The sequence below is a fragment of the Cervus elaphus genome, chromosome 14, assembly GCF_910594005.1.
Source record: "Cervus elaphus chromosome 14, mCerEla1.1, whole genome shotgun sequence".
In the NCBI taxonomy this organism is placed as follows: domain Eukaryota; kingdom Metazoa; phylum Chordata; class Mammalia; order Artiodactyla; family Cervidae; genus Cervus; species Cervus elaphus.
In genome coordinates this window covers 51,543,891-52,111,040 of record NC_057828.1, presented here as the reverse complement: position 1 = coordinate 52,111,040, position 567,150 = coordinate 51,543,891, and the positions used below count along the sequence as shown (strand labels likewise).

At 54.8% G+C, this 567,150-nt stretch overlaps 4 protein-coding genes, 2 long non-coding RNA genes and 2 pseudogenes across 11 annotated transcripts; 4 read left to right on the top strand and 4 right to left on the bottom strand.

Moving 5' to 3' along the window:
* Window positions 1-19,383: 19,383 nt before the first annotated feature.
* Window positions 19,384-21,690, top strand: LOC122708105 (annotated as a pseudogene). Its single transcript, XR_006345004.1, has one exon. The product of XR_006345004.1 is annotated as an isocitrate dehydrogenase [NADP] cytoplasmic-like (transcript).
* A 26,654-nt stretch (window positions 21,691-48,344) lies between these two features.
* Window positions 48,345-80,383, top strand: LOC122708152. 2 transcript variants are annotated; one of them, XR_006345020.1, is made up of 3 exons: window positions 48,345-48,498; window positions 64,563-64,772; window positions 78,510-80,383. It is a non-coding gene; the product is annotated as an uncharacterized LOC122708152 (long non-coding RNA). The 2 variants fall into 2 exon arrangements; XR_006345019.1 differs by having other exon boundaries at window positions 74,400-80,383.
* A 78,344-nt stretch (window positions 80,384-158,727) lies between these two features.
* Window positions 158,728-160,792, bottom strand: LOC122707743 (annotated as a pseudogene).
* Window positions 160,793-172,915: 12,123 nt separating this feature from the next.
* On the top strand, window positions 172,916-174,323 carry ACTRT2 (actin related protein T2). Its single transcript, XM_043923887.1, has one exon. It carries the CDS (start codon window positions 173,103-173,105, stop codon window positions 174,234-174,236), a length of 1,134 nt encoding a protein of 377 aa, XP_043779822.1. The 5' UTR covers window positions 172,916-173,102; the 3' UTR covers window positions 174,237-174,323.
* A 36,099-nt stretch (window positions 174,324-210,422) lies between these two features.
* LOC122707436 lies at window positions 210,423-218,914 on the bottom strand. Its single transcript, XM_043922906.1, has 6 exons — window positions 218,847-218,914; window positions 218,638-218,756; window positions 218,130-218,205; window positions 215,594-215,769; window positions 215,108-215,510; window positions 210,423-214,983 (listed from the first exon to the last, which is right to left on the bottom strand). The coding sequence occupies exons 1-6, from the start codon at window positions 218,912-218,914 to the stop codon at window positions 214,557-214,559; spliced, it is 1,269 nt and encodes a 422-aa protein (XP_043778841.1). The 3' UTR covers window positions 210,423-214,556.
* On the bottom strand, window positions 210,423-220,557 carry LOC122707435 (translation initiation factor IF-2-like). Its single transcript, XM_043922905.1, has 3 exons — window positions 220,509-220,557; window positions 219,713-220,387; window positions 210,423-219,533 (listed from the first exon to the last, which is right to left on the bottom strand). Exons 1-3 carry the CDS (start codon window positions 220,555-220,557, stop codon window positions 219,163-219,165), a joined length of 1,095 nt encoding a protein of 364 aa, XP_043778840.1. The 3' UTR covers window positions 210,423-219,162.
* PRDM16 (PR/SET domain 16) lies at window positions 220,386-559,991 on the top strand. 4 transcript variants are annotated; one of them, XM_043923447.1, is made up of 17 exons: window positions 220,386-220,748; window positions 324,884-325,218; window positions 380,866-380,916; window positions 503,331-503,465; window positions 515,212-515,314; window positions 521,922-522,135; window positions 523,955-524,102; window positions 524,560-524,713; window positions 528,502-529,915; window positions 533,189-533,273; window positions 535,879-536,048; window positions 536,756-536,833; window positions 542,632-542,801; window positions 544,753-544,927; window positions 552,489-552,722; window positions 553,878-554,052; window positions 555,213-559,991. In XM_043923447.1, the coding sequence occupies exons 1-17, from the start codon at window positions 220,712-220,714 to the stop codon at window positions 555,345-555,347; spliced, it is 3,813 nt and encodes a 1,270-aa protein (XP_043779382.1). In that variant the 5' UTR covers window positions 220,386-220,711; the 3' UTR covers window positions 555,348-559,991. The 4 variants fall into 4 exon arrangements, with proteins under 4 accessions (XP_043779382.1, XP_043779381.1, XP_043779384.1 ...); XM_043923446.1 differs by having other exon boundaries at window positions 533,186-533,273; XM_043923449.1 differs by lacking the exon at window positions 553,878-554,052 and having other exon boundaries at window positions 533,186-533,273.
* Window positions 481,862-486,763, bottom strand: LOC122707684. The gene is made up of 3 exons (XR_006344884.1): window positions 486,272-486,763; window positions 484,308-484,568; window positions 481,862-482,330 (listed from the first exon to the last, which is right to left on the bottom strand). It is a non-coding gene; the product is annotated as an uncharacterized LOC122707684 (long non-coding RNA).
* Window positions 559,992-567,150: the final 7,159 nt, after the last annotated feature.

Below are 567,150 nucleotides of genomic sequence, written 5' to 3'. Positions count from 1 at the left end.
CCAACTTTTTCACTCTCCTCTTTCACTTTCATCAAGAGGCTCTTTAGTTCTTCTTCACTTTCTGCCATAAGGGTGGTAAAATAAGTAGGAAAAGTAGGAGGGGAACACAGCCCACATAACTGGGGTGCATAGGGACCGCACTGTCTCAGGGGTCGAGGGGGTGCTGGCTTCCAGCAGCAGGTGGGTGGCCTTTTCTATCTCCTGGGTGCACCCCTCCCTGTCCTCACCTATGGGGAGCCCGGCTCCCTGAGCCAAAGCTGCTGCCTCATGCCCAATAACAAGCCTGGATTTGAGAGTGTGTCCCTGCCTCCGCAAACCCTGTCACACTGGGATTAGTGAGGATTTTGAGGAAAGGTTCTTTGAGCCCTAGTTTCCCCGGACATCTACATTGCCTGGGGTCCGTCACATGGTCGGCTGCAGTTTAGGCGGTGTAGACTGGGCTTGGGGATGTCCCTCTCTCAGGTCAGCTGGGGAGCCCTTGATCTCATCCTTGAAGAGCTGCTGGGGTACCTGGGGTTGAGGACGCATGTCTGAGGTGAGGGTGAGGTGGTGGAGGCCTGACGGGCCAGGCCCCAGCTGGGCAGAGGGTGGTCTGAGCTTTGGGGTGGTGGAGGTGGGGTCCCCAGCTGGAGCCCCACTAAGGTGAGTACACTGCCCGCAAGAAAGTCTGTCTGCTGGTGACCCTCACCCTGCCTCCTGGGCCACATGTGGTGTGTGTGGGGTCTGGACTGGGGACTCTCCCTCCCCTCTTTGCCCTGGGAGTCTCAGCTGCACGCCTGACCTCTGCCGGGAGTGGCCGGTGTACTTCCACCTTGGGGAAGCCAGACTCCTGACTGTGCTGTGTGTGCAGGCTAGACGGGAGGGGCCAGGTCCCAGGCCTCCAGATGAGTCGGGGCTGCGGGTCAACCTCAGGGTCCCCAAGAAGGGCACACTACTCTCCCACCTCTTGTTGCCTCTGGGAGCACCCGTGTTCACTCTGGCTGGGCAGGAAGAGGCACAAAGGATGCCCTTGGGATGGTCCCCATGTCTCCAGGTGGATAAAGGAACATTGAGACTTGCTGGCTCTGGAGGAAAGGGTGTGAGTGCAGAGGGGCAGGGGAGAAGGGGAAAGGGAGGGGAGGAGGAAGGAAGGGGAGGGGAGGAGAGGGGAGGGGAGGAGAGGGGAGGGGAAGGGTGGGGGGAAGGGAGCAGAGGAGGAGTCTATAGGTCTGAGGGTCCCTCAGCCTCGCCGCCCCCCTCGTCTGCTGCTCAGCAGCATGTGCCGAGCCTCCCATGAGCTGGACACGAGACCGGAAGTCCTTCCTCCAGTCTTGCCACGTTTGCCCGGCTGTCCCAGGCCTGAAGGAAAAGCCGTGCCTGCTCTGTCCACCCTTCTCTGGAACCCCCGAAGGACCCCAGGGGCATTTCGCCTTGGTGTCTGGGAGAAGGGGCTCAGGTGGCCCAAAGTGCTAGGACAGTGGCTGTGGGGACCCTGTAAGGGACATGCCTGCAGGGCAGTGAGGACTCTGAGGCCCTGGGGGCGGGGACGGTCACTCGAGGTCACCCATAGGGCCATCGGGGCCTGAGCCCGGACCCCGCTTCTCCCCTCTCAGAGGAGGGTAGTGAGCACTTCTGTGCTGTTCTTGGGTCTCTCTATCACCACTCAGGCCCACTCAGGTCCCCGGGGGGCAGTAGAGGCCCCCGGGCGGGGGGTCCCTGGGTGGGGGTCTGGGGTCCCTGGACGGGGGTCTGGGTGGGGTCCCCTCCAGGACTGGCACCGTCACCGGGGCTCCTTTAACTAGCTGCACGTGTGCGCCCGGCTGGCTTCCTGCGCATTATGTCCGCGCCCAGAGCACGGATACTTTCTGGCGACGAAGAACTTGGCCCCTTTCCCCATGTGCCTGCCATGGGGGTCCCCACCCGGCAGCGAGCGTCTTGGCATATGAGTTTGCCAAATGCAGCTGGGGAAGCGCAGGGGGTGGCCCCTGGGCTGGGTGCACCCAAATTTGGGTGCAAATGCCCTGGTGGGGATGGTGGTATGGATGGAGAGGTGCCTGGTGGAGGGGCCATTAACTACCAGGTAACAGATTTGATTAATTTTGTGCCTGGAGGGTTTTTTTTTTTTTCTTTTCCCAAAGAATCAGAGAAAACAAAATATTTTTCTAATTAAATAAATCTACGGTGCACGCTAATGGAGGCCGTCTGTGGGTTTGTGACAGGGCGGGGGAGACGTGGAATAATGATTTTATTTTTTCATTAAATAGAATTATAGGCAGTTACTCAAAGCAACGCTGAGCCTAATTGAAAGAAACCCATTTCTTCTTAATTTACTTTCACGGTTTTGGATGATAAAAGAGTGTGTTCGTTGGAAAATTAAATAAAAAACACACCACGAGGAAAGGGGTCTGTTTAGGTGCATTATTAGGTCCTCCCAGCTTTGCGTAACGGTCAGCAGGCCCAGGTGAGAGGCAGGGGTGCTCAGGCTGTGGGGTTCTGCCCGAGGGTCTCAGGGTTGGAGGAAGCTTGACGGCATCGAGACCCCAATACCACCAGGCTCTGTGGAGCCCCAGCTCCCCTCCCTGGGAGCCTGGCACATGCTGTCCTGCAAACACAGACTGTCTGCTGTTCGTCCCAGGTGGCCCCTCCCCTCTGACTTCCCTGGGGTCTGGACCTCCCTCCCAGACCTACTCTGCCCATCAGAACCCTCGAGAAGTGGACTGGCCTGGAAGCATGAGGCCACTCATTGGTCTTGCTCTGGGTATGGGCACACCTTGGTCACCATCATATCTGCCCCATCTTCTTGAAGGCCTCCCGCCTTCAGGGTCTGTGCTGATCAGGTGCCTCGACCATCTCCTCGCTCACTCATCAATGCTCCACCTCCTCCAGGAAACACCCTCTGACCAGCCCCTCCACACGGCTCATCCTGCTGTGCCCACCTCTGGGTGCACCCCTCCCCCATCCCTGCCATGGGCATTGAAAGAAGATGCAGTAAGCTCCTACTGTGTGCAGGGGAGCCCTTTGGGGTCTGGGGTGGGGGTTGCTGCTTAGCCTGCCTCGGTGGCCGAGGGCACGCGCCGGTGCGGGGCTTCCAAACTTCCTGGGATGCGAGGAGCACCCAGTGTTCTCCCTGTCCATGAGGCGGCCACGACTCCGAAGAGCAGACAAGCATTTGCGATGCAGTGGGAGTGACTCCGGCGCTAGATTTTAAATTGTATTTATTTTGGTTAGCTTAGATTGAAATCGCCGAGGTGGCTGGTGGCTACCATATCGCGCAGTAGTCCTCCTGCGTTAGATACAATCTTCTGACACGTGGTGGCGGTCCCTGGTCTCTGTGACACACAACCCCCGCCCCCCCATGCTCAGTTTTGGGGGCAAACAGCATTTCCTGGGTGAGAGGTATATACAGTCAGACAAGCGTGAGGATATTTATTTTTAATTGAATTGTATTTTCGAAAACATAATGCGAAGTTCAGAATATACAACACTCTCCAGTGAGGAGCAAGGACCCCCGCCCCCTACCCTGCCCCATCTGCTCTTCTGCGTCTCTCTTAATCCCTCGGGTCACAGCCACCGGGTGTGGTGCTGGGAAGGGCCGGCACTTCCCGGATCCCCACTGCTTAGTGGCCAGAGACATCACAGTGAAAATTAACAGCCCTCGAGGGACTCTCCTAGGTCAGGGTCGAGAAGGGCTCTAGCCTCCTTTGAAATCAGGGCTGCTCCTGGATGCTACAGACAGATGGATGGTGCCACCGCCCAAGGGCCTCATTGGGGTTTCTCTGGGCATTTCTGTTTGTGAGCCCCTGTTCTGTTTGTGAGCCCCTGAGCTGCCGGGACAGAGACTTGACCAGGGCTGACCCAAGGTCAAGGGCCCTGGGGAGGGAGGAGCTGCTGCCGCAGGCCCTGGGCACCTGCCTCCCACTCCCTCCCACCCCCCGCCTCAGCCCTGAGCTCCTCCCGCCCCATCCTGCCTCCCTCCGCCCTTGAAGCGGGTCCTGGGGCTGGGAGCAGGCCTGGCCCCCTGCAGGAGGGCCTGTCCATGCTGTTGTGGCCACGTGGTCACCTCTAGGGGAGGTCACCCTCTGGGGCCACTTGGCTGGGAGGCTCTGTTTCCACTCACGGCTTCTGCTACTTTTTACACTAACTGCTTCCCAGGCTGGACCCAGTGGCCATGGATAATGGTTCCCGTCTGTCTTCAAGCTTCCAGGCTGCTTTCCCTGCAGGCCCTCCCTCTCTAGCACCGGACCCCCAGAGCCCCTTAACCATGCTGCTTCTGTCCCCTGGAGGCGGCTGGGGAAGGCAGCCTGGGGTCCTCACAGTAGCCACTTGCTGTCACGGGACCCAGGCTGGGCCTGCCTGAGTCAGGGGCCCCCCTGAGTTCTCCCCAATCCCCTGGCAGGAGGCGGACAGTTCACAGAAGCTCTTTATGCAGGGCTCCCGGAGCCACCACAGAATTGTTAGGCATCTGCTACGTCCGGCTCTGTGCTGGTCCCCGAACCCGGGGGGTGGCTGCATGACCATGGCCGGGAGCTGAGCAGCTGAGTCTGTGTTGTCACTTCCTTTCTAAGGGGACCATGGAGGGTCTCCAGGCCACCCCACCCTCAGTTCTGTTTCCCACAAGAAGTTCTGACGAATGGCCAAGTTTCTCCTTACACACCCGCTGTGATCACATCCTGACTCAGGCCCAGTGGGTGGAATGGTTGTGGCTCTGTCCCAGCTCAGCAGAGAGGCACGTGGGGACCTATTAGTGATGCCTGCCATGGGCATGGGCTAGAGAGGGAACCCCAGCAGAGCCCCAGGAATTTCTCCCAGCTCTTGGCCTTCACTGCCTTTGAGCTGCTGACCTTGGATGCTGCTGGGATGCCCATTCTGTGGCTGGGTCACCAGGTCCTTTCATCACAGCAGCATCTTCCCCAAAGTGTTCATTGATTTCACTGACCCCGCAACACGTATCCATGGGCACCTTGTGCAGAATGTAGCTGTGTGTGCTGGGGTGTTGTGGGGGGTGGGCAGGGAGACAAGAGGGGGACATCAGCTTTGCTGGTCGGCTAGCAAGTGGGAGAGGTCCCTCTACCTGAGCTGAAGTGTGAGCTATGGCCTGGCTTTGAAGCCATACTTGGGGGCTCTGTACCCTACTTCCTCTGCCCAGAGGTGCTAGGGAGGTAGGGGCCATGATGGTCAGTGCCCTCCCCTTTCTGGAGCCTTCTGCCAATAGCCCTAGAGCCTGCCCCCTCCTGCTGGACCCAGGCTTCTGAGGGGTGAGACGTGGGCCTCTTGCCATCACAGCCATAATGGGGGTGAGGAGGGCCGAGGGGACCAGACAGCAAACCAAGGACTGCTTGCTCCCCATGGGCTCCCCGCAGAATGAGCGGGGAGGAAGGCTTTAGAGGCCTTGGTGCCCCAGTCTCGTCGGCACACCCTCCTCGTGGCCTCAGAGTCCTGGGGTGAGGCTGACCCCACAGGAGCACAGTGTGGGGGCTCATGGGGCCTCACGGGGGTGTGACGGATTGGGCGGCCATCCTGCTGGGCTGTGATGAACGTCCCTCTCTGTCGCAGGCTCACTTTGGACTCTAATACTCCTCGAAGGTGAAGGCCCATTTTTCCCCTGTAATCACAGCATTAAACTTTAATGTCCAGTATTAATAAAACATACTCTCCCTAATAGAGCCAGCGGGTGTGACAATGGTCCCTGAGTGACCATCTCTAACGCTCTCCTGGTGGCCGGGGGCTGGGGGGCAGCACTGGGGGAGAGCTTGACGCCCCCCCAGTCACTGCACCAGGTCTCCTGGACAAGCATGGGGTGGGGGGCAGGGTTCTCCGAGTGATTGTGTAGGGGGCTGTGGCCTCCGGGGGTCATGCGTAGGACTGTGTGCAGCTGGCAAGAGCATTCTCACCATTTGGGATGTTTTGTTTCTCCACCTCGGACTTTGTTTTGTGTATTTCATGTTATTTTTAAGATGTCATCATGCCTCACACGCACCCTTTCAGAGCACACAGTTGGATACACCTCCTGCTGATGGGTATTTATGGCCCCCAAATCCACCCCGTGGGCACCGGCAGAACTGTGAAAATAGTGAGTCACAGGTCACGTGTCCCTGGCTGAGCTTCAGCTCTCACTGGACAAGGGTCCTTCCTGCGGGTTGATTATCTGGTGCTGTTCTCCACCTTTCTGTGCTTTCCTTTGGTGATTTTGCTGTTTAAGGACTTCCCAGGTGGTGCAGTGGTAAGGAATTTGCCTGCTGATGCAGGAGATGCAAGAGATATGGGTTTAATCCCTGGGCAGGAAAGATCTCCTGGAGGAGGAAATGGCAACCTACTCCAGTATTCTTGCCTGGAGAATCCCGTGGACAGAGGAACCTGAAGGGCTACAGTCCATGGGGTCGCAAAGAGCCGGACACGACTGAGCACGCAAGCATGCTGTTTAAAGTGGCCCCACCTGGTGCTGGGGCGCTGTGCGGCCTGTGTGGGGCCTCGTGCGGGCTGACTGTGTACAGACACAAGAGGGACACTGATCTAGCTGTGACTTGTGTGCCCGCCAGGCAGTGACAGAACCCAGTACCCCGTGGGTAACGCTATAACCACCTTCGATGGGCAGGTCCAGTCCCTCCTAGAGATCTGGGCCTGGGCGAATGGGGATTCAGGCCTCTCCTCCACCTCCTGTGGAGCCAGGAGGGGTCAGCGCCCCTATTCAGCCTGTCCTGGCCAGAGGGCGCGAGGAAGGAGGCAGGACCCTTGAGTCTGCAGGCTGACTGTGGGCTGACGGGTTGAGTATTGCTGCCCTCAATGCCCCCAGGCTGCGAGGTTTAAGGTGTTTATGGAGGCAGAGGCAGCCAGGAAGCAGGGGACAAAGAGGCTTTGGCAGGAGTAGCGGCCAAAGGACAGGAAACGCTTTTGGAAAATCTGGACGTGGCTCTCGGTTCCCTGGAGGAAGGGCAGCGGGGAGGAGAACGGGGGCTTTGTGTGTGTGGCCCCCTCCCGGAGCCGCGCCCTGGCAGCATGTGGCTTCCCGCCTGCATTCCACCACCTGGAGCCTTCCAGAAGCTCGGCCTCCTGGCTGGAGCCGGGCTGTGTGGTTGGGGCATGAGACCCTGGGGACACCAGAGGCTCCAATTCCAAGATTGTGGATTTGGAGACTGGGTTTCAAGGCTGTGCCCTGGGGCTGGCGGGTGGGGAAGGGCGGGGGACGGGGCTGGAGTTGGGCTGTGGTGGGGCTGGTGGGCCAGAGGGGTCCAGCACCTAGGGGGCCATTTGGAATCAAGGCAAAGCTCCAAGGACCTGTGAGGTCATGCATAAAAATCAAAGTTAAGGGGATCTCACTGAGCACGACGTTGGCCCCCAGTCCCTTAAATCTCACCATAGGATGTGAAACATCAAGTGGGTGGTCATTTTGGACAATTTTCAAACCAGAGTGGCCCCACACCTGGCCGGGTTGCCCCTCCCAGACCGGGTCCCCAGTTCTGGCACCCTGGGCCCCGAATGTCAAAACCACACAGTCCTGTAAAACCTGTTCTCGCCCTCTGCCACACCGTCAGTCCCCCACCCCCGAGCACTGCCAGCCTGTCCCTTTCTTTCTTGGCCTTGGACCCAGCTTCCTGCAGGATGCTCCTTGGGCCACGGGTGGTCCCCAGCCACCTCTAGGGGTCTTCAGGTTGCGTGATGGTTTCAGATGAAAAAGTGAAGAAGCAGAAAGGTTCCTATACATTCACAAATGTGAAGTTTAAGATTAATTATGATTTCCGCAGAAATCCCATTATGCAAATCATAATCATTTTCTTTTGAAGGCTGCACGGGTGCGCGGGGCCGCAGTGTCCCCAGATGTGTCTCCCTCCCCGCAGGGCATTATCTGTTATGGAACTTTGTCAACTACGACCGGGAGCCCTTGAAGCTTTGGCCTCTTTTTCCAAAAAGCTCAGGGACCTCTGGGCAAATACAATTGTGTGTCTATTTTTTTTTTTCTTTCATCAGAACAACTGCAAAATGCTTTTCAGGTTTAAGTGAAAGAATTGTGTTGCCAAAGGCTAAGAAGAGATGAAAATGCCACTGAAAACTGCACAGAATAAGCAGGCTGACCCATTGCAAAGAAGGTCTTAGATGGAACCACAAAGCTGACATAAACTCTGGCCCTGCTGCCTCCCGGGCACACGGGGGTTGTGCTCGGGGGTCTTTGAGGCTGCTGTGGGGTAGGGGGCAGCTGGTGCCTGGCCCAGGTGATTGGGAGTGCCTCTAACCCTTTGTTCTGGTGTCCCTGGGAGCTCCTCTGGCAGGAGGGACACGTCACCTCACTATCAGTATTTGTGAATGCTGCTGGGGGGCCTGCCAGAGTCGTGTGCCCCATACAGAGGCAGTGGCCACGGTGATTTCAGCTCAGAGGACCGAGCGGATGACCATCCCCTTCTGCTCATACTGCAGAGCTGAAGTCATGTCCAAAAGGGCTGAGTGCAGTCCCTGTGGCCACGAGTGGTTCTCTCTTCCACATGCTGTCCAGAGGCCAGGGAACGTGGCCCCCAGTTCCTCGACTCAGGCCAGTGCCATGCTGCTCTGTGAAGTGACTCCATCATGCAGATGAATCTGAATCCCATGATCCCTGCGTGTGCATGGGGAATACACAGAGAACCTCGCTGGCATCGCTGTTGCACCTTCCTTCCCAAGGCAACTTCCGCCGTGACCTGCCAAGGCACACACTGGTTTTGCCTCCTTCTGAACTTAATGTGGGCAAGGTAACACTCATGGTCTCTCTTGTGTCCAGTTTCTTCCACTCGACATTAATCCATGCACGCGGGGCTAGAGTTGCCATGGTCTCTGTCCTCCTCCTACTGCCGGTGGACACTTCGACCGTGCCTACCTTGGGCTACTGCTGGTTGTGCGGCTTTGAACACTGTGTATGTGTTGGTTGGTGGACGTGTCCATGGAGCACCCCCACGGAGTAGAATACCTGGATCACAGTGTACATGTCGGGTCAGCTTCAGTAAATATTGTGTCTCAGTTTTCCAAGGTTGCACCGATTTCCAGGGGCTCCACGGCCTCAGAACACTGGTGTCACCAGTCTAGAATTTTAGCCATTTTGGTAGGCATGTAGGGGTGTCCCATGGTGTTTTTAATTTGCATTTCCCTGATGTGTAATGGCATTTCAGGGTGTTTTTTTCTTTTCAATGGCTTCTAGGATAAATTTTTGTGAAATGCCTGTTCAAATCTTTTACCCATTTTTTGATAATTGGATGTCTTTTCTTTCTTACTGATTTGCAGAAGGTCAGTATTTGTTCTGGATAATATGAGTTCTGAATATATGCTTATTCTGTGGTTTGCCTTCTTACTTTCCTGCCTTATGGTCTGTGTTTATGTGTTCTCTGAGAGAAATCTTTGCCTACCCCAAAGCCATGTGAATTTTCTCCCAAGCTGTCTTCTGGGAATTTGTTGTTTAATCTTTCATACATAGAATTCACATTGTCCCATGAACTGGTATGTAAGAGTGGTGTGAGGTAGGGATCCAGACTAATTGTCTTTGTATGTTGCTACCCAGGAGACTCAGCTCTTTTTCTTGAAAAGCTGCCCTCCCCCATCTGCAGTGCAGTGTCACTTTTATCCTAGGCCAGGTGACCAGCTCTGTCTCCTGGGTTTATGTGTTCATCTTTGTACCAACACCACAATTCCTTATTGCAGCATCATGATAAATCTTGACTTTGGGTACTGCAGGCCTCTACATCGTTCTCCTGTAAGATTTTCTTGCTATTCCTGATCTTTCATTTCCATATCCACTTTAAAACTGGCTTGTCACCTTCCACCAATAATAACTTGTTGAAATTTCAAAATTAATATTGAATTCATGTGTTAATTTGGAGATAATTGACATCTTTACAATACTGCATCTTGACACAAAACCCAAATCCTACATTTATTTAGGTTCACCTTTATCTTTTAAGAATTTTTTTCTTCTAGTTTTACTGAGATATAATTGACATAGAGGAAAACAATAGAATGGGAAAGACTAGAGATCTTTTCAAGAAAATTAGAGATACCAAGGGAACATTTCATGCAAAGATGGGCACAATAAAGGTCAAAAATGGTATGGACCTAATAGAAGCAGAAGATATTAAGAAGAGGTGGCAAGAATACACAGAACTATACAAAGAAGATCTTCATGACTCAGATAACCACGATGGTGTTATCACTCACCTAGAGCCAGACATCCTGGAATGTGAAGTCAAGTGGGCCTTAGGAAGCATCATCACTACGAACAAAGCTAGTGGAGGTGATGGGATTTCAGCTGAGCTATTTCAAATCCTAGATGATGCTGTTAAAGTGCTACACTCAATATACCAGCAAATTTGGAAAGCTCAGCAGTGGCCACAGGACTGGAAAAGGTCAATTTTCATTCCAATCCCAAAGAAAGGCAATGCCAAAGAACGTTAAAACTATGGCACCATTGCACTCATCTCACACGCTAGCAAAGTAATGCTCAAAATTCTCCAAGCCAGGCTTCAACAGTATGTGAACTGTGAATTTCCAGATGTTCAAGCTGGATTTAGAAAAGGCAGAGGAACCAGAGATCAAATTGCCAACATCTGTTGAATCATTGAAAAAGCAAGAGAGTTCCAGAAAAACGTCTACTTCTGCTTTATTGACTATACCAAAGCCTTTGACTGTGTGGATCACAACAAACTGGAAAATTCTTCAAGAGACAGGAATATCAGACTACCTTACCTGCATCCTGAGAAATCTGTATGCAGATCAGGAAGCAAGAGTTAGAACTGGACGTGGAACAGCTGACTGGTTCCAAATCGGGAGAGGAGTATGTCAAGGCTATATATTGTCACCCTGCTTATTTAACTTATATGCAGAGTACATCATGTGAAATGTTGGGTTGGATGAATCACAAGCTGGAATCAATATTGCTGGGAGAAATATCAATAACCTCAGATATGCAGATGACATCATCCTTATGGCAGCAAGTGAAGAAGAACTAAAGAGCCTTTTGATGAAAGTGAAAGAGGAGAGTGAAAAAACTGACTTAAAGCTCAACATTCAGAAAACTAAGATCATGGCATCTGGTCCCATCACTTCATGGCAAATAGATGGGGAAACAATGGAAACAGTGAGAAACTTCATTCTCTTGGGCCCCCAAATCACTGTGGATGGTGACTGCAACCATGAAATTAAAAGACACTTCCTCCTTGGAAGGAAAGCTATGACAAACCTAGACAGCATATTAAAAATCAGAGACATTACTTGCCAACAGAGGTCTGTCTAGTCAAGGCTATGATTTTTCCAGTAGTCATGTATGGATGTGAGAGTTGGACTCTAAAGAAAGCTGTGTGCTGAAGAATTGATGCTTTTAAACTGTGGTGTTGGAGAAGATTTTCTTGAGAGTCCCTTGGACTGCAAGGAGATCAAATCAGTCAATCCCAAAGGAAATCAGTCCTGAATATTCACTGGAAGGACTGATGCTGAAGCAGAAACTCCAATATTTTGGCCACCTGATGGGAAGAAGTGATCATTGGAAAAGACCCTGATGCTGGGAAAGATTGAAGGCAGGAGGAGAAGGGGACGACAGAGGATGAGATGGTTGGATGGGATCACTGACTGGATGGACATGAGTTTAAGCAAGCTCTGGGAGTTGGTGATGGACAGGGAAGCCTGGTGTGCTGCAGTCCATGGGGTTGCAAAGAGTTGGACACGACTGGCGACTGGACTAACTGAACTGACATACAGCACTGTATAAATTTAAGATGTACAGCATGATGATGATATAATTTATAGACATCATGAAGTGATAATCACAATTAGTGAATACCCGTAAATATATATGGCAACCCACTCCAGTACTCTTGCCTGGAAAATCCCATGGACAGAGGAGCCTGGTGGGCTGCAGTCTATGGGGTCGCTAGGAGTTGAACACGACTGAACGACTTCACTTTCGCTTTTCACTTTCATGCATTGGAGAAGGAAATGGCAACCCACTCCAGTGTTCTTGCCTGGAGAATCCCAGGGAGCCTGGTGGGCTGCCATCTATGGGGTCACACAGAGTCGGACACGACTGAAGTGACTTAGCAGCAGCAGCAGCGGCAGCAGCATCATCTCATATAGATACAAAATTAAAGAAATAGAAAAAATATTTACTCTCAACAACTTTCATAGATATATATAGCCACATTAATATCATATTATAGTACATATTTAGTACTTATCATTGTATTTATCTAATAAATAAGATAAATTTGTGCCTTTCATCCAATTCCTCCTCTCTCCACCACAAACGTGATCTCTTTTTCTGAGTTTGTTTGTTTTCAAAATATAATTTACTTACAACTCTAAGTTAGTTCCTATTATACAACTTAGTATTCAATATTTCTATACTCAATATTTCTATATTTCAAAATGATAATAGATATGTCTAGTTATGATCTGTGACCATATAAAGATATTACATAGTTAATTGACTATATTCCTCATACTTAACACTTCATACCTGAGATTCATTTATTTTATAGCTGAAAGTTTGTAAATTTCAATCTCTCTCACCTATTTCTCTCCTCTCCCTACACCACCCCATCTGGCAACCACCTGTTAGTTTTCTATATCTATGAGTGTGTTTCTCTTTAGTTATGCTTGTTCATTTTTGTTTTTCAGATTCCACATATAAGTGAAATCATACACTATTTGTCCTTCTTCATTTGACTTATTTCACTTATCATAATACCCTCTAGGTCCATCTATATTCTGCCAAATGGCATAATTTCATTTTTTTTAATGACTGAGTAAGAGTCCATTGTATATATGTACCACATCTTCTCTATCCATTCCTCTATTGATGGACACCTAGGTTGATTCCATATCTTAGCTATTGTAAACAGTGCTGCTATAAACACCGGGGTGCATGTATCTTTTCTATTTAGTGTTTTTGTTTTCTTCAGACAAATACCCAGGAATGGAATTGCTGGATCATATGGTAGTTCTACATGATTGAATGGCATCATTGACTCAATGGACATGAGTTTGAGCAAACTCCAGGAGATAGTGAAGAACAAGGAAGCCTGGTATGCTGCATCCATGGGATCAGAAAGAGTCAGACATGACTGGGCAATTGAACAGCAATGGCAGTTCTATTTTTAATTTATTGAGGAATCTCCATTCTGTTTTCCACAGTGGCTGAACCCATTTAGATTTTTACCTACAGAGCAGGAGGGTTCCCTTTTCTCCACATTCATCATTGCCTTTTTAAAGCAATGTTTTGTAGTTTTCTGTGAGATATGTTGCACATGTAAGATAAGTACTTGACTTTTGGGTGTTCTAGTTTCAATAAACAATTATTTATTGCTCCTGTAAGCCCTGGCCTGTACATGGGAACCCCCACCCTGTCCACTCCCTAACTATCATATGTTCCCAGGCCAGTCTTCTTTTCAAGCTCTTTCAAGCCATTTTCTGACCAGCCTGGGATCTAACCCTGCACTTCTCAGAAAGCCTCATTAATATGAGTAATTAACCTCCTCATATTAAAACTTAGTATTGAGGGCTTCCCTTTTAGCTCAGTCAGTAAAGAATCTGACTGCAATACAGAAGACCCAGGTTCAATTCCTGGGTTGAGAAGATCCCCTGGAGAAGGAAATGGCAACCCACTCCAGTATTCTTGCCTGGAGAATCCCATGAACAGAAGAGCCTGGCAGGCTACAGTCCATGGGGGTTGCAAAAACTTAGTATTAAAGAAGCTTAAAGCTCAATAGTAAAAAAAAAAAAAAAAAAAAAAAAAAAATCATGGCATATGGTCCTATCACATCATGGCAAATAGATGGGGAGAAAGTGGAATCAGTGATAGATTTTCTCTTCTTGGGCTCTAAAATCAGTGCAGATGGTGACTACAGTCATGAAATTAGAAGACACTTGCTTTTTGGAAGGAAAGCTATGACAAACCTAATGAAAAGTGAAAGTGAAATTTGCTCAGTCGTGTCCAGCTCTTTGTGATCCCATGGACTATACAGTCCATGGAATTCTCCAGGCCAGAATATTGGAGTGGGTAGCTGTTCCCTTCTCCAGGGGGTCTTCCCCACTCAGAAAGTGTATTAAAAAGCAAAGACATCCTTTTGCCCTCAAAGGTATGTATAGTCAAAGCTATGGTCTTTCCAGTAGTCATGTATGGATATGAGAGTAGGACCATAAGGAAGGCAGAGTGCCCAAGAATTGATGCTTTCAAACTATGGTGCTGGAGAAGACTCTTGAGAGTGCCTTGGACAGCAAGGAGATCAAACCAGTTAGTCCTAAAGGAAATCAACTCTGAATACTCACTGGAAAGAGTGACACTGAAGTTGAAGCTCCAATACTTTGGCCACCTGATATGAAGAGCTGACTCATTGGAAAAGACCCTGATGCTGGGAAAGATTGAAGGCAAAAGGAGAAGAGGGCAACAGAGGATGAGATGGTTGGGTGGCATCACTGATTCAATGGACATGAACTTTGGAAGACTCTAGGAGATAGTGAGGGATGGGGCGCCTGATGTGCTTCAGTCCATGGGGTCACAAAGAGTCAGGCATAACTTAGCGACTGAACAACAACAACAATAACAACAAACCTTCTCATATTCTTTAGGGATGTGTGTGTGTGATCAGCAGTATCTATATCCTGGACCAAATTTTACATGGGGTTCAGGTGGTCCATCTTGTTTATTCACTAGCTTATAGAAGATTTTATTTTTATATATTGACCTTGGACCCAGTGACCACAATGAATTTACTTAATTATGGCTTATCTGTGGATTCTTTAAGATTGCTTGCATATAAAATCACATTGTCTGCAAATAATAAATGTTTTACTTCTTCCCTTCCAACCAGATGCCTTTAATTTCTTTTTCTTGATGTATTGCATTGGCTGAGATCGGCAGTATAGCCTTAATAGAAGAAGAAGGAACAGACATTCTTGTTTCATTTCTAATAGCAGGGAAAGAAACCTTTGCTGCAAAGTGTAAAACATGTTCTAGTCTTTTTGCAGATGCTCTTTATCAGGTTAAAGCAGTTCCCTTTTGATGTTTTATGAGAGTTATTCTTATTGTGAACATTTCCCAGCATTCTAGTTATCTTTAATTGACTTCTAGCCTAATTCCACTGTGATCGGTGATGAATATCTGTGTCATTGTTGAGGTCCCTTAATGGACCGGAACCTGGTGGTACGGAGTCGACGATAAGAAAGTGAAAGAGAGAAAGAGGCTGATATCCCTTGGTTTACGAAGAGGACCAATAAAGTCCTTGACACAGGACTTGCATTGCTCATGAAGGCACCAGGTGCCCTCTTGAGGGGGTCTTAGAAGCCCGGGCAGAAAAGTGAGCACGACGGGTCTCCACGCTCCAGAGAGTCAGCCAGAAAAAGAGAGAGAGAGAGAGAGAAAGAGAGAGAGAGAGAGACATAAAAGACCCGGGGACCTAAGCTCTGATGAAGCAAAGGTGCTTTAATGATTTTCCTATGAGTATATATAGGCTGTGGTACAAGAAACTTCTTTCGGGAATGATAGAGATCAGAAAACCAAACGTACAGCAACCATTACCAAGGGAACAAGGGGTAATGTTAGTCACAAGGTCAGGACACAATCCATATCTCAAGAAAGGGGAACGAGACTAAGCAGTTTTGTCCTAAAGAGAATGTTTACTAAAGGAGACCCAAGCCTGCCTCACACAATGACCTCAGTCCCTGGGAGCAGCGTACTGTTCCGCTTGAAGAGGGACAAAGGACTCATGAGAGACAGCACGTAGGAATCCTCCCGTCAAACATTCCCTGACATATCTGTATATTTTGGAAGCCTTACCTGATTCCCCCTCATCCTGGCCCTGCCCTTGAAGTTTGTGAGGTCTGTGTTCTGCCACAGGAGATGATAAATTTTGATTAGTATTTCCTATGTACTTAGATAGACTGTGTATCCTGCAGTTTGTGGGTAAAATGTTGTATATTTGTAATTGGGTGTCATCTAAATTCACATTTCAAACTGTCTATATTTTTACTGAACATCTGCTTTTTCTATCAATTATAGGTTTAGGCAGATGAACAATTTCCCATTACAGTGATAATTTTGCCAATTTTTCCTTTTACGTCTCTCACTTGTTTCCTTATACATTTTGAAATTAGTTGTATTATTGGTGTCACATATATTTAAAATGACTGTGCTTCCCCGAGGGAGTGATTATCTTTGCCTTCATTGTTTGTCCCCCTTTATCTCTTGTCCAGCTTCTGTCCTTGATGTCTGCTTTATCTGGTATTTGTGCACTAAAAGCACCAGCTTTCTTTGGGCTATTTTTATAGGGCACAGATTTTTTACATCCTTTTCATTCTGAGTTTTTGCATCTTTATAATCAAAGTATATCACAAGCAGTATACAGTTGGTTGTTTTTTTACATACAGTTTGACAATCTTTATCTTTTTAAAAAACATGTATTTTCATTTATTTATTTATTTTACTGCAAAGCATCTTAGTTGCAGCACACAGAATCTTCAGTCTTCCTTGTGGTATGTGGGATCTCTAGTTTTGGCACACAAACTCTTATTTTGTGGCATGTGGGATCTAGTTCCCTGACCAGGGATTGTAGTCCCCTACATTGTAAGGCAAAGTCTTAAACATTGGACCATGAGGGAAGTCCCATAATCTTCATATTTTAATTGGAACATTTAGTACTTTTATGTATAATATAATCAATGATATTTTGGGGGTTTAAAGTTACCATCTGACTATCAGATTTTCTCTTGGGAATATATGTTTTTTGACCCCCTTCCCCTTGTTTCAGTTCAGTTGCTCAGTTGTGTCCAACTCTTTGTGACCCCATGGACTGTAGCACGCCAGGCCTCCCTGTCCGTCACCAACTCCTGGAGCTTGCTCAAACCAATGTCCATCGAGTTGGTGATGCTATCCAACCATCTTATCCTCTGTTGTCCCCTTCTTCTGCCTTCAATCTTTCCCAGCATCAAGGTCTTTTCCAATGAGTCAGTCCCTTTGTTTACTGTAATTTTATTCCTTTCTCTCTCTGCTGACTTTTTTCTTGTTGTTTAATCGTTAAGTAATGTATGACTCTTTTGAGACCCCAATGACTGTAGCCTGCTCCTCTGTCCATGGGATTCCCAGGCAATACTGGAATGGGTTGCCATTTCCTCCTCCAGGGGATCTTCCCAGACCAGGAATCGAACCCAAGTCTCCTGCATCCCCTTCATTACAGGCAGATTATTTGCCACTGAACCACCTGAGAAGCCCCTGTTTACTTGTTAGACATCATCTATTTTATTCTTCTTTTAGTCGTTACCCTAGAGATGGAAACATGCATGCTTCATCTATTAGCTCTACTGTAACTGAGTACCATGTAGGTACCTTTAACTCTTCTGACCCTTTCTTGCATCTTGTGTTATTGCTGTGATATATGTTAATTCTACATATATTTAAAACCCTGTGAGTATCATTATTGTTTTATATAGAAAAAACTCATTTGTAGTTATTCACTTAGTTATCCTTTCTGTGCATGTAATTGTCTCATGAATTCATTTCTCCAGGTTGGGATAATTTTCCTTTTGTCTGAGAACTTTTTAATATTTATGTGCATGCGTGTGTGTTGTTGCCATGTCAGTTTTTTCAGTTTGTGTCTGCAAAATTTTTTTTGGCCTTCCTTAAAAAAACAACTTTATTGAGCTTTATTTACATACCACTAAATTTGTGTTTTAAATACACAAGTCACTGAATTTTAGTATATTTGCAGAGTTGTACAACCATCACCACAAGCTAATATTAGAACATTTTCATCACCTTTGACAGAAACCTCCTGCCTGTTTAAAATCACTCCTCTAGTATTTCCCCAGTGATCTAGTGGCTAAGACTCCAAGCTCCCAATGCAGGGGGCCCAGATTTGATCCCTGGTTGGGGGCACTACATCCCATATGCTGCAACTAAAATATACTGCATGCCACAACTAAGACATGGCACAGTGAAAGAAAAAGAGAGAGAGAGAGAATGAAATATAAAAAACAAACAAACAAAAAACCTAACTTGTCTTAAAAAAACCTAACTTGTCTTTAAAAAACAAGTGAAGTCACTCTTAGTTGCCTCTTTCAGCTCTCGGCAGCCACTAATCTACACTGTATCTCTAAATATTTGATTTTTTGGGACATTTTGTGTAAATGGAGTCACACAATATGTACCCTTTTGTGTCAGGCTTCTCTTAATGAGCATAATGTTTTTAAGGTTCATCCATGTTGTAGTGTGAATTAGTACTTTTTATGGCTTAATATACCCATCGTAATGATAGACCACACTTTGTTTACCATTCGATAGTCAATGGACATTTGAATTGCCTTTTTTTTTAGGGATTTTGTGTATAAAGCAGCTGGAATGCTTGTGTACAGGTTTTGTGCAGATGTATGTTTTCATTTCTCTCGGGCATACAACTAGGAGTGGAGCTGCTGGGTTAGTCTGTGTTTAAATTTTTTAAGGAATTGTTGGCCTTTAATTTCAAAGTTATTTTCTCTTACATCACAATTCTAAGTTGGTAGTTATTTTATCTTAGCACTTCATAACTATTACAGTGTCTTCTGTCATTTCTGTTAAAAAGTCTGCTGTCAGTCCTATGAAGGCATTTTTTCCCAGTTCTAGAATTTCTATATATGATTGTTCATGGATTCCAAATTTATGGTGGAATTTTTCTATTTTCTTAAATATATATTTGGTAAGCCTTTTCTGATAACTCCAGTATCTGGATCACCTACGGGTCTGTTTCTATTGCCTGTTTTTATTTTTCCTCTCTTGGTTATGCCCAGGATATCAGTTTCCTGGGGCTGTTGCAATGAATTGCTACAAATCAGTGGGGGAAGTGCCCCAAACCAGTAGCATCTTACTCTTTCACAGTCCTGGGGGCCCAAGATTCACAATCAAAGAGGAGGCCGGGCGGCATTCCCTCCAGGGGCTTGAGTGGAGGTTTTGTTTCTCGCCCCTTGAGGCTTCTGATGGCTGCTTCCCTCCAGTCTCTGCTTCCATGGCCACATGGCACACACATTTTCCTCTTGTGTGTCTGGAATATATGTACTCCAGGGTCTAAAGCTATGTTGGGAGGAGAATTGGCCACCTGTAAGTTATAGTGGAATGGAAAATGTATGATACAGATATACATGCTTAGTTGCTTCAGTCATGTCCGACTCTTTGCGACCCCATGAACTGCAGCCCACCAGGCTCCTCTGTCCATGGGATTCTCCAGGCAAGAATACTGGAGTGGGTTTCCATGCCTTTCTCCAGAGGATCTTCCTGACCCAGGGATCAAACCCGTGTCTCCTGCATTTTAGGCAGATTTTTTTTACCAACTCAGCCATCAAAATGTATGATACTATATAATAAAGACTATAAAACTAAAATTATTTTAATCCTGAGCAGGCACCAGTTATTTCTTTATAAAACTGAACTGTGGCTGGCTGGCCAGATTCTGGGTTTCTGCCGAGGCCCCCTGAGAAGCCGGAACAGTTGGGCTCCAGCCGGGATTGCCAAAGTGGACACTGAGTGACTGTGTGCTCCCGGGTCATCGCCAACGTACCTTCCCTGCAGGAGATAAGCGGAGTCTGCAAGATTGAGAGGAGTTGGGGGTGATTAGAAATTGTTAAGAGGTTTATTGAAGTCAAAATGTCTCAAAAAATCCAAGGCGGGTCTGTGGTAGAGATGCAAGGAGATGAAATGACACGAATCATTTGGGAGTTGATTAAAGAGAAACTCATTTTTCCCTACGTGGAACTGGACCTGCACAGCTACGATTTAGGCATAGAGAACCGCGATGCCACCAATGACCAGGTCACCAAGGACGCTGCAGAAGCTATAAAGAAGTACAACGTTGGTGTCAAGTGTGCTACCATCACCACCGATGAGAAGAGAGTGGAGGAGTTCAAGTTGAAACAAATGTGGAAATCTCCAAATGGTACCATCCGAAATATCCTGGGTGGCACTGTCTTCAGGGAAGCTATCATCTGCAAAAATATACCCCAGCTTGTGAGCGGATGGGTAAAACCCATCATCATAGGTCGTCATGCTTATGGGGATCAATATAGAGCAACCGATTTTGTTGTGCCGGGGCCCGGAAAAGTAGAGATATCCTACACACCAAGCGATGGATCCCCAAAACGGTATACCTAGTACATAACTTCACAGAGAGCGGTGGTGTTGCCATGGGGATGTATAATCAAGATAAATCAATCGAAGATTTTGCACACAGTTCTTTCCAGATGGCTTTGTCTAAGAATTGGCCTTTGTACCTGAGCACCAAAAACACTATTCTGAAGAAATACGATGGACGTTTTAAAGACATCTTTCAGGAGATATATGATAAGCAGTACAGATCTCAGTTTGAAGCTCAGAATATCTGGTATGAGCACAGGCTCATTGATGACATGGTGGCCCAAGCTATGAAATCGGAGGGGGGCTTCATTTGGGCCTGTAAGAACTATGATGGGGACGTGCAGTCGGACTCCGTGGCCCAAGGTTACGGCTCTCTCGGCATGATGACCAGTGTGCTGGTTTGTCCAGATGGCAAGACAGTAGAAGCAGAGGCTGCCCACGGGACCGTAACCCGTCACTACCGAATGTACCAGAAAGGACAGGAGACATCCACCAATCCCATTGCTTCCATTTTTGCCTGGACCAGAGGCTTAGCCCACAGAGCTAAGCTTGATAACAATAAAGAGCTTGGCTTTTTTGCAAAGGCTTTGGAAGAAGTCTGTATTGAGACCATTGAGGCTGACTTCATGACCAAGGACTTAGCTGCATGTATTAAAGGTTTACCCAACGTGCAACGTTCTGACTACTTGAATACATTTGAGTTCATGGATAAACTTGGAGAGAACCTGAAGTTAAAACTAGCCCAGGCCAAACTTTAAGGTCATTTCTTGTCTTTGGAGGATTTTTTTTTTTCTGGTGACTAGGGTCTACTGGTTTACATTTTTCTCTGTAACACTCAAGGGTAAAGGCAAAATCAATTTTGTAATTTGTTTAGAAGCCAGAGTTTATCTTTTCTATAAGTTTACAGCCTTTTTCTTATCCATACAGTTATGCCACCTTTGTGAACGTGGCCGGGGACTTTTTTTTAAATTTTGTTTTCTACTAATAGCCTAGGAATTATTTTTAATGTCCACTTGTACTCACTGTCACTTTTTCTCATGTGCTGAGATCAATGACCAAAATGAACAGTGCTCAAAAGGATAAACTATAGCCATGGTATTATTCCCTGAAATTGTATAAAGTAGAGATTCATTTCCTTTCTCACTTTCCATGGCCTGGGGCCCTGGGTCATTCTAATGTAACAGATATCTCATTATTTGCAGTAGAAGTTGTATGTTAGACTTGCACATGATTTGAAATGAAGAGCATGGCCGTAACTAAAACATGTTGAAGACTCATCTTTGTAAAGAGCTCTAGTTGAATCTTTTAAAAATACTAAATATTTTTGAGCTCCCTGGAGAATCCAGAAGAAATACTACCTGGGGGGGGTTTGTCCTCGGTGTTTGTCTCCTCCTGGCCTTGTGTGGCCTAAGTATTATGTGACCTTGAACAGCATGTTTCATCCAAGTGCAATAATACAAGCTGCACCTTTTTTTGGGGACCTCTGCTGGCCTCTTTTATTTCCTTATGTAAATGTGATTTTTCAGAAGTTGATTGTAAACACTATTCTAGTCCTGTTCTTCATCTAAACTATCGATTTTAATTAAAATTTAGTGTTAATGAAAAAAAAAAAAAAACTGAACTGTGTTGCATGTGATTCAACTACCAAAGGTAGGCCTTTTCCCTTTTCTTTAATTGAGAAATTAGTTGATAGGAAATATGGATCATATTTTAGAAGGACATCTCAACTCTGCAATGGATTGTGGAGAACTGTGTTGAAGAGGGAATGGGAATTCTTTGGCCTTGACTTCTCTGTCCATTTTACCTGCTCTTTCTAATATCACATCCAACATGGTAAGATACACAATATTGTGCTCTTAGCAGAGGTTCCAGATTCTGGCTGCCTCTCTCCGAGTCATTCCCACCCCCACCTCCAACTCCATAACTCACCTGTACCTTGGTTTCCTCAACTCGAAACTGGGGGAATGCTAACAAACCTGCTGACAGGCTTGTTGTAGGGATTAAATGTGGGCAGAGCATTAGAAGAACAGGCTCTCGACATAGGATAAATGCTCAGCAAAAGATATCAAATCATTTCTGCATAATTCTAGGTCTTCCTTTTATATGAATATCCAAAATCTTCCTTCAGATCAGTTCAGTTCAGTTGCTCAGTCGTGTCCAGCTCTTTGCAACCCCATGGACTGTAGCACGCCAGGCTTCCCTGTCCATCACCAACTCCCAGAACTTACTCTAACTCATGTCCATTGAGTTGGTGAAGCCATCTGTAGGGGAAAAGGCAGTGGCAAACCACTTCAGTATTCTTGCCTTGAGAACCCCATGAACAGTATGAAAAGGAAAACATCTTCCTTCAGAACTGCCAAACCCATCTACCATTCTTGGGGACCTATAGTGAAAACAAACTTCTAATTTAATGGAAAGAAAGGGTTAGAAAAGACGAAAAGCATGCAAGCACCTGCCTGCTGCCTCCAGCCCAGGTTGGTATCTCAGGAAGACACCCGCTGCTCCCCTGACCCACCTGGCTGCAATCCAGGCCACCAGGCCTTCCTGGGTCTCCCCCTCCACTGCTAATAGCTTCACCCCTCCCTCATCGGTCTATCTTAGTGGTGGTTTCGACCACATGATATCTTTACGGTGTAGACAGGGACTTTATCAGGGTCCATCAGGAATCTGTGTTGTGGAGCACAGAGTTGAAACAAGAGTCCAGAGCGTCCCGGGTCAGGGGCTTGGTTCTCAGTTCACTTGAGCAAACTTCTTTCTTTTCCACCTGAACAGGGCATGCCCAGATCCTCCAACATGATGCTCACCTCAGAGATGCTCAGGACTGGGGTGAGGCCAGGAGGCATCCAGGCTCTCATCTCAGGGATGGTGGGGGTAATCACTGGAAATGTGAAGTTTAAGTCTGTGTATCACCCAGGATCACTGGGCTATTGGAGGCTTTAAAAGTAAGCTGCAAATTCCCCTGACAACATAGCCTGGGTTTGTTTCTTCCTCATGTCACAGTCCCATGAGATCAGAGAGGGTCTCCTTGGTAGGAGTCCCAGGTGGTCTCAGGGACCCAGGCTGCTTCCTTCTGCAGCACATCTTGTAGGCCCTTGCTTCTGCCCTATGTATCAGGGTAGGGACCAGAGGAGTCAGGGCTCTGCCGGCTGCCCGCCCTTCCTGCACCTCCTCCCGCCCCTGCCCTCATCTGGATTGGTATTGGCTGGACCCTGTCACATGACCAGCCTGGGCTGGGCTCAGTGATGACCAGTAGTTCCTGCCACTGTTTGCTTTGTGTGTGTGTGTGTGTTTTTAACCAGAAAGTTCTGCTCTGCCACCTATGGTGACACAAGCTTGCGGCTCAAGGAGAGGAGAGGGCATGTTTCCAGATTCCCAAAGAAGGAGGAGAAAGATCAACACCAGCAAGAAATGGACTGGGCTTCCCTGGGGGTTCAGTGGTTAAGAATCTGCCTGCCAATGCAGGGGACATGGGTTTGAGCCCTGGTCTGGGAAGATTCCACATGCTATGGAGCAACAAAGCTCTTGCTCTAGAGGCCATGCCCAGCAACAAGAGAAGCCACCACTATAAGAAGCCTGCACACTCCAGCTAGGGAGAGCCCCTGCTCGCTGCAACTGGAGAAAGCCCCCACAGCAGCAAAGACCCAGTGCAGCCATAAAAAAAGACACTTACTGAAAAAAAAAAAAGAAATGGGCTGAACTGTGTCCCTCCCCCCCCCGCCCCCCCCCACCAGATTCTTATGTTGAAGCCCTGAACCCTCAATATCTCAGGTATGTGTTAGTTGCTCAGTTGTGTCCGACTCTTTGTGACCCTATCGACTATAGTCCACCAGGCTCCTCTGTCCGTGAAATTCTCCAGGCAAGGAAACTGGAGTGAGTTGCCATTTCCTTCTCCAGTGGATCTTTCTGACCCAGGGGTTGAAACCAGGTCTCCTGCATTGAGGCGGATGCTTTATCATCTGAGTTACTAGGAAAGCCCATAAGGTTAACTAACTGGAGTAGGTAGCCTTTCCCTTCCCCAAGGAATCTTCCCAACCGAGGGATTGAACCCAGGGATCCCACATTGCAGGTGGACTCTTTACCAGCTGAGCCACAAGGGAAGCAGTGTCTCAGGATGTGACCATATTTGGAGCTTGGGTTTTTACAGGGTGATTAAGTTAAATGAGGTCATTAGGGTGAACCCTGATCTAACGCGACTGGTGTCCTAGTGGGATGAAGAGGTCAGGACACAAACCCACATGAAGGGACGACCATATGAGGACACAGGGAGAAGACAGCCGTCTACACATCAGGGAGAGAGGACTCAGGAGAAACCAACGTGCTGACACATTGATATTGGACTCGGAATTAATAAGAGAATGAATTTCTGTTGTTTAAGCCACCTTATTTGTTGTACTTTTCTTTCTTTTTTTTTTTTTTTTGTTGTACTTTTCTTATGGAAACCTGAGCAGACAAGTACACACTGTTGATGCTGACATCAGCTACAACAATTGTGAAATGTACATCCTGTTCATGTCTGCTGAAAAAAGCTTGCCATTGTTCATCAGGAAAGATATTTTTAAAAAAGAACCATGAGCCTACCACTGTGATGCCTCCATGGCACCATCTCCTGGAGAGAATGCTCTTAGCCATGCAAAAATGGGTGCTCTCCAGATCTGGTTCCTCTGACCTTGTGACTGGTTGTTATTCTTAAGAACAGGAAGCAGGTACTCACGGGCATCTTCATGCTGACCAGGGGAAGAATCATCACCCAGACTTTGCTGTTATGCCTCGGCTCTCCTGGCCATGCAGTGTCCTGAGCTGAGCCTGACCCAGCCCCGGCATCCAGCCAGCCCAGCACCTGGCTTGGCTCTGTCTCAGTGCTTAGGATGGGGCCTGTTCTGAGTCAGGTCCCTATGATATTTGCTCCCTGAATGAAAGAGCCACAGTGTTCCAGACCCCAAGCTTATCTAATTCCACCCCAATCCTGTTTGTTTGTTCAGTTGCCCAGTCATGTCTGACTTTTTGTGACCCCATGGACTGCAGCATGCCAGAATTCTGTCCTTCGTGATCTCCTGCAATTTACTCAAACTCATGTCCAACGAGTCAGTGATGTCATCCAACCATCTCATCTTCTGTCGCCCCCTTCTCCTGCCCTCAATCTTTCCCAGCATCAGGGTCTTTTCCAGTGAGTTGGCTCTTCCCATTAGGTGGCCAAAGAATTGGAGCTTCAGCTTCAGCATCAGTCCTTCCAACGAATATTCAAGGCTTGATTTCCTTTAGGATTGACTGATTTGGTCTCCTTGCTGTCCAAGGGAATCTCAAGAGTCTTCTTGGGCACCACAGTTCAAAAGCATCAATTCTTCGGCTCTCAGCTTTCTCTATGGTCCAACTCTCATATCCATACATGGCTACTGGAAAAACCATAGTTTTGACTGTGCAGACTTTTGTCGGCAAAGTGATATCTCTACTTTTTAATACACTGTCCAGGTTTGTTATAACTTTATTCCAAAGAGCAAGTGTCCTTTAATTTCATGGCTGTAGTCACTGTCAATAGTGATTTTGGAGCCCAAGAAGATAAAATCAGTCATTGTTTCCACTTTTCCTGCATCTATTTGCCATGAAGCGACGGGACTGGATGCCATGATCTTAATTTTTTGAAAGTTAAGTTTTAAGTCAGCTTTTTCACTCTCTTCTTTCACCCTCATCAAGAGGCTCCTTAGATCTTCTTTGTTTTCTGTCCTTAGTGTGGTATCATCTGCATATCTGAATGATCCCATTATCTAGCCATGAAGCAGACTGGCTGAGACCAGCAGAATATCTGCCCATGGAGACAAGTGTTTGGGGCAGAGGCTTGGGGCAAACTCGACAGGAGGGGCTGACCCTCCATAGGATACAGGCATGGCCTCCCTGGAGCCTGGTTCCTACTCTGCTGCCCCCACCCCAGCTGCAGAGAATCCAGTTTTTTCTCTTGCACCCAGTAGTCCTTTGAGAATTGAAGAAACCAGCATGTGCCCCACTGAGGGTGACCAGAACTGTCCCAATTTTAAAACAGAAAGTCCTGCCTGCTGGAGACCCCTCAGTCCTGGATGAATTGGGTTGCTGCTTCTCCCGAGTCAGCTTCTCTGGTTCGTTGCCACACAGACTGTGGTCTGGGCCCCTGCCCCTCCTGTCCTCTTGTCTCTGGACGTGTTCTGGAGCCTAGAACTGCCCCAGGTGCTGGAGGGAAAGAGCCCTTGCCCGCCTGACTGCTTCCCATCCTTTGGGTCCATCTTGATGTCAGAAATCATTCTGACATCCATCTCCTCAGAATGGATTTTTGCCCCCTGAAGACACTATCCTGTTATTCTCTCACCAAACCCTGCCCCCTTTCCTCTTGGACTCACCACAACACATGCAAAATACACCTGTTCTCACTGTTCCCTTGGCTTCAGTCCTGTTCCATGACTGTGGGCATCACGGGTCTGTTTTTTCATCCTTGTCACCAGCAGGAAGCATGGGGCTGGTGCTCTGAGGCATCTGGCCAGTCCTTGAGGGGTGAAGGCATGAGCCCTGATCCACCTTGGGCAACCCTGAGCAAGGCGTGGCTTCTCAAAACAACCCCCCTGCCCCAATCAAGCTGTAGTCATTCCCATCTCCCCAGAAACATCTCTCCATCCTTTGCAGACAATCCTCCCTCACCCTCCACCTTAGGCCACCCTGGGTCTGATTCCTATCACTATAGATTCATTTTGATTCTTCTAGAGTTTTACATATGCTTGTGTGCTAAGTTGCTTCAGTCATGTCCAACTCTCTGTGACACTATGGGCCATAGCCCATCAGTCTTCTCTGTCCATGGGATTCGCCAGGCAAGAATACTAGAGTGGGTTGCCAATTCCTTCTCCAGGGGACCTTTCCAACCCAGGTTTGGAACCTGTGTCTCTTACATCTCCTCCCCTGGCAGGCAAGTTCTTTACCACCACTGTCACCTGGGAAGCCCTAAGTGGAGAATAATTTTGCATGTTTTTTAGTCTGACTTCCTTCTCTCAGTGTAGTTATTTTGTGGTTCATGTATGTTGCTATGTGTGTAGTTCATCACCCTTTCCACTGCTGAGTGGTGGTCATATGTGTCCATACATAGTTCCACCAGATCCATGTATCCCCCCAATGTATCCATTGTATGTGTCCACCATACACTCATTAACCATATAGAGATACACTGTGTTAACTGTGGGGGCTTCCGAGGTAGCACTGAACCTGCTAGTGGTAAATAATCTGCTTACCAATGCAGGAGACATAAGGGACATGGGTCCCATCCCCTTGTTGGGAAGATCCCCTAGAGGAGGGCACAGAACTTGCTCCAGTATTCTTGCCTGGAGAATCCCATGGACAGAGGGCCTGGCAGGGTGCAGTCTTCGGGATCACAGAGTAGGACATGACTGAAGCAACTTAGCACACACCCACATGTTCACTGTAAGTATCCATTGTACATATCTATCCACTGTGTCTGTTTAGTCATTTCAGTCATGTCTGACTCTTTGTGACCCCATGGACTATAGCCTGCCAGGCCCCTCTGTCCATGGGATTCTCCAGGCAAGAATACTGGAGTGGGTTGCCATGCCCTTCTCCAATGGATCTGCCTCACCCAGGGATCAAACCTGTATCTCCTGTGTCTCCTGCATTGCAGGCAGATTCTTTACTGCTGAACCACCTGAGAAGTCCTTCTATTATATGTAGATACATTGTATTCATTTTATGTAACCATCCATCCTATTGTATATACCCATTGTCTGTATCAATGTATTGTTTGCATTGTATGATATCTATTGTACAGCCCACTCATTGCATCTATTGCATGCATCTACCATATATTCAAGGCTTCCCTCGTAGCTCAGTCGGTAAAGAATCTGCCTGTGATGCAGGAGACCGGGGTTTGATCCCTGGGTTGGGACGATCCCCTGGAGAAGGAAATGGCAACCCACTCCAGTATTCTTGCCTGGAGAATCCCATGGCAGAGGAGTCTGGCAGGCTACAGTCCATGAGGTTTCAAGAGTTGGACACGACTTAGCGACTGAATCCCTCACCATATACTCATATACTAATGTTCACTGCATGTATCCATTATATGGATGGAACTCAGACTGTCTCGGAGAAGGCAATGGCATCCCACTCCAGTACTCTTGCCTGGAAAATCCCATGGACGGAGGAGCCTGGTAGGCTGCAGTCCATGGGGTTGCTAAGAGTTGGACATGAATGAGTGACTTCACTTTCACTTTTCACTTTCATGCATTGGAGAAGGATATGGCAACCCATTCCAGTGGTCTTGCCTGGAGAATCCCAGGGACAGGGGAGCCTGGTGGGCTGCTGTCTATGGGGTTGCACAGAGTCAGACACGACTGAAGTGACTTAGCAGCAGCAGCAGCAGCAGGCTGTCTATCATTCCCTTGTTGATGGACTTCTGGGTTATTTCCACTGTGGGGTTACTATGCCTACAGTTAGCTTGAATGTTCACTTACATGTCTCTGGGAAGACACATGTTTTCATTTCTTGGGTAAATACCTGGGCATGGAAATAGGTGGATCCTATGGTGCAAAGAAATAGAGGAAAACAATAGAATGGGAAAGCCTAGAGTTCTCGTCAAGAAAATTAGAGATACCAAGGGAACATTTCATGCAAAGATGGGCACAATAAAGGACAAAAATGGTATGGACCTAATAGAAGCAGAAGATATTAAGAAGAGGTAGCAAGAATACACAGAGGAACTATACAAAGAAGATTGTCATGACCCAGATAACCACGATGGTGTGATCACTCACCTAGAGCCAGACATCCTGGAATGTGAAATCAAGTGGGCCTTAGGAAGCATCACTACGAACAAAGTTAGTAGAATAGATGGAATTCCAGTTGAGCTATTTCAAATCCTTAAAGATGATGTTGTGAAAGTGCTGCACTCAATATGCCAGCAAATTTGCACAACCCAACAGTGGCCACAGGACTGGAAAAGGTCAGTTTTCATTCCAATCCCAAAGAAAGGCAATGCCAAACAATGTTCACACTATTGTACAATTACACACATCTCACACGCTAGCAAAGCAAATGCTCAAAATTCTCTAAGCTGGGCTTCAACAGTACGTGAACCGTGAAGTTCCAGATGTTCAAGCTGGATTTAGAAAAGGCAGTAAAACCAGAAATCAAATTGCCAACATCCATTGGATCATTGAAAAAGCAAAAGTGTTCCAGAAAAACATCTACTTCTGCTTTATTGACTATACCAAAACCTTTGACTGTGTGGATCACAACAAACTGTGGCAAATTCTTCAAGTGATGGGAATACCAGACCACCTTACCTGCCTCCTGAGAAACCTGTATGCAGGTCAAGAAATCACAGTTAGTACCAGACATCAAACAGCTGACTGGTTCCAAATCGGGAAAGGAGTATGTAAAGGCTGTATATTGTCACCTTGCTTATTTAACTTATATGCAGACTACATCATGAAAAATGCCGGGCTGTATAAAGCACAAGCTAGAATCAAGATTTCTGGGAGAAATATCAATAACCTCAGATATGCAGATGACACCACCCTTATGGCAGAAAGCGAAGAAGAACTAAAGAGCCTCTTGATGAAAGTGAAAGAGGGGAGTGAAAAAGTTGGTTTAAAACTCAACATTCAGAAAACTAAGATCATGGCATCCGGCCCCATCAGTTCATGGCAAATAGATGGAGAAACAATGGAAACAGTGACAGACTTTATTTTCTTGGGCTGCAAAATCACTGCAGTTGGTGACTGCAGCCGTGAAATTAAAAGATGCTTCCTCCTTGGAAGAAAAGCTATGACCAACTGAGACAGCATATTAAAAAGCAGAGACATTACTTTGCCAACAAAAGTCTGTCTAGTCAAAACTATGGTTTTTCCAATAGTCATGTACGGATGTGAGAGTTGGACTATAAAGAAAAGTGAGTGCCAAAGAATTGATGCTTGTGAATTGTGGGTGTTGGAGAAGACTCTTGAGAGTCCCTTGGACAGCAGGGAGATCAAACCAGTCAATCCTAAAGGAAATCAGTCCTGAATATTCATTGGAAAGACTGATGCTGGAGCTGAAACTCCAATACTTTGGCCACCTGATACAAAGAACTGAATCATTGAAAAAGACCCTGATGCTGGGAAAGATTGAAGGCGGGAGGAGAAGGGGACAACAGAGGATGAGATGGTTGGATGGGATCACCGACTTTATGGAGATGAGCTTGAGTAAGTTCTTGGAGTTGGTGATGGACAGGGAAGCCTGGCGTGCTGCAGTCCACGGAGTTGCAAAGAGTCGGACACGACTGAGCGACTGAACTGATGGTGCTTCCCTGCTGGCTCGGATGGTAAAGAATCTGCCTGCAATACAAGAGACCCGGAATCAATCCCTGGGTTGGGAAGATCCCCTGTAGAAGGCAATGGCAACCCACTGCAGTATGCTTGCCTGGAGAATCCCACTGATGGAGGAGCCTGGCAGGTTATAGTCCATGGGGTCACAGAGAGTCAGACATGACTGAGTGACCACCCTTTCAGTTTCATGGAAATTTAGGCTTAACTTGAAAGGAAATGGTCAGATTGTTCCAGAGTGGCTGCACCACATCAGCTGAGCTCCAGTTGCTCTACATCCTTGTCAGCACTTCGCATGCTCAGTCTCTTCGATTTTAGCTGCTCTGACATTTTATTTTATTTTTATGATCATTATTTTTCTCTTCTGCTTTTGAGCAGGATCTGAGTCTTCCTGTCTATCCTTCTCTTTGGTCTCCTCGTGGAGGTGACATCAGCTCAGTGCTGGGGCTGGGATGCTAAGACACAGCTCAAGGAGGGGTCTGGTCCTCCTGTTGGGGGCTCACCCCTACTGGGAGCTGAGACTTGCTTTCAGGAGATGACTCCTGGGATCCCTGGTCTGTACTATTTCCTGCCTGGAGGAGGCAGGTAAGGAGCTGAGCCTAAAGGCCACAAAAGGCTCCAATAGAGAATGGGAGGAGGGGAATGACTTTGGTAGGGGGCCAGATGTGTCCTGCTTAGGTCCAGGGCAAGGCAGTGCCATGTTGGACATTCTCTGAGCCAGTCCTCACCTTTCCTGCACTGGGAGGTAGAGCTGCAGGGACAGGTGAGAGAGCCAGGCTTGGAGCAGATTCCTGCATTAGTCCTCGGACTTCTGTGAAGGGGCAGCTGTGGGAAGGGGAATAGAAATGCATGAGGAGGAGCCAGCTCTTCAGGTTTGGGTACGGGACCTAATGCAGTGGCATGGCGGGTGCTGGAGACAGAGTGAGGCCAGGCAGCGAGTCCCTTGGGGCTCACCTGGGTGGCAGTCTCATTTGGCCCAGGAAGCTGGGGCTTTGAGGAACTGGCTCAGAGTAGCCTGTGATTTGGGTCACTGCATCCTGTCCTGAAGGACAGAGGTGCACAGAGCCTTCCAGGGGAGCATGTTGTGTGTGGGGGGTCCCACCTAGAAGCATCTTGGTTGGGATTTTCCTGTCAGGAGATGCTTCCTGCTCCATGGACTATTCTAGAAAAGCTGTGGCTGCTGGCCAGCGTGTGTGTGGAGGTGGGTGAGAGATACATACACCTCTCGCTTTATGACCAAGCTAGAAGCCGGCCACAAATCAAGGTCAAAGACAGCAGACCCTCACTCATGACCCTGCAACATGGCAGGCAGAAGCTTGGGCCCCTGCTTGGAGCTCTGGTGCCTATGGCTTAGCTGGGGCCCCAGCTGGTCTGTAACAAGGGGAGGCCTGTCTCTCCTGCCTGCCCCCTCCCCACCTGGTCCCCAGCAGCGTGGCCCATTTCATCATTTCTCTTTCCTAGACTCCGGGTTTGGGGACTTGCCTTCATTAAGTAATGATTATTTCAGTTTCCCTTTAAAAAAATTAATCAGAGACATCCAAGCTGCCAGTGGAGGTCTGATCGGCTGTGATAACCAGTGTGCCCACACGGCGGTGATGGGATTCCAGCCCTGAGCATGGAAACTTGACATTCTTGACAGCCTGGAAATGTAGGATTTCCGTTTGGCTTGTGGTAACACTGAGGCAGCCCCAGAGACCCTGTCTCTCCTGCTTGGCAGCAGCAGTATCCCTGCCACCAGGGGCTGGCTGGGGTGAGCAGCTTCAGCAGGGGGCATCCTGTCCTGGTGGGCTGCCCTGCTCCCCCTTTCCCTCTCTGCCCTTTCAGGAAGCTTCCAGAACCCCCCTCGACTCTGGCCCATGGGCCAGGGGCCGCGGAGCCTGGGCCCCCGGCCAGCCTTCTCGGCTCCCCATCTGCCCACGGAACTCACCGTTTCTGTGCTATCGTGCCCTCTATCGCCTTTGTGCAAAACGTAATCCACAAAATGCTTTCGTGGTAACCTTATCCGTCGCAGCCGGCGATAGCATCTCGCGGCCCCGTGACAGGCAGGAACTCGCAAGCATGGAGTTAATAATGCAGACTTTCAGAAAAGGAGGCTGGCAGAGGGGGCCGCGGCCGGGAATAAAAGAGGCCGGTGTGGCCGTAATTGGGACCATGTGAACTTCCTCGGAGGAGGATTAGGGGGAAGAGACAGGCCTTGCCCGCGAAGATTAGTTTCAATTAGATGGGCTGGAGGCGAAAGGCCGGGCTCGGTGGAAGATTAAAACAAGAAGGGGAAAGTTTCCGTGGCGGTGGCTCCGGGCCTGCAGCGCCCGGCGAGATCTGCTAATTGAAGGCAAAGCGTGCACGGCGTTCTTTCGGAAGAACTCGCGTTAATTGATTCGATGCCGGCTCTGCTGCGAGGCCTTTCCCTCGCTTGCCCCACCCCCACGCCCTTTCCAGATATTCATTTGTGCTGGAAACCACTTGGGGTGGGGTGGGCTGCGGTGCCCAGCTGGCTGGGGGTAGCAAGGGGCAGTGGTCCCCAGGCTGCCCTTGCTGGACACTGGTCCTGTCACTGGGGCTTCATCCTTGGTAGCAGTGTTGATGCCACTACAGGGTCTGGAGGGCATGGAGGCCATCTTCCTTCCTTCCTGCTTTCTTTCCTTCCAGGACTGGCAGAGGTGTGGGGGGACCTGGTCCTAGCCGGTGGGTTGCAGTCCTGCCCTCTGCCCTAGTCCCTGGAGAGGCTCTGTGCTCTGCGGTGGACCCTCCGCAGGGTGTCCTGAGGCTGGTGCTGTGTTCTGGCCTGGGAGCTGGAGGCAGGTGCCAGGTGTGGCTGGGGTGTTTGCTTGCACGTCGGGGGCAAACCCAGCTGCTTCCTGGAACTTCCTGGGGCTGCTCCCCTCCAGGCCTTCAAGCACGTAGTGTGCGCGTGTGTTTTATAAATCCTTCCCATTGTAATGACAGCTAAATTATGGAAAATGCATTTTCACAGCTGGTGAGAAAAGCCATTAGCATTAATCAAGGACCAACCTCGTTGGGGATTCTCGGAGTGAGTTTGTTGGTGAAGTTATGGACGTGCTCAACAGTCATTAATGGGATTCGTTCGAAATGGGGGCTGATCATTCATCTTTACACAGGGCTTGGGGAGACTCCTTGCTTGGAGCTGGGGGCTGGGCTCACCGTGGGGTACCTTTGAGGTCGTGCGTCCTCCACCTTTTCCTGGGTGGGGAGGCCTCTGGTTCTGGGGACCCACTCACAGCTGAGAGTCACCTTTGTCTCAGGAGCCAGGGGATGCGGTCCTGGTGACGTCTGTGGCCTCTGGTCCCCTAGCAGGGGACAGGCATCAGTGGAGGTCCTCAAGGTCCTGGTTTCAGCTAGATCCACTCACTGGATGTGTAGCTGGAGCCTCGGGGTCCTCTAAGCACAGGGTGCTTGCCAGTCCTTCAGATCCTCTGGGTCCCTGCAGCCTCTGACCTCAGTCCCCCTGGAGAACCCGTCATCCAGGGCACAGTAGGTGCTCAGAGGTGCCGGGGAGTGAATTGTGAATAGTCAAGCTATTGGTAAGTTCTAGATTTTGAACAGTGGCTCCATGAAGGCCCTGTGCTGGGGTAATTTAAAAAAATTTTGATTTTGGAATACTTTTAGATAAAAATTATTTTATTATAAAAATTTATAAAATAATTTTATTTTAGAGCAGAAAATTTACTAAGAATCTGGAGTTCCTGTGCAGCCTTCTTTCTGGGATATTTTCCAACCCCTCGTCCCTCCAGTGTAATTGCCAGAGGAACACCGGATGAGCTGAGGCTGATGGGCCATCTCCAGGACACTGACTGCTCCTCTCGCAGACCCATCCCCACCCTGCCACCCTGTTAACGTCACCATGAGCACATGTCAGGGGATAACCCTGGCAAGACTTGGCAAGGGACCCCAGGCTCTACCCCAAGTCACCTGTTACTGTCCCACTTTGTGCCAGGACAGACCCCCGTCCAGGCACTGGTCAGTGTATTGACTCCTAGTCTCATTAAGCCTGTGACAGCCCTGGGTCTTCTCTTGTTTCCTACGACTTTGTCAATCTTGAGGAAGATTGGTTGGCTGGGTGTCTGGAGGGTGTCCCCATTTTGGGTTTATCTGATGTTTTTCTCAAGGTTAGATGGGGGCTGTGGGTTTTGGGAAGAACATCCCTGAGGTGTGGTGCCCCCGTCACGTTGTGGGGGCCCCTGGGGTCACATGACATCACAGGGGATGTTGGCTTGGATTTTCTGGTTAATTAAGGCAGTGTCTGCCAGGTGTCAACTCTGTAAGGTTAGTATTGGGAGGGGCAGAGACTAAACGCTATCTCCTGTGGGGCGTGTCCACAAGAGGTATTTCTTAGCCAGAACCATTTGTCCATTCCCTTTATCTTTCTCTCCTTTTTCCCTTCCTCCCTCCTCTTTCTTCCTTTTTTCTTGCTTCTGTTGAGGCAGTCTGAGAACAGATGGGAAACGAATTTCCAGACATAGAGCACTTCAGAAGGGAGTGAGTTTATTAAGAACAAAGAGCAGAGATAATGTGGGCACTGCGAGCACAGCAGGCCTGGCAGACCAGGAGGAGTCGATAATTTTCATGGATTAATAGCCAATTTTTGTAGCCTCAAGACAAAGAAAATTCCTGCTGGGAGGGTGGCGTTAGGTGATCAGTTAGGGGGCTATGTGGTGACTATCAGGGTGGGCATCTTTGCCTTTTTGTGGTCAGGAAGCCTGCAGGTGATCATCAGGGGATTTTGGCAGCAGTTACAACGGGGCTCAGTCAGCCCCGGAGGTGACCTTGGTTCTGGGCTCCGCCTCTGTGGCCTTGGTGCGAGTCCTCACACCTGTGGCCTTGTGGTAGGACTCAACACCTTCCCTCCTTCCTTCCTCTCTTTTTCTTTCTTTCTTTCCTTTAATCATTTGTATCAGTGTGAACTCATAGACATCTATTTTATACTTTCAGTTACAATCCAATATTGTGGTATTTGTTTTGTGGCTCAAGTTTTCCATCTTTGGCTGTTGGAAGCTCATTCAGTTGACCCTAGTCTCTCTGACCTGCCCCATACTTGTGTTTTTCGAGCACTTTCTTATCCTCTGCACTGTGAAGTGCTCCAAGCACATCCACTTCTCTGAGGACTTCTGGTTCCTTTATTGGAGAAAGAATTAAAAACCAAGATTTGGGTGCTGTGGTGCTTGTAGCTGCTTGTGTCACTGCTGTGCCTGTCAGCAAACAGAACTAGGTAAGCTATGAATGTGTACCCACTGTGTATACACGCACATGTACTAACCTATGTACACACACGTGTACTAAGCCTTGTATGCACATGCATGTGTATACATATAACATGTGCTGTGTGCTCAGTCACTCAAATGTGTCTGACTCTTTGCAACCCCATGGACTATAGAGTCCATGGAATTCTCCAGGCCAGAATACTGGAGTGGGTAGCCTTTCCCTTTTCCAGGGGATTTACCCAACCCAGGGATCAAACTCAGGTCTCCCGCATTGCAGGCGGATTCTTTAACAGCTGAGTCACCATGGGAGCCCATATGCATGTATACTAGCCCTCATATACATACATGTGTGTACTAACTCATGAATATACATGCGCCTATAGCTGTTAGGGTGGTTTTTAAAGAGCTGTGGAGAGACCTAGACTTGCTCTGAGAGAGTTGGGGGCAGATAGTCTGGTGTAATATATGCTGAGGGTCAGGGAGTCAGTGGTGACTCTGCAGGTGGGGATTCAAGCTGACCTTTGAGGGACAGGGTGGGGGAAGAAGTGAGTGTGATGCAGGTTTTGAGGGACAGAGAGGGCCAGGACTACGAAGACCTTCCAGGGGTCAATGAGTGGACCTCTTTAGTCCCATGAATTAGGGAAGGGTTGGGTCTGAGTGGCCTCCACCTCTGTGGGCCTCTGGCCATTTAAGAGCAGCTCAGCCTCTGTCCTCTGCCCAGTAAGGACAGCAGTGGTGTCCAGGCTCCAACCCTGCTCTGGGTGCTGGTTTCCATGGGAGGGGTGGCACCCTGAATTCTTGGGTCTGGCGAGCACTGGGGACCCCTGGGGCTCAAGACAAGCCTGGATAGAGGGCTGGGGGCTGGTAGACAGTGTCCTGAGTCGGGGCCTTGCCTGGGGTCCTGGCTTGGCCACCTGCCCCTGGTTGGCCTTGGATAAACAGTCAGATGTCTTCTCGCCTCCGTCTCCTCATGGGCAGATGGCATGATGGGAGGGGGTGGGCAGGGCAGGGCATGGGGTGAAGTGTAACCATTGGGCACACAGTTGGTGTCACTGTAACCAGCTCTGCTCTGGGCATGGTGGTGTTTCCTGGCTCTGGCTGACTGCGAAGGGAGGAGAGGGTCTGCACCATGCCCAGGACCCCCGCATGGCTGATTCCTGCTCTCCATGCCGTTCTGTCCCAGGAGGGGTACAGGAGGTGTTTGGCCACACAGCTGGGGATGCGGGCATCACAGCCATAGCATCCTTTCCAGAGGCCACCCCTCCCAGCACTGTGGGATCTGGAGGGCATGTGGCTGGGTCTACAAGCCGTCTACAGGCATTGTGGCTTCAGGAACAACCAGGACCGTGTCTCCCTTGGGGGCACCACTTCCCTTCCAGGTGGGGAGGCTGGGAGGCTCAGGAGAAGGAGACAGTTTGTCCATTGGTGGCTATGAGCTGTCTGGAGGCCCCGGGTATGGGCTCGAGTCTCTGGGACCACGATGTGATCCTGTGAGAGAGCTGGGCCCTTCAGGGGACACCTTCCCCTTTTCCCTAACTGAAGACGGGTTTCCTGGTTCAGCTTCTTGCTCAATCATCTTCCATTAACAGCAAAACCCATCACGTGGGGCTTCTCTCCTGTGTGTGGGACGGGGCCAAGTCCTCACCACTGAGTTCTCACTGCCCCCCGGCACCAGGAATCAAGCTCCTGCCTCCCTTTCTCATGTTCCACACCCATCCCTGTCCCATCCAGCACTAGGGCAGTGTTCCTGTCTTGGAAGATGCTTCCCACCCCCAGGAGAGTTGGGAATGGTCTGAGGGGGGAGCGGCAGAGGCCCAGGAGCCCCGAGGAGGACCCCTTCCTCTGGGCAGGTGGAGTTGATGAGGTGCAGGGGAGTGGGGAGGCCCCAGGGGTGACAGACCCTGGTCCTGGGAGAGGTGACCCTGGAAGGAATGCGGGGGTACTGGGGTCTGCCTTGAGGTCCAGACATCTTGGCTTTTAGTGACATTGCCCTTTCCTCTAAGGGTCCAGGCCCAGGCAGCCCCTTTCCTGGTGGAGGCTGGTGCTCGCTCAGGGACTCCAGCTCCCGAGGCCTCCTTTGGGCCAAAGACACCCTGCTCCTTCTGAGGGTCAGCAGAAAAACACCCTGGACTCCCTAGGAGCTGGTGGAAGGAGCCCGGGGCACAGACCAGTCTCCCTGCTTTGGGGGAGGAGGGTCTTGGTGGTCCTGCCTGTTGGGGCCACCTGGAACCGTCAGCATAGCCCCTGCATGCCGACCCTCTTCTTTTGAAGGCCAGCATGGCAGGGCTGGCCCTCTGATCACCCAGACGCCATTCACTAACCCCCTTCCAGTCCCCTGACCCCCCACCAAAGGACCATCTCATTGGAGCTGGCTCTGTGGAGGGAGAATGACCCCACACAAAACCCACCCATAAAGCACCTCCCTGAACGCCCATCGGGGGAGCCCGGAAGTCCAAAAGCCCTCTGCCCATCACTCCCCAAATGGAACTGGGAGGCCAACCGTATCTGTGTGCAGAGTCAGAGGACGTGGGCGGGCCCAGCCTGTGGGACAGGTGTTTTCTGGGGCAACGATCTTCCTCGGTCATCTACTCTCCATAAACCTGGGCATCTGCCCCGAGAGGCTGGTGCTGGCCAGCCGTGAGGGCATTGATTCCGTTACCAGGCAAGACTGAGATACGTGTTGCCGCCCCCTGGGATGATTTTCACTCCAGTTGGTGCCGCAATTCACACCCAGGATGTCTGGGTGCTGGGCTGGTCCTCACCCACCTCCAGATCCTGGATGCCCAGCGGACCCTGAGCGTGTGGGCGGTGGCCCCTCGGCTGGGTGCACAGGCCGGGGGCAGATTTCATTTGTTAAATTTGGTGTAAACTTACAGGCACAATTGAGGAGGGATTTTAAAGGTTCTTGTTCATTTGGGGCTGAAACAACAGTGTGTCAAGCTTTGAGCTGCTTGAAATTCTTCAAAGTAAACACAGTAATGATCAATTTATTAGTGATCGCCAGCAATAAATACCTGATTACCCCATCTGGAGCGCCGGCTCTGGGCCCTGTGGGTGTGGGCTGATTGCCGGGTAAGGGGTGATGGCCTTGTGGCCCCATCTCCCTAGGCCGCTCCCTCCTGGGCTGAGTGCCTCAGTCTTAGGGTAAGCTGACAGAACTGGGGTCTCCACCAGGGACCCACAAAAAAACAAACAAACAAACAAACTCCCCAGTGAGAAGAAGTCTGAGGGAGGCAGTTGGGGAGGTTTAAGAAGGAGATTCTCATCAGGCTGGGACCCTTGAGGGTGGGGTCAACTTGTATTGCTGGAGCCAGCAACCTGGGCCCCTCTAAAGCCTCCTTCTGTGGGTGGGTATGGGGGTGAATGCTTGTGGAGGTTCGCACGCAGGGACCAGCAGGCAGGCTTTCCAGCTAAGATGGGTCACATGATAGCCCCTCAGAAGGAAGAGCTGGGGGCTTCAGTCCCTGAAGCATCAGGGGCCTGCAGGTCTTTTATGGGGTCTTGGCTGTGACTGCAGACCCAGCTTGGGGTCTCTGCTTACCTTCCCCACACTGTGGCCCCCAGCTCCCCGAAGTTTTGACGAAGTCTGTGACTTGTGCAGAGGACTGTTCAGGTCAGGTCCAGCAGGAGGGAGAGAGGAGAGCAGGCCAGGGGTCACCAGCTCTGCCTCCCGGCAGTGAGGGACAGCTCAGATGCCCTGCGGGGGGCGACTCGGGGACCTGCCCCAGGGTGGCTCTGACCCCATCCCATCCTGTGACCTGAGAATCAAACCTGGAAGCCAGTCAAGTGCTGGTGCACCCGAACCAGAGGTGCCCACTGGCTGACCACTCACGGCGAGTCTGTGCTTGGAAAGGGGGGCTGCCCTGGGAAACAGGGAGGATGGGGGTCTTCCCTGGGGATCCCCCTTCTCTGGCCAGGCCACCCCAGATGCAATCCCTTATCCATTCCGGTGCCCAAGCCCCCATCCCACTGGGGGCCTTTCCTGAGCTTCCTCCCGAAGCAGGCTTTTAGTCACAGGGTGGGGGGCAGCTCTGGGGGTGGGGCTGCTGACTCCAGCGTTTCCCTGAATTGAGATGGACTAGTTTCCCCAGGAAGAGAAATGGATATCAACAAACTTCCATCCTGAAGATCAAACGCTTCCTCCCGCCCACCCGCCCCAAGGATCTCTCACAGCCTCCCCATTGCCCCTGGCCCCAGCCCTGCATGTGGGTGCTCAGGGTAAGGAGGGCGGGGTGTGGAGGGGTGGGAGCCGGGCTGGCTGGACGGGCGAGGGGCTGTCCATGGCCCCTGTGCCCTTGACCCAAGGCCATGTCCATCAGGGCCTCTGAAACCCTGCCCCAGGAAAGGCCTGACCAGGTAGGGCAGGAATCAGTGTTCCCATCCTCGGAGCCGGGTGGCCTGTGGGGTTTGGTGACAGCACCTCCCGCAGCGTGGCATCCGAGGATCCTGGGTGGCTCAGCACCACACGCGGTTCCAAAGCCAGTGACCAGGATTTCTTGCTTAAAGTCTGCTCCAGGGATGTGCCCCCCTGCCCCTGGTCCTGCCCCTCCTCCTGCCTTAGGGATCAGAGCATTTAGCATCTCCCATCACGGCTGTTTAGAAACCCACTGAGTGCAATGTGGGGGGTTCCTCCACACCCCCAATCTGTTAGCCTCTACTGACCAGGTGCAGAGTGCTCAGGTTGTGCCCCTCCTACAGAAGGCTCAGGGCCTCGCTGGCACAAGCTAGGCGGGGGTGCGGGTGGGGCTCTTGCCCACAGGAAGGCTCCCAGGGGCAATGGCCGAGGTGCTGGGCCCCAGGGCAGCCCAGATCCAGATGAAGGGCTCCTTGGTCTCCCCGCTGCCCTGCACCCCCAGCCATTCTTCTCCTGGGCTGTGTCCAGCTTGGCAAAGCCAGACCCCACCCTCTGCAAATGGGGCTCTGGCGACAGGTGGGAGCTGCCAGACCCCTTCGGGTCTTGGGTTTTGAGTAGGATGAAGCGGTGCCCTTGTAATCAGGGTGGGTGATGACAGCTGTGAGGGCCCTGGACAGGCCAAGGTGAGGAAGGGGCAAGTGGGCGCTGACTGAGGATGTGGGAAGAGGCAGACACGGCCCCAGGAGGAGGCCTCCAATGGGGGCTTGAGAATCTCTCGTGAAACAGAGGTGACTGCTCCAGGACCGCATGGGCACTAGAGCCAGGCTGGCTTCAACCCAGGTGTGCCCCCCTCGATGGAGCAAGGGGAGTGGCAGCATGGCTGCAATTTAGGGATGAGAGATGGCAGGGACGTGGCGGGAAGAGAGATGGAGCTAGACAGAGGTAGAGACAGAAATAGAGAAACAGAGAGAGGCAGAGGACAGGGCAGGATGCTGCCAAAATGGTGGTCCTGAGACCCTCACTTAGGGTCAGTGCCGCCCCCACCCCCCCGGGCCCCAACCCTCCTCAGCACTCCCAGCCCTTCTTGGTCTGGACTGGGGCTCTGGACAGGCTTCCCTAGAGAGATGGCAGAAAGCCAGATGCCCCGGGATCTAATGTGCGGGGAGGGGGGCCTGGGCGGTGAGGTTGGAGGGGTGTCCAGGGCCTCAGCCTGTCCCTCCCACTCTGGCCTGAGTTTGGCTGGCTCTCTGGCCCTGGTTCTGTTGCAGTGGCTGGAGTAGTGACTGCTGTGATGGTGACCTTGGCCAGGCCTCCCTAGAGTGCGGCTCCACTGTGAGCCGGGGTGAGGGACCGGTTCCAGAACTTCACATCCACCCCCGTTCACCCCCAGCTGTGTCTCACTGCTGAGGAAGCCCAGGGTCTGAGAGAGGGGTGACCTCCGGGGAGCCCAGACCCGGGTGGTCAGCTGGGCCAAGCATGCAGGACCCTGCCCAGCCCATGGTGACGTGCTAGATGGTACCCTGTTCCTACTCCATAGCCTGGTGCCCTGACAACAAGGCGGCGTCATTTACTCAATGGACGTGACTTAGAGCAAACTCCAGGAGAGGGTGAAGGACAGGGAAGCCTGGTGTGCTGCGGTCCAGGGGTTTGCAGAGAGTCAGACATGACTGAGCAACTGAACAACAACTCAGCTGTCACCTCCACCCTACGAGGATCAGAGAGATATGGATGTGCTTGGGGGCCCAGCTGCACATGGAGGGATGGGACCCTGCTGAGTGGGCATCTCCACGGGGGGCTCGTGCACCCACAGCCCCTCGGTCCAAGGCCACTGCCTGCCCGCAGGTTGATGGATTAGCCTGGCTGCCTGGCCCGGCTGGGCGCCCTCGCCCCTTCCTAGCTGGGAAGAGACGGCAGGCTCTGTTTATTTAGACTTTTCCTGAAGCTGACAGCTTGAATCAGCCTAATTTACCTGAAGTATACCAACCGTCCTTGTATTTATTTTACGACATTTCACCGGCGTAACTCAACCCCCGCCCTCCGCTGTCTTGTGACCTGGCCCAGGATGCATCTGTCTCCCATCCCCGCCGCCCGCCTCATGCTTCAAGGACACGGAAAGGCTTCCAGGGGAGAGCTGGGGGGCAGGCTTATGGTGGGGGGTAGCCCCGACAACAGCGCAGGAGGTGCCATGCGCCTCTGGATTTGGGGTGAAACCAGGTCTCCAGTGCCCTGTGAGCGGGGGAGGCGATGTTGCCCCTGGAGGGGGGTCCCAGAGAGTGGCTCAGCATGGCTCCCTGATCCTCTCATCATTTGCTGAGCTTCCCTCATGCTCAGGACTCGGGGCTGAGCACTCCATTGCGCCAGCTGATGACCCATTTTGCAGGAAGTAGAGTCCCTCACCCAGGGTCAGGCATGGCCGGCCTCAGAGCTGAGTGCCAGCCCGGGCCAGGGTGGCACTTGGACAGCTTGGATGGCTCGCAGGGTTGTGCTGCCTAGGTTCAGGGCACCAGCCAACGGGCAGACTGGACAATCTCCCCTAAGGATGGGGCGGGGCTGCTGGGGGCACTTACATGGGAGGAGGCACCACCCAGCTGGAGAAGGCTGTGCCTTGGACCTGGGAGTGCCAACTCAGGAATCAGCTCTGGGAGCAGGGAGGCAGTGCCCGGAGATGCTGGTCACCCTGAACCTCTGTAGAGGAGGTGCAGGATGCTCTGCACACTCCCCTCCCCCAGGGCAGCGGTCACCCACCTCAGCCCAGCCGGCCCGGGACCAGCTCATTAGAGGGGCCTTGGAAGGCTGGACGGACGTGGGGACATGTGTTCATGGCCTGATTCCACAGATGCTTCTGAGAACAGTTCTGGGCTGGTCCCAGCAATGGGACACAACCGCTGATCAGAAGGCCCTCGCCTCACGCTCACCCTATGCAGGGGGCTGCCAGGACCGGGCAAACCACAAATGGACACACACTTTGCAGAGGAGAGTTGATAGAAACAAAATAGGGAAACACTAGGGCCCAGGTCAGCGGGGTGATCCCTGAGTCATGAGGAAGGGCTTCCTAGAGGAAAAGGTATCTGTGTTGAGGCCAGGACGCAGAGGGTGAGCCTCCACTGGAAGGTCTGGGCAGGAGTCTTGGGTGGGGGGAGAAGCTGGTGCAAAGGCCCTGGGGTTGGCCTGATCCTGGTGTTGGAGGAACAAGGTCTTCTTCCCCTAAAGTGTTAAACACAAACCCCAGAGCTGCCTGCTTCCCAGGAGCGGTGGTCCTGATGGGAAGGGGGGTTGCTTTGTTCATGGGGACCCCGTGGCCTTTGGCTCAGAGCCATGACCTGGGAGAGGCTGCCCCGCCTAACCCCCACTTCCCGCTGTGAACACCCCGAAGAGCTCTGGAGGCCGTGCTCACAAGTGTGATGGACTAGGGCCTGCGACCCTGGGGAGCTGGGGGTGGGGGCTACTGTGGGGAAGGGGGCAGTGGCTCTCGAATCACAAGGCCTAGGATTCTGCTAGACCTGCCTTTTACTCTGAGGGCCGTGGACCGAGCCGCTCCCCTGCAATGGGGCAGAGGTCAGCGGCGGTGGGAGGGCCCAGGCCCTGGGTGGACGCACCCGGCCGGTGTGCGTGCGGCCCTCTATGAGCGCGCTCCCCCCGGGGAGGGGCCACGGCTGTACCGGGCCATACATCTCTGTCAAGATCTCTATGAATAAATTAACCTTTTTAAAGATTAGTGCACTCTAATACCTCAGGGTTTTTTAAACAGAACAAATGCTAAAAATATTTTGACAGAGCTTGCCGAGTTTGCACTCGGCTCATCAGCAGAGCTGGAACCACATCCCCCGACCCCAGAGAGAGGTGTTGCCCAGCGGAGTTGGTGGGGGGAGCAGATGATGGCCACCCCAGGGGTCTGTCATACGTTCTTTGTGTGGAGAGAGACAGGGTCAGGGGGCTGGCATCAGTGCCACTGGCCTCACGGTCCTGGCTGGCTGAGCCTGCTTTTGTGGGCCAGGAGGAGGTGGGCTTTAGAGCCTGTGGCTGGGGTGGGAGTGTCCCACCTGCAGGGGCGGAGGGAGGGAGGGAGGTGGTCCCAGGCTGGCCTCAGCATGTGTGGAGACCTGGAGCTGAGAAACAGACTCAGGGGAGCGTGGGAGTGCGGGGCGAGGTCTGGGCCGTGGGTGTCCGTGAGTGCAATGGGTTAGGGTCTCTGAGCTGGGCACCTGCATGCAGGTGGAGGAGGCTGACTCTCAGCCTCACCCAGAGAAGCTACCCGAGGCTGTGGAGGAAGGGTGACCAGGCAGAGCTAAGAGAAAGCAATGCAAGAGTAGTCGCCTGGGTGGTCCAGGTGAGGCTGAGGCCTGAGCTGGGGGCAGAGCCCCCAGAGGGGAAGGGAGGAGTCAGGAGGACCCCAGACCCCAAGTTTTCTCTGGGCTCCCAGGACATATTGCTTTTCTTCTGTTGGTCCTCAGCGCCCAGAACCAGACTGGCCCTAGTAGATGCTTGGTACCCCATACTGGGGTAGGCTGGATCCCTATGGCCCCTTGAGCTGTAGTCCTCGCTCTGGCCCCAAACCCACCCACTGTGGGTCCGAAGGGCCCAGCGATGCAGAGCTAAGTCTTTGCTCTGACGGGTGCAGGGAGGAGGCCGCTTGCCCGGCAGGGGCAGGAACCTCTCCCTCATCAGCAGGTCTGTGGGAGGCGGACCTTCTTCAGCTGAGCTGGCGCTCTGAGGGGCTCAGTCTGGTCAGAGGGTCCTGGGGTCCTCTCTTCGCTGCTGGGAATGATGTCCAAGGACTGGGCCTTGCAGGGCAAGGAGGGCTCTGTCCTCACACCTGCCCCCTGTGGAGAGCTGGCTTCTGCCCTCAGGAGTGGGATGACCCATGGTGAGCGGGGGTGGGGACTAACAGCCTCTTCTCGGTCTGTGTGAAGCCCTTTGGGTCAGCCTTCATGGCTCTCTGCCTGTGTTTCAGTCTGACTTGGCCCTATCTTGGCCTGGCATTGTCATGACCCCTTTGTAAAAAAAGTGAGGTTCTGGGCCTCAAATGTCAGGAGGTAGCCCGGCCTGGCCTGGGATCCTTCCTGCCCCCTACCCCACCAGCTGCCTCTGGCCCTGGCCCTCCCTGGGTTTTTGGGTCTCCTGGATGCGGACTGTCCTCCCACTTCTTTCTTCACCCCTTGGTACCCAGCCAGCTCTTCTGCCTTCATTTAAATGCCTCTTCCTCCAGGAAGCCTTCCCTGATCCCCTGAGGCTGAGTTAGTTCTGCTGTATCTTGAAGACTTCCCAGGCCTTCCTCTCTTAGAAGATGCCCTTTCTGGACATGCTTTTCTGGAGGGAAGCCTTGGGCCTGGTCACTGCCCAGGTCCCCTCTGTGAGGCAGGCAGGGCAGGAGTGCTGGCCTAGCCTAGGGTCAGGGGGAGTCCTGTCACAGGAACCATCTGGCAACAAGGACTGGGCAGCCAGGCAGAGGTGAAGCAATGGCAATCTTCCTCCAGGGGGTCCTACCTGGGGAGGGGCAGGTACATGGGAAGTAAGGTCTACCTTGTGTGAGCCCCCTGACCTACTGCTCACCTCTGGTTCAGGGACCCGGGTCCAGCCTGCCCTGGCTTCCCTCGGGGAGGGATCTCTGGGCAGCCAGGGCTGTGAGCCGCTGCGTCCCAGCTTGTGAACGGGAGAGCATCCCTCCTGGGCAGCACCGTCACACTCCTGACCTCCGCTGGGCAGGGCAGGTCTTGGTGGGGCGGAGGGCTCAGCCTTCCTTTTGGAGGGATGGGTCAAGGTCCAGTCTGACTGTCCCTGTGTTTGCTTTGGGGAGGAGTCCTGGGTTTTTCCATGGCCCCTGGGCATCTGGTCCAAGGCATTGCCCAGTCCCTACCTCCAGGTGCTGAAATGCCACCTTAGCTTGAACTTAATTTTGCCCTGAGGATCCCCTGGGCACCACCCTAGGGAGGTTTTCTGGCCCGAAATGTATGGTGCCCCGGAATTCCCTGGTGGTCAAGGGGTAAGAATCCACCTGCTAACACAAGGTACAAGCGTTCATTTCCTGGTCCAGGAAGATCCCACTTCCCGGTCCGAAAGATGCCCACTCAGTTGACTCGGGGCAACTGAGCCTGTGAGCCACAACTGCTGCAGCCTGTGCTCTAGAGCCCGTGTTCCACAACAAGAGAAGTCACTGTGATGAGAAGTCCTCGCAGTGCAACTAGAGAGTAGCCCCCACTCTCCACAACTAGAGAAAGCCCGAGTGTAGCAACTTAGCCTCAGCACGGCCAAAAAAAAAATTGGTACAGCCTTAAAAAAAGAACATGGCACCCCAAATTGCTAAGTTATTTACTAGGTGATGTGATGATAGGGAACACGGCTTCCAGCTTGCTCCAAGGACCTCCACAGCCCTCATGCCTGGGCCTAACCTGTCCAGCAATACCTATCCCTGCCATCTGTCTGTCTGCTGGTCCTTCTCTCTGGAGTTGGGTTGGGTTTCCTGCTTTTCTGAAGGTGCCCCGGGCCAAGCTCAGTTCCTTCCCCAGGATGACTGTCCCTGAAGGTGAAGGTCTGCCTGTTTTTCCAATTCCACCACCTCCAGGAAGCCCCCTGGAAAGCCCGAGACTGGACTCTCCTCTTTGAGTCCCTGTACCAGCTGAGGGGGCTGCTGAGTTTTCTCCTGTGTGAGGGTGACCCCTCCATGCCCCTGTTTGGCTGCCCAGCCTCTGCCCAAGCCTGGGACAGAGCAAGGACTTGGATGCAATGATTGGGGGATGATGGGGATGCAAGTCGGTGATGATATACAGGTCAGCCATCAACACCCATGCCCCCAACACTGCCCTGGCATTCACGCTGCGTGCAGAGCTGGGTCTGCAAGCCAGGTGCTGGGCTGTGCTCTGCGAGGACCCTCAGGTCCCTTGGCTTCCCTGTTCTGCATGGGGATGACAGTCAGTCTGTGCTGGGGTGGTGCAAGTCTTAGCAAAGCACGTAAGGGTCAGTGTGAAGCCTTCATTTATGACAAAAGCCAACATAATTTCATTCTGAATATTTTATTTTGAAAGTCATACCACATACTTTCATATAGAAAATGACCAGGCCCTCCTGATGGGCCTTCGGTGCCAGGGACTAGGGGTAGGGGGTAGGTGGTGACGATGGTGGGGCTGGCAGGAGGAACAGATGAAGAAAGCACAGACCTCACCCCTGAGTGGCTCAGAGCAGGAGGGAGCAGCCAGGGTTGGGGAGTTAAGCCAAAGAGGCTGCTTGGAGGAGGCAGCATCTGGGCTCAGAGCAGCCTCCAGATTTACTCCTATGGCCTCTGTTTCAGTCTCTTTCCATCAGGATGATTAAGCCCCCGGATGCAGAGGGAGAACCCCTTTGCTACCCTCCTGGGTGGAGTTCAGAGATGCAGATGAGGGCAGGGTGGGGGAGGGAGGTGGACATGGGACACTCTGTTGAGGAGGTGACCCAGGCATCAGTGTTTCCAGGACAGAGGGACCCCAGGGCCGGTTGAGTGAGGGAAGTGCATGCTGGAGAGGGGCTGGTCAGAGATTCTCGAGTCCATAGATTTCTGCTCCTATGACATGGTTCCAGTGCTGCCAGCTGGTCTCAGAGTGACCACTGAACTCAAGCCTCCTGCCAGTAAAAGTCCTGAAGACTCGACATTAGTGAGAAGTGGGCGCTGGGATCTCAGAGACCCCTGGGGGAACAGGGAGGAAAGTGTCTTCTCCTGGGGAATCCCTGGGGACTTTCCATTATTTGAATTTGTGGGACAACTAGGAAGGAGTGGTCCTGGGGGATCTGGTGGGGTGGACATCCAGCTGGATCTGGTCAGGCGGCCCTGGTTGGGCCCACCTGGGGTCCATCCCTGCCTGGAGGCAGGACCAAACTTTCCTGACCCACTGGCTGTGCCTGTGGTCTCTTGGCCTCTGTGGGCGACTGGGTTCTGGGGTGGGACCCCTGCAAAGGAAGAGCCTGATGGATCCTGCAGGGTGGGGATCACAGGAGTCCTGCTCGCAGCCCAGTCACCCAGCCCCACCCGGGACCGACAGGACACATGAAGCTCTCACAAAAGGTGATTCAACGAGCTTTGGACCAAATCCTGAAATTTGCTTCCCAGGACCTCTATTTATAGAACCTCCTTCTCCTTACTGGGGTTGGTCAGTCATCCACACCCTTTCAGGAGTTTATAACTCTTTTATTAAATTTAGAGCTGGCCATGGTTTTAATTCAGAGTGAAAACTCTGAACCATGGGGGAGACTCGGAACTGGTTTCAGGGTGACTGCCAGCAAGCGTGTTTCCAGTGGTTACCCTGGAAACGGTCCTGGTGGGTCTGGGAGCCCTGACCTCAGACTTTCCGGAACCCTCTCGCAAAGCTGCTTGGGCAGCTTCCTGACTCCCGGCACGTCTGTCCCTTGGGTAGCCAGTGGGTTTACAAGCTTGAGTCCAGTAGCTCTTGGGGAAGCAGCAGCTCTGGGCTCTGTTAGCTTTGTCTTTGCATATGGGGGAGCTGCCTAAGGCTGGCTTCCGAGTTCTTGGTGCTGTGGCCAGGAAGGTGAATGGAGGCCTGGAGGGTGAGTGGGGCCCGTGGCCTGCTAGGGATGGGGCAACTGGTGGACTCCAGACTGCCTTGCCCTGCATCATGTTCTCTGAGTGTCTGTTGTTCTAAGTCAATCTCTTTGGAGCAACGTTGTGGTGGGGGCCGAGCCCTGGGTGTCCTAGGCGCTAGGAAGGGGAGGAATCAGCCTGGGGCTGCGTTATTCCCTCCCAGCTTCCCTTCCCTTCCCAGACTTTCAAATGATTACTGAACACTGCGTTGGTCCCTGTACCACCCATGTCCAAGCTCCCCTGGGAGAATGGCTTTCCAGCCTCTTGTCGAGCTGCGGTGGCTGGGGGCTGGTTGGTGGGCAGCAGGAGGTGGTCAGAGGCCGGTCAGACAGCCACTGGCCAGTGCTGCTGGGAGTTGGTCCCAGAGCTCTGACCCCAGGAACCTGTGGAGGCTGCAGGACCTCACGGCAGGAAGGAACGTCGAGGGACCCGCTCCTGGCCAGTAGGTGGTGTTCCCGGACTGCTTTCCCGGCCTCCGCTCTGCCTGCAGCCGGCCGCCCATACCTCGGGCAAGCTGGGCACATCTGGAAATGTTTGGTTTGATAGAGTGTCGCTTTACATTGCAGAAATGAGCGTAAGCGGTTTCTTGACCCACCAAGTGAGAAATGTGATCTGGGTTTTACTGCCGACCCTTTAAATAAAAAACAGATCGCTTATTAAACCATTATCTATTGGGGATGAGGAGGGGCCCTTGTGGACCGAGCTTGGTGAGGATGGAAATGGATGAGGCAGGCGGGTGGGGCACAGGTCACCCAGGTCACTCCCAGGGGACAAAGGGAGGCTGGCACTTACTCCCTGCCCTGCCTGCCCCTTTGCCAGCTGCTAGAGGAGCTGGCCAGTGTCAGCGCCGATCACAGGACCCTGAATGGGGGCAGGAGAGACTGACTTGGCCTGCATGGCTGATGCTGAGGCCAGGGGTCCCCACAGCCCATACAGAGGGCTTGAGCCTGGCTGTGCCTGAGGGCAGCCTCACCCACTGCTGAAGTGCTGTGGACGCAGGCACTTCTGCTCCTATGGGGTCTCTGTGACCTTGGCCTTGAGCGCTTTGCTCTTGGGGAGCCGTAGTGTCTGGGCTCTGGGCATGGTGCACGGGTGGCCAGGGTCCCAGCCCTTCTGCACTGCAGGCATCTTTATAGAGGGGGATCTGCCTTCTCCCCCATCTTGTGCCAGCGGTCCCGGCTTGCCCGGGAACAGCCCAAGTGTGGTGGATAATGGCTCTCACTTCTATAGGGAGTTTCCTGTTTGAACTCTTTTTTCCCCTTGGACTGGGTGTGCTCTGATATCACCTCCTCTCTTTGTCCTGCAGTATTTTCAGCAAATGAACCCCAATCCTGGCACCAGGGAAGGTCCTTAGTCAACTGACCAGAGGCCACTCAAGGTCACCTGAATGCTGTCCCCGGGACACATGGTGTGTGAGCTGGTCCTCCACACGCCCTGGTCCTCCTCACCCCGTGGCTCCAGGGTTTCCTAAGCTGGAATCAGAGGCAGCATGGAGAAAACAGTCAGGCTGGCTCAGCCAGGGAGGGTCGGGGTGACACAGAGGGTGGCCTTGGGACCTCCAGGAGGACCAAGGCAGACTGGACAGGAGGAGGTGGGGCCCAGGGAGACTGGTGGAACATGGAGGTGTGATGACAGGGTTGACAAGATGAAGGTGAGGGAAGAGTCACAGGAAAGGATGGAGCTTCAGTGGCTGGACACCGCCCTGGGGTCTGCTCTGTTGTAGTTCCCAGGGGGTCTGGCACTCCTGGGCCTGGGCACAGGTTCTGTGCTGGGGAGGCAGGAGGACTCAGGAAGATGCCCTGGTGCTGCGAGCTGCCTGGGTGGGAAGGACTCGCTGAGGGGGACCTCTGGGTGGGCGGCAGGGTACAGGCACACCCCTGTGCGTGCGGACTGTCATTACTGGGGTTGTTGCTATTATTCTGCAAACCTCTGTGGGTGCAGAGGCCTGAGCTTGGGACATCTCAGAGACCCAGGAGGGACCCCACAGTTTAACCTGGTGATTCTTTCTGACAGCAAGGCCTGAGGAGGTTGGCCCTCGGTACTGGCGTTGGTGGTCCAGGTGGGGCCAGGTCTCAGGGCTCAGCAAGGGGGGAGGGCAGGAAGGGCGTGGGCTGAGAGGTGCTGAGGGACCCTGCAGTGGGAGAGGCATCCACTGGCCTCTGAGGGATTTATCAAGTTCTGAACTCGGGCGCTGCCGATGTGGCTGTGATGCTCATAAAGCCTGCCTTTCAGTTCAAGGCAGCGGTGGGGGGAGGTACTAGCCCCGGCTGTGTTAGGAGGAGAGGGAGGTCTCAGAGGGTCAGTGACTGGCCCAGGGTCACACAGCCAGCGAGTGACAACCTAAAATGTGGAGGCACAGGGCAGGGGCAGTGCAGGGTCTCAGGGGCACTGAGTCTCACCCCAAACAGGCCTTGCTACTGGGGCTGCAGAGGCAGGAGGGTGAAGTGGCTTCTGCAGCTGTGGTGGCCACAGGTCACTCCTGCTGCCCTCCGGCCATGGGGGCACTTGGTTCCGCGGTGCCCACCTCGGCTGGCTGCACCTTCCTTGCCACGGCCTGCTGCCCGCAGTGGATTGGCTGGCGTAGATTTATCTCTGCTGTCACAGCCAATAGAAATACGGCGCTGCCCGAGTGGCCGTGTTGTTACAGCGACAGCTGTGATTGGTCGCCCGCGTGATGAATGGTCAATGCCGCACATAGCCGGGCGCTGGGCCTTCCCCACGGCGGACCTCAGGGGCCTCTCTTGACCTTGAGTGGGGTCTCCAGCGGCAGCAGGGTGGTGGGTGGTGGGTGCTAGGTCTCCCAGCACTGGTGAGGACTGTGACTTGGTGGCCTGCGGAGCACCTAGGCCTGGGGTGGCGAGAACGGGGTCTCCAGGTGACAGCCTGGATGTAGGGCTACAACTGACTCATAGAGATGGGGGTCCCAGCTCAGGGGGACCGAGGTCTGGGTTTGTGCTAAGATGGGAAGCTCCCCAGCTCTGCCTCTGTGTGGAACGCAGGATTGTCAGAATGGATGGCTCTGGGCCCCTGGGTGCACACAGACCCCAGTGGCGCCCTGTGGGGCTGCTCTGTTTTGCTCTGTGGAGAAGAGCCCTCCTACAGAACCGGCTGCTGTGGGCTCGAGGCTGGGGAATGCCGGGTGCCCACTGGGATGTGCTGTGTTCACAGGTTGGCCAGGTCTGCAGCAGGGGCAGAGAAGTCGTGTGTGGCCCTGGATGCCTCTCTGCGCCCTCTGCGCCCCTGCTGGACAGGACAGCCAGCCAGCTGTGTCCTTTCCGAGGATGCTCCCGCACGCCCATGGGGCAGGTGGGGAAACGGGGCGCAGAGAAAAGCTGGTGCGGCCTGCTCAGAACAAGCCCTCCCTCGAGGCCCTGGAGAGCTGCTGCAGAGTGAGGGCTGGGAGTCAGCACCTTGGCGTCTGAGCCCAGGCCGGAGGTGGGGGCCTGCTAGGTGAGCCCTAGGGCTGGTCCTAGATTCCAGCCAGATGGGCAGTGTGGGGGCGGCCAGAGGATGTGGAGAGACCAGTGTCCACAGGCAATGCGGTACCTGGTGCCTACCCAGGTAGAGCTCCCCCACCCCCATGCTTCCCAGGGGAGGTGGAGAGCCCCTCCCGTGGGCTGAGGTCCAGGGAGATGGGCACAGAGGACAGTTGTGCTCCGAGGTGACCTTGGGCAGAAAGGTGGTATGCCAGGTAGTCAGCACAGCCTGAGGGTTGGGGGCTTCTCAGTGGAGTTGCTGCCTTTCAGGGTGTGGGTGTGAATAGGGGGCCAGGGGAGCTGTGAACCAGGCAAGGAAGGGTATCCTTGGAGGAGGGAACGACCTTGGTAAAGGTGCAGGGCTGGGAGAGGCCTCACACACCACCGTGACCCCTGACGCAGGCAGGGGGTGGCCAGCAGATCTGTGAGCTGAGGGGGTAGGGCAAGGCTCTTGGGGGTCTGAAGGCCGCCCCTTGGCCTAGTGGTCACACTGGACTGATTTTTCAGCTGCTTTGCCCTAACTCTCCTTTGCCTCATGTGACATGACCGTGGGGGCCCACTTAGGGCGGGGACTGGATAAGTTTCTTCACGAGGGAATCCCAGGGACACAGTAGGTGCCAAATAAGTGTTGGATGCACAGATGGAATGGGAAGAGGCAGCTGTCCCATGGCCACGTGACCTCTCCACCCTAGGCAGGCTCCTGGATGGAGCTGGTCCCAGACTTTGGTTCAGCAGGTGTACACACTGATGCACACATACGTGTGCACACGCGTGGCAGGTACGGGAGATCCTGCCCATGCAGCCTCGCATGCCCCCCTCCCCACTGGCATCTCCCTCTCACAGACCCACCCCGCACTCAGCCTGTCCTGGCTCGGCCACCTGTGGGGTTAGGTGCTGAGCACAGTCAGGATGTGTGTTGTTGTTTAGTCGCTCAAGCATATCTGACTCTTTGGGATCCCATGAACTGCAGCACGCCAGGCTTCCCTGTCCTTCACTATCTCCCAGAGTTTGCTCAAACTCATGTCTGTTGAGTCAGTGATGCCATCCACCATCTCATCCTCTGTCACTGTCTTCTCCTCCCGCCCTCAATCTTTCCCAGTATCAGGGTTTTTTCCCAGTGAGTCTGCTCTTTGATCGCATCAGGTGGCCAAAGTATGGAGCTTCAGCTTCAGCATCAGTCCTTCCAATGAATATTCAGGGTTGATTTCCTTTAGGATTGACTGGTTTGATCTTCTTGGTGTCCAAGGCACTCTCAAGAGTTAGGGAGCGTGTGTGCTAAGTCGCTTCAGTTGTGTCTGACTATTTGCAACCCCACAGACTGCAGCCCTCCAGGTTTCTCCGACCATGGGATTCTCCAGGCAAGAGCACTGGAAGGGAGTCAAGATAGATTATTCTAATTAGAACGTGTCTGTTTGGAGAGAAATTGTATCCAGAGGGCTCCCGGGGCAATTGTGGAGAGGTTCCACTCCTCAATGATGGAAAACAGGAGACCAAGGGGTTTTAGTTGAGGGAAACCTGTTGGGAGTGGGTCAGTGGAAGAGTGTGGGGGAACTCTGTGGCAGCTTGTTCAATGTTTGCATCTGGGAGGGAGGGCGGGCATCATGGGTCAGTGGGTGGGGGGCATGGGCCTGGTGGAGGGTCTCAGTCCAGGCAGGGACACCCACCCTCTGGGAGCCTCCCCTCCTCAGGGGATGGGGAATCAGCAGCAGCTGAGATCAGAGAGGCCCTGGGGAGCTCTCTCTGCCCAGCAGGGTGTCTCCTGCCCCACCTCCCCCAAATATGGTCCCAGACAACCCTGGCCAGTCCTCCTGCCTAGGGCCCTAGCAGGCAGAGCCCGGTGGGGAGATCCCGGGCACCAGGCAGGGCAGAGATGGAGGACCTGCTGGCCATTCCTGGGAAGGCTCCTGGAGATGTGATGATTCTGGGACCGCCAGCAGGGAGCTCCACCCCGACACGGGCCTGCCTGCTTCCCCCAGGGAATTCTGTGATGAAATTGCATTGCTGCAGCCTCTTCAGGGCCAGAGTTACCAAGACTCTGGGGAGTGTGTCCCCACTCCTTCCTGCGGCCGGGCTGGGTACCCAGGGCAGCACGCAGGCCGTGCTCCGGGACCACCGCCCCGCACCTCTCGGCCTGCCCACGACGGTGAGCCTCAGCAGGGGCCCTGACCCGGCTGTCTGCCTGGGCTGGGTCCATACAGCTGCCCAACAAGTATGTGCTGGATGAGAGCCCTGGAAGGGCCCGGGGGTCTTCATCCCTTGTTTGTGAAATGCTGCTCCCAGACCGGGGGTTGGGGGTGGGGTGGGGCGGATTCTGCCAAGACAGGACGCCGACATGTCAGTGCCGTGAGCTCAGAGGGCACCTGACCTTTGGCTTCCACCCTCCCGTGTTACTGAGGGGCCCCGAGGGACGTGGGGGGCTGCGTGGGGCCCACTGACCCTACCTCGTCTCACACAGCACAGCTGCCTCAGGGGCCCAGGGCCCCATGGGGTCTGCTCCAAAGCACATCCTGCCCTCCCCGCTCAGCAGCCCTGGATTTCATGACCCCCAGGTCCTCCCAGCTCCGGAAAACATCCGACATGAAGCCCCTCCCTGCAGTGAGAGCCAGTCAGGCCTCTGCTTCCTTCGTCTGTTTCCACACTTCACAGCTGCATGGGCAGGAGTGGGAGTCAGATGGACAAGGTCTGGGGAGAGACTCCAGGCAGGGCCATCCAGCCTGACCATCTCCTGGCCAGGCCAGATTGCAGCTCAGCTGGCAGGGCATTGCTGGGTGAAGACCTCCAGGGGCACAGGGTCATTGCCCCAAGGCCCAGAGCCCGTCTGGTCCCACCCCGTATTGCTGTGGACACAATACCCTCTCGACAGGGAGCGTGACCATGTGGGAGATGGGAGGTAGTTGTCTTCCTTGAGGCCTCTCTCTGACCACGTGTCCATTTGAGCCGGTCTGAGGGGGCTCTTGGTTGGTCACCGGGGTGGCAGAGCCTGTTGCCCTCAAGGAAGGGGGACACTTCGGGTCAGGCAGTCCACCCGTCGGCCATGGGTACCTCGATTTTCTGTCCCTGCCCCTTTAACGGCCTCCTCGGGCTGGGGCTATGAGCCCCTCCCGGCCGCTGCCCGAGCGGCTGAGCTTGGGAAAATCTATTACGGCCGAGTCATTAATCTGGGGCTGCCGCCGCGGGCGCTTTCGGGCCTCTATTTAATGGGTTGCTTCCTGAGCTCCGGAGCCGTGCTGCTCGCCTCTCTTGATCAGCTTTGTTTAATTATCAAAATATTTGATGCAGAAAATTGACATTAGTTTTGAAGGTTCTGCCCTCCTCCCCCCACCCAGCTCCCGGCGACACCGAGTGCCTCGCCTGAAATAGCATGGGCCGCCCAGCCTGTGCTCGGCCAGGCGGACGCGGAGCTGCCGCAGAGCCAATGTGGGTATGAGGCTGGGCGTGGGGCTGGGCACTGGGGTACACTCGGCCATGCCCCACTCCCATCCCCGTGTTTCTCCAGTGTCCCGGGGCGATGGGTGTGTGTGTGTCCCACAGTCAAGGGCAGAGATGGGGAGCCCTGGATCTGGGAACTCCTGTCCCTTCCTGCACACCCCTGAGCTGCAGGTCTGCCCAGGGCCACCCTGACTGTGAGCAGCCCAGGGCCCCGCGTTCTCGACAGATGGCAGCACTGGGTGATGACCACTGTGTCCTGCCGTCTGGGTTGTTGTCAGCACATTGGCAGAGCCCCGTGGGGCCCAGTCGGGCAGGGGCCAGCCTCCCACCCCTCCCGAGAGCAGAGTCCCTCCTTAAGGGATGAGGTACAGGAAGGTCCTCTCAGCCAGCAGCCTGGGGATGAACCCATGAATACCGGCTCACGCGCCCTTGGGGCCGCTGTTTCTACCTTCGCTTCTGCCTGCAGCACCCAGAGTCTAAAGGCCTCAGCCCGGAGCGGCCACACTGTCCTCTTGGCACATGTTTCATTTACACTCCAGCCCATGTGTGCAGTTCCGTGCCCTCTGTGTGCCCACGCACGTGTGCCCCACATGTGTGCCTGTGTGAGTCTTGTATGTGCTCATGTGTTTTCTCCTTGTGTGTGTGATCACATGTGCGTGTGTGCACATATGTGTCTGTACCTGCCCGGTGCGTGCCTGTGTGTCCCAGGTACGTGCACGTACGTGTGCCCACATGTGCTCATCACAGGCTAACCCGGGGCAATTAGTGCCAGCCTCAAGGAAGCCTACCCCTTAATTTCTCACTGGCCCCACCCCTACTGCCTGATTCCTGGCTTGGGATCCATCCCTCTGTGTGAGAGTCCTTGCTTCCATAGGTCATCAGCCACCAGATTTGGCTTCCTGCTCCAGTGGTCACTTGGTGCTGGGGGCAGTGGGCCCCACGCGGGCTTTGAACGGGGGCTGGGGTATGAACATGCCTAGGGAGGAGTATTGGCCCAGCTTCACCAACAGCTGCATCAGCAGACTCAAAACTCATTTATTTATTTGCTCTTGGTTCCTCAGTCTTGGCTGCACAGGCCGGCATTTGTCCTTAGATACGGCTGGTTTTCAGATGTCAGATAATTTCCCAAACAGAAAGTAGTTTCAAGGTTGAGAAGGTACCATTATGGGAAACAAGTGGCAGTCAAGCTCAGACGGTGGGTTTCACTTGCAATAAATGTCCCCCAGCAAGGCTTGGGACCAGGGGCCGGAGCACTTAGGGAGGGGGTGCAGTTATGGCTCACGTCCACATTCAGGGAAAGGGTGACAAGGGATAAGCATGGTCGTGTGGACAGCAGTCTGGCTCCAGAACAAGGCCGGGTGCTGGGAAGTGCAGGATGGCTGTGGCACCTGGTGTAGCCCCTCCAGCTAAAGCCCCATCACGTCTCTCTTTGCACCACTGTGGCTGATTGAACATGAGTCCTTGCAGAACTTGGGAACAATGCTGCCCTATTCTGTCCCTGTCTTGATGCCCACTTTCTGGGTCTCCCAGGGGAATCCTGGCCTGCCTTCACCACTGCCACATGGATCCCTGCCACCCATCATATCTGCCTGGCCACTTCCACACCAGGGGTCCCAAGAGGGTATTTAGCATGGGGAGCTTTGTTTTCTGGGGAATGGGGTTCTGGGCTCTGGGAACAGGAGCAAGGAATGCCTCCTCTTCTGTACTGGGTGGATGCTTTTCCATCAAAATATTTCCAAGAATTTTTGCTGACTTCTGTGTGATAGGATGGGGCTTCCCAAGTGGCACTAGTGGTAAAGAACTCACCTGCCAATGCAGGAAATGCAAGAGACACGGGTTTGATCTCTGGGTCAGGAAGATCCCCTGGAGAAGAGCTTGGCAACCACGCCAGTATTCTTGTCTGGAGAATCCCATGGACACAGGAGCCTGGCGGGCTACAGTCCATGGGGTTGTATGGACTGGGACAGGACTGGAGCAACATAGCACACATTCCCATGAGACAGGGTGGGGGTTTAGGGGAACCCTGAAGTCTGTGGGAACTCACAGGGTAGGAACAGGGCTGATAAGGGTGTGTAGGGAAGCCTGGAGCAGTGTCCTGAAAACCTGGCTAGTTTCCCGGATTGTTGGAACCAAGTACCACAGACTAGGGGGCTTGAAATAAAAGCAGCTGATATTCTCACAGCCTGGGAGTCAAGGGTCTGAAATGAGGGAGTGGGCAGGGCTGGATGCTCTCCAGAGGCTCTAGTGGGATCAGGGTTCTTCCTGCCTCTTTCAGCTCCTGGGGTTCCAGGTGTTCCTGGCTTGTGGCTGCCTCCCACCAGCCCCTGTCCCCACCGTCCCATGGCCATCTTCTTCCTGCCTGTCTCCTCTTCTCATAAGGACACCAGCCGTTGGAATATACGTTGTTGTTCAGTTGCTAAGTCGTGTTTGACTCTGAAACCCCATGGACTGCAGCACTCCAGGCTTCCCTGTCCTTCACTATCTTTGGGAGTTTGCTCAAATTTATGTCCATCGAGTCAGCAATGCATCCGACAATCTCATCCTGTCATCCGCTTCTCCTCCTGCATTCAATCTTTCCCAGCATCAGGGTCTTTTCCAATGAGTTGATGCTTCATATCAGGTGGTGGAAGTATTGGAGCTTCAACTTCAGCATCAGTCCTTCCAATGAATATTTAGGGTTGATTTCCTTTAGGATGGACTGGTTTGAAGTCCTTGCAGTCCAAAGGACTCTCAAGAGTCTTCTCCAACACTACAGTTCGAAAACATCATCCTAAATGCAGGATAATTTCATCTTAAAATCCTTAACTAAGTTCACCGGTAGACCTGATTCCCAAATAAGGCCGCATTTTGGGGCTTGGGGTGGGTAGACGTGGATTGGGAGGGACAGTGTTCGACTAACCACACGTGAGAAGCAGTTTCCTGTTTTTATCGAGAACCTTGGCGGGGCAGGGCCATCTGTGTGGTGACCGACTTGGAGTAATGGCTCTTCCCTCAGAGAAGTGCCCAGCTGGGCACCAGCACTTCCCGCGAAATGGTCAGGGCCCAGGGGGACTCTCCCAGGGCTGGGCCGTGTGGGGCTGCCCTGGCCGGGAGGGCCTTGTTCGCCTGGTTGCCTGGAGTAGGGAGGCTGCAGGCAGGGGCTCTGCTGTGTTCACTGGGGCATCTATTATTGATACATGTGAACACATAGAGACCACTCTTAAATCTTTGTTGAACTGGGCAGGGGGCGGGGGTGTGAATGAACAAACGAATAAATAACCATGGTAACGACCTGCCACCCCCACTCCTGGCTCCCTGGTCTTTGATCTCATTATTCTGGACCGTGCTTGGGGGAGGAGGGCAGGTGAGACATGCAGGGAGACATTGCATTTTCTCTGTGAAGGCGTGAAGGCAGTGGCTTGCTGAGTGGGGGTGGGGAGGCTGCCCTCCTCCACGCCCAGCGCAATTCCCTGAGTCCCTCTGTTGAGTGGTGGCTGGGGGCTGCTGCCCTGGGCTGGGGTGAGGGGGTCTTCAGATGGCGGCAGTGGGATATTGGGAGGCTGTGCTTGTCTGTCCCTTAAAGGGACAGCCTCTGTGGCCGCCTGGGGTTGGTGGGTGGGTCCCACTGCCCCGGCCTCCTGGATACTCGGGGGTTAAGCGTCCTCACACATCAGCACTGGCGCCCAGGGCCATTGTTTTCATTTATATTTGTTTGTGGTCAGAAGTCGTCACAGACCGTGGCTTCGAGACCTTGACTTTCCCTGACACACAATTATTGCCGCCCCAGGGACCCAATTTCTGTGCGGCCGCCCGCTGATCCGGCCAAACACGGGTCTCAGCCATCCTGCTGCCCCTTGGCTGGCTTCTTCCCATCGTCCCACCCTCGACTGAGGACCTTGCCATCCCTGGGCCCAGGGCCTGCCCATAGCCCAGCGCCTCCACCCCAGATCTCCCCCTAAGATCCATCCTTGGAGGTCCTGTGTATCTAGTATGGCCGGACCCTCAGCGCCAGGCAGATCGATTGGCCCCACAGAACCTGAGCTAAACCAGATGCCTCTCTCCCAGCACCTCTGCTGCCATCCAGAAGCGACTTTCCTGGTTAATATTACACTGGGGTGGGGTCTCCTCATGAGGGCTGAGGATGGGGAGAAGGGGGAGGGGAGAAGGGACACCTGGTCACCCACTGGCCTGCACTCCCACACGGGTCCAGATCTGTGCCTGGTGCCCACTGGGACAGCACGCTTTGGGGGCAGTGGCCCCCCCTCACTGCTAGTTCCCCAGTGCGAGCTTGGGGGTGCAGGGCCAGAGAGGTCAGGGCTGCCCTGGACTCACCCCTGTGGTCCTGACCTCAGCCCCTGGGTGCCCCCAGGCCTGGACTCTGAGCCCAGGTCGGCCCCTGCCCCCTGAGGGCTGCAGAAAGCCACTGAGCATACCACCTCCCCCCTCCCTCCCCCCAACATTTGAAGCCCAGGCCAGCCCTGTGCTGGGGGCAGGTGGAAACCTCTGACGTCCGATTCTCTTTGAGGAGTGGCTGCTGGGGAGGGAGGGCTCCCCTCACTTCCATCCCCACCTGCATGATGTTCTGACAGGTCCAGTGAAAAGTCCCGAAGTCCCTCCAGCAACGGGACTCGGGGTGAGAGGTGCCCTAATTATTCCCCTGGCCCACGGGGGAGACTCCCTGTCCCACCCCATTTTCACTGTGGGATTCCAGGGAGAGGGGCTCCCCATGGCCGCTGCCCAGGGGTCAAAGGTGACCTGGTAGGGGCAGGCTGTGGCCCTTCTCCAGGGAGCCCAGGCTCCAAGTGTTCCCCACTCTGGATGCTCCTCCTCCTCTGTGCCCCCAAATGCCTTCTCACCTGAGGTCATGACCCCTGCTGGTGACCTTGGGGTGGACCCTGAGCCTTCACTCCTGCCCCTATTCCTGTGAGCCCCCCAGCCCCCATACCCCAAGGGGAAATTATCCCTGCCACAAATGCCCCTCCAGACCTTCCTAAACTCTTGGTGGCCCCCACCATCCTGGAGCCCAGCATAGAGGTCCCTGCCCCCACCCCTCCCCCTGGCATCACCCTGCTGCTGAGTCCTGACGTCCCCTCTGCTGCTTGCTCACTGTCCAGGTGTCACTTCCCCAGACACTGCCACCCTCCCCTGTGGAACACCCTCCAACCCCGACCTTGGGCAAACCACTCAGCTGGCCACCAAAATGGGCAGGGCCTCTGCCTCAGCTGGGCTCCTGGAAACTCTGTGCTGGGCGGGGGGAGCCCAGCCCCTGTGAGCCTCATCCCCACCATGTCTCAGGGGCCTTACGGCCCACCTGGCGATGGCTCTGCATCCCCATGGCTCGGTGTCCCCACGGCTCTCCCTGGGACAGTCCTGCCCTCCTGGCACCACTGGGTCCAACCAGCATATACCTCCAGTTCAGACACCATCCTAGAGCCTCCAGCATCCGACCCGACTCTGCCCATGTCGCCCCAAGAGCGGGATTGGTCCACGCACTCTAGTCTTCACCTCTTGTCACTCTCCCGCTTACACATGCCTCAGCACACCCACATCGAGGGCCCCTGTGTGCGTGGGGCTGCACCGGGTGGGGACACTGTGTGCCCCATGTCTGGGTCCGCCCCCGCCCCTACTGAGGGGCATGTGGTGTGTGAAGGAGGCCCCGGGGCCCAGTAGAGGGGCCCCCGCAGGCCCCAGAAATGAGGGGCATCTAGGTGGACCTGGTAGGAGGGGCAGCCCTTTGCCAGCAGCAATGGGAGGACAGGGGTCCTGAGGGGGGGACAGCAGGCAGCCAGCCAGGAGCCAGGATGAGGGAGGGCAGTCTGGCCAGTGGCAGGGTGGACTGTGTCCTCCAGGTAGCTTCTCGGTGGAGCATGTGCACCGCACAGGGCTCTGAAGACAGGTGAGAGAGTTGAGTGGGGGCAGCCAGTGCCCCCTGGGAAGGCAGCAGGAACAAGGCTCTGGGACTCTTGGAGGAAGGACGCCTGTGCTGTTTCTGTACCTGGTGTTCACCCACAGGACTCACTCCTGGCCTCATCTGTGTGCGTCAGCCGCCTGTGCTGTGTAATAGAGCACCAGGCACCAAGCGGCCAGAAAAAACACACATCTAGCACCTTGGTTTCCAAAGGTCAGGAGTCCAGTTTGGACTGCTGGGTCCTCTGCTCAGGGTAGCTCCAGGTGTCTGCCAGGCTGTGCTCTCATCCGTGGGGTCAATGGAGCAGGAGCTGCTTTCTGCTCATTCCAGGTGCTGACGGCATTCACTTCCCTGTGGTCGTAGGACAGGTCCCTGTCTTCCTGCTGGTTGGACACCAGGGGCCACTCCTGGCTCCTAGAGGCCACCCACAGCCCCGGTGCATGGGTCTCTCCTGGCAGCTCACGTCTCCAAGGCTGGCAGGTCAAGGTCACTCCCGGCGACTGGGATGAATCTTTCTTGCCTACATCACCTGATCAAGGGACTGGCTCCGGCACCTTTGCTGTATTCTATTGAAAGGGTTACTTACTCAGTCATGTCTGACTCTCTGTGACCCCATGGATTATAGCCCACCAGGCTCCTGTCCATGGAATTCTCCAGGAAAGAATACTGGAGTCGGTAACAATTACCTGTTCCAGGGGATCTTCCTGACGCAGGGATTGAGCTCATGTCTCCTGCATCTCCTGCATTGCAGGCAGATTCTTTATTATCTGAGCTACCAGAGAAGCCCTATATTCTATTGGCCAGGAGCAAGTCACAAGTTCTGCTTTTCCTCAAGAGGAGGGTGTGACTCAGGGTGGGTCTGGCACCCCCAGCAGCACCCCCAGATGCCAGACTTGGGGAAGAGCCACCACTACTGGGCTCCAGGGAGCTTGACCAGAGGGCCCAGGGTGAAGGTGGGGCTGGACACAGAGGTGATGGGGGTGGAGATGGGAGGGTAGCCCCCAGGCTCCTGCATCTCCGCCTAGCAGACACCACCTCCTCTGAGGGCAGGGGAAAGGTGTCATCTGTGTCCCCAACACCCAGGGCCATAGCAGGATGTCATCAATGCAGACGGTTTTTCTCGGTGGGATGGCCATGGGTTCTGTGGTATAGTCTGCAGGGCAGTGTGCCAGGGACCCTGCATGCAGGGCAAGGTCTCCCTCCACTGGGAGGTAGCCAGAGCTTCGTCAGAGTGACCAGAACCTTCCCTCGGTCCCCGTACTTTGAGGCAGGATGGGAGGTGGTCTGGGGGCCTGGCTGCACCCTAAGTCAGGTGCGGGGCTTCCTGCTTGGCCATCTCAGCTTTGTGCACTCTCCAGTCCCCCAGCCCTTTCTCGGGGCTCCAGCAGGTGCAGGCAGAGGGTAGTTTCCTATCAAGGGTCAGGCCATGTTGGGGATCTTGGGGACTGTGAGTTCAGGGTCTTGAGGGCTCCTCGGGGGAAAGAGGTCTTTTCAGGCAGCTTTATGGGCCTTCAGAGTCTCCCCAGGGGCTGCCTGCAGTGCAGAAGACCTGGTTTCAATCCCTGGGTTGAGTAGATTGCCTGGAGAAGGAATTGGCAACCCACTCCACTATTCTTGCCTGGAGAATCCCGTGAACAGAGGAGCCTGGTGGGCTACAGTCCATGGGGTCGCAAAGAGGTGGACACGACTGAACGACTAACAGTTGGAAGGGGGCTGCATGCGGAGGTGGAGTGGGGACACTCCTTTAGGGGTCCCCAAATCAGGCACAATAGGGGGCTACTTACTGTCCCCTCTCTGGGCCCTGAGGACAGTTCGGGGGCAATGCTGGCAAGGTGTGGACGGTGCTGGCCGCAGCCCCGACGTTGGGTCCAGCAGGTTGCTGATGCTCAGGTGAGGCTGTTGAGGCTCAGGTGGGCCACTGACCCTGGATGCTCAGGGCCACACCTATGGGTGGGCCTTGATGCTGAGCACTAGCGAGGCTCTCCGTGTGGACGGGGGAGGCACAAGTCTGGGCCCTGGGTACCCCACATGAAGAAGCAGGGGGCTAAGAACTGGGGAAGGGACCCAGAAGGGGTGGCCAGGCCAAGCAGAGGCCTGAAGTCGTCAGCCCCAGGGGCCAAACTGTGGGTAGTCGTGGCCTGTGTCAGAGGCTACCATGGGTCTGCCAGGGGAGACGGAGAAACAGGAGGGATTGGGGGGTGGGGCCCCCACTGACCCTGTCAGAACAGTTCTGGGCTGAGTGGTTCTGAAGGCTCAGTTGGGGGTTGAAAGTGGTGGAGGGCAGGGCTGGGGGTTGTGTGCCCCCGGCGTGAGGAGTCTTGCTGTAAGGGGTGTGGATTTTCTTGTTGTTGTCTCTTGATAGTGACGCTGATGATCCAGGAGGGACAGTCCTGTGTGGGGGCCCCCTGCCACCAGCAACCTCAACCAGGGGCCCAACCAAGACTCTCAGGAGCTGGGTTCCCAAGGCCCAGGAACACCACGTGCACTCCTCCTGGGAGGAGGGGGCTCCTTTTAACAAGACCTCAAAGCATCCAAGGGGAGTGGGAGAGGGGTGTCCAGACCCTGAGCCACCCCCACCAGATGGTCCGGCAGCAGCCCCCATGGGCTGTGCTGTCCACAGGGACATGGGGTCTCGGTGGGGGTAGCTCCCCAGAGGGTCTGCAGGGACTCCTGTCTCATCCTGGAGCCTTCACCAGCCAGACAGGCCCTGGCATTTCCCCACCGGCCCAGCTCAGAGCCCTTTTCGATTTCTATTTACGGTTTTATGGCAGGACAGCCAGGGGCATTGTGGGCAGTGGGGCATCCCTGTTATGATGCTAGACAATGCATATTCCATGAGCATGTCAGTGTGAGGCTGGTGGGTGTGAAATGAGCCTTTTGGGGGTCCCAGGCTGCCCATGATCCATCATTGTCTAGCTTGGCCAGGAGCCTCGGTGGCTATTGCTCCTGGGTTTCAGACACACCCCAGGAGGCACACCTGGCCCCAGAGGAGAGAGGATTGGCCTCCTCTGGGTAGCTTCTGGGATAAGCCTTGGTCCTGGAAGCTAACCCAGGTCATCTCTTGACCCAGCCCTCCCGGCTGTGTGACCCACAGCTGCTCAACCTCTGAGCACCAATGGCCCTTAGCAGCACCTGCCTCAGAGGCGAGGCCACATCCAGCCTTAGTCCAGCCCTAATACGAGGAGGGGGAGAATAAATGGTGCTTTTTCACTGATTGTGGAACCCCTCATGTTCCTAGGAACACAGTTTGGGAAGCACAGTCCACACATGTGATTCCCTGCAAAGTGGAGAGGAGCTGGCCTCCCTGAAGGGCAGGCTGTCGGGACAGACGGCCATCAGCGTCAGCAGGCAAGGCTGGTGCTTTGACACCTGAAGGTTTTCCTGCAGAGCACACCAGAGCTGCCCCTTCCTGCAGTTGGAGACACACTGGGAGCCTCTTCTGTCTCAGGTGGGTCCCCAGAAGGGGCGCAGTGGGACAGTGGGCAGCGGGTGCCCCAGGTGAGGGCTGGTCTGTGGGAGGGTCAGTGCTGTTCCTACAACTGGGGCCCCCTGTGAGCCTCAGTCTTGTCATGAACGGTGGCTCAGGACCCGGACGGGTCCTCAGTCAGACACAGTGAGTCCAGGTGGGCCTGACACCATCGAGGAGCATCTGCTCTTCCGCTGGTCCTGGCACAAGGCCCTCCATGTCTGCCTGTGTCCATCTGCTCCAGCTGGGGCACCCAGGACTGCCCATGGGTACCCTAAGCTCCACTGAGGCGAGACCACCCATCCTTGACATTTCCCTTCCCACTTAACAAGTGCTGCTCTGTCTCTGGGGGTCCTGGGGTGAACAGCCCACTGTCAATCTGCCATGCGGCACTGGCAGAATGTCTCCCATGTGACTGGCACCTTCCAAGAAGCATGATGTGGAGTTAATGCACTAGGTCTTGGCCAGACCAGTGCTGGGGCTTAGGGTGGCCTTGGGCAGGGATGGGCGAGGATGAGGCCTGTGTCCCCAGCAGCCCCTAGTCCAGCAATGGCCAGGGGGCTCGGGGCTCTTCTCTGCACACCCCTAACTCTTTCCTCCATCACTGGCCGTGTTTATGGGGTGAGCTCAAAGAGGAGACTGAATGAGAAAATCTGGGGTCCCTGGGATGCAATGAGGTCTTTTGTTTTCTTTTTTAGGCTGAAAAGTCCTAGACTTTGGGGTCCATGAGGGCGCCAGGTCACCTGGTTCTTTCTGTCCTCAGAGGAGGCTCCATGGAGGGGGCATGGCTTGGAGGCAGGGTGTCTGGGTGCTCTCGGGCCTTGCGGTGTCAATGGCAACCCAGCCACCGTGACGCCCGTCAGGCGCCTGTCCACCAGGGCTGGGCTGCTGTTGAGGACAAGCAGGTTCTTCTGCAGAACCAGGGTCCATGTCCTCCCCAGCCCCTGCCAGGGGAGCCAGATCCAGCGAAATAAAACACAGGATGTCCAGGTACACCTGGGATTCAGGTAAACGTGGGCAATTTGGGGGATGCCCCCAGGGCCACATGAGACCTACTTGTACCAAAAAGCAAGGTCTTGTTCACCTGAAGTTCACGTGTGCTGTTGTCTTGCATTTTATCTGATGCTCTAGTTGGGAAGTTGCTCTCTGGCCACTGTGATCCCGGTCCAGCCTGTGGCGTCCATGCAGGGCCCCTTGGGGGAGGGCCTGGGCCAGCGTGAGGGATCCTTCCTTGACAGCCGCGTGACCGGGGTCCCCGAGGAGGCCCTGTGCCCTCCCCTGAGGGGTCCCTGGGAGGACCTGCGTGTTCCTCCTGCTCAGGGGCTGGCAGTACAGGGGGCCTTCTGGGTGGGCCCAGGTGAGGGAGCCCCATGGCTGGAGGGCTGTCTGAAGTGCCTACAGAGCTAGAGGTGGGGTGGGCTGCACCTTCTCAGAGGGCTCAGACTTGCTAACGGCTCCTGACCCCACTCAGGCCCTGCCTACAGCCTCCTGCAAGTGACTGGGGTCCTACAGGCCTGGGACTTCACTGGCAGGGGGCTCATCCCATTCCATAGCTTGGAACCAGAGCAGGGGGGCCTGGGCTGGGCCATGTGGGGACCACCATGCCATCAGGGTCTGGTTGGTGTGTGCCGGCCCATTTAGGGGACCCGTGGCCTGGCCTGGGCCCTGCTCCCTGGGCCACTGGCTGTCCGGCTGAGAGGCCAAGTGTGGGCAGGGTAGGGGGCAGCCCACCCACCAGCCGGCCTGGTGAGGCCTCCGTACAGGCGCCACGAAAACGCCTTGGCTGCTGCCGCGGGGACGAGAGCAGAGCTGGGTTCTTGGAGCCCTTGCCGTTGATCCGTGGAGGCCGGGACGTCTCTGGGAGAGAAATGTGGAAGCAATTACTCTGAGAGCCGTCGTTTGGGTAATTCCCAAAGAGACACCAGGGCCGGTCCTTTCGAAGCCTGGTGCACGGCACCCTAATGAAGCAATTAAGGCAAGGATCCTCTGACTTTGATCTCGATGGGGTAATTTTTACAAAAACATCACGGAGTGATAGATACCCATAACTCAGGGTCCTTAATTGTACTTAATTTGTTTGGAATACGAATGTGCATTTAATTAAACCCCAGCTCGGCCCGCATGCTTCAAGCAGGGCTGTCAAGGAAAATTAAGACCCAGTTTGCTTTCAAAGTTACTGGTTTTTATCAGGCAAGGACAGCGGTCTTCGAATAGAAGGTTAGAGATAATTAGGCCGAGAGCTACAGCCCAGGAAAGTGGAGAGAAGGCACCACTGCCATGGGGGTGGGGAGGCTGGGGAGACCCTGGCCGGGCGGGCGGGCAACCCCTGCCCTCTGCAGGCCCAGAGCTTGGGGAGTCGGGTCTCCGCTGGAGGTGGGGCTGTGTTCACAGCCAGGATCTGCTCGAGGCGAGGCCTGCAGGGTGCCCCTCACGTGCCAGCCCTGGAGCGTGGCTTTGGAAGGGCTTGGCACGACCCAGTCGCCCCTGAGATCAGGTAAGGAGGCTGAGACTCAGTGAGAGCCCGGTGTCTCCTACGGCCACACAGCCCTTCTGGCATGGGATGGGGGTGTTGGCTCCCCCTCCCCATCAGGCATCTCTCCTTCCTGCTGTCCAGAGTGTCCGTCCCTGGGGTGTCATCTTGCCTGGCTTGTGTGTGTGGCCCCATCATCAGGGACTCTCCGGGGAAAGTCTTGAGGGGATTCTGAGCTCAGGAGACTTCCCCCACTGAACTTCAGCACCTCTCCCTAGGCCTGGGTGCAGATGAGAGAGGAGGGAGCCAGCACCTGGCCCATACCCGTCACACACCAGGCCTCCCGGACACATGGAGGTTTGCACTGAGACCTACAGGGAGATGTCTCTGCTCCATTCACACCCCCACGCCTGCTGTCTGGGGAGCAGCCTGGTGGACCTGGGTGGGCAGCCAGGTCTATGTGGGGCTGGGGAAGAGGACAGAGGGAGCAGGACCTCTTCTCTCCTTTCTGAGAGCGGCGGCATGCAGACCCGCAGCCACCCACCCACACATGCACATGTACATACCTGACAGAGTACTTGTGAGATGCATGTACACAGATGGGCACGGACATGACAACTGCACAGAACCGCCCCCAGCTGCCCCACTGTCCAGGCGTCTCATGAGGACAAGGTACAGAGACGGTCAAGGACCTTAGAAGGGTCCCCACCCTCTCACGTCCTATAAGACCCTCTGGAGAGTGAATCCATGTGCTGGGGTCAGGGGGGTGGCAGCTCTGAGTGGCTGGCTGTGGCCTGGACTCCCTCTGAATTTCCCACCCTCAGCATGAGGACCCCCAGGCCTCTAGTTCCCAGGGTCCTAGTGGTCTGCAGCCCAGAAGGGGCTTCTGGTGGTGCCGGGGCAGCTCTGGCCCCCGGCCTGTCCCGGGCATCCATGGAGCTGGGGGGCAGTTTCTGCCCTGGGAGCCCCACTGGGTCCCCACTCCTAGCACCAGCACTATGTCCCCAACTGGTACCGCCTGGTCACGTCCTGGTCAGCACAGAGACCACCCTCTCTGGACACCCCCATTCCCTTGTTCTCCAGGTGCAGTGAGTCTCGGCTCAGTGATAACCCCATGAAGAACTACCATCCTGTTCAGCCAGGGTCTGGTCAGAAGCACAGACCAGAGGTGCTGGAGAGGCCCCGGGAGGTCACGGCGTGACCCAGGAGCAGGATCTGCAGGGAGACAGGAGCGAATCATTGGGACCCAGGAGCTGGGAGAGGGGCCCAGGGTTGGGAGACGTCTCTGAGCAGGGAATCTGCCTGGTGCCTGCTGGTGGCCCTGCTGCCAGATGAAGGTGGTGGCTGGAATCAGCCTCCGCCAACAGGACCAGGGGCCACTGCTTTGGACAAAAGTAACAGAAGAGGCATAGAAGCATCCCCTCTGCCAACACCTGCTTCCCCACCTCCATCCAGGTTCCTGATTGGCAGAGCCTCGCAGGAAGCCAGTGGCCAGGGAGATGTGCCTGGGGTGGGGGTCCTCAACCATAGTTTAGCCTGTGGAAGGGTGGGCTGGGAGTCTGGAGACGACAGCCCAGACGGCCAGCACCATCCCCCCTTTAGCTACTCCCCTTGTACACAAGCCTCATACACGTTTGTATGTCGAACCCTTGTCTGACCATGGCAGCTGAGTGATTCTGTCTTATTGTTGTATAGTTGCTAAATCATGTCTGACTCTTTGTGACCCTATGGACAGTAGCCCACCAGGCTCCTCTGTCCATGGGATTCTCCAGGCAAGAATACTGGAGTGGGTTGCCAATTCCTCCTCCAGGGGATCGTCCCAACCCAGGGATTGAACTTGCATTTCTTATGTCTCCTGCACTGGCAGGTGGATCCTTTACCATTGAGCCACCTGGGAAGCCATAAGATGCAATTATCTGTCAGAAAAACAATTACCTGTCACCCTTTCTCCTTAAAGAGAGACAAACCCTGCATCTTGACATCCACTTCCTGGCGACATTGGTGGTGTTCGTGTCTGGTGAAGCAGTTTCTCTTGTAGTTCATTTGTGAGATTGTGTTCTGTATGTTTTTGCATAAATATTTGTATGTCACTGTTTAGGAGTCACAGAATAGATTATCAAGTTAACCACTGCTGACTGTATGCTGATCAGATAATGACAGGAAAGGAAGAAGGAGGGAGAAAGGAATCAGTGCACGCATGCATACACGCATAGGCCTGTATGAGAAAGCACAAGGACGTGATGGGGCTGCAGCCTCGGATTCCACACCCTGTCCCAAAACACAGCCCATTGTCACCAGTCATTCTCTCTGCTTTGCTCACCAGCAAAGGACTTGTTAGGACTTGAATGTTTATTTTGGGAGTGGGACCCAATTCAGCCCATAACAATGACCCTCCTGGACACTATGGCCACTCTGTGAGAGACCTGAGCTAGCCCCGGGGTGGCCAGGGAGAGAGGCCCCCCACCTCTCCCTGCCACTGAGAGTCTGCCTGGACCCTGAGAGCCTGTTCCTTGTGAATGCTCTTTGGTATACCCGATGAGGTGAACATCTTCACACCTGTTTGCTCCAGAAGGGCCACCCCATAGCCTCCCTTCAGGCTCCACATCACCAGCTTCCTCTTTCTGAGCCTCGGGTCACATTGGGCAACCACGGGTGTCTCTGTGGAATCACTGTCCATCCCACCTCCGGCACCTCTGTTTTGACATTGCATCTCATTATTGGAGCAGCACATGAAAAATCAGCTTTCAAACAATTTCGGAGAGTTTGTAGCAAAGACTTCCTCTTCTTTGGGTGTTTAAGTCAGGAGTCAGGATGAGACCCAGCTCAGCTGTGGCCTAGACAGGAGAGGGGGGATGCAGCTATATCTTGGGGAGACCAGGAGCCCCTCACCAAGTGTCTGCTTGGATGAGGTTGTGCCAGGGTCTCCCCACGATGGAGCTGAGTTTCTCTGACAGAGAGTGGGGGGTGGGTAGGGCTTGGTTCTCTTTCCAAGACACGGAGCCTGAGGCCTTCATCTCTGTCCATGTCTATCCAAAGAGCCTGGCTCCACTTCCTGGGCGCACATCCTTTCTAAGGGATTCTAGGGTCTTCTCAGAAGAGGCGCAGCAGACCCACAAGTCCATTGCACTGTGTCTTTGGTCTGTACATCAATCCGTGTTATTTGCTGAGGGCATCACCCCTGGGGTTAAAAGAAATGAGATGATTTTAGGACCGGCCGTAACTGGAGCTCCTCACCAGCCTCAAGAGTCCCCCAGGGAGTGGACGTCTGCCCCGTTCACTCTCTGCAGTGACCACTCCTGCCATTACATTCAAGTGTGACTTCACCTTGTCCCCAAGGCCTGGACTTCAGAAAGAACCTAGGTGACAGCTTCATTGACAGCTTCATTCAGTGTGTGGGCCCATTTTCCTTGGTACGGAGACGTGGTCAAGCTGTCCTGGGCCCTTAACATGGGCCATTGGGATCCTTGGGTCACTCCCGGCAGTGTGTCTGATCAGGAACACTGGAACCGCCCTGTGTACCTAAGAGGGGGGAGAGGGGTGATGTGGGGACTGTCCTCAGCACAGGCCCATCCTGGGGCCCAGGTGGCTTTGGGTGCAGAGCTGAGAGGCTGGGGGTCTGCTGCTCAGGTCCTAGCAGAGCTGGCCCCCCCCCCCACCCCGACAGGGAGCTCACACTGCCTTGCCCCACCCCCATTCCCCGCTCTTGCTCTGGGCTTTGTGGGGCTGGGAGTCACATGACAGGTGGTGGGTCCTGGGCCAGTTTCCCTGATTCAGACCACAGCCCTGGTCTCCTGTGCCCAGCATATCATGTCTTCCCTGTCTCCTCTGTTCATTATCTAGGTGAAGCTTGCATGAGGCACACGTGCCCTGACCCCAGACCAAGGGCAGGACACCCCACATCCACCTCCCTGAAGGGCCCCCTCGGCCCTGACATCCACCTGCGTGCTTGGCCCTGATTCACACTCGAGGCCCCATGGGATACTTGCCCATCACGTCTGCGGGTTGACCTTACCCTGTTCGCACAGCGTTCTCTGGTTCGTTTCTCTCTTCTTGTTGATTCTTGGGCTCTTTGTAGAGGGATGACTCTGTGAGATCCAGGGTCCTGTCTGCATCCTCAGGACCTGCCTCGGAGCCTGGGGCCTGGTAGGTGCCCTGGGGCATGTTTGTTGAATGAATGAATGAGGGAGTGCAGATTCACCAACACGGTAGGTCCAAGGGAACCATGGCCTCGCCCTCCCTGACTCCTGCCCTACAGCTGCTCCAGGGGCAGGCGGGGGCAGACTTGGATTCCCAGGTGTGTTGACCTTATCAGCCCATTAATAATGGGAGTGAAGATTTGGAGAAACCAACCCCCACAAACAGGTGTGAACCTCATCTCTCATGTGACCCCTGCATTTGAGCCCTGCACTGCCCCAAATGGCTGTGATCACTTGGCCTCACTGACTCCCTGAAAGTCCCCGAGCCCAATTTCCAGGGTGTCAGAAAGAGGAGATCAGTTAAATTTTGAGCACACATCCTGGACACATTCATTTCTGCTTACTCAAGAATGAGGAGGTTCATTTTGTGGCACAAACCTGGTTGGTGGTCTTCTCTTTCCAGAAGGTAGGCTTTAGGCCGGTGAGAGACCCCTCAGTGGTCTCCATCTCTGGGACCCAACTGGGATACAGCATCTCCGAGCAGCTGGCTGGGGACATAGAGATGCTGGCTCAGTCTCCCCAGTCCAGTCTGTTTCCAAGCCACTTGCCCTGATCGATCCTTGAGCCCCAGAAGGGGGATCTCAGGCAGGGCTCCATCTGCAGGACTCCCAGGGTTCTTTGCATTTCATTCATTCATTCATCCAGTCATCAGCTCAGGGAGCAGCCTGGGTGCCTGACCTTCTGCCCGTCTTCCCCTCTGATGGCTGCTGGTGTGGCGCCTCCACACAGAGGCCCAGAGGGTCTCGGCAGGGTCAGTCCTCTGATGATTCAGCTGTTACCCTAGGTGGGGCGGGCTGGACCCAAGTGGAAGAATCCAGGCTGACCTAACAGTCCACAGTGACCAGGAAACAGGGCAGCCTCGCCCACGGGCCGGCAGTGTCCACCTGAAAAAAAAAAGCCAGCACAAGCCAGGCCTGCAGTGCTTGATATTGGCCCTGGCTGCTGAGCACCAGCAAGTCCCACAATGGTGGGCGGGTGAGGGCCATCAGGGCTGGTGAGCACCCACCGTGGGCAATACCCTTCAGCCCCTGCAGGCTGCTGTCCTCTCCACTGTCTGACTCGGCCCGCAAGGCTGACCTGAAGGGACCTGTCTCTGCGGTGCTGCCTCTGGTTTCCTGGGGATTTTGGCTGATGAGGTCAGAGGGCAGGAGAGAGACCCATTTCCTCCTGGGGTGGAGGGTAACACCACTCCTGATGTGTTCCTTGTCCCTTTCCCTGCGGCTGGGCCCTCAGCGCTGCCGCGCCCCGTGGAAGGTCTGTACAACCTCCCCCGCCTCCTGTGGGGCCCCGGCTGTCTCTTTCCTGCCAGGACTCTGACTCCTCCAGGTGGGTTTGGAGATGGCGCCCTGGCCATGGCCGACCCTCCAAGACTGGAGGGGCCCTCACAGGTGAGGCAGGGAGGAGGCTGCCCAGGGGTCACGCCAGGTGCTCAGCTGGGCGGTGCACCCACTGGAGCTGGCCCCCCTCTCTGGGGTGAATCCATGTGTGCATGGAGCTCCAGTCTCGGGGCACCAACAGGGAAGGGGTTGAGGGAGGCCACGTGGGAGCTCCCATCTTCGCAAAGGGGCTCTCTGGGGTACAGCCTCTGGCATCGTAATCCGGGATTTTCCTAGCGTGTCGTCTTTAATAGATGTTATTACAGTCTGGAGTCTGATATGCTGGTAATTATTTTCCCGGGCTTCATCCTGAGCCCTTGTCACACAGTCAGGGGTCCGATGTGTGAGTCTTAAAACAATGATTATTACTGCGTGCCGTTCAACCCCTACGATCCCGACTCCTGTGCGGAGTCCTGGTCCAGGGAGGGTGGGGCGACCCGGGAGCTTCAGTGTCTCCTCCGACCCCTGGTGCCTCCCATCTAGCTCTGAGGTATGGCCAGGAAGGACTTGGGGTCAGGCCTTGGCTGAGCACTGCAGACTGGATCCAGACTGCCTGTGATGGAGCTGAGTCTGGCCAGGCCCCAGGGCCTGCATGCCAGCGTGCCTCAGGCCACTGGGCAGCAGAAGGATCTGGAGCACCGTGTCCCTCCTGGCTCCATTGGGGCCCCATGTGTCACCTTAGCTGAGAGGGTCTCCTAACCGAGCCTGTAGACTGGGGACATGCAGATGCCCACCTCCAAGCCTAGATGCATGTTACCAGGTAAGAGAGGCAACAGGTTGCTTGACTCCAGCCCTGAGACCCTCTGGAAAAGCCTGTCTACGGCACAGTAAAGAGATCAGGGGTCCCCCAGGGGTGGGTGGGGAGGAATGAACAGGCAGAGAGCAGAGGACTGGGGAGCAGTGAAAGCTCTCTCTGTGACACCATAATGGTGGGCACAGGTCTTCATACATTTGTCCAAATCCACAGAATGTACCACACGCAGAGTGAACCCCCACGTGTAGACTATGGACTCCGGGCAGCTGTGCATGTGGGGGGAGCTGTGCATGTGGTGGGGGACTGTGTGTGTTGTGGGGGTTGTGCATATGGTAGGGGGCTGTGTGGTGGGGCGCTGTGCATGTGGTGGGAGGCTGTGTGTGTTGTGGGGGCTGTGCATGCAGTAGGGGGCTACATGGGAAATCTCTGTACCTCCCCCTCAATTTTGCTGTGAACCTAAAACTGCTCTTAAAAAAGTTTATTTTAAAAGAGACAACCTTGTTGGGGATCAGTGAGGCCTGAACTCTCTGTCTCAGCGAGTTTTCGGAGCGGTAGCCGTGTGGCCTGCGTGGCTCCGGTCTCGGGACAGAGGAGACGTCGCTGGGGAGAGGCTGCCCTGTGCCCCCTCCGGGCCCCTCCCCTGCTCTTGGGGCTGGGGCTGCGGGAGGGAGTCCCCGGGGGCAGCGGTGCAGGCGGCTCTCCAAGTCCAGAGTCGGAGTGGAATCTTTGTTAGCGGCGGGGCATACATCTTTTAAATTATAAATCGATAAATAGTTAATTCAATAATAGAATGCTCTTGAATATTTCATGCAGCCCACGCACCGCAGCGCTCGCTCTGCCTGGATGTTGATGGAGCAGTGGAGAAGAATTGGAGGTGAACCTCCCCCAAACTCCTATTAACGCAGTCGCAGACTCAGCAGGAGTCAGCGAGGGTCCCCTCCACTCACCTGGGGCTGTGCTGGTGCTTGTGTAATGCCCAGGGGGTGACCCTGGGGAGGCTGGGTTTCATCGCTATATATAAAACACCACTGCTCAGAGGAGGAATGAAGTTCAAAGAAAAGGAGGTGTAGTGGGTGTTTGTATCTCCCCATATTTATAGGTTGAGACACCAAGCCCTGGTGCCTCAGGATGTGGTTGTATCTGGGTCTTTGAAGAGACGGTGGTGGTGCCCGATTCTATGTGATCCCATGGACTGTAGCCCGCCAGTCACTCTGTCCGTGGGATTTCTTAGGCAAGAATATTGGTGGGTTACTGTTTCCTTTTCCACTTTAAAGAGATAATTAAGATAAAATAATTAAGGGTGGGTCTTAATTTAATAGGACCTGACCACCGGCCCCAGAGGCACTCCCAGGGGAGCTGGGTTGAAAGGGTATTCAGTAGGTGCCAATCACGCCCCAGTGCATTTTCTCCTGATGGGACTCCGGACCAGGCGGGACTCCGGTGGCCAAGACTCAGGTGTGGCAGTGGGGGTGGTCCCAGGGCAGCATCTACACGGCATTCAATCTGAGCTCACGCATTGCATAGGGGCCTGCAGGGGAGCTGCGGGTGAGGGTCTTCTCTGAGGATCTGAGCCTCCAGAGCCCACAAAGCCGCTCCCACTAAACCACCCTGATTTTCGCTTGGCCTGTGGCCAGTGGGGACCTGAGTCTGGTGGGAGACATGGCATCACCCTGGGTGAGGTTCTCATCCTTCTCTGGGCAGACAAGCCTGGGCCCCATGGGTGACCGAGTGTGGGGTTACATCCACTTCTCAGAAGAACAAACACCGTCCGGGAAATGGGGAGCTTGAGCCTTTGACCCACAGCAGTTATTCCGTGCCCCTGTGGCCAGTGACCTCCTCAAGGACCTGTTGTGTCCCCAAGGAGGGCGGCAGCCCCTCCCAGCTGCGGTGGCCTGGGAGCAGACCCATGTGCGGTGCAGCCCGTCTGCTGTCATCCCCAAGGCGGCCCTGCCTCCGTGGCCTGTTAGCTCCGCTGACAGAGCTGTAACAGTGACAGTAGATTAATATCTCTTTAATCAGCCAAAATGAACATGGCACGCTGGTGACAGTCCAATTTTCTGCTAACAGATTGTAGCCCATCTAAACCCAGCGCTCAGCTGATTTTTATTTCTGCCGGAGATAAGTCAGTGCGGGAGGACCAGCCAGCGCCATCCCAGCTGCCGCCTCGCTGATCAATAAATCTCGCCACTGCGACGTTTCTCACCCACCTGTCAGGCGCCCGCAGCCTGGGGGACAGAATGCGGAGCGGTGGCATTTAGAGGCTGTGGCGGAGCTGGGAGGCATGCCTTCAAGCTGGGTCCACGTGTCTCTTCCCTCGCTGGGAGACGCTGCTGAACGTCCTGGAGGTCATGGGAGAGCGAGGGCAGGAGCTATCAGAGTGCAGGCCCACGGGTGCACACATGTGGGGTCCCAACTTGGCCTCGGCTTCGTATAACTCTCTGGCTGCCCCTCCCCAGCCATGGGAAGTCGCTTCTCTTTTCATCTTCTCTGGGGGCTTGCAGAGAGTAACTCTCGTCCCACTGCTCCGCTAGAGGTGTCCAGTGGTGTGGGAGGGTGTGCTAGGCTGAGGCCAGGGGCCCTGGAGCCTCCTGTCTGGTGATGAGCCATCAGGGGCTTCAGGGTAGCTCCTCCCAGGGGATATTTTTCATTCCGAGGATAGAGGTCTTCCCTAAGTGTGACCGTGTCACTGGCAGGGCCCTTTATACCCACTGGCTGTTCTTTAAAGAGTACACGCAGCCTGCTGGCAGCCCTTCCTCGGAGGACCCATCTCGGAGGCTGCACTCCTGCCCACTTTGCCTTGAGACCAAGCCCCAGACAGTCTGTGGGTTGTGAATTTCATTCCAGCAGCCAGGACCCCATGCTTTGACCATCCCCATGTCCATGTCTTAATGACACGCTTACTCTGCAGCTCCAAATGTGGGAAGGGAGGGGATCTCCTGGAGGCCAGATCCAGGCCTGAGTCATGAAGAGCCCTTGTAGGGCCCTGGCACCACTTGGGGCCCAGTGAACTTCCCTCTCGGATCCTTGCCATTACCATAAAATCTTTATCTTAAAAAAAAAAAAAATTGAGCATGAGAAGCAATAATTAGATGTCAGGCTTGTAGTGTTTCCCCGTGAGCTGAAGCAGGGAGACAGCACCTGCAGGCGGCTGCAAATGGGAGGCGGGACACACCTCCGTCGGGTCCCGGCTCCATCTTCATCCTCCATCCTCCATCCTCTGAGCAGCGCTGGTCCTGCCTGCTGCCCGCACTGGCACCTCTGCTCGCCTTGCAGCTTTGTCCCATTCCTCCAGGGACCTCTGCTGACCTGGTTGACTGGCAAAGGGGAGATGGAGTGCTGGCAGGGGCTGCTTGCCTCCTGGGATGCCATTCCCGGGTGGTTTCATTCACTCAATCAGCAAACATTCCCTGAGTCCTCCTGGCCTTGATGTCTTCAACCAGCTCACTGTCCAGGATGTGTTCATGGCACAGATAAAGTGACCTCCCAGGCTCTGTCCTGTGCAGGGCTGCACCATTAGGGTAGGGAAGGCCATCACGGTTTCTTCCCCTGTCTGGGCAGACATCACTAATCGAACGTGGCACTACTTTTCCTTGTGGAGCAATGCTGCTCCCTGCCCTTGGGTGAATCCTTTTCCAGGTGGATGTGGTTGGATCTTACTAGAGAACCTGGCCTGTGCTGTGTCCTTTCCACCTAGCTGGGCCCCCTTCCTTTGCAAGCCCAGAGCTTCAGGGCCCGGCTCTGTGCTCTGTGCCCAGAAGGCTGTGGGTCCACCTGGCAGGCACATTGCTCAGTCAAACCCGAACATCAGGGGGCACTTGCACTGTGCCTGTGGCGTCTACTTGCTGGGTTATGGCAGTGCCTGCACCTAGTAGACCTCACCATGGCCCTCCCACTGCCCCTCCAGGCCGTTAACTCTCACCCCAGATGGGTTATAGGCCTTGCTGGAGTCACTCAGCTTGTATCTGTGACCATGAGCCATGCTCTGTTTTGAGGACATGCCTACCTTTGAAGAGCTGAAGGTGGGGGACAAGTGACCCCATGATAGCCTCTCTGGCCACTTCCTCCTCTGAGATCTGGAGAGAGGAGAGCGCCCCTGATCACACCTTCATGGCCACCATGGGAACAGAATTGGCTTTGCCCATGGGGCCAGTCTGATGGCAGCCAGGCCCCATCAGGGGGCTCCCAGGATGGAAGAACTTGGCCAGGGCCTGCTGGGGTGGGTCAAGCGACAGGAAGAGGGGAAGGCCCCCAGCCTCTGGCACTCTGGCTCCAGAGCCAGCTCTTGGGGATATCTCTGTGACCTGGCCCCCAGTCTCTCAGGACCACTGCCCACCTGGGAAAGGCAAAGGCCCTCAGGGGCTCCGACTGGGGGCTGCAGTGTCCTGGCAGGGGCCAGACTTGGTGGGGTTTAATACGGGCTGCATAGGACCTGGCTGCTTCTGACCTGGAGGGCAAGGGTGAAGAGAGGTGCCTGAGCAAGAAGAAGAGGGGTCTGGACAACCATGAGAGGAGTGGGGGCCTGGGGGTGGGGCAAGCCCAGCCAGGGGAAGCTGACAGCCCGTGTGTTTCCCCTATGTGTTCCTCTGACATCACCTCCATGGGCGCTTACTGGATGGAACCTTCTGGAAGTCAGAGGATGCAGGTGACATGGCTGCTGTCCATACCAGGGCATGGAGCAAGGAGGCAGAGCACAGGCCCGAAGGGCAGACGGGCAGAGGTGCCCACGCTGTCTGCTTCCTCTGATGGCCGGTGGGCACCCCACATGGTTCTAGGCCTTTCTGCCTGTGCTGGGAGTACCACGTTCCACCTGCCCCCAGCAGTGTCTCCCCAGGAAGCCTGACCAGCCCCAGCCCTGCCTTGCCTTTGCTGCCCCCTCTGCTGCCCGAGGAGCTTTCTCTGAGGGCATCTTGCTGTCTGCTCCAGGACACCTGGGCCATCTGCCTCCTTGGCCAGCATTGCTGTCACGCTACACGCATCCACTGGGCTCTGCTGGGAAGCTTCCTGAGCCGATTGATTCCAGCATCAAAGGCCCCTTCCCCGGGGGCCAGTGGCTCTGGAGGCCCCAAGAGCAGCTGGACAGTGAGGATCCTGCCTGAAGATTTATTCTGAAAACAAGGTGACGAGTCCAGTGGAGAGCCTGGGCTGTCAGCCGTGATTCCCGACAAGGCTGGGACCCTGCCTGCAGCTGTGCTGACAGCTGGCTTGGCTTGCAAGAGCCTCCGGAGATCCCTAGAGGGAGGCAGAAACTACTTCTCCAGAAAATCTCCCAAGAAGGACGGAGACACAGGCCCAGACACTCATCCCCACGAGGGAGGACCCTGTGGCCTGCTCCTTCCCCTGGTATGTGGGTGGGTGTGGGTATGGGCAGCCCATCCTGAGGCCAGACAAGTCCTCACAGGGCTGGGCAGTGCTGCTTGCTGCTGGGGGCCCTGGGTGCTTTCTAGCTCAGCCCTTACACGGGAAGTCCTTTTTAGGAGACCCCAGGCTGGGCAAGGCCGGGGAACAGCCTGGACCAGGTGGGACCCAGGCGGCCAAATGACATAAACTTGTCCCACTTCTCTGTCCCCAGATACCTGCCTCAAAACCTGGGTGGGAAGTCAGCCCCTTCCCTGTGCATCTCACTGGGTCTGTTCTAGTGTCTTCCCCAAGGCACTTAGAGAGTGGATGGTATGGGGTGAGAGGGACAAGGTCCCCATGTACACACATGCACACGGACACAGAATGTGCACATACATGCGCACACATGCAGAAAGTATACACACTCAGATGTGCGTGCATACACACTTGTGCATGGACATACGTGAACACTGACACTACATGCATACACCCACATGTACACATATGTGTAGATGAGTGTGCACACTCACATGCACACACAAATGTGTACATAATCACACACACACACACGCTCACACTTGAACATATACTCAAAGGTGTACACACATGCATAGACACTCTTAGAGGGCTTACCCAGGACACAGGGCCTGGGGCCTCTCTGGCCCTCACAGGCCCAGGGGTAGGGGGCACGCCTGGTGAGCCAACCTTGATGTGTTCACCGGTGTGAGAGGCTGCACTCTGCCTTTGCATGTGAGAACCACAGCCCTACTCTGGGTGTGCACACATGGCCCCATCTGTGATACTTAAGCATCTGATCTGAACATATGCTCAGGCCCCGGGGTGTGGGGCTGAGGCCATGGCTACCTGGACTAGTGGGCAGCCAGCCAGGGTTCTCTGGGCCCAGCCACCATGAAGACGGGCAGCATCTCCCAGCCTCCAGCCCTGGTCTGGGGCCTCGTTCCCCAGGCGGGTCCTGACCCGGGGCCGCCTGCGTCTCCTGGCCCCATCGTGGCTGACAGGGCTCTCTGGGCCGAGCCACTGTGGAGATAGGCAGCATCTCCCAGCCCCTGGGCCTGGTTGGGCCTCTTTCCCCAGGTGGGTCCTGACCCGGGGCCGCCTGCGTCTCCCTGGCCCCATCGCGGCGACAGGCTGGCATTTCCCGTCCTGTTTGCTCTTTCTCCTCCCTGTCGTGTCGACAAGCACAATCATGTTCCCTGACAGACGGAAATATCAGCCCTCGAGCATGGGGACAAAGCAGGCTTTAAAGTTTAACGAGAGGCGTTAATGGAAATAAAATGTAAAAGTCTCCTTCAAATGTGGGGTTTCTGTTTTATCAGAGAAAAAGTGCCCTAAATAATACATAAACTATGTGTGTTTTAGTTCTTTTACATGCGTGAATATTTAAAACATGCAAAAATGTAGAAGACGCATTTGCCAGGAACAAAAGGAAACACTTATTTAAGCCCCAAAATGAATAAATAAAAGAAGGTGTGGAGCAGGAGATGGTGAAACAGAGGAGATGTGTATTGACCCGGCAGTTTGGGGTGAGGGCTGCATGTGGTTGGGTCTGCAGGCTGGCTTCTGGGGGAGTAGGGCCCGGTCTGGGTGGCGGCCCCTGGGGTGGGTCCCTGGGGTCAGGCTGTGAGCACCAGCAGCTGCGGGTCCCTGGGGTCTGTCCCTGCATTTGCACCAACCATGGGTCCCCCTGGGTCAGGCCCTCAGCCCCACCAACTGAGGGTCTCTGGGTTTAGGCCCTGCACCCCACCAGATGAAATGCTTGGCTGCAGCACCTGCTCCCCAAAGCCCAGGGATTCCTCCTCCTGTGTTTTGGCTTGCAGAAAACACAAACACACTCCCCTCCTGCCTCTTTCTGCCCTGTCATTCCTGTTCCGTGAACACCTGGGTACGCATGTTGACTTAGTACCACTGTGCTCCTTGAGCACCAGGTCACATGTGTGTCCCAGGACGGCCGGACGGCAGAGCACCACGGCTGGAGCTAAAAACAACAGAAGCTTGTTCTTTCCTGATCCAGAAGTGTGGAATCCCGACTTCAAGGTGTCTGAAGGGCTAACTCACTGTGAAGGCGCCAGGTGAGGAGGCATCCTTCCTGCCTCATCCAGCGTCTGGGGGCTCCAGTGTCCCCTAGTTTGTGGCCGAGGATCCTTCCTGCCTCATCCAGCTTCTGGGGGCTCCAGCGTCCCCTGGCTCGTGGCCGCATCACCTCAGCCTCTACGTCCACTGTTATGTGGCCTCTTTTCCCTGTGACTGCCTCCTTTTCCAGCAAGGACTCCTGTCATATCAGAGCAGGGCCTGCCCCATGCCCTCTTGTTGACCTGGTTACATCTGCAAAGACCCCATCTCCTATAAGATTCCGTCCACAGGTACTGGGGTTGGGACATCACCATGTCATTACTGGGGACACAGTTCAACCCCCAGCACCAGTGCCCTGTGAGCCCTTCCAGAGCACTTATGAGCAGGAGCCTGAGGCTGAGGGGATAAAGTGACGTGCTCAAAGTCCCTCTGCCCGAGGGTGGGTTGTGGGGTCAGACGGATGAGGTCTCTGTGGGAGTCCTGCTGGGGATCCCAGGCTCCAGCTCCCAGCCTCATGCCAGCTGCAGGGTCTCTCCAATCAATGCGTATTTTCTGTCACATTGACACCTGGAATCCTGCATCTCAGAAGTGGGGGGAAGAGTTGTGAGGTCGTGGGGGATTGGGGCAGTCAGCTTTCACAACCTCGCTCTGCCTCTGCCCCCAGCTTGCTCCTGACAGCTTGCGCTGTCCAGGAGCTGCTGTAGGTCTGGCTCAGGGCTGTCCTGCCCCCAGCCTTGGCACAGATGTTTCAGCAGACGACACAGATAAGACCACCTTCACCTTGACGCTCTGGTCTTTCAGACTCCAGACGGCAGGCAGGGGGAGTGGAGGAGGGAAGACCTAGCTGGTTTTGTCCTTTGTCCCTGTTGGGTGACCTGGGAAGCATGGTGGTTTCTGACCCACCTTTTCTCATCTGAAAAAGGGTGTCAAGCTGGACCCTGCCCCCTGCCTGCCTCCAGTGGTCAGTCCCTGGTTAAAAGGGAACTGAGTGGATGGACAGACCCACTTTCTGAGATTAATGTGGGCTCTATCAGTTTTCCTGTGGAACTTTCTAGGAAACAGCTGTGCTTCCAGGCTCGGTCTGGCCCTTGTGCTGCTGCTAATGACCCGGCCACTGGATAAATGTTCTCCATTGGATGCTGGCATCTCGGCCATCTGGCTCCCGGGGCACCTGCGGGAGATGGACCCCTATGGATCCCGTCTCGCATGAGCAGGGGACAAGATAGAGAGCGGGTTGGGTGCTTGACTAGCATGGCCCTCCCTCTGTCCAGATCCTGTCTGGGGTCCCCGGGGGCTGTTTACCTGCACAGCCTCTCTGCCCGGTTACCCACAGCCCTGGGCTCCCAGTGCTGCTTTTAATATTTCCTCTGCTCCCCACGTAGAGGTTTCACGGTGTGATTGCTCAATTATTCATTGCCGTAGCCCCACCGGGTTGGAGAGGCGGCAGAAAGGTTCCATGTCTGGAGAACGCTTTCTGATGTCCGCGCATTAATTTTTAAACCCACTCACGTCGGTGACCAGCCTGAGCTGTGCACCTTTAGGGCCAATGGAAAAGTTGGGGATGGAAGGGCCTGTGTGTGCTCGAGTCTGTGGTTGAGGACGGCCCAGGGGTGTCCTCCGTCAGAGTGGAATTCCAGGTCCTGGGGGTGGGGAGGGAGAAGGACCTGGAAGCAAATTGGTCAGAGTGGGAACTTTCAACAGGCCTTTAGCCAAGGCAGGCATGTTGTCTCCGATTGTCACATGTACTCCTGTTTTCCCCGAGTCAGGAGAGAGGGCAAAGTGTACGAAGCTGCCCTGTTACAAGTGGGAAAGCTGAGCCATGTCCAAATGGGGTTCCCCCCAACCCTGAGTGGCTGTTTTAGGATGTCACTGGGGGTACCAGGTCCGTTCCGTCCCCAGGCAGGACCCAGATAGCAAGCAGGCATGGAGGCTCCTGGGCCGGTGGCCACAGGGGCCCAGACTGTTCTCATTACGGCCAGGGAGAACCTGGTGAAATTATAACACTAACAACATCATTTATTTCAGCGACATGGGGCAAAACGACTTTACAATGGTGTTTTACGTGCTACATGTGCACCATAAATATTTCCATAAAAACATGCATAAAAATATAAAAGTGGGCCCCAAATATCAGAAGTCGGGAGGTAGGAAACCCACAGCAAAGCCCACGTGATGGCCGGCTCGCCAAGCAGCTGCGGTGGGGTCTACCCTGCGGGTGGGGCAGTGAGCGTCACCCCTGCCCCCTCGCAGAGTGGGGCTGGCTCAGAACCCTGCCTACTGGCCTTGGCTTTGCTGAGGGGCTGTGTTGGGGAGGTGGTGCCCCCTCTACTCCTCAGGGTCTGGGGACAGCCCTCCCAGCCCCCCAGCTCCTGGTCCTGCTGGGCCTCTGCTCACAGGTGTCCTCCTCAGCACCCCTGATCTCATGCACTCCTTTAGTCCAGAATTCCCAGTCAAGCCCACTATCAGGGGGGGCCGTTGTAGCTGACTCGGGGGTTCCCCTGAGCATCCCCATTGGCCTCCTTTGTGACTGTTCTCTAACTTGGGGCCCCTGGTTGGCCCCCAGGGGCTGCCCCATGTTTGGTCCCTGCTGCCCTCCCTCCTCTCTGCCTGGTGGGTACGCTCCTGTCTTCGGCAGAAGGACATTCCCTGCAGGTTTCTGGAAGCCATGCTTGGACTGTGGACAAGTTAGATGCCTATTTGGAGTGAGGTGGGGAGGCTGACGGAAGGAGGGGAGTCGAGACGCACCCCTGCCCCTCCGCACCAACCACCACCCGTCCCTGGGCCCCAACTCTGGGCTTGGAGAGCTGAGGACGAATTTTGTGCTAGAGCCTGAGGTGGGAGCAGGGAAGCCTGATGTCCTGGGTGCCTGGGGATCCCCAGGGGACGGTAGGGCAGGGCTGTCCACATGCACCCCTCCGGGTGATGTGATGTCACCAAGCTCTCAGGAATGAACAGACTCAAACCCATCTAGAAACAGGACAGAATAAAGAACAGACACTGGGGTACCCTCATGGTCCCCATCTTGGCGTGTTGACCAGGAACCTCTCAGCTGAGGGGTAAGGATCCCCCCGGTTTGGGGGTGTGCTGCCCACACTGGATCTTGTGCTGATTCTCCTGCTTCATGAAGGGCTGAGCTGAGCTGAGTATGGCTGCGGAAATGCTGAAGCAAAGCCAGTTCTGCATGAGGCTCCCCCCAACTCTGTCCCCAGACCCCAGGTCCAGGAAGGGTGGGAGCGGTGGTTGCCCAGCAGGAGCCCAGAAAGCCCTGGCACTCGGAGCCCCCTGGTGGTAAGTGTCTGTCACTGCAGATGTGGCGCTCCTGGGCAGGACCCCCAGGGGCCCAGTTCCATGCCCACAGGTGTCTCTGGGGTCTGCCCTCCCTGGGGTCATAGGAGCTGAGGGTGAGGCCCACACAGGGCTCCAGGCAGGGTGGTCAGATTTAGCAAATATAAATCCAGGACACCCAGTTAAATCTGAGACTGGCTCAATGAGTAACACTTTACTCTGTGTATTCCACAGACTATAAGGGCATAGCATGAAGTTAGCTTATGCTATAGAGCTTCATGGCATGAAGCTCTGCCAATCTGAAATTCAGAAATAACCGGGCCTCCTAGGTGTTATCTGGCAATCCTAGCAGTGAGTGTTCCTGGAAAGAACAGAAGAAAGGACTTGGGACGAGCCGTGGAGAATCCTAACAGCTGAGGGCTGATGTGTCCATGAAGGCCAGGTGGGGGGTGACGAAAGCCCCTGCCCCGAGGCACAGAAGGGCCCAGCTGGGGTCCAAGATCAGTGCATCTGCCCCCCAAGGCAGTCATTTCTCTCACAGTTTTCTTGAGTGCTAGTTGACAGGTTGCATAGCCCAGAAGTTTAAAGTCTGATTCCACAGACAACTTCAGAACACGTTCATCACCCCAGACCTCCATTCCCTTCAGTCTCAGCCCCAACCACTACCTGCCTGCCAGCCCCTGGAAACCACAAATCTGCTCCTTGTTCCCATGGATTTGTCCGTCCTGGACATAGCCTGGAGTATCATCTCTTTCCTGGCCCCGGGCACCTCCTACTCGGCTGGCCTTGGTCATGGGGAAGCCAGGACTCTGGGCCAGTGGCGCCCACCGCCCACCGCCCACAAGCTGCCCTGTGCCCCAGGTGTGTACAGGTGTGCCCAGCTATACACAAGTGCACACAGGTACACACAGTTGTGCCCAGGTATGCACAGGTGCCGTGGGGCTGCGGGGCTGCCCAGGAGAATGTGAATCAATTCCCAGCTGAGTTTGTCTCCTGCTGGGCTGAGGGGCTGCAGGTGGGGTTGGTGCTGGTCTCCTGGGGACTGGACCACCTCTGGGCAACATAAAAGGCCCCCTGAGTGGGGGACACCCAAATCACTAAGACTATGAGAGGGTCAGCCCCCCTCAGGGTGGGAGATCTATGGAAGGAGATAGAAGGATCCTGGGTGCCCTGTCTCCCCTACCTTGCCTAGCTTAGCCCCCCAGGAGCCCCTGTAGAGACTTCACGAGCTGCAGTTGTCCAGGTTTGATTCCCAGGGTCTGAGATCAGCCAATGGCTGACAGAGGCTCTGGACCAAAGCCCTGGGCCTGACGGCCATCCTGCCCCGATCCTCTGGAGGGGAGCTCCTCCAGTGCGGGGAGCATCAGAGTCTTCATCCCCACATGGGGTGACACAGCGTGGAACCCATGGCATGGGGACAACAGAGCAGACGTGACATTACTGGCTTTGTCCTCCCTGCCCCAAGCCCCCAGGAACTGGCCTTGGAGGAGGTGTGGGTTGTGACTCAAGATGGTCCTCAGGGACAGACCATCTGCACTTGGTGACTCAGGTGTCCCCCGAGGTCAGCATCAACTCGAAGATGGCCCCCCTTCCCATCCTCTCTCTGCTGAGGGCTCAGTGATTAGATGGGGTGGTAGAGACCCCAGGAGGGTCTCACCATGAAGGTCTCACCCTGGGACTGAGGAAGGTCCCTGAGAGGACACCTGGGGAGGCCGAGGGGCCAGCTTCCCCCACCCTGCTCCCCAGTCCTGGTCCCTCACTCCAAGGAGGCTCATGTGGGCCTAACTGCAAGGTCCCCTCTCCCTTGGAGCCCCGCTCCCCACCACAACCAGAAGGAAACATGTTCCTGGTCAGTCCCTCACTGGTTGACCACAGAGAGACATTATGTTCCAGGACCTCCTGCTGCAGCTGAGCCCCAACTGGGCTGGCAGGAGAATGACGGCCAGGGATGTCCCAACCTCACCCTGGGAGCCGGCCGAGGGGCCAAGGGGCTGAGGGGCCCAGGTGTTGAGACTGGAGTTAAAGACAAGATGCCTTCCTGGTAGAAAGACACCCTCCCAGGAGTCAGGTCCCTGCGTGGCTGGAGGACCATGGAATCTGCCCGATGCCATGCAGAGCCACCACGCTGGGCGGGCCAGGTGGCACCAGGGAGTGGGTGGCATCAAACCTGTCCTGTCCTGAGATGGGCGGTGGGTGACGTGAGAAGGGGCACAGGGCCTGCTGAGCCTGCCTCTTCACACTGGGCTTCTGCTTCCCCTGGGCTTCGGGGAGGGCCGGGTGCGTCGGCTCTCTGGCTGCACTCCTGCCTTGGGCTCCTGAGGAGGGGTCTGTCCTGTTCCTAAGCCTGGTGCTCGGCTGGCCCCGAGGACAGGCAGCCCCCCACCCTCGGGCCCCCGCCCCCCCAAGGCCCTCACCCGCAAGGCCTGCCCTCCTCCTGGGCCTCAGCTTCCTCATCTGCCAACCAGGTGGCCACTGCCCCCATCCGTGCAGCTGAGGGGACTTTTGCCTTGTGGGGGCAGCTCAGTGTGTTCCCAGCCCTCCTGTCTAGCCAAGAGTATGCTGTCAGGGTAAGGAAATGTTTACATTTACACTGTCAATGTTTCATTTATTTGTTTTGCCATTTATAGAAATATTCAGTGTGTTTCTTTGCTTGGGACAGGTTAATGGCTAACAATGGGAATTTGGGGTTATATTGAGGTGGTAGAAGTTCACATGGAACCAGATCTCACAAGCGTAACATTTATTTCAGGGTGTGTGTGAGGAGCTGCCTTTTGTCCCCTCTGGGTGCAGCTGGCTTCGTGGAGCCCACGTCTCGGCGCCATCCCAAGTACACGGAGAGGAATCTTGGGGAATTCTTGGGCTGCAGGATTCCCAGGCTGACAGCTAACTCAGCCGGGACTGAGCGGCTTCTCCTGGAGCAGGGGGTGCCCTCTGGTGCGGCTGCGAGACTGAGGGCAAGATGCCTCTGGAAGCCCCTCCCTTGGGTGCTGGTTGGCGGGACTTCTTGATCCACCTGGGAGCCTGCCACTCTGCCTACTCAGGGGCCTGCTTCTGGGCTCTTGGGGTTTCGGAGAGGAGAGAGGCTCTTCTGAGAGTTTCAGTGGCTACCTCACTCCAGCCTTCCTGGTATCAGGGGAGCCCTTTCCCAGGATGGAACAGAGTTGGGCCGAAAGTCTAGTCCTTAGACAGTGGGCAGCGCCTGTGTTTCTTGAGTATTTTCTCTCCTGGGAAGCGTTGGGTACTGGGAAGACCCAGAGGGATGGGATGGGGAGGGAGGTGGGAGGGGGGATCGGGATGGGGAACACATGTAAATCCATGGCTGATTCATGTCAATGTATGGCAAAAATCACTACAATATTGTAAAGTAATTAGCCTCCAACTAATAAAAATAAATGAAAAAAGAAAAAGAGTATTTTCTCTCCTGGGAAGAAGGAGCAGAAGGGACTACTGGATTCCAGGCTCCAGGTGGCCTTGGAGCAGCCCCTTCCTCACGAATGCAGTGGGACGCCCTAGGAGTGGACGTGAGGCTGGAGACTGGGGCTCCTGCCCAGTCTATCGGCCACCCTGCAGGTGGGACTCCCTGCCCTCCCTTCTTGGGGAAACATCACGGTCATCTCTGTGTTGTGTGATCTTAGCCTCTAAGATGGACAGTCTGTGTCAGAATGTGAAATTCACAAGGTGAAATCTCATTAACTGCTTTCAAATGAAGGGTAGAAAGTGCCCTCATGATCCCACCTGATTCAGGCGGGCCCTGGTCTGAAGGAGGATCTGGACTCAGGATTCAAGCTCACCTCCGAAGAGCAGAACATGTTCACATTTTCAGCGGCTCCAGGATGTCTTCGAGCTGTCCTGTCTCTTCACGCAAGACTGGGGACCCAGGAGCACGAACATGTGTGATGATACTGTGATCTCTGCCCCCTTGAAGGAGAGGAAAAAAACAGTCTGTTTTTTTGTGCCAAACCACGACTCACGTGTATGTGTCTGTCATCCGCTACGTAATTTATAAAAATGACACCCCCAAGAGGACTCCATACTTCGTCCTGGGCCATGGGACACCCAGCTCCACTAGCCTTCTCGGTCTGGAGCCGGATGGCGCAATGCCCTCTGCGCACCCGGTGTTGGTGTCAGGAGCGATTCTCCACGCCGCGTAAAACATCTTAGGGCCGTTACGTTTCCCGGATTGTTTTACAGCAAAAGTCGGTGTCAATGTTATGCTTTGAAACATTTAAGAAACAACAGTTTACGGTCTCAGATCTTCACGGTTTGGAAGACCAAACACTCCGCTCGCCTTGACCAAATTGATGTTTGAAATTCAGGAGAAAACCCATCATGTTACAACAGGAGAGAATGTCCGTGAAGAGAGAGCCCAAATCACTCCAGGATGTTTCAGGTTTCACGTCTCCCGCTCTCGACGGAAACCCGTTCGTGTTCTCAGGCGTGGAGTCAAAATACACAGAAAGGGGATATTTTTAGACAAGCACATTTGGAATCAGATCGCCTGCTGCAGCATTCATGGAGGCCTTGCGGTGAGGGGGTTGGGGGGATGCAGTCGTGCCTCTTGGGGTCCTCTGTCGTGAGCTTGGGTGCCTCTCGGGACTGGAGAAGGAGCGTGGCTGGACAGGCCCCATCCCTCGATGACACAGGGGCCTCTCTGGCTGTAGGACAACTTCTATGTGGTTTGTGTCCAAAGCACAGTCCACGCTGGGAGCCCCTTCTGGTCTATCCTTGTCCCTGGAGTGTGCAGGGCCTGGGGAGCATGTGCACAAGTGTTCCTGCAGTCCGGGAGTGCACATGGGTGCCTGCAGTCTTGGGTGTGCACACGGGTGCCTGCAGTCTTGGGTGTGCACACGGGTGCCTTCAGTCCAGGCGTACACATGGGTGCCTGCAGTCTGGGAGCGCACACGGGTGCCTGCAGTCTTGGGTGTGCACACGGGTGCCTTCAGTCCAGGTGTACACATGGGTGCCTGCAGTCTTGGGTGTGCACACGGGGGCCTGCAGTATTAGGTGTGCACACATGTGCCTGTAGTCTTGGGTGTGCACACGGGTGCCTGCAGTCTTGGGTGTGCACACGGGGGCCTGCAGTCTTGGGTGTGCACATGGGTGCCTGCAGTCTAGGGTGTGCACACATGTGCCTGCAGTCTTGGGTGTGCATGTGTGTGCCTGCAGTCTAGGGTGTGCACATGGGTGCCTGCAGCCCGGGAGTGCACATGGGTACCTGCAGTCTTGGGTGTGCACACGTGTGCTGGTAGTCTTAGGTGTGCACATGGGTGCCTGCACTCTTGAGTGTGCACATGGGTGCACCAGTTCATGATGGTCTCCCCAGTCCGGGCCTGGTGGCTTGCTCGGCCTGGAGGAGGTGGGGACCCAGCTGGACATTTGTGCTGATGTGCCAGCTTTGCTGAGCTGCAGGTAAGACAGACCATGTTTTCAATCATAATAGGAGCAAACACAGCATGAAAATCATGGAGAGAGAATAAAGATGGAGCCCCAAGCTGTCTTCACGGAACCACTGCTGTTTTAATTGCTGCTGCAGTAATTCATTTGAGCCTCGTTGCAAAGATTGGAGGCTGAGACTGTGGCACTTCTGGCCAGTTTAGGCGATCTCTATGGCTTCTGGGGGTCAGGGTCTGGCAGCCTCCACCCTTCCTTGCTCCTCCCATCACTGCTGGCCACCATGTCTGGCATGCTGGGGAGAATTCTGGCAAACCATGTCGCTGTGGGCTGGATGGCTGCTCAGAGCAGGCATCTGCTGCCCGAATGGACATTCCCAGACTTTTGACACCCCGACTTTCCTCCTCCCCAGGACTCCTGCTCTGAGTCCACAGCCAACGTCTGTTTTCCCAACTCAGGAAAAGCCCAGAACATCCTTGAGAATCCTGAGACCCACATGCCTGACCACAGAGCTGGTGGCTCAGGGGTGACTCAGCTGGCCAGTGACAGACCGGGTGTCTGTGATGGGCAGCCTGCCCCATGTGGTGGCCACTGGCCAATGGGGTTAGGGCCCCTGTGTGTAGTCCAGGGGTGAGCCTTTGTCCCCAAAGCCAAGCAGTGGGTTGGCCACAGGAAGAACCCAAGCTTTGTGCTGGATATGGGGTTGGGGGGACACATCTGGTGACCGCTGAAGAGAAGGCTCTATTGCCTGGAGAGGGGCGGGGAGGTGGCCCAGAAGGAGAACTACCAGTTAAATCTCAATTTAAGGAAATGACAGATGACTTTTTAGTCTAAGTCCGTGTATCAGTGCGTGCATGTTGTCACAACAAATACCAGAGTTGGGTGCCTTAGACAGCAGAAGTCCAGGATTGGGGTAGGCAGGGCTGGCTGCTCCTGAAGCCTCTTTCACCAGTGTGTGGATGCCTTCTTCTCTCTGTGTCCCCCAGTGGTTGTCCCTCTGTGTGTGCGTCTGTGTCCTGATCTCCTTTCTTCCTGACATCCAATCAGTCAGATTGGATCAGGGCCCATGCTAAGGACCTCACTTTAATTTGATTACCTCTATAAAGATCCAAACTCCAAACACCATCGCACTTTGGGCTCCTAATATTTTAAGGGGACACAATTCAACCCCTGACCATGTGTCTGGTGCAATATTTGGAGCATACTTAGGCCAAAAGATATTCGTTGCTTATTTAAAACACTGCTGTATTTCAAAGGAGCCCCTTTATCTGGGAGGAGCTATGGCTGGAAAAGGAGAGAGGTGGGTTCTGGAGGCCTGTTCTTGACACCCCCAACACACACAAATATACATACACACATACAAATACACCTAAACACACACAAACATGAACACATACACACAAACACATATATACATACACACATACACATGCGCACACATACAGGAACATGAGTGGGACTCAGTCCACTTGCATGCAGAGGGATTAGAGGGTCTCAAGGGTGCTAACATGTGGCTCTGAGGCCCTCAGGAGATGTGACCATGCAGGTCCAATGACCTAGGGATGATTGACACAGGATGCGAGGGCCAGGATAGCCTCTGGTTACAGTTTAGGAAAATGAGGGGCATCCAGGCCTCCAGTCCACAAGGCAGAGGCACCAGGGGTCATGGTGGACTGTGGTCTCTGGATGGTCTTCAGTCAGTCAGTTTCATCACTCAGTCATGTCCAACTCTTTTCAACCCCATGGACTGCAGCACACCAGGCCTCCTTGTCCGTCACCAACTGCCAGAGTCTACCCAAACCCATGTCCATTGAGTCGGTGATGCCATCCAATCATCTCATCCTCTGTTGCCCCCTTCTCCTCCTGCCCTCAATCTTTCCCAGCATCAGGGTCTTTTCCAATGAGTCAGTTCTTCACATCAAGTGGCCAAAGTATTGGAGCTTCAGCTTCAGCATCAGTCCTTCCAATGAATATTCAGGACTGATTTCCTTTAGGATCAACTGGTTTGATCTCGTTGCAGTTTAAGGGACTCTCAAGAGTCTTCTCCAATACCACAATTCACAAGCATCAATTCTTTGGCACTTAGCCTTCTCTATGGTCCAACTCTCATATCCATACCTGACTACTGGAAAAACCATAGCTCTGACTAGATGGACCTTTGTCGACAAAGTATGTCTCTGCTTTTTAATATGCTGTCTCAGTTGGTCATAGCTTTTCTTCCAAGGAGCAAGTCTTAATTTCATGGCTGCAGTCACAATCTGCAGTGATTTTGCAGCCCAAGAAAAGGAAGTCTGTCACTGTTTCCATTGTTTCCCCATCTATTTGCCATGAAGTGATGGGACTGGATGACATGATCTTTGTTTTTTGAATGTTGAGTTTTAAGCTAGTTTTTTCACTCTCCTTTCACCCTCATCAAGAGGCTCTTTAGTTCCTCTTTCCTTTCTGCCATAAGGATGGTGTCATCCTCATATCTGAAGTTATTGATATTTTTCCCTGCAATCTTGAATCCAGCTTGTGCTTCATCCAGCCCAACATTTAGCATGATGTACTCTGCATATAAGTTAAATAAGCAGGGTGACAACATACACCCTTGATGTATTCCTTTCTCAATTTGGAACCAGTCCATTGTTCCATGTCTGGTTCTAACTGTTGCTTCTTGACCTGCATACAGATTTCTCAGGAGGCGGGTAAGGTGGTCTGGTATTCCCATCTCTTTAAGAATTTCTCTCTTAAAGGGAAGGTCTTCAGGGAACCCCAATCTGGCCTTGATGGAGGGGCAGTTAAATGGCTAGAACTCTAGTGTGGGACTGCAGGTGGGTGGGGGCAGGGTGGTTGGGAGCAGCTCAATGACGGTGGGTCAGGGTCCCGACAACCACGTGGTAAGTGACCGCAAGTGCGGTGGATCCTGGGGCTATCAGCTGCCTGCTCCCTGGCCCAGCAGGCTGGGAGTGTCAACGCCAGAACGGTTTTTAGCTGAAAATTCTCCGATTTATTAACTTTGCTCCAGAAGCCAGTGCGTCTGTTATTTATGCTCCTTTGATCTAGAAAGCTGTTTGTTTACATTTTATTGCATTATAAATCCCGGGTAAGCAGGCGGGATATTTTTATGACGTTCACTGAGGACTCTCCTGTGAGCGCGTCCAGGATGGGAGTCTTGATGGCTCTGCTGCTGGGGTCTTCCCTCCTGGAGTCTAGGGTCTGTGATCATCTGGACACATGCGGCCCGCAGATGTGTCTCTGCAGAACATCTGGGCTGGGGCGGAGGCTGCAGGCTTAGGAGAGTGTGGTGGGACCACAGTGCACAGGAGCCCTGCAGTCACGGGCAGCCCGTGCTGGCCTGGCGGGAGCACCAGTCACCTGGAGGGTGGCTCCTGTATGGCCAGGTGGGTCCGTGTGGCCATCCAGCCTCTGGCCCAGGGTGAGGCTGTTCTTGCTGCAGTGCGGGTGTGGAACAGGGAGGTTGGTCTTTCGGCTCCAGCTCAGGGGGTCCATCCCCTGAAGCAGAGACAAGCAGTAGAGCAGCCTGGGAAGCCGGTCCAGTGCCCATGGGGCAGGAGACCACCGCACTTGTCCTCTTAGGGGACACTGATCACGTGCCTGCTCCAGTCCCCGGCCTGTGCTGGGGCTGCAAGCGCAGGGCTTTCTGCAGTTTGTGGACCAGTGTGGGGGGCATGGAGCCGCCTGGGGATGCTGATGCTGGTTTGGGGCCAGAGCAGACTCTGCAGAGGGGGCAGGGGGCCAGACTCGGAAGAGCGAGGGGCCTTCAGTCAGGCAGTGCCCAGGCGTGCGGGATGTGGAGGGCTTGGAAGTTTCCCTGGGAGTCTTGGATCCCTGTGGGGGACGGTAAGAGAGGCAGGCGGGTCCCTCCTGCCCTTTTCTTTCTTTTTTTTTAAGGGCTCAGTTTCCTTTCTTCTGGGAAGTTCATAATTGAGGAGCTGAGGCTGTGGCAGGGGTGGTGAGTCCGCGGTGGGTCCTTGGCGCCCCCAGCACCTGCAGTTTCTTACGGGAAGGAGGCTTTGTTGCCAGATTGCACATCCTGCGAGAACAGGGACTCTGTCTTGTCCAGTCCCTGGTACCTCACAGCCACACACACCTGCTTATGGGGACACAGTTACTCAACAGTAAATAGGTGTTGAATAAATGAATGTGTGGAAAGAAGACACACTGGTGGGTTAACCCTTCAGGGCAGGGGACATACCCTTTCTGAGCCGGGTGGGTAACACAAGTGTGTAAGGTGTCTCAGCCCAGGCAGAAGGAGCCCATGGGGATTACTGCAGCAAGCAGTGCCTGCAGACTAAAGGCATTCAAATCCTGATTTTGCAAAACTGCCAACCAAGTGAGACGAATTGCTGGGGCTTGCCACGTCAGTGACCTCTGCCTCCTCCTGAGGCCACAGTGACTCTGTGGTCTAAACACCCAGTCTTCTTGTCGGCAGGGTCAGTAGTCCTGGTCTCCGGGTCCCAAGCTTTGCCTCGGGAAAAGACCTCTGCTCACCACCCCCCACCCCAGTTCTGAGTGGATGATGCTCCAAGGCAGGGATGTTTGCTCTCTAAAGGTGGGGAGCCTTCCCCTTTGGGCTCTGGGACCCCCAGTCCCTGGCAGAGCCCTCTCCTGCGGACCTTGGTCTGGAGCCCACTGGGAAAGTGATGGACATGAGGCAGGGAAAGTTTGAGGCCACATAGAGCGAAGCAGACACAGCAGCCTCCACCAGCCTGATTCCTTGTGGGGCTGCGGGGGTGGGGTGGGGTGTGAGGGGTTGCGGTCTGTTCTCCCCTTGACCTCCTGGAGCGAGGCTAAACCACAGTGTGTCCCAGAAGCACGCTCTCTTCAACTTTTATGCTGGAAGATTTTCAGGTAGAAGAGGCAGTCAAATCCAATCCGGTTGGTAATGAAAAAAAATGACAGCGCGGGCGACACGTGTGTGTCTGTGATCCCGGCCGGAGCCGTGTACACACTCATTACACGCGAGCCGGAGGCGGGCCCCGGGCTCCAACGTGTCATCGGCTTTCAGGAAACTGGAACCTCAGAGTAAGTATCAGATGAGCTGCTAATGTTGGAAAAAAAGCGGAAAGCATGCGCAGGGTCTCTGTTTTACGGCCGCTCTTGAAGTTAGAATCTGCGATTGTAACCCAACCCGCCTCATCAGAAGTGTTTCCAGAACTGTCGGGGTGATTGAAAGTCCAGACAAATTTGGCTGTTGGGGCTGCAGCGGGTCCTTCACTGGCCCTCAAGGAGGAGTGGTCGAGCCGTCCGGCGGGGCTGTGCGGTTATGTGTCACCCCCACCGGCCCGCAGCAGCTGAGTCCCCTGCCCACTGTGGTCCTCAGGACCAGGCCCCACACAGAGGCTCCCTCCCTGCAGCTTTGGTGCAAAAGCCTGCTGACACCCTGGGTGGGCCCGGCTCTGTCACCGGGACCTTTAGAAGCAGAGCTTGGCCTGGGTCTGCTCCTTCTGTGGAGGCTCTTGGTGGGGGGCAGGGCCTTCGACGTGCTGGGGGACTCCTCGGTGTCTGCTATGGGCTGAATTGTACCCCAATTTGCACCTTGAAGTTTGAGGTACCTCAGAATGTGTCCTTATTTGGAAATGGGTCTTTGCCGATGAGCAAATGAAATGAGGTCTGAGGGGGGCCCTAACCCAGTAGGGCTCGTAAAAGAAGAAATGTGATGCACACACAGATGCACACACGGAGATGCCACGTGAAGATGATGCAGAGCTGGGTGATGTGTCCACAAGCCAAGAAGCCTCCAGGATCAAAAGCACACCTCCAGAATCCAAGGGAGGAGAAGGGGTCTTGGGATACCTCTGGACAAGGAGAGAGATATCCCTGCTGCCTGAGCCTGGCTGGGTGCCGGGGGCGGGTAACGCAGCCCTGGGACACACTGCACATGGCGGGCCGGTGCTCAGCGCAGCCATCCATCCTCAGAGTGGCTGCACGAGGTCCGAAGAGCCTGCTCCGGCCCAGTGGGCATGCAGGGTAGAACTTGGACCCCTTCTCTGGGGAGCTGGGAGCACTCAGCTTGAGGGGGAGGGGTCTCTGCTTGGTTTGATGCCTTCCCTGACTGTGTGACTCATGGCCCTGCCCTGGTCTACCAGCGGCCACTGACTCCACCCAAGGTCAGACTGCAGCCTCCAGTCATGTGGTCAACAGCTAAATGCCACCCTACCCCTTGCCCCATGATTGCCACCTTTGTAGAGTGAGAACTGCTTTGAGAAGGTGGGTGGGGGGGGTGCACATCATGGCCTCAGACCTGTTGCCAACTGCTTTGCCACCTGATGCCCCAGAGCCCAAGGTGGGTTGGGCAGGGGGCCTGGGAGCCTGACTGTGCTGTTGGTTCCTGGTTTCTTAGCTCTGCTTCTGGTTGGATTCAGCCAATGGGGGTCTTCCAAGGGTCTTCCAAGTCACTGCGGGTCTTCCAAGGGCGTGGCGTCCCTTCCCCATGCCCACCCTCTTGCCAGGCCCAGTAACGGCCACCTGCCTGTCCCCTGCAGGGGCCCCACTGCTAAGAGCCCTGGGTGTACAAGCGCTGCCCCCTGCTGACCCAGCCCTGCCTGTGTCTTGTGTGTGACCCCTTGGTTAGCCTTCGTTGACTGACCCTGCAGAGAGAGCTACCAGCATCCTGTGAGGCCCCCGACCCACGTGGAGAGCAACTTCCCCCCGCCCTTCCCCCCGTCTCTCCACCCCCTGAGCTGCAGACCCTGGTGGGTTGTTACATGATCATGTGATCTCACCTTTCTCATCCAGGCTTTGTTCACAGACCCAGACGTGTTTGTGGGATTGGGGGTGACATCATGACACCCTACCATGGGGACGTCACCCCAAGTCTTCTTCCCCAAACTAGTGGGCAGGACATGAACACAGGGCCAAGGAGATGTACTGGGTGAATCAGGAGAATCAAGCTAAACTGAGACAGTACTTTCTTGGCTTTTCTGTCTGTGGAGGATTTGGGGGAACATGTGACAAGACCACATGGGGCTGGCCCATCCCTCCACTCCTGACCTGGGAGTGCAGGGCACCCTGGGAGCCAGAACCTCGAACTCAGCCCTGACCCTCCTCCACCAGGCCACCTTGCACCCTGGGTCAGGGCGGCCCCCATCTTGGAGGGGTCACCTAAGCCCCCCAGCCTGAGCAGGCAGGACAAATGGCAGAGGGAGGCAGGAGCTGATGTGCCTGGGACTCTCTCAAAGTCCTGAAAGCCTGAAGTTACGGGGGAGACTCGTGTAGATGGCGCCAAGAGGGTCAAGCCCATGGCTGTGTGGGGGCACCGCTCCTGGCCAGGGGTAGATTTCACCACCAAGGGGTCGAGGGAACAAAGACATCTATCGCCTAGAGCCGGTAGTGCTTCAGAACCACTCTATGGTCTGGGACTACCCTGGGCTCTAGACATCCCTGGGGTGTTGGCAAGGGGGGAGCCGTAAACTAAATCACCTTACCCCTGAAATGACCAGATCCTTCCAGAATCGAAATCAAGTTAGTGTTGAAAGACAGATTCACTGTTTTGTTCATTGGTGTTTCCTTGCCTGATTTTTGTGTCCAGTGATCCATGCACCCCTCTGATGGCGGCGGCGGGGGCCACAGCCATAGTCTCAGGGTAGGAGCAAAACCACGGCTGCACTGACCCGGGCGGAAGATTAAGTGGTGGGGAGCGTGTCTGGGAAGGGACAGAGCCCCCTCCCCTTTCCGGTCCCTCGCTTCGTGCTGGCATCTCCCACTCACTTGAATTCATTACCTAGGAAATGTGCCAAGCAGGGGTGGGGGGTGGAAAGCTGCCCCAGTCACACGTTTTTGCAATTAGCCATTCTCCGTACACCTGGGCCAGGGCTTCCAGAGAGGCAGAGAGGCCAGGAGAGGTTGGGGGTCCTGTGGGGGGACCACGCACCTCTAGGAAGGCGGTGTGAGCAGGAGAGGGAAAACCATTTTGGAACAATGGGCCAAAGGTGAGTACACATGTATATGCCCACAGCTTCCATCCTCAGCCTCTGTCCCCAGCCTCCATAACCAGCCTCCGTCCCACAGCCCCTGTTCCCCAGCCTCCATCCTCCAGCCTCTGATCCCAGCCTCTGTTCCCCAGTTTCTGCTCCCCAGCCTCCATCCCCCAGCCTCTGTTCCCCAGACTCTGTCCCTCAGCCTCTGTTCCCCAGCCTCCATCCCCCAGTCGCTGGGGCTAACTCCCAGTCGGGCAGGTCCACAGGGCTGGCTTCTGCGTGAATTGGACCTTTATAAGAGAAGCAGCGCTCACTGGGGAGATTCATGGGCCGGCGCCCTTGGACTCTGGGTTATGAATGGGGGTCTCAGCGACTTCCTTCTCATTTAATTTATCATTCGTGCCGTCTTTCAACACCAGGCCCAGGCGAGCAGTACTGGAATGTGGCCTGCACAGAATTGCTCCTGCAGCACGGCCTCCTTCCAGGGAGGGGCACAGCGTGGGCCCCTTGAGCCCATAGGGCGGGGCAGAGCTTGGCTCAGGGATGATGTGGCCCCAGGAAGCAGGCCATCTGCTGACCCCATGTCCTCGCTCTGCCCACGGTCCCTCGGATCCTCAGCTCTCAGAGCAGAGACCCACAGGACCCAGCCTCCGGGGTGACATCAGTGTCCTCCTGGTTCGTGTTGGGTCACAGGATTGGCGTCTCCAGGACTTGGCTCGTGACCCCTGGGTCTGAGTGTTTCTCTTGTGTTTGGTTTAAGAGAGTTGGAATTCCCGCGGTCAGGAGATGTGGATGCAGAAGAAAGAGCCTGCTGGGCTGGATGGCCACATTTGGCTGGAGGGGGGAGGTAGGACCTTGGCCTCTGGGGGAGACGCCTGAGCAGAGACCCTCTGAGGGGCCTCACGGATCCAGGCGGTGCTGGCTTGCCCGCTGATTTCAGTGGACATTAGTGCTTTGTTGAGGGTGAGAAGGAACACCAATCCTCTTTATTTTTTAAAAAAGATTTTTTGGCTGTACCACACAATGTGCGGGATCTTAGTTCCCCTTCAGGGATTGAACTGTGCCTCCTGCAGTGAAAGCACAGAGTCCTAACCATTAGACCACCTGAAAATGTCCTCAATCCTCTGTATTTTCATTTTACCGTTTCTGCCCCCTTTCCTGACTCTTCAGTTAGCACTTTTGGGGACACCACTCACACACATGCAGGCACTTGCATGCAGGCAAGGCATGCACCTGGGTACACACACACGTGTGTGCACACTCACACACACATACACACACACCCTTCAGCAGGGAGCCTGGCCATGTAGAGAAGCCCTTTGCTCAGGAAGGTGAGAAGTGGATGCCGGCCCCAGGACTGGGAGAGCTGGAAACACTGGAGCCAGTGGTCAGGTCTCCCAGGGCGCCAGGAGGGGCCTTGTGAACATCAGACTCAAAGGCTCAGCTCGGAGCCCACACTCCACCCCTGAAGCCTGGCCTCACTTTTCACCTGCCTGAAGTCAGCTCCAACAGCATGGGGTTCTGATGTGGCTCCTCTTGGCTCGGCCCCCTTCCCACGACCTCCAGACCCCCTGCAGGGGCTCCAACAGCATGGGGTTCCGATGTGGTTCCTCTCATCTTGGTCCCCTTCTCACGACGCTCAGGCCCTGCTGCATGTGCGGCCATGCAGCCGTTTCCCTGGAGACCCCAGGGGGAGGGTTTTGCAAAAGGAAGGACACGTTGCAGAAATGTTGGCTGTGTCCACTCTGCAAGGTTGGTGGGTGACAAGTCTTCCTGTGTGTTCCCACTTGTCCTCAGCCACCCAAAGATGTGCAGAGGGGCATACAGCAGGGCCAAGCCATCCATCCTACTGTGGGCATGAGCTGGGGGCTTCCAGAAATGGACAAGAAGAGGGGCTGGCTGGCTGGCCCCAGTGTCCTGGGAGGAGCTTCTTCTGGAATTCACAACAGAGCCAAAACTGACTGACTCAGTGACAGACAGAGGCCCTTGTTCTTGCAAGGGGAGGTGGGATGGTGAGGCTGCAGAGGAGGGAAAAGAGGGTGGGGGTAGAAAATACAGGACTGAAATCTGAAATCCAGTTTGTCCCTTCTCAGCTCAGAGGAAGGTGGGCCTGGGAGATGCAGGTGTCTTGCCTTGCACCTCAGCTGTGTTCCCGGGAATCTGGCCTTCAGGTGCTGTTTGGATGGTCTGTCCAGCTCTCCCTATGGCCTGGCCGGGATTCGCACATTGGACTTTGCTTCAAGGGGGTCTGTTGACAGCAGCAATTCCACATAGTGCGGCTGGAAATCTGTTGGAAAATTCCAGCATCTCTGCGTTTCTGAGGACACGACTCCAGCGGGGTGGGAACAGCTCTAGGGACACAGAGAGACATGACCAAGAAGGTCATACCAGGGGGGACCTCAGATGGCCCTTCAGGAGCATGGCCCTGTGGTTCCCCACTTTCTTCTTTCTTCAGTTGGCTTTCTGAATTATACATGGAAATATTTTGTCAAAATGATACACTTACGTAGTATAAGGCTAGTAGGGAGAGTGGATGACCCCGTGCTTCTCATCAACCCTCTGATTCCTGCTGCCCCAAAACAGCCATTTCAGCTCCCTCAGAGTTTTATTTGCATTTATCTTTATGTTTCAAAATGGCGTGTTTATACCTTGTTTCACTTAACTAGCCCTTTCAATCTTGTGCTTTCAGAGGATGACAGTTTAACCCTCTTCACACACAGCTGTCAGCTTAGTCCCCCCCACAATTTTTTATTACATCAGTTTTCAGGGCTTACTTTCTTAAGAATGTGTGGACAATATTCTCAGCCAAGCCATGGAAAGAATGATGATTTCATTTCCTTTCTTAAGCAAAGTTTAAATTTGCCTGTATTAGCAATTGCCTTGTATTTTCATTTGCATATATCTCTATGCAGCTGTCGCTAATCATGTATCTGTAAGATTTCTCTAAAAGTGGCCATGTATATCCTCTTTCTGTGAGTTTCACTCATTTATTTTTCTTAGAGTTGACCCCTTGGATCCCTCCTTCATTTCTCTTCTTGCTGTTTTAGTTGCTCTTTAGTTACTATTTTACTTGGGACAGATCTGGGAAAAGAAAAGAGGCGCTATCAACAACTTTGCTCACCTCATCTCGAGGCCACCAGAGCAGTGGTTGTCTTGGTACTTGCTTTCACTGTCACCCTGGGAATTTCTCTGCTTCTCTCTGGTTTTGAATTCCCTATTTTTTGGATCCCTTTGAATCTGTTTTTTGGTTTATGCCCTTGATTTACTGGAGTACATCCTCAAGTAATTTTCTGAGAAAAGGTTCCTGGGATGTAAGTTTTTGAAGTCTTTTAATCTTTGACACTGTTTCTATTCTTACAACGCTCTTGATATTATGTTTGCCTGGATCCTGGATTCTAGACTGGAAATTACTTCCCTTGAAAGTGTTGCTCCATTGTCTGATGCCATGTTATTCCTGATAATTTGTTCACAATCTGCTCCCCACCCCCACCCTCGAAGCTTCCAAGTGCGTCTTTCCCCAATATTACAATTCATGATGGATGGTATTCTTTGGCAGGTAAATTCTTCCTCTTGAGTCTAGTGGTTGGACTTCTGAATCAAGCTTCTGATTTTTAATCCCATCTTCCTTTCAGAGAAGGAGGAGGGCTGGCTCCTGGTTGGATTCCAGCTCTGCCATGAACTTAGTGGAATATCCTTTGTCAGATCACTTAAACTCTTGGTGCCTCAACTTCCTCACCTGTAAAATGGACTTGGTCGACAGGGCTTCCCTCAAGAGCTCTTGGGGGTTAAGTGGAGCTGATCTGTGATGATGATTTCAAAGAGGTCTCCTCCAAAGCGGACCTTCAGAAGCTGTTAGATTTTAAGACAACCCCAACGGAGGAGAGCTCTGGGCTTGAGGGGGTTTGGGCAGGGAGACCTCACTCTCATGTGCTAGTCTGTTACTGCTGGTAGTGGGGTCCCCCAGGACACCAGCCTTCCCAGGAATGCTGCCTGGCCGTGGGCCCCTGATCCTCACTCCACGGTGTGCTCTATCTCGGCTCCCTGGGTGGGGCCATGTGCCCACACGTCTCAGGGGCTTCATTCTGTTTTGGGGCTTTCCAGTGACTTTGGGCAAGTACCTCCCTGCTGGCCTCAGTATCCCCATTCAGAATCAGAATGGTCTCTCGTGCTGACCCCTGAGGGCCCCCTCACCTCTGCCCTCTGGATCAGGTGCTGCTCCGGGCGCCATGTTCACAGCCAACGGTCCCTCCAAACCCAGCCACCCCTCGTGCGGCCCTTCCACTCACGAGGGCACATTCCTTCGTTATAAATGTCCAGCCCCATGCTAACCACAAAGTCACATTGGAGACAAAACTCATCCATTTCTGCTCGTGCCGCCGCCACCGGTCGCCAAGCCACCCTGGACGCGGGGCTGTGGCTCTCCCGTTGCAGTTGTCCAAGGCCCTCTCAGCCTTGGCGGGGCGCCAGTCTTGAAAGTTCCTGATTTATTGTTTTGAAATGACCCACAGATGTGGCTGCGTCTGCTGGCTGTTGCCAATTAAAGTGCTGGCGGGCACTGGCCCTCCTCGCCCGGCCCAGGCTTCCTTCTAGGGGCTCGGGGCTGGGTCAGCCGTGAGCGCTGGGTTGGACCTGCATGGGCTCCTGGGGTCCCTGAGCCATGAGGGCAATGGGTGGGACCTTTGGGCTATAGCGGGACACAAGGATGGCATGGCTTGTGGTCTACAGTTTGGATGCAGCCGCTGGTGCACCCTGTCACTCTGGATGCCCACTCTCACAGGCCCTTAGGACACCACCATGGGCACCATGACTCCCGTGTAGGGGCACGATTTCAACCCCAGAAAGAAGTGTGCTTGATGGTGAGAGACAGAGACACGGGGAGCACAACACCTGCACGTACGTGCACTGCGCGTACACGTGGCCACACGCACACGTAGCACATGTACACATGGCCACACGTACATGTAGTTGCATGTACACATGGCTGCACTTCGCTCCTGTGACATCACTGGCCTTTCTCTGCCTTGGCAAGGGCCACACGTTTTGACTCTCCCAGCCACACCCTTCGATGCAGACTTTCTACCTGATGCTGGGCTGAGACCACTGTTAGAGACCCACTTCAGACCTTCCCTCACCATCTGATGTTCATGCAACTTTCCTTTAAAAGTGAAAGTGACCCATTCAATACATACATGCTTGTTATTAACCCGCCTATGACATTTCCATATAAGTCCTCCCATCAGGAAACCCGTTGTGGTCCTGGCCTGTGTCCCCTTTGTTTGACCCTTGGCACCATCTGGAGAGACCTTGGGCCGAGGTGGAGTTGACTGGAGTAATTTGACCTGAACTGTGGGGTTGTCCACTCCCACCTGGATGCCCCTTGGCCCTGGGGGAGCCCTGCGGGCTGGGGGCTTTCACAGGTGAGATCAGCATCAAGCACAGCCCTCAGCGTTCAGACTGGGAAGATGGAACCTGGCTGATTGAAAAGTTCTCTTCAGTGTCTCCCTAAAAAGGCTGTGTGTGAGTGTGTCCAAGTGTGAATGTGCATGTGTGTGCTAGAGTGTCAGTATTGTTGGTGTGTTTCAGCGTCAACGTGTGCATGTGTGAGCATGGGTGTGCCTGTCAGTGTGCTAATGTGCATGTGTGAGCATGTGTGTCAGGATTGCTGGGGTGTGTGTGGTCACTGTATTAATGTGCATGTGTGAGCGTGTGTGTATCAGTATTGTTGAGGTGTGTGTGTCAGCATCAATGTGTACATGTGTGAGCACCTGTGTAATATATGTGAATATGTGTGTGTGTGTGAGCAGGTGTGTGTGTGTCAGTGTGTGGGTGGCACTTGGCTTTCTTGAGGGACCCCTCTTGGTACAGACTGGACTGGGGGGCATCCCTGAGTGCTCTTTGCCAGGACAGAGGATGGAGTTTATTTTAGAGGCAATCTGGGGTTAAAGTGTCTATCCAGATGTCTGACATCTGATAACCTGCCTTGGCTGAAATCTTAATAACCACATAAAAGACATTTTTCTCTTAAGATTTAGCAAGTATTTTGTTATGAAAATGATCATGTGCATTTCTATAAATGTGCACAGGGTTTGGCCTGGATGGCCAGCTGTGAGCCTGGAGATTCTGGGAGCCTATGGTCAGGTCAGGCCTGGGGAGTGAGGGGTCCCATGAAGGGCTGCTGCCCTGGAGCTCCAAGCCCCTGATGGGCATTGGGGTTGAAATGCTCAGTTCGCTCGAGGGAAGCCATCCAGCCCTCTTGAACATGCTGTCCCCTCAGCAAAACACAGGCGGCTGCCTTCTGCAGGGTGGGGGAGCCTCAGGCGTGCCTCCCTCCAGATGCAAAGCTGCGTTCAGGGGCCGGCCAGTGCGATTTCACCCTCTGTCTGCTGCAGAATGCCTGCTGCTACCACCACACCCACCCCATGTCCAGGTGGAAATGTGTGCCGTACCCACCTGGCTGGACCCCTGGGAGCCCAGACCCCAGAACGCTATGGCAGCACCTGCAGATTTCACACTGTCTTTAACCCTTGGTCCCCTTCCCACCTGGCTCTGGTTGGAGCATCCCTCATGGTGCAGGCAGTCATCCCAGGTGGGTCATCACTGGAGGACCAGAAGCAGGTGGAGGCCTCAAGGCCCAGGGGAGGATCGCATGGGGCTGGCGTGTGGGAACCTGTGTCTCGTGGAAAGAACAGTGTTGGGAACCTGGGAGGGTGGTAACCTGGAGGCAGGACCCCAGTGCTGCCCCTGGTCACTCCTGCAGCAGGGCCAGCCCTGCAGACCTGCTTGAACCTTTCCTGAGGCATCCCGTCAGTGACCACAGAGCAGCCCACCTCTCTGTGTGGTTAGATACTTTAAAATTTCATTAAGACTTTGTCTACATGTACAAGCAAAAAAGCGCCAAACAACCAAAATGAAATCAAATTAGGGTGCCTGTGCTGTGATCTAAGACTTATTTCTTCTGCATGGTGAGGAAGAAATTCACAGGCCCTGGGAACTTTGGCCTCAGACCCTCAGTCCCCACGGGCTCCCTCACCCTTGGGGGTCAAAGCGGGTGACTCACCATTAGGACAGGGACTGTTCTGCTGCCCGTTCTTGTGTCATTGCCCAGGCCCAGAACCAGCCGTGGGCAAGGAGGGAGCCCAGGGCCCGGCCACCCGGCCGCCCGGCCACCCTGCCCGGCTTTAATCACCATGGGTCACTGCTCATGGGGCTTGAATAACATGGGAGGTGGAGGTGTGGGGCGGCCGCAGCTTCTGTTTCTGATGGAGCCCTGGGCACCACGATTTAATGGATTAGTTAAAATGATGTGAAAAAATGGATCTCTGATTTATGACCTGCAATTTTTTGCTGACTGTGGCGTGTTTTTCCAAGTCCTGCATTTTACAGTCTTGGGCACATAAGGCCTTTGTTGTTTCCCTGATTCTGCCCTCAGGGCTCATCCCGGGACCCTTTGCCCAAGGCCTCTCCAGACCTTTAAAACAGGAAGTTTAATTTTATAGAATTAAAAAAGAGAAAACGGTACTTAATTATCTGGCTGTGAAACAGCACTGCCCTTTCTTAATTTTAGTAGCTAATAAAAGGCCATTCCTGGAGTTAACTACTTCTGGTCCAAACGCCCTACAATCCCGGCTATTTGGATAGAATATTTTATGAACTGTTATATATTACACTACGGTTTTTAAGCTCTGCTATGACATATTTCTCTCAAGATTTATTAGGAATTTTTATTTAAAACAATATATTAAATAGGGGAGAAAAAGTAATCTTAGGTAAAATTCAAATATTAGCAAAACATAACATGGCCCAAAACCTCTTTTATTTGAAGTTGTCCTCCTCCTCCCTCCCCTGCCCGCCCCACTGCTGCTATAAAAACGGTTTGAGAAAAAACGACCATCAGCTGCATCATTAATTCAACATGGCTTCCAACCTGACTCCAATCTGGGACCAATTTCAAGGCCAGTTGCCACTTAAGTAACTCTATGGAAACAGAAAAATGAACCGAGCCCGCCAAGACCCCCAGTGCCTTCCTGGTTTCCACCAGACTCTGAGGACGTCCACACAGGCCTCTGCTCTGCAATCCCTGAGGTCCCTCAAGGTCCCCCACCCAGAGGCTGACCCCTGGGCCAGCTCCTCAGAGGCGAGGAACTTGGGGACCACCTGGCCCGTGTGTCCTCAGCCGCAAGCCCTCAGGGAGTCTTCCGTGGTGTTTGGGGATCAGTCTTCCCTTCCCTGAGTGAGTATTCCTCATCCACAGAGGCCTTGGAGACCAAGCTTGGTGACATTCAGCCTTGGCGGTGGGCAGGAGGACTGTGCAGAGCCATGGCCCCAGGGCAGGGGGCTGAGACCCCTTGGGGAGGGAGCCCCCAGAGTCCCATCGGACTGCAACAACTCAGCACAAAGTCAAAGGCAGCTCGTAAGGTGGGGACAGTGGAACACCAGCTGTGGCCCTTCTGGGCACAGGTCTCAGCCTGCAGGTCTCAGCCCTGTGCCGGCCGGGTGCCTTCGGGAGGGGACCACGTGGAGGCTTAGAGCAGAGCCTGGGATGTGGAGGCTCAGCCCAGAGTCGACAGCCCTCGGGTGGCCAAGCAGCTTCGCACACACCTGGGGGCGCTGGAGTGGGTGGGACACTCCCAGCCCCGACCTGTGCCTTCTCTTCTCCCAGCAGCTGTCCACTATCCACCAGCCTAGTGCTCGGGGTTGAGGGCCGGCCAGGGAATGGGGCTGGATGAGCCCCCTTCCCCGTGGTCTGGATAAGAAGACTGATATTTAGAGCTTGTGGTTAAATGTGATGAAAACAAACAGGGTGGGGGGCAGGCCCGCAGGGGTGTCTGCATGGGGGCCCTTGACCAGAGGTCTGGGGTGGCTTGGATGAGGTGACATTTCTGCTGAGACCCAAGGGGTCAGCCCAGACAAGAGGTGTCCTGGCCATAGGAAGACCTGAGGGTGGAAGAGCCCAGGAGGCAGGTGTCTGCTGGGGACAGGGGGACAGTGCTTGGTGAGGATGGGGGGTGGGGGAACTGGGTTTGGACCTTTCTTTGGGATCATGGGCCCAGCTCTTCTCCCGGGGCTGTGGGATGACCTTCAGGGCAGGTGTCCCAGGTAACACCTCCTCCTAGCTGGGCCCTTTCCGGGAAGGCAGCCTTGTTTGCAGACAGGCCTCCCTGGGGAGCACCTGTCGCTCTCCACGGTCACTGGGTGATGGGGGAGGCATGGGCCACTGCCCCACCCGCCTGAGCGCCGGCAATTAAAAGGCTATCATCCTTGTCAATTACAGCCATAGCTGCTTCCGAGGAGGCCTCCTCCCCAGCTGAGTGCCTACCAGTTAGCCGTGTGTGGTTAGCTAATTTGCAGGCATTTGGGAGTTTGAGTAAATAATCTTCTGAGCCTTGTGGGGCCCCTTGAATCTGTCTGCGAGTTTTATTGGGCTCTCACGGGGCCTGTTCAGGGTTAGCAGGGTGCTGCATGATTAATCAACACCATCGAGGCCATCTTTGTACATCGGGGGGTTACCACTGGGTTGGAGGTGGTCCCAGCTGCCGGGCTGGGCTAACGTCACAGGGGCTGGTGCTGGTAAGCACAGTGGTGGGCCTCATGTGCTGTCCATGCAGGGCCAGCTTCTGACCCTAGTCATCACTTGGCCTGGCTGGCCAGGAGTGTCAGGAGCCCTGAGCGAGGAGGGATGGCCCAGTTCCATGTTCCTGCCAGGCACACTCAACTAGCGACCCCACTGCCTATGAGCCCGGCAGCCCCTCCTGACCTGGGCCCACTCTAGGTGCCGTCCCACTCTAGGAAGGAGTCTAGGTGGTTCTCAGAGCGCTGTTCCCAGGTTCTGGGTGCAGGCAGGGAGTCTGGGCACACGCTGTGGGGGGGGGCTTGGCTGGCACCCAAGAGGAGATGGCTCTTGTCCTGGGGTAAGCATGTGTGTGTGCTCTGTCACTTCAGTTGTGTCCGACTCTTTGTGACCACATGGACTGCAGCCTACCAGGCGCCTCTGTCCCTGGGATTCTCCAGGCAAAAATACTGGAGGGGGTTGCCATGTCCACCTCCAGGGAATCTTTCTGACCCAGGGATTGAACCGGCGTATAGCTCCTGCATCTCCTACATTCCAGGAGGATTCTTTACTGCTGAGCCACTGGGGAAGTCCAAGGTGAACATGGTTCCCCCCAAATTCATGTCCACCCAGAATCTTAGAATGTGACCTTGTTTAATTTGAAAGCTGGGGCTCTGCAGATATTATTTGGGATGAGGTCATGTTGGACTGCAGGACCCTGATCCTGTGAGATCAGGATCATGTGAGAGGCCATGTGGTCAGGAGGGAGGTCTGAGTGATGCGGCCACAAGCCAAGGAGTGCCTAAGCTTGCCAGCGGCCACCTGAGGCTGGGAGAGACAAGGAGGGAGGGGCCCTTCCTGAGAGCCTCTGGAGGGAACACAGCCCTGCCCACACCTCAACTATGGGGTGCCTGGCTCTCAGATGGGGAGAGAATCCATTTCTGCTATTTACTGTCACTAGGTTTACAGCACTTTGTCATCGCAGCTCCAAGAAACAGTTACAGCCCCAAACAGACTCTTTGGGTAGCTCCCCTTCCTAGCTCTCACGTTCTGGAGATTTCTGAAACCTGCCCGGTCGTGCGTCTGTTTCGCTGCAAAAGAGGAGCAATAGTTTCCACCTTGGGCAGAACCTGTGTCCCGGGTCTTCTGGGCTGGACTTGGCAGCAGGGAAGGGCGTGTGAGCTTGTCCCCAGGGAAGAAGCAGATCTTGTAGGGAGAGAGAGAGGAAAGAACAGGATCCCAGACCTTGGGGGGCACCTGCAGGGAGGGGAGAGCGGTGGGGAGGAGATGGCCACTGAGCGGCAAAGGATAAGTCCGGGCTCTCTGGGCCCCTGGCTTCTGGCTGGGCCCACCACACCCAGCCTGGGAGAGGTTTCCCTGGCAGCCAGCACAGGGCAGGTCCTGTGGGACCAACCTGAGAGGGTCTCCTGCCCAGAGGGCCTGCGTTCCCATGCCCTCCCAAGTTCCCCGGGCACACACGTCCCCGAGGCTGAGGGATTTCCCCCACCTCTTGGTAAGTTCTCTGAGTAGTCTGGGGCAGTGATTGAGGTTGGTTTTGATTTCACTCAAACGAGTCCCGTCTTCACTCTGCGCTAAGTGGAGCCCCCGAGGATCTATTTCGGGTAACCTCCGAGCCGAAGCATACTTGTGGGATGAGACAAGCCTGCTGGGTGTGCATCCGATGTTATCCTCAAAGGCCAACTCAGAATGGAAACAGGATCCGGGACCCTGGGCAGGGTGGACGGAAGAGGCAGGTTTCCAAGCCAGACGAGGCCCCTAGTGAGCAGCAGGAGGATGAAGTCTAGTGACGGCGGGGGTGAAATTCCTGCATGTGGAGAGGTGGAGGTCCAGGGTCCAGGAGAGTCATGCAGGATTAGACTCACCCAGAAAATCACTGCAGCTGTGCAGGCAGCCTGCTCGACTGGTCCTTGCCCGCCTCTCAACACTGCCGGCTGCCTGCCTCCACTGAGGTCAAGCCTGTGTGGGTGTGAGGGCAGGTGTCGGGGGTAGGAGCTGGCCTTCTAGTACATACATGGGGGCTTGGAAATTCAGGGAGCTGGCATCCCAGTGGGGGCTGCTCACAGCCCTGAACTGCAGACACCAACCAGGAGGGAGAGCTTCTGCCTCCTGCCTCCCCAATCCTCCCACCCCCATCCCCTTTCCCCTCACCACCCCCAGCTTCCAGGACCCACTCACACCACCCTACCCCATCCCCTGAGAGCCCTCACCCCACTCCAAACACCTCACCCCTTTGACCCCACCCCCAACACCCACTCAGCAACAAGAAAGTGCTCCCTGCTTGAAAGTGGCCAAAGTAGCTGAGAAGCGGGGGGGACCTGCCACCGAGATGGCAGCCATGTCAACCCCATATGGAGATCATTATGGCCCTGGGGAAGCTTGTCTGGGGCCTCAGTGTCCAAGGTGATAGCCTGTGCTGCCAGGGTGTGGGGGATGGTGAGGGGGGAGGGACAGAGTAGGGGAGGGGCTGCTGCAGGAGAAGGAGCCCCATCAAAAGCTGGGCAGAGACCCCAGCTCACAGGGTTTCCATCTGAGCTCCTAGACTGCAAGGCCAGGTCCATGAAGTTGGGGTGAAGTGAACAGGAAGAAAAGAGAGGGATTCAAAGGTGAGGATATGTGGAGGTGGGGGGTGGCCCTAACCAAGGGAAGTAGTGGGGAGGGCGGAGGGCATATGTGGCAGTTCTGCATCTCTCGGCCACTCTTCCTCCAGATTCTCCTTCCTTGGCGCAGGCCTCTTCCTGCTCTGTGCTTCTCTGCCTCCCTGGACCACCCATCTCCTCTCTACCACCTATGTCTGTGTCTCTGCCTGCTCCTCTCTCTCTCCCTCTGGCTCTCTCCACCAGCCCTTACCTCTCTCTTTCCTCTCAGCCACAGAGGTTCAGAGGTTTGGTTGATGGTGTCTGAGCCGGGTGACGAGGACCATGAGCAGGTGGCCTTGGTCAGTCAGCGATGCCGTGGCTGTGGCAGACCAGGGCGGGCAGAGCATGAGCTGCTGAGGGGCAGACATGAGGGATTCTTGTGTTTACCATTTCTTACCAGGGTATCCTTACACCCAGACTCACAGGTGAGTACCGCTTGGCTCTAGTTCTCTGGCCACTCTGGCCCTTCTTGATGGTGCTCACTGTGCCTGGACCTATCTATGGGGGGATCTGGCTCCACCATCCAGTCTCCCTTCTGGCCTCAGTCAATGCCTCAGGCCTCAAAGCTTTGTGTGTGTGCTTCAGAAAACGAAGTGTGGACCAGAGGAGGGCTTTTGTGCATAGTGATGGCAAATAGACAATTGAGATAAACCTTCCTACTGAAGACAGACAAAACTGGTTTGAATCAGTCTGCTTCTTGGAAGAAAAGCTACGACAAACCTAGACAGTGTATTATAAAGCAGAGATATTACTTTGCCAACAAAAGTCCATGTAGTCAAAGCTATGGTTTTTTCAGTAGTCATGTGTGGATGTGAAAGTTGGGCCATAAAGTAGGCTGAGTGCCAAAAAATTGATGCTTTTGAACTGTGGTGTTGGGGAAGACTCTTGAAAGTCCCTTGGACAGCAAGAAGATCAAATCAATCAATCCTAAAGGAAATCAAACCTGAATATTCATTGGAAGGACTGATGCTGAAGCTCCAATACTTCAGCCACCTGATGCAAAGAGCCAACACATCAGAAAAGACCCGGATGTTGGGAAATATTGAAGGCAGGAGGAGAAGGGGACGACAGAGGACGAGACTGTTGGATGGCATCACCAACTCTATAGACATGAGCTTGAGGAAACTCTGGGAGATTATAAAGGACAGGGAAGCCTGATGTGCTGCAGTCCATGGGGTCACAGAGTCTGACATGACTGAGTGACTGAGCAACATCAGCAGAGTCTGGAAAGAAGTGGAGAGTTAGAACATAATGTAGGAGATAGTCAAGGGGAGGTTAGCATTGGGTGGTGCCTCTCCCCTTGGGGCATCTCCCTGGGAGGCTGAAAGTCTATACATTGTCTTGTTACCCAAAATTGGATTAAGGTGGTCCTGGGTTATGATGCCTTCTTCTGCTTGTCAGAAACAAACACACACCCTCTCTCAAGGATGATAACATAATTCTAAGCCTCAGATCATTTTTAGTTATATTAAATATATGTGATATTTGGCACTCAACAAAAAAAATAACAGAGGGGATGAGACAGTGTAAATGAACACAGTTTTTTATTAGAGATAAAAGAAATGAGATAAAATAAAATGGGAATCTCTAAAAGAGATAAAATAAATGAGAATTTTACCAGTAAAGTAAAAGCTATATAAAAGAACCAAATGGAAAATCAAGAACCTAAAAAATATAATAATGAAGATTAAGTCAATGGGTGTGTTGAAAAAAAAATTAGACACAGATGGAGAGAAAATTAAAGAATGGGAAGATTGATAGGAGAAAAATGGTCTGCAGGAGGAAGAAAGCTCAGGAAAACATAGATAAGAATTTAAGATCAATAGGGAACAAGGTGAACAATTCTACAGACTTCTAATTGGATCCATGAGGAAAGAGAACAGAGAGAAGCAATATTTGCCTAGATAATAGATGAAAATTTCCTAAAATTGATGAAACGGTGTAACCACAGATTCATGAGGTCCCACAAGTCCCAAACAGTTCTAGGAAAGTTGAGGTTACAATTGTGAGGAGGGCTATGAAAAGATGGTGGAGGAGTTATCATGGTGAGGAATTTTCTCTCATCACCTTCACAGGGATGATGTTGCCTCTCTCTTTCTGTCCCTCTCTGTTTTCCACATTTCTGTCTTTCCTGGGCCATCATAGTAAACTACTGAAAACGAAAGAACAAGAGAAATCTTAAAAACCAGGAAATAAGGCCCATTATTTCCCAAAGAGCCACAACTAGACCTAAAGCTAGTCAACAGACACAAGTCAGAAAACAGTGAAATAAAATCTTAGCACTTTAAAACAATACATTTATCTATCTAGAATTAAACATGCAGCAATACTATATTTCAACAAAGAAAGCAAATAGACATTTCTAGACAAACAAAATTTGAAAACTTGTCACCTGCAGATGCTCACTGAAGAAAAGAGTGAAAGGTCCAAAAAGAGCACTGCCAACTGTAAACATATGGTTTCACTTATATGAATTCTGGCTGTATGAATGAAAATTAACAATGGGGTTTTACATATGTATATGATTAAAGTACATCATATAAGGACATGTAAATTTGGGAGAATAAAATGGAATTAAGCTATTCTAATGTCTTTGCATTGTCCTAGGAGAGGGTAAAAGTAACAAGTAATATTACCCTTTGACCTTGACTTCAAGGATAGATGCTGTAATCTCTAGAGTAACTGCTAAATGAATAGAAACATATATAAAAATAATGAGATAATGAGGGATGAGATCATTTTAAAAGCTGAGAAATTGAGAAAGAAGAGGAAAAGGAGCATAGATTATTCAGGTCACCAAGAAAATAAATGGAAAGATATATTTAATGCCAAATGGATCTTCAGTTTCATTAAATGCAAATATATTAGATGCTCTAATTAAAAGACAAAAATTGTCATGCTCAATAAAAATAAAATCCAGACATGTTTCATTTGTAAAAATACACACAAACAAAATCCAAGTATAAATTATTTTTAAAAACTACAATCTGAGTATAAAGATACAAGCAAGTTGATATAAAAAGTTAAAAAAAGATGTGCCAGAAAGGACTTACATTAGAAAACTGCAGCAGCTGTGCTGAGGCCAGATAAAGTAGACTTTAAGGCATAGAGCGTTACGAGACAGAAAGATGGACATTTTATTTTAATAAAGTGTTCAATTCACTGTGAAGATGTATGGATCCTAAATGCATAACTACCTAATAACATAGCCATTTAATAAAACAAAAATTGGTGGAGTTAAAAGGAGAAATGGACAAATCCAGAGTGGATCCAGACATAAACCTCTCAGTAACTAATTGAACAAGTAGACAAAATATCATGAAGGATATAGGAGATTTAAACAAAATGATCAGCAGCTTAACTTGATGGACACGGATACGCCATGCACTTCCAAATGCTGATAGACATATATGCTCAGTAACTCAGTCAAGTCCGACTTTTTGCAACCCCATGGTCTGTATCCCACCAGGCTCCTCTGTCTGTGGAATTTTCCAGTCAAGAATACTTGAGTGGGTTGCCACTTTCTACTCCAGGGGATCTTCTCAACCCAGGGATTGAACCCACATCTCCTGCATCACAGGCAGATTCTTTACCATTGCACTACCCGGGAAACACAAACACACACACACATTACACACACATATGTATAATATATAACTATGTGTAATATATATATTATATACATGGAACATTTAAAAATTAAGTTTGTGCAGGGCCATAAGTCAAATTTAAAAACATTTCAGAGGATCTAAACCATGTGGAATTAAACTAGAAATAAAAAACAGATAACAATAATAAAATCCTTGCAATTTTGGGAATTAAGAAAGGTATTTAAAAATAACATATAAGTTAAAGAAAACCATTCTGGAAACAAAAATATTTTAACTTTGTTGAAAACAAAAAAAACATTACAACATAATGTGTGGCATGAAGCTAAAGTATTATTTGAAGGTAAATTTCTATCATTAAGTGTATTTAAAAAGAAAAGAGGAAAAGTGGAAATCAATTATATAAACAGTTACCTGAAGAAATAATTTAAAAAACTCCAAAGAAAGTAAAGAGCAGAAAATGATAGAAGATATTGATGAAATAGAAAATGAAGGTAAGAATATGAAGCCCAAAACCGATTGTTTGCAAAACTAATAAAATCAATAAACCTAAGAGAAAGAGAGAGGGCTTCCCTGGTGGCTCAGCGATAAAGAATCTGTCTGCAATGCAGGAGCCTCAGGAGACACAGGTTCGATCCCTGGGTCAGGAAGATCCCCTGGAGAAGGGAATAGCAACCCACTCCAGTATTCTTGCCTGGAGAATTCCATGGACAGAGGAGCCTGGCAGGCAAAGTCTGTGGGTTGCAAAGAGTTGGACATGACTGAAGCAACTTAGCGCAAGAGAAAGAGGGAGAGACAGTGAAAATAAAAAAGTGCAAACAGCCAGTGCTAGGAAGGAATAGGGAATAAATTACTATGGATTCAGAAAGTATTTTTAAGAGATTTTATACTAATCAATTAGAATATGTGAATGGAATAAAGTTCTCAAAAAATAAAGTTAAAATCATCACAAGAAGAAACTGAAAATTTAAGCAATCGTATAACTGTTAAAGAAATTGTCTTTGGAATTAAAATCCTTCTCAAAAGGAAAATCTTAGGTATAGATTAATTTCCTTGCTTAATTCTATCAACAATTAAAAAATTGTGCCAATTTTACACAAACTCCCTCAAAGAATTAAAAAAGGTTACTCCTTGAACTTGGTTTACAAACCTAGCATGATCTTTATAGCAAAAAGGGACAAAAACATCATAGGAAATGTCACACAGAGCAATTGCTTGCCACTTCTGAACTTGGATTCAAAGATGCTATACTAACCTTAATCAGCTCAAAATAATTTGTATATAAAGATAATGTAACTTGATGAATTAGATCTTTTTCTAGGAATGAAAAATGGGGTTAAAATTAATCAATGTAATTAAGTACACAAATGGAATAGAGTGAAAATCATATGTTGATCTCAGTAGATTCAATGAATGCATATGAGAAAATTCAATATCCATTCAGGAGTTAAAAAAATTGGCAAACTAGAAATTGAAGGCCATTTTCTTAACCTGATAAAGTAAATATACAAAACTTACAGCAATTATCACACATGAAGGTGAATTGTTAAAAGCTCTCCAGGACTGGGAACAAGACAAGAATGCCTGATACTACAAGTTCTGTGAACTCCTAGACTAGTGACTCTAGCTAGTGCAATAATGCAAGAAAAAATAATTGTTATAACTACTAGAAAAGATACACTGTTGTCATAATTTACAGGTGATGTGATTATGTAAATAAAAAATTCAAGAGTCTGTAGATTCACTATGAATATTAATAAGTAAATTTAGCTAATATATATTATCTACCACGAGAAAGTAGAAAGTTTTTGATGTTACCATTTGTAATAGTGTCAAAAATATCAAATGCTGAGTGATGAATCTAGGTAGAAGGTATACCAACTTTTTTACAGGAAACTATAAGCCTTCATAAAAATTAAGGAAAGCATGAACTAATTAAGGGATCCACCGTACAGACTGTTCTACAGATTCAACGCAACCATGATAAAAATCCCATCCATTCTCTGTGGAAACTTATAGCCTAAGTTCTGGCCCCAACAGATAAAGAAGTCTTATGGAGCTGCAGTAATCAAGCAGTGTGGTATTATTGCAAGGATGGATAAGTAGATAAAAGTCAGAGTAGAGACACAGAGTTACCCATATATGGACACCATGCGTATATGACATATGGCACAGTCCTAGGACCCTAGGCCCTGCTCCGTCAGCACTGCCTTGGGGAGGGCATAGCCTACATTCCTAAGATCACATTAAATGGGCAGCAGAGTAGGAGACAGGACTGGAAACATCACTGCTTTCTCATGATGACCCCTGGGTCACCTTGTGGGCTAGGACCCAGTGGAGGGAGGCTCTCCTTCCCCTAGAATTTCCACAAGCAGCAGCATCTTCATCCCGCAGTAGGGGGGTCTGCCACATTAGAAGTAGGAGGTACGTGACTATTGTCTGTGGGAAGCATTGCAATAACCAGGAATGTCTCCAACAACAAGAATGTGAGTGGCACCCCCGGCATTGTGCACTAGCTGGAGAGGTGAGGGAACAGTCCACCTCTCCTTCCAGGGAGCATGGGACATCCACATGGGCCTCCACATGGCCTCCTGGGCCTCTCTGCTCTATCCCAGACGTTACTGTCACCATCTCAGTCCAGTGTGGTCATTGTGGGAATCGTGGGGTGGAAAAGGATGCTGGTCCTCGGACTGAAGTGGTTGAGAGGCAGGCAGCAGTGGTCCGAGCGTCCTGAGAGGCCAGCTCATCATGACAGGATCCCGGCAACAGCAGGAAGGGCTGCATATTTGCCTCAAAGGGAGAGATGAACATTGTACCTAGGCGTTTTCATTCTTCCAGATTTTGCCCTGTTATAATTGTTAGATATCATTGAACCAAAATGTATTTAGTTAACCAAAGTATTCAGTTAAAAGCATCAAGGGGTGTGATTAAAATTTAAAACTACAGCCATTAAGGAAGGGATCATGCCTTTGTTGACCAAGTCTTAGGGGAGTTGGTGTGATTCTCCCAGGCCAGCGCAGGCAGCTAAATCTCACAGAGCACGTTCCCCCAGCCTCACCCAGGGATTGTCTTTGGCTGGTCATCTGTGAGTAGAGATGGCCCCTAAGCATCACCCCACAGGAGTCTCCCTGAGCTAGGGGAGCTTGCAGAGGGAGGCAAAGCAGGCCACCTCACCCCCAGGCCTTGGATGGAGCCTGGCCTGCCCTCCCTTGGGGTGCCCAGAAGTGGGAGGGAGGAACATCTGCCTCTTGGAATTTTTGCAGGTGATGAGGCTGGCTGGCTACTGAGCCTTGGATAGTACAGCCAGATAAGCATTGCCTCCCTGTCCTTCTCACTGGCTGCCCTACCCTGCCCACTGGGTGCCTGGCTGGTCCAAGAGGACAAATGATCAAGGGTGCACACAGCAGGAGCCCTCGAAAAGACCCTCAGCATGTGGGCCAAGCAGAGCTGCCTCCCAGGCTGTCCTTTCTTCTGGGGCCTCTCCTCTGTGGTAGGTGCTTGTGCTTGAGGCTGTCTGTGGGGTCTCCAGGTCAGAGCAGAGCCTGGGAACATAGGGACATCAGCCTCCTTATCCTCAGCTCTTTGTGACAGAGTCAGAGGAGGGGGACAGCAGGATGGGCAAGGATGCCCTGGGGGGCTGGGGCACCGGGGTCACTGGCCACCTGTCTCCTGGGCTCCGGGATCACCCACCTGCAAGCCCTCCTTGGGGCACACTTGAGGGTATAAATGAGGTTCCCAGAGAAACCTGACCTCTCCTAACCCATTTCCAAACACAAGCCCCATTTTACATCAAAGAGTGTGAAACAGGCCTCCTCAGAGCACACCTGACGCCTGCCACAGGAGAGTTTCTGAAGGGTGCTGGCTTCTGGTATGGGCCCTGGGTGTTCGGTGAACGTCTTCCTTTTGGGTCCCTGTTTCTTGGCAAGTTCCCTCCTCCAGGGTTGGGGCACCAGTGCCCTCCTCTGCTGGGCATTTCTCTAAGAATCTCAAATTGCTGTTGAGGAGTCTGAACTGAGGAGGCCAGGCTTGCAGCCTTGGTGTGTGTGTCTGTGTTCATGACCTCCAAGTGCGTGGTCAACCTCCAAGTTGACCTCTTGAAACACAAGGCATCAGCCCAGCAACTGCAAGACACTAGAGTGACCAGCAAACCAGTTGCCAAACTCTGGCTCTGCTCAGCGTCTCACCAACGTCCCAACTTGTCTTCCGTTGGCTCACACGACCTGACAGACCTGTGGGGGCTTTGGGCTCTGGAGATCTGGCTGGGTTAAAATCCTCTGAGTCCCTCCAACTCTGGAAGGACAGAGCCCACATGTTCAGCAAGCTCCTGTGTAAGGGGCTGAACTGTGTCTCCTGGAGTTTATATGTTGGAGTCCTAAATCCCAGGACCTCTGAATGTTTGGAGATGGGGTCTTTAAGGATGTGATTAAGTCTTCTCTGGTGGCTCAGACAGTACAGAATCTGCCTGAAATGCAGGAGACCCAGGTTCGATCCCTGGGTTGGGAGGATCCTCTGGAGAAGAAAATGGAAACCCACCCCAGTATTCTTACCTGGAGAATTCCATGGACAGAGGAGCCTGGCAGACTATAGTCCATGGGATTGCATAGAGTTGGACACAGCTACACTTTCACCTTCAAGGTAAAATGAAGTCCTATGGGCGGGTCCTAATTCAAGCACCAGTGTCCTTATGAGAAGAGGAGATCAGGACACACACATGCACAGAGGGACGACCCTTTGAGGACACGAGGAGAAGATGGCCATCTACAGGCTGGGGAGAGAAGCCTGGAGAGGCTCACCCTGACCTCAGATTCTAGCCTCCCGCGCTGGGAGAGGACTCATGTCCTGTTGAAGTCCGTGGTCCGTGGTGATTTGTTGCAGCAGCCAAACAGTGGGCCTGGGCTAGACCAACGGAAGGCATCCTGAGGCTGGGGCATCTCCCTGCCCACTGCTCCTGCCCAGCTGCTGGGAGGACATGGGGAGAAAGGGGGTAACAATGCCGTGTGGATGGGAGAACAGACATCTGGGTGTCACTCTTGCCAAACAAATATTTGCTCAGTGCTTTCTAGAGGTGAGCGGTGTGGATACGGCCCTGGGCGGGTAGAGCCCACAGGCTATTAATGGAATGAATAGTCACTTAGAGAAGCTAACAGGAACATCTGTGACAGTTTGGCTTGTTGCTTGGCAAATGCTCACCCCTCCTCTTCAGGGTGGGTGGGGTGGCCCCTTCGTGAACTTTGGGCCAGTCCTTGTGGCTTCTTTGGATATGGCGGTGTGATCCTAGCAGAGGCCTCCCACCCATGGGCTGGGCACACACCCTGATGAGAGCAGGCCTGGGGCTTTCATGTCCTGCTGCCCAGAGACCAGAATGCACACAGCACGGCCCCCTGGCCATAGCCCTGAGCAGAACTGCCCAGCCGGGCCCTGCATGGCTTAGCTGGGCCATACCAACCAGCTGGCTGTGGGTGTGAGGACAGGTGCCTGTGCTTTGGGGAGCTATGTTACATGGTGTGACTGTGGTCCTTGCTGACCGAACACCATATGTACATGATTTTTAGTTTGGTCAAGAAAGGGACAACTTGGGAGGGAATCTGTCCGTGGTCTGTTAAATCCTGAGAGTCATTTACGGAATGAGCACATACATATTCACGAAACTGTAGAATATTACATTAAAAGGGAAGTGTTCTTGCTTGGCTGGGTATTAACAAGTGACAGTTGATAGACCTAATCTGGCCTGTTATCTGATCCGGAGTGGACCCTAATCCAAGAATGATTTTTACATTTTTAAAAGGCTGAAAAGAATGAAGAATAAAATTTCACGCATATGAAGTTTATGTGAAATTCAAGCTCATGTCCATAAAGTTTTATTGGAACACGGCCACGCCCATGTGTCACATGTTCCCCATGGCTGCCTTCACGGTGCAGCAGCAGAGTCCAGTTCTTCTGGCCCACCAAGCCTGAACTGTCACTTTCTGGCTCTTTATGGGAAAATCGTCTGACCCCGTATGAGAGGAAATCTTAGGGCAAGGACCAGAAAGTGTCACCTTACCTAGTGGGGAGCACAGCTGCATTGTGATCCCGGAGCAAAGTGGAAACAGGCTTTGGGGCTTTCACAAACGTGCTCAGGCAGCCAGTGCCCAAGCCTGCTATGAGCCGCGCCCCGTGAGAGCATGCCTGTGCCAGCCCCAGGAGGTAGAGTGGAAGCTTGATGCCGTGTGCTCATTTCTTTTGCCTTAATGTGAGGGTTCAAACCTTCTTGCTTACCTGCTGTGTTCCCTGCTTTCCACGGTCTCCATCATCTACTACTCCCTGAACACCCTCCATGTGCAATGGTCTATGCCAAACCTGACCATTTACTTATCCATCCACCCATCCATCTATCCATCCATCCAACCAGCCATCCACCTACTCACCCACTCATCATCCACCCATCATCCATCTACTCATCCAGACACTAAGCATCCATTCACCTAACTTATCCATCTATCTGTTCATTCATCCACCCACTCATCCATCCATCATTCTTTCACACCTTCATTCAATGACTGTTTCTCAAGTGACCATTTATGAAGTACCATGTTGGCTTAGGGATTTGATGATGAACAAGCAAATAAGCAAAGATGGGCACAATAAAGGACAGAAATAGGATGGAACTAACAGAAGCAGACAATATTAAGAAGAGGTGGCAAGAATACACAGAAGAACTACAAAAAACAGTCTTCATGACCAAGATAGCCACAATGGTATGATTGCTCACCTAGAGCCAGACATCCTGGAATGCAAACTCAAGTGGGCCTTAGGAAGCATCACTACGAACAAAGCTAGTGGACGTGATGGAATTCCAGTTAAGCTATTTCAAATCCTTAAAGATGATGCTGTTAAAGTGCTTCACTCAATATGCCAGTAAATTTGGATAACTCAGCAGTGGCCACAGGACTGGAAAAGGTCAATTTTCATTCTAATCCCAAAGAAAGGAAATGCCAAAGAATGTTCAAACTACTGCACAATTGCACTCATCTCACATGCTAGCAAAGTAATGCTCAAAATTCTCCAAGTGAGGCTTCAACAGTTAATGAACCAAGAACTTCCATATGTTCAAGATGGATTTAGAAAAGGTAGAGGAATCAGAGATCAAATTGCCAACATCCGTTGGATCATTGAAAAAGCAAGAGAGTTCCAGAAAAACATCTACTTCTGCCTTACTGACTATGCCAAAGCCTTTGGCTGTGTGGATCACAACAAACTGGAAAATTCTCAGTAAGATGGGAATACCAGACCACCTGACCTGCCCCCTGAGAAATCTGTATGCAGGTCAAGAATCAACAGTTACAGCTGGACTGTTAGAGTGGAACAACAGACTGGTTCCAAATTGGGAAAGGAGTACATCAAGGCTGTATATTGTCACCCTGTTTATTTAACTTATATGCAGAGTGCATCATGCAAATTGCTGGGCTGGATGAAACACAGGCTGGAATCAAGGTTGCTGGGAGAAATATCAATAATCTCAGATATGCTGATGATACCACCGTTATGGCAGAAAGCCAATAGGTACTGAAGAGCCTCTTGATGAAAGTGAAAGAGGAGAGTGAAAAAGCTGGCTTAAAATTCAACATTCAAAAAACAAAGATCATGGCATCCAGTCCCATCACTTCATGGCAAATAGATGGGGAAACAATGGAAACAGTGACAGACTTTATTTTCTTAGGCTGCAAAATCACTGCAGGTGGTGACTGCAGCCATGAAATTAAAAGACGCTTGCTCCTTGGAAGAAAAGCTTTGACCATCCTAGATAGCATATTAGAAAGCAGAGACATTACTTTGCTGACAAAGGTCCTTCTAATCAAATTTATGGTTTTTCCAGTAGTCATGTATAGATGTGAGAGTTGGACCATAAAGAAAATTGAGCACCAAAGAATGGATGCTTCTGAACTGTGGTATTGGAGAACACTCTTGAAAGTCCCTTGGACTGCAAGGAGATCCAACCAGTCAATTCTAAAGGATCTCAGTCCTGAATATTCATTGGAAGGCCTGATGCTGAAGCTGAAGCTCCAATACTTTGGCCACCTGATGCAAGGAGCCAACTCATTAGAAAAGACTCTGGGAAGATTGAAGGCAGAAGGGGATGACAGAGGATGAGATGGCTGGATGGCATCACTGCCTCGATGGACATGAGTTTGAGCAAGCTCTGGGAGTTGGTGATGGACAGGGAAGCCTGGCATGCTGCAGTCCATGGGATTGCAAAGTGTTGGATGCATCTGAGCAACTGAACTGACTGACTAAAGCAAATAAGCAAGTAGTCTGCCTTCATGGAGTTCAAGACTTAAAGGAATAGAAATAACCTAATCTATCATTACCAATTATGATGTGAGAACTAGAGCATGTGTTTCTGGGGAATGCAGTGGGAGGAGGACTTTCTGAGGCGGGGGCATGGTGTCCAGACATGCAGTTGAGGAGCACAAGGACACTTGAAGGATGAGATGTCTGAGGTTGGACTAAGCTGCCCCTGCTGGTTTGGGGAGGGTCAAAGCAAGTGAGGGGCCTTGGCAGGGACCTGAAGCACGGACAAGTCACCCAGTGCCTGTGCTCAGAACCCCCACTGTGGGACAGAACCGTGCTTCTGGGAAGTGGAGGCTGGAGAGGGTCAGTCTCCAGGGAAACTTGATTGCACACTGTAATGGATTGAACAGTGTTCCCCAGATTCACGTCTGCCAGCACCTGTGAGGACTTCCCCAGTGGCACGGTGGTAAAGAATCACTGGTAAGGAAGATCCCCTGGAGGAGGAAATGGCAACCCACTCTCGTATCCTGGCCTGGAGAATCCCATGGACAGAAGAGCCTGGTGGGCCGTAGTCCACGGGGTTGCATGGAGCTAGACATGACTGAGCACGAGCACAAGCATCTTTGAAGGGCCTTATTTGAAAGTCAGGTCTTTGCAGGTGTGACCAAGTTCAGAGGAGGGCATTAGGGCGGCCCTGAGCCAGTGACTCTGTCATTTATATGAAGAGGGATGTTTGGACCCTCAAAGGAGACACACTCGGTGGATGCTGTGTGGGGATGGAGTGGTCTTTCCCAAAGGCTTTGGAGGGAGCACAGCCCCACTGATGCCTCAATTCAGACTTCTGGCCCCAGAACTGTGACAGAATAAATGTTTAGTTTGTAGGAATTTGTCTTGGCAGCCGTAAGACATGAATGCGCCCCTCCCCCTTCCAAGACCAGCCTATTTACAGTCTTACCTTCCAATTTTCTAGGAAAATCTGCCCGTTGTGGCCAGGGAACCACCTTCCCCCACCTTGTTCCCCATCTTGAACCTGCCCCTCACCTCACGGTCCAGGCTGGACCTTACTGGCTTGTGTGGTTGGACAAGGAGTCTCCCTGGACAGAGACCCTCACCCACATGGGAGCTGAGACTTGGGTAGAATCCAGTTCCCACTCAAGGAGAAATGATTTATAAGACATTTGGAGGCCAAAGAGGTCACCTGGAAAGCAGGTGTGAGATCAAGTAATTTATCAGAAAATTTTAAGTGGCCGCCCGTAATGGTTAGGATGCCCATGGTCTTTCCTGGCCTGGGAACCTCCTGGCCTGACCCCACCCTGCTGCTACCTGGTCCCGGTTTGGCCAAGGGCTGAGCAGATGGGCAGTCAGCAGTCTGGTCATCATCACAGAACTGTTTGTTCCTCTGCCTCTGAGAAGGGGACCCCAAGCAGACACCTGACGTCCTGGGCTGGTGTCTTGCTTGTGGTCCCGCCTTTTAGGGCCCAGCATACTGTGGGCTCCTCATGGTGACAGAGGGAGAAGAAATAGGATTATGGATGGAGCAGGTCCCCTGGTCGTGGGTGGTCAGGGAAGCCTGGAGTTCAAGAGAGTCGTGGCTACATCTCTGTGGGTCACTGCTGGGCCGTCCTTGGCTGGGTCCTTGGACAGTGAATACCCAGGTGGAGCCAACCCCTCCCTCCAGACACATGGCCACTTGCTGAGCAACCAACTGTGAGCTGACCCAGGCCAAAGGGCACTGGGCCTTGGGGTCCCACTGCATGGAGTGACTGTCTTGAGGTTCAGGAGACAGTGCCAGGTTGTGTGTGGGGGTTCCTCCTCTTGCTAGTCCCTTCATGGACTGAGCTCAGGCCACATCTGCCTTCAGTAAAAGTTAGTGTAGCTTGAAGCCTCTGGAGGGGCCAGGCCACTTTCAGATTTAGGAATAAAGTTCAGATAAGTGTGGGGGTGTTCAACCCAGGCTGCCACAATGGGGCTGCACCCTTGGAACCTGGGAGGTTCCCTAACAACAGGGGGTGACCCAGGTGGACGGGAGCATCTGTGCAGCCTGAGGTGGGCACCGCCCAGTTTCGGATACCCTGAAGGGGTCTGGCCGGATCCTGTGGTGCCTAGCCGCCTGTGAGTTTGCCCTGCTACTGTTTGGAGGGCGGTGTGCTCGACCTCAGGGCAGAAATAATTTAATACATCATCCACGTCACACTCAATATTCTGCAGTGGACGCTGATTTGGGAACCACTTCCCCAGATCCTTGTATGCCAGGCGAAAGTTTCAATTTGGAAAAGAGGATTTTTTTTTTTTTCTTTGCATGAGTCATTTTCTCAGAGCGTGGAGAGATGGCCCGCCAGCTCTTATCTTTGAACTCCATGTACTTAACGCTTATTAAAATCAATACCGTCCATTAGCCGGCCACGTTTCCATTTTTAATCATCTATTGATATACGGCCTGTGCTTTTATAGGACTAAACAAATTTCCGCTCCCTGTGCCCCCTTGCAGCCCGGGGGCAGGCGGGTGCGCGCGGCCACGGGACGTAAATGTTTATTTACTGCCTGCTTCCTGATTGAGAACATGCCTGGTCCACGGGCCTCAGATGGCTTTTACACGGGAGACTGAAGGCCACTTCCTGTTTTCCAGACACAGCACACCGTTTTTAAGGAGCGTAATGAATGCGAGGTATTGTGACGCCATCACCGGCCGTGCCCAGCCCGAACGGGAGGCGGTGCAGGAGCGGCAGGGTTTATTATTTATTTATCCCTCTGTTCCTTGCTGGGGGGCAGGGGGCACTGGTCACAGCTGGGCGGGGTCCCCGCTCTCTCTGGCTGCTAAAGATTTCTATCCCAGGGCCTTTACTCTGGGGCAGGCAGGGAGGACTGGGTGACCTCAGAGAGGGTGTCCGTACATGGGAATCCTTTCAAAACAAGGGGCCGAATGGTTACTGTCTCCATCTGGCTTGTCCCCATGCTTTGGAGGCCCAGAGGCATCAGGGACCCGGGAGATGGTCCCCTGCCCTCCTCTCTGCTCACCTGTCTGTGTAACAGCAGCCTTGGCCCTACCTCCGGCCCCACCTCTGAGTTCTTCAGAGCCGTCCATCCACCAGCATCTTTAGAACCAGCACAACACTAGGTGCAGGGGAGTCAGAGCCAATGAACGCTGCTCCAGCCTCTGGCCTCTGGAGGTGGGTGAGGCTCACGGAATTCAGAGAACAGGCCCCGCATTTGGTGGCTGTGCAGGACCTCTGGCCATGTGGAGAGGTCTCTGGGCACCCGAAGGTCGCGTCATCTGGGTGTGGGTGGCCGATCTGACTGCTGTCAGTTGCCCGAGGGGACTCTGGTCCTGGAACCAGAGGGACAAGGGGCCCCTGCCCACCTGTGCCCCATTCACCCAGCTCCTCCCAGCAGTCATCCAGCTTGTCCGGAAACTTCTTGTCAGGAATTAGCCTCGGCTGTAAGAGGACTTGCCTCTAGCCGCCCCCCAGAGAGGCGACCATCCCCACTTGTACACAGTGGCTTAATCTGGTCGGTGTCCACATGGCCAAGCTCAGAGCAGAGGGCTTCAGGAGACCTGCTGAAGGGGGGCATGTGTATCAGAAGTGGGGGCTCGGTCTCTGGAACGAACGCCTCCTTCAGCCGCCGCTGTGCCATCACCTGTCCCGGCCCCCGCAGGGCTGAGCTGTGGGTCCTGCTGGCTGGCCATGTCCTGGTGCCCAAGGCTGGCTGTCAGGGCCTGGCTGCCATCCCCTCACTCGAGTCACGAAGCTGGAGGCACCCACAGGCCTCAGTCACCCAATGACTTCAGCTGTGTCTTAAGGCCCCCCCTGGGAATTGTGGGGCTCCAAGACCTCCTGGGGTGGGGCACAGGATGGACAAACTGTTACTAGTCAGCTTCATTTCTGCCCTAATTTTGTTTTTACATGACTTGGTGGTTTGTGGGCAAACAGAATCCTGCTGCTGAAATAAGTTGAAAGTCAGTTGTCCACATAGCTGGCTTATCCTTGCCCCTGGGGGAACTGAGGCCAGAGCCAGGCCTGGGCTCATCTGGGGTCACATGGTTAAGGGAACAGATCCTGACTTCCATCTGAGGTCTGCCCTGAGTCTCACCCCCCTCACACACCGGGGGCTCAGGGAGGGCGGGGTCCAGGTACAAGGACCCTCTCCTGGCACACAGGGTGGGCAGACAGATCTGCGGGCGCACAGCCGGCCACCCAGCGCCCGGCAGCAGGCCCGCGAGCCCGGCTGTGGGTTGGCGGAGCATCTGTGATCGGGGGCTTCATAAAACGCCTTCTAATGAAAGTAACACACAGCGGAGGGAGGGCCAGTCTTCACGCGGGCGCGTCGCGGAGAAATGTGCTTGTTAAAATGTGTAATGAGAGACATAACAAATCCCCAATATTGGGCAAAGCTGTCGTTAACTCCCTTAATGATAGCGGTCTTTTCTCTGGTGTGCCGCGCGGTCTTTATAAACCCATTTGGCGTGGTGGGAGGGGCAGAGGTGTAGGGGGCAGGGGGTCTGCAAAGGGCCTTTCTCGGAGGCTGAGACCCTCGAGCTGGTGGCTTTGTCTGAACAGCGGACGCTGAGAGCCAGAGCTGCAGCCGCGATGCTGCCGTCTGCCTGCGGCTGGTTGGGGCTAGAGTTTTTGTCACTTGCCGTAGAGCGTCCTAACTGCCCCTCTTGAGTCTCAGTCTCTCAGGGAAAGACTCTTTCCTCTGGCCTTCCCGGGGAGAGACGGCAGCAGTGGGCAGTCCAGCTGGGCCCCAAGCCTCCCTGGGCATGAAACCTGTGGCCTGTTGGCCTTGACCTCTCTAAGGCCAGGAGTCCCACAAGCTCCCCCACAAAAGCAGCCCCCACAGTCTCTGCATCTCTGAGATGTCCCCAAGCCCTGGTGGGTCAAAGTTTTGAGTGACTGTCAGGAGGGTGGTCCCTGGCCTCCTTGGAAGCTAGCCTGGCCCCTAGCTTAGGGCTGAATCCTGGTCACGCCCCCACCCCGGCTGTGTGACCTTGGTGCCCCCCGCCTCCCTTGCGGGCTCTGTGTTCTGTCTCCAGGGCCTGCCTGACTATGAAGGTTCCCAGATGGTGCTCAATGTCCAGTGTCCCCCTGGGGCCCGGGACCAGGCTCATGGTGGAGTGGTGACACAGGGCAAGCCTCACCCCTGAGCCCACCAGACCACACCCCAATCTCAAGGAGCCCTGGGCCTCCCATCCTTCTCCCCCCACAACAGTGCTGACCCAGTTTCTCACCAAAACATGTGTGTGCTTATGTGAGGCCATGCCCCGTGTGCACGCACACAGGGTTGCACACACGGACACGTGGACAGGCAGGCACATGGGCACACGTCCTATCTGAGGCCATGTCCCTCCCCACACACACGTCCACCTGCCTCTGAATCCGTGCCCTCCACCACCCAGTGCTCCTGGTCTCCAGTGGCTCTGGGGTTTGAGAGGAGGGGGCTGAGGGCTGGGAGGTGGGAGGGTCCTGGGATAGCCTGGACCACGAGCATCCATCACTCCCACCACACAGAAGTGATTGGATTTGACCTTGGAGGACAGTGGCCACCTGCTGTGAGCCTGGGGAGGTGCTGCCTCTGGCTGCCCCCATCTTCTTCACTGGGGTGTATGTTGGGGTGCCTGGTCCCCTGAGCTGCCCAGTGCTGAGGCCCGGGGAGCCAGCCGAGAAGCGTATGCTCCCCAGGTCCTGGGGGGTGTGCTTCTTCTCAGCCCTCAGATGCCTTGTTCCCATGGGGCCCCCAAAGACTCAGTGCAATGCTCATGGGTGACCCGACTGGTGGGAGGTCTCTCCTGGGGCTGGGACCTCTGGCTGTGCTGTCAGGGGTGCCTGCCTGGCTGGGTGGGGTTGGAGTCCCGGGCTCCTGGGTCTCCCACCCCCACTGGGTTCAGCAGATGCTCTGCTGCATGTGCTCCACAGACGACCAGGAATATGGACTGTTCCTCCTGGGCAACCAGAAGGCCCTGTGCCAAAGAGCCAGGGCAGAGTCTCCCATGGGCTCAGGGACCCCCAAGGATGAGGATCCCTACCCCACCAGAGGCTGAGGCTGAGTTGGCGGAAGAGGGAACAGGGGCAGCCCCTGGGGCTCAGCTGACTGGCCTCTCCGCCCAGGCAGCGCAACATGGGCCGGCAGGACCCAGGTGTGGAGACTTTAACAGTCTGTGACCCGCCGTCCACTCTTGGCTGGGTGTTAATGGCCAAATGTTTTGCAAGTAAATTACCAGAAAGAATTATTCCTAAGAGGCAGAGGTCTGTGTGTGTGTGGGGGGGGGGGGGTGGGGTGGGGTGGGGGGTTGTGTGAAAGAACCAGACAGATGGCTGGTGTCTATCCCCACCCACCATCCCTCTCGGCAGACGGCCCGAGAGCCCAGGCAGGCCTACTTCCCCCTGATGGACCCCATCCCCAGGAGCTGCTCCCTCTGAAGAGAGTCTGGAATGAGGGCAGCATGGCCCAAAGTTCTCCCAAGTCCTCCCTAGAGGGTGCTGGGCAGAACAGACATTCTCTACCCCTCTCATGCCCTCCACCCCTGCTTCCTGCAAGATGATCCGGGCACAGCCAGAGGGTAGGGCTCTGGACTGCCCGTCTTGACCCCGCCTGCACTCTGACTGCACCTTAGGCCTTGCATGAAGGAGCTTGTCTGTGCCCACCCCCCTGATGGGCAGGGGCTGCCTGCAGTCCACACATGGCCTGAGAGCCTCCAGAAAGCCTGTGGACACTGTCTGGAGGGGCTGGGTCTCCCAGGACCCCCAGCTGCCCTGTCCTGGACGTGGTCTGTGAACTTTGTCCCTGGCTAAAGTGGAGGTTGTATGGCCCTGGGCTCTCAGTAGTGGTGGCCCCAGTGCTCACCTGGCTGGGTGCCCCATGTGGAGGTTCCTGGCCATCCCAGGGCCTGATGCAGACTCTGCACAAAGAGCATGTGATGACTGAGTTCTGGGCACTCTGACCCTGGAGTTGGCTGGTGTGTTGGTCACACGAACGTCCCCCCAGTGCCATCCAGAGGATGGGAACCGGCCCTGGGTCGGGCTGTGGCTGTGGCAGGGAAGTCCCTCCACTCCAGACCCCGCTGCTGGGACAGTGCAGTCACCAGTGATTGAATTTCCTGCCCCAGCTCAGCAGTGACCTCTGACTCCACAGCACGCTCTCTGCTCCTGGGAGCTGGAGGCCTGGTGACAAGGCCGGACTTGGGGAGGATGGGACGTGGGGGCACAGAGGGAGCACTGTCTAGGCTCTGTGGACTTGGCTTCCCGGGGCCTGGGACCCTTGGGCTCTCAGCAGCTCTGAGCCTCCCTGAGCCGTGTTGTGCCTGTCTGTGAAATGGGAGCTCTCTATGGGCTTTGTGAACAGTCAATGAATCTGATGAGTGCACCTCGCCAGGTGTTATACGAGGTCAAGTGTGACCAGAGCCCCGGGGTGGATCCCCAAAGGGCTGCTCCCAAAGGCCAGGTTGTGGAGCCCTCCTTGGGGGGCCAGGGCCCTCCTGGGGAGACTCAAGCCCCCCCAGAGCCTGGACCAGAGTCATTGACACTGCACTTTGGGGAGGCGGTGCTGTGGCCTGTGGGGCACCTGGGGCTCACCGGGTAATGCCTGGCCCCCATGGTTGGGGACACAGTCTTGTCTGCCCAGGAGAGAGCCCTGGGACCCTGCGGGAGAAGGTACAGGACACATGGACCCCTGAGAGCCCGAGGCTGCTCCACGCAGGCTTTCCCCGGACCCTGTGCCCTCCGCGAAGGGCTCACTGCGTCTTTAAGACGCTAATGGGCCCTTTTAAAAAAAAATGACAGTTTGCTTGCACACTAACAGGTTCTCGTCTGACATCAGCAGGGAATCAAAGATATTTTATTATTTGGAAACTCCATATAGGGAAGGCAGCCTTGAAAGTCTGTCATTGCTCCAAAACCCACACCTCCCCTGGGAGTTAATTATTTTCTTAAAATGCAACTTGTACTGTTAGTTTAAAACATTCCAACTGTGTTCACACTCTTTAAATCTTCAGTAAACCTTAGAGTTTAAATCACTTGCAGATAAGAGTAATTCTATTAGGGAGAGAGGGGACGGACGCTCAGAGGAGGTGAAAGTAAATGGAATAGAAAGGCCATTGACTGTGGGAGCCACGGGCACCTCTGCCCTCACCCCCCAGGTCTCGGCTGCCCAGTGCCCTGGCCAGCACTGCCCACCCTGCTTCTTAGAGGGTGGACGCGGGCCCTTGGGCTGGGCCAAGGTCAGCTTCCTGATGGCTGAGGCAGGGCCACTTTTGGGGTGACCAGGGTGCTTGCCTGGGTGGAGAAGGGCCTCTGGGTCCCTGGGCTGCAGGGCTCCCAGGGCCCGTGCGGGGGCAGACGCCAGGGGTGGGCAGATTGGGGGGGTCTGCTCTGGTTCCCCGTCCTCACTCACCAACATCCTCTGGCCAGAGGAAGTCCTGGGGCCAAGGGGGACTGTTTGGATATCCCTGGGGGTTGCTTTTCTCAGACAGACGACAACAAACCCACAAGCCGGCCTCCCGGGCACAGCGTGATGGGCTAGCTTCTCTCTGGCAGCCTCTGGATTTCTGAGGCCTTCAGGGACCCTGGGCTCTCCCTGCCACTTTGTCCTCCTAAGCCAGAGCCCGTGTCCCACTTGGGGACTGCCCCTTGCCCCGCGCTGCCCACCAGCCAGGAGCACACTGCACGGCTGGCTGGTGGCTCACTGCCTGGCCTAAGCTGCTAACCCTTCCCGCCATCCTTCCCTCTGCGCCAGCCTCCCCTCCTCGAACCACTTGCGTCTGGGGCTTCCTCTTCTCCCCAGCCCTATCTGTCCCTGTCCCAGCACTGGCCATACTAGACTATTACTGCAAGGCCCCTGGTTACCTCCCTACTGGACTGAGGCCACACCTGCAGGCAGGGCAGAGCCAGGTTGTCCTTGGGTCCCCAGACCCTGAGCTGGGCCAGGAGCCCATCCGGGAGTTGGAGGGGACCGTGGGCTGAGGCTTGAGGACAGGTCTCCTCCACATGCACTCAAGTCTGCCTGTGCTGGGCCAGCAGGTCCACATCCACCCCAGGGGTGTCTGCAGCTGTCTGTCAGAGCCCTGTGTCTCCCTCAACAGAGCCTCCCAGGTGGGGTCCAGACACCCCCACCTACCTCCTTGGAGTCACTGGGCAGCAGTGGGGAGGGTGCGGTCCAGGGCAGCTATGCTGGGCTCCTGGGCAGGGGGCTGGTCAGGGTCCTCCTGGCTCCCTGGTCCCTGCACTGCAGATCCCTACTGAACTTCCTGCCTGGGGAAGAGCAGAGGGAGGCGGAACCTACCCTGAGATGCCCCTGCCCACATCCTCATGGGTTGAGGGGGGCGTCCTTCCACCTCGCCTCTCCCCTCACCCCCCTTTTGCTCTCCAGTATTAATGAGGACGAGGAAGAGAAGGCAGGGCAGCCTAGGACTGGATGCTGAGTAACAGGCTCTGAGAGGCGAGAGGGCTGGGCGCTTATGGAACTGGTGCCCCCCACCCCACCCATTGCACACCTGGGCCAGCTGACTGCGGGGAGGACAGCTAGGAGCTGGGGGCAGGGCCAGGGGGACTCAGGGTATGTACATCATGAGTGTGAAGTGTCTGAGTGTGTGTGTGCTTTCACGTGTGTGGAGCTCAGGTGCCTGCCGGTGCCTGTGCCTGGTCCCACCTGGGGGGCTGAGGGGATGGGAGATGGGGCCGTGCCCAGAAAGTGAGGGGTAGCTTTGCTCACTCCCACTGCTCCCCAGTTCTCTGGGGGTCCAGGGTCTGGCTGTCCGGCCCTTCTCACTCCCGACACCACACATCATGCCTAGAAGCCTGGCTTCCCAGACGCCTTGGCTCCTTGGCTGCCCTGCCCTGCCCTGCCCTGCCCTGCCCTGCCCAAGGCTGCCCCGTGCTTGGCTTGCTAATGCTTCACACTCCATTTCCAGCAGATTTGCAGCTGCTTTGGGGCAGGGGTGTGTCAGTGCCCGGCTGTGTGGGGCCCTCTCTCTCGGACACTCACGCGTGTCCACTGCCCTCTGGCTGGGGGGACACTTCTGTGACCCCTCCCCCTCCTGGCATGACCAACTGGACCTCCCTCAGCAGAGGGCTGGTCAGCACGGCAGGCTGTTCCATGGGTGGATGCCATGCTCCGGACACATGGCTATGAAAACTGGCTGTGCGGCAGGGCTGGCCATCAGCAGACAGCAGAGACATCCATCCCCTGGGCTCACCCCACTGGACTTTGAGGCCAGGCTCACACTGGGCTGTGGTGGACACCTCTCGCCTCCTTCCCGGGGATGTCCTCTGTCTCAGGGAGGTGCCTCGGGGCCTGCCGGGCAGGCAAGCCGCATTATCTCCATGTCCACTTTCTGTGTCCTTGGACCACCTGGCCTCAGACCCGGGGGCTGGGCCGAACTTGTGCTGAACCTAGGGTGCAGGATCCAAGTTCTGAGATCCCCCAAGGCTCGATGGAAGGGGAGCAGGTAGGGGTTGGAGACAGCACTCCCTACGCCGTCTGGGCGTTGGGAACTTCCTCTGGGCGCCCCCTGGCAGGAGGCAGCTCCGAGGGGTGGAACTCTGTCTCGGCCCCGTGAGTCCTTCCAGGGTGGACCTGGCTGTTTGGCCAGCCCCGTGCAGCCCTCGAACATCGACTCCAGAGGCACCCTTGGTCTGGTCTCACTCTTACCAAATAGCATTTTGATGAGTTAAGTGTGAGAGAATTAAAAACAACCCGATTAAATTTCCTTTATAAATACACATGGGTCTGGAAATCAAGGGGAAAAGCAGCTTTGGGCTAATAAAATGCTGTGTGCGTTTTCCCCACAAGTGTTAGGGCAACACGGCTGACAAGCCCTCAGAGTCCAGCCCCCCAGGTCCAGAGTCTCTCAAGGAGAGCCCTAAGCCCACTCCCTGGCCTGGGAGGGAGGCCGCACTGACTCTGGGGCTGGGGGAGGGGATGGCTTCCCTTCTCCTACCCTCCGACCCCCGTGACACCTGAGGGTGCTGCATTCCACCTGACCGTCTCATCCAAGACCAGTGGCCATGGCCATGGGCACGCAGGAGAGTGAACCAAGGCAGGGAGACTGACGTGCCAGGGGGCCTCCTGGCCTGCGGGAGAGAGCCGGGGAGGGCTGCTGGGCACACGGCATGGGGGTGGGGTCCAGGGCAGTGGAACATTTGAGGTCATTGGAAAGGCAAACAGAGTCATTAACAGCTCCAAAAATAACCCAGCAAGAGAGAGGTCCCCGAGGGCTCCTCCAAGCAGTGGAGTTTGGATGGAGGGGGGGCACCTGTATTGGAGTGCAGTGGGCAGGGCCCAGAGCTGGCCTTGGGGGCTGGCCAGGCCCCCAAGAGTCTCCCTCAGCAGGCCTAGGTGCCATCTGTGAAATGGGTCCACGTGAGAGCTGGTGGAGGCTGAGCTCATTCATTCGCTCATTCACCCCAATTTTAAAGAACTTGGGGCAATGCCAGCATGTAGGGCTGTGTACTGTCCCACGTCAGGTACTGTCCTGTGTCTTTTCAAAACAGCTCTGGGGGGGCTTTATTGGAGTATAGCTGACAGGCAGGAAGCCGCCCTGTTTAAGGCGTGCGACTGTAGCTTCTGACATAGGTGTATGCCTGAGAAGCCATCACCATAATCAAGACTGAATGTCCACATCACCCCACAGTCCCCCTGGGCCCCACTGTCACTTCCCCTCCTTACCAGCCCCCAGTTCGGGAAAGCACTGACCTGCATCCTCTCTCTACAGCTTAGTTCATGTCTCCTAGAGTTCTGTCCAAATGTAATCACTCAGGATGGACTTCTCCTTGACTCACAGGAATTCCTTTGAGATTCACCCTGTTCTCATGTCCACCTCTTCTTCATATCTTCTGTGGTCAACAGTTCCTTCCCTTAAATGTTTCTGGTGGCTCGAGTTGGCCAGGGTTAAATTCGTTCAGCTTTTGTTTGTCTGAAAAAGTCTTTATTTCACTTCTGCATTGAAAAGCTATTTCCACCAGGTGTGGAATTCTGAGCTCAGGAGGTTTTCTCCTTCTAGGACTCTCTCCACTGTCTTCTCACTAGCATTGTTTCTGACAGGTACTCTGCCATCCTCCTTCTTTTCCTGTTTCTGTGTTTGTTGTTAATGTTGTTCAGTTGCTAAGTCGTTCGTGTCCGACTCTTTGTAACCCCACGGACTGCAGCACACCAGGCTCTGCTGTCCTCCACTATCTCCTGGAGTTTGCTCAAATGCATGTCCATTGAGTCAGTGATGCCATCCAACCATCTCATCCTCTGTTGCCCTCTTCTCCTCCTGCTCTCTGTCTTTCTCAGCATTGGGGTCTTTTCCAATGAGTCAGTTCTTTGCATCAGGTGGCCAAAGTATTGGAGCTTCAGCGTCAGCATCAGTCCTTCCAATGAATATTTAGGGTTGATTTACTTTAGGATTGTCTAAGTGTCTTTTCCAAATGTCTCTTTGTTTGCTGCTTCTGAAAGGTTCCCATGTCCCTGGTTTGAGCCACTTGATTATGAACAGATTCTCTTTCTATATGTTAAATGGTTGAATCTTACCACCACCCTTTCAAATGAAAAGTAAGTAGATAATCAGAGGTGATGGGCATCTCGGTTCCTGTTCCAGGCGGGCAGGTGAAACAGATACAGCCTGGGCCATGTCCAGCTGTTTCCAGCACCTGAACTCCTGCTGGTGCCAGGCCTGGCCTGTGTGTTTGGATCCAGCGGAGTCACCCCACTCTGGGGCAGCAAGGCCCCTGGACTAGGGTTCCTGTGGCTGTGGCTGCAGGTGAGGAGGCCTACTGGGGTCCTCTGCCATCTCTGTGGCAAATTCTGGGCAGACACTTTTTAATTTTTAGGATGAGGTTTTATTCACTCTCGAGTCCTTTTCTCTCTGCTGTTTGCTCAGGCCGAGCTGGGCAGGAGCCACTGTGAAGGCTACATTTGGAAAATCAGAGTGAGCCTGGTGTCTAGCACCAGCCACGTGGCCACTGAAGACTCCCTTCCTCTGTTCCTTCCTGGTCTCCTTTGGGCCAACGGACTGGAGAGACGAGGGCAGAGTGTCTGGGTCCTGTCCCTGTAGGACACCGTAGGGCTCATGCAGGTGGACGGCAGCAAGCAGACCAGAGAGAGAGGCTGAGTCTGGATGCTACAAGGATGCAGGTGACGTCACCAATTCCCTCACCAGGGGCTGTGGAAGGTCAGCCCTTTCTGGGGAACACATGGAGTCCTGGCCCTGAGGGGTGGTCAAGGGGAGCCAGGAGAAGACTCCCTGCAGAAAGGGGCAGTGAGGCCAGGCAGGCCCACAATACTGGTGTTTCTACACACACTGTCTGAAGCGGTGGGAGCAAGCAAGTGGGGGCCCAGGGATGAGATGTTCTAAGCCCCACAGAGGGGCTTCCCAGATGACACTAGTGGTAAAGAACCTGCCTGCCGTGCAGGAGATGTAAGGGAGGCGGGTTTGATCCCTGGGTCGGGAAGATCCCCTGGAGGAGGGTATGGCAACCCACTCCAGTGTTCTTGCCTGGAGAATCCCATGGACAGAGTAGCTTGCCAGGCTACTGTCCATAGCGTCACAAAGAGTTGGACATGACTGAAGCGACTGAGCATGCACGCACAGTGGGCAGCCCCCAGGCCCGTCCTGCCATTTATCGCTGAAGCATCGCCCACCTTGGCCAGCCAGCTTGAGGCCCTGGAGAGCCCGCCCCCTCCAGCTTCCACTGGCAGCCTCTGTGTGAGCTGAGCGCTGAGAGCCTTTTTTTGGGCTGGACTGACTTGGTTTTCCCCTCCCAGCTGGGTCTGTTCCAGGGACAGCGAGTATATGAGGCTGCAAGAGAAGAGGCATCTTTGTTTCGTTAATTTTGCCCGTTGGAAAACTCCGGTATTAATATTTATGAGAAATGACCTAATATCCACACCGCCTGCTGTGTGTTTGCTTAACATATTTAACGTGATTTGGGGGCTATGTTGACTTTTTAACTGCCTCGGTAAGGGCGGCCTGACCCGTCTCCCCCCACCACGGAGGGAAGGTGATGGAGACTCCACAGCCTCCGAAGTTCACCTTTCAGCGGCTTTGGAAAGGCATCCTGGGGACCCCACTTCCCTGGCCCTCGGGAGGGGGCCTGTTGGGACGGCCGGCGCCAGGTGGGCGTCCGGTGGGCTCCCCAGACGTGTGCCCTCCCAGCCCGAACCCAGCACACATGGGGCAGAGAGAAGGTGGATTTCTTCAGGAAAAGAAGGAAAAACATTGAACAGGGTCTGAAAATAGCTCCTTGGTTAGTTATAAGACAGCAATTTAAATAAGTGCTTCCACCCCGTTTCTCTTAAACATAAAGATAATTGTCTTTGCCCTGAAGTAGATGCCAGTTTTATCTTAAATTGATTTTTTTTCTCTAATATCCTCTGTGCATTGCATTAGCTAATACGGTGCTGCAGGCCAGCCCTGTAGGAGTGGTGGGGACCACATGCCCAGCCTAGGCCTTTAGACCTGAAACCAGGGAGGGTGTGTCTGGGGGAAATCTGCTTGGCTGGAGTCCCAGGTCTGCTGCTGAAAGCTGTGTGGCTTTGAACAGGTTGCTTCACCTCTCTGAGCCCCAGGTTCCCCTGGCACAAGTGAGAACAGGAACGATTTCTGGCCTCAGGTGTTGTCCTGAGGGTTTGAAACCGCACCTGGTGTGGGCTCAGCCCTTCTACCAGGTGGGTAGACCCGCTTCTGGGCTGGTGTGGGGACTTGGGCCCAGTGTCCAGTGGTGTTGCTCAAAAAAAAAAACACCCCAAAACGTGCTCACAGAGGCCTGTGATGGGCCGTCTAACACACCCCACACCCGCTGGGGAGCCCAGAAGATGCATCGAAGCAGAGGCTGACTGCTGGGCTCTGCCAGCTAGTTGCCCTGGAGCCCCTGAGGTGGATGGAGGGGGAGCTCTGGGCAGAGAGGGACCCTCACCAGGCACAGGCTTTGACTTCCAGGGTCTGGCCCCAGAACTTTGGAGACTATAGAGGACATGCTTGCCAGGTGCCATTTGTGAGCTCCAGACATGTGGGGGGTCTCTGCCATGAGAGATTGTGGGGCACCCCTGCTGGGAGACCCACGTCCTGAGCACCTGCCTGATGGAAAGTATCAGAGGACCTCCCAGGTAACCCCTCCCATGTCACCAGGTGCTCTTTCCCTGGGCACAAGCCTCACCCTCTGAGAGGCAGGGATGATGCTGGAAGTGGGGGAGGGGAGGGTGTCCCATGCAGCCTCTCTGCTGGGGGTCTGCAGCCAAGGTGGGATCTCCCCGTGATTGCAGAAACCCAGCAGGGTCGGGGCTCCGTGTTCTGCCCCAGGAGGTGGGGGCAGGACGCCTGGCCAGTCTCTTCCTGGGTCCTGGTGTGGAGCTGAGCTCTCCTGCTGCTCCCACACCACCCTTTGGGACAGGCGGTAGCTCGGTTTTACAGCCTCAGCGCCAATGCATCAAGGAGTGACTCTGATGGAGCCCACAAGACCCACCCCCCACCCAGCCTCACAAATGCACCTGCTCACTCTGTGGCCTCAGACAGAAAGTAGACAGGACATCTGCCTCCCTTTCCAGCGTGTGGGTGAGGCTGCCTGGATTCTGTCCTCCTCCTGACCCTGCTGTCCCAGCCACGGCTGCCCTAATTCCCCATTGACCTTCCTCAGCTACCCTGCTGTCCTGTGTGGAGAAGCAGCAACTGCAGCCCACCCAGAAGCCAGGCTAGGAGGCAGGGCCGACCCTGGCAAGGATGTGCCTGGGTGCCAACCCTGGTGTGCTGGTCTGAAACGTGACCCCTCCATGCTCGTCTGCAGAGCTCTGCCCCATAGGGTGAAGATGCAGCTCCTGGACCAGTCGCTGCTGAGAGACATAGCCAGCTGCCCGCCGGGCCTGCTCAAGGCTGCTGGGAGAGGACCCCAGCACGCGTGATCAATCAGTCCCAACGATTCCCGACACGCTTCTCGAGTTACACACCACACGGGTGATGTCATAGCAGCCGCCAGCCGAGGCAGCGGAGAAAGAGGCCCCTCTGTTTCAAACCCAAGCACAAGGACAGGCCAGCTTCTTGATGTCTCAGAATTCCTCCCCCTCAGCCTTGGGAATGAGAAGGCTCTTGCTGGAATCATCGTCTATGTCAGATCATGAAAATGATGTGTGCTTGCTGTAGAGGATGTGGGAAGTCTAGAAAAGCAAGAAGATACAGAAAATAATAAGAATTCCACTCCATTATACTGACTCCTAGTATCTTCCATCACATAGCTCTACTTACCTAGCTACTCGTCATTCATCCATGGACCCATCCATCCATCATCCATCTATCCATCCATCATTCATCCATCCATCCATATATCCACCCATGCACCCATCCATCCATCCACCCACCCATCAATGATCCATCCATCAATCCATCCATCAACCCACCCATCCATCCATCCATCATCGATCTATCCATCAATCCATCCATCCATCTGTCCATCCATCCACACATCCATCCATCTATGGCATATACATACACACATAGATTCATTACATCCATCATCCATCTATGCATAATCCTTTCTTCCATCCATCCATCCACTATCCATACACATATATGATGATTCATCCATCTATCCATCCATTCATACATCCTTTCTTCCACTTATCCATCGATCTATCCATCTATCTTTTCAAACACCCTTTCTTTTTGACTGAACACCTCAGTCAAAACACATCCCCAGATGTGTTTCCTAGATTTGGTATTTAACCAGGAAAAAAGCTTATCATAAGTATAATGTGCCGGTCATGGCGGGGGAGTGGGGACGCTGTGGCATCTTCAGTTTTGTATGCTTAAGTGTGTGTATGTGTGTGTGTATGTGGGTGTGTGTTAAAGCATGTGAGTGAGAATGTTGGAGTGAATGTGAATGTGTGTGAGTATGCTTGTGTGTCTCCAGGAGAGAGAGGGATGTGTTGTGCCAGGCTGGCGTGAACTCTGCTCAGGCCTTCCATGAGAACTCTGGGTCCCACCATCTGCCCAGATGTCCATCTGCCCAGCCCCATGGAAGCTGCCTGCTTTCTGCTCCAGTGGGCGCATCAGCATCAAGATGGATGACAAGGCTACGCTTGTCACAGAGCCCACTCTGCCACACATGGTCCACGTTAGCTGACCCCCTTGTGTCCATGAAGCACCTGGCCCGGGTGGTCAGTCGCGCCCCTCCCCCGCCAGCCCACCTCCACTTCTAATTGGGCCACAAAGCTGTTTAATGGTGTCTGCGCGGCTGCAGGGCTGCTGGGGCAGACAATGCGCTATTCATGTCCAAACAGAACATGAGCGATCGGGCTAATATCTTTAAGCTGAGAAGCGAGGCTTAATTGGAACAGATGCTGCAAATTCCAGTGCAAAAGGCCAACTCCTCTGTGATCGAAACCAGGTATGTGCCAGGGGTTCATTTTAATAGTGGCTTTTATTTTTTTTTATTGGCATATACAAAACTCGCTAATACCCTACACAGAGACAGTAACACCTCTTGGCAAATCTTGGCGAGACACCCACCACCCGGCCACTGTGTTCCGGTGGACGCCGCTCTCGCCTCTCCCCTGGATTGAAGCTTCAGGCCTCCCAGAGCACCTGCCCAGCCCTGCTTTGAGGCTTCAGGTCCCACAGATGTGGTTGGTTAGGCTGCCTCCTCATCCAGACACCCGTCGTGTTCCTGCCAATGCACTGCTGCTCCTGCCTTTCCTCTTCTGAGAGTGCTTCCACTTTTCATATCTTAAAGTGAGTCTTCCAGTCCAGAAGAAAGCTCCTAAGCCAGAGCTGATGGTGCTAACACACAGCTTTCAGTCCGTTGCTGAGCTGAACTGGCTTCGTTTGTCATGCCTTCTGCTTTTTCAGAGAAACATGCCAGGCCCATGGCTCCCAGGTTCTTTTGGGACCCAGAAAGAGCCTGTCTCCTGCTTGTCCTAAGGCCCCCGCCTGCCTGCCCCATCCTGCCAGGGTGGATGTCAGAAGACTGCTAAGAGGGAGCCTCAGATAGGGACCCAGAAGCCACCCAAAGGGTGCGCATTCAAAGCACTCCTGGTCTGGTGGTCCAGGTCTGGAAACTGCCTCAGGGTCCTTACAGCGTTGTTTCCATCATAAAAGCTAAAACAAGTAGGCTTTCTGGCTGGTAAGGACTTCCATTTGCCAGCACTCCTGAGAGCCTGAGGGAGCAGTGGGTAGGATTTATCTGAACAAATGTCTCAGGAGGAAAACTTGGCTTCAAGTAGAACCCAACTCTTCCATTCATCCCTCTATTCCCCCACCCATCCACCCATCCATTATCCATCCATCTACCCACTCATCCATCCACCCACCATGGTGGTCATCCATCCACCCATCCTTCCATCCACCATCCATGAATCCATCCACATATCTATCCATTCAGTTAGTACTTAGTCAGCTCCTACTAAGCATTCAACTGGTGCATGGCCTCCCTCCCTCTTGGATTGGTGCACATGAAGTGGCTAGGTGGCCTGTGCCCATGGCTGGTGGCCCAGAGGATGCCAGAAGGACCAGGAAGTCAGTGTATCCACTTTTCATGGGCACAGAGGAGAGATGAAGAAGGGGTCCTCTGTCTGGGGCCGGGGGCCGGCACCTGGAGGCCTTTCCTGCAGGAAAGGATCTCCAGGTCCAAACAAAATCCCCCAAGAAATCCCTTCTCAGGCTCAGGGCTCTGGAAAACCTCCAGATAATTAGTGGGCAGAGGGGAGGGGGGCTTAACACCCGGGGAAGTGAGAGTCAGGGGCCATTAACCAGGGGCGGGCCAGCCTTCCTGTCCTGCCCTCTGAGGGCCCCAGGCCAGGGAAATGCAGGTCAAGCAAGGTGGCGGCCCTCCTGTGACTCTGGCCCAAGGTCCCTGCCGTGGAAACCAGGGCCCAGTGTTCCGAGAGCTGCAGGGTCCTGCTGCCAGACCCTCCTGTGTTCGGGTAGCAGAGGATGTGCCCAGACTTACAGTGGGGATGGTCAGCTTCACCTAGGCTCACAAAAAGGATGGTCAGTGTCACCACAACCGAGGCCCAGGTGGCCCTACTCTCGAACTGGCTGAGAGCTGGCCCCATGGTCTGTCACCCCTCTAGTGGTCGCAGAGCCTTTCTGGGCAGCGGGCATCCTGCCTGCCTTGCTGCAGGTGTCCTCTCGTTGGGTGCAGTGAGGGGGGCCAGGGAAGTCACTGCGGGCAGGGAGCTGGTGACCTGGGGAACTGGGGTCAGAACTCAGGCCTGTTCTCCTGGGGACCAGAGATGCCCCTTTAGGAAGCTGCCCCACAACACACATCCCCTGGGGGTGATGAGCAAACCATGTCCCAGAGACCAGCTGGGGCTGTAGCCCCAGGTGTGAAGTGTTAAGGGGACTGGAGGACCGGTCTGCCAGGGAGAGGTGCACCTCCAAGGGTGGATGATGGGCAAGGAGGGCTCCCCCAGGAGAAGGGCGTGGAGATGCTCTCTGAGGCACCTTTGTTTCTATGTCTGTGGCTTCTTCAAGGACTTTTCAGAAGCATGGAATCTTTCCAGAAAAAAGCATGGAGGATAGCATGCCAGACCCACCCACACTCACACTGTCTCCACCTTTTTCACATTGGTCACAAGGACGACCCTCGATCCCATTCTGAGTCCACTGGGATCTCTCAGTGTGACTTTGACCTTCCCCAGGTCTGGTTTGCATCCTCCTGTTGGGGTCACATGCTCAGTTCTGCTTCATGTGTTGCTTGAAGGGCATGTGCTAGTGTTGGCTTCCCCAGCCATGCTGCTGTATGACGTTACAAGTCAGTGGATATGAACGCCCCAACCCCTGTGCTCACCCCATCTCCTGGGAATGGCATCCAGGATCCTCCCCAGGTTCTGCTGTTGTGAATGATGCTAAGATGGACTTTCTTGCAAAGATTCCTTAACACATTCACATGAACTTTTTAAGAGTGAGGTTACTGGGCAGGTGTATCTTCACCAATGAAACTTGCCAAGTCTCTTGGAGGTGTTGTGCCAAGATGGGTGACTCCAGCTGTGGGTGGTGTACCTGAGGTCCCCAGCACTGGTGTCAGTGGCTGGGTTTGGGCGGCCTGTCACTCCTGTTTTGAGGAGCATCTCCCTCAGGGCTCATGATGTTGAGGGTCTCTGTCTGGAGCTCAGGCACTCATGTTACTGCCTCTATAAGAGCCCCTGGTGGCCTTTACCCAATTTTCTATTGGAATGTTTTGTCTTTTTGCTTTCTTTTGTGTTTTTTAAATGAAAGTTTTATTAAAAGACGACATACATGCAGAAAAATGCAGAAGTTGTCACTGTGCAACTGGGTGAATTTTCACAAAATGGGCACACCCATGTATTCAAAGCTCAGATCGAGAAACAGAATATTCTGGCCTGTCACCTTGGGTCTTTCTCATCATGACCCTGCCTTTGGCGCCAAAGCTGGTTACTATCCAAATGTGACACCATGGATTTGCTCTGCATTTCTGAACTTCAGGCAGGAGGAATTATGTGGTATAATAACGTGGGTGAGGCTCTGGTTTCCTGTAGGGAGTAATTGCTGGTGGGTTCTTGTCCCCCTGAAGCATCCTCTTGTTTAAATGAAAGGTTTATCCATCCATTCTAATACTGAGTTGTCTCCAGTGTTATGGTATTTTGATGAAGGGTCTTATCCACAAATCTGTGATTGCCTGTGATATTCCTGTCAGGCATGAACATGGGGCGGGCACCCTGGGCCACATGTGTCCTGGTTCTGTAGGTTCTTTTCAGGCATCTCTGCAAGGCTTTGGCCTGACGTGGGCCCTTCTGGCTGTGTGGGAGGGTTCCTATTGCTTCTTGTTCTTGCAAACACTTGCCTTGTCAGTCTTTCCAAGTGAGCCAAGCCAGAATAGCTCATGGTGGTCTAAACTTGCGTTTTCCTGAAGGCTGAGACAGCTGGGATTGTTTCATGCTTCTCAGGCATTTGCTGCCTCACCTTCACGGGAGCCTCACTCACACGTGGCCATGTTCCTGTAAAGTTTTCCACGGATCCCTCCTGCCTTGTGCATGTTCCCTGTGACTCCAGGAGCCATCCTTTGGTCAGTGATGCTGATGTAAAGGTCGTGGTCCATGCCCTTGCTTCTCTCACTCTCGTGATCATCTTCTATAATGGATGGAATCCCTTCACAACATATAGTTGAGCTTATTCATCTTCTCCTTCTGGTTAGTACTCTGGGTGCCCTGTTCAACATCTTGGCCTGAGGAGGTCATGAACATAGTCCATGAGAACACTAGAATCTTTATTGTTTCCCCTTTTCCAGTTAGAGCTGCCCTCCACCTAGAATATATATTTTTTGTGTTGTACAAGGTAAGGGCCAAGTTTCATGTTTTTGCTGTATGCCTATCCAGTTGATCCAGCACAATGATTGAAAATACCATCCTCTTCCTCCTTTTCTACCCCACCATCTTTGTCAGAGACAAGTGTCTGTATAAGCATGGACCTGTTCCTGAACTCTGTTCTGCTCCATGAGTCTGTGAGAATGAGGGTGAAACCAGCATGGAGTTGGTCAGTTGTAAAGAGAGATGGGCAGTGTATCAGTCTCCTATGCTGTATAACAAATAACACACCCTTAGTGGCTGAGAACATCACCCAATATCTCAGAGTTCCTGTGGGTCAGGAATTTGGGTACAGCCCAGTTGTTCTCTGCTTAAGGTTGCACAAGGCTGTGGTCCAGGTGTCAGCTAGATTGGGTTCCTTTCTGAAGTTCTCGATCCTCTTTGGAGTTCCTGGCTCTTGGCAGAAATCAGTTCCCTGTGGCCACAGAACTCAGGTCTTTGTTTTCTTGCTGGCTATCTGATAGGGTCTGGTCTCAGCTCCCAGTCCTCACTAGGTGGCCTCCTCATCCTTAAAACCAGCAATGAAGACCATCCCTCAAGTCTAACTGCTCCCATGCTGCAAATCTCTTCCCCCTAAACTGCCCAGCTCCCTTCAAGGACTCATGTGAGTAGGTGAGGCATGGAGGAAATCCCCCCTCTACTGATTCAGCACCTTAATCACACTGGCAATTAAGTTCCTATTCTTCCCATGTGGGTTGTGTGTGTCGAGGTGGGTGACATGTTCCCCACTGTTCTACACACATCTGGGTAGAGGAACACACATCACTGACATAGCTTGGGCTTTAAGATGGTATAAAGAGTAGATGGAAATTCATTTGCTCTCGCAGCAATAGAATTGGTGGTTGTGAGCTAAGCCAATGACTGTCCAACCTCCCTTGCAGCTAGTTGTAGCCATGACAACTTGACCCACTGGAGTGGAAGTGAATAGGTGACTTCAGAATTGTGCACTTCAGGATGTTCTGATCTTTCTTGTGCCCTCTGTCTTACACAGACATGGGTGTGCAGTCTTGAATCTTCCTGGATCAGGGAGCTATGGGTCATACCTTAGAGGTGGGGAGGACAAATTAGAAGGAGCCCGGGTTCTCAGACAACTTCCTAAAGGAAACTGCCCTGCCAGTCATGGATGGCCTCTCTCCACCCCTGGGAGAATTAAACCTTATGTGTTTAAACTACTGTGTTTGACTTTTTTGTCAAACAGTTTACTAAGCCTAATTCATACTCACAGTGACTGATGTGAGTTAAACTTTCTAATATTAAACCAAGGAGGGCATGGCAACCCCCTCCAGTATTCTTGCCTGGAGAATCCCATGGACAGAGGAGCCTGGCGGGCTACAGTTATGGGGTTGCCTAGTGTAGGACACAACTGAACATCTAAGCATGGCACACAGCAATGTTAAACCATTTGCATTGCTCTGATAAATCCAGTTAGGTGATGACATTTTTTCCCCATTTGTTTATTTCACGTTATTGGACTTAATTTTTGGCTGTTTTATTTATGAATTTTTTTGAAAAATCTCTGTTCATAAGTGAATTTAGCCTATATTTTTCTTGCATTGTGTTTTTTAAAAGATTGTTTTTAGATAAGGACCATTTTTTAAAGTCTTTTTTGAATTTGTTACAATATTGCTTCTGTTTTATGTTTTGGGGGGTTTTTGGCCACAAGACATACAGGATCTTTTTTTCCCAACCAGGGACTGAACCCATAACCCCTGCATTGGTAGATGAAGTCTTAACCACAGGATTATCAGAGAATTCCCTTGTATTGCTCTTTTTTGATTTTTATTATCAAAGTGATTTTAGCTTCATTAATGACTTGGGAGGGGCATTTCTTTGTTAATAATTTTTTAAATTGTTTAGAATTTGAACTTTATAATTACTGAGTATTTTGGGGACTACCCTCTAACAATGCTGTGATTCCAATGGTGTGTTGCGTGGGTATATTTTGTATTATCTTTAATGGTAAAGGATTTCTGCTGATGTTTGTATTTCTTTTTTAGTAAGTTTAAAAAAGGAAAACTAAATTCTAGGGAATTCTTCGGCCATCCAGTGGTTAGGACCCCGTGCTTCCTCTGCAGGGGGCATGAGTTTGATCCCTGGCCTTGGAAATAAGATCCTGCATGCTGCATATTTTTTTTTCCTGTGTGGCCAAAATAAAACACACACACACACATACACACAACAAAAAACAAACATAAATTCTAGACCTCTTTTGGATTTCACCAGCATTCCCACTGAGGTGATTTTTCTGTCCCAGGATCCAATCCACTGTGTTTGGTTGGCATGCCTTCTTGGTCTCCTCTACTTTATGACACCCTTGTCTTTCCTTGTCATTCATGGACTGCAACAATTTTGAAGAGTACCAGTTAGGTATTTTGAAGAATGTCTACAAACTTGGGTTTGTTTTATTTTCTCATGATTTTTCATTTGTAATTAATAAATGTTTGAGGGGAAATACTTTGAGGCTATACAAATATCCTGTTTGTCCTTAAACTTTTACACACTAATATTAGCTTTTATTGGTGGATCCTGCTTACAGCAATTATTACTGTTGTTTCCTAATGGTGATTTTTAAATTTTCACCAGTTTATTTTAAACTTGTTAATTACAATGTTTCTATAAGTAAAAGTTGCTATACTTCCACTTTCATTTATCTATTTAATCATATGTTTATGAACTCATGGATATATTCCCCTCTGGGTTTTAATCTAATACTATGATTATTTATTAGAGATTCCTAGGTGGCACAGTGGTAAAGAATCTGCCTGTCAATGCAGGAGATACAAGAGACACAGGTTCAATCTCTAGGTTAGGAAGATCCCCTGGAGAAGAAAATGGCAACCCACTCCAGTATTCTTGCCTGGAAAACCCCATAGACAGAGAAGCCTGGAAGGCTACAGTCCATGGGGTCGCAAAGAATCAGATATGGTTAAGAGACTATGCATACATTTATTATATTACTCGAATTGTTTCAGTTTTGGCCATTGAAAGCTCTTTTGATAGGTTCCCATGTCCTTTAGACATATACCTCCTCCCCATTTTTTCTTTTTTTTCTTTAAGACTTTTGATTATGCTGGTTCCTTTGCATTTGCATATGAATTTTAGGATAAGATTGTCAATTACTGCTTCAAAAAAAGCCAACTGGGAACTTGATAGAGATTTCATTGACTCTCTGGACCAATTAGGGGAATATTGTCATTTTCACAATATTAAGTCTTCTGATCCCTGAACATGAATGCCTTACCATTATTTAGTTCTTTAATTTCCTTCAGCAGTGTTTTAGAATTTTCAGTGTACAAGTCACGAATATCTTTTGTTAAAATTTGTTCCTAAGGATTTCATTCTTTTTGAAGCTATTATAACTGAAATAGTTTCCTTAATTTCATTTTCAGAGAGTTCACTGCTAGTGTATAGAAATATAATTGCTTTTTGTATATTGATCTTGTGTCCTGCAACCAGCTGAACTTGTTTATTAGTTCTAATAGATTGCTTACTCCTTAGGATTTTCTATACACAGGACTATGTCATCTGTGAGTAAATATAGTTTTGCTTCCTCTCCAAAGTGAATGCCTTTTATTTCTTTTTCTTGCCTAATTACCCTGGCAATTATCCCTAGTACAATGTTGAATAGAAGTGATGAGAGCTGCCATCCTTGTTTATTTCTGATGTTAAGGAAAGATTTTTGGTGTTTTAGCATTAAGTATGATATTAGCTGTTGACTTTTCATAGATGTTCTTTTTCAGATTGAGGAAGTCTCCTTATATCCCTAGTTTGTTGAGTGTTTTTGCCTTGAAATGGTATTAAATATTGTCAAGTGATTTTTCTGTATTTATTAAGATGACCATGTTGTTTTTGTTCTTTATTCTATTAATTTGATGTATTAGGTTGATTTTCATAGGTCAGACTAGCCTTATTTTCTTGGCATAGATTCTTATTTGTCATAGTAAATTTTTTACATGTCATTGGATTCAAATTGCTTGTTTTGTTGGATGGTTTTAGTATTAATATTCATAAAGAATTCTAGTCTTTTCCCCTAGTTTCTAGTCTAGTTTTCTTTTCTTAGGATGTCTTTGTCTGGCTTTAATATAAGGACATTATTTTCTTCATAGAAAGAAAATATTCCCCCTTTTATTTTTGTAACAGTTTATACAGATTTATCTTAAATATTTGAAGAAACTTGATAGCCAGGAGAGCTCATGGGTGTAGTAGCTCCATGGGCTGACAGGCTCAAGACCCAGGAAGACCTACAGGAAAAGACTGACATCCCTTTCTGAAGGTGGTCAGGTTAAAGGTATTCCCTCTTACTCATAGGAGGGTCAGACTTTTTGTTCTATTCAGGCCTTCAGCTGATTGGATGAGACCCACCTACTTTAGGGAGGGCAGCCTGCTTCACTGAGTTCACTGATTCAGATGCGAACCTCTCCAGAAACATCCTCACAGACACACTCAGAATCATGTTTCACCAAATCTCTGGGCCCCCTATGGCCCATCAAGTCGACATGCAGAATTAACCATCACACCTTCCTCCTCTCTGCATTGTTTGGTTTGCACCTCTTTTTCCAGTGTATTAAGTTGGAAGTTTGGCTTAGTGACTTGAGAACTTTCTTCTTTTTCAATATTGGTGTTTTAGACTCTATTTGCTGTTTTGGATGCATCCTATAAGATTTTGGTATGTTGTTTTCATTTTTATTCTTCTCAAAGTAATTTCTAATTTCCTTTCTGACTTCTTCATTGATCCATCAGTTATTTATAAGTGTGTTGTTTTATTTATTTCCATGTATTTGTGAGTTCCCCAATTTTTCTTCTTTTATTGAGTTGTACTATCGTTCCACTGTGATCTGAGAACATAATTTGTATGATTTCAGTCCTTTTAAAATTACTGAGACTTGTGTTATAACCTATTATGTTCTCTCAACATATATTGTGGTGCTGGAGAAGACTCTTGAGAGTCCCCTGGACTGCAAGGAGATCCAACTGGTCAACCCTAAAGGAAATTGACACAGTGAATATTCATAGAAGGACTAATGCTGTAGCTGAAGCTCCAATACTTTGGCCACCTGATGCAAAGAGCTGACTCACTGGAAAAGACTCTGATTCTAGGAAAGATTGAGGGCAGGAGGAGAAGCGGGTGACAGAGGATGAGATGAGTGGATGGCTTCACCGACTCAATGGCCTTGAGTTTGAGCAAACTCTAGGAGACAGTGAAGGACAGGGAAGCCTGGTGTGCTGAAATCCATGAGGTCATAAAGGGTCAGACATGACTTAGCAACTGAACAACAACAAATGTTCTCTCCTGGAGAATGTTTTATGTGTACCTAGCAGAAAGTGTTTTCTGTGTTGCTGGGTGGAGTGTTCTGCAGATGGCTGTTAGGTGCAGATGTCTTAGCATGCTTTTGAAGTCTTCCATTTCCTTAGTGATCTCCTTCCCAAGTCTGCTGCTGCTGCTGCTGCTAAGTCACGTCAGTCATGTCCGACTCTGTGCGACCCCGTAGATGGCAGCCCACCAGGCTCCCGTCCCTGGGATTCTCCAGGCAAGAACACTGGAGTGGGTGGCCATTTCCTTCTCCAGTGCATGAAAGTGAAGAGTGAAACTGAAGTCGCTCAGTTGTGTCCGACTCTTTGCAACCCCATGGACTATAGTATCAGGCTCCTCCGTCCATGGGATTTCCCAGGCAAGAGTACTGGAGTGGGGTGCCATTGCCTTCTCTGCCTTCCCAAGTCTATTCCTTATCAAAAATTGGGGTATTGAAATCTCCAACTATTATTGTGATTGTCCATGTCTTTCTTCAGTTTTATCAGTTTTTGCTTCATGTATTTCAGGGCTCTGGTTTTAGACACATATGTGTTTATAGTTACTATCTTCCTGATGGATTCTTTTTATCATTAAGAAAATGTCCTTTGTTTATCATACCATTTTTGTCTTACATTTTGTCTCATCTGATATGAATACAGCCACTCTATCTTTTTTGATTTCTGTTTGCATAGCGTATTTCCCCCATTTCTTTACTTTCAAACTGTTCACTTATTTGAATCTAAAGTGTGTCTTTTGTACACAGTGTATAGTTAGATTATGATTTTTAGAAATATATTCTGCCAATCTCTGCCTTTTGATAGGGGGAGTTATTCCATTTACATTAAGTGTAGTTCAAATAATATACAATTTACTGTGATTTTACTGCTTGTTTTCAATATGTCTTATGTCATTTTTGTGGGCTTCTCTGGTGGCTCAAACAGTAAAGAATCCACCTGCAATACAAGAGACCTGAGTTCAGTCCCTAGGTGGGGAAGATCCCCTGGAGAAAGGAATGGCTACCCACTCCAGTATTCTTGCCTGGAGAATTCTATGGACAGAAGAACCTGGTGGGTACAGTCAATGAGGTTGCAAAGAGTCAGACACGACTGAGTGACTAACACTTCATATCACTTTTGTTCCTGTGTTCCTCCGTCACCACTTTTTTTGGTGTAAAATAGATATTTTCTGGTTTGTCTATTTAATTCTATTGTTGCTTCCTTTGCTGTATTTTCTCTGAGGATTACAATTAACATCTTTAAGATGATTACAAGCCAGTTAGAATTGATATCAACTGAATTTCTTTAGTATGTACAAATTCTGCTTTTCTATATAGCTCTCTCTATTCACTCCCCCATTTGGTGCCATATTGTTGTTAAATTTACATCTTTATACATTTTAAGCCCATCAGCACAGTTTTATAAGTATTGCTGTGTACAGTTGTCTTCCAAATCAAATAGAATAAGAAAATAGTTACAAACAAAAAATACACATATGCCGTCTTTTATATTTACCTTTGTCGTTTTCTTTATAGTTTCTTTGTGTGGATTCAACTTATAGTGTCCTTTCATTTCAACTTGAAGAATTTCCTTTAGTGTTTCTTGCAGGGCAGTTCTGCTAGTGATAAATTGTTTTACTCTAACTTACTCATTTTTGAAGGATACCTTTTCTGCGTATAGATTCTTGGATGATAGCGTATAGATTCTTGGATGATAGCATGTTTTTTTCAGAGTTTTGAATATGTGATCCCACTGAGTTCTGACGTAAAAGTTCTCATAGATTGTTAGCTCTTCTTTGCTGCTTTAACATTGCTTCTCTCTCTGTCTTTTGGCAGTTTGACTGTGATGTGTCTTGGGGAGGAACTCTTGGGGTTTATTGTACTTGGAATTCATTGAATCACTTTGATGTATAGATTAATGTTTTTTATTCCATTTGGGAAATTTTGGCCATTATTTCTTCAAATGTCTTCCCTTTTCTCCTTCTAATTCCAGGTCTTCCGTTGTATGTATGCTGCTGTATTTCATGGTATTTCACAGTTCTCTGAGACTCCATTCATTCTTTTTTTTTTTTTTAAGTATTTTATTATTTATGTATTTTGCTGCTTTGTGTCTTACTTGGCAGTTGGTGCGATCTTTAGCTGTGCCTATGAACTCTTAGTTGTGGCATATGGGATCTAGTTTCCTGCCTAGGGATTAAGCCTGGGCCCCTGCATTGGCAGCTTGGAGTCTTAGCTACTGGATCACCAAGGAAGTCTCTCTATTCATTCTTTTCTATTCATTTTCCTTTCTGTTCTTCAGAATGGATTATCTCAATATACCTAACTTGAAGTTCACTGATTCTCTCTTCTGGCAGCTAACCTCTGCTTTTGAGCATGTCTAGAGATTGTTTTCATTTCAGTCATTATAATTTCAACCTCAGAATTTCTATTTGATTATTTTTTTATAATTTCTATGTCTATTGGTATTCTTTACATGGTGAAATGTCATTCTCACGCTTCCTTTTATTTCTCTAGACATGATTCCCTTTAGTTCTTTGAACATATTTATAGTAGCTGATTTAAATCTTTGTCTAGTAAGTCCAATGCATGGGCTTTGTCAGGGGAAGTTTCTACTATTTTTTCTTTTTCTATTATGGGCCACACTGCTGTTTCTGTACATGTCTCATAACTTTTTGTTGAAAAATGAGCATTTTACATAATATAACAGCTCTGAAAATCAGACACCCATTGCCTTCATGTTTTTGCTGTCACTATTGTTTGTTTACTTAGAGACTTTCCTGAACGAATTCTATGAAGTCTGTGCTCTTTGTCACATGTGGTTACTGAAGTCTCTACTCGGTTTGCTTAGTGGTCATTTAATATTTGGACAGAGATTTCCTTCATTACCTTTAATCAATAAGTCCTTGAGACTTTGCTGAGGGAACTTCAGTGCTCTATCAGGCAGGTAACAACCCTGCCTCAGTCTTCAATTCCTCCGTGTATTTCAAGGTCAGCTGGAGGTGAGAGGTTAGGGCCTTCTCAGATTTTTCCTGGGCATCTGCATAGCCCTACATATGCTCATGGTTTTCTAGATTAGCAGGAATGTGCTGGAAGCCCTCCTCCAGTACCCACTGGGTTGCTGTTTTTCATAGCTATTGTGAGGGATATGCTGTTGCTTTTCAGACCACCACACTGTCAGGAGTGGGGAGTAGGGTAGGGCAAGTTAACATGCCACAAAGCTTTCTGTTCTTGAGATTCAAGTATTTTATTGAACTAATTCTCTTCAAATTGTTGGAGGCCTAAGATGAATTTCTAGAGTCCTAAAAAAGTTTTTTTTTTTTTTTTTGATAATTTTTAAAAGTGTTCTTGCTTTTAGGGAGGAGCAGAGTTTTGGAGGTCCCTACTCCACTATTCTGGAAATGCCTCTCTTCAGAGTTTAAAATTTTCCATCTCAGTCAAGGTAAAGACTGATAAGCTCCCTTGTAATATTTGTGTGCTGCCAAGTAGATTTTGTTAATATCTGTTCCTTTTATTGAGTTGTATGGGGACCATAGCTTTATGCAGAAGTCTCAGTCCAAACAATTGCCCCTTTGGTGCCTATGGGTTTCATTCCCTGTCCTGGGAGCCCATTTCAAGCCCCTTATATCACAACCAGCATCTGGGAACCAGCCCCCAGGCAGCCACAGTGTTAGCTTACCTCACCTACTATTTTGGGTCATGTTATTCATTTTTGTGCCCCTGAAAATTTCCATTACTCTTTTGCAACCTCAGTTCTCCTTTTGAAAGATGTATATCATATTTGCCTGGCATTTCTAAGCTATTTTTAAAAAAAAATAAGAATGTTCTCAGGTTATCTTGATTGGCATATTCCTGGAAAAAAGAAGCACTCTATTTCAAAACTCACATAAACATACACATATAGCCACCAAAATGCAACAGGTACAGGAAGGAAACATTAAACCATGACAAAGACAATGTGAATGTCTTGCAGGCAGATGAGTCTGACCTGAGTCCAGGGGTCTTCACTACCATCCAGTCCACCCGTGGTCCTCACTGGAGGTATTCGACATGATGGGAGGGAAGAGTTTAGTTAGGCTGCTGCTGACAGCCAGGACTGACGGAGCCGTGTCATCCCTGAGCCTCTGCCCATCCATAAAGGGATCTAATTTTCCTGAAGCAGCAGCCTGGAGCTTCAGGGACTATTGTCAGAACCTCAGGAGGCCCACCACCTTCATCGGCATTCGGAAACAGTGGGAGATTCATAGACCAATGTTCATTAGGAGACTACAGCAGGTACCAGGAGATGTTAGAAGAGACTGTAACAGACTGAATGTTCATGTCCTCCCACAAATCCATATGTTGGGACCCTAAATCCTAATGTGATGGCATTAGGAATGAGGTCTTTGGGAGTTGATTAGTTCATGAAGGTGGAGCCCTCACGGATGGAATCAGTGCCCTTATAAAAGGGACCCCCAAGGAGCTCCCTCACCTTTCCACCACACATGAAGACACAGGAGAAGATGGGATCAATGAACCCGGAATTGAGCCTCCACCAGATGTTGAATCTGCCAGCACTTTGATCTTGGACTTCCAGCCTCCAGACTCTGAGAAATAAATGTCTACTCTTTATAAGCCCCTCAGCCTGTGACGTTCTGCCAAGTGGTCAGTTCTGACCAAGGCACAGGGGATTTCCCCTGGAGAGGCCAGGATGAAGTTGGTATCCCTGGAAGCTGATCTATTTGTATAAGGGAACTTTATAAACTGGGAATAAGGGTAATTGCTGGATTACCAAGGACTCTCCTTTGGTGCAAAGAATGCATCTATCTTACAGGTTTCAAAATCCAGCAGGGAGACATGTTTAGAGCAAGGCCAGAGCAGGTGGCAAAATTGTTCAGAGGGTATATGTCTTCTTAGGAAAAATGTTTGGAGCTATCCCACTCATCAGGATGTAAGTACCACATTTCTCTCAACCCCATATATCCAGATGTGTATTTGAATATATATATCCACACAACTCCAGTTTTCTCTTTTCCCCCTGCTTTCCAACCATTTACTATTGTTGTAAGCTCTCAATTTAGAAATCCACAGAGGGCTGGGATCAGGTTCCATGCATCAAGGTAACTGGGGTCCTGTTTTTAGAGAAACTGGTGAGTGGATGGAGTCTGAGGTTGTTGTTGCTTTTGTCAGTCACTCAGTTAAGTCCATGAAATTAAAAGACGCTTACTCCTTGGAAGGAAAGTTATGACCAACCTAGATAGCATATTAAAAAGCAGAGACGTTACTTTGCCAACAAAGCTCCATCTAGTCAAGGCTATGGTTTTTCCAGTGGTCATGTATGGATGTGAGAGTTGGACTGTGAAGAAAGCTGAGCACTGAAAAATTGATGCTTTTGAACTATGGTGTTGGAGAAGATTCTTGAGAGTCCCTTGGACTGCAAGGAGATCCAATCAGTCCATCCTAAAGGAGATCAGTCCTGGGTGTTCATTGGAAGGACTGATGCTGAAGCTGAAACTCCAATACTTAGGCCACCTCATGCGAAGAGTTGACTCATTGGAAAAGACCCTGATGCTGGGAGGGATTGGGGGCAGGAGGAGAAGGGGACGACAGAGGATGAAATGGCTGGATGGCATCACCAACTCAATGGGCATGAGTTTGAGTAAACTCCGGGAGTTTGTGATGGACAGGGAGGCCTGGCGTGCTGCGATTCACGGGGTCGCAAAAAGTTGGACACAACTGAGCGACTGAACTGAACTGAAGTTAAGTCCAACTCTTTGTAACCCCATGGACTGCAGCATGCCAGTCTCCCTGTCTTTTTTCTGCCTCCTGGAGTTTTCTCAAACTCATGCCCATTGAGCTGATGGTGCCATCCAACCATCTCATTGGGAGGTAGAGCCAAATTTCCTCCTTATCGCTGTGTTATCAGTGACCACTGTGCCCAGAGCACTGATCAAGAGCAGGTGCTTTACCAAGTGCTTTACAGGCACCATGTTGGCCTCCTGGGGTTTCCATTATCCTCCATACTTTGTAAAGAGTGAGAGTTAAAGAAGGATGGGGGCAAGCTGCTTGTGGCCCCAGGGCTACAAAATTGCAGACCTGGGATGTGAACCCAGGGTTTACTCACTCTGGAGAGCATAGTGGTATCATCATGGTTTTTCCTGACCATTTCCTGAAATTCTAGTTGCCCATGCTCACATGTCTTCCTTGAGTCTGCTTCCCAAGATGCGGGGTGTGGCTGTGTGCATCAGGGATGTTCTTACCAGAAAAAGCCTGCAAGGGAGAAGTAGAAGCAGAGAAGGAGGGAGATGGTCCCTTGTGGCCCCAGCAGTCTCTGGAACGTAAGAGGATGGGCTTTAGCTTATACATAAAGTGTGCGGTAGAGGCCATGGTCTGTCCTTTTATACCCCTACATTCATTTTTTCAGGATCCTGCGCTGGGGGCTACATGCCTTCCAGGACCTGAACGCAGTTCTCTGGAGAAGGAGGTGACACAAACCATCGGCACCCAACACTCAGGTAGCGAGGAGATTGCGCCATCAATCCAGGATCTGAATGGGGTCCCAGTAGCATCTACTACATTCCACCCGTTCCGGCTCAGAGTCACCCGTTTCTCAATTCAAACCCAGCCATCCATCCATAGGTTCTCCATGAGCCTGCTCTTCATTCCTGGGAAAATTTATAAGAAGAGGGTTAGTGTGATGAACTGTAGCCCCACAGCTACAGTGAACCTCACAATGCAACTGACTCATCATTTCCTTATTCTGTATGTCCTCCCCATGAACTCGTGCTCCTTCTGGTCTAGCTGACTTAACTAGTGAGAGGATCCACTAGATGTCATGGTTGCTATTTCTTTTAAGACCATAATTAGTGTACTTGTCCATTTACAGTTAACAGCATATTAAAAAGCAGAAACATCACTTTGCAGACAAAGGTCCATATAGTTAAAGCTGTGGTTTTTTCCCAGAAGTCATGTACAGATGGGAGAGTTGGGCCATAAAGAAGAAGGCTGAGTGCCAAAGCATTGGTGTTTTCAAACTGTGGTGCTGGAGAAGACTCTTGAGAGTCCCTTGGACTGCAAGGAGATCAAGCTGGTCAATCCTAATGGAAATCAACTGTGAATATTCATTGGAAGGACTAATGCTGAAGCTGAAGCTCCAATACTTTGGCCACCTGATTCAAAGAGCCAGCTCACTGGAAAAGACCCTGATGTGGGGAAATATTGAAGGCAAAAGGAGATGGCAGTGGCAGAGGATGAGATGGTTAGATAGCGTCACTGACTCAATGGACGTGAATTTGAGCAAACTCTGGGAGACAGTGAAGGGCAGGGGAGCTGAGGTGCCCAGGAGATCCCGCATGCAGGAAAAGCAAACTCACACCTAGAACACACAACAATCCATCAAGATGAGTCCCTGGACTTTCCAGCAGGGAAATGGTTTCATGGAACCAACTGGCCACTGAGCGGCTGGTTGCCACCTTTGGGGGATGTTGTGATGTCATGACAGATTTTTTTGATGTGATAGATTTTTTGATGTGGACCATTTTCAAAGTCTTTATTCAATACTTTACAACATTGTTTCTGTTTGATGTTTTGGTTTTTCAGTCTGGAGGCATGTGGGATCTTAGCTCCCCAACCAGGGATTGAACTTGAATCCCCTCCATTGGAAGGCAAAGTCTTGACCACTGGATCACCAAGAAGTCCCACTGCATCAAGAATTTGATTATAAGGAGCAGATGACACCCCTGTGCAAAGATATGTGCGCAAGAACGTCCACTGCAGCACCATCTCCACGGGAAGTTATCTGCTCCTAGGAGCCCAAGCTAATGAGCAAAATTAATTCAGAAAACCTCACCTCTACTGGGCTCCTGGGAGGCAAGAGTGAATCAGGCTAGCGATCTTGTGGGGTCCTGCCGCTTGGCTCCCTTGTAACTCACCCTGACTCTCCAGTGGGGAGAGAACCCCGGCAAGCCCACAAACCCTGCCCCCTGTCTACAGTGTGGGGTACAAGCCAGGGTGCTGGGGCCACTTGACAAAGCTATAGGCCAGTGGCTGTTACAGATGGGGCCCCCGGGCCTCTCTGGGTGGGTTATGGCTTTCCTTGGATCTCCCTCCTTCAGAAGCCCAGGCCACCCGGCCACGTTCTGTGAAGAGGACCCTCCCTGACTGTGGGTGCACAGAGTGGGGGCTGAAGGCTAGGGGACCTGAGCCTGGGGCTCCTGGCTGCTCCAGCTCAGTCTAGCCCTGACCCAAAGTCTTGACTGCCCATCCCCGCCCCTCATCCACTGGCATTAGATGTGGGCCTTCCTCTGACTTGAATCCACCAGATTAGGGCTGATGGGGAAACGCCCTGAATTCGAGAGCCAGTGTCTATGGTGAGCAGAGAACTGGGAGGCCCAAGTCCTTCCTGCCCCAGGCCTCTGCCAACCCTGCCCCTTGTGCTGCTCCTTGCCATGCAGGAACATTCTGCAGCTGGGTGCCCATGGTGCCCTCTGCCTAGCCTTTGGGGTCTCAGCTCAGTGGGGACATCCTCGACCACCTGTCCCTCGGCCCAGTTACCCGGCTCTGACACCATCCGGACAAGTATGTGTTACCTCGCCCCTGCCCACCCCACCACCCACCGAGTGTCCCGAGCAAACTGAGTCAGGCACTCGGTACGTGCCCTAGTGGGGTGTGAGGCCAAGGTGGGGACCCCGGGCTCATCCACACTAAACCTTTGAAACAGCATCCTCAAAGATTTGGCCCCTGAAGGACACAGGAAGGAGCAGCGCAGACCACCGCTCTCCCCCCAGCATGGCAGACTCTGTCCCAGGTTCCTGGCACCCGCCAGGCTCCCATGGCTCTCCATCTGGCTGTTTCAGGCTAAGAGAGCTGCTGCTGATAACTTGGGAACGTGCTGATAAGGGCCGAGCGTGGGTAACGCTTACCTCCCGGCTCTTGTGAGAACCGCGGGTACACTGGGGCTGTGTCAAGTGTCTGCCGCGGGGTTTCCAGGGGTCCCTCTCCTGGGAGTCTGGGCAGACAGGCGGGGTGTGGGGGATGGGCAGTTTCCATTTTTAGGATGAATTCCCTTCTGGAAAGCTGCAGGCACGTCTTTGGCACGGATGCCCAGCCGGGCTCGCTGAGGCTCACGTTCCCCCTTCGCCTGCCTCCTGAGGCTGGGATGGGGAGGGAGCTTGCACCCAGAGCAGCTCCACGTTTGGGGCTCCTTTGAGGAAAACACCAGCCAGACCAGCCGTGAACATGCCCATCCCAGGGAGCTTCGGACCCTGAACCGATGCCTGTGAGCTGGGCACAGGCAGGTGGGGCAGCCAGGTTTGCAGACACAAATTCAAGATGCCCAGTTAAATTTGAACTTCAGATAAACCCAGAGAAAATGCCTTGTGAGGGCAGGTCCTACATATGTGGCAACCCACCTCTGACAATAGGCTATGGTCAGAAACCCGCACACGGACACACCCCTGATTCACCAGCTATGTTGGGCAGTGCCTGGCGGGCTGCTCAGGAGTGGTCCTGGCAGGTGGGGTCCCAGACAGCACTGTCTACAGACCTCCGTGCCCTAGTGGGCAGGCCCGCACAGTCACGGCCAGCCTGGCAGCCACCAGCTGCACGTGGCTACTGCCCAATGGCCTGGGGCCCTGAGAGTGTGGGTGGACATGGTCACAGGAGGCTGTGGCCCCCCTGCTGGACAGTGTGGTGGAGGGGGGAACCAGGAGGCCCCTTTGAGTCTCTGGGAGTTTGAAGGAAATTCTCTGCAAACTGGAGCAATGAGGCACCCCAACCATGAGGAGCCCAAGGAGGGCAAGTGTGGGGAGCAGCGTGAGCCAAGGGAGAGGTCGGGGAGGGAAGGCAGGGTCGGCTGGCCTCTGGACACAGTCTGGACACAGTCTGGGTGGGGATTTATTCAGACTGAAGGACTGAAGCGGTGACGACACCAGCTGACCCTTCCCCGTCTCGGGCAGTGGGTCTGGCCAGGTGCTTGCTGTGTCCACCAGCCCGGCTGTGTTTCCTGAGCAGTAAGGGCGGTTATCAGCCCTGAGGGAGGTGGGCAGACAAAGCACCAGAGAAGGGGGCTCGGGCCTGCAGTTTTCTCTGTGTTGGGTTAGGAAACCCCAGTTAGTTCGAGCCCCACCCCACCTACTCACCACCAAGACCTCAGACCCGTGACCCTGGCTCTGCCCAGAGAGGCTGCTCCTGAGCACCCTGCAGGATCTCCCTTTTTTTTTTTTTTTTTTGAGCATTTCTTTGAATTTTATTGAAAATTGACATGGACATTAGAAAGATATTAAGCTAAACGGTGCTGGTTTGGGGTTGTTTCTCCTGGCGAAAGAAAGCCTCAGAGGAGCAACGACTGGTCATATTTCTGAGCAAAAAGAACAAAGGAGAAGAAAGGAAGAATGAACACAGATTCTGGAAAACATGCAAATAGGGTGTCTCAGGAGACACGGGACAGTAGAATGGCAATGGTCATAGGGTTATATGGGGATGGGCACACTCAAATGGTATTTCAATGCAAGTTAAATCAATGGATTCAAGACAGATTTATCAACATCAAAGCTCTCCCTCCAGGTCCCACACTGAGCAGAAACCTCTCTCAAAACCCCAAACGGCCTTGGAAGACTGAATGGAGTAATTTTGCTCTCACTAAGCTTAAACTCCCCCATCTCTCCTTTCCTTTCTCCACCTGAATGTTAGTAGATCCACTCACCCTGCTTGCTGAGGGGGTCTGCAGAAGGTCTGTGAATGCTGAAGAAGATATGAATGTTGCTTGACTTTCTCATCCATACTCAGAAATGTTTAATAGTGGCTGTAGACAATTGACCCACTGAACCAGAGAACTGGAGTTTAAAAAGAAAAACAGAAAACTCAGATGAAAAACTTGCAAACAGTACTTTCACACCCACAGCTGAGCTCTCCTGCGGCAGTCACTTACACTTGGGTGAGTCATCCTGCAGTTGTCTCTCTCAGGTTACATTGAGTCCATTCTCCAGCTCAGATGGATCTTTTCCTGCCTTGTTAGATTAGGACAAGACACTTTCATTTAAAATACCATGTAAGTTTGGAGAGAGCTTCTTGCCTGGACACTTGAAGACTTGTTAAGAGAGTGTGTGTGTGTGTGTGTGTGCATGCACTCGAACACACGCGCACAATTTGGAGGGAGAGCGTATTGGTTGGTTTCTGGTTTGAGACAATATGGAACCCTAACTCTTCTATAATGGTAGTCTTTTCATTTAGACTTAGTGCAGCTGCTGAAGACAAGATTAAAAAAAGTTTTTCTTCTCTTTGTCTCTTTTCAGTCTGTGAGCCTCCAGCCTGGGAGCCCTGAAACTGGAGCAGCTCGGCAGCCGTCTTCCTCTGTTTCAAAGTGTTCACTTCGTCATCCAGGGATTTCTTCTTATTCTCTAGCTTCTTCCCATCCTGGTGTAGTTTCTTCAGATGGTCAAACTTGTCATGCAGCTCTTTCTCTGCCTCTTGAAGTTCAGCTTTTTTTTTTTCCAGCTTTTTTCTCTTTGACTCTCTGGACGAAAATCTGTCTCATCTCCTCTTCTTTTTTTTGGAGCTCCTCTACGAACTTGTTCCTTTTGACCTCATACGTCTCCTGTAAACTGAATGGTTTTCTGTCAGGGTCGGTGTCCTTGAAGCCCATCTCCTCCAGCTTACAGCGGTGGTACCGCTCATAGTGCAGGCCGTGGGTCTGCTCTCGGAGATCCTCCATGTTGACTCAGATCAGCATCTCCCGCAGCTTCACAAAGTCACAGTGGGCTTCATTTTCAGCTTGCGCCCCAGGGATACTGCCACATTTTCATCATCTTGTTACCTATCTTCAGTTCTTTTGTGCTGCCCATGACAGCAAACGGCAGGTGGGCATTTATGGTTCTATTGATCTCTGCTGCTAACTTGTCATCTGTAGGGAATTGGTAGATCTGGACTCTGTTGCTGACAAGCTCGCTGGTGATTTTGATTTTGAACTTGGTTAGCTCACTCTTAGAAATGGCATCTGATTTGACGATGATGGAGCTGATGTTCATCTTCCTGTCCAGGTTCTTCATAGTCACTAGGCCCAGAGACGTCAAGGAATGACCCATGTGGGTGATGAGGTACAAGCAGGCGAGGATGCGAGAGTCATGGTAGGTGTGGAGTACCCTGCATCTCTTCAGCTCCTACTACAGGTAGGCCTCAAACTGGGCATCGATGAATTCCACCATGGACTTGTAGCTGTCCTCCTTGTTGATCTGGTCCCCAAAGCCCACCATGTTAACAACTGTCAGCTTTAGCCGCATGTTGCTCTCTTGAAGGTCAGAGGTATCGGACCGGAGCTGGATTCCCGGCTGTGTGTGGGTGGCTGGCTCCCCCTCGACCTTGGTGTTGAACAGGGTGTCCATGAGGGTGGACTTGCCCAAACCTGTCTCTCCAATGCACAGGATGTTGAAGCAGAAGCCCTGGCTGACTGACTTATTCACCAGCTGATTGGGCAAGCTGTCAAACCCCACATGTCCAGCCAGGGGGACCGTTCAGCAACCTCTACCCACCTGGCGAGCTATATCGGTCACTGCCATCGCTCCTGCATCCACCAGGGCTGCCATGGGTGCTGCCGCAATGAGAGCTAGAACACAGGAAACAGCCAAGGTCTCCCTCTTGATGGGCCCACAATGTTTATTTCTACAGAAATGTTGTCTGAGCCCCTGGCAGTCTAGGTCTGTGTGGCTTGTTGCCTAGAGTCTGACGCTGCTGGGGGACTGTGAGATGTGACGTGGGACTGAGATGGGTTGGGGGGACCACCCCCCTCTCCTGAGAATGCCTCCAAGATGCTCCAGGGCCTCTGCCACCCAAGCCAGAGATGAATTCTGACAAGAGAAGTTGCCTTTTGGGTACCTTTTAAGAGAAGGTCCCATAGATTCTCGTAAAAAGAAAAAGAAAAGTAAGTCAGGACTGGGGAAATGGGTCATTTTAGAAAGGCAAGCTGGTGGGTGTTTCGTCCCCATGACATTCTGAGGCTGTGGGAAAGCTGCTGAGAAGTGTGTCCATTGGCTCCATGTGCCCGCGGCCACCTCCAGACAGCTCCTGGAAAGACTGCAGCTCACATAGGGGATGCTTTCTGTCACCAGTCACGACACCTGTGTGTGTGTGTGCTCAGTCAGGTTCGATTCCGTGCAACCCATTGGACTGTAGCCTGCCAGGTTCCTCTGTCCACAGGATTTCCCAGGCAAGAATACTGGAGTGGCTTGCCATTTCCTCCTCCAGGGGATCTTCCTGACCCAGGTATCGAACCAGCATATCTTGCATCTCCTGCATTGGCACCTGTGTTTACGTAATGCCAACAGATGGAGGCATGTTGTAACTACACAACTGCTACACAACTCAGACCTCTGACGTTATCCTGTGAATCTTCCCCCGATATTGTAACAAAACACCAAAACGTGGGGGCAGGGGCTTAAAACAACAGAAATATGCTCTCGCACAGTCTGAGGCTGGAATTCTGAATCCAGCTGTGGTCAGGGCTGGGTACTTCTGGGGGCTCTGAGGGACCACCTGCCTGAGGCCTCTCCTAGCATCTGGTGGGGCCACAGTCCTCAGCTTGTAGACATGTCACCCCGTATCGATCATCACACGTCTCTCCCTGTGTGTCTCTGGTTTTCCTTCTTCCGAGGACATCAGTCATTGGAATTCTCATCCATTCTAACCCAACACGATCTGATTGCATCTGCGGAGAGCCTATTTCCAAACACTGTCATATTCTGAGGTTCTGGGTGGCCTTGAATCTGGGGCCAACACTGACACAACACACTGGTTTGCACATCCTTCAGAACTGAGCCTGGATTCTCTGGCCAGTCTCAGCCACCTATCCAGTCTCTTGGGACCATCTCCTGGTGGCCCTGGCTGTCTTCCTGATGTGTAGATAAGGCCGGACGGGGGTGAGGCGGGGTGGGGGCTCCCTCCTCAGATGGGCCTGGGCCTCCTACCATGACAGGGACCACGCCATGGAGCCCCAGAAGATTCGCAGGGGTGGCGTGGGGGACCACGTCTGCATCAAGATGCTTCCATCTAGAAACCTGAGCTGTGGGGAGGGACGAGCATCGTCAGAGACGGGGCTTGTGAAGAAGCAACCTCATCGTGGACAAAAATCCTTTCACCTGGAGTCGAAACTCCAGGAGAGGATAAATCGTGTTCCCCCCTTGTCTGGCTTCAGCACCGATGCCACTTATAGTATGAAAAATGCTGCTGAGCGGGCTGGAAGCAGCACATGGTAAAAAGGTTAGTCCCGAACTTTGGGCTCCAGCCTGTCACCCTGCCCCCACCCGGAACACAAAGCCTTTTCTTTCTCCAGCTGGAAATGCGCACGGCCCATGAATGCAAAGAGCTCTTTCAACATTAGATTTTAAATTATTTGAATTAAATCTGGGATCCTTCCGGGCCCTGTGCGCTCCGGGTTATTTATCACTGGCTAAATGCAGAGGTCTGCCGGGCCTCTCCAGGGACGGCCCTCACTTAGACGCTGCCTCTGAAATGTTATAAACTATTTAAAACCGAAAGCTTGGCTGTGTCCGGCTGCGGGGGGCGCGGGGGGGGGGGGGGGGGCGCGCACAGAGCCTGCTCTTCCGAGCTCTTCGGGAAAACGAGCGACTCACCACTCTGCACACTTGTTCATTTGCTCCGCTTTTCCTCTGGGTAATCACTTTAATACACTTGAAAATAAACCTTGTCCCCACTGAGTCAGGGTGCTTTTTTTCCCCCTATTTAGCAAACATTGATTTTTTTTTCCTCCCCCCGGTGTCCTGCCTGCATGAAGCTAACAAGCCTCCTTTGTTCCCGCGCCCCGGCCCCGCCCCCGCCCCCGCCCCCGCCACCCCCACCGCCCCAGATCTCTCTATCGGCGGTTCCAGCAGGGCACCGGCAGGGGGCGAGAGACCCGCCTTGTCTGAGGGCCACGTGGGTGAGGGGGTGCCAGGCAGCTCAGAGACTCCAGGGTCAGGAGGCAGGGGGTGGGGTGGGGTGTGGAGGGAAAGATGTCACCCTAGGTTCCCCGGGATGTCCTAGATCAGGAAGGAGCATTCTGAAGCAATAAGAAGCGGCCGTGTTAGTGTTTTACATAAGCTACGCTGCCAGGGAGGGGTCCAGAAGAGGCTGTGCCCAACCAGGGTGCTCCTGCTGGTTGACCTGTGTCCCCCGCTCTCCCAAAACAGCCATGCACTGCTTTCCATTAAACGCCATTAGTGCCCTGAGTGGCCAGCAGAAGGCAGCATCTCTGCTGAGCTGAGTGGGTCTGCACTGCCAGCCGGTGACCGTCCCTCCAGTCCTGGTGCTCCGGTCAGTGCCCAGGAGGGCAGCCTCCAAGATGGCCCTCAATGACCCCTTCTCCAGGCACTCCTCCTTGCTCTGCCCTGGGCTGGCTCACTCTGACCAACAGGAACAGCAGGGGTCGTGATGAGACATCACCCCAAGATCAGCTTAAAGAGGATGATTCCGTCCTGGGTGCCCACCCCCAGCTGCTTCACTAAGAGAAGCCCGCTGCTGTGTCATGAGGCTTCTTGGGAGGGGGCGCAGGTGGTGGTCTGAGGCCCGCTGACGATTACATGGTGAACGGGAAGCTGAGCCCTTCTCAACCTCCCAGCCACCCTTCAGATGTGACCACAACCTGGCCGGCAGCCGAATGGCCACATGATGAGGGCCCACGGTGTGGCTCTGGGTGAGCCACGCCCAGATTCCAGCCCCTGGGGCTGTAAGGCAAGACGTGTCTGTTGTGAAAGGCCTTCGGGTGTGGCCCTTTGTCCCTGCAGCTCGAGGAGACTCCATGGCAGGTGCTGCTGATCTAACCATGCCCCTGCCTCTGGTTTTCCACATGGCAGCTTTACAGCACCTTGACAGGAGAGGAGAGACCCTTTAGGACTCGCTCCATCATCCTTCAAACATGGTGCCTCAGAACTTGTACTTTTCTTCTAGGTTGTTCATTTTATTGACATAGAGTTGCTATGTCAATAGAGTTGCTAGTAGTAGTAGTAGTAGTTTCTTATGATCCTTTGTATTTCTGTGGTGTCAGTTGTAACTTTTTTTTTCATTTCTAATTTTATTGGTTTGAGTCTTTTCCTAAATGCCCATCAAGAGCTGAATGAATGGTTAAAGAAGATGTGGTAAATACACAATGGAATATTACTCAGCCATTGAAAAGAATGAAATAATATGATTTGCAGCAACATGGAAGGACCTAGAGATTGTCACACTAAGTGAAGTCAGTCAGTCAGAGAAAGACAAATACCATATGGCATCCCTTATATGTGGAATCTAAAAAGATGATATGAATGAACTTATTTACAAAACAGAAACAGACTCACAGACACAGAAAACAAACTTATGGTTACCATTTGGGATAGGTGGGGGGATAAACTGGGTGTTTGGGATTAGCATATACACACTGCTATATATAAAATAGATAATCAACAAAGACCTGCTTTAGAGCACGGAGAACCCTACTCAATATTCTGTAATAACCTATAATGGAAAAGAATGTATGTATATGTGTAATCGAATCACTTTGCTGTTCTCCTGAAACTACCACAACATTGCAAATCAACTCTATTCCAATATAAAATAGAAACTAAATCTAAAAAATGGAGCTTCCGACCCTGACAGCTTCCCCCCACATTGTAAACATGTGCAGTCTTCCCTGTGTGGTTCCAAGGTAGCGTCCAATCCTCCACCACACCACGGGGATGGAGAGGGGTGTGTGGGAAACGACCGAGGCTTCATTTGTGATAGTTTTTTTAAAATCTGAAAAACATCAATAACTGAAAAATTCTTAAATAGGAAAGCCTCGTTAGAGATGGTTTGGAGGAATTCGGTCAGTTGGATGACAGGTCACTGAGAAGCACTGAGAAGGTCAAGGTCATGCTCATCAGGCTTGGGGACAAGGGCACAACACTCCCTGGGGGAGGGCAGAACAGTGTGTGTGGCTGCATGTGTTTTGCAGAAAAAGCCTATTTCTGGGTGTTTCCAGATGCACTTGTGCCTGGAGAACATCTGGAAGATTCGGACCCAGCAGTGACTGTAGCCACATTTGGAGAAGCACCTGGATTGGCAGGGGTGGGTCTTTCCACGTGGCTCAGCAATAAAGAATCCTCCTGCCAGTGCAGGAGACTCAGGAGATGTGGGTTAGATCCCTGGGTGGGGAAGGAAATGGCAACCCACTCCAGTATATTTCCACTCCAGGAAATCCCATGGACAGAAGAGTCTGGTAGGTGACAGTCCATGGGGTTGCAAAGATTTGGCTATGACTGAGCACACACATCATCGCATCACATCTGGGGGGGATGTGAGGAGGGGTCTTCCTCTATCACTCTACAGTGTCCGTTGCCTCAGTGCTTCCATCAGTGGCCTGTTACCTTTGGAGCAAAGCCAAAAGAATGAAAGCAAAAGGAACAGAACACACGACGAGGCCATCACTCTCCTACCCCAGCCAATGGAGCCTCTTGGGCTTGCCAAGCTGTGACCAGTGGCTGGTTCCAGGGCTGTCTCTGGTCTGCCCACCTCTGCTGCTTCTAATGGTTGCAGGGCCATGGCCCCCTCCATGCGTATGCATCATCTGGAAGGGGACATGTTGGGGCCCTGAGGTTTCCAAGTCCAGGAGGAGAGGGGACAGCTCTGCCCGAAAGCCTGTCTGTGGTTCCTCTGGAGGTGGGTGAGGCTCCTGGCTGCCCCAGCCCCCTCCACTGCTGTCCTCCCCTCTGGCTGCCTCCTCCTGCCCCTTCCCCTCTCCCCTCTGGCCTCCCGGGGAGATACTCCTGTGTCTCAGCACATCCAGGCTCTCTCTCACCCTCCTCTGTCCAGGATGGAGGCAACTCCCAGCCGCCCTGTAGTGAGGTGAACCTGCCAGCAGGCTGTGAGGTCTGAGTCACTGATGGCTTAGGCCCCAGCAACCTTGCCTGCAGGGCAACACTCCTGCTCCCTTCTGTGGCGGGATGGACAGGACAGCCCCTACTATTGGCTGAATGTGTTCCCCCAGTTCCTATGTGGAAGCTCTGACTTCTAGTGCAATGGTATTTGGAGGCGGAGCCTTTGGGAGGCAATTAGGGTGAGGTAAGGTCAAGAGGGTGGGGACCCAGAATGGATTAGCACCCGTAGAAGAACAGGAAGAGAACCCAGAGTCAGCTTTCTTGGCCCCATGGAGACACAGCAGGAGCCCGGGAAGCTGGACCCAACTGGATCTTGGACGTCCAACCTCCAGGCTGTGAGGAGTAGGTGTTTACTGTGGGAGCTGTCCAGCTGTAAGTCATGGCGGCCAAGGTGTGAGGGCAGAACCGTCCCCGACCGCCCCCCCACCCCCCGCCCAGGTGGCAGTGCTGGGTCTCTGGACCACCCTGGTCTATGCCGGGAAGGCCAGCAAACCCGTGTCCACACTCCTGAGATGTGGGCTTGGGCCACTCAGCGTTTCAGATGGCCAACATGCAACTGACACCCCCGTCAGGAAAGGTTGCCTTCCAGATCTGCTGAGATCCGTGGGTTCTTGAGGAGCCTGGATCTGCTGCAGGGTGGGGGGGCCTGTCCTACTGGATCCAGAATCTGAGTCCGCAAAACCTCAGTCTTGGAGTTCCAGCCACACCTGTCCCAGGTGAGGGTCCACCTCTCTGTGTCTCCTGCAAGGTGGGAACTGGTCCCCTCCTGCTGTCCACAGAGGTACATGTGCTCTGAGGCTGCGATCGGTTTCAGAGCATCAGCAGTCTAGACACTTATAAGGCTCAATGGGCCAGCTGGTCACAGCGTGACCACAGGTTCACGGCCCGCTAGCCACAGGTCTCTGCCATGCTCAGGAGTAAATGTGGAGATAATGCAACCAGGTAGTAAACTCTTCATCTAACACTCCCACCATGAAGAGGCCAGTTGTTTGGAAGGACATGATCAGGGACCTGTCACGGCAGCAAATAGGAGGTGACAATGGGGTCGAGTAGGGAGAATATTAGAAAGGGGAGAGGGAGAAGTGCAGACACATCAGGAGCCAGGGCTGGAGTGCAGGGGTGGGGGATGAGGGTGCAGGAGGCCAGCAGCCAGAGCAGTTCTCCCCTGCCACCTCCTGCACCTGCAACTGGAGGTGGCTGAAGTTCCAGGCTCTTGCCTGTCTTCCAGGTGGGAACCCCAGACTGCCTGGCCCCCTGGAGCCCCCAGAGGAATGCTGGTGGTGCTGGGCTAGAAGCACCAGCAGGAGACTGTGGTTACATAGGGCACCTCTGCGGGGGATCTGACCAGGCTGACCTCCACTGAAGAGTCTGGAGGCCGGTTCTGATCCTCAAAGAGCCTGCTGCTGGCTCTGCCCAGGGTTGGGGGGGCTCTGGTGACCCCACCTAGAAGGGGAGGGGAGCTGCCCCAGGTGAAGTCTGAGGTCCCTCCACATTCTCCCATCATCACTGCCAACCTCCACCCAGATGAGTGATGAACGAGGAAAGCCCTTGCCCTTGGGGCTGTGGACACACCCACAGGGTCCCATTATGACTGATGAGTCATCAGTCTCAGATATTCTCCCATAGCCCTGGGGCACTTGGCCCCTGAGCCAACAGCACCCCCAGTTCAACGCATGACCAAGAGCCCCTGAAATGCAGGAGAAACACACCACCCAAGAGCCCTTCATGGGCTCCGGATGTGGGGGCTCTGCTTGGCCCCTCCCCAGGGCTCTGATGGAAGCTGCTGGGTTGGCCTGAGCAGTTGTGGCTAGGAAAAGTGAGGCAGGCAGTGTGGGAGGGACGGAAGCCTACGGGTCCCAGCGGGGAAGCACGGACCCCACAGAGGCAGCTCTGTGAGAACTCCAGCACACCGGTGGGATGCGGAGGATACGGACCACACAGGACAGTCAGACAAGGCATCACCTGGGAAAACGGGCATTCGGACATAGATACAGCTTGTCCTCCTTGGATTTTGAAATTGAAAAATCCCAAGGAGCATTCCAAGATGTGAGCAAAGTGGGGTCACTTGTACTTAATATTTGCTTTGCAATACTTTTCTTGTGTTTCCCAAATTTTTTGTGCATCCATCCACCCACCCACCTATCCATCATCTACCTAACCATCCATCCCACTTCAAGATTTAAAGATTTAAGTGTTCAGGACCATAGTTCCGTAAAAGTGAAGGGCAAAAAGCAGAAAGAGTTAGTCAGTCAGTCGTGTCCGACTCTTAGCAACCCCATGGACTGTAGCCTACCAGGCTTCTCCGTCCATGGGATTTCCCAGGCAAGAACATTGGAGTGAGTGGGTTGCCATTTCCTTCTCCAAGGGATCTTCCTGACCCAGGGACAAAAAGCAGTGGCGGGGGTAATTGGTGGCCTGGCCTCAGACTTCCTCTCCCCTAAACAGATCTGCCTCACTTGACCACTTAGTGGGGTCTCCACTAAGCCATGCTGAGCCGTGGACAGCCCCACCAAGGGCTGCTTTACTAAGGTCCTCAGAGCATATCAGCTCAGTGCCAGTTCCTTCTTACTGTTCCACCAATACTGGCTTTCATTAGTGTCATATGACTGACATCCAGTCCAGGTTAATGAGCCAGCCTCATGGGAGTCTGAGAGAGGAGTGATCTAGGGTGTTGTTCCTCTCCCAGCTGTCTTGAAGAGAACAACAGAGCAGACAGGGCTCCCAGGTGCCATGATGAAGCTCAAAGATCACCAAGAAAGGAGGTGGACAGCATGACTGGATGCACAGCTCAACTACTAAGCAAGGGAAGGTGGGTGGAAGGGCAGGAGGGAGGGGGGATGGAAGATAATTAAGCAGGAGACTGGGTGGATGAATGGATGGAGTTCGTGAATGAGTGGGTGGATGGGTGAAAGGGTTGGTGGGTAGATGGATGGTGGATGGGGTAAGTGAACGGATAGATGGATGGAAGAGTGGATGGTGAATTGGATGAATGGGTGGGTGGATGGATGGGTGAGTGGGTAGATGGATGGATAAATGGATGAATGGGTAGGTGGGTGGGTGAATGGATGGATGGGTGGGTGGGTGGATAGATGGATGGATGGTGGATGGAAAAATGGATGGGTGGATAGGTGATACAAGTTCCCATCTAAGAGATTCAAAGGGACTAGTCTCCCAGGAAGAGTGCCCGGGTCTCTGGGCTCGTCTGAGAATGCCTGGGACAGAGTGGTGGAAGAGAAGTCATCCTTGGGCAGGGGGCTAGATTCCCACCAGCTCCCTCCAACACATCCGCCATTCTCTTTCTCGCATAAGCAGTGCCTGTCTTGCCATCTACAGAGTCCTCCTGTTCCTTTAGGCTGGCAGCTGACCCTGGTCCAGACCTTCAGCAAGCAGGGTCTGGCCACCAGATGTCAGCCAGCTCTAATGAGCTCAGTCTGCTGGTCACTAATTGGCTAAGGCTCTAGGCACTGGTGGCAGAGGAATGAGGGATGACAGGACAGACAGGGGCCCGGGCCCAGGGCTCAGCTGGCCTAGGCTCAGTAGCCAGGGCAGTGAGCAGCAGGGTGCCAGCAGATCCAGGGTTAGCTATTCCCAAGGTCTAATGCCTGGCAACTGCCCAAGGCTGCCCAGTTGCTGTCCAACTCCCATCAAGGGCATGTGCCATGTGGGGGCTGGGGGGCTGCTGTTGGGTGTGACTACTGGGGCAGAAACCAGAGCAAGCTTTCCTTCACAGGGCAGAAGCGTGCCCTTCAGAGTCACCATGGTGTAAGCCTTGCCCCACGAAGGAGATGGCGTCATGGACAGTTCTCCCGCAAACTCAGTCAAGCGATTTACGATGCATGACTGGCACGGGTTGGTGACAGGGCGGCCCTGGACAGAGGCTTCTGACTGGAGCTGGAAGAGGGGAACCATCTAGGATTAATAGCAAACACAACCCCACAGTGACTGCTCAGAACATTGCAGCCACTGAAGGGGCTGAGATAGCTGCAGCCATTCATGAGGACATGTGCACCGAGATACCCATGGCCCCTCCCTGGTGTCCAGACCAGGTGGCTGGAGGGATGAGCGGCAGACAGGGAGGAGGAAGGAGGGCTGGATGGAGGCTTCTGGGCACCTGAGCAGCATGAGTTGGAACTTCCGCCCAGAGGGGAGCTTGAACCCAGCAGAGCATCACATAGCTCATAAACCCACCGGTTTCTCAGTGACCACGTGGTGTCACCCCCCAGAGATTAGCCTACTTCTTGGCAGTGGGGTCTTCCTGCCTCTCTCCAGGTGATGGACAATCTGTTAGCAGGTCAGACACTTTCAACAGTGGAGACAGAAGCCTTCCCAGAGCCTGGGACTGCTGAAACAGCACACCCAGGAGTGCGACAGGGGAGCTGAGTTCCTGCTGTGGTCTTCTCAGCCACATGCACAGACTGGAGTACTGCAGGGGTCCACTCTGCAAGGCATGTGGCCCCCAGTGGTCATGGCCATTGTGGGTGGTCGGGAGTGAGAGGGTCTCAGACCCAGGGTGGAGGGCTGCCTGACTCTCAGGCTCAGCGGGGGGAGTGAAAACATATAGGAAGCGGGGTCCTGGATCTCCTTAGACAGCTTCGCTTGGAGACACAGCCTTGATGGCCGACCCAGCCTTCACAGCTCTCTCCTTGAGGGTCTGAGCTTGTCCGGGATGGGCAGGGGTGATGGAGGAATGGAGCACTGCCCACTATAGGTCTGGCGCTGGTGGGAGGGCCTGGACCTGCCAGACAGGCCATCGTGCACACTGGGCCTTTGGAGATGGTGGAGGCAGTGCATCTTTGGGGATGGTGGGGCGCTGGCCTGGGCATCACTATGCATCATGCTGTGTCATGTGACCTCAGACCACCACCACCCAGCTGGTCAGTCCAAGCTCTCGTGAGCATTTGTCCTCCCCGGCTCTGTTCCCCTACAAATGCCCACATCCCAGCCAGCCCTGGGCCCCCAGGACACAGCTCAGCCTTGGCATTTGACCTCTGCACCCATTATGCGTATATCGCCACCCATGTGGGCCGCTTTTAGGGCCAATATCTAGAAACCTTGAGGTCACACTCCTGATTCAACATGGAGTGTTTGGCAACAATGGGAAAGTTCTAGCAAAGCCTGAGAACCCAAGTGCACAGGGCTTTGTGACGCAAGCAGGCTGGAATCCCCAAGACACTGCATTCTCTGACCATTCCCAGCCCAGCAGCCTCCAGGCACACAGGCTGCCTCAGCATCACAGCCTGCATCTTTGAGGTCCCCACACTTCTGGGCTGTGTGGCTGAGGGTGGAGCATCACCCACCATCAACCCTGTGTGCATGTGATTCCGTCCTCAGGGGAGAATCTCAGTGACACTAAGTCTCTATTGATCCCTTCCAGGCTCAGCACTGGGGCGCCCACAAAGCTGGTCTATACAGCACATCTACAACACACACCCACACTGTGCATCAACACTACATGACTAGCACCTATTCCCTTTTTGCTGGTGGCGGGGTAGGGGGGCTTCCCTTAAGGCTCAGCTGGTAAAGAATCCACCTGCAATGCAGAGGACCTGGGTTCGATCCCTGAGTTGGGAAGATTCCCTGGAGAAGGGAAAGGCTACCCACTCCTATATTCCGGCCTGGAGAATTCCACGGACTGTATAGTCCATGGGGTCACGAAGAGTTGGACACGTCTGAACGACTTTCACTTTCACTTCACCTAAGGGTCAGCGGGACACACAGAGAGGGCCACCCATGGAGGTGTGGGTCTGGAAGGGTGGTGGTCCCCTGGGAGAGCATTCTGGAAGGGAAAGGAGCTTGCTGGGGGGAGGGGGGCAATGATTGTGGAAGTGACAGAATGTCAAGTCAGCATCCTGTTCACCAAGACTGGCTCCACCCTCATCAAGAAAAAAGTCAACCCTGGGTCCCAGGTCTGTGCTCCCTTCCAGATTGTTCTTCCAGCTGGAACCAGCCCAGGGTTTGAGTGTGGGGCTATGGGAGCAGGTGGTCCCCATCCAGCCCCTCGTGGGCTTGGCTAAACCTGCAGCCTTGCCAGCCTCGGTGACCTGGTCACTTCTGACCATGCTTCAGTGGGCTTGGCCAACTGTGTCACAGACTAGAAACAGAGATGTCCCAGGCTTTGATCAGTGCTGCCCCACCATGAAACCTCAGACATCTGTCTTCACAGGTCATTGGGTTCCCGACATCTCGACCACTGGATTCGTGACAGTGCTTCTGGGGCTGCAGAGGACAAGGAGGGGCCCTGACATCAAACCAGAGCAGGGACACATGTGCCTGGAGAGAGAGCTATTAGGCCCAGAGGCCTCTTCTTAGCAGCTACCCTGTGAGACAGGGTCAGGGCTCATGGGGCAAAGAAAAGAGAAATCTCCAAGAGCTTCCTGGAAGAGTCTGAATTCCAAAAGCACATTCTGAGTGCCTGCGGTATTGGGGCCTTGGGCATTGCCCCTCCCACCTGGACCTGTGCCAGGTGCTTGGTCATCCCCTTTAGCAAAGAGAAGTGTGTTTGTCACCCTCCAGACAGCAGCTCCCTCCAGACAAAGGGCCAGAGACTCCAGATTTATGGGCTGGCCCTGGCTGGGCTGCTCCACTGGCTCTAAGGCCAGCGGGTCCCAGACCCACAGGAACAGCTGGCCTTCCTGTCTGGAGTCTCACCAGTTGGGGCAGGTGTGTGCAGAGACTCTGGGCCCCCACCCCCGAAGGCCCTCTGATGTTGGCCAAGGACAATCGTTGCCTTGGCTGGATTGTTACATATGGGTCGTCATCCCTGAAAAGGCCTCAGCAGCCAGGCTTCCTGAGAGAAGAGCAGCTCTGCCAGGTGGGGATGGAGAGTTCTTGGGGACCGGCCGTCTGCTAGCTCTGCCTGGGAGACACCCCAAGACCGTGGAATCCTGCGCCTCGAAACTTCCAGAGGAGCCTCTTATGTCACAAAGTGGCCTGAGGGGCTTCCAGCTTATTTGGGGGGAGCACAGATGAGGATGCTGCAGGCATGTTTGACCCGCATGTATTAGACTGCCCAGCGGTGATTTTCGACAATGGGTCCGGGCTTTGCAAGGCAGGACTGTCTGGAGAGATTGGCCCCCGCCATGTTGTCAGCTCCGTCGTGGGGCACCCCAAGTTCAAGACGCCTTTGACAGGGGCCAACCAGAAGAAGTACTTTGTGGGGGAAGAGGCCCTGCACAGGCATGAGGTCCTTCACCTGCACTACCCCATTGAGCGTGGCCTGATCACAGGCTGGGACGACATGGAGAAGCTCTGGAAGCACCTGTTCGAGTGGGAGCTGGGAGTCAAGGCCAATGACCGGCCGGTGCTCATGACAGAGCCCTCCCTGAACCCCAGGGAAACCCGGGAGAAGATGGCCGAGGTGATGTTCGAGAGCTTCGATGTGCCCGCCTTCTACCTGTCAGACCAGGCCGTGCTGGCCCTCTATGCCTCGGCCTGCGTCACGGGCCTGGTGGTGGACAGTGGGGACGGGGTCACCTGCACTGTCCCCATCTTTGAGGGCTACTCCCTGCCCCACGCTGTCACCAAGCTCTATGTGGCGGGGAAGGACATCACAGAGCACCTCACCCGGCTCCTGCTGGCCAGCGGGAGGACCTTCCCGTGTGTGCTGGACAAAGCCCTGGTGGACGACATCAAGGAGAAGCTGTGTTATGTGGCCCTGGAGCCCGAGAAAGAGTTGTGCCGAAGGCCAGAGGAGGTCCTCCGCGAGTACAAGCTGCCCGACGGCAACATCGTTCCCATCGGGGACCAACTGTACCAGGCGCCCGAGGCCCTGTTCTCGCCTGAGCAGCTGGGCATCCAGAACCCGGGCCTGTCCAAGATGGTCTCCTGCAGCATCACTAAATGTGACGCTGACATCCAGAAGACCCTCTACGGGGAGATTGTGCTGTCCGGCGGCACCACACTCTTCCAGGGGCTGGACGACCGGCTTCTGAGGGAGCTGGAGCAGATGGCCTCCAAGGGGACCCCCATCAAGATCACGGCACCACCCGACCGCTGGTTCTCCACATGGATCGGTGCCTCCATTGTCACCTCCCTGAGCAGCTTCAAGCAGATGTGGGTTACCTCTGCGGACTTCAAGGAGTTTGGGACATCCGTGGTTCAGAGAAGATGCTTCTGAGGGGCCCCAAGTCCAGGGCAGTCTATAGATGGGATGTGTGTTCACCGTGTGGCATCCTCGGGATGTTCAATAAAAGACAAGACGGTGCAGTGTTTGGGCATGTCAGGCTCGGTTCATTCTTGGGGCACCAGAAAAAATCTCTTTTCATTGGTTCCATCCCCTGGCCCCCTTTCTCCCAAGAAAGCCCTGGGTTATGAGTTGAGTGTCCTTATGTAGAGTTTGTGCCCAAAGCAAGGGCCCAGGGCTCCTGCCCAGAACCTGGAACTTGCATTTTAAACATGTGTCTTAGGTCTGTCGGGGCTGGGAGTGGAAACAAGCAGGAATGCTGTGCTGTTCTGAGGTCACAAAATCTTCCTTTGAGATAGCACCACAGGGTTTACACTCTGCCTAAACCTGGGGTGGGCAGCTGAGTGAGGTGGAAACCCTTGCCTGGGTGGAGGGATTCAGGAAGGAGCAGAAATTGCCATCGGTTTTCGGCTTTGTGAGGGTCCTCCTCCCAGTGGCAGTTTAAGAATCACCGGTTGATTATTGTGATGTTTCTGTTTGTTTTTACTTTCAAAGATGTTTATAGCATTGTTTGGTGGTAAATACCAGAGACAGAGTTAATGGCCATCAATAAAATCTCATTTGAACAAATTATGCATAAAAGGAGTTTTTTCCACATTGATGGTGTGGAACTCTCTCAAAATATAATTGGGAGAGAAGTAGAAAATAATAGAGATATCTTTATAAAATGAATTCCCCTTTTTGGATAAAGAAAGCCATAACACTTTAGCATGTGTACCTGAGCAGGTTAGTATGTACAGGCATAAGTGAATATGTGTGTTATGGGGTTATAAGCACATGAAGAAAAGAATGAAGGGCAGATACCATGTGCTGGTGGGGGAAGGAAGGATTGAGAGGTAGTAGAGGGAGAGGGGAAATCTTTCCTTTAGGAAATTTTACTAAAGAAATTCTGCTTGAATGAAATAAACCCATTTATCTAAATTGTGTGTGTTTGTATGTTTAATGTTTGCCTGGTATATCTTTTCCCATCCGTTTACTTGCAAATTACCTAGGTCATATTTGAAATATGCATACAGTGTATCAAAAGATAGCACATAGTTGGATCGTGTCTGACTCTTTGTAACCACATAGACTTTAGCCCACCAGGCTCCTCTGTCCATGGAATTCTCCAGGCAAGAATACTGGAGTGGGTAGCCATTCCCTTCTTCAGGAGATCTTTCCGACCCAGGGATAGAACCCACGTCTCCCACATTGCAGGCAGATTATCGTCTGAGTCATCAGGGAATCCCACTTTTAAAAATCCACCAATATCTGTTTTTTTAAAAAAAATAATAATTGATATATGTAGATATTATATGCAGATGGTTTACATTTAAGGTCCATCTTAAGTCTGCTGTTTCATCGTTTTGTTTCCTCTTTATTTTTTTCTTACCTTTGAAACCATGTCCCGTAGGGTTAAAAGAAACATGACTGGCAGAAATTCTCGAGCTTGTCTTAGAGCTTGTTAAAAACCCCTCTACTTGCAGCCTACCTTCACTTAATTATTCTATTGCAAATTGCATACCCTCCAAACTTCAGGTAGCCCAAACTATAAGATATTTGCCCTAGTTGTTTGCCAGGAGTTTTGAGTCAGCTGTGTCTAATTCAAGGTTGAGCCAGCTAAGACTTGTTGGGACCACTGACCCTAAAACTAGGCCTGAGTCGGTGTCCTACAAAGGAATTTTTGACATCAGAGGACCAACACCTCCCCCTCATATCTTGCTAAGCACTGATATTTTTGAATATGCATCCCATGAGGAAGCAGGCAACTCAGATACACCTGCACAGAGCTCTGGTTACAACTTTTCCAGGCACCTTTCCTCACACTTAAGACCACCCCACTTCTTGATCCCACAAATATCTCAAGACCCTGGCCTTTGTGTGGGGGAGGAATCTGAGACTGGTTCTCCCATCTCCTCACTTGGCTGCCTTGTGAATAAACCCTTTCTTGGTTGCAAAGTTCGGCATCTCTGCATTTGACTTGCTGTGAATTGGGCAAATGATCCTGCTTCAGTAACCCCTTCTTGCAAGTTACTTGAATGTTTTGGGGGGATTCCATCTTGATTTATTCCATATTTATTTATGGCTTTGTATTGATTTCTTGGTGGTTGCTCTGAGTAAACACCACCACCCCCTGGTATTACATTTTACCTCTAGGAGTAAAGTGTATTTAGGTCTCCTTACCCACCCAACTTTTAAATAGAATTGTTTTTTCTTTAACCAGCAAATGATTCCAGAAACTCAAGAGAATAGTCTAATATGATTACTGCTATTTTTACCCAATCCCACATTCTTTTGCCCTTTCTGGAGTTCCAAGCCATTCTTAGTAGGAACTTCCCTTAGCAGTTCTTTTAGGGTAGGTTTGCTAGCAACAGATTCTCTTAGTTTGCCAACATTTGAGAGTGTCTTTACTTCCCCATCACCCCTAAGGGATATTTTCGCTGGGTATAGAATTCACAGTTAGCCATTTTCTTTCAGCACTTGAAAAATATGGTGCTGATTCATTCTCCATCACCTCTGTGGGTTTCAGATCAGAAATCTTATTATTTGATTGGTGTTTCCCTTCAGGTAATGCATCATTTTTTCTTTGGCTGCTTTCAAGAGTTTTTTCATTATCTTTAGTTTTCAGGAGTTTAGTTGTGGTGTGTTTTGGCCTGGATTTCTTGGATTTATCCTGTTGTTGTTGTTGTTCAGCCATTAAATCCTATCTGACTCTTTGTGAGCCCATGGACTACAGCATGCCAGTCTTCCCTGTCCTTCACCATCTCCTGGAGTTTGCTCAAACTCATGTCCATTGAGTCGGTGATGCTATCTAATTATCTCATCTTCTGTCACCCCCGTCTCCTCTTGCCCTCAATCTTTCCCAGCATCAGGGTCTTTTCCAATAAGCCAGCTCTTTCAATCAGGTGGCCAAAGTATTGGAACTTTAGCATCAGTCCTTCCAATAAATATTCAGGGTTGATTTCCTTTAGGATTGACTGATTTGATCTCCTTGTTGTCCAAGGGACTCTCAAGAGTCTTCTCCAGCACCACAGTTTGAAAACATTGATTCTTCAGTGCTCAGCCTTCTTTATGGATTTATCATTTTGGGGATTTATCCATTTTCTTGAACCTGCAGCCATGTCTTTTGTCAAACTTGGGAAAGTTTGTGCTATTATTTCTTCTAATATTTTTGTAGTTCAATCTAATTTCTCTCCTTCTGGGTCTCAATTTTTTTTTCCTGTCCTTAGGCCCCTTCCTTCATCATTTTCAAGTTTACATTCTGTGTTTTCAGATTGAATAAATTCTCTTCACCCATCCTGAAAGTTTCTGATTCTATCCTCTGCTATCACACTATTTTTGAGCCTTTCCAACACATTTTTTATTTGAGTTGTGTTTTACAGTTTGATAATTTCCACTTGGTTCTCATCTTATAACTTCTAATTCTTTACTGAGAGTTTCCAATTTTGTATTTGTCTCAAGGGAATTCGTCATTGACTGCTGAAATGTTTTTATGATGGAGGCTTTAAAACCTTTACCAAGATAACTCCAACATCTGGTCCATTTCCATCTGCTCCGACAATCACATCTGCTGATTGTCTTTTCTCATTCATGGTATGATTTTCCTGGTTCTTAGTATGATGAGTGATTTTCTGTTTTACCCTGAACATTTTGATGAGCCTCTGGATCCTATTTAATCTTTTTGTAGCATGCAATCACTCCTGTGGAGGTGAGGTGTGAGGGCTGGGTGGGTAGGTGGGACCCATGGATATCTCCCCATCAATATGGTCACTACTCATACACCCTTCTTGTAGACAGGTGGGGTGGAGGTTCAGCTTCCCTCTCGGCCCCAGTAACCCTTCCTGGAGAAAGTGGGCTCTGACTAACACCTCCTCACTGCTCCTGAGTGGGAGGGGGGTAAATGCTCAGCTCTCTGCAGAGCCACCTTGATGCCAGTGGAGGGGGAGGCAGAGTGTCAACTAGCCCTCTCCTGCCAACTTTCATCTTGTTCACACTGAGTGGGGTAGAGAGTCAGACCTCTGCAGGGCCCCACAGATATGGAGGTGGGGTAATGAAGCAGTGCTGACAAAACCCTGCTTACACACCTCCTCCAGTCTCATTGCTGCTGGGTGAGGCTAGGGTTCAATTCATGATGGCAATTGTCATGATGACGATGGCGATGTTGCTGCTGCTGGTGATGATTGTGATGGTGATGACGATGGTGGTACTGATGATGGGGGTGATGGTGCTGCTGCTGATGGTGATGATGACGGTGATAGTGATAAAGCTGAAACTCCAATACTTTGGCCACCTGGGGTGAAGAGCCGACTCATTGAAAAAGACCCTGATGCTGGGAAAGATTGAGAGCAGGAGGAGAAGGGGATAATAGAGGATGAGATGATTAGATAGCGTCACCAACTCAATGGACATGAATCTGAGCAAACTGGGAGACAGTGGAGGGCAGAGGAACCTGGTGCTCTGCAGTCCATGGGGTCACAAAGATTTGGACACCACTTAGCAACTGAAAAATAACAACAGTGGAGATGATGATAGTGATGAAGGTGATGATGATGTTGATGATGATGATGATGGTGATGATGGTGGATATAATGGTGATGACTGTAGATTTCTGACCTCTAGGTCATCTTCAGCACTAAGTTTAATGTGCTGTTTGGGGGTGTGGACAGGGAAAGTAACTCAAGATCCTGACAGAGTTTATATCAGAAGCTTTGAAACTGATCTGGCTTCTAATTCTGGCTTCCCTAAGCAGAGTGGGAGGTCCAGGGAAATGTCCAATAGGCTAGGCTGCTGCTAATGAGGGAAGAGAATAGAGCTTGGCCCCTGCTTTGTCTACACGAAAGACCAAGGTTTGGGAATGAGGTAGGCTTAGTCCTGGAGGAGGAGGAGGAGCCCTTTGGCTTTGGGCTCCTCAGACCTTGCCTGCCAGGAGGCCAAAGAACGAATCTGAGCCAGTTTCCCATTTCTGAGATATGGGCTCCCACTCCCCACATCTTGCAGAGGCCTCTCCTGATTGCTTCTTATCCCCTTGGTCCTGGGCAAGATCTTTCTGTGAAGCAACATTTAGATGCAAGATGAGATGAAATACTGCAGGCAGGCAGGGAAAACAAAGAGAGCCAGAACATGACCCTGGCTCTGAGTAGACCAACCCACCGGTATCCCCAGTGGGGACCAGATGCTGTCAATTTCTCCATCACCTTGCCAAAGGCATCTCTCCTGGCCCTGTGAGAGGTGATCACTCATGCCTCAGAGGCCAGTGATATGACTTTGGAGTCCAAGCCCCTCTGTGTCCTGAGGATGGACAATGCTCAGGGCCACCCCATCCTCTATGGTGGTCCCTACCATGATGCTCAATCTGCCACCCCCAAAGCTCAGCTCCCACTCTGGACTGCAGCCTTGGTTTCTGCAGGGAGCTTGGGAATGGGTTCCGTGAAAGATCCCACCAGTGACTGTGGGATACCCACAAACCACATGACGTGGCGGGAACCAGACAGGAGCAATGCTTCCTGTCAGATAACCCCCATCGGCCACCCCACAGCATGCCCACCTCCTGAGACATTATGGAGGAGATCTGAAGGCATCTCTGTCATCAGGGTTCCTGTGGCCCCAGACTCTGATTAAGAGTCAGGAATCCAGAGAGAATGGGGCCATTGTGAAGCAGGTGTTTGGGGGAACCTGGTGCATTAGGGCCCTTCACCCCTTGGCCAAACCCCAGGCCTCATTGTGGATGGTGTGGAGGCCGTGATGGCCACTGTGCGTGTCCACCAGGACCACAGCCTGTCCCTCCACGTGATGTGAGCCAGAGGTTGAGACATCCCTGGTACCTGGGTCCTGCCGGAGCAGGGACGCCCTCTGCAGGCTAGACTGAGGATGAACTTGGGCAAGACACTAAGTAGACGGTGTCAGCCCCCAGAAGGGACTCAGGATGATGTGTGTGACTATGTCCTTCCCAGGGGCCACCCCACCTGGAACATAGGACCCCGAATTCACAGCCAGTCCCAACGGAGGGACCACGTGCAGCCAAGATGTCTGCAGGACCTGCCAAGGAGCTGGACCGGGTGTGCAGATGTGCCCAAACTGCCCAGCGCTGCCCTGGCTGTCCTACTCTGTGGGGGCTCTCTGCTCAGGTGTGGTCCACCCCTCAGGTGGGGGGTCACCCTTGAGGAGCTAAGTGCAGCCCTGCACCCTGACAGCACTTCTCCCAGGCAGGGCTGGTCACCAGCAGGCCCCCAAACTCACTCGTTCATCCCACAGACCCTCCAAGTTCCAGGTGGGCTCCATGTGCCTGGGGTCCTGCAGGAAATGGCCACACTTCTTTATCCCCCAGCAGTAGGATATCCCCCAGCAGACGTGGCTATTGAAGAGGAGATGGGGCCTTGGGCAGAGGTGTGAATTCAGATTGAACCCCAGACTCCGCGGTGCGCTATGGACACCTCAGGGTACGGTTGACAGGGCCGGGGAAGGGCAAGGGGCATTGCACATATGGCAGCCAGCGGGCTCTGCATACAGACCCCCACCCTGATGTGGGTGCGGGTCCAGAGCTGTGAGCAGTGGTGTCCACTGTGTGCAGTGCCCGCCCCCTGCATGGACTAGGTGCGTCCAGCTCTTGAGCACTTCAGACCGGCATGGGACCCTCTCCCCAGGGCCTTCGGGCAGAGGGGGCTGCCTGGGAGGGGTGCTAGTCCTGGAGGAGGCAAGCAGACAGGAACAGGCTGAGCCTCCACAGGGTCATTCCAGCACAGAGATGGATCCTGAGGCCCCACGGCCAACAGCTGAGTCGGGGGCCTTGGGGGCACCTTCAAGCCCTGTGTCCATCCTGCAACCCCTATGCTCCCCCTGCCCCTGCTCTTCCCCAGTGTGTGTGTTGAGGGGAGGTTCTCTGGCCCCAGGACAGCAGATCCCAAGCTCCCTGCCAGCACAAGTAACTTGTAAATAGGTGAGGTACAACTGTGGACAGTTAGAATATCATAAGCCAGGATCCTCCGCCAGGGTGACCTCATCCTGACACCACCCTCCACGCTGTTCTGACCCCCTCTGGAGACCCAGGAGTGGCTCCCTTCTCTGTAGGGAGTCCAGCCACTCCGGGAACACCCGGCCCTGGGGTAGAGGAGGCTGATGGCCTAGACTCTCAAAAGGGATGTGCTGGACTCTCAGGCCACCAGGTTACCTGGTGTCCTAGGTTGTGGGCACATGTGGTAGTACTTGGGTGGTGGCAGCCTGGACCATGCAGCCCCAGTACCCAAGCCTACAGGGATAGAGGTGGGGGGTTCAGCAAGGGACGAGAAGGGAGTGGACATGGGGCTGTAGGGGCCAAATGGGCTGCACAAAGTCTGGTGCTTCCAGGAGATGCCATCAGTGCTGAGATCCTGGGAAGGAGAGGCCAGGGTCCAGACAGGAGCGTCTCGCTGGGGCCTGGATCTGGCCTCAGTTTCCTCCCTTGAGGGCCAGGTGCCAGCACAGAGAGACTGTATTCTGAGGAGTGTGTCTGCTGCCAGCCACCATCTCATCCAGGGCACGGGCCAGAGAAGGTGCCTGTCCCTGGGTGAGGAGGTGTGTTTGAAGTTGCAAAGAGAGGGAGGGGCACAATGCCCAGGGTTTGGTGGGGGGCAGCAGGGACAGAGAGTCAGGCTCCCCTGCTCCCTACCTCCTGCCCGCCTGACCTGAAGCAGGATATGGGGAGTCAGGGCCAGGACAGCCTGCACGGGGCTCAGTCCTGCTCTTTCCATGGCTCCTGGAATGTTCATCTAAGCGGGAATGACAAGCTCTCGGTTGGTCTGGTTGGAATTCAGTGGTGCTGAGCTGACTGGTGGGCCCCCAGGTGGGGTACCCCTGTCCCCACCAGGTCCTGGAGGAAGGGTGGTTCTAGTCACCGGGGAGCTGGCGGAGGGGCAGGGGCTCTGCAGCAGGGACCTGGCTCCCTAGAAGATGGTGGGGCTTGGTCCCCTGGGACCTGGGGAGGTGTCAGCTCTCGTCCCAAGAGGTGACCTCCAAAAGTGGCTCCCGGATTCCTGGGTCACTAGCCTGCTCTCAGGCCGGGGGTCAGAGTTGGCTCCAGCCTCATAGTTCCGCTAAAAATGAAAACCCCTGTGCCCCCACACCCAAGGGCACCCTGGAACCTCCCACCGAGCCCTCCCACAAGCCCCAGGAAGCACTGTCACCCACCGAGCTATGAGGTAGCACTGTCAGCACAGGCCAGTCCCCCTCCCCCTCCTCGGCCCTCAGCCCAGGCCTAGGCTCTTGTCTTTCTGGGGATGCCCAGAACCAGCTCCATCATCCCACTTTCCTGTGCGTGCCAATCTGCATGTCTGGGGCTCCGTCCCCCAGTGACAATGCCCCACACTGGGAACAATGCTCTTATTGTCACGGCCGGCCCTGGCTCGGAGCTCAGAAACGTTAGACGCCACGTCCCTGGTTATCACGCTCACAGGGAACAGGGCTGGGTTCCAGCTCGCACAAAGACATAATAATTTTCTCCCATTATTCAAATCTCCTGTTTCCCTTGCCCCACCTTTGGCGCGGCAGCCGAGGGGAGAGGGCGGCTGGCCGGTGAGGGCCCAGGACCCTGGGATGCCTTTGCACGTGGGCAGCTGGGCCATGTCGAGGTCCCACGAAGGCTGCAGCTGGGTCGCTGCTCACGAGGGGCCTGGCTGGAGACTAGGACACCGGGCAGAACACAGAGCATTTCCAGGATCAGCTCCCTCCCCACAATTGTCTCTTGACCAGAGGCCCGCCGTGCTGGCAGGGCCAAGGATGACGCGGGACAGAGATGCAGTCAGTGGGTGGAGGCAACCCCGCCACCCGCTGCCACCCGTGCCGGCCAACTCTGCTCAGAGGTGACTGTTCCTGGCCCCCGGAGCTGGGGGCTCTGTCCACTGCTGCCAGCCTGTCTACAGGGTAGGGGGCTGCCACGGGAGACCCCACCCCACGCCTGGCATGAAGGGAACATTGGAGGCTGGTCCGCCCACCGCGGCCCCCGTTTGGGCCTCGCTGACAGGCGTCAGTGAGAGTAAGCGGATACCTCCCAGTTATGCAACCCGGGGTCGGCGAGGATGGGCCACTCGGGCAGCCAAAACAAGCACCGTCCGGGCTCCAGAGTGTGAAATTGTTGGGCCCTATTTAAGGGAGTCGGGGAGGCGGGCTGGGGGCTGGACACGGATCACAGCCTCCCTGTGACAGGCCTGTGCTGTGGGGTCTGGCCGAGGCCAGCCTGGCCCCAGGGCCACCCCAACACCCTGGGGGGGATGGGGGTGGGGCTTCCAGAGTCTTCTCCCCTCCCCCTGCTGAACCGGGACATTTCACCCACAAACGCTGCGTGTGTGTTGGGGGGGTCGGATGGAGAGGTTTCTGCCTCCCTTTCTCTGTGCCCTAGGGACGCTTTGTGTCCAGTCTATTCATTTAACACTTGCTCGTCCAGCAGCAGCTCTGTGCTGGGCCAGGTGGGCCCTAGAAGTTCCAACAGGAGCCAGGGCAGCCCTGACCTCAGGGTCACAGCCTGGTTGTCGCCGGAAATCCACAGCAGAGGGTCTGAGTCACCTGTGACTCGAGGGACCCCACCCTCCCTGAGGTGACTGAAGACTGGTAAAGGCCTGGAGCAGGGAGGATGCCCCCCAAATGGGCCACTAAGTGGGGGGGAATGCCCAGACACTGGGGGGAGCAGCCCAGGTCCTGGTCCTGCCAGGCAGGAGGGGCAGACAAGAGGAAGCACCCTTGTCCTGGGCCCTTAGTGTAGAGGGAGCTCTGGCCTTCCGGCCAATGTGTTTCCAAGCCTGGGATGGGCAGTAGGAACTGCAGGACCGGGTGAAGTATTGCCTGAGCCTGGGGATGAAGGGGTGGCTCCCTGCAGGGTCAGCAGGAAGAGGGGGAATGCGGGGGAACACGGGGCTCCTTGGGTGCCGCCAGCCCCCTGGCCCCCACTCCAGGCTGGAGTCTTGCCAGCAGGCTAAGGTGGTCCTGGCCACAAGCGCAGCCCCTGCCCTCCACCCACGCGGGAGGTTGGCTGGGCCAGGAAGCAGGGCTTTATGAAGACAGATGAGGGAGGAAGGAGACACTCCATCCCGCCAGAGAGGGCATTCCTTTTATCTCACAGGGGCTTGGAGAATGCTCCACATAAAACTCATCCACAGGAGCATCAATCAGAAAGTGGAAGGAAGACTCTATAAAGACCTGAAAATATTGGCTGCGGCCTGTGCCTGTGGGCGGTAAGGCGCTTAACCAGAAAAACCTGTGAGTCCCTGAGAGGTTTGTTCCTAAGGCCCCAGGGAAGCTGGAAACGGCATGCCCTTGACCCACGCCTAAGTTGCTCTAGGTCTGTGGGGATCGGGTGAGCTGCAGAGACTTTGGCCAACATGGCTCCTGCCCCGCATTACTCCCGCCTCATGTCACTCCCCACCTGATGACCAAAGCTCAGTGGGGAGTCCTGGGGGGTAGCAGCAACTCCCGATCAGAGCCCCTGTCCTGGCGGGAACCCTGATATCTCAGCTCCAAGTAGGCCCAAGGCTAATATGTCCCCACAAAATCTCCTCAGCCTCCGTGCTCAGAGCCAAGTGCAGCCCCCCTCAGAGTGAGGGCAAGGGAGTCAAGCAACATCTGTCCTCTTTTAGCAGAAAGAGGGGCGCCCAGAATCCAGGACCCTCCCAGACCAGCAGCTGTTTGCAGGGAGCAGGAACGTACCCACACTCCCCAGCCATGCACCCAAGCCAGCCCTGCAGCCAGAGATGAGCCTCCTGGGCTGGGAGCTATGGGCGGGTGGGCAGAGGTGACCATGGATCTGGGGAAGCCCTGGGAAAGACTGGGAGGAGGGCAGTCCTCTTTGGATTCAGGCACATCCCTTGATAGAGAACCCTGGCCCTGGGTCCAGCCACCATCATAGAGCGGCCATCCCAGGCTCTCGGTCCAGGGCCTGGCCCACTCTCCCCATGTTACTCTGGTCAGCAGCTTGGGCATCCCTGGTGATACAGCAATGCTGCCAGGTTCTGTGCACCACTTTTGAATTCTCCTGGGGGGGGGCTTGTGGGCCTGGAGCAGGGGGATGTATTAATACCTCCCCAGGGCAATTTCCTGGTCACTCTTTGCTTTTCCTTCCCAGCTATTCAGACAGACATTGGTGTGTGTCATGGAGGCTACAGGGTTGGGAGTAGGGTGAGTGCCACTGGAAACCAAAGGTTCTCACCATTGCTAGAAGGACACACCAGTGATACATTTACCTGTATCTCTGCCTCTATGGGCTGGTCTCATGGCTCCAGGTTCAGTGCCCAGGGTTCAAGCTTCCCAAGGCTTGAGCCCTTCCTCTCATCATTCCAGGGAGGTTGTTTTGGGGAGGGAGCTGGGGAAGAGGGCGTCAGGTTCTCCAGGGAGGAGGGACAAGCACCCCCATCCTCTCCCTGCTGGGACCACCCTCCTGAGGAGCCTGGAAAGCTCTTCCTGACCCTGCAGCCATAGGGCCCCAGGCCAGGTGGCCAGGCCTCCAGAGCTGGTCAGCATGCTTGTCAACTGCTGCCTTTGTTTTCTTGGGAAGCTCGGTGCTGACTGTGGAGCTCAGAGCACATTTTCTGCTTCCCACGTGTTGGCACGTCAGCAAGGAACTTGTGACCCTTTGACTAGGCCACGGTGCCCAGACACTGGGTCCCACATGGGTCCGGATGTGCTGGGATGGTGTTTTGTAATAAAAGCAACATCTCAGTCAGTGGACTCTGAGTGAAACCCACTGCCCTGCGGACTGTGGTGGGCCTCGCCTGATCAGTTGAAGGCCTGGCTAGACCCGAGGCTGACTTCCCCCAGTAGGAAGAAGTTCTGCCTGCAGATGGCCTTTGGGCTTGAGCTGTCCAGTTCCCTGGTCTCCTTCTCGACACACACCCTAACACACACCCTAACACACACACAGACACACCACCCTAACACACACATACCCTAACACACACACACCCCCTAAAATACACCCTAACACACACAAAGACACACATACCCTAACACACACACCCTAACACACACACATACACACACATACACACACCCTAAAATACACCCTAACACACACAAAGACACACATACCCTAACACACACACCCTAACACACACACATTCACACACATACACACACCCTAAAATACACCCTAACACACACAAAGACACACATACCCTAACACACACACATACCCTAACATACACCCTAACACACACATAGACACACCACCCTAAAACACACATACCCTAACACACACACACACAAACACACCCTAAAATATACCTTAACACACACAAAGACACACATAGACACACCCTAACACACACAAAGACACACATACCCTAACACTCACACATACCCTAAAACACACACACACACACACACCCTAACATACACCCTAACACACACACAAACACACACACCCTGACATACACAGACACCCTAACACACAGACACATACACCCTAACACACACACATACCTTAAGACAAACAGACACCCTAACACACCCACACAGACACACACCCTAACACACCCTAACATACACCTTAACACACCCAAAGACACACATACCCTAACATACACACACCCAAACACACATACACATCCTAACACACAACCCCTAACATACACACACCCCCTAGTGCGCATGCACCCTAACGCACACACACCCTAACACACACAAAGACACATACACCCTAACACACACACACTGTAACATATACCCTAATACACACAAAGACACATATACCCTAACACACACATACCTGAACACACACACCCTAACACACACACACACACACACACACACACACACACTATTACTTCTGTTTCTTTGGAGGACCTGACTAACACGGGTTGCGATGGAAAACATTTATGACTGTAGTGCAACTTGCTTTCTGCTCAAAACGCCCCTACTGGCAAGTGTGTCCCACCAGCAGGGATGCCAGGGATGACCCCAGGAGAGCCCTGGGCCTGAGCTGGGCAGGGCCAGTATCCAGGCTCTGCTGCACCCAGGCTTGGAGGTCAGAGTGTGTGCTCAGCAGTTGGGGTCCCTCTTCTGATCGCCAGCTCCCCGCTCACTGCTTGCTGCCAACCTGCTTTACTTGGCACTTTGGCTGCATCTTAGCTGTGGGCATTGTGGACACGTGGCCTGTGTGCCTCCATGGACCAGGCTCCTCCTATTTGTGCTCAGACCCCTGAGTCTCCAGAGGCGCCTGTGTCTGAGGGCGAAACATGCAGGAAATGATGTCCGGTCACTGAGGAGTCCAGGGAGGGGCTGGACCTCAGCCATCAGGCGCCTCCCAGCCCTCTACGCCCCAAGCTCCCGTTAACAGGGACACAAACCTCACAGCAAGTGATCCAGTCCCTTTGGCGGGATATAGGAAACCAACTCGCTTTTCTGAATGCAGGTGGGTAAGAGGCAGGTGTCAAGGTTTCAGAACACAGAACAAACATAATTTCTGCAACAAAACCACATCAAAGCCCAGGTTTTGGGGAAATCACTGCACTGTTCTTGAGAGTGACCCACGAACGTGCCTTGCCGTGGGCCTGGAGAGCATGAGCCGAGTGACTTTTGGCTGGTGGGTCTGCAGTGACTCAGCTGCTGGGCTGTGACTCTGGCCCCGACACTCGTGAGGACCCAGTGGCCCCTGACCCTGAGACCTGGTCCTCTCACCTGTCACCTCCTGGATCTCGGGGGTTCTCCTGACATGTATGGGTGTGTTTCAGGCTGAGGGGGGGATACACATGCAGATTCACATTTACACACATGCACACATATGAGAGATATACATGTGCACAAGTGTGCGAGGCATACAACCCACATGTACACATGTGTGCACACACATACACATGTGCACACACATGTAGCTGCAAACATACAGAGACACATGCACACAGGTGCACATACACCAAGTGAGCCCCCATAACAACAATTAGCTCCATGTCCTAGTTGCCAGGACTCCCCCCAGGCCCTGAGAGGGTCATTCCTTGCTGTGCAGATAAAGTGCCTTAGACTTGCAGGCTTGATGCATGTGACCAGCCAGTGACAGTGAGAACACAGACTCCTTGGCCTGAACCACCCTGAAGAGGCAGGGTTTCCCAGACAAGCCCAGAGCAGGGTGGGAGCTGTGGCCCCCGCTGCGTTCGGGCAGCACATGGCATCACCAAGCATGTGCAGGAGGTCCCCCTCCCATCTGAACTGGAGCACACTGTGGGAGTCTGGGGGGCCAGCAGGTCAGGGATGCCCAGGGTGGCAGGACACCTAGCCTGGATACCCACAGAGGAATGGCGGGAACTAGTACGCAGATCCTACCACATGTTCCCACCCGGCTTCTGCCCCATGTCTGGTGGCCCTGGGAGGGGCAGTCATGGGGGGTGTGCTGACTTGGGTCGGGGCGGGAGATAGTTGCCAGGGAGCCCCGGGTGCTTGCTCTGCAGACCTGCTTTGAGGGTGGAGGGACTGAGGGGCAGGGGGCAGAACGTGGGGTGGGGGCTTCTCTGGTGGGGAGCTCAGACTCATGGCTCACAAAGCAGCCCCAGCGGTCAAGCCGGAAAGAAGCGTGTCAGGAATGGTAAGCATGTCCCTGCTTTGTGCTTGAATCTGGTTTCCAGGAGAGCTACGTAGAGTAGGAGGTCTCTTCTCATGATGGGTGTTGGGGGGTGCACCTGAGGGTGAAAGTTGCTCCTGGCCCCCTGAGGTGCTGCTTTAGCTTCTGGCCCAAGGACCTTAAGCAGAGGGTCCCAGTCCGTCTCCCCAAGTCCCTCCCACAGAGCATCTTCTCCTGTAGGGCTTGCTCACGGCAATTAGCTGGGGGCCAAGGCATGTGTGAACAGGGGCTCCTGACACGGAGACCAGAGCCATGAGGGTGCTGTTGGGCTGGACCTCACATCTCACTGCTCCAACCAGCCTTCCAGAAGCCACATATGAAGACAGAAGAGAAACCCCCGCTCAGCTCTGTGTGATGATGACTCTGTGATCTACTGTGTCCTACTGTCCCATGGGCCCTCTCCTCCTCACCCCATCCAGTTGGCCCCCTCCCCACCGGAAGCGTGTGTTCAGGTAGAGTCTGAAATGACTCCAGAATTTCTGCTGGGGTTTACATGAGACCAAAATCACTGTTTCTGCAAGGATCACACAACTGCTTTTATTCTAAATGCTTCTCTCTGTCCTGGGTGTCAGGAAACCTCCAGTTCTTAAAGCTTTGGCTGGAGGACAGAGGCTATTTCATGGGACAAAGCCAAGGGGACAGATGCAGCCTGGTCCATTTCCAGTGTTCACCAACACTGTTCATCTGGTGCCCAGATGAGGGTCTTCACCTCTGGAGCAACCCCTGCCTGGAGTGCTGGGGTGGGGGGAGCTGATGTGTCTCTGGAGGGGTCATAGGAGGGTCATGGAAAGGTGATGGGATTCTCTACCTGCCGATGAGCTGTGAGAGTGAGATGTCTCCCAATAAGAGACATATTTGAGGGCCAAAATGTGCTTTGGGAGTTTCAGAGATGCCTGGAGGGGAAACACAGGGAGAGATGGGAGTCACCCATTGGTATCCCGGGGGCAGTACTGCTGAAAGTCGGTGGGGGGGGGGGGACAGTGCTGGCTGTAGGGTGGGGGGTCTGCCATGCTCTGTCACAGATACCTTGGACTTGGGGCAGCCTGGTTGGGCACCTGCAGCCAGGGAGGTGATGTTTAGGCTCTTGCGGGGACCTGACCCCTGCTTGGGATGCCTGAGGCTGTGGGAGAAGGCACAGCCCCCAGCAGCCTTGGGTCTCAGCAAGACCACATCCAAAGGCCTCTTCCTGGGGTGGGAGGACGGGTGGAATGGGAACCCAAGCCCACATCAGAGCAGGGAGGCACCCCCCCACACACCCAGGACTCCCTCCTTGACCGTACTTTTCTGGGCCTTGGCCGTGGCCTGCTGAGCCCAGGTTTAGTAGCATCTCCTCACTCTGGATGCTTAACCAAGCTCCCCTTGGAAGCTCCCACCCACCGCCTTGTCCATCCGCCCATAGCCTCCAGACCCTGCTGCCCCTGCTGTGCTGTGCCAGCCCTGCACTGGAGCCTTGCCCATGGTGCAGGACGGCATAGAAACCTTGTCCTGCTGACAGGTATCAGGCGCAATTTCTCTGTGACACCCCCAGACCCCAGACTTGGTGTAAGCATCTCAGCAGAGGAGCCGGGCCTCTTGGGGTCTCCTGGCTCCCTCTGAAGGACCAGAATCCAGTGTGTGGCAGGGCTTCTCATAGTCTCTACCCCCTAAAGCACCATCTCTGGGGACCAGCCCTCATTCGGCCCCTCGTCATTCTGTTTGCAGCTCACATGAAGCTGCCCCACAAGGCGGTGACAGCGGAGCTGAGCCCAGAGCAAAAAGCAGGAGGAAACAAGTGAAGGTGGTGGGAAGAGCACGTGCAAAGGGCCTGAGGCACAGGGAACCGCCCTGAGTCTCACTTGGTTCCCCTTCTTACTGCACAGCCTGCCCAGCATCTAAGCCTTGGTGCCCCTCCTTGGTCTGTAAGTCAGTGACTCCAGCCTTCCTGTGTCCTCCCATGGCCCTGCCCCCTGAGATCCTGGGGTCTCTTCATTGTGCCTGTTGACCCTACTTTCCTTACCTGCCCGGGTGAATGAGAGCAGCTAAGAATCAGGTGTGGGGTTGGCCAGCAGTCTCGTGTCCAGTGCTAACTGGATCTGAGACCTCAGGCAGGTCATCTGGTTGCTCTGTGACTCTGCCTCCCCATCTATGAAGGCATAGAAAACTCTAGAAATTGTGGGAACCTGCTGAGAGACAGACTGAGGGCTGGTGAGGATGAACACAGAAGCCCATGTCACTGCCAGTCACACTGAGGTTCTAGGGTCCTTTTGCACCTGTCAGAACTGCCCCAGTGAGGGCCAGTTTGAGCCCCAGTTACCAGGGCTCAGGGGTGGGGGGGCGTCTCATGATCCAAGCCCCCTGTCCCTACCCCTTCTCCCATGTTCAGAGTCTGGACAGGTCAGGAGCCAGGGCCTGAGCTCTGTCCACCAGAGGAGTCAGGGCTGAAGCCGGGGATGTGGACGGGGAGGGGCCCAAGGGAAACCTGGCACCTGCTGAGACACACGGTGACAGACTGGTCCCTTTGGCACCTCACCTACTGCTAAAACCCCTGAACCCAGAGGAGGCATCCCCAGCCCTGGGGAAGGGGTGGGGCCTCTTTCCAGGGCTTTGTGCTGCACACGGTGTGTGCACGTGTGTATGTGCTATGTGTTTAATTTACTCTTGCCCTGTTGGTTTCACATGGTTTCACATACTTTTCAATCACTGGCATATTTTAAAAGATCTATCCGCCTGGCAGCACCAACCCCCAGACTTCTGTCTCTGGTAGTTCAGTGGTTTTCCTCTCTGCTCCCCACAGAGGGTACCCATGTCCCCCTGAGACAGGCACCCCCAGTGCCCTCTCTGGAACTGGGAACAGGTCTCTGGAGCGGATGACAGACGACAGAGCAGTTTCACCAAGCTCTGCCCGATTCTGCTCTGGACATGTCCACTTACAGGACAGGGGTCCCTGTCCCCACACTCTCTTCCTGCTGGGTATTATTTGACATTCAAATTTCTGCATTCAATTCTACATTTGACATTCAAATGTCTGGGAGGTGGAAAACCTTTTTTTAAAGTTTGCATCTGTATGATTACTATTGAGTCTGAAAAATCTCCATGCAAGTGTTGGCCACTAAAGTTTCCCCCATGTGGATTTTCAGTCCTTTACAGTCTGAATTAATCACTCAGTCATTTTAGCTATAGCTTCTCATGCCACGAACTTTCCCCACCATATTCTTCACTAGACCAGATAGCTTTATCTATTTTGCCAAAGAATTAATGCTTTCGAATTGCGGTGCTAGAGAAGATTCTTGAGTCCTGGAGAGCAAGGAGATCAAATCAGTCGACCTAAAGGAAATTAACTCTGAATATTCTTTGGAAGGACTGTTGCTGAAGCTGAAATTCCAGTACTTTGGGTACTGATGTGAAGAACCAACTCATTGGAAATGACTCTGATTCTGGGAAAGACTGAGGGGAAAAGGAGAAAGGGCAACAGAGGATGAGATGGTTAGACAGCATCACCGAATCAATGGACATGAATTTGAGCAAACTCCAGGAGATAGTGAAGGACAGGGAAGCTTGGCAAGCTGCAGTTCATGGGGTTGCAAAGAGTCAGACACAACTGAGTGACTGAACAACAACAAATTTTTATTTTATATCTGTTTAAATCTCCAATTACAATGGAGCAAGATCCCTTAATTTCCAGCTACAAGGAAAGAATTTCCAGCTACAAGGTCTAATGTAAGAATTTATTACTGCCCCCCAGATGGCAAAGATATCACCCCCACATTTCCTTCCAGTAATAAAACTGATATCATTTTATCATTCACAACCAGGCCTTGATCCAACAAAAGAGCATATGTGCACGATTTCCCCCCCTCCCTTCCACAGAGGGAGTCTGTTTTCCAAATGCATGCAGGCCACTGTCTGTCCCTTCTCCAGAAATGAGACCCATGGCCACCTACAGCTCTTTCTGAGCTCTGTTCTCCATGCCACACTCACACCATGATCTCTTTCACTGGCTTTATTCCTGTAGTTTTGCAGTGGTCTAGTTTAGTGGGCTTTCCAGGGGGTGCTAGTGGTAAAGAATCCACCTGCCAATGCAGGCTAGATGTAAGAGACTTGGGTTCAATCTCTGGGTCAGGAAGATCCCCTGGAGGAGTGCATGGCCACCCACTCCAGTATTCTTGCCTGGGGAATCCCGTGGACAAAGAAGTCTTACGGGTTACAGTCTGTGGAGTCGCAAAGAGTTGGACACGACTGAAGTGACTTAGCACACACAGTGTTTAGTAGCCTTGCTCTTCTTTACAAAAATGTCTTAACTGTTTTTAGCCATATCCCTATTGGCATAAATTAATGAGATCCTCCGAACATACTGATGAGATTTTGATTGGAATTGAATCGACTCTAAAGACAAAACAAAGAACTGCTGTCCCTACAATGTTGAGTTGTCCCTTCCATGTCACTTCTAGTCATCATGTTTCATGCTTTTTAATAGAGATTGAGCATTTTCCTGAAAAGTCTTGTGAATTCTTTATTAAACTAATTCCTAGGTACTCGGGAGACTTGTTTCTACTGTGAATGGCATCTTATTTTTTTATTACTTTTTCTGATTGATTGCTGTCAATGTAGAGAAGTGCTCTGAGTTAATCTCTAATCTGGAATCTTACTGAATTCACTTATTATTTTGTTGTTGTTGATGTTGTTTGTCTTAAGCTATTTAGAATTGTTATTATGAGTGACCACTATATAATCATTCTTGTTTTTCTTTTTTTGTTGTCATTCTATTTTATTCTTATGAATAACAGTAAGTCAATTCCTTCCTTTCATTCTTGATGCCTTATTTCTTGTTTGTTTATGATTGAGGTGTGAGGACCTTGAACAGTCATGGAGGGGCAGAGAGGATTCCGAAGTCTGTGACATGAGAAACCTGCTCTAGGTTATTTGAAGACCACCAAGTTAAGAAAGCTGCTTCTTATTCCTAGTTCTCTGAGCAGCTTTAGAAAGACCTGAAATGCTAAAGCTTTATCACATGCTCTTTCTGCACCTGTTAACTTTTCCTTAAGCCCTTAATGTGAATTGATCAATTTCCTGAGTTTAAACCATCTTTGCATTCCTGGAAGAGATAAACCATATTTGATCATGATTTATCTTTCCCAATATTTTATTACAAATATTTTCAAATATATTAAAAAAGTTGAATTTTCCATTGAACATCTATACACCTGCCATTGAGATTAATATATAACTAATAAAATGTACTAATATTGTATACCATTTATATTGATATTTTGCTAAATGTCTTTTATTACATAGCTATTCATCTGTCTTTCCCTCTGTCCATCCAATAATTCATTTTATGTTTTGATACATTTCAAGGTAAGTTGCAATCCTCAGCTCACTTTCCCCTAAATATTTCAGCAAGTATATCCTTAACTTCTCATGGACACGACTTAGTGACTAAACCACCACCATCCGTAACTTGAGTTCAATATTTCTGAAGTGTCCTTTTTATTTCTTTTGTAGTAAAATTTATAAGTGGCTTTGCCAAAAGCACTCACCTCTGTGTGTGACCCAAATACAGGAGCTGCAGAACAGTCACCCCCCAAATCTCACTCACATTCCCATCCAGCTCATCTCCCCAGAGGTAAGCAGAGCTCTGATTTTTTCACCTTAATTAGTTTTCTTGCTCCAGAACTTCACATAAATTGAGTTATGTGGTAGGTACCCTTTTGTGTCTGGCTTCTTTAGTGGATATGAAGGTTTTTGGGTTTGCTGTGTCTTTAGGTGGATCAGCAGTCCAGCTGATTTCATGGTTTTAAGGAGAGTTTGATCCTCCCACTGATGGACACATGAAATGTTTCTGGCTTTTTGACATTATTATTAGAATTGCTATGAGCATTCTTATGTTAAGTCGTTTTCTGGACATGTTTTCATTTCTGTTGGGTAAACATCTTGAAGTGGAATTTCTGGGTCATGGGGTAATTATATGTTTAGATTTATAAGAAACCACCAGATCTTTCCCCCAAACACCCACCAGCACTGTTGGGAGTTCCAGCTACTCTACAGTCTCACTGGCATTTGGGGTTCAGTCTATCAAAATTCAGCCACTCTGGTGTGTGTGTATTTTAAAACACATGGTTGGATCCAGGGAGCCATTATTTTACTCAAGATTTTCCTGTCTGTGTGTAAAAAGATTCTAAGACCTTTACTTCCTTCCCTTTTATTGTCCTGATCCAGATTTAGCACCAAACTGACACCTGTCTCTTAAAATGAAACAGGTTGCTTTACCCCTTGTATTATTTTCTAGAAAAATGTATGTAAGAATTATTTGTCCCTTGAAAGAACTCATCTGTAAACTGTCTTGGCGTAATGCTCTTTTTTGAGAAAGGTACGGACTTTGATTCTCATTTTCTACTTAAGTTTTCTATTTCTTCAGAGAAAACTTTGTATTTTCCCAGAAACTTGCCCATCTGATCTCAAAGTCTTCCTTAAATCCCTGGCCTATTAACTCAGCTGGGCATAAAGATAGATGTGGGGACTCACTAGGTGCTAGAAGATCAGGGGTAACTGCTCCTCAAGACCAGTGTGGCTCAGGGGAGGGCAGGAGGCCTCAAGAAGGAGGTGAGTCTGGGGTGGGCTCTGAGCTTCTGAGAGCCTCCCAATGCATTGCCCTCTCCCCAGCCTTGGAGGAGCTGAAGGGGTGAGCTGTTTTCCCTCAAGGAAAATCCGGAAAGATGCCTGCACTCTGTAGCTCTGAAATCTGTGTGAACTCCCAAAAGGCTCCTCCGGGGCCTTGCCTGGGGAATAGGCATGGCAATACCTGCCTCAGGTGTGTGCAGGGAACAAGGTGTGAATTGCAGTACCTCCCTCAGGTGTATACACAGGCAAGGTCGATTGTGGTACACGCCTCATGTGTGTGCACGGGACAGAGTAGATTGTGGTAGCTGCCTCAGGTGTATATTGGGGACAAGATAGATTCAGTGAGATGAAGGTGAAAACACACCTCACAGCAGGTGTGTATTTCACAAAGATTCATTTCCTGCCTTCCTCCCTCAGGATATACAGTGGTAGTGAGGTTCTGAAGGTTTTCATTCCTATTTTTAAAGCACAAAGGAATAAGTCTCTGGTAACATGATTTGACACTATGTGACCCTGAGTGGGAGGCCCCTGGAGCTTCATGAAAGTGAAAGTGAAAGTCACTCAATCGTGTCTGACTCTTTGAGACCCCATGCACTATACTGTGCATGGAATTCTCCAGGCTAGAATACTGGAGTGGGTAGCCTTTCCCTTCTCCAGGGGATCTTCCTGACCCAGGAATCAAATCAGGGCCTCCTGCACTGCAGGCAGATTCTTTACCAACTGAGCTGTGAGGCAAGCCCCTGGAGCTCCAGTTATTTCAGTCATGTCTGACTCTCTGCGACCCTATGGACCATGGTCCGCCAGGCTCCTCTATCCATGGGATTCTCCAGGCAAGAATACTGGAGTGGGTTGCCATTTCCTTCTCCAGTGATAAAGTATGAAATGAGTGAAGTGAAGTCGTTCAGCCGTGTCCGATTCTTTGCGACCCCATGGACTGTAGCCTACCAGGTTCCTTTGTCCATGGGATTTTCCAGGCAAGAGTACTGGAGTGGGTTGCCATTTCCTTCTCCACTGGAGCTCCGTGGTGCTCGTCAAAATGTACCACCTGCCCAGACAGGTGTGAGGTACTCTGTTTGTCTGAGTTTGTAATGAGTGTATGATTCCTCTGGCCCAGCTCACAGTCTGGAGAGAGTTTCCAGGCTGCAGGGCAGGGCAGGGAGTCTAAACGGAGCCCAGAGTTCCTGGTGAGCTGAGAGATGGGTCCTGAGTGTCCCACATTCTCACAATTGATGAAATTCAAGTGAAGGTATAGATAAGTCAATAGCATTGTGTCAAGATGATATTCCTGGCTTGCACAACTTTGTCAGGGTGAGGTACAGTGTTAACACAGGACAGGATGAACAAAGAGTATATTGAGACTCTGTGTGCTGTTTTGCAACTTTTTGAAGCAGAAAATAAAATATAGCTTTATTTTTAATTACCAGACATGAAAAGAAGTGAGAATACATGCCTCATGACCAAGAGAAAAATCAATAACTAAGAATAGACCCAGATTTGACAAAAATGATAGAAACACAATAAATGAGCACTACAGAAACTAGTGTAAGTATAACCTATGTCATCAAAAAGGCAGAGGAAAATATAAACATGATGAGGAGAAAATAGAAGAGAGAGAAAAGACCCAAAATGAGCTTCTAGAGGTGAAAAAGTACATTATCTGAAATGGAAAAACACACTGAATGGGATTAAGACCGATGCTGTAGAAATTTTTTCAAAAAAGAAAAAAAGATCAATGGGATCTTTTAAGAGAGCAATAGAAATTATCCAAAGTTAGATACAGAAAAAAATGACTAAAAAAATGAAGAGAGCAGCAGCAATCAGTGAGGTAATAAGAGCAGTCAAACACACATGTCATCAGCATCTCTGACAGGGAGGAAGGAGATGAAGGACAGGAAAGTATCTGGAGAAATCACTGCTGAAAATACTAAAAGTTTGATTAAAAACAATAACAACATTATAAACTCACAGATCCAAGGGTCTCAATGAATCCCAAGTGAAAACAAAACTAACAAACCCAAAGCATAAAAGCCCACAAAACAAACAAATAAACAAAAATCACTGCAAAAAACAAATACAAAAAGAAAATCATACCAAGAATATCATAACCAAATTGCTAAGGAGATAAAGGGAAAATTTTACAAGCAGCCAGAGAATAAGATACATTGTGTACAAATGAGCAAAGATAGGTACATAAATATATTTCTCACCAGAAACCATGCAAACGAGAAAACAATGAACAGACTTCTTCAAAGTCTGAAGGAAAAAACTCTCAACCTTGAATTCTGTACCCAATAGAAATATCTCTCAAATGAAGGCAAAATAAATAATATTTCAGTTGAAATTAAGAGAGGAGAATTTATGGTCAGTATATCACCATAATATATATATGGTCCATATAAATATGACCATATATTTATGGTCAATATAGCACCATCAGTTCACCATAATAGCCATTAAATTACATTCTTCACACAAAAGAAAAATGATGGCAGATAGAAATATGAACCCACGCAAAGAAAGAATATTAGAAGTGATAACTATGTGGGTAGATAAAAGAGTATTTATTTAAATTTTAAAAAATTTAAAACATAATTAACTTCTTAGGAGAAAATAGTAACGATATATTAAAAGTTTTATAAGTGACATTTTTGATAATAGTACAAAGGACAGAAAAGGGGAAATGGAGGTGCACATTGTAAAGTTTTTACACTATATGTGAAGTGGTATAACATTCTTTGAAAGCATCTTGATAAGTTAAAGATGTGTATTGTAAACTCTAGAGCTGTCACTAAAAAGAAAAGGTAGTGCTAATAAGCTAATATTGTAGGTAAAATGGATATTTGAAAACATTCATTTAATTCAAGAGGGCAGTAAAATAAGAACAAAAAGAGAGAAATATGTGAAAACAAATAGTAAGATAGCATATTTAAACCCAACCATATATACAACCACATTAAATGTAAATGGCCTATACCTTCCAATTAAAAGAAAGAAATTGTAAGACTGGATTTAAAAAATCAAAATCCAACTATATGCTGTCTACAAGAAACTCATTTTAAATTAAAAAAAATAGATAAGTTAAAAGAGTGCAAAAAGATACACCATATGAACATCAACTAAAAGAAAGCAGGGGCTGCTATATTAGCATCAATAAAGGTTTATTTCAGAATAAGAAATACTATCATGGACAAGGAATGACATGTCATAATAATAAAGGAATCACCATAAATATATATATATATATTTTTTTCCCTTATATTTCTTCTGATTTTTGCTTTATGTAACCTTGTTTCTTAATTGTTAGGTACCTGATGATGTATGATGTCTATCTTCTTTGCGAACTGTACCTTTTGTCATTAAAAATATTCATCTTTAAAAAATAAATAAAATAGAAGGTCAAAAAATAGTAAAGGAACAGTTCTTGAAGAGGATACAGTGACCCCAAATGTGTCTGTACCCAACAATAGCAAAATACAAGTTTTTTCCATGTGCACATGAGAGAGTCACTCAGAGAGGCTGTATTCTGAGTCCTAAAACAAGTTCAAATATGCTTAAAAAGGACTAAAATCATGCAACATATGTTTTCTGACTACAGGAGAATTAAACTGGAAGTCAGTAATAGACAATCTCTGATCCCTAAATACTTGGAAACTAGCCAGCACACTTCTAAATAACTCAAGGGTCAGAAAATAAATCACAAAAAGATTAGAAAATATTTTAAACTGAATAAAAATGAAAACACAATATTTTAAAATTGTGGGGTGCAGCTAGGCAGTTCTCGGAGGAAAACTTATTAAATTCTTAAATTGGAAGAGAAGAAAAATTTCAAATTAATAATCTAAGCTCCCTCTGTAAGAACTATAAAATGAGGAAAATTTAAATCCAAAGTAAGCAGAAGGAAATAATATTAATAAAGCTAAAAGAGAAAAATAAGTGAAATAGAAAACAGAAAGCAATAAGGAGAATCAATAAAACCAAAACCTGTTCTTGAAAAGTTTTATTGATAAACCTTTAAACAAAATTATCAGGAAGAGAAATGAAATGATAAAAATGACGAATGCCTGAAATAAAAGAGGGGACATGACTACCAAGCCTACAGACACTGAAAGAATAATAAAGGAATGCTATGAGCAACTTTGTGCCAATACATTCGAAAACTGAGATGAAAAGTGTAAATTTCTCAAAAAACACAGACTACTAATGTTCTCTTAAGAAGAAATAGGCAGAACTAACATATTTATCTATACACAAAATCTAAAGGACACTACAAAAAAACTACCAGAACTAATAAGTGAGTTAAGCAGGATCACACTGTACAAAAGGTCAATGTACAACAATTAATTGAACTTCTACATACTAGCAATGAACATTTGGAAATTAAAATTTTAAAAATCATAATAGGATAAAAATGATGCTTTTAGCAATCAGTTTAACCAAAGGGGGGGAAAAAAGTGTGTGTGAGGCTCATACACTGAAAACTACCAAATATCACTGAAATAAATTTTAAAAGATCTAAAGAAGTGGGGAGATATACCATGTCCATGGATTGGAAGACTCAGTATTGTTAGAACGACATTTTTCCTGAAATTGATCTATAGACTCAAAGAAATAACTGCTAACAACCCAGAGTGATTTCTTATAGAAACTGACAAGTTAGTTTTAAAGTTAATGAGGAAACACTTTAGCACCTAAAGTAAGCTAATAATTTTGTAAAAGAAGAAAACATTTGGAAGGCTTGCATGGTATCTCAAAGCTTATTGTAAAGCTGGAGTCATGACCGTGTGGTACTGATGAAAGGATGGACAAATAGATCAATGGAACAGAGTTCACAAATGACTCTTACATATTTGGTCAATTAATTTTCGACAAGGTTGCCAAGGCAATTCAGTGGGAAAACTATAGACATTTCAACAAATGATGCTGTAACAACTGGACACGCAAATGCAAAGAAATGAACTTCAACCCTTACCACACACAAAAACAAATTCAAACTGGATCCCAGATCTAAGCAGAACTAAAACTAAAACTTTCAGCGAAGACACAGTAGAAAATTTTGGTAGCCTTGGACTGGACAAAGATTTTCTAAAACAGAAGCAAAAGTAAAAATTAAGTCAAATTTTAAAAAATTTTACTGAAGTGTAGTTGATTTACAATGTTGTGTTAGCTTCTGCTGTATAGCAAAGTGACACATATATGTAATGTGTTATATATTATGTATTTATTATATGTCATATATACACATATAACTGTATGTGTGTACAGTTATACGTATATGTCATTCTTTCACTTTTAAATTTTAACTTACTAAAATTAAGACTTGTTCTTCAAAAGACATTGTTGAGAAAATGAAAGGTCATGTCAGTTCCTGAAAAAATATATCCACAAGTCATGTGTCTGCAGAGGAGGCTTTGGATGATAATATATCTGGGGTAACAGATGGGAAGGCTCCTGCCCAAGGTCCCTGGATACTCAGGGGCTGCACTGGCACCAAAACCAGGTATTCTGACCCAGCTGGGTTGAAGGTTCTGATGTTGTATTAATGTTAGTCTCTTAACCATGTCCGACTCTTTGCAACCCCATGGACAGTAGCCAACCAAGCTCCTCTGTCCATGGAATTCTCTGGGCAAGAATACTGGAGTGGGTTGCCATTCCCTTCTTCAGGGGATCTTTCTGACCCAGGTCTCCTGAATTGCAGGCAGAATCTTTACCATTGAGCCACCTGTGAAGCCCTTAAGCACAATCTAATCTTTTAGTGAATTTTCATTTTCCAAGTGTCTAAGCCTCTCACCATGTGCAATCATCGGCCAGAGGGTTCCTAGCTGGGCTGGTCTGCCCTCTCTTTTGGCTTCATTCTTCCCAGTGGGCAAGGTCCCCAGTCATCACCAGGACAAAGGGAGCAGGTGAACCCAGGATCCCTCCCTCCCCCACCTGAGTAGGGTGGTCAGCCAGTCTGCCAGCATGTCAACCTCAGCATGCTGGACCCCTGTCCTCCTGGGCTCCCAATGCCACCCACCAGGAGTGCCTTCAGGAGCTGGGGTTGCTACCCTGGCTGCACAGGGCTGGCCTGAGCAGCTGCCGGACCAGTGCTTGAGGTGCCTTTGGAAGAAATCCACCTTGGGGGCAGTGTGGTTATTCTGGCAGAATCTGAAGAAAAAAATAACGTTGCCTTTATAAGTGAGTCAGCTGACCATTTTACAATTCTTCTCCAAACCGACGAAGCCATTTTCACAACATAAAATGAGTAAAAAATGTAATTATTTCAAGGTGTCCTTTACCTCGAACTCACTGGAGGCTCACAGCTTAGGGGTTTTAAAAAATACATATATTTAAAGCAAATATTATTGCAAATGACTACTCTGTAATTTGGATTAATTGCTTTTGGTTTTTTCTGGAAATAAAATCTTTAAGGCAAACCCATAAAAGCCCTGGAGCCCAGGGCGGCTGTTCCTTGCAGAGTCTGGTTTACAGGGAGCTTGGGGCCACCCTCGGGGGACCTCAGTGGGTCATGGAGTCTCCTCTTGGGCCAAAGACCCTGGAGGAGGCTTGCCAAGCCTTGCAGAGCCCATAGCCAAGGATGACGCCGGCCCAAGAGGGTAGCCTGTGAGTCTCAGGGAGGGTCCAGGAAAGGCCAGCCAGGTTAATCATGACCCCTTCTGCAGGGTGATGTCAGAACCCCAGCCAGGCCTTGCTGGGTTAGCTTCAGGGACACACAAGGGGCTGGGAAGAGCTGAGCCTGGGCTGGGCCAGGTGGTCATATGAAACACATGGCTGTGAGTTGGGCAGGAGGAGGGTGTGAAGGAAAGGGGACAGATGGGAGAATCTGGCACCACAGGACACCTCCTCTGGGGCTTCCTGCCCTCTTTGGAGCAAGCTAGACTTGCTTTGCTGACCCAGGAGTTCATCACAGGGAGGGGTCTCAGCAAGGCTGTGTGTGTGATGGGGGTATTCATTTTTGGAGGGGGCTGAACACCCATGTGTGATGCTGCAGGAGCACCAGGGAGAAAATGATGGAGTAGGGGGTCACTCAGAGGTCTCTGGAGACCCTCAAGAGCAGTGTCAGCAGATCTGGGGAAGAGGGCAGGGTGTCTGAAAGGGGCGGGGCAGGAGTGTCATGCGACTGCCACTCACCTGGTCCCTTCAAGCCCATCACCTTATTTATTCTGAGTAGCTTTCTAGGTGGCTCAGTGGTAAAAGGAATCTGCCTGCCAATGCAGAAGATGCAGGAGATGCCTGTTCAATCCCTGGGTCAGTAAGATTCCCTGGAGGAGGACATGGCAACCCACTCCAGTATTCTTGCCTGGAGAATTCCATGGACAGAAGAGCCTGGTGGGCCATAGTCCACGGGCTCACAAAGAGTCGGATACAGCTGAGCACACATGCACAGGAGCAACCCTGAGGTGGGCACCATCTTTCCCTTCCTGAGTACTGTGTCCAGGGTGACATAGCCAGGAAGGGCAGACGGGGGAGTTGTGCTTCCTCCAGGTGCTGCGGAAGGAGGGGAGAAGGGGCAGTTCCTGGGCCCTGGAGGGCTCCATCCCCGGGCTAACAGCAGACACAAGACACAGGTCCCGCCTGCTTGTTAAGATGAAATTTGCTACTGCAGGCAGCTGGACAGGGAGGACAGAGGTCTGGGGCTCTGGGCCAGCTCGAGTGCCTTTGTGACCTTGAACAAGTTCTATCCCACCACTTGCTAGGCCTCAGTTTACCCAGTTCATTCTCAGTGTCATCATGAAATGCAATTTCCATCTTTCCTTGGACAGCGGATTCATCCATCCACCCATCTGCCCATCCATCCATTCTTCATGCATCCATCCACCCATCTGTAAATCCATCCTCCAAGTAAATATCCACCCACCCATCCATCCATCCAACCACCATCCAGCCATTCTTCATGCACCCATTCATTCACCCATCAGTAAATCCATCCTCCATGTATATATCCATTCATCCACCCATCCTTCTATCCATCCATCCATCCAAAACTATCAGTCATCTCTCTCGTGTCACACTGTCTGTCAGGCCCTGGAGAACATAGCGAAATAAAACAGGTGAGAAGCCCCCACATGAGTGACACCCTGAGAGTTGCATGGGGAGATAGAAGTTTGAGGACCAGGCAGGAGGTGTGTGCAGTAGGAGTGTGGGTGAGAGATGGGGCAGCCTGGCAGAGGCGGCAGCAGAGGGTTCACATAGCAGGAGATGAAAATGAATGGAAAATAGCTGCCCTTGTTGTTGGGGAGTCACATCTGTGTCCTGGGCCATGCCTGGGAGTCCCACCAGACTGCCCCTCACATCTTGCCCATGGCCTCCTCCTGGCTGGCAGCCCCAAGGTCCTCATGTGCCCACAAGCAGGAGCATGTGAAGAGCCAGCACCAACTGTGGTGGTGCAGGAGGAGGGAGGGAAATGGCCGTCCTGGCGGCCCCAGACCTGAAGGCAACCAGACGTGTTCTGGTCCCTGTGGGGCCCCCAGTCCTCTGTCCTGGAGAAGGTGTAGGAGGACTGGGTGCATGGGGTGCAGAGGGCAGTGAAGGAGCACCAGACAAGCCCCATGAGAGGGGCAGGACAATCCATTCTGCTGCAGGAAGGGGAAGGCCACCCATCACAACCTCCATTTCTGGGGTTCAACGTGAGGCAGCCTGCCTCTGTGTGTTTTTTCATATGGGTCTCTTCTGACCACACAGTCCCACAGGGGCCTCTGATGGAGCTGGTTCTCTGAGCCAGGGGTGGGGTGTCAGTCTGTGACACCCTCCCATGGTGGCCCAGCTGTTCCTGGGCTCAGGAAGAACCCAGGTGGGTCCTGAGACAAGCAGACGAGAGACAAGTTCCACTGGGCTGGAGAGGGTCAGGAGGGCTTCCTGGAGGAGACGGCTCTGCATTTCTAGTAAACTCCCCTCCTATGATGCCCCCTGTGTCTGTGTCACAGGGAGGGCTCCCCTGGTTGAATGGAGCATCTGGAGCTCTCTAAGTGGATCTGTGCAGAGCCCACCCCAGTGTGGGGTGGCTATGAAGCATGGGACCTCAAAGACTGAGCTGCTTCAGCCACAAGGCCCTTTCCCCAGGGGTTCCTGCCTGTGTTTACAAAGCCCCCCTTTACCCACCAGGCTTGCTGCCTATGGCTTTGTCTGTGATGTCCACATCTCGAACCTCAGGTGAATCTCATTCTGTCACTTGTAAACATCTCAATGCCTGATGTCCAGAAGGAGCCTCGTCTGAGGTCTTCCAAGGGTCTGTTCTTTCAGGGGAGGCTGGGGTCCAGGATGTGGCCTTCCTTCCTTGGAGGATGCTGAGGCTGAGGGCTTGGCCTGGAGTCGAGAGAGTGGGGGAGGGTTCAGATTCCTACCCATCCAGGGGTCTCCCTGTGGGGAGAAGTTAGGAGCCCTTGGGCTGTGCCCCAAGCCCTGGCTAGCATGGCCATCTCAGGGACAGATCAGAACCAATTTTAAGTGTGTGGGTGGAGGCCAGTTGCTGCCCTCAAGCCCTCAGCAAAGAACCCTCGATTTCCTGTCCCCTGCAGGGCTCTGCCCCATCCCCTGTGTCCTCCTGGGGTCCAGGATGAGAAGGACCTGACCTGAGAGCTGTTGGACCCCCAGCACCCCTTGGGGTCTAGCACCAGGTGCTAGGAAAAAACCTCAAGTACGAGGTGAAGCTGTCCACTTGGTGTCAAGGTTGGGAACTTCTGGAGAGGGGTCCACCCTGACCCACTGAGGACAGGGTCAAATCAGATCAGACTCTGTGCAGCCTCCTGGAGCTCAGAGTCAGGAGGGAGAAGACAGACAGGCATGATGGAGTGTTTCCATCCCCAAAGATAACCCCAAAGAGGCCTGTAAGTCCCTCCATGTGCCAAGGAAAGCAATACCACCCCCTAAGAGAGATGATGAAGACGAACATTGTTGAAAGCAGCTCGGGGAATCAGATGGACACTCAAGTGTCCATCCACAGCCTGATGGGTGACTGAGGTGTGTACAGCACACTCTGGGGTGTCAGGCATCCTGACAAGGAAGGTGATTCTGACACCTGCTACAAGAGGATGAGGCTTCAGGACACTGTGCTCAGTGAAAAAGCCAGACACCAGAGGACAGATATTGTCTGGTGCCACTCATGGAGGTCCCTGGAGGAGTCAAATCCCTGCATAGAAAGGAGAAGAAGGGGGTCCAGGGGCTGGAGGAAGCGGGGAGTGAATGAAAGTCACTCAGTCGTGTCTGACTCTTTGCGACCCCATGGACTATAGAGTCCATGGAATTCTTCAGGCCAGAATACTGCAGTGGGTAGCCTTTCTCTTCTCCAGGGGATCTTCCCAATCCAGGGTTCAAACCCAGGTCTCCCACATTGCAGGCAGATTCTTTACCAGCTGAGCCACAAGGGAAGCCCAAGAATCCTGGAGTGGGTAGCCTATCTCTTCTCCAGCAGATCTTCTCCATCCAGGAATCGAACCGAGGTCTCCTGAATTGCAGGTGGATTCTTTACCAACTGAGCTATGAGGGAAGCTATGGGGGAAAGGGAGAGCAAGTGTTTAATGGGGACAAAACGTTAGTTTGGGAAGATAAGGAAGCTCTGGAGACAGATGGTGGGGATGATTGCACACCAACATGAATGTGCTTAATGCTGCTGAACTGTGCACTCAAAAATGGTTAAAGTGGTCAGTTTTATGTATAGATGCCCTTCTCAGGTATCAGTGACCTTCACCCCACAGCAGTCCACAGGTGGGTGCTGTTCTCACATCTGCAGGTGAGGAGACCAAGACCTGAACAGGTCATGGGGTGGCGAGGGGCAGCTTGCCCCAGAGCCTGCACACCTGCTCCCCTCTCCCTATCTCCCTCCAGTCTTACACACCCTGATAGAAATGACACTTCAGCTCAGAAATCAAGTTAATATTTAGAAAATACAGTTGTATTTCATGTGCCTTTTATACACACAGTGAGGGAGCAGTACTGACAGCCCCATCAGGAGAAGCTCCAGGGAGGTGATGACTTCTGAGCTCATTCTCAAAAGACAGATAGGATTTTGTTCCTAATTTTAAACACTGTAGCAATTACATGACTAATATATACTCTCTGGAGAAAAATTTAAATGCACATAAGCATAAAAAGAGAAAAAAGTTATAATATCCTAAAGTCCCATCACTTGGAGAAAACCACTGTTGATATTTCAATTTATATCCCTGAAGGTCCCCCAGTCCTGAGTTTCAGAGACACATCAGTGGAACTAACTGGTTTCATAGATCAGCTCTTTCTTGCTGGAATTTGCTGTTGGGAAGGCTTTGGGGAATTTGCAGATCAGGATTCAGAAAATTTTGCTCAGGGAAGCTGGACCCTGCATGGTACCAGACCTGGACCTAAGAGCGGACACAACCTTTTCTCAAAGAACCACAAAACCTCTGATTAAGATGACAGATTAAACACATGTCACAGCACTTGTACTGCAAACCCACTTGAACCACAATAAAGAGATGATGAAAGACATTTACCCACAAGGTGGAGAGGACAGAGCAGCCACAAGTATCTGAAGGTCGAATTGCAGATGGAGCCGGGGTAACTGGGTCACAGACAAGAGAGAGACAGCCCTAAGTGGAGAGTTGGAAGGTGAGATTTTGCCAGATTTAGGAGACAGAGCACCCCTGCTTGATCTCAGGATTGGCCATAAAAGCATCCCTGGATGAGGGATGCATGAGTGGCTATGGTCAGGAAGGCTATATGAAAGGGGACTATGAGGAGTCCTAGGTGGCCTCCCCCTCTAGCTGCCCTTCCCCCTCCAGTCACCCCTCCCCCATGTCAAGAAAGCCCGAAGTTATATTCCCTGGAATGCAGACAGGCTTGTGTGCCTGCTGACCAAACAGACCCCTGTCTCCACCCCAGTGTGGCCCCCAGAAGGCTGGCAGCCAGACCCTGCCTCAATCTATGGGAACTGAATCGGTCCCTGAGGATGGTGTCACCAAGGGTTCCCAGAGTCACCCTTCTGCAAATCTCAAAAGCAAGGGCTTCTCCCTCCCTCTCAGATATTCCAGCCAGCTCTGTATGCCCCCCTTTGGATCATGGGCAGACAGCCAAGGAGCAGCAGATATTGGAGGAAAGACAGAGACTGAAACAGATAGAACAAAGCCATTAGGAGGAAACACAGACCACATGGGCAGAAGAAAACTTGATCCTAATTATCTTTCCAAAAACAAAGAACAGAGGAAATAAATTGTGGAAAAACAGCAACAAGACATTTCAAAAAACCTTCCCAGAACTGAAGAGTAAGCTTCCAGTTTGAAAGAAACCACTGTGGATGAGATGAGACATTTCAGGTGCATTGCTGTGAAATATTGCAACATTTGGGAAAAGGAGAATCTATAGATTCCAATGACAGAAAAGCAAGTCACGTGCACAGCATAAGGAAACAGAATCTCCTTGAACTTCTCAACAGCAACCCTTGAAGTAAGAAGACAATGGAGCCAAACTTTTAAAATTCTGGATGAAAATCATCTCCAGTCTAGAATTTTATACCCAGCCAGACTAGCATTCTGGTATGGTGGAGGAATAAAGACCTTTCTAGACATGTGTTGTCCTAAAAAATGTATCTTCCAGTTTATCAGAAGTTACTAAAGGATGTGCTCCACCAAAATGAGAAAGTAAGCCAGGAAAATACAGGCACTAGGGAGCAGGAGATGCAAAGGAATTAATTCCTCAGGGAATAACAGAGCTTCAAGGACTGTGGTTATGGGCAGGATGTCATGGGTCATATCAGAGCAGAGAGAATAAGGAATCAGATGTGAGGACCATCATGACCAGTACGCCTACAGCCACTGTTCCCTGGATTAACTTCAGGGAGCCTGGCTCAGACCTTTATCGTGACCTCACTTGTCTTGACCACAGATAGATAAAGGTCCTGCTCCTTCATGTATGAGATTCCTGTGATTGCTGTAATAAGTTATCACAAACACAGTGGCTTAAGACAGCACAGACATATCATTTTACTATTCTGCAGGTCAGAAGTCTGAAATGAGTCTTGCTGGGTAAAAATCAAGGCACTATTGCTTGGGCTGCTTTCTTTTCTGGAGGGTCTAGAATAGATTTTCTTGTCTTTTCCATCTTCTAGAAATGCTGCCTGCCTTCCTTGGCTCCTGGCCCCTCCCATGTACAAAGCCAACAAGTCTGTCTGAATATTTCTGCTCCATCTACCACATTTAAAGATACGGCACCCAGCCACATAACCCAGGAGATGCTTGCCCTACTTTGAGATCAGCTGATTAATCATCTTAATTCTGTCCACAACCTCAGTTTGCAGCCTCCAGCCCACTGCTCCCAATTGATTTCCTTTTCCTCTCCCTCTTTCCTTCTGCTCCGGCACTGGATGCTCTCACCTCTGGGCTCTGCATTGGCTGTTCCCTTTGTCTAAATGCTGCTCCGATTGATGCACACATGGCTACTTTCTCATTCACTCATATCCCCACTCAAACACTACCATCTCGGAGAAGTCTGCCTGGGCCACCCTGTTGGGAATTGCACCCTCCTCACCCCTGATCCTTCATCTCTCTTCCTTATTCCAATAGCAGTGCAGCCTCCCACCTGCTGAATCTGGCTTGTCACTGCCTCCCCATGAGAAAGGGAGCTGGGTGGTGTGTGGAGGGGAATCTTTTGTGTTTCAGTCACACTGTATCCTTGGGGGTTATGACTGCCGTGGCAAATAGTAGGTATACAATGAATGTATGCTCTTGAATGAATTTATCGCCCACATTGCGAGGTCTGGGCACCTAACCTTGTGTGTGTGTGTGTGTGCGCGCGCTCAGTCACATTATACTCTTTGTGACCCCCATGAACTGTAACCCACCAGGCTTCTCTGTCCATGGAATTTTCCAGGCAAGAATATTGGAGTGGGTAACCACATCCTCCTCCAGGAAATCTCGACTGAAGGATTAAACCCGTGTCTCCTGCATTGGTAGGCAGATTCTTTATCACTGAGCCACCAGGTCAGCCCTATTTTCCTTCTGGCTGTTGGCTTCCAAATGAAGGTCTTCTGTCAACACCTGGGGCTGGAGCTGGACTTGAAACCTTTACCTGTTGAGATGCCATGGCTTTTCCTCCCATGGCTAGGCAACCACTGAACTGTGCTCTGTCTCTCTGGACTTGCCTATTCTGGACACTTTGTATCAATGGCATTCTACAACATATGGCCTTTTGTGACCGGCTTCTCTCACTGAGCACCATGTTTTCAAGGGTCCTCTGTGCTGTAAAGGGTACAAGGACTCCATTCCCTTTGATGGCTGAGGTGCACACCACGGTTTGGATTCACCATGTTTCATGTACCCACTACTGGTGATTTTAACATTCCTCAGTCATTTCAACTTCAGAAAGCTGCTGTCAAATCAGTTAACTGTATAGGAAATCAGTCCTGAATATTCATTGGAAGGACTGATGCTAAAGCTAAAGTGCAAATACTCTGGACACTTGATGTGAAGAACTGACTCATTGGAAAAGACCCTGATGCTGGGAAGGATTGAAGGCAGAAGGCAGAAGGAGAAGGGGACGGCCGAGGATAAGATGGTTGAATGGGATCACCGACTCAATGGACATGAGTTTGAGCAAGCTCCAGGAGTTGGAGATGGACAGGGAGGCATGGTGTGCTGTAGTCCGTGAAGTCACAAAGGGTTGACATGACTGAGCAACTGAACTGAACTGAACTGAAGCTTCTGTGGCTGGTCTCCCATTTTCAGGGATCTGTCTTGGATGATAAAACTGGAAAACAAGGAGATGGTTAACACAAATACCTGTGGGGTGGTTACCTCTGGGCTGGTTGAAGGGGATGCAGTTAGGGGAAGGGGCTACACAGATAACTTTGAAGAAAAATGATCACAAGCTCATGTTTCACTCAGGAGCTGGGGACAGTGCTCATGTGATACACGCACATGCAGTCTTACACACTCACCCATCTGTGTGATCATTTCAAAATAGAAAAAACTTTAAAATGAACATAAAGCTTTTTAAACATATGTTCTCAGTAGTGATTTTTAAATAACAGATTTATTGAGACACAATTAACATAGTACGACGGTCTCCATTTTTAAGTGGGCTGTCTGGGATGTTCCTGGTGGTCCAGTGGCTAAGACCCTGCTCTCCCAACACAGAGGACCCAGATTTGACCCCTAGATCCTACATGCTGCAACAAAGACTTTGCATGCTGCGACTAAAGATCCTGGATACTGCAATGAAGATCCTATGTGCTGCAACTAAGACCCGGTGCAGCCAATAAAAACAAACAAACAAGGAAGACTTTAGTAAATAAATAAAGTGGGCATCTGTTTCCAGAACATTTTCATCTTCCCAGAAGGAAATCCTGTGCCGAGGAAGCAGTCACCCACCATGTCCTCTCCCCTACCCTGGCAACCACTTGTTTCTTTTCTGTCTCTGTGGATTTGCCCATCCTGGACATGTCACGTAGGTGGAATGGAATGGTATGTGACCTGCTCTGACTCGCTTCGTTTGCCGACTTCGTGCACACTGTGGTCCACATCAGGGCTTCGTTCTTTGCTGTGACTGACATTCCTCCACTATACAGAGCGACCACATCTCATCTCCCCATCACAGGTGACGGTCGTGGTCCTTGCTCATTTCAATGTGATGACTCTGCAGCCAAACTCACCCTAGGCTCCGAGAGACCCCCAGGCTCCCCAGCTTCTGCTGGGGTCTGAGCAAATCCTTCAGGAAGCCTTAACAGTCTTTCAACTTAGAACTTGCATTTCAAAAACAAAGGCTTGAAATGCCATCTGTGGCGTTGAATCTGTGCTCACCGTTTAGACCCAGTTGCGCTGATGCAGGGAGAGATCTTTCTGATGTCCTGGGCGGAGCAGAGAAAGAGAGCAGCCAGGATGCCAGCGCTGCTTTTCTTATTTCGCAAAAAGCACACACACAAAAGGAGAGTCACTAACCACTGATTTGATTGGGAAGGCAGCCTTCAGCGAATGACATCACTGGGAGAACATAAATCTTGGTTTGTATGATTTATTTATGTTAAGAAATCCACATATGATGCTGAGTTTTCAATGGCTTTGTTTAAGTGATAGTTTTTCCTTTTTAGTGAAAGTTGGAGCGATGATAAACAGCTCCAGCTGTAAAAATTAAAGGCGGAGGTGAAGCCAAGGTGATTATTACACAAAAAATCTGAGTTGGGGGGGCATTTGGCCCTTCTCTCCTCTAAAATGAAAATTACCCTCTGCCACCATGTGCCATGAACAATTACCTGCTGTTTATTAATTAACCTCTTTTAAAAGCACCACATTTCTACTTGAAACTGTTATTTCTCTAATGTGAAAACGGGCTTATTCGTGTTTATTAGAACAACCCTATCCCATGTGGTCCAGGCTCAGTGCACACTTAACTGACACATATATTTTTTCAAATGACACATTTCATGATTGGAAATTTCTTCCCAGAAGCCCAGATTCTAAGCCTGACTTGCTTGAAATGTTGGCTCCAAACCAGGCCCCCAAAGCCACTGGTCTGTGCCCCAGAATGGCCCTGGGATGTCCACACTGAGAGGGGTCCTGACTCTCCAGCAACAGCTAGACTCTGAGGAAATACAAACTCTGGCAGCCAAGCCTTTCTGGACACAGGCAAATAAACATCTCGGTCATCGTCAGGATCCTCCTTTGGAGCTCACAATTCTGGCAGGGCATGAAACCAGGAAAGGTCCCAGATGGAAACCCCTCCCTCTGCAGACATCCTTCATGGGCCACCTGGAGCAGGGCTCTGTGTCAGCCAGGTGACTCCCACTGCCCTGCCTCCCGGGAAAGTCCTCGCTCCTCTGAGCACCAGTGTCTCCTCACTGGGGTTCCACGGTGTGGGATTAGGGCCATATGCACTGGGATGGAGCCCAAGGGTGGGAGTGACTGGGGCAGCCGCCAGCACCCTGCCTGGCTCTGGAGCCCCAGTACCCCTTAGGCTCCATACTCCAGGCCAGTGAACTTAGGGCCAGACCATATGTCTCCTGAGGATGCTCTTTCTGCCAGTGTCCGCTGTCCCCAGCACCCGGCTGACCCCACCCACTCACTCACCCCTGAGCAAGTGGTCTTCCCTTTTCCAAGTCATGCGCTGCACATCAGGGCACTTGGGTGGTTTGCTCACTGCTGCATCCCTGTCACTTGGCACGGGCTGCTTGATGCAGGGCAGGGAAAGGATGCTCAGCACAGGGCTGTGGCCCCATGGCCACGGCCTGGAAGGTCACCTGGACCTCCCCTCCCCCATTTCTAGGGCTGAGATCAGCCTTTGGGGATCCCAGGGTCACTTTCAACTCATTCAGCCCTCTTCATTCATTCATTCTTTCACTCACTGAGCTCCAAGCACAGTCGCAGGCACTGGGACCCTGAGGGAGCAGGGGGAGGGCAGGGTAAGATGCTCTGGAAGCTGCAGGTGTGCGGGAACAAACAGCCTTCACTTCAGCTCAGCACCGTTTGGCTGTAAGTTCAGGAGCCCCAGCCTTACCAGGGCTTCTGGCCATAAGTCAATGACTGAATGAATAAATGCAGTCTGCACATGGTCTGAGAGCCTCGGCCTCTCAGCAGGCACATGGTGACCTGTGAGAGGAGCTGAAGTCAGGGTGGGCCTGACTCTGGAAACCCATGAAGAGCTGCAGGGGGAGGGGAACCCACAGCTCCCAGGAGCCCTGTCCTTCGTCCTGGTCCCACTGGCCCTCTGTATCCAGCAAGGGAACAGGGAACAGCCCTCCATGAATCCAGGTCAGAGCCCGAGGAACAGGCTTTGGTTCTGGGAGAGGAGGGGTAGAGGGCGCAGGGAACCCTGCTGCTAGCTGTCCCAGCTCCAAAAACCTGAGCTCCCAGGAGGCACCAGGCAGCAAACTTGCCTGCAGCTATGCCCACAACACCCACTTTTTCACCTCCATATTACACTGTGGGAAACTGGGACGCCTAGGAAGCTGGAGGGGGGCTGCCCCGGAGCCCCGGGTAGAATGGGGAAGCCTCTGGCTCTGACTAAGCTAAGTTCCTCTGATCTGCTCCCTCCCCTCAGCCCCTAAAGCTGCCAGCTTGTCCTGGAAGGGAAGCAGGGGGCGTCCTGTGTGAGTGGCGGGGGCAGTGTTCAGGCAGTCCCTCTGCTGCCCCCTACCCGGCAGGACACTCATAATAACTTCACTAATACCACAGCGGGGGTGGGGGGACTCCCGTGAGGGAGGGGCTGCTACCCTAGCCCCTCAGTCCTCAGTGAGGTCCCCTGACCTGCCACTCTGGCCACCACTGGTCCTTCCTTCACCAGGGAACCTCCTGCGGATGTGCGAGGGCGGAGGTGGAGGGAGCCCCACTGCCTCAGAGGTGGAGAAGTCCTGGCAGGGGCAGCGGAGCCAAGAACCGCGAGTGCCCGCTCCCTCCCTGCAGCCCCAGGGTTGTGGGCTCTGGGTGCCTTAAGCAGAAGCAGGCGGCCCTGCCCCAGGGGACGGTAATCCTCGACCGATTCCATCAGCTTCGGGTCTGGCAGCACGAGGGGTAATTTTTTCCCCTGCCTGGGGCAGTCCTGGGCTCTTCTGTTTTCTTGCTTGTTCACAAGAGCTTCCTGCAATGACTGGTTTAGCAGCAGGTAAAAGGGACCTGGGGAGAGGCTGTCCATTTGGTCCCCCCCGGCCACCCCTTACCCTCCAATGGTCTTGTCCAGAAGCAGTGAGCAGTCTGGACATTTTAAGCAGGCCATGCCCCTCCCCTGAATGAAGGCATTCAGATCCTCAATTCTCTCCCTTACCGCTCAGCTTCATAGTTTAAGGCTGATAGTTTTTTCTTTAATTTTCATCTTTTGGCCCTGCATCTTGACATGTGGGATCTTAGCTCGCTGACCAGGGATCTGCGCCCCTGCATTGCTAGGCAGACTCTTAACCACTGGACCACCAAGGAAGTCCCCAGGATGATCTTTAAACCCAGGTCACATGCCCCAGGGCCCCTCCCAGACAAGCTGGCCACCCCCTACGTTGGCATATGGAGGGGGTAGGGAGGGGTAAATTCCCTTCTAGAAGCTCAGCTGTAATCCTGTCCCGTCCCGGGTCAGTCCCATCACCCACCCTTTGCGAGATCCGGGGTGTCCGGTGGTACCACCCGGAGAGTAGGAGCCTGTTGCCTTAAAATCTTTCTGCACGCGGGGCCTCAAAGGAACCTGAGAGAACCGTCCAGGGCTAGCAACACCCCGGCTAGAGGCTGAGCGGAGATGCCTAGGCGCCAAGCAGGACCCTCACACCTCCACCACGCGCCCCCGGAGAGGGGAGTTCCGGGGTGAGGGCAGCGTGGGGGGGGGGGCGGGGGGGGAGATGGAGGAGATGGCGGGAGGGCGGCGATCGCTAGGAGCAACCTGGGGCCCTTCTGGTCAGTGCACGACAGCTGAACCCCACCGGCGCAAACCTGGCCCCAAAAGGTGGGCAGAAATGGGCCCCGTCGGGTGTTTTCCAGGTTCTCTCTCCCCGCCAATCCCACATCAACCCCGGGAGGGGCGCAGGAACATATGGCTCCGTTGCACAGGTGGGGAAACTGAGGTTCAGAGAAGCATCTCCCCGCAGCTCCTCCTCCGAGGTCACGTCTGCAGCGGGACCAAAGGCGAAATTTGGTTTCCAAACTAACGGGGTCAGGGTCGGGGTCGGGGTCGGGGCTGGGGGAGGGCGGTGTGGCAGGGACCAAGGTCCGGAGGAGAGGGCTTTGCAAACCGAGGCGTGGATTGCCGGCAAGCCGACTGGGGGAGTCTGCTCCGGTACTGGCGGCCCGGCGGTGAGCTCGGCTCTGGGGCGTCTAGGGACACGGAGGACCGGCTCGCACCCAGAGGCTTCCGGGACTCCGACGTCCGGAAAGCAACGCTGCTCGCCGTTTTCGTTGTTTCTAGGGCTCTGCCCGCGCGCAGCCGGAACCGGGAGCAGAAGGCGGCGGCCGCGTCCACGCAGGCAGCGTTCTGGAGCGACCACGGTGCCACCTTTGCCGGGCGGAGCTCTGCCCGCGCCGCGGGGCCAGGGCGCTCAGGGGAACGAAGTTGCTCCCCGCGTGCGCGGGCGGGCGGCCCGGAGATGCGGGCGGCGCGAGGGTCCCCTTTCCAGGCGACGCGGGGTGAACGCGAGGCTCAGAATCCTCCTAAACTGGACGGCGGAATTCGTGAGCGGCTTTTGAAAGGCCCTGGGATGAAGAGGGAAACCGTGGGAAACCGATTCCGTTTACCGCTCTCCGAGGCCGGAGCCCGAGCCCGCGCGCGGTGACTGGAGCCGCGCGACTCAGCCGCGGAGTTCGGCCCGCTTGGCGCGCCGCGGGGAAGGAGTCGCCGGGCGCCTCCTGCGCTTCCTGGGGCGCCAGTTTGGGCCGGGATTCCGGAGCCATCTCCCACCTGGCTCAAAGGAGGGAGGTCAAGCCCACAGCCTCAATCTCTTTTTAAAAAAAAGAAAAGAAAAAGAAAACGAAAGTCCCGGTTACACGCCTCCTCCCAAAGCCTGGGGCAGACCCCTGCTGCGATTCCCAGGCACCTGTGTTCCTGAGCAGTGGCGCCCAGGCCAGGACTCCAGGACCAGGCAGAAGAGTCAGCAGGCCCTCCCAGGAGGTTGCCTGTGTACAGAAGACAGCGTCCCCCAGCCTCGGTTCCGAACATCTGGGGTTTGTTCAGAATCTGCTGCATGGTTCACATTCCCGGGAAGTCTTGGTTGGAAGCGTCCGGACCCTCTCTGCAACCCACTACAGAAGCAGGGAGTTGGTGTGGGTGCCCGGCCAGGAGGCGTCTGCTCTGAGCTGCAGAGGGAACGGCTTTGGCACACGGCTTCTGAACTCGCTGGGCCAGAAATCAGGACCTGTGTCCTTCTGTCCTGTAACCTTGCCTGGGTCACAGCAAGTGCCTCTCGGTCTGGGGTAGGAAGAGGGTCAAACAGGGGCCTGAAATATCAGCCCCAGGGTCCAGGGAGGAGCCTGTGGTTCCAGCTGAGGCGCAGTGCTGGGGTAGCACCCATGGCAGGCCGGTGTGGAGGTCCGGCTGGGGAAGAAAGGGCTCTGTGGGTTGTCTGTGCCCCCCACCCCCTTGCTGGACCAAACCCCGATCACCCAAGGCTGGAAGGCATTCAGTCCCCGAAGGGTCCCCTGCTGAGCTCCGAGACTATCTCTGTTTTCTTCTCTGTGTAGTTGGGAACCATACTCCTTGTCCCTAAGCGTCCCTCGTGGTCTTCCTCCTGCTGCTGCTCAAATAGGAGCCATTCCCATTCTGGGCAGAATGTGCCCAGAGAGGGAGACCTCCGTCTCAGCCGGACGCCTGGCCCCAAGTTGGGGGTGGGGCAAGACTGGTGGTCTGGACCCCCTCCTGGGGCAGTTCCGGAACTCAGAGAGGAGCTGGCTTATAAACTAATGGAGCCTGCTTTTATTTCCCCAGCTACTGTTTTTCAGAGCAGGAGTCTGAGGATGAACAAAACTTGACCCAGAATCCGATGGAGCTGGGAGACTGAGTCCCTGAAGCCGGTGGTCAAGTTCAGCGAGCACAGAGGGGAACCTAGCAGGGTCACTGCATCTGGTTCGTAGGCTGCCCATTCCCACCTCCCAGCCGCAGTCAGCAGAGGGGCTCTCTGGGCCTGAAGACCTTGACTGGGCAGCTGGGCATCTCGGACCCTGCACCTCCAGGCACTCAAACCTCACCATACAGACCTCCTCTCCAGAGACCAGGCCTCCACAAGTGGGCATGGGGCCCCTTCCTGGCCAGCAAAGAGACATTCTAGCCCCGAAGTGTGGACGCTGGGAGTGCACGACGCCTTGGTCTGGGTTTCCTGGGAGCCCCAGGTCCACAGAGGCTTCTGACAGCCCTGCAGGGCTAACTTCACGTGCTCCCTTCCAAACCCAGCCTTTTCCCAAAGGAGTTCAGCTGGTCTTGGGTCTCCAACCATACTTCCTCTCTTGCTGGGAAGGCTGGGAGTGGGCTGAGCTCTGGGTTGAAGCAGGATTCTAGACTGTGGCAGAAGCTGCTGGGAAAAGTCCCCTCTCTGTGCCCTAGACCCCAGGGTTGAAGTCCGCTCCCAAACTTCATAGGGTGTAGAGCACACGGCTGCCCACACCTCATCCACCCTCTGATGGCCTGACAGAGTTGGAAGTGCCCCTGAGGAGGGCACCAGGAACGACGGGGATGGGTGGCACTTCTGCACCCCCAACCCCAGTGCGGGGTCCCGAAGTCCCTGCACCAGCCGTGAGAATCCCCAAAGCTTAGCTTACTTTGAAAAACAGCCTTTCAACCTTTTAGTACTATTGAAATGAAAACTGCCCCTCTTCTGCCTCCACTGGCCCGGCTTGTTTCCCCAAGACTCCCAATGTCAGCAGGGAGGGGGATAGTTGGGGGGGAAGGGGGACAGGACGTGGAGCTGGGTGCCGGGAGGACCTGTCTCTGATTTTCTCTGTTCCACCCCTTCACTCCCCAGTACTCTCCCTGAAGCCTGACCTGCTTGCTCTTGGTCAGGTCTAAGTCTCACCACGCGGGGGCAGGGCCTGGCCAGGCCAGGGCCATGGCCTTGGGGACGGCCTGCTGGGGCTTCTTTAGTTGACGAGGCTGATTTGAGAGAGTGCCCTGGGGGTGTCAGTACCTCAGCTGCCTTCCTGGCCATCCCTAATCGCTAGCTTACCCCTCCCCAGGCAGGCTCTGAGCTGAGCCCCCCCCCCCACCCTCCAGGGCCCTGGGGGACCACTGGAAAGAGACAAGGGCACCAACTGGCTCTCTCTGCAGGACACCTGCCCTCCTTCCCCGGGCTGGTGAGGGTGTGATCCGAGTCTGAATGGTGCTCCACAATTTTAATCACCTCTTTAGCTGAGGGAGGGAGCGTGGAGAGGTCCTGAGTGAGCTGGAGCACCCCCAGAAGGAAGCTGGGCCTTCCTGACCTCGGGTCCTGCTGGTGCCTTCCGGGTGGGAGAAACAGTGCAAAGGTGGGGATCAGGGTGGGGAAGGGACCCTCACAGCAGGTGGGGGTGCTTCATAGGAGCCATTGTAGCACCCTTGGCCTAAACGAGATGGGAGAATATGGGGTACGGAGGTATGAGGGTGACCTTGTGTTTTCTCTGGCCAGTGCCCAGCCCTGTTCTGCTCCAGCTAGAGCCTGCAGTGGTTGGGTGGGGCAGACAGTTCCAAATGAAGGACTCCAGCCACCTTCCTTCCTCTCCCAGTGACCCTTCCCCTCACACACCCTGGGCAGAGGGGCAGAGGGGAGGGCTGAGCCCGCTAGGACCTGCAGCCATGCCCTACTCTCCTGCAAGCCCCGGAGGGGCCAGTAGCAAGGCCCAGGAACCCTCTGATCCCAGCGGTTCTTTGCCCAGTCTCCAGGAAAGATGGTCAGGGTTTGGGACAGGACAAGGCGGGGGAGGCTGGGGGTGGGGGACAGGCAGCCGAAAGGCGGTGGGCCATGAGACTGAGCTGCGGGTGAATTCCGCGCTGCCACCACGGGCAACACTCACCGAGGGCTGGAAACAGTGGAGGTGGCAGCCGGTGGGCACCAGAGCCGGGCAGAGAGTGCCTTCTCCATCCTAGGCGGTGAGGGGGATCCATCCCCTCCAGCAGTAGGGGCTCTGTCGGGGTTGGGATCCCAGCAGGGAAGCAATTCGGACTACAGAGAGGCCAGGGCGGAAGGCCCAGTGAGCTGCCGCTGGCTTTTGACAAGCGGGGCTTCTTCAGGCTTCTCCTCTGGGGTAGCGTGGGCCATGCACCCCTCGGCATCAGGGTGTCTCTGCTAGGACTCTGGGGTCTCGGGGTAGCTCCTTGGACACTGCCAGTTCACCTCCGTTTTGGAAAGGGCACGGGGCTCCGAATGTAGATCCCAGAGGAGGCCCCACTGGTCTCACTGCACAACAAAGGGGAGGGGCGCCGCCCGGACCCCCTCGGAGCAACAGAGACCCCGCACGGCTGCCCAGGACCCCTCTCCGGCTCAGGCTGACTCTGCAGGCAGCCCAAGTCCCGGAGCCTGGCGGAACCCCGGTACTTGAAAGGGCGCTGGGATGTCACCTCTTCCGTTTGCTTCCAATTCATTCTTGAATCCCAAACATGCTCGACAGGGCAATTCTCACCATCCCCACCAGGGCCCTGGGCCCCGACACCCGGCCTGCGCCAGCCTTGCCCCTCCGTTGCCGCACCTCCGAATTTGAGGGCTGCGGGGCAGAAGAAACACTCACCCAGTCGGCTCCCACCCGCACTCCGGCACCTGCTCCTCCACCCGCTCTCCAGCCCGAGACGCACCTGGGCCGCGAGAGGCGAGGGGGACGTGTCCCCAGAGGCTCCGGTCGCTCGAGGTGGCCCAGCTTGGGCGCTCGCGCCGCTGGGTACTCACCTAGGACCGCGGAGGCAGGAGAGCGCGGGCCTGCCCGAGGGAGGCGAGGTGCGGGGCGCCGGGCGTTGGGACGGCTGCCCGGGCGCCACCTCCCCAGTGCCCCGCGCGCTGCTCCCCGCAGCTCCGCGCGAGACTGAGGGCGGCGGGTCCGAGTCCCGCCCGCCGGCCGGGGCAGTGGCTGAGCGCGGAGCTGGCGGCGCTGCCGCTGTTGTTTTTGAGCCGCGAAGCCCGAAGCTAGAGCGGTTGGGTGGGGGCGAAGGGGAGGGGGCGGGGGCCGGGGAGGCCCGAGGGGGGCGGCGGGGCCCGAAAGAGGCTTCGGAGGAGCCGGGTTCGGGAGATCGCTGGCCAGGGGCAGGGGCGGAGGGGAGAGCCAGGAGGAAAGCGGGCTGGGACGACGGTGAACGCGAAGCTTTTTAATTAGTAATAAAATGCAATAAAACGAAGCAAAACCAGCCAGACCCGCGTCCGAACTGTCGGCGCGTTTGCCCCCAGATCCAAGGAAGTCTCGAGGACAAACGCCGCCGCCACTCCATCTTCGGCCCAGCTGGGGCGGGAGCAGCCGCGCGACGCGACGCAGGGGAGGGGGGGAGTCACCTCGCCTCCGGGGCCACCTGGGTCTTTTTAAAGTGTCCGGGGTGCGGGCCCCGGGCGGGAGCGCCGAGCACGGAATGTTTTCTTAAAGGGCCAGTTCCGAGCTGCGCGGAAAAGGGGGGGGGAGGGAGGGAGGGGGCGGGGGGGGTGAGAGATAAGTGAGGTGAAGACCGGGAAGGCCGAGGAGAGCCCCCCAATCCCGCGCCGAGGCGGCGGCGGCGGCGGCGGCGCGACGATGAAGACGATGAATACATTGCAAAGTTTTTTTGGCCCCGGCGAGGGGTGTCAGATTGAGTGCTCTGTGCGCATGTGCGAAGGTGTCCAAACTGACAATGCTGGGGAGATGAAGATAGTGTGTAGCTGCTTCTGGACTCAAGGAGGAGGAGAGAGGTTCCGCGAGCCGACACCATGCGATCCAAGGCGAGGGCGAGGAAGCTAGCCAAAAGTAAGTCTCCCGCGCTCGGCCGCGCCGCGCCGCCGGGCCCGGGCCGCGGGCCGGGGCGTCCGGGCCAGGGGTGCGCGTCGGGGCGCGGCCGGCGCGCCTCAGGCTCTCGGCCCCCGGATCGGCCGCGCGGCCCGGGGGCTGCTCCGCCTCCCGCGCTCCAGGGCGGCCGGGCTCGGCGCGGAGGCTCGGGGCGCTCGGGCCGCGCGCTCCCCGAAGGCGCCGGCCCCCTCCTCGCCGAACCCCCTCCCCCCCCCCCCAGTGTCAGGCGCTCGGGCCCGGGAACCCGAGGCGCGCGGTGGGGGCCGGGGAGGGGGGCGGAGGGGGAGGGCTGGGGGTGGAGGGGAGCGAAAAGCGAAAGTTAGTGAAAAGTTGACGAAAGGGGAGAGCAACTTTTTCCTCCTTGCTCGCTCTCTCCCTCTCTCTCCGAGTGGCTCTCAGTCCTGGTCAAATCATATTCCGGGCTTTTGAAATAGTGGGCGCTAGAGCACCGCCTTTGGCGTCCGCCAGCCGGGCGCAGAGGAGGGAGACCCCGAGCCGGGGAGGGGGCGGAGGAGGGGGCGCGGGCCGGCGCCCACCCGGCTCCGCGGGAGGAAAGGCAGGGGTGGTGTCGGCAGGATAGCCACAGCCACTGGGAGAGCAAAATGGAGATGTTTCCCTGGGCTTGGAACTGTGGTCGTGAAGTTTATTCCCAACTGGTGCCCCGTGCGGCGGCGGGCGCTTCTCTGCGACTCCGGCAGCCCGCGCGGCCGCCCCGGCGTCGGTGTCCCCGGCAGGAGGGTCCCCACCGGGCCGCCTTCCTCCCCGCCGCCACCTCGACCTCGGCCCCGCTCGGACCCTCCCGCTACCGCTCGCCTGGCACAGCCCCGAGGCCCGGCGGGGACTGAGCTGCCCCCGGCGAGACTGCCCGGTCCCCGGTCTTACTTTCTCTTTCGCTCCGTCTCGGGCCGAGCCCCGGGCTCCGCGCGCACAGCGCGCCGCCGGCCCGGTCCTCGCCGCCGGCCGGGTGCGCTCGCCGCCCGCCCCGCAGCCCGCCACGGCGCCTGGGGCCGCCCGCGCACCTTCCGCGCCCCGGTCGCTGGCGCCATTCACTGCCAGGCCCACCGGTCCGGGGCTGCGACCCGAGAGGCGGGCAGGTGGGGGCAGCGGCGCCGCGGCCCGGCGAGCGCGGCTCCCGAAGCCCGGCCGCGGCCCGGCTGCAGCGAAGCGGCGAGCGTCGCCGGGAGCTTTCTCGGCGCCTCCAGCTCTCGCCGCCCCCTCCTCTTCGGCCGTCCGCCCACTCGCTCCCCCTTGGGAAATGCCTGAGGGACCCGCTCCCTTTGGGAATCCCTGCGGGACCACCAGGACTATCAGTCGGCTCCTCCTGGGCCAGACCCTGCCCGGCCGGCCCTCGCAGCGCCCAGGGCCGAGCCCCCAAGCGTGAGCCCAGGGGGCGCGAAACTCACGGCGGTTTTCCGAAGAAGTTCTACCCTCTCGGTTCGGTGGTCGGCCAGCTCGGCCCGACAGCCCCCGCTCCACGCTCAGTCGTAGGCCGCGCGTCGGGCCCGCGGGGGAAAAGCAACTTCCAGCCTCCACAGGACGCCCCTGGACCCGCCCGCGGCCGCTCGGGCCCCTCGCTGAAGCGCCCGTTTCCAGTCTTCTGTGCCCAGTGCTCCAGGTCTCGGCCTCCCTGGCCTTCTGTGACCTCTGGCCCCTCTTGGTGCGAACAAGGCCCTGTGTTTAGTGACTGGTGCGGCTGGACTGTGTGTGTGTTACCTGCCCGCCGGCGGACGCGTGGAGTGTGCGTGTTCGTGTGTATATCGGGTCTGTTTGTGCACCACGAATCTTCTCAGTGACTCGGCCTCCCGGCGGCAGGCCGCCCTGGTCAGACTCCCCGAGGAAGGGCCCTAAGGTGGAGTGAGAAAGTGGAAGGCGACCGAATTCTCGCCCGGCCTTCGCTGCAAGCGAGAGGCCGGCTCCCTGCGCTCTGCGCGGCCGCGGAAACTTCCGAGCGTCCCCCACCCGCCGGTCTGGCCCGCAGCTCTCTGTGCTCCACCCCAGACAGGTGGGGAAGATTCCCGGTCTGGCTCTGCTGGGGCCTAGAATGGATGCCTGGCATAGACCTGCAGCCTGGCTCAGCGGCGGGAGAACTGAACTCAAGGGGAGGGCAGAGCACAGAGTTCCTTTTCCTGGGAGTCCTTATGGAGAAAAACCGCAGCGCCAAGCAGGTCTGTCAGGCCCAGACCCAGATGGAGCCACACTGGTGCGAGCTCGGGGAATTCCTCCTGCCTGGGTCACACAGCTAGGACAGCTGCCCCCAGCCTTCCCCAAGAAGGTGGTTCAGGCAGGCATGGGACCTCACTCCCTGCTGGACACAGAACACTGGGTCCACTGGGAAATTTCATTTCTTTGGACGATATTTTTGCCAGATGTGGACATCCCTGGGGACCTGACTCCATTACCTGAATCCCCACCGCAGCAGGGCAGTCCTAGTCCCCCAACAGAACCTCCGTCTGCAAGCTACATCCTGCCAGGGTCAGGGGGCTGGGGGAGGGGAAAGAGGTCATGGTTACAGGGCCAGTGTGCTGCACTGGGCTGTGCCTGCAGTCATGTGCCAGGCATGGAAGGACAGCCAGGTTGTGGTGGTGGTGGGATAAGATCCCCTGATTCAGAGCTTGGGGACTGCTCCAGAGGGTGTATTTGGGGCTCTAACTTCATTTGTGTGTCCCCAGGACCCCTCTCCAGGGGCTCTCTCCTGCTTAGTCTACGTGTTGGATGAGCTGGTAGCATCTTTGGAGTCTGCATGGGGGCTCAGAGTTGCAGGGGCAGAGGCCACTGGGGCTCTCAGGCTGGGGCTACGGATCAGCTGCTGGAAGCCCTCTGTCTCAAGCTGCCTGGGAAGGCTGATCTGGGTGAGGACAGGTCTGGCAGGGTCCCCTCACACTCGGTGGGGCTTTGCTGGCCAGTGGGGAAATCAGGCGTCCCTGCCCTGCATTTAAAAATGAAATGGCACACAAAAGCTTTGTGTTCCTGGCGCTGTTGAGAGCCAGGTGGGCAGGTCAGCACAGCCATCGTGCCCTCCTGACCTCTTCACAGCACAGCTGGGGCACCCTGTGTGAGGGAGGATGTGCCCCCAAAACTGTGTCCAGCCCCCATGCGAGCACCCGTGAGACCTGATCCCCATGGAGGCAACAGACCCCGGAGTCGTAGATACGGTGTATTTCAGGCCTGGGAAGTTACCCTTCGAAGCTGCCAGCTACCACCTAGCCTCTGGGATGGGGGTGGGTGTGGGTGGGGGCTGTTACCCCTGCTACCTCCTTGGAAAGGGGTCTGTGCGACAGGGTTGGGGAGACTGGCTGCAGGCTGAGCTCCCAGCTGGTTCCTTCTCCCCAGCAGAAACAGACCAGGCTCCCGACTTGCTGGGCCCAGCCCTTCTCCCACCCTGGAGGAATCCTGCCCCTTCCACTAGTCCTCTTCCAGGAGCCGGGACAGCAGCCTCCCATCTGGACGCCTGGTAGGGCAGCAGCGCCAGGAAATGTCCAGCGGGAGTCTGGCGGCTCTCCCCGCTTCGGACGAAAATGAGGAGGCCGCGGTGGAGGGGCGGGGAGCAGGGCTGGCGGCCAAGGCCAGGTGCCCCGCGGTGGTGCGCGATGGCCCTCAGGCTCTGGCTGGCCGGGGGCCCCTCGGATGTGCCAGGGCAACGAGGCCTGCGGGAGGGGAGATGCGGATTCATGGCCGGCGTGACCTCCCCCTGGGGCTACCTGGGGGAAGGGGAGCCGCTGGGCCCAGGGGCTGCTCAGAGCCACCGAGCCCCATCACCTCAGGCTGCTCAGGGCTGCTGGCTTCTCTGCTGGCCTGGAGCAGGTGCGGGCTGAGCCTCCCCCACCCTCCAACGGCCCAAGTTCACCAGGCAGCTCCCCTCTAGGCAGAGTGCAGGGCAGGGGACCCAGTCCCGCGATTCTGTTGAGAGGCCTGGTGTGGGTGGTGGGGCCAGTCTGGGGGTCCCATCAAGGAGCCTCTTGGGGGAGGTGCTCCAGCTTTGCTGGGCCTCCGTGGGCGCGATTAGTCCCCTGTTTTATTCAATTAGGAGGCAATTAGGGATCCTTGGGGGCTGGGCTAGTAATTAAGGTGCCATATAATTAGAGTTTTAACAAAAATTATCCAGGATTAAAAATCTTGTGAATAATTTCGTTAAAAAATTTCAAATAGCGTTAAATACAATTTATCAGATTTTGAATCAAACCCGTGTAACAAGTCTTGGACGCTGCAGCTCACGTAGCCGGTGCGGGAGGACAAGGAACAGCCGGGGCATCGTCCCCGCGCGGCACAGAAACTTCTGGAGGCCAAGGCAGCCTGCCCGGCCTCGCCGCGGGCGCGGACTGCGACTGTCCCAGGCTCCAGACGGCGCGGGCCGGGGTGCGGGGCCTGAGGACCCCGGGCTGAGCCGATAGTCACCGCGGCTTGGGGTTCTCCACGCACAAAGTCGCTGCAACTACGGCGGCCGTTGCGGGGCCCGCGTCTACACGCGCCCGAAGTCGGTGGCGGTAGCTCCGTCCGCCCGAGTTCCCCTGGTCTCAGCCCAGCCCACCTCTTCCGCGGCCGCAGTCCGGCCCCAGGGCTCTCCGCCTCCCTCGATTTCCTGGACAGAAAAGGGCGGCCTCCGCAACCCCCGCCCCTCCACCCCGACTGCTGACCCTCGCCCAGACTCCGCGGGCTGCAGACCGTGTGCGGTTACAAGTCGCTTCGCGGATCTGGGACCCGAGATACGTGGGAGTGCGCCCGGAAGACTAGGTCTCAGTTGGGCGGGTGCGGGAAAACCGAGGTGAGGGTGGAGGTTCGGCTTTCCAGGAGCGATCTCTGCTTTCCGCCGAACTTGGCGCTGGGCCGTGCGCTCCCGCGCGCACCTGCAGGGAGACCCCAGAGCAGAGTAGGCTGCAGCCTGAGCCGCTGCCCAAATTTCTGTCGCCGCCGCAGCCTCGGGGAGACGGGCCTGTAGAGGTGCTCATGGTCCACTTGGGAGACTTCACTCACCCTCTTGCACTGACCCTGAGAAGGATAAAGTATGGTGAGCTGGCACCACTTTTCTGGGTAAGAAACCCAGGGCACAGAGAGGTCAAATAACCTGACAAGGTCACACAGCAAGTTAATGGTGAAACTGAATGTCATTTCAGTAAAGCCCTCCAGGGTTTTCTGTCTAGTACCCTGCCCCCCACCAGGCCACTGCCGGCTGCAGTTAATTCCAAGGATTTTTTTTTTTTTTTTTTAGTATATCAGGTTTTAAGAATTTTCCCAGGGCCAGTGGTCAGCTTGTAACAGGTCTATTTGTAAAAAGACATCCGTGTGCATACAGCTTGTGAATGCAACTGGCTACCTTCAGCCTCCTTCAGACGGAATTCTTTCCCTACCCAGGACTGGACTCTTTCACTTTGCTCTCTCTACTCAGGCTGGGCAGAGGCCTTGTCTGGATGTCTCTAGCCCTTGGCTCTGGGAGTCCTCTCCCCAGGACAGGTGCAGGAAAGCTGGAATGTTGACCAGGGCTTGGTCTTGTCTGCACCCCAGTTATTGCCTTTTGCCTGGGCCACCCAGGGGGTGTTGGACCTGCTGGCTCACCTTCCTACCCCCACCCCCACCTCAAATCTGGATGCACATAATCCTGCCCCTCCCCCAAGCAGTCAGGAAGAGGAGGAGCTGTGGCCATGGACCTGACTGACCCACAGGGCTGGCGGCTGCAGTTGCAGGTCCAGCCCGGAATCAGCCGCTGTTCCTCAAGTCTGGGCACTTCACAGGCTCCAGCCAGGGCCACGGTGGCCATTCTGGGCTGGCCAGTGCTCCTGAGCTCTCCGGGCTCCCAGGGCATTCCTGGGTGGCCTCTTCAGCTCTGACCACTCTCCTGTCTCTGGGTTTCCCGAGCCAGTCGTTCTCACTCTGGAGGTGCTCTGGCCAGGCTGTGGCCTCTCTCTGGACTCCGAGGAACAATGCCCTGGGGCTGCCGATAGGAGTGCGCCGGCCTAAGATACATATTTGTTTAATAGTTAACATTCTGTGAAAAAAAAAAAAGGGAAGAAAGTCAGATTCTGGTGAAGGCTTTGCTTATTTTATATCCACTATAACTATTTCTGTCCATGAAAATTGGCTTAATTATATCAATGGAATGTTTCTTTTTCAATTCTGTATGCAATTAGTCCATCTTGCCGGCTGCAATTTATTTTAATAAAAAAATAAACCAGTGGTGTGTTCAGTTCCTCGTCCCCTGGGGACAAATGCGATTGGTGTGTTTAATTTCATTAACTACAATGCGGCCTACTGGAAAAATGTATAAAATCAGCTTTATACAGCTTAAACACTGGCATTTGAAACAAATCATTATTGCATTAGCTGTCACACTGGTAATTCTAGAATCTAAGGAAAAAAATATATTATGGCTGTTTTTATAACCCTTTGCAAATGCACTGTTAAAATAATTTATAATCATTTTAAAACATAGCTAGGTCCTGGTGAATATTTTATCTCCTCCAAATAAGGCTCCACGTTACCCTGTGCACGTTCTCTGTCTGACGAGTGTGCCATTCCCAACCCTGAACACGCATCTTTCGGGGTGAGGGTGGAGACAGCGGAGGCTGTCTTTAAACAAACCTGATGAGTGCCAGGTCCCTTTTTCATTCTAGCCTGACCCTGCCCTTGAGTTGGAATGGTTGACACAGACTCATCTGAAATTTGTCTCGGAGCATAGGGCACCCCAAGACGCTGCACAACCCTTAGCATACCCAGCCTCCCTTTCCAGGCCCCTCAGGTGGGAGGAGGGGGCCCACAAATAGGCTTTGCAAGTGTGGAAGCAAGGCCCCCCATCCCATGCCCAGGGTTCCTGAGCTCCAACCTGGAGAAGTGAGGGCAGCCCTTGCTATGCTCATCTCTGAAAAGAGAAACAGTTTCCCCGAGTACCCACTTTCTGCTTTTGCAGAATGAACTCGGTCAGGAAATTCACCAGATTTGTGCTGTTTCTCAGTGGGTCACACACTTCCAGGATGGCGTGTGCATCCTGTCCAGCGAGGGGCACGTAAGGGGGTGAGCCCCAGAGTACATGTGCGTGAGTGCGTGAGTGTGTGTGTGTGTGTGTGTGTTGGGATCCATGTTGCCCTTGGAAGTCCTGGCCTGGCCTGAGCTGCTCTGCGGCTCTGGGGCACGTGGCAGAGCAGGCTTGCTCCTCACTCCCACAGGCGCGAGGCTGGAGATGCTCAGAGGCATCTGTGGGAGGGATGTGGGCAAAGTGCAGGGCCCCTCTCACCTGCTGCCTCCTGATTCTGAGATGCTTTTAGGAGACTTGAGTCAGGCCCCAAAGCCCCTGGTTCCCCAGCGTGGGGATGGGGAGGGGCAGGATACAGCGGCTCAACCTCCGCTCTCCTGTCATCATCCACCTGCTGGACCATGTGCTTCCCCTGGGGGAGGGTGGTGTCTCCCTTCCAGTCCCAGGAAGTGCCAAGGGGCATTAACAGGAAGAAAATAGCCCAGGAGGCTCTGAGACCAGGGCTGCTGTCCTGATGTAGGATGAGAGGGGTTCCCAGAAGGTGCAGGGGTTTCCTAGGAAGGTTCCAGAAACATATTCAGGCCCTTCTGGCCACACTAAGAACTGTCTCCCTTCACTCTTGCCTCTTAACTCCCCTGGATAGATTCAGGCATATTTGTTTTTTGATATAAGCTTTATATTCTATTATGAATTTTTATGTGTCGGGGGACCTAGCACCTCCTCTCTGGGTCTGAAGCCCCCTCCTGTTTCTCAAGGAGGTGCCTGGAGAGGGTGGGCCAGGAGGACCCAGGCCGGGTCTCCTGAGACCCCAGGCTCTGGAGACCAGGCCATGTCACCATGACTGCATGAGCCCAGGGTGGTCATCAGGCGTGAGGTCTGCTCTCTTTTCAGGTTCTGCTGTGTTTGTTGAGAAATGAGTGTCTTTGTCCACTTTCTGACTTTAGAAAGAATAGCAGAGCTGCATCCTTGGTGAAAATAGGAAGGCTGTGCCCGAGGGGCCGCTGGACGCTGCTCCTGAGGCCACATGGGGGCCTCAACCCAGAGTCAGTCCTTGGACGGGCTTGGTGGCACATGGTTCTCAGGCGTCAGAATCTGCACTCCGTCCACGCTGACTCTGAGCTGGCTGTGTCCCCCTTCTGACCCCCGTACCTGCTGCAGCTCAGGACTACCAGACTCCCACCTTTGAAGCCAGGAAAGGTAGGCTGTCTGGGAAAGTGAAAGTGAGCTATGACTCAGTGGAGGGACTGCGGTGTGTGGACATGTGGGTATTTGCTTCCTCCCTGGTTGCCTATGAAGAGGATAGCACAGAAGGTTCTGGAAGGGAGCATGATGTTTGGGGGGATGAGCCTCAGGGGGGCTGGTGGTGCTGAGTCCAGATGTCCTCCTCCAGGTAGACAAAACCGAGTGTCAGTTTTACCTCCTGGGCCTGCTTGGAGTGATACTTTGCTGGTCCTCTGCCTCCCTCCTCTGTGGGGGCTGTTTGGGGTCATGATAAAGCGTCCATGTAGGTGCTTTGGTTCTGGCCATCCAGCTCAGCCAGAAAATAAAGCCCACATGATCCTTAGTTCACGATTTTATTTTCAAGCTGAGTAGCACAGGTGCTGAGGTCTATTTTGGCCCCTGATGTCCAGCCGGGCCCCTCCCTCCAGCTCCACCTGGCCCCCCAGCCAGGCCAAACCTTTTCCATCCTCACTTCCACCTTTGAGGCTTCAAGAGCTGGGGACGTCTGCTGGCTCTCTCCTCATCAGAGGCCTACCATGTCCTGCAGGGTCAGGTCTTCTGTCTGTTTTGATGGCACCTCTCCTTCCATTGGTTCATCCCTGCCTGCTATTCATGGGCCTCCTGTGTGCTGGATGCTGAGACGTGCCCAAGGGCCCTGGGCAGCTGCAGGATGCTTGCCCAGGGTGGACCCTCTTGCCCCAGAGGAAAATGTGGTGACGTCACCATGCTCTGGGAAGTGTGGCGAGGTGGCCGGGGGGGTGGAGGCGTGGGCCACAGGTGCCCACCAGACTCTTGGTCCTCACTGTCCCCAGCAAGTCCTTGCCCTGGGTGCTGGGCCTCTGTGTCTGAACTGTTTGGATGAGAAGTGAGCCCCCCCACCTCAGCACATTGGGAGACGCTCAGCTCTGGGGTCTCCAGGACCTTGGGTCTGTGCTAATGGAGAGTTGCTAGAGCCCCACCCAACTACTCTGTTTCAAGTTGTAAAGGCCAGAAGGGAGAGGGAAAGAGAGGGACGGAGGGGTGCAGAGAGGATGATTCCATTTCTGACATTGCTTCCCTGAGAGCCTCCCCCGCCCCGGCTTCGAATCCAGTGACTCAGCTGAGATTTGTGCAGCGTTTCTCTTTACCGATGGCAGGCAGGGCACCTCCGGTGTTTGAGTGCAAGTGGGAAGTGCCCAGCTCAGCCAGGGATGATGGGAGCTGAATAGCAATTATTTCCTGGGACACTGTTTAATCCCATGTCTGTGTTCAGGTGCTGCAGGTCAATACTGTGCCCAGATATGGATTCACATAACAGGCTCCCATCTAAGTTGCTCTTTCTTGCTGTGTCTCCGAGGGGAAGGAGCAGACATTTAAAAATGCTTAGACGTTGGTGTCTGCTCAGTGGGCTGTAACGGCTTTTGCAGAGATGCCTGGTCACATCGGTCTTAAAATGTTGAAACAAAGAGCGAGAATCAGGCTCACCGGGAGCTGACCATAGGACAGCCCCGGGGTCCCTCCTTCCTCCTGGGTGCAGCCGAGCAGGGGGCCCCTTGTCGCTCGCTGGCACCGTTTTGCCCTCAGATGATGCTTCCTCCGGAAGGTTCAGAGTGAGGCCACGTCCCCAGAATTCGTATTTTTCCCTTGCAGGGTGCTTCCATCCTCCGACCAGGGGAAGCGAGTGAATCAGGTTCTGGCTGCGTTGGAATCAGTGTTTTGGGCCTGTGCCGACCTGACAGCCATTCCCAGCCCCCAAATTCAGACGTGGCTGTGGGTCACTCCTTGCCCCCAGTGATGCCCACTGTCATCAGAGTTGGATCAAGGGGTCCTGGTGCTATTTCTGGGGTGTCCGTGAGGAGGGGAAGGCCAGGCTTCCTGGGGGCCCTCATGGAAGGAGCTTGTGATGCAGAGAACATGGGTCACTCTGTGAACATCGAGTTGCTTGGGGCTGCAGGCTATGCCACTTTCTAGCTCGCTGCCACCTGCTCGCCCCATGATACCTCCCTGGGAAGCCCAGTCTTCTTTGCAAACCACCCTCAGCTTATTCCTGGAAAAACCAGTGCAATCTTGAACTGCCTGAAAGCCAGGGAGCATTTTCCTGGCCAGAGCCGATGCAACTCAAGGGAGACAGGGCCCCTGACCTGCACCCTTCCTCTGGGCAGTGAGCTGAGAGGGTCTCTGGGGAGCGTGCAGACCCAGCCATGTGTGTGCTGCATGTGCACACGGATGTGCGCACCTCTGGGTGAGCCTGGATCTGCCGTCCAAATGAGACGCACCTTCAGGCTGTTCTTTCTCATCAGCAGCATGGCACCTCCTGCGCGCTCGTACTTTGCAAGGACCCCCCTCACTTTCACTGTCCCCCGATGCCGGTGAGCTCCCCAAGGCCTCTGAAATGGGGGTTGTGGCTGCCGGGCCTCCTGGCCCAGAGCCGTTCGCAGCTGTTTGTTGTGTGAGTGGAGACGGGAGAAGTTCAAATGTGAGAAGGGGCGATGTGCGAGCACTTTGCTGCAGTTTATAACCCCCACAAGAAACAAAGAGGAGCGAGGGCTGTTTAGATAATCCCGGGCCCTCGCGCTCACATTTAGAAAAATTAGGCCCTCTTGAAAAATTACAGAATTATGCTGCCAGTGTCAGGTTCCGAGATAATGATGTGTCTGTGTGCGAAAATATTAAATTGCAATAACACGCCCGTGAGTACCTCTCTGAATAGGGTATTCAGTTCCCAGCTTGGGCTGAACATAAAGCTTGTGACTGACAGAATACAAATGGTGTCATAAAACATTGGGGGGTTTACAGCCGGGCTCCGTCTTTCTGATCGGCTTCTCTATCTTGGCCCATCCAGCATCCTTTCCTTTAATGAAACAGACCGACGATGTGGCTAATTATTTATTTATCACATTAGCAGGAGGAAAAGCTATCAGAGACAGATCAATTTTTCACTGGAAGTGAATTTGAAGTGACTTTAAAAATAAGCCCCACGATGGGCTGCTGGGTGCTGTCCTTCAGTCTCTCAAAGTCCACACCATCCGCTCCGCTGATGTTGGTTGGTAAAGCGTCCATCGGCCGCTCCTCCAGCTGAACCTATGCAGACTGGAGCCAGCCCAGCGCACTTCCCGAGCAGGAGCGTCTCATAGGTTTCCGTCCGGAGAACCGGGGTCCCCGGCTTCTTCCAGGCGAGCGTAATGGGAGCAGCAACAAGTAACCCAGGGGCAATGGGAGGTTTTTCACGGTTTCCCGGGGCCTGCGGAGACTAGCGTCTCTGACAATAAGCCGGGTGAGATGGGGAGGCCGGGCCCCGATGCTTGGTGCTTGGCGCTCCCATGTGTTTACCAAGCTCGTGCTTGTGCAGGAGTGTGTCCCCGGGGGGAGGGGGTAGTTTCGGTGGCCGTGCATTTGGCTGAGTGTCGTTATGAACAAAAGAGCTAAAAAAACCAGTGGAAAGTAAGATTGCTCAGAAATCCCTGGGCAGATCGCCGGCCCAAGGTGGGGCTCTCGTTTCACGGCTGGGAGTCAGACTTGCAAAGCGAAGGGGCCCCCAGTCTTAACTTTCTCTGCATCGAAGGTGTTAATCTTACCTTCCTAAGGTTAGATAAAGCCGCCCGAGGCTGCTGTTGGTTATCAGATCTCTCGGGGCAGGCCCATCTCAGCCGTGCCACTGGTCCCCGCGGCCGGCAGCCCGGATAGGGAACCCAGGTCTCCATTTACCCGGGGTTTTATGTTGCCTCCGGATCCTGATAGACTAGCTTCATTCAAAGAGGAGGGGCCCATGGCCATGGCGAGGTGAGAAGCCCATTACCAAAGCCCAGGGCCTTTCTGCTCCCCTGGGAGATCCCCCTTTGACCCACAGACTCCACGTGGCCAAGTGATGGGAGGGCCAGGCGTAGGGGGACGCCTCCTCGAGTTTTCTGACAAAGAGCCCCTGATTCTTTATCCACCAGACAGAGCACAAAGCTTGGCCTCACCTGGAGGGCCTATTGGCTATGGGGAGCGGGGAGAGAAGCCTTGGTTCAGTGAAGTCTGTGGTGGGCGCGGCGGGACATGGGCCTCCCGGGAAACCATGGCCACAATGCTGGCTCTTGTCCCCGGGTGGTGGTCGCCAGCAGTGGGCGCAGCTTGGCCACAGTGGGCACAGGAAGGGCACTGCTGGGTCGGAGCCACATGACTGTCTCCCCTAAAGCAGCCCCCAATTGACGCTGACCGAATCTGCGACAGCAAAACAAGCCGAACCCTCTGCGCCCTGCCTGCCTGGAGACAGAGGCCTCAGGGCCTTGGGCCAGCTGTCAGACCTGGGCCATGAGGCCAGGGTGCTGTGGGGATAGGGGAACACCCCAGAAATTGGCACCGGAGGCCCATCTATCCTGCTCCCAGCCCTGGGCTTGCAGACAGTCGGTCAGCTCTTGGTGTTTCGCTCCCTAAGTCCAACAGGGTGAGCAGCTCCATCATTTAGCTGACCTTGGACCAAACTAAAGGAACCTGGTGGGGCCACTGTGAGCTGTGTGTTGGTACCCAGGGTGGAAGGCTGGCCCTCGGGACTCCGGGCTACCAGGCAAAAGGAAGGGGGTTGGGGTGTCTGGGAATATGATGAAAGCGTGTGGCATCCTGTGGTCTCCAGGACCCCCTCTAAGCCAGCTGGACCCGTCATGGAGATAGTGGCCCATCCTCACCTGGAGACTCTCTTGGCCATGGCGGAAACGGACAGGAAGGTTGCCCATGTCAGGGGGTCTGGGGGCGACCAGACCCCGACCTGCTGGAGGGGGATGTGAAGACTGGGAGAACATCTGCAGATGCTTGGATAAAGTATTATTATCCTTGTTTTCTCTGCAGTATCCAGGCTGTCTTAGTCAGTGGCTACTTTGGGCTTCTGGCATTTTCTTGCACTTGGCAGAGGCAGATTTGTGTGTGAGTAGGTGAGTCGGACATGACTAAAGAACCAAGCACATACTCACACCCATGTGAGATTGAACAGTCTCCCCCAGGGGCCTCCGGATGGGCCTAGTGATTAAAAATCTCATTCAAACCCTGTTGTGATAAGTGGAGAGCAGGTGAATGCAAGATGCCTGGGCAGGTCACCGGGCCCTGGGAGGAGGCGTTTGGGCACCCTCACAAGGAGGTCTGGAGGGGTGTGGTGTCTGGGGCAGCTCAGGCCAGTGTGCTCTCTGTGGGACCCAGGGGGGATATCTTTGTTGGGTTTGGGGGCTCCACCACCTAGTTTCTGGGAGGAGGGGAGCTGGGGCGGTGGAAGCCTCCTGCCTAGGGCCGCCCTCCAGCATCGGCCCTAGGCAGGGGGCAAGCACCCTCTGGGCACTGGAGTTCTGAGCCAACCATGCCTTTTAGGGTCTCTTGTTTGCTTTAGTTCCAGGGTATTTGGGGTGCTGAGTAGCAGGTCCCAAAGCTGAAAGCGAGCAGTGTCTCCTCTCTGGGCTGACACTCTGACCTGTGACATTGTGTCTCTGATGTGGCCCAGGGGGACACCCCGAGGATTCATTCAGGTAACCACGGGGTACTGGGGCTTCGCTGTCATCAGACTGTGCAAGCATTGCACATGCGTGTGCAGGCAACATGCACATACATGCACAGGCACGCGTGTGTAGGCACACACGTGCTCTGTGTGTGCACATAGTATGCATACATGTGCACACGTACGTACACATGCACACAGGTACATGCAGCGAACACACACATGCATATACTTGCACAAGTCGCACAATGCAGTCTATGTGTGCAGCACGTGGATGCATGTACACAGGTATGTGCTCATATAGAGTGCCCGTGCATACAGACATGGCTGCATGAACCAGACTCTTCTGTCAGTCTTGGATGATACAGGAGCTGATACGGTGATAGCAGAGGGGAGCATCCTTTGGGCAGGCGGAGGGGACCCTCATTCAGGGCACTGTCCCTGGGTCCACAGGCCTGTAGACGGAGCAAGAAGAGAGGGAGACTGGGGCAGTGAGTCTGGATGCTGGTTGTGGGCTCCCTGAAGGAGAGGGAGTCTTGGCTTCTGCTAGGCCGGGGGAACCAGTCTTTCCCTCCTCCCCCAGGCCCCGAGGTGTCGGGAGCCCTTCCCTTTGGGGTGGGACAGGCAGTGGTCTCCAAATGCCAGGACAGGCTGGATCTGGTGTCACACAGACCCAGGAGCAGGGGCAAAGGGTCCCCTCTGGCCCTTTCAAAGGGACATTCGATCTGAACCCGGGGGCCCAGTAAGGAGATTCCTGCGAACCCCTCGCTGATGGAGTCAAAAGCACTCAGCGGCTGGAGAAAGCACTTTGCAAGCCGGGCTCTGGCATGAGGCCCTTTGTGGGATTATCTGCCCCCCTGGGAGGCGTGGAATGCCGGGGGCGAGGGGCCACGCTGTATAGAGCTCGCGCGGCCGCAGATAAAGCGGGCTGCTTTCCGCGGCTGTTCTGTCGCCGAAATTTGAGGTGTGGCCCCAGAGTGGATGCCGCTGGCCCAGGACATATGAGCCAGGGAGGCTCGGTCCGCTCTGCCCTGGCTCTGAAGAATTTGAGTCCAGACCGCGTCTGCCGGGGCTGGTACCCAGGGCTCGTTGCAAAAAGCAGTCTGGAGAGACGGGACAGCATCTTACTTTCCAGACAGGGCTGGTCGCAGGCCTCTCTGGGGACGTGCAGTGTGGGCCCGCTGGATGCAGCTGTTGTGGGGAGGGCAGGGGGCCCTCTCTGGGCCGGGAACTCTTGGGTGCCTGTGATGAGCTTCGGTCGGGAAGCCTGTGGGATCCTGGGTGGAGGCACCAGGTGGACCCATACTCCTCCTGCTGCTGAGGCTGGCGGGGCTTTCAGATGCTTAGTGTCTGTCTCCATCGATCCTCCAGGCCCCCTCTCCTAGCTCATCTCTTCCCAAATCGTTCCCGCACATCCAGCTGCTCCAGGCTGGTGCCCGGGACTCACTCCTGGCTCTAGAACGCAAGTCCACGTGGACCTGGGTGCAACCACACCTGTGCATGTGTCGCCGCAGCCTTAGAGACCCAGGGGTGTCTCAGCCAGCTGTGTTCAGGACCCGAGTGTGTTCTAAAGCTGAGCGAGTGGGGGTGGGGGTGGGGTCTCTGCCTCACCAGGTGGGATTCATCACTCAGCCCAAAGGATGAATGTGTGCTGCAGAGTAGGGTCTGGGAAGACCAGTGATGTGTCAGGTTCACTTTGCTGAATGTGGCTCCGAGGAGGGCAGGGAGGAGGGATGGACCCACGCAGGAGCTGGATGGCTCCTTTCTGCGTCTCCATCCAGGTGGGGCTTTGGGGCTTACCAGCTGGCTGTTAGGAAGCAGGTGGTTTAGCCTTGGGACTCACAGAGACCCCTCCAAATCCTGTACCCACTTCCCACGAGCTGAGAGCCTCCCTGAGCCTAGGGTTCCATTTGGGAAGCTGGTGACTCGTAACTTCTGGGGGTGAGATGAGTCAAAAGCCCACTTGCCTGTCCCTCCTGAAAACCAGGATCCTCCCCTGGGCACATTCGCCTCCTGGAACCCTGGCAGGGACCACAGTGGGTGCCGTGGCAGGTCTTCCCTGGGTGCCTGTGGGAGGCCTCAGGCAAGACACCCCCGGCCTGCAGGACTCCAGGTGGGCACAGGCCTGAGATCTGATGCTGCAGACACATGGGCTGACTGGCGTTGGGCTGTCGCGTCTCTGGAGCTCTGAGGCTTTCCGCACCTGACCACAAACCCGCTGGTCTGGGCACAGTGCCGGCACTTTCCTTTAGCCTGAGTCAGGAGGGCCTCAGAAGTGGCCACAGGTGCCGCTGAAAGTCCTGGTGGCCGGGGGTGGCTGGGCAGCCGTCCACCCCCCTGGCCCCGTGTGGTTCACGAACCCCAGATCCCTTTTTCTTAGGGAGCAGGAAGGTTGGGGAAACCAAGGTGCGCTTGGAACACATAGGAACACGGGAGTCTTTAGAAAAACTGTAGAGTGCTTGCCCTGCGAGGTCTCACTGCCAGGGCAGCCAGATGGACTCCGGGATCACTGCTTCTGTCCCCCAAGCTCAGCGTCCTTTCAGCATGGAGTGGATGCTGCAGATAAATTTCCTTTGAGCCCCTGGTGTGGTGCTATAGGGTCTGCCTCTCCGGGTCAGGAAGGCTCCCCAAAGACCAGGCCTCCCCATGAGACATCTCCCCACTGTCTGCACACCCTCAGAACAGAGGCACCTTGAGTCCAGATCACTGGCCTGGCTCCCACCTGCTGGCCTGCAGCCTGACCCCTCCCCAGGCTACATTTTCATGTGGACATGCTGGTCTGTTTGGAAGCAGGGGCCCTGAGAGAGGCCAGGGGGCCGATCCAGCTGAGCCATGGGTGGGACCCCCGGAGTTCTGGGCCACGGAGCCTGACAGAGTGGACCCTATCCTCCGGACTGACCCGAGGCGAGCTGCCGCTGTCCTCACCCCACGACCTTTCAGGTGGAGGTTTGCCTGAGTTCTCCCACCATCGAGGCGTCCTCGTGGAGCTAATGGAGGATTCTTGGCGTGATCTGTCAGTGCTTGCCTTATTTATTTATTTCTATGAAGTATGCTGTTAATTAGGTGAAAGATCTGCAGAAATGTGCTCGCGCCTGGAGATTTCTGCGAAAAATGAGAACCCTCCTGAAATTTCCAGTAGTGAAGCAATTAGGGGATGGAATTCCGCAATCTAAACACGATATCATTCTCCTCTAACAAAAGTGGGGAGGGGGTGAAGGAAAGAGGAAGCTGAGGTCCGAGCAACGGCAGCTTGCAGCCCAGCACCACGTGTGTGCAGCTGGGACTGGACCCTGGCCTGTGCGAGTGGGGAGTCCCACACACTGCCCAGTCCCTCCGTGGAAGTGTCTGCTCCTTAGCAGGTGAAGGGTAAGGTGAGGTTTTCCTCTTAAAGGGCTGTGGCTAACCCACCAATGTGAGTGGGGGGCTGGAGGGCAGGTGTCTTCCCATGACAGAAGCTGGATGGGGAGGGGTCTTTCTGCCTGTGCAGCCAGTCTGCAGCAGAAAGAGACCCTGCGGCAGGACCCTCAAAGCCACGGTGCTGGGAATACCCGCCGGGCTCCACCGTCTGGGTCAGTGTGCCACTCACACGGATGGGGGCAGGAGGAGGGTCCCAACGGAGAAGTCATCCACATCAGGGTCAGGTCAAGGCTCCTTCCTTGCACTTGGCAGGCGACTCAACCCCAAATGAGGAAATTCACATTTCTCGGGTTTGTGGGAGGGAGTTTTTAGATCACAAGAGGAGATTTAAACCAACTTTGCTATTTTCTTTCTTTTTTTTTTTTTCAAACAAATTCTTAGCCAGGGATCCCCTGTTCCCTTGGATGTTACAAACCCCACCTTTCTAGACCCTCCCTAGGTCCAGAGGCCAGCAGCCTCACCATTGTCGGAATCCCTTTTTTTCAAAAAAACATTTCTTGGTCCTGTAAGCTGTTGCCTATGGTTTTCATTGTTACTTTTTTTTTTTTTTTGAAAAACAACCTTGAGATGCCTTTGGACGAGTTGCTGGCTGTTGACAAATCAATTTTCCAAGGAGGGAGACGCGTTTCTGTCGCTGGCACTGGGGTCCGGCCTCTTGCTTGCGGTCGAGCAAAGATTAGCCTGAATTTCTCAGCGTACTGTGTTTCCTTGGTCCCCCGCGACTTCCCTGCTCTCTGGCCTTCATGCTACATTCCTTTTCTCCCCTCATCTCGCTTTCTAATGTTGTTTCTCTCACCTTCTGAAGCCAGCCGGCCGCACGGCGGGGATTTATGAGCTTGAAGCTTCTAACAGGACGTCTATTTTATATGTTCTCGTCCGCTGCAGCCGCGACCTCGGTCCCTGCTCTCCGTGCAGTGTGTGCACGCGGGTTCTGTTCGGCCGAGAAACCCCTTCTCGGAGTGTCTGTGGCATTAAATCAGGAGCTGGGGCCTGAGTCACTGAGGATGATCCAGAAACTAATGGCAAGCCCCCACCCTCGCCGAACTCCCTGGTGGGTTCTCGGATGTTGGAGTAAACTTACAGCTGCTCCTTGGAGGAGGTGAGAGTGGGAGGCGTGAAAAGCATTTGCGAAAGACCCTTCCCCGTCACTGCTCCCCACGCCCACCCTCTCCCAGCCCCTCTCCTCTGGGTGAGAATGGACAGGGGAGATTTTCTGGAAAGAAATGAGGCCGAGGCCAGTGGTGACCGAACACCAGCTCCCACGTCCCGGGTAGCTTTCTGGGCTTCCCACTCACACGAGGGCGCCCCTGGGCATCCCCTGCTTTTCCCCAATGCTATGAGACAGATTTTCTAGTTCAGAACCCCAGTCCTGCTCTAGAAGGACTAGGGGACCTTCTCTGCCTATGTGCCTGGGAGAGGCACTTGGCCAGCTTTTGTCACCCCACTCATCCTCCCCTGGCCGAGTGTGTGTGTGTGTGTGTGTGTGTGTGTGCATGCGCGCTCACGCTGTGGTCTGATGGAATTCCACAGGTCCTGCCACGGATGGCAGAGGTGCTGTCCCTGTAGTTTTGCGCAGCCCCCCTGCCTGCACCGTGGTAGCCAGCTGAGAGCCCAGCCAAGCCTGGCTCCCTGAAAGATGTGGTCCCGGGGCCTTCGCCATCCAGCCCTGGGTCCCTGTGCACCTAAGCCACCTCTGCCTGGGCCTGCGTCCTCACAGGGTCGGCTGGAGAGGAGCCGGTCCACCTGATGCTGGAGGCAGTCTGCCAGTATCACCAACGGGGTGGGAGGTGGCAGGAGACCTCGGGGCACAGCAACTGCCGATGTTCTATCCAGGAGAAACGAAACGTCCTCAGGCCATAAAGTGTGTGCTGGTCAATCAACCCTTTGACACAACAGTTTCCTCCTTGAAGCAGAAGCGCTTGCCAAGTGCGGGCCAGACGCCCTTGTCCTGTGCGCTTTGGCAAATTCCCACTTTACCACATCTCCAGGCCCAGCCTAGGCCTGAGATTCACCCCGAGGCCCCAGTCTGCTCCTTCTGATTTACTGAAGTTAGGAACAGCGAGTGTTGGCTTTCCTGCACAGCCAGTCACCTGGAGAGCATCCGAGTGACCATGATCGGGGCTCAAAGTCCCTCCACTCATCTCCCTGTCCGCCCACTCATTTCTTCAGTGATGGTGACCAGGCCCCCTGCTTCTCCAGATATCCAGGGCACTCTCTCCTGGCTGTCCAGGAGCTCACAGCCTAACCAGGCAGGTGAAGTAAAAGCACCCCTAAGTTACAGCCCGGGGGTCCGGAAGGCAAGGGAACCAGACTGGTGCTGATGGTACTCTCAGTGACCCCCGGGCATGGCGTCCTCGTCCTATCCTGCTGGGAAATATGGAGGAGCTATTGGCATTTCTGAAGCAGTTCAGTTCACTGTCCTGGGAGAATGTGGGGGCAGCCCCCCAACAGTGGGATCTCCTTAGGAATCTTGCAGCCGGCTTGCCCCAAGAAGCCAAGCTGACCCCTTGTGCCCCCTCCAGGCATGTGTCCCCTCAAGAGGTGGGCCAGGGGTGACCCTGCTGGGGCTGCTCATGACCAGTACACTCACCCTGGGATGTGCCTCAGGGCGGTCTTTAGGACCTCCAGCTCAGGGGGACCCCAGGCATGGCCCAGCATCTTCCTGCTCCCTCTGATGCAAATGGTAACCTCTCACTGAAACCCCAAACTTCCCCACCTCCAGCCTCTGACTGAGGCACCCGATTTTGAAAGGGGTCTCTCCTTGTAGCTGCATCCGTCCCCAGAGACCAAGCCCAGCATCTGATCCCAGGTTCCTGAAGCAGCAGCAGGATCCCCACTTGGGGGGACATGATGTGAAGGAGACCCTCGAGTTGAAAGCAGAACCTTCGGCACCGGCTCCCCAGGCTCGCAGGGTTGGGTTGCCCGTCTCCACTCCCGAGCCCAGTGTGGAGTCTGTAGGGAGCCAGACAGGACAGCTTCCCCAGGTTCCTCCCCAGAGCCCCGAGCTCTGGGGCTCTTGGGACAGGCCGAGGCCACCCAGCAGGACAGCCCCTTCTTATCCACTGATGCTTAGTGGAGGAGAAGGAGGCTTGGTCGTGGCCGCAAGAGAAGTCTCACTCCCCAATGAAAGCCTGCCCTGCAGTCAGGGCTCCCGTCAGGATGGAGCTCTTGGCTCTAAAGTCTAAAGACCTGTCGATCACCTGATACCCACTGGGGTGGACAATGCAGGGGAGCAGAGATGGCTTGGCCGTGGCTGCACTGGACTTCCCATGGGTGATGAGACCACGAGGCCAGTTGCTCCATCTTCTGAAGCTCCTCCTCCTGATTTCCTCCAGTTTCAGAAGAGCTCACATCACTGTGGGAACTGATGGGAAAGGCTGGGGCCATGGCTACACGTCCTCCAGCCCATCTGCCCACCGAGTCGAGTGCCATCTCTTCCTGCAAGAGAGCCTGCTGAGTTTCTCCCATCTCCAGGGGCCTGCAAGGGGCTGGGGGCAAGGCCATCCCCCAGAGAGGTGGCCCCAGGAGGGCCCTGGGCTGGGACCACTGTTGATCTCCCTGAGCTGTTACCAGTCCTGGGGTCCTCTGGGCTCCTGCCCTGTGACCCCCGCTGTAGACACACGGGCATGGGGTCCCCCCTGCAGACACATGGGCATGGGGCCCGCCTGCAGACACACAGGAAGCTGTCATCTCTGCTGTAGACACATGGCAGGAGCTCAGGGCCGGGCCACCTGCTTTCCCTGGTCACAGGTCACCGTGGAAGCCACTGAATCAGGGTTGAGAGGCAGGAGAGGAAGGGCGGGTCGTTGGGGTCAGGGCGAGCACATTGGCAAGTGGTCAGAGAGGATGCCACTCAGCCGTGAGAACTGCCAAGAGACTCAGGGCGAGAGAGAGGAGGAAAGCAGGAAGAGCTGATTTGGTGGGCGGTCTGGGAAGGCCTCCTGGGGAGGGGACAACAGAGCCAGCAGCTGACATGCAGGTCCCCCTGAAGGGCTCACATGTAGGCACACCCCAGCCCCGAGACTGCACTGATGATGGGATCCTCCATCCTGGGCTCTGGAGCTGGGCCTGAACCCTACAGGGGGCAGGAAAGGGGGCCTAGCAGGGATGGAGTGGTGTGAGGCCCCAGAGTGAACCCTGAGTCACACAGGGTGCTGTGTGACCCCGGGGGCCCAGCTGCCTTTCCCACTGCAGGTCCTAAGCCTTGCCCTGCCCACGCACCTGGTGGCCCTGAACTGGCCCCCAGCGCCCACGGCATGCAATGGATCCTGGGAGAGGGCTTTGTGGGCCTGGCCTAAGGGCAGTCCTTGAGCTTAGTCTGGAGTTCCATTTTCATTTCCAGGGTAAAATATGCCATTTAATTTTTAAAAACCCAATGGATGCTCACCGACTATGGTCTGTGAGGGGGAAATAGAACCGAGTCAGCATGACTGGGCCTCGCCTCCCGCTGGGGATTCTGCAGACGGTTCTAGATGAGTCCCGAGTTGGGTGCCGCTGGGTGCGGAGCCCTCCCCTCTAGGCCTGGTTAGCCCTTGCCTGGGTGCTGTGCTGTGTGGTGACGTGTCCGGGGGGCTGATACATTTCAGGGTCCCTAGACTGCTCTGGGCTGGAAATATGGGCGAGGGTGTGCCCATATTATAAGTGAGATAAGTGCTCCACTTATCTCAAGGAGGGCTGTAACGTCTCAGAGCGAAACCTTGAAAACTCAGGGAAGATGGTGAAGGCTTGCACTGTAATCACCTTTGAAACGAGTGATCAGAATGCTGCAGCAGGGTGCTGGAAGTTCTGGCCAGGTGGGCCTTTTGGGTTCTGTGGAGTTTTCCGGCCTCTCGAGATGATGGCTTGGCTCTGGGGTGGTCCAGGACCAGCAGGGAGCCCTGGCTGACAGCCTCACTGTGGTTGACTCCCCTGGTGATACTCCTCCTGATCCAGCTGCGGGACGAGCCGGGACTGGACTCTCACCCACTCATGGTCCTGTCCAGGGCCCAGGCGAGCCTGGTGACAGAGGCACACAGCGTTAGGTGCCTGTCGATTCTCGGGGCAAATGTCAGCCCCTGCCTGGTTCATAGCAGGGCAGACGGGCTCCAGTGCAAGCAGGCTCCAGTGCACAGGGAAGGGTGGGGGATGCTTGGGGTGGGGTGGTTGGGGAGGCAGGTCTGTGCATCACCCACCCCCGGCCCCGCAACCTGCTTAAGCAAGTGAGTCAAGGAGGGAGTTCTCGGTAAATTTCCCTGAGCGCTGAGAATTTTTGAAAGTCGCCCCAGAATGTGGACTTCTGTGATTCTGTGGTCAGGCTGCTGTGTTCCAGGAAGCACCATACAGAAGTGGTGACTCTGGCCAGTGACCGTGGTCTGGGGAAAAGCAGTGGCCACAGCCAGTGTGGTCTGTGGCTGCTGGTGACCTAGAAACCAACGTCTGTGTGTCAGGGCAGGAGGAACTCATAGCGCCAGGGCCAGGGGCTCATGGGCGGGGGCGGGCACCAGGGCACCTGGAACAGCAAGGGGCCCAGAGCCACGCACTTGAGGGTCCCAGCCTGCCTTTCCGCTTTCCCTGGGCTCCCAAGCATCTCGAGAACGGCTGTGGAACTTACAGAATGAACTGACTTGAAAATAAATCCGTGTTAAGTTAAAGTGCGTTCTCCAGCCTCCCATCTCAGGACCCGTCTCCCTCAATCATAGGGGTGTTTGGGGAAATGAGGGTGACCAGGACCCAGAAGGCAGCGCTCCTCAGCCCCTGGCAGGTCTAGTGCTGGCCCAGACCCTGCTGAGGGCAGCAGCACCCACACTGGGCCCCAGAGAGCAGTGATGGACGGGTGACTCCATGCTGGAGCGTTTTGTGCATGGGTGTGAGCATGCTGCTTTAGTGGTGGACACTGTCCTACCCGAGCTTGGCCGCACCTTCTGGACACACCCGGTTCATCCCTCCCGTCCTTTCATTCCCACTCAAGTGGAGCCGGTGGAAATCTGCTATCAGTGCTGTCATTGTGGGGACTCCAGGCCATGCACCCTCTTCCTGGCCTTCCTGGGAGAAGCTGTTGGGCCAAGAAAGGAACAGGGCTGCATCTGCTGGGCAGGGGCCTTCCCTCCTTCTTTTGCCTGGGGTGGGGGTACCGTCGAGGCCCAGAGCCCTGGGGTCTTACATCAGCCTGGGGAGCTGTCCGCGCTGGGTGAGACAAAGCAGGACCAAGGTGAGACTGGGGGCTGGGGTCTCTGGGACCCCTCTGCCCCTCCAGTTCCTCCCACACCCCTACCCTGCCTTGCACAGATGGCCAGCCCTGCTCAGCTGCTCCCTCCAACCTGGGGAAGTGAAGACCCGAGGGGTCCCCATGGGTCCTCCTTACTGGGTGCTGGCCAGGGTGCTGGGAGCCCTGCTGGCGAGTGGTCAGGGGTCTCCTGCTGCCCTGTCTGCCTGCTCATGGTGACAAGGCAGAAACACTCTCATCCTTGACCCGGGAGCCCTGGGGGATCAGTGCAGCCTGAACACCCCATGGCTGCCCACCCACAAGAGGCCTGGGCTCACCCTCTGGGGTTCTCCGAGAATTCAGATTACTTGAGAACTAGTAAGCATTCAGTATTTTGGGGTGTGGTAAAGTGTGTGACCAGGCCTCAACCAGCGTGGTCTCAGAGGCCTCACTCCCTCCCAGGGCTGGAGGGCCTTGGCCTCCTGAGAGCCTTCCCACCATCCCCAGAGAGGTGGGACGGAGAGAGGATGAGGACCAGTTAGTTCTGGAGGATGAAGAGACGCCGTGAGGCCGAGCCATGAGCTGTGGGAAGGGAAGCCGAGTTCTGGTCTCCCCCTGATCCCCCGGCCTCCCTGGGGTCAGCTTCCATCCCTGTGAGAGGACGGGGCTGCACAGATGGTCACTGTGGCCCCGGCTGCTGCTAACAGGCTCCAGCCAGCCAGTGCATGGTGTTTGGGGAGGCTCTTCTTGTTTTTGGTTTTGTTTGGGGGAAGCTCTCTCGGGCTTTTGGTTTTAATGTTTATTCTTATTTATTTATTTGGCTGCACCAGGTCTTAGTTGCAGCATGTGAGATCTTTAGTTGTTGCACGTGGGACCCGGTTTCCTGACCAGGAGTCAAACCCAGGCCCCTGCACTGGGAGCACGGAGTCTTAGCTGCTGGACCAGCAGGGGAGTCTCAGCAGGTATATTTTGGACGAAGCCCAGGCTCCTCCTTGTCCAAGTCTGGGGGACCCTGTGCCCATTCCAGACTGGGCTGGCCTGGCAGGTGCCGTGAACAGCAGGAGCTGAGTGGGGAGGTGACCTGTAGGGCACCCTCCCTTCCCACCTTTGCTCTACGAGTGCCCAGTGACCTTTGTCCCTGGACCACCTCCCTGTGAAGCCCCAGGGACCTGCTCTCCTATCGTGCTTGGGCGAGTGTGGCCTGTGGCCTCTTGGCCTCTGTGCCCTGGTACCTGTCCACTGTGGGTGTGCAGTGGATCCGGCCCTACCACACCCTGGACCACATGCTTCAGGTCGCCCACCAGAGGGCAGGGCCCGTCTCTGCTCCTCATCATCACCGGCCCTGCCCCTCGGGCCCCACACAGCATCCCCTCCTGCTACTCCCCGTCAGGCTGTCCCTGTCCCAAGCATCAGGTGAGAGGGAATGAGGTCACTGGAGGAGGGGGATGTGCTGGGGACGGGTGCTTAGGAAGGCGAGGGTCTGGTTTTAGAATCCACACCTCGGCGCTCCTGGGCCCATGCTTCCCCTCAGGCCTGGCCTCTTCCTCTTTCCCGGCCCGGGCACTGTCTCTACCTTCACACGGTCAGCGCCGAGGGGCCTGGATGGCAGGTCTCCCTTCCCTGCTCCTGAATGAGGAAGGAGGCCCTGTCCCAGAGCTGGTGAGCTTCGGAAGCTTCCCGAACCGGCAGCTGGGCCTCCGAGCTGGGGCGGACGGTGAGTAGGCTGAGAGGTGCGACGCTGGTCCCCCTGGGTTTCCCTTGGTGCTTCCAGGAGGGTGAGCCCAGTGGCCTCCACTGTGGGTTCCCCTGCCCCGCCTCCCAGTGAGGTGGACCAGCGGGGCCATTGCTACCTCTCCAGTGCCCCTGTGTCCTCTTCCTGCCGGCCACCTCTTCACTCTGTCGTCCAGGCTTTCCCTGAGATGTGTCTGCCCATGCGGGTGCCTGGGGTGTGTGTCCTTGGGGACCAGAAGGCCGGGGCTGGGGTGGGGATCAACAGTGCCACTGCCAGATGAGAAGAGCAATTCAGGGAAGCCGCCTGCATTGCCAAGGTCATGAGAAAGGTCAAGGGCAGGGTGTCAGAGGCCTGGGTGAGCGGGAGGGCTTTGCTGGCCCTTCATTGACTGGGTGACCTCGGGCAGTACTCGTGAGCTCTCTGAGTCTTCCCTCATCTACAGTCCAGGGGTGAGGATGCTCCCAGGGAAGGCTCTGGGCAGAGGTGGGTTCTGCCAGGCTCTAGAGCACCACCCCCTCAGGTGTGATGATGCTGCAGCGGAGAGACAGCCGCCTCTGGATCTCTGGGTCCCCTGAGGTCCCTAGTTGGTGGGGGGGCGGGGGGTGGGGGAGCCGTCAGATCCTCTCACCTCCCAGAAGCAGCAGTGCCTGAATCACAGTCGAAATGCTCTGGGACACACATCACCCTCCCACTCACCCTCAAGACTCGTCCCTGAAACCCCCAGCTCCCAGCCGACCTCCCACCTGGTACTGCAACTCTGTCTCCTTCGGGGGTATTTCTGGGGGTCCTGGAGATATGGCCGCTGAGCCATGCAGGGGGCTGGGGAGACTCCTCAACCCGCAGCCAGGGTGCTGGCGGGGAGCGTGGGGCACATGCCCAGCCCCAGGCAGAAGTGCCCAGGGTGGTCTAGGCACACAGCTCACAGGGCCGGAGGCAGGTGGGGAGGCTGAAGACGGCTTGAACTGAAGCCCCAGCTCTGGGGCTGCCACCACCATGGGTGGGAGTTCTATGGCCCCCACCCCTAGGTCTGCTCTCCTCAGTGCCCATCACTGTGACACCTGGGCGGGGTCCCCATCCGAAAAGGAGTTCACCTCCAGCGTCCAAGCAGCCCCCAGCCAGGACCCTCGGAGAGGGGGCCAGTTCTCAGTCACAGTCCCACCCCGACCCCCACCCAGCCCAATGACTCCTTCACTGTCTGCGCTCACCTCACAGGCAGGGCCTTCAGTGAAGCCAAGGGTCCTTCCCAGTTTGTAAAGGGGTGCCCAGGCCTGAGTCATACCTTGCCCCCGACCCCGGCCGAGGGCCCTGCAGATTGGTTCCAGCATCCCAGCCCTGCATTTGGTTCCCCAAACAAAGACGGGTGGCCAGAGTTGGGGAGATCTCCACCCGCCCCTGCTCCCCTTCCTCAACCGCAGCCCAGTGGGTTCTTCTGGGCTAGTGTTGCCACAAGCTGGGGCTGGAAGGGTGGGTTCTACCCTCAGGCACCCACGGGTGGGGACCCCCAGGCTGTGTGAGAGGGGCTTGCTGCTGGCCACTTCCCCTGAATGTCTGTGTTGGGACTGCTCAGTCCCCATGCCCACCTCTGCTCAGGTGCCTCCCACCAAACCCCACTGGCCGGGAATGAGGGATTCGCCAGGACTGGAGAGGAGCAGGTCTCAGGTCTCAGCGAGCAGGGAGCTTCCCCCTGGGCTAGGGTCACTCACAAGCTCCTCAAAGAGTCCCAACTTCACTTGGGTGGACAGGGCTGCCCTCCGAAATCTCTTCCACCTCAGCCCAGGCAGAGGCTGTTTCCTCCGACTCCCAGTCGTGTGGTCCAGGAGGATCTGGTGAGGGGCACCCAACAGGTGCTCACTGAGGGGAGAGGGGAGGGGACCCACCTGTGCCTTCTGAGCACTCGGTCAGAGTCCCTTGCCCTCCACCTGGGCAAGGAGGGGGCAAGTGGATACCTTAGGCTGGCTTTCCAATTTCATTGTCTTTGCAGTGAAATTCCAGGAACTGGTTCAGGCTAGGCTGTCCATGGTACGATCCATCTGCTGGGGTGGGCAGGGGATCTCTCCCTGCCTCTTGTGGCATTTTGAGGGTGGTCTTTGCCTCCCAAAGTAAGGTAGGGGGCCCAGGTGCAGGAGCTGAGTTGGACAGGGGCAGTTCTGTGGGTGTGGTTGGCCTCCTGCGGGGAGGCTGTGCCCAGTGAAAGGCAGAGCTCCCCCTATTTCAGACACCCCGTTTCCCCCCTTCGTCTGGATAAACCAGAAGTCAGCCACTTGGCCGAGATTTGTGGGCACTCACTGTATGCTGGGCACAAGTCAGGCAGGGGGCCCCCTGGCCTCAGGGTGGGACAGGCTGGTAGGAAAGACAGACAAGGCCCAGCTGTCCCACGAGATGGTCAGGAGGATTTGGGGAGAGTGAGGCCAAGCCAGTCCTGCAGGTGGTGGGTGGGCCATGGGCAGGTGGCCTCAAGGGCCGCATCGCACCTGGGAATTTGACATGATGGTCATTTTTTAACTGTACTCTCCTTTGTGTGGCAAAACTCTTTTTAGTCACAACCTAGTTATTATCATGATCCTGGTTGGTTATTTTTAGTTTTTTGCTGTGCTGAGTGGCCTGTGGGATCTTAGTTCCCTGTCCAGGGATAGAACCTGTGTCCCTGGCAGTGGAAGCAAAGAGTCTTAACCACTGAATCACCAGGGAAGTCCCCACATTCATGGTTTTCTTGATTCATTCCTTTACCTTTAAAACAACTACTCCTAAAAAAAGAAGAAACCCCTGTGTTCATAACATTTAGACTTGGGACAGTTTCACAGTTTTATATTTTAGTTTCAGAGGGCATCCCCAGGTGGCATCCCGCAGGTGGAGGTGGGCAGGGACTCCTGAGGCTCTCACAGGTGCAGTCAGTGCTGTTTCCCACCTCAGCTCTGTGGACTGGCAGGGCCACGACAGCCCGCCCCAAGTCCCAACCTCAGGAGGGGAGTTTGAGGGGCACTCTCTCTATGCCGAGCACGAACCTGGCAGGGAGGAGGGCACGTGCTGGGGTGAAGCTTCCTGGTGCCTTAGTCTAGTTGTGTCGCCACAACCTTTGTGGGAACGCCCCAGACCACCAGTCCATGGGGCGGACGCTGGACCCCTGACCCTGCTCGGGGTGGCTGTGCGTGGCAGTAACACAAGGCAGACAATAATCATCTTCAATTGCTGTTGTAAGTTCTCTGCCCAGAGCCTCCCTTGCAGGGCCCCACCTGGGCTACCCTCCTTTCTGACCCTGGGTGGAGGAATGCGTGCCCAGGCGGTGGGTGAGGGCTAAGCCAGACTGTCCAGGCAGTGGGCTGTTGGACCATGGGGACACTGCATGTTTGTGGTGTGAGGAGGGATGAAGTGACAGCTTGGGCAAGTGGTGATGTGAGAAGCAGGGGTCATCTGGGCAGTCAGGCTCTCTGGGGTAGGCCAGGTTCCTGGAGACAAGTCCCTCCTCCCTGGAGCATCTCCCCAGTGGAAGGGGCCATGGGAAATAAAGGGAAGGGGGGTCCTCCACAGCCCAGTTCTGAAAGACCCCAGGGCTCAGTTCTGTGGGCTGGACTGGCCCCCAGGGGCCCTGGGTCCAATGGCTGAGCGGGGGCGGGGGTCAAGTGATGGATTAGGGGAGCCAGAGCCTGGCTTATAGTAGCCTCAGGAGGCAGAGATAATATGTCAGTTCTTGTCCCCTGACTCCACCAAGGAAGTAGTTATGGTGATGAGTGGTGATGGGCGGCCACACCCTCCATGGATGCCTTGCAAACATCCACCCTCCTTTGGTGGATGGGCCCTTCACAGGGGCCTCCTGGGTGGTGGTGTCCTGGAGACACTGAGGGGGCCAGGTCTTCTGGGGCAGGTGCTCTGAAACCCCCACTGCCCCCTGGAGGCTCCACTCACCTCAGGGGCTCAGGGAATACCCTTGTAACTTTCCTTTGAGGAGGAGAGATGCCCCCTGGGTCAGTGTGAGGCCTCCCTGTTTCTTTCAGGGGGAAGGAGAGGTCTTGTGGGCATGGGAGATGATGGATAAGTGTGGTCCTCACCTTCTGAGGAGAAGGGAGACATGACAGGTGGTCCTGGGGACTGGGCTGCAGCTCCTCCAAGAGGCAGAGAGTGAGGCGGGGCCATCGGAAGGGGAGGAGCTTGGTTCAAGGTGACCTCTGGCATGGCCACATGCTGCCATTCTGGCCCGGAGCTTTCAGGGGGAGAGGGGGAGGCACTGGCCACAGGGTCCCCAGAAGGGGACAGGGCCTGGGCAGGTGTTCAGCTGCACCATCCGTGGGGGTGTGATCAGAGCAGAGGCAGCCTCCTGCTCAGGTGTGCGCCTACCTGGGCCCACCTGGGGCTGGAAAGGTGGTGGAGGGGAGGTCGTGGAGGGAACCGTCCTGGCGGCCGTGTCCCTCAGGGTGGGGGCGCAGAAGTGGTGCCTGGAGGAGCTCAACCTTCCCCTCCTCCCTGCCTGCCAGGACGGGGGTGCAGACGCGCCTCCCGAGAGAGATAGTGCTCCATCCAGGGCACCTCGCTAATCACCAGCATCGTGGGAACGGCCCGCACCGAGGGCCGAGCGGCAGCGCATTGTCTGGGGAGATTAAAGCCCCAGCGCGGTATTGTCTGCACAGGGGATAAATCTTCGCGCTGTCACTCAGACCCTGAATTAAATCCCCCTCGTTTCTAAAGGGGTTTATCTGTGTGAATGGCGGCCACACCACAGCGGGAGCGGACGTGTTCGGGAGCGGCTGTCCTGGGCACCTTCAAGCCGGTGCATTGGGCGGTGTCTGTGCAGGACGGCTCCCCGCTGTGGGGAGGGTGGGCTCAGTCTGAGGTCCCCTCTACACCTTGGGACTCCCTCCGCACATCCCCCGCCCCCCAAGGAGAGGAGGCTCCGAATCCTCGGGTCCCTGGCAGAGTTGCCCAGGGCAGAGGCCCAGAAAGGGCGTGAGCTTGGCAGGGTCAGAGGTGAGCCAGCAGTGGGAGAGGAGCTGCAGGGGTCCTCAGGGCAGCTTGGGCTGAGAAGGCGTTGACCTCTGCCACCTGGAACTTTCTAGAGAAGCCCCCCATCCCTAAGTCCCCACAGCCTGGGTGGACCCAGCAGTGGAGCCCTGGGTGGGGACAGGGAGCCCCCTGGCTGGGTGCGTGCTCAAAGCAGCAGCACCCCTGCTGCCCCGTCTGCCTTGCATCTAAGGCAGGAGGGCAGGATAAAGGGGCTGTCTCCTGACGCTTTTAGCAAGAGGGCTCCTCCTAAACCTGAATCTCACTGGGGAGGGGGCAAATTTATGAAGTGGGTGTTGGGAGGAGGAGTGGGAACTCCTGGGGTCCCCGAGCCATGGCAATGCCCAGTTTAAGCCTGTTGGGATCCCCAGTGATGCCCATCTTACAGATTCAGAACTCTCATGAGACTGTGTGTTCAGAACATCCAGGCAATCCATGGCAGGGGCGAGGTGCCCATACCCCATCTTCCTGCAGGGCCAGGAAGAGGGTCCAGGGAGGGAGGGCTTGCAAATATGTGCCTCCCCTGGAGTTGTCCCTGGTTTCTAGGAGTCTCGGCTGGGCCAGCTGTACACAGATCAGTCAACCGAGATGTCGTTGTGGAATGAACTAGTGCAGGAAGCAAAGGCTGTCACTGGCAGGCACCTCTGGGCTCCGTGGGGCTCAGGGTACATGGGGGTCTTGGTTTAGAGTGTCTGCCATCAGCCCATGAGGCACCATCCCCAGCTCTGACCAGCAGGTTGGGGACCGCCGGCTCTTCTCCTGGAAGGCACTGTTGGATTCAGAATGCTCTGGGTTATTTGGGGAAGTGCTAATCGGGGCTTTCTGTGCTGAGTGTGAAGTTTCCCAGGTCAAGGGGCTTTGATGCTCTGATGTAGACATTTCTAGAACACCGCAGCCAACTTGGAGGGGGTCCCCAGCTGCCGCCTGAATGAGCAGGCTGGTTCCTGTTGCAGAGTTTCATGAGGTGATCGCAGAGCTAGAGCATGTGCAGTAGGACCCACGGCCTGCCAAGTCCAACTGCACCTGATGCAGACTTTCTAGGACATTTGTCTCCCCACCCAGCTCTCCCGCTTCTTGCTTCAGATGAGATGTGCCCGGTGGGCTGATAATTCTGGACTTGAGTGACAGCTTTGCAGTGGAGCAAGAGTACTTCTGTGTGAAACGAATACACCCCTTCCTCCATACCGGTACCGCCGCCAGTCCTGTCCGCGGTGGTGACATCCACGTGGCTCATCTCAGTCTGGGGCGCAGGTGCACCAGCACATCCTGCCTCACCCTGCGGGCGTGGCTGCAGCAGGACGGCTGGGCAGCTCTGGCCCCTCCCTGAGCTTGACGTGGACTCTATCCGGGGCGGCCCTGGTAGAGCACCGCACACGGGGCAGCCTAACCCACAAGACGTTTATCCTCTGCGCGTCCTGGAGGATGGACACCTGAGATTCAGGTGTGGGCCCAGCTGGTTTGTCCCGAGGCCCCTTTCCTGGGCGTGTCAACTGTCATCTCCTCCCCGTCCTCCCTGGTCATCCCCCTGTGCATGTTTGTGTTCTCGTCTCTTCTCACAAGAACGCTGGCCCTGTTGGGTCAGCGCACACCCTGCATGCATGCTCAGTGGCTCAGGCGTGTCCAATGCTTGTGACCCCCATGGACTATAGCCCACCAGGCTCCTCTGTCCATGGCATTCTCCAGTGGGTTGCCTTGCTCTCCTCCAGGGGATCTTCCTGACCCAAGGATTGAACCCGCATCTCTTATGTCTCCTACACTGGCAAGTGGGTTCTTTACAACTAGCTTCACCTGGGAGGGCGGGGGCCCAGCTATGACCCCATTTTACCTTATTCACCCTGTGAAGGTCTCACCTCCGAATACAGTCACACCCTGAGATCCCAGAATCAGGATTCCAACATCAAGTTTTGGGGTCGTGATTTGACCTGAAAGAATGCCCTGCCCCACAATATATATTGGTCTGAGGCTGCACTTGGTTTGGCTCTCAGAGCACCATTGTCTGTGGTAATATTCCAACACAACCCCACAAGCCAGATTGCAAATGGACCCCAGGATGGCCTGGGCCCTAGAGGGGTGGAGGGTGGGGGATGGGCTGGGGCAGGTTCACTTCACATGGGGGGTGTCCTAACCTCAGAGCCCGATCGAACACGGCGGGGCCTCTGGGTAGCCTGTGAGCAGATGTTCTAGGAGGGGCCAGAAACCTGCAATTAGCACAAATGTTCCTTTTTGAGGCCAAGAGAGCTTAAACGAGAGGCCTTGAACCTGAGAAACGTCCATGGAAATCAGAGCTTGACTGGAGAGCACAATTTTTCTCATTTTTGTGGGGTTGAGCCTTTTCAATAAGATTTCAAGAGAATAAAATCAACAGGCCCCAGGAAATTTGCATACGGCTACTTAACATCAATTCTGTATTTTTTTTTTTTTAAAGAAATAAACACATCCTCAAACCTCCCCATCCGCAGGGCGGGACTGCCCTGGGAGTTAACGGTTCAAACCTTTACAATTTTTTAAACCCAACAGCTTTCCATAACAAAGGGCAAATTTCACAAAGAAATTGCCTTCCTCCCCCCAAGGCTGCTCCTTGGCCGGGTGAAGGCGTGTTGACAACACACAGCTCCTTGGGTCACTGCTGAATGGCGGATCCCACGGAGACAGGCTCCCCTGAGGTCTGCTGAAAACTGCGAGGCTCGGGGGCCGAGCGCACGCTCTCCCCTCCGGTCTTTTCAGAAGACCAGCTAACGAGCGGCTTTGTGGGGACTTGGGAGGCGGCCTCCAGAAGGCAGGCCGGACTGTAGAGGCCGCCCAGGGACAGCATCCTTCCTGGAAGGGAGTGGAGGGCGGGGCCTCAGTGCCCAGGGCTGCCCATGTGCCTGCTGTGAAGGGGTGGAACTCATCCTAGGATGGGGGTGGTGGTGGAGAGGGGCTGATGGACAGCTATGGAGGGGCGGGGACAGTGTGGGCACCTCCAGTGGAGGGAGCCCCTTAACAGGGGCCTGGACCACTGTCCTGAGGACAGCCTGGGAGCGGGGAGCGAAGACTTGCCTTCTCTCCTTGTCTGGCCCACCCATCCAGGGCTGTGTGCACCAATCAGAGGTCCAGTGGGATGGGGTGCCTGAGTTGACCCCCCAGAAACCCTCAGCCCCCTCAGAGAAAGGGATGCGGGAACAAGGAAGCCAATGTGGGCAGGTGAGAGGAGCCTGGAGTGCCCTCAGGTCCTCAGGGCGACCCCTCCCACACATTTGAAAGCGTAACCTCTCCCAGACCTTCCTTCTTGCGTCTGCTCCTCTTCCATGCAGGCCCCTCTCGGGAAGCCTTCCCTGGAGCCCACACTCCCCTCCTCCACCAAGATGGTTTTCTTGTTCCTCCTGGCACCTTGCAGCTGAGTAAATGCTAATGGAAAGCATGATGAGAGATGGGGGTGGGTCTCAGGGCGAGTCCTAGGCTTCCCTGGGAGCTCAGTTGGTGAAGAATCCACCTGCAATGCAGGAGACCCTGGTTTGATTCCTGGATTGGGAAGATCTTCTGAAGAAGGGATAGGCTACCCACTCCAGTACTCATGGGTTTTCCTGGTGGCCCAGACGGTAAAGAATCTGCCTGAAATGAGGGAGACCTGGTTTGATCCCTGGGTTCGGAAGATCCCCTGGAGAAGGGAATGGCAGCCCACTCCAGTATTCTTGCCTGGGAAACCCCATGGACAGAGGAGCCTGACAGGCTTCAGTCTATGGGATGGCAAAGAGTCGGACACGATTGAGCAACTAATACCACCCTCAGGGTGAGTCCATCAGAAGGAAGGCACCGGCTGTGCAGGGGTGGAACCAGGGGGGCAGGACAGATTGTTCTGGAGCGTGGGCTGCAGGCATTGGCTCAGGGGTGCCCAGGTGGGAGGGCAGGCTGGCTCACCACCCCAGATAGCTGGGTCTCCCTGGACTGCATGGTGGGAGCTGGCTTGGGGGCCACAAGCTCTCCACCCAGGAGCGAGGGCCGCAACCCAGCCACTCTCCTGCTGCCCACTTGCCTCCCCTGGCCCAGCCCTCCAGGCCTGCCCTGCCCCCAGGTATATTGTGTCCATTTTGTCCTGTCCACCTATCCAGGCCATCATGGCTGTTCTGCCTCATCCACGGCCTGGCCCAGAGCAGGACCCTAGCTGCTAACCTCTGGCCTAAACACCCCTCATTCCTACTGCTCATTCAAAGACAGACAGATGCTTGGGTGGGCAGCATGTCCTGGAAGATTCTGGGTGCTGTTCTGGCCAGTTGCCAGTCAGTGGGCTCTTCTGGCAGCTTGGTGGTGGGCAGAGTGCTTGGGCCTGCCTCGGCAGGGAGCAGGCCCTCCCACGGTCACTGGTCTGGACTCCAAAGGGTTAAGGCGAGTGTGGGGGCTTTGTTCCACGTCTCTGTGGTGTAACCCTCGGCCTGTCCCCAATCCCTTCCTCATGACCATGATTAGGCCGCACCCGGATGAATAGGCTGGCGATTCCTATGGTAACCTTCAAAATGCATTCCTGGGCAGGCCGGCCTCCTCGGTAATTACATTCCTAGCTCGGCCCACAAACAGCATGCTAATTAGCCCCTCGGAGGGGCTGCAGGTCCCTCCCTGAGAAAGGGGCAGGAGCCACTTCTGTCTTCAGCCCAGCCCCTGCCCCTCCCCTTCCTCAGAAGGGACGGAAGTGGGTGAGATGCTCTGGGCGGCTGGGCCAAGCTGGCCACGGAAGGGCCAGGAGGGGAGCCAGGCCACGAGAGGGGCCTGCGCAAGCCTCTCGCCCTCCCCCGCTAGGACTGACCTCCGTGTGTCCCCGGGGCTTCACTTCTGCTGGGGGGCAGCCCCCACCCTCAGGGTTGCTCTTCCCAGGTTCCCCGTTGTCAGGGTTGGGGCAGGACCCATCCCAGGGGGAAAAAAATCTCAGCCAGCTCCTCGCATGGCACGAGTTGGGGGTGTGGGGAATGCAGAGGGAGCAGCCCCCAGGGAGGGCACCGCCCGTGGGCAGGGGACCAGGCTGCCAATGTGCTCATGCCTGAGGATGACCAGGCCTGGGCTCCCCAGGTGAGGCGGGGGTCTGAGGTGGAGCCCGGAGGAGAGACCCAGGCTGCTGGAAGGAGGAGGCTGCCCCCGGGGATGGAGATGCTTGGCCTGGGCTGTGGAGAGAGTGATGCCCTGGATTGCAGGAGGGGCTAGGGGCGAGGGTCCGCCTGAGGAGACCAGCAGCTTTGCTTGAGGTGTGATGGAAGCCACCCAGAGGTGCTCCCCTCAGGGGCTTGACCTGAGCCTGGTCTTATTTGTTAGAGATCCCCCTGGTTCCAGCACAGAGAATAGAGGTGCCCAAGTGGTTGCAAGTAAGGGGGCTCCTCCTGCCTGGGGGAGGGGTGAGGATGGGCCAGGTGGGGCTGGAAGGTGCTAGAGGGCTGGAAAGAGGGCCTACAGGAGCTGCTGAAGGGCTGTGTGTGGGGTATGGGCAGGGAGGACACGCCCAGGTGTCTGTTCTGACCTGCTGGACCTGTAGGGTCACACCGAGCAGGAGGGCCCGGCCAGCTGCCTTCGGGTCTGTACAGGACACAGGGTCCTGGCTGACCAGGCACCAGTGGGCCTCATAGAGCTGGGGCTGCAGGCCTGGTGGGCTGGCAGGTGTGTGTGGCCCTCTGACAACTCGTCCAGGGGGCCAGCCCAGCTGATGGGAAGTGGGGAGGGGTACCCCGCATGTCCCTGTCCCTGCCCTGGTCAGAGAGGCAGGATTGCTGAATGGTTAGGAGGCCTGGGGTCAAGTCCAGCAGTGTGGAGTGGGCAGCCCAGACCTCATTAGGGCGGAGACAGTAGGAGCTCTATGGGTGTCCAGGGACACCACTGCTGTGGCCTCAGGGGCCTGGGCCCAGGAAGCAGGGCCGTGGGGAGTGCAGCCAAGTAGGTGTCTTGTGCTCAAAGGCAAAGCTGCTTGGTGTTGGGGAGGGAGCCACCCCGCTGTGGGGCTCCTGGAACCCACTGTGGGGAGGGTCCCTGCTCTGCAGGTCTTGGACAGTCTGGTGGACTGCAGACCAGCTTTCCCCTCACCCCAGCCGGGGGCTGAGGCAGAGAGCTGGGAGCTGGCGGAGCCCTGACTCGTGATTCTGTGCCCAGGTGGTTAGACCGCGAGGCTTACGCGGGGATTACCGGCCTGGGGATTTGGAAGCCGGCAATTCCTTGGTGTCAGTCTGCTGGACTAATTCTAATGTAAATAGAGCAATCCTTTAAGTATATATCATTTAATGCTCAACAGGGAGCCTGCAGATCTCCTTAACACCAACAGGCTCACAATACCTCTGGTCTCAGCCCATTTCCCCGACGGGTTGTGCTGGTGGTAAGCCCTGGTAGGGTGTCACGGTAATTATGGGAAGCGGCCCCGGAGGATTTTCAGTCCTTATTGTCCTCCCCGCTGGACTGACACCTCAGAACCACCTTTCCTTGTTAGAGACACACATGATCCCCGGGAGCTCTGTGGGCCCAACCCCACGTACTTCCCCAAGGCAGTCCCCAGAAGAGAAGGTCTCTGCTCTCACCCTCTGCCCCTGGGCTTGGCTGAGCGCCAGCCCCCAACCACCACGCTGCCCTGTAGCCAGCCTGGGGCCCGACTCTGCTGGGAGCTTGTAAGCAGCCTGTATGTGGCTCCTTCCCTTGGGGGATGGGAGGGACAGAGGCACCTGCCTGTATAATGGAGTCTTGGCCCTGCCAAGCTCTTGGGAACACGCCCACCGCCCACTGCACACAGGGTTCAAGATCTTTCGCCTATTGGCTGAAGGGAGCCCCGAGCAATCGGTCTTCTCTTGTGTCCTCCAGCATTTGTGTCTTATGTAACAAATCCTCCCTCTCTCCAGGTCAGATCCTCCCCCCACCCCCACTTTGTTCTGGAAGTTTTGAAGTTTGACTTTCCATATTTAAATCCCTCAATTCCTCTTCTGGGACTGTATGTATGGCGTGAGGTCGGGATCTAACTTTATTTTATGCTGCATCTGGGTAGCCACCACTGTCTAAGCTGGTCTGGGGAGTGGCGGCGTTAGAGTCTGTGATCTGAGATGTCACCAGGTCACCTGCAGGGTCAGAGGCCGAAGTTCTGAACCTGTAGGGTCAGTTTCCAGATCTCCTGTCCCTTCTCAGCGGTCAGTTGGCCCCTAATGGAGCCGCCACAGTGAGGCACATGGATGGGAATGGACACAGTGCCGGGCACCAAGGTCCACCCTGAGAGGATGGCGAGGCCCAGAGTGGTCTGCACAGCCTCAATCTGCACTCACAGATCTAGAAGCCCTGCAGCCTCCAGGACTGCGTGCAACGTGCGGACAGGCTCCAGGCCAGACTGCACTGCCAGGCTCTAGGGGCTGGGCCCCTGGTGCCAGTTCTCTTCTTGAACCCGAGGAGAGGGAACTCTGAAACAAGAAGGTCAAGGGAATAACCCCTTGTCACTCCAGGATCACTATGGGTTGTTCCAAAGGGTATCAGAGCATTTTTATCTTTATTTTAAAAATATTTATCTATTTGTCTGTGTTGGGTCTTAGTTGCGGCACGTGGGCTCTCTAGCTGTGGCTTGCAGGCACGGTAATTGTGGTGCTCAGGCTAGGTGCCCTGTGACATGTGGAATCTGTTTCCCGATCATGGATCAAACCCATGTCCCTGCATTGGAAGGTGAATTCTTAACCACTGGACCAACAGGGAAGTCCCAGAACATTTTTAAATGGATTTAAATGAAGTCACATACCTTGAGAACACAGGTGTATTGTGCTGTTGTGATCCCTAGAAAGGCTGGGGCTTCTGCCCACTCTCTGGGTGTCTCAGGTCATCCTCCTGGTAGGGCCACGTGTGCTTCCTGAGTTCATCAGTATTTGCAGCTCAGTGAGCCGCCAGCTTCTGGGACTAGACTGAATGTTACCGATAGGAACCTGTGTATACATTATTGTTGTTGTTGTTTTACTGTTAGCCAGAGGACGGCACCACTGGGAACAGCTGTGGCCCTGTAGCCCCAGGGAGGCAGGGCCCTTACTTCCTGTGTCCGGAGTGCCCACACGTAGCATGATTCTCTGTTGTTGCTAAGTTGTGTCCTACTGTTTATGACCCCATGGACTGTAGCCCACCAGGAGACATGGGATTCTCCAGGCAAGAATGCTGGAGTGGGTGGCCATTTCTTTCCCCAGGGAATCTTTCTGACCCAGGGGTCGAACCAGGGTCTCCCGCATTGCAGGCATATTCTTTACTGCTGAGCCACAGGGGAAGCCCCCTGGCTCTCTAAACGGATGTAAAATGATTCTGCTCCATGGAGATCCCAGAAGTCAGACATCTTTTAGTAACAGTCTCATACTTAATATTCCCCGGGGCCTAGTGATGCATCAAGAGACCAGGGTCCTCAGCCAAGGATTAATTGAATGGTGATTAGGGAATGGCTCTGTGTTGGGGCAGGAATCTGTGGTCCTCAATGAAGGGTGTGGCATTCACACTGGGGGAGGGGGGGAGGGAGGGTCTCGGGCCCCATCTAAGGTGCTGAAGTCGGGGTCCCTCCAAAGCCAGGTGTCCCTAGACACCCCAGCGTGATGTCTGTGAGGAGAGCCGGTGTGCTCTGCGGGGAGCTCATCTTCCCAGACGTTGGTTCCAGTTCCTGGGCGGTGGTGTCTTCCCTCCAGACGCAGGGCATCTGCAGGCTTGCTATTTGAGGGGGAAGAGGGGTGTGGGGGGGTGCCTGAGACTTTCAGTCTTAACTTTCCCTCTAGCATCATCTGCACAGTAACCATGCATGTGGGCGACAGCCCTGTTTTCTTACTCATCATCACCTCTGCGACCCCCCAACCCCTGCCCCCCCTTGCCACGAGGGTAAAGAAGCAGCTGGGGGAGGGCGTGGATGACTGGCTTGTGGGTACGTGGCTAGAGTCGGCTCAGGCTGTGAACTTGGTCTGTCCAACTCGAGGCATTTCATGATGCTGGGCTCCAGGCTCTGTCTGGCCTGGGGCCAGCATGCAAGATGTCCCCCACCCTGCCCCACCCCTGCATCCCCCCCACCCTTTGCCTTCCCCACCGCACCCAGGTTTCTGCTGGGCAGAGAGTAGCCTGCTCTCTGGACACCTGGGCCAGCCCCTTGGGATGGAGAAGAGATACCAGCATCCTCTCAGAGGATGCTCTTGTGCTGAGTCTTAGGGCTCCTCAAGGTCCTGGACTCCGCCCACTTCAACGCCTCTTCCAGGGGGCAGGGGGGCAGGGCTGTGTTGATGGAGACTGGGGGGACCTGGGGGCCTCTGCCCAGGGCTCCCCTGCTTGATCTACCTGAGGCTCTTTTCTGCCTCCCTAACATTCAGATTAGCGTATCTCAGTGAACAAGTTTGATCTAAAGTAGGTTATTCCTCACAGTCCTGCAAGCCAATGTCCAAAGAGATGGTTTATTTTTGTTAGGAAGTCACGGTCGGCTTGGTGTGGTTTTCCTTCCCCTCGCATGGTGTGTCTAAATTGTGGGGTCCTACACTCCCGGACAGAAGGTTCTAAATGCAATAGGCTTAGCACATTTTACTGGGATCGAGAGCGCCAAGCTAGGCAGGTCCTGGCATAGTCATCTCCAGAGAAAGATGGGGCGGGGAGGGCAGTGCAAGGGGACACAGGCTGAGAGTCGGGATGCAGGCTGGCCAGTGGATACGAATGGCTGCCCAGGCCTTGCCCTCCTGAGGCTTCCAGGGGGAGAAGTGTCAAAATCAGGAGAGGCAGAGACCGATGGTGTCTGGGCAGGATGGTGGCGAGGGGCTGGCCAGGCCAGAACGTCTGCTGCCTGTGTCCCTGCCAAGGAGGACCTGGGTGGGGGAGGACCCTGTGCTGGCCGTACCCTGGAGGGTCCTGGGTTTCTATGCTCCGCCCTGGGCACATCCCCCCCCACCTTCCCCACCGCCCTGGTTCCAGCTGGAAGCCTGCACCCACGCTCACAGCTAGCCCTGCCAGATCCCTAGGGGACTAGCTGACCGTGGGGGTGGGCCTGCACAGGGCTCTGTGTGTTCCCTGAGCTGGAGCCGGGGGGCGGGGTGGGGGTGCTCAGGACAGACAAGATCCTCCCACCGGAGAGGGTGCTGATGGGGAGGAATCTGCACACAGAGGCGGGATTCTTGTCAACAGGGCCAGAGCCAGGCAGTGACCTGAGTGACGACTGGGCTGTAGGGTTTCTGTGCGGAGGGTGGTGGGAGGGGGGAGAGGGAGGGAGAGAGGAGAGGAGGGAGGGGGAGGGGAGGGGAGGAAGGGAGGAAAGAAGAGGGAGAGGAAGAGGAGGAGGGGAGGATGCCGGGGAGGAGGGAGGGGAGGAGTGTGGGAGGAGGGAGAAGGGAAAGAGGGCAGGGGCGAGGTGGGCAGTGGTCAGCGGAGGGCGCTGAGTCCGCCTGACACATGCGGAGGAGGCGGGTCAGCCGCGCACACCCCCCTCGGGCGGCTCGGTCCGGCTTTCAGGTACCGGCCTTTTGTCTGCTGCCCGAGCTCGCCTGTCAGCCCCTCCGTCAGAGGCCTAATCTTTTTTTCTTCGCGGGCTGAAAAGGCCCAGCATCACATCAGGCAACATACTGCTGCCTATTCTCCTTCCCCACGGAACCCAATCACCGGACAGCGCGGCTGCAATTCACTCCCCAGCCCGCCCTTTGTAGAGGTGGGCCGCCTCGGCGCTGCTCGCCCAGCAAGATAAATCGTGTTCTCGAAATTAACTTGCATTGAAAGGGAGGGAGGAAGAAAGGCTGATGGCCGGCGCGGGCGGGAGCAGCCCGGCCTCGACAAATGTCAGCGCGATAATTTGGGGGCTGTGATTAAGATCTTATCTAGGTGGGAAGTAAATAGAAAAGACTTCCATAAAACTGCGACCCCCGTCCAGGTTACCCACTTGGGAAGTCCCTTGATTTCCTTGTCGTTTCTTGGTTTCTTGTTTTTCCTTTACTTTTGCGGGGGATTGGAAGGAAATACCAGAAAGGTCTTAGGTGAAGGCAAAGTGGGACCTGGGGCATCGCTGGAGAGGCTTAAACAGACCTCAGGGAAGCCGGCGTCTCTCTTTGGCACAATGGACACTGGAAGCTGAGAGCAGGGCTGCCTTTGTCTCCGAATTCTACTCGGAGGAAACGCGGCTGGAGCAAGCATCAGGCCACCGAGGTGCCCTGCCGCCCAGCCTCTGAGTCCTGCTTTTCTTGAGTCATGAACACTATTTTGCTGTAGTAAAAGTTTTCCCAAATAAAACGAAACCGGAGCCCCGCGTGCAGACGGGCAGGGAGGTGGAGGGCCCATAAACGCTCTGTGCTTGGGAGCCATACCGCCTGCTTTTATGGGCCCGGCCTCTCACTCGCGGGTGTTTATTTTTGCTACTGATGACTTCAGCTCCCAGCGGCTCGAACCCTGTGCCCACGGCCCCGGCGATGACCAAACATGTGCTCCCCCAGAGGCCCCTCCCCGGTGGCCGTCGGGCAGCTGCTCTAGGCTGAGGGAAAGTCACACCTTACAGAAGAGATCTGTCTGAGTCGCAGCGCCCCTAACTGGAGTTTTTCAGGGAGGCAGAGGGCAGGACCACCAGCAGGGCGTCCTCTGGGGAAGGGCCCCAGGGACTATGAGGTCAGGCGTGCAGAGGGCTCAGCCCAGGCCCGCAGCTCACTCCAGGCTCAGCCAACCATTAGGAAGATTGGGACTGTCCCCCACTTGCAGGTGAGTCCCTCACAACTGGGGCAGCACCATCCTTGTCACCCAGTACCGTGAGCCTGCCCGAGGCAGAGCCTCTCCTTGGGGTCCGTCTGGACAGCTGTACCCATTCCCACTCAAGGTCAGAGGCGTCTGGAGAAAGTCTGGGTGTCTGGACTCTGCAGAGGGGCCAGAATGCTCCACACACATGCTGGCCCAAAGCTCCACCTTCTGTGGTCCTGCTGTGCGCTGTGGGAGGGAGGCGGGGTTGCTGCGTGGAGGGTGGGTAGAAGGGTGGGAGGAAGAGGGATATCTGCTCAACAGCCCCCAACCCAGGTCTGAGCCCCAGAGACTCAAAGCCCCGAATACAGTAGGTGCTCAATAAGAGTGCAGGAAGGAGGGAAAGAAGGGGGGAGGTGGGTTGGAGCAGACATGTTCTGAGGCAGGGAGGCGGGCCCTGGGCAAGGGAGGAGGGCACCTATGCAGCAGGGCTTCTCACCCTGTGGGCAGTTTGTTCAGGAAGGTTTCTTGTCCTGGGCATCATGGGCATTGAGCAGCATCTCCTGCCCCCTACCCACTGGATGCCACCCAGGTACTAATGACCCCCATGCACCTTCCTGCACCACGGAAGCCCAGGTCCAGGCAGGGAGGGGTCAGCGCTGGTCCCCTGCAACCCCCCGCCCTGCCCCAACCTGCTATTTCTGAGCTCAGGGGCCGCAGCATCTAAGGAGTTATATTTTGACTTGAGAATATTTCCTATTTTTCCTTCTTTTATTTTAAACACTCGGGATGCATGGGGACAAACACTGGAGTAGTTTCCTCCGCCTGCCAATGTTTTGTTTGATTTTGTTTTTAAATCCCAAGTAATGTGTGGAGGAGTCTGAGCAACAAGTTTGCCAGGTTTTTAAACTGTCGACTGGCTTTTAGATGCTCCTTTGAAATGTCACAGTGTCGGTGTCATTTGCAGACAGCAGCATTTACTCCCACACGCGTGCACATACACGCACACATGCATGTGTTCACACACTCGTGCACTAATACACACATGTACACACTGATACATGCACACACTTGTGCTCACACATGCACACAAACATGCACACACTTGTGCTCACACATGCACACAAACATGCACACACTTGTGCTCACATGTGCACACACCCTCCCCCCCTCACACAGTCTCACAGTCACACTCGGGAAGGCCGGCTGCCCCTGCTGCTGAGCTCCTGGGCCAGGAGGACCTCACACTGTTGTCCCCACTCTGTTCCCTGAACCTCACCAACCAGGCATCGCTCCCGCCTCCGAACACGAGACGCCCTGGGGATGAGAGGCAGAGCCCAGAAGTCAGGGGAGGGGAGAGAGGAGGCTCCTGCAGATGCCCAGATGCTAGGTGCACAGACTGCTCGGACCCCGGGTGAGAGGGAGAGCCCCTTCTGCACAGTGGGCCCGGCCGCTCCCTCCTCTAGTCACACCCCTGCTGGTCTGCCCACCCCCCAGCCCCTGCTTGGTGGGTGATAGCAGCCGCCCTGCCTCAGATGTGGCCTTTGGAGTCTGAGGCCCTTAATTCTCAACCTCAGCGAGGCCCTGCCTTGTTGTGTGACCCTGAGTCAGGAGCTGCCCCTCTCTGCCGTTGCCATGCTGTGTTGAAGACGGTGGGACTGGCTTCGTTCAGTAATTGAGGGGACCCTGGCTGGGGGATGATGCAGCTAAGTGGGTCCATGGTAATGGGACCCTTTCGTGAAAGCTGGGAGCCCTAGACAACCATCCCTGCAGCAAGGGGGTGGAGGACTCTGAGAACACAGCGGCCCCGTGAACGCCCGTCAGGGAAGGAGTGGGGGGAGGCTTGGAAAGTGGCAGATAAAGCAAATACCCCAGCTCCTAAACAAACCCAGCAGGACAGGGCAGATGACAAATGATGGGATTGTGTCAGCTTGAGAGCAGATTGGACTAATGGCATGCCGGACTCTGCACTCCGAGGATCAATATTCCATCAGGCAGGCCGTGCGAGCCGCGCTCCCGAGGACAAAGGGGCGATGGCGACCGTCCGCACATGCCGCCTGCAGCGCCGTCTTTGCTGCGAGCCCGCGTGAGGGGTGGCGCTGCCCGAGGGTCCAGCCCTGTCCGCCTCCCCCGCTGCGGGGCAGTGCACTGGAGGGGCTGCCGATGCCCACTCCCGGGCTGAGGCTTCCGAAAGCTCCACCTGCCTCTTCTCTGGCCTCCCTGGCGACCTGGCCCTGTGGCCTTTCCACCCTGCATAAAGCACTGGGAGCCGCTCTCCAGGCTGCCTTCCCGGTGGGCTCTGTGGCAGCTCCTGCCTGCCCTGGGGATCCCCAGGATCCCGGGTTCAACAGCAGGTGCAAACCTCAGGCAGGTGTGCGGCCAGGCCCTCAGTGACACCAAGCCAAGTCCTCCTCAGGAGCCGGAAGAAGGACGGTCCCAGGCCCCTAGGCAGCCCTGCGTTCTAGAAGGTCACCCAGGAGAGGCTCTCTCATGTGTCCATCCCCTGGTGTGTTCACTTCACCTGTGTTGAGTGACTGCTGCATGCAAAACCAAAGTCAAAGCCAAGGACAGAAGAGCGTGTGAGAAGTGCAGGCGGCAAAGTGCTGAGGGCACCTGGCGGTGCCAGTCAGTCCATTTCCCTGGTCTCTTCACCCCCAAGATGGCAGCTCGGTCTGGGTGCCACTGACCACCCTGCCAGGCCACTCTTTCTCCCTGCATGCAATACAGGCGCCTCATGAGGTCCCCAGCCTGGCTCTGATTACGGACACCACATGGGCACATTGACCCCAGGGCATCCCAAGCCGAGGCCAGGTGTGATGGGGATCTCTAGGCCAGGGCCTGACCTGGGGATAGGCGAGAGGTCTGGTTGTCTGGCACTCAGGGCACCCAGGTTGGCTCTGCTCATGGGTGAGGCCCTGGTAGATGCCTGGGCTTAGGACTCTGACCCCAGCGGGCTGCCCCCTTGGCTTCAGCAAAGGTCACCGTGGCTTCTGGGGCTGTCACTCAGCTCAGCACCAGACACTTCAGAACAGATGCAAGGTTGTGAATGTAATAGAGCCCAGCAGCAAGCCGTTCTCTTGGCCACCCTACGGCCATGGCCCGGCAACAGCCAGTCTCCACACCACTCACACCTGGGGGCCACTGGGGGTTCTGGGTCCCCAGCTGTGAGAATTGGACCATAAAGAAGGCTGAGTGCCAAAGAATTGATGCTTCTGAAATGTGGTGTTGGAGAAGGCTCTTGAGAGTCCCTTGGACTGCAAGGAGATTAAATAAGTTGATCCTAAAGGAAATCAACCCCGAATATTCGTTGGAAGGACTGATGCTGAAGCTGAAGCTCCAATACTTTGGCCACCTGATGCAAAGAACTGACTCATTGGTAAAGATCCTGATGCTGGGAAAGACTGAGGCAGCAGGAGAAGGGGGCAACAGAGGATGAGATGATTGGACGGCATCACCAACTCAATGGACACAAGTTTGAGCAAACTCTGGGATATAGTGAAGGACAGGGAAGACTGGCATGCTGCAGTCCATGGGGTCAGAGTTGGACACGACTGAGTGACTAAACAACAGTTGGTCCTGAGTGTGGGGAGAGCGAGTTTGTAGCTCTGGATGGAAGGGGAGGCCTGCCCTACAGACACCCGTGGGGTTGGTGACAGGCTCCCCAGCACCGCCTGTAGGAAGTGGGCTCCCGTTTGGGGAGCAGTGTGTTCTTGGTGGGGTAGACCCCCCCCTCATGGTTTTCTGCTCTTAGTTTTTTAGCCATGGCTTTGCGGGCTCACATCCTCTTGGGATAATTCGTTCCTGGTCTTTCCATCCCTATGCCCAGCTTTGTGAGGCAGGCAAGTTTAAGGCCATTTTAAATACAAATATGGCACCAGGGGCCCCGCGGGTAGGCCCCTGTGTTCCTGCGGTCGTGGCCATGGCCTTCTTCAGAGGGAGGAAATGAGATTAGACCGTGCAGGGCCAGGGCCGATTGGAACCAGGGGTTTGGAAAGTCCATGTGGAGCGGCTGAGGGCTGACAGGGAGGCCACCTCGGAGCCAGGTCCCCGTCGTGCGGTGTCATCGCCAGTCCTCCGGGCTGGAGGGAGAGCCTTGGGACGGGTGCAGGAGTGGGGCCCAGGTGTGGGGAGCTTGGCACCACCTCACAAGGGCTGCCATGCAGGTCCATGGGGTCACCCAGACCGGAAAGACCTGGCTCTTTCTCGGGCCTCTGCGCGGCCATCTCCAGTGTGGTGAGCCGTGCTGAGGGGACGGCTTGCCCAGAGAGCCAGGTTGCACACGTGTTTGGGCCTCATGCTGACAGGGCAGCTGGAGCCGCAGACCTGGGGTCCTTGGGGGAATCTGAGCTCTCCTCGCCCTGACTCTTCAGTGGAGTCCTGAGCCTGGAGCTCGCTGGTCTTCCCAGGACTGTGAGCAGACTCTAGTGCTTTCCTTTGACTGAGAGGAGATCTGCGTGCTGGCTCCTTGGCCTCTGAGTGCTTCATCCTCTTGGGAAAGGAGCGTTCCGGCTGTGCTGGGAGATGGGAGCCTTTCTGTATGGCTTTCCGACCTGTGTCTGGAGGGCGTTCTCTGACAGAGGGGCAGCAAACTGTCAGGAGGACCCCAGGGCCAATGTGACCTCAGCTTCTAGGCAGGAGGCCTGGGGTGGGGAGGGAGCCACTGAGGGATGTGAGCAGCAGGCACACGGTGAGGCTCTGCTGGGACATGCACGGACATGTATCTGCACATGTGCAAGCGCATGCTGCACACACATGTGAGCTTGTGGATGGGTGCATGTGTGTGCACATGAGTGAGTGCACATGCATGTTCATGTGTGCACACTGTGCACACACATATGAGAGTGTAGGCACACACGGACACACAGTGTATGTGTGCACATGTGAATGCACACCACACACACATGTAAATATGTGGATGGGCCCATGTGTCCATGTGTGAGTGCATGTGTGTGCACACGTTTGGAGTACGTATGCAGGCCTGTGGGCGGGAGGGCACGGGCAGTGTCTCTGTGGCTGGGTGGCACTGAGGACTCCTACTAGAGGAAGAACTGAAGAGTCCCCGCCCGGCTGTCCCTGGTCCCTGGAGGGAGGGATACTGGCCACCATGTCTGCAAGGTCTCAGCTCTCAGGATTGCTTGATTGCAAGGCAGACAGACCAGGACCTCAGCTATAGGCATGGTCGACCTGCAAGTTGGGGTCAGCATAGTTGGGGCACCCCTGGGCTGCTCTGGGCTGCCTCCACTCTGCTCACAGTGCCTCTCTCAAGCCAGGAGCCTTTGTGGGCAAACATGCTAGCCTGGTGACTCTGTCTCGGTGCCCATAGATCCACGAGGCTGGCGTGGTCAACCTTGCCTTCATCAGCAGCAGGCCGGCCTCCTCTTGCTTCAGCGGAGCTTCTTTTTGGGGTGTGGGTGGAGGCGAGTGAGCCGCCCCCATTTCTCGTTGTGCATGGAGTGCAGCAACCAGACTGGCGCTGCCCAGTGGTGGCTCTTTGTGTAGCCAGGCAGGTGACCTGACTGCAGGCTTGGCCCTCTGAGGTCCAGTTAATTACCTTCCTCTGGACCCCAGCTTGAAAAGTCATTTCTCTGAAAGTAAACAGTGAGGGGAACTCTCCAGCCAGTCCCTGCCTCCCCATTGGTCTGGGTTGGGCTGGGGGCAGCAGGACCGGGTGCAGCTGCAGTGGTCCCAAGGCCTTGGCTCGGGGGCTGTGGCTGCGGCCACCCATTCCCTGGGGCCCCCTGCTCCGTGTCCTCTCTGCAGCCCTGAGTGGGGCTGGTCTGGGCAGCGTGTTGGGGCCGGGGTTCTAGAAGCCTGGGGCAGTGCACCCGGGCTGGCAGGAACCCGAGGCCTGGGGCTGGAGAACGTGGGGGACGGAGGGTGTGCCAGGTTTTCCTGCCTGTACAATGAGATTTTGATGACTGATCCTTTTCCTTAATGTAAGCCATGGAGTTAAGTGTTTGAAAGTTGTTCCAGAAGCTGAGAAAGGCCTGCCCTCTGGTCACGCTGGATTGTCTCTTACTTAACAGCTGACAGGCCCATCTGCAGGCCTTGGGGGAGGGCGAAGGCTGGGGGACAGCCTGCACCCCAATCCCTGCAGCCCTGAGAGCTGTGGGAGGGAGGACCCCTGCCCAGCCTGGGGGTCTAGGCTGCCATCTCGTCTCTGGGGAGCGGAGCAGGGAGCCCCCCTTCCCGGCCGGCAGCTCTGCCTGTTTGCCCTGAAATCTGAGCCCCCCCGATGTGGGCGGGTGCTGGAGGGGGGCCTCTCACAGGTGGGGCCTTCCTTGTGCTTGGTGGGGGCTGAAGCGGTTTGTCGCCCATCCTTGGCCTGGGTCCATGGGTGCTCCTGTCAGCCATTGGGGAAGACAATGAGGGCCAGCCACTACCACCAGGCTTTTATCAGCTCGCAGCTTGAAATCCAAGAAATTAAGGGGCGGATTGAATCTTCTCCTCGCTGGTCCCACACCATGTGGTTCCACAAATATCCAGTGGCCCCCATCCCCTCTCACAGCCTGCTGGCCACGCCTCCCTGAGCACTGGAAGGTCAGGGGATGAGGATGATGTGTTCAACTGCATTCAGGGTGCCATTGTCCCCACCCACCCCTGCCTGCCAGGAGACAGACAAAACATAAAGACAGGCGAGGAGTGGTGTGAAATCCCGCAGGTGCGAAGGGCCCCCACCCAGCCCAGGGTGTGACTGGAGGACCGACTGCAGGAGCCAAAGGGTGGCTGGGGCTGCATTCATCACCGAGATCACTCCTTTGCTTCCACTGAGTGACCTCAAAGGGTCATCCCCACCCAGATGGGCAGAGTGGAGCTCAGACCTTCTGCTCGTGCCCCATGGATCCCGGGAAGGAAAGGGTGGGCTGGAGCCTCTGATGCCTTCAGTGGGAAGAGCCTGGGGCGGTGCTGGGGGGGCTGTCCAGGATTGGGGGGCCCCTGGGAGTGACCCTGACCAGCAGAGCAGGGGACCCTGGGCGGCCAGCTGAGCCTGGACCAGGAGCATAGGGAGGCTGCAGCCCCAGGGACCGTTAGGGCCGACTTCCCACTTCTGCAGGGGGAACTCGTTCCGTGTTTAGATTAGAAACAGGATATAATAAACTTGTTAACATGTCAGAATCTCGTGTTGGGACAACATAAGTGGGTGTTTTCTCCTCTGTCTTTCTGTTGTGCAGGAAAATGCCGCAATTAGTGCCCGGGCTCCGGAGGCTGGGCTGGGGGAGGCTGTGGAGGCCGCGAGCAGAGGGCAGCAGAGGACCCGGGGCCCGGCCTCCCTGCGAAGCCGCCGGCCACAGGGCGGCCTCCACCCTCCCCATGCTGACCCAGCTGGCCTGGGCCCCCGGGGCCCACCCTCCCAGCAGGACCCGGGGGGCAACAGGAGCTCTGGTCCCGGCATCTGCCTGTGAAAACAACCCGGGTGGTGGGGGACAATATTACTTGTTTTTTAAAAAAGACTTTTATTTTAAAAGCCTTATGTCCTGGAGGAGGGCAACGCGAAGCTATTTTCAGGAATGGGCTCAAAAAAGATCAGCTCTTAATTAAAACAAAACACAGTAAGATCAAGCCTTAGCCAGAGGCCCCCCACCGGAACAAAACTGTTCTGTCGAGACCTGCGGGAGTAGTGTGGCTGCTGGCCTGCAGGCCCACTGTCTGGCCCAAGTGTGGCTCCCTGGCCCCAGCCAGGGCCTGGGAGTAGGGGACAAAGGATGGCAGGGAAGAATGACCAGGGGATGCCGAGAAGTGGATTTGACTCTGGACAGGATGGGAGGACCAAGCATAGCCACACAGGCTCGGAGGACTGTAGACCGGCCTAGACAATGGCCTGCAGCCCGGCCCGACCCAGCCAGGCCTGGGGAGGCGTCCCTTCAGCCAGGCCCCTGTCCCCAAGGCACTGGAGACCCCTGGAATGCGAAGGCTGGGCGGGACGTGAAGGGAGGAGGGGCTGTGGCCACGTCAATAACCTCAGTGATGTAGTGAGTGAAACATCGTGAAAAATGAAAGCAAATCCCGCTCTAATCTCCCCGAACAAAGGCCTTTCAGTGGGACCAGAGCTGCGCGGGCGGTGGGTATCGCCAGATCTTTTATATTAAACGCGCACCCGGAGGAATATGGATTCTATTAGGGAGCCCTGCTCACCGCCGCCCCTTCCGTGCACATGCCGAGGAGGTCAGGGCTCCATGGCAGCCAGCAGGGTGGCAGCACGGTCAGGATTGCCCCCCGCCCACCTTGCCCACCCATCTCTCCATCCATTGTGGCAGAAAGGCATCACCGGTTGCCGACTATTTCTAGTCTGCTCCTGCTACCTCGGCCCCAAGAGATACACTCTTTGCAGATCATCCTCTTTGTCTGATTTTACAACCTCAAGTCCGACCCCAGATGATCAAATTTGGCCACTGGGGTGAGAGAAGCTCCCAAAGGCACCAATAATGAGAAACGCAGCATTTGCAGGCTTCTTCAGGAAGGTCAGGTGTCCAGCTGGAGGTGTTGACCCTCTTATACCCTCAAGAGGCAAAGTCTGCCCCTCAGGGCAAGTGGGCCTCTCAGAAGGGCTGGCCCAGCCCGGGGCCGCTCGACAGCTCTGCACAGCCTTGTGGAGGTGTTACACGTTTGGGCAGAATGAGCGTAACTCACGTGCTGGCCAGGGAAAGAAAGGATCATTATATGAGTGAAAAAAATGAACCGTCTCCGCTCAGCAAATACCACAATCCCGTTTTCTTCCAGACTCAGACCCCCACCACCAAAACCAGCCTGGGAAAGGAAATCAAATTTAGGGGTTTCCCTTACTGGCCAGAATTTTTAATTTAATAAGGGGTGGAGAGATGCTGTTGTATTTTATTTTATTTCTACTTTGAACAGGTTGAATCTTCCTGTAGGGGCTCTAGGAAGGCGGCTGCCGGCAATGAGAACCAGCCCCAGCCTCACAAATTCAAACCAGGCTCCCTTCTTCCAGTGGCCCAGACTCTGAGCCAGGGGTAGGGGGGACCTTCTGCAAGGAGGGGCGAGGGGAGGCCGAGGCCTGGGAGGGTGTGGAGTGGCCGGGAACTCTGGTGGTGAACCAAGGGAGGGAGCCATCGGCCCCTCTGGGCCACTTGCCTTCTTTGGTGTTGCGGCCGAGCTGTGGAAGAGCGTTCATTCCATGTGCTGGCTGTGGCCGTAGCCTGGACAGAGTCAAGGGATCCCCATCTTTGCTACCTCCTCCTCTGTGGTTCCCATCCCTGTGTTGCTTACCTGGAAGCTGCGGCTGTCAGCTCGGAGCCCCGCCCCCAGTGCTGGGTGCCTCCCCTCCCACGTGGGACCAGGGGGCTGCAGAAGGTCATCTGGCCATGTCTTGGAACCTGTCTGCCTCCACAGGGGAAGGGAGGGGGCCTGGAGATGGTCAGAGGGGACCGGCGCTGACGGAGGGGCTGAGAGCAGTGTATCTTGGGGCATTGCTTGAGTCTGCAAACCCCCAAGTGAGGTGGGAGGTCAATGAAATGCTTTCCTCAGATTGTGGGTGGTGAGTGGCTGGAGCCCACACGGGGTCTTCCTGGAGGAGGTTCCATTCTGTGACTCGAGCTCCCACCCTCCTCTTTATTGCCCTTTGGTTCAGAGAGCAGCTTCCAGCTCCCAGGTGATGTGGGGCAGGCCAGCCCAGGCCCTGGGACGCTGGAGGCCACGGGCACAGTTCGGCTGGGGTCTGGGAGGCAGGGGTGGTTGGATGTGGGTTAAGTCACTCCACTTCTCCTCATCTGGGGGACAAAGAAGAACTCCTGTCCTTATCAGGCTGAACAAAGCAGCGCCTGTGAAATGGTCACCCAGGGTGGACATCCGGGTCCCAGCCATGGTCCTGGCTGCAAAGCCTCTGCACCCCCACCCCCCGGCCCCCCGCAAGGCAGGTGTGGCTCTGCCTCCTCGGCCCCCTTACGGGACTTTGCCTCTGCCATTGGCGCCCTGGCAGGTGGCGGTGTCTCAGCACCAGGTGTGAGACCCCAGCCCCGTGGAGCTGGCACAGGGGCCCCAGGGGGGAGGCCTGGTTTCTTCTGCACCCCTGCAGGCTTTTCTGTGCTGCTGGTGGCCTGGATGGGCTGGAGTTGACCTTTACCAGGGGGCTAGCTTCATGAGTGACTGTTGTCCAGTAACGGAGGACCAGGTAGGACAGAGGCAGACGCCATGCCAGGGCCCTGGGTTCAAGGCTGACCTCCTTGCTATACCAGCAGCCGCTTGCTGCATTCCAGGCTTGGCCTGACTTCTAGGCCACTGTGCCATCTTGCCAGTCCCCCTGGCAAGGAAGGAGGTGTGAGAGTTTGCGTCGTGGTGTGTCTGCCTGGCACTGTGGTGACCCTCTCAACTTCGGGGGGACGGGAGCAAGACGGGGTGATGGCTTCCTCTCCCTGGCTGATGTGCCAGCCCAGGGATCTGCGGCCCCTCTCCTGGGGCAGACCTGCAGGGAAGAAAGGAGCCCTGGAAGGAGGCAGCGCCTCCCCCGCCTTCCCTGGGGCAGGCAGATCCACCCCTGTACCCCTACCCCACACTGAGTCTGCCAGCATTGCCTCCCCCAGGCCCTTGGGCCTTGGTGTTCTCTGCTGCTCTTTCTGGGTCTCTGGAAAAACCCTGCTCAGCAGACCCAAACCAAACACAGCCCTACCAGCTTCTCTTTGCCTAATGGCTCTGACATTTCAGCCTTGCTCAGGCTTCTCAGTGGCCAAAGGCAACAGCACCTGCAGTGGGAGCCCCTCTGGCATTGCACCTTCTCGGGAAGGCCCATCCTCCCCCCACCTGCACGCTTCAGGGGCCTGGAACCACTCAGGCCAAGTCCAGGCTCTCACTGCACAGCCCGGGCCTTAGAGGCCCCCAGACCTGACTGGGAGGCCGATTCGGTACCCTCCGACCAGAGTGGAAGGAGAGGGTGGGCCACTCTGTGGTATCTCTGGTTGGGGTCTGCTCAGCTCATGACCCTCTGAGGCAGCAGCATCAGCACCAGGTCATACAGGGGAAACTGAGGTCCCAGAGAGGAGGCCACGTGGTCCAGGCCATTGGCTTCCGCCCTAGGCTCCAAGGGACAGAGTGGCTAGCTGGCACAGCGGGACATGCCCTGAGCTAACTCGGGCCCCACACTGACCTGGCTGACACTCGAGGAAGTTTCGGGGAGTTGTGAGTTTGCAGGGAGCTGCCATGTAGTGTCGGACCAGGGAGGGTTCTCAAGAAAAGAAAGAGCTGTGGCCCTGGGTTTCTGCCCTGTGCCCTCCGTCCTGGCAAGTCCCAGCATCTGTGCCGCTTTTGGTCAGCATGAGGGGCGCTGACCCCTCCGTGCCGGGCCCCTAGAGGGAGCGCAGTGCCCAGGGGAGGCACAGCCCGTGGTGCGGGGTCCCCGCTCTAGCGACTCATTAAGGGCTGGGCTCCTTTGTGGGCCCCGAGCCCCAGGCCCATTGCTGTCAGCGGCTGTTACAGGCACAATGACGGGCATTAGAACCCCAAGAGCAATTAACAGGCTGCTTAATTAGCAGGAGGAATTACAGTCTGAGTGGCTGATCTTCGCTTAAAGCCGAAACGAGCGGGCAGTTATCTGATTATGCATTGATCCTCGGCTCCCTCCTTAGGTCTCCCTCGCCCCTCGCTGTAATCTGTGAATGTACAACTGTTTAAATATTCTCAACTCAACTGTCTCAATCAACATAGGGAGAAAGGGGCCCATTGTGGCCTCCCTTCCCGGCCCAGCTCCTCCGGCCGGTGGAGGCAGCGGTTGGTCCCCAGGCCTCGCCTGGCCAGCCCTGCTGTCCTGGGAACAGTGTCAGCCTGGCCCTGGCTGCCCGGGCGTGTCCTCCTCTGTGGGCCTCTCCCAGCTCCCAGTGGCTCAGTCCCTCCCTGTGCTGTGGGGAACGGCCTGAGTGGACCCATTGTAGAGATGAACATGGTGAGGCCTGGAGGTCGGATGGAGGTGCACAGTGAGTGACAGGCCTGGTGACCTGTGGGCAGCATCTAGATTCTCTTGGGGCCTTAGAAACAAGCTGCTCTGGCATCTGGTGTGGCTTTGGAGTCCCCGGGTGGGCTTTGGGAGGCCAGGGGTGCTGATTGAGGGTCTCTGGGAGGTGGAGGGCGGGGGGACAGGCAGACCAGTGCTTGCAGCCCCGGGCTCTCCTGTGGACCCTCCACTGTAGGGAAGATGCTTCCAGAGGGAGGAGAGGAGGAGCCCCAGCTCAGACTGGTCTTGGGAACAGCCTGTGTGAAGGCAACACGGCTGCCCTGCATTCCTGAACACGGGCAAGGAGCATTTCTGAAAGCCTCTTGATTCTGTGTGGCTGGTGCGTGGGGTGGGGGTGGGGCATGGGTCCAGGGTCAGGCCCAGTGCTTGCTCCTGGCTGCCAGATGCCCTCCTTGAGTGTCTGGCAAACTTAGGAGGGCTGGGGGCTTGCTCCATCCAGAAGCGGCTGGGAGGCCCCCGTGGCGCCCCGGAGCCGGGAACGGGCAGTGAGTGGACACTGGACACAGCTGCTGGGCTCCTGTCCTGACACCTTGGCTCGGCTCAGCTGGGCCTGGAGCTAGAGGCCAGCAGTGGGAATGAGGCTGGGACGCTGGTTTTAAAGGAGAAGGGAAAGGTCAGAGAGAAGAGATGGAGGGAGGGAGACAGGCCCTGACGGCCTCTTGTTTTGCAAAACTCAAAATAGATTTCAGCACCGTGCTTTTTAAAGACAAATCTCGGAGCGCCTCTGCAATCCTCGCCTGACCCTCCTGGTTTCTGGCCAGGGGAGCCTGCTACGATCTGGCATCGGCTGGTTTAAAATGCATAACAGCCGTGCACAGACTTGGCCAAAAGCTGATCTGTGCTGCTTTCGTGAACTTTGCTTTTCTAGTTTGCTACATCAGATATCATCTTACCCAGACGATGCCCTTGTGAGATAGATGCCCCCCCCCACCCCTCAACTCTGGGGGTGTAGCCAACGCGCTTCATTCTGCTGCCTGCAGGATCTGTGGGTCTGGAGAGAAAGGACACTGGTTACCAGTGCGGCGCAGCCCGGATTCCCGGGCACTTGGGGAGTCTTTATCGAGCTCAAATGATTAGACCTGGTTTCTGGTTTCATTTTGGAAGGCTTGCTGCTAAGCAGATCCATTCCGCCTGTAAAATGATACAGATGCTCCGGGCCACCGCACTCCCTCCGTGCTGAGAGCCGGCCCCATCTCCACTGGCCAGAGGATGGTGGGACCTGGGTCAGAGCTGGCCGGCTCCCTGGGAGGAGGCAAGTTTGCCTCTGTGAGCGGAAGCAGTGGGCAAGTGGCCACCTGACCCCGGGCTGGGGAGGGCTGTCAGCCCCGGCTGCTCACCCAGGAGCCTGGAGAGTGGGATGGGGTGGTTGTAGGGATTCTGTGCCTACGGTCAGGTTCTGGACCTGGCCTTTGTCGGGAGGCTTCCAGCTGATTCCTGAGAAAAGGACCAGTATATTTCCAGCCACTTCAGTTGGTACTTGAATCAAAGCCTCCCGTCCTTCTGGTCAGTCCTACTGCTGAGGGATCAGGTCTGAGAGAGAGTCCCTGAGTGCTTTAACATTGAAAGAAAGGTTGGTTTGTCTGCCACGCACACTCAGCCTTTGGTAGAAGAATGATCTTTAGAGAAGGAGAAGCAGTGATCGTCGGCTGTGACAGGCAGCTATCTGTTTATTGCTCTCCACCCCAATGCCTTGTGCAGGAAGCTGGAGGGCCGTGAAGTCCACTTTGGGTCCCGCTTTGTCCTGGGTAAAACAGGCCTGAGACTGTCATGGGGTCACTTCTTCATTCCTTTATGCCGGTAGTAACCACACCATCAGTCAGTTGGTATTTTCTGGGCAGTGATGTGCCAGGCTGGGCTCCGTGGGAACGAGCTGGACACAGAGATGTCATATTTGTCTGTGGTCCAGCAAGTGCCCTGCTGGGAGCTGGGGTTACTTGGCTCCTGCTTGGCACCACGGCTGCCAGCCTGATGTCCTGTCTGGAAGGCGAGAGGGCCGTGTGAAATGAAAGGAGGGTGGCCGAGGGAGGCCGGTGTGGGCATCTTCACCTGCCCACTTCCTCCTTGGCATGGGGGCCGTCTGCAGGCCCTGATGTGGCAGCCAGAGGGGCATCCTGGGGTGTGTGCATGTGCACGCGTGTGCACCCTTGTGCATGCGACCCATGCAGAGTGCAGCAGGTTCAGAGCACCCATGCATTTCAAACCCACATGGACCCGTCCTGAGGCTCACAGGCAGGTCCAGACTGGATAGGAGCTCAGAGACCTCTGTGGCAGATTCCTGTTCTCCTGTCTCCATGGAGAGCCTGGGAGCGTCTGTGCCTTGGGCGGGTAGGGCGGGGGGGTGTCTGCAGGTACTCCGTCCCAAACCCTGCAGAGCAGAAACTCCTAGAAGAAAAAAGGATTTGGTCTAGACTCGCCCTGCCCCAACCTGACAAATGCTCTTTCCCATGTGTTCCTCTCTGTGTTGTGTGTACACATGGACATATGTACGCACGTACAGCATGCAGTAAACATATGTATATGCAGTTTATTCTATTGTATTACATGTAATTTATCTAACATAACACATCACGTCATAGTTATTGGCAGTTTTCTCCAGATGAGATAAGAATCCTTGCTCTATGGAAATGATGAAGGGAGAGAAGGAAAAGCAGGCCTGTGGAAAGAGGGAGCCTGGCCAGGGCTTGAGAAGGCCCTGCTGCCCTTGGGCCTTAGGGCCTGGGAGGGTCACCCCCATTTGACCACCCCACCCAAGGGCCAGCTGGGCTTGCATGCAGAGGACCTACTCTGGCAGAAGTGTTTCCACGATGATTTGAAGAAAGGTGAAAGGTGCTGAGACCCCAGACACACCCTCTCTGCTAAGTGGTCCCCAGAGTGCCAGGCCACGTGCCTTCCCCAGGGTACCCCGTGGCCTGCGAGTGGCCTGGGTCTCCCTGAAGTCGTCAATGGTCAGTTCACTCCCACTTGTGACCCCATCCCTGTGTGTCCTTGGCAGACCCCAAACGAGTCCCCAAATGCAGCAACGACCTCCCGGGCTTCAGGAGAAAGGAATCAGGGGTCCTCATGTGGTCAGGGGCCAGGCACTTCCTTGAGTTTGGAAACCAAGCCATCTCGTCCCCACAGTGTCCCAAATCGTTGTTCAGCAGTCAGCTGTGGATGGAGTCCCCCCACCCACCAAGCCGATTTAATGAGTGTGTCTGGGGCTTGACTCCCAGCGTCCCCTCACCTGCCCACCCCCTGCCAGTCTTCCCCTAGGGACCCTCATCTTCAGCTCCTGAATTTTCAAGAGCTTACAAGGACTTCACCTTCCTTTCTTCATTTGTGGGGTAGAACTTTTGTATTTTATGTCAACTCATGATTCTAGCGCAGTTGGATACCTCGGTCTTCTTCCACCTCACGTGAGACAATGCAAATCTCATTTGCTTCTTTCCGGCTGTTTCGTGGGTTCCCAGGCTGTGTTGAGAACTTGGCCCCATGGGTCGCTGCTCTGATGCTTGGCTCGTGGTTGTGGAGACCGGGTGGGGTGGGGATTAGGGGAGGGTGTGGGGGTGGGGGGTGGTCTGGACCTCCAGACAGCCCTGACCTCCAGACTGCCTTGGTCGGAGCGTGGTTGGCTCTGCTCTGAGTTTCCTCCCACCTGCTCCTCACCACGAAATTCTCAACTAATTTATTTTTCTTTGTATTATTTTTACACCGTACCTCAAATATTCAAATTCATGGACGAGCTTGGTTCTTCTCTGTTAAATATTGACTCTCACTGTCCAGTTTTATATCCACCCCCCACCCCGAGAAAAACTTTGGAGTCATTTTTTTCAAGTTTAACAACAAAGACTTTTTTTGTTTTGTTTTGTCATCTATTCCATTTATAGGTTAACATTCAGGTGATAGAAAACTTTATGATTTCTAAAACCTTTTTAACCCTTCGCATGTAAGAACGTGATCTATCTCTCCATTTAGTCAAGGTTTATTTTTTGAAAAAGGTTTTCACTAAAATCTTGTCATTTCGCTTGTAGCCATCCCAACCTATTTCTCATTCAGTTTACTTCAAAGGGTTTTTTAGCATGAAAATAAAATAGTTGAACATGAAATTAATTCAAATTCTTATACCCACCTGCTGTCTCCAGTGCAGAGAGTTAAAGGTGATGAGACAGTTTTAGAAACAATAAGCTAACATTTGTGTGTGGCGGGCAATGTCAGCTGCCTGCCCCCCCCACACACAGGCCATGTCTGTGCCGACTCCAAGGTACCAGCTCCCTGTCTGAGAACCCTGGGGCGGTGGCCAGTGGGGTTGTTCCTAGCTCAGCAAGGGACCACAAGATGACCTTGGTCCTGAGCTCTGTCCTGGTGATGGGGCTGCCCTGGGGTTCTGGTCCCCTTCCTCGTGGGCGGGAGGCCCTTCTCCTGCTGCTGGGGAGAAAGAGTCTTCCCCCTCCTCTAGGCCTCGCCCCTGTGGCCCACGTCCTAGATAAGCCTGTTAAATTAGCCCCATAATACTTAAAATGCTAGTCCGTTTAATATGTAAACAATGACAATTTTTTTCAAAGGGTTTAGGGTTTAAATTAGTTTTTTTAAAAACCCAATTACTGCCATTTAATTTGGAGGCGAGAGTTCTTTATGTGCTAATTATATAGCTGGGGAATGAGCAATCAGGGGCACAATGGGGCACGAAGAGCACTTTTTAAAGGTTTAAACTTATTTATTTAGTTTGGGGCTGGGTCTCTGCAGCCCCAGCAGCCGGAAGTCTGGGCGCCCAGGAGGGTGAATTTTGGAGCCCGCAGAAGGGCGGCGTGGCTGCATGGTGGAGAGAAATGTGTGGTCATTATGGCTGTTATTCAGTCACTAAGTCATGTCCAACTCTTTGTGACCCCATGGACTGCAGCACGCCGGGCTTCCTGTCCATCACCATCTCCTGAAATTTGCCCAAACTCATGTCCTTTAGTTGGTGATGCCATCCAACCATCTCATCCTCTGTCATCCCCTTCTCCTCCTGCCTTCAATCTTTCCCAGCATCAGGGTCTTTTCTAATGAGTCAGCTCTTCACATCATGTGGCCAAATTATTGGAGGTTCAGTTTCAGCATCAGTCCTTCCAATGACTATTCAGGGTTGATTTCCTTTAGGATTGACTGGTTTGATCTCCTTGCAGTCCAAGGGACTTTCAAGAGTCCTCTCCAGCATCATGGCCAAGTCATTATATCATCCTGTTATTGCAACGAGGTTTACAAAGTGTTAGAACCTAGACATGGGTCCTGGCCCTGCCCAGATGTGTCTCTGGCCAGCAGGCAAAGGAGAAGGGGCTGCTGGCTGGGGGTGGACAGGAAGCTGGGTCTGCTCAGAGCAGTGCCTTGGCCCTAAGGGTCCTACCCACACAGACCTTTCTGGAACTTTCCAGAACCTTCCAAAGGAGAACACATGCCTCAAGAGGCAGAGGGGCTGTGTCCTGCAGAACTCATCACCGCAGACCCAGGATTCTGGGAAAGGGTGGGAGGGGGCTTCTCCACCTGCTCCCATCACCCACACCCCCATCTTTCTGCGGGATCTTGCCTCTCTGGAGCCAGCAGGAGGGCAGAATATTCTAAAGCCATCCTGTCCATACTCTCCCTGCTTCCTAAGAGAGACAGGATGATTCATTTGAAACACGACTTATCTCTGAAGCAAAATGACCCTCATTTTGTCCCCAAGTTCTCTGAGGAGTTCCCTGCTGGGACAGGCAGGCAGGTTGGCTTAGGAACTTCCTGTTTCCCAAAAGGACACCGGGTGGCTTCGGCAGGGCTACCCAGGGCCCAGGCTTCTTGCAAACACAAATACTGTGCTTCTGCCCCCAATTTACGGAAAAACAGGCCTGTAATTAGCACCGAGCCGTGTTTAACTGCCCCAGGGGGGTGGATGTTTACAGATGGCACCACAGCAGCACGCTCCAGAGAGGCTGGCGCGGCCTCGATGGTGGTCGGGGGCCCTCGTGTGTCCCAGGGTGGGTGGGTGGTGGGTGTGAGGTTCGCACACGTGCCCTCCCCGCACAGGCCAGGGGCACGTCCCGACTGAGTGCTGGAGGAGAGGAAACACCCTGAGCGCTTAGCTTAGCTGGCTCCGGTTGGCTTCAGGCACATGGCCCTTGGGTGGTGGCACCTAGGGCCGCCCCAGAGGAAGGCTGTACTGAAGCTGGCCCTGTGGGGGTACGGTGGGGGTCCTTCCACAAGAGCCTATGATCACAAGGGTCAGGGCCCTCCCAGTGCTTGCTACTCCTGGGTGTGGTTCCTGGCCTTACCCTCACCTTACCAAGTTCCCCGGGGTCACCTGGCTATTGCATTCCATCTCGGGTAACTGCTACAGAACCCACAGGGCACTGAGCTGCGGGCTTCACTTTGCAGAGAGGTTAAGGGCTCCCCTGAAACCAGTGATCCGACATCCAGGGAGCCAGGACCCGGGCTCAGTGCCGGGGCGGGAGAGGAGTGGCCCCGGCCTGCCCTTTGGAGCTGATGGCTGTTGGGAAGAGAGGCCGGGCCCCAGCCTCTGCCCGAATAATGGGAATTGTGTGGGAAGGACCGGGAGGCCAGCAGCGGGGGAGGAGATTGGCAGCTGAAGGCTCCCTGAAACATGGCACGCATCTTGATTCTTAAAGACGAGGACTTGGCTGGCGCAGGAGCTGCTGGCAGAGGGAGGGGACGCCAGGCAGAGGGCACAGCTGAGCAGCGGCCAGGAGCCGGGGGTGGTGCATGGACACAGGGCTGGGAGGATGGCGTGGATGGGTCTCCAGGACAAGACATGGCTGGTGGGGGTTGGGGGGGTCTCATCCACCACCGAGGCCAACGACCTCAGTCTGGGCTGTGCAGCCCGCCTATGACGCTGCAGTGGGGAGGGGGCGCAGGAAAAGACCGGTGAGCAGCAGTGCTGGGACCTAATTGGGCCAGGAGAGCCAGCACCGGCACCTAGAGTGTTCAAAACAGTGAAGATTAAACTTAAAGCGATTAGAACCTATTTTCTTTTTCAGGACATTAGCTGGTCAAAAATGACAAAAATGTCCTTAAGCCGCGATGAGGCCGAGGCAGCGAACAGGCGGCCCTTTGTCCGGTGGAGGGGCCCGACCGTGCGGCCCGCGTGGGGCACCGGGGACCCACCTCCCCGAACACTGGTGGAGGGAACCGGCCGCATTAGCCGCGGGATTAGACTGGCTGAGCTGCCAGGAGGCGGGGGCGCTGCCGGCCACCCACAGGCTGCGGCCTGGGGTCCCACATCCGCACACCGGCCTCCTGACGGGTCAAGGGAGGACGGGCGTCTTCCTGGCGTTTGCTGGGTCACCCGCTTGTCTGGGAGGCTGCGGGGCACCCCGGAAACCAGGGTAGAGCCCCAGGGCTCTGGCCAAGCTCCGTCTGGGAAGGGGGGTGAACCCTGTGGTCCCTGCCCTGGTCTGAGAGACCCTGACCCAGTCAAATGCGACGCTGGGCACAGGTCCCCAGCCTGTCCCCCCAGGCCGGGCTGACAGCAGGTGGGGACCCTGGGGAGGGGCGCCTGGGGGAAGGGTGGGCCAGTATAGCCCTTCCCCTGCGCCTGGCTCTTCCTGTCTCGCAGACACCGTCCTTGGGCCCGACATTTTCTCAAGCAAAGAAAACACGAGCCCACATTTCTTATCTGAGGGCAAACAATGAGACTGCGCCTGCCGGCAAGGGACCGCTGCAGCACGTCCAGTGCGCCAGGAGCCGGGGCGGCCACAGCCAACCCGCTTCCTCCCCCTCCGCGCGGACAGGTGACACGCCAGCTGTGAGCCCGGTAACCGGAGCCCACCTGACGCAATGTGCCTGGAGTGGCAGTGACAATTGAAGGGTCTCTTCCCCGGCCTCCTTCCAAGCGCCAGCATTGTGGCCCCAGCACCCGCCCCTTGGGGCTCAGCGTAATTACAGGGTTGGGTTACCCCGAGAAACAGGCACTGGCATTGTTCCGCCCTGCACTGGACCCCTGCTGCCCCTTCCCTTCCTTGCCCCTGGCTCCTTGGGCCAAGTCCCCCGAGTGCCATCCCCAGGGACCCTCCTTGGTGTCCTCCAGTGGCCCGGGGATGGTGGGGTCTGGGGAGAGGGCAGGGCCCCTCTTCGGGTGCTGAGTGGAGTGCCTGGAGAGTGAGTACTGGGGCATCTCCTCTCATTTTCCAGCAGTTGAAATTAAACGTCCAGGTGCAATGAGCTTGTTTTGCTGGTATTGTCCCTGGAGCCACAGGACACCAGCAGGGGCGGAGCTGCCCCCACATCCCGCAGGGGCCGGCAGGGAAGGTGGAGGTGCTGAGCGACACCCCCAGGGGCGTCAACTACTGTCCTCATGGCACATGGGAGCTCAGCTCTGGTGTCCCCCATCTTACTGGTAAAGGTGGAGGCCAGGGTGTTTCTCCAAGTACCACCATCTCCAAAGTGCTCACTGCTGGAAAGTGAAGCCAACGTGACTGTGCCCAGGCCCTGCCCCCACTGCTTCATTGTCACTGTTTCTCTGGGTTGCAGAGTGGGCAGAGTGGGTTCCTAGTCTGGATCACAACGATTGTCACGTCCCTGTGTCTGAAAGCTCTGATGGGCCAGCTCTGAGAACCCCGAGCTGTCCCAGGTCCAGGGTGCTGGTTTCTCTGGGGAGCAGGTCCTCATCCTCGGTGTGGATGGAGGAACCAGGATGTGGACCAGGCCTACCTGAGCCGCCCACACCCCCACCTCCCACTCCTGGCAAACACCCTGATGTGTAGACCACTGCAGGCTCCTCCTCACCCTACACGGGAGCCCCTCCTTTGGGCATCCTGCAGACTGTACCCTGTCCTGCCTCGTGGCCAGCAGTGCTACAGCTCTGGTGCTTGGGCTGCCGGGAACTCGTTTACAGCCCTCATGCTGGCCCAGGTCACCAAGTGGGTCTCGGGATTGGGGCTTATCCCTGGGGTTGTGTCATCAGGTGATGGGATGGATGGAAGGGCCAGTGGAAGGAGTCCCATCCCATTTCACAGGTGAGGAAACTGAGTCAGAGTGAGGCTGACAGGAAGTGCAGTCAGTGGAGTCCGGCCCTACACTGGGATGTGCAGAGCAGACCTGAGATGGTCTCCACTGCCAGCCGCTTCCAACCCGGGCATCCAGGGGCCAAGGGCAGGCCCCGATCTGCAGTGGCACCCTCGGGCAGCCCCTGGGCCCCTCTCCCCTCTCCCTGACCTCACAGCCGCCTGGCCCAAGAGCCAGCATGTGAGATGGGTCACACGGTGCAGATTTAGACATGAGCCTGTCGTCAGGGAGCGAGGAATGCAAAGCTGACCCCTCCCTCCCGCAAAGCCTCATCATGTGTGAAATAAGTTCTGGGGACCGTGGTAGCCCCCCAGCCACCCAGGCAGAGTCCTTAGGATGTTTCTCTCAAATGCCCAAGAATCTTCTGGCAGTGAAGCCCCTTCCTGGAGTGCCTGCCTGCTAGCCAGGGAGGTGCTATGAGTCAGGGAGGATGTGGCTGGGTCCCGACAGGCCATCCTGGAGGGCTCCCTGGAGTAGGTAGCTCTGTGTGGATGCAGGACGGTGGAGATTTCCTGTGATGAACAAAGACTCGAGAAGGCTTCCTTCTTGGGTACGTGAACCCGAGTTCCCTTCTCACCCCCATGTAGCAACTGGGAATCAGGTTCCCTACAAAGTGGGCTCGTGGGGAATATCCCTGATGCAGAAGAAAATCCTACTTCAGAGAAGCCCCTGTAACCTTCCTGTTGGCAGCAGAGCCATCAGCCTGTGAACCGCAGCCCTCTGCCTCATCCCCCCAGCCGCTTGACCAGTGTGAGCAGCATCTAGTGGCTTCTGGGCTGAGGCCCCCACAAGTGCTGAGGTAGGGGGTGAGGGGCCCTGGCCAGGTGGGTATCAGGGAGGGTGCAGCCTGGTGAGAAGAGGCAGGAAAACCTCTATTCAAATAATTTTGTGTGTCCCCCTAGCCCACCCCATCTTCCACGTCAGGAAACTCTAATCTGGGAACTCTGGGAGGAAGAGGGCGAGGCTGTGTCCATCCTGAGCTTTGTGTGAAATAAAGGACCCGCCATAGTTCTGACATTTAAGCTTTCTCGCCCCCATCTCTTAGCGAAGGGAAAACCAAACCCACCAAAGCGATTCTTGGAGCCAGCCTTGAGGTGCCGGGTCAGTGAGGTTGTGTCTGGGGCCGTGCTCATCTCGTCCCCGGGAAGGCTGGCTCGGACCCCATGTCTGTCCCGCGTTGTGGCTGCACCCTCAGAGCACACGTGTCCTGGAGTGTCTGTCCTGTGTCATCCTCAAGGTGCAGCGGCATCCTCAGTGTCTCCTTGAAGATGCCCGGGTCCTTCCAGCCCACAAGTCCACATGTGCCCGGCCGAGCTGCCCACCGCTCTATCTCACCCTGGCACTGAGACCTGTGCAGGAGTTGGGGGCAAGGCTGGAAGGCAATCGAGAGGGTCTGACCTCCTGTCACAGACCCTTCCTTCCGGAAAACAGCACCAGCACCCAGAACGAAGGTGGGAGAGACTCAGCCCAGAAAGTTCTGGAAAGTTCTGGAAGGTCTTCCTGCCCCAGCCGGCAGGTGCCAGGGCCCAGGCCTTCCAGCCACATGTGGGACGGGGTAAGGGGAACATGGCTGTGAGGTTACTCAGCTGGAAAACCTTGGGGATGAGCCGACGCCCCGGATTGGGGCTGCCGAGTGGACTTGGCATTTTCTCCTTTTGTTGCTGTTCATGGTCCTTTTGTGAGGAGGATGAGGGATGAGGACCATCCTCTGCATTGCCTCCTTACCTCCCCCTCGGCCAGTTTTCCCGGTGCTGTGGGCGTTCAACTTTGACCTTTGGGATGAGATAATAGTGCTTCTGTCCCCAGGGCCACTTCGGAGCCGGTGCCCAGAGACGCAGCGTGTCTCCGTGACTTATCCTTAAACACGGCGTGTTTGGACTTCTCTTTGCTTCTCGTTTCAGAGGGGCGGGCTGGCTGAATGACCGGGGAAGAGGGATGACCCAGCTCTGGCCCTGCCCGGCACCACTACTGAGTCCTGACCCCCCCCCCGGAAACTCAGCACAAAGCACTCCTCCGCCCTCGCGCTGGAGCCCTGCCTGCTGCTGCCCCTGTCTCCCCTCCCCCAGGGCCCATCCGTTTCTGTGAGGACCCTGGAGGCACAGGGCTTGCGCCGCCCTTGGTGACCCTGGGGTGCGGGGACTGGTGTTTCAATAATGAATCACCAGCCCCTTTGCCCAAAGAATGCTGCGGGTTGATAGCTGATGGCTCGCTTTGCAAACTCCGGTCACCCGGCCGGGAGAGCAAGGGCACAGAGCAGTTAGCTGGGGGTGTGGAGGGGGGGTGTGATGGTCTGACTGGGGCTGCCCAACACCCCTGCGGGGCGCAGTCCCGCAGCATTGTGTTTTGGGGGGCTCGTGGGGGTCAGCTAGCTCACGGTCACTGTTGATACCCCCGCTGGCTGAGGTCGGCGGGGTCAGCTATTTCTGCTGTGGTTCACGTTCTCTCTGCCAGGCTGTGATTTCTCTTGTTGATGTGAGTGGAGAGCAGGAGCTGCTCTCACAGGAGAGCCCCCCACTCAGAGGGGGCAGGGGGTGGACGCAGATGCTCAGGGGCTCAGCAGAAAGCCCACCAGGGGCTGGGGGCAGCTCCTTGCATTCCCCATCCCAGCTGTCCCCTCGCAGGTGCCCATGGGAACCGTGAACCCAGACCTTGAGCTCCTACGGCCCACCTGATGATGCCTGGCAGACACCCGTGGGCGTCGGATCCCTGCAGTCGGCCTGCCGACGGGTCTGCTGTGAGGAGCACTGTCGGTTCTGGTTTGTGACAAAGCCGTTGGTGAGCCCGGCGTCAGAGCAGCATGCTGGCGGGAGACTGTGGTGTCGGGAGCACCCAGAGCGTCCCCCTCGGGCGGGCGAGGCTCCGGATGGCGCTCCGGCCTTGTATCTTTGTTTAGGAACCTGGTTTTTATTAAATTTAATTGCTTCCTTTTCTGGCCTTAAATCAAGGGTGGCCTCAAAGCAGGGACAGCATCAATTTAATTTAATTACTCTGCACCGCGGCCTTCCGAGTAGAAACGTGGCTACCGGAGGCTCCCACCAGGCCCCCAATCGGGATGAGCCCGGCGGCCTCAGGAGGGCTCGGACCCCAACCTCCCTGACTCCCACCCAGCCCTGCCGAGCACCCGCCCGGACCACCATTTTCACTCACTTATTGGTGTGTTTATTTTTCATTTGCCATTAAAACCGCGTCGGCTCTCTAACTCAGGGGCAATTCATTAAGGGCCATTTATCTTTCGCAGCGATATTTCACAAGCAGTGCCCAGCTCAGGGCTGTAAATATGAGCCAGCGTGGACACTGATGGCTCCGAAGAGGCACACGGGACATGCCTGCTGCCCCCACACGCTGGGCTGTGGGTGGGGACCGCAGCCGGGCACCCCCTCCCTGCATCCTGAGCCCCGCAGCCCATCCGGTCCCGCCTCAGTTTCCGGAGCTCTCGGGCGGCTCTGTGCTGGGCTTGGCCTGAGTGAGGCTGTGTCCGACATCTATCACCACAGAGAACCCTCGCTGCTGGGAGGCACCCATCAGGCAGGCAACCCTGGCCCACAGCTCCATGCGTGCTGGTACTCTGGGTTTTCACCCCTTTCCTGGACACGCAAAACCAGCGACAAAGACAGCCTCGGAGGCCGACTCCGGCACATTTTATTAACCATCGGGGGTGGCGAGAGAGCACGGCACGATTGGTCCCTGCAGGCTAGGCTCCCCGGAACTCTGAGCAAAAACACTGGGAATTATTAAGATGATTTGTTAAATAATAGAAAATGTTTTTCATTTCCCAATTTCCAACTCTTGCTAAAACCATCTTCCGACTGCCTGCTTCTCATTCCTTAATATTTAGACTTATGGGCCAATTTGAGGGTATTTCCTCTTTCTGCCATGATTAATGCTTCCATGAAACAATGTCATCACAAGTCACCTACCTACCCTGTCAGGCCGGCATCAATCTCGCTGGGCTGGGCGGTAATTTATGACTGGTGCCGGCAATTTGCAAACCTAATGGGGAGGAGGGGATGAGGAGCGGCTCTCAGCTCAGTCTGCAGCCTCCACGCTGCCCCCCCATTAGCAGAACAAATGGTGCAGACACCAGACATCATCTCCAAGGCTCGATAAATATTTTATCAGCCGTAATGGAAATTGTCAAATGGATCTAATTGTACAATACGTTATCAGTGAGATATCAAAGCTGGGCCTGGCCTCTCCCCGGACCCTCCTGCTCTCCCCCCCAACCCCTGGCTGCCAAGGATGCCAGTGAGGCAGTGGAGGGTGGATTCCCCACTCGGCGTAAATAATACCCCGGCCACTGCGGCCCTTTAAGGGGATGATAAATTTTGTGGAAATAAATAGCCTTATTTTGCTGTGCTTTGAGAGTCCTGATTTTTGAGCCCGAGGGAAAGAGAGAGAAGCAGAAAGACAGGGACGGTGGGACGCAGCAGAACTTTCCTGGGACTTGAGGTCTGTTCCCAGCCTCTAGCTTCTAGGTGGCGACAGTCCTTGACAAGTGGTCATGTAGTGGCCGAGCAAAGACCCGCCTGTCCCTGGGCATCCAGTGATGGGGGTGGGGGGGGTGGCGTGTGGAAGGGGACTTTTCTCCTGGCCCCCAGAAGCTGGTGGCCCTTGGGTCCACCTGGGGCAGCTGCTTCCTTAAACTCAGGGTCACACTTCACTGTCCACTGTGGTGGCAGACCCTGTGGCTTGAGCTAGACACAGATCATCAGCCTGCAGAAGGGGAGCGCATTATGAGGCAAAGCTCTGGAGAAACCGAAAGTCTTGGCGTCCTGGTCTCCCCTCCCCCTGCCCGGCACATTCACGGGTCTGGTCCTGCAGGAAGGGGTGGGGGAGACTCGGGCGGGTGGCGGTCAGGCGTCTTTCACAGCCAGGCAAGACCTTTTGATTTCTAGAACAAACAGCGATGTCTTAGACCTGGAGCACATTTACAAACCGAGTGAAAACATCTGTGAACAAGCTCGGGACTCGCCGCCTGCCTGAGCGTGGGAGCCCTGCCTGGGCACTGGGGTTGGGACTGGCCCGCTCGGCTCCGGCCACAACTCTGCCCACGCCCTCCCAAGTCCTTTATCTGACTTTCAAAATTGCATCTGGGTCTCGGGGATGCGCAGGAGCAGGGGGTGTTCTCAGCCACTGCAGCAGATGGTGGAAGGCCATGGCTACAACTTGTGCGGCCCTCAGGGAGCCCGGGCATCGGGACAGACAGCTCGTGTGTTGTGGGGGTTCCTGGACCTGGTGGCCCTGAGCCACACGCTCCCTGGAGAGTGGGCATTTACCCTGCTGTGCGCGACACTAGCGCGGGGACCGGGAGGTTCACATAATTGTCTGCCCGCTGAGCCGTGGCTAAGGTTTAAGAGCAGAGGAAATTGCTTCGGCCGCTGGGCCCTGGGGCGTCTCCGCAGGCGAGGCTTAACCCAGGGTGCAGCACTGGTGTGGTCGCATTACACACCCCCCCCCCCCCCCCACCCCTCCAGCCCCCGCCAGCTCCCAGGCTTCCTTGGCGGCACCCTGATCCATCAGTAGCAGCTTTTCTGTTAGGGAATCCTAAACATTTGCCTGGATGCAGGCTCCGGCTGTGTTTCTCATTAGATCACACGGGGGCTGGTGAACACGGGCACACGCGCTCACACACGGAAGCCTGCACTCTGTCTTTTCGGCTGCCTGTCATTTTAAATAAAAATAAAAAGAGAGCGTGTGTTGGTATAATGGGGCCACGCTGGGTGACGTGGCTTGTTCGAGGCCCTTCCAGGACAGGGCAGAGTCGGCCCCCGCAGCCCAAGTGCCCAGGTTTCACCGGCTGTCAGGGTGAGGCTCACGGTGAGCGCTGGTTCCTCCGGCAGAGGGGACATGGTCTGGGCTTGGGGCTGGGAACTCCCCGCCTGCCGTCAGGCGTCAGGACAGGTGGCAGCATCACCGGGCTGCCTCCTCCATAGGCTGTGGAAGCCCAGCTCTCCACCCGTCTCTGTCTCCTTTTCTTCTCACAGAAGCAGAGGACAATGGTGTCTGAAACTATTTTCGATTCTTTTTTTTTTTTTGAACAGCAAGCTTCAGGGCAGGGGGCAGTGTCTGCAGCTTGGAGAGCAGGAAGGGGATGGACTGATCTTTGTCCCTGGGCTGTCAGCCAAGGGTCCTTACGGCAGACACTCAGCCAGCCTGTTTTAGGGGAGGGATCTCCCGTGCTGGGTCTGTAGACCATGGGCCCCTCCTGGCACATCAGGGCCCCTGACTTGGTGCTGCAGGCCCCTGTCTTGTGGAAAGGACACCTCCCCGAGCGCTGGCCACTACCTGCATGTGACCAGCAGCAAGGGTTGGCCACTGCTGCCCACAGAGGATGGTGCTGGGGCTCCGAGATGAGGGCAGAAGAGCCCCCGGGAGGGAGTATGGGGCCCAGCCTTCCTAGATGGGCACTGGCCATCTGTGGGGTCAGTGCCGGAAGGTGGGTCCTCACCGGTGGGTACAGCTCCAGAACAGGCTTCTCCTGTCGTGGTGGTGCTGTTGCCCCATGATTCTTGTCCACTCGAGATGTTGTCCACTCCCACCCCGTCAGGCCAGACTACAGCCTCCAGGGGAAGACTGTGGGGGAGCGGGCAGAGGGCCTGGGGGGTGGCAGCCTCAGGTAGGGAGGCTAGAGGAGGTGTCTGGTTCTGCCCTGCCCTGTGGTGACCTCTGCTCACAAACGGGGAGACTGAGGCATCTTCTCCGGAGCCGCTTGGCAACCTGCACGAGGCCAAGACTTGAGAAAAGGGCACTTGCTTGTCCCCAAATTTTGTGAGTTCCAGGATGCCCTGGGCCAGGAGGTCAAGACTGGACTTGTCAGGAGTCCCTTCTGCTCTCCGCCCAGGTGAAGGCAGATGAATCCTCCGTTGTCGGTGGGGACAGCTGGCAGGTAACCCCAAGAATCCTCTCACCCCTTGTCCTGGGGGGACCCAGAGGCCTCTGCATCAGAGATGCTTGTGGAGCTGACCCCTGGGATCTCCGTGCAGCCTGGCCTGCCATCCAGAGAACTTCTCCCCAGTCTCCTCCCCTGAAGTCACCCCAATCCAGCCACATCTATGGCTCCCTTCCTCTTGGCAGCAGAATCAAGCAGTTGAAATTCCTGGGCAAAGTACCAGGCTCACCACCCCCTCCCCAGGTGTTGCTGGTGGTCAGGGCCCATGCAGGTGGGGCTTCACCCCTGCCCTCTGCACATCCTGCCCCTCCTCATCTCCCACCTCCACCCTCCACAAAGAGATCTTACCTGCAGGCAGGGGCCTGGGGCCTTCAGCTGACCAGACCAGGTCTCAGCTACATGGCGGGATCCTTATGACTCACCCAGGGCTCCCAATCACCTTGTTAAGAAAGTGTGCTCTATCTAGCCAGGGTCCAGTTAAGGGTCTAATTTATCTGAATGAGACCTTGCTCCCTACTGTCTGGCATGCAGGCAACCCCATCACCCCAAGGTCGGGACCCCCAGGTCAGAAAGAATGTGACACCACCTGGGGGGACTCCCATGACCTTGCTGGGACTGGGCCTCCTGAGCCCTCTAAGAACCAGGGGGGCATGGGGCTGCAGGTTTCTGCAGGACAGGGTTTGTTGGTGGGAAAACATTCTGAACACTCTCCCCAAACACATCACACATTGGGGTGTCCAGATTCTGTGTTGCAGCAAAGTCTTGGTTCCTGTATGCTCGGAGGTATCACCCCGCCCCCCATCCTCGTCACCCGCTCGGGCAGAAATTGGGGCTCCACTAACAAGGGGGGCCGCACTGACTTTGTACTGTGAGAGCTCTCAGCTGGTGCCCTGGGCTCTGAGAAAGGCAAACTGTCTGGGGAGAATCAGATGGTCAGCTCGCCGTATGTTCAGCCCCTACATCCACAGAGTCAACCCACCAAGGGTTGAAAATACTTGATAAAAAAGATCTCAGAAAGTTCCAAAGAGCAAAACTTAAATTTGTATGCCTCCACCAACTACTTGCATGGCATTTACATTACATTAAGTATTATAAGTTATTATACATATTAGAAGTAGGATAAGTAAGCTGTGTGTGTGTGCTAAGTCACTCAAGCATGTCCAACTCTTTGTGACCCTATGGAACATAGCCCACCAGGCTCCTCTGTCCATGGGATTATCCAGGCAAGACTACTGGAGTGGGTTGCCATGTACTTCTCCAGGGGATCTTCCTGACCCAGGGATCGAACCCATGTTTCTTATGTCTCTGCATTGGCAGGTGGGTTCTTTACTGCTAGTGCCACCTGGGAAGCCTAGATGTGATGAAAAATGTATGGGAGAATGTACATAGGTTATGTTTAAATACTGTTGGATTCTGCTGGAAGCGAGTTATGAAGATCATGCTCTTTAAAACTAGTGTGAAGCCTGCAGTCAAGGACAGCACGAGTGTGAGGGTGTATGTCGGTATAAATATGTGCTTGTGCATATGCGTATGTGTGTGTGCATGTGACGCGTTCAGGTCTAAGCAGTGTGAGGACACCTTCTCATGCTGGATAATCTTGGGCACAGAGAAGTAAAGGAAACACGTGGTCCCCATGGTCCCTCCGGCCCCTCGCATGTCTCTGCTGTCCCTTCTCAGGCAGACTTGGAAATACACAGGGAGACCGGGGCCTCCAAGGAGATGCCTTTGTGGCCCCCGTTTGCACGGTGGGGCTGTCCTGGACGAGGATCTCTGTAAACTGAGGTCGTAGAGGCTGAGGACGGCTCATGCATCACTTGCTGTCTGGTTTGTGCTATTTCCCTGTCTTCTCTCTGAGCAGCGGGCTCCAGGTGCTGGCATTGGTCTCCACGGCCCTTGCACATCCTGGTAAAGGGCGACACCCTAGTCTCACCTCTTCAGGGAGGCTCAGTTGCATCTGGTCCACATGGCGGTATTGGTCCCTAGTGAAGTACCGGGCAGGGCGACTGGCTCTCGGAGGTGGGGGGGGTGGGCGGGGTGTGGGTGGAGGGTCCGAGCAGGCACCACCTTGGTTTCCATCCTTGAGCCTGGGTCTCAGGCCAGGAGCAGAAGCCCGAGGCTCCAGGTTCCCCAAGTGAAGGTGGGTCTGACCTGCTCCAGCCAGGCCCAGTGGAATGTCTACTGTTTATTCATCAGGGTCTGATTCCTGTTTCATTTCATAAGATTCTTCCATTCAGATGCCGAGTGCCTGGGCCAGGCTGCATCAATAGCCCCCAGCTGGCCCTAGATTCTCTGATTCGAGTTGAGCTGATCCTGCTCTGTGAACCTCATTCTTCTGCTCACCTTTTGAGCTGCCGTTGGAGACCCCAGATGGGCAGCATTTGCTTTCAGCCTTCTAAGGGTGTCCCCTCTCCAGGGCCACACCCCACACCCCTTCCTGCCCCAGTGCCCTCAGGCAGGCCCGGGCACAGCTCTCTCAGCATGTGCGCTTGCAGAGTGGCGGGACAGGGCTGGGGGTTGGGCAGGAGCCCCCAGGAAATAGAGGAGTGCTGGGGGTGACATGGCGCCCCTGGGGGCCAGGACAGAGCAGTGTCCCAGAGGGAGGCCCTGTGGGGGTCCTACTCTAGGTGTGACCCTCCCCAGGCAGCACCTCTGGGGTACCGTTGGGCTGATACACTGGAGCTGCCAGTCGCCCTCCCTCAGAGCAGCCAGCCCGCTGTCCTTGAACGTCCCTCCCCCTCCTGAGAGGCAGGGCTCCCGGCAGCAGGTGGCCCTGGCCCTAAGGTAGCATTCTGGATTTTGGAGTCTAGGAGACGCCCAGCTGCCCTCTCATGTACGGGTTCTGTCCTGGCCCCCAAGGCACCCATGGATGCGGGTCTGCAAGTCTCATGTGGGCTGCCGTGTGTCCTGGCTGGGCCAGCCCCAGAGTTCTCTTTCTAACCAGAGTGTCCCCTGCATAGGGCTCAGAGACCAGTGTTTGCTGGGATGTGATGGCGGGGGCAGCTCCAGGCGTGGTCAGAAGGTGGGCAGGAACAGGCCTGCAAGGCTCTGCAACAGGCCACCATTCAGAGGGGCACCCACCCCACCCTCATCCGGGACGCTGATGGGCGAGCGGCCTCCCTGACACCCCCTATCCTGTCGTCCCCGCCCAGTGGTGGGATAGGGAGGGGACCATGTTTAGCAGGGGGCCCATGTCTCTGGGACCCCAGAAGTATGCCCCAAGTCCCTGGAGCTTGGGGAGGAAGCAGTCAGGCAAGGAGGGCCAGGGAGGGTTTGCCGTCCATGATGTGCTCTCGGCACGTTGTGTGGCCATCGCCCATCTGTTCTGCCGGCAGGTCTGCTTGGGAGCCTTGGCCGGGCCAGACCCGCGGCCTCCACCAGCGCAGGAAATGTGGTACAGGTGTGCCTCACGCTTGCCCACCTGCTGGAGGGCTCCCCCCAGCGTTGGTTCTCCGGCTTGCAACCTGCACTGGGCAGCCCTTCCCCCTACCAGTTTGCTCAGATTTAAACCATTTGATGAAACAGCCTTGTGGGCTTAAAATTCCCCAACAGCTGAAGACATCATTCTAAGCGTCAGGTCCTTTAGGATGGTTTGAGGAGGTACCCTCTACTGATTCGAATTCAAGGAACATTCTCCCTCTGGTTCCTCACCTGGCAAATCATTCTTGTCAGTTGAGTGTGAGACAGGCAGAGGTGGGGGATTGCCATGATGACCATGGATCAGTTGGAAGGTTCTGGTCAGCATCCTACTGGAGCAGGAACGGTCGTCTGTGGTAAGAAGCCAATAGCGTTGGGACTAGATGTCCTGGAGGGGAGGGTCCGTGCTGAGTCTGATCACCAGGGTGACACCAGCAGGTCCTCACCCCCATGAGCTGAGTGGCCAATGGGGTGAGGGCCTTCTCTGGGGCTGGGCTGGGGATCCTGGTGGCCCCAGTTCCCATCAGTCCCGTAGTCTGCATCTCTCATTTTGCCCTATGTGTCGGTGTATCCAGTCTGGAGTCACCTGAGAGCAGGATGTACCTGGACACCAGGTAGGCAAGGCAGGGAGTCTGGGGGTTGGCCCAGGGTAGAGCTGGAACAGACCTCTAGTCACTCTCAGCCCTGCCCAGCCCCTCCTTGCCTGACATCCAGATGGACTCATCCCACCTTGGTACCCCGAGGGGTCTTGGCCTGAGTACCAGCTGCTCACGGGCATCTGTGGACCCTCACTCACGGCTCTACTTCCCTGAGAAATTGGCGCCCACAGCATCTCCAAGTTCCTCCTCTTTGCTTAGCTCTTGTCCGAAGTCCTCTACAAAGCCAGGCATCAGTGACTGTCTTTTAATCAGTGAGGAGTCACCATCCCTCCTCGCACATTAGCTGTCCCTTGTGGAAAAATGTTGGCTTGGGGACCAGTAGGAAGCTGGGACATCCCTAACCCTCTATATCTGTGTCACCTTCAGGCTGTTGGGGCATTGGCCACAGCAGCTCCAGGGTCCTGTCTACCCCGAAGTTCCATGGTCCAGCCCACAGTTCTGAAGCTGTGGCATCACTTGTAGCTGTTGGTGTGTGTCTGTGGATCCCCAGTGCAGGGGGCTCTGGGGAGTCAGGAACACAGAGCTTGCCCTGAGCTGACATCACAGCTCCTCTGGCCAGGTTCTGTGCCATCCAGGGTTTGTGCCCATGGCCTCAAAGGCCAGGCTAGCATTTGGGGGGCCCCAAGGGGTCAGCAGCAGCAGCAAGAGATCACCAGCCCACAGGCATGGAACACCATTTTATGCCAAGACTTCGCCAGATTTTATTTCACCAGGAAGAAAAACTGACAGTTCATGTTAACTTCTTGTGTAACTGAATTGCTCAGGAGGGAGAGTCCTGCCTGGGGCAGTGACTCCAGGGTGGGGAGTGGGGGTGTGGGGGAAACAGGGTCTGAGACGCCCTCAGGCTACTGTCACCTTGGAAGTGGATTCCTGTTCCCACTGGGCCTGGGACAGACTCCTGCTGGGAACGTGACGTTGGTCCTTGGTTTGGATACTCAGTACCCTACGGGGCCAGGAGGCTGGTGCCCACTCTAGATGGTCAGTGCTGGGATCCCCTGGTGTGGATGGGCAGCTCCTAAAAGGCCCAGTCAGCCAGGAGGGGTACGGACATCACTTTCCAGAGCTGCGGAGCCCAGGCCTGACTGCACAGGCCAAGTCTGAGGCCTCGGGTGTCCACTGGTTAGCCGAGGGGCTTTGGGGGAGCTGGGGAACCTCTGAGAACTTGTTTCCTCATCTGATCTGGACAGGAGGCCCCAGGCTGTCTGAGAAGCAGGCGTCTGCTCTCCTGTAAATACATGTGCGTGAACACTTGCCTTCCACCCCCGGGGAATCTGGGTGCCCCTCACTCAACCTGAACTCCAAATATAAAGAAAAAAGACTTAAGGGGAAGCCAGTTCACAATCAGCATTGCAGCTGAAGCTGAACCTTGCTCTTTAACCCCCGGGGCGTGTGAGGATATGGGAGGGGCTGCCTCAGGTGGGGAGCTGTGACTGTGGTTGAACCTTGACCTCCTCATCCTGGCGACTTCACCAGAATCTCAGGCCCCTGTGCTGTCATCCAGTCATCTGGCTGCCTTTGTCTCTGGAAATAGCCAATAGGGTCACAGTGCATCCCCTCACCAGGCACTGGACTCAGGGCCTTGGGGCACCCTTGTCTCCCTGTCTGGTCTGTAGAAAAGAGGACCACAGTCTAAAGCTTCCCAGAATCTGGAAAGAAGGGACCATAGGAGGAGCCTTTTGGAGTGATTCTATTACAGGCATCCAACCATTCACTTGTCTACCCATTCATCCACCCATCCATCTTTCTTTATTCCATCCATCCATCCACCATCCTTCTCTCCATCCATTCATCCCTCCATTCATCTTTCTATCAGTCCATCAATCCATCCATCTGTCCACCATACATTCAGCCACCATCCATCCTTCTTTCCACCCATCCACTCATCTTTCTATCGTTCTATCCATCCATCCATTCACTGAGATGTATTAAGAGTCTTAACTTGGCAGGAACTGTCTCTGCTCTGGCCTGTTAAGCCTCTAAACAGGCACTATTCAGTCCCCAGCTCTGATAAAGAAGCAGGCTCGATGGAGGTATGGAGCATGTTGGATTCCTTCCCTACTGCGCCGCCTTCTCTGGCCCCAAGAGCACTTATTTATGGAGCCATGCATCCCCCATGGGGTCTCTGAGAGCATGGGCCAGTGACCTCTAAGACAGCTGTTTGCTGCCCCACCTGCCTCTTAACCCCTGGGCTAGACCCCCTGCAGAAGGCTGTAAAGACACTACCCAGGCAGGTAAGACTCAGCCAGAGCACCGAGGCCATGATCCCAAGGAGTGTCCTGGAGGCCCCACGGACTTTGCTAAGAGGCTGAGGCTGGTCCTTCATGTCTTTTTTCCTGCTGGGTCTCCTCTGTCCCTGCCGAGCCCAGGGCTGAGGACAGGCAAGGGAGCTGCCCCCAAGGAGAACCCTAACAAAGGCTGTTCCTAAAGGACCTTTAGCTGGGAGATGTCCAGGAAACACCAATCCAGAGGAGCTGACTGGACAGTCTTAGCTGAAGATCAGGCCAGGGCTGCTCCCCAGTGGCATTGCCCCCCTCTCTTCTGAGTGGGAGGAGTGGGTGAGCCCCATCTCTTCCCTGTTCAGGCTGCCGGTTTGCCCTCTCCTTCCACCTCCCCACCCCCCTCAGCCCTCCCCATCGCCAACACATCTTCATGTTCACAGGAGAGGCAAGCATCTCGCCCTCTCCTTCCACCTCCCCACCCCCCTCAGCCCTCCCCCTCACCAACACATCTTCATGTTCACAGGAGAGCCAAGACGGGGTGCAGGCTGTGGCAGGGCTGAGGCCCATGGTGGCTGGGATGAGGGTAAGGAGCACAACAGAAACAGCATGAGGTCCTGGGCTATGTGTGCACACACATGTATACATACATGTGCATGCACGTTTCCACGCATGTACACGCGCATGTTCTGTGCCAGAACGCAGTCCGAGTTCAGTGGAACAGCATGCCCAGTGGGCAGCTGGCACTCCTGGGTGGGAAGGCTGGGCTCCCTCTCCTGGGGGCGGGCTGAATCAGAGTGGGTCACGGGGAATGCACTTGGGGAGAGCACACACAAGAACCTGCCTTGCATCTCTCGGAGGCCGATTCTCGGAGCTGGCAACAGCTTCTCTCGCTGATGTTTGGTCCCAGAGAGCCCGATTCCTCCTCTGGAAGAGGCCGTCCTGTTTGGATCAAAAAATAATTAGCAGAGCTTTAAGTGGGGGTTTCAAGTACACATTTAATTTGCGCTGATTAACAGTCATATGCTAAGTAAACACCAGCTGAATATTAAACTGTCACGTTGAGCAGTGCAGCGTGCACGGGTATAGAGAAAACTCCGTGAATATGCCATTTCTATAACTGGCAATTATATTAATAACATGCAACACTTGTCTTATAAAATTCAAATTAATACGCGCATCCTAGCACAGAGATTCGCACTCGGGCACTGTGGTTTAATGTGTTGCTGGGAGCCTTCATTCCCAAGCTCCACTTTACAGAAAGTCACAGTTTCCGAAGCAGTTAGGCTGATGAACAAAAAATAAAGTAAAATCCACCTTGGATTTCTCGCCCGCTTCCGACCCCGTCTCGTATCCGTGGGCCCTTTGTCTGTGTGTTTCTGTTGTTGAGCCGTGTCCCGTGGGCCCCGCCACCTCTTCCCTGCAAGCTGCTGTGCTGTCACCTGGCCCCGCGGGGCTTTCCCATGATGAGCCATTAGGCTCTGCGTGGCTATCCACTGTCCTGTCCCTAAATGGGCTGATGGGGGCTGTCACCACACGCTGGCATGCTCCCCCTCAAAGGGACGGACATTTTCCGGTGAGGGCTCTTGTCCCAGCCGTCAGGCTTACAGGAGGGGCCGGGCCATCGGCATTCTACAGAGGTGGCTTGACCCTTCAGGGACTCAGATGCCAGGTGGGTGCTGTCAGAAGGGGCCTCGGCTACGCGGCCCATCCAGGTCAGGGATCTGGCCCTCCTGTGACCCTCTGGCTCCAGGTTCAGGCGGCTCCTGGGGGCTTTCTCCCCTCTTCCCACTTCCTTGTCCCCCCATGGTCCCAGCTGGGCCCCGTGTCCTCAAGTCCTCCAGCACAGGTTGACTACTGGGGCATCCTTTACATCTGCCTGTTGTGGCCCAGGTGCAGACCCGAGGCCAGCTGGGGTGGGCCGAGGACAAACACTTATGAAAACTCCTGGAAAATCAGTCTTAGTAAAAGAAAAAGAAACCCAGATTCTGTCATTAAAAAACACACACAAAAAACCCCACCAACACCAAAACTAAGTCTTTCATTCATGCGAGTGGATGGAGGTTCTTCATGAATCAACTCCTTCATCCCTTGTAGAAATTAACAATGCTCCTTCCCCAACCCCAGAGCCCCTCATTGGCTCCACGAGGCTCTGCAACATGGGGCCCAGAGCTCTGGGGCCAGAATCCTGGCCTGAGCATGGCTGGTGGCCTCCCTGACCCCCGAGATGTCCTGACTCTTCTCCAGGGACCCCTAGGTCACAGGGTTCTTGGGAATTTCCCAGGAAGGTCCCTGGGAGAGACTGCTCCTGGGTCTCTGGGCGGCAGTTCAACAGCCAGCTGGGGCAGGTGGTGGGCTGGGGGCCTACAGATCCTTACTTGGAGGGTTTTAAAAGAAAGTAAAATGAGGAGAGAAAACCCAGGCTGCTGGGCTTGGCCGCAGCCTCTGTGCCTGCCACCCTAGGTAGCACCGTCTCAGTACTCAGGCTTCGTCTTGCAGCATCCCTGCCTGCTCTCCAGTCATGCCGGGTTTGCCAGCAGTGCTGTGTTGTTGCAAGCTTGCTGTTCCCACCCTGAGGACCCGCCTGCTCTCCCCCTTCCTCCATCCAGAAAGGACCAGCGTTCCCTGACCCACCCGGCCATCCCCAGCTCCTGAAAAATGAGATCACAACCGCCGTTTCCCACTTTGCAAAATGCACTTGCGTTTGGGGGAAGCAAATGCTTCGTCTTTCACTGAAATGAAACCTCGGTGGTTGAAGGCTTCAGGGATCTGGGTGAGCCCAGCCCAACCTCAGCTTGGGGATGAAGCTGGGTTTCTCCTCTCCTTTCTCTGACCCTCAAGTGCTGGGGCCAGTCCTGCCTTACCCTTGTCGTCCTCCTCAGAGCTGTTTGGTATAATGGACTTCCTTAAATTAATAATGCGTAGAAGGAGATTTACAACACATTGCTAAAATATTGTCTCTGCCTTTTATTCATGCATTTGTCACCATGGCCTCTGATCGAGGTGCTCGGAGGAGGGATAAATAATGAAGAGAGAAAACGCTCTGTCATAATCCAGGACCATTTGCAAATTCATCACCGACATTCCTGGAGAAGGAGAGACAGAGGGATGACAAATACCCCACAGTGCTAATATATCTCGTTGATGTCCCCTCCGTTTATTCAGATAACCTACTTGGGCCATGATAGAATGAGGGGCTCTGGCTGCCCAGCAACAGATGGGGCCAGGCCCGGGCGCGCTGAGGGCTCCCCGGGGGAGGAACGGTGGTGACGCATTTGATCGGGGCTGGTTTGGATGTTAATTGTGGCCAATTTGATTTGGGGTGACTTTGGGGGAAATTGCTTTTGGAGGAGAAACGAGGAAGATGCCTCCTGCTGACAGTCCTTCCGAGTCTCTATCTCTGTGGAAAAGAAAAGTAGCTGTTGCTTTTATTGACACTTTAGTGGCTGGGTCCCTTTAGGTCGATGACTGTTATTAGCAAGAAGTACTGGCCCAAACTCAGATCAATACCCTTGAGTGAGTCACACGGTGTGTTTCTGGTTTGGAGGCTTTTGCTTGCCGGCTTTTCCCTCCTCCCAGCGAGGGTCTGAGCCCTGCACTTGGTTGGGTTTTCACTGATAAGAACTGGAAAGGGGCAAAGATGTCTGTTTGGGGAGACTTTTCTCTACACCAGACAGGGCTAGACTTGTTCAGAGGCTCGGTGCTTCTGTGGTTGGTGGGGCCGCCACCCTAGCGCCTCCCAGACCTGCTTCCAGGAATCAGACCAGTCTGTGGGGGTCTCTGCACCATCCATGTGGCCTCCAGGAGTCAGTGAGGCGGGGGGGATGTCAGTACTGGGGCAGTCTCCAACTGCCTTAGTGGGGCCAGTGGTTCCCAGAGGGCCTGGAGGGGGCCTGATGCTGTGGGGTATGCACATGGCACCTTGTTGTAGGTCTCTGGGTCTCTGGGCAGTGACTGGGGCTGGGGGCGTGCAGAAGGGGCAGCCTAAAGGTCTGAGAGGCAAATGCTTGACCAGGGCTGGCCACGGTCACCCAATCTCCCAGGCTGAGGTCCCAGGACAGGGTTTCAGCACCTGCTGGGTCAGCCTGCAGGGCTCACAAAGCAAGAAGTACCAAAGGGAGGTCTCTGGGCACTGGCTGAGCCCAAGCCAGTAGCAGACCCCCAGGGAGGGGGCTGGAGTCAGCAGATGGAGCATCCAGGATGCCCAGTTACATTTGAATTCCAGATAAACAGTGTATAATCTTTCAGTAGACGTGTACCCCAAGGCCTGCAGGCTTTTTATTGTATCTATTGCATTTTAGGTATTGTATTTAATGTATTTTAGCTGGCAGCCCTACCTCCAGGCTCCACGCCCTGTGATGACCCACTTGAAATAGAATGGTGTGTGTGTGGAGTGGGGGGCGTGTCTCTGATGCCCGCTGACACAAGGCTCAGCCAGGTCCAGTCCAGCTGTTCGCAGGGACCGGGTGCACCTGTGCAGAAAAGTCACGCTGGAGCAGACACAGAAGAGAAGTCGAGACTGCAGAGAAGTTCTGGCTCACAGGTGACAGAAAACTTGGGCCCATTCTGAGGACAGTCATGTGCCTGAACAGACTCCTGAAAAGTTTCCAGATCTGACAGGGTGCCAGGTCAGCAGGTGTTTCAGGGAGGCTGTGCATGGGTGGCTCAGACTTCTCTGGGAACCGAGACGGCCGAGGAGACACCCAGGAGGGCAGTATTCAGGAGGGTGACACAGCAGGTAACCCCCAGGGCGGCCAGGGACCCAGCGGCCACTCCTGCCCAGTCCCCTGCAGCCATGGGCTGCATGGAAAGCTCTGTTCTCTTGCCTGAAGGTTTAACATTTTGTAACACATTGTAAGAAATTGTAATATGTTATAAAAATTGTGAATATAATGAATGCTCATTGTAGAAAATACTAAAGCATATTTTAAAATGAAAAATCTCACATCCCACCACATAGAGGTAATATTTGGTTACTTTTCAATCTTGTGTGTTTATCTTTTAGATATAGATACATGGATATGATAATATAAATTACCCAGTTTATATTTGTGCCTGTATGTTGTATATATGTACAGAGATACAGACAGATAAATTACTTCCTATACATAACACATGACTTAAGATCAGAGTGCCCCCACATCTTTGGCATCTAAACCTGTCCAGTCCATCTTAGCAACAACCACCAGTAGCCAGGGTCTCAGGATGGGGAAAGGAACCTCTTTTTTGTTGAATGGCCCTCATTCTCGATCATAAGACTCAGTCACACCCTGAGAGGCACCCTTACCACAGCAAAGATGAAAACACAAGACAACATAAAACTCCGGTCTTGTCCTCAAGGGGTCTACTTTGCAAAAGGGGAAACCAGACCCAATTTGGATCTTAAAACTTGTTTCTGTTTAAAATATACTACGATTATTTAAATGAGAAGTGCTTAAAATTGCTTTAATGTGTGTGTGTATGTTCAATCTTGTACCTAAGTCACGGAGAGTTTAGGGTTTTTGCTGAGTCAGTTAAATTTTAAAATTGACATTTTCTTTAAAAGCTGAGAAGGCGTCCTCCCCTCACCCATGCCTGGAGAAGTTGATGCAGTGGGCGAGACCAGTTTCTGGGTTGGGGAAGGAGTCTGGGTGTCAGGATTTGTTAAATATTTCTTTTAGAAAAAGCATGAAGTTAGCCCCCCAGTGTGCCAGGCTGCAGCCCTACACGAACCAGGGGATGGCCCCAGACATGGCCCAGGGAGAGCAGGTAGGAGGGGGTCCCCCAAATGGCATGGGATGCACTTAGACTAAAAACTTGCCTGTTGTTTGTCTGCAGTTCAGGACTGACTGTGTGTCCTGTACTGTCATCTACTGAGACCCTTCCCATCCCCACGCCGAGGGGATGCATGTCACACCTTGCGTGTTCCTCAGGACCTGGTAGGGCCAGGAGGCCGCCCCCACCTGGGGCCAAGGGTCTCACCCGGCACATGGAGCTGGGGTCGGGGGGCCTGCTGGGGTCAGCCTCTGGGGGAAACTGTGGCATCTGGGTGGGCTTGGGAGGCAGCAAGTAGCTGCTGTGGGACTCTGGTTCCCTCCCCCCAACCCTGCCCGGAGTCCTGGGTCCCTGTGCTGACCCATCTGAAAATCACCCACTGATGGTCAGCCTGAGATGCCGGGTAACACTCTCCCTGCTCACTGACGGATGCGTGAGCTCACCAAGCATCCATGCAGTGCCTACTGTGTGCACAGCTGCCCTGAAGCATCTCAGAGGGTGGGAAGGGACCTGGCCCCTCAAGGAAAGCCCTCCACCCCACTCCTGGGTCAGAAGACCTCGAGGGAAGGAGACAGAGAGCCCCCTGGGGCCCAAGGAGCAAACAGGGTCTACCCTCCTCTTGCTCAAGGCACAGGGAGGCCCTAGATAGCCTGGATCGGGATGCCTGTCCTGGTCAGCATCCTCAAGCCACACCCTCTGGGGACTGCAGGTGACGAAACCTCAATAGTGATGATGACCAAGGAGACCTCTCTGCAGGAATCACCAACCTCCACTTCCAGATGAAGGAGCAGAGCTCAGAGATGTCAAGTGCCTGCCCAAGGCCACACAGCTAGGAAAAGGCTGGATTTGAGCCCTGTGCCACATCTCAGGCCAACTCTGCTATGGGTTGGGGGCTCCTCCTTCTTTTACGTTTCCTCCCCTGTGACGACATGGTCCCTCTAGTTTATGAGACCCTAAAAGGGAGAGAAAATGCAATGAAATCCCCTTTCCCAACCCCCAACAGCCTGGAGGGAGTGATGGACTGGACTTGACCTTCTGGGTCCTTTTCTGTCCCAAGAGAGGGGGTCACGGGGACCAGGTGACAGGTGAGGGAGGCCAGCTGGGGACGTTCCAGCAAAACAGAGCGGTTTGCAGAGTTTCTCAAAAGATGGCAAAGCTATTCTGCAGATCTACCAGAAAACACGCACAAAAAGCGCCCAGAGCGCCCAAGGAAAAGTTTACTGGAAACTTGGCCGCAGGGCCCGCGAGGCTTTTTGTTTGCTGGTCACAGGCTCACCGAGTGCAGAGCGAGGGGTTTCCCACATCTTGTCAAAGGCCTGCGTTTCCTCTCTCCTTTCTCCTCGGGCTGATTAGCCGCTCGGCGATGGCGTGAGGACATGTCGGGGGTAGGAAAATGGGGGTCATTTTGGAAAACCTCTTTGTGGATGGGTCGGGAATGGGGAGAAAATGAATAGTTATAAGCTCATTTCCATAGAAACTGTCTCATTATCATGCTGGCTGCCCCTGGAGGAGGCAGGGCTTCCTGCCAGCAAACGGGCCCACAATTAAGTGTCCCCTGCCCGCCTGGCTGCCAGAGAGGCCGGTCGCAGAGATGGCTCCCAACCCCAGCCAGCGCAGCCCAGAGGGCTGTCAACGCGCCTGCTTTCTTGAGCCATCAGACATCTGCGTGGGGATTTTTCTCGGCGTCTTAGAAAACAGAAGCTCGCTCCAGCTCACGACTGGGCACTGCCTCTGTTAGGCGATCCCAGACATAGGTCTTCCTGCGGTTTTCACTGGATGCAGTGTGAGTGGGTCCCGAAGATGCTGAACAAAAGACGTGGGAACAATTAGGTTTAAAATCACTTCCTGGGCTGTGCCCTTTGTCCCCTCGCTCGGGAGGCACTTTGTCACCAAGCTCTGGGGCTGGCAGGCTACTCCAGAGGCGGGTGGAGGGGCCTCTGTCCTCCACAAGGACTCGGAGAAGCCATCCTGGGTCTGCAAGCCCTGCCCTGCCTGTATAGTCACCCCACTCGTGTCACTGGGTCTGGGAGAAGGGGAGCGAGTGTGCGACCTGGGTAAGAAGCAGGGTTTCTTCTGAAGGAGCCGGATAGAGGTGGAGCTAGGGAGGAGGAGGCGGGTGCTGAAGAACCGGCTTGTTTGTTCTTTCCGATTGCAGTGAAATAAACAAGGGATCAGGGCTGTCATCTCGACCATTGGCAAGTGTGTGATTCATGGCATTAAGTATGTCTCTGCACGCGTGGCTATCTCTGCGCTCTGTTCCAGAACTTTGTCATCAACTCCAACGAACACTCCTTCCCATTAAACGGTCATCCTGCCCCTCCCCCAGCCCCTGGCACCCTCTCTTCCACTTTCTGTCTTATGGATGTGCTGGCTTATGTTTTCAAGATGGAACAGCATATCCCAGGGAAGCAGAGATCCTTGTAACTCCTCCGAGTCCATAGCACTGCGGGGTAGACATCCCCACGCAGATGTCTAATGGCTCAAGAGAGCCATGCCCTTGACTGGGTCATAGTCTCTGTGCATTTTTTTTTTTAAACTGTTTCTTTTGTATTGGGGTATAGCCGATTAACGATGTTGTGATAGTTTCCTGTGAACAGCAAAGGGACTCAGCCATACATACGCATATATCCATTCTCTCCCAAACTCTGTGCATTTATTCATTGCCTGTTTACCCTGATTTTGTGAGCGGCCTGTTTGGACAGAAATCACCCTGCCCCTGGGAAGGGAATGATTTAGGGCTGACCGCAGTGAACCAGCTGAGCAGGAAGACGCACGCCTGCCGAAGAGGGAGTAAGCCCACGGCATCACAGGAAAACAAGACCAGTGATGAGGAAAGTGCAGACGTATCCAGCAAGGGTCTGAACTCTGCTGTCCCTTAACCTTCAGGGCTAGTGATGAGGCAGGGGCTAGATTGTCTCTGTTGTACGACCTCAGCCTTAACAGTGGCAGGAGTCGAGGGTCAAGGCTCAGAGCCATCCCAAGAGGGAGCGCCTGGGGATCTGCAGACACAGTCCTGGAGGAGGGGGGCCTTGTGAAACCCCTCAGCACTGAGCCTCAGAGGGTATTTCAAAGAAATGCTGGCAGCTCGCTCAGCACAATCTTGAATGTCCAAACTGCGTGTCCATCCAGACGGCCTGAATTAGCATCGTGCATAGTGGATGCTGAGCTAGAAGCTATGAAGTGAAATCTGTCAGTGAGGATGGTGGGTGTGTTGGTTTCCACAGGAACCCCAGACGAGGGACTCAGATGGCAGGGAGGGGTCTCTCCCAGTCCTTGAGGCAGGAAGTCTGAGGTCCAAGTGTCATAGGGCCCCAGACCCTCCCCTGGACTCCGGGGGTCTGCTGGCAATCCTTGGGTTCTGTGACTTGTGGATGTATCACCCTGTCTCTGCGTCACCTTCACATGGACTCCCCCTCTTCCTGTCTGCATCCAAACTTCCCCCTTTATAAGGACTAGGTCTGGTGGGACTAGGGCCTCCTCAGACCTCATCTTTACTTCCCTAAATACACCTGCAGTGATCTTATTTCCAAACAAATCACACCCTGGGATGCTGGGAGATAGGGCTCCAACACTGGCTGCCTCTGGACCCAGTCTAACCTGTAACAACAAATAGTTGCCCAGTTCATCCTGCATGGAGCCATGTTCCCTAGGAGGCCACTGGGGAGAGGTCTGCCCGCCCAGGCCGGGCTTCTGCCAGTTGGCAGTGCTTCAAGCACCTGGGCACCCCAGCTTCCTGTCCGGCCGGCTCACTGACCCCTCTGACACAATTGTTCCGGCCACCAGCCTCACCCCAGACCCATGTCTTCTACGGACTCCAGGGGCAGCCACCCCATGGATTCTGTGCCGCTCAGACGACTGGCCAGTAGCTTAAGTATAATGTGTGATACACACAGGAGATCATTCTGTTCCGTGGTTTTCTAAGGTTTGAAAAGTGATTTAGAGTAATTTTAGGTTGTCCTGGGCTTGGCAGACAGTGTGATCGGCAATGCGAGAAGACGGGGTTCTTTAAATGCAAGCGTTTTGCTGCTTTGTTTCTAATCTTTAGAAACACGATCAATGTCAGCAGAGGAGGAGGCCGACAGCGGTTTTCACACACGCAGGCCGCCGGGGCCTCGTGGGTGAGGGCTTCGGAGCCGCAGCTGCTGTGCTGCGTGTGAACGGCTCTCACTCTTCAAATTGGAAACCTGCACTCGGCCTCCCTCTGGCCAGTGTGTAATCCCGCAAGCAATCTGCTGATCAGACAGAAAACTTTTCCTTCATGTAGTCGGCTGTGTCGGGAGAGGATGGATTTGAAGCGTGAGGAATTGCTGGCTAAGTGCTGGTGGCAGCGGGTGGCCTGGACAGGGCGGGGGTGAGCAAGGTGACCTGCAAGAGAAATGAGGTCATGGCCCCGTGGCGGTGGCACCCGTGCAGACCTGGCCGCATTGATGGGATGAAATGGGGGACGCAGTTCCAGGGGAGGGGCCGTGCTGGGGGCTCCTGGGAAGTGCACTGTGGGTTGCGTCATCCACCTCCCGTGGGCTGCCAGCTCCCATGGGCTGCCAGCTCCTATGGGTCAGTTGGGTGAGCCAGGACACAGGAGACCCTGACGGGCCAGCTCTCTACCTTTGCTATCTTGGGTCACATGCACAGGCCTGCTCCCAGCTGTGCAGGCTGGGGTCTCAGCCTTCCAGATGACTCCCACCAGCCTTCCTGTCTATGACGCCGTGGAGAAGGGCTGTGCCTCTACCAGGGGGCCCAGCCCACAAGGAGGTGCTCAGATGGGGCTCGGGCCTGCTGGGTCCTCCTCTACTCAGCCCTCCCCAAGAGGACGTGGTCACAGGCAGGGAATCTCCTGGCATGACCACGCCCTGGGCCCAGAGATAGAGCTCAACTGGACTTAGGAATAGGGGTTCACCTGGGCCTCCCTGGACTCAGGGATGGGACTCACCTGGACTCAGGGGTGAGGGGCTCACCTGAACTCAGGGGTGGGACTTACCTGGACTCAGGGGTGAGGGGCTCACCTGGACTCAGGGGTGGGATTCATCTGGATTCAGGGGTGTGGGGCTCACCTGTAGTCAGGGATGGGATTCATCTGGACTCAGGGATGGGACTCACCTGGACTCAGGGGTGGAATTCATCTGGACTCAGGAGTGAGGGGCTCACCTGGACTCAGGGATGGGACTTTACCTGGACTCAGGTTGTGGGGCTCACCTGGACTCACCTGGACTCAGGGATGGGGCTCACCTGAACTCAGGGGTGGGGCTCACCTGGACTCAGGGGTGGGGGGCTCATCTGGACTCAGGGTTGAGGGGCTCACCTGGACTTAGGGGTGGGACTCACCTGGGCTCAGGGATGGAACTCACCTGGACTCAGAGATGGGGCTCACTTGGACTCAGGGATAAGGACTCACCTGGACTCAGAGATAAGGACTCACCTGGACTCAGGGATAAGGACTCACCTGGACTCAGGGATGGGGCTTCACCTACTCGGGGTTAGAGGCTCACCTGGACTTGGGAATGTGTCCAGCTTCCATTTCCTGTGGCTGCACTACAGGTGTGTTGAACACTCTGCAAAATGCAAGTTGAGAAGAGCCTTGGAGAGGGGCTTCCATAGGCTTCTGAGGGGGGCTGGAATGGCCAAACAACGCCCTCTCTTAGCCCCTGGTCCTTCCTGTGTCTGGATCTGAGGCCACAGTAGAGCCTCACCTTGCTTTCCGTTTGGCTGAAATTCATTAACTGCCAGGAAATCATGGATTTCCCAGCCCAGCTTTTTCCACAGACGTCCACTTAGCAGAGAAAATCAAATTGAAGCAAGCAAGTAACAAGAAACAGCTCCGGAGAACTCTCCTGAGAAGTCAGACTGTCTGCCCTCCCGGTGCGGCTATGGCCGACATTACGGGGGTCATTTTGCAGACACCCTGGGGTCCACTCCAGGTGCGGTGGGCCACTCTGCAGCTTCTACAAGTGCCTCTGGGTAATCCTCAGAAGGAGAGTGAGTCTCCAGGCCCATGGTGGGCCCAGTTCAAATGTACCACCAGGGGCCTGGCTTTGGGCTCAGGCTCCCACTAAAGGGGACCTTTGCGGGGGTGCACCCCCAGGGGAGCATGTCGCTAGTGGCTCACGGCTTCTCTTCAAAAGAAAAAGTGCTCATGTCATAGAAACCCATGTGCACTGCCAGGAACCAGGGGCCTTGCTGGTAGTGGACACTGGACAGACTCCCTAAGGGTCAGCTGGAGGTGGGTAGAAATGGGAGGTCACCCTGAGCCGAGTTCTTGGCCTGAATGACCTTAGGTCTCATCCACAAAGTGGGACAGTCACCAGGCGAGCCATTCTGGTGGCCAGCGTGCTCAGAAGACCCCCTGCCTGTGTCAGTTCATTTCAGCCTCAGGGCAGCCCTGAGAAGCAGGTACTCAGGTTACCCTGCCCTCTGGATGCTGCCACAAGGCCCAGAGACCTGAAGGCCGCTGTTGGAGAACACACAGTGGGCCGCGGTAAATAGCGTCAGCCAGTGGTACAGTCTCACAACTCTGCTGTCCCTGCCTCTCCTGCCCCGCCTTGGAAGGAGCTGAGGGGCTGGAGAGGGCCCAGTTGGTGCTGTTCTATACTGCACGCTACTACTACCAGCAACGAGCCTGAGGTGTCCCGAGGATGTTATCAAGAGAAAAATAAGGAGGAGACTCCTCGAGAGCCCAGGGCCTCCACTCTGCATGAGCAGCCGCTGCTCACCCTCTACGTGAAAGGAATTTCCAAGAGCCACCACGTCCGGAGCCAGCCTGCTCCAGGGGCTCGAGTCGCAGGCTGTGGGGATGAGCAGACTTAGAGACAGGCCTGGAGACCAGCTGGACGCAGAGGGGCTAGGCCAGGTGTGGGTCATCAAGGGGTCCTCTGGGTGCTGGGGGGCGGCCGGGGGATGTGATGGAGGCATGGAAGGTGCCACCTCTGCGGTCCCTTTGGGCCTCCGTGGACCCCTGCCTGCTCCGCCCCCATGTCTGCTGGGAAACGGCTCCGGCACCCTACAAGTGAGCAAGGGGCAATTTCCCAGCTCGCCAGGCCCATGATGAAAGGAACAGGTGGAAAGATTGTGGAGATGTGTGAATTAGTCGCTAATGAGGAAAATTAGGAAATTTGCTGAAGCATAAAAAATGAGAAGTCCAGAGAAAGAAGACAAATGGGTCGGGAGTTAGTCCCTCCCCCGCCCCCACCCCCACGCTTTCCAACTCCGGTTGAGACCAGACTGAAATACAGATCTGACGGCTGGGCTAATGGGAAGAAATTGGTTTAAAATGTAGAGATGATTAATTGGATTAATGTGCAAAAATGGTTAAAGTGGTGTCGGGGAGTGCGGGGGAGGGGCAGTGTTTCCTGGGCCACCTGCCACCTGCCCGGCCCGTGCCCAGGGCTCTGCAGCTGCCCCGTCACTGGTGCCGCCAGGACTCTGACAGGTGGGCCTATGGCTCTCCTCTACAGAAGACGGGCGTCCAGCCCACACAGAGCCGTTTGCCCTCCCCGCTACCCCCTTCCCCATGGCCGACACTTTAGGTTCAAGGACCTGGAATGGGACCGTTTCCGGGGAACTCGAGGCTGCTGCCCCGGGTCTACAGTCACAGAGTCAAGCTGTTCTTGTGAGAAATCCCCAGAATCAGGCTGAGATGTCCCCTCCTTGGGGTCTCCCAGCCCCAGTTTTACTTCTTCTGAGGGCAGTGTCTTTCCTGCTCATCCTTTACCAAAACACACACAGTTTGGGACCCTCAGGAGCCAACAAACTTCGTGAGCATCAGATTTCTCAGCTTTGCGCATTTAGCCCCTCCATTCTGAGTACGTGCGATTGGAAAATATGTGTGTAAAGCTCGTTAGGAACCAAAGGAAAGCTCCACTGGCTTCCCTGGAACCTCAGGGACCTTGGCACAGGGGTCTGAGCCAGAGCGGAGGCCACAGCTCATCAGACCAGGATTGTAGTCCTGGTGCAGCCCTGCGGGCAGGTCCCGGCTTCTCAGCGCCTCTGTTTCCTGATCCATAAAATGGGGTGATGCTGGGCCTGGGTACGCACTTGGGGCTGTGTTTCAGGGAACAAGTCAGATTACCGTGTGAGCAACATCCATTGGTCGCCACCTGGACCAGGAGGGTGATGGTAAAACAACACCCAAGGAAGAAATCCCGGGTTCTTGGCCCTTCCACCCCTGCCATCGTCAGGATCCCAGGGGCAGGAAGGGAGGGGCCGGGTGCCTGCTCCAGCTCCTGGGGCTCCCAGGGGCTGCACGGGCCTGTGCTGGAGCTGTGGGTCCCAGGCCGGCCGCGCTCGGGTCAGCAGCGAGCTAACGCCTTTGTCAGGGTGATTAATAGTGGTGGGATTGTCGTTAATTCACTGCCTAATGACTGCGGCCAGCGTGCTCCGAGTAATCGGGTGATGTATGTGGGGAGCGCCCACCTCATGGCAGAGGTGAAAATCATTTCGACAAGTCAAATATTGTCACAGGGAACAAATGGCTCTCCCTGTTAATAAAAATTAATGAATTTTTTTCTCTCTTTCTTTCTTTCTTTTTTTTTTTTCTCGCCACTGGCCTGCTAAATGAAGCTGCAGAGGCAAGGAGCCGGGGGCCGGGCTTGGTGAAGTCAAGCACTTTATTTGATGGTTAAAACTATAAACGTCTTTATTAGAGTAGGAAGCAGCCTGAAGGATAGGGTGAGTGTCGGGCTGCCGACTGAAGCTGGAGGCTGGTCTGGGGTGGGAGTGGGGAGTGGGGTGGGGAAGTGGGCAGTCCCCTGGGGGTAGCAGGGGGCGACACTGCCAGAGGAGGGCTGCAGGTGCTGCTGGCTCTCTGGTCTAGACGACAGGGCACTCCCAGAGGATCCCTCATCCCTCTGGTCTACAGCCCGTCGCCATTCACATTAAAGAGGAGAGCAGAGGAGATGGAGAGAAGGTGCCTGGGCTGTGCAGTGACAAGGGGCAGGTCTTCACAGCCCCCCGAGGGCTGAGGCACAAGAAGGAGCCACTTGCCTGGGGGTAGCCGAGAGGCTCTGAGCCCCCCGTCCTGGCCTCAGAGGGGCTCAGCTTAAGCAGTCCCCCAACCCCTGACTGGGAGAAGGCAGAGCAGGGCAGGGGCCTTAAGGGAGGGGAGCCGGGGTGAAGGACCCTCACCCACCACCAGCCACACCATCTCCAGGGCTGGAGGCAGATGCACATGGCCGCCCCCTCCTCCAGCCCAGGTCCCATTCTCAGCACCTGAGCTTCTGGGAGTGCCACGCCCGCGCTGATGGCCACTGAGGCCATGGAGCAGAAGCCCAGGAGGAAAGGGCTTTGCTTCCCAGACATCCGACTGATGGCATCTCCCGGCAGGGTCGTGTCCTCCCCTCCCACCCTGCCCGGAGCCCAGCCCCTCTCACCTGCAACCCCATTGGGACCCCAGGGAGGCAGAGGGAGGCACCCCTGGACCACTCTTAGCAGTTTCTGTTTCAGGAGACACTTGTCTGCTTGGTGGCCTATGAATGGAGCCGCCGGCAGGGTCGGTGGGAACTCCGGAGATAAATGAGTCTATAAATAGTGCGGTGGCCGTTGTCCGGTGTTGGCGCCATGTTAACCCGTTCCTCCTCAGTGGGGCCGCCCAGATGGGGGGAGCACAGAGGAAAATGGACTCCGCCAGGGGCATCCTCTTCACTCCGTCCCCCGTCCTCAGCTTCATCCCCCTCAAACCCTCTGCCCCTAGCCGGCTCGCAGCAAACAGAGGTGACTAACCAGGGCCAGGGGACTGTCCCCACCTGGGCCCACCCCTCAATGCTCTCATGTGTGTCAGGGTCCCTTCCCCCACCCGTCCTGGCCATGTGCTACCCTCCGAATCTTCTGGGCCCCTCCCCACTTCCTCCACCTGCAGAGGCCAGGACTCCGTGGCTCTCAGGCCTCGAGGCTCCAGCGAAGCTGGCTGAGCAGTGGAGGGGCCCAAGGACCCTCCACTGGAGGAGGTGCCCTGTCTCCGCAGCCACCAGGCCCTGGTTCCAGCAAGGCCTTCAGAGCCCAGCTTGGATTTGTGTGTGTATATTAGTCGCTCAGTCATGTCCGACTCTGTGACCCTATGGACTGAAGCCCACCAGGCTCCTCTGTCCATGGGATTCTCCAGGCAAGAATACTGGAGTGGGTAGGCATACCCTTTTCCAGGGGATCTTCCCAATTCAGGGATCGAACCCCAGTCTCCTACTTTGAAGGTGGATTCTTTACCATCTGAGGCACCAGGGATGTCCCTGGCACGGATAAGGCCTCCTGAGATCACACAGTCACCCCCAGCACCATCGGCTGAGTGGCTTTCAGGGCTGTGCCCTCCAGCTCCTGTGGTCTGAGGCGGGTGAGTGTGGGCACCTGTGGGGCACAGAGGGACACTTGATGAGGATGGAGCCCAGCAGTGCTGTGGGCCCTGCTGGCAGCTGGCTCGGCCCCGTTCAGTGTGGGGCCCCTGAGGATCAGCAGTAACGGTGTTGAGGACAGTGTCCCACCTGGGAGCGTGTGGCTGCTTTGAACCTTAGAGCAGGTTAAATGTACCCGTCTTTAAGGGGGTTGGGGCTGAGGTCCAGAGGGCATATTGGAAGGAGAGCCAGTCTGCATTTACAGGACCCGAGAATCAACCAGGACTGTGAGGGAGGGAAGAGTCCGGGATCCGGATGAGGGGCTGACAGCGGGAAGCAGCTTTCATTTTGGGCAAACAGCCTGTAAGAACATTCTCTTCTGTGGGTTATGATGATGCTCGAGGCACCGTAGATGCAACACAGACCCTCGTGACTCAAGTTCACAGCAGCATCACTCGTGGTCTCCAGAAATGGGGAAGCAACCGAAGTATCCGTCGTCAGATGGGTAAACAAAATGTGGTCCAGCCATACATCTAGCCTGAAACAGGGAGGAGGTCCTGACATCTCCTCCATCGTGGATGGACCTTAGGACAAGAAGCTGAGTGAAATGAACCAGACACAAGAGGACACATCCTATGTGATCCCAGTTCTGTGAGGTCTCTGGAGGAGTCAGAGTCACAGAGACCCAAAGTAGGAGGGTGGGAGCCGGGGGCTGAGGGAGGGATGGGGAGCGAGTGTTTCATGGGGACAGAGCTTCGGTTTGGGAAGATGAGAACATTCTGGAGATGGTGGTGGGGTTGGCCACACAACAGCGAGAAGGTGTGTGATGCCACTGAGCACTCCAAAATAATTAAGGTTGTAAATTTTACTTTCTGTGTCTTTTATCTCAATTCTTTAAAAAGCTACACTGCACTGTTGCCAGATGTGGGGGTACAGGGTTGATATATGGTCCTCACTTCCCTTGGTATTGGGGGTGTCTTGGGGCCCGGGGCCCCTCTGATGCATTAACAGTATGGGAGGTGGCGGGTTAGGGGGACACCCCCTGCTTGGGCCTCTAGCTCACACGGTGCTTAGCACGGGGCCAGGGAGAGTCGGCGGTGATTTAGAAGAAAAACAGTGAGATTTGAGCAATCTGTGGGCTACCTCGCTGCCCCCGGGGCTCGGGGAAGTGGTATATTAACCAAGGAATAAAGGAGAGGAAGAAAAAAGGCCAAATCACATCTCTCTGAAACAAAGAGGCTTTTTACCAGGAACAAGCCTTGATAAAAATTACAGTGGCATCGCAAGTCGTTCAGAGCCTGCCTGGGGCGATGGAGGCAGTGAGGAAATGGGGATGCGGGGCCTGAAATAGGCACGCTGCGTCCCTCGAGCATCACTCGGATAAATAATCGTCTTAGAATAATGCACCAGCTCTAAGGAGGGCCAGGTGGTCTGGGATGCAGGCGGAGCCCCCACAGTCCTGTGTCGGCTCGGCTGGACCATGTGGGTCTGGGGTCTGGTGTCCCTGAGCAGCCCCAGGGCACCGGGGCCAGGCTGTAGGCTGGATGCTGAGGAGGGTGCAGGGCCCCAGACGTGGGTGTGAGGCTCACCCAGCTTACCCGCCGGCCTCCTGTGCAGGAGGGGAGGGGGCAGAAGTAGCTCCTCTGGTTCCCCGTCTGGACTCAGGGTTCTCAGAGCTGTAGATTGACCCTGAGAGGTGAATCTGACCTTGAGTTCGGCTGAGCTTGGTGGTAGCCAGCCAGCAGCAGGAGACTCATGCAGTGGACGAGGCAAGGGCCTCACCTGGTCCTTTATCCTCTGGGCATCAGTTTCTTCATCTGCAGAATGGGTAGACTGTGATCTGCTACTCAGTGCTACGGGAAGGCTGAGAAGAGGGGAGCAGACAGGGGCTCTAGGGGGCCTGTGATGGGTGACAGCAGCCTTGGGCCATGCTCCATGGCTGGTTAGACCCTCCAGCCCTGCTCTTTGTATCTCTCCTTTGTGCATATAACAAAGCTCCCCCAACAGAGGGCTTCAAACAGCAGAGGTTTACTGTCTTCCTTCTGGAGGCTTGGTCACCACGTGGCCGTCTTCCCTGGGGGTCTCTCCGTGTGACTGTCTCCTTTTCTTATCAGGACACCAGCCATTGGATCAGGGCCACACTGATGACCTCATCTTAAAGTGATCATGCCCATAGAGACTTTATTTCCAAATCCAGTCATGGTCACAGGTACCGGGGGTTAGAACATCAACATATTTTGGGGACACAATTCAAGCTGTAACGTCCTTGGAGGACGTTACACCATCCATCCCGTTGGCACTGGCCATCCTGATTGTCATCAGGTGACAGGAGGCTGTGGGGCCAACAGGGCAGTCAGTCAGCCTAGTCAGAGGCCTGGATCTGCCACCGCCAGCTCAGGGCTTGAGACAGAATAAATGTACGCGTGTGACAGCGGCCAGGAAAGTGGTTGCCGTCTTGTCGGGACTGAGAGAGGAAGAGGGACGCTGGCATCCTTGTTGGGAAGTTCCCGTACCTCTGGCACTTGCGGGAGAGGCTGGGGCAGAGCGGTGAGGGAGACCCCAGACTCACCATGCCCTAGTCAGGATGCAGCTCCATCAGCCTGGCAGCTGGGGCTCATTGCCCCGGGTCCCTGCAGGTGGTGTCCCAGGAGTGGCTTTGGGAATATAAACGATGACTGTTATTAATATTTAGCATGTTTGCAGGAATGTCTTTTCTGGGTGCTATTAATCTGCCGTGTTAATAACAGCCACGCTCTGCTCTGGGCTCAGCTCAGCGGTGCTGAGTGGGGGGGAGGCCAGGAGACGAGGTGCCCAAGCAGCCACGATCCTGGGCAGCTTGGGCAGCCAGTGGGACCCTGGGTGGCCGTGGTACCGGGCAGGGGCATTCCTGGAGTCAGGACTCCTAGTTCTTGTCTAAAAGCCAAGGTCCAGGGCTGGGGGAGGGGTCTCCGTGGTGGCTGCGGTTGATTAAAAGATCGAGAACAATAGCAAGACTGACCCTGTCAACTGCCAGCTTTCTCTTTCCAGCAAACCGTTTCCGGAAGTGGGGCTGTGGCTGAGGACCCTCCCACCACGGAGGGGCTTCCCCTCGCCTGCTATGCTAGACAGAGAGGTGGCTGCACGGATTCCTCCCTAGGAATCAAGGCATCTTATTTCACCCCTTTACCCAGTGGCTCCCCTAGACCCAGCTCATCTGAGTGTGCACGTCCCTCTGTCCTTCCCTCCCGCCCCAGCAGTGGCTAAGATGGCCCTCATGAGAGTCACAGATCACAGGGACTTCCAGGCTCTGGGGCAGGGGGAGGTTTGGGAGTCTCTGAGGGGCACAGCATACATTCATTCATCCATCCATTCTCTGCTTGGCTCAAGAAGTCAAAAAAGTCAGAAGATGGGAACCAAAGTCCCACCTTATTTTTCCAAGAAGACTCATGTGGGAGGTGAGAAGGCTGGGGGGTGGGGGGGCCTATGGCTGAGCCCAGCATCACAGACATGCCCCCCACCCGTGGAATGCTGGACCAGGCAGGCTACCCCACATGGGTGGAGGAGGGAAGCCATGAAAGAGCAGGGGAGATACCCGGCTCTCTTCACAGAGTTGGGGCTGGGCCAAGCCAGTCCAGGTATCATCTCAGATTAACCAATCAGATTCAAGCTCCTGTTACTGATAATTCATTTTAGGGAAGAAGAGTCAAGAGTGATGTGTGAGGGTTCCTGCCTTCCAGACTCCACCTATCTCATTAAAAATTGTCTTCAAGATTCTCCTTACCCCCATCCATTTAGGCATCCATTCATCCACCATCCATCCATCCAGTCATCCACCCATCCATCCATCCATCCACTGTCTATCATCCATCCATCCATTCATCCATCTATCCATCCATCTAACCGTCCATCCACTACCTATCAATGCATCCATCCACCAACCACCTTTCCATTGATCCACCATTCATCCAAACATCATCCATCACCCATTGACTGCTATTGTACCATCCAGAATCCAACCACCATCATATATCATCCACCATCCATCTATCCATTTATCCATCTTCTTACTCATCTTTCCATCCACTCTCCCTTGCATTCATCCATGTATCTATTCCTCTATTTATCCATCTATACATCTGCTTATCTACTCATCTACCCATCCACTAACCCAACCATCCACTCATAAATTTACCTGTTCATTTTATGGACACAAGGGAAGCCATCACTAAAGCCTGGACACTTTTTAAGGTGTTTTCTCATTGCAGTGGATCACTAGAGCTGTATGATATGCTCGAGACTCTAATCAGCTCCTAGCTCTGCCCTGACTCGCCATGTGGCCTTGAGCAATTCATTGCTTCCTGAGCTTCCCTTCCATGATGTGAGGATGGGTGTCACAGGAATTAGAGCAATCATATTGCTGGTGTGTCTTCCCTGGGGCCCGTCAGCACCCAGCACACACAGGCCGGCAGAACCAAGGAGCAGACAGCATTTGGACCAGGCCCACCTGAGGTTCCCCCATTGCTTTCCCAGCCTCCCAAGACAGTCCTCGAATTGGGCAGCTGACCAGGGATGTGCTTCCCAAAGCCTCAGATCTGTTCTCTGTTCGACTTCACCTCGACTACCACGTTCCTTTGATAAATTGAGCTGAACAATAACTTTTTGTTTTGTTATTTGTTAACAAAAAATTTTTTTTTGAACAGCAACTTTTAAATACTGCTTTTGATAGGCCTGGTAAAACTGATCTCTACTTGGACATTCAGACCTCGAGCTGGCCTTGGAGGGGGTGGGATATGACTGTGCCCCAGCCCTCCCGTTCCCGGGAGTGGCTGTGGTCTGGGGTCCTTGCTGTTGGTTGATATCACGGGGACTTCAGACCTGAGCCCATGCAGATCCTGGGGAGGGCTCTTCCTGCGGGTCTGCGGCCCATGTCTGCCGGCCTCTGTGTAGGAGGATTCTGTTGAGAAGACCTGAGAGGCCCGGCCAGGTCTCACTGAAATGCGTCAGAGTGTTTCCTGGACAGTGCATGGGTCCTGTCCCTGCCAGCAATGCCAGGAAAAGGGGGAAGGCTCATGTTCTCTTTTATCCAAAAAACTCGTTAATAAAAGCAAGCGGCCAGGTCTGGGGCTGACCCTCTGGAGGCTACTCTACAGGCCGGGCAAGGGGAGGCTTTTGCTCTGTCCTTGGGAAGCTCTTGGCAAACCCCCACCTTCCTGCCCTGCCTGGTGGGGAGCACGAGGGTGGAACGGACCAGACAGGGACGAGCTCTGCCGGGATGGGCCATTTTAACAGAATTTTCCTCCTTCAAGTGCTTCTGATGGAAACAGTCAGGTGTAGTCTGGACGGGATCATGGGGATGATCGTGCTTCTCCTGCTGAGGGGCACAGTTTTGGTTGCTTGCAATGGGCAACTCCAATACTTTGGCCATCTGATGCAAAGAGCCAACTCATTGGAAAAGACCCTGATGCTGGGAAAGATTGAAAGGGGGATGGCAGAGGATGAGACAGTTGGGTGGCATAATCGACTCAATGGACATGAACTTGAGCAAACTCACCCAGGAGATAGTGTAGGACAGAGGAACAGTCTGAAGGCCATGGGGTTGCAAAGAGTCAGACATGTCTTAACAACTGAACAACAAAATGGGTCAGGGATGAATGAGATGGGGCTGTGTGGGTGTGCACTGGTCTAGATCTCCAGGGTGAGCTCCTGGAGTGTTTAAGGAGACTGGCTCCCCTGGGGCTGAGTCCTGTCTCCCCAGATACCCCCTAGTTATTTGGGCACTTCAGACACACTGCCCCCACAGTGGTTCTTGCACTCAGCTGGCCCAGCCCCCCTCAGGTTCAGATCAAGCAGGTCTCCGGAGGGGCCCAGGAATTGCAGCTGTAGAAGTGCCCGGGGTGGGATGCCAGTGCCACTGGTCTGGGGACCCTGCTTTGCGACCCCTGAGCTAGAAGGGCAGAAAGCCTCCCAAATCCAGGCTGTGTCCACCTTTCTTCTCACCTTTCCCCTGCCCAGCCCACTCAGCTGGCTCCTATCAGGAACCTGCAGGTCTGCACCATGGCTGCTCTGCTCTGCACCCTGGTGTCAATAGGCAGTGTAGATGCTCAGAGGGCGTGTCCCCTGCTGCCAGTGACTTGCCTTTCAGATGGACTTGTCCTTTCTGGCAGTGCTCTGGGGGCCATCCCAGCCAGTCTGAGTTCCTTGGGCAGCTCTGGGTGCAGAGCTCCCTGGAACCCTGGTCCTGACCTCTCGCTGGACACCATGGCATATGATCTTATCTCCAGTGACATTTGGGGTCTGTCACTGTCTCCTAAATGTACCTGGGCTCCTTCACACAAGGGGCTACACCTGAGGTTAGTTTCTAGCTCAGTTCAATTTACCTTCAACCTCACTCTGTGTGACACAGGAAATGCCCCTCAGCACCCAGTCCCCTGGTGGCTCAGACAGTAAAGAATCTGCCCACAGTGCGGGAGACCAGGGTTCAATCCCCTGGAGAAGGGAATGGCACCCCACTCCAGTTGTCTGAGAAATCCTGTAACCAGAGAAGCCTTGGGGTCACAAAGCCGGACGCGACTGAGCAGCTAACACTGTCAACGCCCAGTCCCCACATGTCCTTGTATGCAGTACCATGGGACCCAGGTTAGGTCTTTGCCGGTGGGCAGGCTGCTGGGTCTCCCATGGGAACTCCCGATCCTCCAAGAGGAGCTCTGTGGATTTGTCTGGTTCAGAGGTCATGGGGTGCAGCACTGCTGGGAGCTCCCGGCTCAGGGTCTGTGCTATGCCTGGTGGGGCTCCAGGAATGGGGCAGCTTGCAAAGTATATGAGTGGGCCTGATCTGACCTGGGCCTGTCCCTGGCTGAGGAAGAAGTCGCTAACAAACTTCAGCCCCAGATGTGTTCTTGGAGGGAGGAGTGGAGTGCCAAGAGCTTTGGGGGAGCCACCAGAGGCTGGGCCCGGCCATCACACCACACCCCAGCATGTGTCACCTTGCTGCCCAGGGAGAGTGTGGTTATTCTAATGTACATGCAGAAGGGGTCAGCTCCATGGACCTGGCCACTTTCAGGGTGGCTGGCTGATGGCAGAGGGGCCAACCCAGGCCAGGCTACAGGGTCCTCCTCTGAGGATGAACCCAGGAGGCAGCCCTGTTGACTCTGAGGCCTGAGAAGGGGTGGGGCTTCCAGGGCTGGGGTTTTTGGGGTGACCAGGGGCCTCCAGGCCTGGGGTCTGTGGGGTGACTGGCTGGTGGCACAGGGCAGGGAGGGCCTCAGACTGCAACCAGGAGGCAGGTGGCTGCCTGGCCTGTGTTGTCCCACTGGGCAGGGCCGAGCAGCCCAGGCCCACAGGGAACAGTGAAAGCTGAGGACTGACAGTGCAATGACCGCGTGGGGCCTGGGTGGAGTCTGCCTGCTGCGGACTGACCTCCCCGTCAGGGCTCCGTGAGCTGACCAAGCTCCGGGTCCAGCTTGGCCACTAGCACGGCACAACAGTGGTGTCCTGAGTCCCCTTTCCAGGTGGCTTGGCTCACGGGGGTCTCAGGGTCTCCTTTCCCCCTTTGTGTAAGGATCTCTTCTGTCCTGTGGGGGGGCAGTGGCACCTCTCGATCCCAGTCAAGATCAAGTTGGCTGAAGACAATTTGCTTTTTACCCACCGACCCCAAGATCATTGCTGGATGGGCCAGCTCTGTGGGGAGCCAGCCAAGCCGCCTCATCCTGCAAGCCGGGCCCTCAGGGCACCCTGCTGGAGCCTCTGCAGCCAGTCTGCCCTCCTGTGATGTTCACACACCCACTTCTAAGAGATGAGGGTGAGACACAATTGAACCAGAAAGGAAACCCAGACCTGGATGCATTTTCAGTTTTACCCCAAAGTGTTGCCTGTGCTTACTGTTTGCATGGAGTGTGTTTCTCTTTTGCGTGAGGAAAGGAGGGTCTCACAGCATGTGCTGGAAGGGACGAAGCTCTGCGGCATTTGTGGGGTGAGGCCTGGCCAGCGTGGGCAGAGCTTACTGCTGGGCCCAGATGGCTTCCTCTGGGCACACAGTCCCTTGTTCCTGGCACCTCTGTTCTGGTGGCTGTGGGGTGGTGTGAGCACCCCCCAAATGAGAAGGCCTGCCTGGACCGGGGCAGTGTTGGGGGGCAGCCTGCCAGGCTGGGAGCTGGGATCCGGGCCCTGGTGCCTGGGCGCAGGGAGCATGTTCCTGGGGTGTGGGTCCCTCTGCTCTGCGCTCCCTGGCTCTGGAGGAGAGTGATGTGACCCCGTGTCCTGGGGGTCAGGAGGATAAGCTAGGCTAGTTTCAAGGCCCTGACCTGCATGTGCTCTTCAGGACTGGCCTCCCTGCTCCCCGCCCCCCACCTCCTGAGAGACCACGTAGACACCTCCATCAGATTTCAGGGTCCAAGGTGACCCGAGGAGCCTCCGGGAAACTCCAGATTGGGGTAGATCGATTGATTGCCTTTAGCCCCCACTCACCTCCAGGAGTCTGCACCCCTCGGTGAACCACTTAAAGGTGGGGTCTTAGCTCACTCCTGCACTGGAGGGAGCCCCCAGGTTTTCAAGAAGCATCTTCTAATAACAGCCACTCTCCTAAGAAACACGTGACAGCTGGCCTCTCAGCAGGCTGCAGCAGGGTGACCCTGGGCACCTCCCAGCCCATGGTGGGGACTGCCTTGTGCTGGAGGGAGACAGGGCCCCCACAGAGGGGCTTTCTCCTCCCTTCTTTTCAGGGTCTCTGCACGGAGGCAGCCATGCCCTTCCACCACAGGACCATGCAAAGGCAAGTCTCTGACTGAGGTGGCCTCAGGCCTGCTGCTCAGGACTCATTGCTTCCGTTTACACGCTCAACACACACACCTGCTGTTACACATATGCACACTCACATGTGCTCACCTGTATGCACACACACTCTCTCACTCCCGGCTCCAGGGGGCGGCCCACAGCCTCCCAGCGCCCTGTGTGGTTTCATGGCTTCTCCTCCAAACCCTGCCCCTCAGTGAAGGAGGAACAGGAGAAAAACATCCCCTCATACCGACTCAGAGAAGCCCCCCTCATGCTCCCCCTGGCTGCAGGTCAAGGCTTAAATCTGCTGAGTCCCGGGTTACGAGCAGCCAGGAGCTACGGAATCAGGGAAGGGCCAGAGGTCTTTTCACCCTAATCACCCCCCACTTAGGATGCTGTTTGTTTGGCCATGGCAGGGCCATCAGCCCCCTAGGGATGGTACAAGAAGGACCCTCTGCCTTGGCCAGTCGGGCATAACCTGCTCACTGGGGGCCTCCTCTCTCTCCAGACCCTGAAATCCTGGCCATGGGTTGGTGTTTGGATGGGGCTCCTGGGTGGGGAGGAGTGCCCTCAGGGATCTGGATGAGAGGGGCAGACAAGCTCCAAACTGGGTTTCGGCATGAAGTTTGCTCAGGGCCCGGCGCCCTGGCTGGGACCCGGCCCCACGGCAGGTGCCTTGTGGCTTCACCACTGTGGCCGTGGATCCTCTGTGGCTCTCCTCTTCTTCCTGATGCTGCCTGCACCTTCTCTTCTCCTCTCCTCCCTGCTTTTATTATTTGGGTTGATCTCCTGGGAGAAACTTTGGGATTGATGGACTCAGTCATGAACCCTGAGCCTAAAACAACCGCAAAACCCCAGTGAAGGACTTCAGTCCCCTGACGAGTGAATAACACACTGCTGCCCAGCCTAGATGCCAAGGTCATAAAAAGCTCCTGCTCTTGGCACTGCCTCCGGCCCTTCCAGAGAGCGTGGGCTGGGAATGGGCCAGTGGTCAGAGGCCTGGGTAGCAGGGGGCAGGGGCCAGGGGCAATGACACCCCCTCCCTGGAAATACCTGCCAGCCCGGGGCTGAGGGGCTCCTCGACCACCAGGGGCTGGTGGTCCTGAGAACAGCCTGGCCGGGGCTCTGGGCCTTTCCATCCAGCCTCCCCGCTGCTCAGGGACCTCAGGGGAGGACAGTCTGTGCTCGTCCCACACAGGCTTCAGCAGCGTCCCGGCAGCCTTCTGCTTCCTGAGGGGCCTTGGGGGCTGTTCAGTTCATCTGCTATTCTCCAGGTGTTTTCTCTGCACCCTTAGGCCTCCTCTCAGCCATGTCCAAAAAAAGAGCCTCCCCACCATCCCCGCTGGCTATGGGGCAGCCGAACGAGACCTGGGCTTTCCTGGTGGCTCCAGGCAATCACTTAACCCCGGTGACCGCAGAGGGTGGGAGGCGGGCAATGCACAGCTTTCCTTTAATCAGCAGGAAACACCGCCTTCTCTCCTAAGCTGTTTGCTCGGCCAGTAAATTAAACATGCCCTTCAAGCGTTGATTTTCCTCCAGTAGGTGAGGAGTTTGGGGAAGTAGAATTCAAACAGAAAAAAAGAAAAACCACCCAGAAAAACAAAAAAGAGCCCTGAGATGGACATGCATGGATAGGAACAGGTCCTCCTTTCTGCCAAGCGCCTTCACAAGAGGGGCTGGGCTCCTCACCAGCTGGACGCAAAGGCATCAGACCCTGGGTGGGGGGGTGTCCCGGGTGGGGGGGTGTCCCACCCAAGTCTGCTGGAGCTCCGTGCAGTCACCGGGTCACATAATAAGGTGGCACGTTAATTACTCCTCCCAATTCACCTTGGTGTATGCACCCCGGGAAGGGCCGGGGGTGATCTTTCAATGCTCAGCAGTCTTGGGTCCTTGGGATGGGTGCGCACCAGCTGCTGTTCTGTCGTTGCATTTTTGAAAGTATCCTACAAGTCAGTTAAAAAGGAACCGTTGGCCACTTAAAACATAATAATTACTTCTGTGAATGCTGCTAAATTAAATAAATGTTATCCCCATCATTTTTTAAGACTTTGGTTTCTTTTGAAAAGAAACATTTTGTGATTTCTCCCGCGGATCAGTTTGAGTCAGCGTGAGGACCCCGAAGTTCCTGTCTCCCTGGAGACATCCCTTCCACCCTCTGATGTCAGGGAGCGGGGAGGGGAACGCAAGACGAGAGCCAGAGTGACCACAGTGTTTGGGTCGCTCTCTGAGGTTTTCAAGTCCCAGAAGGAGGGCGGAAGCATCCGGATCAGAGGTCAGCAGACTCTGAGCAGGGAGCAGCTCTCCTGCCACGCCTCCCACCCCCAGCCCCCTCCTCCTGTCTCTCTTCTCTGAGTTCTTTAATCGTACGAGTGAGATCCACCTCACATGAAAATGGACCATTTTAAAGTGTACCGTTCAGGGGCACGCTGGCCACCTTTGTCTGGTTCCAAAACATTTTCATCTCCCAGAGGAGGCCCTGGGTCCACCAACCATTCACCCCTACCCCACCATCATGGGTCCTGTCTCTATGGGTCTGTCTTTTGTCCATACATTCAGCATAAATGGAATCTTAGGACTCGTGGCCTTTTGCGGCTGGCCTCCTTCACTTGGTGTGACACTCGCGAGGCTCGCCTGTGTTGCCCCTGTGAGGTCGATCTTCTTCAGCTATGTTAATATGAACAGCCTGTTGTGCGGCTGGACCACGTTTGTTGATCCTCTCACGTGTTGCTCCCCTTGGGATGCCTGGGGGTTCACATTGGTGGGATCCTCACCCCCCAGCCTTCCTGTTTGCCGTGCTAAGGTCAATGCCAGGAGTGAAGCTGGTTTTCCAGCTGTTTGACCAGTTCATTCGCCCCGCCCACTCTTTATTACCTCTTCTGTGCCTCAGGGCCACCCTCAAGTGAACTTCTAGGCGGCACTGTTTTGGGGACAACTGCCTCCTAGGCTGGACCCCAAAGAAAGGGCCACACCGGACAGACAAGCTGGAGACCCTTTTGCTCAGTCCCGTGATCTGCCCCCCTCCCAGGGCTCCCAAGTTCATGACTCAGCAGGCCTCTGTCCTAACCTGCCATTAAGTAGTCAGGGAACTTCTAGGAACCCACCCCAGCCCCAGCGCACCCCCACTTCACCCCCTTCCCAGAGCAGCCCAGATTTCACATAACTCAATTTCTGAGTCCCCCCAAGATCTTGGGACTTGCCCCATTCCCTGATTTCCAAGGCTGCAGACACAAACTGGTTCCAGAATGAATGCCTCATCACCAGCCCAGGGTGGGGCCCCCCAGAGTGTCTGCGTTCCCCGCTGCCCCCATCGCATGGAGCGTGGGTGCCCCTCCTTTCCTAATGCAGGATGTCCTCAGTCATTGCCAGGGGCTTTGGGAATCTGGGGAGAACTCTGCTGACCCAAGGGGTCTGTGTTGTTGCCCGAGTGTTGCTGGAACCTCCCCCTGGGAGCCCCTAGCAGAGGCTGCGCCTCCCAGGTAGTGGGGGGTGGCTGGCCCTTGTTTCTCTTCCGTCCCCTGCCCCAGGCGGTCCCAAAACTCGGGCCCCGGGAAGCGGAGCTACACAGGCTGACTCTGTGTTGTCTCCTCCAGGTGACGGCGACATTGTAAATAACATGTACGGGCCGGACCCCGACCTGCTGGCGGGCGAGAGCGCGGAGGACGAGACCGAGGACAGCATCATGTCCCCCATCCCCATGGGGCCGCCGTCCCCCTTCCCCACACCCAAGGAAGGCTCGCCATACGAGGCCCCGGTCTACATCCCCGAGGACATCCGCATCCCCCCGGGGTTCGAGCTCCGTGAGTCCTCCATCCCCGGCGCCGGCCTGGGCATCTGGGCCAAGAAGAAGATGGAGGTGGGGGAGCGGTTCGGCCCATACATGGTGGCGCCCCGGGCCACGCTGAACGAGGCGGACTTCGGATGGGAGGTGAGCCCTGCCGTGCGCGCGTGATTGATGGCGGCCGTTTGTCTCGCGGTCCATCTATTTATAAAGCCGGGTTGACGGTGCTGCCTGAGGCGGGAGGCTGGGTCGCAGAGAGTGCTGAATTTCCCAGGCTTATTTTATCCCGTGGCTTGTATGACGCGACTCCAAAAACACCAGAGGCCTAGTGGACGCTGGGCGGCCCCCGTCCGCCTCACCCGCTCTCTTCCCGGAAATGTGTCTTTAATGAGCTCATGTCTTAAACCCCTCAAGCTTCCGTCTGGATCTTAGATGCTAAGGCTGCCATCTCAGCAGGACCTTGAGGATTGATGGGAGTCTCCCAGAACAAGGTCTTTGCTCCCGGGAAAGTCCTCAGATTGGGGCCCAACTCTCCCCAGAGCAGCACTTGTCTGGTGGCCACACTGCCCCAGATGCCCCAGGCGCATCCATGCCCTGGGCCGCCTGCTGGTCTGCCCGGGTCAGCCAGCTCCCTAAGAGGAGCCTGCACTTCTCAGATTAGCAGGGGCAGAGAGGAGAGTCTTGTGGTTTTGATTTCCCTGATGATCCAGGCCTGGCTCAGCAGTCCTGGAGGCTATGTGTGACCTGGAGAGGGAGGCTGATTAGGTAGGGGGTGGGGGGTTGACAGTCGTGAAAGGGCCTTTCCTTCGGAAGCATCCTGCTCTGACCATGAGGGACACTGCGCCCCAGTTCAGGGGGCTTTCAAGGTGGTCTCCTAAGGACCAGGGCCCCACGAAAGCACACTCCCCTCTGGTCCTGACCTCTCTGCAGGCCCCACAGAGCCAGCGTGCAGCAGTATTTTGGGCAGGAACCCTGCCTGGATGGAAAACACAAGTGCCAACCCAGATTCCTCCTGGGTGTTTCACCACTTGCAGAAGTGTTCGGATGGTGGTCAGAGCTGGGAAGGGGAGAGCTGTCCAAGGAGGGAAGAGGGCCCTGTGGGGCCGGCAGCTGTGCCCCTGCCAGTGGTTCAGGGTGGTGGGGCTTGAGGGGACCAACTCCCCCAACTGCTCTTTGGCTTTGGAAAATTTCCCATGCTGTGTGGGACAGGTGTGTCTCTCAGGGTCTGTGGACAGAGAGGGGTGACTCATCTTTGCCCTCTGATGAGTCTTTACCATCTAGAAGGCTGCTCTTGGGGACATCACTGCTCCCTGAAGACTCGGGGTGCACAGTGCATGACCCTTGAGCAACCCCCAGGGGACCCTCAGCAGCCCTTGAACATCCCCCCTTGAACATCCCCCCCAGTCCGGTCCATCAGCTTTTGAAACCCTCTGAAAGGGTCTCACAGAGTCTGGCTGAGTCATGTGCTAGTGGTAGTACTGCAGACCTGAGACCCCCATTCCCTTCACAAGGGAGGACATGGGGGCACCCCAAACACTGGATCCCCTGATTCTCCTGCAGGTGGGTTTGTGGTAGTACATGAGGTATGGACATCAGGGGGCACAGAAGCCCCCTACTAGGTGCCAGCTGACAGCCCAAGCTCTGTGGATGACTTTGAAGGTGTAGAGGGGCAGTGGGTTGACCAGATGGATGAAGGAGCAGGCATGCCAGAATTCACCACAGCTGAGTGGTAGAGGCCACAATTGTACTGTGTGAACCGGCCTGTCTGTCCCCTGCTGTCCCCAGGTGGCTGACTCTGTGTGTGTGCCTCCCAAGGTCGCGTCACCTGCAGAACAGGTGGGAGGGAGCAAAGTGAGGAGTTGGGAGGTAAGGCCCTCTTGGGGGCAGCTCATGTGCTCTTCAGAGACCCACAGGGTTGCCCTCGCTGGGCCGAGAAGAGTGTGTTCACATGATGTGACCAGTAAGTGGCTTGGGCTGTAGAATGGCCTGTCCTATACTTCCCACCTGGCTATTTTCAGGAGGAATTTAGGGGTTTGTGTGATGTGCTTGGAAGGGCCCGGACTACTGAATTAGGAGACAGCTTCAGATGTTGGAGGGTAAATGAACCCCGCATGTAGCGTGATGGATGACCTTGAGGTGACCTGATTCTCATCGGCTCAGATGCAGGCCTCTGTTTGCTCTAATTTTAAAGAAACGGCCCGTATCACTGCCGCCCCGGGTGCCGGGCCTGGTACGGGTAGTGCTGTTATCTACCTGGCGCCTGTTGACTTTGTGATATTTGTCCTCTGTGTACGTGCAGGATCGCTCCCCTCCAAGGTGCCTCCTGCCCCACCCCAGGCAGCGCCTTGATTCCGGGGCCGAGACCTGACCACCACCTTTCCTGCCGGCCCTGGCAGGTGTTTGTGCTGCATCCACATCCTCATGTCATGTTCCAGATGCACTGTGTGACTTGCCTGGCCTTGTCTCCTTGGTGAGTTCAGGCCTGACCACCTGCTCTGGGGCCATCTCTGGGCTTCCTGGTCGCCTATCCTGTCCTCTCCAACACAGTCATGAGCAGCTGTTGGTGTTGCTGTAGTCATGGTCAAGCCCCAAGAGCAGAATCGGGCACCCCAAAACCCACGGTGAACCTGCTTTGGCCTGAAATCAATTTAGCTCCCTGGATCTCTGGGCGGAAGTCAAACAGCCTCACTTATGTCCCCAAACAGGAGACCGCTGTGTCACTTGGTTCCTATGTCCTCTTCACGGTGACAGTGTTGGTCAGTGCCCTTGAAGGGCAGGCATGGTCCTTGCCTTCACTCTGCTGCAAACAGGGTCCAGACCAGGAGTGGAGAACCCAGGCTCCAGAGTCTAGACCTTTCCATGGCTCTGGACAGCAGAGGGGCCTCCAGAGGAGCCCCGAGTCCCGAGTGAGGCGGCTGACTGTGTCCTTGAACCCTGCAAATGCGCGCCCTGGGCCTGTGGTCTGCTCGTCCCCATGCAGGGCTGGGGACAAAGACGATCACTAGCAAAGCGTGTGTCTGAGCGTCCTGGCTGGGGACACCAGGCAGACTGAGGCCCGTCGCGTCAGGGCCCAGAGACAGCAACCGCAGGCCGACAATCCGGTCCTGAGTGTTGTATGTGTTGTTGCTCAGTGTCACCGTGGTACTTGAGCTTCATCAGTCAGTGTGATTTGATGTGACTACAGTTTACATGGCATTCAGTCCTTGAAGATGAACAGATCATCTTCTAGCAGAGATGGCAAAGCAGCTCCGAGAAGGAGCCAGGAAGGTTCTGGATCCCCAAGGGGCGGTGGGTGGCAGCAGGGCTTGTGTCCTAGCCTGGCTCAGAGTGTGGTTGCTCCCACGGGGTCTGGTCTGGGGGTGCAGCAGGAGAGGAGGATCCAGGGAGATCCCCTTGCAGACACAGGGCGGGTGTTCCTCGGAGGACAGGCTCAAAATAAAGGTCAAACCGATGATTCTTACTGTCATTTTGGGACTTCTCTGAAACAATTTTCTTTCTACTGGGAGAACAGAATTCCTGTTCTGGACCATTCCACTGAACTGAAATTCAAGGGTCCCACATCATGTTCTCTTTCTGTGGTGAGGTTTCTGGTGACTCAGCCCTTCTGACAAAAACATTTCTGTCCCTGCTGGGGTGGCGTGAGTGACTTCGCACCTTTCAGGGTCAAGGTAGCAGGAGCATCTTGGCTTGTGCAGGAATTTTACTTCAATGAAACAGGAAGGCATGGGTTGGCCCCGTGGCTGGGTATCCTCCTCCTGCTGTTCACCTGCTTTGTCTTCACATGGGCGTCGGGAACATTCGATGATTCTAAACATTCCCCCCACCCTGACCCTGGGTGTTCTGGGGGAGGCCAGGAGTGAGTCCCTCATTTTGGAAAAAAAGCACAACTCTGCTCTCCGTGCACCCAGACCTGGCAGCCGTGTCCTTGGACACAGACAGGAGCGTGGGGTGCATGGAACACAGCTCCCCGGGCTCCATTTCAAAGGGAGGTGTCTGTCCCCTGCCCAGGACTCCCGGCCCCTCCCCCCCAGACACAGCCTGCCCGCTGACACAGCCACCACTCACCCTCCAGAATAAATCACCTCGTGATTGCATTCTATTGCCCCGGGGTCTGAAAAACAATGATTTTGATCATTTGTTGAGTAAATCATGACATTTATCATTGTGCTGTTTATTTTGCTAATTAAGAGATGGCTGCGAGTGGCAGGCCCGAGGGAACCGGCTGTGGAACCCGCTCCTCTGAGGTGCCACCTGCCCCAAGGCGGGGCCCCGCAGCTGTGCTCAGGTTGGGGCGGCCGCACAGGCCCCCAAAGGGAGGCGCGGGAGCCATTTGCACATTGAAAGCTCCCGGCTCTGCTCGTCTCCCCCAGAAAACGGGCTCTCTGGTGCCCAGCGCGCTGCCCAGCCTGTAACCGACACTCAGGCATCGTCCGTCAAAAAAAAAAAAACAAACACGTCTGCCTCTGTTTAAGGAGCTGGTGGAAAATGTTAACGTGAATTGATGGGGTTTCAATTATCTGAAGAATTTACTAGAGTGGATTACCTCATCCTTTTGGCCGTGGTTCCTGAATATTAATACACATGTTCATTTGCTCAATCAACAAACGTCTGTGTCTGGCCCAGGGACTGTGGGAAGTTCCAGGGTCACAGGGGAAAGGCTGCGCTGTCTCTCCAGGGCTATAGTCACGCGGTCCCCAAGCCGGCACCTCTGGGGTCTCCGCTCCCCCTGGATGGCTCTGGTGAGGGCAGGACCTTCTGGCCACCCCTGTGGACCACGGGCTGCCAGAACATCCAGAGATGCCAGGTAGGGATGTTCCAGGCCATGGCTGGTACCCAGCTCTGCATGCTTAGATTCTGAGACACTGTTGTGAATGTGAGACTGAGTGTTGATCCAGAACCCCTGACCTTGAAGAAGGGCATGGGGTTGAGGAAGTGAGCTCTGCTTGTGCCCACTGGTCCCCCTACATATATATATTTTTAGAAAAATCTTCCTCTTCCAAGCTGGGGCCATGTGTCCTTAAATTAAGGAGGAGCTGAAGGTCTGTTTTTGGTCCAAAGTGGCAGGAAGACGATGAAGCCCAGTGGGGTGTGTATTCCCTGCGACTCAGGGTGTCAACACAGTGGGAGCTTGGCCTCTAACATCTCAAGGACAGGATATGGTGGGGTTTCCCAAGGCTCGTGACACATCCATAAACATGTGGCATGGAGATCTGAGGACCCAGGACGCTTTTCCAGGTCTAAGGGCTGAGATCACATTCACTGAGACAGATAGAGCGGCAGGTGTTCTTGGGGGTCTGGCCTCTGTGCTCGGCCCCTAACACCTGCCCAAGCCTGGCTGGGGGTCAGGTGGGCACCCCAAGACTGCAACCAGACTGCAACTGAGCCCCTGATCCCCGTGGGGAACAGGCCCCCTCTTCTTTCTTCTGCACTTACACTCTGTCCTCAAGGACCCTGTCCTCTTTCCTGCTGAACTGGCCACAGATGTCAGCACGGACTCTCAAACACCCCAAGGCTCCCTGCCCCTCAGGCCATCAAGTCAATATTCCTGCTACAATGAAGCAGCCACTTCCCCCTGGGACAGAGTTCCTGAGGCTCCTGGGAATGGGCTTCAAGCCGCTCTAGTTCCTGCTATGTAATGACCGAACAAGAAACCCCGGCCACCTAGAGACAAATGTGCATGCTTGACTCATCACCTAGACGAACTGGACACCCCTGGTGCCCCAGAAGCATGAGCTTCCCAGTGCCACGCCCCCTGCATTGACCTCCCGGTGCTCTGCCCCCTCCTGCCTTCACCTCCTGGTGCTGTGGGCTCCTGTCTGGCCCCCAGAGGGACAAGACCATGAGCAGCACCGCAGCCAGAACAGCCATTCCCCAGGATTCAGGAAGGAAATGTCCATCCTCCAGAAGAAACACCAGCAGTGGCCAGCGACGAGTCTGGACTCGCGGATGTTTCATCACCAGCAGCCCCTGTGGAAGCGGAGCTGCTGCTCAGCCAATGGACACCTCCTCTGCACCCCAGAATCATCAGCAGGCTCAGGATCTGGGTGCTTTCAGCCCTGGCCAGCCCTGTGGATGGATCCACAGTCCTAGAACAGCAAGAGAGGAAAGCTGGGCCGAGCAGCCCCTTCCGGCATTCCAGGTGACTCCGAGAGGAAGTTCACCTAGCCTGGGAGGAGGGGCAAGCCCTGACGCTGAACAACGGCCAGCTGCCAAGTTTGCAGAGAAAAATGTGACAGCTGGTACTTGAAGGTCAGGACTGTCCTTCAGGTGTTTCCAGGGCATCTGAGACCTGAGAGCAGAGATCTCTGTCAGTGGGTCTCATACCAAAACCTCCAGAGCATCAGAAATACAGGTCCCTAGACCCCACCCCAGATATGCCAGACTTTGGCCAGATGGAGGGACCAGCTGTGTGTGTCTGTCCGGGACGGTCTTGGTTTTTGAACCAGAAGTTCCAACAACCCTCCCTGGGTTTGTGAAAGCTCCCAGGAACTTAGAATGTGCTGTGTGGGTGAGAGCAGCCAGTCTGGAAAGAGAGAGAGGGAGATCCTTTCAGGCCTGCAGCATCTGTGTTAGGGGCCCTGGCAGGAGGGGACAGCTAGGAGCACTGACGGAGCAGAGGTTTCGGAGAGGACCACCACCCTTCTCCCGCTGTGCTCCCTCCGCTGGGGGGTCCAGGGAGGTGAGGGGGATGGTTTGCCATGGGTCGCTGAGGGTAACCTGACAGCTTGTCCCAGAGGCATGCTGTGGCCCGAGTGCAGGCGGCCACGCTCTGTGATGCACACGCACACTTCCACACTCTTCCACACACATTTCCTGCAGGGACCACACTCCAGCATTTCTATGCATCCTTCACCATAAAGCTGTCACGGTGTGTGCTCTTGCTGACATGCCCGGGGTGGGGGTGCACCTTGCTCCTTTTTATTTCACTCTTAGACCATCGTGTTGTGTTTACTCTTGGAATTCCAGCCGTGCGGGAAAGTACTGTGGCCAGGCTGGCACAGGGGGCCAGGACTGGTTTCAGCTCCAAAGACTGGGCCTCCTGCTGGTCCGATGGTCTCACTCGCAGGGCCTGGTGTTCTTGGTCCCCGTCCTTGCCTGTCCTTTCCCGTAGCACCAGAATGCACACTGGGACCTTCCTGGGCGCATCCCACTCCCCAGGGACTGGGAGCCCGGAGGCTGTCTGTACTCTGCCCTCCTCTGCCTGGCCGGCTAATTCACCCCTGACACTGACTCTGCTTCTGCGCTGTCTGGGGTTTATTTTAGGCCTAGCAACATGGCAGGGCTTTTCTCTTTCCATAGTGATTTTCTGAATGTGTTTAGGAGGCATCATGTATATTCAGAAAGCGTCCAAAGTCGTAAGTCACCGCTCAATGAACATTCACACCCATGGAAACAACACCTGGATGGTTAACAGGTCTGGGAACCTCTTCTCGGGCCGTCAGATAGGAACCCGGATTCGACAAGGGGGGCCATCCTGTGGGAACAGGGCCGAGTGGGAGGCGGCCTGGGAGCGCTGGGGCGGAGGGGTGGGGGACAAAGAGGCCTGCGCCATCTCGTTTCCCCAGGAACCGCTCCCAGCGCAGCTTCTCTGCCATCTCTCCCAAGCACCATGACATCAGGTCCAGACGTTTTTAGCCCAAGAATGCCATGAAACCCTGCACTATCTTCGGCCCAGCTCCGAGGCGCGGGTATATAAGGAATTTTCGGAAAAAGGACAGAGAATGACTAAGAATACCTCCCTGGTAGTTCTTCTTTATTTCCTTAAGGGGTAATAACTCAGCCACAGTCCAGCAGAGGGTACTTTCTTTAAATAGAGCATTCTGATTCACAAGCGAAAAAGGAAATAAATATTTTCTTTTCATATTCAAGAGACGTCCATGAATACCAACTTCTTAAATGGTATTTTACCATCCTCATCTCTCTCTCTCTCTCACACACACACACACACACACACACACATACACACCAGTGACAACAAGCCCATCCTCACCCCAGAATGGCTGCTTGTGAACCAGAGATGTGGACTAGCCTCAGGTTGTCAGAAGGAAGTGAGGGGAAGGAAGATGGAGGGGATGATGTTCTCATCTCCGGGCTCACCCTTCCTGCTGGTGCTCTGTCTCCTCTTCTGCCCCTAAAACTTTTATCTTTAAGGGAAGTGGGGTCACACATTCAGGGATCATGACAAAGGCACCCTCCCTGTGCTGGTCAGGACTGGTGAGGCCGGGGCAGGCTGACCAGGCCAGGAGCGTGGACAATAGGGAAGCCCTGGCATTCATTAGGCACCTGCTGTATGCACATGCCAGCCATGCCAGGCTCTTTCTGATTCGTGATTCTCATTCTGTCTGTGATTATATCCCGTGCCCCAGCCCCGTGGACTGCATTGGAGACTGGCAGGCATTAATGCCTACCCCCTGAGTGCCCCACTGTGAAATTCTCCGGATCCCAGAGACAGCCTTCAGCCTTGCTGGAGCCAGGATTCTGAGATGGTCCCAAGGTGCCAGGAGCCTGGTTGGTGGGAGACGTGTTCAGTTCAAGCAGGATCTGTGGGGACCCCGTCCCAGAAGGTCAGTCTGTGAGGCACAAAATCCAGATGCCGCCCCCCATCCGAAAGGAAATCTTTTTCACCTGTTTGCCTCAGGCTTGGATCCCGTGGAGCTACGGTTCTCAAGTGATTGTGTTGAGAAATCTTCAGGTGCCTTCAAAATGCAGGTTCAGGGCCCCATCTTGACCTCTGTGTGTGTGTGTGTGTGTGTGTGTGTGTGAGTCACTCAGTCATGTCTGACTCTTTGCGATCCCATGGTCTGTAGCCCATCAGGCTCCTCTGTCCCTGGAATTCTCCAGGTGAGAATACTGGAGTGGGTTGCCATTTCCTTCTCCAGAGGCTCTTCCTGACCCAGGGGTCAAACCCAGGTCTCTTGCACTGCAGGCAGATTCTTTACCATCTAAACTATCAGGGAAGCCCCACCCTTACCTAGTGGATTAGAATTCCTGATGGGGGTCCCCAGGAATCTGCATTCTAATTAGCAGTGGAAGAGGGGGCACTAGGAGTTCTCCATTTATGGGTGGAAGCCCAGAGAAAGAGGCTTCACTTGTATCTACCTGCACCCCACCCACCCACCCTGTGTGTCCCACCACTGCTGGACCCCAGAGCCAGGAGCAGTCTGGCTGCCCCACTGTCCTCCAGAAGGACCTTTGGGCAGCAACAGAGGCTGGGGAAGGGGCTCCAGAAGGATCCCACCCCCACCATATAGCTAGCTGTTAGCATGGCTCTCCTTGGGTGGGTAGCCGCCTGGAAACTGACAAGCAACAAGACCCCCCCAACCAAGGGTATAGCAGTGATGGTCAAGGTTGGGGGGAGGGCCCAGACACCAACTGTCCATGTCATGCCTGGAGATTACTTGGGACATCATCATTTCTCACCTTCACTGTGCAGGTGGAAGGTCCAAGCCCTAGAGACGGAAGGGGGTCCCGCAGGATCATAGGGTAGTTAGTTTGGCACAGGGGCAAGAGACCAGGCAAGGGACCCTCAGGCAGCTTCCTTCAGCCCTGCCTCTTGACTCTGCAGTTCATGCAGACAGCATGTGCTGAGACCAGGGACTGGGCAGCCCCCTGACTCCTCCCTAGAAGTTAGAGCAGCCCCCAGCCCACGTGGGCACTCTATCCCCAACACTCTGTCCAGGCCTCAGCTCCTCCAGGGGAATGGGGACCAGTAAGGCAGGGAGTGGTCTAGACATAGCCCTTGGCCTCCTCTCTCTGCACCTGCACTGCCGGCCCAGCCAGGGTAGCTCTCAGGCTTTGCCTGGGCCGCCTGTGGCCGCGCCTTCTCCAGGCTGACCCTGCCTTCAGGAAGCGTGTGGTGTGACCTACCTGCTGAGACTGAGGCATCTGCAGCATCTCTCATTTACACGGAAAGATTATGTCAAGTACTTTCCCAGCAGCGGCCTCTCATAGAGTATAACGGGCTGGAGGGCGGCCCCTCTGAGTGTGGGCAGCTACTGGCCAGGCAGCTCCCCCAGGACCCCCAGCATGGACTTGGCCAGCCTGTCATCCACTCCCTCCCTCCCTGCTGGTCAGATGAACATCCCAGGCCTCGCAGGCCATAAAAGGTCTCCCTGGGTCATGGGACAGGGTGTGGACCTACCCGCCAGGCCTGCTTATCAGAGTTTCTCTCGAGGTGAGAATTTTTGTGGGCTGGTCACCTCCAGGTTAGGAATGCGCTCTCATCATGTCACAGGCCACTTCGGCTCAGCCAGAAACCAGGGTGACCCAGCCACTCCCCGCCTGTCGAGGGGCAGTGGCCGCCGGAGGTCCCCTGCAGGACGTCCTCTCCTGCTCTGTCCAGGGCTGGCGTGCTGCTTCCTCTGCTCTTGGGCCCACAGGACACTGAGATGTGGCTGGGTTTGCTCTGATGGAGGCCAGGTCATGCCAGGACGCCCTTTGCGTGTGAGAGGTCAGCCTGGGCGCATGGCAGGAGGCCCCACAGGAACAGTCAGAGTCAGCGTCCTGGCGCATGGTGGCCCCTGCCTGCCTTCACATTGTTTAGAACACAGAGAGCAAAATGATCTAAAGGTGATATTTCAAGTCAGCCGATGGGATGCCCGTTGGTGTAGGTGGTGGTGTCTCCTCCTTGGGGTGGGAAGATGCTGAGACAGGATGCCCTGTCATCACTCAGAAGTCAGCGTGCTGGTCCCTGCTCACCTGTGTGCCCAGCTACCTGCGACACATGATGCTGTGTTTCCAGGCAGTGGCTTGAAGAGAGGCACCGGCCTCTGGGGCAGCGCCCAGGGTGTGCATGTGCCGCATCCTGCCCTTCTGTCCCAGCTGCGCACCCCTCTTCCTGGCCAGGCAGCGCGGGGCTGGGATCACCAGCCCCCAGTGGGCCGCGGGAAGTACCTTGCCTGGCTTTCAGGCTGCGTCCCTGCCTCCTGGGCTAATGCCCAGTCTAATTGCACATCCCATTGTGTCGTCCCTGTTCAATCATGTTCAGAAATACCTCCATCCCCTCCTTGCCCATTCAGATCTCTCTCAAGTCCATTCTGGCTTATCAGCACAGCCATTTCAGGAGCGGAGCTAAGATTTCTGCCATTTAGGCCTGAGGCATTGTCTGTCCCTGTGGCGGCGGAGATAAACCCTCACCCAGAACAAAGTCGCAATGACCTTTTACAAGTAGAAGCAGCCTTGTTTCCCTCCAGACTCATTTATCAGCCTTCCTTTCAGCCTGGCGCGCAGCAGCGGCCTGGGAGAGCACTGCCAGGCGGGGGTGGACGGGGATTAGGACGCCCGGCTGCTTCGTCCTCCGAGGCCCCTTGGGGTCTATGGGGACAGAGCTGTGCGTGGCTCTGGGGAGGGGCGGCACTCACCAAAGAGGGTGGGGCCTGCGGTTGCTGGGCCTGGGCAAGGTGGCCATGTCCCCTGCCCTGACCTCCTTCAGGGCCAAAGTAAAACCTGTGGACCAAGCCTAGGCAGGCTGGACATAAGTGGCAATGATGCTGATGAAGTGGCCTGCATCTCTGGAGCCTCCAGGCTGGCCTCTGAGCTTTGCAGCGGCTCACAGGTTTGCCCCACGGACCCCAGACGGCCTCCTGGCATTGGGCCAGCTCAGCAAGAAGCTGGAAGGAGAGGTCTCTCCCAGGCCAGATACCACAAGAATCAACATGGGTGGTGCTTTGGGGCAGAGGCCCTTCCCAGGAAAGTGTTTCTAGAAGGTTCTAGTTGCCTTGGCTCCTGGAGCTTGGGTCACATGGGAACAGCTCGTGGATGGACCATAATGAGCCTCATACGCGTGAAAAACCCCAGGACCCAAGCAGCGTGTGTGACCCCAGCCCAGCTGTGCCCCTTCTTTCAGCCAAGTGAGCTGGCTGAGCCCAGGGACACTGGAAGGCGTGCCACCTGCCCCGACTCACTGCTGGTGGGCACCTCTGCAGGGAGGTCCCTGGTGTGCTGCTGCAGGTGCTGGCCAGAGGGGTGGCTTCCGCAGCATGAAGCCTCTTTCTCCTCTTCCAGTCCTAGACTCCCTTCCCCATGGGCAGGCCCTGGGCCCCTGCAGGCAGGGATGATGGTGACGACAGCAGCAGGACACCCTGGAGGGCAGCAGCCACAGTGACCAGATAGGCGGTCAAGGCCATGAAGAGGGTGCTGGTGGGAAATTGAGAAGTCGTGAGGGTGCCCAAAGGTGCTGTCGGTGGGGGCTGGTAGGCTCTGGAGAGGGTCTCCACCCTGCACGAGGGCACTGAAGCCCTGACCCAAGAAGGGAGGAGGAGTGGGGAGACGCACTTGCCATCCAGGGCTGCCCACAACTCCTGCCCTGCACCATCTTCTTGGAAAGACCACGGTGGACCCCGTCTCAAGTCTGAGCTTTCAGAGGTGACTGGCACCCTCAGGGGTCCAGGCTTCAGCCCCACATCCTCTCTCCCCACCACCCCGAGAGACTGGAGGTTCAGGTCCTCAGGGTCAGTGGGGGCTGAGCTCTGGAACTCCTTGGTACAGGTGGTAGGTCCTGGGGTGTCAGACACCCCTAAACTAGAGATGGGCCCCCTCGGCTTTCTCTCTTCCCCTGTCTTTGCAGCAGGGACCCCCCGGTGATGACTGCCCAGGCTCTGAGGGGTCCCCTCTTGTTGTGCAGCTGTGCAACCTGGGGCCTCTCGGGAGCGCTGGAGCAGGGGCCTCCCAGGAGCAGAGTTACTCTTGGCAGCCCCTGAGCCAAGGTGGAGGGCAGGCTCAGCTCACCTGCCAAAGTCGCCCTGGATGTGGCTGGAGTCTCTGTGGACCCACTGAAGCCCTCTATCGGAGGCTTGACTTTAGACTCAGAGTTAAGAAGAGACTGAACTTCCCTGGTAGCTCAGTTGGACTGAGACTGCGGGAGACTCAGGTTTGATTCCTGGGTCAGAATGATCCCCTGGAGGAAGGCATGGCAACCCACTTCAGTATTCTTGCTTGAAGAATTCCATGGGCAGAGGAGCCTGGTGGGCTACAGTCCATGGGGTCACAGAGAGTGAGACACGACTGAGCGACAAAACACAACACTAAGAAGAGACCACGAGTTCGCCCCTGGGATCTGAACAAGCTCAGGTCTCCCTGACAGTGTGCTGACTCCCCTGAAGACGCAGTGGAGGTTGGGGTGCTTGTCCTGCCCTGGGCCAGCCTGACCAGTGGCTCGGGGAGGAAAATCCTCCGGGAGATGACCGCCCAGAGGCTCCACCATCTTGTCCTTTTACTGGCTCCAAATACCCTACCAGGAGATGCCGCCTGCAGCCATTTGGCACGGACTTCAGTCCTGACCCTGTAGTGGACGGGAGAGAGTGAGTGATGGATGAAAGGCTGGGGGGGATGGAAGAGGAGGAAGGGCAGGAGGAAGAATAAGAGGAAGAGGAGGACATCAGGGATGAGGGCCTGAGTGAGGTGAGCAGGTGGCTCGGGAAGCATGAATCTTGTTGCCTTTGTTTGAGGAGGGAGATGGAAAAGGAGTCCATTTTGCATTTTGATAAAAACTCTTCAGACTCCACTGCTGCCATCACAGGACTGCAGGAGGGGCACTTCCCTCATCTGTAAAGCCTGCTCTGGTGGGGATGACTCATGTGGTCCTGACTTGAAAGCTCGTCTGGGGATGGAGGTCATGAGCGCCGGACTGAGAGGGACTGACCTAGACATTCTGGGGGCAGCCCAGTCTGGGCCCCGCCTGTCCGAAGATTGCTGGGCCAGCTAGGCTTCCAGAGCCTCTGCTGCCTGCCCCGCACACCCAGTAGCCCTGGGGACCAATCCCTGGTTCGGACACTGGTCATCACGAGCTTCTGAGTCAGCCCTGAGGACAGACGAGGAATGGCCCCTTGGAGCAACAGGCCCTCAAAGGTCATCGCAGGACCGAGGGCAGTGGAGTTGCTAGTTCCCTGTGCCGCCCTCCCAGGCCTGGGTCCCTGCCGTCACCCACACTTGCTTCACTCAGACAGACACACAGTCCCTGTCAGGCCCTGACCCGACAGGCTCCCTCGGGAACCCACGACCCACTGACAGCCCACAGACAGCACCAGAATCCCTGACTTTTGAGGGTCTGTCTAGGATTGACCTCCTTATTTAATCCCCCTTGGAATCTAAAATACATTAAGGATGGGGTCCGCCAGGCAGTGGGCCAGTGGGCCCAGGGCAGGCTGTGGACATGGGGCTCTCACTCCCCATCCAGGACTGCATGGTCCTTGGGCCACTCCCAGCATCCCAGTGGGTCCTCCTAGCCTGGACAGAGGAGACAGATTCTCTAGCCAGACATCCTGGGATGGGCAGCGTCCTGCTCTGGGTCAGCACTTCTCCCCGCCTTGCCTCCACCTTTACTGAGCCGACAGACCCAGAGGATTCCCTCCTTTGCAGGCCTGGGGTCCAGCCCGTAGCGCGGATCCAGCACCTCTGGCTTTCTGCTTTAGCTGTCCCTGCCCAGGCCCACAGACATTACACGTCCACCAGGCAGGGCATTGAGGGGCCCACTGCCCCCTGGGGCATGACTGTCCTAAGTCCCCCTGGCCCCTGCCAGTGCCCTGCGCCTCTGGATCAGAGGTTGGAGATCAGGAAAGCTTTGCAGATGCCCCTGCTTCAGGGAGAGAGAACACTTCCTGGGGCAGCCACCCAGCTACACAAGACCATCACGGTCCTCAGAGGCAGTAGCCTTTAAGGGTCCAGGCTTTGCCCCTCCAGCAGCTGACGTTGGTCTCAGGGTACATGGCCCCTCTAGGTGGCTCCCCTGGGGGTGTTATCTGGCCTTGCACATCACCACCTGGGGGGATGTTCCTCCTATTTTACAGAAGAGAAAACTGAGTCTTGGGAAGAGCAGCTGAGGTTACTGATAGAGCAACTGCCCCCTAGGACATCAGAGTCCTGCTCCCAACCTGGGGTTTGTTTTCAGGAAATGGAGGCGTGTCTCATGCTGAGGGATTCTAGACTTGGGGAGACTTAGAGAGATGTGGGACGACCCTGGGAGACACTGGGAGAATTCGGTAGACTTGGGGAGAGGCTGGCAAGGCCGCCCCACCGGTTGCCTGGCACCCCGGGTGTCAAGGCTGTTCTTGGATCCTTTATCTGAAAGCACCTTTGAAACCCCAGGACAGGCAGGACCTGCCATGCCGTTATCAGGGCGGTATCACCCCCATTAACACTGAGCAGGCGAGGGTTAGAATGGCCACTTCCAGCCTTTCTTTGTTTGTTCCTTTTAAACATCAGATAAATTCGTGAGGCTTTCTGAGAGGCAATGTACAGGTTACTAAGATGTTTGTGTCACAGGGGCTGGGGGACCAGAGAGTGGACAGAGACCCAAGTAGCCACCCCTGTTTCTTCACTTGTTAAGCGAGTGTTCAAGAGAATTGTCCTGAAGGCAGCTGTCATTTCAACCCTAAGAGATAGGGAAATGAAATGCTGGGGAGAGATTTCTTTGCTGGATCTGGGGGGAAAGAGTGGATAATTTTTCACTGGACATCCTTCCACCCACAACCTAGTGGTTGAAATTTCCCCCCAGAATCGTTTCTGTTTTTCCACCATGAGCTGAAGTGCACATGAGTCTTCATGACCTCTCAAATGCCTCTCTGGAGGACACAAATGCCCCTTTCTCTAATGTCCACTTGGAGACTAGAAATGCTTATCTTCAGTGGGGCTTCCCCAGTGTCACAGTAGTAAAGAATCCATCTGCAGTGCAGGAGATGCAGGTTTGATCCCTGGGTCGGGAAGATCCCCTGGAGAAGGAAGTGGCAATCCACGCCAGTATTCTTGCCCGGAGAATCCCCTGGAACAGAGGAGCCTGGTGGACTACAGTCCATGGGGTCACAAGAGTTTGACATCACTTAGTGATTAAACCACTATCACCATATTTTCGATACTTTCAAAACATAGGTCAAGTTGTGTGAGCCCCACATGGCAACCTTTGACTTTACATATTCCTGTTAAGTCTGCTCCCCATGGTAGTCAAGGCTGGCACATCCTCTGAACTGAAGGGTCAACGTGGGGCCCTCAGGTGGCTCCTGCCGCAGCACCCGGCCGTGGTCTCTCCTCGCAGGAGGTCTGCCCCTAGACAGCCTTCTCATCTCTGATGAGTTCCCTGGCCTTGAAGCCACAGAGACACATGGGAACAAACGCAGCCAGACTCCCTGCCGGCCCCCTCCTGAGTGGTGCAGAGAGCTGCATCCTGGTTTGTTTCCCGTGTTTCTCCAGGAAGTCACACAGGGGCGAGGGGGCATCCCTCAGACAGTCCCACCCAAATCCTCAGACACGGGATTTAGTGCACAAAGATTTCGACAATCACAGCGTGCCTGCCAATGTGGCCTTGGTGAATTCTTGCTCAGTGGCGGTTTTCAAATTGGCCAATTTAGAGGAAGACATTGGTCGAATTATTTTCAAACTGTGGTGCTGGAGAAGACTCTTGAGAGTCTCTTGGACAGCAAGGAGATCAAACCAGTCAATTCTAAAGGAAATCAACCCTGAATATTCATTGAAAGGACTGATGCTGAAACTGAAGCTCCAATGCAAAGAGCCAACTCATTGGAAAAGACCCTGATGCTGGGAAAGATTGAAGGTAAAAGAAGAAGGGGATGACAGAGGAGAAGATGGTGTCACTGACTGATTGGAGATGAGTTTCAGCAAACTCTGGGAGATAGTGAAGGACAGGGAAGCCTGGCGTGCTATAGTCTATGAGGTCGCAGGGAGTCGGACGCAACTGAGCAACTGAACAATGACAAATTGGTCAAATGGATACTGGAAACTGGAAGAATCTGCTACTGCACCCAGAGTCACCTGCAAAGCATCAGTGATGGGGCGGCTGCGCTCGGATGTTCACTCTCAGAGTCTGGAGGCTGGAGACCTCAAGTATGTAGCCCCTGGGGGAGGGAGGTGGAATCTGTCCCAGGCCTCTCTCCGGACCTTGGCGGTTGGCCAGATATGTCTTTGGCTTATCCACATATCAGCCCAAGATCTTTGCCTATGTCCACGGGGGCTCTCTCTGTGGGCGTGGGCATGTCTGTGTCCCTTTCTGGAAGGACATCAGTTATATCAGGTTAGAGGCCCACCTGCCCTTGTATGGCCTCATCTTAACTGATTACATCTGTCAGGTGCTATTTCCACCTCAGGTCACATTAGGAGGCGCTAAGGATTAGGGCTCCAGCATAGGAAGAGTGGGGGACACAGTTCAACCTGTCACAGACTCTCACACACCCAGGCTGTGTCATTCGCAGGTGCTGTGGGTGGCAGGAGCCCGTGGGTGGCAGCCAGGTACATACCTGGTCCTGTGTCCCTGTGTGGATGCTGGCACCTGAGACCTACTGGCCAGGTGTCATAGGACACCAAGAGGAGGCTGCCTCAATTGGGGGGGCATGCAGGGTGGGGACCCAGGAGTGGTTTAGTTGGTGACAACCTTGAGAACCCAAGTCAGAGTCATCAGAGACCTTCCCAGGGTCAGCATTTTTAGCCAGTTCCAATATCTTTCATTCAAAGATAAAACCAGTGACAGAAACATCAGGACTGGGTTGACTGCTCTTCGAAACCCCTCCTTATCTGCACCCTGTTGTGTGTGTGCGTGTGTGAGTGTGTGCATGAGCTTGGTGAACCTGCAACCGAGAAAACCTGAGGGAAGGTGGCTCCCTGCAAGCCCGAGAACGCTTTTTTTCAAGCAGAAGAAACTGGCTCCGGGGTAACAGACGTCACGTGGAGACTTCCGAAGGACGTGGTCATCAGGACCAAAGCTGTCTGAGATCCCAAAGAGCCCTGTAGCCCCGAGACAGCACTGCCGCTGCAGGAGCATCTGGGCCTTGGCTGCCTGGAGTCCCTCGAGTCCCCTGAGGACAGTGTGGGGTGAGCCAGTGCGGTGGGGGCTGCCTGCTACTGCCCAGTCTTCTGGTTTCAGACGAGTGCGACCTGAGCCCGGGTCGGCCGACCCGTCACTGCACTCTTCCCCGAGGGCCCTCGGGAGTCCAGTTCAAAAGGAAGTGGTTAAAAATGGACGGCCGGCAGGGAGGAGCGGGGAGGGACAGAGGCCCAGCAGTTGGCTAATTGGAGCGCGGCCCCGGCTTGGGGGGAGGCTGCGCCCCAGACAATGTGCTCCTGAGTTGGGAGCTGGGAAGGCCCGGCGGGATTGTTATCGAATTAGTTGAAGTCAGAACCCCCCTGAATGCAGGAAAGAGGAGAGGGGAAATGAAGGCCCGGGTATAATGCGGCCTAAGTGAGGGGCCCCATTCACTGCCCCTGAAAAGGCCGGCTTCCTTTCTCGGGGACAGAGGAGGCCAGCGCACTTTTGTCTGGTTGGGGGCGGGGCTGTGCTCGGAGGGTATACTTACCTACAGCCAGTGACAGGCGGGGCACGGGAAACGGAGGCATTGAAAATAAGTCCCAGTGCCAGCGGAGGGGTGACAGCAGACACAATCACTGTGCACTCATCAAGAGGCTCCAGTGAGCCCCCTTCTCGGGGACTTCCTGGGACTATGGGCCTGGTCCCCTGGGGGAGGGGGCCTTGCCCGCCGAGGACGCCTGACCGCCCCCCACCCTCCGCCGTGAGTTATGCAGCTAGGCCACTAAGTTCTCTGTCTGCACTTAAAATCTGGAGATGTAATACGTACTTCAGTGGCCGACCACATGTGCAAGAAGTAGATCTTAATAGTTGAATTAGAGAATAATATTATTGAAAGTGGCAGTTAAACCTGTGAAATACAGAAACGGACCCGCCAAAAACCTGAACAGCCAAAAATAAGGGAGAGGGGATCATGCAGGTTATGTAAAAAATAAATACTCAACAAAGTGCTATGCTCAGTAAATATTTGTTGAATTCACACATTAATTAATTTTCCAGATGAGATTTTCCTAATCCATGTTTTAAAGAGATTAGGGATTAGGAGGGAGGCAGGATCTGATTATACAGTGGGCCCAGAGGAGATGAAAGGAGCATGGTGTGTGTGAGGTTTGGGGGCCTGGACTGCTCGGGGGGAGCCCAGGACAGACTGGCCCAGCCCTGGGTAATCCCCCTATCGGAGAGGCTGACTTGCTATTCACAATCACCCCCACCCCATGGCGAGGGGATGGCTGCCTCGGCCACTCTACCCTTGGAGTGCGGGCAGCATGCCCTGGATTAGCCGCCGAATCTCCAGGTCCCTTGCAGTTAACCCTCTCATGGGGGAACTGAAAGGCCGGGGGGTGCAGAGGGCCCCAGTTCCAGACTCCAGGGCTTTGCAGAAAGTGAGGCATCCAGCCGCCACCTCTGCCTGGTCCAGTGTTGCCCTGAAAAGCCCATGATGGTGCTCGCGTCCCCCAGCAGCTCCTGGAGTCAGGGATGGGTTCATGGCACCTGCCTTGTCCCCGTTGCCGACAACACTAAGCGGCACCGCTGGCCCAGGTTTCTCAGCAAGGGCCCTTGTCGGGGTCACAGAGCTTCTGATGGTGGCCCTTGAGAGCCCATTGACCCCCATGGACCTGGGCCCGGTCATAGCCCTCTCCTGTGTTGACCGCACAGGGCTGTCTGGGGAACACCAGGGGGTCCCAATGGGTTGCGACTGGGCATTTGGGAGGGAATCGGGCTGTTGGCCCTTTGACTTCGTGTTGGGGCGTCATGGGGAGTCTGACTGTGCCACTACCCAGTGGGGGCCATGCGTCCTTCCTGTCCAGGAATGGGGGTGGGCAGGCCTGCAAGGTGCCCTGCAGGGACAAAGGCAGTGTGGACAGCAAGTCCTGACCCTGTCAAGGTGCCTCGGGGCTGAGCCTCACCTCCCTGTTCTGGAACCTGCAAGAGCTCTCTGCCCAGCATTGCAGAGCAAGCATGTCTTTTGGGGTCTTTGATGTTGACGGGGACCTTGACCTGGACACTGGGGAGCAAACACAGCTGTGCCCAAGTCCTGGGCTCAGCCAGCTGTTTCCAGGAGAGGCCTCTGGGTGGGCTTGGACCTGCGCCCTTGGGACAAGCAAACACACGATGACTCATAGCGAGGCACCCATGGTCCCCACGTGTGTCTGGCCTGGGGAGCAGGAGGGTCTCCTGGCAGCCCAAACTGCCCATCTCAGAGCAGACCTGGGGCTTCCAACCCAGGACAGTTTGTCAGGGCCTGTGGGGTGGACACCTGGCCACAGTAGGAAATGACATGTACCATTTACTTTTCCTGGGGACCAGCAGTCTGTCTCCTTAGTGGCAGCAAGGAAATGGCCCCCAGGGAGGCGAGATGATGTGAACTGGGGACCAGGTCTGGGGTCCGATGAGAGCAGAGGCCTTTATGAAGGTGTTCAGCAACAGTGCTGCAGCAAGTGAACCTGTGACATGTTCCGGTTTCACTCGAGCCTCACGGAGAAGAGGGGATGGAGACATTCCGAGTGCCCTCTGCGGGGAAGTCTCGGGCCTCGTGTCTGGTCCAGGAAGGGAGCACCCATATGAGAAACTGAGCAGCCCACTTGGGGTGCATGGAGGAGACCAGGCCACCTGTGCATTCCACCGTGCACCTACTCCCAGGAGGGCGGACATGGCCCACAGAAGGAGCAACTGGCCATGTTGGGACCAGAGTCTGAAGGATGGTCACGGTGGAGGAGGCCTTCAGCCAGGCGGATGTGTCCACACAGGTGCCAGGGCGCCAAGTCCGTGCATTTGCGTTTCCAAAAGAACTTCCCAGAAAGAGTTCTCACCCAGCACCTTTATCCCCTTTTGATGACTTGGAAAGAAATTCGAGATTTCAAAATCCTAGGCCATTTAATTAACTCCACTCCTCCAAGTGCCCCTAGTGTGTGAGCGCCCTGGACAGAGGGCCCTGGACTGGCTTCCTTTCCAGCAGCACATTTGACAACCTTGGTGCCTCTGGCCTCCTCTTGGGGCATAGATCCTGAAGGTTTGGCCTCTGGGGAGGCCAGCGCTGATCCCTTGACAGTTCCAAGGAGGAAACAAAGTGCTTTTGAAGTTCAGAGTCGCTGGACTGAGCTGATGTAGGAGTGATGCTGCTCTAAGGCAGCTGCCTTCAGACTGACCACCTTCCCTGCTTATGAACAGCAGCCGCCAGAAGCCCCATTGCCTGATTTGCTGGCCTGTGGCAGGGTGGCCCTGAGATCAGTTTCCATAGCCCTGGATTTGAATCCTGGCTCTGCCATTTGTGGGGGCTTCCCTGGTAACTCAGATGGTAAAGCCCCTACCTGAAATGCAGGAGATTGAGGTTTGATCCCTGGGTTGGGAAGATCCCCTGGAGGTGGCGCATGGAAACCCATTTCAGTATTCTTGCCTGGAGAATCCCATGGAAAGAGGAGCCTGGTGGGCTACAGTCCATGGGGTCAAAAAGAGTTGGACACGGCTTTCACTTTCTGCCTTCTGTTAGCTGGGTGGCCTTGAAGACATCATGCTGCCTCAGGGTGCCTGTCTAAAGGCACCTGGCCTCTCTGGCTATTGCAGTGATGGAGACCACAGGGAAACAGGCAGATCAGCACCTGCCCAGTGTGTCCTGTGTCCAGAGGGCCGGTCCTTCTGCAGCCCATGAGGGTCCCACAGTCACAGTCAGAGTGTCAGCCCTCAGGGTCTCACCTCCAAGGGGTGGCAGGAGACCAGTGGAGTGACCCCACAGAGGCACTTCTGGCTCTGTTGACCTGTGGGGCTCAGGACTCCCTGTTGCAGGCGGTACAGGATATTCAACTCACCAGATGCCCGGAGTGCCCCACCCTGATCGTTGACAACCAAGTGTCTCCTGACATTGACATTGCTGAGGTCTCCTGGGCAGCGGGACCCCCAGTGAGAACCTCAGGACTTGAGTGGGAGCCCATGACCTCCTTTCCAGCTTCTTCCTTTGAAACAGTTCCCTGTGCTGCTCTCAGCCAGGACCAGGAGTCCCCAGGAACCTGTGGGGCCTGCAGGTCCAGGAAGCCCAGCTCTCTGCCCTCACCTGCACCTCAAGTCCCATCCTGCCCTGGCCCTCTGTGGATCCCCCTGCCCAGGGACCAGCATCAGGAGACAAGTGAGTGTGATCAGCCCTTTTGAGGCAGGATCTGGGAGGTGACGCAGCCAGTGAGCTCAGGACCAGGCTGGGGGGGTCCCATCCACATGGCCTCTGGCCTGCACATCACCGGTTCTCTATATGAAAGGTCTGGTCTGAATGGAAGCCCAGTTTGGGGGCCCCAGGTTTGTCCTGAGGCTGCAGATGTCCAAGAGACCACAGCTGAGTCATGGAGAGAGCGGGGAGAGGTCTCTTCCTGCTCCCTTATAGCCTTCTGTCCAGCTCTGAACAGGGACAAACAAGTGACCCAGCCACTGGACGGCTGAGCAGGCACAGGCCCTTCCAGACCCAGGAGTGTGCCAGGGCTGGGTGGGGCGGGGCCTCCGAGGGCACAGGGGATGTGGCTGACCTGGGTTGCCTGGGCACACTGTGGCTTCCCTCCAGGACTGCATGTGAAGGCAGAAACTCTTGGTGATGGAAGGAGCCCTCACTCTTGGCGTTTTTCTTTTGCATGAACGGGTGTTCATGCTCTCATACAGGGTGGGAGGTGGCCCCTCTGTGGTCAGGGGAGACTTACTCTAGCCCTCCCTGTGCCTGGGGGATGGGGAGTGGCCATGGACGTAACTCTGCAGGATCCACACACACAAGGGTATCTTGGGATTCTGAGTCACTCAGAAGGGAGCACTCTGGGCTCTGGGGGTCCTTGGGGAAGGACCGATATTGAGTGGTATCCGGTGGCATTGAGTGTCTTAGTCAAAAGGGTGGGACGTTATGGCTCCAGTGACAAGAAAAAAGGAGTTGTTGACCTGGGGAGGGTTTATGCTGGAATAGGAAAGAGACAAAGAGATAAGGACATGAATAAACCATAGACTGGAATTCACCAGCATGGTCACTCTCAGAACCTCAGGAGTCCAGGCAACACCCCGCATTCAACAGCAGAAAATGCAGCTCCACTATGGTCCTGACAGGGCTATCCCAACCTCCACACCCCCTGCATCATGACCTCGGACAGGCTGGAGCCAGTCTGGGCTTCCTTTTCCTGAGGGGTTTTGGGGATGTGACCTCCATACAGGGCACTTCTCGGGGGCCTGGCCAGCAGCACTGGGTGTGGAGTGGTTGTGGGGGGACTGTGTTTCCTCTCCATGTTTCATCTGGAAGCACCCCAGGTGTGGGGGGAGCTAGGCATCCAAGTAGGCTTTCCGAGATCCCAGGTCAGGAGCCTTTGTCAACATCGATCTACTACTACAAACGCACCTTTTGTTTTGGAGTTTGCCTGCCAACTGACCCAGGAGCCTCAGCCTCACCTCCCCATTCCCTGAATTCTGGGCCATGGAAGTGTCCTGTAGGCTGGGACTGTCTCCAGAATGGTCCAAACTGGATGAATAAGAAGGTCTGGTTAAGGATAATATTTTAGGAAAGTAGCTGCAACTAGTTGCCTTCTAACCTTCCAAAGCTAAGTTGTTGTTTTTCAGTCAGTAAGTCACGTCCAGCTGTTTGTGACCCCGTGGACTGCTGCATGCCAGGCCTCCCTGTCCATCACTAACTCCTAGAGCTTGCTCAAACATTGAGTTGGTGATGCCACCCAACCATCGAATCCTCTGCCGCCCCCTTCTCCTTTTGCCTTCAGTCTTTCCCGGCATCAGGGACTTTTCCAATGAGTCAGCTCTTTGCATCAGGTGGCCAAAATGTTGGAGCTCCAAAGCTAAGTGACCAGGCCCAAAACTTTCTCTGGTATTTATTTTCCTGCTGCTCCGTTAGCAGAATCCCTATTCCGCACAGGAAATAAGGGAGCACTTCCTAAAGACATTTACAAGAAGGACCTCTGACACTTTCAGGCTGCTTTTTTTTTTCTCAACTACAGAGAAATCACTGATTTCTAGTTTCATCTTGTTTTAAAAAGTAACCCAGGTGTGAATATCCAGAACATGATTATATTGAATTGTTCTATCAGGAAAGAGTGTTTTATGTGCTGCATATACTTCTGCAGCTAAACTTGGCTGTTGTGGGCTTGCAGCCGGCTGGACTGCAAGGGTGGTAGGACAGGCTTCCAGGTGGTATTGTCTCTATAACCCATCTAGCTCTGAGTTGTTGCCTGGGGAATCTTCTCTTTGTGACAGATGGGGAAACTGAGGTGAGGAAGGTGGTGCACCCTGTAAACTCAGAGTCTAGACCCCCAACCAGAGCACAGACCTGCAGGCAGCCTGAATCAGGCAGCATAGAAGGTTCTCAGAGGTGTGTGAGTGTGTGTTTGTGTTTGACATTCAGGTCCAATTTCAGTAGCTTAAGCCTCATGATAACGCTGATAAAATATTTCCAAGGCATGGTCTAAGGAACAGATACCATATGCTAAGCTGAAGGGATTAAAATCCAAGAGAATTTGAGGTTGACTCTGTGTCCTGGATTCATGGGGCTGGAAAGGGCTATATTGTAAATCTACTTTATTGAAATACAGTTGATTTGCGATGTTGTGTTATAATAATTTCTGCTGTACCACCAAGTTATACAAACATATGCATTCTTTTTCATATTCTTTTCCATTATGGTTTATTACAGACTAAATATGGGCTTCCCTCAGTTGGTAAAGAATCCACATGCAATACAGGAGACCCCAGTTCAATTCCTGGTCAGAAGATCCACTGGAGAAGGGATAAACTACCCACTCAGGCATTCTTGGGCTTCCCTTGTGGTTCAGCTGGTAAAGAATCTGCCTGCAATGCAAGAGTCCTGGGTTCAATCCCTGGGTTGGGAAGATCCCCTGGAGAAGAGAAAGGCTGCCCACTCCAGTATTCTGGCCCGGAGAATTCCATGGACTGTGTAGTCCATGGGGTTGCAAAGAGTCGTACAAGACTGAGCGACTTTCACTTTCACAGACTGAATATAGTTCACTGTGCTATACAGTAGGGCCTGATGTCTATCCTTCTGTATATAAAAGCCTACATCTGCTAACCCCAAACTCCCAGTCTCCCCCTCCCTTACCAGGCTCCCCCTTGGCAATATCAAGTCTGTTTTCTATGTCTGTGAGTCTGTTTCTGTTTTATAGATAAATTCACTTGTATCATATTTTAGATTTCGTATATGTGATGTCACATGGCATTTGTTGTTTTCTTTCTGACTTACTTCATTTAGCGTGACAATGTCTAGTCACATGCATGTTGTGGCAAATGGCATTCTTTCACTCTTTTTTATGGCCGAATAGTATTCCATTGTGTATATGGACCACGTCTTCTGGAAGGGGCTATTGTTGACCTCTAGGTACATATTTGTTTACTTATTCATTAGATATTTATTCACTCACTAGACGTATATTCCTTTATTCACTTGGATATTTGTTTATTAACTTATTAGTGTTTATTTACTTATCAGACAAGTACTTATTTTATTTGTTATTTGACGTCTGCTTTTGCCTGTTCTGTCTTGCCTTAGTTGTGTGTTGTTTAGAGGCTGCCACCCGCTGGGTACCGGCCTGGTCACCGTGAGCCTTGTGGATTGCGTTTTCAGCACTGATTTCTTTCCAAGTAGCACAATCAGAAGTCAGTGTGAATTGCTCCCTGGAAGCATCCACCTCATCCACGAGAGGAGAAAAATGTTGGCTTGACTGTGCGTCTCCTCTCTGGGCATAGGTCACCAGTTTAAGATGCATGGACTTGATCTATTTTAAAGTGAGCAACAGGCGGGCTCTTAAGAAGAGATGGGTTTAGCTTACAATGAAATTTCTTGGTTGAATTGGGGGCTTCAGTGGATTCCATCTTGAAAACAAGTTTGGTTCTGCTCCGCTGGTCCTTCTGCTCCATGATAGTGGGACTATATCCCCAAGGGCTGACCTTTTCCTTGTTCTCCCAGGGGCTGCAGGAGGCCATTAGCCAGAGCAGTGGTAAAGCAGGGCAGGCTGCCCTCTGTGCCCACTCTACCCTTGTGGCCTCTTATGTTGGCATTTCAGCCACCAGCCAGCTTCGGCTCCTGGAGAACAATAAACATGCAGGAAACAGCAAAGAGCTCCTCCATGGTGTGTGTGCCTGTGCATGCACTTGTGTGTGCCTGTGCATGTGTGCATGCTTGTGTATGTGTGCATACTTATATGTGTGTGAGCATGCATGTGTGTGCATGTGTGCTTGTGTATATGCTGGTGTATGTGTGTACATACTTATGTGTGTGTTGCTTCATGTATGTGTGCTTGTGCATACTTATACATGTGCATGCATGTATGTGCATGTGTGCTTGTATATATGCTTTGTGTGTGTGTGCATACTCGTGTGTGTATGCATGTGGGTTCATGCATGTGTGCATACTTGTGTGCATGCATGTGTGTGCTTGTGTGCATACCTCTGTGTATGTGTGCCTGAATGCTTGTGGGTGCACATGTGTGTGTACTTATGTGTACGTGCATGTGTGTGCTTGTATATGTGCTTGTGTGTGCATACATGCTTGTATTGTCCTTATGTATGCATGTTTGTGCATGTGTGTGCCTTTATATATGATTTGTGTACATGTATGTGCATATATGTGTGTGCTTATGCTTGAATGCATGCTTGTATGTGTGTGTGTATACATGCATGTGCATGCATGCCTGTGTGCTTATGCCTATGTGCATGGTTGAATGTGTGCATAGGTGCTTGTGTGTGGATGTGTGCGTGCCATGCCCGGCAACCGGGGCCTGGGCTTGAGCCTGCAGGCAGGAGGGTATGCAGTGCTGCTCTGTCCCCTCGGAGCGCCGCACCGCAGTGGGCAAAATGGGCGACACATGAAGGGAAGACAATAAACAGCTTCCTACCTGCCCCGATAATGGGCGAGCTCTACGGATTGATTAGCCCTCACGTTGGCTCTGGACGTCAGTTTGGGAGTGACAGTAACAAGCCCCCCAAGGGCTCTGCTAATTTGCACCCCATTCACCACCCCGTGAAAGCCCATCAGAGCCACGGAAGAGCTGCGCGCGCCCGACCTCATTCAATGGGGGCGATCGCTGGGAAAGGGGCCAGTTTTCACAAAGCCCAAAAGAGCAAATTGGCGGAAGCTTTGTTCTTCCTTTTCCCTTTCATGCCGTCTTGCACTAGTTAAGCTCCTCATTTGTCCCCGCCAGGGCTCAGGGCTTGGGTCACCCTCGGGCTGCCTTTTCAGGTGATCTCCCTGCCCCCCGCCCAGCCCAGGCCCAAATGGAAGGTGGGGGCAGGGTGGTCTGAGGTGGGGACACTGCAGGAATCTGGGCCTCCAGGCTGAGACGGGGCGGGGCTGGACCCTGATATGAATGCCAAAGGTGCCCAAAGTCTATCCTTCTCTTTGTCCTCGTGGGGTGGCCCCTCATCCCTACACTTCCGGAGTCTTGGAAGATGGAGTGAAGGACAGCTTGTCCTCTGGCCTGAGTTGCAGCAGCCTTACTTGCGCCATGGAAATTACAATGAATGAGACAGTGGCCCTTGGCTCCCACCCAGCATGTGCTGTTCGGCTGCCCCTGTGCCTGGCCCTGTCCCTGCCCCCTTCCGTCCCCTCCTGATGTTCAGTGTCAAAGGGGCTGCTTTTAGGACTCGGCCCCGTAAGGGATCGTCCCCCTTGATCTTGGGATGGGACTCCTGGGCATTTGCTTTACTGGATTTCATGCCTCCCCCACCCCCTCCCTCAGCACTGTTCTAAGTTCCAACCAGCAGCACTTCGGGTGGGAGCCTGGAGGGACGTCCTGCGATAAGGCAGTGTCACCTAGGAAGGAAGGGGTGGGTGCTCCCAGCACCCAGTTGCCAGCTCCCAGGGAGCCTAGCCTGTGGAAGCTGCTGCCAATCCCATCCTTAGCGCTGGCAACACCCTCTTTGCCAGGCAGGGGCCACCAGGCCAATGGCATGAGCAAACACAGATTTTCGGATTCTTCAGATTAGCCAGCGATGAGGTGGGAAAAAAAGAAAAACACCCAAATCTTTATGCATTAAACATGGCAAACCCATCAAGCCATAGATACAACCATTGTTGCTTGGTTTGTGGACACAAATACCACCCCTCTCACTTTGTTGGGGGCCGGGGGTAGGGCTCTGGTTGTAATTGTAAAATTGTGGTGGCTGTAATTTGCCGCTTGGGTTGTCACCGGCTGGGAAGCCACAAGTGGGCTGGTGGTGCCCAGCGGTTCAACTTGGGGAGTGATGGTGTAGAGTCCCCGTAAAGAGTCTGAGTTCACCTCCCAGGGGACTGGGCATCTAAACATCCAAGGGGTGGCCTGCACAGAGGTGTGGGTTGCCAGCTGCCAGCTTTGCGCACAATCTGCTCTAAGCACCTCATGTTCCAGCCTAAGGTCTCCCCAGGACCGGAGGAGGTGGGGCAACTCATAAGTGGATCCACTCCGTCCAGGTGGGGAAGTAGGGTTTCCGGAACACCATGTCCACCCAAGGTCACCCACAAACAAAGTCACAGCCAGGCTGTAGACCAAGGACTCGCAAGGCCGGGCAGGCGCCCTCCCACAAGGCCTTGCTGCCCCTATTAATCCTGCAGTTCTAGATCACTATCAGGGCTGCTCTCCCAGTACATTAATTCAGAAGCACGCAGAGCAGAGGGCGTGGCCAGTTAGCCAAACGGAACAGCCAGGGGAGCTGTGCCCAGACACGTGTCTGAGTCTCGTGGTCACTGGGTCAGATGGGTCTGGAACCCACAGTCATGCCGTCACAGCCCCCTTTTCTTGGCACATGACCAGCCCTGGGGCAGGGGTTCAGCATTACTCAGTGAAAATGTTCTCCAGGGCCCCGTGAGCAAGGGAAGGCAGTTTCCCTACTAGATGGTGTCTTCTTCATCCTGGGCATGTCCGATGAAAACCTGAAACTCCTGGGTCTCAGGTGGGCCCACACCTGGCACCTGCCAGCCCCACTTTTCTCTTTGTCTAAGCAGCAATAATGCTTTTCTCAGTTCAAACTGGACAGGGAACCTAGAGTAACAGGCGGCTTTTAGGAGCTGGTTCCAAAGGTGGGAGCCCCAGTTGGCCTCGCTGAGCCCCAAGGTCATAGCAGGAGTCACCCAAAACCCTCCTGGGGGAACCAGAGTGGCAGCCCCTACAATCAGAGCATCTTCAGAGGTGTACGCTGTCTCCAGACTCTTTTCCCACCCACATAGCATGTAGGGCACCGGCAAGAGATAAATAGACAGGGAGAGGGCAGCAATGACCTTGACCTTGGCCAAGGGGACCCTAGCCCAAGCTCTGCTGTAGACTTGCCCTTTCACCTGAGACCCTGGTGTGGTGCCCTGGTGTCTGCCTCTTGGATAGTCCCTTCAGGCCCTCGATCTGGTGGGTCGGCAGCAGCAGAACTAAGCCCAGGGGTCTGCGTAGACAGATTACACAGTCAGTTGTTGAAAGTGTTCGTTTCAGCTGACTGGGCTGTCATCACAAGGTCTCTCAAAGACACAGTCCCATCTGCTGACCGTCACTGCCCCTAGTCCTGACAGTCTGTCCTGAGCTCACAGTTGAGGGTCAGGCACAGCCTAAGGGACATCCCCTGAGGAGTGGTTTCTTGTTAGAAAAATAAGTAAGTAGATAAATAGGGCAGGACGCGACGGGCTGGAATGAAATGGGACAGAACAGAATAGGCCACTGGTGTGGGGGGTTGGCAGGTGCTCCTGGACTGTCTCTAGGAGAAAGTACCCATCTCGTGGATGCTCAGCAAGGCCCAGCTGAGGCCACAGCCCACTGTGGCCCCTCCAAGGTATGCTCTGGACCAGCCTCCCTTAGATGGGGGACAGCACCCCTCAGATGGGAGACAGCATACTTGGGAAGGTGGGAGCCAGCCAGCCCTGCCAGGTGGGCTACACTGCCCATGTCCCCAGCACACTGGTCTCTGCTTGCTGTCGCTCCCTGGTCCCCTCCCGGAGTCCTGTCCTCGGAAGACCCTGCGTGCTGATGGCTCGGGCGCTGCGTTCCCCCTCCGGTCCTTTCCCACTGGGCGTGGAGGGATGGCCGTGGCCTCCTCCTGCCAGCCCTGCCCTCCGCCTCGGGGTGCCCTCGGGCCCTCTGATTTCCCCTCGGCTCTCACAGATTCTGCCCGTGTCCGCACCCTCATTAATCAATGTCAAGCACGGCATCGCCAACAAGGGCGGCATTCTTCCGCGGCCCTTCAGCCTCATACATCCCATTGTCCAGGACCGATTCAGATGGCTAGAAAACAGCCGATGCAGCACATAAAAGAGATGAGACAAAAATGAAAAGAATCGAGGGAGAAAAAAGAGGAGGCATTTTTCCCCCTGAAACACTCGAATAAATACTCGGCAATGATAATTTAAATTATTCATACATTTATGAAAACATCCATTGAAAAGTGAAGTGTATGATGCTCTTTGTCCATTTTGCTTGTCTCTTGTTTGGGATTAATCTTTACTGTAATCCGGGCTGGCCATGCCCCCCTCACAAAGGCCACACTCTCTTTCCATGGGAAAAATGCGCCTGCCTATCCCAGGGAAAAGTCGGGGGGATATTTGTGCTGATGTGGCAGTTGCCAGGCCCTCACGATGCTGGACGGGCTATGTCCAAATAGTGTCCGACCAACAAAAAGCCCAGAGTAGTTCTCACGTCCATGCCAGCCCGGCGACACATCAACGCCACGGGCTGAGAGCTGGCCGCAATGGCCACTCAGAGTGCGTGTGCGTGTGGGTCCCTGGGCTTCGGCCCCCTCCACTGAAGGAGCATCAAAGCCCTTCGAGCAACAGCCCACCTAGGGAAGAGGGTTGGGCCATGCATGGCCACACTCCATCTGGGGACCCGTGGGTTTCGGGGGGTTGTGTGACTCAGTGGGACCCTGGGTGGGTCTCCCTGCTGGACCCGGCCTAGGTGGGTGGACCCCGTGCCTATTGCAGACTGTGTAGGTAGGCATCTCTGCGTCTGCCGGGACCTGGAGGAGGAGCCAGGGTACACATTGTCATTAGGGCCACATCTGGTCTCGTGGAACGAAGGCCCAGGCCCCGGCTTAAGGCTAAAGACATTTAAATCATTCTCCATGTCAAGGGGGTGGGATCGTGGCCAGTGGGTGTCAGCAGCACCCTGAAGCCAATAGATTTCTGACGGTCAGTCCAGGGACGAGCACCCACCGTCCACCCCCACCTCAACCCACTCTGCCACCCAGACCTTCCCAGGCCACCACTGCCCCTGACGACCCAAACCCATTGTCTCGGATGGTCCTGGGCTCTTCATGTCATTAAATTCGGTGTTCAGCGCTTGTTCCTGGCTGGAATGCTGCAGAGACAGAGGGAGGAAGAACACCCAGCCTCAGGCCAGGGATGTCGTTTTTATGTAACGCCTCCCCTCCAGGGTTCCCCGATCCAAGTTTTGGTATTTTCGAAACTCCTTCCAAAGTGGGACAAGGCCCAAAATGGAATTCACCCCCACGCGGGATTTCGCGAGGAAGCTGTGGTTTTCGGTTGTGTGTGAGTTGTCCGGCAGCGATTTATTTTCCCTGGAAGTGACCCAGAATCTCCTCGGCTTGATGGCCGGCCTGCCAGCTCGCCAGTGTGGGGCCTGGCGTTGGGGGTAGGGTGGGTGTGTCAGTGGGGCCGTTCGGAGGCTCCTGGTCCAGGGAACCGTGCGGAGGCTGTGAAGCTGCCCCCCACCTCCAGCTTTTCCAGACTTATTTGGTCTGGAATGGGAGCAGGACCCCATGGGAACAGCCCTCCTGGTTGGACTTGGATTTACGGCTCTCTGGTTTGGGCCAGGTCAGAACCCCAGAGGAAACCGCTGCTCTCTGTTCCTTGTTCTGGATGAAACTGACTGCTGGAGTGGCTGGAACATGGGCAGGCACTTGGGAACTTGGCGAGGACGCAGCTGGTACCCACACCAGTCCAGGGTGTGGATGGGGCGCCAGCCACCGCGGCCAGGCCCGTGGCTTCTGGGAGCAAACTGTTTTCACCCAAGTCACTGCTCCTCTGTCACCGCATCCAGTGCAGCTGTTTTTTTTTTTTTTTTTCCCCTAACGTGGGAATGTTCTTGAGAGACTCAGCACGGCTCCTTCAAGTTCTCTGCAAGCTCTGTTAGGAGCTGGCTGGGTTGCCCTCTCTTCTACCCAGAAGCACCGGCATGCTGCCTCATTCCCCACTGCTGTCCCCCCAGAAAGGTGTTGGGGGACCCCTCAGCCACACCGCTTTGCCCCCCCAACCCCTTCTTGTCTTCCTCCCTCCTCCACCACCGAAGTTGGGGTCTGGGAAGGTAGCCAAATGCCACCGAGGACACTGGAGCAATAAATCATCTCTCGTCCAACATCTGCAGGCCCCAGGGGCTAGCCCCTTGCGGCCGCAATCCCCCCACCCGGCCCCCTCTGACAAAACACCTATTGTCGTGGCCGAGTGAAGAAGACTCGATTCCACTTACAAAGGGCCTCTGAAGCCAAGTCGCGGGCTGCCAAAGGAGATGCCTGGCTCGCGGCGGGGAGCCCCCCGCACCGTCTTTCTTCCCCCCTGGTTCATGCTTTTCCTCTCTCGTGGGGGTCCCCCAAAGCCTTTCATTCTGGCTTCATATTCACATAAAGACATCAAGAAAAAAACCCAGTAGAAAGAATTATTAGGCATGGCTGTCAAATGCTTTATCAGGAAAGCAGGGAGGGGGAATAGGGTAACCCTTTATGCGCTGGCCCAACAGTCTTATTCTGGAGAGACCCCAGGGACCACGGGGGAGCCAGGCCACCGTGGATCCCAGGGACTGGACACCAGTCCACAGCACAAGCACACACCCATGTGCAAGTCTGCCCAGAGGCTCACACACGTTCACGGGGACAGGCACACAGGCGCACAGGTGGGGATCTGTTTGTTAGCAGACTTCCAAATCACTGCACTTGGTCAGAGGGTCCTAGGCCACTTTCCTCAGGGAAAGATGCTCTGGGCCTTCCCTGCAGCCCTTTATTCTTTGTTTCGATCTGCCAAGAGGTCTCCTGTCCTGTCCACCCTGGCGGGACCTCATCCTCTTCTACCTAACTGCCTGGGTCTTTTCCACCCTTGGCACTGAGACGTGACTGAAACTCCTGGCGCCCTGGAGGCCAGAGGACGGTGCTTCCCGGGGTGTATGGTGGGACAAGGGCGTGCCATCCTCCACACACAGATTCAGAAATCGGATAACCCAGCTGGCTTTTCCAGAGAGTGTTCTGTGCTTAGGCAAGGTGTGGGCTGCCTGGTTCTTAACTCCTGATTTTCTGCTTCCCTCCTCCCAGCAAAGGGCTTCTCACCCAACAATTTTGCAACCAGCTCAGTTCTAATGGTTTTCTGAAGTGGGGCAGTGGCCACAGGGCCCAGCTTCCCCGAGGGGAGGAGGGCTCCCGGACGGGAGGGACGCCCAGGTCTGGGGTGAATGGCCAGGAAGGGGGCGTGTCCACACACTGCTGCCGTGGGGCCTGTAGGATTTGCAGTGAGGGGCACCCCAGGGTGGGCAGCTCTCGGGATGCGTTTTCGAGCCCGCCTCCTGGTGCACAGAAACCGAAAACCGCATGCCGACAAACGGCTCCCTCGGCAAACATTTTTATTTCCAATTAGCAAAAGAAAAATTGCTAATTTGCTGCAGTTGGACCAGGCTGATGTCTCAATCTGCAGAGTGTCAGTGCAGTGAAAGGAAGTGTTTCACACTGTGCCGGGGAGAGCGAGCGTCTCTAAAGAGGGTCAGGGCAGCGGGCCCAGAAACCAGATTGACTGGCCACCGCGCTAAATTACTCACACAAGACACACATTGTCTGCCGTGCCAGCCCCCGGAGGACCTGCTTTCCCATTCTCTCCCCTCGGAGCCGGGCGGGGGAAGCGCCCGAGCGTGGGAGGCAGGGCTGGGCTGGCGTGCCTTCGGGAGGGGCACGCTCATCTTCGGGAACGGAGAGAGGCAGGAGCCGGGTTAATGATCAGCCAGGCCTGTCTGCGGAGCTCGGGAACGGGACGATAAAATTCTCCCAGAGCCCGGCCGCAGCCCTGCACCCAGGAGATTCGAGGCCAGATAATGTCCTCCGAGAGTTAATAACTGAATAGGCCCCGGAGAGGGGCCGGCTGGATGCTGCCAGGCAGGGACACATAACCCGCCGCTCTGGCCCCTACCCAGCTTTGCCCCCAGCCTCTGAGGTGGGGGTAGGGGGGTGAAGGCCACTCAAATCGCGCGCACCGTGTCCCCAAAGTGGGCGAGACTCAGGTCCTAAAACAGCCGATCTCCTCTGCAGGACCCATGGTGTAGAATAAGGATCTAGACTGGTCAGGGCTCCTTGGGGAACTGGGGAGGCCGCTGTGCTGGCCACAGATGTTTGGCGCGAAGGTAATAATAAACCTCTCCTGAAAACCATTGACCATGTAACCTCGGACAGTGAATGCCTGCGGCAGGGCTCCGCAGAACAGGCTTGCCTGCGTGTGAGACCAGCGCCTCCTCCCACACAGAGGGTCCCTAGTCCCCGCGGGAGCGGAGCTGGGGAGGTGGGGGCTGCAGGCACTTTGTTCTGAGTGCAGCCCGTGCCTGCCCTCCACCTAAGGACCTTCCTCGCTGCCTCCAGATTCCAGATCTGCCTATCACCCCGGCTGGTTCACATGTATGGAGCCGGGCCTCTGTGCCTTAGCCATCAGCCAGTACAGCTCTCGGGCCTGATCCGGCATGGAGGCACCTGCAGGGCTGGTCCAGTAGGTGCCTGCAGGCCTCCCCATGGCCTCTGCCTCTGGTCAGCTCGGTGGGCATTGGGCCAGCTCACCAGGGCCTGGGAAATCTCCAGACCAGCACCGGCTGACTCAGGCTGAACAACTCCCACTGTCCTCAGGTCCTGCTTCCCACCTAGGGGATTCTCCTCTACCTGAAAGGCCAGGTGGATGGTGACCTTCAGAATGATCTGGAAGGGCCCAGCCTCGAAGCCGCTCTGGTGGATGGAGTCCTGCTGCCAGGCAAACAGGAGCACAGAGAAGATGGTGGGCTGGAGGCTTGGAGGCCACTTGTTGACCTCCTGGGAGGCTGACGCTCCTCCCCACCTGGAGAAGGTCCTTGCCAAGACCTCTTAGAGATAGGCTGCCTGGGTGAGAAAGGACCACCCGCTCAGCCTGGCACAGCCCTGGGGAAACCACTACGACCCCAGCAAATCCAGCATCTGCCAGCCACTCTACACCCTGCGGTTGGAGCGCACACTCTGGAGCAGGGCACTGGATCCCTGCAGTCAAGTCATCCAGATGGTGGTCATGGTGGTCATGGTCAGCCAGGGGCCGGCCCTGGCGTGGCCAAGGCATTAGACCGCTGTGTGCAACGCTATTAATAGTAAGGAAGGAGACATTGGAGGAAGTCCGGCAGGGCCCCAGCCTCTGTCTCACTCTGATCCCTAGGGAACAGCCTCTGGACAACAGAAGCCAAGGCCTGGACTTGGTCCCCCGGGTACTGGTGTATCTGCTGCTGTGTGGCCTCGGACAAGTTGCTCAACCTCGCTGAGCTGCCTCACGGCATAAGAGGGACAATCAAACCAGATAATGTTATGTGGGACTTTTTTTTTGCAAGATGCAAACGGCTGCTTGGTCTTTGTGCAAATAAAGAAGAATGCCCTTTGTGTCATCCCTCCCCAGTAAGGGGTAGGGGCTCTCAGTCCACCGTCCACCGTCCCTCCTTTCTTCTGTGGGGGAGCCTGCTGGGATGTTCTAGACCCCTGCCAAGCAGCCTTGCTCCAGATCCCTTTCGGGGCAGGGCCCGTCCTTGCCCTGGCTGCACGCCAGAGTCACAAGACCTCTCACAAACTGAGACCCCCAGGCCTACACCCTGAACGAGGCTCCATTGTGGGACCCCTTTGTCCCGAGTGGACCTAGTCTGTATGCACTGTATTTTCTTCAGTCGAAATAGTTATTGCCCAGCTGTCAGTCATGGAAGAGTCTGGCCTCAGATGTACAGATACACAGCACTGTTCCCGAGGAGGCAGCATGGCGGTTTTGCATCCGGCCTCTCTGCACTCAGCCCCGAGCCCTTGGCATACACACGTGCTCACAGGTGTAACTAGGACACAAGTGTGTGCACGTGTGCACAGAGCACAGACACACACACACGTGCACATACATGCATGCCTGCACACGTGAATCCCTCATGGAGAATCACTCTCCCACCATTCTGAGGCCCAGGACCCGGAAGCCCCTCTCCAAGTTTGCCTCATGAGGAGAAATGCGTGCACGCAGGAAAGCCTGCCAGGGATGGGGAGGTGGCACAGAAACCTCTTGACCGTGGCTCGTTGCTGTTCTGTTCCCCCGACCCCAGGGTCTGCTCTGGACATCGGAGAACTCATGGCTGCTCAACAGGGGCCCCATGAGGGGAGGGATGGAAGAGGCACCAACAGGGCCAGCCTCAGCAGCAAGCACTGTGACCTGGTGCTCAGGTCCCCGAGGGGCCACCCCCGACAAAGCAGGCAGCCCAGTAGGAGAGCTAAGGGCAGCAGTAGGAGGCAAGCTGCCCCCCAGCCTGCCGGTGGCTGCTCGGGAGCTCAGGCCTGGTTTGCACTCCCCGAGGCTCCTTGCAGGCCCAGTGCTTGGATTCCTCATTTCCCAGGAAGGCCTTGCTCTTTCCCTCCCCAGTAAGGGGTTGGGGCTCTCAGTCTACCGTCCACCATCCCTCCTTTCTTGGTGAGCTCCCGGTGTGGGAGCCTGTTGGGATGTTCTAGACCCCTGCTGAGCAGCCTCGCTCCAGCCCCATTCAGGGCAGGGCCTGCCCTCACCCTGGCTGCATGCCAGAGTCATCGGGACCTCTCACAAACTGAGATACCCAGGCTATACCCATGACGTTCATGAGTTGGGGGTGGGCCCAGGCATCAGTGTTTTGCAAAGACTTTGGGTGTTTCCATCATAGGGCTGGGATCGGGAGCAAGAACCAGAGCTCAGCCCTCAGCACTGTGGCCACGGCAGGTTCTGTGCCTTCGACCTCATCCACCCTTGATGGTTTCCACACCTGATGGGGCATTTTGCATCAAAGGGGGACCAGAGATAGTGTGCAGCTGGCCCACCCTGTCGTGGAAGCCTGGACCTGGCTGCCCTCACGGGGGCCAGAGAGGCCCGAGGGGCCTTCAGATCAGCCACGCAGGCCACAGCTCCAGGGCTCCCAGAGGTGAGACTGGGCCGAGCGTCTGCCGTGGGACCACCTGCCCACAGGTGTGCCACATCCACCGAGGGCCCAGATGAGGCCCACATGACCCCGACCTCCAGCCTCCGTCAGTGCCAAAATGAAGGCCTCTTTCTACCGTTAGGGAATCGCGTGAACGCAGCCGGGGCTAATCGTAACCAGGGCACGGCTAATCGCAGCGTTGATTATGGAGTCACTATTGATTTTCTCAGAGGCGAACGTTTCTCGCATTTACAACACCTGTTATCTTTTGACTAATAGAAATGACACTGATGAGTCGAAGTTCATCTCTGGACTCAGTTCCTTCCCGGCCCAGAGGGGCGGCACCTCCCCACGCAGGTGTGCGATTACCACGTCTCCTCCACTACACGTTTTAAAAAGTTGTGACTCAGGGAGAAAGTCATTCTGGCCATCACAGTGTGTGGTGTTGAATCTAGAGTAAAATTGCTTGGATATTTGGATGTTTTTTTCTTTGGATCCACTTAAACTTACCCCAAACCTGCTTTTCTTCTTGTGGGATGCAGGGAAGACTCCAGAATTTGAACAATTGGACCACACACTAATGTCACAGCCTGGGAACACATTTCTCAGTAAATCACAGACTTGATGTGAATGTCATGCAGCCCTGGCGCTCAGCTGTGGGATGGAGGATGTACAGCCAGAATAAGGAAACACTGTGTCCCCTGAGCCATGCTCTGGGTTTTATCTCGTCATTTTCCTCAACTCTAAACGCCGTGAGTGGATGATAGAGAATTCCTGCTCCATCAGAAGCTGTACCTCCTTTTCTAAGTATTAAGATAAAAAAGGTGTACTTTGGAAATTTTTAAATATAATAGAAAATCCATTGCACTGATCAAGAGATTTGTCTTTCAGGGAAGCTCTCATGTGAGGGAAGGAGGCAGTAATCCATCAGCCCGGTCTGCCCCTCAAATAGATAATCAATTTCCCTGAAAGCATCAATAATCAGAGTGGACATTTATTGCCTCTTGGATGGTTTATCTTTGGGGCTGGGGACAGCAGGACCGTGATGAATACCAAATCTGCCAGGGAACACAATTAAATGCCGTGAGGATAAAGGATTTTATATCGTGCACCAAAAAAAGCAATCAAATTCATAATTGAACTCCATCACAGGAAATCAGCCAGAAATAAATATCACACACCCCCGAAAGCGGGGCACTCAAGCCCCATGTTATAGGTCAGGTGCCAGTGTTGCCAGCACTGTGTTCGTTTATGCGCCTGGAGTGTGTCCGTCTCCCAGTGACCCAGCCAGCGAGTGGGATGCGGTCCCCTCCTCCCAGGCAGGCACTCGGGGTGGCCACAGCCAGCTTCTTCTCTTAGTGGAGAGAAAACATTGTCCTGGACCAAAGCGTACTAAGCGGTATCAGGGTTGTGTGCTTACCTGGCTGCCGGCACTGGGCAGTCCTGAGGGGGAAGGGGAGGCAGAGGAGGTGGGCGACAGGTGGGGTCCAAGGTGTTTTGGGATCCTTGGGACCAGGGAGCCCCTGCCTGTCCTGGAGGAGCACTTGCCCTCTTATCCTCCAGGCAACTGGGGGCTGCATTCAAGGTGACCTTGAGCTGGTCCAGTGAGAGCTCCAGGCAGGCCTCTCAAACCCTGGACCTGGGGGTTCTTGTCTCTGGGAAAAGTGCTCATTTCCCACTGGACACAGTGTCAGGCGACTCCAGTGGAGGGGGGCGCAGTTGGACTCCCTCTTGGGGCAGAACTGCAAAGCTAAAAGCGGGGAGCAGAGGGTGTTGCCTGTCCTTCTGGTGCTGGATTTCTGGGGGAAGGAGAGGGGTGCTGGTTCCGGTTCAGGTCTGTTTGGACTTCACAAGCTTGATTTTTGAAAGAGCCTTGAACACGTTAGCGTTTAAGGTCATATACACTTGGCAAAATGTGGCTTTCAGTTTGGAAGGGGAAAAAGGCATAAAGGGCATTTTGGACACAAAATAGTTCTTTAAAACAGCATTTTGATGAGTTAAGTATAAATAAATCAGAAACACACGGATTTCATTTCCTTTAAAATACCCGAGGGCTCAAACACTAGCGGGAAAAGTGCCTGGCAACGGCGGTTTGGGATTTTGACAAACCCAAATATCTTGAAGAGGTTTCTGCAGTGTTTGCACCCAGGTCTCCTCGTCTGCCCTGCCTTCGTGTGAGCACCTAGTGGACTCGTGCCCACCTGCCTGTGATGGGCAGGTGGTCCACGTGCGTGTGTGTATGCATGCGTGTGCACAAGTGCATGAAGACACACAGCAGAGAATAACAGCAAGGGCAGTCAGAAAAGAGATGAGTCTTTGAGACTTAAAGCATTTGAACTTTATTTTGAGATTGAATGGGGAAATAAAAGGCCTGAGAAACTAACTTGATGGAGTTGAGAAACGGCTTCATCCATCTAAAATGGGCCCTGGGATGAAGTCAGGGAGGTCTGCTCGTTGTCTGAACATCTGGGCTACAAGTGAGAACCCCAGCTCCACCCCCTGTAGTGTCAGATCTGGAGACAGAGCTCTCGGAGCAGCCAGACGTGTGAGCTGGGCGGACACAGCCAGCGGGCCACAGGCACCCCTGGGCACTGCAGGGGGGGCCGTCACCTCTGTGGACCAGTGGGATTCGGTGTGGGCAGTCTGCCTTTATCTGTGCTCCTGGGGTGCAGGAGCAGCCAGTCTGGGTCACTGCTCTGGCTTCACCTGGGGCAACTCGGCCCAGGGGGTGTGGGTGGTGCTGGGTAGGTAAGCCGGTGCCAGGGTGCTTTGATGAAACACCAGCTCCTCTTCTTAGGTGACTCAGGGGCCAGGAGGAAAGGCAGCGGCCATCTTCCTTCCCATCCAAGCTGGAGGGTGGTCGGCGGGGAGATGCTGTAGACAATCCCTGGTGATGAGTTTTCTGGTCTCCTCATGAATAAACACAAATCGAGGGAGAGTTCGTGGGACAGTTACTTATAGTCCCAGACCTTGCTCCGCAGTATTACAAACTACTGGTTTGGGGCTCCCAAAGGGGAGCACAGATGCACACCATGGTTGCTTCCAACACGTGGCCCTCATGGTGAACCCCCAAGCCCAGTTGCTTAGACAGGACGTGAGCTGGTTCTCGAGTCCTGGGTGCCATGCACACATGCAGTCCGAAGCCTGCAGCTCTTATCTAGAACATCTGGCCCCTTCGCGGCTGTCTCCGAGACTCTGAGACCGGGCTGTTCGCTCAGAGACGTAAACAGAGGAGCTGCCCGCCAAGGCCGGCCCTGACACGGCACTCCTCACAGTGTTCCTCTTGGCGTTCGATTAGAAAAAGAAAAAAAAAACTTGCAATCAATACTCAAAGTTGGATTTTGAGCTTTTCTGCAAAACTGGGCTTGGAGTGTTTAATAACAAGGTTCCTCACTGCTTGGCCTCTAGGTTTATAATAAAAATAAATATTTCCCCTTCCTGATGTTGAAGGCCATGCCAACAGCAGGGAGGAGCTTGGAGGCGAGAGGAAGCAATTGGAGACGCTTAAACGCTGCAAACATAAGCCCCCGGGGGTCTTCGGGGGCTGGGTACCTTGACGGGACCCCAGGGATCGAGAATGTTCCCAGCTGAGTTCCGACCTCTTCTCTAATTGTACAGTGTAAACTAATCAGCGTCCAATGCCTTTTCTCTTTATGACCAAGACAGAACAAAGCCTCAAATTACTAATTACACAAATACAGTGTCTTTTGCTAATTGGATTGGTTAATGTTAGTTAATAAAGCACTTTAAAGATAGGCATGTGGTATGAAAGAGGCAATTCATACGTTTAATAATAGGCTAATAACTGTCAGTGATGGCTAATCAGCCCTTGTCGCATGTACCGACCGTCGGACTCTCTTTCCAGGCCTTTGGACGGCTGGTACAAATTAGTGCCTTCACAGGAGCCAGCAGGGCTGAGAGCCCCTGTCCGCCTACAGCTCGCACCCCTTCCACCCCGTGAGGGCTTGGCAGTGCCTGCTGACCACAACCCCGGTGGCGGTTTGGGGCGTTCATCCTCTAAGGAAAACCGAAGCCCTGTTATTTCTATTATTTATGAAAGAGCCTTTGGTTAAACGATTAGGAAGAGGAACCAGAGGCCTGCGTCCTCGTCCCGAGGCCAGAGGCTGAGTCGTGTTACTTGGTGACCCCGGGCAAGCTCTTTGACCTTCACAGGCCTCAGTCAACTCAGCTGGAAAATCGGGTAAAAGGACTGTAGTGTCTCAGGCAGGAGCTGCTGAGTGGAGGTGCGCGGAGAGCAGACTGTGAGCCCTGAGCACAGGGGCCTGACCGTGGAGGGTCTACCACGCCCGCTCAGGGCCAACGCCAAAAGGAAAACAGGCTTTGTGGACCCCCAAATCAGGCCCCAGGACCTGGGACTCCGGGCCCCACTCTGGACTGGCTGGATGAGATGCAAAGACCAGGTTCCCTTGTTTCCGGCCGTGAAGAGCTTCCTCCACGGGCTCCCGAAGCCAGGGCCGGCTGAGGGCAGGTGCTGGTCTGTGGTTGGTTTCGGAGCTGGCACTCTGTCCTGGCTCCCACACCCATAGGCACCCCACGGGTCAGGTTTACACTCATCTGATCCTCTGTTTCAAGATGTGGCCTCCTTGCTGTATCCAAGGTTTTATCGATTCATCCAAGCAAATCTTTTTCTGTTAGAGGAAAACCAGACCAGAACGAATCACCTGCTGCGAGTTGCCCCGTGAGCTGGCATCACCAACTTCATCCACAGGGACCCCCTCTTCTAAAGCATCCCAAGGCAGGGGTTTCTGTCCAAGTCCAGAGGTGCCTCCCGGGAGCAGAAGCCTGGAGAAGCCCCGGGTTTCCAGGGAGGAAACTCGAATAATTGAGCATGCGCAGATACTTTTGCTCCCGTAAATGAAATGCCCCAGGTGTGGATCCGGGGGAGGAAAGTGGCCCAAAGTTCTGCTTCCATCTGCCGGGCGGCTCTGCTAAGCTGGCAGCCCGCACCGAGCGGAATCTGTCTGTAAGAATATGAATGTGCCATAATCAGGACTGCTAAACCAAACCAAGCACCAAAGTGAGGCTCAGGGGACAGAGGGCTCGCCTGCCTCCTGGGTCCTGAACAGGGACTGGGGGAGGGGCCGTGCTATCCAGGGTAGGCAAAGGGGCCACTGGCACATGGGCCCATCTTGCGCCTCACCCCAAGTGATGAGAAGTGGGACTTGTTTGTATGGACTTGTTTTTTCTGCATAGAGCTGGCCCAGCTTGAACCACAGGCCAACCTGAGGCCACTTGGGCGTCCAGGCTTGAAAGCTCCACCTTGAGGAGCTCGGGCTATCCTGGCCCAGGAGCCCCCCACCTCCAAGTGCAGGCCAGCTTAGCTCTGCTGGTCAGACCTGGGTCTCTGTGCCTGTGCCCCACCCCACCCCTGGGGACCCTGGCTCCCTAGGGCCCGTGCCAGGTGGATTCTCGGGGGCCTGCTTGCGCTGTCTGTGTCTCTCCACTCGCCCAGCCCCATCTCTGTCTCCTCCATCTCTCTTTCCTGCTGTCTCTGTCTCCCTGTGTCTATCTCTTTCCCATCTCGGTCTCTGTCTTTGTTTCTCTGCCTCTGTCTCCCACATCTCTCCCTGCCTCTGTCTCCTCCATCTCTCCCTGTCTCTATTTCCCAACACGGGTATGGGGCATGCTGGGCACCACCCCACCCCCACCCCCGGCCCAGGCAGCACTTGCTCAGACCTTCTGTGGTTCATATCCTGGCTGACCTCAGTTCTCTTCTCAGTCTTTGGAAAGAGCAAATAAATTATGCTGCCGAACAAAATCTCCCAACTCCAAGAACAGAGCTTTAAAAATCCTACCAAGAAAATTTCTGAGGACGTGGTCAGTGTTTCCCTGAGGCCATGTTCTCCCAGGCACGGGCTGGGTGGACCTTCTCTGGCAACGCTGATGGCCCGCAGACCAGCTCAGACCTGTGGGGGCAGAACCGGAGAGGTACACAGCCTGCAGGGCCCCCAGGTGCCCTCCTGAGCATGCACCCCCACACAGCTCTGGGGACACACATGCCCCTGTGCCCACTCTGCCCCCTGCAATAATGGGGGTCAGTTTTCTGAGACCATCCCGCAGGCAGAGGGTGACCTTGTCATGTTAAAGTGACAGGCACGGCGGTGAGCATCAGCGTGACCCCACCACATGGCTCAAGCCTGTGTCCACTCTTGCTGCAGATCCCATGACTGATGGACGCCGTCCCTCCAGGTCCGCGGACGGGGTTCCAGATGCCCGGGCTTACATCTGGCCATTGCAGGAAAACCAGAGAAGAGTTGAAGAGGCTCTTGCTTTGCTCTCAGGACTGCAAACAGGAAGGAAGGCAGCAGGTGTGCAGGTGTCCTGAGGTTTTGGCTGCTGGACTCAGGCCCCCAGGAGAGCAGTGGGATCCAGACCTCAGGGGTGGGGGGATGCAAGGGGTGATTTGTGCTCTCTGCATGGATGTGACCTCCTATGCACCAGTGACTCATTGGAAAGTAGAGACATGGCCCACGCAGAGTAAAGTCACAGTTCACACAGAAGTCAGGATGCTCAGCAGGTGCTTCGAGTGCCAATGTGTCACTGGTGACCACGTTGTCCGCGCTTCTAGGTATGTCACTGTGGCCCGAGATGGGACGGGCACGTCCCTGGGTCCCTGCAGTGTCGTGGTAAAGTGGAGTTGACAGAAGACAGTTTCAGGCACCGAGTTCCCCTCCTGAGGTCTTGGGAGCCAGAACTGCCTGTGTGACAGCCTGGGTCCATCCCTGACCATCTAGGTAGCTCTCCAAAAGGCGATGGTGGCATGGGTGCAATCGGAATGCCATCCAGGTTCCCCAGTGTCATGAGGACACACCCCCTACCCACACTTCTCAAGGCCCCCACACTTCCCAAGGCCCCCACGCTGAGAACCTCGATGAGGCCCTGGTGGCCGCCAGGCCTGACCTCGGGAAGGGTCTCCCCATCTCAGGGGAGGTAAACGTCCCAGGATGCTGAGGGGCTTGATGTAGAAATCCCAGCAGGGGTTTGGAGATTTCCCTCATGACAACTCTGAGCACATCTTGTTGGAAAACAGGAAAAAAGAAAGAAGAACAAGGAATGGGGTGGTTTCAAACTGCTTCCAATTTCACACCGTCTCTTCCCGGCGGGAGGCTGCAGCTGAGAATGCCTGCTAGGCGGGGGCCGGGCAGGCCGGGCGGCCGCGGCAGCTGTTTGCAGGATCAGGTGTTCTGGGAACCCAGCTCGCTAGCTGCCCCGTATCTTGGTCACTGAGCAGAGCTGCCTGGAGACAGGGGAACCTCCTCCAAGCTCACACAGCCTTCGGGAAGCATTGTGCCCACATCTCCGAGGACATGAGACCTCCCACCTCCGTCCTCCGGCCACGGTGTCTGCACTGGGCCGGGGGCCCACGTGCTGCTTCTGCTGAAGACCAGACAGTAACAGGCCGTCTTTTTGTTCCACGAGCCATCCCATCTCATGTTCTGTATTTTCACCACCCTTTAATCATGTAATGGGCCTCATAGCTCACAGGACATGGGGACACAGGCCACAGGCTAGATTTACCCTGCCAACCCTTCCAGAGGCCAGGGCAGCCCAGGAGGCCCTCTGTTCCCTGCTGTGGTCTCTGAGCCCTCTTCTTGGTGGCTACTCCCTTCCCCCCACCCCATGAGGGGGTTTCGGTGTCTGAGCCTGGGCAGTCATACACAACACAGGAAGTTATTTCCTCAGCAGGGCATCACTGTGCTCCTGGGGAACAGTCTGGTGCAGCACACATTCACGTGCCCCCACTTCTCAGATGAGCAAGCTGAGGCTGGTGAGCAGGAACACGTAGGTACCAAGGGCTGAAGAGTCATCTTTGAGCTAGGAATCTCTGTGTTGCCCTGAGGACTCTCCCGCCAGGCCAGGCACCTGAGGGAGGAGGGTCCAGCTGATGCCCCATGTCAGTCAGGAAGCCCTGAGAGGTGTCCCCAGGACAGGGACAGGCGGCCTGAGCCATGGGCTCGGCTGAGTCTGGGAAGTCCTCCCGAATTCCCTCTTGACCCTGAGCTGGAAATGCAGAAGGAGGGGGCCTTGGGGCAGGAGGTTGCTTGGGAATTCGAGGCCGAGTGGGGGTGGGTGGGCTGGCCTTGCTCTGCTGGTTCACCCTGCCCCCCCAGAGAGAGAGCCAGGGCCCTGGGGGCTCCTGGCTGCATGGCAGTTGCATGGATGCTGCAGGATTCCAGAGGCTGCCCATTTTTCACAGCGGATCAGCACGGAATTCCTCGACACAGCTGCTGCTGTAATTGGGTCCCATTAGGAAAGTGTGCGGTCTTGTTCGGCGGCTCCCCCGCCCCACCGCCCCCACGCACGGTGGTCTCGAGTTAGCGCGGCAGCTGTGACCGAAGCCCGGCTCTTGGGCTCTGCCACGCTGTCTCCTCCTCCCAGATTGGAAACATCCCTTTGTGGGAGAGAGAACCCAGCTCTTTTTCTCACCCTCCCTTCTCTCCTCCTCAGTGCCCCCCACACACACCCCAAATGGAGCCAGTTCTGTGGAGGCCACACAACCTCCCAAGGGCTCCTGTACAGCCTGGTTGGAATCCCAGCTGTGTGAGGCTGGATGAAGAAATCAACCTCTCTGAGCTCAGCGGGCACATGGGCATTGCTAGAGGTTATAGTGCCTCTGCAGTTGACAGTTTGGCTCCTATTACTGTCATTGCTACTTTATTACTGTCGGTATTGGAAACGATGTACCTCTCTCTCGCTTCACCAACTTGGAAGGTGGCCATCCTCAAAGTGAGAGGATCCTCAAATATTTGCAGAGTGAAGACCTGGACTAATTAAAGGGTGAGGATTGGATGAGGCCAGAATTGGATGGGGGCGGGCCTTCGGCCCCGAGGTCATTGGCCCACAGGCACAGGGGCCACAGGGAGCTGCCTTTTCACATCGTGTCACTTCTTCGTGCCTTTGTGCTGCCTGACATGACTGTGGGGGTTGAAATGTACGCTGAAATGTAGGGTGATCACTTCTGACCTGCTCACCTTTGAGTTATTAAAGGTGACCCCAAACCCCAGTGGGAGGGGTGAGAATTCAGTGCCCAAGAAAAGCCTGAATTCCAAGGGATTCATGGTAGGGGGGGTGGGGTCCTCACATTTCAGCATCAGCCCAGTTCCACCCCCGTCCCAACCTTGGGTCTCAGGACATCAAACATGCGTGTGTCAAGCAGTCATTGCCGGGATCCTTGACCCTTTCTTCCTCACTTATGATTATTAAAGATCATCTAACAAACAAGTTATTGATAAGCAGGGTCAGGCTGTAGTGCATTAATATGATTCTGTCAATACACAGGTTATTTCTATAACTAAAAAGGGTTGAGGATAAAAGACAAATGTACGTGTAGAACCAATAATTGACCTGTGATTTATTTCCCCCTTGGGAGATGCTGAGGTGCAGAGTCACCAGGCTGCGGGGTCCCCCAGGCAGCTTCTCCAGATGGGCCGTCGTCCAGGTGTCCAGGCAAAGTTGGGGTATGAGGCCATCGGAAGGCCAGGAAGCAGGTCACACCCATCCCACAGGGGTCCTGGGAGAATGCATTTTCAGACACGAGTGGGTAGAGCCACCTCCAATTTGCAATGGGCAGAGCCTGGTGGTGTTCAAGTGAACAGGAGTGAGCACAGCTGGGAAGCCGCAGGAGGCAAGTCCTACGCAGGCCTGACACCCGCAATGGATAAACAGTGCTCTGGGGCTGCAGAAGGGTCGGCCACTTGGGGACTCTGGGTTTTTGGAACATGAAAGAACATTCTAGAAAATTCAGGACTCTTCTGCAGGCCTCTGAGCCCACACACTTCTTCCAGCTCTTGGCTTCTACCTCTTGAACCCAGACCCTCAGGAGGAGGCTCTGGTCCCTGAACCAGGAACAGACAGTTCTGCGGACCATTCTCCTGGTTTCCGGGGGCACTTGTCCAGGTCCCGGAGCTGGCTATCACAAGGCCCCTGGAAGCACCAGTGGTTCCCCTTCTAAGGCTGAAAGTTAGAGCTTGTCACGAGTCATTGATCGGACGTGCCACCCGTCACCCTGCTCTTGTGATTTACGTGCACTTCCTCCGGGGACATCGATCGATCTTCCAGAAGCGGGAGGAGGAAGCTGTCCCCTGAGGGCAGGTGTGACACTGGACATGCATCTCCCCAGGACAAGGGCCTGCGGAGCCCCGAGCTGGGCTCAGCCCTCCGCTTACCGCCTGGCACAGGAGAGGCTCGGACCCTGACACAGTGTGGACCCAGCAGCTTCCTCCTGCCAGTCCTGCCTGGTCAGCACTCCCACCCTAGTTCCCTCATGGCCTGGGCTGTCAGCCTGTTCTCTCTGAGTCCAGAGCTCAACTGGACAGGAGCCCCCAGGTAGCACCTCTGGGAAAGAACTCCCGCTGGGGCCAGGACAAGAGGGCAGGGGCTCCTAGGCCGGGTCAGGGCTGGACCCAGCCCACCCGGTTCAGAGAGTGGTGACAGAAAGGGCTGAACAGCATCCAGGGGCTGGGGCTCTGAGACCCTGAGCCGCCCAGTGTATGCGGAGCCCGTTTCGGGCCTGGGGGAGAATTCAGAGCCTTGGTTGGAAGGGTTCTGCCAGAGGTTGGGTGTCCTGAGCTGGGGTAACCTGCACCTCTTCTCTCTTGAAAGGAATAGCTTTGGGGGGCATACCGGGGGAGCAGGAATCCTTGCAAGCAATCCTCCTACCACCAAAGACAACCGCCACCACAAAGGAAGGTGGTCAGCTTAAGCCCTGCCCCCAACTTGGCTCATGTTCCCCCATGGCATCAGACACAGGGCATAAGGCAAGGTCACGGTGGGGGGAGGCTGAGGGGGCCTTGTGTTTCAGCCCTGAGAGCCTGGGGGAAAGGCCTAGGGAGGGTCTGGGCCTCCAGTTGCTGCCTGGGCCAGGAGCTGGCGGGAGTGACAGGCGAGACCCCTACCCAGATGGTTCAGAGGGGCCTGTGTTTCCAAGTTAAGGATCAAGGAATTGCCCTCTGCTGAAAGATGGTGCTGTGAAAGTGCTGCACTCAATTTGCCAGCAAATTTGGAAAACTCAGCAGTGGCCACAGGACTGGAAAAGGTCAGTTTTCATTCCAATCCCAAAGAAAGGCAATCCCAAAGAATGCTCAAACTACTGCACAATTGCACTCATCTCACACGCTAGTAAAGTGATGCTTAAAATTCTCCAAGCCAGGCTTCAGCAATACGTGAACTGTGAACTTCCAGATGTTCAAGCTGGTTTTAGAAAAGGCAGAGGAACCAGAGATCAAATTGCCAACATCCGCTGGATCATCGAAAAAGCAAGAGAGTTCCAGAAAAACATCTATTTCTGCTGTGTTGACTATGCCAAAGCCTTTGACTGTGTAGATCACTGTAAACTGTGGAAAATTCTGAAAGAGATGGACATACCAGACCACCTGACCTGCTTCTTGAGAAACCTATATGCAGGTCAGGAAGCAACAGTTAGAACTGGACATGGAACAACAGACTGGTTCCAAATAGGAAAAGGAGTACGTCAAGATTGTATATTGTCACCCTGCTTATTTAACTTATATGCAGAGTACATCATGAGAAACCCTGGGCTGGAAGAAGCACAAGCTGGAATCGAGATTGCTGGGAGAAATATCAATTACCTCAGATATGCAGATGACACCACCCTTATGGCAGAAAGCGAAGAGGAACTAAAAAGCCTCTTGATGAAAGTGAAAGAGGAGAGTGAAAAGGTTGGCTTAAAGTTCAACATTCAGAAAACTAAGATCATGGCACCTGGTCCCACCACTTCATGGGAAAGAGATGGGGAAACAGAGGAAACAGTGTCAGACTTTATTTTGGGGGGCTCCAAAATCACTGCAGATGGTGACTGCAACCATGAAATTAAAAGACGCTTCCTCCTTGGAAGGAAAGTTATGACCAACCTAGATAGCATATTAAAAAGCAGAGACAATACTTTGCCAACAAAGGTCCGCCTGGTCAAGGCTATGGTTTTTCCAGTGGTCAAGTATGGATGTGAGAGTTGGACTGTGAAGAAAACTGAGTGCTGAAGAATTGATGCTTTTGAACTGTGGTGTTGGAGAAGACTCTTTAGAGTCCCTTGGACTGCAAGGAGCTCCAACCAGTCCATCCTAAAGGAGATCAGTCCTGAGTATTCATTGGAAGGACTGACGCTGAAGCTGAAACTCCAATACTTTGGCCACCTCATGCGAAGAGTTGACTCATTGGAAAAGACCCTGATGCTGGGAGGGATTGGGGGCAGGAGGAGAAGGCATCACCGACTCGATGAACATGAGTTTGAGTAAACTCCGGGAGTTGGTGATGGACAGGGAGGCCTGGTGAGCTGTGATTCATGAGGTCGCAGAGAGTCGGACACGACTGAGCGACTGAACTGAACTGAGCTGAACTGGGGGAGCGCTTTCAGTGAAGACAGCTCAGGCACTGAGCTGTTAACAAGGTGGCTTGTGGGTGGCAAGGGGTTGGGGCACCGGGGCTGGGGGTCACTGCCCTTATTTCTCTGGGCTCTTCATCAGCAAGCCAGGTGCAGGGGATCCCTGCTCTGTCAGGTGCCTGGGTGACCCGGAGCCTGAGGCCAGGCGGTGCACACCTGGGCTGCCTCCAGTCTTTCCTTTAAGAAGAAGCTGTCCCACCCTCTGTCTGTGCCCCTGACCCATCCTCTCGATCCCTGAGGGGCCGACAGCTCCCACTTCTGTCCTCCCTCACTGCTGTGCACATGTGGGAAGGTTAATCTACCTCTCTGAGCACCTTTCTCATCTGTAAAGAGTGTGATGACAGCTCTTCCTCAGGTGGTCTGAATTTAACGCCTAGTGTGAGCCCAACTGGAGAAGACTCTTGAGAGTGCCTTAGACAACAAGGTGATCAACCAGTCAATCCTGAAGGAAATCAACCTTGAATATTCATTGGAAGGACTGAAGCTGAAGCTCCGATACTTTGGTCATTTGATGCGAAGAGCTGACTCATTGGAAAAGACCCTGATCTTGGGAAAGATTGAAGGCAGGTGGAGAAGGGGCGAAAGAGGATGGGATGGTTGAATGGCATCACCGACTCAAAGAACATGAGTTTGAGCAAGCTCTAGGAGATGGTGAAGGGCACGGAAGTCTGGCGTGGTGCAGTTCACAGGGCTGCAGTCAGACACGACTTAGTGACTGAACCACAACAGTGAGTCCACCATGGCACCCAGCCCTCCCAGTCCTCTGTTCTCTGCTGTGTTCACTGGTGTTCCTTTGGGCAGCCTCTTCCAGGTCCCCAGCTGGTGGTGGGGAATGGGGCCCAGTGCCTGAGCTCTGTCCAGCGCCCCCCCAGCCCACCACCACCCCACCCCCTCACCACCCCAGAGCCCACCAGAGCACATCAGCACAAGTTGAGCAGGGAAGGCCCATGAACTGAAACCATGTCGAGTCCAGGCCTTACGCAAGGTGGCCCTCCCTCCCCCGTCTCTTCCTTCCCTGCTTCCCTGCTCCCTGCCCCCCACCCAGCTGCCGGCCAGCACCCGCATCCATATTCTCCCTCAGAGGCAAATTGAACCCCCACCTGGGACTCGAGGACACCCATGGTGCACCTTAGGTCCTGTCTGCACCTGGTGGCCGCTTCCCATCCCCAGGCCAGCTCTTCTGCCCCTGCCTCCCACCCTGCTCCCCTCCAATCCCACATTCTGGGGGTCCTCTGTGTTCTTGCTGCTGTTGTTGGAGGACAGAGTGGGGTTGAGCCACTGCCTCGTCCCCAGAGTAGCTGACACTGGAATCAACGTGGTTTCAAGATTTCTTTGAACGTCTCTAAGGCGCCTTCCAGGGGGCAGTACAGACCAAAGGCATCCAGTGCTGCTTCTGGAAGGAGGCTCTGAGGGGCCCAGGGCAGATTAGACCATAAACCTGGTGTGGGGGGAGAGATTCATTCACTTACTCAGTTGTCCATTGCGGAGAAGGGAAGGTGCGGCGCCTGACAGCCGTGGGCCAGTCAGGGTGTGTGGCAGAGGGGCTTGTGCCCGTGGTCCAGGGGGAAGTTGCCAGTGGACAGAGTGTTCTGGGCACATCTGACAGCAGCAAGCCATGCCCAGAGTTCTGGGGCCATGCAGGGCCGTGCAGGCCAGGAGGAGCCGTCCGCCCCAGACTTGTCCTAATGAGGCCCTGCCACTCCACAGAGGTCGAGACAGAGGCCCCCACTCCTGGCCAGCCGGGGGGTGGGGGGTCTGGGGAAACTGGGGTGAGTCCAGCTAAAGCCCTTGCACGGGGCTCGGGTTTTTTGTTGGCCAACAGAGAAAGCAGGCAAGGTAGGACTTGACTATCACTCAAGCTGGGCTGGTTCCTCCTGTCTGATCTGGGAATGGGGGGGCTCCCAATACCCCGACTTTAGGGTCCTGAGCAGGAGACTTGGGAAGTGCCTCCTGGGAAGGGAGGGGAGGGCGGAGATGCAGGGCTGGGAATGTAAACAGCTTGCGGAGGAGACCTATATGCGTTTCAGGCCGGGCCCTCTGAAGGAGCCTGGTCCTTTTTCGTGCAGTACTTGACTGTGTAAATATTTTTCTTAGGAGTAAAGAGAGAGTCTCCATTCATTGGGTAGGATCTCACTTGAAAGAACTGAGAAGTATCTGTTTAGCCATAAAAGCGAAAAACAGTGTCCAAGGCGCCTTTCAAAAAAATCATTTCTGTAGCTCAAACACAGCCAAGTGGAGGGTTTTTTTTCTCCTTTTTTTTTTTTTTTTAATGCAAAAAATAAATAAATATGACCCGCTCCCAGTTGAGAGCTCAAGAGTTTGTGTCAACACCGTTGGAGCCTTTGCTCTGGGAGCCAGAGTGGGCTGGCCGGTGACTAACTGCCCTGACGGTTCCCGGGGGCGCTGCCAGTAGGACACCACCCAGGCCACACCCCGGCGGGGGGGCGGGGTGGCAGGGGGCTCCTGCGAGCTTCTGGCTGGGGTTCAGGTGTGACTCTGGTCGGAAGGGTCAGTGTGTGGCTCCCTTCCACCCAACGCACCACCCGGCAGCCTCCCAGCCTGTTCCTCTGGATTCAGAAGGCCGGATTCGGATGTGGCCGCCAGCACCCCAGCAGCTCTTTGACCTTTGCCCTGTCGCTCTAACTCCCAAGACTCTGTCTCCTATCTCTAAAGCCGGGGTAACCCCAGCTTGCACCCAGATGGGGCTATCGGGAGCAGGACGGGGAAGCCGCCTTGGAGGCGCCCGAGCAGCAACCCCCCAGAGCCCCCACCCGAGGCTCCCAGAACGACTGCCTGCACCGTTCTCCGGTCACCGCTACAGCCCAGCGCCGGCCACTGCGGCATTTACATCAGGGAATGTGGCTATCATGGTAGGACTTGGACTTGGTCAGAAAACAGCCTGAGAATTGTTCTTGAGAAAGCTCATCTTCCCAAGAAGGGAGGATGCACACGCGAGGCCGTGGGCATTCTTTGCAGGAATTAAGATGACCTGGCAACCGGGAGGTTTGATGGATTCTGATCGGCAGTTCATTGGGTCCATTTGAGGGCACTGCTTAGTTGGTCTAAAACCCTCCTATGACGGGAGGCCATGTGTGGTCCAAAGCAGCTCACCACGGGCTGGGGGTGGTGGTCACCAGCTTCAGGCTTGACCTGTCTGCCCGGAATGTGTCCCCCAGTCTCCTGGAAGGTGGCAGAGTGAGGCTCAGGGCTAGGCCAGCTTGGGAGGGGGCTCCTTCCATCAACCCCTGGGGCCCCCGCCTTGCCTCCCAGGACAGCCTTGGGCAATGACCTGCACAGATGGCCCTAGCCCAGCCCACAGAGGCCCCTTCAAGGGGAGGGGCCTTGTAATCAACTTTTAGCCACTTCTAGACACAGACACACCTCTTTGGGTAAAAATGTGGCTTTAGCATTGGACAGAGAGGAACAGGGTAGAGAGGCCTGGGCTTCAAAGCCAAGAGGAAGAGGTCAGTAAGTGAGAACACTTGATGACCTCTTGGACCACAGGCCGGACTGGAGGAATGGGCACTTCATCTGCTTCTCTCTGGTTTTGGAAGCCACGTGTTCGGAGCTCTATCTGGGTTTCCTCCTGTGTGTACGTTTTCAGATCCTTTAATAACAGACTATTTCGAAGGGAGAGAAACCTTCTGGGATTCGTTTGTGACACCGAGCAGAAAGCCTAGCCCCCTCAGGGGACATGCCAGAACTCCAGAGCTGTGAGCATATGGATGTCTGTGTATGTGTGTCTCCTCTGGGCTGACTTTTCGGAGAACAGAGGCTATTTATTTTAAGAGTCAAAAAAAGATGCTTTGAGCAATCCCACTTAGCTCAGTCCTGGCACCAAGACCCTTGAGAGAAGCAAATGCTCCAGGTCAAACCTCACTTTTTTGGCTAAACTACTTAATCAAAACACACCTAATACTTCTGCTGGTGCGGAGACGGGCTTGAGAGCAGAGACCACCACTGCCAACAGCTGGCTGGCCAGCAGTGCCTGTGCCGAGGGCTCGGCAAGCAAAATAAAGAGGGTTTTCAGCAAAGCGGTGGACTTGGCAGCGAGAAGGCTGGGACAGAGGCTCCAGAAGGGGTGCATGAGGCAGACTTTCACCCGAGGTCAGAGGGTCAGTGAGGAGCAGGGGTGATGGTGGTCACACCTGCCAAGGTGGCCATCACATCAGGGGGAGGGGGAGGCAGAGAGAAGTTGCCGGGACAGGATGGTCCTGGGACCCACTCACATCTCCTGGCAGGAGGCTGACTTCCTCTGTATGGGAGTGTCGGCCAGCTTGGGCTTAATGCCCCAAGCTCTCTCTGTATCGCACTGTTGGATGGGTCTCCATTCTGCAGCCGAAGCACCCCAAGCTGGGCCTGCCCAAGGGGAGCCCAGGGCCAGGCTCAAAGGAGCAGCAGAGAGACCCTCATGTGCCTGGTCCCACCAGCCTGGCCCTGCACTGAGAGCCTCCTCTGTTCCATCTCTCTTGCTCCGCGTGTTGTACTGGCATCTTGACCTTCAGGGATAGTACCATTGGAACACCCACTTCTGTACCCCAAGCCTGGAGCTTTGCTACCAGCACAGGCCCTCTAGCCATGCGCAGGAAATGCTCTGAACACTCTTGTCTCCCAAAAGCAGCCTCCAGTTTCCAGCTGCCCCCCAAATCAATAGCGACTGTGGCAGTGCCATGAGCTGGGCCCGGCTGAGAAGTCCAACTCCTCAGTGTCCGCAGGACAGTGGCCTGGTGGTCAGCATGCTTGCTGGGCGTCTCTGCAGGAGGTCTCCGAGGCCCCTTCCCTGGGAGGGGTCGCAGCAGCAAGGCAACGAGGAGTGACGTCGCCAGGTCTTCAGGCTCGGGCTCCTCCATGGCGGGCTTTGGGTGGGGACCTGCTTTGTCCTTCACAAGGGGACAGGATCCGGGAAGGGGAGTCGCTCAGATGGGTGGCCCCTTCCGCAGTTTTGCCCTGGGCCCTGGAGACTGTGAGGCTTAGAAAAATTAACACACAGTGTTTCTCCCTCTGATTCAAGCCACCCTGTCATAAGGGGCAAGTGGGTGAACTGCAGGACTTGGGGCCCGTGCTGGAACCTTCAAATCTGCGTGATGCTGACAAGGGTCTCCAGACGGGGTGCAGGCCTGAGCAACCTGGAGGAGGAGAGTGGTCCATCTCCTTCCCTGGGGGGCATGGCCTCTTCTTGGACAACACAGGCTCTCCTGGGACCCAGGTAGTCTGCCTCTCTCCTCTTGTCCCAGGGCTGACCGGGCTCCAGCCAACCTTCTTGGCTCTGAATTTGGGAGTGAAAAGCAGACAGACAAGAGGACTGCCTCACTGGCCTGTCAGCTGGCAGAGCTAAGCCCCCAGGTCTGAAGCTAGCTTGTCTCCCCCGGGGCCTGTCCACCCGGGTCCAGTAGGGCCTGAGTACCTAGGTACCTGACCTCTCGCTGGCCCTCCTGGAGAGACTTTCCTGGTGTGTCCGTGTCTGTCTCTTCTGCCTCATTCTCTGTTTTCACTCCTAGTCGCATTCCAAACCACAATTTCAGAATCTATTAAAAGAAACATAAAATCCCCAATTGGTTAGAATTCTCAACATTTAAAAATATGACTTATTGTTATTACAGCTGAGTCTGGGCAGATCTGCCAGCGTTTGGAACGGAGCGTCTTGGTCCTCTGACCTGACCTGCATGGTCACTGGCAGGCACTCTGCTCCGAGCTTGTCGTTCAAGAAGCAATGGTGTCATTATAAGGGGAGGGGGAAAAAACCCCTGGGTTTGACCCCATTTCTCTTCTTATTCTCCAAATATTGGTTTCCATCTTGGTTTCTATTCTTACGGAAACGACATCACAAATTTATATACGTGTCTGTGCAGGGTACTTGTGATCCAAAAGGGAAAGTCCTGTTGATGCTGCTAATTTGTCAGTTTGCATAGCTTAGAAAGGACTCTGGGACCCGTCACTGAAACGTCACCCTCTGGAGTGGAACTGGGTGGTTTTGAGGAGGAGTTGCCAGCCAGGCAAAATGCTACAGCTCTTCAGAGCTGAGCCAAGGAAAGCTCCAAGTCGAAGCCATTGGGTGGAAGAAAGACCCAGGGTGGCTAGCACTTTCCTCGATGCCCCAAGTCCATGTCCATGCCCCAAGTCCACCATCCCAGGGTGGGATGGTGGTGGGAGGAGAGAAGACTTCCTGCTGCCGCCACTGCCCACTGCTGGGGTAGGGGCTCACTCCAAGAAATAAGGAAGGAGTCCCTTACCTATTTCAAGCACCACAGTGCCCCTGACCACACGTGCAGTCTGTACCCAGTCACCACAGTGAGCTCCACAGTGTGGCTCCTCCCTGTGATCGGGGAGGACCCCAGTTCTCTTATTATGGAGAAGCCACCTGCCTTACTCCAATTATTTCAGAGCTCGCTTGCTCTGCCCACATGTGTATAGCCCACTGTAGCTCGAGGACCGTGCTCAGTCGGAAACTAACAACCCGTTTCCAAATTGTTTTGCAGCAAATGCTGACGGATGCGGAGGTGTCATCGCAGGAGGGCTGCATCCAAAAGGTAGGCAAGCTGGTTCTGCGCCTTCTCCCCTCCTGTCGAGCCTGCACTCTGGTTGAGTGTGAGGCCATCTGTGGTTGGTCGAGCGCGGGATTCCCCAGGGATCAAGACGGATGCTGGTTTTCATGGTGTAGCAGGTAGCAAGCAGCTCGCTTCACAGAACCAACCTGGTTCCGGAGAACCAAGGCGAGCCCTGTACGTGTGGCAATGCTTTGGGCTAGTCAGTTGCATAGAAATGAAATAAATGCAGATTGTGTTTATTTAAATATCTTCACTGGATACTCACATGAAAAGAATATAGAGAAGAAAAGCACAATTGGCTGCAGATTCAACAAAGCCTTTCGCTGTACTCAGTCTCCAAAGATGGCTCAGGCACCTTGTTGAGTAAGCAAAGCGTTGGTCGACATAAAAAGTGTCAATGTGGGCATTGTCCCCTGGTGATGGGTAACAACCGTTTGACAAACACAAGATCCGAAAGGCCCAGACAGTGGGCCAGGCCCAGAAAAACAGCCCCCCACCCCAGGGAAGCACACACCCGCAGGCAGGCACATTCCTGCATGTGCATGCTAGGCAGACAGCAGAGGGGAGGGGAAAATCACCTCAAACCCCGAAGCCATTTGTCAGCTAGAGTTCAACATCCAGAGAATTTGGGCCATCCTTGCATGAGTATATACATGTACACACACACATCCACACAGAAAAACACATGCACACATACACAAACACATAGACACACACTTGTAGAGACACAGACATGCACACAATACAGACACACAAACACACAGATATAAACACATGTGGAAGCTGATGCAGTCTTTGGGTTTTTCAGTAGCATTAAAATAGCCTTTTTTCTCCTGGCATCTTGACTTCAAAGCATCGTACAGACCAAGCTGAGAGAGTCCATCTTCTCAGGGTACCCAGACCACATCAGTCAGCACAGCACAGACGTCTGGGATGATGGGTCAGCACAAGGCTACCCAGCTGCTGTCAGGGGCTGTTTTCTTAGTGTCAGGATCGCCGAGCTATGCTCATGAGGTGCTGTCCCCCCTCCCAGGAGGGTCCAAAAACTGCCTGAGCATACACTGCTGTCATCATGAAAAGTCCTCTTTGGCTCTGGAAGTGACAAGAAAGCAATTTGCTGGTTCCGCCGATCTCTGTGACTTTCTTCCTGTGTCTGGCTGGCTGGTTAGGGTCGGGGCAACTGGGGGAACTGCCATCCCAGGGGACTGAGTCCTAAGAGCCGAGGCCTTCCCTTCTCACTAGGGTCAACCCCAGAGACATTGATTTCAGAGAAAACCATGTGATGGGGGATGTGGTCTGACCCTGCGGTGACCTCTGGCAGGGGTGACCTCTGGCAGGGGTGACCTTCGGCCTCATTTGTCTCCATAGTGCGTCTGTGTCTGGCCCGGGGGGAAATTATGTCTGAGCAGAGCTGGGACAGAGTGTCCTCTCCCTGTCCACTGCCCAGGGGCCTGAGGCCTCTCTTCCTGGAAATGCATCCGCAGGCCCCAAAGTGAATCCCTGCCATGTCCCTCTCCCTCCCCCAACCCCCACCCTGACCCTGGGAGTGAACTCTGTTTTCTTAAAGAAGGAGGTGGCCAGAGCAACTTGAGCAGCTTCCTTGCGCCTTTCACAGCTTTCAGAGAATTGAAGTGCTTCCACCCCCCACGCAGAGAAACCACAGTCAGCTCGTCTCTCAGCTACTTAAAGGAACATGGAACCTCCATCTTCCCCGCTAAGAAGAAGCTCACACAGGGCGGGAGGTGAGAGGTGGGTCAGGAAGTCGGTTGTCCAGCCTGGGGACAAGCTTCAAGGCAGAAGGTCAAATGGTAGGGTCTAAGGTTAAGGTCGAGAGGAGGAAGGGATGCATCCTCTATCCCCTGAGGTGGTGCTGCCTCCAATGTGGCCTCTCCTTTTTACAAACGGTGGAGCTGGCGGGCCTTGGATACTGTGGCCCAGACATCCTTCCAAGAGCTCCTCACGGGGTGGGCACAAGCGCCTTTCCGCCAGGGACCCGCTCACAACTGCCCAGCTTGGCACAGCCTCCCTTCAGATGCGAACCTTCGTAAGGCCCGTTGGAAGGGTGCCCACAGAACCAGACCAGACCCCTATGGCAGCTACAGTAGCTGGGAGAGGCCAGTGCCGGGCAGCAGAGCCGAAGGTGCCAGGGCTGTGGTTGCTCTGAGAGCCTCTCTCCCGTGCCCGGCCCCTGAGGCTCCGCCCTAAGGCTTTGTCCACCTCCCCTGATACCCCTGCCCTCATGGAGAAGTGCTCCTCTGAATCCCCGGACTCTCTCATCCTCACACTAAACTTAGTGTGAGGCATTTGGGGCATCAAGTGTGATGGGGTGGGTGCCCTGGGTTATGTTGGTCGATGATCAAAACCTAAACCTGGTGTCTGGAGCCATTTGATTACTTCCCAGAGAGGGAAGGAGGTGCTGAGAGAGACTCAGGTGCAAAGGCAGCTGGGGTGCCGTAGCGGGGGCCAGAGGACAGTCAGTGCAGACTTCTCTTGAGCTTCTTTCCAAGTGGAAGGTCGCAGCTGTGTCCCTTACAGCTTTGGAGATGCACATGTGCTTGTTACATGAGAGGACCGTATATGCCTCAGCATGCTAAGGACTAATTTAGGGTATTCCTTGGTGATAGGAGATAGATCCCATTTATCAGTCTTGTAGTTTAGGATTTTGGTGTCTGGCTGAACAGGGCCTCTCCTCCTCCAAAGATACATCTGGGGACGTTAAGGTCCTCAAGGGAAGCGCTGAGGCTATGTAGCCTGGGGTTGGCCAGCTGACACCTCTGAGCATCACTTATTCCAACTTCAGGATTCACTGAACCACACTTTCTGCTCTTTATCAGCGTCATGGGACCCCATAAACTGTAGCCTGCCAGGCTCCTCTGTCCGTGGGATTCTCCAGGCAAGAACACTGGAGTGGGTAGCCATTCCCTTCACCAGGGGATATTCCTGACTCAGGGATCGAATCCAGGTTTCCCACATTGCAGGCAGATTCTTTACTGTCTGAGCCATCAGGGAAACCCTCAGTGAAATGTAACTAAGGCTAATTAATTCAATCAGTGGCTGGACACAACAGATGCAGAAAGGGTGATGTTTTGTAGGAAGCGGTGGTTATAAATTCTTGGTATTAAAGAACCAGGATGCTGAAGAGGCTGTGGACTCTACCTGTCAGAGTTTACAGGGGACAAAATCCAGGCCCAGGGAGGCTGGTGATGCCTATATCCACAGGGGAGGCAGGATTCTAAGCCAGGATCTCTGGTGCAGAGCTGGGCTCACATTGGAGAGATAGCGGCTGCAGCCTGGGAGCCGGCCCCAGGCTTGGCCCTGCCTTGAGAACCCTCCTGCGCCCCTCCCTCGGGTTGCCTCCATCCCCAACCTGTCCTGGTCTCTTGTGTCCCTCTGTCCCCCAGTCCCCCCTGCTGCCCCCTGTGGTGCCACCAGTCCCTCTCCATTCCTCCCCCACCTCCACCCTGCCCCCTATCTTCACATTCTTGCATCCTCCTTCCACCGCCCACTGGTTCCCTGTGTCCCCTCCTCCTGTGTGCAGCACGCCCAAGCGCTCCTGCTCCACTGGGTGCCAGGCTGCCCCACACTCATCCCAGGTGTGCGTTCCGGATGCTCACGCACTTCCCTCCAAAAGTCACTTTGGCTGCAGGTCCAGCAGCATCGCCTTTTCTAGCCTCAGGCCAGGACCTCTGGGACTGCTGGCTGCAGCCGACTCTATTTAGTCTCTGTTTACTTAGAGGGAAAGCCCGGGGCTCCTGGAGAGCAAACATCTGCGGGAGATAATCTAGGAGCTGTCCATCCATCACTGGGGGCGCCTGGCTCCCTGGAGAGCCCGCCAGAGCCTGAAATAAAAAGGCCGGGCGAAGAGGCTTTGGGGACAAATAAAGAGCTGTGTTAAGGGCCCGCTGAAAATGGATGGAAGACATTATTAAGACTCAATGGCCGTCTTATCAAAATCCAATAGGATAGACATTTGGCAAAAGGCTTAAATTTATTCTTTGACTTTCTGGAGGGCTTGAATTTATCCGTTAACAAGAGTGTAGTCCACCCGGGGAGATGGTATCAGCTGAAAGAATTTTGATTCAATCTCTTTGGTGATATGAAAGGGGGAAACACCAGGCCCCCAATGGCTGCCCCATTGTCTCGTTTTATCTTGTTTTCTTTGACCGTCTTGAAAAGGAAGGACATGTTAATACAGTACAACAGGCAGAAAATGCAGAGGGAAATGACCTTTTTCTTTTTTTATTTTTGTGTTTTCTTCTCCCCTGCTTCTCTACCCACACTGACCCCCTGCCTCTCCAAAATAAATAAATGAATCAGGAATTCGCATCCGTGGGGCTGAGGTCTGAACCGGGACAGGTGCAGCTCCAGAGGCATTGTAGTTTGGAGTCACCTCAGCCAGCGAGCTAGGCCAGGGATGGGGAGCTCAAGGCTTGGAGGGAAAGTCAAAAATAAATTGAGCTAATAAAGCCCTGCTGTTGGAGTGGGACCATGATGAGTCCATAAATCTCTCCCTGTTATTCCGCACAAAATGCTACAGGTCATAAAAGTCATCCGATAGCCCAGCCTGGCGTTCTCCAATAGGGTGATGGATTGATAATTACGATAATTCTCGAAATGATTATTTGGACGTGAGGACCTTGGCCTGTCCCACTGGGCTGTTGTACGTGTGTGTTTTCTACCACCTGACCCAGGCGAAAAGCCTCCGGTAAGGGGCATCCTAAGGTCTCCTGGGTCCCTCCCTGGGGAACCTGGGGACTAATAAAGATGGCCAGGAGCCAGAAGACCAGGCAGGTGGGAGCAGAGATGGACAGGCAGCGGCCAAGTGTCTTGTGCAGCAGTTAGTTGAGAAGGCTGCACACCCCAGGTCTCAGCCAGGCTGCCACCAGGCTGTGCCTTGGGGGTTTGAGTCCAGCACACAAACTATCCAGGTGTTTGTGATCTATGACCCTCTATGTGGTTTATTCCCTTTGCGTTGTTTTTCCCCTGGAGGAAGCTAAGGTCTTTTCCAGGTGGCTGGAGGGCGAGGAAGGCAAGCGGTGAGGGAAGGATTGTGGCTGGAACAAGAGATGGGGAGACCAGTCAGCCCCGAGGCTCCAGGACAAGGGGTCGGGGAGCATGTGTCCCAGTCAGTCGGTCTTACTGGGACCGGAACAAGCCAGACTGTCCCTGTTAGGCTTTGCCTGTGCCAGCAAGGTTACTTTTAGAAATCCTTTCTGTTCCCCTTTACCACCACCCCCCATCCCCCCCACCCTCACCCCCCACCCCAGGCTGCAACACCTAGGAGCCACCCAGGTGCTAGAATTCAATCGCTGTTTACCTACTATGCAAGTTCTTCCTGAAAAAAATTCCAGCAAAGTCCCAAGCCCTAAGAGGCCTGGGCTCACAATTAATAATTTGCATGTGGGATCGGTTATGTCTTTATGAAATCAAAGTGTGTTTAGCTGCCACGGAGACAGCTCCGAGTTGATTTTGATAATCTCAGGCTGAATAGACTCACTTCGTTCCAGCAAAGCCCCGGACAAAGGCTGGACAGTGGCTGAAAGCCCTTCGGAGACAGGCCTCCTTTTCCTTTGTCGGGGGGCTGCTGATAAAAGGGCCGGGAGTCCATTAATTCAGTGAATGAACATATAGTAAAGTCAGTCCCCTCTTGAGAACAATAATGTTGAGGTCAGCTTCGGTTGCCATGGAAACTAAGTACTCCTAAGAAGTTTGCATCCTTGATTTTGCTGAATCAAAGGCTGCAGAGTGGAGAGGTGTAATGGGGCCAAGACGCAGAAAGTCGGAAAGCCCCGCCCCCACTGGTCCCCTTCCCGCGAAGGCGGCTCTGGGCTGGTGGCCTTGGGGACCCTCAGCCGCTGGGGACCAGCCCCAGGTCTGGCTCTTACCCCTCCCCCGGCCCCTCCTGGAGGCCTCTTTTTTTCACGACTGTAGAGGCTTATCTGAAGAGGCCCTTAGGCATGACTCTGGTGCCCGGGGCAGGGCAGAAAATCTAGCCTGAGGGAGGGGCCACAGCCTGAAAGCCTCCACCTCAGTGCCCCCGATGGACTCTGCCCTCTGGCCACCTCACAGCACCTGAACTTGGCCTCTGGCGGGCGGGTGTGGGGGCGGGAATGGCGGTGGTGCTGTGGCCCCTTCCCACCCCAAGCAGATAAGGGTGATTAATGGGCCAACAGCAGTAGGGAGGTGGAGGCTGAGTTACAGGCAGGTCTAGGCTGGGTGCCGATGTTTTAAATGTGAATTTTTGTATTCTGTCTCCCCAACAGTTGGGCTGATTTTACTTACCCTTCCCCCCAAGGGGTACCCGAAATCAGCTTAAACCATCAGATCAAGCTGGGAAGAGATGCAGGTATTATATTTCCTTTGCAGTAGTTTATTACCTACTGTAGACATATGTATCTGAGGAAGGCTTTATCTTAGCTGGACTGGCCCTCAGCTTGGGGGGCAGGGACTCAGAGCAGGCAGAGAGAGGGGAAGTTGTTCAGACAGACCCACTCTACCCTGAGGACCTTGCCTGGGGTGGGGGGAGGAATGAGAGGTGCACATTTCTTCTTTTTTGCTGCTGAGAAAGCACAGAACCGATTTTCTTTCTCCTACTGAAGCAGCCCTTATGAAACCTGCTGAAAGACTTCTGGACTGCAGCTTGGGATGGAGGTCCTAGAGGAGGGAGGTGGGCATGAGTGGCCCAGAGCCCAGCAGGCAGAACACCCTCCTCGGGAGCTGGTGACATGGGGACTCCTCTCTGTGGTCAGGCCCTTTCCTCACCCTGCTGACCCTCTGCTCAAACCTCAAAGCAGGACAGATAAAGTGTCACTGATTTCAAAGGACAAATTCAGAACTTGAAAATGGGCTTTACCCGTAAAGTAGACAAAGGCCCCTCTCCTTCTCACTGGAAACCTGGGGAGGCTGGGCTGGATCTGTCACACCTGAACCTGGCTCTGCCTTGGATGCTGTGACCCTGGGCCTTGAACTTCTGCATTTCTGTTTCCTCCTCTGTAACCAGGGAGATGATAGTCACAGTCTCCAGCACCCTGTGTGGCCTGGGTGTTGAGAAGATAGCGAATGGGCAGAGCTCTGGGCAGAGCCAGGCCTGCTGAATGGACAGTGGGGCCTGTGGCCCCTGTGGCTGTTGTGGGACAAGGGGGCCATTCGGCCCTGGATGGCACCAGCTGGGGCACCAGGGGCTGGGCCCCATAGCAGACACCTGCCTCTGAGATGGTGACAACACCACCTGCAGCAGGTCAGAGGTCTCTTTGCTTGCTGGGAACCACACTGGCATCTTGGGGTGACCTGGAAGCCCATGCCAGACAGCCCGGGGGAAGGTGGCTGGGAGGGGTAGGCTCTGCTGTTAGCGGGCGATGAAGAGGATTTACTGTCCACATTACCGGCTTTATACGAGGCAGATGGTGGTGTCAATAACTCCATCATGTTCAGGTGGGTGCAATGGTGAGTTAATTAAATTGTGCCGTGCTATTAGGAGAGAAAAATATATCAGCTCGAGGCCTGCTCAGCGTCTTCTGCTTTGAAGGCAGACACATGTGTGTCCATGGCCGTTGCTGGCTCCAGGGCGTGTCCTCTGCCCGCGGCACCGGGAAGCCTCCAGACTCACCTTTGCTCCACAGACCCGCCGGCAGCTCATCAGTGCACTTGTTATCGGTCTGAGTGTAAGGTTGACTTCTGGTTTTACACACACTGACTGTCAAGATGGCCTGTCCCTCTCCAGGGTGAAGGGTGGCAGGGCGGGTGCACTGAACCCTGGGGCCCGTCCCATCACTGGTCTCCTTGAGCTGTGTGTCACTTCCCCCTGGGGTGTGGACAGAGCACCCAGGCCTCCGGGGAGGGCCAGTTTCCTGAGGTCCCCTTGTGCCTCTGATGGTGTCTCTGCGAAGGTCTTGGGGCCTGTGGGCACGTGGTTTCCAGGCAGGGCCCTGGGCGGCCCCTGGGCCGAAGAGGCTGCCGTTGCTTCTCTTGGCCCAGGACTCAGCTAGGCGAGGAGGGCCTCGTCCTCCCATGGGGGTTGCGTGGGGGAGTCTCTGAGGCTCACTTGGCAGGTGGTAACTCTGGGGAAGGCTGTGTCCTACCCCTGCCACCGCCCCGCCCTGAGAAGTCTCCTGCTGCCGCAGGCCTAGGGATCTGGCAGGGCCACTGGCCACTCAGGTCACCACCACTCATGACTTCTGTGAGATGTGATGCTGGCTCCCTGAGTATGGGTGACACAGGTGTGTGAGGCACAGGTGTGTGTGTGGCCCAGGTGTGTGTGATGCAGGTGTGTGATGCAGGTGTGTGTGGCACAGGTGTGTCTGAGGCCCAGGTGTGTGTGATGCAGGTGTGTGTGGCACAGGTGTGTGTGTGGCCCAGGTGTGTGTGTGGCGCAGGTGTGTGTGATGCAGGTGTGTGAGGCACAGGTGTGAGAGGCACAAGCAGGTGTGATGCAGGTGTGTGTGAGGCACAGGTGTGTGTGTGGCCCAGGTGTGTGTGATGCAGGTGTGTGTGTGGCACAGGTGTGTGAGGCACAGGTGTGTGAGGCACAGGTGTGTGTCTGGACCAGGTGTGTGTGATGCAGGTGTGTGTGTGGCACAGGTGTGTGTGTGGCACAGGTGTGTGTGATGCAGGTGTGTGAGGCACAGGTGTGTGTATGAGGCACAGGTGTGTGTGTGGCCCAGGTGTGTGTGAGGCACAGGTGTGTGTGTGGCACAGGTGTGTGTGATGCAGGTGTGTGTGGCACAGGTGTGTGAGTTTAGGTGTGAGAGGCACAGGCAGGTGTGGCACAGGTGTGTCTAAGGCACAGGTGTGTGGCACAGGTGGCTGAGGGACAGGTGGGTGCTGGGGGAGGGGCCTGTGGGCTGGCCAGCACCTGGTCCTGAGCCCACAGGCTCTGCCCCGCTCCCTCGGCAGCTTCGGGCTCACGTTGCTGTGGGCTGACGGTGCCTTGTGCTGATGTGCTGGGGGTTCGGGATGGGTGTTGGGGAAGAAGGACAGCAGACACGTGAGAGGGAAAGTGGAATTTGAGCCTCGCTTGCCCCCAGCGAGGCTGCCCCTCCCACCACAAGCCCTGGGACCTGGGCACTGCTGGTGTTCTGGCCACTGTTGTGGTCCCTGTTGTCAGCCTGCCAGGCTCTTTACACACGTCCACTCATTTACCCCAGTCTCCCCCAGGTACTATTACTCCCACTTCACTGCATAGAAGATTAAGTTGCAGACAGTTTGTCAGTTGCCTAAGGCCACAGGATTCAGTGGAGAAGCCAGGGATTTTCCAGGGTCAGCCACATGACCCCAAAGCAGGTATCCCTGAGTCTCACGTTATACAGTGTATTTCCCTCCAGACATGGAGACACAGCTCATCTAGACACTCCTTCAGGAATTGGGTTTGGATAAATATAAGTGAAAGGCTTCCCTCATAGCTCAGTTGGTAAAGAATCTGCCTGCAGTGCAAGAGAGCCAGGTTTAATCCCTTGCTTGGGAAGATACCCTGGAGAAGGAAACGGCAACCCATTCCAGTATTCTTCCCTGGAGGATCCCATGGACAGAGGAGCCTGGCGGACTACAGTCCATGGGGTCTCAAGAGTTGGACTCAACTTAGCAACTAAACCACCAAATATGAATGAACTCAGAGAAAGGCAAGAGTGTGTTGGGCTGGAATAATTGAAGTTGGTTTATCAGTCAGCTATTACACAATGGCACTGTGTAACAGACCACCCCACACCCTTAACACAACACTCGGTGACCCTCACCCATGTGCAAGTTGGCTGACCTAGGTGGAGCTCGGCTGGGTTTGGTTCCAAGCTGATGGTTGGGTCCAGTTTCCTCCCTGTCCAGTGGGGTTCAGGGGCGTGTTGTTTTGGTGATGATGGCAGGAGAGAAGGAGGAGGCGACACACATCAACATCATGTCCAGGCTCAGATGGCGTCCATGGCCGTTCTGCTCATACCCGCTGAGGCCAACCACACAGGATGGGAAAGTGCTCTCTGCCTCCCACTGGAGGGGTGTAGTCACAGTAGACGGGTGGGGGGGTAATGCGTTTATGGCAGCAGGCTTCCTGGAGGAGGTAGCCCTGGGGCTGACACAGGGCCAGTTCCCAGGCTCAGGCTGAAGCCGGGAGAATTACTCGAGGTATGTGGAAACAGAACGGAGCCTGTGGCAAAGCTCAGAATAAAAACCAAAGCCCCCCCCCCTCCAAAAAAAAAAAAGAAAAAGAAAAACCAAAGCCCAGCCCGCTGCCCTTGTGCAGTCTGTCTCATGGGTGCAGCTCTTCCACTCCGCCTTTCCACAGATCCCTTGGAGGCTCATAACCCTTGAGAATGACTCTCTGGTCCTCAGAAGGAGGCTCGGTGCAAGTCGCCAGGGGAAAGCGATGCCGGGCTGGTTGTGGGAGATGTCCCAGGTCGCTTTGTTGGCAGGAATTCCGGAGGCCTGCATCTGGGAAGGAGACTGAGGAACCAGCCAGGCTTCCTCTGGTTGACGTTGACGGATGGGTCATGAGGCTGACGGAGGTAGGCAGGATAAACACGTCCCTGAAAGAGTCACTCAGATACCAGCATTAACAAGAGAGGTTTGCTCTTAAGCCACAGAAGGACATGGAGGAACTCTAAATGCATATTATTAAGTGAAAGAAGCCACTCTGAAAAGGCTACATGTGATACCATCCCAACTCCATGAAATTCTGGAAAAGGCAAAACTATGGAAACAGTGAAATATTGGTGGGTTAGTGGGAGAGTGGGGTGAATATAGGAGCACAGAGGGTTTTCAGGGCAGTGGTGCTGTAGGATACCATACTTGTAGATCCATGTTATCATGGATTTATCCAAACCCCCAGCTGCACAACAGCAAGAATGAACCCTAGTGACAATCAGAGACTTGAACAGATGATGTATCGATATTGGCTAAGTGGTTACACTAATGCAAGATGATAAAAATAGGAGAAGCGAGTGGCGGGTAATGGGAGGAGATGAGGGAGGAGACAGGGGGTGCATGGAAATTCTGCACATTCCACTCGTTTTCCCATAAACCGAAAACTGATCTAAAAAATGGCTATTACTTTTTTAAAAAAGGATTTCAGAAAGTGGTGTATTATACACACACACATCTTATATAAAATATATACTCAAAAATAAGGATATACATAATATGGAAAGTCTGGAAGGAAATATACAAAAATAGTAACATCACTCTTTGTGGTGATATAATGGATGATTTTTTTAAAATAGTATCTGTATGGGATATTTTCGTTATTAAATATGATAAGTTGAGTAAAGTGCTTACATGGTTCCTGATCTGTGACAACACTCTAAGTGGCAAAGGACCTAATGCTTTGGTGACCATGGTCGTTTCACAGGGAGCATTCCCGATAGTTAGGTTATTATCTCCTTGTGGTCCAGGGTTCCCCCTGCCTTCCTGCGGGCTCCATCAGTGCTGTTCACCCACGTGTGTGACTGTGCCTTCCAGAACCGAGGTAGGTTGGGCCTTCTGCCTGCCCTGTGGTAGGCTGAGCCATCTGGCCAGTGGCAATGAGAGATGCAGGTGACGTCTAGCTCAGCAACCAGTGGCCAGCAGGATACCCTGCAGTGGTCTCTGAGCTTAGACACTGCACCCAGAAAGCTCTGGATAACTCCAGATGACTGAGCAGAGCTGCCCTGTGCGTCACACCAGGCAAGCAGCAGGAATGCAGCTTTGGTCAGGTTTCTGCATCTCAGAGGCTATTTGTTTAGGGGGCATAACCTCACTTAACCTTATTGATTTGTTTAGAGAATCACTGGTGCTTTATCCACTTCTGCATCATCTCAAAACACCCTTCATTCATTCACTCATTCACTCACTCATGCCTTCAACAAATGGTTGTGACAAATTGTGTCCAACTCTTTGCAACCCCATGGATTATAGCCCTCCAGGCTCCTCTCTCTGTGGGATTTGCCAGGCAAGAATACAGGAGTGGGTTGCCATTTCCTTCTTCAGGGGATCTTCCCAACCCAGGGATGGAACCTTGTCTCCTGCACTGGCAGGCGGATGCTTAACCATGGAGCTACCGGTTCAACAGATGGATCCCAAGCACCTACTGTGAGCAGGACGCTGTCCCCGGTGCTGGAGACAGCAGACTGTGTTCTAGCAGATCTCCGCCCCACGGCTCAGGTTCTGAGACCTGTCACCCGTGCAGAGGGGCTTCCATAGCCTTTGTCCTTTGTCCCCGGTTCCCTGGGGAGGCCCGGTTGCAATGCTTCAGGTCAGACACTCCTCTTGTGGTGGACGAGCTTCCGTAAGCCTCTTGTGCTGTTTGCGCTGTGCATTTCGGGCAAAAATGCCCCATCTTGTCACATGGGCTTGTCCTTATCCATAGGCTGGTGCTTCTGTGTGTTCAGTCGCTAAGTTATGTCCAACTTGTTGTGACCTCATGGACTATAGCCCACAAGGCTCCTCTGTCCATAGGATTTTCCAGGCAAGAATACTAGAGTAGGTTGCCATTCCCTTCTACAGGGGATCTTTCCAACCCAGGGATCAAACTCGCATCTCCGGTGTCTCCTGCATTGGCAGGCAGATTCTTTACCACTGAGCCACCTGGGAAGCCCTTGGTGATGCTAAGGAGCTGTTATTCTGGGCCATTCCTCCTTAGCGGCCCCTGGCATAGATGGGGAGAAATTGTGAAGATAACAAATTGATTTGCACCAGAAGGAATGGGAATCTTAACCTACCAGATTTGGCATGAGGGCATCATTTTCTCACTTAATAACATCTCCTTTGAACAGTCTCACCTTCAGCACCAGCTCTCCATCTGCTGATGGGACGCATCATTCCAGCCGACACAACTCCCGACAGCCGGGGCCGTACTGGCCAACGGTCCCTTCTCACCAAGTTAACAAGATATTTCTCCAGTACAGTGTTGATACATTAAGTCATAAAAGGCAGGACTTATTATTGTGTGTTGGAACCTCTCCTCTGTTGTCTCTGAGCAATGGCCAAGATTCAGAGTATGAGCCACAGAAATGTGTGCGTTGCAGGAATGGAAAATTATCGCATAAAGGAGTCTGACGTGCTGTTCATCATGGATTAGCTGAGCGTAAGGAGAAATATTCACAGACAAAAAGCAATAATGAAAGTCCACCTCTCCCGACTTGGACCAGGTGCCACGGGGACCAGCCGAGCTCACGGGTCTCAAAGTCACCGAGGATGTCCATGTGCCACGGCCAGGCCGGTGCTTGCTTCTTGCCGCTCGAACACCAGGCTCTGGGTTAGCAAGGCCCCGAAAGGGCAGATAATTATCGGAAGGGAATCTGAAGCGTGGGCACCCTGGAGAGCTACAAAAATAAAACGAGGAGGAGGAATTTTGAATAGATTTCCTCCCTTTGTATTTCTGTTTTGGACGAGAAATGCAGAGGCACAATAAAAGGGAACTGGCAAGGTGGAGAAAAACATCAAATTAGCCCTTGAAAAGGTCTGGACCAGTGGGCACATGGGGGGCTGATGGGCATCTTCGGCCCGTGTCTGTCCACGTGCGGCTTCTGGGAGGCAGGACCGGCCCCGGGGGAGGCTTGTGTCTCGCAAAGTTCACCCAGGAGGAGGGTCCAGGTGGGCACTGACTGGCAAGTCCCAGGACGCAACTTAACACCAAGTCCTCATCTGGCGTGGAGGACAGGCCTGTGTCCCGGGCAGTGACTGTGTCTCTTGTGAGCAAAGTCAGGCCACCTTGGGGCCCGGACCCAGGGGGACAGAGGCCACATCTGGGCCCTATGGCTGTGTCCCTGAGCCTGGCAACGGTGGCAAACTTTGGTCATGTCTAGCGAATGTGGGGGCCCCACGGTCGCCCTGTGAAACAACTTCTCACCTTCCTAGGGTTCAGACAGGCGAGCTCACCCCCACAAGGCCTTGCAGACAGTACACAGGACACTTGTTCCACTAAAAGCCAGCAGGAAGGAGCCCAGCAAGGCACCGCGCAGGACCACCCAACTTCCCCTCCAGGCCGTCCATCCATGGTCCTCAGGGTCTGCTGGGAAGCGTGTGTCCCCAGGACCAGGCACCAGCTGTGGGCCCTCAGACGGGCAGGCTCCCGCCACCTCTCTGGTCGGTTTTACTGGTTGTCACATGCCGTGTCCCATCTTCCTGACTGTTAGTGCAGAAGATGCTACTCGTGTGTCCCTAACCCCCACTTCCTTATTAAACACCCATGATTTTCTTCCATGATTACCTTTTGGTCCCAGCGTGTCACTGCAGTACTCCTCAAGCCCCCAACCCACTCTAGTTCCCTGGTTTCGCAACACAACATATCATTTGCCTCCTCGGGAGACCCCATGGCATAGGAGGAGGGGAGCTTTGTGTCCCCTGGCCGCCCCCTGCACCCTCACACTTGGGAGTTAGAGTACAACCTTTGCCATGGTAGCTGGAGCGAGTACCCTGCCCACCCACGAGAGTGCTTCCTAGACTGCCCCAATTCCTATGCTTCTGGGGCTGGACCCACAAAGAGCATCAGAGGCAGAGAGGGGTTTGCTCAGTCTGACTCCACAGCTGTTTCTCCACTCAGCCTCCCCTGAGCTGCCCCTCAGCACACGCAAGGGGCTGTCCACAGTACTTTCTGGGGGATGGGAGGATTTGGTGGTGAAAAGAACTTCCCAGAAGGAAAAAGACTGTCAGAGGACTTTATTATAGTCTTAGGACCTCGGTTTCCTCACCTTTAAACTAGAGATGCTAATAGTTCCTGCCACAGCATCGTGGTTAGTGATAACGTGAGTTACTCTGTGCAAAGCACACTTAAAGTAGTACCTGGCACATGCTTAGGGCCCAGAGTGAGACCAAAGAGACAGTGATGATAATGTGGGTGATGGTGAGGATGATGGTGGTGATGGTGATGAGAATGGTGGAAATGGTAACCATGGTGATGGAAATGATGAAGATGAGGATGGTGGTGATGGTGATGATTGTGAGGATGGCGAGGATTGTGTCAGTGATGATGATGGTGATGAATGGTGAGGATGGTGGTGATGGTAACCATAATGATGGAAATGAGGATGGTGGTGATGGTGATCATGACCATAAAGATAGTGATGATAATGATGGTGATGATGATGGTAAGGATGGTGAGGATGGGGAAGGTGACGGTGGTGATGATGATGGTGACAAAGACGAAGATGGTGGTGAGGATGGTGATGAATAATGAGGATGATGGTGATGGTAACCATGGTGATGGAAATGATGGAGAGGTGGAAGGTGGTGGTGATAGAGATGTTGATAGTGATGACAGTGATGGTGATGAACCCTTGAGGTCCCACCAGACACCGTCATTCCACGAGGGAACCAAAGAGTCAGGAGAGGACGTCCACAGAGGGAACTAGACCGCAGGACCTCCCACACTGGCTCCGCCGTTCTGGGCGTGACCTGGGGCAAATCACTTAACCTCTCGGGGCCTTGGTTTCCGACCTGGCAATGCAGAGCAGACACTCTGTGCCCTGCTCAAGGGCCTGGTCTGGGAGGACCCTGAAGATAAGGCTCAGGGCAGCGTGGTTTCGAGTCCCTTGCAAACAAGAGGCAGCCCGAAAAGAAAAAAACAACAGGAAGCGACGGAAAGAAAACTCGTAAATGTCCCTCACACGCTGGCCCTCCGTGGTGACCTCTCACCCAGAGAAGCAGGCCTTGGGGAGTTAATAAGAAATACAGGACTTCCTGCGAGATAGCAAGTGAATTGTGAGCCGCGAATTACTTTTTTCCTTTGAAAAATGATGTAGTCAGGTCAAAATATTTTTGCGTCTCAAACACTTGAGTTCCTTTGTCCTTGAGGCTGACATGACTCGGTTTCCATGCAGCCTCACAATGCGTGGAAACATCTTTTAACCGCCAGACGGCCCTTCTGATAAGCCGGCCAATTCATAATGTGCATTTGGAAAGCTGGACGGGTGAGAAAGCAGAGGCCTTTGGAAAGTCTGTTTACTCAGCAGTGAGAGGCCCCTCACCCCCTCTGGTAAACAGGGCCTGGAGCGCTGGGTATTGAGTGCCGGCCGGGCGGGGTCGGCACTCAGGACGGCGCCCGCCCACCCTCACTCCCCACCCAGCCGGGCCCTCAGGGGGTGGGGACCAGCTCAGGCGCCCCTGGAGCCAGACTCCCAGGTGACATGCCTGCCCCTGCAGGTGACATGCTGAGACTGGGGCTGTGACATCCTGGCCGGCCTGTTGGACGAGGCAGAGAGTCTGGGGGACCTGGTATTTCCTACATGGCCACTGTCCCCAGCTCAGATCTGTCCCCACAGGGTAGGCTTGTTCAGCTCACAGTGGGACTGGACCACCGCCTGCTTGACTTCTTGGTCAGAGGGAACTTGACGGGGACCTTCCTGGGCAGTCCAGTGATTAAGACTCTGTCTCCAATGCAGGGGGCATGGGTTCGATCCCTGGTTGGGAAACCAAGATCCCACACACCGCACAACTCAGTTGTGTCCAACTCATTGCGACCTCATGGACTATAGCCCACCAGGCTCCTCTGTCCATGAGATTCTCCAGGCAAGAATAATGGAGTGGGTTGCCATTCCTTTCTCCAGGGGATCCTCCTGACCAAGGGATCGAACCCAGGTCTCCTGCATTGTAGGCAGATTCTTTACCGTCTGAGCCACAAAGAAAGCCCAAAAGAAATACATAAGTAAATAAATAAAATGCAAAGAAAAACATTTTACAAAGGGAGCTTGTTGGGCTGCGGTTCTGGGCCACAGGGCGGCAGGAAGACAAGGGTGTCCACCTCTCCATGCCCTTTCTGCTCCAAGCTGTCTGAAGTTAAACTGAAGACTCCCATGCAGGGGGTTTTCCAGGGGAAGGCAGAACTAAGTGAGCCTGGGTGCTTATACCTGCTACAAAAGGCTGGCTGTGGGGCAACATGTGAGATCAACCAGAGCCCACTCTGTAGGCGAGTAAATGAGGCACAGAGAGGGTCAGTAACCTGCGCAGTGCCACACAGCTGAGAGGTTAGAGCCAGGGCCTGAGCCCCAGTTGTCTGGCTCCGGGCTTATAGCAAGAAAACGTGCTGCTCCTTGACAGACAAGGGTCTGTTTGCGCCATCAGTGTGGTGGCTGACTTGGGGGGCTCCCTGGACCCTGAAGACCCAGGACTCCCTCTGTCAGAGCACGTGGGGGCTGGGGAGAGGGGCAGTCAGTACCCGTTTATAAGCTGATGGCCCTTCCCAGCAGAGCCAGAAGGAGCCGGTCCGGCAAGGCCCTCACGGAGTGCCTGAGGTGATGCAGACCCAGAAATCTGGGCTGGGGCCTCCCCGATGCCTCCAGGTGCCTGCACTCCCTCAGGGCTGCTCCCAGTCACCCCCTCCCCAAAACTGGCTTCCATGCTGAGGGATCATGAGAAGAGCAGAGCTTGCAAAAACCCAGAGACAAGCCCCAAGCCCACACGAGTGCCCTTTGTAGAGGAAGTAGTGTAGGGAAGCCCTAAAGTGAACAGGGTGACACCAGTAATAATAATAACAACAACAGCAGACAACAGGAGTGCCCTGCAGCCTGGGTCCTCCATCCATGGCAGCTCTGAGTTGGTCCACACCCTCCAAGTTGCTGCCAGGCATGGAACAGGCTGGAAGCTGTCCACTCTCTGCACTGTCCCCGGGGGCCCGCCTGCCCGCATACGGGAAGGTCTGTCTGTGGCAGGACTGCTCCTGGGCCAAGGGCCTGCCCACACGGTGGCTCCTCTGGGCAGGGCCTCTGCTCCAATGCAGTCAGCACACACCTGAGCATCCCCTCAGGGCCTGGCCCCCCTCTGCCTCCAAGTGTGTCCCCCATGCTCCCCCAGGAGTGCTCCTTGTGCTCCCCCAGGACATATCGCTGGCCCCAGAGTGGCATCTGCCTGGGTTCCAGTTGCACCAAAGGCCCAAGGGTGCGAAGGCCGTTCTGAGAACATGGTTGGCTGACAGGGACCAGCATGACAGCCTGAGGATCCAATTGCCCTGAGGCCAGGTCTCCGCTCTCCCCCGGCTCTGCTGTGGCCTTACCCCAGGTGTGGGAAAGTGAAGCGCAGCCCGGAATTCCGGGACAATCCCAAATATGTAGGGAACGCTGCTCTCCTGTGGGGCATCCAGACCAGACGGGACCACCTGTCGGGTGGTGGGAAAGCTGCTCCCACCGCCCTGGGCACCTTCCGGCTGCAGGCTGCAGGCTCAGAGCAAGGCCACTGCTGGCCACTGGGCCTCTGTCCCCTGGGCCCGGCCCCTACCAACACAGCCCCCAGAAAACCCAGACAAAGCGCCTCCCACAGTGGGTCCCCCCCGTGTCCCACTGTGACTCCCTGAAGACGCGGCTCACAACCCTTCTAGGCACAGCAGTCTCTCCCTGGCCAGCCTCATGCTTCACACTCTGCAGAGAGCCTGCCGGGGTCAGACGGACACTGAGGGAAACAGCTCCTTAAATAGTGTAAATAAGAAACGTGGAGAAGCCCTTAACACCCTCTGGAAGATTGATCGCTGGTCAGAGGCGGAGGCTGGTGGGACAGCAACATTCCTTCTTCATTCACTGGCTCTGGAGACCCACCTGGCAGAGTCTCCTCTGCCTCGGCTCCATCCTGGGGCTGTCCCTGCCCTCAGCTTCACCCACAGGGTGGAAGGTCCCCACTGCAGACCAACGTTCTGAGCACGGAGTGGTGAGGACTTTGCCCAAAGCTCCCGTGAGGCCGCCCATCCCTTGGGCCCTGAGCTGGTTCCTGCTTCACGTATTTATTGAGGATACACCACATGCCGGGCCCAAGTTGGGCTCTGAGCCGGTGGCTGTGACTGTCAGGCCCCTTCCCATGGAGGCCCCTCCCATCTGTCTCATTCTGCTCAGGACATTTTAACAAAAGAACCACAGACTAGGCTGGGGATCCCGGGCTATGGATGCTCCGAGGGGCAGAGGCTGCAGGGAGTCAACAGTGTAGGTGGTTGGAAAAAGGGAGGGAGCAGGGAGGTGACAGAAGTGACATGTTTGGGGCATTTTGGAGGGAGAAGCATCAGTTTATGGACAAGAGGTGCCCAAGGACCCCTGCAGGGGCAGCTGGATGGGGGTGCTATTTGCAGAGGGAGCCTGGGGGGCAGGGGAGGCAGGTAGAGGGGGAACGTTGACTTGATACTTGGTGCACCTTACGTCTGCGATGCACCAGAGACACCCCAGAGGGTGTCTGAGCACAGGGAACCCTGGGCTGGGGTGACCCTCTGGGTCATTTACGACAGATGGGGTCTGAGGGAGCCTGGGCTTCTCTGGAGCTCTGAAAGCGAGGGGAGAGGTGGAGAGAGCCCTGGGGCTGAGGGTGACAGGAAGACAGGGACAAGCTGACTCTGGTCTCGGGATGTGACCTCTGGTCTGGACAAGAGCATTGTCCTTGGGTGGGGACATCAGGGACCTGTGGTTCGAGGGACCTGTCTGAAGCCCTGGGAAAGGGGTGCTGAGTCACTCTGGACAGAGGTGGTGAGTGAAGTCAACAGGACTGACTTTCTGGTCTGGGGGCCCTGAAATGACTTTGTAATGCCGTGCTCTGAAGCCTTGCCCAGGGGCAGCCCAGAGAAGGTGGATGATGGGGTTCATCTGGGAGGATGAGGCTGGAAGCTCGGGTGGCTTTGAAGAGATGAGGGTGACTCGGGCTGGAGGGACTTTTGATCCAGCCCGTGTAAGCACCACGTGCTCGGTGTCCACTGCGGTCCCCAGGACACGTTTCTGGTCAGGCCAGGCCCCTTGGCTCTCTGATCACCTCACCCTCACGCTGAGCCCATCCGGCTCAGCTGGTCAAGCCCTGGCCTCCTCCCACTGCATCTTCAGCCCGGTGGCTCCAGCCCAGGTCAGGCCACGTGGTCACTTTTTTTTTACCAGGTCACTGTGGTCTTGAGTCCAGGCGGGGAGGTGCAAGGCCCGCTCGCTGAGTCAGCAGGAATGGCTGTAAGCTCCGGTCGTCATAAATGCACACTTAATAACTATTTTCTTCTTGCCGCTTCAGAAGCTCAGAAATAGGTTCGCCCTTCAGCTGGTAATGAGAAGTTAATAAAAGTGGGATTTTGTGCAAGGCTGGCCCCCTGACATCTTAATCTTTATTAAAGAGACGTAAACTTGCAGGGAACAGGCGGGCTTGCCCGGCACAGCAGGATGCCTGGAGAGGACGCCAACACCATCCCCAGCCCCACCCTGGCTGCATCCATCACAGAGCAAGTGCATGGACCCATGGTGCCCAGGTCCCTCCACTCACAAGGATCACTCATCCCCCCACCCCGGGAGCTGGGTAGCCCCTATGAATGGAGTGAAAGAGTAGAGAGGTGGGGGCTGCCATCTCCTCTTCTCTACAGCACATACAAATCAATTCTTTTGAAGTGAACAATTTTGTGGCATTGAGTACATGTGTGAAGCTGTGCAGGTATAATCCCTAACTAGTTCCGGGCATTTTAGCCTCAGGAAGACCCTGTCCCCCCAGCAGCCACTCCTGCACACCCACTCCCACTCCCCCAACACGAGCCTGCCTCTGTCTCCATCTACAGTTTGCTTGCTCCAGATGCTTCGTATAAATGGAGTCACAGCTGTGGCCTTCGTGTCTGAAGGTTTTCACGCAGCACCGAGTTTCTGAGGTTCACCTACGTCTTAGCCTGTGTCAGTACTTTGTTCCTTTTTGTGGCTGAGTAAGAGCCCGCTGAGTGGACGGACCACCATGTCTTTACCTATTCGTCCATGGATGGGTGTCTGAGTTGGGCTCCATCTTTGCTCTTGTGATTAGGGCCGCAGTGAACCTGCATACTCCAGGGTCCAGGGTTAGAGCTCCTGGTTTCTATTCTCTCGGCTAAATACCTGGCCTGGACCTGCTGTCCTGTGGTGACTCTGGGTAACTTTGAGGGGAACCACCAGGTGGTCTCGCCAGCAGCTGTCCCATTTAACATTCCAGCGTCTACCCTCAGAGAAGCTCAAAATGAGAATGGGCCCTGCAGAGTGGCTGTAAGTCTGCTCCACTGACCCCTGAGTGATTGGAGCTCCTCTTCCTCCTTCTGCAGATGGAGCAGAGCAGGGTACCAACCCCTCCATCAGTGAGGAGGGGCCAGAGCAGGGTACCAACCCCTCCATCACTGAGATGAGGCTCAGCCTGGCCCACAGGAAGCCCCACTCACTCATAGGATGAAGGGCCTTGATGCTGGTTGTAAGCAAGTTATACAAGGAGGCCAAGCTGTCGTTTCAGGTCCTGCTTATATCGGGGTCAGGTTCGGCTGCAGCTTACAGACAACATTCATGAGAACAAGCGGACAGGCCCTGACCCTAGGAAGCGGCCAGCAGGCACCCACACCCCTGCTAGCCTGGGCCCTCCAGCTGTGACCAGCCATGGGTCCCATTCTCACACCCGTGTGAGTGCCTGGTGAGCAGGCCCCGGGTACAAGCCTGACCGCCCTGGGGCTTGAGCGGGGCCAACCTGGAGCCCCAGCCGCACCGTGGGTGCAGGCCCCGTCCCTCAGCGAGTGTCGGGTGGGATGCATATTTGCCCGTGTGTTTGTCACTCGCTAATCCACCGGCGAAGGGGAAGAGGAGAGTCTTTGTCAGTCTCCAAGCAATTAGGATAATTAAAAAAGAAAGCTTATTGGGTAAACATGCTCTCGGATCGTGACCCCTTAATTAATGGACCACGGGGAGAAATTACAGCAGTGGCAAGATAATTAACACGTGCGTTTAAAGGAGAACCATTAGATGGGGCCTCAGAGGACAGGACACCCAGCTGTGTAGGGCGGGCCCTGGAGATGAAGGAGCCCAGCTGGGCATGCATGGCTTGTGGGGGGCAGCCCTGGCCAGCAGGCTGCCCCATGGCCCTGACTACCTGGGGCAGGTCAGAGAAAGTCTGTCCCTTTATAAAGAAAAATCCATGGGGCCTCCACAGCTCTCATCCTCCCAGTGATGACAAACAGGGTGGGGAGAGAGGGCTTGGGCACAGGAGCATCCTCCAAGGTGGGCCTTCCTCCCCCGAGCCCAACCCAAGAGTCCCCTGGGATACTCTTATATTCCCAAATACAGAAGGTATGGGACGGTCAGTGATGCCCTGGGTCAGGCCCCCAGCCCAGACCCCGCACCCTGGACCTCAGGGAGAGGGGGACTCCCACCCTCCACGTCCAATCCCAACTTCTCTGCTTCCGTCTCTGGGGTCAGCCTGGTTCTGAGGCTGGCCTGGTGGGGGGTTTTGCCTCCTGCTGGGGGAAACCACTGGCTACCTGGGCCTCCTCCAGAGGTGCAGAGGCCCTGGGGCTGGAGACCTGCCCGGAGGATGCAGAGATCCCTGTCACCCAGCAAAGGCTCCCATCCCAGCATCCTGGCCCACCGACTCTGCTAGATTCTTTGGAGACGGGCTTTCAGACATGGGGGTCTTGGGTGTGTTTTTCACTTTTCCAGAGGGAACAAATACACATAGGTACAGCTTTCGGGTGCAGGGGAATGGATCAGCTGGCCATAGGTGGAGGGCCTGATAGATGGGCTTGGGGGGATGATGGCGTGGCCTGGCTGCCTGCCCAGCCAGCCCCACCAATGCAAGGGAATCCTAATTTTAAGGGGAGTGTCTGGGCAGCCAAGTCCATTTGAGGTCCTGGAAGTCTCAAGGTCAAAATCAAAAGCCTACCCCACCCATGCCGGACACCCGAGAGGGAGGGGCTGAAATACTCCCCAGGTTGTGGAGGCAGCACCCCAAAGCTAAGCCCCACCCGGGGGGGCTCTTCTGCTGTTGCCACAGACCCCAGAAGTGCCAGCTAGCGGGGACTCCCCGATGGCCAACTGACCTCAGAGAACAATGACCGGTGGAAATTTGGGGTAAGGAATTCACTCTCAAGTCACTGCCGACCAAATCCAAGAATGACAGACAGTAGCCATGGGGCATCCCGCCCACCGAGAGGCTGTCTTCGCCCAGGTCCTGCAGCCAGCCCAGGACAGGGCCAGAATCAGCCCTGCTGCCAGAAAGGCTTGGCCTCAGAGCTGCCTGTGGCCGTAAATCAACTTACTGTGCATTGAACTGACTGGAGACGAGGCTAGCAGGTGGGACTGGCCACCAGGACCACACGGATCCTGGGCTGCATCTCTCAGCTCTGGTTCTGGGGTGAGGCCAGGCCGTCCATCATGGTCAGTTGGAAGTAGACCCAGGTGGCAGGGAGAGTGTGTTCCTGCCTCGGAGGCCAAGTGACCCTGGCTTCACCTTGGCCTGGGTCTGCCCCTCGGACCTGAGGAAGCCTCCCTGCCACCATCCTTGGGAAGCCTGGGGTCTCCTCCTATCCTCTGCCGTCTAAGCATACACTCCAGCTTTAGCTCCTTGTCCACAGGCTGTACAAGGTGGGACGGGTGGGACGGGTTGGACCAGTTACCTCCTGAGTCCTGCCCTGTAATGAGACCATGTCCCCACGAAGGGGCCCTCCACTTGCCTGTTCACTCTTTCAGGGGCAGCCCTCCAACCAGAGATGCCCAGATCAGAACTCAGGTCAGGCTGCAGAAGGATGGCAGCTTCTGGAAACTTCCAGAGACAGCTGGTGCCCAGGAGGTGCTCCAACCCTGGAGAATCTGGCTCACAGTCTCCTTCAGAGCAGATTCTACTAGGACTATTTTCTTGGATCCCATGGTCAGCTTGTGTCCGCAGGGTCTGGCTGCAGGGAGTCTGAGCCACTGCGGTCTGTGCATCGCAGGTCCCCCCTCCCCGCCATCTCTGACCAGGGACTGGATGCATTTCACTTGTAGTTCTTAGGACTCAGGAATAAAAACCTCAGCAGGTGAGGTGCAAGGCTCTCCTCTGAGTGCATGTGTAGCTGGCATCATGCAGCCAGAGATGTGGGTCTCCCCTGGGGCCTTGCTTCTCTGTCCATGCAGGGTCTGGACCCCATGGAGATTGTTGGGGGCTGGGTTTACTGAAGGGGCTCAGGACATGCCAGCTCCTGGGGCTAGCCCCCCTGCAGATACTCACCTTTCCCCTTGAACACAGGTGAGAATTTTACAATAACTGGTGTATTGGCTGCATGTCCTTAGTTTTGCACTAGTGTGTGTGTCCAACTTCTTGCAACCCCATGGACTGCAGCATGCCAAGCCTCCCTGTTCCTCACCATCTCCTGGAGTTTGCCCAAGTTCATGTCCATTGAATCAGTGATGCCATCCAACTATCTCATCCTCTGCCACCCCCTTCTCCTGCCCTCAATCTTTCCCAACATCAGGGTCTTTTCCCCTGAATTGGCTCTTTGCATCAGGTGGCTAAAGTAATGGATCTTCAGCTTCAGCATCAATCCTTCCAACGAATATTCAGGATTGATTTCCTCTAGGATTGACAGGTTTGATCTTGCTGTCCAAGGAGCTCTCAAAAGTCTTCTCTAGCAGCAGAGTTTGGAAGCATCAATTCATCGGTGTTCACCCTTCTTCTGTATGGTTCAACTCTCACATCCGTACATGACTACTGGAAAGACCACAGTCTTGACTATGCACTAGTTGAAGGAGATTCAAAAGCTCCTAGTGTGATGAGGGGTTTGGGGAGGTGCTAAACTGGGGCTCCAAGGCTTCTGCCTTAATCTAGGGGTGGAGCTAGCATCAGAGGCCTGGAACAGGTGGACAAGGCCACGTTCCCCTGCCCTGTGCCCCCACCCCAAGAGTGAGGAATGGGCCCCTCATCTCTTTGCCCTCCCAACTGTAGCCATGTGAGCTGTGCCAATGAATGGGCACCTTGGCCAGGCCTGGACCTGGGGGCACGTGGCCATCCAAAGCCTCAGGTGTCTTGCCCACCAAACAGTGGAGACTGTGGTCATGGGTCGTGTCCCATCATCCTCCTGGGCTTGCAGTGAGGCTGGAACAGGGCACACAGCCAGTGCCCTGCAAACATGAGGCTGTGACAGAATGTGACAGCACTGACTTTCCTCTGAGGGTTGGAGTTCCTCCACCCTGCCTTATCCCCCTCACTGGTTCTATAGGGACAGAGCTATCCCTGCCCTTGACTCAGGGGACCCCACACATGGTGTGAGACATGTGTACAGTCAACAGGGTACCCTCAGCATCGGGAGGCTAGGCCCATGGCATTCCATCCTCTGGACTGGGTCCAAGGTGGGGCGGGGTTTCCCTGCATCCATCCATCCGTCTACTTGTTCACTGACCACAGGTTTGTGCACATGTGTGGCCTGCGTGGCCCTGCCCTCACAGTCTGGAGTTTATACTGAGTCAGCGGGTGGAGCCAAAGCTCACTTGCTGTGGGCAATGGGGCAGCCAGGCGGTTTGAAGACAGGTGTGGGTGGGGCTGCAGAGGCTTCCAGGTAGGCAGGCTTGGGCAGGACCTGTAGGGTAGAGTGGACCACCACTGGGACAGGTGTCCCCAGAATGTGGGAAGGCTCTAGGCAAAGGATGCTCTGCCTTGGGAGATGCCTTTGGGGGCAGAGGTGGTGAGTGAAGGGGGACCTCCTTCCACATCTACTGTGCCCTGAGAGCCCTCTGATCCCCGTGTGTTCAAATGTGAGTGTGTGCATGTGTGTGTGTGTGAGTTTGTATGGTGTGTGTGTATGCATGTTGTGTGTGTGTGTGCATGTGTATGTGCGTGCATGTGTGTACATGCATATGGGTGTGTGGGTGTGCATTTGTGTGGGTGGCGGGTAAGTGTGGGCACCTGCATGCATGTGTGGATTTGGGGCCCTTTGTCCGTGAGTGTTGGGTGGATAGATTATGTGTGTCCACATGCGTGTGCCCCATGTACACACCCACACATGGGTGTGCATGCATATGCACATGTGTGGGTGGGTGTATCCAGAGTGCAGTGCCCTGACCGTGGACCAAGCACTGGGGAAGGAAGGAAGGAGCCACTAAAAGTGTAGCAATCACATCCATCTCTGATTGATGAATTAGGATCCAAAGTTTTAACTAATTGAGTACATTAAATACAAAGTCCCCCAAAAAGAAAAGGGAAAAAAGACTAATGTAAGACACTTTTCAAAGCGTCTTTAATAAAAAGTGTATTTGGGATTTGACCGTAATGGCTAGCCTTGCTTGCCAAAACCTGTCGCCCTGGCAGGTAACTCTCATCAGCGTATCTGAAATGGTACCTAAATGAATTAGCAATAAAATGGACTCAGGCCGAGCAGTGGGGACCTCCATTAATCTTGGGTTAATCACTAAAGAGGTGCCATTCACTTTTCTTAAGAAGTCACATTTTTCTCCCCTTGCTGGCGACCAGATTTCATAAAGTAACATATTTCTAATGAAAGGTCTCTGCTTGAATTAAACCCTGAAGGTTTATGCAGATTTCGTGTTTGATTACTGCTGGCATGGGCTCTTAGCCGGCTGCGGAAGGGAGGCCCTCTCTGAAAGGGCCCCAGCGTGCAGTTCATAATATTCTTTGAAATAAAATAGTGCACTTGTGCTTAGTGGCTTTAATCAGCCCTGACTTTTGATAGTCAAACAATAGCTAATTACAGTAACACCTGCCTTCCAGGGCCTGTCACGGCGGCTCCTGCCGGAGAGCGGCCTTGTCTCCGAGCGGCGCGATTATTACAGACTCTGCACAGAGTAACTCTAACTGACACTCAGCAAGTTTGGTAGCCATTAGGAAGGGTTTATTTTGCTGCCGCATTGCTGGCTTTTCCATTCCATTCTTCTCCTTTGTGTTTTCGGGGGGTGGCGGTGGCGAGGGCAGGGAGGAGAGGGCCGGGCCTTGGGTGCAGGCCTCGCGCCGACACTGTGCATTTGTTCCTATGGGCTTGGGTTTGGACATGGGTGTTTCAGGTGCTGGAGCCGCTGAGAGCTCACCATGTACAGACGGCAGTGTGAGGACCCGCACCTTTCAGCGAAGGGCCCGGCAGAGCCCACCAGACAGCCCCCCTCTCGGCTTCCTAGGGTGTAGCGTTATTTCCAATGAAATGCACAGCAGCGCATGGGGAGACTGGCCCAGTGGAAGTCATAAATTACTATCTCGTTTAAGTCTTTCTTTTCTCATTAATTTTGTCTGGCAAATGAGCCCGAGTCTCCAGAACCCAGCCAAGTGAGTAACACCAGGCTGTCAGCCGCGGGCTTGACGGAGCCTCTAACAAGTTCCTGGAAATGAACAAAGAGATGGGCGTCCTGTCTCCTGGGACCCCCGGCCCACACCCCTCCTTGCAGCTGCCTGTTGCTGACCCCCTGTCCCCCCATGCCCCTTTGGCAGAACCCCTGAAGAAAGACAGACGCAGAGGGAGGAGGAAGGTCCAGCTGGGCCCGTCTGGGATCGGGGGCAGTTACAGACTGGAGGTCATCAGATGTGCCGGTGGTGGGCTTGACCCTGACGATGGCCCATCACCCCATCTTGCCACCGGGAGGGCTCTTTCAGGGACTTTCAGTTTTGGACGCAGCCAGGGACCAATAGCCAGGCCGGCCCTGCCCACTTTCCGAGTCCCTTAGGGACTCCATCCAGTTCCCTGGAGAAAGGATGCTTCTGGGCTCCTAGGCCTTCCTCCTGCACTCTGGGTGACCTTCAATGGGGAGGACATGAGGACAGGGAGGAGAGCCCTGTGTGCCGGGATTCGCTGTTGCGGCGAAGGCCCGTGGCTTCCTCACTCGAGACCAGAGCCTCCAATGTACACCGAGCCATCTGCACCACAGCCAAGACAAAGTTGCCTTTCGTCTGTGGTCGGGCACCCAGCGAGGGTGTGTGCGCACACGTGAGCACACGCGTGCCCAGGGGGCTGCGTCCCGGGTCCCTCTCAGCTGTGGGGCCATTTCCGTTCCCCTGGCTTCGGTCTCTGGACGCTGCACGGTGTTGACAATTACCCACAGCCAGGACTTGCCAAAACCTGGAGTTGAAAAGGCTTCAAGGAGGAAAAAACAACTGGAAAGCTGTTTTCTGTTAAGGCAGGTTTATTTTTCCTCGCAATTATGTCTGACTAAAACGTCCTTGTGCGGGAGGCACTTCCCCAAGAAAGGTCTGATTCATCCTGGCCTGGACGGTGAAAGCGGCAGCCCCCACCCACCCTCAGGCCCCGAGCTCCTGGCCAGGGGGCTCCCTCCCTGCAGTCAGCCTGTGATGGGAGCCCTGGGCCTGGAGCAGCCACCCGGTGATGGCCCAGAAACTATGCTTCAGCGGAGGGAGCACCCGCTGGCACAGTGCTCTCCGGATCCTGTCCAGGAAGGGGACAGCTACAGGCATCTGGGATCCCAGCAGCCAGCCCTGTCCCAGGAGCCCACCATTCACAACCAGCCATAGGAACCAACACCAGCCAGCAGCCCTGACACCTTGGCAGGAAGGATGGCCCCCCAACTCTTTCAGTGGCATTCCACTCAAGGTCTCTAGTCCCTGGCCTGCAGGAAGCTCAGGACTTGGGTCACTGAGAAGCAGCAGGGCCCTCTCAAGGGGTCAGTGACTTGCCCCATCCCCCCTCCACCCCTGCCATCCACCGCTGGCTCCAGGTCTGTGAACAAAACATCGCAGAGAGACACACCGAGTTCTGATTCCTCCCTGGAGAGGGAACTGGCCACCCTGCCCAGACTGTCCCTTCTCCGTGCTGATCTTGCATTTCCATCCCCCTGGCCTGCGCCTGCCAGGGCCACAAAGCCAGCATGGTCGCCAGAGGAGGGTAAGAGAGTCAGCGGGGCCTGACGGCAGTCAAGTTCAACATTCAGTATGCCATCCTCCCCTGGCCGCCCCTTGCCCGCCCCAGCACTGACCCCCAGCCTCCAGGCCGGCATCTGCCTCTTGTCTCCCCTGTTTGCCTGCCCTGATCAGCATGATTGATCATCTCTCGGCCACAGGTTGGTAATAAAGCTGCTCTGAGAGCCTCTCGCATTTCCTCGGGGCCCCGTTGGCATGACAGGCCTTGACACTGGCCATCCGTCACCTGCTGCCTGTGGTCACTGTGCTCGATGGCCAGCAGACAGACAGGAACCAGGCTTCAGGAGGGGCTGGCCTGCAGCCGGGGCGGCGTGGGGCAGACGGCTGTGTCTGCCGGCCGTCGGGCCCTCCGGAAGGTCAGGATGATGCTCCGCCCAGCCTGTGGGCTGACTGTCCTGGACCAAGTGCCCCTGGGGGCCTCACCCAGCACCATAGGCTCAGGCCTCGGGGATGCTGATGCTCGCCCTGCACACCTGGAGGGCCCCTGGGAGACCAGCAGGCCATTCGGCCACACAGATACCCAGGAGCTCATGTGGGATCCACCCTCTCCACAGAGCACCCACCTCGGGTTTCTCCTCGGCACGTGGTTCCCCGGGCTAGTCTGCAGAGACAAAGGAACGTGGAGGCTGGCCCCAACCCTCCCTGTAGGGGAGGAAAAATGGGTTTAGATGTGAGTCTACTGCCGCCCTGGGGTGTGGCCTAGGAATGGGGTGGGTGCAGACATCTCAGACACTGGGGCCTGGGCACTTCAGGAGCCACCCAGCACCAAGGGTGAATCCCTTCACACACACGTGTGCGTACACTCACAGAGTATAGGCCCACACCTTCTTAAGATGGTGAACCCCAGGCTCTGGGAGCTGTAGATGAACCTATGTTGCCGTTGAAGCTGGGAGTCCTGTAACCCGAAAGGACAGAAGCCAGAGCAGGGGTTGGGGGCGTAGACTATAGGGATGTGGGAGCCGGGTGTCTGGGGACTTTCCATTTCACATCAAGATGCTCCTGTTGGTCATCACAGTATCCCCCCTACCATCCAGGGACCCTGTGGCCCTGTGGAGCTGGCCTCTCCATACTCAAGTTCCTTGCCTAGTTCTCGACCCGTTCCTCTACTTATGGCAGAGAAAACCCTTCAAGGTCTCCCGCGGTCTCCTCTGATTCCTCACTCCCTCCCGTGGACCACCCCCCAGGGAAATGTCCTTTCCCAGGAGTGGCCTGATACTGCCTCCTTGGACCAGTACTGAACACCCTCCCCCCATTTGGATGCCATTCAGGGGAGGGGGCGAAGTAAAGACCTGCCCCAGGCAGGAGCACCCACAGCCTGCAGAGCGCAGGGGGCTGGTGTGATTCCACATCTACACTGGGTGTCTCCACAGCAGCACTGAGCTGACTGCTGCAACCTGGGTGGTGTCTGGAGGTCCCCGCCATGTGCAGAGCACTGTGGTCAGCAAGCACGATGCACCAAGAACATCTCGGTGCGGGCAGGAGACACTGGCCTGCAGCCAGGAGGTCGCATTGGCCTCCACAGTGAGCCAGGATATTCAGGCGGCCATGGATGGGCCCCTGGCACCAGAGCTGTGGCTGGGGGCACCTCAGTGCAAAACCCATTCTGAAGATCTGCATCCTCAGGGACCTAGAATCCTGACCCCGGAGCTTCTCCAAATGCAGCAGTCAACCAACAGATGGTATGTTTCAGGAGACGCATCTCAATTCAGGAAACCTCCGCTGTCTAAAGACAGAGACACAGGAGGGAGATGGTAACATCCCCAGCACAAACCACCCAGGCTCCCGAAGCCCTCAGGCAGAACTATTCAAAGGCCCCCATGTCTCTCCAGGCCCCTCAGTACTTCCCGCCCCCGGAGTCAGAGCTTCAGCTGGTCCTGGGGAAACGCTGCGTGCACAGTGGGCTTTCTGTGTGTTGCCCACAGCCTGTCGCTGCCGTCAGGGCCCAGAGAGGCTGGCCTGCTCTGTGTTCTGTCTGTGCCATCTTTGCAAGAAAACAGGTGTGGAAGAATTGATGAAAGCCGAAGAATTGATGCTTTTGAATTGTGGTGTTGGAGAAGACTCTTGAGAGTCCCTTGGACAGCAAGGAGATCAAACCAGTCAATCCTATAGGAAATCAATCCTGAATATTCATTGGAAAGACTGATGCTGAAGCTGAAGCTCCAATACTTTGGCCACCTGATGCAAAAATCTGACACATTGGAAAAGACCTTGATGCTGGGAAAGATCGAGGGCAGGAAGAGAAGGGGATGACAGAGGATGAGATGATTGGATGGCATCATCGACTGGATGGACATGAGTTTGAGGAGATGGTGAGATGGTGAGATGGTGAAGGACAGAGGAGCCTGGCATGCTACATCGCAAGAGTTGGACACAGCTGAGTGACTGAACAATAACAACAAGGTGTGGAATTTGCACCCATGGTCACCAGAGCAGCTCTGGGTCCCTCAAGCATGGGGTTGGGGAGGCTGCTCTGGGACCCACCCCCTACCAAAGGGGCACTGAGGCCCCAGAGCCCTGCTCGTGTGCCCAGAAGGACCAGTGGCATCCTCAGCAAAAGAGGCAGGGCCTCTCCTGGCTGACCCGGGCCCAAGGGGCAGGGCAGGGCCCTCTGTTGGGCAGGTGCAAGGTGAACAGTGAGTGAGGTGCAGCCAGAGGCCAGGCCTGCACAGTGGAATGGGCATAAATGTGCTCGTGCCAGATCCTTAAAGAGAGTGGGAAGGGCAGGGCTCTCAGAGGGCCCGAGCTGGATGGGTCTGGGCCACCTGCCCAAGTGACATGCAGATGGGCCGGCCGGCAGGAGCTGTCCCGTCAGTAGCCAGGCCCCTCTTCTCTCCCCACCCTAGACCCCCTCCCTGGGCTCGCATCCTTCTGACCTGCCTTGGCTGGAGCTCTGTCTTGGCCAGTGGAGAGAAAAGACAGCGGAAAGTAAGAGCCTCTGAGAAGAAGGCTACTGGCTAAGGAGATGGGGCAGGAGGAGGAGGCCCCGCAGGGCAGAGTGAAGGAGCCGACAGAAGTGGGGGAGGGGCACAGGGAGGGCAGGACCAAGGGGGGTGGCTTTGCGCCTGTCCCCTGCCCAGATTCCCACAGAGCAGAGCCCACCCAGAGGCCCACGCACAGCCTGGAGCTGAGGTCAGACAGAGGGACTGCACAGCCTGGAGCTGAGGTCAGACAGAGGGACCACCAGGGGAGGTGACACGGAAGCCAGCCTGTGCCCAGAGCGTCCCCTGAGCAGTGTCACCTGGAAGTCCAGCCCAAGTAGGACTGCCAGGCTCTCATCACCGAAGGGGTAGATGTTTTCTCCATTACGTCACCGGGAAAGCACGGAACCCCATCAGGACGAAACCATGTGGAATCCCAAGTCTCTTAAGAGGAATATTGACCTATCTCCCAAGCATGATAATACATATGCTTTCTGAGGCAATCGGGGTAAAAAGCAAGATTGTTTAAATGGGAAAATCAAAACTACTCATGATTCCTCTCTAATCTGTAAAGATAAACACCCAAGTTCTAGGGAGAGACTGCTCACAGTTGGTGAGCAGCCACCAACAGTAGCTGAATGTGTGTCCATGGTCAGGTGTGCACCGACCTGTGCACATAGGCATTTGCGTGTGCTGGTGTGTGCAAGGGCAGTGTGGGCGTGCACACACATGCACTTAACATGTCTGCATGCTCCCGTAAATGGGATCAACCTCAGATTGTCACCCTTTCACTTCCCTGTCCCTGGGGTTCTTGCATTTCAGTTCCTGCACTGCTGTTGGGGGCCACAGTGTAGCCTCACTGGACAGACGACCAGACTGATGACCTTCTCAGGGGATATCACTTACTGCTCAGGGGCCCCTGTCTCACCTGGGCAGGTGGACCTAGGAGGGTGGGAGGTTCTTTGTGTCAGGCTTGACTCTTGTGCACAGAGGAAGTGGTTTTCTCTCTCAGTTGCCCCTCCAGAGCCCCATATCAAGGAGCATCCATGTTAGGACCTCAGGGCTTCTCCTATCACCCCCTCTGTCTTAGGGTGACGGGGTGTAAGTGCAGTGCCCCCCCTCCACCCACCCATCCAGCTTCCACCAATGGCTGACCCTTTTGTACACACTTGTTGTTCAGTCACTTACTCATGTCTGACTCTTTGCGATCCCATGGGCTAAAGCATGCCAGGCTTCCTTGTCCTCCACTACCTCCTGGAGTTTGTTCAAACTCCTATCCATTGAGTCAGTGATACTATCCAACCAACTCATCCTTTGTCATCCCCTTTTCCTCCTACTCTCAATCTTTCCCAGCATCAGAGTCTTCTTCAATAAGTCAGCTCTTCCCATTAGGTGGCCAAAGTATTGGCATTTCAGCTTCAGCTTCAGTCCTTCCAATGAATATTCAGGGTTGATTTCCTGTAGGATTGGCTGGTTTGATCTCCTTGGAGTCCAAGGGACTCTCAATATGAACTGGCACCAACTAAAACCATCACTGAGGTCTGAAAACAGGTGCTTACTTTGAAAAAAGATTAATACTAAGAAAAAGGATGCTTTGGCAGGACCAGTTCCTGGCACAAGTAGGAAGCAGGGTGGCTGGCCTTCCTGGGGCTCACGGACTCACTCTCAGAGCCAGAAGTCCAGGAGGACCCAGGGCAGGGTTCCCTCAGCACACCAGGAGGGAAGGAAAATTGCTTAGGGATGCAGGCAGAATTTGGGTGAATCAGTGGGAAACAAAGGGGAGGACTTTGAGGTGTGGGAAATCACCATCACCAAGGTGCTTCCTTCCCAAATTCCAGGAGCACAGCAGGGAGGTTGGCTATAGCCGGGGCGGGGACTGGGGCTCAGAGATGCTGCCATGCACCTTCCCCAGCTCCTCGCGTGCTGGCAGCTCTACTCCAGGTGAGTCCCCAAACCTCTCCACTTCTGGAGGGGGACAATGCCATTGGCCTTCCGAGCAGCCAAGGGGTTGCAGGGATGCTGATGTACAACCGTGGGCACAGGATGGGGGAAGGGCTGGATGCAGATCGGCCATGTTTGGCATCTGGTTGCCAGAACGATGCTGCCAGGTACTGAGATGTTCTCTTTAACACCTGTCCTGCTGGCTCCTTCTGTGTCCCCCTGAGGACACACCCGTGGGACCTGCTGGTGTAGACAGAATTGTCTCAGGCTGCGGACAAGTCAGCCGCGAACCCCTGGGTAGGCCCCATGGTGTGTGCAGGGTCCCCCAAGAGCCTGGTCATCTGGACGTGTCAGGGCCAGCTCCAGGCTGGTACATAGTGGGTGTGCAGTGGGTACTTTCTGAATGGATACTCAGAGCCAGGAGCGGGAAGTGGATACTAATACCCTGGGAACATGATCTTCTGTGGGTTCTCAGGCAGAACACTTTCAGGGGCTCCAAAGCTCCCCAGGATGCAGACTTGAGCCTCCCTTGGGTTCACGCATGTCTTCTGCCATCTGTGCAGCCAGAGTGTTCGGAGGCGGCCTTCAGCAGAGGGCCCCATCTTCAAACACGTGTATTTGATCAACCCTGCATTTGCCCGGGTCCGGCCCCTGGCGTGGAACCACCAGCTCTGTCTTTTACCAAGGAAGCCCCTTTGGACCTGCAAACGGAAAGCATCTGAAACTAGCATCCAACTTGGCTCTCCTCTCCTACCTATAAACAGGCTGATCCGTGTGTTCTCAGAATGTTCTAGACAAGGAATGTGCTTGGGGCTGGCTTCGGCATGCAGACATTTCCATGGAGAGGTTGGTGAGTGCCAAGCTTTGGCCCTTCCCCTGGGGACAGAGGCTGGGGGCTGTCTGTGAGCCAGGCAGAGGCTCTAGCTCCTCGACCCAGAGACCCAGCCCCAGTTCTGGCACCCAGGCTGGTGACTGGCCGCCCCCGCTAGTTGAGATCCTGGGATGCCTTGTGAGACTGGGCCAGTTCTGCCAGGACCTCTGGCTCTGGAGGCCCCTCCCTTAGCCCTGCCTCTCCCAGCAACCAGCGAGGCTGTCCACCCACAAGGAAGAAAGCCACCTCCTACAACATAGGGGAGGGTCTTAGGAGTAGCTGAGAAGCTCGGTAAAGGTCGCTGAGGTCCACCTGGAGACTTGTGTCTGGAAAACACCTGCCGAGATAGTCAGCGGCCTGTGCCACACAGGGCTGTGAAGTCTGCCAGTCGCGAGCTTGGTTATTAAGGTTTGAGTTGCTACGTATGTAACTCTTAGTAAACTTCATTCATTCCCTCCCCAGGTAGACTGACCACCCATGGGTCCCTCCAAGTCCCGTTGTATTAGTCTGAAGCACAGGAGGGGCTGGGGTGTGCCGAGATGGGGGCACCTTCCCCCCAGGGACTGGCTGAGGGTCCCGGTCCCATCAGAGCTGCTCCTGGAGGTGACTTCCCTTTTTTTTTTCCCTCCTGCATTTCCCACTATGTCAGGCACCGCTCAGGGGGCAGAGCCCAGGACTTTGGAACTTTCTCTGCAAGAGTGCAGGTGAAGCCCTGGGGAACTAGGGGGCGGGGAGAACCTCATCAGCACGTGTGGGTTAGGGCTTCCCTCTGTCTCTCCTGACACCGTTTTTTAGGAATCTGGCCCTGTGGTCTGGGCATGGCTGCTCATGAGCCCTAAGATGCTGCCGCAGGGGGACTTCCCCACCCAGAGGTGCCAAGGAACTTCCAACCAGGGGTTCTGGAGGTGGGGCGCACAACTCAAATTCGGGAGGGACACTCGGGTAGGAAACCGTCTTCCTGCCTGGTGGTGCCGGAGCATCTCAAGACCCCAGGCCTGCAGGGCCTGCCTGGTGGTGGGACCGGCTGCTCCGTGTGGCAGGCGGCTGGCCGCCTGGGGGAACCCGGGCGGTGGTCTGTTGGCCTCCTGCATTCTCGGCCCAGCCCGGGTGGGGGCCGTCACAGCCTCCTGGCAGCTGGGGTGACGGCGCCCTCTATCGCCGGCTCAGGGGACGTCTAGCTGCCCAAGCCTTTGCACACCAGCCTCCGATGGCCTGGCTTCTCAGATGCGATCTGCCTTTGGGGAACATTTAAATAAAGAGTTGAGCGTTTCCAGCTCCCGTCTGACTTTTCATGTAAACCGTGTGGTTCTTGCAGCGTGAGTGTTTTTCAGAGCATTTAAATGGCTGTTTACCTGGGGACAGGAGGGAGGGAGAGGCATGTGGACCTTCTCCTGTTAAGTCGGTTTTCATAGAAAAGCAATTGAAGATATGGCAAAGTGATGAGCTGGTTTCCCAGTGGCCTGGAATTCTGTCTGGAGCAAAAGCTCCTTCAGCAGCCTCTGGCAAGAGCAGAGACAGAGGCACACCTCCCGGGCAGTCTTTCCCCCACATCCCTTGGTGATGCATTTTGTGGGGCTGGGGTCCTGGGGCTCTTCTGTGGGGGCGCAGTAGCTGACTGGGGACAGAACATGCGGCCCTTAAGGTTTTTCTTTGCTGTGCTCCAGCTTGGGGAGAAAGTGTTCCCTCCCCAGGTTCAAAACTGCCTTTGTGTGTTCAGACATCACATTCAATGACCATCTTCAAATGCTTTAGGGAGAGTTTGAAGGGTGGTTTTGTTGGGGGTTTTGTTTATTTGTTTGTTTTTGGTTTATAAAATGTCAATTTTCCACCTGGAGGCAAGTATATGATTTTCTTTCCTCTGAAGAAATTTGTTTATCTTCCAGTGATTCACTGTGGGGACAGTCATGCCCTAAAGCATCAGTCTGGTTTTCCTGATCCAATAATGGATTCTGGCCCCACACACAGGCCTTGCCGGGCAGATGAGCCGCATGGGCTGTGCAGGGACCTGAGGACTCTGGGGGTGGGGGGTCATTTGCCAAGGTGGGATTCACAAGGAAGACTCCTCCTGAGGGTGGGGGGCACCAAGGACCCCCAGCTGCAGGACAGCGAGGGAGGTGTAGGTTTGGTGGGGACTGAACGAGAAGTGAGCTTTGCGGCAATGAAGCCACCCACGCTGTGATGACGCTCTCCTGAAATGTTAGATCCGGCTCTAGAGAGACTGTGGGAGGCCTTCCAGCTTCTGGGGATGTCAAGATCTAGTCAGACAAGCTCTGTATTCGTGGGCGTCTCTGAGCAGTTTCCAAACCCGTGCATGTCCTGCTAACCTCCAGGCCACACCAGGATGTGGCCCTGGGGAGACAAAATAGGGCTGCCATGAAACCCTGGTGGCTCAGATGGTAAAGAATCTGTCTGCAGTGCGGGAGACCCGGGTTGGATCCCTGGGTCGAGAAGATCCCCTGGAGAGGGAATGGCTACCCACTCCAGTATTCTTACCTGCAGAATCCCATGGACAGAGGAACCTGGTGGGCTACATTCCATGGTGTCACAAAGAGTCGGACACAACTGAGCAACTAACACAAAACCCAACCCATTTAGGTTGAAGTAGCCCAGGAAGCACTGCCAGGGCACTGGGATCAGTGCTGTCAGCTGAGAATCTCTGAGTCCCATGCTTGGGAAGCAATTTGTTGAGGATAATCAGAGCCACCGTGATTGGGGGCAGGGGCATGTAACCCAGCCAGAGAAGAACGCCATCCCCCACCTCACCCCCAGGGGTCTTGGAGAGCCTGCTGGGATCACTGTGTCTGTTGGCAGGTGGTTCCCCTCTGATGTCAAGCAGTCAGAACCCTCACCCTGGGAGAGTGGGGAGCAGTCACGACACAGACAATGGACTTTAGACAGGGTCAGTGGCATTATGATGGGAGACGGATGGTCTGCCCTTTCCCAGGACGGGAGGATTCCAGGCCTGGGTATTGGGCCTCTGCGTGGCTCCTCCAAGGATCTTTCTTCTAGAGAACTTCAGAGATCTCATGTCAGCCTTGGAAACAGTGCCCTTCTCAGGGCCCAGGGCAGAGAGAGGAAAGGGTCATAGCAGATGTGACGACAGTAGTCCAGTCTGCAGTTGTGAAGCTCAGGGGTCTCAGGTGGTACTCTGTCCCTCCCCACTGGGAACCCCAGAGTGACATAATCCTGGAGGGACCCTGGGCTTTGGGCGGCAGATGCTGGCCCATTCTTATAGCCAGCACAGTCCTTACAGTCGGCGCAGTCTTTACAGCCAGAGCTCAGAGCCTGGGGCATGGGGTGTGCCTTTGATGACGTCGGAGGGAGGCAAGCTGGCACTCTGGGGACCCCAAGTTTCAACCAGCTCAGAACGTGTCCTGGTGAGGTTTTCAGAGCCCCAGGCCTCTGTGTGTGTGTGTGTGTGTGTGTAAACTGCAGTCATCCAGTCAAGTCTGGCTCGGGCCCCCAGTCCCTGGCCCCTGCCCTACGGAGGGCAAGTGCCTCTCCCCTCAGCTGGCCACCTGGATGTTCTGATTACCTCTCCAGGTGTCCCTGGGGGAGCCGCTCTGCCCTGCTGCCTGCGCCCCATTGTTCCACAGGCTCTCTTTTAGGTCATTTTACATTTTCACCTGATCCCTGTAATTCAGGCCAAACATTCCCAGTCCACAAAGCGACCCTCCTGCAGCTGGTGTCTCATCCCCGCTCACAAAGCTCTGGATGGAAATCTCAGCTCTGTCCCAGACCACGGCCTCGGGCAGGGCTCTAGTCCCCGGGGTGGGAAAGGGCTCCATCCTCCACTCATCCCACATCAGACTGTCCCCCTGTGTCACAGCCCCGTACTCTCTCCCCGGTGCTCCCAGGACAGCGGGCGCATGGGCAGGTGGGCAGAGGAGGTGGGCCAGGCAGCTGAGAGCTAAGGCATGGTACCCCCCAGACACGGGGAGGGGAGCCTGCCAGCTCTGTGTAAGGCAGGCACACCTCGGCGGCAAGAGCTCAGGCCCAGTGCAGGCAGACATGGCGGCCTCTGCACCCACGCGGAGGCTAATCAAAGATCCGCCGGAAAGGCCCTGCGGCCTGACACATCCGAAAAGAAATATCAGAGAACATTTGAAGAGCTCAATAAATTGATCATATTCCAGTGAACCTTCACCCTCATAACGATGGGACCATTTAAATGCTAATGTCGTTTTTTAAAAAGTCAATTACAGGGGTTTGGAAGGAACAGAGTCAGCGTTCTCCCCACGCCTCCCTCTCCTGTCCACGGGCACTGGAGCATTTGCTGCTCGCCGGCAGGAATATCCCTCGCCGCGGTCCCTGTAATTGAATCAAGTGGATACAGACACCAAAAATACCCTCAGTCCTGGGATAATGGGAAGCACATGTTGATAAAGCGGGCAGCGTGTGCGAGTCCAGGGGCAGCGTCTGCAGCTCACCCTGACACGACCAGACCTCACTCCACCCCACCCCGCAGGCCCGCAGTGTCCCTCCATGGAAAAGACCCAGGACGAAGACACACGAGCCTTCTGGAACACTCTGGCCAGGGAGTCCTGTTTCCCAGCAGCCGTTGCTGCTCCCCTTCCGCCTCTCAGCGGGCATCCAGGCCTGTGCAGGGCCAGCAGAGCCCTCTGGGTCCCCAGGGGACCTGTGGTTCCCATGAAGGCAGCAGGGGAGAGAGTGGGGTGTGGGACCAGTCCGGGGGGAAGACACTCAGGGCCCCGGGGCTCCCGTCAGAATGTCCTGAGCACTGCATCCACCACAGGGCCTGAGGGTCTCAAGCGTGTACGAACACCTCTGTGCCCCCAGTTCCTCCCACACCAGTGATGATGCCAGAGACACGGCCTGACCTGGTTCTCAGTTGGCACCATCTGTGCTGGAAGCTCAGTCCCATGAGGCCGCGCTCCAGAGAGGGGAACCAGAGGCTGCTGGCTCACCCAAGAGCTAGAGCTAGAACTCTTCTAGCAAGAGCTAGAACTCAAGGCCATCTGCCCCAGGCTGTGAGGGCCACACGGGCAAAGGGACAAAGACTTCACAGCCGGGAGACGGCCCGGCAGGTCCCCAGGGTCCACTCTGGGCCATGACGGCCTGAAGCCTTGGGGAGAACATGATGAACTTTCTGGCATTTCAGGGGCTCAGCTGTCCAGGGCTGACCTGTGACCCTCAGTCCCCTAGCCCAGCGTTGTGAGCAGGGACCTGGGGTCAGCTCCCAGCAGGTCCCCAGGTCATCCTGCTCTGGGGCAGGGCCAAGGGCAGCTTGGACCCCCCTGTCTGCTCCCTCTTCTGCTCTTCACCTCACCGGCTTCTGGCAGAAGTCTCCTCCAGGCTCTGCACCCCCAGTTAGAATGAAAAGCCCACCGTGGGGTCCCCCATCTGCTTCTGATTAACACTTTTCTTCTGGCTGCACCGTGGGGCATGCGAGATTCTAGTTCCCCAACCAAGGTCAAACCTTGATCCCCTACAGTGGAAGCACAGAGTCTTAACCACTGGACCACCAGGGAAGTAACCCTCTCAGCCTACTTTCTGAACCCCACAGTCCTCCCTAGGCAAGTCTGGGTCATGGCCCCACACACCAGGGTTGGAGCTGAGCCTGGGAATGATGAGCAGGTGTCCAGAGCAGCTGTGGTGATTCGGGACTGACCACCTACCGTCTCTGGGCCCCCTCGACCTCCCAGGGCTGCAGAGAGCTTAGTGATTGAGTATCTGTGTGGACGAGGGACCCCAAGCCCTGGCCCCTTGGGAGTGGCCCCCTTGAGGAGCCAGGTCAGCCTTCCCTGGGCACGTGTCCAGGGAAGGGGCAGGGGCTGGGCTGGCAGACAGAGCCCAGGCCACCCCTTTTCAGCTGATACCCAGGAGGAAGACAGGTGTTCTCATCCTGCATTCAGCCACTGCCCAGCACATTTAGGATTTTGAAGTTCCAAAGTAGGGAGGGCCTGATGGGGAAGACCCTGCAGAAAACACCTGGGACTACCTCTTTGCAGGGCCTCAAGGCAGGGCACTGAGCCGGCCTGTGGCCTGGACCCCATCCCTGCAGAGGAGGAGACTGATGCTGCATCTGAGGCTCGGGGATTCCTTCTCCCCTGTTCACTTGTCACTGGCTGCAGGGCTCAGGTGGAGAGCCCCCTAAGGGGAGCAGAGGCTGTCTGTGCCGTCATAGGGAGGCAACTGAATTGGGGACCATGGGTAGGGAGGGGCCGGGCTACTGGGTGTGTGATCTCAGCACCTGGGGTGTACTGCGTCCTACACACTATGTGTAGGTGGAGGAATTTGCGGGGGACCTGCAGGTCTACAAGGCCCCACGACCTTGGGGTCCAGCCGAGATGATAAGGCCACTGCAGGCAGACAGACCTCGAGGAGACCCAGCCTGGCTACTCAGCCCCAGGCCTGGCTGCAGGAGCCTGGAGGATGGGGCAGATCCCACATGGCAGGTGAATGCCGAGCAGACACTTGCTCATAAGCTCCTGGGACCCGCCCCTGTGTGTCTCTCCGTTCAGCACTTCCTAAACCCACCCCATCCTGTCCCATGAGGCACCAGGCTGGCCATGAGGGAAGCCTCTCCCAGGACCCACTGTCAGCCTCCTGACGATACTGACTGGGGTCACTGGGCCCCTGAGTTTCACCCTGCATCTCCTGTGCAGGGTCCCCAAGAATGCAGGGCCCCTGAATTGGGAATAGAAAACTGGAGCATACCCACCAGCCCAGCAGACTGAGTTCTCTGCATGTACATGTCAGCCCCTTTCTTCCTCATGATGAGGGGGTATGTCTCAGCATCCCCATTTCTCAGATGAGGAAACCGAGGCACAGAGAGGCTAGAACAGGCCCAGGTTCCCCCACGGCCAGGATGGAGCACCGACAGCCAGACCCAGTGATCCAGAAGGTGGTTCTACTCATCTGTCCCTCCCTCATTCTCTTCTCACTACTCTGGACCCCAGCCCAACAAGTCACCCTTCTGGTTGGGGAGACTGCCCTGGGGTGACCCCACACCTCTCCCTGAATGCTGGTCCTTCTGATGGCAATTGCTGGCTGGAGTCAGCCCCATGCCAGGGAGTAAATGCTATCCCCACTACCCAGGAGAGAGTCGGGTTCTAGGGGGATGCTCAACAGAGGAAGAAACTCAAGACAGGGCCATGTGCTCAGTCACTCAGTTGTGTCTGACTCTTTGTGAGCCCATGGACTGTAGCCCACCAGGCTCCTCTGTCCATGGGATTTCCCAGGCAAGAATACTAGAGTGGGTTGCAATTTCCTTCTCCAGGGAGACAGAGCCGTGGGTCAAAAAATATTGCTGGATTTCCCGAGGCAGCCTTATTAGATCCCTGAAACGGGATATGGAACGTGAACTTGGCCACATGATACGGTTCTGTCTGGACGGGCCCCTAGCTGTCTTTCAAAGAGTGATAGTTACGGAAATTAGTGGTGCAGAAACTCGTCCCCATCCTTCATCAAGGGCCTTATTAGCTGCCACACGAAGTGACAGAGCAGCCTGGCCTCTTGACTTCGGGGCCTGGAGAGGCAGTCCCGCCCTCAGCCACTCGGAGACATGCAGGAGGGATACCCTGAGAGCATGGGATCTCCAGGGCATCATAAGGCAGGCATGGGGGAGACAGATGTGCAGCAGAAGAGGACCCATGTGGCCTTGATTCAGGGTGGTGATAACACGGAGTCCTGCCTGGGGGAGAGAACCGCCCCGAGTCAGGGGTCCCCACTGAAGGCCAGCCAGATGCCATAGGGAGCCCTGGCAAGGCCTGAGTCACGCTTACCCGGACCCGGCGCTGGCTGACCACTGAACCCACCCCCAACCCCCCGAGCTGGGGTCCCCACCTCCTGAGCATGAGTCTCTTCATCTGTACCTGGGGAGCCCACACAGGCTAGAAGAGGTACAGGAACGGCCCAGGCTCCCAGGGGGTGTCCAGTCGGTATCATCTACTTTCTTATTCTTCCCCCTGGGGGTCACAGGCCTTCCTAGGTTCCCCACATCCTCTCATGCTCAGACGGACTACCAGCTACCTTACTGTTGTTGTTCAGTCACTAAGTCGTGTCTGACTCTTTGCTACTCCTTGGACTGCAGCACGCTAGGCTTCCCTGTTCTACACCGTCTCCTGGAGTTTGCTCAAATTCATGTCCTTTGAGTCGGTGGTGCTATCTAACTATATCATCCTCTGTTGTCCCCGTCTCCTTTTGCCTTCAATCTTTCCCAGCATCAGGCTCTTTTCCAATGAGTCGGCTCTTCACATCAGGTGGCCAAAGTATTGGAGCTTTAGTACCAGTCCTTCCTATGAATATTCAGGGTTGATTTCCTTCAGGACTGACTGGCTTGAATACCTTGCTGTCCAAGAGACTCTCAAAAGTCTTCTCCAGCACCACAATTCAAAAGCACCAATTCTTCAGCACTCAGCCTTCTTTATGGTCCAACTCTCATATCTGTACATGACTACTGGAAAAACCATAACTTTGACTATACGGACCTTTGTTGGCAACGTGACAGCTCTGCTTTTTAATACACTCTCTAGGTTTGTCATAGCTTTCCTTTCAAGGAGCAAGAGTCTTTTAATTTCATGGCTGCAATCAACATCCGCAGTGATTTTGGAGCCTGAGAGAATAAAATCTGTCACTGTTTCCACTTTTCCCCCTTCTATTCCCCACAGGGAAGAACCTGCTGCCGATCAGTCAAATCAGTGTCCATTTAAATAAGTTCCAGAGAAGTGCCACATGTGGTACATGGAGCCTGCATCTCTCAGCATCGTCTGCAACCTTGTTAGAAATGCAGGCTCTCAGGTCCAGACCAGACATGCTGAGTGGGGTCGCGGGGTGTGGCCGGTGCTATGAGCCAGTCCTGCGGGTGATGCTGGTTCCAGGATAAGACCCCACAAGTGGGACACAGAGGGAAAGCCCATTTCCAAACTCTGATCTCTAAGGTTCATCCCTGTGGGAAGGTGGGAGAGGTCTCCCGTTGCCGGGCACTCATCCTGAACGTGCCTGACATGCCTCCTGGGCTGCATCCCCCACACTAAGGCCAGTACAGGGGCTCCCCAGGGGCCTGAAGCTGGACGTGGCAGTGGGGGCCCAATGAGAAGGCACACGATAGTTCCAGAAAGGCCAGTTTGAAGGCCCAAGTCTTTGGGACCAAAGGGGTCTTGACAGGACAATTACCTTTCAAGGTCATGCTAATGACCTTCCACACACTATAGATTTATTGAGGGGAAAACGTGGACTTGTTCTGTCCAAGGTCAGTGCCAGAAGGAATCTTCTGTGCCTGAGCCTTGGGTCTGTTAATCAACACCCACATTATTACCAGGAGAGGCCAGACCGAACGGGCAAGGAGGTGATGGGGGTGCGCAGCCCCTCCAAACCCGTGCATTTTTAGCCTGTGTGACTCAGAGCTGCGTCCAGTTCCATCCGGGGAGCCTTTGATCATCCACCCCAGCCTGCAGAGTCTCCACCCTGGGAACCAGAGGACACAAAAAGATAAGCAGCACTTGAGAGAGTCGACTCCGCTGGGGCCGCACCTCTGTCTGCTCCCCCGGAGTGTTGAAAAGAGCTCTCTTGGCGAGTAGGACACACGTAACCTTCACCCTTGACCTCGCGGTCTGGTGGGAGATAAGAGGGGTAGTGTCAAGAGGGAAAGAGAAGGGAGACAAGCTGCTCACTCACTCCCCTAAGAGAAGGACTAGGCGGACGGGCTGGGAAGAGCAATGCCGGGCCTCCTGGGGGGCTGGGGTGACACCCCAGAGTCAGGCGTCAGGGTGTCAGTGCAGAGGCAGAGCTGCAGCCCTGCCTGACATCCCCCACCAGCACATTGGCGGGGGTGCAACCCACAGCCTTGACGGGAGGATTGTGACCCCCGTCCCCAACCTGAGTATCTTCAAGCTGCCTGGTGGACCTGGTGGCTGAGGGGGTGGTAAGCCCTGCAGGGGAGGGTGGAAAGTTCCGGCTCAGCTCGCTTACATCTTCCCAAATGCAAGCGTTCAGCTCCATCCCGTGAACTTGGATTTGGCGCAGCCTGGGTTCAGCCATCCTTCCACAGTCAGTCACCAGCACCAGGAGACCATCTAATGCCAAGGTTTTCAAAAGATGTGCTGGTCCCATGACGATAAGGACCAGACTCCACTGATTCCATATCTCACCTTGGTGCCTGACAAGGGGCCGGTGCCCAGAGGCATTTGCAGAAACCGTTTCCCTCCCAGAGTCACAGAGGAGGGAAGGGTCTCGTCCAGGAGGGAGGGGCCTCAGCTAAGCCTCCAGAAAGCCAGGTGGCCCCGGGCAGCTCCCTCTCCACCTGAAGCCCAAGTCCCACCGCCTGCTTCTGGGATGGCGTTATGGTAATCAGGCCACATTTGCATCTCCATTCCAAGTCCATCCGCTGTGTCAGAACGAAACCTTTGAAAATCGCCGTGGACACTGGTCTTGATAACAATGCGTGGGGAAAGGTCGTGTTGCTGTCTGAGCCGTAATTCATCCATCTGTGACGCAGGACAAGGCAGTAATGGATGGAGCCGATTGCCGGGGGCAAAGTTGGAACGCAAACTCATCAGAGATGGGGAACTCGGGCGCTGCGCTGTTAAATAGAGTTCCATTATTGTTTCATAAATAGAGAGATTGAAGTGCCCAGGCTAGGAACCAGTGATCATAGGAGACCACGTTCACACTCAGCTCACGCTAGTATTTGTTTTGAGTAAGTGGTTGTCTCAGCTAATAGAAGGGTGTTTCATTGTGAAGAGCTTGTTGAGCGGGATTTATGGAAGAATCCTGCGTGCTGTTTGTGCGGGGTGCTCCATGGTCGCTGGGAGATGGAGTTAGTGCGGCTGTGCTGCTCTGTCTCTAGTGGGCTTTGCATCCTCTCTGGTGAATGCTGCCCCTGCAGGTGCTGAAGTCTCTGAAGGGCACCGCCCACAGCTCCAAGCAGGTGCTCAGAAAGTGTGTGTGCACGTGTGCACCTGTGTGGTAGGGTGTGCTCAGAAAATGTGTGTGTGCATGTGTGCACCTGTGTGGTCAGGTGTGCTCAGAAAATGTGTGTGCACTTGCGGGCCTGTGATTGAGTGTGACTTCTGACTTCCCTACAAGAACCGTGGCTGGACCATTTCCCAGCTTCCTTCTGGACCAGGCATCCCACCTGTGTGCCCACCTGAAGGAGGCAGCAGGTGACAATATCCAGGTTAATAGGTAAAGTGTTGCAGGTGGAAAGAGCATCCATGTCAGGCCAGAGCCTGGCTCAGAGGCACCATGATGTGGGGATGACCCAGGGTGGCCCCTCGAGGTCCCCAAGGAGCTGCTTCCATGCAGAGGAAGCAGGGTGCAGACAGGACCTTCTGTCCACCTCCATCTCTGCTCTACCTTCAGCAGACACAGAAGCTTGCCCAGAGGTCTCCCCACTACAACTCCTGGCTTTCCTGCCCAGCTTGCCTACAGGGTCACAGCAGACCGAGCCCCCAGAGGCCTCTAGGCTGTCCCCAAATAGTTAAGCCGCTGGGATCAGCACCCAGCCCCTCTGCTCTGACTTCAGCAATGGGTGTCGCTGGGCTTATTTGAGGCTCTTTCCTGCCTGTGGGGCAGGGGCAGGGACTGGACTTCAGGAAGTTGCCTCCCTGGGGATCCCAGCTCTGGCGGACCCCACTGGAAGCTCGGTGCCCAGCCATCTTTGCATCTGTGGAGCAGCTGATGCAGGAGGCCTGGAGCCCAGCTTGTGGAAGGACAGGCCTGGCTGCTGCGGGTAACACAAGATGGTGCCCAAGACGGACATCAGACAGTGGGGCAGGGGGCCTGACCCCTTCTGGCTTCAGGATCCCTTCTTCTCACGAGGGCAGCTGTGCTGAGAACAGGGAAGACGGTGTCACAGGGACCAGAAAAGGTTGCAGGTTCCCCTGGGACTCCTCCCATCTCCCATCCCTCCAGGCTTCCTGTGAGGGGCTCATGGAGGTGACAGTTGGATCCGAGACCCTCGCTGACCCCCTGTGCCCCTGCTCTGACCCCCGGGAGCGTGGGCGCCGCAGGGGGATCTGGGCATCCTTTGATGCAGGTGTGCAGCCCACACTCCCGTTAGAGTGGGGCCCTGCACGTGCGCCCGAGGAACAAAGGGCCCCTTCACTGTCACCTCCGGGGCCAGGCACCGCCCCCTGGAACCCGCCGACGAGGCCTCCGCACGGCCGCTCCCAGGCCCGCACCGCAGCTCACCCACTGGAGGCTTTGTTTAGTCTGGGTCTCTGGGCGTTGGGCTCTTTTTTCTCCAGATTCCTCCAGAGCTCTGTAGGCTGAAGACACCGCTCATGCAGCCCCCGGGGGAGCAGAGCACCCTCTTCGATGGAGACGTTCCTATGTCTCCCGAGGGCGACAGGGTTGCAGGGACCTGGGTTCACTGGAGTGTGACCCATGCCCCCACAGGAAGGCCTGGCACAGGAACGCGTGGGGGGCAGCAGTGGGGGAGGGGCTCGGGCCACTCAACTGTGATCCGCAGCTCTGGGTCTCCCCCAAAGGACAAGGGACAGGGGTTCTTCAAACCACACCAAACAACAGGCTGTTTGAACCCCAGCCCTGGTCTCATTCCCTCAAGTTCTGGGTCAGAACAGGCCCACGGAGTGGACAAGAGTGCCCACCTGTGGGATGGTGCTCAGCCCGAGTGACTGGTCCAGGTGGTCTCCAGGTTCCTGCCTGGTGTCCCCCATGAGACCCATCGGGCTCTCAGCAGGGACACGGGAGCCCCAGGAGCCCCTGAAACAGCTGTACCCGAGGTCTTGATGGTCCAAGAGGGGCCTTGGAGGAACCGGGTGGGGTGGCCTCCCGCTCAGTGAGGCCCCTGCAAATGGAGTGATCTGATCAAGCAGTGGTCTTGCTCCCAGGAGCCTGTGAAGGAGGAAGGGCTGAAAGAGACTCAGAAAGGGTGATCAGGGGCAGAGGTGTGGGCTGGGTGCTCGTGGTGGCCAGCTGGGGGGACTGCAGGCCAACTGGTGGCCTGAGGGGTCAGGGCCAGGGCATTAAAAGCCAAGGGTTGGGAAGAAGGGTCAAGTGATTTTTTTAAGAATCCCTTCAGTCTCACTCAAGCACCATTTTTAAGCCTAAGGGAAGGGAAGACAGATTTGAGTTGGAGGCTCAAGACTGCACTTGAATTCCACACATCCTGCCCCCTGCACTCTCTGCCCAGCCCCCTGCACTCTCTGCCCAGCCGCTGTTCTCCAGGGATGGCCTCACCATTCCAGACCCTCTATCCTGCCTCCATGGGCACCAGGCTCTGTGACGCCATAACCTGCTCCTCTTTTTGGTCCCTCCCAGTGCCTGGCACCATGTCTGGACCCAGGGAGCCCTATTCACATCTGTGGGTGATTTTGAGGGCCAGGATGGTGTGAGGGTAGGCAGGAAGTATCAGAGAGGGGGTCAAGTCTTGCAGCATCAAATCAGAGTCAGCAGGAGGTGAGGGAGGAGGGAAGTCCAGGGTCCAGCACTGCAGGATGGAATGAGAACCAAAGGAGACCACAGCCCCATGCCTGTCAGCTCCCACATCACCAGCCCGCATGAGGAGAACCTTAGGGGTCAGAGGAGCCAGGAGAGGAAAGATACAGGTGGGGAGCATAAGAGAGGATTCAGGAAGCCAGCCATCCTACAGGGCTTAGGGTGAGTGTGCAGTGATCAGCATCTTCTGTCCTTTAAGCAAGTGGGTTTGAACCTGCCATTGACCAGCCCCTGGGTTTCAGGAGGCATGTTCCCACATGTCCAAGCCCTGCGTCACTGTCTCCCTTGCATCCTGTCCTCATGGTTCAGAGCATCCAGCCCCCATGTCCTTCCTCCCTGAAGGCATAATCCCAGCGGCAGAGGCTTAGAGCAAAGGGACCATCTGTGATGATGCACGTGGTCTAGAACCTCGCTGCCCAAGACGATAGCCATGAACCAAACACAGTCCCTGAGTCATGCCATGTGGTGGGTACAGTGAAACCTCTGGGGTTTTCATTTGATTCCACTTTGTTATGGGCTTCAGTGGTAAAGAATCTGCCTGCCAATGTGAGAGACACAGGAGACATGGGTTTGATTCCTGGATCAGGAAGATCCCCTGGAGGAAAAAATGGCAACCCGCTCCAGTATTCTTGCCTGGGAAATACCATGGACAGAGGAGCCTGGCGGGCAACAGTCCATGGGGTCGCAAAGAGTCATACGTGACTGAGCAACTGAGCATACTTTATTATCGTCAATGTAAATGGCCACCACACTGGACAGGGCAGGTTTGGAAGACAGGCCTTTGTCTCCCATCGAAGGCTGTCAATGATGGTTGTGGAGTGGCCTGGCCATGGGGCACCCTTGTCCCCCATTCAGACGAGGCGGCTCCTTCATTGTGAGCTGGAGAGGGAGCAGGGGGATAACGTGGGTTCCCCCAGGAGACTCTGGTTTTTCCAGCCATCCTGTCCACTGAGGTCTGAGGATCCTGTCTGGACCCAGTCCCCAGTTCTGGGGACTTGTATAGAACTGGGTGAAGGCATCTTAAAAGACACACCGGTTCTGGAGATTTAGGAGTCACAGAGGAGAGGTGATACTTTGGCCACCTGATGCAAAGAACTGACTCATTGGAAAAGACCCTGATGCTGGGAAAGATTGAGGGCAGGAGGAGAAGAGGGCGACAGAGAATGAGATGGTTGGATGGCACCACCAACTCAATGGACATGAGTTTGAGCAAGCTCTGGGAGTTGGTGATGGACAGGGAAGCCTCACGTGCTGCAGTCCATGGGGTCGCAAAGAGTCGGACACGACTGAGGGACTGAACTGAAGAAAGGCGCAGTCAGGCTGTTGTGGCCACATTTGGGTGAAAAGTCATTCTTTTCACTTTCAATTTCCTGGAAGCCTCCCCTGCAGCGTCAAGGTGTGTGTACCCAGGTGTGTGTACCCAGCAGAGTGCTCCTTCTGGCTCTGCTTCCAGTGGTGCCAGGGCCTCCTGGGGATGAAGGGCCCCACGCCATCCTCCTGAGGCTCCTGGCTGGACACACCGCCCCGGAGTGACTGGGGACACAGCGCCTGTGGCTGCTCAGACCCTTCTAGCCCTGAGAACACCTTTCCTCTTCCGGCAATGGCCTGTTCACTGTGTCCGTGGGGTGCCCTGTAGGTGGGGTGCGTGGATCATGGGTGAAGTTCTGCCCCTCACGTCTGATTCTGCTGCGTCTGGCCCTCGGCGTGTGCTCCAGTTTCCACTGTCACCCTCGTCCTGGAGCCTCTGTTTGCTTTCTGTCCTCATTCCCACCACTAATGGCCTCTCCCTTTCCCCAGCCCCCTTCCACTGAGCAGGTTTCTCAGTGACAAGGCTACAGCACTGACCCCAGAGCCTGACCTCACAGGCTTCAAGGAATACCTACAAATGAATGGGCACATGGAAAAAACGATAAGTCATTTCATGGCTGGAGACACATGCACTAAAGACAGTGGGAAGTTTGGCTTTGGTCACTTTAAGTGGCCCCTTGATCATCAAGGGTTTCCTTACAGCCCTGTTGGTAAAGAATTTGCCTGCAATGCAGGAGACCCTGGTTTGATTCCTGGGTTGGGAAGATCCCCTGGAGAAGGGATAGGGTACCCACTCCAGTATTTTGGGGCTTCCCTTGTGGCTCAGCTGGTAAAGAATCCACCTGCAGTGTGGGAGACCTGGGTTCAATCCCTGGTTTGGAAAGATCCCCTGGAGAAGAGACAGTCTACCCACTTCAGTATTCTCGCCTGGAGAATTCCATGGACTATATAGTTCATGGGGTCACAAAGAGTCGGACACGACTGAGCAGCTTTCACTTTCATTTTGATCATTAAACCCTCCGTGGTCTTTGCATTTTTCAAAGGACCACATCTTGGTGACCTCTGCGTTGCCCGACAGGATGGCTGAACAAAGCCCCTGCAACAGAGGTTTCTCCAAGGCTCAGCTGTTACTCCACCTGAGGCTTGACTGGTCAGGACAGGCACGTTTGCCAGTCAGCAAAGACACACAGGTGCCGGCCAGAGACTGGGTTCCACCAGCCTGCCCCAAACTGGCTCAGCCTGCAGGGTGCTCCCAATATTCATGTCACACCTGAGCCACTCACGCTCCTTGTGTCCCAGCAGCATTCTTAGCTGGCAACCTGAGTGTCCTCGTGATGGATTATTCCAACTGCCATCAACCGCCTCTGGACAGGGCCCTCCTGAGGGTTGGCATCTGGCATGCCCCTGGCTGTTGGGTACATACAGGTGAAGCTCAGGTCACACTCCAGCCAAGTGAGAATGTAGGTGACGCCCATGTTTGTGTACACAGCTGAGTCTCTTTAGTCAAGTAAGTTTCTACCAAGTTGCCACAAATGCTGCCTTCACGATGTTGACCCAGTGCTCCTAGAGGACACTGGTGGCTAGGTTTCTGCCAGCTCCTGAGGTCACTACATGTTTTTCAGCCAATTGGTACATGACTTGCTTTATGTGTTTCTGCTTAAAGACCAGATTTAATACATAGCATGGACTCACTTTGCACTCACAGCTGGAAGCACTGTCCCTAGTGCCTGGATGAAGCTTGTCCAACACGCGTTTTCTCCATCAGGCACATTGCAGCCTTCTTGTGCTCGGAAACACTAGTTGCACTTCAGCACCAGGCTGGGGCCATTTTACACAGAAAATCACCAACAAAACCTGCAAAATGTCAAACACAGGATACTAAATAAGCTTTCAAAAGGAAGCTTGATATGTGTCTGAGCAGAAACAAGAAGGCAGACTGTCACCCACACAGCCTCAGTTGGGAACGTGCTTGACACACAACCCATGTGTCCTCCCCCTCCACGTGTGTTCAGGCTGAAGGGAAGCCTTGCAATGGTCAATCTGGGGTCACAGATGCATTTTAGCCAGTAGATGGGCCTGCAAATGCAGAATCTGTGTAATGAGAGTCAGATGTACAAATACAAACATGTATACGTGCATATAGATCAGCTTACAGCATGTAGAGATCAATGTGATTGAAATATAACTCACATACCATAAACTAAACCCTTTTGAAGTGTGCCATTTGGTGTTTTTTAGTATATTGAGAGGTTTCCCAGTAGCTCAGTGGTAAAGAATCTGCCTGCGATGCAGGAAACATGAGAGATGTGGGTTCAATCCCTGGGTTGGGAAGATCCCCTGGAGAAGGAAATGGCAACCCACTCTAGCATTCTTGCCTAGAGAATTCCATGGACAGGGGAGCCTGCTGAGCTACAGTCCATGGGGTCACAAAGAGTTGGACACAACCAAGCAACTGAACACACACACAGTATATTGAGAATATAGAGACAGAATCGTCACCACCTTCTAATCTTAGGAAATTTTCATCACCCCAAAAGATGTTCCATACCCCTTAGCAGCCACTGTCCACCCCTAAACCCCCAGCGCCTGGACCACTAATCCATTTTCTGTCTCTATAGGTTTGCCTGTTTGGGACATTCAGATAAATGGGATCTGAGGATATGTGACTTCTTGTGACTGGCTCCTTCCCCTGCGTGTAATGTCCTGAAGTCCGTCTATGCTGTAGTGTGTACGGATCAGGACTTCTGGCTTTTTTGGCTGCACTGGCTCTTCACTGTGGCATGTGGGATGTTCGTCGTGGCCTTTCTCTTGTTGTGAAGCTTGGGGTCAGTAGATAACGCAGGCTTCTCTAGTTGTCGCTTGCAGGCTCAGTTGTGACACAGCATGTGGGATCTTAGTTCTCCAGGGACTGAACTGGTGTCCCCTGAATTGGAAGGCAGATTCTTAACCACTGGTCCACCAGGGGAATCCCTGTACTTCATTCTTGTTATGTTTGAATAACATCCCACGGTAGGGACAGGCCAACCTGATATCCATCCCCCCACCAGTGGGCATGTGGTTTTCCACTGTGGGGCGATTGTGAGTAGTGCTGCCGTGGGTGTGTGTGTGCTCACATCTGTGTGGACTTCTACCTTCATTTTTCCTAGGTGCATGCCTACTAGTGGATTTGCAAGGTTACCAAGTAACTCTATTCTTAAAAAAAAAAGTTTAATTATTTATTTGGCTGTGCTGAGTTTAGTTGTGGCATATAGAATCTAGTACCCTGACGAGGGCTTGAGCCCGGGATCCCTGCACTGGAAGCTCAGAGTCCTAGCCACAGGACCACCAGGGAGGTCCCTATATTTAGCTTTTTGAGGAACCGTCATGTTTTCCACAGCCACTGTACCATATTACCTTCCCAAAGGCGGCATACCAGGTGCGACGTCCCTATGCGCTCACCGTCTCTGATGGCAGCATCCCTATTGGTGTGACAGTGTCCTGTGTGTGCTGCTTTGGGGGAGGGGGTGCCTTCTCAAGCTCCAAGGGCCCACATCACACTGGTACCTCATCCCTACTGAACCCAAGCAGTTGAGGACCTCACCTCTTGGGGCAGGGCTGGGATCCAAGACGAGGGAAAAGACCTTTCTGGGTAAGCAAATGCAACTGCCAGCCCGTTTGCCATCTGCCCAGCCATTTATTTATTCATCCGCTGACATGGATGCAGGATGCTTTGGAGAAGTTTTGAAGATTCCACAGGAAAATGATTGCCTTGTGCAAGGACCATATTTGTAAAGCAGCTTTACTGAGATACAACTCACATACCAAACAATATCTTTAAAGGCACAGCTCAGGATCTGTCTGGTGTTGGCCTCACTCGGCCTCATACATGGGTCTTGCTCTGTGTTCTGCTGGGTGACTTTCTCCAAGGCAGGAGTCACCTGCAAATCCCACCCCTGGGAGGGGAGGGGAGAGGACCGTGTGGCCTCAGGTACAGCCCTGGGGGCTCCACCCTCCCCTCCCTGAAGTCCTGAGGGTCATGTCGTGTGGTCCTGCACCCCTCCACTGAGCGCCAGGAAGTGCCACCCCCTCCCTAGCCCCGCAGCATCCTTCCTCCTCCAGCCCAACGCTGTGCTTCAGACATGGACCACATGTGCCCTCAGGAGGTGATCAACCATCCTGTCTGCCAAGGACTCCCCGGGACGCCCCAATTTTAACCCCGAAAGTCCAGGAAACCCTGAACCTCCTGTAAAGCAGGAAGTGAGTCACCCCAAGGCTGGGTGGCCTGCCGGGCCTTGTCCCACCCACCAGGAGATCCTAACTGGAGCATTAGTGTCTGCTGGTGGGAAGGAGGCCCATTTCCCACTCTTTCCTGTCCTGGGGGAGGGACCCAGTTCGGGGCACAGATCCCATCAGCCACTGTCTCAGCCTGCAGTGTGTGTCCTGCCGCCTGGTTTCCTAAACAGTAGCTCACCTGTCACTGCCAAGCCCCTGACTCAGGGCGGTGCTTCACCGCATCCTCTTGCTATTCTGGGTGTTAGTTGCTCAGTCATTTCTGACTCTTTGAACCCATGGACTGTAGCCCGCCAGGCTCCTCTGTCCATGGGATTTTCTAGGTAAGAATACTGGACTGGGTTCCCATGCTCTCCTCCAGAGGATCTTCCTGGCCCAGGGATCGAACCCAGGTCTCCTGTATTGCAGGGAGGTTCTTTACTGTCTGAGCCACCATGGAAGTCCTGCTACTCTGGGGAAGAAGCTAGCTCAGGCCCAAAAACCCTGCTCATCAGCCGGGTCACCTGCAGGGCTGGTTTCCAGCCCAACCACACAGGCTTGTCTGCTGGCTCTGCCGCCTCCTGGCTGCATGACGGTGACAGGTGACATGAAACCTGCAGGACTCAGTTTCCTCTCTTAGAAACGGTGGTAAGGGGGCTGGCAAGCCGTGCAGCATGGTTCAGAGTGAGGATTCGGGTGATGTCAGGGTCCATGGTGCCTGGTGGAGGAGATAACGGGGGGTTGGCCCCTCTCTGTGACCTGGGAGGGACCAGTGCCATCTGGCCCAGACATTCTCCAAGAGTTTAATTTTCCAAGGTTCCTCCTTGGGAAATATGAAGCCATCTCCACGCCACCCAAATTCCCCAAATCCCATCTGTACCGTCTCTAGCCGCAGTCGTCCCCACCCCAGGTTTTACCCCAAAGATGGGGAGAACCGGAGAGACACCGACTTCTGCCCTTCCCTCCTTTCCCCTCCCCCACCTCCTCAGTGCCTGGTTCCCGTTCTGAAGGCCTCTTACTTCCTTCCTGCGACGGGAACGCCCCCAAGCGTACCCTCTTCTGTCCACCAAGCATCTGCCCTCTGCTTCCTCGGAGCAGAGATGGTGGGATGGCCGAGGAAAGAGCCCCGATGCTGGTCGTCACGAACGTCCCCCTGCACTGATGTGCACCCGGAGCCAGCCACGCCTGGCTCCTCCCCTCCCAGCTCAGGTCAGGGTGGGGCCTGGACACAGTGTCCCCAGATGCTGGGGAGGGGAACAACGAAGAGGGAAACAACTCTTCGTGGTTTCTCAGGGTCACCATCCCAGGTCTGTGGCATTGGGCAGTTTTTTTGACTTCTCTGTGTTTCATTTCTCTTCAATATCACATCATAGAGAATACACGTCACATCATAGAAAATATTTTAGGAAGGAATGAGGGATGAATGTAAAACCAGAGCAGCAGTGCTTAGTGTGGAGAAGAGCTTAACAAAGGGAGGCCGAAACTATTGCTGCTATCATTAGTATTACAATTCCCTTCCCATATCCCTTGGGACCAAGTGCCCTAAGCCAGCCTACTGTGACTCTGGAGGCCAAGGCATCACCAGCCCACGGCTTTGGACACTGCCTCAGGGACCACTGCGACTAGGGGCCAGTGGAGAGGGGCCCCGGAGAAGCAGGGGTGAGGCTGCAGCAGAGCCACAGGGCCAAGGGGACCAAGTATGGGCGCCTCTACCCTGAGCCCTTCCTCCGAAGGCAGGGCATACGCAGTACCACGGTCAGACCACAGAGTCCAAGGAGAGTCTGAGAGCAGCCTTGCCCCCGCCAACCACAGGGTCCAAGCTAGGAGGAGCGTGGGTGAAGCGAGCCTCACGCCCAGCGAGAGGTCCCTGAGGCACTGACCTCACTGAGTGTGCGTGTCACATATGTGCATCACGTGGATTTACTGTGTTTTAATAAGTGTCCACATGGAAGGCGCATTTTAAAACACTAAGCCAGGATTCCATCACACATGCTGGCTCTTATTGGCTTGGGACGTTACAGCACAGCTCGGTACCTGGACACTCAGATGCTATGCACCTACCCCTGCCCAGCTGAGATGGTCACACCTTCACCTGTAAAGTGAACATCACGAGGACGATCCCTCCTTGGTGGTCCTAGGGGAGGTTAATGGAGGTCCTACAGGCAAAGGCTGCTCGGAGGTGAAGCCAGAGGCAGGAGCCTGCAGTAAGCCAGGTCCCAGGACCCATCTCCCGAGGGTAGGCCCCAGCCCTCAGCCTGACCCCCACACACTCACCTCACCTAAGGTCAGGGCAGCATGGTGGAGCCCTGGCACCCACCCTCCTCATCCCAACTCCAGTCACCCTGGAACTACAGCCCTAGGGGCTCTGGATGCTGAGGAGTGCGGCCAAGCCCAGCCGGTGAGGTCAGGCGCCCCAGGGAGAGACCCACAACAAATTGGGTGACTCAGTCCCCAATGCCCATGGCTGCCCCTCCTCCACAAGCCCAGCCAGCACACTCTTCTCACCCTTCGATTATTTTGGCAACTTTTCGCAGAACCTCAAATGAGGTAGCCCCAGGGAGAAGCATCCCAGTGTGTGCACGCAGGCATGTGCATGTGTGTGCATGAAGGCGTGTGCGTGTGTGTGCATGCGTGTGTGCAAGCTCCAGTGTGAGCTGTCTTTGGCGGCAGGGTCCTCGGCCGCACCTGTCCCGAGAGCCCCTCTGCAGCCCGCGACGCCTGCCGTGGGAGGGAGGGTGAGGGCAGCGAGGAGGGAAGGGTTAACCTGCACGGCGGGCGCCGCGTCCTGTGCAGGGACCCGGCAGTCGTTCCTGCTAATGAGAACCAGACCTCCTGCAACAGTCCTGCAGTGTTAGCACCGCTCCCCCGGGGGTGCATCTTTGTTGTTTTTCCCAAAAAGTAGGCGCGGTGTGTCTACATTTTCTCTCTTGCCTTCTTTCACTTTTGGAAACAAACAGGAGGAGCCGAGCTCAGAGAGAGAGATTCTTTATTTCTTTCCCAAACTGCCTGGATGCCTGCCCCTCTGATGGTGTCCACTTCACTCTGTCCTGTGCCCGTGGATCCAAGGCACGACCCTGGCTCCAGGGAGCCTTCCAATTACTGGGCCCCATGGGTGGGTCTCAGGCAAGTCATAGATGCAGCCGGAGAGAGGCCAGGAATCAGCAAGGACCACTTATGGGTCAAGACCAGGCCTAGTGTGGCACAGGTCGGTCTTCACTTAACCCTCACCTGGACTTCATGGGTAAACTGAGGCACACAGAGGTTCAGAAGCTGCCCCAGGGGGAACAGCCAGGAAGGGTGTGAACAGGAGCCCAGGTCTGCCAGACCCCAAAGGCAACCCCGATGCTGGGCTCATCCCTGGTCTTGTTCCACTGTTCATCAGGGAAACTCAGATCCACCATCCTCTCAACATCCCTCCAGGTCTGCCTCATCGACAGAACCGCATCTGCCCCTGGGTCCAGAGGGGCTGCCAAGCCACCGGTGTTTGTCCTGAATGCTCCCTCCCCCAGATTCACAAGTCAGATCCTGGTCAGCAAGGTCCAGGCCTCCAAGGCTGATAGCCTGCCTGTCCCTAGAGAGGTGCCCTGGGCTCTGACCTTGTCTTCTATCTCTCCTTGGGTGAACCGGGCCCACCTGCAGAACCCCTGGTGCTGATACGACTGGATGAGAAGGTATGTTAGGGGCCTGTGCTCGGCCTGGCCTGTCTGAGGCCCTCAGCAGGTGGCAGCGGTGTCACCAGCATCCTTGCCCCCAGCAGGCTCCTCCCTGCTCATTCCCACACTCCCTGGTACCCAGGTGAGGGTCAGTGCAGGGGCCCCATCGAGGAAGCCACCGGGTGGGGACTGACAGGTGTGTGACTGGTTAGGCAGTGTGGGTGCAAGACCCTAGGACCCCAAGGGCAAGAGGCTTCTGTCACCCCCACCTCCAAGGCTGGTCCCCACCCTCACTATCGGCACCCGCAGCCCCGCTTCCCCAGCTTCAGTCATGTCTGGTACCGGCATCCTTCCCTCGGTGGAAAGGACCAGGCGTCCAGAACCAGTGGGTCCGGACCAGCAGATAGACCGGCTCAGTACCTGGCTTTCGGAAACGGAGCCTGCATCCTTCTCCCCGAAGCCCACCGACAGCCAAGCTGCTCCCCTCCGAAGGCTGGAATTTCAAACTTACACAAATATTCCAATGCTTTTCAAGCCGGTTCCAAATAGACATTTATGTTGGCTGAGGCAGTATTTTCCTTTTATTGCTGTTATGAGATTCAACATTTTTCCAGAAATAACTTCTGAAAAGTGCGCCTGGATTTTGAACACGTGTGATCCTGACGTCCGGGGAGACAGGCTTTTCAAAACACATGGGCACACACGCGTGGGCACCCACGCGACCGTATACCTCGGGGCTGCAGCCTGAGGTCACTGTGTTTGTCTGTCAACAGAAGGGCTTTCGGGAGGCCAGGGGCTTCTTGTACAGGAACCAGCAGACCTCTGCCCTCTGCCTTCTGCCCCAGTGCCGTGGCTGCCTTTCCCAACCAACTGACGGTGGAGGGGATGTGGCTTCGGATGCCTCATCATCAGCTTTCTGCCCACAGGGGCTCAGACCCTGAGGCAGGAGCAGTCGTTGGGAAGGAATTTAACTGCTAGCTCCTCTGAAACACTCAGGGAAACCCACTCTGCCCACGGAGCCCCGGAGCTGGACCACAGTCTCCGTGATGACTTGTCACCACTGAAGCTGTGAGTCAGAAGGCAGAGCATAGCGTCCAAACGCTCGGCATTGAATTTACGAGAAATGCTTGCGAGGCAAGAGCCTGGCTGCCTGTGACATTTTAAGTCCTCGGGTAGGTCAGGAAAGGAGGAGAATTCCGGTGGATGAGAGCGTAGTCCATCTTCCCTCCCCCCCACCCCCTCCCAGCATCCAGGTGAGAGGAAGGAAGTGGAGAGAAAATGAAAATGGGATGGAAACTTTTTCTTTCCCCAAATTAGAAATGGTTTATTCGGGCCCGCTGCTGTGGCAAAGCCCCTCACCCTGGCTCGGGGCTGCGTGGGCCCCTCTATGCCCGCCCCCTCGGGGCTGGAATCGCCTCCCAGGGGCTCCGAGCCCACAATCTGCTGACCCCCAGCAAACCCCGGGCTCCCTCCTGCCCCGGCCGGCCTGGGATTTGCGAACGTGTGAAGGTATTAGCTGCCAGTTATAACTGGAACGCAGCCTAGAGGCCTCGCTTCTCCAGCAGGAAAGCTTGTAATGCAGCGAGCCTGGAGCCGGCCCAGCATTCAGAAACAGGAAGAATTAATAGGAGTAAATGTGAGCGCTGTTAGCACTCCCGGCCACGATTTATTGCCGGTGGTGGGGGGAACGTTGGTTGGTGGCAGAGTTTCGTCCATTTGAATATCAAATGTAATTAATGAGTCACCGAGTGTGGGACCCCAGAAACAAGGTTCAGAAACCGCCGTTTTCAGAGACACATGACCCTCTGGCAAGAACACGCCCTCCCTCCACGCGGGGGCTGGGGGCCACGAAACAGGCAGAAACCCTGGGTGCTGGATGACCAGGGGAGTGGTGGGCGCAGCGACCAGGATGTCCTAGGGGGTGGGAAGGGATGGGTGTCTGGGGACGGGAGGACAGAGTGTATGGGCCATGGGTGACGACGTACCCAAGATGGTTTCTAAGCTGGCCCTGGAGAGAAGGGGGAGGGGCGAGGGTCAATCCTGTCTCCCCACGGAGGCTGAAAGATGTACTTGCTGCTCAGAGGAGCAGATGACCGAAAGCCTGTGGTCGGAGGCGGCCAGGACGAGGACTGGGGAGCGTGTCTGCCTCCCCGACCCCATGCCTGGTTATCCTGCTCCATCGCGGGAGCAAGCCCCCTCTGCCGGCTCTCCTCCGGTCCCTCTTTGTTAATGACAGAGGGTCGGGGTTTGTGTTGTTGTTTCTCCTAATCGCCTTCGCCCCCGGAGCCAGTGTGTTCCCAGCAAAGTGCCCCCTCCTCCCCTCCCCCTGAGCTCTTTGATCTTCTGGTTTGGGTTCAGTTGTTTCGTTTTTTTGCAATTACCAGCCTGGAGGGAGGATGGCCCTGACCTGCAGCCGCAGTCTGGCAGACAGATGGGACAGGAAACGGGGAGTTTATTTCAGCCTTCGCCCCTATTCATCTTGGATAGATTACAACAGTAGCAGCTCCAAATGTCTTCATAGCCCATTTGTGATAAAGCGATGGTAACATCACACAAGAAGAGAAATGTGCAGATTAGCGATATCCGGGGAAAGACGGATTGACTGAGTGCATGGGATTGCTCTGAACAAAATCCCCTCCCTCCCTTCCCTCCCCCCTCCCCCGCTCTCAGGAAAGCCTGCTCCCTCCGATGGCAACCCCAGTGGGGCAGGCAGGGACCTCGCTATATTCTCTCTCTCTCCACTCTTTCCCTCCCTCCCTCTCCCTGCATTCTTTGCCTTTCCAAGTTTTTGAAAGTCTACAGGGCAACTCTGCAGCAGCCCAAATAAATCAAGCTGCCATGGTTACTTTGCAGAGGCTGGGGGATTTATATTTGAATTTCAGGAAGAGGGGCAAATCCATCACCCTGGAAAGCTGCATCTATAGATTTTAGAGTTTGTTTGAGTTATTATTGGGAGTTGGATTGCGGTGGAAAGGGGAGTTTGGAATAAAACCAAGGAGGACTGGCAAGGAAGAGCTTCTCGCTGAAGGACACGGGCACATTTATAAGCCATCAATAAGAACCATTAAGACCTGCGGCTTTCTCTTTGTTCTTTTTAAGAGGAAACACTTAGCAGTTGTTGTTCTTTGTTGTACTTTTTTAATGAGCCAAGAGAACATTGCCGTTGTCCCCCGTGCAGCCCAGGGGGGAGGGGCCACAAGCTTTGTCTTTTGCATTTTTCATCTTTCTCCTTTACATGAGAACTGACAAGAACCCCCCCCCCACCCCCATCCCCACGAAGGAAAGCCGATCTGCCCAGACTGGTTTCAAAGAGCTCCAATTTAGAGCATCCCCAGCGACTTCATTCCTAATCATGTTTTTACTTTCCTGGCTACCAATCGGAGACACTTCCCCCACCCCTGTCACTCTAGTTTCTATTGATTAGAGCCCGGCTCCGAGGTGAGGGTCTGGGAGGCCTGGGGGGGGCGGCGGGCAGGGGGAGTGATGCGTCAACCGGTGGCGGTGGCCCTGCCTGGAGAAGGTATCCGAGGATTTGAATGACATCTCAGGGGACAGTATCAGGCTTCCAAATTCCTTTCATCCATCAGATGAGAGAACAAGCTGTGGCTTTCAGCCGGACAGGGGCTGGGGCTCTCATGGAGTAAACGGGCTCAGGCCACACAGATAAAGAGCGTCTCCTGTTCCTTTTAAACCGTTTCAGGCAAGAGTCGTCTGTCACTGACTGAGGGCGAGTGGGGGTGGGAGGGACCTCTCAACTCTGATTAAAGTAGCAAGTTCAGGGCCACAGTGGAGCCTTCCAAAGTCTCCCCGGCCAGTCTTTCCCGCTTTACTTACTGGGCTTACCCCCACGTGGCGATGTATGGGGGCAGCTAGCCTCTCAATTCCGAAGGAAGCCTCCCTTTTCCAAGGCAGGGATCAGGTCCAGCCTGAAAGAGCTCGGATCCCTCAGGTCTCAGCTCCCATCCATCCAGTTTCCAGGGAAGAAGAGGTGCTTATTAGATACCACAGATACACGCCAAGTACTGGGAGGAAACCCGGAGAGTGAGAAACTGGAAAGAGGCAGGGAGCTGACGGGCAAGGAGCAGAGATGCAGTGTGGCAGGAAGCATGATGCGGTGTATGGGAAGCGGGGGTGCAGGAAGCAGGATTATACAGTAGCAAGAGGCAGGGATACGTCATGTAGGAAGGAGGGATGCTGTGTAGCCAGGAAGCAGTGACGTGTGTTGATAGCCCAGACACAGAGGCTCTCCACACAGAAAGCACTGGATAAACGTTCACCCGTGGCCCCGTCTAGTTTGACCATGTGACCGTTGGGCAGACCACCTCTCTGGCCACTTGCTGCACGGGGTGTCTGTCCCTAGGCTGCCTGCTGTTAACGACGTTTTGGGCCCTGACCTGGGAATGACAGGGATGAGAAGAGGAGAAGGATGCTCCTAGCCAGACCCTAGCTGACCTCTGAGGAGCGGGAATCCCAGCTGACGGGGATGGATGACCAGGGTCATGTTCCCCCGGGGCGCCCATTTCTTGTTGCTGGCTCCATTCCTGGGCTTGGTACAGCCCTGGGCAGCGGCCTCCTGGGGTCGTGGTGTGGGACCACAGGAAGTCTCCGGGGCTTGGGTATCCCTGATCTTCTCTCAGCATCCTGCTTCGGTCCAGATCGAAATTTCCCTTCAGGACCAGACTTCCTTGTGACCGTTGGGGCAGACCACCTCTCTGGCCACTTCCTATGGCAGAGCCTCCTTGGGGGTGGATCCCCCTTGCTCTCAGCTCCTCCTCCTTGCGACCTCCACTGGCCTTCACCTCCAGACCCAGCGCTTTGGGGAAGCCCTCTGAGGGCAGGCCTGGCAGGCGAGGACCGCAGAGCAGAGTCCGCCCACACACTCCTGCTTCCGTCTTCGTACACCTCCAGCGCCGAGAGGGATACACATTGCTTATAGGATTATTTCCTTTTAATAAAGACCCAAAAAAGTTTCCAAAGGCAAAATGACAGGCTGGTTAACTTTGTATCCCAACTCCAAAAAAGATACATTTTCCTCTTTGTAATACACTAGTTAGTGGTTACTGGCACATTACATTAACTAATTTGAGATCGAATTATCAAATTTGCTCATTGCTGCTAGCGCTAATTTGAAACCTTACAATAAAGAACGGTTTGAGAGGCACATGAAAGGACACCACCCACGGCGGCTCCAAGGCCTGTCCCCGGAGCATCACAGCAAGGCTTGCAAAGGCTTGGGGTAATTGCAGTCATGAGCCGGAGTTGATTGAAGAAAATTATACCCCAGTTTTTTACTACAAGTTTTTTTGTGTGTGGCTTTTCTTAAATTATGCGGTGAAATTCAATTACAAGGGAAGACACATATAGGACTTTTAATAACTGCACTAAGAGCGTCTTTGGGGGCTCTTTTCTTCTCTGTCTTATTGTGCTGTTCACCTACAGCTTTCTCAAACTTGTTTCTGTTCTGGAGGATTTTGGGTGTTGTGTGTGCGTGCGTGTTTTAAGAACATTATCTGGCTCAAACTCACTTTTTTCCCGTGTCATTATTCCTATTCTCTACAATTGTAACCCAGAAAATGTGGGGAAATGTAAAGATAATATGTGTGTATGTGTATGCGTGTGCATGTGTGTGTGGTGTCTATGTGGGGGGAGGGGCACGTGTATCATTTCTTCCCCAACTTGGGGTTCTTGGCTTCGTCCTCAGCAGGCAAACACTCATGGCCTTGAACTCCCCAGCAGGATAGGGACTCTCCATAACCACATTTCCAAATTACAAGTAACAAAAGTAAATGTATAAATTCCGAGCATCATCTGGATATTTCAGGCATGCCAGAAAGCAATCCAGGGTGTTTTCCCCCCGCTTATTGAAAGATTTGCAACAATAAAAAGTAATCAAAACGCCGACAGAGTTGCAGCGGCTGCCAGCACTCTCCCCACTTTCCTTGGAAAAATGCAACTGTGAGTGAAAAATAAAGGCCCCGAGCTCTATAATTAATTCATTTACATTTTTAATGCCGTAAATGGCTACAAACATGGCGTGACATTTGAAGTGACGCCGGGAATTCTGACCCGTGAGTCCTGCTTTGATGTCTGTCGGGGAAGCTGGGGGGAGGTTGCTCCTTCAGGAGCAGGGAGCAAAAACACTTTCGGGTGACATCCCGCATGCATGGGGACTGCGGTTGTCAGGGGTCTGGCTGCTTCCAAGGCCTTGGCCCCATCCTCCCTGTGCAGGAGTCCGCAAGAAGGCCTGACATTCAAGGGTGAGTCAGAGGAGACCACTGTTTTCTTCTGACAGTCTTGGGCATTAATTCTGGATGGTCCAGCCTCCTCCAGCCTGGGACTGTTGGCCTATGGGGTGGGGGCAGATAACCGGCCTCAGGGTCCTAGCAGAATTAAGAGAGAAGAACCAGGCCAAGGCAGAACTGGGGGGCAGGCAGAGGAGAAGCCCCTCAAGGTGGGAGGGGATGGATATCTTGCTGGCTGGTCCTTGGCTCCAGGGATGGGAACAGGGTAGGAAGGGCTCTGAGCACTTGTCTGACCTCCCACCTCAATGGCAGTTGGGGAAACTTGAGGCCCAGGGATAATGCTAGCTTCCCCAACGTGGGGGCAGAGCTGGCTGCACTCGGGTTAGGGGAGTCTAGGGCCACCCAGGTGGCACTAGAAGCCATTGTCCCTGGTGGGAAGCTGTGTCTCCCATAGCTTTTGATAGCTTCTCCACTGAGCTTTGGCATCTCCTGCCCACACCTGAGGGATAAGGCAGAACTGGCAGGGTTGGACTGATGGGCCTTCTGGTCTCTGGACGGCATAGCTGAGCGTCCTGGCACAGCTGTTACCCTGGTCAGCAATGCACCAGCCACAGTTGATGGCTAGGAAGGAAAGGAGTAGCAAGGCTGCCCTTAGAGGTAGGTGTTTAACTCTCACTGCCACAACAGCCAGGTACGGTCTCTTGAGAAATCTACTTCCTTCTTCCTGTATGAAGAGCAAGCAAAGTGTATGCTGGTGCCCTCTACTGTCAGTTAGCGGTAAAGCAGTGCCTTAGTAAAATCAACAAGCATGCCGAGTTAAAAGAAACATCAGTTGAGCCAAGACAGGAAAATCAATTGCTGTGGGTAAGGGACCAGACTCTATAGGGCCATGAGACTCTGAGTACAAGGCTTGGGCTTTGCATGGTCCAGCTCAAAGGTAGATGGGCTTGTGTGTGTGTGGTTGTCCAGCTGGAGCTGCCTCCAGGGAGGCCGCAGGGCCTGTGGGCTGCTGGGCACCTGAGCTCTCGGGGAACAGGCTCAGTTCCCGGGGGCCCAGGACCTGCTATCATTGCCTTGGGGGACAAGGTCTGCATCTGACTCTGAGCAGGGCAGGGAGAGCTCAGCAGGGTGGACCTGCCATGCAAAGACCTCACATTGTGAGCGGCCCTCCTTGACTCCACACTCCCCTGGCCATGCAGAGGTCTTCCTGAGGTAAGACCGAGTGCTCAGTCTCCATCATCCCTCAAGACGCTTCTCCCCAAGGCCAGATGGCTCAGAGGCCCTGCCCACCCCAGCCTAGGCCCTGCTGAGACAGGAAGAGCTCTGAGCTGCCAGCCAGGTCCATAGTCCCCCAGGGCACCTCTGTCACAGCTCCAAGGGGACAAAGTCAAACACTGTGCTTTGCCCTCGTCACCCAGCACAGGGGCAGCTTGGGGCACATGTGCATCACCTCGGGGTTTCACAAAGGAAGACAATGTGGGACATCAGTGAGGGTGTGTGAGAGCAGGAGCCTGTGGAAGACTGTGGAAGTCTGTTAAAGTGTGTGGAAGCCTGTGGAGGTCTGTGGGAAACTGTGGGAGCATGTGGAAGCCTGTGGAAATCTGTGGGAACCTGTCGAAGTATGCAGAAGCCTGTAGAAGTGTGTGGAAGACTGCAGAAGCATGTAGAAGCTTGTGGAAGCCTGAGGAAACATGTGGATGCCTGTGGAAGTGTATGGAAGCATCCTCCATGATACCTGCACCAGGTTCGGGGGATTCTGTGTTTGTGCATGTGTGGGTGTGTGCACACATGCACAGGTGCTGGTGGATATGCGTGGAGTGTGTATCAGTGACCCTGGCCATGCGTGTAATGTAGGAGTGAGTGGTGTGGGGGGGGGGCATGCACGCACATGTATGTGTGGTGGGGAGTGTGCGTATAGCATGTATCAGTGACCCTTGCCATGGATGTGACACAAGAGTGAGCGGTGTGAGTGTGAGCATGTGTGGTGTGTGGGTCTCTGTAAAGGCCATGTGCTCATGGGAGCATCTCCGGAGCTCAGAGATGAGAGGAAATGGACCCGGAATAAATGGTCTGTTGATTGACTCAAGTTACATCATTTTCTTCCCCTCAAGAGCCTATAAATCTCACGCTCCTTGTAAAAACAGAATTTAAAAACAGTTGTGACTCCTAGGCCAACCAGGCTCCAACTCCTGCAGCCTGCAGGCAGGTCCCCTCCTCAGAACTGGGGGGCGGGGATTGCGGGAGCCACCATGCTGGCATCCCAAGGCCCTTGCTGGTCTGTGGGTTCCTTCCCACTGTCCAGCATCCTCCCAAGCCTGGGCAGGCCCAGATGTCACAAGCAGACACCCGGCAACCCCCAGCCCCACAGCTGGGTCCTGGGATGGTTCTTCTCCCCCTGCACCCTTCTTTGATGGACAAAGTGTCTTGTTCCCCAGAAATCAGTCCCTTGGCACCATGTCTGCTCATCTGCCTTCTTTCGTCAGGGCCTCCACCCTGCTGAGGGCCTGTGGAGAAACAAAAGAAAATTCCTTTTTATTTTTTAAAGTGAGGACTTCTTATGTTCTGGATTTTGTCCTTTCTGGCTGTGGTTCAGTTCACTAGCAGTGATTCTTGTGCATTTTCAGTTATTCTGAGAAATAAATCATGTTCCAAGTGGCAGTGGGATTGACAGAGGGCAGGCTGGGCAACCCCCATCTCTCAGGATTCTTGACTGTGATCCGCTGTTGGGTTCCCGGGCACGGCCAGCAGGCAGGGTCTCGTGTGCTGGCTGTGGGGCATCCCAGCACCACACAGGGGCTGGTTCAGAGCTGGCTGCGAGCTCCTTGCCGGGGCGCTGTGTGCCTTTGGTGAGAAATGTGATCGACCGTTAGCTTTTCAAACCTGGAGTTCTTGAAGGTGCTTGGTGTGACTCAGCCCTCAGGGGTGTGCAGCCCCCTGCATGAGCAGCCCTGTCCCTCACTGGTGTTGGTTGCAGGAAATCATGAAGTTGGGAATGACAGGACATTGGCCATCTGCACTTTGAAAGTCAGGTCACCTGGACTTGGAAGAACTTGGGAAAATCAGAAAGTTCAGGCAATTTTCTGACCTCCACGCTGCACGCACAGCCAGAGCCGGAGTATAGCTGGGGCTGTGAAGGGAAGGGAAACACCCCTGCCCGCCGCCTGGGGATGTGTCTGCCTCCTGCTGCAGGCAGGGGCTTCTATCTTGGGATCCCCCAGGGGCCCAAGGACAAGGGAACTCGTATGAACCAGGAGGGGCCCCACCTGCCACTCACCACCGGTTCGGCCTGTGAGCCCCAGGCCAGGGAATCCCTGGGCCCCTACTGCCGGGGCTGGAAACCGAACACGCACAGTCATAAAAAGCCCCATCAAGGGCGCAGAGGTTCCCCGGCCATGCACTTTCCAGCAGGCCTGATTGCCCTTAATCCAGAGCAGTAAAAATGCAAGGCCCCACATCCCAGAACTTCATCAACAAAGAGGGCTTTTTCCCCAAGTATTTACAACTTCTGGCGTGGCCGGTAACAATGTGATGGCTTATGTAATGATGTCAAAGAGCCTTTTCAGCTTAGAGAGCTCCTGACGGCCGGGCCGCGGGCAGCGCTGGGCGAGGGGCTCCAGGACCAGCCCTTTCTCTTCTCAGGAAACGGAAAGGGGGAGCAAGGTGGGGGGTCTCCATCCCCTCTCCCGCCCCACCGCGGGGTGGGGCCGCTGGGAGGTCTGTAGCTGAAGGCTGTCTCTTGAATCAGAAGCCCGAAGAGGTGGCCGTGCCCCGACACTGGGCCAGAGGAGCAATGCCTGGTGTGGACTCAGTGCTGACAGGACGGGTCATGGCAGCCCCCAGCGCACCCACAGCCTCTCTGAAAAGCGGATACCAGGCAGGACTTCCTTAGTGGGACCAGCGGGGGTGGAGGACTTGGGACCCCAGGGAAGGAGACTTGCTTTGCGGGGCTGCCCCCACCCTGACCTGCTCACTGTCCCCTCTGAGGCCCCTCCATGTCCTCCCACACCCTGCCTGCCCTCCTGGACAGTCACTTCCCCTTCCGCCCTCTTACAATGACCTCCGAGCTACTCAAACATGCCCCACAGAGCCGCTGCGCTAGGGATGGGGTCGTGAGACATAGCCTGACAGGTCACTCCTTCCTTCGTTCATTCCCTGGAGAAAGACTGTAAGGACCACATCACCCCAGACAACAGCCAGACAGCCTCCCCCAGGCCTCCATGTCACTCCTGGGAGCGACCTCTAAGCCAGGCATATAGACTCCACTCAAGCATTGGGGCCCCAGCGGGGGAGCAGGCAGGTCTGAACCCAAAGGGCATGTCCTCTTGAATCTGCTGTCCCCCACCCTCTGCTCTAGACCTGATGAGGGATCCTGGGGACACGTGTGACTTCACCTGGCATGACATCAAGTCCAGGCCTGGTGGTCAGCTGTCCCCTGGGCCTGGGCCCCCAAATGCTGAGAAAGTGCCCCTGGAGAAGGATGAATGAAAGTTCTGGGTAGAGCCCACAGCCACTTTAAGCCCCTCCCTAGACCCTGGTCTCCTACCACCCCCTTCCTGAGATGTAGAGGGGAGCCTCAGCTCTGGAAGGGGTCCCCTGCCCAGCCTGGAGCTGGCTCTCCTGTCCACGTCTGCCCCCTCTTTCTTTGAAGCAGGCGACCCAAGCCCCAGACCCTCCCTGATAGGGAGCATCTCCCAGGAAACCACTCAAGCCTGAGAGCTGCAGATGCCCTGGGGATGGAGGGTGGCCCAGAGGAGGACAAGGCGGTGGAGAGGACCCCGGCCGAGAGGAGGCCCCTGGCTCTTGGGATGGGCTCAGCCTGCCCAGCCAGCACAGCTGCAAGCCCGGCTCAGTCCTGCTGGGTCTATGTCCTCCCTAGGGGACAAAGGCAAGGACGCTGCTTGGGGGTGGGGGCAGCATCTCTGTCCAGGCGGAGGTCCTCACTGAGCTCCAGAGTGCATTCCTGCATGCTCAGTCGCTTTGTTGCTCAGTCGTGTCTGACTCTTTGCCCAGAGTAAAGGACACCATTTCCAAGAAAGGCATACTCTGAGGTTCTGAGGGAGATGTGGTTTTTGGGGGACACTGTTGAACCCATTGCAGGGACTATGGTCAGCTCTTGGGCAGGTTGGATGCTGCTGGGTTGGCCTGCAATCCCAGCCTGATCCAGAAGCCTGCTGACCAAGGCTGATGGACAGGGGCCCTCCCTCCCCTGCATCACCCCCCACGTCCCGTCATCACCTCGTCTCTGCACCCCGTCTCCACACACGCATGAACCCTCTGAGAGCTCATCAGAGGAGCAGGAAGAAGGGTCCTGAACCCCCTGGGAGCCAGAGCCAGGGCAGCAGAAGGAGACCTGCTGGCTGTGGGGACAGCTGTGCAAGGCCACCGGTCACATCACACACCAGGCAAGCCTCTGACCCCGTCTCTGCCCCCACTTCTCCTGCCAGCCCACGAGAGGGGCAGACAGCAAGGGGGACCTCTTGGTCTCCAGGCTGGGCAGAGAGAAAGGGGTCCCCTGCTCCCAGTAGGACGCTCTGGGCCTCACTGGGCCTAATGTTGCCTTGGTCTTGGAGAGACCATTGTTCTCTGGCCCCCAGGCTATAGTGGGCTACTGGAGACACCCCCACCCCACCCCTGGCATGAGAGGGCCACTCGGACAGAATTGGTACCTGAGAGGGCCGGGGCCAGATGCTCCCAGGTCCAGAGGGAAGACCAGCCTGAAGGCACTACAGGCAGGCCCTGGGATGCTCTGCAAAGCTGACTCTGGGAGTTTGAAATCCTTTTTGTCTTTCTGAGTTGTCACTCAACAGAGTCTAAAATCCTAAATGCCACCTCCCAGAACCTCATGGGATCTCAGAGACAAAGTAGCCCAGACCCACCAAAAGGAGGAGGAGGCAGCTCCCTGGTCAGGTCAGAGAGGCCGTGCCCGAAGACAGCCTGGAATTCCATGGAGCAGAAGCTCCGGGCTCCAGCCTCCACATGGACTCCCGTCACCTGTCTCTGCTTCCCTGCCTCCAGGGACATCGGCCCCTGGGTCCCTTCATCCCACCCCCAGAATCCCGCACCCAAGGAGCCACCTTGCAACACCCCGCCCACCCCGCCCACCACGCCCCACCTGCCCCACCGATCCACACTCGGGGCTGCCAAACGTGTGTGGAATTCTGTTCACCCCAACGATGTCATCTGCCCCAGTGCTGATCTGCTTACTGATCTGATACTGCACTGCACACAGTGGCCACTCTGACATCTGGGGCCTGGAGCCCGGCATCATTCGGGAGGCCACGGCACAGTGGCAGAGAGGATACACCGGGGCCTGGGGGTGGCGCTGAGGTCCTCAGATGAGCTGCATGGGCAGCATCGCCCGCTCACCCCAGAAAGAGGGACAGTGAGAGGGTCAGGGCGGACTTCTTCAGGTCCCAAGAGGTGGTCCATTCTCCCAGCTTAACTGATGGAGGTGGTGCAGGGGAGACCCAGGGTGCCCAGGGCACGGGGTCCCCTAGTCCACTGAGCAAAAGAGAGGTTTCATGGGAGAAAACAAGCTGGAGACCCCTGGGGTTCACGGGGATGTCCAGGGAACAGGAGCAGCGGCTCTGCCAACAGGACTCCAGCAGAGAGCCTGGGGCTGCCTCTGCGTCTCATCTCAAGCCCTGGGGGGCAGCTATCTGTGGGGGCTGAGCAGTGACCTGGCTGGTCTTGGAGAAGCTTCGGGAAGCCCCTCAGCCCGCCCCCACTCCCACAGCTGCTGAGGGACTATGCTGCTCTGTCAGGGTTTCTCAACCTGCAAACTGTTGACGCTGCACTAAGACCATCTGCCGGGGGCTGTCCTATGCCAGGTCAGGTGTTTGCAGCATCCCTGGCTTCTACCCGCCAGAATGACAGTGACAACCAAAACTGTGCCAGACAGTGCCAAGTGTCATGGTGGGGGCAAGGGGGACAAAACCACCCTGGGTGGAAGCCTCCGAGGCCCTCATGTCAGCCCTGCCTTCCCTGGGGGTCCAGTGGCCTGCCCAGGGTTTTCTTTTTTTTTAATTTATTTATTTATTTTAATTGGAGGCTAATTACTTTACAATATTGTAGTGGTTTTTTGCCATACATTGACATGAATCAGCCACAGGCGCACATGTGTTCCCCATCCAGAACCCCCCTCCCACCTCCCTCCCCATCCCATCCCCCAGGGTCATCCCAGTGCGCCAGCCCTGAGCACTCTGTCGCATGCATCGAACCTGGACCGGCGATCGCTTCACATATGATAATATACACATTTCAACGCTACCCTCTCAAATCATCCCACCCTCGCCTTCTCCCACAGAGTCCAAAAGACTGTTCTTTACATCTGTGTCTCTTTTGCTGTCTCGCATATAGGGTCATTGTTACCATCTTTCTAAATTACATATATATGCATTAGTATACTGTATTGGTGTTTTTCTTTCTGACTTACTTCGCTCTGTATAGTAGGCTCCAGTTTCATCCACCTCATTAGAACTGATTCATATGCATTCTTTTTAATGGCTGAGTAATATTCCATTGTGTACATGTACCACAGCTTTCTTATCCATTCATCTGCCGATGGACATCTAGGTTGCTTCCATGTCCTGGCTATTGTAAACAGTGCTGTGATGAACATTGGGATACACATATATCTTTCGATTCTGGGTTCCTCAGTGTGTATGCCAGCAGTGGGATTGCTGGGTCGTATCTGCCCAGGGTTTCCATCCCTTCCCTGGCCACAGGGCTCTTGTGAAGGCTGGTAGGAAACATGCAGAGACCCTCTTGGTTCAAAGGGCAGCTGCCCCGGTGTCCTGCCTGGTGCTGATAAGACATTGTGGGCACCTGTGGCACCAGACCCCCCCTCCAGAAGTACAGCCCCTCCCTGAGGACAAAGAGAGTCCCAAGAAGAGACACGTTCTCACTGGGAGCAGGTTTTAGGGGACCCTGGAACCAGGCGAGGACTCTAGAGCCCCCCTCTGCAGCTGGGCAGGCTCGTGGGCTCGTCATCTGAGCCTCTGTGTCTCCGTTCCCCTCCTGAAAAGGGGAAGAAGCACAGATCTTGTCCCCTACCATCGTGTTCAGACCTGGGGAGGCAGTACAGCAAAGAGTGGAGGGGGCACCCGTGGGTGGAGACTCCAGCCCCTCCTCTTTCTCCAGCACCTGCTCCCTGCACCCATTTTCTGGTGGAAAAATAAGGACTGCACCCCACCCCCTACCAGGGGGCTTTCTCCCTGGAGGGTCCCAAGCTATTCACCCAGGCATCAAAATGCATTCCCTTAAAGCCAGGTTTGAGTGCAGGTTTGGGCAGAGCCAGTGTAAGAGGGGCCTCCAGGTCAGATGTGGCCGGTCTGCCCAGAGGGGCCCAGGGTGCACATGTGGGTATGGCCCCAGCTTCAGGCTCTGAGGAGCCCGCAGCACAGCCTGGGAGACAGCACCTTGGTTCCTCTTCACCAAGGGGCCCGTCTGGAACCCGATGGATTTATTCCTGATGGCCTTGTAAGCAGGAGGGACAGGTGGCTTTGAGGCAGGACTCCAGCTTAAGGGAGTCGGGAGCTGTGCTTAAGAGGGAGACACAATCACATGGATGGGTGTGTCCTGTGAGCTCCTCTGAGCCCTGGTGGGAGGCCCCAGGGTGGAAGGCAGATGTGTGGTGGGTCTGAGGGCAGGGGCTTTCCTCCTGCTTCTTCATCTAAAGGGTTAAGCCACAGAGCACGACCCTTCTGACCCACCACCCTCACTCCCTCTCCCCACGGCATTGCATCCCCATCTGGATTTGGGAGAGTGGGATTAGTGGTGCCCTGGATGGTGGACTGGGAGGGCGGGCACCTGGCTGGCTTGTCAAGGTTGCGCCTTCAGCAGGCCTGGCCAGAAGCAGAGAGCTCCCCCTTGACACTTGGAACTTGGTGTGGCCAAGGCACGGAACACAGTCGAGAATGGTCCTGACCTCAACATGTTCTTGGGCTTCCTTGTGGCTCAGCTGGTAAAGAATCCGCCTGCAATGTGGGAGACCTGGGTTTAATCCCTGGGTTGGGAAGATCCCCTGGAGAAGGGAAAGGTTACCCACTCCAATATTCTGGCCTGGAGAATTCCATGGACTGTATAGTCCATGGGGTCACAAAGAGTCGGACACGACTGAGCGACTTTCACTTTTTTTCACAACGTAAAATGAAAACAGAAGTAAGGAAGGGGCCCTTGCAGGAGTCCGGTTTGCCAGATGCTGAGACCCCAAGAAGCCGGGGAGGCCTCAGGGGCAGATGGCTACAGGCAGCCCCGCCGGGCTGGGCCAGGCATCTTTGAGAGGCCCTGGAGGACAGAAGCTCAGCTGCCCAGGCAGGCCTTCACCCATCCTACTGCTGGCCCAGTGGGCTGGGTGTTATTCTGGTTGTATGAAAATGAGCATCCACTAGGAAGAACTAATCTGTGTGGGACCCTGGAGAAGGGCCCCTAGCCCACCCCGCTGGGTCACGGCAGGCATTCTTCCTGCTCCCACCTGCCCCCGCCCGGCAGGCACTCCCTGAAGCCTGCATTGAGCTGAGTGGGGTTCTCCCAGCTGAGAAGCAAAGCACTAGGCGCTGAGCTGGAGACCCACATACGTTCCCATGGGAGGCAGGTTTCGGGCTCACTGTCCCTTTAAGAACGCGAGCCAGCTGCGCTGCCAGCATCTCTGGTTCCCCTGACAAGCGAGGATGGGAGGGTCTATCCTGAGAACAACAGCTAGAGTTCTCAGCCAAGAGGGGTTAAGGATGCCTTTCAGACTCTGGCCACCCACTTCACCTTGGACTTGTCAAGTCACACTGCAGCGCTTAACCCTTGCCTGGCCAGAGTCGCAGTCCTCAGCAGGCTGAAAGCCAGTGGTGGTAGCCTTGAGCCGAGGACACACATTCCACCTTGCAGCGCCAGCCTCACCCTCTCCTGTCCCTGTCTCCTCTCATCCCTCACTTTCATTAGCCTCGTGCTCCCAAACAGGCCCTCCAGCCCCAATCTCCTTTGTCTCTGTCCACCCTCGTGGCGGTCGCTGTCCTGACCCTGAGGTCTCAGACACAGCCTTGTCACCAGCCAGCCCCCAGACCCAAACTCCAAGTCAAAGCACCCCCTACCCCAGCCACAAAGCAGCCACTTTTCCCGCCTTCCATAGAGGAGCAGATAAAGCTTCAGTTGCCTGCATGGGGCGCATGGCACATGGGTCCAGTCAGAGAAAACCATCAACTGGGAAGATTGGGGTGGGGGTGTGGGGAGTGGGGGGTTGAGAAGCTTGTAAGGAAAAGCTAGACCCCTCAAGACCCTTGGATCTTTGGCCAGGGCAGAGCCCCCCTTTGCTGATGGGCTGAAGAGGGAGAGGCTGAGAATGCCCTCTGCCTTCCGGAGACGCTGTCACCTGCGGCTCTGGGCAGAAATGAGAGCTGCTCGCGTGTCCCCCTGGGGTCAGGGGGCGAGGAGATAAGAGCCGGCCTTTTGTGCCCAGAGCTTGGCTTTCAGCGCACAGGAAGTGGGGCCTGAATGCCAGAGAATAGCTCTGGGGGTGGAGGGGTAAAGCAGTGGCAGCCGGTTTCATCTGATACGGAGGAGCTGAACCCTCACTGACAGCCCGACACCCACCACCCACCAAGGAGGAGGAGGACACCTCTGCCCACCAGCCTGGAACGGCCTAGTGCAGGGACCCTTCCCCAGGGAGGGGCTCTCTCCCGACCTGGGTGGGCTTCCTTTGCCCAGTAACCAGGCAGCCCTCTGGGGTGGGTGTGGAGCTGCTTCTCCCTACCACTCAGAGCAAAGAGCCTGTGAGGGTCTTAATACCCCCTTTATCCTCAGAGGACGTGCCTATCGGGGGAATCTCCCAAACTGGAGACGCAGTCCCGAGGTGCGCAGACCACTTTGTTGAATGAACGAGTGAATGAATGAATGAATCAGTCAATCAATGAACAAGCAAATGCTCCAGGCTCGGTCTCCAGGCTCAGAGACGACTGAAAAGATGACACGAAATGGGGAGGGGTGGGGGAAGGGCTTCTCTGGGCCTCTTCTTTAAGAAGGAAGCCAAATCCTGAAGGAAAAACAGATTTGTCCAAACCCCTTAATTAGTGGCCCAGCGGATCCTGGTGCCCGGACGCTGACGGCCCCTCGGTGGGAACGGGCAGAGTGGGCCTTTCTCTGTTGCTGGGCACCCTGGGCCGAGGCGCTGGCACAGGCGGGGAGCGTCACCCCTGGGTCCCCTGTCCTGGGCTCCGGAGGCTGTTCTGGGCTAATTGGCCCCTCATTAGCAGTCTCCCCACCTCAGTAGAGCAGCGGCGAGCTGTCACCCCAGCTTCCCTTCGAAGCGGCTCTGGGACTGCAGGCCTAGGGTCTTTCTTCAATTGACACAGATGTCCCCAAGTCTCAAAGGATGAGGGAGGGTGGCCCCCACAGCCGGGCAGTGACTCAACCACATCGCTGAAAAATAGAGCCTGGTCGTGGGGCTGGGCGGGCACCTCCCGGGCAAGGGACAGGCTGGAGGCCCCCTGGGCATTCCTGGGGCAGGTCCACCTGCTCTGTCCAGCCTTGACCACTCTGCCCCCACCGACTCAGCAGGGCTCATGCCGAGGTGGCCTCTCCTGCCCGCTTGCTCCTGATTGGGGAGGTGTGTGCACTTGGAAATTGTAATTAGATTCTGCCTCACATTGTGTACTAGTTCCCAAGAAAATCATCTATTAATTGATTCCAATTACTCTTAATTGTTTCTCATACATTTCAATTAGGCGGGCCTGTAGTTACAGGCGGGAGCTCGGGGTTAGACAAGCAATCTTCGTGCCTCTGCTGGCGGCGCTGGGCGGGGGTGGGGGGGTAACCGAAGGGCGGGGCTGCGGGATGTGGTGAGCCCAGCCTACAGTGCTCTCCTTCCCTGAGTCCAGCAAGCTGGCGCCCGTCCGCCTTCTCAGGGCTTCAGAGCCTCCTGCCTCCACCTTGGATGGGGAGGGCGGCGTGGGTCGTCAGGACTCCCCCCCACCACCACCACTCCAGGAAGAAAACAGGCTCCTGGGATCCCTGGTCCACCCACACGCAGCCTGGGAGGGTCCAGTGGTGCACAATGTCCGAGAGAAGGGAGGAAGGGAGGCTAAAGTGGATGGGGTCCTGAAAGCTATCATGAACCTCAATCTGGTGTTTTTTGTTTTTTCAAAAATCGATCTTAAGTATCAAGAATTGTTTTGTTGTTGTTGTTGTAGTAAATACACACACACACACAAAATAACATTAAATTTACCATTTTAACCATTTCTAAGTGTACAATAGCATTTAGTCCATCCACAGGGTTGTGCAACTAGTACCTCTAATTCCAGAACATTCCACCCCCTGAAAGGAGACTCGTCCCCTCTAGAGTCACTTCCCCCATCCCCTGCCCAGCCCCCGGCAACCACGAGTCGACTTCCTGTCTGTGGATTTCCCCGTTTGGGGCGTTTCCTGTGAATGGATTCACACTCCATGCTGTCTTTTGTGGCTGGCTCACTTTCTCTCAGCACAGTGTTCTCGAGGTTCATTTCGGTTGCAGCCTGTGTCAGGAACGTGCTCCTTTTTATGGCTGAAAAACATTCCATTGTCTAATGAATCACGTTTGGATTTTCTATTCATTTTCTGGAGGTATGGATTTTTCTTTGTTGTTGTTGTTCCGTTGCTAAGTCGTGTCCAACCCTTTGTAACCCCAAGGACTGCAGCAGTCCAGGCTCCTCTGTCCTCCACTATCTCCTAGAGTTTGCTCACATTCATGTCCACTGAGTCAGTGATGCTATCTAACCATCTCATCTTCTGCTGACCCCTTCTCCCTTTGTCTTCCATCTTTCCATCAGGGTCTTTTCCATATGAGGCGGCTCTTTTCATCAAGTGGCCAAAGTATTGGAGCTTCAGCTTCAACAATTTTTTTTTTCCTACCTTCTGGTTATTGTGAACATAACCAGAAGTTCAAGTTTCAGTTTGAATGCCTATTTTCAGTCCTCTGGGGTGATTGTCTAGGAATGGAAGCACTGGGTCTTATGATCCACCTACTACAGATGGTCCCCAACTTTATGACAGTCTGACTTCCCATTTTTTGACTTTATGTTGGTGCAGAGGTGATGGCGTTCAGTAGAAACTGTACTTCAAATTTTGAATTGTGATCTTTTCCTGAGTGTCGATAGGGTGTAAATAGCCTCTTTTGTAATGCTGGGAAGACCTGAAGTTCTCGGTTGGCCCCATGATCATGAGGGTAAATACACTTACGGCCATTGTGTACCCAGACAGCCATGATATTTTTCACTGTTGGTACAGCATCCAATGAATTATGTGAGATATCACTACTTGATTATAAAATAGGCTTTGAGTGAGATGATTTTGCCCAGCTGTAGGCTGGTGTGAGTGTCCTATTAAGGTGGGTGAGACTAACCTGTGATGGTCAGTAGGTTAGGTGGATGACAAGCACTTTTGACTTATGAGGGGTCTATCAGGCCTTCACCCCCTCGTACGTTGAGAAGGATCTGTCATCTTATAGTGACAGAGAGTTAAGAGTAAGCTGGCAGCAGGGCTGTGGCAGGAGGACGAAGATGTCCTGAGGAGGCTAGTGCCTGTCCTTCCGGGGATGCTGGGAGACCCTACAGGAGCACCGGGGGATCCCCATGGCAGGGGCGCTGTCTGGCCTGGGAAGCCCAGGGCCCTGTGTGCTCAGCAGATGCAACAGAGGGGCTGGTCCCCACCAGAGGAAGGCTGGCAGGACCAGGGTCAGCAACGTGGATGGGGAAGGGGGGGTCCCGGGGCTCTATCTGGGCCCACAGACTCCAGGACACAGACTCTGGAGCACTTCCTGGCTTCCCAGAGGTAAAAAATCCACCTGCCAGTGCAGGAGATGCAAGAGACGTGGGTTCAGTCCCTGGGTTGAGAAGATCCCCTGAAGGACATGGCAACCCACTCCAGTATTCTTGCCTGGAGAGTTCCATGGACAGAGGAGCCTGACGGGCTACAGCCCCTGGGGTCGCAAAGAATCAGACACAACTGAGCGCTCCTGGCTTCCCCAGCTCACTTTGGGATTACGGGAACGGGGGCTCAGACCTGAGCCACAGGGTTAGGGAAGAGAGACCTGCCTCTTGAGCACATTTCCCCAAAGGCTTCTGGAATCTTCTCTGCCGGAAGCTATCGTGGTCCAGGTCTCAGGCGTTGAGTCCAACTGACTTGGTGCTTGTTCTATGAAGAGCCGTGAGACTAGGCCACCTGCTATGCTGCGTGTCTGCTTCCTCACCTGTCATATGGACACAGTTCACAGAGCAACCCCACTCCTGAGTCCAGGGGGTCTCTAAGGCTTCGTGTCATGTTGGACATGGAGCTTCAGACACAGAGATGACAGCTGACGTGTGGCGCATCTCATGGCTGGGAGCTCCCCCGGTGAAGCGCTCCAGCCCCTGCTCCCCAGCTCCAGCTCAGGAACTCCCAGCACAGGCCGAGAGGGTTGCCAAAGGCAGTGGTCTGCACGGACCTGGCCCAGCCCTTCTCTGAAGGGCACTTAAATGTCATCTCTGAGGTCAATCCTGAAGTCCAGATGGCCAGACCAGGTCCTCCAGTCCTGGTCATCACAGTGTCCCCAAGTTTCCCAGGTTTACCATCATCCGACCTCATCCCTCCAGCTGGCTGGAGACTGCCAGCTCCCAGGGTGCAGAAAGAAAGACAGATGCAGGACGGGCCCACCAAGCCCACCAGGCCCACGAAGCTGAGGCCACGAGGCTCCAGAGTGGGAGGAGATGGCCAAGAGCCACCTGAGCACAGTCCCCCAACCCCTGTTCCCCCACCACCACCTTGGCTGCCTCCATCTTCACTTGAGGTCTCCACACCCCACTTCCAGCTCTGCCATGGACAGTAATCCAGGAGGGAATCACAGGGAATCTGACTGCCGCCAGTCACTCATAGCTAGCTCTACCTCTCTACCCACACCCATGCCACAGACGAGGGCGGCCAAGACCTGTGCCCTCCACCCACAGCTTCTGTCCCCAACCCTGGAAGACCACGTGACCGCCAGTAGCAAAAGGCCACCCTGTGCACTCCCCACTGTTACATGAGCATAGGTTGGAGGGGAGGGGGCGGTGGTCACCCAGAGAGGTCCACAGGCTCACTCTGAGGCTGCAGCCTCGAGCAGAAGGAGACGCAGTTTGTGAAGTCCCCAGCGTGCTGTGCATGGGTGTGCTGTGGCATGGGTGTGGGTAGAGAGGTAGAGAGGCTGGAATGGAAGCCAGGTTTCAGGGGCCAAGCATCTTCCTGCAAAGGCAGGTGGCGGGCGGGCGGCCGCTGCACGGGGTGGGTCCCACAGGAGGAAGCTCGCTTCCCAGGCAGCCCATCCTCAGAGCTTCCGCTTTGGAAAGTGGATGAAAGGATGTTATTGAGAGTGAGGAACGACATGGAAATCTCGGAGGACATGGGAAAGCATTCACCAAGGGCGCGGTCTTCACCCAGTCACAAGCGGTGCGGCGCGTGTCCGAAAGCGCACTTAAGGAGACCCTAAACCGAGCAGGGTTTGTGTGCTCGAGGTCCTGGCTGGCCAATCCAAACAAACAAACAGAACTTCAAAGACACTGAGCGGTCAGAGGACATCTGAAATCTAACCTCTGGCTGAGGCTTAAAAAAAACACGCCCTCGGACATAAATCTGCAAATAAACTTTCCAAAGAAAAACATCTCCTTTCAAAATCCACCGTTATTCTATGTTCCGAGCCATGGTCCTGGTAGAAAGCACCAGCCAGGCATGTGTCTGCCTGCTCTGTTCCAGGCGCCCCTGCAGCCCCGCCAGGTTCACAGGGCTCACAGGGGCTGTGCAGCCCAGCCCGCCAAGTGCTTGGGGTGGGAGCTCTGGTCCGAGTGACCCGGGCCAGCACCAATCTCCCTCAAGCCGTCAGGACCTGCATTACCTGAATGCTGCTCATGGGGTTCCAGGTTCGTCAATGCTGTCGGGCAGCAGGCAGAGGAGGCTGTGACACATCTCTTCCCAGCCCAGGGATTGAACCCACGTCTCTTGTGTCTCCTGCACTGGCAGACACCCCATGGGTAGCATTTATCTATGGACACCTCCATTTATACTTGGATGCCTCAAGCATTACTAAACCCATTACGCACCCACCCAGTCTCAGCACTGTGCTCTGGAGGACTGGCAGACACAGGAGGATGGAGCGTCCAGCATGAGACAATGAGCCCACTGCCTGGGGCTTTCCGGACACACCCAGAACATGGGGGGAGGGCTGATATTCCTGTGCGTATACATGTGTACACAGGCATGTACATGAGGGCACGGGTGCTGGGGGGTGTATGTGTGTGTGTCTGTGAATGTCTGCGTCTCTGAGCCTGTAGCACACGTAGGGTGTGTTTGCATGTACACATGTAGGGTGTGTTCCTGTGCACACACGTATGTGCATCCACACATGTGTGGGTGTGTGTTCTCATGTGCACACCCTGCTGGGAAGTCTAACTTGGGAGGAAGGAGAAACAGGGACTGCAGGGGAAGGGACAAGTGCTTCCCCAGGAGCTCTGAGTGCCCCCAGTGCTTTCTGCGCTGAAAGCATCCAGGTGCTGCCTCTCTGAGCCAGCAGCTGCCCTTCTTTTCGGGAGGCACGTCCTCATGTGAGTTCCTAGGACTGTGATTTCTGAAGCTGCAGTCTTGGGAGCAGAGCAAACCTTGGACCAACTGGGATCCCAAGACGTCGCTGGCAGGGTTCTTGATTCTGACGGAGGGACCTCTTAGGTGGAGACCCTCGCAGTGGAGATGTCCAAGGAGGGCTACATGTCCACTCCAGGCCCACGGCCAGGGCGCTGCCGGGCAGGGCAGTGGATGCTGCAGGCACACACCACACAGCTCTCTCGGCTCAGGGCCATGATTTGGACACTGTTCCACTTGCCCTCTCTGCCTGGGGACGCTAGGTGGCCCAGAAGGCAAATCTTCTCACTGGACGGCATTTCCAGCCCCGTCGCACCCAAGGAACTAGAGCCTGAAACCCTGAGCTTTGGTCCCAGAAAAGAAGGAGGAGGAGAAGAGACAGAACACACACACAGGCCCGTGTACACACACAGGCCCATGTGCACACACCAGACACGTGCACACACATGCACATATGTAGGAATGTATGCACACTTGCACAAACGTGACACGTGTACACAACCTACACACACAAGACACATGTGCACATCTACATTCACACAATCTCACAAATACGTGTACATGTGTGCACATGAATATACATGTGTGTGTGTGTGCAGGGGCACACGTGCATGCACGCAAAGGCACACATGCATGCACACACACAGAAGCATCCAGCTTGGTGAAGTCCTGGCCCTAGTCGTCACTTCAGTTCTTATCCTTCTAAAGAAACCAGCAAACCACCTTCCTTTGTGGGACTGCGGGTGAGCAGGCTCACCTGGCATTTCCAAGAGAGATACCACTGGGCAGGGGGATCCAACAACAGGGATGAAAGAGATGGTGCCTCCTGACCCTCACCAGATGTCAGGGCTTCCCTGGGCCTCCAGAAATGCTCAACGAGCCTCAGAAGAGATGTGTCATCAGGGACCAGCTACTCCCCTCCCTCCTCCAAGCAGAGTTCAGTTCAGTTGCTCACTTGTGTCTGACTCTTTATGACCCCGTGGACTGCAGCACGCCAGACCTCCCTGTCTGTCACCAATTCCCAGAGCTTGCTCAGACTCATGTCCATCAAGTCAGTGATGCCATTCAGCCATCTCACCCTCTGTCATCCCCTTCTCCTCCTGCCTTCAATCTTTCCCAGCATCAGGGTCTTTTCCAATGAGTTCATTCTTTGCATCAGGTGGCCAAAGTATTGGAGCTTCAGTTTCAACATCAGTCCTTCCAATGAATAGTCAGGACTGATTTCCTTTAGGATTGACTGGTTTGATCTCCTTGCAGTCTAAAGGACTCTCAAGAGTCTTCTCCAACACCACAGATCAAAAGCATCAATTCCTTCGATACTCAGCTTTCCTTATGGTCCATTCTCATATCCATACATGACTACTGGAAAAAAACATAGCTTTGACTAGATGGACCTTTGTTGGCAAATTAATGTCTCTGCTTTTTAATATGCTGTCTAGGTTGGTCATAGCTTTTCTTCCAAAGAGCAAGCGTCTTTTAATTTCATAAGTGCAGTCACCATCTTCAGTGATTTTGGGGCCCAAGAAGAGAAAGTCTGTCACGGTTTCCATTGTTTCCCCATCTATTTGCTGTGAAGTGATGGGACCAGATGCCATGGTTTTAGTTTTCTGAATGTTGAGTTTTAAGCCAGCTTTTTCACTCTCCTCTTTCACTTTCATCAAGAGGCTCTTTAGTTCCTCTTCACTTTCTGCCATAAGGGTGGTGTCATCTGCATATCTGAGGTTATTGATGTTTCTCCCGGCAATCTTGATTCCAGCGTGTGCTTCATTCAGCCCAGCATTTCACATGATGTACTCTGCATATAAGTTAAATAAGCAGAGTGTCAATATACAGCCTTGACATACTCCTTTCCCAATTTGGAACCAGTTCGTTGCTCCATGTCCAGTTCTAACTGTTGCTTCTTGACCTGCATACAATTTCTCAGGAGGCAGGTCAGGTGGTCTGATATTCCCATCTCTTGAAGAATTTTCCACAGTTTGTTGTGATCCACACAGTCAAAGGCTTTAGCGTAGTCAATAAAGCAGAAGTAGATGTTTTTCTGGAGCTCTCTTGCTTTTTCTATGATCCAACAGATGTTGGTAATTTGATCTCTGGTTCCTCTGAACTTTTCTAAATCCAGCTTGAACATCTGGAATTTCTCGGTTCATGTACTGTTGAGGCCTAACTTGGAGAATTTTGAGCATTTACTTTGCTAGTGTGTGAGATGAGTGCAATTGTGCTGTAGTTTGAACATTCTTTGGCATTGCCCTTCTTTGGGATTGGAATAAAAACAGACCTTTTCCAGTCTTGTGGCCACTGCTGAGTTTTCCAAATTTACTGGCATATTGAGTGCAGCATTTTCACAGCATCATCTTTTAGGACTTGAAATCGCTCAGCTGGAATTTCATCATCTCCACTAGCTTTGTTCATAGGGATGCTTCCTAAGGCCCACCTGACTTCAGACTCCAGGATGTCTGGCTCTAGGTGAATGATCACACCATCGTGGTTATCTGGGTCATTAAGACCTTTTTGTATAGTTCTTTTGTGTATTCTTGCCACCTCTTCTTAATATCTTCTGCTTCTGTTAGGTCCGTACTGTTTCTGTCCTTTATTGTTCCTATCTTTGCATGGAATGTTACCTTGGTATCTCTAATTTTCTTGAAGAGATCTCTAATCCTTCCCATTCCACTGTTTTCCTCTATTTGTTTGCTCTGTTTATTTCCTCTATTTCCAAGCAGAGAGGAAAAGCCAAGTTCAGGCCCCTAGATACATGGCCTTTGGGCTTATCACAAATGTATTGTCCGCCAGGATGCTCCCCTTGACCCTCTGTTGTCTAAGGAACAAACCAAGGGAAAAGGGTCTAAGAGGCCCTGGAGTCTCCAACTGGACTTCTCGATCCAGAGGCTGCTTTAAAGTCGGGCGGCCAGGAGTGTTGCCCATCCATCTTCCCACGGTGGGTGACTGGTGAGCACCCCCATGGGTCGGGCTCTGGTTCCAGTGCCAAGCAGGGCCACTCAGCTAGCTGGGGAAGTGCCTGGAACCCAGGGAGTGTGGCCAAAGTACCCTCCTGGAACCCCAGATGCAAGCAGGACAGAAAGTCTCTGGGTGTGGAAGGGATGAGGGACCTCTCAGGGCAGGACACACCACTGCACCCACGCCCTGCTCTCCTGGCACCCAGCTGGCATCTGGGGCTCATCTGACGATAGCTGACAGAGCCCGCAGGACACCACAGTGGAGCCCTGTCTGACGGTAGCCACTCTTGTGAGACGGTTCCATGCTCCCCCAAACCCCAGAGAGCAGGAAGGCCCCAATTCTGAGGGTGACGTGCAGCCTGGGAGCCCCTCTCTCTCAGGGGAGATTTACAGCTTCAAGGCTGTTCAGTTCAGTTCAGTTCAGTCACTCAGTCGTTCCGACTCTTTGCGACCCCATGAACCGCAGCACGCCAGGCCTCCCTGTCCATCACCAACTCCCGGAGTCCACCCAAACCCATGTCCATCGAGTTGGTGATGCCATCCAACCATCTCATCCTCTGTTGTCCCCTTCTCCTCCTGCCCTCAATCTTTCCCAGCATCAGGGTCTTTTCAAATGGGTCAGCTCTTCGCATCAGGTGGCCAAAGTATTGGAGTCTCAGCTTCAGCATCAGTCCCTCCAATGAACACCCAGGACTGATCTCCTTTAGGATGGACTGGTTGGATCTCCTTGCAGTCCAAGGGACTCTAAAGAGTCTTCTCCAACACCACAGTTCAAAAGCATCAATTATTCAGTGCTCAGCCTTCTTTATAGTCCAACTCTCACATCCATACATGACCAGTGGAAAAACCATAGCCTTGACTAGATGGACCTTTGTTGGCAAAGTAATGTCTCTGCTTTTTAATATGCTGTCTAGGTTGGTCATAACTTTCTTCCAAGGAGCAAGCATTTTTAATTTCATGGCTGCAATCACCATCTGCAGTGATTTTGGAGCCCAGAAAAATAAAGTCAGCCACTGTGTCCACTGTTTCCCCATCTATTTGCCATGAAGTGATGGGACCAGATGTCATGAGTCAACAGGGGGCATCTGAACTGTTTACCCAGCTCTGCTCTTCTCAGGCCTGCCTTTCCAGGCACTCAGAGGTGTCCCCTGACTTTTCTCCTCCCGGAGGACAGTTTCCTGGCCACACTCTCCTCCAGACACTGATCATCAAGTCGTGTTTTATGGGACACTGCCTCCAACGAAACAGCCCCCCAGGGACTGTCCACCCGTCTGTAAATCCTTGTCTCCTGCCTGGAGTGAGACACAGCAGGCCTTGGTGCCTCAGTGCCATGGAAACATGAATAGATGGATAGATGGACAAGTGATGACCTTTTTGGGAGGTCAGCTGGGCCCTGGAAAGGGCTCAGATGGTCTCCAGTTTGCTTCGTAGGGAGATGTGGTTCTTCTGGGCAGCAGATTGAACTTGGAGAAACTGCTCAGCAGGCAGGCTCTGGACTGGGGCCCCTGTGCTCGCAGACACCCCTCCTCTCTGGGATACTGGACTGTCATGCCCCACAGGGATGCACTTGCAGTCTACCTTCTGGAGTCCGCCATCCAGGGTCCTCACAGATGGACTGTGATTCCCCCTTTCTTCTAGTGAAAGGGCCGAGGGGGTTGTTCTGGGCTAGGGCTTCCCTGGGGTCCTGGGCAAGCGCAGTGCTGGGTGTGCTCTTGTGGGGGTCTTGCCCACCCTGCCCAAGAGCCCCATGTTCTCCCCTTTCCCCATGCTGTGGACACTCCCTTGAGGCTGCCCTGGCTCCCTTTGTCCCAGAGCATATCCCACACCCCAGACAGACTTGGATAGCCCTAGCTTCCAGGATAAGCTCCCCGATTCTGCCCCTCGGAAGGCCGGCAGAAGAGGGTGCAGGTCCCCACCTCACCTTCCCTCTGCCTTCCTCCTGAAACAGTTTAGGGATGGATGGTGATGTAATGATCATTTCCCTGATGAACATCTCAGGAGGGGGCAGCAGAATGCCGACAAATACCAGCCTCCTGCGTCTCTAGACCCAGCGTCACGGATCAGTGCGTGCGGGGGTATCAGGAACATTCCCAGGGAAAATAAAACAATTATTTTTGACAACCTGCATCAATACCATCTACATTTTTTCCCCCGCATGGTGCTACCCTCCCCCGCTCTGAGGCCATCCCTCTATGCTTGCCTGTGTCTTCAGGAAACAGCCGGCAAACTCAATAAGCCAATTGTTGGTTCTATCGATCTTATTTGGGGGCCTGAAAATTCAGCAGACAACACAGTGTTAAATTATTAACTAAATGTTTCCACTCGCCGGGGACGTGCTTCTGTAAAGACCATCTGGATGAACAATGGCCTCTTTATGGAATTAGCAGACGAGGGGACCAGAGGGACTGGGAGTAGAAGGATGCAGTGGCCGAAGGACGGTGCCCCTGTGCCCTCTGGATGGGACAGAGGAGCGGAGCCCAGCATGGGGATGTGCCATCGCAGGAGAGAGCCCCCTGAGCAAGTGGGCCTGTGCCTGACGAGACCCCATCAGGCCACCCTCACAGCAGGCAGGGGTGGGCCGAAACTGCAGGCTGGGGAGGGAGTCACATGCAATCTCAGGCTCTAGTGAACCAAGTAGCCCCGTCCGAGCCCCACTCTCCCTTTGCTGTATGGAGATGAGACAAGCATCCAGGTGGCGTGAGGGTGGCGTGAGGCCTGAAGAAGCCGTCAGGTGCAAAGGCTCAGGCCGTGGCCAACCCTGGGCAGGGTCCCCCTCATTGCTGGGGTGCATGGTAGCCACAGAAGTAGTGACAGGAACCCGCTCACCCCCCACAAGCCCAGCAGGGGTTGTACACCCAGGCGTGGAGCCGGGGCACAGCCGCTCCCTCAGGGTGGATCCTGTCCATCCGGGAGGTGCAGGCAGCCCTGGAGGCTACCTCCCTGGGCGAGTTGCCAGGGAGGCCAGTAGTTCCCATCAGCGTGGGAGGCCAGTCTTACCAGTACAGCCCACCAGGAGGATCAGACGAAAACCCAGGGGCCAGACTGTCAGAAAACACACACACTTTTGCAGATCAGAAACATCACAATTCAAAACCAGAATGAGCCCCACTTCCCGTCAAAGTCACCATGATCGCACCCAAGGGGCTTGGAGGGTCGCTCAGGTCAGCACAGCTCCCCAGGTCCCTCACACTCTCCTCTCTGAACCCCAGAGATACCCTTGGAATCCACGGTGCACACCGTCCTTGGGAATTCATGGGCGCTCCCAAAGAGAATCCTCTCTCGCTCCTGAAGGCGGCTTGCTGGGCAAAGCGTCCACAGCCAGTGAACATGCTGAAAATTGTCCAAGTGCTGACTGGGTCTCCAGCCCACCTTACACTAAAGTAGCAGGTGCTAGCAAGAGCATTTTCTTCTGTGCTAGTTGTTCTAGTTAACCTGAGTATCTCATTCAACTGTCACACAATCCTCACCATTGACTCTGTCCCCATTATGCCAGTTGGAGACCTGAGGCCCTCAGAGGGTCTAAGACTCACTTGGTCTCCCACGGAATCTGTGGCAGAGCTGAGACTCAAACCTGAGCAGACCAGCCTCAAAACCCCCATGTGTGGGGTGTATTAATACAATGATAAATTGCCTGTGTGACGAGTGTACAGTTGGATGACTTGGAAGTAACCACTACTGGGACCAAGGTAGGGGGTGTTTCCACCCCTTGTTGCCCTCCTGGTCAATATTCCTCAAGGGCAGGTGGACAACCACTCTCCTGATTTCTCTCCTCTTAGACTAGCTCTACCTCCTTTGAATTTTACACAGAGAGACTCACACAGTCTGTACTCTTGGGTAGCTTCTTCTGTTCAGCATAAGGGTGTTTGAAATTCATCCACGTTGTTGCATTTGTCAGCAGTCCATTCTTTGTTTTCACCGAAGAGTATCCCTTGGCATGGATAGATCACACATCGTATCCATTCTCCTGTGGATGGGCATTTGCAGTCGTCTCCAGATTTGGGCTACGAATATCGTTGCTATGAGCGTTCACATACCTAAGTTTTCATTTCTGTTGTGTAAGTAACCCAGGAGTAAAAATTGTTGGGTCATAGGCTAAATGTGTAAGATGTTGCCAAGCCTTTTCCCAAAGTGATGAGCTATTTTGCATCGCCACCAGCAATAGTGGAGCATTCCAGCTCTTCCAATTCTCACTGATGTTTAGTGTTGTCAATCTTTTAAATTTTAACCACCTTATTAGCAAGTATGAAGTAGCATTTCATTGTGGTTTCAGGAGCCGTTTCCCTGATGACTAGGATGTTGAGCATATTTTCATGTCATGCGCCTATTAGTCAAGTGTCACTACTTCAGTGGAACATTTTTTCAAGCCCTTTGTCCACTTTTTAATTGCATTGCTTGTCTTTTTATTGATTGGTTTCTAGGAGATCTTTATACATTCTGGATACAAGTTCTTAGTTATTTATATGTATTGAAAATATTTTCTCCAAGTGTGTGATTTGCCTTTTTGTCTCCTTAATTGAGTTTTTGATTAGTGAATGTTTTATATTTTTGTGCATTTAGTGCTTTTTCAGACTTTTCTTTCATCATTTGCCTGCTCCATCTCCTATCTCCTTTTTCCTTCTGGGACCCATTACACATATGCCAAATATTGTCCCACAGCTCACTGTGGTTCTGTTCGTTACAATATTTTTTCTTTTTTATTATTTATTTATTCAGCTGGGCTGGGTCTTAGTTGTGGCAGGCAGGATTTTTGATCTTCATATGGCCTGGGGAATTTTTAGTTGTGGCATGTTAACTCTTAGTTGTAGCATGTGGGGCCTAGTTCCCTGACTAGGGATCAAACCTGGGAATCTTATCCACTGGACCACAAGGAAAGTCCCCTCAATAGGTTCTTTTTATTTAGATTGGATAATTTTTATGACTCTGTCTTCATTTTCACTTACCTTTTCTTCTGCCGTTTCTGACTTACTATCAAAAGCCTACCCAGGGACTTGTGAATTTCATGTATTATATTTTTCAGTTCTAACATTTCCACTTGGTTCTCTATTACAGTTTCCATTTGACATTTCCTATCTACTCATTCCTTCTGCTCATATTTTCCTTTAAGTCTTTGGGCAAGCTTACAATAGCAGCTTTGAAGTGTTTTTCTGCTAATTCCAACATCTGGGTCCTATCAGAGATGGTTTGTCTTGACTAAATTTTCCCTTAATTAAGGGTCACATTTTCCTGTTGCTTTGTACATTTAGTATTTTTTTTAATTGCATTTGGCATTGTAGGTGATACATTGCAGAAACTCTAAGTTCTGTGATCTTTCTCCATGAGTGTTGGGTTCTGTTCTAGAAGAACTTTCAGTGACCAGCTGCTCACCTTAAGCTCATCTTGCAGAAGCTTGATGAACACTTGCTTAGGGTGTGTCTATTTCAATTTTGTTCTTAGTTTCGGGGTGTAGGATTTACTCTTAAAGCATAAGAATAGGCTTTTAATGGAAAATCAAAAGTGTTCACCTAGCCCTTCCAAGTTGATGAGCCCCAAATTCTGGATTCTCCTTCCCCTGCTGTGGTGAGCAATAGCTGAAATCTTTGCTCAGCCTTCCAGCTGTTGCCTTTCCCTGGTTTCCTTGTAGTCTGGGCAATGCAAGAGTAAGCCTAGGATTTGGGGGGTTAGATGCACAGTGGGGATCACCTGTCTGTGGCTTTGTCCTCTCCACGAATTCCTGTCTCAATGTCCAGCTGCTCATCTCTGACACCCCAATTCAGTAAGACTGCAGCTTTCTGCTGGAGTTCCAACTGCCTGGTGCCAAGTGGACAGGGTGGGATCCTCAAGGGAAAAGCCAGAAAAGTACAGACTTCACCAGGGATCCATCTTTCAGGGCTTTCCCTCCATCTCTAATGCTTGTGAATATTTTTTAAAATAGTGTTTTGTCCATAGTGACCAATTGTTATCTGCAGGAGGGTGAGCCTAACACCAGTGACTCTGCCGTGCCTGGAACCGGAGGGGCCCTCCAGGCTCCCACATGCACGTCTGGATGCCCTGTTCTGTTACCCTCGTCATAGTTTAGGAACACATCCTCCCCATTTTACAGCTGGCAAGGATGAGGTTCAAACTGGTCAAGTACTTCATCTAAGAACACCCAACCGGTAGTGAGAGCGCTCAGGCAGTGGACACCAGTGGGCTGCTTGCAAACCACACGTCCTTTCAGCTGTTGGTTCTGAATGAGTCATATGGGTGCAGCGGGACCCCCATCCTGGCCACCTCTCAGCCCCTCCGTGCTGCCTGCTGTAGCTCGGTTTTTCTTGGCGGCCTTTTCACTCCACCCAGAGCTGCTTGGGGCCCCCACCCCGGGCTCCCGGGAGCTGACAAGAGCCCCACAGAGGCCATGTGGCTGTGGGCCAGGGTCTCCGGCATGCAGGGGCAGCATGAGGGGCTGCCTGTGAGCGTGAATATAAAAGGGGGCATTGAGGGGCGGGCTCCAAGGAGACGTTCTCCACCAGGGCCCACAATGTGGGCTTTGTGAGGCCTGGCAGGGCTGAGCCGCGCGGGAACTTTCCTTTTTCTCCTAGGGAGAGATTATTTAATTTAAAAATAATTGAATGTGGAAAATGTTGGATATGGAAACTGTTTATCAGGTTTCCTTTCTTGTTTCTCCCGTCATCTCTGCCTCGCGGTGGCGAGAGGCGGAGCCCTCCGTGCACGTCAGCAGAGGTGTGTGTGCTTCGAGGTCTACATGAGGAGGGCAGGGGCGCGGGCTTTCCTGGCAGGTGGGCCTCGGGCTGCTGACGTGGCTGTTGGGGCGAAGGGGGCCAGGGAGAGTCGGGGGTCTTGGGCGGGACGTTGGGGCCTGCCCAACTGGTGGTGGCGTCCGGCGGAATTACAGTCAGATGTCCAGGAGGGGCTGCTTTTCCTCCGACGTTCCCCCAGCTGGCTCCCCCATCATGCTCCTCCAGGTGCCCTGTGCTCCCCCCAGGGCACCCAAGCATCCTGCGTGCCCCTCTCCCACCTCATTCTGCCTGGGGTCTCCCTTTCCTCACCTCCACCCACCCCGGCCCCCTGGTGGCTGAGCAGAAACCACCTCCTGCCTGAGGGCCATCCTGATGGCCAGCGTGTCCTACCCCTCTGTCCTCCGAACACATTAGAAACGGTGTCTGCTGTCCTTTTCTCGTCGCGGCTGCAGGAGGCCAGGGGTCACTTCTGGTGCCGGCACAGCACCCCTTCTGCTTCGAGGTGTGGGTTGGTGGCTCAGACACATGCCCAGCCCTGGTGTCTGGCCAGTGCCTAACACATGTGTGGGGAGTGACTGAAGGACAGAATGTTTGGCCAGTCAGTTGGGTTGGCTCTGGAGCAAGTCCTAACATTCATCTCCGTGTAGCTCTGCCACCTTCTCCCTGAGCATCCATGTTTTCACCTGCGATGCCCATGACATCTGTCTCAGGGGTTTGGACTGCCACCGGATCCTCCCCCCTCCCCGAGAAGTCCCCAGCAACAGATGGACGGGGGGCCTGGTCTCGGGGCGGGGTGGGGGACTGGGAAACATCTCACAGCCTCACTGTGAGTTCCTCGGGAACCTCAGAAGATTCCGCTTCCAAATCTCATCCCTGGAGTGTGGGTGGGGTGGGGGGGGTGGCCCAGATGGTGCCCCAGGACATAGCAGGGCTGAGGGCAGCTCCTGAGTCACTGGTCCTAGAATTACGATCTCACAGGAGGTTCCACTCAGATGCATGAGCAGGGAGGACCGGGCAGCCAGGAGAGAGACCAGATGCTGGAGGGACCCAGGCCGAGGAGGGAAGGACCCTGGAGGGTGCGCACGCCTTGCCCTGAGGGTGTGACTGAGCTCCCACTAATCAGTGCTGTTCGCCTGCTTCTCAAAAGCCCATCCTTCCTGCTTCTGTACCCGGGGCAGAGCTCTGCACACGGTGGGTGCTCATCGAGTGCCTGTAGAGTGAAGGCAGCCAGGGGCCAGTGCGGGGCAGGGCACTGGGAAAGCAGAGGCCACCCCCCCACCCCCCCCCCTCATGCTGGGCAGGGGTTCAGGCAAGAGCTTGGCTGCTGAGCCTGAGTCACAGCAAGGGGTCACTGACCATTCTGTGGGCAGTTGATCTCTCTCAGACATCTGGGTGTGCCCACTGTGGACAGGCAGTCCTGAGCTGAGGAGCAGGGACCCAACGCAAGCAAGCTGCAGCCTGCTCCAACCCTGACCAGGGCCTGACCCCCACCCCAGAGGCCCCAGCACTTTTGTGGGTGAGCACTGGCCCTAAGCGCCCCTAGCAGGGAGAGCAGCTGCTCCTGGGTCCCTCCCCTGAGGCCATGGGGTTCTCTGTGCCAGGCCCTGGATTCCCTGGGCTGTGGAGTTCTGGGGCTCATCCCACCTAGACTGGAATCCAGCTGCAGGTGAGACTGCTCAGGGCTCTTGCAGGATAGATGGACAGAGAGGATCCCCCCCTCCTATCCCTGCACGGAGGGGGTAGGAGTGGAGCACCAGGGGCCCAGGTGTTTCTGTATTGGTTTTGGCCACTTGGAGTCCCAGCCTCTTCTTCAGGCTCTCCTTGCTGCCAGGCCCCCACTGTCCTCAACAGGGGCCAGGCCTGTGCTTTCTGGGGCAAACACTCGCTGCCTGGTGGAGCCCCTTTTTAGTATTCGAGTGGAGGCCCCAGGAGAAGCGAAAGGAGAGTGGAGAGAGGCCAGTGGGAGGGCCAGCCATGCCTCAGAACTTGGACCAAGGGCAGGGGACAAAGAGCCTCTTCATCAGAGCCAGGGGCACAGCGGCCCCCATAGCAGAGAGGCGGCCCTAGTGTGTGCGGTGAGGCGGAGTGCGGTGGCGGGGTTCACGAGCCAGCTCCAAAAGCTCTCCTCTCCAGGGTGGCTCCTGCTCTGGAAGTCAGGAAGCCCCTTCTGAGAGGTGACCTTGAATGTCAGGAGCCCCTGAGCCTCAGGCAGTCACTGGGCTCTTCCCAGGGACAGTCGCCCTCCCCTCCACTGGGGCCTGGACCACACGGAGCTGCAGGGTGATGGGAGCAGTCACCCTGTGCAGAACCTCGGAGGAGAAGCCTGGGCTTCACACGCATAATCGCAGTAATGATTGTTGAATTTCAGGAGCCGAAGTCAATGCATTTCTGCACAATTCTGTCGCCAGACACTGGGGTCCACTGGCACTGCCCTGCCCCCGCCCATGTCAAGGCCTGAGGGCCGGGCTGTCTGGACGTGGCATTCCCAGACCCGCTCGCTGGCTCCCAGCGAGGGTCCCTCACCGGGGGAGATAAGATAGAGCCGTGTCAGGGAGGAGGTGCCGACGGGGCCGCCCCGGCACGCTGTGAGTGATAAAAGCGGCCTCAGAAAGGTGCTGACGTGGCCGCCGTGCTTAATGAGGTCATCGCCTAGGCTGCGGCCCTGATAACCTGGAGGTCAGGCCCCAGCAAGTGGCAGCCGCGGGAAGCAGGCTGTCTGTCGCCGCCTGTCGGTGCCCAGTACCCACTCATTTCACCCGGTCATCTTGAACCCAGCGGGCATCCCTGTCTGGGAATGGCCCTGGCCAGCGTGCTGCTGGGGGAGGGCAGTTGTCTGGGGCAAGGCAGCACCTTCTCCTGCCTCTCAGGTCAAGAGTAGCTCCCCTGTCTAGGGGGTTCTTTTTGACAAGCTGCGGGATCTGTCCCCAGGCGTCTCTGCTGTTCAGAATGCTTGTGGGACCCAGGCACTGCCAAGCGCTGCATTGAGCGTGGGGAGTGAGGGGCCAAACACCTGGTGGCCCAGCGGCCTTGGTCTGGGTCCACTCAGGTGCCCTGTGCTGTGAACATCCAACTCAGCTCTGTCCAGCCCCGGGCTTGCTCTCTGCCTGGCCCAGCCCCAAGCCCCAAGTGTCCTGGAGAAAACAGAAAGCAGGAGCCTCCCCACAACTCTGAGATGCTCGTCCTCCAGGGAGGACGACAAGGCGCCAGGCTCTGCCACTCTTGAGCTGGGTGCCCACCTGTCTCCTTATCTGTGTGACCGGGGACTGCAGCCAGGGTCCAGGCTCTGAGAGCGTTTCAGGCATTTGTGCACAGGTGAAGCACCAGGGACTTGCGTGGCAACCTGGGCCCTCTCACCCTGGGCCGTGGCCGGGGGGGCATCTGCCAGGGGAGTGAGTGGACAGAGGAGCTAGGGGAGCCGGCCCCTCCCTGGTGGGCCTCAGGCACAGCTGGGCTCCATCCAAGGCCTTGGCATGGCCTTGCCTGGAAGCGCCTGTGGGCAGGGCCTGTGTCCAAGGCCTGGGGGTCCGGGGGCCTCTCCAACACAAAAACAGAGTCAGGCAGCCCAGACCTGCCCCTCAGTCCCCGACCAGAGCTCTGCGTGTGGCATCTCTTCCAGAAGCAGCGCCCAGCGCTTTTCTCTGTCTGGGCCCCACTTGTGCCCAGGTGGGTATGCTCAGCTAGTCCCAGCCCCACCAGGGCCGGAGGGCCGGTCCTTGTATGGCCTGCTCTGAAGGAGGTGTCAGGCTCCACTTCAGCTCCTTTTATTCTGAAGCCTGGGAGAAAAACAAATCAGAAAAGCATTTCCAAAAATAGCCAGCAGGGAGCGGAACTGTCTGTGCCCTTGTGCGTTTGCATGGCCCCCTTCCCCTGGGTGGGGGAGCAGGCCGCCCCTTCCCCTGGGTGGGGGAGCAGGCCGCCCCTTCCCCTGGGTAGGGGTAAAGGCCGCCCCAGGGGGCCGCAGAGTGGGTGTGAGCCATCTCCCAGACCAGACGGGCCAACGGGCACAGTATCCTGGGGTGGTCATCAGTTTGCTGGGCAGATATGGCATCACGCGGGGCGGTGTCCACTGACTTGGGGGTGTCTGAGCAGAGGCACCTGTGCCCCTCAGGGTCCCTGCCAGCCCTGAAGGACAGCTGCCCATCAAACCAGGGGCAGACAGAGGGGACCCCCAAAGGGGCTTGACAGAAGGTGCCCCTCCAACCTTTTGGGTGGAAAAGACCCCGCCCAGGGCAGGTGCTCTGAAGGCCCACCTGGAGATCTGAACTCAGAAAGCACATTCACCTGGTCGGGTTTAGGGAAAAAACTGTCCTGGGGCCACTTGGGGTCCCAGGAGCGCCGTCCCAGGAACTCGAGAGGAAGTGACCTACAGGCTCCAGGCAGGCTTCTCCAAAAGACAGCCCTCCCACCCCCATCCTGCAGCTGGGTGTCCAGGCTGTGCAGGACCCCAGGGGCTTGATGAGGTCCAGGGCCTCTGGCTGCCCCCACCCCCCAGCCACCAGCTAGCGAACTGTCCCCAAGAAGCACCTTGACCTCCAACCTCAGATAGGCCAGGGAACCTGTATTTTTTAAGTAAAAGTTCAGAGGCCTATGACTGTCCTTTATTCATCTTTTCCCACATTGGCCCTAGAGGGTCTGTCTGGGCCCATTATCTCCTGTGTAATTGTGGGGGGCGGGGGCACAAGGTGTGAGGCCCGCAGGTCCCTGCAGGTGGAGCCCCTCTGGCTCCAGACCTGTTCTTTCCTCCTCCTCTAACAGAGGGGCTCTGCAAACCATCCTTCCAGCTTCATTTTCAGGCAGAACCAAGCCTCCCTCCACCTCGAACCTCACCTTTTCCAATCAGGAATGGTTTCTTCCTAGAGGGGCAACCCATCGGGGCTCCTTGACCTTGGCTGCTGCTTCCAAACCACAGCTCAGCCGTTGTCTAAGAGGACCTGGCTGTCCAGGGTGGGGTCTACAGGGGCCGGGAAGGGGCCTCACCTCTCTCATCACTTGCCCCATCCCCACACACACATACACACTGCATCCTACTTTGCACTATGGCATCTTGTGTGGACCGCTTGTTCTTTCCGGGTCTGTCTCCCACTCTGTCTCTCTCCCTCTCACCATCACTCCCTGCCACCCCCAGGGTTCTGGCCCCTGGTGGGGACTCAAGCATATCCTCTGCCTGACCAGGGGGCCCCCATGGTCCTGTAACCTGGTGTCCAGACTCCCAGGGGTGAGAGGAGCTGCTGATGCCTGAGGGCAGCCCAACTGTACCAACTGCAACCCTGCCCAGGCTCCCTTCCTGATCCCAAGGACCCCTTCAAAGAACAGGATGACCAGACCCTCCACATCTGAAAGGGACACTTGTGAGAGAATGTGCACCTGGTCATCCTGGAGGGGACTGGTGATTGGGGGGCCCACCTCCTCTGACACCTCCTCCCCCTCCGACAGTTCAGGGGCTGCACCTCCCATTCACCAGCTGATTTATTTCTGTCTCCCCCGCCCAGCGCCCACCCCTCACAGACTTCCCATCACAGGGTTGTGGTCTCTGGCAGTGGCTGCAGTTTTTAATTGTTTTTCTCCCCCCTAAATGCCCTCCCGAGCCTCTTTCCCCTTCACTGCCTCCCCCCGCCCCCCTCCTGCTGGCTGCGCGTGGGGGGACGGGATTCCAGTAGCATTTCCGCCCTCTCCCTCTATCATTTCATTTGTTCTCTTTTCCTTTCCCTTTCTTCTCCCTCCGCGGGCCCAGCCTCTGTGATTAAGCCTCAAGGTCTCCTGCTGCTTTTAATAGCCTGCGGGCTCGGCCATCTGATGAGAACGGAGCCGCTCAGCCAGCTCCCGAACACTCGCTCTGGAATCTCCTAATGTACGGTATTAATCATCACTGTCAAGCCATTCAGGCCCTAAATACATCCACCCAGTATAAAATTATACTAAACAGAAAAAAGAGGCCATGATTGGCTGCATATTGAAAACAGACATCAGCCCCCGCCCCCAATTTCAGGGCCCCCACCAGGGCCTCTGCCCAGTTTAATGAACAATGGACAGCTCGGCGTGTAGGTCAGCCGCAGTGGGTCCTCAGAAAAGTTCTGTGTCGTATGCAGAGTGACGATGGGAAAGCGGGAAGGGGCGCGGACGGGACAAGAGTGGCGTCAGCAGGGAAGTGGGGATGGCAGAGGGCATGCAGACAGAGGGCGTGCTTTGGGGTACCCAGCCTGCAGGCTGATCCCCGAGAATGGCCGGGGGCTCCTGGGGGTTCCTGCGGAGCCAGGCTCAGGGCTGCTTCTGGGCAGCCCCGGGGGTGGAACCAGAGCTGGGCGGGGAGGGCAGCAGACACCCTGCGCCCTGAGCGCTTGCACTGGCCCCCAGCCAGCCCCCTGCACCTCCAGGCTGGACCCACCTGCCTTCCTCTGCTCCCTGGCTGTCACTCTTCCTCCCGGAGTTTGTCGTAAAAGTTAACCGGGTGTGAAATGCCGCTGAGTGGGCTGTGCTAAAAGTTTACGACGGCGGGTGATCTGCTGTGATCCGCTTAGCGCAGCTCTGCTCACCTGCCCGGCAGAGTCCCGGGTCCCAGGGCGGGAGGGGAGGCCCAGGGCACCTCCGGCCACACTTGGAGGTGGCCCTGGGACTGGATGGAGGCCTGTCGCGAGGCCATCCTGCGGCCCCTGCACTTGTCCCCCAGGACAAATGCCCCCAAAAACACCATGTTCAAGGATATCCCACTGGTCAGCCACTTATACTCCATGTAAGTCTTGAGGTGACCACAGGCTGAGGTCCTAATCTACGGGTGACCCAGACCCTGTGAGCAGAACATGGTGGGACCAGCTAGGGGGCCAGCTAGGGAGATTGGAGCAAGGGCCACAGAGAACCCAGATCTGCAAGTGTGGGAGGAACACACGGAGCTCTGGGGCCAGGGGTCCTGAGGCAGGGGTCGGGCTGAGGTTGGAGGGGCCACGGGGAGAGACCAGCAGGAGTGGGTATAGATGGACAGGGCTGAACCACGGGGGAGACAGTGTGCGGGGCTTTCCTCTGAACCCCGCTCACCTTGGCAGCTCTGCCCAGGTCTCACCCGAAGTCTTCAATCATTATGGAGCCTGCTCACCCCACACCTTCACCTTCACCCCTTCAGCTGGGTGGGAGCAGTGTGGCTTCGTTTCCCTGTCCAGCAAAGGAGGCCTCAATCTCCCCGTCCAGCTGAACTTCCCTGGGGTGTGTGTGAGGCTGCGAGTGTGCCAAGGACTGGGTGCTGAAGCCCTGCTGGGCCCCGAGCAGCCTGTTCCCCACCCTGCAGGCCACACAGAGACCCAGTGCTGGGATGCAGGAGGCCTGGGAGAGAGGATGCCTCGCAGGAAAGAGGTCAGAGGGCTTTTCCGGCAGCAGCTCTTGCATGAAGGGGTGGTGGGGAGGGACCCTTAAGGGGAAGGATGCATCAACTGCAGTTTAAGTAAGGGTGACAGTTGCTCTACCGTGGATGCTCTGCGCTTGCTCTGTACCCCTGCCACCGAGCAGGGAGCCTCAGCACCTCTTGGATCACGCAGAGGGGAGGCTAGAGCAGGAGGAGGCTAAGTCACGGCCCCTGCGGACAGAGCCAGACAGGGTTCCCAGGCTGGCCTCCCAAGCTCCAGGCCACCAGCTGTCTCTGGACATCAGGGCACCTGCTGATCCCAGATTCTCCCCTCCCCCATCACCCCCATCCCTCCGCTGTGAGATCAGAGAGGAATGTGGGCAGAGACACGGAGCACCAGCTCCTCTGGGCACCTCCGGACAAGAACAATTGGCCCGTGGGTGACGAGGTGACAGCTGCCACCTACACTTGAGTCTAGTGCAGTTTTCAGGGCCTGAGGCCCCTCCACGTGCTTCTGGAAACAGGGCTCTGAGCTCTTCCCATGACTCCCACGGCGGCATTAGCAAAACCTCCCTAATCTTAAGCAAATAATCTCCTTGCCCACATCAGCATGCCGTGCGCAGATGGATGGCTGCAAGCCTGGCCCCGAGCAGGCCCAACGTGTCTGGTATTTGTGGAATTGTTCCAAAGACCCCCAGCCCCTCTCCACCAAGCCATCATCTCCCAGCAGAGAAGCTGACGGCAAGGAGCCCCCTGCCAGGGGAGCAGCTCCAGGCAGACGCGAGTGGCTGTCCGCCGAAGGACGTGCGGCTGCCGTCTGATCAGCCGGAGGGAGGCCTGTGTCAGGGTTCACAGAGGAGGAGGCGGCAGTGTTTGAAGTTCTACAGCAGGGCAGCGTTGTGGGGAGAGATCCAGAGGAGGAATACTCAGAAATAAAAGCACGGCAGCAGAGCCCACCCTCTGAACACGCTGCTCATGCACTGAGCCTTAGATCAGCCCCTGAGGGAGGCACTGCCCTTATACCCATTTTACAGATGAGCAGGGAAAGTGGAGTCACGTGGGCAGACTGGGCAGCTGGAGAGTGTGGAGCCAGGAGCTCTGGAGGAACAGAGTCGGCCACTCTTCCTTGTGCTCAGACTCAGACGCAGGCATCCTGGAGGCTGGGCCCCCTGCCCCCCGAAGGAATGCTCAGAGAACGGAGGTGGTGCCGCAGCCTTCAGCACTCAGTCCAGGTGGCTGGGATGCTGCATCTCCAAACAGGTGGGGCAACTCCACTTCTCGGCCTTCCACCCTCAGAGCAAACACAACACCAGCTCCTGGCCCTCAGGGAGAGCCTCGGTGAGAGCTGCAACTTGCCCACACAGACCGGAGTGGGGACCCCAGGGGACACTTACCCTGCCTAGCAAGATCCTCCACGATCCTTAGCCACACACTGGGTGCACAAAAGAGTGGCTTATGCTCTGTAAATGACCTGGGCCCAGGAGGAAGGCCAGACACCTGGCGGACAGGTCTTTTTCCTAACCCTACCCTGGGCCATGGTCCAGCGGGGAGCCACCTTGGAGATGAAGATGGCTGACTTCCTAGAGGTGGCATTCTCTCTGCATCTGGAGCCTGTGCTTTCTGCTTGGACAAGCCGCTTCCTTCCTAGGATTACCTGGGCACTGCATGCACCGGGTGGAGGGTCATCTCCTACTAAAACACCAGCCCAGGCTGAGCTGGAGAAACATCCTCAGCCTTCTCCCCTCCTGGGCCCCAGGCACCAGCCATGGGCAACGTGATCCACGAGATGTGGCTGGACTGAGAAAACCCACCAAGTGCTCACCTGCAGAGGTTTCCAGAGCTGCCACCCCCATCACCCCCCACCCTGCTCCAGCCTGCTTCTTCCTTCTCTGGATCCAGGAAGCGGTGTTCCCCACAGGCCCCAGGCTGGCGCTGTTGGGACGGGTGCAGTTGGCTTTCACAGACCCACTCGGATGATTAACCCGCTTCTCTGCCAACTCGCTCACGTGCTCTGGAAGCCCAGCAGCAATGACAGGATCATATCCTGCCCCCAGAGCTCTGACACCCAGCCAGTGGCTATCTGCCATGACCACTCTGCCTTCCCGGGATCCAGGGACAACATCCAGGAACATCTCTGTCTCTCACCACGGGAGCTGGTGGTAAAACCCTGGGACACTGCTCAACACCAATAGTGCCCAGGACACCACCACCCACCGGCCCCACCCTCCGCAAGTGTCCACAGAAGTCAGGCAGAGAAACCTGCTGAGACTGTGATCTTCATGGAAATGAAAAGTGAAAGTGTGAATTCTCAGTCGTGTCTGACTCATTGTGACCCCCTGGACTGTAGCCCACCAGGCTCCTCTGTCCATGGAGTTCTCCAGGCAAGAACGCTGGAGTGGGTTGCCATGCCCTCCTCCAGGGGATCTTCCCGACCCAGGGATTGAAGCCAAGTCTCCTGCATTGCAGGCGGATTCTTTACCATCTGAGCCACCAGGGAAGCCCTGATCTTCGTGGAACAAAATCGTTAACACGTATTAACACTGCTGCAAATATGCGCCGGGTGGGCACATCTCGCTGTGCCCTTCAGATGATGCCAGGATTCGAGCAGAGAGAAGCTGCTTCTCCCAAAGGAGGAGGTGACAGCCGAGCCCTTGGTCCCTGTGTCCTGTCCTTGTGCACATGTTTGTCCCCAAGGCCAGGACAGGAATGGGGCCCCTTGCCTGAGTTGGTGTGGATGACGGGAACACAATGCAGTGGACCACTTTCCACTTTGGAGGATGATTTGCCCCAGGTCTCTGAACGAAAGTTAAAGTCACCGTAAAACTCCTGGTCCCGCCTCCCACTGGCTCAACCTGGGCAGGTAGGCAGCTGGGGGTGCAAACGTATCGGGCCCTGGTGGCCACTGGAAATCGCCAGCTCAGATTTTCAGACCCCCAGCAGTGGCCTCCAAGGGATGAGGGCAGAGCCCTGGGGAGAGGCAGGAAGTGCCCCCCCCCCACCTCCACCTCCAACCTCTGATGAAAGCCTTCAAACGTATTTAAAAGCATCACAACAAGGACAATGGCCTCCCAGGGTCTGCAGACCTACCGGGGCACCCAGAAATGACAGATGGTTCCAAAGATAATCAGACCCGATGGTAAGACATTATGTCCAATTTCCACCATATTCCGAGTCTCTACACAGTTTCCATGTGAATGCCAAGCGAGGAGCTGAACTCACTCCCAACTCAAACCACGTTGAGGGGAATGGACGTCCCTCGGCACAAGAAGTGAGCCTCCTGGAGACTAGACTAGGGCCAGCACCCTGTGAACCGCCAGCAGGAAGAGTTTCTTCCAGCCAGGACTGTCATCAGGGTCATCTTTCAGCTACAGACGCAGCCTCTGTTCATCTGCCGGAGTCTTTACATATACACATATTTTTTTAAACTCAGAGATGTTTCCTAAGCTCAGAGAATCGGGGCACAAGTCAAACCCTCAATGGTGGAGGGAGAGGACTCCTTTCTCCCAGGTATTACAGTTCATGTACACTGACCATGTATCTCAAGGCTGTGATGACCTCTGTCCATGGCTGGAGACGGGGTCCTGGGAAGAGGCAGAAACAGCCAGCCTCCTGCGGCCCTGTTGGAGGGGCCACCACCGCCTCCCCTGTGTGGGGCTCTCCACGCCATCTGCAAGAAATCTCTCCTTGCAGTTACTCTGGAGTTTGAATTTCACCCTCCCCTCCACCTGTCATCATGGTTTATCCTCACCAGCTTTCACAGCTCCATCTCCCTGGGTCTTCCTTTAAAGGATCTTTAGAAAACTGTTGGCAATCTGAACGTTTTTCCCCTGGAGGGGAAAATAAAAAAAGACCGTGTCCTCTGTGTGACTGAAGGGCACAGCAGCAGCCAGAAGCCTGGAAACCAGCCCCCGTTAGAAGCACTGCCCTCTCAAGAAGCGGTGTTTATTTAGAAAGTTGGCTAGAGATGGGGGCCTTCCATGTGCAAGGTCTCCCGGAAAACTGAGGCATATGCGTGTGCTTTTGTCAAGGCCGCAACCTTGCGCAGCCAGGCGGCCCCTGAAGACACAGACAAGACTCAGTCAAGCAGGCTGCCAGCCCGCCGGGTGCAATAGGGCCCCTTCAGCAGCTTGATGGCCAGAGAGAAGCAACAGGCAAAAGTAATTAACGGCAAGCGTTCCTGTTGGCAGGCCCATGGTCCCTTGTCCCTAATTGTCACATATTTGAATCAAACGCATCTTTTATCTCGTCGTCTGGGACACAGCATCATAATGATGACCAGATGTGGGCAGGCCTGGGACATGCGTCCAGGGGGACGTTGCTTGACGGACTTGCAGACACTGGCGGCTGGTTACTTCTGAAAGCAGCAGATCCTTCCAGACCCTGAGCCCCTCTCTCTGTTCAGGGACTGGGTCACTGTGCCCTGTGGTGGGCAGGCCCCTGTCCAGTGGGCACAGGTCCCCAGTGGGAAGCAGAGGCTGAGAACAGCTGAGTGGGGGGCATTTACCTGGGTCGTGGTGGCTCCTATCTCCCTGTCCTTTGGGCTCCTGGACTGCGAATCGGCTCCCAGCAGAGGCGGTTCGGCCCTGAGCTGGAGAGGGCACCCACCACCATGTAGCCACCCTGGCTTCAGAAGGGTTCACTTTCTGCACAAGATGTGGCTCGGGCACTCTGGCCACCGGGTTCTGTGGGAATAGAGGGAAGGAGACCTCAGCAGGGCCGCCAGGGCAGGGTCTGCGATGGGAGGAGAGACTGCCCTGGAATGGCAACAGGTGATGGCCTCAGAGCCTCACCCCTCCCAGGTCCTCTGTGGACCAAGCTGCTCCACGTTTCCAAAGTGGAGCATCCCTGGAAAGTAACAAAAACGGCACCAGATGTGCAGATGCTGTCCCCCTGTGGGGGTTCTGGTCACGTTCATTTTCTCCAGCAGTCACTTCTGAGTAATCGAGCAAAGACTGACAACGAGCAGGGCGGTGTCTGCAAAACAGGGCGCCTCCAAGCTGCGGTAAAGGTCTCGTTCATGTGGGGTCGGTTTGCAGAGAGTGTTCCTCGTCCTACCTTTCAGCTCTGACCTGGTGGGTAGACGGGGCCATGGACGCCCTTTCAGAAGCCCCTGCCCTTGAACCATCATCTCTTTTACCCTGCAGGGCCCCTCCCCACAGACTCACTTCAGCCCACACGCCCCACCCGCATCCAGTGCCTGAAGGTTGAGTGGACGGAGGCAGGGGCTCTGCGGACGATGGTGCCTTGTGGGACCAGAGCTGGCACGGGGTGTGGTTCCCCAGAACTTCTCCAATGTCATGGGCAGTTGGGGGGGTCCCTCCTTCAGCCACACAGAGCAACCCTGCCTAGGTTGTGTGTCACCCAGGAAAATCATCGTTTGGCTAAGGAAAGAAAAATGCTGAGAGAGAGAACTCGGCAGAGCAGGGTTGCACACTTGTCTATGGGGTGTCCAAAGTTCATCTGAGCAGAACACTTGCTGAACCCCAACTTCCTCAGAGGCAGGAACAAGGACAGAATGTGTCCTGGGCTTTGGGAGACGAGCCCAAGTGGGCTTCTGCCACTGCCCAGTGAGCCCCAGGACACTGATGGGAAGGCGAAGGAAGGTGCCCCCTGGGGACTCAGTCCCGCCTCCAGGCAGACTGTTCTCAGAGGGTCCGATGTGGCCTCATTTTTCTCTCATGGCCCCACCCTCTCTCTCTCAGCAAAAGCCACTCCACTCCTGGCCTTTGTTGTGTGGATCTCAATCTTATCTGGAAATTCTGTAACCAAGGGGATGTGGTGATGTAGGGCTCGCCCACCCTATGCACAGGGCACCTAGGAGTCCCTTCCCTGAGACCTGGGAAGAAGGCATGGGTGTCCTCCAGCCCTTGAACCGGCAATTGTGGTTTCTACCGGAAGAGGGACGCTAATAGAAGACATCAATGTGCAGGTGGGCAGCAGCCTCCCTGGAGAGGAGGAGATGGGGGCTGGCGGGAAGGCAAGGACACAGTATAGGGGCTGGGCAGTCACCAGGACCAGTCCAGGGTCACTTCTGGAAATGGGACTACAAACACAGCCTCACCTTGGGTTGCAGAGGGCATTGAGAGCATGATTTAAAATAGATGTGATGCTGGGAAAGATTGAGGGTAAGAGGAGAAGGGGATGGCAGAGGACGAAATAGTTGGATGGCATCATCGACTCAATGGACATGAGTTTGAGCAAACTCAGGGTGACAGTGAAGGACAGGGAAGCTTGGCATACTGCAGTCCATGGACTTGCAAAGAGTCAGACACGACTTAGTTGATAGTCAAACACTATCAACAAGATAGATGAATGAATCAGTATAAACACAGAGATCTTTCTAAAGAGATATTTCTAAGGAACAGGACTGTGTGTTCAGAACCCTCTGGAAAGCAGGGCCTTGAAGATTCCACAACTTGCAGCCTCATTTTTCAGGAACCAGTGAAGGGCCCCCTCGTGGAGCTCCCCTGGGAGGAGACGGGCCCCTAAGCTTTGCTGGGTCAGGCACCAAAGGCGGGTGCCACCAACCTGCCCCTGAGATGCAAGGCCGCCATGCTCTCCTGACACCATCTGTGTTGGAGGGGCTGCCCACCCTCTGGGCTGGCGTCCGATTAATTGCCATTTGTTGTTCTCCTTTGACAACTAGTTTAACCACTTACGTGAACTAGACATGCCGCGTCGTCCTTAATTAAATGTCCGAGGGGAGGCTTCATCTGTGGGGAATTCCTCCCGCTGCAGAAGGAACCTCTGGGTTGGCAGCCTGGGACAGCTCAGAGTCGAGGAATCCAGGCGAGGCTCTGAAACACACCGTAGGCCTCACAGGAGGAAGCTTGGCTCCTCAGTGAAGCAATTAGATTTTCCCAGGGCGGGGTCTTAAGTGTCATTCCCAGATGTCTTCATTCCTGAGAGTGTGATCCAGCCTGGAGTTCATAAGAATAAAGTCTTTAATAAGCCCCCCTAGCTGGCCCCGTAAAAAGCCATCTTCCTACAAGTCCCCGTGTGGCAGGAAGTGATTAGAGACACCCCTAGGAGATGGTCAGGAAGCTTGATTTGGGGAACAAAATCCTTCTGAGGAAGAGAAAGGATGAGGAGAAGGAAGGGGTGGGGTAAGAGTTGGGGTGAAGGAGGAAGAGGAGAAAGAAGGGGAAGAGGAAGAAGAAGTGGGGAATGGAGAAGGGAAAACCCCAACAGAAAACAGATTCCAGACTGGCACCATCCCTGCCCCCAGGAAACACCACTCAGCTGAGAGCACTTGCTGCCAGGTTAGTGACCAGAAGGGACCGAATCACACCAGCCACTGCAGTCAGCCCTGGAGGTCTTTGGAAATGTGAACAAGTTCCTTAATCTTCTCTCTGGAGCAGGACACATGATTTAGGCTTCAGGTGGCCATGGGCACTGAAGCTCCCAGATGATGGTCCAGGTGCTGCTCCCCAAGCTGGCCACTCCCACCAGCCTGCTCTATGGGAGACCTTCAGATGGGCTTCTGGAAGGACATAGCGGTCCGACCCACCCCACACCCTCCCTTTTCTCTCTGTGGCGTGGGAGTTCATATGCTTTAGGAGTTTTTCTTCCCAGTGTGAGGTCTGGCTGGGGTGCAGGTGGTCTAATGACACGTCGGAGATTCCTGGTTTGTCATTAAGAGGACCCAGAGTAGCCCTGCAGAGCAGCCTCGCAGAGCTCAGCTTGACCATGTAAGAGGAACCTGAGCAGGCCTGGCAATGGATGCTGCAGCCTTGAAGGGCCCAGCCCAGGTTAGCACAGTGGGTCAGAGCCCCTCATCTGTCAGCCACGCCCACCCAGCCAGCGCTTTCTGGAGAGGTCCCAGGGATGGCCGCCTCTCCATTTCAGCCCAAACCTTAACGAAAATGTCTACATCGAAAATGTCACCGCCTGGGGCCACCATTGCCGCCCCTTCCCCCAGCAACAGCCTAGTAATGACCCTGTGCCCCTGCACGTGGCCCCCTGGTGCCAGGGCAAAATTAAACCAGGCTGATGGCAGCATAGTTATTTGCTGCCTGGGCAATTATTCCCCCCTCCCCCAGCTGCCCGGGGGACAGGTGGGCCTTATAGAAACCAGAGCCAGAGCACACTTTTAATTATCACGGTCAGGGCAAGGGACGCTGACATGTGGGACAAAGCCCCACCTCCAGTCCCCGAGGAAGACACTTTTATTGCCTCTTAGGGAAGTGAGTGTTATAGGGCAGCCGATCCTTTACAAGCCCAGTTCTTCCCACACCTGTGCTGCTGCCGTCTGAACCCTTGGAGAATCCCCAGGGCAGGGCTGCAAGTGGAGAGAAAAGGGAGACAGCAGGAAAGGTGTAGGGGTCCCCAGAATAAACTGGGTGCCTCTCAGAAAGGGGGCTCCTGGTGGACAGGGCTATGCAGGCAAGGAGGTGTCTTCTGGAAGCAGACGGTGGGTTCTGTGTGGACTGTCAAAGTGCGATTTGCATTGCAAGGTCCCCCGGGCTCGGCAATGAGTTGAGGACATGGGATGGCTGCTGGGGGCGGGGAGCAGAGCTCTGGTCAGGTTCCCAGGAGGGGGATGTAGCTCCTCCCACCCCACGGTCAGCCCCCCAGTACCTACTGTGTGCCGACGAGAATCACAAGTGGAGCAGATACAGACCTACCACTGGGCTGGGCCAGTCTTTGCCGAGCTCCACGGGGACACAGACCAGAGCAGCTGACCCCCACCGGGAGGTCAGGGAGAGGAAGCGGGTGCTCTGCTTGGGAAGGAAGGAGGGGGCTCCTGGCAGATACAAGTGTCCCTCCTGCTTCTTCCTCCTTGGCTCCGGGAGAAGGCTGCCCACACTCTGAAGGCCCCTTCCTTCACCATCAGCCCGAAAGGGAGCCTCCACCCCGTGTAGGAGGAGGGGCCCCGGGCTGGGGGCACCCCTGTGCCGGGCAGCCAGCAGCTCCAAATGTCAGCCCTGATGTCAGCCTCGGGCCAGAGGTGTCAGGGCCCGGGCAGCCGCCGCGCTCACAAGTCGTAAATACTGCCTAAGTGGCTCCTGTCACCTCGCCACAGCCGCGTTTCCATCTGCAGCAGCCCAAGGTGATTAATGAGAATTATCATTAACGCTAATCAGAGCCGTTTGGAGGAGGCTGGGGGAAGGAAGTGCCCTTTGTGGGGCTGCGGAGACCACTCTGAAGGGTGTGCATGCGCATTGGGGTGCACATTGCTTTGTGCACACGCACTCACGTGCCCACACATACACATGCACTCACATGCACACTCACAGGCACACACATGCACTCACATGTGTGCAGGCATACACATGCACTGTACGTGCACACTCATGGGCACACAGATGCACTCACACACAAGCACGCACACACAGGATGGGTTCCGAGGCTGCCGAGTGGAAGGGGTCTGGCAGATGGGGAGGAGCTGGTCGGTGTTAAGAACAGCCCTTGCCTGTCCTGAAGGCAGGCTGCACAGAGGCCAGGGAGCCGACTGCCAGGCGCACAGGCCTGGCCCAGCACGGCTCAGCCCGGCTGGGACGAACTCTCTCCCTCCAGCACCGAGCACGCTCTCAACTCAACATGCTTGGCAGCCCATCACAGGCTAGACAGGCTTGGCCAAAACCAGAACCAAAGCAGGAGGGGCTGTGGCCACACTTTAGGCTTGGGGTGCAGTACAGGGGCCCCGTGTGGGTTCCCTGCTCCTCCGTCGGTTGGCAAACAGCCTGGACCCCAATTCCCAGCCCGCTCCCGCCCCATCACACCGGGGCCGCCTTTTTCCCGTTCGTCTCTGAGGAAGTGGCCGACGGGGCTTCGCAGCGGGCTTCCCTGCCCTCCGCATCCTCGCTCGGGGGGCCGTGCGGCTTAAAGATACAAAGTGTCCTTTTATTGGAAATATCAATTCAGAAAGGGGCTAGTAGTAAGCTGAGAATATTTGGATAAACTTGACAGCCCTTAGGACTAAAAAAGACCTTTTGTTCCCTCCAAGAAAAAGGCTGTCGCACCACCCCGGGCTCGCTGGAGCCGGTCCAGAAAAAACTGAGGTCGGAGCAGAAAAGTGATTAGGGCGTCTCGTGAAAGATCTTTCCTCTGGGTCAAATGTTTATTATTATTTAGTTTATTTTTTTATTAGAATGTGCGGTTACTGTCCTATTGCATAATACAAAGCTCTGAGCGTGTCTTCGAACACCCAGTCAGGTCCAGCCCAGCTTCCTGGGGCACAAAGGGAACTTTGTGGCATGTGGAGGGGTGGGGGCGGCACCGGCCTGTTTTATTTTGTTCTGCTTTGTTTTCAAGATGTTGACCTGTTTAAGAAAGAGCAGGCATCTCTGGGTGTTTGCCCTCAGATGAACGGAGGGGTTCCTGCAGCTTAGAGGTCTAGCTGTCACAGGGAGGGGTCGCCTCGCCTTTTCCAGTGGCGGGAGGTTGTGTGTGTGGATTGCGCGGCAGCTGTGATTCGCGTGGGTCTCCACCAGCAGAGAACCCAACTGGTGCCCAGACGGTGGGAACACGGGAGAAGCTCCTTCTCGGCTGACCACCAGCCTGACTTGCAAACAACCATATGGCTTTTCAGAAGAAGGTGGGACCTGACGGGCTGCCAACCCAACACCTCACCAAAAGCCACACCCACATGTCTGTGGCCCAGAAACACGCGTGCAGCCCAGCGCTACCCTGGTCTCAGGGCTCTGTCTCCACCTACCGGCCCCCCCAAAGAGACCAGTTACTCTCTGAGGTCCCTATGAATGGACAGCCCTCCAGAACCCACGCGAGATGAAAATCAGACCTAAATGGATCCTCTTCTGCTCAAACACATGAAAAGGAGAAAAACCCATCTGACTCGAATTGCTGGAGGAAAATGAGCTGACCTCGAATGAGAGGGGCCTTGTCAAAGCGGGAGAGACACATCCCCCCAGCCCCCAAAATGAAAGCAGGTTGCTGTCTGCAAGTAGGCTGGTCCTGCAAACAGCCTAGGATCTGAGTTCCGTGGGAATCCAGAAATTTCTCCATCACCAGCCTCTGCAGAAAGCCCTCGGTTGGTGGGGTTTTCTCCCGGGCCGTGGGTGTGGGCCGTGGAGCTGCCTCTATGAGGAGTTACACCCACATGCTGTCGGGACGGGGTGACAGTGGACCCCAGGCAAAGCAAGCTAGAGATTCACTTTCAAATGCACCTTGGTCCTTGTCCTGTACCAGTGAGATGCCAAATCCCACAGGCCTGTATTCCAACTTTATGTGTCAGATATGGACTGGGCCTCCAATGTGCACCTCAAGGTTTTAAGGAGATAGTGTCTTCAGAGAGGATTTTTGCTTCCACCCTAGAAAATACACATAAATGTAAAATACTGACAAAAGTGGAAGTTGTCATGCATATTAAAGTAATTATATTTAGGAAATTCCCTGGCAGTCCAGTGGTTAAAACTCTGAGCTTCCAATGCAGAGGATACAGATCTGATCCCTGGTTGAGGAACTAAGATCCCACTTGCCATGTGGTGAGGCTAGAAAAAATATTAAATTCTAAAAGTCACCTTTAAAAAATGAAATAATTACATTTATGGATTTATTTTTCATAATTCATAGTTGATATGACAAAGAATTGTTGGAGCAGAAAGTGAGTGTACTTATTTTAAATGTTTCAATTCAGTTACATTTTTCATTACATTTTTTAAAGATTAAGTATTTAAATAGGGAAAAAACCTTTGTCTTTAAAAACAAGGCACTTGGGAAAGAATCAAAGAGATTATTTTTCCTTAAATGATCATTTTAAAATAGTCATCATTTGGAGAGGAAGACGAAACAAAAGGAATTTAAAATAAAAGTAAAGTAATAGATGTTTGGAAAATAAGAGGTGAAGGAGAAAGGGGTTGAGGGACATTTTCTATCTGACCTCCCCAAAGGTTGAGACTCCCCACAAAGACAAGGAACCGTCTAGAAAAGAGCTTGGGCCCTGGCAGAGGGCAGGAGCTGGTAATACTTAGGAAAACCACCAACTGGGTGAAGATTCCTGCCCTCCCTGACCTCAGCAAGCACTGCCTCTCTGCCCGGAGTAGCCCCAAACATGCCTTGTGAGGTCAGATGCCCACACCAGCCAGAAGTCGCCCTGTGGAGCAGTTCTGCCAGGCTCCAGGACACAGTTCCCAGCTCAGGAGTCACACCCAATTCCAGGCTCCTGCAACTTCACCTGATGGACATCTGGGGGCGTCTTGGGCCCTGGAGACTAGTGATCAAGCTCTGAGTGCCCAGAGCTGGCTAAGAAGATTTCGGAGCAAACCCTTCTCTGCCCACAGCTGTGCAGAAGCCAGAGATCCAGGAAGCCAAGATGCAGAGGAGACCACAAACCCCCGTCTTCCCCAGACACAGAGCACCCAGCTGCTTGCACTCCGGGGTAGGAAGGAACTGTCTCTGCACGCACGCAGCCCCTTGTCTTAAGAGAGCTCCAGTCCAATTGGGAAACCCGGGGGGTGTCCTGACTCAGGACAGCAGCCGGGGAAGCTGCTTCACTTTAATTAAGCAGAGCAGCGTGTTCCCTTTTTCCGTGGGTTTTATTCAGGTCCTGACGACGTCAATAGAAACAGATCTGCCAGAATAAGTCATATGCAGCTCACTCAAGGGAAGAGAGAAATGTGCCCTCCCATCCTTGCCTCTCTCCGAAGAGAAAAACACAATAGCGGAATCCACAAGAAAGATTCCGATTAGAATGTTCTGAGGCTCTTAAACACCCCCGTTTAAATTCTGGGTAATCGGCGGCATTGTGCTGCCCCTGAAGAGGCTGTAGGGTTGGTGGGTGCCGTTCAGAACCATTTGTGTCATATGAATGCTGGTGATTAGATTTTTAATAAACCGTTTCAATTCTATTTCCTGGGCTTGAATAGATGTTTGCACTTGGCTGGTGTGGACTTGAAAGGGGTCCAGGTAATATCATTGTGGGGGACATACTCTTAATTCCTTTAATATATTTTGTCAAAGGTGACTGGCTGTAGAAACTGGCTGGAACACGGGGAGAGGGGGAGAGCGATTGAATTTAATTGGCTCCATTTGTCATTCAAGACTGACTTCGCCGCACCTCTGTCTATGAATCATTTCCAAATTTGCTGGTCTGACCCAGTGTGCCCACAGCTTGGGAAGGAAGCCGGTTTTGCGTTCCCAGGGCAACGTCTCGGGCTGGGCTCACATCCGAGGACAGGGCTGGTGTGAGGCTCAAGGTCCATCAGGGACCATCTCCACCAGCCTCTTGTTGAGATGACGCTGCATGAGAACCAGAGAATACAGAAGGAGACCACAGGATCCAGAAAACTAGCATCGCGGTCTCAGACTCTTAACACTTCACGGCCAATGTGCTGGGAGGGTTGAGGGCCAGAGAAAGGAGGAGCCCATTGGGTTACAGTTCCAGGCCCCAGGACCCCTCCCCACTCAGCCAACTAGATGGCAGCTGAATCCTAGGAAGTGGAGCCATTACAACAAAGTGTTCAGAGGGAAACACGCCTCCTCTCTCTGTAAAGCCAAAACCAAGGCTTGGGGTCAGCTAGCACTCTTCACCTGTGATACCTGGCTGCTGGGGAGGAATCCAGAGCTAGCCTCTAACTGGGCATCCAGACACCATCCTCACCAGAAACTCTTGCCTGTGGCCATTTTTGTCCATCAATGAGCAGTGAGCAGTGCTTGTGATGGGCTTGGCAAGGTATTTGCTGAGAGCTGGCCTGTTGAATTTTGAGCTATTTGTAGGAGCTGATCTCAGAACATGAGGCCTGATTCAGAGGCAATGAGTCATGGAGCTTCTCTAGCTGGTTGAATCCGCTGGAGAAGGAAGAAGGATGGGCCCTGAGAGACTGAGTCAGCAGTGGGGAGCCACTGAGTCACAATATAACCTGGTTCAATGCGTCCCAGCTGCTGTCAAACCTTTCACGTGTGCTTACAGGGTGCAGAGATGGACAGGCCAGCCTTGCCTCTGCCCTGGGAATAGGATATTGCCAGATTGACCTTGGGGGAAATTACACTGTGACACTGTACACAGGACAGACACATTGTAAAGCTGGATCCCGGGAAAAATTGCAACTCTGATTTCCAGAGAGGGAGAGAGGCTGAAAGGAGGGTCTGTGTGTCCTTAAGCAGAATCCATGGAGGAATGAGAAGGTGAAGGGTTCCGAATGTGACAAGGGAGCATGAGGAAAGAAAGACCCTTGGACAAAGGCCTATGGAACACTGGGGGACATTATCAGTTGTCTTGAGGAACCTATCCATTCTTTGTCACCCAAACATTTATTGAGCACACACTGTCCCTGGCCATGGGAATCAGCCAGATGAAACCTTCAAAGCCCTCATCGTGCAGGGGAGGAGAAAGAAATCGTGTGGGCAAGATGGCCACAGTCTATCATCGTCCTTACTATGATGAGGCAGGTGCTGTGAGAGCCCCTCAGAGGGGTCCACCCTGAATGATCAGGGCATTCTTCCTGCAAGAGGTGTCTGTGTTCTTCCACCTTTACAACTCTCGGCAGAGGATTTCCTTCTAGCTCACTTTGCGAGTTGGAGAAAGCCAGAAGTGTCTGAGTAGGCTAGGGGTACTCTGCACTTCACTCATCCATCCAACCATCCACTCATCCGTTCACTCATCCATCCATCCAACCATCCATCCAGTTATCCCCTCATCCATCCATCCATTCTCTCTTCCAATCATCCACTCAAACATCCATCTATCCAACCATCTTGTCATCCATCTATTCAACTATCCATCCTTCCATCTATCCATTCATCCAACCATCCATTCATCCAACCATTTGCTAACCCATCCATCCATTCCCATTCATCCAACTACTCCCTCATCCATCCATCCTTTCAACCAGCCATCCACTCATCCATCCTTCTATCCAATCATCTGATCATCCATCTATCCACCCATTCACCCATTCATTCATCCATTCATCCATCCACCATCTATCCCTCCATGGACATGTTCAGTGAGCCCCATGTGAACACTGGTCCTTGGTGAGCTGGGAAGCTTCAGGTGCTCTTGGCCACCATCCTCTGGTAGAGCAGAGGTGAAAAGGGCAGGACCAGCCAGGATCTATGGTTCCCACAGGTCACAAAAGGGGCAAGACAGGCAGCCAGTATACAGTGTCCAGCTGGTCTGCTTCTTTCCAGCTGTGCAGCATTAGGCTGGTTACTTCACTCCTCTGTGCTCAGCTTTCTCATCTACAAATGTGGCCACAGCAGAGGCTCCCCAGCAGGGAGGGGAGCTTCTAGTGACCTAGTAGTGAGACTCAGCAGCGACCAGCGGTGGAGGGGGGTGGGGGGGGTGACGTCAGCAGTCTGCAGTCGCCCCCTCCTGACCAAGGGTGGGTGGAGAGAGCCCTGGAGGAGCCCCTGCACATCACTGACTTCCAGAGATGAGGAGGATGTCTAAGAGGAAGGGGAAGAAGCCTGAGCCTTTCTCAGCCCTGTGTGTCTGCTTCTATGAAAGCAGCATCTGGACAGTACGCCGGGTGCAGCCCATGTCGGCTACTGTCCATGGTGACAGGGTCATCCAAGACGGGCTGAAGTTGTGGGCTGGAGGGAGCAGAGTCCCATCCAAGGGGCAGAGAGTGGAGAGAAGAGGCCCTGGGAACCCCTGGGGGCTCCTCAGCCTGATGCTTGGCTCCCACACTGGGGCTTGTGTCCAGCAGAGAAAAGGTCCAGACAGCCCCACCCCCAACCCCCAAGGCCTCAGGGAGCATGCTTGCTATTTTTGGAAGCCCCCGCCCCTAATGTACAGCAGCTTAGCCATTGTGGGAATTCCTCCTGCACCTGCTAGGGGGTGGGCGGGGGAGCCCCGTTCACAAGCTCTGCAGTTTGTCACCATCAGTGTGGCCAGAGAAAGGTTATGAATGTGACACCTCCCGGGGGCCTCGCATCGACTTAACGACAGAGAAACCGCTTCCTGTGGGCAGCCCCTGGGCTCCCGCCTCACCCCTCGCAAGGATGCTGCCGCAAGCCTTTGGTTTGGGGTGTTTGGGCTTTTTTTTTTTTTCCAATCTTTTTTATGATCAAGAATCAAACGCAAGGGTGTCACTTCAGAATGTCACAGCTGAGTCTGTGGTCATGTGCAGACTTCAGGCTCAGAGACTTCTGCTCTGAACCCAGCTTCAAGTCAAATCAGGGTTTGAAAAAGTGTTTGGGTTGTTAGCGATTTAACCACGGCAACCCAGGGAGCCTGCAGCCTGCTGTGGGGCCAGGACAGTGGTGGGCGTGGAACTTACTAGGTGGGGTGGGGGTGGGGTTAACAAGACAGGCCAGGATTTCGAGGGTCTTCTCTGTGCCTGTAGCCATTACCTGTCCAAACCATCCCAGGTGTTGGCCCCAGGACAGCTGGTCAGGATTCTGCTCCGCACTGAGAACCAAACTCCCTGCTCGGCCCCCAGGTCCAGCTGCTGTTGGCTGGACCCAAGGTAAATGTTTTCACTCTGTGAGGAGCAGAGCCCTCAGCCTCATGGGGTTTCCCATGAGGCTGGGCCTTGCATGCCGATGTTTGCGCGAGGGCTTCCCTGATGGCTCAGATGGGAAAGAATCTGCCTGCAATGCCAGAGGCCCAGGTTTGATCCCTGGGTCTGGAAGATCCCCTGGAGAAGGGAAAGGCAATCCACTGAAATATTCTTGCCTGGAGAATCCCATGGACAGGGAAGTCTGGTGTGTTGCAGTCCATGCGGTCGCAAAGACTGAGCAACTAACACCTGCAGGATGACCACGTGGGCACCCCCATGGGCATTCCCGGGTCCCCAGCTATGGTGCCGGGGCAGGGGGATGGAGGAGGAAGGGGTCACACCTGGGTTATTAGGGCCGGAAACCTCGACAGGAGCCCATCTGGAGAGAGGGAACCTCCCTCCAGACACCAGACATCTCCTTGGGATGGAGTTAAAGTGAGGCTGGGAGCTGGTCTGAGCTCTGCAGTTGTCTGCCCCATTCGGCCGGTTCAGGCTCAGCCTGAGGTTCTTGCTTTGACCCTGCTGACCACACAGCAGCCAAAATGCCATCTCAGTGCATGTGAGAAATGCCCCAGAAAGGGGACTTCCCTGGCAGTCCGGTGCTTGGGACTTCGCCTTTGGGTTCAATCCCTGGTTGGGGTGATAAGATCCTACACGTTGTTATTTAGTTGCTAAGTTGTGTCCAACTCTATGCAACTCCACTGACTGTAGCCCACCAGGCTCCTCTGTCCATGGGATTTCCCAGGCATGAACTGGAGTGGGTTGCCATTGACTTCTTCAAGGGATCCTCCCAACCAAGGGATGGAACTCTCATCTTCTACATTGGAAGAAGATTCTTTACCACTGAGCCACCAGGGAAGAAAGATCCCACATTCCTTGTGGACAAAAAAAAAACAAAATGTAAAACAGAAGCAATATTGTAACAAGTTCAACAAAGACTTTAAAAATAGTCCACATCAAAAAAAAAAAAAAAAAAACACCTTTAAGAAAGAAAGAAGTGCCCTAGAAAGGCCACAGAATTCTCATGCCACCATCTGCTGCCAGCATTACACTGAAGATAGAGCCTCTGGGCAAAGGTGCCCTCTCAAGTGACTGCAGCTCCCTGCCACCCCATGAGGGGAAGAGTCCTCTCAAGTGACTGCAGCTCCCTGCCACCCCATGAGGGGAAGAGTCCAGGAAGCCTCCCCCGCAGGCCCGGGGCTCAACCACTGGCCTGGGTCTATGAGGAGGGTCCCCTCCTGCTGGGAGCCACAGTCAACCTAGGTCTCCCTGCAGTGACCAGGGCTTTCTCTCTGGGGACACCCAAAACCTCCAGACATTGATGGGAGAGACCCCATACAGGTGGGCAGAGGGACCCTTTTTTAATTAATTTTTATTGGAGTATAGTTGATTGACAATGTTGTGTTAGTTTCTGCAGGACAGCAAGGTGAATCAGTTATGTGTGTACATAGATCCACTCTTTCTAGCTCCTTTATATAGGTTATTACAAGATATTGAGAATATTTCCCTTTGCTATACAGTAGGTCCTTATGAGTCATCTATTTCATATATAGTAGTGTGTATTTGTTAATCTCAAACTCCTAATTTATCCCTCCCCTGTCTTCCCCCCGGTAACCATAAGTTTGTTTTCTAAGTCTGTGACTGTTTCTGTTTTATAAATAGGTTCTTTTGTACTGTTTTTTTAGATTCCACATATAAGCAATATCATGTGATACTTGTCTTTCTCTGTCTGACTTATTCTACTCAGTACGACTCTCTCTAGGTCCATCTCAGTTCAGTCGCTCAGTCGTGTCCGACCCTTTGCGACCCCATGAATCGCAGCACGCCAGGCCTCCCTGTCAATCACCAACTCCCGGAGTTTACTCAAACTCATGTCCATCGAGTCGGTGATGCCATCCAGCCATCTCATCCTCTGTTGTCCCCTTCTCCTCCCACCCCCAATCCCACCCAGCATCAGGGTCTTTTCCAATGAGTCAACTCTTCTCATCAGGAGGCCAAAGTATTGGGAGTTTCAGCTTCAGCATCAGTCCTTCCAATGAACACCCAGGACTGGTCTCCTTTAGGATGGACAGGTTGGATCTCCTAGCAGTCCAAGGACTCTCAAGAGTCTTCTCCAACACCCATCACTGCAAATGGCATTATTTCGTCCCTTTTGTGGCTGGGTAATATTCCATCGTGTATATGTACCACATCTTTATCCATTCCTCTTTCAGTGGATGCTGAGGTTGCTTTCGTGTCCTGGCTGTTGTAAATAGTGCGGCAGTGAACATTGTGATCAGAGGGATATTTGAAGGGAGACATCCAAGATGGAGCCTGTTTGCTGAGGGCCCCTCTCCTACCCACTACCAGGGCTGGTTTTTCACTCGGGAGCCCCAGGCAGCCCACGGAAGACTCCTGACTGCCCCAGAGTCTGGGCTTCTTACTCACCTGGCAGACCTAGGAAGGAGCCCTGCTTCTGACCAGCACCTTCATCATCCTATAGTGGGCATGCCCCCACCCTGACCCAGCACATTTATAAAGAACAGATGAGCAGGTGCTGAGAGCCAAGGAGGCAGCAGACGCCCACTGCCATCCGTGGCCAAAGCTACTTCCCCACAGCACCTGTGCCCTTGAGCGGGGCACAGCTATGGGCGTGGAGCTCTTTTCGGGATGAAGGACAAGCCAAGTGTTCTTACAATGTAAGTGCTTACAAGGAGCCACGGGTCTCCACAGAAGACCAGAAAGAGGCTTTCTAGTTTCAATGAGGAAACCAAAGCAGGAGCCCAGATAACCCCCGTGTTGTCACATTCAGAGTTTATAATGTCTAGCCTGGAAAGGTAACTATGATCAGAGAGTCTGCCTCCTTCTGGAGCACCCTGGAGGGATGACCACTGAGACCTCCTTGAATCCCCACAGTGATGGGGCACTCTTCCCTTCGCGAGGTTCCTTGCCCACCCCATGGCCTGCCTGTAGGGACATTTCAGCTGCTGGTCTGAGGTTCAGCGGACCCCTCCGGTTGCCAGTCACCCTGAGGCGCTTCTGTGTCTGAGTGAGTCTCTCATTCATTGATTTCCCTGCAGACTTAAGGGCACTGGTTTCAATCCTCAATGTGCCTGACGGGACACGCAAGGAGGACGCTAAGCCCCCAAACACCCGACTCAGCTGAAGCCGGGCTGTGCTCTGGGCACACCAAGGCCAGGGACCCTCAGAACAGCCTGCTCAGCCCTGCATTCACTGAAGCCCCTCTTCTTGTCCGCTGGGTTCTGTTGGTGAGACCAGGAGTGTAAGTCCTGCTCTAGGCCAGGCGATTCTCAGAGCCAGACCAGAATCTCCGCTTTGCCTCTGTTTTACCCTCCAGTTTTCTGAGATGCACACAGACACTGCTGGGAGAGTTGTGCAGGCCCCTGCCTGAGGAGGGAAATTTTTTAAAAAAGGAGAAATAAACTAAGAATCAGATGGAAGGGAAGGAGGAGAGAGGAGAGCCCAGTGTGGTGAGTTCAGTGTTCTGGGCTCCAGGCTAGGCCCCCAGGGCCATGTACCCCGGGAATGTGGCAGCACAGAGTATTGGGGCGTTTTGTGGGAGATGGTCTTTGAACCTGAGGAAGCACTGTGGCACTTGGAGGTCAGGATTTTGAGGGGAGAGGCTCTGAGAATCCTGGGGGGATCACCTAGCATTTGGGTATGTCAGTGATTCCTGGTCTGGCCTTTGCAGGCATCTGTGGACTCCAAATACAGAAAGTGTGGTTTCTGGGGTCTAGCTCTCAGCAGAGAGGCTCTGCCCACCATTAACAGGAGGAGTTCCCTAGGCAGGGGCCTGGGGCAGCTGCCTAATGGGTTCTGAGCAGCCAGGAAGGAGCGGGCCTGGGAGTCCGGCCCCTCAGCCCCTGCAACCTGCTGCTGCATCATCATGGTCCCCCTCCCAGGCACCGGCTTCCTCTGCAGAACCCCCATCCTGGGCTGTGCTGTTGGGACCCTGAGACCAAGGCCCTCTGGCCCTTATCCCCCACCACGCATGCCCTACTGCCCCAGAACTGTCCCACGGAGACTGCAGTCAGCAGCTGTGCCCTAGGAGCCCCATGCGCTCCTTCCAAGCACAAACCCATGGACACTGGCTCTCTCTACCCCACGCCCTTCATGGGCTTAGGAGACAGGCTGGTCTCAGTCTTGGAGGAACAGTGTCCATGGGTTACCTGCTCCCCCTGGAAGCACCCCTTCCCTTCCCCCTCCCTCTTCCTCCTCCCCCGCCCCACCACTACCTTCCTCTCAGCCTGAGCAGGTGGGGCCCAGTGACCCGCCCCCAGGACTCCTGTCTTCTGGGCAGCCGGGTGACCCTGTCCCGCCAGTGCTTGGTCATGTCACCACCGAGCCCATAATGAGAGTCAGGACGGACGATTTACGAGCTCATCCAGGCTCCACGTCCGCACCCGGCAGAGGTGTTTTCAGAAAGCCTTTCCCCCACCTCCTTCCATCACAAGAATGGACTTTCTGTTCCAGCTACTCGTGGATGCCATAAATCCTGGCATGTGTGTGCGTGCATGCGTGTGTGTGTGTGCGCGCACGCACGCATGCACACATGCATATGCGGGTGCCTGTGGGCAGGACAGCCCCACAGCTTGGTGGCTGGACATGTGGCTCTGAATCAGCTCAAGAAGGTGTCTGGGTGAGAAGGATGAGACCTACCACTGGTGCCAGCACTGGGCTCAGGCCTCTTCTGCGCCGACTTGCAGTAGCAGGACATGGAGCCGAGGGGCCAGACTCCCAGGCCTGCTCCTTCCTGGCTGCTCAGAACCCATTAAGCAGCTGACGACAAACGTGTCCGCATCCCTGCCGGCATGCACACCCCGGACGGGCCCATTAAACGTGAGGGAGCAGGCCCAGCAGCGAGCCCACAGATTCGAAGTGCAGGAAACCTCAAATGATGTGCAAAAAAAATTGTCAAGGTTAAGAATTTTTCCATGCCTTTGCTTCATACTCGGCCTTTCTGGTGGGGGTGATTTACGAGCTGGGGAAGCTGGTGGGGGGATGAGAGGTGGGGAGGCCAGTGGGGGAAAGCGGGCAGGAGGGCAGCTTTCTTTGGAGGCCCTGGGGCCCCCAAGACTCAGCCCCAAGCAGCCCAGAGTCAGGCTTTGAGTGCCATCAGGCAGGGGGCCCGGACTTCAGATCTGCAGAGAGACGCAGCCCGAGGCCGTAGCAGCCTCTAGGCCACTGCCTGCCAATGTCTCCTTAGGAGATTTGGGGGTAGGGGTTGGCTGGGCCCTCCCGCGTTCATAAACAGCTTGCAGCCTGGCCTGTGGGCTCTAATGTCACCCACTCCTTCTCTGTCCATTTCTACCAGTATTGGCCTCCTGAGACAAGGCCCTGACACAGAACAAACCAGGCCTCAGGCCCTGCTGAGCTGGATCTTGACCTGTCTTTATGGGCCCTGGAAGGTCTCATTCCTAAAGAGGCAGGAGAGGGGACCTATGGCCACTCGGGCCTGTGTGCTGGGTCCCAGAGCAGACAGGGAGACCCCCTCTCTGACTCCAGTCCAGCATGCAATGAATGTGCGGTCCTGGGCTGGGGGCTGCCCTGCTCCAGGGGACCTCCACCAGCCTCCACCCAGGAGGTCCACAGTGGTGAGCAGGGGGCAGTGCTGGCTCAGAGAGAGACCTCAGCCCACTCAGCTGGTGATATGAGCATCTTGGAGGCCACATCTATGGCTGTGAGGAGAGAAGGGCAGAGACAGAAGGAAAGGAGGACAAGGGGAGATGGACATCACCGCCCATTTCTCCCCATCTGGAGTCAGAAACGGCACAGCCCACCCAGGCCCCAAACAAGAAGCCAGGCCTACAGCCTCCTGCCAACCTGGCCTGAGGCCAGAGCTGGGGCCACTCCTAGAACATCTCTCTGGTCTGAAGCAGAAAAGCAGCACCTTCCAGATGAGGCTTCTGTCCCTCCTGGTCCATCATCCAGGTGTGCCCAGGAGTACCCAGGTGTGCCCCACAGAGACAAGACCAAGACATGGTCCTGGCATCAGGGGTAAGGCCTGCACCACCCAACCTGCCCCTGCATTTCCACTCTGGGGACCCAAGGCCAGGGTTTCTTGTGCCTCCCTGGAGGAAAGGTCAGTCTCCTCTGCTACCTCTCAGGGAGGAAGGGTTTATTCTCTTTGGGAGGAAGGAGTTAACCAAGACCACCTCTGTTACCCCAGAAAACCACCTGGGGTGCTCACGAGGGAGAAGGGATCCCCTGGACCTTCAGAGGTCTTCAGGAAGTGACAGCCACCCTGTGGTCGTCCAAGTGGTTGAGCTTGGGAACCAGGGAAGTTTCCCAGGAGGGGCTGCTGACCACACAGGGAAGACATACCAGGAGCCGCAGGGGGCCTGGAGGATTTGTTGCCTCTGAGCTCTGGGCCCTGCACCCAGGAAGGATGGAGACAGGCTGGAGGCCCTGGAACAGTGTCCACGTAGGTAAGCCACCGGCTGTGTCCATGTTCAGACACACTTGAGAGGCCTGTAAATGTTTGGTGAATGTGGGCCGTCACGTGGAGGAGAGATGCCTGCTCCGGGAGGACTGAGAGGGGCTGAGTAGGAGGGAGGGTCCTGCCATGCCCTCCTGGGGATGCAGGGGATTGTCTGGGCAGCCGCAGGGCTGTGTGCATGCCCACAGGTATGCAGGCAGAGGTGTGGACTTGCTCTCACGCTCAGGCAGGACATGGGTATGGGGCTGGGGGATGAGCCTGGGATCGTCTAGCCATCCTACGGCGGTGCAGAATCTACTAGAACCAAGAGTCAATGGGTTGTCCTTGATCCGGCCTTCTGGGCTTCTCTGTCCCACCCCTGACAAGTCCTTTGAGAAATGAAGGGTCAAGCACCATCTCGGGGGTGACAGGAGACACAGGGGTGCGCACGTGATGGTTGCAAGGGCTCACAGTTCATTTACCATCTCTGTCTGCATATCCCAGACTGGACCGTGGGCAGGGTGGTGAGGGATGTGGAGGGAGACTGAGAGAAACAGACAGAGACAGAGAGAGCCGGCCAGCCCCCACCCAGCCACACCCACCTGTGAAGACGCTGGATGAGGGGCACAGGGATGGAGTGGGAAGGAGTAGGGTGGGGGTCCCTGGGCCTTGGCCAGCCGGCCCCTCTTCCTCCCTGTGATGCAGGGAGGTGGCGGGCGCCTCGCCGTGTGGAGGTGCCACTAACCACAGCTTTGCTTGGTGGGTCTCTTGTGGGTTTCCTGCAGTTGGGGTGGGAGGTAAGAGGAGGGGCCGGCGAGAGGCGTTAGTGCTGGGGGCGGGGCCTCTCCCCGTGGCCTGGGCTCCCTCCCCCCAGCCCACAGTGGCCTCCTGGTGCGGCCAAGAGCAGGTCGTGGCCCTTTACCCCTGCAGCCACACTGTCCCAGGCTCTCTGGGCTCTCGCCTTTCTTTCAGAATGAGGCCCATTCGCTTAAAGTCTCCAAAATGGAGAATCAACAGGGTGGAGGCCTCTGGGCTCACAGCCCCATCCAGGTCAGCTCAGCAGCTGCTCGGAGACTTGTCGTGACTGGGAGGCTGCCATGGGCTCCTGCGGGTGGGGTGTGGCCACACAGAAGGACTGCAGGCGGGTTCTGAGCCTCACAGCAAAGCGGCCAACTCCTGAAACCTTGCTGACTCACAGGCTGGGCAGGACCCTTGGCCATTTAGAAAGTGTCCATGGACGTTTGGAAGGCATCTGAGCTGTTTATAAAGTGTCCTGATTCTCTGGCCAGAAGTGGGCTTCTCAGACCTCAGGGGCAGCCTCCCTCCCTTCCTGGGTTCTTACCTGTTCATCAGATGGCACTGGGGAGACCCTAAGGAATAGAGGCCGTGGCACCTGTATTCAACCTCCTCAGTTTGTCCCCTGCGCTGACTTCGCTGGGTCCTTCTGACACCTGCTCCTATCATACCTGCCCACCTGAATGCACCTGTCCACCCACCTGGACACACCGGCCCACCTGGACATCCTTGCCCACCTGGACCCCTCTGCCCACCTAGACACCCCTGCCTACCTGGACACACGTGCCCACCTGAATAATCCTGCCCGCCTGGACACCCTTATCAACCTGGACACACCTGCTCACCTGGAAACACCTGCCCACCTGAACAGTCCTGCCCACCTGGACACCCTTGCCCACCTGGACACCTCTGCCCACCTGGACACCCCTGCCTACCTGGACACACCTGTCCACCTAGACAATCCTGGACACCCCTGCCCACCTGAACAATCCTGCCCACCTAGACAATCCTGCCCAAATGAATTATTCTGCCCATCTGGACACCCCTGCCCACCTGGACAATCCTACCCACCTGAACTATCCTGCCCACCTGGATACCCCTTGCCCAGCTAGACATCCTTGCCCATCAGAACACCTACTTCCGGTCCTCAGTGTAGTGGTGGCCTCAGCCCCACCCTCTCCCCCTCCTAGCCTCCCAGCCCAGCTGCCCAGGAAGTTCACCCACAGGCTCCACAGGTCTGGATTTCTGAGCAGGCACTGATAGAGCAGGTGGGAGGAACTCTGCCTACCGTTCCCACCTCAGGGCCCAGTAGCTTCAGGGAGGCCCCCCTCAGTAGGGCCAGCAGTCAGGTCTTCTGGGAGATGGCCTGCTAGGAGGTGCACGTGCTGGAGAAGCACCCTGCCTCTGCCTGTCAGAAGCATGTTCAGAGAACACAGCAACAACAAAGTACCTAACGTGGGTCAAACCCGCGGGGCCTCTGCAGGCTGGGCGTCTGCAAGCCCCCAGTGTCAGATGGAAACTTCCACTTTTAAGAAAACCCAACGGTTCTCCTTCTTGCAGGCTGCTGTGAACACGCACGCTTGCACACATGCGCACACGGGCACACACGCGTGCGCATAGGCACACGCACAGAGATGCGCCTACAGCCACACCCCAACCACACCTTCACCTTCGAGATCGCTCATCTCCAGCCCACACCCCATGCTCTCAGCAGAGGGCTCTGCGCTCGGACACAGCGGTCTCTGCTTTCTCACATGTGGGGCGGCTCGCTGGGGAGTTTTTGCAGCCCCGGTGGCACTTTTATGGCTCTGCCAGGGCAGTGATCTACTCGGTGAGAAAAGACAGGGCCATCCTCCTACCTCTGTGCCAGGCTCCCTCCCGGAGGCTTTTGGGCATGGGCAGGCCGGGTGGGCCGAGTACCTCGCCAATGCCCAGAGGGTCAGCTGACGTCCAGCGGCTGAACAGCCTTCCTCCTATGAGCCCCAGTGGTGGCTTCCCTTGCTGGTCAGCTCTAGCACACAGGGTGCCTCTGAGCTTTCTTGGTTCTTTCTCTTGCCTGGCAGATCTCTGAGGACCTGGACAGCGGGAAGCTCTGTGTGGATGCTCAGCAAGCCGGGGCTGGCAGCTGGCTCAAGTACATCCGAGTGGCATGCTCCTGTGACGACCAGAACCTCACCATGTGTCAGATCAATGAGCAGGTAGGTCCGGACTCGCACAGAGCCTTGTCCTTGGGGCCTTGGTACCGAGGCGGACAGGAACGGGGGCGCCAGGGTGAAGGGTTAGCCGCACCTCTGCCAAGCCCATTCTGCAGCGGGGGGGGCTACTTGACACTTGGCCAGCACTGAGTTTCCGGGAACTTGGTGACACCCCACAAATGCCTTTGTGCCATGGCCTCACTGGGGGCTAATGGGGTCTGAGAGCCAAAAGATGACAGTTTATAGGAAGAAACGTGGCCAGGAGCAGGCAGGTACAGAAACCACAGGGTCCACATTCCGACAAACGTCACCCATGTGAGAGAAGTGGAGAACCGGACACCTCTGCTTGAGAGTCGTGTCTGAATGGCTGTTCATCCCAGCTGCCTGGAAGGGTTCCGCACTTGCCGTCTGGAAGGCTGAGGCAAGACCCCAGCTGCCCAGAGGTCCCCGAAATCACTGCAACAGTATAGCCACCCTGCAGAAGTGACCAGCCACATTTTGCACAAATCCTGGCCTTGCTGGAAGCCAAGTGATGTTTTTCCTGAGCTGCATGGTCTGGGCTTCTGTGCCTGTCCCACCAGAGCTAAGGAACTCTTCGGCTTCTGCTGCCGCCCCCAGGAGGTTGAAGACCCTCTTGGCATGCTAGATCCTTACCACTTCGTGTCCATGCTGGTCCTGGGCTGCAGGCATCCAGTCTCAGGAACCAATCAGGACAGAAGATGCCACATGGAGTTTCCACCATGAAGACAATGTGTCCCCGGGGCTGGAAGCACTTAGTTCATGTTTTCATCACAAGTTTGCAAGTGGCCCCCAGAAGCCCTGCTCGGAGCCAGGCCCTTCGGACCATGCTTTCACCAAGTCCCCAGCGTAAGTCTTCCTGCGGATGCCTGGGGGCCCATCCCTGTCCATCTCAGGGTTTGCTTTTGCCTCTGTTTTGGGGTTACCCATGAGATTTCATTTGCAAAAAAAGGGTTCCATTGCTTTAAGAAATGTCTGTGGAGACCACATAACAGAGGATGCAGCTTCAGGTCATCTGTGCAAATTCTTAAAAGCCATTTGAAGCTCCTGACTCTAGAAGAAAAAAATTTGCACCAAGAAATGCAGAGACCTCACACTCAGGAGGCCCCGGGACCCACATGGATTGCTGGGCAGCTCGCCCTCATCTCCTCAGCCCCTTTTCCAGCTGTGTGGTCTCAGCCTGGACTGAGCAGCTCTCCCTCTCTCCATTGGACATGATCTGGTGAAGCTCAGATCCACCTCTACCACCGAGATGGCTACACCTTCCAGTGGGAACCCGACATTCTGAAAATAAGTATTTTTTAATTACAAAATATATTGCTGAAAGAAAGCAAAAGAACCATCATAAAAATTAGCACAATACTTAAAAAAAAAAGACACTTTTTCTCCTGCTGCTGCTGCTGCCAAGTCACTTCAGTCGTGTCCGACTCTGTGCAACCCCATACACGGCAGCTCACCAGGCTCCTCTGTCCCTGGGATTCTACAGGCAAGAACACTGGAGTGGGTTGCCATTTCCTTCTCCATTCTAGATGAGCATAAAATGTAAGCGAAGGAGAATTAGGTTTAAGGTGCATGGAAAGATGGTCCTTCTTTTGGCCTTTCCTTGCAGAGAGCATGGTTCCTTGGTCGTATGTCGGGGAGCCGAGGGGCAGTGGGAAAAAAAAAACACCAGGAGGCCAGGTCCAGGACTGCACTTCCGTGAGATGCAGAATAAAATAGTGAAGGATCCAGATTTTTTATTTTAAAAAGAAAAGTTTGTTAGAGTGTCTAAACCAAACTTAAGCCGTGAAGTAAGTATCTTTATGTGGCAAGCTTCTGAAAAAGCAAGCAGACGTATTGTCTGTTCTCAAAGAGAAGTCTGTCTTCCGACATCTTTGTTTTATTATTAATATTTTAGATTAGCTTTTATTTCAGCTCTGTGTAGGGTCCAAATGGAATTCACTGCCTTGCAGCAAACTCCTTCCCTTGTCAGGACCAGCAGACAGGAATACCCTTAACTCAGGGATTCCCTTTCACTTCATCCCACTTTTGTCCCTCAGTGCTTCCCATTCCAAAGCTCCATCCTACAGTCAGAAACACACCTGGTTCTAATACTTTAACCCAATGTGACATCAAAATTTCATCCTCGCCTGCTGGATGTTTCGAACAGCCTAAATGTGGGAGATTCATTATCCCCACTTCAGCTCACAGACTCAGAGAGGATGTGGGTGCACATTTAAGCAAACACAGCAGTGAAATGGCTTGAAGCAGCAAAAATTTCCCCGCCTGGGGCCTTTCAAACCCTCCATCCTCCGAGGGAGAGAGGAGCCCTCTGCCGGGCCTCCTCGGACCATGGTGGGTGGTTCCCGCTATTACTGGGCAACCAGTGTCCCCATCCCCAAACCTAACTGCATGGCTGTGGCCTCCAGACACCCAGGAAGGCAGTGGCCAATAGGCACAAGGAGGCGGCCTCATCTCAGATCTCAAAGGAAAATGGGTGATGTGTGGGACATAATTTTCCTGAGAAATAGTACAAATAATTTTAAACTCTCATAATGATAGGAAAGGGCTTCCCTGATGACTCAGATGGTAAAGAATCTGCCTGCAATGCAGGAGACCCAGGTTTGATCCCTGGTTTGGGAAGATCCCCTGGAGAAGGGAACAGCAACCCACTCCAGTATTCTTGCCTGGAAAATCCCATGGACAGAGGAGCCTGGCGGGCTATAGTCCACAGGGTCGCAAAGAGTCGGACCCAACTTTGTGACTCACACACACGCACACGCACATGCACACACACACACATACTAGATTTCAAACTGTTTTGTAGACAGTCTCTTGAAACCCGGCTTCCTCTCCCCTGGGATGGCCACATGGCCAGCAGAAGGGCTTCCGTCCCCCAGTCCCGACCGGTGGAAGCTCAGCTCACTGCAAAGGGACTGGCGTAACCCTGCATGGAGCTGGAGTAAAACTGTCCCTGAAATATTAATAATAAAACAAAGAATTTTGAAGACAGGCTTCTCTTTGAGAAGGAAACATTACATGGTATTAATGGGGTTTTTCGGATTGCCCTAATCCCAAGAGTTTCCACCAGGATTTCCTGGCACTTAGGAAACCCCCTACATATACACACATGCACACACATACATACACAGAGACACACCGAAGGGAACAATTTCCCTCTCTCTCCCTCCCCACCCCCTCCCCCCAACCCCACCACACACACCTGCACAGAACATCACCTCCCAACACAGCACAGACATGGAAGGGAAGGCACCCAGACTGAAGATCTAAGATCTATGAAAAGAGCTTCAGGTTTTCCAGGTGGTATTCGGTAGAGAAATCACTTCAATCAGAAAAGCTCTCACTTGAAGTTCGTGAGCCATGACCTGAACCCCAATGTCCAGAGGTCCAGGGGGACCAGGCAGGAAAGGGTCACTTAAGGAGAATGTTCCCAAAGCTGCAGTGGCCAGAGAACTTGAGGCAGCTCTGCATGGGCCTCCTGGATGGTCTCCAGTCCTCTGGAGACACCCACACAGGGGCAGTGGGCTGAGGTCAGGGGTCTCAACACCCTCAGTCCAGCAAGGCCTTGGCTGATGTCCAGACGGGCTGTGGGGACAGATGCAGCCTGCATGCCCTGGGTGGTTCTGAGCGGGTGGTGGGCCCTCCAGCCGCTTTGAGAGTGCTGAGGGAGCCCAGACGCCGGGCAGTGCACCCCCCGCTGGACAGACCCCTTCTGTCCTGCCAGGCCTCATTCTTCCCAGACACTCAGGCTACTGACCATGTGCCCCTCACCCAGCTGTGGAGCCGCAGGGGCAGGGCTCAGAGCCCTTCACCGAGTGCACCCCTCTTGGAGCCCTGAGGCTCTCAGCGGTCTCTGCCCCATGGGACCTCAAGGAGAGGTGACCAGCCCATCCCTTCCACTCTGTTCCCCGGGCACCACCCTCGGCACCAGCCTCCATGGGGCTCTAGGTGAGGGGAGCCCTGGGCAGCAAAGGCCACAGGGGCCTTGAATTTCTCCCTGCACCCAGCCTATCACCTAAAGGTGACTTGTGGTTTGCTGCCTACAGGCAGTCCTGAGGCCACTTGAGCTTTGGGGTAGCCTGGCTGCCAGGAAACAAAACATCTACAGCAGACAGCTGTCGGGGAACAAGTTTCTCTCTGTGATTTTGGGGGGCAGTCAGACCACAGCATAGAACCTGGGGTGCCTGGTTCACCTTCCCAGCTTAGCAGGAGCAGAAGGCAAGCACTGGTGCCTTGATTCACTCTGGAAGGCAAGACCCTCGCCCACCCTCCCCAGGGATTTTGTGGCCCTCCCCTGCTCCCAGCATCCTCCAACTCCCACTTTTCTTTTAGGAAAACTCGAGACCTTCAGATATCCCTTGGGTGGCTCTTTCTCCCACTGTGATAAGCAAATAAGTTGGTTTCAGATGTCTCAGGAGACACGGACAGGATCTGTTCTTGGATTTGTTTTACGTATTTATTTTATTTATTTATTTTGGCTGTGCTGGGTCTTCGTTGCTGTGCACAGGTTTTTCTCTAGTTGCGGCGAGTGGCAGCTTCTCTCTAGTTGTAGTGTGCAGGCTTCTCATTGTGGTGGCTTCTCTTGTTGTGGAGCATGGCTTATAGGCACATGGGCTTCGGTATTTGCAGCACGTGGGTTCATAGTTGCGGCTCCAGAGAATGAGCTCAGTAGTTGTGGTACATGGGCTTAGTTACTCCTCAGCATGTGGAATCTTCCTGGACCAGGGATCAAACCTGTGTCCCCTGCATTGGCAGATGCATTCCCAACCCCTGGACCACCAGGGAAGTCCTGGATTTGTTTTAGTGATAAGAAAGTAAACAAGTGCTTTGAAATAAAGTGCCCTCCACAGCAAGCAAAGGCCAGAAGAGGCCTGCACACAGCCCAGCTCCTTCTCCCACATCACCTCGACAGGGCAAGGATGTTGGTGGCTGGATGTCAGGTGGCCGATGTGGCTGAAGATGGTGCAACATGATACTGGGGTCACTCACACACATTGGGGAGCACGACTCAGGGGCTGGACCCCCAGTACACCTCAGAAGGGCTGCGAGGTCCGCACTGCACGCCAACCACCGGGGCTGGCCAGCCAGGCATCAGGAAAAGCCACCACCACCAGCACATTCTGGGACAAGTGAGGGGCCGCGTCTCCCCAAAGCGGAAGCAGACAAAGGCTAATCTCCTTCACAGAGCATGTTAAAACAATAGCATTTTATTAGCAGATGATCCAACAGATCACCACCCAGCAGCCCACCCTTCAGAGCCAGCAGTTAGAGGACAAGAACCCAGGGTTTCCGGGCAAAGCTCAAAGCATGTTCTTTTGCTTTCGTTTCTACTGCCCTGACTTGGACGAGCCCCTCCCCACTGCCCACCCCCGTGTCAGGGTCAGCGGTCTGCCAGGGCTGGGATTCTAAACGATGGCTATGCCGTGTCCACTGCCCTTCTCTGCCCTGATCGTGGAAGGCCCATCCCTCCCTCCACGACATTTAAATTAAAAAGGGATCGGCTGTTTCAATGGTAGCTTCCAAACAGTTAGATACAATTTTCCCTTCCAAAATGAGAAGGATGAGGAATTCATTTTAGCACTTCTTACCCAATTTGCAAAAGACTTATTTAAAAAATAGAGCAAATGTGTTTTGCATTAGAAAACCGTTGCATTTTTACTCCCCAGGGCACACTGACCATCTCTGAGGCAAAGGACAAGGTATTGATTCACAGTACCGGTTATCATTTACCAGAACCTATATTTTTTTCCCTCTTAATTAAGTGGAAGTAATTACTTTATTAGAAGGAGCCACTTAAGTATGATGAAGACAATTTAATTGTGACCTGTAATTTATATTTATATTTTTTAAAAATCTAGCTAACTGTATATTATATATTTTTATATTATATGCAAATGTGATAATTTATAGATAATAAATATATATGTAAATCCAGGTACAAACCGTACAACTAAGAAAGAGGAGGGTATACAAGATGATTTTTAATGTTGAGCTGCTGGGAAGGTGACAGAATATATATATATATAAAGGCATATATATAAAGATTAAGGCACAGGCTGCTCCAGCCACACATGGGAAGAGAGGGACATGACAAATCCAAGGGTGACAAGCCGCCTCCCCTCTCTCAGCCAGAGGAAGGGATCGTCTGCTCCTTCCTAGAGCCTGCTGGTGGTAACAAACCCTGAGCAGCCAGCGCCGGCCCCTTCCTTCTGCCCTGAAACAGCCAGGCAGGCAAAGTGAAATAAAGACTTGCCCACACTCTCAGCAGCTCCAAACACTTGCTTCCCAGCTCCATTCTGGAGCATCACCTGGGCTGTTTCTTAAAATCCAAAGCTAACCCCTGTGCCAGCCTCAGGTCTCTGGTGTCCACAACTTTCTCCGAGAGAGAAGGTCGGCGTTTGGGGATATCAAGCAGTGAGGAAACACGCTGACACCTACCAAGGTCTTGAGGCAATAAGAGTGCTGGCCTCGCCACATTGCGGAGCCCTGAAAAATGCCCAGAGATAACCCTCGGTCCAGCATCCTCTCTCCAAAGGCAGACTGGCGACTGAGCGAATTTGCTATTCAGCAAGATCTCAGAGCAATTCAAATTCCCCTTGCTGTGTGCTTCTCTCATGAAAAGCCCCTTGTGTGCCACGCGAAAGCCTTCACAAATTCAAGCACAAGTGAATTCCGAAATCCAGAATGGAGAGAGCTTAATTTTTTTTTAAGATAAGCACCTATATTACTCAAATACCCCTTTAAAGTTTCTCAAACTGATCAGGGGTGGGGAGTGGGGTGAGGGTGGAAACAAAGGCCAGTTCGCTTATCACTTTCATGATTTTCATTTGCTCCTGGAAGGGGAGAGCTGTGGCCTGTATTCAACATACGGGCTGGTGGGTCTGCAATCTAATCCTTTCTATCCAGTGTAGGTCAGATGGAGTTTTTCACCTACTTAAATTTTAAAATTCTAAGATTAAGGTGGAATGAAAATTGTGGAACTTAAAGTCTTTATGTTTGAAAATAATATCTGTTCTTGCGAAACTGACTTGGTATTAAAAACAAAAACAAACTTAAGGAACGCTAAGGAGAAAATACACCCAAACTATCAGCCATTATCGATTTGAAATATTTCTTTGTCTTAAAGAATGTTGTTGGAAGAAAAGAAAATGATGTTCATTTTCTTATGAACGTGGCCCATACTGCATCCAGTTTTTCTCCGGCAGTTTCTCTGTCTTTTGTTGAGAACGTGGCCATGTATTTGTCCGAGCTCCGTTCACCTACAAGAGGCCGTCTCTTTGTGTCCAGAGATTGTGAAAGGGTCAGGCTAAACACAGTTAGAATCCCAAGTCCCCCTTGTTGGTGTCGGCCGCCCATGTTCAATCAGGTCTCGCGTTGCAAAGAGAACTGAGATGCTGAACAAGGTCTTAACTCGGGATCAGTTCTGTTTGGCATTGTTATTTTTTAAAGCCGTTTAGAGCAGACATTTATTGGCGCTAGTAAAGTCAGCTGTTGCTGTGGTTTCCTCCGCTCTCAGGCTCTGAAACCAGACAGAAAATTCCGCCTTGCCACACAATCCAAGGACCCCGAGACAGTTACATGTTGCTGGGGACGCCACTGTTCAGAGACAGGCTTGGATACCCAGATGCCAACCTGTAAACAAAGGCAGGTCTGCTCTGAGCCTGGGAAGGAAAGAGTATCAGAGACCAGGGTTCTTTCTTTCCAGGGGCATAGGCTTCTGTTCCCCTCTTGTGGAAATCCTTAAGACTCAGCCCATCCTTGATGCCCAGTTAGCCCTGGGATCTGAATATGTCCCACGAAGGGGCACACAATGAAAGGCTAGGGATAAACCAACTTCAGGATAAACCAACTTAAGTGACTGCAGTAATAATTTGGTTTCCAGGTGGCTCAGTGGTAAAGAATCTGCCTGCCAATGCAGGGAATGTGGAAGATGTGAGTTTGATCCCTGGGTCAGGAAGATCCCCTAGAGGAGGAAATGGCAACCCACTCCGGTATTCTTGCCTGGAAAATCGCATGGACAGAGGATCCTGGCAGGCTACAGTCCATGGGGTGGAAAAGGAGTCAGACACAACTAAGCACTCACACACAATAATAATTTATCACCGGGAGAAGGGAAGGGGCGGGTGGTACAGTAACAGCACAACTTGTGCCCCAGCAGTCAGGAGACTCAGTCCCACAAAAGCCCGGCCTTTGTCCCAGGAAGTCGCCGGACCCCGCAGACCAGGAAGATAAGGCCTTTGTGCTGAACAGGTCGTAAAAGTACCTGCCGCCTTTGTGTGGACCAGGGCGGATCCGCCGCAGCCCCATGCCCTTAGCGAAGGTGGACCGGCTGAGTTTGGAAAAGTTCGTGCGCTTTCCCGTTTGCAGCTGCGCCTCTTCCTCCAAGTGGGGGCAGGTCGGGGACACCCGCTGTCCCCAGTCTGGCCGCAGGCTCTGCGATCAGCTCTAATAGCTATTAACCCAGTCTAGCCGCTCAAAGTCCCAGCGGCCCGGGCCGACTGCTGGCCCGCTGCGTGTCCGGTGCTCGCGCCCCCTCCAGGCGCCGGGGCCCACCGTCTGTCCCGAGGAGCGGGACTGGGTAGGGGGCGCCCGCCGCACAAGGAACTGCTTCCCTTGCCGGCGCGCTAGACCCACCGGCTGGGAAGGGTCGGTTCCCTCCAAGGGGGTCCGAGGACTGAGTCCGCAGCTCTCGGAGCTGGGACGGGGTGGGGCTGCGCGGTTGGGTGGGAGGGGGGAGGGAGGGGGCGTCTCAGAAGATCTGGCAGTCCTGGAAGGCGGGCAGGAGGCGAAGGGCGTTGGGGATGAGACCGGAGTAGACTCCCAGTTCGGAGGTGGGAGGGGGATGTCTGCAGGTCCCAGGCCCTTGGAGGGGTTCGGGGGAGGAAGGGGAGGGAATCCGGCGATCCCAGAAGGCGGGTGGGGTCCCGGGAGACCTGGTGGCCCTCCGAGAGGGGGGATTAGGGATCCTGGAAGAGTGGGTGGCCCTCAGAAGGGGTCGGAGGGGGACGCAGAGCCGGAGGCGTAGGCGGGGCGGTGAGCCGCGTCAGCCCCCGAAGCCCGGCGGCGGGAGCAGAAGTCCAGCATCTCCGGACGCAGGTCAGAGCGCGCCGCCGGCCTCTCACGTTCCGGGCCCTCGCGGGGCGCAGGCCTAGCCGGGGAGGATGCTGCGGGCGGGTCCACATTGCCCTCTAACGGGGACCCACGGGAAGCCACCGGCCGTCGGCCGGCGGGCGCATTAAGGCTGCACTTGCTGGATGCGCTGGTTCAACGCTGGGATGACAGTGCGATTATGCCTGTGTATTAATAAGCTGTGACTCCCTGCGGTGGGATGGGTCAGGGGCTCATCCCGGCTTTGCTGGAGCGTGAGATGCACTTTGGGTCTGATTCTAAAATACAGTGGCTGGAGTCTGACTTAAAAAAAAAACAACAATTATTTCAGCCACTGTAATTTCTTTTAAACTTTATATTTTGTATTGGGGTGTAGCCAGTTAACAATGTTGCGATAGTTTCAGCTGAACAGTGAAGGGATTCAGCCATACATATACATGTATCCATTCTCCCCCAAACTCCCCTCCCAGCCAGGCTGCCACATAACAGTTGAGCAGAGTTCCATGTGCTATACACTAGGAACTTGCTGGTTATCCATTTTAAATTTAGCAGTGTGTGCATGTCCATCCCAAGTTCCCTTACTATCCCTTTCCCCCATCCTTCACCCCTGAAAACCATAAGTTCATCCTCTAAGTCTGTGAGCACTGTGTAATTTTTTAGATAAAATAATACAAAACTGGGAGTTTAATATCAATTGATATAACTATAGAAGGTAATATGGTACAGTTTCTGCGCTGTGCTATTGCTCAGTTGTGTCCGACTCTCTGTGGCCCCATGGACTGAAGTCCACCAGGCTCCACTGTCCGTGGGGTTTCCCAAGCAAGAATGCTGGATTGGGGTGCCACTCCTACTCCACGGGATCTTCCCGACCCAGGGATTGAAGCCACATCTCCTGCGTCTCCTGCACTGGCAGACAGATTCTTTACCACTGCGCCACCTGGGAAGTCTGGTCTCCATTTTAAAAATCTCATCCTTATTTTAGCGGCATGCCAGGGGATAGTTGCCAGATGAAATTGCTAACAAGTACATATTGATAAGACATCTGTACGTGTGTGTACTTCTACTGGGTACAGTTCCACTATCCACATGTTCAGCGGGGATTTTGGGGACGCCATGTGGCTCTGTTGTCCCTTTGAGAGCACATTGGTGTCATTCTGGAATTAGTTGAAACTGGTGATCTGTGAGGGCATCCACAGCTGGACTTGGACTGGGGAGAGGGGAAAGGGGCCCCACTAGAGGGGGGAAACTCAGCCTTCCAGATGTTTCCCTGGGGTATGGGGGGAGGTGAGCAGGCAGTGCCCAGGTCAGTCCCCGGGGCGTCTGAACCATGTCCAGCTACTGTGGAGAAGCCTCGCCTAACACCCAACCGCCAGTTCCTCCACCAGAAGGTGGTGCTGAAGAACCTTGGGTAGGAATGGCCTGGAGAAGCCTCTGCCCCCCGTTTCTCTCCAAGCAGATGGACTGGTCTCAGGTCCTTCCCTGGCCTCCTAGCCAGCCCTGTGACCAAGCCTTAGTGCTCCTGGAAGTGCCTTGGTTACTGTGATCTGAAGAGGAACCCAGACATCACATGCAGGCATGGGAGGCAGTGGACGGCCTAACAGAAATGCAGCCTGCTATCTGACATTTCCAGATTTAAGATGCAGGGTTCCTGGCGTCAGCCCTGTCCTCGTGAGAGTGGGCGCACCACCCAGAGGAGCTGGTTCCCTGGGCTCCAGGGAGGGCAGGAGCCCTAGGCAGGGGCTGGCAAAGGCAAGGAAGGCCTCGGTCTCTCCCAGAGCCTCCCAGGCTGTTGGAGCCTGGTCCCTGGGCCTCATCCCAGACGACCCTGATCATGCTTCCCTCTTGAGTAGCTGGAGTTTTCCAGATCATGGCCACCACCCACCTTGCAGATGATGCTTTTTCAGGGGACACCTTGGCAAGCTACAGGGCTGCTCAGAGTATTGACACTGGACGTTTGTCCCTCAGAGCTTGCTCCAGGCTACAGACTCTACCCCAAGCCCCACCTGACCCCTCTCTGTTTTCAGAGCGATCCCTGATCCCAGACACCCACAGCTGCTGGTACCGAGCTTGTGGCTGGCACGGGCTCCCCTCCACCTCCCACTGTGGGAGACGTGCACACTCATCTGAGACTCGCACCTACCGACCTGGCACACGGGACCGCCGTCTGTCTCCGTGGCCACTTTCATAAACATCCAAACCCACGCTCAGGGGTGAAGACCCCATCCTGGCCCCAGACAGCAGAGAGTGTCCTACATACATATTGACAAAAGGAACCAGGCTCCACTTCTGAGGAAAGGAGCCGCTCTCTCTACCTGATATTTCCTGCTAGGAAGCACCCTGCTCAGGAACTTTGGGGCTAATCCTCACGCATTTCCTTTTGCATCCCCTTTATCCAAAATCTGGATCAAACTAGCTAAAAATAGACTCTAGTCCTCCTGAGAGTATCCTGCCAAGTTCCGAAGGGGAACCTCTTAGCAGCAATTAGAAGGCAGGTCAAGGGCCCAGCGGGGCAGGCTCCCCAATGAGCAGTGTCAATGGCGTGCGGGCCGGGTGTGCACGATGTGGCTTTTAAAGCAGCCAGGCCAACAATGCTGACCCTTTCTCTCTGGTTTCTCCATCCTAGATTTATTATAAAGTCATTAAGGACATTGAGCCAGGAGAAGAGCTGCTGGTCCATGTGAAAGAAGGTGCCTACTCTCTGGGGGCGGTGCCTCCCAGCCTGGATGGTAAGCCCCCACCCACAGGAGCAGAGGCCTGGTGCTCCATCACTTGGACAGCATGACAGGAGCCAGGGGTCCCCCAGCTGCTGCCCATGGTCCATCCCCCAGGCCCCAGATGGGCAGAACCAATTCCTTCCAACAACTTCTCAACCTGAGCACTTTGCTTTCTCCTTCCTTGGGTTACAGGGGCCACAGTCTGAACTCAGACAGGACTTGAGACAACACAACATGCTGCCTGACATCTCTGTAGTGGGAGAGTCCTAGGGGCTCTTTTTAAACTGTATAATTATCATATAACAGCAGCAATATACTCTCTGCAAGACTTAAACAAACAGACCCATTTCACAGCTTGGAAACATTCGCCCCCTAGAGCTCTGTGCCAAAGGAGAGTCACAGTCTCAGTTAAGAAAGTGCAGTGATGCCATCCATGTGTTTGAAAGCAATGACCACCTGTAGTTAAAAGCAAAAATTCTCAGAGAACAGTTAAGGGAAGTTTATTTGGTGAGAGGGAATATTTAGGGCTTCTGCTGCTGCTATTGCTAAGTCACTTCAGTCGTGTCCAACTCTGTGCGACCCCATAGATGGCAGCCCACCAGGCTCCCCCGTCCCTGGGATTCTCCAGGCAAGAACACTGGAGTGGGTTGCCATTTCCTTCTCCAGCGCATGAAAGTGAAGTCGCTCAGTCGGATCCGACTCTTAGCGACCTCATGGACTGCAGCCTACCAGGCTCCTCTGTCCATGGGATTTTCCAGGAGTGGGATTTTCCACTGGAGTGGGGTGCCATTGCCTTCTCCGTTAGGGCTTCTGAGGGCCCCTCTAAGCAAGCTCTTCCAACAGGACTACAGGAAGCATCCCTAGTGTCCTTTCCTCTTGGCTGGTCACACAGTATGTGTCTGGTAGACACACTTCTATTCCTTGTTCATCCACACCCAGGCACATCTCTGATAATGCTTGAGGAAAGCCCAGTCTCATACAGGCTCAGATTTCTGAAATCCAGATTTCTATTTCTCCATCCACATTGTTAAGCAGTGTGCCCATTCACCTTGGGATCCTGGAACCATTTTTAAGTGGCAGAGGAAAAGTCAGTTGGAGGAAGCTGCTTGGCAACGAGGCTGGTCAGTTAACTCCCTACGTGCTGTGGCTGAATAGATGGCATCTCTTCTCTGCATGAGGCCCCGCAAGTGAACCGAAGGCAGCCTCTGCTTCTCACCGTCTCTGGTGCAAATGATTCCATTCCGGCTAGAGAAAGGGGGGAGGCTGGCTTTTCCCTTCCTGTCCTTCTTCCCCCACACCCCCCACACACACACACAAGTACTCCAAGGTTTAATGATTAATGCCACTAACTGCAAGTTTCTCTAAGGAGCCGGTCCCGTGTCACGGCCTGGAAGTACGGTTGACTGGGCCAGGGAGCTAGGCTTCGGAATTAGCAGGAAGCCCCCGGGAGCAGGGTGACCTTCTCGGTCCTCAAGCGTGGCCCACCTTTGTGGGGCAGCACTTTGCGCCCGTGAGTTCTTCCAAAGGCTCTCTCTAGAGAAGGACAGTTCTATAAAATAGACTCAACCCACCCTCTCCTCTAGACTTTGGTTTTAATCAGCCCTTCGAGAAAAGGAAATAGGTGGCTAAGCTCTGGGTATCAGGGGGATGGTCTCATTTTTCTTAAAAAAATTGTTGAAAAGACCTGTGAATCTTAGATAATGCACTCAGAAAGATAAATTCGGCCATGCTGGGCCATGGGGTTTTGTTTGTATGATGACCTGTCTTTCTTCCGAAAGGTTAGAGAAACCTTGATTCCTGTCCCTCTTCTAATGCCTGATCTTAAATAACTTGGGTCTGCATTTTCCTAATTTATCAGACATCTGTGGGCTTGCTTTCCACACATAATAGTCCAACGTCAAATATTTGACTTTTCATCCCCTTGGCTGTCAGGATCACTCCTTCACCTCCCAACAGCCACCCCTCCTCAGTTAACTCTGAATCTCACAGAAAGAAAATGTAAAAATGTTCCTCACTAAGATAATTATCATAAAAAATCTTTTATCCCAGCCCCAGTGAATGCAGGGCCCCTTATCACGGCAGGAACTTGGAGTGGGCTCTTGAGGGCTTTTGAGCCTCCAGTCTGTAGATTAGCATGTAGATGCCACATAATTGTGTCCCCCTGGGTTCCCTGAAGCCATTAGGCACTGATTTATTTTTCTGTTACATTCCTGCTTTGCCGCGAAAAGTTGCCGAGGGAACTTCAGACAGACGCAAGGCTCAGACTCGACACACAAGACATCGGGCCAGCATGGTCTCGGTTTAGTTGGGTTTGGGCAGAAGTCAGAGCTTTTGCCCCGGCCCACAGCCCCCCTCCCTGGGTTTAGATGAGGAGAGCTCCGTTCTGAGTCACAGTGCTGCCTGCTCTTGTTGGGGGCAGGAGCTCTGGCAGGATGACCTCCAGGTATCACGGAAGAAGGGAGGGCGGGGGTGGGGGGGGGCAGTGGGTGGACCTGCTCTGCCAGTTCACTGCGGGGAGCGGCCCCAGCCCTGTGGACCCAGGACTGGCAGCCTGGCAGTGCCCTTCCAAAGCTGCAGCTTTGTAAAGAAATTCAATTCCAATTTTCCTACAAGTGACTCAGAGCAGAGGGAAGCCACTTTCAGGTTCATTAGTTCCAGGAACTTTTTATTTTGTTTTTACTCTTTTCAGTAGAAAGGGGAAAGATTTCTCTTTCAAGAGAACTTCTAGCTCTTGGGAGAAAATAAAGAAAATCATTTCCATTCAAATATGCCTTTCTTTTGAGAAAGGCTCAAAATTACTAACTTTTTCCCCCTCTCCAAAAAAGGTCGAGAGGATGCAGCGTATTTGTATAAAGCATGAGATAGACAGATATAACATAATACAACATAACTATACAACACAATGTAGCATAATGCAATCAGAGTGTGACATTCTCTCATATTTCTTTTAATTGGAGTTGCTTGTGCTGGGAAAGTGAAAACCATGCAGTCCAGGCACGTCTTTCTTGCCCCATCCAGCTTTCCTCAGGTGTGTATTCGATGCCAACTTTACCTTTATGGAAGATGAGGGACACCTGTCCACACCATGGCATGAGTGGGCAAGATTTGGATGTGTCCTGTTCCAGCCTCTGTCCTTCGACAGGAACAAACTTGGGTCCCTGGGGGGATGGGGACATGGAAGGGGGGCACCCTCCATCACTGGTTCCATCACCTCCAGGACACCCTCCAATGCCTTTGAAGTGAGATGCAGGCTGACTTTTCATTATAAATCCAAATTCCAGATCCAAGCTGGAAAAATAAGTTGGTCAGTGCTATGAAAAGGTGGGGTTGGCCCTTCTTTTCTTTTCAAATTTCAACTTCAGTGCCTGTTTTGGGTCCAGAAAGTGATGTTAGTGGTAAAGAACCTGCCCATCAATGCAAGAGACATAAGAGACACAAGTTCAATCCCTGGGTTGGGAAGATCTCCTGGAGGAGGGCATGGCAATTCACTCCAGTATTCTTGCCTGGAGAATCTCCGTGGACAGAGGAGCCTGGCAGGCTACAGTCCATAAGGGTCACAAAGAGTCGGACACGACTGAAGTGACTTAGCACACTTTGCACGAAAGAGTAAGATAGGAACTGACATGTCTCACTTCCTTGTAATGCTGGTGGGAGGGCCCCTCTCAGCCTCATTCCAGCCCAGGAAGTCAGAGCAAACCCACAACAGCGGTTTTGTGGGGCCTGGGCATCCGGTTGTGTTCTAAGATGGTGCTCTTGGTTCCAGTGGGAAGGAACCCATGTTTCTAAGGACAGGGAAGCCCTGTGGGGGATTGTGTGGGGGCGGGACACTGACATCGCATCACCATGCACAGGCCACACAGAGTGCCTTTCTTATACCCTCAGCGGGAAACTGGGACACAGCTGCCTGTCCCCAGGCACCCAGCAGAGAGAAGGGTGGTAGCAGCTCTGCCACTTCACCTCCGGATGCCCCGGGCGAGCCAGGCGGCCTCCTCTGGCCTCCGTGTACCAGTGATAAAACCTGCGGCTTGATGCGAGGCTCAGGGGAGGGAACATGATAACGTTCCTGGGCACCAAGCTGGCCACGTGGAGGCGCCCCACCGCAGGTGCTAAGCTCACGGTGGACACTTACCTGAAGCAGCGTCCAGGCTCCCTTCTGCTTTATCTTTATTTGTTGGGGTTTTTTTTTTTAATATTTATTTACTTATTTTTGGCTGTGCTGGGTCTTACTTGCAGGACACAGAATTTTTAGTTGTGGTATGTGGGATCTACTTCCCTGACCAGGAATCAAAGCTAGCCCCCCTGCACCCGGAGTCTTAGCCGCTGGACCACCAGGGAAGCCCCCTCCCTCTTGTTTTAGAGGCAACATCTTACAGACCTGCCAGTGGCTATTTTGCAATATGTGTCTTTCTTGCCTACCTGACCCCTCCTGGGGTCATGTGTGGGGTGCCATTGTGGCATCAAGGACCAGCCCAGGGCCTTGATGGGCTTCATCTTAGAATCTTCTCTGACTTAGATCTCCAGATGGCTACAATGCGTCCCTTTCCTTCTGGCCAGCAGTGCTGCCCAGTGTCAGAGACACCAGGCTCCTACAGGTCTTGTGTTCGTGGGATGCTGGCTCAAGGGTCACCTGTGCGGCCACTGTCCCACCTCCTCCACCCCAGACTTCTGTGGTTGGTGAGGACCTGCTGGCCCTCTGGCCTCCTCCAGTCCATCCTATGGCTCGGCCTGTGTCTGGGGCAGGTCCAGGGGTCAGGGCAGAGCCTTCTAAGCTCCTAGATAAGCTCAGGTCCCTGCACACAGATCAGGGCTGGGCATCATCCCCAATCTCCGCAGACTCTAAGCAGGCGCTGCTTCCCTGTCTTGTTCTTGATTTCCCCCAAGCAAGACCATTCCTAACAGCAGCCTCATGTTGGCAAGTGGGCTGGGACACCAGGACTTGATTACATCTGGTCAGTACTGAGCCTGGCTCCCCCAACACATGCAGGTCCCCCAGGCTCCCAGGGAAGGTGACAGCTGCCTCCCTGTGTGTCCCAGGATGTTGTCCAAGGCCCGGGGGCTTGACCAGGGGCATCTCAGGGCTGGAACCCACAGGAGTGTCTCCCTTGGGCGTGGGAGCTTGGGCACCCACCTATGGGGATGCCGGGTGTGGCCACATCCCACCCTCAGGAGTCTGTGGGAGCAGTGCGTCCACCCTCAGGCCCAGGGAAGCTTCCAGTCACGAGGAGGCCCCCCCTGCCTGTAGTCCTCCCCCTTCTTCCCCCCAAACCCTGGCCACAGGCTTAGGTTGCCTAGCCACCCCATCCTTCTCAGCAATCTGGGACATTGATGGTGGCCCTTCTGCCACAAGGAGGGGGCAGGAGACAGTCCCCCGCCTCCCTCCATGTCCCCACCTCCCTGGCTTCTGCATCCCTTAGGGTCAGGCCCTTCCAGTTAGCATCCATCCCAGGGTCAAGGCTCTGCCCACTGCGGGGCCCAGAGATCCTTGTTCTTGTGCGCATGCACACTCTCACACCTTCACACATAAATACACACATGCCCACATAGATTCACACCAACACACTAAAACATGCACAAATACAATCACATAACTCATACACACATTCAGAGGCACACAAAAGTATGTATACAAGTGTGTATTCACCCACAAATGTGCATGCACTCACAAATACACATGCACACACAACACACTAACTCATGCACACAAATGTGTATGCTTAACATGCATGCATGTATGCACACATAACACATATGCATGCACAGAAACACACCCATTCACATGTGCCAAGTAAGCACACACATGAACACACAAACATGCACAAATGCAGGCATACAAGTGTGAAGCTACGCAGACATGCAGATTTTCATAGTAGCCACAGAGAGAAACACATGCACACATACACAGGAATACACATGACGCCAGCACAAATGCACAAAAATGCCTGCACACTCGTGCAAAGGTGCCCCGAGAAGGAGGCAGACGTGTTGGAGTATTCACCCATGTTCACACACAGCTGCATACCTGTGTGCAAGGAGCACACACATTCACACAGTCACTGACAAGAACACCTTTTGATTCATTTGTGCGGGTTCTCTATCCAGACCTGGGGGACACAGGGTGGTCCTCAGCAGGGAAGAGGGGGCCCCTGCTCTGGGGAGAAGCTGGGTCCAGGCAGCCGCGGGCGGAGAATGGCTCTCGGAGGTCGTTCCGCGGGACTCACAGCTCTGAGCTGTCCGGCTTGGCAGGGTCCACAGGATGCTGCCTCATAAACTTCATAGCAGCCGCCTCCTTTTTATTTGTTTGACCTTGACAATCGTTTATGATACGCACCAGAGCCCAGCCGTCTCTCCTCCTAATTCATACACAAAGCACTTAGCCTGGCTTCCTTCTCTGCTCCCGGCCAGCGCGGGGCCCAGCACTCCTCAGGGTTTCTTATGGTGGAGTCTAGAGTCCCGCTGGGTCCCCAGGGCAGCCTCTCTCAGCCTGGGACGTGAGCAGGAAGGATGCCAGAGCCTGCGGAGCAGGCCCACGGTCTCCCCATACCCCCTGCAGCCCCTGGGCCTGGGTGGGCCTGGGGTGGGTCCTGGGCGCCTCCCCATGCCAGTCCTCTCTCCCCTGCAGAGGAGCCCACGTTCCGCTGCGATGCGTGTGACGAGCTCTTCCCATCCAAGCTGGACTTGCGGCGCCACAAGAAGTACGCGTGCAGCTCGGTGGGGGCCTCACTCTATGAGGGCCTGGCCGACGAGCTCAAGCCTGAGGGCCTGGGTGGTGGCGGCGGTGACGGGCAGGCCCACGAGTGCAAGGACTGCGAGCGGATGTTCCCCACCAAGTACAGGTGCGGCCCCTCCCCCGCCCCACCCCCCAGGAGCATCACGGACAGCGGGGGCAGTTGACCCTGGGAGCACAGGGGGAGCCCTGAAGAAGGGCAGAGGTCAGCCTTGGGCCCTCCAGCCTGCGCAGGCTGAGAAACCCAAGGTGCTAAAGGGCATGGAGATATGTCTTGAGGGTAGGAACCCGGCCCACTCATCTGACCTTGGGGACAATGCAGGCCCACCAGCTGGCAGTTGGAGGTCACAGCTCACACCCTGACCCTAAAGGCCAGGCCCCTGGTCAGAGTACCCCCACCCACAGAGGATCCTCAAGTCACCCACTGGAGCCACTGCTGCAACCCCCCCATCATGTCATCAGGGCTGAGCTGTGGGGACAGACTTGAAGGAAGTCAGGAACACAGGCCAGGCCCCCAGAAATGCAAGGGTCAAGCCCCAGGACCATTTCCAGGGTGAGGTCCAGGGCCAGGCTGGGGGACGCTGCCCCAGGGGTTCTGGAGTGGCCTGACCCTCTGGACACATACAGACTCCTTCCCAGACAGTGGACGTGGGCAGGAAGGGGCCACCCAGGGGTCCCCTCACCCCTCACCCCAGGTACCAGCCTCTGTGTCCCATGGAAGCCCCCACCTGTCCCAGGAGACTTCATGGACGTGGGCACAGATGTCCAGCCAACCATGTGATGGCCGGACGCAGCCTCCCAGGCCCCAAGGCAAGGCAGGAGTCAGGACCTGGGAGCTGGGGACCCAACAGGGGAGAAACAGGCCCCAAAGTCCCCGGGCTCCGGGGACCAGTGAAGACCTTCACAGCCTGTGCCCCTCCTCCGCCTCTGAGGATTTCCTCCGGGGCAGCCCCTGCAAAGTCAGAGTGAAACCCCATCAGGTCACTAACTGGCTGTAGGATGGAGGGGAATTGAATGCCAATCCCGTCACAGCCCCCTGGGGACGGGAAACCCTCCACCCAGAACGGATGACTGAGAAAATAAGAGTTTGGGCAAATCCCGACCAAGGCCCTTGGCGGTAAGCGCTACTCAAGAGGACCCGTGTTTTCTTTACATAAACACATAAATCACAATTAACAACAGGGGAAAAGATACAATCTGCCGGGTGCTGGAGAACCAGGCGTTTCTGATCTAAATGGATGGCTGGGCCCCGTAATTAACGGGCCGTGATGTATTGCTGCTTTGCTCATGAAGATTAACGGTCATACCTGGGACAGGAGGAGAAGTGGGGCGTCCCCCGAGGTGGGGGGGAGCTCCAGGAGGCCTGTTCATCCAAGTTCACCCCTCCCCGCAGCTGTGCCCGCCTCCCCATCACATCTCACTTGGAGACCCCTTGCTCACTCCTGCCACCTCCGTGATATATGCATGGTGGGCAGCCTCTCAGTCTGGCTTGGCCGGGGGGCATACTCTGGGCACTCAGAGGGGTGGCTTTGGGTTTCCTGGGCTGCACCCCCACTCCGGGGCTCCTCTGGGGCTCGTAACAATGTTGGAAGTTTCTAGACCCATTTTTTGTTAGGCCCAAGGTTAGCATCAAGGGGAAGTTTGTTTTGAAATACAGAAGTGTGAACTGGGACCCTGCCTGGCTCTGGATGCCTGGGGGTGGTCTTGGGTGAGGGCCCAAACTCCATCCATGCCCTGGCTTCCCCCCACCATCCAACATGGGAAGGCCATGTCTGCCGGTCCACCCAGTTGCCCTGTCCAGGCAGGAGGCAGACAGACTGGCTGCCAGGCCCCTCCCTGCTCTCTGAGCAGGAGGTGGCAGGGGCTCCAGGGGCGGGGATGAGGCCCTTCCCTCCAGGCCCCTGGTGATCCCGGTCCACTGTGTGCAGCTTGGAACAGCACATGGTCGTCCACACGGAAGAGCGAGAGTACAAGTGTGACCAGTGTCCCAAGGCCTTCAACTGGAAGTCCAACCTCATCCGTCACCAGATGTCCCACGACAGCGGCAAGCGCTTCGAATGTGAAAACTGCGTGAAGGTAACGGGGCTTGCCCCACTGGCCCCGCCCGTATTAAGACGCAGAGCACATGTGGGGAACACAGGCCCCCAAGTCATTTGAGAGGAAGACAGGAAGTGTGTGGGGTCGCACAATGGGGAAGGAGGCTGGGCCAGACCCAGGTCTTCTCGGGTTCCCACCCACAGGACAGGTCAGACCTGTGGCTCAAAGGCCTGGAGCTTAAGAAAGCATCTGAGCTCCTGCCTGGGGCACCCTCAGGGCCACAGGTCTCTCGGGAATTATTATGGAAGCACCAGAGTCCAGGGAGGCCTGACAGTCCCCTAAGGCCACCCTGCGGGTCATTGCCCCAGCAGAGACCCTTCCGGCCAGGCTCAGGGCGGCGGACAGAGCGCCCAGGGAGACCCCCATCCCGTGACCTGACCCGGAGTCCACAGGGAGCGACCGACAGGATGTGACGTGCCAGTGTCTGTGTCCCCAGGTGTTCACGGACCCCAGCAACCTGCAGCGACACATCCGCTCCCAGCACGTGGGCGCCCGGGCCCACGCCTGCCCAGACTGCGGGAAGACCTTCGCCACCTCCTCGGGCCTCAAGCAGCACAAGCACATCCACAGCACCGTCAAACCTTTTATATGTGAGTGAGTGGTCGCTGCCCAGCCCCCGCCCGGCCCCCCGCCCAGCCCCCTGCCCGGCATGCCCAGGTTGGGGGTGCTTGGGGTTCAGCCAAGGGGTGAAGTCCTCAGGCTTTTCCCTGCTTGTGGGACCCTTTCTGTCCAGAAAACACTTGTGGCAACTGCCGATCCCTCTGCCCAGGGATGGCTGCCTCCTGGTGCCACTTTATCATCACCCTGCTCCCTCGCACCCTCTCATTCTGGAATCCATCTTTCTCTTGCTCCGGCCTCACTTTCCCCTCCTGCCCTCCTTGGGTCCTCCCTGTGGCTCACTCATCCAGTGGTTGGAGGTGGGCAGTGGGTGGTAAAGATCCCTGTGGTCCTGCAGAGAGCCAGCAACATACCTTTCCCCTCCCCACCTCCCCTTCCCTCCACACATGGGCTGCCCAGAGCTCTAGCAGGTGTGATAATATCAGTGCTTCCCACCCACCTGCAGCCTTTGGGGACCCCAGGCAGTATGCCCATGCTGACCTGGGCGGCAGGGGCCAGCCGTGAATAACTGGACCCCTGTCCACATGCTGTTGACCTGCCAGTGGAGGAGACGGAAGCTAAGCCATCAGGGTGGGGGGAGGGCTGCAGGGTCAGGAGGCTCTCCAGGTACCCAAGCAGGTGTCATCTGGCCCATGTGCTGGGAGGTGGGATGGTCTATGGGTGACCCAAATTCTGGCAGAGAGCTCGAGGAGGTGGGCAGGGGGTGGGGTGAGAGCGACGGGGTGCCTGCTGAGAAGGCTCATGACAGGGTGCTGTGAGCACAGAAGCCTTGAGCTTGTGGTGTGTTTGGGGAGGGAAGTAATAGGAGAGGAGACAGAGACCACAGGGTTAGGTCCTGGGAATCTAGTGGGCCAATGTAGGAGCATGACCCTACTTCTCAGAGTTTAGGAGATATTGAAGGTTCTTCTGTCTAGCATTGCACCAAGTCCTCTCACTTGAGATTGTGCTGAGTCACTGTTCACACCAACACAGAGCTGGCTCATCAGCTAGCTTAACTCGCCAGCGTTGTCCTGACTCATGGGTCACACCATCATTCTGCTGAGTCAGCATTCACGTGAGCTTGACCTGATTCATCGTTCACAGCAGCATTGCACTGGGAGCCATTCACATAAGATATTCCTGACTCATTGTTCACACCAGTATTCTGCTGAGTCAGATACACACGAGATTGTCCTAACTCATCCTTCACATCAGCTTCACACTGTCATTCACATAAGATTGCACTGAGTCATAGTCCCCACGAGGTTATGCTAAGCCATCATTTCACACACATGAGTTCGTAGCACCCTTACAAACCTGACAGAGCAGGGACCACACTGTGTCCAACCAAAGGGAAGTGACAGAGAAGGAAACAGTCTTGGCAGCATGAAGTGACCAGGCCTTCGAGGCCCTGCTGCAGCTCCAGGGGCCTGGCTGCTGACCCCAGGCTGGGTGGCCTGGGACCTCTCGGGTCCTAGCACATCAGTGTTGGGGGTGGGAGGAACTAAATCTGGGAGCTTAAGGACTTGGGTCTCAGTGGCTTCACCAATGTGGGGGCCTCACAGGGTTGGACTGCTCCCCCAAAGAGGCCATACTTGTTGGCTGGTCAGGCCTTTGTTGAGTAGCTGGGGCTATGCTCCCCTCCTGCCCACTGCCCCAAGCCTAGGCTTCCAGCTGTCCTGTTAGAGGTGACTGAGCCCCCATCCCACCTGGGTCACCCACTCCCTCAGCCAGGGAAAATGCACTTCTTGAGAGTGAGTATGTGTATCTGTGTGCGTGTGCACACACACACAAACCACATGCATACTCTACAGGAAAAGAAACTGCTGACCAGCACAAGCAGTGGCCAGGGTCCCTCTGCATCCCACAGGGCATGGGTACACTCCCCCAGGTGCTGATCCCACATCCAGCTCATGGTGGGTTGCCTGGGCCTCTCCCAGCCCCTGCAGGGAGCCAGCTCCCTTTGCCAGCTCTATCGGCCATTGTAGGACCAGCACCCACCTCTCCAGGGACCTCAGTCTCCCAGAGGCCTCTCTGTAGCCCCAGCATTTCATCAGGACCCCTTTGTCGTGTGACTGGGTGGGTGGGAAGCAAGGGTCCCAGGCTCCCTTCGCCCAGGCATTGCCACTGGTCCCCGAGCCACCCCTGCCACACACACCAGGAGTTGCCCTGGGAGGGTGCCATTTCCAGGCTCAGGATGGCAGCAGCCGCTGATGAGGTGCCACAGAGCCCCACTGTGGGGGACAGAGGGCATCACAGAGCCTCTTAAAGGGCCGGGGACATAGCAAGGTGTCACTCATCTGGCCAGGAGCCCTGAGCCAGGGAGTGGCCTCTCTTCCCACGAGGGGCCACAGGCTCGCCTGAGGGTATTTATAGACCTTCCCGAGGAGCAGCGGCCCCTCTGCACCAGCCTCCTCCCAAAAAGGGCAGATTCGATTAAACGAGGCAGTGCTCTTCCCCCTCAGCCTTGAAAATGTCCCGCCAAGCCAGACAGCCAGGAAGGCAGAGCCGTTAATATAAATAGATATTGTGATTAAAGAGCACGATCAGCTCGGGGCCAGCGCTCCCAGCGAGATTCGCATGACATCAGGCCGCAAGAGTGTGCGGAGAGCGAGAAACACGCTGAAATCATTGTTTCCACGGGGGCTGCATTTAGGAAGCAAATCGTCCTGCAGAGAGAGAGACAGACAGTGTGTGTGTATGTGTGTGTGTGTGTTCCTCCGTTGCTGGTTAGGAAAACAAGAAGAGAAAAAAAAACTGGTGGTTAGCTGACACTCAGCTCACCATTGGGAAAATGGCGAGACTGGGTTGCCAGGGCCTACGGGGCCTGCCTTTCGGCTCTGGCCGCCACCCTCTCCTGTTACGCACAGGGCTGGTACGGCCTCTCCATCCCAGTCTGGGGAGGTCTCACTTTTCTCAGATGTGGAACCAGCCCCCTCGGGGGCTCCCCTCCCACCTCCACCTTCTGGCCACCCCCAGACTCTGATCTCACAGCCAGGAGCTCTGCTCTCAGGCTCGGGGACTAAGAACCCCCAGGGGCTGGTCACTCCTGAGGCCTCCTTGTCCTGGGAGCAGATCACAGGCCTGGGGGCAGAATGAGAGGAGGAAGCTGAGAGCATTTTAAAACCTTAGGAAGTGGGCGGCCTAGCCCAGGGGGTGTTGTTTTACTGGCTTCTACTGGAACAGCGTGGCTGATGTGGTAGGGAGACCCAGTGGGGAGTCTGGGTGGGTGGGCGCAGTTGCAAACGTGATGGTGTGTCTTTGCCTGTCTCTGGGAGCAATTTTGAAGACCTCGGTCCCACCTGACAAACTTATGGGGTCAGGAGAACACAGAGCAGCAGGGCCCATTCTCCAGTGGAGAAGGCTGAAGTGGGTAGAGATCTACCCAGGCCACCCAGAGACCCCAGGGGAGGCACAGGGACGTCCTTGCCAATCTATTTTGGTCACCAGAGGCCAATCCCAGGGAAGGGTGCATGTGCATAGATATGTATATGTACACATGTGTGTGCAGGTACATGTGATGACACAGTTACAGTGCAACATGTGTTTGTGAACATACACTCATGGGTGACACACTTGTGTACCTAAGCACACGTGTCCATAGACCTGTGTGTGTACCTGAATGCATGCGTACACGAATGCATGCGTACACCTGAGTGTACATGCAAGTACTCATGCCTACTGACGCATGTGTGCACACACATACATACTCCCAGCCCCGGGCAGTGCAGGGTCCCCGTCGCCTCCCCTCACGCCGCTGTCTTTGCCCTGCTGCCCCCAGGTGAGGTCTGCCACAAGTCGTACACGCAGTTCTCCAACCTGTGCCGCCACAAGCGCATGCACGCGGACTGTCGCACGCAGATCAAGTGCAAGGACTGCGGGCAGATGTTCAGCACTACCTCGTCCCTCAACAAGCACCGGCGCTTCTGCGAGGGCAAGAACCATTACCCGCCGGGAGGCATCTTTGCGCCCGGCCTGCCCCTGACCCCCAGCCCCTTGATGGACAAGGCCAAGCCGCCCCCCGGTCTCAACCACGCCGGCCTGGGCTTTGGCGAGTACTTTCCCTCCAGGCCGCACCCTGGGAGCCTGCCCTTCTCCGCGGCACCCCCCAGCTTCCCCACGCTCACGCCCGGCTTCCCGGGCATCTTCCCTCCATCCCTGTACCCCCGGCCGCCTCTGCTACCTCCCACGCCGCTGCTCAAGAGCCCCCTGAACCACACGCAGGACGCCAAGCTCCCCAGCCCCCTGGGGAACCCGGCACTGCCCCTCGTCTCCGCTGTCGGCAACAGTAGCCAGGGCACCGCAGCGGCCGCGGGGCCCGAGGAGAAGCTGGAGGGCCACCTGGAGGAGGCGTACGCCACCAAACTCAAGCCCCGGGGCAGCGACCTGTCAGATGGCAGCGACTTCGAGGACATCAACACCACGACTGGGACTGACCTGGACACGACCACGGGCACGGGCTCCGACCTAGACAGCGACGTGGACAGTGACCGCGACAAGACCAAGGACAAGGGCAAGGCGGCTGAGGGCAAGCCTGAGTTCGGGGGCAGCGCGGTGCCCCCAGGCGCCCCGAACAGTGTGGGCGAGGTTCCCGTCTTCTACTCCCAACACTTCTTCCCGCCGCCCCAGGAGCAGCTGCTGACAGCATCGGGCGCGGCGGGAGACTCCATCAAGGCCATCGCGTCCATCGCTGAGAAGTACTTCGGGCCCGGCTTCATGGGCGTGCCGGAGAAGAAGCTGGGCGCGCTGCCCTACCACTCCGTGTTCCCCTTCCAGTTCCTGCCCCACCTCCCCCCCTCCCTGTATCCCTTCACGGACCGCGCCCTCACCCACAACCTGCTGGTCAAGGCCGAGCCAAAGTCGCCTCGGGACGCCCTCAAGGCCGGCGGCCCCAGTGCTGAGTCCCCCTTTGACCTCACCACCAAACCCAAAGAGGCCAAGCCCGTTCTGCCGGCGCCCAAGGTGCCCCCAGCCCCGGCGTCCGGTGAGGAGCAGCCACTGGACCTGAGCATTGGCAGCCGCGTGCGGGCCAGCCAGAACGGAGGGGCACGGGAGCCCCGCAAGAACCACGTGTACGGCGAGCGCAGGCTGGGGCCCAGCGAGGGGCTGCCCAAGGCGTGCCCTGCCCAGCTGCCCCAGCAGCCGCCCCTGCACTATGCCAAGCCGTCGCCCTTCTTCATGGACCCCATCTACAGGTATTCACACGCCCCGCCTTCACGTACTCTCCCCGGGAACTACCTCCCCTGCTCCCCCAAGCTTCATCCCTCTGTCTCTGCAGCTTCAGGAGGTGCTTCGGCTCTGGGCAGAGAGGGGTCTGTGCTGCTTTGAAGTCCAGGCCCGGCTCGGCCCCTTCCTAGGGGGGGCGCCTGACAGGGTCTCCTGGGGACACTTGGCTCCCTTTCGCAGATGCCACTGAGAGAACCGCTGCCCTCCCTTGAGCCCCGCCCCTAGCCTGCCCTCACACTCCACCCCAGAGGCCCACCTGCTGGTGTCTCCAGCCTCCCTCTCTGGATCCACTCTGCCTCCCAGGACACTCCTGGCTGTTATGTCTGCTCTAGCGTCTCTGCTTCCCTGTGACTGCCCTGTGGCACCGCTCCCCGGAGCCACAGCTGGGGTTCCTGTTGGCCTAGGGGTGATCAGAGGAGGAGCTACTTGTCCCCAGAGACAGGAGGAGGAGGGAGAAAGAGGAAAGCTCTGGAAGATTTGCAAAACATCAGTGTTCCATCGCTCTGATAGACCTTTCGGAGAGCGGCCAACGGATTCCCCCTCCCCAGTTTTTGAGCAGGCTTTGATCAGGGGGTTTTTGACCCCCATTGCATGTGTCCCAGGGTGCTGGGCAGGCTGAGCCCTGAGGAGGGGGCTGTGGCCCTGAGTGGGCCTGGGAGGGGCCCGGAGGGGCAGGCAGGTGTGGTGGTTCAGCCACTATTACAGGCCCATGGCTCTGTGTGGGAGGGGCCCATGTGCACATCGGTGAGTGTGTCCACATGGGAATTCAGGGAAACTGTGGCCATTTTGAGGGCTCGTGTGAAGCACAGGGGCCAGGCAGGGCCTGGGGATGGGCATGCAGAAGGGGTCACCTCTGCAAAGGTGCAGCAGGAGAAATGATGGCAGGGCTGCCAGCGACGGGGAGGAGGGAGGATGGACCAGCCTCCTGCTCTGCCCTCCACACCCACTCAAGTCCCCACCCTCCACACTCACCCAGGGCCCTGGCTGGCCTGTGTCTGCAGTTGGTTCCATTTTCTGCCAGGTCTTGGCATTGTCATCACAGGAAACCTGAAAAATGGTCCCCTGGGTGTTTCTTTAAGAACACACCATTCACAGATAGTTTGAGAAAGTGACCAGAGGCCTGTTACGACTTACGGTGGCTCACAGGCTCTCTGGGGTGAACATGCCCATCAAAGGCCAACAGAGCACCTGCCAGTTTCAATTGAATCTGTAGGACTCGGTGTGGGGGACAGGAGATAGCTGGAGTTCGAGGGAGGAGGCCCCCCAGGGTAAGCAGCCCTCACGCAGAGGAAGGGGTGGGACTGGAGACCTAGGGAGCAAGGCTCCTGGTCAAGCCCCCGGAGTTGGAGCCAGCAGGCCTGCAAGAGGCTCTGGGTTAACTGTTTCCCTTCAGCCTCCTCGTCCACCCTTTCCCAGCTCCCCTGCCAGCCCCCAGCCCTCCTCTGCCCCTCCTCTCCCCACTGCAGGCCTGTTTCGGGGCTTTGGGCCTTTTTCTGGAAGTAGGCGGGGCAGTCAGTCAGGCCTGGAAGCAGGAATTGGCCACAGGGCCCGCCGACCCTCCCCTCCTGCCCAAACTTCTCTGAGACCTGGCTTGTGCCAGGCTCTTGCCCTCTGGATTTAGGGTACAGCTGCTGATGGAGGGGCTGCCCGGTCCCCAACTTCACACACAGACACCAGCAAAATGCCTGAGAGTGGGTTACCCCAAGATGCCTGAGATGTGGGGTAACCTCTTCCCACACCCCCTGAGCCCAGTCAAGATGAACACTCGTGGTGTCGAGAAGGTTCCCTCCAAGTGAAGGTGTGGGCGACAGTCACTGCCTGTGTAAAGGTTGGCTGGGGGCTAGGGCACAGGGTCCTCCCAGCTCCTGGATGGTCCTGGGGTGACTCCAGCAAAACTCCCCAGTGTCCCCACAGGACCCCCAGGTGTGACCATGGACACATACCCATAGCCTTCTTCCCCCAGGTTGGAGGAATCCCAACACTGCCAGGCTGATCCCCTCCCCGACCCTCCAGCCCTTCTCACCACCATGTGCTGCTGGCTCTGTGACAGGCCCAGAGATACTGTGATGACGAAAGCCATGTACCTTGGCAGGGCGCATGTCTGCTGGGGGTCAGGGGTCAGCTGGCAGGGGCTTCTTGGAGCCAGCCTGGTGGGCTGCATGAGACACAGAGGGTGGGAGAAGGCAGAAGACGATCTTCAATACCCCCTCCCCCTCTATGAGACCCCTTCCTCTCAGCCCACACCACCCACCCCGGGGGCCTTATTGAAAGACCGACTCAGCCCAGCTTTGATCGGGGCCTCTGCTAAGGCCCTGAGGTCCCCTAGGGACAGAGCTGAGCCTAAGAGGGGTGGGAGTGTGGCCCTGGACAGACGAGGCGGCAGTTCCCGCAGCTGTGTCTGCCTTCAGGGAGGCGGTAGGACTCCCCAAGTCACCTTGTGTAAATCTTGACTCCCATGGGGAACACTGAAGCAGGCATCGCTGGGAAATGGTGAGAGGAGGAGGTCAGGGGAGGAGGGACAGCCACCTCCTCCGCTTGCTGTGATTGGCAGTTGTACTGGCATTTAGGGAACATTCTGGAATTGTTGTCGCCAGCAGCCGTCTTGAGGTTTTAGGTAGACACTGCCTGGCTGCTGTGGGGAGGCCCTGAGACCTCCCCAGGACAGAAACCTGCTGGTCACTCACACAGCCCTGCCCAGTTGGACCCTGGTTGCTCACACACCCACCCAGTCAGACAGAACACCTGTGCCAAGGGCTCGGCAGAACAGGGAAGTGGGGTGTAAGTGGCAGCCCCTGTGTGCCCCACATTCCGCTGTTGGGGAGCCCAGGGACCCCAACGAGGCTTTCTCCTGCCTCGTGTCAGTGGGCAGAGGCTGCTGCACATGGGACCCTTAGAAAAGGTTCCTAGCTCCAACATCAGGCGTTCATCACATGCATGGGTGCTGGCAGCTGGGTAGTTAGGGGGACACTGGGGAGACTCGAAGGGGTCCAGACCTGGGTGTGGTGTGGGGAGCGTGTGTGTGCTCGGACAGGCAAGTGCACAGCCAGGTCACAGACTGTCCTTACGGCATCAGGTGAGACGTGCTCACAGGGCCTGTGGAAGTTGGGCGCTGAGGTGAGGCCCCCACCTGGTGACTGATGGGGCACAGGTGGGAGCCAGGAGGGGCAGGGACCACGGCCCCTCCCCACCCAGTGCTGGGCTGCTCAGTGGGGTCCGTAACCCTCTGTGTTGCTGTCCAGCAGGGTGGAGAAGCGGAAGGTGACCGACCCGGTGGGAGCCCTTAAGGAAAAGTACCTGAGGCCATCCCCGTTGCTCTTCCACCCCCAGGTAAGGCCATCAGGAGCCTGAGGTCCATCCAGGCCCAGCCACAAGCCCCAGGCAGGTCTCTGCTTCCCATCCCTGCACACCCACCCATCCCTGTGAGGTTGGGGAAGATGAGACAGGGCCGGACAGGTGAGGCAGGAGGGTGGTCCTTGGCAGGGGCGCCCTAAGAAGCAGCCAGGGACACTGGCCCACGGGCACCCCCCTCGACCCACGGCTGGGAGGGGTAGTGAACGTCCCCCCTGCAGCGGTGGGCTACAGCTCTGATGGAGCATATCCAAACATTTGGACCATAGGGAGAAGGAACAGGAGAGAGCCGGGGAGGTGTGGACGCCAGCAGCCTCTCTGGCACGAGGGACATGGGGGCACTTAAGAGGAAAGACCAGCAGAGGAGGGGCAGTGCAGGGGGCAGAGGCAGGGAGCAGGACAGCAGCAGAGGTGCTGGCATGGAGCCCAGGGGATCCCAGGGGGTCGTGGGCAGAGGGACTGCCCTCCCCCGGGGATGCAGAGGGTGGCGAGACCACCTGTCAAGACTAGAATCAGGAGCCTGGGAAAAAGAACCCCCAGGTCTGGGCAGTGGCTACAGACCCCACCAAGCCTGCAGGCACTTCTGTGCCCCTATTCTCACTGCTTGGAGCCCAGCCACCTCCCCAGACCCACGGGCCTCCCCTGCCCCAGCTGGAGGACTCAGGACTGAGTTGTGGGCCAGCCTGGACCCAGACTCCAGACCCGGGCATTGTTCTCTCCCTCTGCGTTTCCCGCCTGGGACAAACCCGTGGTTTGTGGAACCTGCACCCCGCCTGGGTTCACAGCTAAGCTTACTGTCTCCCATTGTCTCATGGGGGCCTCGGAGTTTGGTTAAGAACTTCCCCTGGTTTCCTCGGGCCCTGCTGGAAAAAGCAGGCAAGCCAGCCAGGCACATCCTGTTTTTGTGTTTGTGTGGGAGCTTGGCCGGGAATATCTGATCAAGCAAAGTGGGCCAGGCAGGCTGGACCCTCCCAGGCCTGAGGAAGAGGGGCCTGGCAGGGGGCCGGCTGCCCATTGTCTCTGCTGCCCGCTCCCTCAACCAGCCACCCCTGCTGCCTGCCCCTGAGCCCAGAGTGGGGGGTGGGGGTGGGGGTGGGAGAGGTCTCTAGTAAGTCCCCTAATGAAATGGTCTGAGGTGGGCCTCAGCCATAGAATGGACCCCATCTTCTGTTTGTTAACCCCTTTCTGGTGTCTTACCAAAACCATTCAGTTGTTCCCCAGCCTAAACCCTGAGGGACTCCAGACACAATGAAAACTCTTTCTTTCTCAGTTTCATCCCAACCTCCCACAGGGCCTGGCTTGCAGCAGGCAGTCTCAGGCAGAGAGGAGAAGTGCTGCTAAGGCCTGTGCAGCCCCCTCCCTGCCTCTGTCCCCCAGCCCCAAGGCAGGCACAGGATTGTAGTCAGAACCCTGCCCACCAAGTGAAATGAGCAATGCCAGGAGAAAGCAGCTCCCTTCTCCTCCCCAGGCAAGCCCTTGGTATCTCCAAGGAGCAGACAGGCAGCGCCTCCAGTCCATGTCGCCACATCCTGTGCCATGTCAGTTGGCTTTGGCTTCCCATGGGGGAGTCCATTCTTACACTATTGAATTTCTTTTTAGCACTTTGCCTGCAGTTATGGCCTGCTGCCACTAGGTGGTGGTGGTGTTTCAGGTTTATGAGGCATCTTTTAATCTGAGATTCAGATAGCTATCTTAATTTTGGGGATTTCTCTGGTAGCTTGACTTCCCAGATGGCTCAGATGGTAAAGCATCTTACTACAATGCAGGAGACCCGGGTTCAATCCCTGGGTTGGGAAGACCCCCTGGAGAAGGAAATAGCAGCCCACTCCAGTACTCTTGCCTGGAAAATCCCATGGACAGAGGAGCCTGGTAGGCTACAGTCCATGGGGTCGCAAAGAATCAGACATGACTGAGCGACTCGGACATGACCGAGTGACTTCACTTCACTTCACTGGTAGCTCAGTAAAGAATCTGGTTGTAATGTGGGATATCTGGGTTCAATCCCAGGTTGGGAAGATCCTCTAGAGAAGGAAATGACAACCCACTCCAGCAGTCTTCCCTGGAAAATCCCATGGACAGAGGAGCCTGGCAGGCTGCGGTCCATGAGGTTGCAGAGTTAGACAAGACTGAACGACCAACACTAACTAAATTTTTTGACCACTCAAAAAAATGAACAAAAAAGGGTATAATTCTGTCTTCAGCCCAAATTAGCCATTAGGAGTGCTAGCCAGGGATCAAGCCAGCAGGGCTTGCTGGCTGGTTTCAAAGTAAGGCGCTCTGTGATCATAACTGTCAATGACCTGCTTCGCCAGGGGGCTGGCAGGTGATGGTCAGCTGCAGCTCCCCCAGCCTGGACCCTGGACTGTGACGGGGTTCCAAGCAAGGACCAGAGCAGGGCTGGCTGCAGAAAGTGAAATAACCCAGCCCAGTGGCCAAGAAGAAGGTCACTGTTTCCAATGATAGCCTGCTTGTCCATGACCCATGCTCAGTCATCCAGGATTCCCAGGTGTGAGGGTGGGTCCAGGTGCATCAAGACGGGGGGTGCAGGGGAGCCCCATGGCCTCTCTCTCTCTCCTGCCAACAGATGTCAGCCATTGAGACCATGACGGAGAAGTTGGAGAGCTTCGCGGCCATGAAGGTGGACTCTGGCAGCTCCCTGCAGCCCCTCCCACACCACCCCTTCAACTTCCGGTCCCCGCCCCCGACGCTCTCAGACCCCATCCTCAGGAAGGGCAAGGAGCGATACACGTGCAGGTGAGATGCGGTGAGCCCCTGGGGCAGCCCCAGCGAGGTGGCCACAGGTGCCACATGGGCCCATGAAGCTGCACTTCCAGGAAAAAAGCTCAGTCTCAACCAGGGTCTGGCATGGTAGCCCACCGGCTACCCACCAGCCATTGTCCCCTTGAGGTCATTCCCTGAAAATATCCACATGTCCCCCCACCAAGCTGTGCTCCAGTGAACACAAGAAAATGCAGCCTTGGCCAGCAGGTTGGAATTTCCAAGCCGGAAGCTAAGGCTGCTGGTCCATGTTTAACCCCAGCTCTGGGGGTGGTGGGAAGCCCAGCGCTAGGGAGAGACAGCCCGTCCCTGGCTGCGCAAGCCTGTGCAGGCCGGGCTAGGGACCGAGAAACTGCCTGGGGCAGGGGCACGGCCCTAAGCGGGCGGGCGTGGGCCAGCGCCGGCTGCCCAGTGGTGTGTGTCCAGCCTCTCTGTGACACTCAGCTGGGCCCCGAGGCCAAGGAGAGACTGAAATCCAGGGTGTGCAGTGGCACCCCAGCGAGGTGGCCACAGGTGCCACATGGGCCCATGAAGCTGCACTTCCAGGAAAAAAGCTCAGTCTCAACCAGGGTCTGGCATGGTAGCCCAGTGTGTGGGAGAAACAGCACCAGAAAATACCTGGGTGCCCGCGTCTATGGCAAAGCGCCTGCCTGACGGATCCCTCCCCCACCGCCGCCCCCCAGGTACTGTGGCAAGATCTTCCCCCGGTCAGCAAACCTCACGAGACACCTGAGGACGCACACCGGGGAGCAGCCATACAGGTAGGAGCCCGCCCAGTTGGGGTGGGGGAGGCAGACTCGTGGCAGACCTCCCCTTCCCCTGCCATGGGACGGGCAGCGGGTGGGAGCAATGCTTGACCTTGCTCCAGGTCACTCACTGGGTCGCTGTGTCCTGGCCGCTCAGCCCTCACGCACCTGGGGATATTGTAAAGATCAGGCTTCTGGAAGGTTCCTGCCCACTGACTTCGGAGGGTGTCTGGGAGCAGCCCTCTCTCCTGCCACTGGGGTGTCAACTGGAGAATGAAGCCAGGCCCAGGGGTGGTCTGTATGGAGGGGGAGCCTCAGCGTCACCGCCACCCAGCCCACCTCCACTCACCTCCCCACGACCACTGGCCATTGCTGACCTCAGCCTGGGCACGGGACCAGGGTGAGCCCCTCAGGCAGGGTGGGCTGGTCTCAGAGAAGGAGCCCCATGCAAACTTGGATCCTACCCAAGCTGGGGGCATCCTGAGGATTCACCTAGGTGGCCCCGACCACCCTGGACGGGAGCCCTGCCTGCCCTCACCTCGCTCCTCGGTGCCTCGTCCCCTCCCTGCAGAATGTGGCTGCAAGCGTGTGGGGGCTGTGAGAGCCTCTACATTTCATGTTCACAACTGGTGGGGGCATCACCCCATTTCAAAGCCTTGGAGCCCCAAGCTCAGAGATGCCCCTGACTTGCCAGGGTCCAAGCTCACGGTCATGCTTGCCGACCATTCTGGCCTTTTCCCTTGGTGCCTAGGGCATTTGTCGGGCAAGAAAAGAGCTGAGGATAACATCCTGGCTTTCGGGGCCCCAGGAGTCCCAGGGGATGGAGACCTTGAGACAAATTGGGGGATGCTGGTCCCAATGTCAGGACGATATCCTGGGCTGTCTGGTAGACAGCGGCCGTCGGGAGCAAGGGGTCTGACGTTGTTTTAAGTGGGCAGCATCAGGTTTCTGTCCTCTGGGCACACAGCTGGGAGTGACCCATGGGTCCAGGAGAGTGAGGGTGTATCCCCATCTCTGGGCAGGGCAACCCCAGGGGCTCCTGCAGGCATCACAGCCCCCAGGCCCTGTCCCAGCCAGGTAAGCGTCAGCTCACGTCACTCACCAGTCATCTGCTCAGTGCCCTCAGCTGGCCCCCAGCACACAGCCCCCTGCCCCGTTCCCCTCCAAAAGTGACTTACAACTTAACAAAGGCTTAGCCTGCTTCTCTCCCGGACAAGGAGCCGGGTGTGTTTCCGTAAGGAGAACCAACTTCTGGACAGGGTTGCATATAAGAGCCCCTAGGGGTTCAGGTCCATGTTTATAGAAGGATTTAATTATCATTGATTTCTTTTGCTCTTTCAATCTGTGAGTTTCGACGCGAGTAACAATAATTGCTTTGAAAGTTGGCATTGCAAATCCTGACCGTATCTAGCTCAAGGCAGCCCCACAATGAGGAGTTCGGGGTGTGGGCCTGTCTTGTGACGTCACTGGGGCATCTGGCCTCACTTTGGGAATTGGAGGGGCTTCAGTTGGTGGAAGGAAAATGCAAGTCCATCCACAGAAGGCCAGTGCTGGCACAGGCCAGGTCACCCCAGTGACGCCAATGAAAACCACTGCCGCCTGTCTGTACCCCACATGTGTGCACTGCGTGTGTGCCCACGGAGGCCCGGCTGGTGGGTGGGTGCCCCCACAAGCAAGAGAAGGACAGACCCCTTAGTGTGACAAACCTCTGCCCGGCTGGGCCGGTGTCCTAGTTTAGACATCTTTGAGTGGGGCTGGGAGACGAGGAGCAGTTGATGATGTTTTTTCAAGCTCCAGCACGTAGGGCTTGTTGAGATGTGGGAAGGAGGGGGGCTGCTTCCTCTGTCCTGGCAGCCTGTCCAGGGGTCCCTCCAGCTGCTGCCCATAGGTGGGTGGGGGGTCTTGAGTCCCACTCTGGATGCCCGTGGGCTGGCTGTGGGCTCCTGGTGGGACCTGGGACTCCAGCTCTAAGGATGCTCACCTCCCCCATCTGCAGATCGTTTCCGCCACAGCTCCCCATCCTGCTAGCTGTGTTGAGTCCATGCACCCAGCAAGGTCCTGTTACCAGGGTGGCACATATATGTCTGGTCTTTGTTCATTTTATTGTTAAGCCTGGGTTACAAAGGGCTTCCTTGGTAGCTCAGCTGGTAAAGAATCTGCCTGCAATGCAGGAGACCCCGGTTCGATTCCTGGGTCGGGAAGATCTGCTGGAGGAGGGATAGGCTACCCACTCCAGTATTCTTGGGCTTCCCTGGTGACTCAGATGGTAAAGAATCCACCTGCAATATGAGAGACCTGGGTTCCATCCCTGGGTTGGGAAGATACCCTGGAGGGGGGCATGGCAACCCACTCCAGTATTCTTGCCTCAGAATCCCCATGAACAGAGGAGCCTGGCAAGCCACAGTCCATTGGGTCGCAAATAATCGGACAGAACTGAGCAAATAAACACACAGCACAGGGCTACAAAATCTCTTCTTTCTTTCCTTTCCTGGTTTTTACAGTTACCTAAAGCCTTTCTCTCTCTGGTGGCTGGTGTGGTTCCACTAAGTCCCAGAGTGGACACAGCCACCCCCCAGGGGCCATTTCACTCTCCCTACTCAGCACTGTGTCTTCAACACCGCTGGCTTCCCCAGAACGGGAGCAGACGCGGTCACAGCAAGGTCCCCTGACTGCCCGCTGCCTCGGCTGGCCAGTCTCTGCTCGCCCATTCCTGTTGGAGTGCGATGGTGTGCTATTTTATATGGCACAGCCATAAATTTCACTAGCCACTTGTCAGCTTATTTACAACGCAAATTCCAGCTGCTCCGAGAGCCCTGCTCCCTCGCAGCCCTGGGCTCACCAGTCCCCTAAATTTCAGATGCACTTCTCTGGGCCATTTATTTAGATTAGAACCAGGAGAGGGCCAGATTCAGAACCCTGTGACCAAACTGAACACGTGGCTGCTCTCCCGGCCCCTCCCGCCAGCCGAGGTTGGGGAGTGACGGTGCTCAGGCCGGTGACCGAGCTCCTCCTCCAGTCCTGTTTCTCACTCAGCGGCCCCACTGCTCCGAGATGCTGCACGGCCGCTCACAGAGGGACACAGGAAAGGAAAGCTGAGTGTGCAGATATCCATGTAGACCAAGGCAGGCACCCCATGCAGCCTGTGGGAAGGCTGTTGGATGGGCTGGGGCCAGCTTGGCCTTGTACTTGCCCTACAGGCGAGCCTGGCAGCACTGGGGGGTGAGGGTTTCTGTGGGTTTGAGGGTGTGTTGGGGGCAGAGTTGAGGAGCAAGACGGTGCAGGCAGGGATATAAAAGTCCTCCTTCCTGGACTATTGAGAGGGAGTCGCTGGGTCAGAGCACATGTGAGCATCTCTGCTCAGCCCAGCGGGGAGCGGGTTTTAAGCCCCGGTCCCACTGCTCCGTCACCCTGGCTGAAAAAGACAAGACAGCCACCCTCCTGGTGCCGGCAACTGGGACGTAGGTCCAAGTCGAGGCTGCTGAATGTTACGTGGCTGTGGGAGGTCTGAGGCCCCACGTCCTAGGGGCTCCCGGGGTCCCGGTGGCAGCTCAGCTGGCCCAGCAGGCCAGCCCCAGGGCCACAGGGGTGGCTGGAAGGAACTTGGGGGGGCTAGTGCATGGATCATGGGCAGCTCTTAGCCCATCTGCTGTGGAGGCAGCCAGCATGAGTCTGGCCTCAGGCAGCATCTGGAAGCCTCGGGGACTGAGTAAATGAAGTCCCAGAATCACATCAGGGGAGCAGTCTGGGCTCCTCCAAGCGGGGCCCGTCCCACAAGTGTTATCCCCTGGGTGAAAGTGTTAGTCACTCAGTGGTGTCCAACTCTTTGTGATCCAGTGGACTATAGCCCACCAAGCTCCTCTGTCCATAGGGATTCTCCAGGCAAGAATACTGGAGTGGGTTACCATTTCCTCCTCCAGGGGATCTTCCCAACCCAGGGATCAAACCTAGGTTTCCTGCGTTACAGGCAGATTCTTTACCGTCTGAGCCACCATTGAAGCCCTACGGGTAGGGGGAAGCCACCCACAGGTAGGGGTGGGAATTTGGGGGCTCTCACCCTCCCACCACAGAGAGCTGCCACCAGCTTTGAGCAGAAAAAGCTCAGCCCCAGGCCCCAGCGGCCAGCCGAGAGGTGTCAAGCTTCCTGTCTCAGGGACCCAGGGATACTGGGTTTGCCCAGACTCCCTGGGCAGGGCCAGCTTCTGAATGTCAAGTGTCAGGCCAGCGCCTCCTAAGTGGGCGGGCGGCCTGGGGTGAGAGGCCAGGGCCCCAGAGTGTCCTCAAACATGTCCCCGTCCACATGACTGAGTGCTCGTGACCACTATGCTGTGCTGGAGCACAGCCACCAGCCCCCGCAGGAATGCCAGGCTGTGTCCTCAGGATAGGTCCCCGCACCTCCCAGCCACACCCTCTGAGCGGACTTAGTCTCCCAAGCCCTGCCCCGCCACACTGGCCACATAGAAGGGCCTGCCTGGTCAGTGCTCTGCCGTGCTCGCCTCTCTGCTTGTCATTCCACGGGAGCCTGTTCCCAAAACAGGGAAATAGCTGAGCTCAGGGATGGATATCTCAGTGTTCCTGTGCCTCTGAGCCTTGGAGGGGCATCCCTGGAGAAGTTCTGAGACCAGGAGCATACGAGTGTACCCACCAACACATGTGCACACCTACCACACATTTACCTGTAAGCATGCACATATAGCCCCACATGTGTGCATGAGCAGACTGACACACAGGTGTGACTGGAGACTCAGAGCCGGAGTCCTCCTGCCGTGGCCCCGCTGGACATGCTGGGTGGGTGGGAGTGGCCGGCCAATGGTGACGGCCTGGACCCCTGCGATGGGAGGAACCCTCTCTGCAGAGTTGTGCCGTGGGTCCTCAGTCCCCCGCGCCCCACCCTCTCTCTGGTTCTTGCTTCTTGGTACTGGTATCCCTCAGGCCCTCACTGTTGGTCCCCTGTGGTAACCTGGGGGACACCTTCCCTCCCTCCTCTGCTCTGGGAGAGGCCCCACACCCACAGGGACCCTACACACACCAGACATCTCATATTGCCCCTTGTGGCAACTTCGTGCTTTGCTCTGATAAACTCTGTGTCATGATACTCCAACAACCGAAGCATCTGAGGAAAGCGTGTCTTTTTTCACCTCCCAAGTGTGCCATGCAGCCTGGCAGCAGATGCCCCTGGGAGGGCACTAAGATAAACCAAATGCACAGTTCTGGGGGCACCTCCACCAAAGGGGTCTGTGGGCAAGAGGCCATCTGACGGAGCGAGGCTGGGAGCCCCCATCAACCTGGGGCAGAGGAGGGTTGGTGTGGCCCTGCAGCCTGCTAGTGGATTGGCAAGCTGAGTCCCCAAGGGCAATGGGTCTGCTTGAGGACCCTTTAAGAGGAGTTGGGACCAGGCCAGAGTAGGGGTCTGTCTGCCAGGGAGGAAAGCTGCAGGCAGCGGGTCTGGGCTCCCTTCCGGAAAAATCTGCTGGGAGCATCTTTCCTGGTGCTCAGCCGCCCCCTTGAGGCTGCTGGGAGCACGCCACCCTCTGCTGTGGACCCTGCGCTGGGCGGGCAGGACAGCAGAGAGGGGAGAGATGCCAGGAGACACCAGAGAGTCCTGGTGCTGCCCACCCCAGGGCACAAGCCCCAGTGGTCCCCTCCGCCAGCTCAGGGCACAGTCCCACAGCATCCGCCGCCCAGAGTCAGGGATGCGGGGGACACCTGCTTCCAGGGACACTTGGCTGGGACCGCCTTCCAGCTCTCCGCCGTGGTCCAGGGGCCTCAGGGAGGCTGTGTGGGCAGGGGCTCCGCTGAGGCGCCGTGTCTTCCAGGTGTAAGTACTGCGACCGCTCCTTCAGCATCTCCTCCAACCTCCAGCGGCACGTGCGGAACATCCACAACAAGGAGAAGCCCTTCAAGTGCCACCTGTGCAACCGCTGCTTCGGGCAGCAGACCAACCTGGACAGGCACCTGAAGAAACACGAGCACGAGCACGCGCCAGGTGGGGGCGCGGGGGCGGCCGCGGAGGAGGGCTGCGGGGCCTGGGGGACGGGGTGACGGGCCACGGCGAGGGCTGCGGGGCCTGGGGGACGGGGTGACGGGGTGACGGGCCACGGGCGAGGGCTGCGGGGCCTGGGGGGCCTGGGGGGCCTGGGGGGCCTGGGGGACGGGGTGACGGGGGTGACGGGCCACGGGCGAGGGCTGCGGGGCCTGGGGGGCCTGGGGGCCTGGGGGACGGGGGTGACGGGCCACGGCGAGGGCTGCGGGGCCTGGGGGGCGGGGGTGACGGGGGTGACGGGCCACGGGCGAGGGCTGCGGGGCCTGGGGGACGGGGTGACGGGCCACGGGCGAGGGCTGCGGGGCCTGGGGGCGGGGTGACGGGCCACGGGCGAGGGCTGCGGGGCCTGGGGGACGGGGTGACGGGGTGACGGGCCACGGGCGAGGGCTGCGGGGCCTGGGGGGCCTGGGGGGCCTGGGGGACGGGGGTGACGGGCCACGGCGAGGGCTGCGGGGCCTGGGGGGCCTGGGGACGGGGGGACGGGCCACGGGCGAGGGCTGCGGGGCCTGGGGGGCCGGGGGGGCCTGGGGGACGGGGGTGACGGGCCACGGCGAGGGCTGCGGGGCCTGGGGGGCCTGGGGACGGGGGGGACGGGCCACGGGCGAGGGCTGCGGGGCCTGGGGGGCCTGGGGGCGGGGTGACGGGCCACGGGCGAGGGCTGCGGGGCCTGGGGGGCCTGGGGGACAGGCCACGGGCGAGGGCTGCGGGGCCTGGGGGCCTGGGGGGCGGGGTGACGGGGTGACGGGCGAGGGCTGCGGGGCCTGGGGGACGGGGTGACGGGCCACGGGCGAGGGCTGCGGGGCCTGGGGGGCCTGGGGGCGGGGGGGCGGGCCACGGGCGGGGGCTGCGGGGCCTGGGGGGCCTGGGGGACGGGGGTGACGGGCCACGGGCGGGGGCTGCGGGGCCTGGGGGGCGGGGGTGACGGGCCACGGGCGAGGGCTGCGGGGCCTGGGGGCCTGGGGGGCGGGGGTGACGGGCCACGGGCGAGGGCTGCGGGGCCTGGGGGGCCTGGGGGACGGGCCACGGGCGAGGGCTGCGGGGCCTGGGGGGCCTGGGGGCGGGGGTGACGGGCCACGGGCGAGGGCTGCGGGGCCTGGGGGGCCTGGGGGACGGGCCACGGGCGAGGGCTGCGGGGCCTGGGGGGCCTGGGGGACGGGGGGACGGGCCACGGGCGAGGGCTGCGGGGCCTGGGGGGCCTGGGGGCGGGGTGACGGGCCACGGGCGAGGGCTGCGGGGCCTGGGGGGCCTGGGGGGCGGGGGGGACGGGCCACGGGCGAGGGCTGCGGGGCCTGGGGGGCCTGGGGGACGGGGTGACGGGCCACGGGCGAGGGGTGCTGGGGGCAGGGGTTGCCTGGAGGATGGGGGTGACGGGCCAACGGGCGAGCGGTGCTGGGGTCAGGGGGGTGCCTGGAGGACGGGGGTGAAGGGTGGGGGGCGGGGAGCAGGGTGGGAGGCCTGAAGGATGGGGTGACGGGTCGGGGTGTGCTGAGAGCAGGGAGACGGGGACCTGGAAGGATGCGGGTGACAGGTCGCAGAGGTGGGATGCTGAAGATGGGTGAGGGGGGCCTGGAGGATGGGGTGATGGGTGGGGCGGGGTGCTGGGAATGAGGAGGGGGACCTGGAGGATGGGGATGATGGGTGGGGGTGGGGAGCAGGGTGGAGAGAGGAGGGCAGAGGAGGGGGCACACAGGCTAGTCCTAGGGGAAAGTTTGCAGAAACCCCTCAAGCCATCTTCACTCAGGGGAACCTTGTACCCTCAGGTTTCCCTAAGGGGGTGTTCCCTAAGAGTGCCCCACATGTGCACCCCTCCAGCCACCTGTCCCCTCCCGCTGTGCCACAGAGGGCGGGGTGCAGCCAAGGGGTACCCTCCTCTGATGCTCCCCCCTCCCCGCAGTGAGCCAGCATGCGGGGGTCCTCACCAACCACCTGGGGACCAGCGCCTCCTCCCCCACCTCCGAGTCGGACAACCACGCACTTTTAGATGAGAAGGAAGACTCCTATTTCTCTGAAATCAGAAACTTTATTGCCAACAGTGAGATGAACCAAGCATCAACACGAACAGACAAACGGTAAGAAACACATCCCAGGGTCCCAGGAAGGTCTGGACTCTATGTGGTTCCCTGTATGGTCATGCTCACAGCAGGCCCCCACCATAGCACCAGAGACCCCAGGCCCACAGCAGAAGGCGAGGCCTGCAGGTTCTGCAGCTGGCTCCCTTCCCACCCACCACCCCCCTGCCTCAGCTCTCTGCATCTACAGAGAACAAGCACCCCGGCCGGATGGCGGGTGTCACACGCTCGGTGCCACCAGCACACGGGCCTCAATGCACGGTTTGGCCTGCAGTGTTAACATGTGCAGCGAGACATCATCCAGCTGAGGGCTTCTTTTGTGAGATCCACCATGCCTCTGAACTCCAGGACAGACTCATTCAATTTGATACACGAACGGTTTCTAGCAAGAGTGCTGCTCCTTTAAACACACACACAGGCAGGAAAATGGAAGAACTGGGATCCTAAGATGTAGAGGCTGTAACACATTCCCTTGATCCAAGCCTCAGAGGCAGAGAGACTCAGAGACACTGGACTCCTAGTGCTTAGGGACATGCTCCCCTGCTTCTGCATAGGAAATGAGGCCCCGAGGACTGGGCACCTGACTCCAACCCTTCTGTCCATGGGTGGGCTGCCAGCCCAGGGCCCAGTGCCCTCCCACCCAGGACACCCGGCTTCCCAGGGGCCTGTCTGCTCCCCGCAGGTGGGCTGCATCTCCTTCACCCCTGGGATTCCTGAGGCAGAGCAGGAGCACTGAGCAGACCTTCAGAATCCACAAGCGGGCACATGGGCTTGGCGCTCAGGCTGTTTCTGGTTCTTCTGAGTCTTAAATCCATGTCCAGGAAGGTGATCCCACCTGGTGCCTGGGTGGGCTCAGAGGAGGGGACATGGGAGAGGCTGGCCGTGGGCTGCATGTACCAGAGCCCCACCCTGCCAGGCACCAAAGACCTTGATATCAGGGGGCGGCCAACCAAGTGCCTGGGTCCATCCCTGGCTCTAGTCACGTGTGATGGTCTAGTGGGAGCCCAGCCCTGCCATCTGCGCCCAGCGTGGCGAGCTTCATTCTGGCAGCACTCTGGGCTGCCTCTGAGAGCCATCCATGGTTCAAGCTCTGAGGTCTCCACCTTCAGAGTAAGTCATGAACCTGAGCATCCAGGACTCAGGCCATGAGGCTGATAAAGCCTCCCCTGAGCTGTGGACCCCTGTGCCCAGGGCAGAGCCAGACGGGGAGCTGACAAGGACATGCCAGGGGCATCCTCCCTGGGGTGGACAGCCCCCCAGCACTGTCCCTGAGTGGCAGGCCCAGCTCTCAGCCATACAGAGGACACCCCAGGAGAGCCACCAGGAAAGATGGGGTGTCCCCAGAGGGAAGAGGGGCTGGCACCACCCTGACCCCACAGAGCAGCATTTCAGCCAAGGCCCCAGAGGTGGGGACAGTGAGTGAGACTCAGACACCGGCCCCACACCCCTCAGAAAGCCCAGGGCAGAGCCAGCCCACAGACCAGGCCCTCGGACGGCCTCTCCCCACTGGAGGTGCCCCCACATCATTGTCAGAAGTGGGACCATGTTGACGGTTGATGTTTGTCAGCTAATATGCAGAAAGTTCTAGGATGCTGGCAGTTCTGTTGGGGCCCAGTGTTAACACCATCCAGAACCAGTAGTCTTTTCTTGACAGTCCATTATAACTCAGGGCCTGCCAGGCTTCCTGATCCCAGAAACCCCTGGGCCAAACTCTGTTTCCTCCCCAAATTCCTCTGTTGACATCCTAACCTCCAGCCCCTCAGAGTGACCTGATTTGGAAATAAGATCTTCTCAGGTGTAATTAGTTACGATATTCTGAAGTCAGGTGGCCCATATCCGATAGGATTGGTGTCCTTAGAAAAGGGAGACATTTGGGATTTCTCTAGTGGTCCAGTGGCTGGGAATCCACCTGCCAATGCAAGGGACGTGGGTTTGATTCCTGGTCTGGGAAGATCCCGCAGGCCTCAAGGCAACAAAGCCACAACTCCTGAAACCTGCACACCCTAGAGCCTGGGCTCCATTGAGAAGCCCCCACAATGCAAAACCCATGCCCTGCAACTAGAGAGTAACCCCAGCTCACGGCAACTAGAGAAAGCCCATGCAGCAGTGAAGACCCAGCATAGCCAAAAGTAAATAGACTTTTTTAGAAAAAGAAAATGGGGACATTTGGACATGGATGCATGGGAGGCACCATGTGAAGGTGAAGCAGAGCGGGTGATGTGTCCACGAGCAGAGGAGCCCCACGGATCACCAGCCAAGCACCAGAGTCCAGGGAAGGGGCTGGGAGGAGTCACCGGCCCTGAGACACCTGCATCTGGGGCATCTATAAGAGGCTGAGCCCGACTTACCTGTGTGTGCTTGGGAATCTCTGGCAGAGGTATGGGTCAACAGTGGCCTGCTGCAGGGTCAGGGGCACTGACTACAACAGTCCGGGGAGCCCTGGCATGCCTGCATAGGTCCTTTTGAAGGAGGTTGCCATAGCCACTATTACCCCTACCATAGTTTGGCCTCGGGCCAAACTACAAGGAGGGAACACAGCCCCATCCATCAGCAGAAAATTGGATTAAAGACTTACTGATCATGGCCTTGCCCACCAGAACAAGACCCAGTATTCCCCACAGCTAGTCCCTCCCATCAGGAAGCTTCTACAAGCCTCTTATCCTCATCCATCAGAGGGCAGACAGAATGAAAACCACAGTCACAGAAAACTAACCAAATTGATCACATGGACCACAGCTTTGCCTAACTCAATGAAACTATGAGCCATGCTGTGTAGGGCCACCCAAGAGGGACGGGTCATGGTGGAGAGTTCTGACAAAATGTGGTCACTGGAGAAGGGAATGGCAAACCACTTCAGTATTATTGCCTTAGAACCCCATGAACAGCATGAAAAGGCAAAAAGATATGACCCTGAAAGATGAACTCCCCAGGTCGGTAGGTGCCCAATATGCTACTGGAGAAGAATGGAGAAATAGTTTCAGAAAGAATAAAGAGACAGGGCCAAAGCAAAAATAACGCCCAGTTGTGGATATGACTGGTGATGGAAATAAAGTCGGAGGCAGTAAAGAACAATATTGCACAGGAACCTGGAATTAACGTTAGGTCCATAAATCCAGGTAAATTGGAGTGGTCAAGCAGATGGCAAGAGTGAACACCAACATTTTAGGAATCAGTGAACTAAAATGAACCGAAATGGGTGAATTTAGTTCAGATGACCATTATATCTACTACTATGGGCAAGAAGCCCTTAGAAGAAATGAAGTAGCCCTCATAGTCAACAAAAGAGTCCAGAATGCAGTGCTTGGGTGCAATCTCAAAAACGACAGAATGATCTCTGTTCATTTCCAGGGCAAACCATTCCATATCATAGTAATCCAAGGCTGTGCCCCAATCACTAATGCTGAAGAAGCTGGAGTTGAACAGTTCTATGATGACCTACAAGACCTTCTAGAACTAACACCAAGAAAAAGATGTCCTTCATCATAGGGGTCTGGAATGCAAAAGTAGGAAGTCAAGAGATACCTGGAATAACAGGCAAGCTTGGCCTTGGAGTACAAAATGAAGCAGGGCAAAGGCTAACAGTTTTGCCAAGAGAACGTACTGGTCATAGCAAACACCCTTTTCCAACACATGACATCACCAGATGGTCAAACCAAAATCAGGTTGATTATATTCTTTGTGGCCAAAGATGGAGAAGCTCTATACAGTCAGCAAAAACAAGATCAGGAGCTGACTATGCCTCAGATCATGAACTCCTTATTGTCAAATTCAGACTTAAATTAAAGAACATAGGGAAAATGACTAGGGTCATTCAAGTATGACCTAAATCAAATCACTTATGATTATACAGTGGAAGTGACAAATAGATTCAAGGGATCAGATCTGATAGAGTGCCTGAAGAACTATGGATGGAGGTTTGTGACACTGTACAGGAGGCAGTAATCAAAACCATCCCCGAGAAAAAGAAATGCAAAAAGTCAAAATGGTTGTCTGAGGCCTTACAAATAGCTGAGAAAAGAAGAGAAGCTAAAGGCAAAAGAGAAGAGGAAAGATATATCCATCTGAATGCAGAGTTCCAGAGAATAGCAAGGAGAGATAAAAAAAAGTGTTTTTAAGTGAACAATGCAAAGAAATAGAGGGAAACAATAGAACGGGAAAGACTAGAGATCTCTTCAAGAAAAATAGAGATACCAAGGTAACATTTCATGCAAATATAGGAACAATAAAGGACAGAAACAGTATGGACCTAACAGAAGCAGAAGATATTAAGAAGAGGTGGCAAGAATACTCAGAAGAACTATACAAAAAAAGATCTTAGTGACCCAGATAACCAGGATGGTTTGATCATTCACCTAGAGCCAGACATCCTGGAATGTGAAGTCAAGTGAGCCTTAGGAAACATCGCTACAAACAAAGCTAGTGGAGGTGATGAAATTCCAGCTGAGCTATTTCAAGTCCTAAAAGATGATGCTGTTAAAGTGATGCACTCAATATGCCAGCAAATTTGGAAAACTCAGCAGTGGCCACAGAACTGTAAAAGGTCAGTTTTCACCCCAATCTCAAAGAAGGGCAATGCCAAAGAATGTTCAAACTACCACACAATTGCACTCATCTCACATGCTAGCAAAGTAATGCTCAAAATCCTTCAAGCTAGGCTTCAACAGTATGTGAACCAAGAACTTCCAGATGTACAAGCTAGATTTAGAAAAGGTAGAGGAACCAGAGATCAAATTGCCAACATCTGTTGGATCATAGAAAAAGCTAGAGAATTCTAGGAAAACATATACTTCTGCTTCATTGGCTATGCTGAAGCCTTTGACTGTGTGGATCACAACAAACTGTGGAAAATTCTTCAGGAGTTGAAAATACCAGACCACCTTACCTGCCTCCTAAGAAATCTATATGCATGTTAAGAAGCAACAGTTAGAACTGGACATGGAACAATGAACTGGTTCCAAATTGGGAAAGAAGTATGTCAAGACAATATATTGTCACCCTACTTATTTAACTTATATGCAGAGTACATCATGCAAAATGCCAGGCTGGATGAAGCACAAGCTGGAATTAAGATTGCCAGGAGAAATATCAATAACCTCAGATACGCAGATGAACTACCCTTATGGCAAAGAGCAAAGAGGAATTAAAGAGCCTCTTGATTAAGGTGAAAGAGGAGAGTGAAAAAGCTGGCTTAAAATTCAACATTCAAAAAAATGAAGATCACGGCATCTGGTCCCATCACTTAATGGCAAACAGGTGGGGAAACAATGGAAACAGTGACAGACTTTAGTTTCTTGTGCTCCAAAATCACTGTGGATGGTGACTGCAGCCATGAAATTAAAAGATGCTTACTCCTTGGGAGAAAAGCAATGACAAACCTAAACAGTGTACTCAAAATCAGAGACATCTCTTTGCTGACAAAAGTCCGTCTAGTCAAAACCATGGTTTTTCCAGTAGTCATGTACAGATCTGAGAGTTGGACCACAAAACAGGTGAGCACTGAAGAACTGATGCTTTTGAACTGTGGTGTTGTAGAAGACTCTTGAGACTGTTGGACAGTAAGCAGATCAAAGCAGTCAATCCTAAAGGAAAACAACCATGAATATTCATTGGAAGAACTGTTGCTGAAGCTGAAGCTCCAATACTTTGGCCTCCTGATGCAAAGAGCTGACCCATTGAAAAAGACCCTGATGCTGGGAAAGATTGAAGGCAGGAGAAGGGGACAACAGAGGACAAGATGTTTGGATGGCATTACTGATTCAAAGGACATGAGTTTGAGCAAACCCCGGAAGATGGTGAAAGACAGGAAAGCCTGATGTGCTGCAGTCCACAGGGTCGCAAAGAATCTAACACAACTGAGCAACTGAACAACAACAAATAGACTGGAGTGGAGAGGGACGATCCCTGCTGTTTGAGCCACAGCCATGTGCTGTGTTAGGCTGGCCCCGGGGACACTCTGCACCCAGGCAGCTGTTTGGAGGCCTGGCCACTCGTCCTGGTTTCCTCTCTGTCTGAGGCTGTCTCCAGCCGGACTCCCCACTCTGTCCCTGCTATATCCATCCCCCACCCTCAATGAGTGCTAGTGTTTGACGCAGGCCTCCCACGAATGAGTAGATTTCTGTGCAGGGCGAGGCAAGTGTGCAAGGACAAACTGCTTATTTGTGGTCGCTGATCCCACAGAGGGGGCTTATATACAAATGCACAGGACTCAGGTTCGATTAAATGACACACAGGGCTTTGCCCTGACCCAAGATCCCCACCTTTGCTGTCCATCAGCTCTCAGGGTGGGGGCTATTCTCACATTCCCCAGGAGGGCATGGGCTCTGAGATGACAAACCCCGCCCAAGGGGACCTGCCAAGACCCAGGGAGGGAGGCAGGACCTGGCTCTGGGGTCCTCACCGCTGGTGGACAGACATGAGCCTGATGCCCAGCATCAAGGGAGACATGTGAGGGTCCTGCCTGTCCTGGAGAATAGGTCAGCTGTCAGCAACTGTACACTCTCCCATGGAAAGATGAGAAGTGAAGATGGGGGTGGCCAAGAACTGAACCACCTGGGGCTTCCCAGCCCGTCCACTCAGCTCTGTATTTGGAGATGGTGACCACTTGGAGAAGACATCGCCTCTTGCCTTAGTACCTTAAGCAGGACCCCGAGTCTCTCCCAACAGCAGGGGATGGACTCCCATGGGCTGTGTGAGGTCCAGAAGGGGTGAAATCTGGGGGCTCAGAACTCCAATTCATGAAGCATGTGCCTTGCCCCCCATCCACCTCCACCCATGTGTGGGACACCTGCCCAGGTGGCCTTGGACCCAGCCCATGTGTGGCCACGGCACCTGGTCATGAACTTGCAGATGAACCGAACAACGCCATTGTCATCTTCTCAAAGGAGTGGGCACGCTCTTCCTCACAGCTCATTTTCTCTTTTCAATAATGAGGCACAGAATGGGAAAGGCACCCAGCTACAGGGACCCCTGGGGATGAGGGGAGGGGTCTGGGCTGCAGGAGAGACAGCCCGGTCTTGGAAACACACTCACCCTAGAGGGTTTCCATTGCCAACAATAGCCCACTCCACGCGGCCCAGAGCTCCGGGTCCCAGACACCCCATCTGCGGAGGGCCGCTTGGTCCTCATGCCCTCGTGGTGGGTGGGGAAGAGTGGGCACTCATCAGGGTAGGGCCACACACTTCCTGCACTCTGAGCCTCCCTGGGGGCACCCCTCATGCAGGGCCCAAGTCCAGTGCCAGCTCCCAGGACCCCTTGCCCGCCAGGCCAGCCCCTGAGTGGCCCAGTGTCCACGTCAGCATGACGGGATCCTGCTGCCCAGCAGTTCCCGCCCAGCTCCAACCTGGTCCTGGGCAGGTGCCCTTCCCTTTTTTAATCACTCGGAACAGTGGCTGAGGGCAAAGATGAGCCGCTCAGAACCCCAGCTCTGAGAGTCTAGTGACCGAGAAAGGCAGGCTGCTGTCAGAGGGGGCTGGGGGCATCAAGCATGGCGGGGAGCCAGAGCCACTGGAACCAAGTGGCTGCCTCAGGACATCTGTGGTCAGCTCCCTCCGTGTCATTTCAGGCCGGAAGTCCAGGACCTGGATGGCACCTCCCAGTGCCCGGGCCTGGCCATCAGGAAGCCAGAGGACGTGGAGGAGGAGGAGGAGGAGGAGCTGGAGGAGGATGATGACAGCCTGGCAGGGAAGTCCCAGGACGACACGGCATCCCCCACACCCGAGCCTCAGGGCACCTACGAGGACGATGAGGATGAGGAGCCACCCACCTCCCTGGCCGTGGGCTTTGACCACACCCGAAGGTGGGCACTTGCCCTCCGTGGGCCCCGAGTGCTTGGGCCCCAGGCAGGGAGACGGGCAAGCACCGAGGGGGCGACCTCACTCCCACACCCTCCACCCTGCCAGCGGGGTTCTCTCTCCCCAGTAGGTGTTTCCACTGCAAGGACTTCTGTGCACAGGTCAGGGTGAGACCAGGCCCGAAATTCACACACACACATGCACACATACCTGCAGACACATACACACAATGCACATGTGCACATACGTACACACACACGTACACATGTGAAAACGTGCACATGTACACATGTGGACACGTGCACATGTACACACAGGCACGTGTGCCCATGCGTGCACGTGTGTGCACGTGTACATATATGCACACATACATGTGTGAACACTACACATGCAACTACATACACACCCTCGCCCATGTGGGCACATGTATACACATGTATACACATACGTCCACATGCATGTGTGTGCACACATGTGCAGATGCATGTTTGTACACATGTGTGTATGCATGTGCGCACACACACATGCTTCACCCAGTCCAGAAGCGGAGCAAGGCAGGCAAAGGCTGAGAAGGAGCTGATCAGGGACCCATGGGTGGTCTCCAGCCCTGCAGAACCAGGAGCAGTGACATCTGCCTCCAGCAGGCTGTGGGTGGGAATTGAGTACCAATGATTTTGGAAGCTGGCAGAGGAGAGCCTCTCCTGCTGCATCCCCACTGCTCACCACCTACATTCAGCACCGGTGACACAACCAGCATTCAAGGTCCTCCTGGGGGTGGCTGTAAGATCCTGCGGGCCCTTCAGAGATGGCCCACTTCCTCCCAGTCTGGGCCCTGAGAGTGGGCCCCCCAGAACAACCCAGATTTCGGGAACCAAGACCTCTGCCCCGCTCCCAGCCTGTCCTCCGTCCCCAGGGACCCAGCGCCCTGCCTGTGCTTGCAATGTGTGTGCATGCACTGACCTCCTCTGTGTCCTCCATTACTTTCCTGTATTCATGTGGCTTCCGTCCACGTGTCTGTGTGTCCATGCGTCTGTCTCCTGTGCATGTGGCTCGTGGAGACGCTGTGGCGTGCATGCAGGCACGGAGCTGGCCGTGGGGCCTCAGAGAGGTGGCCAAGGCCAGACAGGCTGACAGCAGGCCCCTCTCGGTCGTTGGTGCAGGTGTGTTGAGGAACCACCAGGCGGTCTCTTAGCTTTGGAGCCGATGCCGACTTTTGGGAAGGGGCTGGATCTCCGCAGAACAGCTGAGGAAACGTTTGAAGTTAAAGATGTGCTTAATTCCACCTTAGATTCTGAGACTTTAAAACAGACCCTGTACAGGCAGGCTAAGAACCAGGTAGGTACCTACCAGAGCCTGCCCCGACCTCCCCCAGGCTGGATGGCAGGCCCCAGCCATGCCTCCCCCACCAGGGACCGCCTCCCTTCTCTCTGTGGCCATCCCATGTCTGCATGGGGGACACCCAGGACTCTAGCTCTCCCATGCCCATTGCTTTGGCTAGAGAGACCCCCAAATGACTCCCTTTCCTTGAAAGCAAGGGTGGGGAGAGGTTGAGGGCAGATGAACGAGAGCCAGCCCCTCACAAGGGTGCTCCCCGAGTCCTGCAGTGCTCCTGGACGTGTGGGTCCTGGCCCTCACGTCCCCAGAGGGCGGTGTCCACCAGCGCTGTTCTCGTGGCGGCACTGGCCTCCCTCTGCCTCTGCCCAAGCAGGAGTGTGATGGCAGCCCAGGGTCCTCTTGAGGGACACTCCCCCGTCGGGGTCACGGGCTCCAAGCTGCAACTATGGTGAGTCAGCAGGGCACAGGCTGGCCGGCATGACTCACCCTCAGCCTAGGGGCTGCAGGACCCTGCTTGTTTTCAGCCTGAGGGACTTGGGTTCCACTCAGCTCTCTGCAGCCCACCCAAGTCTGAGCAAAAACCGTCTGCGTGTCTGTCTTCGTCTCTTTACTAATCCTGTCCGGAGTGTGAACTTGGGTGGACACCCCGCACCCCACCTGCTCTGAGAGGCCCTGGGTCCCGTCCCCTCGCGCTCTGGGGGCCGAGCTGGGCTCTGGGCCAGAGGCATGTCTGCTCTTAGCTCAGAAATGCTGCACACCATGTCCCTGAAATAGCTCTGTGCCACCACCACGGTCATCCACACCCGACAGGGCCCACCAGGCAGGGCCTGCGCGTCCCTGATGGGGTCTCAGCAGTAACCACCAGCACCCTGGTCCCCCTGAAGAGCATGCCTGCCTGTGAATCCATGCTGATCACCAGGGATGTAGGGGCACCTGTGAGGGAGGATGTGCCCCAAAGAGGCTGAGGGTCTTAGTGGCCCTCTGCAAAGATGCCTCATCTGCAGGCCAGCCCCCTACACCTTTGCCCCCTGCCTCACCTCTGGGTCTGAGGTCAGCTGGAGGGGGTGGAAGGCCGGGAAGGGGTGGGCTGGCCTGGGGTCTACAGGACCCACCCCGCACCGCTCACCTGCTATCCTGTGTGTACCCTCCCCTCCCTGCAGGCGTATGCAATGATGCTGTCCCTTTCCGAGGATGCTCCCCTCCACGCCTCCTCCCAGGGCCCTCTGGACACTTGGCTGAACATCGCAGGAGCCACACCAGAGTCTGGAGCCTTTAACCCCATCAACCACCTCTGACCGGCCTGAGAGGGGCTGGGGTCAGAGTCCAAGTGAGGCCACCAGGGTCCCCGACTTCCCAACAGAAATCTCCATGGCAGAAGACGGAGGCAAGGGCCTTGGGAGCCGGTGCAGCCTGGAGCTGAGGAGACCCCCCCACCTTGTCACCTGTGTCTGACTACTCCTCAGCGTCTGTTCCCCCTCCATGGTCCAACTCTGATTTTTGCAATGAAAACTCAGAACCCGGCATCCTTGGAGCCATCGTAGGGTTTCACCGGCTCTAAGCATCAGTCTTGAGAACGGCCTTCAGATGGTACAGCTCACTCTCCAGGCACAGCACTGCGGGCTGCCTCACAGAGTCAACCCCGTGGGCAAGGATGGGGTTTGAACCCCACACTGAGGCTGGTGGGCCTCTCCCGGGTGCCGTGTGGCATCTGGGGAGGGAACAGACATCTGGGCGTGCTCTAAGGAGGGAATCGCCCTGACAATTTTTATAAAGAAAATGACAAGTATGATCCTTTTGGTAATCTTATTGACGACAGAGTCTATTTAAGCATGTGGTTTTAAAAATAGACAGTATTTTTAAAAAAAAAAATCACAAAGTGACTTGCAAATTGTTTTTTAAAAGTAATTTTGCATTGCTTTGAAATCTCAGCTTCTTTGCAAACCCAAACCTGCCTGGGACCCAGCCCTGCGTTTGGGGGTGTTCTTTATACTGTAGATAATGGAGAGATTTTCTATCCCTGACTGTGTTTGTAAAGCCAAGATGATTCTGGGCACCCCGGCCCCAGAACCGAGGGGCGGAGCCCACTCCCGGGAGCAGTTTGAGACTGTGCCTGGAATCAGATACGATGTCCTGGGCTGGCCCAAGGCTGGGACTCAGAGATGTGCCTGTCATTGTGTGACATGGGATTCGTGCCAGCGGCCCCCACCCAGGGGGAGGTCAGAGCAGAGACTTGGTCCCCAGCGCGGAAGTGGCCAGGCCCCTCTGGCTCCCCCTCAACCATTCTGCAGAAGGCGGGGCCCGCCAGTCATCTTGGGATCTCCAGCTCCCACCCACCCCCCCTGCGGATGGACAAGGGGAAGGGAGTGGGCACCCCCCCCCCAATAGGGGCTGCCGTGGGGTGCACTCCAAGGCTCCTCTGCTCCAGGCTGCCAAGCTCCATGCTCACCCAAGACCCCAGGACACAATGGCCACTTCGCTCTTTGTGTGGGTTCCTGGCGGGCGGGACCCGGCTCCAGAAGGACGGGAGTCCAGGTGCGACCTCCACAAAGAGCTAAGACAGCACAGCCCGGAGGGGACGGACCGCACCTCCCAGGACCAGGCTGCTCTCCACTCGATGGGCTTTAAATTATTCCCATAGGGGCCAATTTCGAATAATTGTTGTTGTTTTTTTTTTTTCCCTGATGGAATTGACCTTAATCTGTATATAACTTGTAATTTTTTCTAATTCATTTCTTTTCTTATTTTATTTCTTCCTTAACAGTATTTTTGGCATTAGACATTCTTATTGTGAAGAAATAATGTTAATATAAGTATCTAGTGAAGGACCAAAACCGTGAAATAAGGTTGTGTGTTGTGTGATCAATAACCAGGGAGTGGGGCGATTTTTAATGTGCCAAATACCCCACGTCCCCCCCCCTCCCAATGAATCCTGCTGCCCGTTTTCCAGACAATCATGTGTTTTTGTTAAATTTGAGTTTCAGTTGCATTTAAGACAAGTGCTCTATTTATTTCTTTTATTGTTTGGAAGAAAAACGAAGACTAGCATCCCAAGAAGAAGAGAAAAAATACCTGCCCAAGTTGCCCTAAGAAATGTGTGAAAATACAAACGGTCATGGAGCGGCCCACCGTCCAGCCTCTCCAGGCCAAGACAATCGTCCGCCTGGGCACTGGGGGTTTGGCTTCGCGGTGGAGACCTGTGGATGGGGATCCCCAAGGGTGCACAGACCCACAGATCCTAGCGAAAGGATTTGGCCTTTCCCGGATCCGGTCAAGGTACCAGACTCAGAGCGCCTTCCACGTGGGAACAGGCTGGAATGTGGCCCGCAGGGCAGTCGGAGAAGCTGCTGGCAGAGGAGCTGGCCGCAGCCGCAACCACAAGGATTTACAGACACAGCCGCTCACACCGCCTCAGAAGCATCCTTCACCCCACCCCCGCCCCCGTGGACCCACCTGGTGTGTCGCAATTTCCAACTCTCCCTCGATCGAGATGGGACCCCTTTGAAAAATCAACCTCGGATACCACCTCCCCATTTCTGTAAACCCAAATTATATGATTTCTTCTGCTAAACAATAAGGTGTGTGCTTTTTATTGCGATTTGACTCTCTCTGTCCAAAGCAGGATGTTTGGGCAGGTAGAGGCCCAAGTGTCTGTTCCCTGCGGCCTGGCCCTTCCATTCACCTCTGGTCTCTCTGTGACAGTCACAGTTAGCTCTCTGCAGCGGATCTCCTTAAACTCTGACTCTTTCCTTCTTTCCTTCCCCATCCCCAAGAACCCTGGCTGCACATTTTAAGTCCTGTTTTTTGTCCCCCTTGAAAATGATTAGAGTAAGCCCAGTTTGTCCTCCAGCCTGAGCATTTGGCAGATTCGGTGGCAGGGAGGGTTCTGTCCTTGGACCCTCAGATAAAGAGAGCACTTATTTCCTACACCTGGTGGGTCCATGAAGCCTGGGCTCAAAGTTGAGCGTTGTCCCAACCACAGTCAGCTGCCCCTCCCCGGGTCTTCTCTGCCCCCCAGGCTCCAGCACCAGCCACCTGCTCAGACCCAGGGGGATGTCCTAGAGGGTCTGGGAGCTCAGGCTGGAGAATTCCGAGAACCCAGCTTCATGGCACGGATGCAACTGGCAGCTGCCTGGCCGACCAGTGCATCTGTGGGCTGGTGGCCGGAGTCAGAGCTGTAAACTAGGAACCCCACTGGGCTAGTGTGCTAGGAACCCTTCACTCCAGCCTTGTCTACTTCACTCTCTGGACTGCTGACTCTCACCCCCAAGTGGAAATTCGGAAGGAGGTCTCCTCACCCTTCCCTCTTCTGCCCCTCAGACCCCAACCCCCACCTCGGGCCCAACCCTTTCATTCCCAGGACAAGCAGGTAGGACCCCAGGACTGCTGACCCTTTGGCCAGCCAGCCCTTCATAAGGGGGACCCAGAAGCCTCTGGTTGGAACCCAGAAGCGTGCATTCCTGCATCCCACCTGGAACCCTGGGGTGGGGATAAGTGACTGGGGTGGGCCTGAGAGACTGCCCAGCCCTAGTGGCCTTCCCATACAATGCCAAGAGTGCGGCCAGTCCACCCAGACACTGCTTGGCCCTGTAAACCCTGAGGGCCCTTGTCCTTCTGCGTCCTGGCTGCTTCCTCAGTGAACAATCGCAAAGCACTTGCCTGAACACACATCCCTTGTGTTAGCCCTGAAGCCTCAAAGCACTGGATTGTGGCGCCCCAGCCCCCAGCCCCCCCCACTACTGCCCAAGTGACTGAAATCTACTGAGCTTATTCACTGTGCTGTCCTGGGAGGGGCAGGGGCAGCATCCCCGGGAGAGCACCCCGCACTGCTGCCTGGGGCGGTGGCGGGGAATGGACGGGGAGCCGGGCACCTCGCTCCCCTCCCGGCTGGGGACGCGGGGACACAGCTGCTCCTGGCTGGTGGAGGTCAGCCGGGTCTCAAAAGCCATGAATGTCTCTGTAGCGATGAGTGATACTGTGACTAAGACGTCCTCACAAGATGCCAAGGAGCGTCCCTCTCCTCCTGCCATTCCAGTGTTTATGTTTTCTTTCTTTTCTGTCACGGATTCATATTACCACTTGTGGGAAAAAAAAAAAAAGTAAAAGAAAATAGAATGAAAAGGCAGCTTATGTTTCCAGATGTGCAATTCACTCATGAACAAAGTTATCCTGAAGGTTCTTCTCCGCGCACTTCTCTTCCTCATTCTCCTCCAAACGAGGGAAGCTGAGCCCCGTGTCCACACGGAACTTGGGGCATCCGTACGCATACGCTGGTGACACTTCAAACCTGTGCGTCCATGTCATCCTTCGCCATCGTTACATTATGATTCGGTTTTTTTTTTTCTTTATTCTTTTTTTTTTCTTTTAGAGCTGTATAATGTTGAAAAGAAATCAAGTGTAAATGTCTGGTTTTTCTCCATAATGTTTTTTTTAAAAAAAAAAAAAAAAAAAAACCATTGAGAAGGAGGCTGGTGTATGTCCCACGTCCCCCGATTGTAAATTTGCTTCTGTTCTAAGTAAACTGTGCATGGCTCGTGTGTAGTCATTATCGTGTCTGTTCGTGAAATTTTTACAAAAAGGAAAATCCCATAGATGCACTTATTAAATATGTGATTAGAGTCTGCGTCCTCAAGACTAGGAGTCCTGAACTGCCCACATGGAAGACGCAGTTCTTAATATGGAAATCGCTGCGGGAGAAGGAAAGGAAAAGACACCAAGTGTAGGAATCATTCAGAGAGTGACTCTGCAGATTTCATTTTGATGATGCTTGTGATAAAGACAAATGTACTTGTGTAGAGAAATGTCTTTAAGATGAAGCCTAGGAGAAGCTGATTTTGAGGTTGATGCTGTAGACTAGGACTGTATACCAAATGTAATCTTTCCGATGCTACAATGAATTTATACATGAGATTGATATGCAATAAATCTGTGTGCTTTTCTAAGCCTCTGTGCCTGCGTGGTTCACCCAGGGAGAACAGAGGCCTCGCAGGGCTGGGGAGGGATGGTGAGAACAGACTCAAGAGTCAGGGCGTGGCCGGTGGGGAGGCTCACCAACCCTGATGGAGAGCCCCTCATGCCATCCTCCTGTACCACCCCGAGGGCAGGTCCCCTTGCTGTTCCTGTTTTCTAGAAAAGAACAAGCTCAGAGGGGGCACCACCTACCCGGGACAGCCTTGCAGTCAGCATGCTGGCCTCCAGCTGTGCTGTCCTCCAAGTGTGCCCACCTCAGGACAAGGTGACCTTTAGGTATGGCCCCCAGGTGTGGCAGCCTCCAGGTGCGGCAGCCTCCAGGTGTTTCTACTCTCAATCATAGTGGCCTTCAGGTGTGTCCATCTCCAGGTCGGCCTACCTCTGGGCATGGCACCCTACTGGTGTGCCTACCTCCAAATGAAACTGCCCCCAGGTATTCTTACCCTCGCATGTCCCTGCCCCCAGCGCCCATGCCCATGAACTCTCACCAGGGCCTCTTGATGGAGGAGAAGCCCATCCTATATGGCCAGCCCCAAATCTTCCCCTCTCTGAGAGCAGACCTCCCCACCAGCCAGCCCTCCACTTCAGCTGTGCCTGCCCCACACATTGCTCCCAGCCAGGGCCTAAGCCTGACCCACCGGCAATGGCCAGATGGACCAAGGCAGAGCAAAGGCCAAGGTTGCAGGAGGAGCAAACACAGCCCCCCAGGGAGTCTCTCCTTCTGTGTACCCAGGCATTCCTTCTTGGGGCCCATTTGTCAGGTTGCACAAAGAAATGAAGAATAGATGATAGATGAATAGGTGAATGGATGGATAGATGGATGGATGGATGATGGATGCATGGATGGATGAGTGATGGATGGGTGGATGGATAGTAGATGGACAGATGGATGGGTGGATGGGTGGATAAATGTATGGGTAGATGTGTGTATGGATGTATGTGTGGGTGGATGGATGATGGATAGGTGGGTGGATCCACCTATGAATGGATGGATGGAACAATGGATGAATGATAGGTGGGGGGAATGGATGGATGGATGGGTAGATAGATGACGGATGGGTGGTTTGCTGTAAGAACCGTCACTCAACATGGATCTTGAGACCTCCAGTGTCTCTGAAGGGGGCTGGACCTGCTCTGAGAGAGGTAACAGAAGGGGGCAAGGCCTGGGTCCCTCTAATTGGCAGCATCTCATAGCCACCAGAGGGAAGAAACTGCAGTTGACCTTGGAACAAGATCTCTGGGCCCAAATCTGGGTACTGAGTCTTTTCACTTTCTTTGCACCATCAAGTATGCATGTCTCCAGGGTAGCACTGGTTGGGGGAAGCAGTTAAACATTTTCAGGTGATTTCTTCCCTGTTGTGACTGTCATCCTGAGATCTGAATCTTGTGGTCAGATGTGGGGTTTGCCCCGGAGTTCCAAGCACAGGGATGGCTTGAGAAATAAATTTTCATTCTCAGAGGACAAATGATGCAAATCACAGAACTGGTGAATGGCCACACTTCCAAAAATCATTCACCAAGATGGAGTGACAGTCTCCAGCCCACCCCATTATGCCCTCCCAAGCTCCCCAGGTAGGCTGCCGTCAGGGGCCAGAGCTCCCATCTTTGTTTAGCCCAGTAGCCTTTCTCTACGTCCTCCACCCCAAAGGGAGAGGAGTATCCTGGGACAGGAGCCTGTCTGATAAGAGCCCTATTGTCAGGGGGACCTCAGAGGAAAAGAGCAAAGGCACACAGAACAGGCTGACAAGCCAACTCTGTCTCCCTGAAGCCCAGTTCCTGGCAGGGAAGATCGAGGGAAAAAGCTCCATTTTGGAAACAAAGGGGGTGAAAATCAACAGGAGAAAAATGTGTCAATGAGAAATCTGTTTTCTGGGAAAAAAGATGCTTTTGAATTCCCCTTCAGATTCATTTTGGGCCAAGTGAGCCTGTTGGTTATTTGCAGAGAAGCTATTTTGAGAACCGTTAACTTCATTTCTCGGGGCAACAAAAGTCTTCCCCAAAATCAAAAAGTGTCTTAATTTGGGGTAAAATGGCTAGGCACAGGCTGGCTTTTGTGGGAACAGATGGACTAGCAAGTGGGGCCCAGGAGAACAAGATGCTCAGAGCAGGGTTCTGGGGTGGGAGGTGGCTGCCAGCCACAGCCTGCACTGTGGTCCTCACAAAGGGAAGAGTACTGTACACAGCACTGCCTGGCCATATCCTCCCCAAAACTTACACCCAGTTCAGGAAAGGGATGTGGAGTTTGCTCCAGAGCCTCAGGGCAGAGAGGATGGAATACCATGGTTATAAGACAGGGAGGCCTGAGCACCAGTTGAGGCCCAACAGAGAGGCTGTGAGTGCAAGTGAAGGTTGCTCGGTCATGTTTGACTCTGCAACCCCATGGACTATAGCCTGCCAGGCTCCTCTGTCCATGGAATTCTCCAGGCAAGAATCCTGGAGTGGGTTGCCATTCCCTTCTCCAGGGGATCTGCCCAAACCAGGGATCAAATCCAGGTTTCCCACATTGCAGGCAGATTCTTTACCACCTGAGCCACCACGGAAGCCCAACAGAGAGGCTGGGGAACCAAAACCCCAAGGGAGGTAGTTGGCTCTTTCGCCTAGTATCCAGTTGATGCCCTTGGATTCATGAGTCCACCAGGCCTTGGAGCTCTGGATGACTTATGTGGTCCTGTCTTCAAGTTCACTGATCTTTTCTTCTGTAGCATCTAATCTGTTAACTTCATCCAGTATGTTTTTAAATGTTCATATCTTATATATATTTTTTGTCTTTAGAATTTTCTTTTGATTCAGCATTCTTTTTCTTTTGATCATATTCATTATACATTATCTTTTCTCTTTTATGTGCAAGGCTTCTCTTATATCCTTGGAATAGTTATCATGTGTGCTAAGTCACTTCAGTCATGTCTGACTCTTTGCAACCCAATGGACTATAGCCCACCAGGCTCCTCTGTCCATGGGATTCTCCAAGCAAGAATATTGGAGTGGGTGGCCATTTCCTTCTCCAGAGGATCTTCCCAACCTAGGGACTGAACCCACATTTCTTACATATCCTGCATTGGCAGATGGGTTCTTTACCACTAGCGCCACCCTTCATGAAGTGAAGCGAAGCGAAAGTCGCTCAGTCATGTCTGACTCTTTGCAACCCCATGGACTGTTGTCCGAGGAATTCTCCAGGTGAGAATACTGGAGTGGGTATTTCTCACTCCAGTGGGAAGCCTTTCCCTTCTGCAGGGGATCTTCCCAACCTAGGAATTGAACCCAGATCTCACACATTGCAGGCAGATTCTTTACCAGCTGAGCCACAAGGGAAGCTCTGCTAGTTGCATCATCTATGTCATTTCTGGGTCTCTTTCTATTGGATGCTTTTTCTCATGGTTATAGGTCACATGTCTGTTAATGTTTCACTAGGTGCTGGAGGCGGTAAATGCAAAATGGTTGAAACCTTAGAGTTGACCTTCTTTTAAGAAACTTTCATGCTGACAAGCAGTTAACTGACTTGGAGGCCAGCCTGGTCTCTGCTTGTTTCAAAACTCTGTCAGTCAGATGTAGAGCTTCTACCTAAGGTGTAGGCTTACCTCTCCTAAGACAAGGCCTTCTTTGATCTCCAGCCAATGCCCTGGGGTCCACGAGGCCTCTTGATCCTGGCAATTGGCTATCAAGTGTTTCTGAGCTTGTGTGGATGTTGGGAGCTGTTCTCTGCCCAGCTCCCAGGATCTCACTCTGCACACAGAACAGAGCATTTGACCAGACTCAGGCTGGCCCCGGGGGCTTCTCAAGATCCTTTTCTGCACTGCTGCCTTCCCTCTGAGGCTCTGCCTGCAAGTCCCAGTCCCCTCAGCCTCCCTGACCCCATCTCTGCCCAACTCGCTAGCTCAGTGAAGCCACTGTGTTCTGCTTTGTCCTGCCTCTCGGAAGAAAGTTGGGCAGGTGTGGGGCTCCCCTCACTGGGTCCTCCCCCCACCCCCCTGCTCTCTGCCACATGTCGTGTGCTCAGTCACGTCAGTCGTGCCCAGCTCTTTGCAACGCTATGCTCTGTAGCCCGCCAGGCTCCTCTGTCCATTGAATTTTCCAGGCAAGAATATGGGAGTGGGTTCCCGTGCCCTCCTCCAGGAGATCTTCCCCACCCAGAGATCGAACCAGTGACTCCTGCATCTGCTGCACTGGCAGACAGATTCTTTACCACTGAGCCCTGTCAATGACGACAACAGTTGCTTCTTATTTTTGCCCGGTTTTCTATTGATTACAGTGGGAGCTGCATCATCACAGCTGGAATGTCTGTAATGCTTTGAATTCTCAATTGGAGCAGATAAGTGCATTTTTAAAATGCCTTACCTCTTTGGAAACCTGAAATAGTCCCTAATTATGAGACAGGGCCTGGGCTTTGCACTCAGATAAGCCTGAGCTCTCCTCTTGGCCGGGTCACTCACTATCCAGGTGATAAAATACAGACACTTGACCTCTGGATGAAATGGAGACATTGACACCTTAGGGAGTTTCTGTAAGAATTCCAGAAGGTGATGCAGGAAGCCTGGTACACAGTAGGTGTTTAATAGGAAGTAACAACTATTTGCTACCTTAATAGGAGGCCCAATTGTTAGCTGGGCCACAAGACTGCGTGCTCCCTGAACTGAGCCTCCTGCTCAGCAAGGCCACCCCCATGGGCCAGAGAGGCAGCCAAGCCCTGCCTGCGGCCCCCGCGCCACCCCTTTGTCCATCTGTGGACCCCACCCGGCCTGGGCCTCCAGTCACCCAGCACAGAAGAGCCTCTGTCCTCAGGCCCACTCACAGCTGCTGCATCACCCAAGGTCAATGAGACCTTTCCCAGCTGCCCGCGGGCTGGACTGGGCACCCAAGGGGAGGGACTCTGCTGTGAGTGGTGGGTCAGCTGGCTGCCAGGCCCAGAGAAGAAAGGAGACCGGCTGTGCCCTATCCTCCAGCCCCTACCTTCCCTGCGGCTAGGGAGGTAGGGGGAGAGCGGGCACTGCCCTTTTTGCCCTCAGCACCCAGGATGGTCAAACCAAAAGGCCTCCTGGGGAGCTGCTGGCCTCAGGACACTGCCTCTCTGGGCTGCGGCCCTGTAACTGAGCAAAAGTTTGGAAGACTCGAGCAAGACCTCCTGGAACACAGAACACCCTGAAGCCACAGGAAAGGGGCTCCGGCAGACAGCAGGCATCAACTCCTTTGTAGGAAATCCCGAGAGCCATGGGGTTGGTGATCCCAGATGTTCAGGAAACCCCTCATTTTGTGAGTGCTGGGCAAGCTGGGCATGCAGATGACCCACATCTTACCTTCCAGGGGTGACCATTGGTGTGTAGGTTCTGCCCCCAGGACGTTGGCACAAGGAGCTAAGGCCCTGAGCCTGTGACAGCCAGTGATGTCCCCTCTAAGGTTCTCATGGGGGATGGGGAGGGAGAAGACCCCGGGGCCACACAAGAGCTGCTCTCACAAGGCATCTTCCTCTCAATTCTCAAGGCTGAAAATGTCCCCAGGCTGGTGAGGCCTGGACATGTGGGGTGAGCTCCGTCTAATCCGTGCCACCCAGTCTCCTCCTGGCCAGCTGAACGGTGCCCTGAGGCCAGGCACAGAGGCACCCCGACACATAGGAGGGGGGGTGTAGGCCGCCCTCTATGTGCAGGCCACCCCCCACCCCGTGGAGCCTGCATGCCAGGGAGAAGACTGAAACAGGTTAGCCAAGTAGGATGCTCGTCAGAGGCAAAGATGAGATGGGAGAGGCCGGTCATCTTCCTGGGCCACCACAACAAATGACCACAAAACAACAGAGACACATCCTCTCCCAGCTCTGAGCGGGATGTCTGAGATCAAGGTGAAGGCAGTCTCTAGGGCAGGATCCTTCCCGCCTCTTCCAACTTCTCAGCATCCTCAACCCGCAGACACATGACTCCAACCTACATCTCCATCCACACCGGACCCCTCCCTTCTGTCTGGGTGTCCAGCTCTCCTCTTCTTATCGGATTCGGGACCTAATCAGGTAGGCTCCTGTCTCAATCACACCTGCAAAGACCCATTTTTCAAATAGGGGTACATCAATGCAGCATTCAGCTCTCAGGGCAGGGCACAGCCGACCTGGAAGCCCGGGGTGGGAAGGAAGCCTGGGAGCCCCCTAAAGGGCCGTCTGCTCTGGGCTGACCTGGCCCCGCACACCCGGGTCCCAGCCACAGGGTGGGAGAGTTCCAGAGACTCACCCCCACCAGCAGATGAGTGGAGGAAGAGGGCTGGGCGGTCAGCCCCGGGTCCTTCTTCCCACGCCAGTCACAGGACCCTCAAGCTGTTTCCTTTCAGCCACCAGCCCTGGGCGTGGACTCCGGGTTATTTCATGTGTCATCATCTAATCTCTGCTTTATAGCTGAGACAGCAGAGGCCCAGACAGGTCAAGCCATCTGCTCCTGGTCTCCTGTCCCCAGCCACACGCTCAGCCAGCCGGAGGCCAGACTCAGGTGGGAGGATGAACCATGAAGTGACCAAGCCGGGTTCTGAAAGAAGGTTTTAAAGGAAAGCAATCGCATGGGGGTCGGGAACCCTCTGGGCCTAGGTCTCCCCACCTGCCAAGACCCTCCAGGACTCCCCTAACCGTTCACTGCTGCTTTCTGGGCCTTGTGGTGTAGTACCCAAAATGGCCTCTGGAGGGCAGCACGTGCCCAACTTTCCCAAGAGCAGCCTGGAATCAGTCTGTCCGCCCAGGTGGCTGCAGGGAGGACTCCGCCCACATGGGTCAGCCATTAGCCCTCGCCCACTCCCCCCACCCAACATACACAGATGGGGAGGAAGCCACAGGCAGTCCCTGAGTATGCTGAGAGCGGGCTCAGCTATTGCCGCCCTGGGTTGATGTGAAGCTGGGGTTTTGGGGTGGTGGGTGACACAGGGCAGGTAGAATGGAGCGGGGAGGTGCGGGCCCTGCCTGGTGGACGGGCAGGTCAGTCCAAGCGCTGTTCCAGCACACCTCTCCCAACCCCCCGCACCTCCTGAAGCACCAGGGAGCCGGATTCCTGAAACTCCCTCTAAGGGGCTGTTGCAGCCACTGCCCAGGTGACCCAGCCTGAACAAGGCCTGGAAAGGTCGGGCTTGGAATCCAGACTGAGCTTCGTGCAGGCTAAAAAGGCCTGACTTTCCAGG

What these genes read in the sequence shown, in the direction of transcription:
- LOC122707436 (XM_043922906.1), bottom strand. Translation starts at nt 218,914, where the DNA reads ATGGAGAAGGCACTCTCTGCCCGGCTCTGGTGCCCACCGGCTGCCACC. An exon ending in CCTCCGGGGCTTGCAGGAGA is followed by an intron (nt 218,206 to 218,637) that starts GTAGGGCATGGC and finishes TCCCTCCCTCAG; the next exon opens with CTAAAGAGGTGATTAAAATT. An exon ending in TGCCGGCAATCCACGCCTCG is followed by an intron (nt 214,984 to 215,107) that starts GTTTGCAAAGCC and finishes GTCCCGCTGCAG; the next exon opens with ACGTGACCTCGGAGGAGGAG.
- PRDM16 (XM_043923446.1), top strand. Translation starts at nt 220,712, where the DNA reads ATGCGATCCAAGGCGAGGGCGAGGAAGCTAGCCAAAA. An exon ending in GGTGCCTCCCAGCCTGGATG is followed by an intron (nt 515,315 to 521,921) that starts GTAAGCCCCCAC and finishes TCTCCCCTGCAG; the next exon opens with AGGAGCCCACGTTCCGCTGC. An exon ending in ACAGGCAGGCTAAGAACCAG is followed by an intron (nt 554,053 to 555,212) that starts GTAGGTACCTAC and finishes CCCTCCCTGCAG; the next exon opens with GCGTATGCAATGATGCTGTC.
- LOC122707435 (XM_043922905.1), bottom strand. Translation starts at nt 220,557, where the DNA reads ATGTATTCATCGTCTTCATCGTCGCGCCGCCGCCGCCGCCGCCGCCTC. An exon ending in CCGCCGCCGCCGCCGCCTCG is followed by an intron (nt 220,388 to 220,508) that starts GCGCGGGATTGG and finishes TGGCCCTTTAAG; the next exon opens with AAAACATTCCGTGCTCGGCG. An exon ending in TCCTGCCTCCGCGGTCCTAG is followed by an intron (nt 219,534 to 219,712) that starts GTGAGTACCCAG and finishes TCTGCCCCGCAG; the next exon opens with CCCTCAAATTCGGAGGTGCG.
- ACTRT2 (XM_043923887.1), top strand. Translation starts at nt 173,103, where the DNA reads ATGTTTGACCCGCATGTATTAGACTGCCCAGCGGTGATTTTCGACAAT.